Genomic DNA, 547,238 nt, shown 5'->3' on the forward strand with positions numbered 1-547,238 from the left:
GAGTGAGTATAGGACTAAGTGCATTTAGGAGTAATTCATATTTTGAAAAAAGGAAGACAAAAGATAATAGAGCAGATGTAAAGGGGGAGAGGAATATATGAAGAGAAGGGAAATCAGGTGATAAGAAAAAATGGAGAATATAGCAAGCAAGACAAAGAAACATCAGTCTATGAGCACATGTCTTGCCCAAAAATCTTGAGAAAGCAGCTTCTCTGAGATAACATCTCGATCAATTTCACTTGCAAGATGGTGAGTCTTTCAGGAAGTTCCATCATAGTCAGCTGGAGGAGAAGGTAGTGGAAAAGAAATTAAGAAATTGAAGGAATGTGCTTTAATCTGAATTTTATATTTGTCTCCATCTCACATTAAACAGTTAGTCTTTTGGATCTCCTTTGATTTCAATTATATTGCCCTGTAACTCTCTCATAAGAGCCTATTCTTTTCCTTCATGGCACTTAGTATAACATGAAATATGTTTGTCTTTCAACTTCTTTAGTATATCTCCCCTATATCTAAGCCTGCAGTCTTTATGACTAGAATCATTTTGTTTAACAGTATCTGTCTAAAACATGTATGTACTTAACAAATGTTGAGTTTAAAAAGTGGAACGTGAACAGGCAGACTTGAATTATTAATTCATGGAAGGAGGAAACCATCACATGTATTTCTTTACAATTCTCTTCAATGTTTAGAGCACAGCTGTATTCTTGAAAGTAAGTTGCATTGGGGCAGAGGCTCTGTTCTCTGCTTGAACCTAGCGCCTAATGTAACTAGATGTGGATCTCATTCCAGGTGCTGAGTGAAGGTTGTTACAAGGAGATTGGACTTACAAGATAAAGTGTGCTCTACTCCCAGCTTTTACCTTATACATATACAGGGTCTTCACAGTGGTATACATTCTATAAAGACTGATGAATTAAATTCATGGAAGGCCTAAATGAACAATGTCTTCTGTAGATTTCAGATATGCTGTCTTAGGGAGGTGGGTTTACTTGATCTACAATCAGTTCCTCTGGTAGACACTGTGAGCTGTGGGGTCTGCCTGCTCCTCCTTGCTAACAGAGCTCTGCTTTTTACAGAGTAGGAACAGGCCAGACAAAAGTGAAAAATCAAAGCTGGCATAGACCCTTGGATCCCAACCTGCTGCATATTAGAGGAGTTGGGGAAAGGTTTAAAAATCTTGATATCTGCACCCTACTCTAGCCAAATAAATATGAATCTCTGAAGATGGGGCCCAGGTTTTTACAAACTCCCAAATCATAATGGGCAGCATGCTTGCCCTGGTCTCAGCTGGCCATGATAGTCCAGCTCTCCTTTGCCTGTGTTTGATTGAGGAGTACATATTTGTGTAAACCCAGCTCTAGTCAGTGAGATCTAGGAGGAAGTCTGCTAAGAGATCCCCAAAGAGATTGTCCATCCTGAAAAAAACAGAAAGTTCATAAGACATACAGGGTCTTTAGCCTCTATATCTTCTTTCTTCTTGGTATGTTGTGATAGGAGATAATGAGAGCCATGGCTGCTGTGATCATGACGTAGGAGGATTATCTGAGTCATAAAAGAAAAAGATTAAACATGGAATGATATATGTGTATTAAAACATGCAAACGTCAAAAAATAATATGTATATAAACAGTAGGTGCAATTGTATGAAAATTTAGGTTATTGAATGTAATTTCTTTAATGATTATCCATATGTTACTATTAATCTTTAGAGGTTTCTATTTTCATTACACAATCATGATCATTATAGTTTTGCAGATGATTTAAAAATATGTGCAGAAAGGTCTGAGAATGGCTTGGCAGAAATTTTATATTGTTTTGTTAGAGTATAATATATCCTGCATTTGCTATAGTTTAAAAGAACCCTTTATCTTGGGTTGTTTTTCTGGACCAACAGCTCTTATCTTACCTCCCAGTCTTTGCCAAGCTGTAACTAAGCCAACATCGATCCTCTACAACTACTTTGAGGTCAGGTTGACCAGTCAATACTGTAGCACTTAGGGAAAGAGAACTTTCTAAAAGGATTTCTAAGTAGTGGAATAATACAAAATTTAATCCAAAACACCACCTGCTTTCCTAAGACAGTTTGTAGGCCCTAAATTTAATTTGGAAAAAAAAAATCTTAAAGTGGTATGTATTAAAATTCACTCATTATAATTTTACTTAGCTTTTTAAAAGCCAAGTTTATTTAACTACAGCTATAAATGAAATGAACTACATATAACTTGTGTTCATAAAAATTCATTTCCATATTTGTTTATTCAGGAGGAGTAATCTGCTGTAAGATTGTTCAAACCATAAAATTTATCACAGGGAATAGTTCTCTAGAAGAGAGCAGAGGAACAGCCAAGAGAGTGCAATAGATGAATACTTTAACTTTTACTGATGGAGGCTGAAATTATGTCCTCTTCCTAGGGCATCATCATCCTAAGAATTGTGATTTCTCTGCTTATTCTCTGGGTCCCTTGCCTTAATAATTTCCTGCCTCTTAGCCTTGTCTTTGTACCATAGATTGTCTTTTCTGCCTGATAAATTATAATATTGCATCAGGGGATATAAAATAATCACAATAATCTAGACATAGATTGTGTCTCTTCCTATATCACAGTAGGATAATTTGGATCCTGTAAGGTTATCCATCAGAGTCCCCATGCTCTACAAAGATTAGGCAGATGATTGGACTAGCTGGGCCAATCAGACTGTCCATCTCTGCCAGGAGTGTGAATCTGGGCAGGTGACACTGCTTGAATGAAAGTACTTAAGAGTTAAATCATGTCCATTTCACACCAAAAGAGAACACCCATAAAAGTCTTCTATAAAGATCTCCAAAGTTGCCCTTGTTTTTGATCTTCCCAAGATCAAGTGGTTCTCTTCTGATTCTGTGAATCACCCAATATTCTTCCCATATTGCAGTCAGAGAGTAGTAGGGAGCCCTTAAGTTAGTTGAAGTTAGTTTCTATAGCTTGCCACCAAAGATCCCCAATTAGTGCAGACAATAAACTGTGGAAAATTCTGAAAGAGATGGGAATACCAGACCACCTGACCTGCCTCTTGAGAAACCTGTATGCAGATCAGGAAGCAACAGTTAGAACTGGACATGGAACAACAGACTGGTTCCAAATAGGAAAAGGAGTACGTCAAGGCTGTATATTGTTACCCTGCTTATTTAACTTATATGCAGAGTACATCATGAGAAACACTGGGCTGGAAGAAGCACAAGCTGGAATCAAGATTGCTGGGAGAAATACCAATAACCTCAGCTTTGCAGATGACACCACCCTTATGGCAGAAAGTGAAGAGGAACTAAAAAGCCTCTTGATGATAGTGAAAGAGAAGAGTGAAAAGTTGGCTTGAAACTCAACATTCAGAAAACTACGATCATGGCATCTGGTCCCATCACTTCGTGGGAAATAAATGGGGCAACAGTGGAAACAGTGTCAGATTTTATTTTGGGGGGCTCCAAAATCACTGCAGATGGTGATTGCAGCCATGAAATTAAAAGACGCTTACTGCTTGGAAGGAAAGTTATGACCAACCTAGATAGCATATTCAAAAGCAGAGACATTACTTCACCAACAAAGGTCTGTCTAGTCAAGGCTATGGTTTTTCCAGGGGTCATGTGTGGATGTGAAAGTTGGACTGTGAAGAAAGCTGAGTGCCGAAGAATTGATGCTTTTGAACTGTGGTGTTGGAGAAGACTCTTGAGAGTCCCTTGGACTGCAAGGAGATCCAACCAGTCCATCCTAAAGGAGATCAGTCCTGGGTGTTCATTGGAAGGACTGATGCTGAAGCTAAAACTCCAATACTTTGACCACCTGATGTGAAGAGTTGACTCATTGGAAAAGACCCTGATGCTGGGCAGGATTGGGGGCAGGAGGAGAAGGAGACAACAGAGGATGAGATGGTTGGATGGCATCACCAACTTGATGGACATGAATTTGGGTAAACTCCGGGAGTTGGTGATGGACAGGGAGGCCTGGCATGCTGTGATTCATGGGGTCACAAAGAGTTGGACATGACTGAGCAACTGAACTGAACTGAACTGAAAATATGTTTATATGCAGAGTCAAATAAACTGTATAAGACAATAAATTATATTTGCCAAATAAATGATACAGTGTTGTAATAGCTCAGAGGAGTTAGATGTATCTGCGGTCTGATAAAGGAATTGAGACATGCATGAGGAGTTACTGCCACCCACCCATTGGGCAGCACCCATGAAGATCAGTTAATAGTGTAACACTGAGCTAAGAGTTCAGACTCTGAAGTTAGAACAGGGCTCAAACCCTGCCTCTCTCAGGCTATCTGATCTTGTTCAGTTAGGTTAGCTTTTGTGCTTCAGGTCCTAATTTGTAAAAAGGAAAGAGTAGTGCTTCTCTCATAGGTTCATCATAAGGACTAAATCAGATGATGTAAAATGTTTAGCACGGTGCTAATAAGCATTCAATTTTAAGAAGTGAGTCAACAATGCATTTCTTAGCAATGGTCGAGCAATCAGACTCAGATCTCCAGGGTGAGTGGATGAAATGGAGCAACATGATTGGGCCACAAGGTGACAACACCTGACATGGATCCGTTCCTCACCAGGACCCAGTCACCCACCAGGCATGCACACACACATTTTCTCAGGATAGAGGAAGTCTATCAAGGCCTTTGTGAAGCCATTACCCACAAAGTCCTTAGTAACTTGCTAATGTTGTTTCATTAGCCTTTCAAAATCCTGTGAGGCAAAGCAGAGATGTCTTCTAGACTCAACCACGGAGAAGGCAATGGCACCCCACTCCAGTACTCTTGCCTGGAAAATTCCATGGATGGAGGAGCCTGGTGGGCTATAGTCCATGAGGTCGCTAAGAGTCGGACACGACTGAGCGGCTTCACTTTCACTTTTCACTTTCATGCATTGGAGAAGGAAATGGCAACCCACTCCAGTGTTCTTGCCTGGAGAATCCCAGGGACGGCGGAGCCTGGTGGGCTGTCGGCTGTGGGGAGTTGGACACGACTGAAGTGACTTAGCAGCAGCAGCAGCAGCAGCCTCAACCAGCCTTCTAAGAAATGTTAATAAGGTTAATATCTTAGACATTATCAACAAATTCTGCTAAATGACCTGGGAAAGAATCTCATTCACTGATCCTGGAAACTAGATATGAACTGGGTCCTGTTTCTTACTCATAAGACCAGTAGTCTGTTCACCAGATTGGTATGTCTCTTCCTTCATTTTAATCACACTGCCAAAGTTATGTCTTTTTTAATTTAGAATTCTATTACTACTTTTTAGAACATTGACAAATCCAAATGATCAATCATCACAGTTCATTTTACTTGAGCATATTAGATAACAGAGTATGCATTGGCTATGCTTTATAACACATCAAAAATAAAATAAGCCATGAAAGCTCTGGGCATTACTGCTACGAGATCAGATAGTCACATAAAAACACAAAAGCCTTAATGAATTGCCTTGTCATCATCCAAACTTCTCATTCTGTTGGGGGAAGCACACTGATTGAAACTGCCCACCCTGGCCAGGCACCATAGTAACTGGTTTGCATGAGTTGTTTTATGACAGGAGATCCTCGTAAGGAATATGGAACTGATAAGCCACCACCAATCGGAAGAGTTGGGGAAAGGTCGAAAGGAGACACCGTATGTCCGTCCACTTCCCAGAATCCCTCTCACTAGCACTCATCTTGGCTGAGCAATGCCTGTGCCACCAGAAAAGACTCTGAATTAGAATGATTGGCCAAAGACCACCCGGAAACTAATCCCATCACCATAAAATCCGAGACTTCGAGCCACGCGGCAGAGCAGTTCTCCTGGGTTCCCTTACCCTACTGCTCTCCACCGGGGTGTCAGCACATGTGTCTCCTTGGACAATTCATTTCTGAGTGTTAGACAAGAGCCCAGTTTCGGGCCCTGGAAGGGGCCCCCCTTCCTGCAACAATTCTATTACTCAGTATAAGGTTCCTGAAGCATCATGGGAAGCATTTAAAAGAAAACTGTACGCAAAGCATCATAATTAAATCGCTGTTGTATTTGAATCACATGTAATCCTATGAAGAAAGTCCAAAAAGTAACTAAAGTAGCATTTTAACAAATTTACATAACAATACATTTTAAAGATATTTCATTTACTTATATGGTAATTCTTTATTCAATCATTTATTCATTCATCAAACACTAATGACCTGTGAGGCTACAAAGACAAGATCAAAAACTCAGTGTAATGGTAGAGATGGGCAAGTAAAAATATCCAACCAAAATGCTTACAGTCATTGTTTTTAGAGAAAAGTGTAAAATAGCAGAACAGAATAAAAGAAATTTAAAAATTTTATTGGGACTTTTGTAATCTCCTATATATTTTGAATTCCTCTACAAGCATATACTAGTTGATAATTTTGAAATATGGTAAAATGAAATGTTAATAAGGTTAATATCTTAGATATTATTAACATAATTTTTCTCTCTCGCTTTTCCTAGCACATATTCTTCTATGTGTTGGCCAAAGACATCAACCAGTCTCAGGATACTAAAAGATCTATTACAGAATGAGAATATTGATTGCTTACCAGGCACCAGGCACTGCTCTAAGCAATTTACATGTAATGCAAAGAGAAAGACATAATTAACACTCAGTTTCTGACCTTAAGGGGAGTCCCAGGTGGGACTAGTGACAAAGAACCCACTAGCCAATGCAGGAGACATAAGAGACGCATGTTCGATCCCTGGGTTGGGAAGATCCCCTGGAGAAGGAAATGGCAACCCACTCCAATATTCTTGCCTGGAGAATCCCACAGACAAAAGAGCACAGGGTCGCAAAGAGTCGGACACAACTGAAGCGACTTCGCATGCATGACAACCTTCAAAATAAGATTGTGCAGCTAAACAATAGTTTAAAAGCCAGGCTATTACATTGAGAGGGGATTTTCTAAATTCTTTTATCTGCCTTCATCCTCCATTCATTTGATACTAAGCCTAGATGACATGGCTCAGTCATTTCTCTGCTGGAGTGGAAGTGAGGTGTGTTACAAAAGAAGAGAGAGGGAAGCCATTACTCTTCAGCCCCAGGACTGTGGGAGAAAAGAGCAACAGAGGGACAGTGCTGCCAGACACAGCCTGGGCACGTGGTATGAAATTGGGGAAGGTATCTAAGGTGGAAGGAAGTTCTTATCTCCACTCCTCATTTGAGACTCTGAGAAGAGGCCTCATTTCAGGCTGCTTCATATCAACCCTAGAGGGTCCAGCATGACCAGACAGAGGGAGGTCATAAGGTTTAACTTTAGAATTGGCTAGTCTCTCCTAACTGGGTCCTGTGACTGAGACTCTGAGAATCTGGTGGGGATCCCCAGTGCCAGTGAGGTAGGTGAAGGCCTGCAGGATGGGCTGGGATGAGGCGGGAGTCACAGCCGGAAGTCAAAGGAACAGGTTGTTTTGAGAGAAGCCCTGAGGAGGCAGAGAGAGTCAGAGAGGGCCAACTAGGAACAGAAAGAGACCCAGACATCACACCAGACACAGGCATCAGCTGCAATGCCAAAGACACCAAGAACAACCAGGCAGACCTAGCAGAGGTTCCCATGGACCACAGTCTTCCTCAGCTACAAGGTCAGGCAGCCTTCCACCCCCACATGCACACCCCTGTTCACATCTTAGAGCCCAGAGGGTGAGAAATCTGGTGGACTGTGCTCTTATCTTCCTAGACATTCTAACATCCCTCATGAATGTATTTCAATTACTCAGTTAGATTTAGTTAATTGTTTTTACTCCTTACCAGCAGGTAGGGACAGGGGAAGAAGGCTGGACTAGTTAACAAGGGACCACACTCGCTCCAAACTTCTGAGATGTGATGTAAGTTAAATGCACAGTCCTGCTAAGTCTAAAAATCAATTAAGATTCAGCTCCCTGTGGGAGCTCTGTGCACAGAAATAATTACTGTATCAGATCAGACCCACAGAATACCCCCCAGGATTTGGTCCTCCCAGTGAAATCAACCCACATGTGCTGAGGGGCTGAGAGAGAGAGCATAGTTGATTTTGAAATGACTGGGCATGTCATCAACTGGAAACTTAACGGGTATTCCTTAAAATATCACTGGTTTGGCCTCCACTGATTTCTAAAACTCTCCTTGAGCATTTTTTTCCCTTGAACATTTTTATACATCAAAAGAAATCTGAGCACTGATGCTTTCTGAGAACTGATGCTTTCAAACTGTGGTGCTAAAGAAGACTCTTGAGAGTCCCTTGGACGGCAAGGAGATTCAGTCAATCTTAAAGGAAATCAACCCTGAATATTCATTGGAAAGACTGATGCTGAAGCTGAAACTCCAATACTTTAGCCACCTAATGCAAAGAACCAACTCATTGGAAAAGACCTTGATGCTGGGAAAGAATGAGGACAGGAGGAAAAGGAGAAGGGGGCAAAGAGGATGAGAGGGTTGGATGGCATCATTAAGTCAATGGACGTGAAAGTGAAAGTTGCTCAGTCGTGTCTGACTCTTTGCAACCCTGTGGACTATATAGTCCATGGGATGCTCCAGATCAGAATACTGGAGTGGGTAGCCATTCCCCTCTCTAGGGGATCTTCCCAACCCAGGGCTCAAACCCAGATCTCCAGCATTGCAGGTCGATTCTTTTCCATCTGAGCCACCAGGGAAGCCCAAGGTTACTGGAGCAGGTAGCCTATCCCTTTCCAGAGGATCTTCCCGACCCAAGAATTGAACTGTGGTCTCCTGCATTGCAAGTGGATTCTTTATCATCTGAGTTACCAGGAAAGCCATGAGTTTGAGTAAACTCCAAGAGAGAGTGAAGGACAGGAAAACCTGGCATGCTGCAGTCCATGGGGCCGCAAAGAGTTGGATGGGACTTAGCGACTGAACAACAACAGTAACGCTTCTTTGAGACCATAAATCTCTGTAGAGGATATTCCTGAAAGTTCTATTCTCTATCACCCAATTTCGGTGAGTTAGGAAGAGTGAGGTAAGGCAGATTTTCTGTGTATCAGACACTTCCTCTTCACATGATTTTTCCTGACTTTGAGGGAAAAAAAAGCCAAAAGAAGTCACCATGCTTATTTATATCAGAGGTTTAGATAAGAAGTATATAGTTTGCTCAGAAGGGCTCAAAATATAAGTTTTATTTCCTCACATCCAGTTCTTCTTCTTGCCCCTGGATAATAACTGGGCCAGAACCCATGATATTTTTTGGTGTCTGTGAAGTGGAATAAGTCCTTGGTCAGTCATTGAAATGCCTATGGCAGTTCCCTGTCATAAGCAGAACTTGAAACATGGCTCAGTAGTCAATGTTCTCACCCTTTGCCAGCTTGGGCTCAACTTGGGCAGAGAAAGAAGGGGAAGGGACCCTTGCTTTCTCTTTCCGCAGGCCTACTTCAATTCCTCCTCTATTCAAACTGCTAAAGTGGGGAGAGGAGCAGAGAGGCTGGAAAGTTCTTATTTGACCAGCATTTCTGGGCACCAGCTTCTGCTCTCAGGTGTTTAAACCTGACTCTTTCTTTGTTGTTTCGAATGCTTTGGAGACACTCCTCCCTTCCCTGAGTGTCTGTCACCTGCAGCTCACCTGCCAGGAGTCAATGCATCTCATTGGTCTCTTACTCCTTCCTCTGGCCCCAGACAGGCAGCAGCCCCAGCTTCCCTCAGCACAAGACTCCTAGTCTTCCTGCACACCTTCCTAGACGGGACCTTTTTCTGTTAGGGTTTAGTTTTAGGCCAGGGAAACCCCTCTATATCCCATTTCAATGGAAATGGACTTAAAACCAGGTTGTTAGAGACTTACAAAATTGTATGCAAAGGTTGGAAGAACAGGCTCTAGGAAAAGCTTCTAGAAATAGCTCCCACTCCCAAGATCACATCTCCTTTGTGGTCAGGCAGTCCTAAAGGAAATCAATCCTGAATATTCACTGGAAGGACTGATGCTAAAGCTAAATCTCCAATACTTTGGCCACCTGATGCAAACATTTGACTCATTGGAAAAGGCCCTGATGCTGGGAAAGATTGAAGACAGGAGGAGAAGGGGATGACATGGTTGGATGGCATCACTGACGCAATGGACATAAGTTAGAGCAAACTCCAGGAGATGCTGAAGGACAGGGAAGCCCAGTGTGCTGCAGTTCATGGGGTCGCACAGAGTTGAACATTACTGAGCAACTGAACAACAGTGCTGCCAGCAGTGCCTGAAGCTGCCTCCTCCACCACCCACGCAGCCAAGTGGATGCCTCCATCCCACGCTCTCCCTCCTCCATCTGGTTCCTAAGGCAAGTGTCACATAGCTGCAGGTGACGGTGGGACCCCTACTGAAGGCAGTCCTGGAAACACGACCCTCAGCTTTCTAGCCTCTCAGACATGTCAGGAGCCTGGAGTGGATGCCAAGCGACCCAATCCACAGGATCTGGTACAGGAACCAAGATCTCACATCTTGTGTGGAAAAGGTACCACGATGTCTGAGAGGGCACCCTTTACTGAGGATTCTCTCCTCTGTTCTGCTGCTGCTGCTAAGTCGCTTCAGTCATGTCCGACTCTGTGCGACCCCACAGATGGCAGCCCACCAGGCTCCTCCATCCCTGGGATTCTCCAGGCAAGAATACTGGAGTGGGTTGCCATTTCCTTCTCCTTTGTTCAGGGGGGCACAAATTTATGTCTCCACTCTCTTGATTTGAGATGAAGAGAGAAGTTCTCCAAAAATTCATGGATCACTTCTAACACTTGTTAATAGAACCCTAGCTTGGTGTGAGACCACGTCATAACCGATTCATGTTTCTTTGCCAGCGACTGCTCTAGGGTTGGGCCTGGAACCTGGTTCTGGCCCATAAAGGAAACTCCACCAGTTGCTGCTGGGAGACATTTCTCTTTGATGAGAAAGAGGCCTATGAGGAAAAAACCTTGTCATGAAATCCCTGTTGCCTGCCCTCACTTCTTGTTTTGGGTGCTGATACATGCAGACCTGTTTCTTAGACTTGTGGCAGCTGTCTTGTGACCAAGAGGCAAAAGGTTCGAGGATGAAATTCACCTACTGAGAAGAAAGAATGGAAGCATGACAGCTGTCAGGTCCTTGATGGCTCCATTGAATTGCAAACCAAAGCAGGGCTGGCTACTGTATTAAGCTATACTCGCTACTGTATAAAATACTGGAGGTATTTTGTCAAGTGGGCTTCCCTGATGGCTCAGTTGGTAAAGCATCTGCCTGCATTGCGGGAGACCTGGGTTTGATCCCTGGGTTGGGAAGATCCCCTGGAGAAGGAAATGGCAACCCACTCCAGTACTCTTGCCTGGAAAATTCCATGGACAGAGGAGCCTTGTAGGCTACAGTTCATGGGGTCGCAAAGAGTCAGACACAAATGAGCAACTTCACTTCACTTCTTCATTTTGTCAAGTGTCAAGCATTTTGTGTCATTATGTCAAGCATTTTAACCACAAAATGCTTTTATTACCTAACCACTTCTTAGTCAGGCATTCTGATACTTATTAGTCAAATGCATGTTGACTAGTGAAAAGTGAAAGTGTTAGTCACTCAGTCGTGTTTGACTCTTTGTGACCCCACAAACTAATAGCCCACCAGTCTCCCCTGTCCATGGAATTTCCCAGCCAAGAATCCTAGAGTGGGTTGCCATTCCATTCTCCAGAAGATCTTCCTAACCCAGGGGTCAAACCCTGGTCCCCTGCACTGAAGGCAGATTCATTACTGTCTGAGCCACTGGGGAAGCCCATATTGATTGGTACTCAGGCTGAATCCCTGCAAGCCATGAGAGGTGAGAGAGCGACAAAGAGACAGGGAAAGACAGGCAGATTTGGAGTCCAAGTCAGCAAGTATTTTCACATTTCTGCACAGTTAGGACTTTCCAAGCAAGTCTTACCAGAACCTAGCTTAACAAGCATTGGAAGTTAAATTATGACTATGACAGAATAGTTAGTGAGACGACTCTGGAAAGATTTACCTCTCTGGAGGTATATGTTTACATTTCAAATGGGGGCAAAATCTGGAATCAGGACCTGTAAACCAGAGGAAGACAAATCACTTGTCTTCCTTCCCCCAGAGACATCTATTTATATTCCAGAAGGTAAGAGCACCGGAACTTTCCCTTATCTTCCCAAGGGAAATTAGTGTTAATTAGGCATAAGAGCTTTCCCTCCCTTTCTCTCCCTTTCCTCTCATCCCTGAGATTCTTATTGGGGTATGGGGTTACTCTCCTGCAGTACAGAGTCGGGTACGTACAGGGGAGCATCTGACTCCATTCATCTTAACCTGGGCAAAGATAGTTATTGATGTAATAAAAACTTATCTCTGCTCCAGAAACCCCATATTTGCATTCAGGATAATGTACATAAATATAGATATTAAAAACCGATCAGCTGTAGAAAGAGGCTCATGCATGGTTCTTCACTGGAGAATGTGACTCAGTGATACTGGCACATTGGAACAGGTTGAAAGCCCTAATCTGATTCAATCATTTCTGGGTAAGAAAACCGAGAAACTAGAGTATTTCTGATCTTAAGGAGATAGCTGGAGAAGTGATGGGCTTGGAAACCATATCATATGAGCAAAGGTGGAAGAATCTGAGTACTCTGGTAGGTCATCCTACAGATACGGGGAAAGATACACTTTCTTTTGATTTCTCACATGCAAGAAGAGGCATATTTTAGCATCGTATAAAGAAGACTTTTTCTAACAGAGATTTCAGCAACACAATGAGCTGCTTTGAAAAGTCGTGAGTCCTCTTGTCTTTGGAAATAGTCAGGTGGCAGCTGCGATGGCCATCTGTTGGAGGATTTGCAGAAGAAATTTGCATTTGATTTAGAAAGTTGGTCTGTTTGAGATTTTAGGACCCTGACAATTCTATATCTCCACCAAGTTTAATTGATCACCATCTGAATATTCTCTTTCTAGCCATTATCCTGTAGAGTTCTCTTCCTTGATAGTCTGCCAAATTCAGAGTTGTTTTAACTTTTGGAATTGAAGTCAAGACTTTATCACTTACATTGTGATTTCTAGTAAATTTTTTAATCTTGTTTGTAAAAGGTGGATATCAATACTTCCTATTTTATTGGGTTATTATGGTGATAAAATGAAATAATACCTGTAAAGCATGCATAGCACTTAGAACAGAACCTAGCAAGCACTCAATACCCAATGGCTATTATTAGTTTATTAGCCTCTTCACTTGTCTTACTCCATCCTTCATTTGGCTACCTACTCATCCTTCACATGTCTATTGTTTAATTTATATCTCTTACTTTCAGTGAGTTTCTCTTGTCACATGATTAAAGAACCACTTGAGCAATTGAATTTTCATACCTTTCCCATTTAAAAATTGTTTTCCTGATATAATCTATCATGTTAGTCATTTTACTATCAATTTATAGGAGTTTTTTATATATTAGATCTATGGAAATAGTTGGAACATTTTCCCCAGTTTATCCTTTGTCTTGTGGCCATAGAACAAGTGAAGGTTCTTTTGAAAGTTAGAGCATGTGGAATATTTTCAAAATATATAATGTTTATCAATCTTTTTATTCATGCAGAACCCCCACTATTATCTTTACTCTTACTGACTCCAAAAGGGAATTTTTTTAATATATATTTTTTTTACTGAAATATAGTTGACTTACAATGTTTCGGGTGCACAGCAAGATGATTCAGTTACACAAATACACATTTATTTTTAAATTATTTTCCATCATAGGTTATTATAAGATATCGACTATAGTTCCCTATGCTAAACAGTAAACCTTTGTTGCTTGATGCATATCTACAAAAGGGGATTAAAAGAAGTAGCTCCTTGCATTAACATTATGAAATGAGCATTCTGATGTCTTACAAAATAAAGTATTCCATCATCAAAATGCTTTGGCATCGTGCTTTTAAAAGGGGCTCACCCTTTTTGACAGTAATTTTCCCAGTGTCTCTGCTGCTGAAGAATAGCTTTTCTTAACATTTTGTAGCTAAGTCACTACAGAGGCTCACTGCAAGTCTCCAGACAGACTGGAACTATTGTAACAATTATCCAGTTCAGTTCAGTCACTCAGTCGTGTCCGACTCTTGATGATCCCATGGACTGCAGAACCTAAGGCCTCCCTGTCCATCACCAACTCCCGGAGTTTACTCAAACTCATATCCATCGAGTTGGTGATGCCATCCAACCATCTCATCCTCTGTCGCCCACTTCTCCTCCTGGCTTCAGTCTTTCCCAGCATCAGGGTCTTTTCTAATGAGTCAGTTCTTTGCATCAGGTGGCCAAAGTATTGGAGCTTCAGCATCAGTCCTTCCAATGAATATTCAGGACTGATTTCTTTTAGGATGGACTGGTTTAATCTCCTTGCAGTCCAAGGGACTCTCAAGAGTCTTCTCCAACACCACAGTTCAAAAACATCAATTCTTTGGCATTCAGCTTTCTTTATGGTCCAACACTCATATCCATACACATCTACTGGAAAAACCATAGCTTTGACTATATGGACCTTTGTCAGCAAAGTAATATCTTTGCTTTTTAATATGCTGTCTAGATTGGTCAAAGCTTTTCTCCCAAGGAGCAAGCATCTCTTAGTTTTATGGCTGCAGTCCCCATGTTCAGTGATTTTGGAGCCCAGAAAAATAAAGTCTCTCACTGTTTCCATTGTTTCCCCATCTATGTGCCATGAAGTGATGGCACCAGATGCCATGATCTTCATTTTTTGAATGTTGAGTTTTAAGCAGCTTTTTCACTCTCCTCTATCACCTTCATCAAGAGGATCTTTAGTTCCTCTTCACTTTTTGCATAAGGGTGGTATCATCTCCATATCTGAGGTTATTGACATTTCTTGTTAAGTACCATTATCCTTAACTGCCAGGAAATAATCAGATTGCCAGCCAAACCTATACCTGTGGCAACAGGGAAATTAAGTCCCTGCTGCTTAAACAAAAGGACCTGAATTAGTTGGCAGTAATGCTGATATTTTTTAGGCCCATCTTCAGGCCAGTCACTGAAAGAAGGCAGCTGTGCTATATGCTGGACTTGTATGGAGGCCAGGTTCACCCAGTTCCATTCAGTTCTGTTCAATGATCTCTCATTAAGTGCCAGACACTCTGCCTGAGTTATGGACACAAAGAAGAACCCGTTAGTCTTCTGTATACTGTCAGGAGCTCACAGTCTAAAAGGGGAAACAGAATAGTCTGTGACAACATTAGAGTCAGCAACATCCAGTTATATAGAATATGTTTCAGAAATATAGAGCAGAAACCTGAAAGAGAAGCCTCAGTTTACTTCTAGATTTCTCCTTAATGTTACCTGCATACAGCCAACTCTTTCCTGGTGAGTTATCTTTACTCACAACATTTTAAACACCAAATGAGACTTTGTTTTTGTTTTTTTTTTCTCCTCCTAACATCCAAATACATGGTATCTTTTCCAAAACCACATCTCCAACTCTCTGAACACCAACTGGTCCAAAACTCAATGTCAATTGTGACATTTACTACTTGGAGTTAGTACAGACCCCACAGGTTAAGGGCTCAGTCCCACAGGACAGTCCTACTTCAGATGCCTGTCACAAGTTCTGGGGCCCGCATACCTCTCACTGACCAGCTATAAATTGGGGGTTCCCATAACCCCCTCTTGGAGAAGGCAATGGCACCCCACTCCAGTACTCTTGCCTGGAAAATCCCATGGATGGAGGAGCCTGGTGGGCTTCAGTCCATGGGGTCGCTAAGAGTCAGACACGACTGAGCGACTTCACTTTCACTTTTCACTTTGATGCATTGGAGAAGGAAATGGCAACCCGCTCCAGTGTTCTTGCTTGGAGAATCCCAGGGATGGGGGAGCCTGGTGGGCTGCCATCTATGGGGTCGCACAGAGTCGGACACAACTGAAGCGACTTAGCAGCAGCAGCAGCAGCATAACCCCCTCTCAGGTTAGATAGTTTATTAGAACAGAACTCAGGAAGACACGTTCCTTACTATACCAATTTATTAGCAAGGATACACTTCAGGAACAGCCAAAATGGGAAAGATGCACAGGGCAAGGAAGCGGGGAAAGGGCAGGGAGAGCCCAAGCCGTCTCCAGGAACTCTGCCCTTCCTGTTCCTGATGTGTTCACCAACCTAGAGGCTTTCTGATTCCCAAAGTGTTGGGTTGTTACAGATTTCCAGTAGACAGGACTGATTGCTTAAATCATTGGCTCTTGGTGGTTAACTCACTCTCCAGCCCCTCTCTCACTTTCAGAGACTAGGAGTGGGGCTGAAAATTCCAAGCTTCTAATCGAGGCTTGGCCTTTCTGGTGGCCAGTCCCATCCTGCAGCGATGGAGAGTCCTGCTGGAGTCATCTCATGAGAACAAAGTTGCTCCTGTTACCCTGTCACTCAAGAAGTTCTAAGAACTTTAGATGCCTTGTTCCAGGACTGAGGGAAAAAACCGAACATCTTTCTCATTGTGCCATGCGGGGACATTTTTTGCACTGCATTGAGCCTCTTACCTCCCAGACCACACTTACCATCCACCTCTTACCCCTTTCCTGCCCCAACACATTTATTTTTCTTTTTCTAAAAAATTGATTAATATTATTATTATTATTTGGCTGTGGTAGGTCTTTGCTGCATGAGAACTTTCTCTAGTTGAGGCGAGTCAGGGCTGCTCTTCATTGCAGTTTCTCATTGCAGTGGCTTCTCTCGTTGCAGCTCACGGGATCAGTAGTTGTGGCGCACAGGCCTTGTTTGTTGCCCCACGACACCTGGGATCTTCCCAGACCAGGGACTCTAAACTGTGTTCCTTGCATTGCAAGGCAGGTTCTTAACCACTAGACCACCAAGGACGCCCCCCATCACATTTCAAGGTGGCCTCCTGACTCTATACCCAGGGGTCTGCACGACAGCACATTCTTCAGTTTCTGAAACTCAAAACCTTAACATTTGCCTGGATTCCTTCCACTACTTCTCTTCGAGAGGCTGACCCCTCACTGAGCCCTGCCCACTCTTTCTTTGTAGTATTTCTCACTTTTCCCTCAGGCCTTAATCTTATCGTTAAAATAATCTCTTGTCCTAGATAATATTGTTCTCTACACCACTCACCCTTTGGTTCTTCTACTACTCAGATTCACTTTCCCCAGACTAATTTCATCTTGTAATTTTCAGTTTAAAACATGTTGAATAATTCTCCACTGTATATTGGATAAAATTCAAGCTCTGAAATCCGTCCACAATAGTGAAATGGACAGGAAATTCCATATGGATAGAGAGGAAGGGAAGCCTAAGCAAAGTACTGGCAGTCTCTGCTTTTCCACTCAGAATGGATGGAACTGGGCCACTGGTGGCACTGAGACAGGAGGAGGTGTTTAAAATATGTGTAATAGTGAAAAGATGCTTATAATGGACACCTGAATATGTATGTCCTCCAGGCTCTGTAGGACATCCTCATGGTTGATCCCTAGGGGAGCAGAGGATGGCCTCACGCAGGTGGGAAGAGATGGGCTCCACCTTCAGGTAAAGAGCACTGAGCCCCAGTCCTCAGTGACCTGGTCACAGGCGGCTCACCACACAGCTCGCCCCTTATTCTCTATAGCATCCCACCACTCTCCTGGTTTCACGTGAAAATCACCCTTGGTCTGGGCTTCGAGTGTTTGCTTTGTTTTAACATTAAGATAGAGAGTATTTGGGGGTACACTGGAGCAAGAATGGATATTCTGTGCTAAATTCACCAGATTCTCTAGTTTTGAAGTGTCCAGGGATTTTGGTTTTAAGCACTGGCAAGCACTCTCTTTGGGAATTTCAGTGTGGCCAAATGACTATCCAGCATTACAGCACCTCTCTGCCAGCCTCCCACTCAGAAAGGTGGCAGGGTGAGAGCTTTCGCTTTGCTTTGTTTTAATGGAAATAACAATATTTTGTTAGCTTCAGGTGTACACCAAAGTTATCTGTTTTTATATATATGTGAATCCACATTTTCCTAATTCTTTTGCATTATAGTTTATTACAAGATATTGAATATAGTTCCCTGTGCTACACAATACACCCTGCTGTTTATTTTATATATAGTAGTTAGCATCTACCAATCCTATGCTCCCAATTTATCCCCCCTCCCCTACCTTTCCTCTTTGGTAACCATAAGTTTCCTTTCTATGTCTGTGAGTCTGTTTCTGTTTTGTAAATAAATTCATTTTTACTATTTTTTAGATTCTACATGTAAGTGATATTAGGTAGTGTTTGTCTCTGACTTACTTCACTTAGTATGATAATCTCTAGGTCCATCCATGTTGCTGAAAATGGCATTATTTCATTCTTTTTTATGGCTGAGTCAGGATAAGAGTTTAAATACCCCAGGACATGTGTTTCGACTTGGTAACGTTTTCCATGGGGCATTCATACAGAGTAGTTTGGCGGGGCTGCACCACAGACTGAATCGAGACCTGAAAGACTCCTAAATCTAAGCTGTGTCAAAAGACATCCATCTCCAGAACCAGCCCAGAGGAAGGAATTTAAACTCCAGAGTTTGGGGAAGTGACGTGAATGATTATTTGAAAAACCAAGAATGTGTCAATCACCCTCAGAGTCTTCAGTAAGAAGTGTCTGTGAGAGACTGCTTCAAGGAACTCCAATACTAGATGGAGAAGCCGGAACTAGAACCAGAAATGCCCCCAGGGTAGAAGTATTCTGAAGAACCAGGACCCAACAGCTTCAAGATCTGATTTTATCTTTTATTAAAAAGTGAGAGGTAAAGGAGGGGGGCGTATAATCACACTCCCTTCAAAATCCAGATAGAAATTACCCTCTTAAGAAACAATGCTTCTTTAAAAAATTTTTTAAATTTATTTGGCTGCGCCAGGTCTTCATTGCAGCATGTGGCATGTGAACTCTTAGTTTCAGCATGAAGCCGCATGTGGAATCTAGTTCTCTGACCAGGAATTGAACCCTGGCCCCCTGCATTGGGAGTGCAAAGTCTTAGCCAGTGGTCCACCAGGGAATTCCCTTAAATTTTGTGTTTTTCAATTTTTTTGGTCTCACTGTGCAGGATATGGGATCTTTAGTTCCCTGACCAGGAATCCAATCCGTACCCTCTGCGTTGGAAGGACAGAGTCTTAACCACTGGATCATCAATGCTTCTTTTTTATATTTCATTTATTATCAAAGTATAGTTGAACCACAATGTATTAATTACTGCTGTACAGCAAAGTAACTCAGTTACACACATACACATATATTCTTTTTCATAGTCTTTTCCATTATGGCTTATGACAGGATATTGAATATGGTTCCCTGTGCTATACAGTAGGACTCTACTGTCCATTCATTCTATATTTAGCAGCTCTCATCTTCTAATCCCAAACTCCTACTTCTACCCTCTCCCATCCACTTCCTCCTTGGAAACAACCAGTCTATTCTCTGTGTCCTTGACTCTGCTTCTGTTTCACAGACAGATTTATTTGAATCATATTTTAGATTTCTTATATAAGTGACATCCTAGGGTATTTGTCTTTCTCTTTCTGACTTACTTCAAAACAATGCTTCTTTAAAACAAACGCTAGCCTCTCCCAGTGGGTAAGTGATTAGGTTTCACTGATTAATAAGTAGCTATGCATATATATGCAGTCCAGAAATGTGCCAGGAAGGAGAAGTTCCAAACCAGATAGAGAAAGGCAGTGGACCTTTTCTCTAAAAGGGAATGCAAACAGCCAAGACTCTTGATACCCCATGAAGCATCAGAGATGGAGAGAATGGAAAAAGATTTTCTTTCTGGGGTTCGCTGCCAACACAATGAGCCCCTGACACCAGCTGCTTTGATTCAAAGCAGACGTTCATTCTGTACTAGCTGAACTATGAACTTTGAGGGGAAGCCCCCAGAGCTAGCAGCCTGCTTTCTAATGGAAATGTTTGAACTGGGACAGTAAATTCTGAGAGTCCCCAAAACCTGGTACCCCAAACAGCAAAAATAGAAAGACTATCTATTCATTTGAAAGTGCTTAAAGATGAGTTCCTGACTTGTAGAAGTTACTCTTCTTTCTTCTTTTTTTTTTTTAATAAGCTGCTTCAGCAGCAGTGTTTCTTATTCAAGTATTTTCTAAAGCAAGCAAGGCTATAGATAAGGCTACTATGGTAGAAGAGGCAGAGCGTCAATCCAAAGAGAAGTGTACATCTTTGGGATGTCTGAAATCTCTAAAAACTTTGTTGGTCATGGGAACCAGAAATACAGGAGACATACACTAAGAATGTGTTGAAATGACAGGCCTCATCTAAGTTTCTCTTGAGAGTGAAGAACATACTTTCCACAGGAAGCCCAAGGCAAGGAAGACCCACAAAGTTAACCTGCATACTGGATTTAAAGAAGCAATCAAGCACAGTCATTTCTAATTCCCAGATGTTCCCTACTTTTTTGAGAAGTGGTTTCCCAGATGGGAGCACTGGCTCAAGATCATTTAAGCTAGTGTGGTTGGAAGGACCAAGTACCCAGCATTGATTCTGGTGGGGATCTGAATTCCAGATACTCTCATCTATTTCACCCAGAATCTGAACTGTGAACTCTTCTTCAGCCCAGTAACCTAATATCTAATTCACATTTTCTCCCTTTGCTTGACAATCCTGACTCCAGTTAAATCAGCTTTAGTGGTTCAGGTGTGGTGGTGCTGGTGCTCAGTCACTCAGTCGTGTCCCAGTCTTTGTAAACCCATTGACTGTAGCCCACCAGGCTCCTCTGTCCGTGGGATTTCCCAGGCAAGAATACTGGAGTGGGTTGCCATGCTCTTCTCCAGGGGATCTCCCGGACTCAGGGATTAAGCCCACGCCTCCAGTGTTTCCTGCATTGACAGGTGGATTCTTCACCACTGAACCACCAGGAAAGCCTGCTTCTTGTGCCTTCATGTTGTCTTTTCTCTGCATGTCTATTTCTCTTCACATAGTGTGTTCTTTTTATCAGTACACCAGGCATACTGGATTAGGGGTCCATCCTATACCAGTGTGACTTCATCTTAATCAGTGACACCTGCAATGACTCTATTTCCAAATAAGATCACACTCTAAGGGGCTAGGACTTCAACATATGAATTTCAGGGAGGACATAATTCAACCCTTAACACTACATAGAGTTCTATCACAAAGCACTCATTTAAATTCATTGAAATGCTCTCAGCCAAGAACTATAAAAATAAGAAGAAAGGAAAAACACAATTTGAATAATCTGGGCAGTTTTGCCCACTATTTTACAATACTTTATGCTATCCAGGGGAGACTGAGATGGAAGATGAGATTCTGCTGTTCACTCAGTCAGATGCAATTTCCTTTGACCTCTTGGGAACTCAGCATGAAGTCACTCAGAGTATGATCTAGTGTTTAAGAATACGTATTTGATAATATGTGATATTTTCCCTAGAGGCTGGCTTTATTATTTCACTTTTGATGAGAGGCTATTTCATATTTTGCTGGGCTGCTCTAATTCGCTCTACAGGGATGGTAGGAAAACGCTTTTACACTTCATTGAATTCTTTCACTTTTACCTAGACTGCCTCCTCCATCCCTCTCTCACCTCAGTCATAACTAAACAAATAAGCCAAGGTGGAAAGCTTTCAGCTTTTCAGTGAAACAAAGAGGGAGTGAAGGAGGAAAAACAAGAAGGAAACAAACATGAAAAACCTTTATGCAAGTGTAAGGCTCTGTAGGGTATAGGATACGGTCTTTTGTCTTCCTGCTCACCCAGACTAAATAAAAAAGTCAAAAACTAGGGCGATATGGTGGTGTGAATGGTAGCCCCCCAAGAGATATGTCCACATCCTAATCCCCAGAACAAGTAAATGTTACCTTATTTGGAAAAAGGATCATAGTAGATGTGATTAAGTTAAAGACCTTGAGGTGAAGAGATTACCTGGATTATCTGGGTGGGTCCTAAATCCAATGATAAGTGTCTTTATAAATACCACCCTTATGGCAAAGAAGAACTAAAGAGCCTCTTGATGAAAGTGACAGGTGAAAAAACTGATTTAAAATTCAACATTCAAAAAATGAAGATCATGGCATCTGGTCCCATCATTTCATGGCAAATAGATGGGGAAACAATGGAAACAGTGACAGACTTTATTTTTCTGGGTTCTAACACCATTGCAGATGGTTATTGTAGCCATGAAATTAAAAGACACTTGCCCCTTGGAAGAAAAGCTATGATCAACCTAGACAGCATATTAAAAAGCAGAGACATTACTTTCCCAACAAAGGTCCATCTAGTCAAAGCTATGGTTTTTCCAGTATTCATGATGGATGTGAGAGTTGGACAGTAGAGAATTGATGCTTTTGAACTGTGGTGTTGGAGAAGACTCTTGAGAGTCTCTTGGACTGCAAGGAGATCCAACCAGTCAATCCTAAAAGAAATTAGTCCTGAATATTCATTGGAAGGACTGATGCTGAAGCTGAAACTCCAAAGCTGAAACTTTGGTCACCTGATGCGAAGAACTGATCCATTGGAAAAGACCCTGATGCTGGGAAAGACTGACAGCAGGAGGAGAAGGGGATGGCAGAGGATGAGATTGATGGATGGCATCACTGACTTGATGGACTTGAGTTTGAGCAAGCTCATGGGAATTGGTGATGGACAGGGAAGCCTGGCCTGCTGCAGTCCATGGGGTCGCAAAGAGTTAGACACGACTGAGCGACTAAACTAACAGAGGATTTCTCTGATGGTCCAGTGGTTAAAACTGAGCCTTCCAATGCAGAGAGTGCAGGTTCAAGCCCTGGTTGCGGAACTAAGATCCCACATGCCTCAGGGCCAAAGAACCAAAGCAGAAAACAGAAATAATATTGTAACAAATTCAATAAAGACTTTAAAAATGGTACCCATCAGAAACATTAACAAATCTTAAAAAAAAAACACATGTGGGAGATTCGAAGATACAGAGGAGAAGAAAAGGTGTAGGCAGAAATGGGAGTGATGTTGTCACAAACTAAGGAAGCTAGAGAATGCCAACAGCCACCATGAGCTGGACAAGGGAGGGAAGGACACCCCTCCAGAACTTCTAGAGGGAGCTCAGCCCTGACAACACGTTGATTTCAGACATCTGGTCTCCAGACCCCTGAGAGGATACATTTCTGTTGTGGTAAGCCACCTAGTTTGTGATCATGTATAAGGGCAGCCATAGGCTTCCCGGGTGGTGCTGATGGTAAAGTACCCGCCTGCCAATGCAGGAGACACAGGAGATGTGGGTTTGATCCCTGGGTAGGGAAGATCCCCTGGAGGAGAGCATGGCAACTCATCCAGTATTCTTGTCTGGAGAATCCCACGGGCAAAGGAGCCTGGCGGGCTACAATCCATAGAGTTGCAAAAAGTCAGACATGACTGAAGTGACTTAGCATGCTCGCAGGCACACAATGGCAGCTGAGGAAGCTAATACAGGGAGTAAAAGTATGGAAGGGACAAAATGGACTTACACCAAGCAAGCGAGAGCCATACACACCAAGCATGTGTATCACCGTGTCTAGAAGCTTTCTCAGCCGTCTTTCTTCTTACTATTTGGAGAGCTCACACATTGATAGCAGTCAGTAAATAACTTGCTGATGTCCAGTATGAATAATGCCTGTTTGTTTTACCCACAGAGTTTGCTTAGCCTGCAACTGATCCATCCTGCTGGTGGACCTGTAATGAAGTAACAAAGGTCAGGAGGCAAAGCATCTACTCCTGGAGAAGGTGAAACCACACAAAACCAGCTCCAGACTGTCTATGGAGCAAGACAGTAGGAAGCATTCTACCAAAAACAGCTGTGCTGCTGTTAGCTCCAGCAGGGCTACCTGGTGCCACCAGTCCCTGGGCCTTTGAGGTTTCTGCGGAATAGTTAGGTGGCTTCTTCACTTTCCCCACTGCTGGTTGGAATTCAAAATTTTCAAGGCTGAGAAATCAGTTTCCTGTTGACAACTGCTTGCCAGCCCCGAAATTTTATCAATCTCATCTCCACTGCTATTCTCTTTGTTCTAAAGCCTTTTAAAATGTATCTTTAAAATTCCTTTATCATCATTCTAGAAGGATGAAGGCGGGAGGGATGGAGAGAAGGAAGCACTGAGGGAGGGAGGAAGGGAGAGAGGCTAAAGTTAACATATACGTTTAATCCACCATCTTTAACTAGAATGATGCAAATTTTTCATCTGAAGATTTGTACCTTGATTCAGTTCTGGAAAATTCTTAGCTATTATCTCTTCAAATCTTGCTTCTCTGCTGAGTCGTTTTTTCTCTTCCTACAGTAACAAGTCACCATAAACATAGCACCTTAAGACAACACAAATTTATTATCTCATAGTTCTGTAGGTCAGAAGTCCAAGTGGGCTCTGCTGTCAAAATCAAGGTGTCAGCAATCTGAGTTTTTATCTGGAGGTCAGAAAATAGAGGAAGAAATCTGCTCCCTCGTCCATTCCAGTTGTTGGCAGGCACTCAGTTCCCTGTTCCTGGGGCTGAGGTTCACGAGTCCCTATGGGCTGTTAGCCTCCTTCAGCTCCCCTAGGATCCCTGTTGGGGGCCAGAGTGAGGTACTCCGCCCATGGCAAAGGTCATGAGGAAGGAGGCTCGACATACGCAAAGGCGGGATCGAGCCTCAGAGTCCCCCTGGAAATCCTCGAGCGTCTACCCCCATAACCAGAGCCTGCCGACTTTACTACTTTGTGCTCTTACCTACACCTCTGACTTTACGGGGGGCTGTCCCCACCACCTCTTTCGGAGAAGGAGTTAACCTAGAGCTCCAGTCAATAAAAACTCTTGGGTGTGACAAGAGTGTTTTAACCTACAAACTCCTCTGAAGGTTCTCTAGCCTGCCTGACAGGCTCGTCCGGCCACATGTGATTGCTCACAGCCTCCCAATCGTGAGAGGCACGAGATGCTTTAAACCTTCTAAAAACAGGTTCCTTAGAAAAGTTAGAAAACTATTAGTATAAGTATAATGGGCTGATTAGAAATTGTATTGGTGAAGGGTTTTTCATTTGTTGAGCCAATGTTTGTTGCTAAGTCTCCACATCCCCTGCCCTTACACACATTAATGAATATATAGAAGAAATAAGTATTAACCTTTGATATTAATCACGTTAGACCTTAAGCTAAGTAAATTCTTTCCTTAACTAAAACCCACTACACCCTCACCCTGTAGGAATGTAACTTTACTTGGGTGGCGTCTGTTTTGAGAATAATCAGCCCTGGAGAAATAAGTGTCCTGATTGACTGACCGCTGTCACAAGGAGAGGTCGTAAATTGTCAGCAGGCCCCCCTGGCCAGAAGATGATGTAACACCCTAAGACCTCTGTATGCATTTGTGTGAAGCACCTGACTTTAATAAAGTCAGGACTGCTGTCCCCACGTGACTTTGTATAACATCTTAGTGTATAAAACAGACTCTGAAATAAAGAATTGGGATCAGTTTCTCAAATACTGGTCTCCCATGTCGCTCTCTCTCTCACTCTGGCTGAGTCTCCATCTGAGCGCGGAACCCACCATGCTTACTAATTATGCCTGGGCTTCTAAGATCCGACCGGGAGGCCTCAGTGTCTCCTCTCCTTCGGGAGAACGGAAGGACGCCTGCGGCCTACGTAAGTGGTGCAAACTTCTTGTCTTGAAGTTTATTGGTCTCCCGCGTAAACCAAGCTACTCAGCCTCTTTCTCCACTGAATTTTCCTACTGAGCTATCCTTATTCTATTACTCTTTATATCTTTAATTAATATCTAATTGAAGCTATTGTATCCTGATCCTCGCCTATGCCGTCTCTCCTTCGAATACCCTGGATCAGCCGGGGCTGGTCCCCGGCAGATCCCTGCACTCATCACATGCACCCACCATCTTCAGACCCCCAACATCTGTCAAGTCCTGCTCACACTTGTTTGCTTTTAAGGGTTTGTGTAAATACATTGGGCCCACCTGAAAAACTCAGGACAATCTGCCTATTTTTAGGCCTTTAACAACCTTAATTACATCTGTAAAGTCCCTCTTGCCAAGTAGTATAAGATATTCATAGGTTCCAGAAATTTGGGTGTGGGTATCTTTGGTGGGGAGGTCTGCCTGCCATAGCTGCTATTCCCTCTAGTGCCTCTTTTGAGTCTCTCGAGCTAGTGTTTGTATTTCTTAATTGTGTTCTAAATATATGTCTGCAAAGAAATGGGTTCTAGGTAAATTCTCTGGTTCTTTTAACTATAATCTACATTTCATTCCACTTAATAATGTAAAGTTTTTGATGACTGTAATTTTAATTTCCAGATTTTCTGACTGGTTCCCTCTCATATGCATCTGTTCTTGTTTCATTTAACAACTCTTATTCTTTCTAATGGCAGTTACTTCTTCCATCCATCTAGACCATTGATTCTCAACCAGGAGTGGTTTTGCCTCCCAAGGGACAGTCAGCACTATCTGAAGAGATTTTTGGTTGTCACAACTTGGTGGATGGTACTGTCATCTAGAGGATAGAAGCCAGGAATGCTGCTCGACATTCTACAACACACAGGACAGGCCCTCTGAAGCAAAGAATTATTCAGCCCAAAGTGTCCAAAATGCCAACGTTGGAAAAACTTTGATCCAGATCACCTTACATATATGCATTTTAAAAGCTTCATCAGCCTCTTTCATCTAGAGAGAATTCATGGGTTTTAAAAATTTTATTTATTTATTTATTGTTGGCTGTGCTGGGTCTTTGTTGCTGTGCAGACTTTTCTCTAGTTGTGGCGAGTGAGGGCTACTCTCTAGTTGCTGTTGGGGCTTCTCACCAAGGTCCTTCTCCTGCTGGGGAGCACGGGCTTGAGGACACACGGGCTCGAGGACACATGGGCTCGAGGACATACGGGCTTCAACAGCGGGGGCACATGGGCTCAGTAGCTGCATCTCCCAGGCTCTAGAGGACAGGCTCAGCAGTTGTTGCGCATGGGCTTAGTTGCTCTGAGCTATGTGGAATCTTCCTGGATCAGGGATTAAACCATGTCTCCTGCACTGACAGGCAGATTCTTTACCACTGAGCTACTAGGGAAACCCAAGAATTCATGTTTTGATGTTTTATTTTGTTGGCTTTGTTAGCATCAGATTTCTTGATTGTTTTTGGTTTGCAAGCTCATTTTCAGTGAAAGGTTCTTTTTCTCTGGGGCTTCCCTGGTAGCTCAGCTGGTACCTGAAATGCAGGAGACCCCCTTCGGATTAGTGGGTGAGGAAGTTCCCCCAGAGAAGGGATAGGCTACCTACTCCAGTATTCATGGGCTTCCCTGGTGGCTCAGACGGTAAAGAGTCTGCCTGCAATTTGGGAGACCTGGGTCCAATCTGGCTCTACCTCCTGATTATTAATTTTGAGGGTAGGCCTACCAGGATTGACCCCAGTTCAGGACTCCTGTCCCCTGGTGATTTGGGGAGAGCCCAGAACAAGCTCAATTTCTACTTCCTTCTGCTTCCCTAGCCCTGATGCTCCTCTGAAGCCAAGGACCTGGGTGGTGAGCAGCAACAACTTTGGGTGTGCACCAGGGACCCTGACCCCAGGCCTTGCAACAGTGAACTTGCTCTGGTTTTCCACGTTACCTGGAGCAAAACTGGCCTATAACTTCAGTATCCCACTTACCTTTTAAACTTTCTTTGACTTTGGTTCTTACATTTTCTAACTGCTATGCATTTGGGACAAAGAGTTATCTGGGCTGGATGGCCACTGCATAGTCATTTTGCTGTGATTTTAAAAAGATATTTGTTGTTCAGGAAAAAAAAGTATTTAAATGTACGTCTTCGAGACCACAAAAACCATCTACAGAGCCTAACTCACTTCCTCTTAGAAATTCCACAAAACAACTTTTTTAAAAGCACACTGGAAGGCAGACAAGACACAACAGAAACGGTTAAAACAATACATGAATGGGTACAAAGTATTCACAACCCACAAAGCAGTTAGGTAATCGGCAAAAACAATACATTTTCAGAACGAAAGTCCTACTTGCTAGAGCAGTAATCAGAAAAGAGGAAATGAGCTCGTCTCTGATCATCTACAAGGTTTCACACGAGAAACAGAATTCTACACTTTGACCATGTGTTTTCTGTTTATGAACAAGCTCTGTAAAACGAGTTGATTTGAATTTAATTCCATTCACAAATGTTTATTGCGGTTAGTGCTAGAGAAACGTGGCTGAGTAAAATAATGTCTGACTCCAGGAATTCACAACTGGGGACGGCAGGGAGAGACATACAAACAAATAATTAAGTTTTTTGAAGGGATGAGTTATAACTCACGGGATCAAAACATCATGATGTTATATCATCATAGCGGGTTGAGTATAGTATGAGGGTCTACACATCTGGGCATGGGTGTGGGAGCAACAGTTAATTGTGTTGGGTGGTTGACAGGGAAAGTTGCAATTGTGCCTGTCGTTGGAGTTTAGGTGAAGGCATCCCCCTAACGGGTGAAGGCTAATCCGCGGCAGGGACCAGGACTGGGCAGGATTTTATCCCCGCGCGGAGAAGGTCTAGCAAGGCACGCGATCGACTTGCTGCTGCTGCTGCTGCTAAGTCGCTTCAGTCGTGTCCGACTCTGTGCGACCCCATAGACGGCAGCCCACCAGGCTCCCCCGTCCCTGGGATTCTCCAGGCAAGAACACTGGAGTGGGTTGCCATTTCCTTCTCCAATGCATGAAAGTGAAAAGTGAAAGGGAAGTCGCTCAGTCGTGTCCGACTCTTAGCGACCCCATGGACTGCAGCCTACCAGGCTCCTCCGTCCATGGAATTTTCCAGCCAAGAGTACTGGAGTGGGGTGCCCTTGCCTTCTCCGCGCGATCGACTTGGAGGAGTCCTATCGCCGGCACACGCTGAGGTTAGGGGTTCGCCGGCCGCCAGGGGGCGCCGCGGCCTCGCGCCGTGCGGGCCGTTGCGTTTCCGGGCACCGGGGCCCAGCGCCGCCATCCCGGTCGGGCGCGTCCCCGCTGCGCGCGGCGAAACGTCGGCCGCTCCCGTTACCGAGGCAACCGCGGCACCTCCTCCGCGCCGGCCCTGATCGTCTCTCCGCGCCATTTTCAAACTGTCCTAGCGCCAGAGCCGGTGTCTGGGCGGAAGGAGCCAGCGAGGGAGGCGAGGCGCGAGGGGAGATGCGACCGCAGGCGGAGGGAGCGGCGGCCCGGGCTGCGGGTGAGCGCGGCGCTGGGCGGGCTGGGCAGGGCGGCGCCTCCGCCTCCCGGGCGGTCCCCGCGGGCCGGGCCCGGGCGCTGGCGGGAGGGAGGCCGCGCGGCCTCGGGAGGAAGTGGGCCCCGGGCGGGGCGCGGAGGCCGTGTCGCCCCGCTGCGGACACCTCTTTCCCTTCTACAGCCGACAGCGGAACTGCGGCCCGGAGGTCGGCCTGGGGTTTCCCGGGCTCCTGGTTCCTCCGACCCCGCTCGCCGCGGGGTCTGTGCGGTTCCAGCAGATCCTCCTCCTACAGACTGATGGGTTGATTTAAAAGTTAAAATACCCTTTCATATAAGAATCATACAGGCCCTTTGTAAAACAAAAGTGCCCCAAAGCCTAGGACGAGTCATTTATTAACCTTTGTCCAGCATGTTAGTAAACATCCCCTCTTCCACTCTCTACTATTTTTAGTTCAGTCAGGGAGGACTTGCGAGATAACCTAGTTAATGTTGGTTTGGGGTGTTTTGTTTTTCTAGCCCTTGTGCTTATGTATTATATACATAGGAGATTATATATACACACACGCGCGCACAGGATACTTTTGTAAAAATAAGATGCACTGGCTTTCAGACGTATCTCCCCAGAGTTAAGCAAGTGGGTATGCGTGGAGGACCTCCAAACCTTACCTTTTATGTTGTTCTGCTGGGAAACTTTCAGTATGGCCGCGGTGTTTGGATGATGTAGACGGGCGTGTTGTGTTGGTGGTGAAGGACAGCAGCCCATGCATGGGTGGGGAAAGCCTAATATATGTTTTTTTGTCCTTCCTGGGAGGATTTTTAATCTTTTTCATCTGTCGTATGTGTTGATGATTTTTTTTTTTTTTTTAATATTTACTCATATTGTCTCTCAGAAGGATGTGAGGATGTATTCTTTCTGGGTAACCAAAGTTGGTACCAGACAAAAAAAGAGACAAGTTTGAATTGTGAGGCCCTGCTAGTTCTTGGTCTGACAGGTGCACTTCTGACTTCTTCAGGACTTTTTCTAGAACACCCTGCATCAGTCAGGTCCCTCTTGTGGAAGGAACCTAGAAAGAACCTAGTATAGAATGGGGACGTCATTCAGAGAAAAGGCTAACAAGAATGTGGAGAAGGAGAGATTTGTAGGAAGGAGTTATCAAGGAGCAGTACTAACTTAGGAGTCATCTGGTAAGTTGAGGCGGCATAATACAGAAACCTGAGCGGTGGGTCAGGACTCAGGAGACCTGACTGCCCACCTACTTGGTGGCCTTGTGATTTGGAATAAGTTACTCTCTCTAGGCAGCCTTTCCTCATCTTTGAATGTGGAGGGTGTCCTTGACCCTTTTCCCCTCATAGTAGTTGTGAGGATCAAATTTTGCATATATTCATATCCATTCATGTTTTATATAAATTGTGAAGAGCAATACAGATGTAAAACAAAGTTCTTGTTTGACTTAGAAATATGAGTACTAGGACCACATTTACCTGACAAAGGTTAGAAAAGAGAGCATGTTTTTTTTAAAGAAGTGGTCTTTGGATAACTCCATTTTAGGGCAGATTGATAGATGATATATTCACAGATATTTAAAAAGACAAAGATAAAAAGATACCCAGAGATACTTACATGTTGGGGTCTTGCTTTTTTAATATAAGTAAAATTTACATATGCTATTTGAAAAGCTTTGATAAATGTATACATTGGTGTGGTGTCTGTCCCCATCACCACAGTATTTTCATTACCCAAGAAGCTCCCTCATGCCCTTCCATTCAGGCTCCAACTACCCCCATCGCCCTAGGTGACAGCTGTTCTCATTTCTATGTACATAGTTTAATATTGCCTGTTCTTGAACTTCATATAATCATGGCTTCTGTTGCTCAGATAATGTTTTTAAATTCATCCATGCTGTTGACATGTACCAGTTCTGTTTTATTCTTGAGTGATATTACATTGTTTAAGTATAGTGTACTTATCCTTCTTCTGTATAGTTTTTTTTCCAGTTTGGAGCTATTATGAATAAAGATGCTTTAAATATTCTTGTAGAGTCTCTTTGTAGATGCTTATTTTCATTTTCTTGAGTAAATACCTTGGAGTAGAATCACACAGTCATAGGCTAGAAGTGTGTTTAACTTTATAAGAAACTGCCACCCTTTTTAATTTATTTTTAATTGGAGGATAATTGCTTTACAATGTTGTGTTGGCTTTTGCTGTACAACAACGTGGATCAGTTATGAGTACTTATATATCCTGTCCCTCTTGAGCCTCCCTCCCACAGACTTTTTCCACAATGATTTCACACTCCTGTAGCAACGTGAAAATTCCTGTTACTCCAAGTCCTTGAAGACATTGTACCTTTAATTTTAGCCTTTCTAGTATGGACAAAATTATATTTCATTGTGGTTTAGTTTGTATTTCTCTGATGTCTAGTGGTGTTCAGCACCTTTTCATATGATTATTCTCATTCAGATATCTTTTGCAAATCTTAGCCTTGCATTTCTTATTGGGTTGTCTTTATTAATTGTAAGGGTTCTTTCTGTATTTTATATACAAATCCTTTGTTAGATATTATGAATATGTTTCTCCTAATTTTTTAAGTTTTTGTTTTGTCAAATAAAAGGATGTATTTTGATGAGCAGACATTTTTAATTTGAAGAAATCCAATTTATCAAGTTTCTCTTTTATATTTAAAAGAAAAATTTTAAAGAGGCTTCTCTAAGTATTCTCTGCCTATCTCAGGCTTGGAAAAATATTCTTCTTTCTTTTTTCTAGCGGTTTTATTGTTTTAACTTCTGCATATTAAGTTTATGGGGGGATATTTATTTTAATGCAGCAACATGGATATCATTAGCATTGGATTTAAATCAATCTAAATATTCTAGAGGGCTGTCTGCCTGAAAAGAAACAAATAATTGCTTCATATTAAAATAATCTTTTTTTAAAACATTAAATAATAATAGTAACTGATAATAGAATAATGTTCACTCTTTTTTTATAGGATTTTAATTTTTGGAAGTGAATAAACCTAGTTTGGAACACAAGATGACTACAGCTGCAGAAAGAAAGTATCTTAATATTAGGAAAAGATTGGATCAGTTGGGATACCGCCAGACTCTGACAGTGGACTGTATACCTTTGGTAGAAAAACTTTTCAGGTAAAGATGAAAAGACTGTTGCAAACCTGTGTGACCCTGAATCCTGTTTATCTAGTTTCTGATTGAGCTTCATGCTTTAGTACAGAAATGGGTAGACTTTTTAAAACTCCTTAAAGCATCTGAAGCTTCTCTCTTCTCCATGTTGCAGAACTCTAAGGTCACCATTCACACTATACTATTTAAAGTAAATGTTTCTGAGAGTTTTGTCTGTGAGTAAAAGTACAATTTTTAATGTGATTTTCTGATCTAGTTAGGAGTTCTGTAGCTGCTTTATTCACTGGTTTTTATTTTATTGAAATGCAGTTGACATGATATTATGTTAGTCACTGGTCTTTAATTGCTACGCATTTATAATATTTCTCTAAGGTGGTTGATCATGACTTTAGCTGTTAACATGTTAATTTAACTGAAAGATTCTTTGTTATTTTTATTCTTTTCCACATAAATCCTATTACTGTGATTTGAGACTAACTAGAGCAGAGAAATGGTCTAGGAAGTTTTTGCAGTAGGACTGTATGTGATAATGATGAAAAGAAGCAAATGGATGAAAGATACTTTGTGGTCTCTAGTATGGCCTCCAGAATCCTTCATGATCTAGTTCTCGGTCAGCAATTCAAAAGTATAGGGTGGAAGTATGTTTAACTTTCCAAGAAACTGACATGCATTTTCCCCAGTGGTTTTACACTCCCTTCACCTTCCCTGTATGAACCACCTGAAGCTCCTGAACACATGTTCGCTCTCACCCTTGGTCTCTCCATGTGCTGTTCTATCTGCCTGTAAAGTCTCTTTCTCGTCTCCTTCCTGCTTTGTCTTTATGCTCAGTTAGCTGTGTGGCCTGCAGCTGTCTGTCACATATGCTGCACGTTACCTTAGCTGTTATTATTGTTGGAAATTTGTTTTACCTTCCCATTAGAATGCAGAGTCCAAGAAACTAGAGACTGACTGTTTCACTGCCATACCTAGGAGAGGCTGAACACATGGTCCGCACTAAAATATTTATTGAGTTTATCACATAGTACTGTAACTTTTGACAAATTGTTAGTAGGATATAAGCTCCTTGTCAGTGGGTTCTTTACCATGTTCCCTGCCCAGTAAATGTTGATGTAGTGAATATTCTGTTCATCTATGTTCTTAGAGGTAGGGAACTGATCCGTGTTTGTTGCGTCCCTGACACTTAGTGTGTAGCAGGCATTCAGTAAATGTTAAATGACCAAATAAGGTTCACAGATTCCACAGGATCAGGTGACTAATTAAACATGGGGGATGAGTGAGACCAGGTTGAAAGGTGATTCTGCCTATGTATGTATGCTTTATTTCTTAATTATGCCAGGAAAGTTTTGAGACCTTCCTAGTACCTTAAAAGACCTCTAGTGTTTGTTTTTGTATGTCTGATTTTCGATTTGATCTCAGTATTAACATTTAAGTCTTTTTAGAAATCTGTTTTTAGTTATTAAAAGTTAATAGAATGTTTCCTTGTATTTGCATTTTCCATTCAATATTAGTGATCTAGTTCATACAACAGAAAGTCTTCGGAAATCAAAATTATCTGCTGTGAAAGCTGAAAAAGAGAGTGCCAATTTTGATTTTGTATTGGAACCTTATAAACTTGAAAATGCAAGATTGAGTAAGGAAAATAATGAATTATACCTGGAATTAATGAAACTGAGAGAACAATCAGGTCAACATATTAAAGGTAAATTTTTGTGACTTTTGAAATTTTTGCCCTTTTTATTTTATATGTGGGAAATCCTAGTCCACCTTTGAAACTATTGATTAGAAAATGTGATAGTCTTCCTACTGACAGTTCCTGAAATATAGGGTATGTTGAAGAGCTCCCAAAAGAAAAATAAATCTGCATTCCACAACTATATTCATCTTCACTGAATGTGGATTAAATTTTTAGAATTAAAATTGCTGTAATGGTGGTGGTGTGCACTCAGTTGTGTTCAACTCTTTGTGAACCTGTGAACTGTAGCCCATCAGTTTCTCTGTCCATGGAATTTTCCAGGCAAGAATACTGGAGTGGGTTACCTTTTACTTCACCAGGGGATCTTCCCAACCCAGGGATTGAACCCGCATCTCTTGTGTCTCCTGCATTGGCAGGCAGACTCTTAACCAACTGTGGCCCCTGGGAAGCCCAAAAGTTGCTGTAGAAAATATTAAATACTGGTACTGAAGAAAAATGTTCTTATAACAACTTCTGTGTTTCTGAGAAAAAGCCGTATATCTATTGTTCTGATTCTTTTATACCCTGTTTTTGATCTAGAAGATAGAATGATTTCAGAGGGACTAGGCAAAGGGTAAATTATATGGCTAACTTATTATAAAATCTTCTTGTATTTAGTAGAAAGCCCTGGCTAATATTTGGCATGAATTGATAATCCCTTAGCTTCCTATCCAATTTACTGGATCAAAAGCTCATATTAGGCTCACCACAGAAGAAAAATATAATTCCTTTTTGTGCTTAGTGACTTATTTGCAATTTTGTTAATGGTGGTAGAAAAGTTATAATGTTCTAACAAAGCATATAAGAATCAGGTGGAGCCTTTCAAATTATTGTGACTTTTTTTTTGTTTTATGGAATGGAAGGACTTATTGATGTATAAAATACTCTTTAAATCTTTTTCATTTTAAGAGTTGAAAACCACATTGAAAAAGTGTGCACGTGAAACAGCTGATCTGAAATTTCTAAATAATCAATATGTTCATAAACTCAAACTTATGGAGAAAGAAAGCAAAGCTAAGAATGAGAAAATTCAACAGCTTCAAGAAAAGAATTTGCAAGCTGTAGTTCAAACTCCAGGTGAATCTGTTTCCTCTCAAAACAAATTATATACATCTAATCTTTTATTAATTAATTTATTTTTTTACATCTAATCTTTTAAAGATGTTAAAACTGTCGACTGAAATGGGACTTTTGGTATTCATGCTTTAGACTTTAGTATTTGAAAAGATGTATTTGGATAGTCACAAAACCTTTAAAATTTATTTCTGAAGACCCAGCTTATATTTCTATGCATGTGCTGAGAAACTTACGTTAACAGTAACTTCTTAGGTATAAGTCATCTAACCTCAGTGCCTAGGGTTTTATTTCCTCTATTATTAGTTTGAATTCTTTTTTCTATTATTATTATCACCATTATTAATTATAAAAATACTTCATACTCTAAAGACTTTGAAAATGATATACCTTGTTATTTCTTAGTTTATTTTACTCTTCTTAGCCTTATGCTCAGTAGCTCTCAAGGAAGAAAACAGAAATGATGGGCCATATGCAGAGTTAGTGGTTGTCCAGGCTCAAAGCTGATGGCAGAATCTCCAGATCATGGAGGTGTCTAAACCATGAGACTTAATGTTATGGAAGCAAACGAGGTGAAGGCAGGTCCTGAATTATGAGACTTGGTAGAGACTGAGGGATTAAAGAACGTGGTGAGGACCAGTAGTAATTTGGTCAGAATGAAGATTGCCATCAGAAGAGAGTTGAAGACCGGGAAGCTGGCTCAGTTCTATCTGGTGACACAGTCCAGGCTTAATCATGTTACTGTGTGCCTGTAGCTGAGTGAAGAGGAGAATCTGAGAATTGAAGAATTGCAAGCTGGGAGGCCAGGATCAGGGAGGAATCTGTGGGACTTGAAATGGCAGAAAATAAGCTGGGAGAGGGAGGAGTGTGAGCCAAAGGCAGAAAAGCTGGGGAAATGTGGGAGAGGATCTCAGAAGTAACTAGAAGATTAAGAAAACAAAAAAAGGAGGATAATTAGATTTTCTGAGAAAAGAGTGGGCCTAAATCAAGAGTGATTTAGGAGGTATAATCTCTAAAATTTAGTGATGGATAAATTTGGTAAACTTGGGATGTAGAGGAATTTCCAAATTTCTGTTTGAAGTGATTGAGTGGATGAATGAGGATATTAATACTATTTCTTTCTTTCTTTTTTTGGCTGCACCATGGGGCATGTGGGATGTTAGTTCCTTAACCAGGGATCAAACCTGTGCCCCTAGTCTTAACCATGAGACCACTAGCAAGGATGCCCTGGTACTATTTCTTAAGATAGGGAATATGGAAAACAGAACAGAAGTCCACCGTTTACAAAGGGTTTGTTGAGTATGTTATATCCATGGGACATTAACATTGAAACTCCTAGTATGCAGTGGAATATGTAGATCTGTCCTCAGAAATATGGTCCTAGATGGAGATTCACATTTGGAAATCATTGGAATATCCTGAGAACAGAAGCTTTGAATGTGGTAGGAGTTACTAGTGAGATTATATATAGATTGGAAAGAGAGGAGAACCAAAGACAGACCTTAGGAAATTGTCTTTTAAGGCACAGATGGAAGAAGAGGGTCTTTGAAAGAAACTGAGAAGGAGCAACCAAGGAGGAAAACCAGGAAATAAGGGAAGAAAGTGGTTTACCTTGTTCAGCTGTGTAACTACAAGCAGGCCATTTAAATACTTTTGACCTGGTTTCTTCATCCTCAAAACAAGAGGTTGCTGCTGCTGCTGCTAAGTCACATCAGTCGTGTTCAACTCTGTGCGACCCCATAGATGGCAGCCCACCAGGCTCCCCTGTCCCTGGGATTCTCCAGGCAAGAACACTGGAGTGGGTTGCCATTTCCTTCTCCAATACACGAAAGTGAAAAGTGAAAGTGAAGTCTCTCAGTCGTGTCCAACTCTCCGCGACCCCATGGACTGCAGCCCACCAGGCTCCTCCGTCCATGGGATTTTCCAGGCAGGAGTGCTAGAGTGGGGTGCCATTGCCTTCTCCGAAACAAGAGGTTAGGAGTATAAAAAAACTTGTTAGGATTCTAAGGCACACAGAGTTGTGGGTTGTGTTTGTTCTTTGTGAGGGTCAGTTAGTTTTTCAAGTACATGTCTAATCTTGGCCAGGTACTGGAAAAGGTAAATTATCCTTGTGGTTTGGGCCAAGATGGGATATATCTAGCCATCAAAAGAAATTATACCTACTAGTTTTAAGGATAATTAAGAAAATTCCCCATTAATTCAGGATACATATTCTTCTCTATACTAATTTTGATTCTTAAAGTTTCAATTATCTGCTCCTTTGGCCTTGCTTAATAAACATGTTTATTTTAGTTAACATTGACTTCAGCTTCTCATTTGACAGTTTTCTGCCGGTGATGACGTCTTGAGCTCTGTCATGTACAACAAGGCACACTCAGCTTTTAATCTTGCCAGAGTTTGGTCCCCATCTCATGAAGGAACAGATTAAATCTGGGCATATATACCAAGCATGCAGAAAATAAAGCTTGCTTTCTAACCATGTCTTGTTGAGTTTTTCAGAAATGAGTTGTTTAGTTAAAGATCAGGTGGGTATTTATATATAAGGGAAAAAACATTTGACCTGGCTCTTATGTAATAAGAGCTAGAGACATACTTTATAACAAAAAGGCTAGCCTTCTAAACTATTTAATTCTAAGACAGTGTTTTGTTGTCAGTTTTTTGAAATACACTTTTTTTTTTTTTTAGGTGGCAAGAAAAGAAATATTGCTTTTAGGCGCCAGCGCATGCAGATTGATGAACCAGTCCCTCCCTCTGAAATCAGTTCATATCCGGTTCCTCAGCCAGATGACCCTTACATCGCAGACCTCCTGCACGTGGCTGATAACAGGTGCATTAAAGAATTCTCTGTTGGCTTTAGTTACATGATCACTTGGTTAGCCCTAAGTTTCTTGGTAGTAGGGTTTTGTCTTCTTAACTAGCCTATCTCTGGTATGTAGCATAGAACTTTGCACAAGCATTCAGTAAACGCTTTCTGAATATATTCTGAATATAAAAGGTTTTCACTTGTTTTGAAATTTGATTTCAAGTAAATCATATATCTGGGGTTTCTGTCTATATTTGCTTTAAAACTATTTAGTGCCACCTACAGCCTATTTCAGTAGAGTTGCTTTGACATTCAGCTTTATCACCCAAGTAAATCTTCTACAGACTCTCTATTACTTCAGATTTTTCTCTAATGCTCGTAGCATGAGTAGACTTGTAACTGGCTTTGATATTCTTGCTTCATGATTCTCTGGCTCTGTATGTTGGTGTTTCCTTAACTTGGAGTCAGATGTAAATTCTATTTTAATTATTAACTTCAATAAACTCTTTGGAAAAGGCTATGTAAGTGTTCTTGGGATGTAAAGATGCAACTTTTGAGACGTTTACGACCCGGTAAGAAGATGAGACAAGGGGAGATACACAGAATGCCGTTAAGAACATCTTAAACAGTGCAGAGGAGTAGAAGAGCAACTAGTGACAGCCTCTCTGGTCACGGCTGCAGAAACAGTGTAAAGTACAGAATACACCAGTGCAAATGGTTAGTGCAGCTAGCTTTTTACTTTGTAGATTATGTAGACAATATGAGAGAGTTTTCTACTTTATTATTAATCTCTATAGCAATTAAAAAAAAAAGACATTGGTTGGGGGACTAATTAGGGTCTTTAGCTCAGTTATTCTCACACAATATTTTGTACCTGTATTTATATACTTACTTGACTTTACCCATGAAATATTTTGTGTTTTGTTTTTCTGGTACTTATAAACTAGGACTTAGACAATGTGTTAGTATTATTTACTGAGTTTTAGAGGGCTCTGTATGTATTCGATTCAATGGACATGAACTTGGGAAAATTCTGGGAAATGGTGAGAAACTGAGGCCTGGGATGCTGCAGTCCATGGGGTCGCAAAGAGTTGGACACGACTTAGTGACTGAACAACAACGTGTATCATTTTCTGTCTTTTTCTTTCCCTTAATATTCTTCTTTTCTATCAAGCCATCATAGGTAGCATTAGTCTCTTGATTATCTTATTTGTTGAATTTGCACATGCACATTTAACTTTATTTAGAGTCATTCACGCATATGTGAGTGTGGTTGCACACGTACTGCTCTCCTACTCCTGGATTAGTGGGTAGTATTGGTTCTAGTAATGCTAATAGCAGGTACAAGCAGTGTTCAGCTGTACTCTATCTACCCTATGGAAAAGCTCTCTTAAAATTAAACCTGGCTTCAGGCTTTATTTTTCCAGTATGAAAGTGATTGTGACTTGTTTTGTTAATGCTTGGCAAAGTTTGATGTAGTACGGTACATTTAGGATTCATATAATTCAGATGATTTAGACAAATCTTGATTCCCTTGGAATTAACAAGTTCCAGGAAAGAGTAGTTTTTTTTGCTGTAGTTACCTGGAAAATTGATATTTCTCAGTATTTTTCTTCTCTCTTAAGATTGTAAGATAGTTTGTTAGAAAATACAGGGTCATGTGGGTTCAAAAAACATTTAGTCCCTTATTTCACTTAATAGTATTGTGAGTTTTGGACTCAATGCTTAGTTCCCTGAACCTAAGAATTGGCAACAGTACCCAGAGGAATTTGTCCTAAGAATCAAGATGCAGTAGGAGACATAATGTATCTGAGTTTCAGATTATTTACCACTCAGTTTTGTATCTGTTCTTATAAAATTAAATCTCTAAGATGATGTACTCTGTGCTGTGGCTTGGGACCCCTTTGGCACAGCACCTCCTACCTCACTGAGAAACAAAAGTTGAGGGTTTTTAAAAGAAGGTATCTAATTTCACTTTTGTAACTTTGTATTTCTTATCAAAAATATATTGACATTACTTATAAATATGTTTCAGAATTCAAGAACTTCAACAAGAAGTCTGCCAGTTACAAGAGAAGTTAGCAATGATGGAAAGTGAACTGAGAGATTATAACAAGCAGGTAGGATTTTTTATTTGCCTAGTTGGGATTGAGGTGAGTGTGCTGTGACTGTGAATAGAATTGGGTTATGTTTAATATTTCTGAAACCTGAGTTTTTAATACAGCTTTTCTTTTTAGTAAATTCGTTAATAGAATTAATAGATGGAATGGCTTAGATGGCTTCAGAGCCTTCAGTCCATTCCCTGCATTATGCATTGAGGTGAATAGTAGTTGTTTTTTTTTTTTTTTAAGGTGAATCATCTATCTCCCCAAATATTATAAACATATTAACTGTTTCCATCTCAAGAGGTATTTTATTGAAGTGTGCTATGCTTTATAATAGTATTTTTAAAAACTTCTTTTACCCTTTCTGTAGATTTTATCATTTTGAATATGTCTTTGAAAGTTACTCTTCCGAGTTGCCATGCTTATTGAATATTTTCTCTATAAGCACTAGTACCCCATACGACAGTTTTCTAAAGAAGCAAGGGAATGAATAAATTCAGGGTTACATGAAAACTTTGAACAAGCTTTGTTCTTTTATACTTTTGGTGTCTTGGCTAAATTCTGATTTGGGTAATTACAGGCTTGCTTTCTTAATATGCTTACTGAAGTTTAAATCAGGTAACACGTTTTCCATATTCTGCACATAACTATGTTTTTTTGGAGTGAAGAAATCTGCACATACCAATATAGATGTAACCTATGTATTGGTATAAGTGTTAAGTTTATGAAGTACTTTGAAGATCACTTGGATAAAATGGAGTTAAAAGGAATTATAGTAATGTCATCCAAAAAACTTATTTTATGGAGAGATGTTGAACATATCAAATATGCATATGAGATGAATATTAATTGATATTTTTCAATTTATAGTCAGTCATTCTTTCATCACATTTTTTTCTAAGTACTTTTTGAACACAGACTGACCAGTATTGTCTCCGTGAGGTGGCTGAGGTGTTTGAAGAAAATAGCCTGACCATTCTGATTGAAATCACCAATTTAATGTGGTTATCAATATTGATTGAGTCTACTCTATTCTCTATCAGTTTTTTTTTTTTTTGGTGGGAGTTTGTTCTGTTCTTCTCAGCATATATTCCAGATTTTACTGTTCTCTTCAAGCTCTTTCCATGGCCTGTAACACCCTCCTCAGGATATCATTTTCTTTTTCAGTTTCCTATCTCTGCCTTTAAAATGAGCAGTATTCACAGGTTCTCCTTAAGATTTAATGGGTAAGATGGTATTCTTCCTGTTTAAGGTTTCATGCACTTGGCCCCATTCCCTCTCTTCTCCTTAGGATATTGCTTTAATCAGTTATTCCTTAACAAACTTATATGGCCATTTTAATGGCTATGAATTTTTTCAGTCTTCGTAACAGAACTGTGAGGAGATGCTTTTATCATCATCACTAATACCCCTTAAAAAATATTTTAATTACCTTTCCCCTCTTGCTAACTAAGGCCTTCTTCTCCCTCATGCATACTTCTCTAAAGGGTGTCTTACTCGTCTTTCTCTACTTCTTCACGTTCTGTTCACTTCTTAACCTTCTGTTGGCTTCTGTCCCCAACTATATAAGTTGATCTAGTTACTGTTGACATTAGTTGCTGCATCCAGAAAGATACTTTTAAGTCTTCATTTTCGTGACTCACTCTGCAGTATTTGACATTATTGATCATTCCTCTTTGAAAATCTTCTGTGGCTTCATTTTCTTTTGGTTTTCCTTTTCTTGCGTTTTTTTTTTTTTTTTTTTAAGCCTCTTATAATATCGTCTTTGCTCTTTTGTCTGCCTGCTCCCTAAAATATCACCGATCCCTAAGATTCTTTTACTTCTCCTCTCCATGTTTTCTCAGATAGTCTCATCTACTCTCTTAGTTTATTAGCTGAACGTTGATGACTCCCCAGTCTCTCAGGCTGACACTTTCTGCTGAGTTCCATTCTGATATGCCCAGCTTGACACTGGCATTTCCACTTGGATGAATGCTGTCTGTACACATATGCCTAGTGCTAAACTTTCCAGCTTCTGTCTCACATTTGTTTCTCCTCCTGTATTCTCAACTTTGATTGGAAGCTTCAGCATCCACCCAAGCCAGCATTCTGTAGTCTTTATATATCTCATTCTCTGCCTGTCACATACCACTCACCATGTTCTGCCAGTTCTTAAACTTACATACTCTGTTCTGTCCTGTCCCACTGTTTCTTAGGCTCTAATCATCTCTCATACGTTCCTACAGTAGGTCTCCTTGCTTCTGGTCCTGTTCTTATCACATTCACCCTTTACTCTTGAGTAATATTTCTCCCTAGTGAAGTATACAGTGCTTATCATATGCTATGCTATGCTATGCTAAGTCACTTCAGTCGTGTCTGACTCTGTGTGACCCCATAGACGGCAGCCACCAGGCTCCCCGTCCCTGGGATTCTCCAGGCAAGAACACTGGAGTGGGTTGCCATTTCCTTCTCCAATGCATGAAAGTGAAAAGTGAAAGCTCAGTCGTGTCCGACTCTTAGTGACCCCATGGATTGCAGCCTACCAGGCTCCTCCATCCATGGGATTTTCCAGGCAAAAGTACTGGAGTGGGGTGCCAGTTCCTGCCTAATTCTTTGGACTCATCTCCAACTATTAATTTCCCTTGCATGTTATAATTCAGTCATACCAAGTCATTTCTGCTCCCTTAAACATACCGTGTTGCCTAGTGCTTCTTTGTCACTGCCGGGAATATCCCTCCTATCTTCTCTGCCTAGCATATGTTATAACTTTTTTGGACTTATTTATTGCCTTGACTACTTTGGTACTGTGTACCTATTTCTATTATTGTATCATTGAACAACATATTAAAGCAATTATTGGTTTATTTTCTTGCTTTTCCTGTAAAGCTGTGTGTTTCTGAAAGTAAGGGATCATGTTTTATTCATCTTTGTATATTTAGAACTATGCTCAATAATTGCTTGTTAAATTGAATACTTGGTTTTTGTTTTCATTTTTTTTTTTTGAAAAGAAAACCAAAGTTTGAAAGTGTGTGTGTGTTTTTCTAGATTCTTGGGTGGGAATTCATGGTTGGTAGTGATGTTTTTGATTGTATATCTGTTTTTTTCTACATAATAGTAAAGCAAATTCATTCTGGCCTCATATCCTTTTTAATACTGAATTTCAGTAGCAAATCATTTCCTTTTTGTTTTATATTCATTTGTTTATCTCCCAGTTATTTCAACAGGCACTGAAGTAGTTCAGACTCAGTTCCAGGACTTAGTTTCTTTTTGTATAAACATTGCCTAATCTTAGAGGAGAGGAAAAAAAAAACCATAAAATTGGAAAGAATCTCTTCAGTAAAAATACTTATGAAACCTGTGTTGACAATTCTTAGGTTGAGATTTTCTGTGTATATTTTTGCTCTGTATAAATGGATCTCATAATACCATTTATGTGTCAGTAACATATATGAGTGTTAATCTTTTGTATACATTGTGGGGCATAAGAAAAATGGAAGTATATTCAAATAAACGTTTGTCCAGTATTAATCATTTCAGTTCAAAACCATATCTTTAAAAATGATAGCACAACTTTATGTTTTCAGATTGAACTTAGAGAACGAGAGATAGAACGACTGTCGATTGCATTGGATGGGGGTCGCTCCTCTGATATCCTTTCTCTGGAGACTAGAAATAAAGCCAACGAAAAGCTTATTGCTCATTTAAATATTCAGGTAACGACTTTATATATTTCACTGAGCATATAAAGTTGTAAGTGTTTTTAATGGTCTTGGGTTTGTAAAGGTGAAAGAGTTGTTTACTTGGGTATTTATAGCAGAAAAGATTTCATAGAGTCAAAGTATCCAAAATTGGGTACAGCTGTTGAAAAATCCTGTTTTTATATTTAATGAGGTGCAGGAATTGATATACCACAGTGATACGTGTTTAAAAGAAAAGAATAAACTGAAGGTAAGAAGTAATCCTCAGTTTGCTTTAAAAATTGTGTATATACATTCAGAGAGAGAAAACACTAGAAGAAACTATGCCAAAATACACTAATAAAGGTTTATCTTTGTGTGGTGACATAGTCTTCTGTGTGATTTTCTCCATTTTCAGAATTTGTATTTCTTTTATAGTGTAAAAAATATTATTTTAAAAATAAATATAAAAATTAAACATAACAGTTTTTATTGAACTATGTAGTAGTTTGCCTTGCCATGCATTTGACCTAAGAGTGAAAGAGCAAGAGACTTCTGTGAAACGTGACAAATGACCTTTAGAAATTTTTTTTTAACTGAAGTATAGTTGAGTTACAGTGAATGTTAGTTTCTGATATACAGCAAAGTGATTCAGTTATCCATATTATATATGTATTATTTTTCATATTCTTTTCCATTATGTTTTTTTGTTTGTTTTTAACTGCACTGGGTCTTCTGTGCTGCACGTGGGCTTTGGTTTTGACGGTCGGGGCTACTTTCTAGTTGCAGCGCACAGGCTTCTTGTTGAGGTGGCTTCTCTTCTTGCCAAGCTTAAGCTCTAGGGCACACAGTCTTTTAGCAGTTGCAGCTGGTGGGCTCAGTAGTTGCCTTTTTCAGGGTTAGTTCCCCCGTGGCATGTGGGATCCTAGTTTCTGGATGAGGGGTTGAACTAGTGTCCCCTGCTTTGGCAAGTGGATTCTTAACTACTGGACCACTAGGAAAGTCCTTCCATTGTGTTATATTACATGTTGTTGAATATAGTTCCCTGTGCTATATGGTAGGACCTTGTTTATTTTATATACAATAGTCTGTATCTGCTAATCCCAAACTCCTAATTTATCCCTCCCCAATCCCCTCTCCCCTTTGGTACCCATAAGTTTGTTTTCTGTGTCTTCGAGTCTGTTTCTGTTTTGTAAATAAGTTCATTTGTATTTTTTTTATTCCACATATAAGTGACATCATGGTGTTTGTCTTCTTTCTGACTTCATTTAGTATGATAATCTCTAGGTCCACTCATGTGTCTGTAAATGGCATTATTCCATTCTTTTTTATGGCTGAATAATATTCTATTGTGTACACACACACACACACACACACACACACACACACACTGCATCATCTTTATCCATTCATCTGTCAAGGACGTTAGGTTGTTTCCATATGATCTTTAGACATTTAGATATCACTGCTGCCTCAACTGTAGCCAGAGTAGATTAAGTCCCAAATATTAGCATAGCTCTTGAGCAGTGCTGTTCAGTAGAAATAGGATATGAGCCACATGTGTCATTTAAAATTTCCTAGTAGTCTAATTAAAAAAAGTAAAAACAAAACAAGTGAAATTAATTTTAATAATGTATCTACTTAAATATATCCAAAATGTTATTTCAACATGTAGTTGGTATTGTCAAATATCATTGGCATATTGTACTATTTTTTTGTACTAAGTCTTTGGACTCCTCTTTGTATTTATAGCACACCTCTGGACTAGCCACATTTTAAGTGCTTAGTAGCCATATGCAGATCTAGTGGCTTCTGTGTGGTACAGCACTCCAGACTAATATTATCATAGTGGTAATCTTGTCATATATTTAGAACTCTATGTTGGGAAAAGGTTCATACAAATTTCTTACTTATCCTTTCCTTCCATGCTTGAAAACTGAAGACATATATATATTTTTACTAAACCACACATCAGCAGTTTTACAAATAAAAACAATATAAATTTGAAAATGTAAAATAGCTGGAGTTTTAACTTTCAGTATTTTAAAAAACACAGTATTTTGAAATATTTTGAAAGTTCAGTATTTGATAATTTTCCAATTTATTAACTTATGAATTACAAATTCAATTTAGGTTGACTTTCTTCAGCAAGCTAATAAAGATCTGGAAAAGCATATACAAGAGCTTATGGAAACCAAGGAAACAGTAACATCTGAAGTTGTTAATTTAAGTAACAAAAATGAAAAACTCTGCCAGGAATTAACTGAAATAGACCAGTTAGCACAGCAGTTGGAAAGACACAAAGAAGAAGTGCTCAAGACTGCTGACAAAGAACTTGAGGAAGCAAAGGTACATCTAGGCTATGGGGGTGCTCGTCAATTCTCCTAGAGAGGAGTGAGCTTGAGTTCTTTTGGTATCCTATCCAGGTCTTTTGGTTTGTTTTGTAATTCAAGTTTTTTTTTAAGTGTTATTTACATGCTCTAAATGTTTGCACTTTCTCCAGTTGTTCGTGTGTCTTTCTGGAGCAAATCTATTTTTATGGCAATTTTCCAGATTCCTCCCTCTTTTCATTCAAGATTTTCATCTGTCCTTTCTCTACATTATAAGCAGGCTTCTGAAGTTTGTCCTCTAGGTCATTATGTGCTCAGGAGCCCTTTAAAGGTATTTTTTGAAACTATATATGTCCTTGCACATTTTTAAGTTGGTAGCTAACATTTTTCATCTTTAAATAGATGCAAAGGATGTAATTTCTAATCAGTTGTTAAGATTGATCTCTTAAAATAAAATTGTCATATTGTTCTTATAAATATAACCAGCAGAATCCAAATGACCCTTCTTGAAATCCCCACAAAATTGTATCTTATTGTAACATATTTTATGCTTGAATATCTTTTTATGATAACTATCAAATGTCTCTGCAATTAAAAATACATGAATTGAAATTTTTTTAATTTAAAAATATCCTGTGACTATAAGGTTCAGAATGTTAGCATTTTCCTGTAAAACGTGTTATTATAATTATTAGTAGTCAGTGGATCAAAGTGACAGATGTAGCACAAATGTTGGTAAATACTTATCAAATAAAAAAGTAAAATTGTACTGAAAGTACATCTTTTAGTAAGATATAATGGGAGAAAATAGCATCTTAATTAAAGGCTTTGATGAGCCCCAACATTTCAGGTGTTGTCTGGTACTTCAGAAGTTTTTTATATGTAGAGGTATAGTATGAAATTAGAAGCTTGCCTTTCTTTTGAAAAGTGGGTAAAAGGCAATTGTGGAAGGGTAGGTGGGAAAGAAGAATTCACATGATACCTAGACCACAGGTTTTCAGGTATATAATTTTTAAGAAGGATATTTTCAAATTAATCCAGATATTGATTTCATAAAACTGTATGTATATGATAGTTTTGCATAATACTTGGATAATCTTTATATTATCCCAAGCATGAGTATAACCTATTAATAGTTTTAAGGTCACTACTTTATATCAACTAAATAAAATGAATTAATCTTATACAGTGTCATCTCCATTAATTAGTAGAATAGAAAGAAACTACCTCAACATAATAAAGGCCATAGTGAAAAGCCCACAGCTAACATCATACCCAGTGGTGAAAGACTGAAACCTTTTCCTCCAAGATTAGAAACAAGACTAGGATGTCCATTCTCCCTACTTCTGTTCAACATAGTACTGAAAGTCTTGGCCAGAGGAATTAGGCAAGAAAAAAGAAGTAAAAGCCATTCAAATTGGAAATAAAGAAGTAAAGTTTTGTTTCCAGATGAAATGATATGTGTAGAAAACCCTAAAGATGCCAATAAAAAAAAAAAAACAAAAAACAGAACTAATAAATTCAGCAAACTTGCAGGATACAAAATCATTGCATAAGAATCTGGGTGCATTTCTATATTAAAATCCAAAAAGAAAATTAAGAAAATAATCCTGTTTACAATAGCGTCAAAAAGAATAAAGATCTCAGGGATAAACTTAACCAAGGAGGCAAAAGACTTGTATACTGAAAACTATAAAACACTGCTGAAAGAATTTAGAGACAGAAATAAATGGAAAGATATCCTGTGTTCATGGATTGGAAGACTATTGTTTGAATGTCCCTACTACCCAAAACAATCTGCAGATTCAGTGTGATCCCTCTCTAAATCCCAGTGATTTTTTTTTTTTTTTTTTACAAAAATAGGAAAAAAATCCTAAAATTCATATGGATCTCAAGGGGCCCAGAATAGCCAAAACAACCTTGAAAATGAAGGAAACATAATTAGTGCAATTTTTTAAAATTGTTTATTTTACCAGGTCTTAGTTGTGGCATGTGGGATCAAGTTCCCTGAGCAGGGATCAAACCTGGGCCCCCTGTGTTGGGAGCATGGAATCTTAGCCATTGGGCCACCAGGGAAGTCTCAGTTAGTGCAGTTGTAATTTTGCTTTTGTGACTTTAGTTTCTTTGCAGTATTTCTGTGTCTCATTGCTTTCCTTTTCCACTTTCTTTTGCATATTCTCTCATGTGTGCACAACATACTGAACACTGTCACACGTCACGTTGAAAGTAGTCGAGAATGACAACTTGGCTCAGTAAAAGATTCCTGTTAGGTCATAATATTTTAATCTTGGCATTCAGCACTCTTAGTTGCCATTTAGAGGATCCAGGTTGATCGTCTCCTGGATGAGGGCATGGCAACCCTCTCCAGTATTCTTGCCTGGAGAATTCCATGGACAGAGGAGCGTGGTGGGCTACCGTCCATGGGGTAGCCAAGAGTTGGACACGACTGAGCGACTAAGCACAAGCACAGGGTGTTAGTAGTGGGTGGTGAAAGAGCAAATAGGATGGGAAAGTCAGGAAATGACAGGGCTGGAAGAGGAGTCCTAAAAACCAGGGCTCAAGGAAAGTCCTACAATTATACAGACAGAAGAAGATTTTCAAGGGCCTCTCTTGTTGCACATGTTACAAATAGGTCCCTATAAGCATTCAGGATACCAGAAATTGAAGAGAAACCTAAACTTTGCCTCCTCTTCATTGAAACTGAGGCATAGAGCTGGCTAAAACTTTTGTTCCCCCTGATGACAGAGAACATGAATTACTCAAAAATGACTTGGCTTCATTTTCACTGTCACTTAGTGTTAAGTATCCTTGACTTTTAGGTATGTACCTAATAAGCTTTTTATTCCTAGAAAGAGATTAAAAAAAAGCTTTCTGAAATGCGGAATCTTGAAGAAACAATGGGAAAACTTCAACTGGTGAGTAGGTTTTGTATTGAATTGCCAGAATTTTCATTAAGAAAAATTTTATGTTTTATTTTACTTTTTTGTTTACTAATTATAATTTACCTATCATAATGTTTACTGTTTCAAGTGTACAGTCCAGTGGTTTTGGTATAGATACAAAGTAGTGCAGCCATCACTACTAATTCCAGAACATTTTAATCACTCCAAAAAGAAACCTCATACCCATTAGCAGTCACTCCTCATTTTCCTCTGCTCAACCTCTGACACACACTAATCTGCTTTCTGTCTCTCTAATCTATAATTTGCCTATTCTAGATATTCTATGTAAATGAAATTATACAATATATAACCTTTTATGTGTGACTTCCACTTAACCCATTGTTTTCAAGGTTCATGCGTATCATAGCATGTATCATTACTTCTTTTTTATGGCTAGTAATATCCCATTGTATTATATATTTGGTTACATTTATATTTTATAATTCTTTTTTTATATTTCTAGAAATTAAAAAAAATTTATTGTAATAGAGTTGATTTACAATGTTGTGTTAGTTTTAGACATACAGCAAAGTGAGTCAGTTATACATGTATTTACTCTTTTTTATAGATTCTTTTATATATATATATATAGGCCATTACAGAGTATTCAGTGGAGTTCCTTGTGCTATACAGTAGGTCCTTATTAATTTTCTATTTTATATATAGTAGTATGTATATGTCACTCCCAGTCTCCCAGTTTATCCCTCTCCCTGCTTACCCCCAGCTAACCATTAGTTTGTTTGCTACATCTATAATTGTGTATCTGTTTTGTAGATAAATTCATTTGTACTCATTTTTTAGATTTCATATATAAGCCATACCATATGATATTTGTCTTTCTCTGACTTATTTCAGTCAGTATGTATATTTGTATACTTCTTTAATCTCATATATAATAGGTAGCAAGTTACACTCAAATTTGGAAAGCCTGTTAGGAATTTTATATTATTTAAATGACTTCATGACTCATCAGTTTACTATTAAAACTAAAAACTGATAATTACTTGATAAAATTGTTGACCTTTATTAAAAAGGACTCAGTTTTCTTTTAATTATTTTTTTTGGCAGTACAAACCATCTTACTAGTCATTTTGTTCATTCTCGTGGTCTTCAAATGAGACAACTAGTAATCATCCCAGCATAAACCTGGATTTAGCCTAACCTAGATGTAATCTTATAGTCTAGAACCGGCAGAAAGAATGTCTTGCGTACAGGTAGAAATTCCTAGGTGGTCACCTGATAGATTATTGAGAATTTTTTAATAGCCTGTTAAATTGGATGAGTCTCCATTAATATTGGAAACAAAGACTAGTACTAACTTCCAAGTTTTCTCATTAATTATACTCTTTTTACAGTCTAGTGGTAATATTCTGGTGGCAGTCATGAGGCAAATTAAGCGAAGCCTTTTGTGATACACTGGCTCATAACTGAGCCATAACACCAGTTAGGTGTTCAGTAACTGGTTTTTGTATGTTCACTATGAACAGCGTATCACAATGACTTTCTATTTCATCCAACTGCTTTATCAGGTAGTCAGTTCAGCTGAACACTGCTAAACATTAGCTAAACCTACTAGATGTTGCCCACTCTTGAGTTTCATAGATACGTAAAATTGTCCCATAAAGTCAGAAAATGTAAAATAGATGTTTTGATGATGTTTTCACTATAGTGTAAGCTCCATGAGGACAGGGATTTTTGCTGTTTGTTCACTGCTGTTTGTAATGCACACTCTTTGCAGTTGTATGTGATTTATAATACTGTCTCAGAACTGTGACCAAGTTTCAATATTGTTGCCTGACAGCAAGATGTAGTTACTTTCTGACCTTTCTTATTTTTTCCATTGGTGTTACATTTTATGTATTTTTAAGATAAATGTTAACAGTAGTATTAGCTGCTGCTACTAAGTCGATTCAGTCGTGTCCGACTCTGTGTGACCTCATGGACTGCAGCCTACCAGGCCCCTCCGTCCATGGGATTTTCCAGGCAAGAGTACTGGAGTGGGGTGCCATTGCCTTCTCTGATATTATTAGCTAACATTTATTAAGTACTTGCCATGTGCTAGACACTGTACGGAGTGTTTCACATTCGTAGAATCATCCATAGATGAATCTATAGATGAATCATTCATAGATGAATCCTCGGTGTCCAGGTGCTGGTCTTATCCCCATTGTGCAGGTGAGACTGAGAATAACCCTGTGCTTATATATACCTGTGGTAGTCTTAGAGCACTGTCTTTACTTTTGCTTTTCTTTAAACATAAAAACGCTTTAAAATTTTTTATTGAACAAGTCATATTCACTTTTTTGAAAGACAATATGCTAAACAAATTAAAAGAAAATAAAATCCAATAATTCTACTACTTTAGAAGGGAGCACTATTGAGTTTGGGTTTTGTGATGCTTTTAGCCTCAATTGAGAATTAACTTTAATTGAAATGGTATATATTTGACTGACTAAAAGTGTATGTATGTGAATTACTCTTAAATAAATGTGTTTTCATGTTTTGTAAAGTTGCTAGAAATCTTAATTTTAGTATTAAAATTTTCAGGAATTAAGCTTATGTCATAAAGAAAAGGAGAGGCTGAGTGATGAACTCCTTATAAAATCAGACCTGGAAACTGTTGTTCATCAGCTTGAACAAGAAAAGCAAAGACTTAACAAAAAAATTGAAAGTTTTGCAGTTACAGGTAAAATATAAAATGTTAATAACTTAAAAAGTGTGATTTCCTCTTAATGTTTTATTTTTAGCAGTAGATGTTTCTTTTTCATTCATTCATTCAATAAATATTTGTTGAGTGTTTGCTGTGTATCAGAAACCAGACTAGGCATTGAGATATAGTAGAAAATCTGTCTCCCTCAAGAACCTTACAGGAACCTTTTATATTCTGACTAGTTGGTACAGGGAACCCCGGTTGAATATTTTCCAATGTAAATTTATCTTTCTTTGAGTCACATGATAATAGAATTAAGACTATGAGGAAGACCATTATGAAATAGTGGGAAATTGAAGTACAGAATCATTTTAAGTAAATGCAGTTTTATCACCTTCAGGTACACACACACAAAAACACACACTTGAAATAGGCTAACTTTCTGCCAAGTACCTTATCCTAAATGAATTGGTTTAAGAAACATGTAAGAATCCATTCATTCATTCATTTGACAAATGTTTATGAGCCTGTAGTGCTGGGATGTATAAGGTAAACAAGATACACAGGCCCACTGCTCTTGTGGAGGCTATAATCTAGTCAGAGAGACAAACTGGTAGCACATAAGTGAAGAAATCAATTTCAGATGGTAAGGGTATTAAATAAACTGGGAGGGTATGCTAGAGATCAGCTGATCAAAAGGCTTAGTGATGGACACCAAGCCATATGACAATCTGGGGCAATTTTCCAGGCAGAGGGGATGGCAAGTGTAGAATCCTGGTACCATCAAACTCCATGTGTCTGAGAAAGTGAAGGAAAGCCAGTGTGCTATTTTAAGAAAATGCTGTATCCTGGGCTCTTCAGCATCTATGGGGATAATCTATCTGACCCCTTCTCTGCTTAACCAGCTGTATGACTTGAGCATGTTACTTAACGTTGCTTCAGTTTCCCTATCTGTGTGGTTAAGATGGCACCTAACCCAAAAGGTTGTTATGAGGATTAAATGAGTTCATATATTATTAAAGTGCTTAGGCCTACATTTGAAAGTTTGCAATTTTACTTCTTTCATGCTATCTCTATCCTGCCGTTTCAGCATAATCTTTCACATACCTGAAACTCCCTTGTTTCTTTGTGTTTTGAATGCATCCTCCTACCCAAAATCCAGCCATGGATCAACTAAAACATTTACACGTGAGCAGCTAAGCACTGCTTGCATGTGCCCCAGTTGAGTTCAGTTCAGTCACTCAGTTGTCTGACTCTTTGTGACCCCATGGACTGCAGCACACCAGGCCTCCCTGTCCATCGCCAACTCCCGGAGTTTACTCAAACTCATGTCTATTGAGTCAGTGATGCCATCCAACCATCTCATCCTCTGTCGTCCCCTTCTTCTCCTGCCTTCAATCTTTCCCAGCATCAGGGTCTTTTTCCAATTAGTCAGCTCTTCGCATCAGGTGGCCAAAGTAGGAGTTTCAGCTTCAGCATCAGTCCTTCCAATGAATATTCAGGACTGATTTCCTTTAGGATGGACTAGTTGGATCTCCTTGCAGTCCAAGGGACTGTCAAGAGTCTTCTCCAACACCACAGTTCAAAAGCATCAATTCTTCGGCACTCAGCTTTCTTTTTAGTCCAACTCTCATACCCATACATGACCACTGGAAAAACCATAGCTTTGACTAGACAGACCTTTGTTGGCAAAGTAATGTCTCTGCTTTTGAATATGCTATCTAGGTTGGTCATAACTTTTCTTCCAAGGAGCAAGCATGTGCCCCAGACAGTAGCAATAGCACTGGAAGTTACATGGTCCTGAACCACAGCGCCCCCTTCAGTGAGGTATGGAGATCTCACTCTATATTCCTTACAGCTTGATCTCCTACTCTGCAGGGAACATACTCAAGTATTTTTCATTCTCAGTAAACCCATTCTGAGTAGATGATCTTACCTCCAGTTTTGCTAAAAGAACAAGCCGTCAGGGAGGCATTCCATGTTTCGTGTCCCCAGATCTTTAACCTGTCCACCCTTATCTTCCCTGTTAGAGTGGAGCCATTTGGCTTTTATGATAGGCCACTGCCTCCATCTGTTCTCTAGGTCCCATTCTCTCTCATTTTAAAATGCTACATATTATCTCTTTTTGATAACCTTAGCCTTTGTACTGTTTTTTCCCCATTGGTATTCAAACATGCTTTTCCCTTTTCCCATTCTAAAGCAAAAACTGTGACCCATTCCTATCCAGCTACTCTTTCCTCCTCATTATAGCTTTTACATCTTAAAAAGTCATTCATACCTGCTTTTCTGCTTGATCACTGTCTATGCTTTAGCACCTCTGCTGCTGCTAAGTTGCTTCAGTTGTGTCTTGACTCTGTGCGACCCCATAGACAGCAGCCCACCAGGCTTCTCTGTCCATGGAATTCTCCAGGCAAGAATACTGGAGTGGGTTGCCGTTTCCTTCTCCATTTACCACCTCAGTCCACTCCAGTTTGCTTCTCTCCTTCTACTTCACCAATAAAACTGCTCTCGTTAAGGTCACCAGTCACCTCCATTATACTAAATGCAGTGAACACTTTTCATTCATCAGTTTATTTGACTTACCATTTAAGGCATTTGCCCATTCCTTCAGCTCTCTTGCTTTCTTAACCTCTCTGGTCACTCTTTAGAATGAATTCTGCTATTCATCCTCTGGATTGCATTGCATGCTGTTCTTTTGTGGCTCTTGCCCTGCTACAATTAGAATAATTATTTGACCTTGGACATGTTTTTCATACTTGTATTCTTAGCTCATGCTGGACATACAGTAAATGCTCAATAATTATCTGTCAAATGAATGAAAGAAGATGGTAAGTGAATTGGAATATGTCTTGAAAATCACTTCATGCTTTTGAATTGTAAAGAACATCAGTTAAATTAGATTGAGCTATACAAAATTGCCAATATTAGGCAATTTTTGGCTTCCCAGGTGGTCCTAGAGGTGAAGTACCTGCCTGCCAGTGCAGGAGACATGAAAGATGGGGGTTCCATCCCTGGGTTGGTCAGATCCCCTGGAGGAGGGCATGGCTACCCACTCCAATATTCTTGCCTGGAGAATCCTGTGGACAGAGGGGCCTGGTGGGTTACAGTCCATGGGGTCGCCAAGAGTCAGACACGACTGAAGCGACTTAGCATGCATGCACGTTCACAGGCTACTTGTGACTCCTGAAAAGGTAATTTCTGTGGTAAAAGTTAATAATTGTGCTTATTTGAGGAAAGACTAGTTGTTTTGTGTAACTATGTTAAATTTAAGCTTAATGTTAAAGTCACTCATATTATAACCAGTTTTAACAGGTAAATTTTCTTTTAGTGCATTTTCAGGTCACCAGAGAGTAAGTACCATGTGATAATTTATTGTTCACTGGGTAATATACTAAATAGTACCCAGACTTGTATATGACAAAAGCAGGACTTGACTTATTGGATTTTATTTAAACTTTTAATATAATTTTGGGGTTTTTTTTTCCTCTTTCAGCACTTACCTCTTTGATATTTGGCAGTTGTAGGTGATATGCAAAACAGCTAATGATTTTTAATAGCTTTCATTGTAAAAATTATTGATATAATTTATTTGGCTGATTATACATTTTATATGCAACATTGTTTTAAGATTTTATTACTTTAATTTGCAGAAAGAGAACTTACTGTGGAAATTGAGAGGATGAGACTAGAACATGGAATAAAACGACGAGACAAGTCACCTTCTCGTTTAGATACATTTCTGAAAGGTATAGAAGATGAACGAGATTTTTATAAGAAAGAACTAGAAAAACTCCAACATATAATACAGCGAAGATCTTGCTCTAGAAGTCATTCTACATGTGAAAAAACGCCAGTATTTAAAACACTAGAAAAGGTAATACCTCTTTGTGAGTGTTTGATAAGGCAAGAAAGATCTTTATGAGCAAACTTTTGATTTATTATTGTAATAATGTAATGTTATTCATACTTATTTTAAGAAGTCTTTTTTTTTATTCTTTTTTTTTTAAATTTTATTTTATTTTTAAACTTTACATAATTGTATTAGTTTTGCCAAATATCAAAATGAATCTGCCACAGGTATACACGTGCTCCCCATCCTGAACCCTCCTCCCTCCTCCCTCCCCACACCATCCCTCTGGGTCGTCCCAGTGCACTAGCCCCAAGCATCCAGTATCGTGCATAGAACCTGGACTGGCATCTCGTTTCATACATGATATTTTACATGTTTCAATGCCATTCTCCCAAATCTTCCCACCCTCTCCCTCTCCCACAGAGTCCATAAGACTGTTCTATACATCAGTGTCTCTTTTGCTGTCTCGTACACAGGGTTATTGTTACCATCTTTCTAAATTCCATATATATGCGTTAGTATACTGTATTGGTGTTTTTCCTTCTGGCTTACTTCACTCTGTGTAATAGGCTCCAGTTTCATCCACCTCATTAGAACTGATTCAAATGTATTCTTTTTAATGGCTGAGTAATACTCCATTGTGTATATGTACCACAGCTTTCTTATCCATTCATCTGCTGATGGACATCTAGGTTGCTTCCATGTCCTGGCTATTATAAACAGTGCTGCGATGAACATTGGGGTACACGTGTCTCTTTCCCTTCTGGTTTCCTCAGTGTGTATGCCCAGCAGTGGGATTGCTGGATCATAAGGCAGTTCTATTTCCAGTTTTTTAAGGAATCTCCACACTGTTCTCCATAGTGGCTATACTAGTCTTTCTTAATTTTCATTTTTGTAGTCTTCTGTGACTTTCTGTGACTTTAGGAACACTGCATTAATTAGGAAAACTGCTTAAGAAAAAAGTATAACATACTGATTCCTGGAAATTAAGGAAGATTAAATAGCTAATTATATATATGGGAAGAGTGCAGGGGCATCTGAGCTTCCAGAAACTGGATCCAGGAACTCATGCTACTGGACACCTCCTCTCTTTCTAATCTTTACTTTTGGTATCAGCTACATTTTCTTTCTTTGAGTAGAGTGGCTTTGTCTACATGGCAGGCTACGTGGCTTCATGCCATTCCCAGCCTTGGACCAGTCAGAAAGGCAGGCCACATTGTCCAGACCAGGCATCTTCCATGATAACTGTGCAACAGGAAAGGGTAAAAGATAGCAGTGAGCACTGGACAGATCATCCCCTTTGTCCACTAAAACCACGTTTGCAACTTGATGGTCTAAAGATGTATAAGGTTAATGATAATGCATAAGAGAGTAAAAACGTGTCCTCATTTTAGGTCTTACTTATTTTCAACATTTTATGACTATCATTTGTGTTTAGATTTTTCTTTCTTTTAAACATTGGAGTTAGAGGATTCCTGGAGGCTTCTATGACCCTAACATTATCTACATACTGGATAAAATTAGAGAAGTTGGAAGTGCAGTCATTAAAACTCAGGACATTTGATTTTAGAGTTGGCTGCATTTCCCAATGCTGTCATCTTTTTCCTGAAGATCTTCTGCCTACAGCCAAATGGTTTTGAGACATTTTCTGATTAGACTGCTTTTTAACCTCCTTGGCTCGTGACTGAATTTGATTTAGAGTGTTAGTTTAAACACTGTGCTTTGTTATCTGTTAAGAGCACAATGAATTGGTGGGAACATACAGTGTAAGTTAATTTATGTGTACTGAGTTGGTTTTTAAGCTCCATATATACTTAGGAATCAAGAAAAATAAATCAGTTGATCACCTTCATTGTGTGGGACAGTCTTCTTCAAAAATGTTGATTAGTTTAATCAACTTATTAAGTAGAACTGAGTGGATAAGTGTCTCAGTACTTTTAAATATTGGATTTGTTTGCTTGGTGTGAATTCATGGTTGAAAGATAACTTGAGATACGGGTAAGGTACTGGTAAAATTAGGAGAGGCCTTCCCTCTTCATCTTATTTAGTTTCTTGAAATGTTCTAATGATACCTGACATAATTCATTTTGTAAAGTTTAGAAAGTTGGGACCTTGGTAGCATTTTAGAGTCCCAGTAGTAAATTTCAGGCATGGTAGGGAATAATGGGTGATGTATATGAGTGAAGTAGGTGGAGTGTAAGACAGTTGTGAGTGCTGTGAACTAAGGAGTAAATTCCAGCCTAAAACTGGGTGTTTTAAACATGTTTGGAAACAGTTGTTGGCAGACAACATAGACCTCTCTCAAGCTAGATTTAGTACAGGCTGAGTTTTCAACCCCTGCTTTTTATAGCAAATTGTTGGGCAGAGTTTCCTGGGATTGCTGCAACTCAGAAAAAATACTGACATTTTTCATATCAGTGATTTTTATCAACAAGATACCCATTGGTTCTTTGTTGTCTGTGTAGGGACAGCACTGGTCTCTTTGACCTTGTACTCACCAGACTTCCAGATGTGAGTTTTGGGTATAGTGTAATGGGAAATGCTTTGGAGTTGGAAACCTTATGGAAGCTTCAACTCCACACACTGGCTTTATGACCTTAGACAAGTTACCTAACTCATGGAGCCCTGGCTTCCTCATTTGCAAAGTGAGAAATGTGTCTATAACCTCTTATGAAGATTACATTACATAATTGTATAAGGGTCCAACATAACACCTAGTTCCTAGTAAATGTTTTATTTCTTTATTATTTGCTGGTTCAAAGCACATCTGCTGCTGCTAAGTCGCTTCAGTTGTGTCTGACTCTGCGACCCCATAGATAAAAGCCCACCAGGCTCCTCTGTCCCTGGGATTCTCCAGGCAAGAACACTGGAGTGGGTTGCCATTTCCTTCTCCAAAGCACATCAGGTGTAGGTAGAAAGTTAGATTTAATTCAGTAGATGTATACTGAGAGCATGCTACGAATGTGGCATCCAGGATACAAGATACAGAAGACCTATTTCCTGTCCTCAGTCTAGCATTGTGGGTATGTGTGCATGAGTTTGTGTGCTTGTGCGTGTGTGTTTAGGAAAAATGGAGTGATAAAAGGGAATTATTAACACAAATACATACATAAAGACATATTTAGAGACATGGGGAATTCATTCATTTTACTGAATTACATGCTAAGCACTGAAGATGTGGTGAGAAGGACCTACTGTGTCTCTGAGGGCATTTGCATTTTAGTGGTGGTGGTGGTTGTTCAGTCCTTAAGTCACGTCTGACTCTTTGTGACCCCATGGACTGCAGCACACCAGGCTTCCCTGTCCTTCACCATCTTCTTGAGCTTTCTCAAACTCATGTCCGTTGAGTCAGTGATGCCATCCAACCATCTCGTCTTCTGTCATCAGCTTCTCCTCCTGCCTTCTGTCTTTCCCGGCATCAGGGTCTTTTCCAATGAGTTTGCTCTTCACACCCGGTGGCCAAAGTATTGGAGCTTCAGCTTCAGCATCAGTCCTTCTAGTGAATATTCAGGGTTGATTTCCGTTAGAATTGAGTGGTTGGATCTCCTAGCTGTCCAAGGGATTCTCAAGAGTCTTCTCCAGCATCGCAATTCGAAAGCATCAATTCCTGGGCTCTCAGCCCTCTTTATGGTCCAACTCTCACATCTGCATATGACTACTGGAAAACTAGCCTTGCCTATACAGACCTTTGTCAGCAAAGTGATATCTCTCTTTTTTAATACTCTGTCTAGGTTTTTCATAGCTTTTCTTCCAAGGAGCAAGCATCTTTTGATTTCATGGCTGCAGTCACCATCCACAGTGATTTTGGAGCCCAAGAAAATAAAATCTGTCACTCTTTTCACTTTCTCTGCATCTATTTGCCATGAGGTGATGGGACCAGATGCCATGATCTTAGTTTACTGAATGTTGAGTTTTAAGCCAGCTTTTTCACTTTCTTCTTTCACCATCATAAAGAGGCTCTTTAGTTCCTCTTCACTCTCTGCCATTAGGATGGTAACATCTGCATATCTGAAGTTGTTGATATTTCTCCTGGAAGTCTTGATTCTAGTTTGTGAGCCATCCATCCTGGCATTTTGCATGATGTACCCTGCATATAAGTTAAATAAGGAGGGTGACAGTATACAAACTTGATGTAATTCCTTTCCCAATTTTGAACCAATCCATTGTTCCATGTCCGGTTCTAACTATTGCTTCTTTACCTGCATACAGGTTTCTCAGGAGACAGGTAAGGTGCTCTGGTACTCCCACCTCTTTAAGAATTTTCCACAGTTTGCTGTGATCCATATGATCCATACATACAATCAAAGGCTTTAGCGTAGTCGGTGAAGCAGAGTTTTTTTTTTTTTTTAGTTCTCTTGCTTTTCCTATGACCCAGTGGATGTTGGCAATTTGATGTCTGGTTTTAGTGATAAAGACACATTAAATATCCGGTTGTGTAAATAACTTTATAATTTCATTTATAGTAAGTGTTAATGAAGAAAGAATACGGGAAATATTCAGAATGCTATGAGAGTATATAGAGGGAGATCTAAATTAGATTGGAGAATCTGGAAGGACTCCTTACGGAGAGTGGCGTTTAAGCTGAGACCGAGACAATGATGAAAACAGACTGTCAAATCCTTATTCATTGAGCTGTCCTTTTCTAAAATCTAGGCATACCACCTCCTTTCTGTAAAAATATTTTTATTTAAATATGGTTAAGTTATAGGTTTTCTTTTATCATTATTTAAGTGTTAATTAAGTCCTCACCCTAATTGCTTTTATCCTGTACAGATACATTTTACCCTTTAAGATGTACAGATAGCTATTCTCATTCATTTTTCCTTGACTTTTCTTGCTTAACCAAGAGGATAACTTATTTCCAAGTGGCAGGTGAAGGATCTTCATGGATATTTACCATTTACCAAGTGTCCTTTGGACATGGCATGTGCATAGTAGATATTGACCTAGATCAGGATGCTTTCCAATGTAGCAGAATACCAGATTGTCACTATCTGGGGCTTCTGCATATAGTACTTGAACATTAATATACCACAGACACCAGGTATACATTTACCATATTTATTTTCTACAGGAGGAAGTTAATGTTTTTTTTTTTAAGTTATAATGAAATAATAGGCATAATCTTGTTTTAGGAATGTTGGAAGTACTTGCTTATTCAGTGAATATCCTAATGTACACCGTCTGGTAGAAATATTTATATTTATCTGATTGCATAAAAAAAAGACCTCACCTAGGTTTGGTGCTGGGACAGTTGGGGGCTGGTATGCCTGGGAAATTGATCTTGGATTTAGTCTTGGGAAACGCTGAGGAATGTGCTAGGCTGTTAGAGTTACTTGTACTGGGTGAGCAGGTAAGCAGGTATACACATACCCTCTTGATTCCTCCCTTGGAGAGGGTTATAAACTAGTGATTCCCAATTCCAAATGAATCAGAATCACCTGGAGGGCTTGATAAACCAGTTACTGGGCCCTGCCCCCAAAGTTTCTGATTGAGTAGGTCTGGGATATACCTCAAAATTTGCATGCCTTGCACATCCCCAGATACTGTGTGCTTCTGGTCTGGGGATTATACTTTAGTTACAACACCAGTATAAACAACTGGGGGAGAATGACAATTGAAGCATCTGATGGGATCTATTTAAGTAGCATCAGTGGCAGCTGGGTCTCTTGCTGGGAACTTGAAAGCCTGGAAATTTGCCCCAGTATTGCCAGCATTCTCTCTCCTGCTCTCCTTATAGATTAATAATTGTATTCTTTAATTACATTAAAGGAAGTTGTGTTCTTTTTGTCTGTTCACATCTTTCAGTCAGTCTCATCATCAGCATCCTTGTGGCAACCATGTGGTGATAATTACAACAAATGATAACTTCTGTCTTGAATTATATTTCAGGGTGATTACGACTCGGATATCCATCTCATCACAAGAGAAAGAGACGAACTTCAGCGTATGCTAGAAAGATTTGAAAAGCACATGGTGGATATACAGTCCAATGTTAAATTATTGACAGCAGAAAGAGATAAACTAAGTGTCTTATATAATGAAGTAAGATATTGATTATGTAACACCAGTTAACTGTAATAGAACCAGTATATATCCTTTATATTACTGTAGTGTATGGATCTTAGGGCTATTCCTTCATAGTTAGTAGTTTCTACTATCATCCTGTTCCCAAAGCAGAGATTTCTATTGTTTTTTCATATTTTTTTTTCCTCTTTTCTAGCCTGTCTATAGGTCACTTTGGGATAATTCCCTGTTTCTCAAACTGCTGAATGGGTCTCAGCCTGACTCTGAGTCAGGTGTGTCCTTGGGATTCACTCATGTTGAATTATGTGTATCTTACAGTGGGTAGCACTAACTAATTGGATACATTGGATATTAAGGTCTTAGCTTCGAGGGATAGGGAGGGGAAATTCACTGTAAGTTGGACCAGTTACAAGCCGCAGTTGTCAGAAGGCAAGGTGAGTCTGAACAAAGCATGGTGTTTATCACCAAAATTTGTTCTCCTACCAATCTCCCATGAAATCCTATTGCTATTTTGAGAGGAAGAGAAAGATATATGAGTTAAAAGGCCAAGTTGAAGAAGCTTTTTTTACTTTTGGAGTTTTTTTGGGATTCTGCAGTACAAATTGATCTACTTTCTGGGCTTTTCCTGCAGTTGGCTTAGATTTCAGCTTTCTTGGGTCTGCTTACTTAATTAGTAGTTGTCCATCTGCTATTTGGCTTTCAAAATTTTGTGGTTGGCACTTCTCTCCATCTTCTTGTCTTTTTGTTTTAATTATTACTATTATTACTCAAATCCTTTTACTCTCATTTTGGTGGCATTTGGGAAGAGAGCAAAAGTAGCATATGTTTAGTTTTCCTTTTTTTAACTGGGAGTATATACAGTGTTTTTTCATTTATATCTTTTACTACTTTAAGGCTCAGGAAGAATTATCTGCACTAAAACAAGACTCTACCCAAACTACAGTTTCACATAATACTATTAGTCTTATAGAAAAGGAAAAAGAACTTGCATTATCTGACTTAAGAAGGATTATGGCAGAAAAGGAAGCTTTAAAAGACAAGTTAAAAGTAAGTAATTAGATTGACTTATTTTTAAAAGGTAATTTATTGAGAAAAAAGGAGGTCCTTTTTTATGTTTTCCTGTGATATAACTATTTTGAATCTAGATCAGGAGTTGGCAAACCATGGCCCATCAGCCAAATCCAGAACACTGTTTTTATATGGCCAACGTGCTAAGAATGGTTTTTACGTTTTAAAATCATTGAAAAAAATTGAAAGAAGAACATTTCATGACACATGAAAAATTGTGAAATTCAGATTTCATTGTTGATAATACTTACTAGTGGGAATACTCATTCATGTACATGCTGCAGTGGCAGAGTTGAGGAATTGCAGTAAAAACTGTTTGGTCCACAAAGCCTAAAACATTTATTAACTGTTTATTTATAGAAAAGAACCAACTCTGATCTCAATAGGAATTCCCTCATATGGAGGGAGATTATCTTTTTTTTTTTTCCTTAAAAAAAGCTTCATTGAGATATTCACATATCATAGAATTTACCCATTTAAAGTGTATAATTCATTAGTTTTTAGTATATCCACAGACTTGTTCAGCCATCCCCACAATCACTTTTAGAGCATGTTCATTACCTCAAAAAGAAACTCTTGTACTGGTTAGCAGTCACTCTTAACATCTCCCAGCCTCCTCAGGCTTAGACAACCACTACATTCTCTCTCTAGATTTACCTCCTCTGGACATTTCATATAAATTGAACCATTCAGTATGTCTTTTTTTTTGTTTTTGTCTGGCTTCTCTAACTTAGCATAATGTTTTCAAGGTCCATCTGTTAGGTCATATGTAACAGTACTTTATTACTTTATATTATGGGGTAATATTCCATTGTATGGATAGACAGCATTTTCTTTATCATTGGGGTGGTTTCTGCTCTTCAGCTATTACGAATAATGGTGCTGTGAACATTTGTATACAACTTTTTGTGTGGGTATGTTTTCTTTTGTCTTAGATGTATACCTAGTCATACGATAACTTTAATCATTTGAGCAACTGCCAGGCTGTTTTTCCAAAGTGTTTGTGTCATTTTTAGTCCCACTGGCAGGGGTTAGAGTTCTAATTTCTCTGCATCCTTACCAATATTTGTTACTATCTATCTTTTTTGTTATCATCATACTGGTGAGTGTGAAGCAGTATCCTTTTTAATTTTGATTTGCATTTCCCCGATGACTAAAGTGCTTATTTTTATATGTTTATTTGGCCACTTGTATATCTTCTTTATAGAAATCTCTGTTCAGATCCATTGCTCATTTTTTTTGAATTGGATTATCTTACTGAGTTGTAAGAATACTTATATATTCTCAATACAATCCCCTTGTCAGATATATAATTTGCAGATATTTTCCCTCCCTCATTCTGTGGATTGTCTTCTCATTTTTTTAGTATTGTTATTTGAAGCACAGATATTTTAAAATTTTGATGAAGTCCAGTTTAATTTTTTTCTTTTGTTTGTGCTTTTGGTGTCATATCTAGGGGGCAATATTTTATTTCATAATCTCTCCAAAATGTTAACATACATAAAGCACTTAACAGTGCTCAGTACATTAAAAGAACTCAGTGTTAACTATTATTGTTACTATTAAAGCCTCCATAGTTTACTTCCAATAAATATTATTGAATTAATGTTTAGAAATTAGTACCTAAAGTTAAGAATAAGAACTTTTAAGTTTTATAAAGATGGTCTTTATGTCATAGATTTTCAGTTCAAGTTTTGCCCCAACAGAGTACTTTTAATTTGAATCTTCTGAAAAATTACCTTCTAGAAAGTGCTTTTTTATAAAAATAAGTGTCACAGTTACCAAATGGAAAACTTCTGTGCAATATGGCAACTTTTAGTGCAAGCTACTGATTTATCCTTCATATCTATTGAAATGACTAAGGAATGTAAAAGTAGGATTAAAAAGTACAGTAGTACCAAAAACTCAGAAAAAGTGACATTCATATTACCAGACTCTTTCTGGATTACAGGAGGCAGGATTTATGAGTTTACAACAGATTTTTTACATAAAAACTCAACTAATCCTCTCAGTCATTAAGTCTCCTCTACTAGTTTCCTGTTATTTCACTGCCCACCCAGTTTTTGAACCCAGGCATCATCACTGAGTCCTCTCTCCCTGAAAACTCCTATCTCTCATTTAAGCACAAAGTCCTACTGATGCTACTTCTAATAATATGTAACATGTGTTACGCCCTTTCCATGTGGGAAACTGTTCTAAGTGTGTTTTACAAGGGCTTTGTCAGTAAGTCTTCACAGTTGCCTTTTCAGTTGGCAGTGTTTACAGATGCAGTATCTGAGTTACAGTGAGTTTAAATAATTTGCTGAACCAACAGACACATGAAAAGATGCTCACCATCGCTAATCATCAGAGAAATGGAACTCAAAACCACAATGAGGTATCACCTTATACCTGTCAGAGTAGCTATTGTCAAAAAGACCACAAAGAGCAAATGTTGACAAGGATGTAGAGAAAAGGGATTGTTTGTACACTGTTGGTATTATAAATTCATGTGGCTACTGTGGAAAACAGTTTGAAGATTCCTCAAAAACCTAAAAATAGATCTATAATAATATATGATCCAACAATTCTACTCCTGGGTATATGCCTGAAGAAAGGAAAAAACAGTAATTTGAAAGATATATGTTTATAGCAGTGTTATTTATAGTTCCCAAGATATGAAAGCAACTGAAGTGTCCATCAATGAATGAGTAAGGAAGCTGTAGTATGTATTTTCAATGGAGTACCAGTTGGCCATAAAAAAGAACTAAATTTTGCTATTTGCAACAATGTGGGTAGACTTGGAAGGCATTATGCTTAGTGAGATAAGTCAGAGGAAAACAAATACTTTATGTTATCACTTGCATGTGGAATCTAAAAAATGAAACAAGCTAGTGAATGAAAAAAACAAATACTGTATGTTACCACTTATATGTGGAATCTAAAAAAATGAAACAAGCTAATGAATGAAGAAAACAAATACTGTATGTTATCACTTAAATGTGGAATCTAAAAAATGAAACAGGCTAGTCTGAAAGACTCAGACTCACAGATACAGAGAACAAACTAGTGGTTACGGGTGGGGAGAGGGGTTGGGGGAGGGGCAAGATGGAGTAGGGAATTAGATTTCCCTGGTTGTTCAGTGGTTAAGACTGCACTTTCAGAACAGTGGATGTGGATTTGATCCCTGGTCTGGGAACTAAGATTCTATATGCTGTGATGTGGCCAAATAAAAATTAAAAAAAAAAAAATGTTTAAAAGAGGTACTAATAAATTTGTATAAAATAAACAAGCTACAAGAATATATTATACAGCACAGCATATATAGCTGGTATTTTATAATCATAAATGGAGTAAATTTTTAAAAACTGTGAACTATTATGTTGTATACCTAAGACCTATGTAATATTGTGAATTAACTATACCTTAATAAAAAAATAGTAATAATGATTTGCCCAAGATTACCCAGCTAATGAAGTCACAAAGACTCTGGCTCCTGAGCTCACAGTGGTTTCTCTTGCATCACTTTGCTTGTTTCTATTCCCCTATTACCATCCTATTCTGGCCATTATTCTCTCAACTGCACTAGTGTATCAGTGGCCTCTCAAATCTCTATTTTACAGTGAAGTCAGAGTCATTGTTCAAAGATGTAAATCTGCTTACTTCACTTCCTGTTTTAAAATCCATTAACTGTTCTCAGGGACTTCTGTGATTGGTCCTTGCTACATCATGGTCAAGCTCAGCCCTCCCCACCCGCTACTCCCCACCCCTCATTTTCTCAACTCCAGGCTTAATGGACTTTCTCGTGCCCCTGTCTTTAACATAGGCTATTGAAAACTCCTTTATCCCTTTCAGTCTCCTCACCTGGTTGATTTCTATTCACCCTTTAGAGCCAGGTTAGTCATTTCCTTACACAGGAAGTGAACTCTGGATCCCTGATTCTCTTCCAGTACGTTGCCTTCAAGTTCCTTTTCCTAGCAAAATATTCATGAATTTTATTTTAATATCTTGTTTAAAGGTTTATCTTTACTAGACTATAATGTTTATGACACCAGAGACTTTATCTGTTTTACTGTATTCCTCACACCTTACTTGGTGCTTGGTATATAATATGTACTCAGTACTGGCTGAATGATTTAGTAAATGAAAAAAGGCCTCCAGTAGAGTGACTTTTTCAATGAAATATATAATCCAAACATCAGATGTCTTAACTTATTTTTAATAAATAGTAGTGAAAGTGTCAGTTGTGTCCACCTGTTTGTGACCCCATGGACTGGAGCCCGCCAGGCTCCTCTGTCCATGTAATTCTCCTGGCAGAGATATTGGAATGGATTGTCATTTCCTTCCTCAGGGGTCTTCCTGATCCAGGGATCTGGTTCTCTTGCATTGTAGGCAGATAGATTCTTTACCATTTGAGCCACGAGGGAAGCCCATTTTTAATGAATAACATGGATGGAAGTAAGAATTGGCGCGAAAAATTCTCGTAGAGCACAGCATATCATTTGTCCTGGACTTAGCATCAACAAGAGTCAGACAAGTTAATATAACCAAAAATAACAACACTTGTGTTTATATTATTGACCAGCTCCCTGTTGAAACTTTGAACTCTTGCATCACCCTGTAGTATTCTGTTTTCTGTATCTTCCTGATCCCATCTGTTGTTCCTTTGTAGTCTGTTCCTCTTACGTCTCCTCTCACGAGGGCATACTTCTGGGCTTACTTAATTTGCTGGGTTTTTCCCTTTATCGTTGTGCTAATGGATTGATCTGTATAAATCTTTATAAATGAACCCATATCAGTCTGTGTCTTCTGTCACAGTCACACATGGAGGTGGAGTGTAAAAGATGAAGAACTCTTGTTTTTGTTTTCAACCAAAAGCATCATTTTTGTAAAATTTCTAGTGATTTTCTTTCTAAAGCATTTCTGTGTTATAAAAAGACAAAATAGTACTGTAGAATTGCATTGCTTATGAACATCTTCTATAAAATTCTCTTACAGCATCTCCAGGAAATGAGTGTTTTTGGAAAATCAGAATTAGAGAAAACTATTGAGCATTTGACATGTGTTAATCACCAGGTAATTTATCAAACTGGATTTGGGGTATATTTTTTTGTATGAATGACTATTTCAATTATATTTTAATGTACTGTATGTTTTTAAAATTACAAAATAATATTTTAGAGAAGCTGTTTATTGGTGACTGACTAGGAGTATGTACTCTGAAGATTGAGTACCTGGGTTCATATCAATACATCTCTGTCATCTGTTTACTGTAGGCAAATTTCTTAAACTTTTTATCTGTTAATTTCTTTGTAAGATAGAAATGGTACTCAAACTTATTTCTTAGAGTTTTTGTGAAAATTAAATGAATTAATACACATCAAGAACCTAGAATATTCGCTGCCATATCATAAGCATTCATTAAGTGTTAGCTATGATAGTTGTTTGCTCTTTTTTTTTTTTAACAAAAAATCATGTAATATAGGCTTAGAGTAAAAGTGAAATTCCTTTTCATTCCTTATTGCTCTCACTAGAGATAGGGTTTTTAACAAATTGGTAAGTGTTTTGATAAATTTTTTTTTTCTCATTGTGTTTTCTTTTGGCTAGTTTCCTTTTCCATGTCTTCACTGTTTTTATTTATCTACTAATTTTATCATCTGTTTCAATCAACCTTGGGCCAGTTGATTTTTTTTCCTCTTCCACTTGGGTTGTATTTTCCTGCTTTTTTGCATTCCCAGTAATTTTAGATTGGATGTCAGACATTGTCTATTTTATTTTTTTGGTTGCTGGAGAGCTTATATTCCTAGAAACACTCTTGAAATTTGTCCTATGATACGGTTCAGTCAGATGGAAGTAGCTTAATCCTTTTTGGTTTTGCTTTTAAGCTTAATTAGGTGGGACTAGAGGAGCATTTAGTTTTGGACTAATTTTGTTTTACTGCTGAGACCAAATTTTTTTGGGTACACTCGCTACCTGTTGCCCCGTGAATTACAAGGTTTTCAAATGACTGATGGGAAAGAAACTATTCCTGACTTGGCATGAGCCCTCAGTACAGTTCCCTCTAGTTCTTTGATGGCTCTTTCCCTGGCCTTGGGTAGTTTTTTGTGGGCTGAGCTTCTGCTCAGCTGAAGATTCAGGGGGAACACTTTGTAGATCTCTGGAGCTCTAACCCTGTGCTCTTACTCCTCTAGTATCTGCCCTACAAATTCTAACTGCTCTGGCCTCCCTTGACTCTCAGTCCTGTAGTCTGAATTTAGGGGAACCACCAAGTCCAGCTGGGTTCCTTTTCCTGTGCCACAGCCTAGAAATTCTTCCAGCAACAAGCTGGAACAGTGATAGGACCCGTCTCATTTATTTCGTGTCTCTTCAGTTCAGTTCAGTTCAGTCTCTCAGTCATGTCCGACTCTTTGCAACCCTATGAATTGCAGCATGCCAGGCCTCCCTGTCCATTACCAACTCCTGGAGTTCACCCAAACTCATGTGCATCGAGTCGGTGATGCCATCCAGCCATCTCATCCTCTGTCATCCCCTTCTCCTGCCCCCAGTCCCTCCCAGCATCAGGGTCTTTTCCAGTGAGTCAACTCTTTGCATGACGTAGCCAAAGTATTGGAGTTTCAGCCTTAGCATCAGTCCTTCCAATGAACACCCAGGGCTGATCTCCTTTAGGATGGACTGGTTGGATCTCCTTGCAGTCCAAGGGACTCTCAAGAGTCTTCTCCAACACCACAGTTCAAAAGCATCAATTCTTCGCCACTCAGCTTTCTTAACAGCTCAACTCTAACATCCATACATGACCACTGGAAAAACCATAGCCTTGACTAGACTGACCTTTGTTCGCAAAGTAATATCTCTGCTTTTGAACCGTTGGTTATAACTTTCCTTACAAGGAGTAAGCGTCTTTTAATTTCGTGGCTGCAGTCACCATCTGCAGTGATTTGGGGGCCCAAAAAAATAAAGTCTGACACTGTTTCCCCATCTATTTCTCATGAAGTGATGGGACCAGATGCCGTGATCTTAGTTTTCTGAATGTTGAGCTTTAAGCCAACTTCTTCTCTCTCCTCTTTCACTTTCATCAAGAGGCTTTTTAGTTCCTCTTCACTTTCTGCCATAAGGGTGGTGTCATCTGCATATCTGAGGTTATTGATAATTTCTCCTGGCAATCTTGATTCTAGCTTGTGCTTCCTCCAGCCCAGTGTTTCTCATGATGTACTCTGCATATAAGTGAAATAAGCAGGGTGACAATATACAGCTTTGACGTACTCCTTTTCCTATTTGGAACCAGTCTGTTGTTCCATGTCCAGTTCTAACTGTTGCTTCCTGACCTGATATAGGTTTCTCAAGAGGCAGGTCAGGTGGTCTGGTATTGCCATCTCTTTCAGAATTTTCCACAGTTTATTGTGATCCACATAGTCAAAGGCTTTGGCATAGTCAATAAAGCAGAAATAGATCTTTTTCTGGAACTCTCTTGCTTTTTCAATGATCCAGCGGATGTTGGCAATTTGATCTCTGGTTCCTCTGCCTTTTCTAAAACCAGCTTGAACATCTGGAAGTTCACGGTTCACGTATTCATGTCTCTTAAGGGTCACTATACATCATTGCCTGATGCACAGTGTCTTTAAAACCATTGTTCCATGTATTTTGCCTAAATTTTTAGTAATTAAGGGTGTCTTATCACTCTAGCCTGCCCAGAATCGAAAGCATGACTTAATAAACTGGAAAATATATCTGAAGTACTAGAAGTCATTGAAAAGAGAGTAGGAGGTAGAAAATATAAAATAAGTTTAAACACTTAGAGAGTAAAGTGTCCAACATTTATTTAGTCAGAATTCTAGGAGATTATAATAGAATATGGGAGAGGCTGTATTTCATGATATAATAACTGATACTTTTCTAGGTATTATGGGAAACACAGAAATCCTCTGATTCAGAATGCACAGTGAATTACAGTAGCATGACAAAGCAATATAGATGAAAAGAAAATCCATACCATTTTTATAGCAAGAAATAATACAAGATGCCTATGTATAATTTTGAAGGATCTTAATAGAAAACATTTTATAACCTTATTAAGACATTAAGAAAGATCTAAATAAATGGAGTGAGGTATCAGTGCCAGGGTCCAGCCCCAGCAGGATCCAGGGGTACCCTCAGGATGACAACCTAGGCGAAAGGATAGCAAAGCAGAGATCAGGGCTTGATCTTCCTTGATAAACACAGAAAGCCAATAAAGCTCCTGGCGCAGAACTTGCTCTGTTCACGGAGGCCGCAGGCGCCCTCTTGGTGGGGTGAGGACGCAGGACGCCCCCTCCCTGGTGAAGATGCAGGGCGCCTTCCTGATCGGGTCTTAGAAGCCCAGGCAAAAAAGTGAACTCAGAGAGCCCTGTGCCCCAAGGAGTCATCCTGAAAGAAGAACAGAGAGAGAAAAGGAGGGAAAAGGAAAAAAAGAATGACACGGGGAGACAAGCTTCGGTGAGCGAGGCCCATAACTTTATTTTCAAAAGGAACTTTTATACCTTGACTTGTACATAGAGGGAAATGAAAGATGCAAAGTCATACAGAGTCAGCCCAAACATTACATCTGTTTTGTCTTTATCAAAACCAGGATTTTTTCTGCATACCTTTCCCATAAACAATGTTGTGTACGATATCTTCTGGCCTTGGAGGCCTGTGGACATTTTATGACCCTTTTTTGATAAAGGCTGCTCAACCAGAAAACTTATTTTCCCTTGAAGGGTTTTTTTTCTTTATTTCTCCCAGCCTCAGAAAATACTAAATAAAGTTACATTCTCACGGAGCAAAGGTGCAGTGGGTCACAGCAAAGAAAGAACCAATTAGCTCAAAGGTCTGATGTGGTTAATTCCAAGGCTGCTGCTTGTTTTTCTTACATTCCAACTATGTTAACTAATGCACTCCCAGGTGCACAGTGGATAAGGGATATGGGCACTTGGCAGCAAGCATTGGCCCAGTAATGAAGCCCTTTACCAGTACTATCTATTCTAATAATTTTTCATCCCTTAAAGGACTCTATGCTCATTAGGACTTTAGAATGTTTTGGCTGCCCTTGCCTTTCAAGGTTAGGGAGCTGTGAACAATCACATGTGTTAATTGCAAGAGTATGGATAAACCTGTCAGGCAAGCTAGAATGCCAACAGAGGGGTTTGAATTGAAACACTCCTATCATGCCCAGGAGACTTATTAACTAAAGCCCTAAGTTGATTTTTTCCAGAGAAAGGTGGTCGGGGATAGCCCCCTGTTAATGACAGAAGAGTTGGTGAAAGGCACAAAATAGTAAGACAGACAGATTCTGGTTTTGGGGTAGATGCTCGAGCAGATTCAGGGGGTCCCTTGAGTTCTGATCAGCCTTGCTCATCAGATTTCTTCCACATGACCTTGACATGGGTGGGATCTCCCGTGGTGGCTCCTGGCATATCAGGTTTATTAAAAAGGTGACAGTTCATTAAAAAGTAACAGATATCATGTTTGTAAAAAAAAAAAAAAAATGTAAATCCTCCCCAAATTCATCTGTAGAGTTGATGTAGTTTCATCTGAAATCCCAAGAACATGATGTTGTGTGCGTGTGTGAAAATTGACAATAGATTTAAAAATTTACATGGAAGCAGAGAGTAAGGAATCACAAAGAAATTTTAAAGAAGAATACACTGTGGAACTTGTCCTACTAGATATGAAGGGATTAAGGGACTAATTCTCAGGGATTAAAAGTGGAGAAGGAAATGGCAACCCACTCCAGTACTCTTGCCTGGAAAATCCCATGGACGGAGGAGCCTGGTAGGCTGCAGCCCATGGGGTCATGAAGAGTTGGACACGACTGAGCGACTTCCCTTTCACTTTTCACTTTCATGCATTGGAGAAGGAAATGGCAACCCACCCCAGTGTTCTTGCCTGGAGAATCCCAGGGACGGGTGTGCCTGGTGGGCTGCCGTCTATGGGGTCACACAGAGTCGGACACGACTGAAGTGACTTAGTAGCAGCAGCAAGTGTGATAAGATCAGTAGAAAGCAAACCCACAAATTATGGAAATTTGATATATAGAGGACTCAGATCAACAGGATAGAGAATTATTCAGTAATACTGTTTCTGGGATGGGCTTCCTTGGTGGCTCAGCTGGTAAAGAATCCACCTGCAATGTGGGAGACCTGGGTTCGATCCCTGGGTTCAGAAGATCCCTTGGAGAAGGGAATGGCTACCCAGTCCAGTATTCTGGCCTGGAAGATTCCTTAGACTTGCAAAGAGTCGGACACACCTGAGCCACTTTCACTTCACTTGTTTCTGGGACAATTGACTTTATATATATGTATGTAAAAAAAGAATTGGATCCTACCTAAAATATATGCCAGACCCAAAAATCAGTTCAGGGTAACTTGCATCCTTGTGTTCAAGAAATCACTCTAAATTTTAAAGGAAAATACAAGAGAAAATCTATTTTACCTTAGCAGAATAATAATAGCATTTATATAGCATTTACTGTGTGTCAGGTAATTTTCTCAACATTTTATATATATTCATGTACATATAATTTTAATTCTCACAACAACTATAAGCAGTAAGTGCTAATATTATCCTTATTTCACAGATAAGGAAAGTGAGGCAGAGGGGAAGCTTGCCCAAGATCATACAGCTAGCAGGTATCTATTCCAGAGTGTTTGCTCCTAAACAAGACACAAACAAGTTTATTCCTTTAAAGAAAACAGATGAATAGGACCACACTGATAGGAATATCTTTATCAGTTCAGTTCAGTTCAGTCGCTCGGTCGTGTCCGACTTTTTGCAACCCCATGAATCATAGCACTCCAGGCCTCCCTGACCATCACCAACTCCTGGAGTTGACCCAAACTCATGTCCATCAAGTCGGTGATGCCATCCAGCCATCTCATCCTCTGTTGTCCCCTTCTCCTCCTGCCCCCAATCCCTCCCAGCATCAGAGTCTTTTCCAACAAGTCTTCGCGTGAGGTGGCCAAAGTATTGGAGTTTCAGCTTTACATCAGTCCTTCTAATGAACACCCAGGACTGATCTCTTTTAGGATGGACTGGTTGGATCTCCTTGCAGTCCAGCGGGCTCTCAAGAGTCTTCTCCAACACCACAGTTCAAAAGCCATCAATTCTTCAGCACTCAGCAATATCTTTATCAAATAGCTATAAATTGAAAAGACAGCCACTAATTGAGAGAACAACTTGCTGTACATTTAATCTTAAAAAACGCAACAGAAGTTGTAAATAACTTCACGGTAGAAGAAATTATAAATGGTTAATATAAAAAGATGTTCTACCTCAAAAATAGAGGAAATGCCAGTTAAAACCAAAATAAAATCATTTCACATCTTTCAGGTCATCATAAATTAACAAGTTATAGCTAGTTTTATTAGTATGTGAAGCTTCTGGGAGTACCAGCTGGTACCTTTTTGAAGAATAATTTGGCATTGTTCTAGGTTGGCCAATAGATTACTCTTATTAGTCAACAAATCCATTGAACCCTGAATCAAAGTCAATAAACTATGGCCCCTAGACTAAATCTGGCCTCCAGTCTGTTTTTGCAAAATTTTTATTGAAACACAGCCATGCTCATTTGTTAATACATTGTCTACAGCTGTTTTTGTGTTATAGTAGAGTAGTGGCAATGGGCCATAAGGCTCACAAAACCTAAAATGTTTGCTCACTGACAGAAAATAGAAAACAATCTAGATGTCAGTTGTGAGGAAAATAGATAAAGAGTGGTAAGTCATACAATGGAGTGTTACAGAGCAGCAAAAATGAAAAACAGTAGGCACAACCATCAGCACGCATGCATCTTACAAATACGTTGAAGAGAGCGTGCAGGAGCTTCCTTGGTGGCTCAGTGGTAAAGAATCCACCTGCCATTGCAGGAGATACAGGTTTGATTTCTGATCTGGGAAGGTCACACACGCTGCAGAGCAGCTAAACCTGTGTGCCACAAGTATTTGAGCCTGTGCTGTAGAGCCCGGGAACCACAACTACTGAGCCCATGTGCTGCAGCTACTAAACCCTGTTATGCCCTAGAGCCCACGCTCTGCAGCAAGAGAAGCCACTACAGAGAGAAGCCCGAGCACCTCAACTAGAGAGTAGCCCCTACTCTCCACAACTAGAGGAAAGCCCACACAGCAACAAAGACCCAGTACAGCCCAAAATAAATTATTTTTCAGAAGAAGAAAGAAAACATGCAGTATGATTCTTTTCATGTAGAGTTCCAAAACATGCTCACATAAACTGTATGTTGTTTGGAGATTGATACAGATGTGGTGTGCTAAGACAAACAAGAAATGAGAAAAACGAGACCCAAGATAGTTGTTACTGTGGGCAGGGGTTAAGGGATGTGATTGGAGACTGCTCACAGTAGTTTCAAAGGTTTGCGTAGTGTTTTTTAAGCCAGTGATTCATGTTTTTAATCTTTATACTGTATGTACTTTTGTTTGTAGTATAAGAATTCTGGAATTTTTAGTGCAGTTTTTTTTTTCCTTCTCACTTCCCTATCCCACACATTACCATCCACAGCTGTTTAACTTCTTTTCCTGGTGTTTACCTCCCTGTTTCTAAATAACTGCTTGTGCTGTTTATGGATTTAAGATTATTGAGTGAGTCTCCAGGATGTTATTGATTGCTTAGCACTCCCCCTTTTTTCCCCATTTATGTTAACATAGTTTAATTAGATGTTTTACTGTCTTTAATAGTTATTGTTTATATTGTTAAGACTTCTCATGGTTGATGACTCAGCCAAGTGGGACAATATTACTCTTGCCTTTTTTCTTGTAGACCACTTTCCTAGAGTTATTCATTGCTTTTGTTTCATTTTGTGTTGTGTTACTTCTCTGTTTTTCATTTGCTATTTTTTATCAAGGACTTTATTTCTGCCACATGCCTTTCAATATTTTTTTTTTAAACCTATCAGTTCTGGTCCTTTCCCCCCTAAAGACCTTCCTTCTTGAGCTTTCTATCTTCTTGCTTCATTATGGACTATGTCTCTCCATAGCTGTCCTCATAAGACTTTCCCTGTCTGCCCCTTCTTTGTTGAACCTCATGTTTTTTTCTTTCTTGGTTTGTTCCTTCTTCTGGCATAGTACCTTCTCCAGCAGTTTCCTGAAAAAGAACACATGGGAGGAAATTTTGTTGCTAGTCTATTTGTTTGAAAATGTCTTTATTCAGCTTTCAAATTTATGATTTGGCTTCGGCATATGGCATTCTCAATTGGAAAATTATTTTCACTAAAAATTTCGAATACTGTCTTTCAGTTTTCTTTGAGATGTCTGATGCTGTTCTGTTACCGAGTCTTTTGTACATGACATGTCTTTATTTCTGAAAAGTTTTAGGGTTTTCTCTCTTTATCTCCTGTTTTCATTTCTTTGGTAATTTACTATACTATTCTATTCTCTCTCTCTGAAACTATTATTAGTTGGTTTTAGACTTCCTAAAAAGATCTGATATTCTTATCCCTTCTTATTTTCTCTTTGACTTTTTTCTCACTTTCTGGGAGATTGACTCAACTTTATCTTTTAGCCCTTCTATTGATTTTTAATGTACATTTGATTTTCTAGAAAGAGATAACTGATAGAGGAATAAAGAAGATGTGGTACATATATACAATGGAATATTACTCAGCCATTAAAAAGAATGAACTAATGCCATTTGCAACATCATTGGACGGACCTAGAGAGTGTCATACTAAGTAACGGGAATGCGCATATGAACATCCCAGTTATAGATTTGCAGCCAGTCTCCTTGTTCAGTTTTCCTTGTGGCCCTCCCCCACCACTTCATGGCTTCATGTGTTCAGCTTCAGTGTAAGTCAGCTGACCTCTCATTGGTATTCCTGACCGTGGTCATTGTAGGTCAGTGATTATCAACTGGGGTCAGTTCTGCCTCCTAAGAAATATTTGGCAGTACCTGGAGAATTTTGTCTGTCACAATTAAGGGGGAAAAGTGCTTCTTGAATCTAGTTAGCAGAGGGCAGAGAGAACTGCTAAACAACCTACAATACACAGGACAGCCCCCACAACAGAGAATTATTTAGTGTCAACATCATTAGTTCCTAAGTTCAGAAACTGCTTTAGATTGTATTTTTTTTCCACTCTGAACCACTATTCTGTTTTTTGTCTTTCACAATTTTTTTTTTTCCTTCAGACTTTAAACTTTTTCCTTTGTATTCGGGTGTACCTGATTAACAGTGTTGTAGTCGTTTCAGGTGAGCAGGGAAAGGACTCAGTCATATATACACACGTATCCATTCTCTCCCAAATCCCCCTCCCGCCCAGGCTGGCACATAACATTGAGGAGAGTTCCATGTCTATACAGTAGGTCCTTGTTGGTTATCCATTTTGAATATAGCAATATGAACACGACCTTCCCAAACTCCGTAACTATCCCTTCACCCTGGCAACCATAAGTTTGTTTTCTAAGTCTGCGAGCCTCTTTCTGTTTTGTAAGTAAATTCATTTGTATCATTTCTTTTTAGATTCCACATATAAGGGATGTCATACAATATTTCTCCTTCTCTGTCTGACTTACTTAGTATGACACTCTCTAGGTCCATCCATGTTGTTGCAAATGGCATTAGTTCATTCTTTTTAATGGCTGAGTAATATTCCATTGTATATATGTCCCACATCTTTATTCCTCTGTCAGTGGGAATGTAGGTTGCTTCCCTGTCTTGGCTACTGTAAACAGTGCTGCAGTGAATATTCCTACAAGTTACTGCAGTCACCGGTTCCCCCTTGTTTTCTTTCTTATTTTCTTTGTCCTTAAGAGTATCTTATTTAACCTTGTTTACTGTCATTTTAGCACTGTTTCTAGAGGAAGAGGAGATAAAAATGTGTGCGGTCAGTCTGCCATCTTAACTGGCAGACTTAAATTTATCACTAGTATTTCTTGGTTTTGAGTTTTATAGATAGAATTTGTTTTTGTATATAAAATGAAATAGAAATCTAGGATTTGTTTTTATATAGAAAATGAAATAGAAATCTAGCTTATTTTTTGTCTCCAATCAGTGGCTGTCCCAACTCTAGTTTTTAAAGAGTTTATTCTTTTCCCACTTTCTTAAAATGCTACCTTTTTAAAATTTACATCAGGGATATGTTTACCTTGTCCACATGTGAAATTCATACTGTTTTAATTATAGTAGCTTTTAAATTTATTTTGATATCTCATAAAACAAGTCTAGCTGCATTCTTTTTCCCCCCAGTTTTTACTGTTTTTTTTCTTAACTTTCTTTTCCCTTAAATAAATTTAAGAATGAAATCTAAGTCACTTATCTAGTTTAAAAAGATTTTGTTAGGATTCTTACTGAAATTTCATGGAATTTACAATTATTTTAGGAAACTTTAATCCATTTCCAATACTGTGTTCCCCTTCTGAAAGATGGTGTGTCTACATCGTCAGGTTGTGTTTTGTGCTCTTGAGGAAAATGTTCACTTTCTTTATATAAGTCTTGTCCATTTTGTGTTGAGTTATAGTATTTTCTGTCCTGACTTTTCTTCAATTCAGTCTTATCTACTTTTTTTAGAAATTTTTTTATGCTGGTGTTTTCCCTTCCTGTTTCATTGCTGTTATGGACATATTCTTTTCTTCTTTTCTTGCCTTTCCTTTTATCTTTGATTTCAGTGATATTGAAGAGGAGAGATAAATTTGTTTATCTGCTCTTACATCTAGAACCTAAAGTATAAATACATTAAAACATGACTTTTAATGTATTTTTAAATAAATCCAATTTATTTCCTTAGTTTTCATCCAGAAATATTATTAAAGAGTGCTTAAGGAAAAGAAACTGAGACATATCCCTATTAATTTTTAAAATTATAGCTTGAAAACGAAAAATGTGAATTAAAGTCTAAAATATTTATAATGAAAGAAACAATGGAGTCTTTAGAGAAAAAAGCAAAATTCCAAGCTCAAAAACTTAGCCATGTGGCTGGTGACTCATCTCATCAGAAAACAGAGATGAACTCCCTTAGGTAAGTTTACTGAAGTTTTATTTCACTTCTGAGAATTAGCTTGTGACTATTTATGGTTTGTAACAGAGGTGTTTTGGGCTAAGTCTTTGAAAAGCAGTAATTCTCAAAGCTGCCCTTATGACAGAATGACCAGGGGAGCCTTTGTAAAGTATGGATTGAGGGACTGATCTCGGGAGGTTTTTATTTACTGTATGAATCTGGGTAGGTTTTGAGTACCTGTACTTTTAAAGACTCATAGATTGATATGGTTGAAGGCAAATTTTTGTATCTGCCTCCTTCAAACATCTCCCTAACAGATACAGACATACTTTGTCTTATTGTGCTTCAATTTATTGCTCTTTACCGATGTTGTGTTTTTTACAAATCGAAGGTTTTTGGCAGTCCTGTGTCAAGCCAGTTTATTGGTGACATATTTCCAACAGCATTTGGTCACTTTGTGTTTCTGTGTCACATTTTGGTAATTCTTTCAATATTTCAAACTCATTATATTTGTTATGATGATCTGTCTTCAGTGAGCTTTGACTATTACAGCAATTCACTGAAGGCCCAGACCATGGTTAGTATTTTTTAGAAATAAAGTTTTTTTTAATTAAGGTATGTGCATTGTTTTTTCAGATGTAATGCACACTTAACAGACTACAGTATAATCTAAACACAGCTTCTTAAAAAATTTACTTATTTTTTAATGGCTTTGAATTTTAATTTTATTTCCTACTGAAGTATAGTTGATTTACAATGTTGTGTTAGTTCCTGGTATACAGCAAAGTGATTCAGTGTACAGTAAAGTGATTTAGTATATATATATATTTATATATACACATATATATTTCATATTCCTTTCTTTTATGGTTTATTATAAGATATTGAATATAGTTTTCTGTGCTATAGGACCTTGTTGTTTATCTATTTTTTACATACTAATTTGTAGGGCCTTGTTGTTTATCTATTTTAAATATACTAGTTTTTATCTGCTAATCCCAAACTCCTAATTTATCCCTCCCCCTTTTCCTTTGGTAGCTATAGTTTTGTTTTCTATGTTTGTGAGTCTTAAACATAACTTTTATATGCCCTGAGAAACCAAAAATCCACATGACTCACTTTATTGCCATATTCTCTTTACTGGGGTAGTCTGGAGCCAAATCTACAATATCTCCAAGATATGCCTGTATTTCATATTATTGTGTTGGCCAAAAAGTTCCTTGGGGTTTTTCTGTGGTATCTTACGAAAACCCTAACCGTTTTGGTCAACCCAGTATTTGTACTCCATAGTGTGGAATTGCTAAAATTTTTGCTACCTGTGTCATTGTCATTGTTATTCTCATTCTTCTTTCAAAGAAATCTAAAATCAGAATATTTATACAGAGTCTAAAAGGTGATGTGTCTTAAAAAATGGTAAGGAGGTCAGTATGGCCCAGTTAGACTGTATCTACAGGTTGGACTCAGGTTATAAAGAACATAGTATGATAACTAAGAGTGAATGGATTTTACCATATAAACATGGAGAATAAACAGAAAATTTTAACCAAGGGAGTGACATGAATAACATGCCTGTTAGGAAGTGAACTATGGCAAAAATAGGGAAGGTGGATTTGGAGACTTAAGAGACTGATGGAGAACAGTGGAGACAATGTACCAGGAGTCAAACAGTGGCAATGAGCTTGGAGAACAGTGGCCAGATTTAGGAAACACTTGTTACACAAAATCAGAACAAACAATGTAGTAAGACCAAGAACTTGCTGTGTTTGTTTAATTAAGGAATACTATTTAGGAAGAACTAAGGTGGAAACTTCTTTCTCCCCCTCTTGTTTCCTTGCAAGGCATTATGTACATTCTAAGATGGAAAGCAGCCTAAATGGAATGGCCTGTCTTATTCTGGTACATGTCTGTATTCAGAAGTTATTGTTGTTCAGTTGTGTCCAACTCTTTGCAGCCCCATGAACTGCATCACAGCAGTCTTCCCCGTCCTTCACTATCTCCCAGAGTTTACTCAAACTCAATGTCCATTGATTGGGTGATGCTATCCAACCATCTCATTCTCTGTTGCCCTCTTCTCCTCCTGCCCTCAATCTTTCCCAGCATCAGGGTCTTTTCCAGTGAGTCAGCTCTTTGCATCAGGTGGCCAAAATATTGGCACTTCAGCTTCAACATCAGTCATTCTAATGAATATTCAGGGTTGTTTTCCTTTAGAATTGACAGGTTGGATCTCCTTGCTGTCCAAAGGACTCTCAAGAGTCTTCTCCAACCGTTCAAAAGCATCAATTCCTGGGTGCTCAGCCCTCTTTATGGTCCCGCTCTCACATCTGTACATGACTACTGGGAAAACCATAGCTTTGACTCTACAGGCCTTTGTCAGCAAAGTGAAGTCTCTGCTTTTTAATACACTGTCTAGGTTTTTCATAGCTTTTCTTCCAGGGATCAAGTGTCTTTTAATTTCATGGCTGCAGTCACCATCTGCAGTGATTTTTGGAGCCCAAGAAAAGAAAGTCTCTCACTGTTTTCATTGTTGCCTCATCTATTTGCCATGAAGTGATGGGACTGAATGCCATGATCTTCTTTTTTTTTTTTATTTTATTTTATTTTTAAACTTTACAATATTGTATTGGTTTTGCCAAATATCGAAATGAATCCGCCACAGATATATGTGTGTTCCCCATCCTGAACCCTCCTCCCTCCTCCCTCCCCATACCATCCCTCTGGGTCGTCCCAATGCACCAGCCCCAAGCATCCAGTATCGTGCATCGAACCTGGACTGGAGACTCGTTCCATATATGATATTATACGTATTTCAATGCCATTCTCCCAAATCATCCCACCCTCTCCCTCTCCCACAGAGTCCAAAAGACTGTTCTATACATCAGTGTCTCTTCTGCTGTCTCGTATACAGGGTTATTGTTCCTATCTTTCTAAATTCCATATATATGCGTTAGTATACTGTATTGGTGTTTTTCTTTCTGGCTTACTTCACTCTGTATAATAGGCTCCAGTTTCATCCACCTCATTAGAACTGATTCAAATGTATTCTTTTTAATGGCTGAGTAATACTCCATTGTGTATATGTACCACAGCTTTCTTATCCATTCATCTGCTGATGGACATCTAGGTTGCTTCCATGTCCTGGCTATTATAAACAGTGCTGCGATGAACATTGGGGTACACGTGTCTCTTTACATTCTGGTTTCCTCAGTGTGTATGCCCAGCAGTGGGATTGCTGGACATGATCTTCTTTTTTGAATGTCGAGTTTTAAGCCAACTTTTTCACTCTGCTCTTTCACCTTTGTCAAGAGTCTCTTTAGTTCCTCTTCACTTTCTTCCATTAGGATGGTATCATCTGCATAGCTGAGGTTGTTGATATTTCTCCTGGCAATCTTGATTCCAGCTTGTGAGTCATCTAGCCCAGCATTTCACATGATGTACTCTTTCTTTAAGTTAAATAAGTAGGGTGACAATATACAGCCTTGACGTACTCCTTTCCCAATTTTGAACCAGCCTCTTGTTCCATGTCCGGTTGTAACTGTTGGCTTCTTGACCTGCCTACAGATTTCTCAGAAGACAGGTAAGATGGTCTGGTATTCGGAATATTCAGAATAGGAAGCAAAATTAAAAGCTCACTGGTCAGGATGGTCAGAATCTTGAAGTATGAGGCCATTCTATAAAAACAGGACTTTGCCTTGACTACTGGAAATAAGTTTTAAGAGAAAGAGAGTTGATGATAGAAAACTGAGAAAAGCTTTAAAACTACAAGGAAGCCTCTAGAAAAATTACATACAATTAATTTTATTTTTACACTATATTATTTTTTAGGAAGGTGGAATATTTTGAAGAGAAGACTAATAAATATAATATAATGCCATTGATTATACTGAAAGAGCTTTAAAATAAGAAATTAAAGAAGCTTTTAAAATAAGCAAACTGTTTTTTAAGATCTTTCATTTTTTAAAAGTTATTTCCACCAGAAATAAAGAATCCCATTTGTTATTGTCCACTGACTCTTTAGGCTAGTAAATGAGCAACTACAGCGGTCACTTGAGGATTATCAGCACCGACTTAACATGAAAAGAAGTGAACTTGAATCAGCCCAAGCACAAGTTAAAATACTGGAGGAAAAAATAGGTAAGTGTTCTTAAATTTTGTTTTTGCTGATCCTAATTTACTTTGTCTAAGAAACCTTTCTTTTCATTTATAGGTAAACTACACCTCAGGATGACTTCACAGAATGAAGAGGCTCATGTAATGAAAAAGACCATTGGTGTTATTGATAAAGAAAAAGACATCCTTCAGGAGACTGTGGATGAGAAGACAGAAAAGATTGCAAACTTGCATGAAAACCTAGCTAGTAAAGTATGGGACTATTAAGTAATATTATCTGCTATCTGAACAGAAAATCTTATTCTGTTTCATATATGCAGTTTTTTTTAATTGAAGGATAATTGCTTTACAAGATATACAGTTTTTATTTCATAAGAACCATGTGTGAGTTCCCAAGACCCAGAGCCATCTCTTCTGATATGTTTAAATTTCATTTTATCCCAATAATTTGAATTTTTAAAAGTTCTATTTCTAGAATACAATTTTATCATATATGATTACAGCAAACTCAAGGAACAATTCAGATTCTTAGAGTGGGTAGAAATATGCCAATATGTGAAATATATTTGGTACATGGAAATATCTTTACTTAGAGCCTTCTTTTATAACATGTTATGTGATTGAATTTAAACTATATAAATGTGATAAATTTTAGAATTCAACTGGAGATACTTCTATATGAATGGTTTAGAATCTGATATATTTTTATAATTTCTGTAGGAAAAAACTATTACTCAGATGAAGATAACAGTCTCAGAGTATGAATCTTCTCTGAAGTAAGTAACTGATGGAATGGCATCCAGCTTTTTAAGAAATTTTCAGTGAATGCAGCATTATCTGTTTGGATAGCAGTCTGGCAATAGGAAAATTTCTTTTTTCACTTTTCCTATTTTTGTCAGTGGAAGTTATCGTTTTCTCAATCTCCTGCATAGACATTGTTATCCTCTAACTTTCTCCCTTCCTCTGTCATCGGCATCTAAACAATTATGTCTTATTAATTTTTCCTTTACACACCTACTTACTCCTTATTTCTACGGCAGTTATCCTGTGCAGGCCCTAATCATCAAAACTTAGATTACCTCAGCAGCTAGTACTGAATTTATTCCACATCTAAACCTTTTTAAGTATGGTTGCAAGATTTTACATTTTGTGTCTGGTCTCTCTACTTCAAGAAAAAAAGCACTAATTGTATTTCTTTTATATACCCTTACATATTATAATAGGCCTCCCTGGTGGCTCAGCAGTAAAGAATCTGCCTGCAATGCAGGAGACACAGGTTCAATCCATGGGTTGGGAAAGTGCCTTAGAGAAATAAATGGCATCCCACTCCAATATTCTTGCCTGGAGAATCCCATGGACAGAGAAGCCTGGCAGGCTATAGTCCATAAGGTCACAAAAAGTCAGACATGACTCAGCAACATATTATATAATAGTAGGGACTTAAAACATTTAAATAAATATTTACCAATTGAATCATTTATGTTCTAACACTTGAAAATCTTCTGTTTTTACTTTAATTTTATAATAATAAATGTATTTTAAGACTTTATTTTCACATAATGATTGGTAGAGATCTAAAATGTCTTCACCTAATTAATCAGTGTCTTAATTCAGTAGTTGTCATTTCTTTTTCTGTTTTATTGAAGTATAGTTGATTTACAGTGTTGTGTTAATTTCTGCTCTACAGGAAAGTAATTCAGTTATATGTATATATTCTTTATCATATTCTTTTCCATTATGGTTTACTATAGGATAATGAATGTAGTTCCCTGTGTTACACAGTAGGATCTTGTTGTTTATCCATTCTCTATACATTCATTTGCAACTGTTAATCCCAAACTCCCAGTCCTTCCCTTCCCTACCTCCTCCCACTTAGCAACTACAAGTCTGTTCTCCATGTCTGTGAGTCTGTTCTTTCATAAATATGTTCATTTGTGTCATACTTTAGATTCCACATGGAGGTGATATCAATTTGTCCTTTTCTTTCTGAATTATTTCACTTCGCATCTCATAATCTCCAGGTCCATCCATGTTGCTGCAAATGGCGTTATTTCATTTTTTAAATTGCTGAGTAATATTCTAGTGTGTGTATATATATATATGTATATACCACATGTTTTTTATCTGTTCGTCTGTCTGTGGACAGTTAGGTTGCTTCCATGTCTTGGCTGCTGTAAATAGTACTGCTTTGAACATAGAGATGCATGTATCTTTTCAAATTATACTTTTGTCTGGGTATATGCCCAGGAGTAAGATTGCTGGATCATATGATAACTCTTTAGCTTTCTTGAGGAACCGCCATACTATTCAGTAGTGGTTGTACCAGTTTACATTCCCAACAGCAGTGTAAGAGAATTCCCTTTTCTCCACACATTCTCCACTTCTATTATTTGTAGACTTTTTAATGATGGCCAATTCTGACTGGTATGAGGTGGTACTTCATTTTAGTTTTGATTTGCATTGCTCTAATAATTACTGATGTTGAGCCTCTTTTCGTGTGCCTATTGGTCAGCTGTACTTCTTTGGAGAAATGTCTATTTAGGTTTTCTGCCCATTTTTCGATTGGATTGCTTGATTGTTTTTGTTGTTATTGAGTTGTATGAGCTGTTTGTAGATTTTGGAAATTATGCGCTTATCAGTTGTATCATTTGCAAATATTTTATCCCAATCCATAGGTTGCATAGTTGTAATTTCTTGCATTCTTAGTATATTTAATTCAGAGTAAAATAGTTTCCTTTTAAATAAACTAAATTTTCCAAAAAGCTTTCTTTATTATTGCTACCCCACTCACGTAACAGCCACCTAAAGGAAACATTGATTAATCGGGACCGTGAGATAAGCAGCCTCCGGCGCCAGCTTGATGCGGCTCACAAAGAACTTGATGAAGTAGGAAGATCTAAAGAAATGTCTTTTAAGGAAAACAGAAGATTACAGGATGATCTGGCTACAATGGCAAGAGAAAACCAGGTATGAGCACAGTACATAAACTTTGATAGTTTCATAATATGCAGTTTTACAATATATTCAATGTTTGCTAAATTTTAAAGCTCTAAATATTATGTCCTCTAAATTTTAATTATATAAATATGAGCAACAAAAGAAAGAACTCTTTAAGGAGAATATTGTTTATAAAGGTATTTTAAAATGTGGCTTAGAATACTTCTGTATATTATAGCAGTAATAAACCATCAGACACCATTGTAGGCTTTGTTGCAAGGAATCCTGAAGCTGGGAGCGTGGTGTTCTCTGTGGCAGAAATCTTTGTCAGTCTACTGCATGAGGACCCCAGTATCACTCCCAAGGCAAAGTTGCTGTGTTTTAAAGACCCATGGTAGATTTTAATTATTTGTACTTACTTCCAGTGGCTTAGAGATTACCTACCTACAAGCTAATTAATGAATATTTTAGAATGGCAAATACTGAAAGGTATTGGCTTTGTTTGTACTAGGTTTTTAAAGGATCATACCAAGAAAACCAGTGATTTTCTTATTTTAAATATTTTACATTTTTTGAATTACTCATTATAGAGCACATTGCTGATATATAAATTTTTAAAAATATTAATTCCTGAGCCCTTAGTTTAAGTACCAGATATGTGGTCAGTTATATTGTGGGAGATATATGGTAATAATTGGTTAAAAAGTCAAGATCAGTCAAAAAAACATGTGAAAATAATACTTAGGAACAGTTTTCCTTTTTTCCTACTCTCTCTTAGTCCCCAAATTCAGAAAGAGCTGTTTGAACATAAGTAGAACTCATTAGGTGCTACATTCATTTTATATTGTCTTCAATTTTCTGATTTATAGCAAATTTCATTGGAATTAGAAGCAGCAGTGCAAGAAAAAGAAGAAATGAAGAGTAGAGTTCATAATTACATAACTGAAGTGTCACGATGGGAGAGCTTAATGGCTGCTAAGGTGAAAAAAGCATTGGTTAGGTTGAATTTAAGACTGATTTTGTTTTAACTTTTTCATGTTTCTTTATTCTGCCTCCTCTATTAGATATTAACATATGAAAGTGGAGATCTTGCCTGTTGTCCTTGTATATTTTCTTACATGTCTTATTTAGTATAGTATCTGCACAGATGGCTTATGCTTCCTAAATTAAAGCAAAATCCCAATGTGTTGTATGTTTATGACATAGGTTTTCAGTGAGTGACCATTACTAATTTAGAAACAATTTAACTGTGATTAAACCAGGAAAAAGAAAATCAAGATTTGTTAGATAGATTTCAGATGCTTCATAACCGCGCTGAAGACTGGGAAGTCAAAGCCCATCAAGCTGAGGGAGAAAGCAGCTCAGTTCGACTGGAACTTCTTTCTATAGACACAGAGAGGAGACACCTTCGAGAGAGAGTGGAGCTGCTAGAAAAAGAAATTCAGGAGGTAATATATATATATATATAATATTTTTCTTGTACAGACATAATTTAGTAAAACAGAAAACATTCAAAGGCACTTTATCAAAATGATGTTTAAACATTGGTAGAATCAAATTGAATGGTAATATTTCGTCATTAATTCTGATAATTTGCTTGAGAGTTCCATTACTTTTCTATTGTAGTAAAATACACATAACATCAAATTTACCATTTTAAGTGTACCACCGTCCTTCTTCAGAACATTTTCATCTTCTCCACCTAAACTCTGTACCCATTGAATACTCACTCCCCCCAGCCACTGACAACCACTGTTCTACTTTCCTTTGAATTTGGCTATTTCATTTAGCCCTAAGGTTCACTTAAATTTTAAGGTTCACCCATGTTGTGGCATGTGTCAGAATTTCATTTCTTTTTAAGGCTGAATAATATCCCATTTTTTGTATATACCACATTTTGTTTATCCATTTATTTGTCAATGAACATTTGGTTTATTTCCATCTTTGGCTATTGAGAATAATGCTGCTATGAACACAGGCATACAATATCTATTCAGGTCTTTGGTTCCTGTTCTTTAAGATATACCTAGACATTGAATTACTAGATCATAGTATGATTTTGTGTTTAATTTTTTTGTGCAACTGCCATACAGTTTTTCACAGGGTCTGCACCATTTTACATTTCTACCTGCAGTGTTAGGGTTCTAGTTTCTCCACGTCTTTACCAATGCTTGTTTTTTCTGTTTGTGTGTGTGTGGTTTGTTTGTTTTTAATAATAGCCTTCCCAATGGGAGTGAAGTAGTATTTCATTTTGGTTTTGACTTGTATTTTCTTGATGATTAGTGATGTTGAGCATATTTTTTGTGCTAATTGGCCATTTGTATATTTTTTTTAAGAAATGTCTATTTAAATCCTTTGCCTATTTTTTTAAATCAAGCTGTTTTTGTTGTTGAGTTTTAGGAGTTGTTTTTATATTCTAAATATTTGTCCTGTATTAGATATGTGACTTGTGAATATTTTCTCCCATCTAGTGTCTTACCTTGTCACTCAGTCTTATCCTTAATGCAGAGAAGTTTTAAATTTTGATGAAGTCCAATTTATTTGTTTCTTTTTGCCTGTATTTTTGGTGTCATATCTAAGAAATCATTGCTAAATCCAACATCACAAAGCTTTTTCCTTTTTTTTTCCTATGAGTTTTCTAGTTTCAGCTCTTATGTTGAGGTCTTTGGTCCATTTTGAGTTAATTTTTATATATGAAATAAGATAAGGCTCCAATTTCATTCTTTTGCATGTGGATTTAAACAAACTTTTCCCATAGAGTCTAATAAAAATCTCTTAATAAAATTTTGAGTTGAGTTAAAATATAGAAATCCTTAGTAAGTTAGATTGATGTAGAACTGTTGGTTATTGGTTCTCCTTTCATTTTGTTGGTGGAGTATTTTAGCTGATCTTCATTTTTCAGAAGAAAGCATTGATTACTCATAGTGTGTAGAATTATGCACCGCCTCCCACAAACACCAAATATATTTAGTTCCTAGCTCTGAGAACCTGTGAACGTGACTGTGCAGATATAATCAAGTTAAAATGAGGTCCTGCTGGGTAGGGTGGACCCTAATCTGGTAACTGGTGTCCTTATAAAATAACAGCGATTCAGATACAGAGCCCCAGTGGAGAATGCCACATGAAGACAGAGGCAGAGATTGAAATGAAGTGTCTACCAACGCAAGGAACCCCACAGATTGCCAGCAGTCACCGAAGCTGGAGAGAGGCATGGAACAGAGTCTCCCACAGAACCTCTAGAAGGAACCAATCCTGCTGACAACCTAGATTTCAGACATGAGGCCCCAGAACTGGGAGGGAATGCGTTTCTCTGTTTTAAGCTAGCTAGTTTGTGGTAATTTGTTATGGCAGCATTAGGAAACAAATACAGACGTTGGTACCAGGAAGTGGGATGCTGCTGTAACAAACCTAAAAAGGGTCTTTGGAATTGGGTAACGGATACATTCTGGAAGGGTTCTGAGAGCCTGATAGAAAAGCCTTGATTACCTTGAAGAGACTGTTGGTAGAAAGGTAGACATTAAAAGTGAGGCCTCAGAAAGAACAGGAAAGCTATAGAGATAACTTCTATTATTTACAAAATACGTAAATCATTATGAATGGAAGTTGTCCAGAAATAAGAATGTTTCTTCCACTGCGGTCTCAGATGCACTGGAGGAACATGTTTTTGGATGCTGGAGGAAAGGTGATTCTTAGAAAATGGCAGAGGACTTGGCTGAAGTATGGTCTGCTCTTAGGAAAGTAGAACTTAAAAGTGATGAACTTGGATATTTGGTTGAGGAAATTTCCAAGTGAAGTGTGAAAGATGCAGCCTGATTTTTCCTGCTGTTTGTAGTAAGATGTGAAGGAAAGAGACAAATTGAGGAAGGAATTGCTAAGCAAGAGAGGAACCGGGACTCAAGGATTTGGAAAAGTTCTAGCCTGTACAGTTAGGGTGTTCTGGAGGCAGGAAAGAGACTGTGGCTAGACAACCTCTTGGTGAAGCAATTAGGTGAGTAACCCATAGATCCAGGCAGTCACCTCAGCAGAAACACTGCCAGCTTGGGCTGAAAGGGACAGAAATAGGATGATTGAAAGGAAGGCTGAACTCCTTGGATCTTACAAGCAGAAAACAGGTCAGTAGAGTTCCAGAGAATAGCAAGGAGAAAGAAGAAAGCCTTCCTCAGTAATCAGTGCAAAGAAATGGACGAAAACAATAGAATGGGAAAGACTAGAGATCTCTTCAAGAAAATTAGAGATACCAAGGGAACATTTCATGCAAAGATGGGCTCAATAAAGAACAAATGGTATGGACCTAACAGAAGCAGAAGATATTAAGAAGAGGTGGCAAGAACACACAGAAGAACTATACAAAAAAGATCTTCACAACCCAGATAATGACATCGTGTGATCACTCACCTAGAGCCAGACATCCCGGAATGTGAAAGTCAAGTGGGCCTTAGGAAGCATCACTACGAACAAAGCTAGTAGAGGTGATGGAATTCCAGTTGAGCTCTTTCAAATCTTGAAAGATGATGCTGTGAAAGTGCTGCACGCAATATGTCAGCAAATATGGAAAACTCGGCAGTGGCCACAGGACTGGAGAAGGTCAGTTTTCATTCCAATACCAAAGAAAGGCAATGCCAAAGAATGCTCAAACTACTGCACAATTGCACTCATCTCATATGCTCCAAGCCAAGCTTCAGCAGTATGTGAACCATGAACTTCCAGATGTTCAACCTGGTTTTAGAAAAGGCAGAGGAACCAGAGATCAAATTGCCAACATCCAGTGGATCATGGAAAAAGCAAGAGAGTTCCAGAAAAATATCTATTTCTGTTTTTTTGACTATGCCAAAGCCTTTGACTGTGTGGATCACAATAAACTATGGAAAATTCTGAAAGAGATGGGAATACCAGACCACCTGACCTGAGAAATCTGTATGCTGGTCAAGAAGCAACAGTTAGAACTGGACATGGAACAGCAGACTGGTTCCAAGTAGGAAAAGGAGTACGTCAAGGCTGTATATTGTCACCGTGCTTATTTAACTGATACGCAGAGTACATCATGAGAAATGCTGGGCTGGATGAAGCACAAGCTCGAATCAAGATTGCTGGGAGGAATACCAGTAACCTCAGATACACAGATGATACCACCCTTATGGCAGAAGTGTAGAAGAACTAAGAGCCTCTTGATGAAAGTGAAAGAGGAAAGTGAAAAAGTTGGCTTAAAACTCAACATTCAGAAAACTTAAGATCATGGCATCTGGTCCCATCACTTCATGGCAAGTAGATGTGGAAACAGTGGCAGGCTATTTTTGGGGGCCCCAAAATCACTGCAGTTGGTGACTGCAGCCATGAAATTAAAAGGTGCTTACTCCTTGGAAGGAAAGTTATGACCAACCTAGACAGCATATTAAAAAGCAGAGACATTCCTTTGCCAACAAAGGTCCATCTAGTCAAGGGTATGGTTTTTCCAGTAGTCATGTATGGATGTGAGAGTTGGACTCTAAAGAAACCTGAGTGCCGAAGAATTGATGCTTTTGAACTGTGGTGTTGGAGAAGACTCTTGAGAGTCCCTTGGACTGCAGGGAGGTCCAACCAGTCCATCCTAAAGGAGATCATTCCTTGGGTTTTAAGACTGATGTTGAAGCTGAAGCTCCAGTACTTTGGCCACCTGATGCAAAGATCTGACTCATTTGAAAAGACCCTGATGCTGGGAAAGATTGAAAGCAGGAGGAGAAGGGGTTGACAGAGGATGAGATGGTTGGATGGCATCATCGACTCAATGGACGTCAGTTTTGGGTAAACTCTGGGAGTTGGTGATGGACATGGAGGCCTGGCATGCTGCAGTCCATGGGGTCGCAAAGAGTCAGACACGACTGAGCAACTGAACTGAACTAAGAGTTAAAAACCTCTGATCTTCAGGAAAAGGGAAGAATAACTCTGAGAGTGACTGGGAGACCAGCAGGGCTGCTCAAAAGCTGGTGGTGCTGTTGCATTACCACAGGCCCAGACGGCATAGGCCCAGGGGACTGGACTCTTCCCTCCTTGACTCCGTAAGGCAGCACCACTGCCACTGTGGCCAAGAGGTGTGGCTGCCCTCGCAGGCCCAAAGGAGAGAGCATCAAGGTAGAGATCATTAATTTTAGACCCTTGAAATCTAATGAAATTTGCCCTGCTTGAGTGTCACCTTACTCTACACCTACTTACTCCTTCAATTCCTTCCTTTTTCTCCCTTTCATAATAAGACTATTTTATTTCTTCTCCACCATTGTATTTTAGAGGGAGGTAGTTTGTTTTCTAGCATCACAGATCATGGAGGGAGAGGAATTTTGCCCCAGGATGGACCATTCCCAGAATCCTACCGTTCTGATTTAGGTCAGATTTTGGACTTAAGAGTTGATGCTAGAAATATTGGGATAGAATGAATGTATTTTGCACATGGGAAGGACTTGTGAATTTGGGGGAGCCAGAGAGTTGCTAGAATTATGTCCCCCCACCCCACCAAATATATTAAAATCTAACCACCAGTACCTGTGAAATTTGACCTTTTTGGAAATAGCACCTTTGCAGATGTAGTCAATTTGAGATGAGGCCATACTGGACTAGGTCAGGCCATAACCCAATGACTGGTATCCTTATGAGACAAGAGAAGTCTGGACACAGAATACACGAGGGAGAGTGCCAATTGAAGATGAAGGCAGAGATCGGAGTGCTGTGTCTGCAGGCAAGGAACACTGAGGATTGGCAGCAGTCATAGGAGTTTGGAGAGAGGCTTGGAACAGATTGTTCCTCAGAACCTCCAGAGGAAGCCAATTCTGCCGACATCTGAATCAGACTTGTACCCTCCAAAATTGTGTGGCAATAAATTTCTGTTGTTTTAAGCCCTCCAGTAATTTTGTAGCAGTCCTAGGTCTCTAATACACTATTTCTATGTTTTTCTGTTATGAGTATGTAACTAAAGGAATGTTTCTCAACCTCCTAATTCTCAGAAGTTGTTCTTTAGCTCTTCTGTTCTTTGTCATTGTTCATGTCTTATGTGGTACATGAAATTGCCTTATGTATATTTGGGGAAATTTTGACTACTTCATTAATATTTGGAAAATCCAAATATTTTTCTGCAACTGTTGAAATGTATTAAAACTTCACATCACTGCATTAGATTTTTAATGTTGGTGATTTCAGTAAATACTGTGTAATAATTTAATTTTCAAATGTGGAATTCTTCCTAAACTCTAGAAGTAGAGCTTTATATTTATTTGTATTTATTACTCATTTTAATAATTTCTAATTTATTTATTACTCCATTTTAAATATGGATCATTCTAGGAAAAAGGGTCTTATAAGTATTTCAAATTTTGCTCATTATTTCAGTTATTAAACTCATAAAATTGTATACTATTATTAGCTTAAATTTAATTATGACTTTCGGTATGTAATTTTAAAGCAAACTCCAGTTTTGAAATTCAAAATTTAACTCAAGGCAGTTGAGGAGTGGTAAGTATATATGTTTTTGATGTGTTCAGTTCAGTCACTCAGTCGTATCCGACTCTTTGTGACCCCATAGACTGCAGCACGTCAGGCCTCCCTGTCTATCACCAACTCCCAGCCTACTCAAACTCATGTCCATTGAGTTGGTGATGCATTCCAACCATTTCATTCTCTGTCATCCCCTTCTCCTCCCTCCTTCAATCTTTCCCAGCATCAGGGGCTTTTCAAATGAGTCAGTTTTTCACATCAGGTGGCCAAAATATTGGAGTTTCAGCTTCAGCATCAGTCCTTGCAATGAATATTCAGGATTGATCTCCTTTAGGATGGACTGGTTGGATCTCCTTGCAGTCCAGGGGACTCAAGTGTCTTCTCCAACACCACAGTTCAAAAGCATCAATTTTTCGGCACTCAGCCTTCTTTATAGCCCAAGTCTTACATCTATACATGAATCCTGGAAAAACCATAGCTTTGACTAGATGGACCTTTGTTGGCAAAGTAATGTCTCTGCTTTTTAACATGCTGTCTAGATGGTCATAACTTTTCTTCCAAGAGGCAAGCATCTTTTAATTTCATGGCTGCAGTCACCATCTGCAGTGAATTTGGAGCCCAAAAAAATGAAGTCTGTCACAGCTTCCGTTGTTTCCCCATCTATTTGCCATGAAATGATGGGACCAGATGCCATGATTTTAGTTTTCTGAATGTTGAGTTTTAAGCCAACTTTTTCACTCTCCTCTTTCACTTTCATCATTGTTTTAACAAAGGGAGTTTATAAAGGAAAAATTTAACTTAAACAATCCCTATGTTCACAATCCTAAAACAATAATTTTCATCTTTGCATCTTCTATATATATATGAGATAGTTACCATGATTAATAATTATGCATGACTTATTTTTTAAGCTTTATATAGGCCATCTTTAAATAGCAGAGAACTTCTTGAGTGTATCTTAAAATTGTAAAATTTTTTAAATTGCAAAAATTGGCTCTTATAGTTTTATAAAATGACATTGTAGCTATACAGATTCAAACCTTTAAAAGTATTGGGTTACTTTAATTTCATACTGATTTCTTTTTCTATTTTCAGCACATGAATGCACATCATGCTTATGAATCTCAGATCTCATCAATGGCAAAAGCTATCTCTAGATTAGAAGAAGAGCTGAGACACCAAGAAGATGAGAAAGCAGCAGTGTTAAATGATTTATCATCTCTTAGAGAACTTTGCATTAAGCTTGATTCAGGCAAAGATATTATGACCCAACAATTGAATTCCAAAAATCTTGAATTTGAGAGGGTGAGAACTTAAAAAGATTGTCTTGTAGCACACTATTTTATTTAGCCCTACTCTGATTGTTTTACTTTACCATTCACTACCCAATATATTTCTTCCCCTGTAGAGCAGTGACTTCTGACTACAGGATTTTGACAACTAGATTTGACTATTAGATTCATTGCCAAGATTTCTTTGGCAAATATGATAATGAAGTTAGGTGCTATTTTGAAGCAGATGGGTACTTAGAACATGAGTCTTCTAATTATAGAATAGGAACATATCCCAATGTATTTTCTGTTTAAGACTTATGTGAAGAATTGAGCAGCTTATTCCTCCCTAAGTGGAATATTTTTCCTGATAAAAATTTTACTCTAATTTGAAAGTCGAGTAAGCTGAAACTTTGCATTCCTAAACTGAAGCGTTAAACAACCCAATGTGTATTCTTAAACATGAGTGTTTCCAGTTTTCAGTCATTTAGTAGTAACTTTATTTTCAGAGACAGAGAAGCTTCAAAACTGGTTTGGCTATGTAATGAGAATATATATATTTAATAAACCAGAAGGGCCTCCTGGCTGATAAAATGGTCACATTTTAGAGTTTTATGTTAATTACCCTTTCTTGACAAAATAATGCAAAAGAAAATTATTTGAGGGTTGGAATAGGTCTTATGGTCAAAATAAATCCTAACTAAAAATAACAAAGATTATTGTGAAAATAAGATGTTTTTATTATACTTAAAAAAGGATTTTAGAATCTTCAGTCAGTGCTCAGAATAAAGCAACTGATGTGTGTATAGCTCTCCAGAAAGTATTTCAGAGTAAGTCTAAAATTGTACTGAGGTAATCTTACTTTGTTTTTGTAGGTTACAATGGAATTAGAAAATATAAAATCAGAGTCAGAGCTGTTAAAAAAACAACTGTTGAGTGAGAGACATACAATTAAAAACCTTGAATCATTGTTGGCTACAAATAGAGATAAAGAATTTCATTCCCACTTAACTTCCCATGAGAAGGATACAGAAATTCAGATACTTAAAGAGAAGTTGACCCTTTCAGAAAGCAAACTGTAAGTGTCATAATTCAACTTATGTGAAGGAAATAGTCTGTCACAAATAATTTTTCAATATGAGTAGTTTTTTGTAGACTTGTAACATAAAAAAAATGATAGAAAAATACTGGAGGAACAAAAAAAAATTTTTTTTTCAATTTTTGGGGAGAAGAGGATGGGAGTTGGAACAGTGGTAACAAACCAAAATATTTTGCTTATGTAGCAGCTCCTATTGGAAATCCAAAAGAGACATCATGTTTGGAGTTGTAATTTGTGTGTGTTCACTACAGAAATGGTACCCATGAAAGTGAATGAGTGACCTTTCGAAAAACGTCTACAGTTGAGGAACAGAAGAAAATCAGAGAAAGGGAGAACATTTCAGGATGGGGAGAGTTGGCAGTGTTTCATGCTATGGATTAGGAAAAAAACTTTGAAAAGCATGAAATTTGACCCTCATAAATATATGGATTACTTTTTAGGAGATTGATGATGGTGCCTTTTTAGGATGGAGAAGTTCGGACATATTTTTGGAAGAGGGAGTGAAACCCAGGATAGATAGTATAAGTAGAAAAATTAATTAAATTTATTTATTTATTTATTTATTTTTGGCTGTGCTGAGCCTTCAGTACTTTTGTGCAGGCTTTCTCTGAATTGTGGCCAGCAGAGGCTACACCTCATTGCAGTGCCTGGGCTTATTGCAGTGGTTTCTCTTGCAGAGCACAGGCTCTAGTTGCGCGGCCTTCCTTAGTTGTAGCATGTGGGCTCTAGAGCGTTGGCTCAGTAGTCATGGCATACAGGCTTAGTTGCTCTGTGGCATTTGGGATCTTCCTGGGCCAGGGATTGAACCCATGTCTCCTGCGTTGGCAGGCAGATTCGTAGCCACTGTACCACCAAAGAAGTCCCAATAATTAACTTTTAAAAGGAGTGAGAAATATTACTTTTCCTGAGGTAGGAGTCAAGAAAGAGCCAATAAAAATACTTTACATTTCAGTGTTACAATTCATGTCTCCTCAAATTTGCACCTCCAGCATTGCTGGAGTGCCTAGCACATACTAAAAGCTCAATAAATGTTTGTTAAATAAATGAGATGAATGAAAAAGAAAACTTTGTGATGGGAATCCAGACGATTATGAAGTTATTGTTGAAAAGTCTTTTTTTATCCTTATATGTCACCTCCATTTGTTGTTATTAATAACAAAAACAAAATTCCGTAGTACTTGACTCTTTAAAACAGAGTATTTGTTACTTCCTTACTTACTTGATTTTTTTAAATTTGTTTTTAAGAAATAGTCAAAGCCGGGAAAACACCATGCTCCGGGCTAAAATGGCACAATTACAAACAGATCTTGATGTTCTGAAAAGGCAGATTTCAACTGAAAGATATGAACGGTAAGCAAATATTTTTAACATTGGACAGTGTTTTTATTTATTCCCTATATTCTACTCCAAAAAGGCTTTTATATGGCTTATAAATAGCAAACTTTTCTTGGCATTAATATGGAAGATAAATTCCTTTGGTAATTTTTTCTAAAATGGCAATACATGTTGCATAAGATAATATCCCCATAATAAAATAGCAGAGTAGCAAGTATTGTATAAATAAACATTTGCTATAGCGTTCCTCAGGGCAAAATCAGGACATTATTTCAAAGGATATAGTTAAGGAATCAACAAAGTAGTAAGGATTCTACAAGAGCCAAAACTTTATGATCCAACAGGAAATTCTAAATACAAATTATCATGTAAGTGATGATCATAAGGGCAATTAAAAAATATATACCATATGCTATGTATGTATCCTATTAACTATCTAGTATTGTACCTATCTTATTTTTAGAAACTAATGTCACACAAATAGTAAATAGCAGAGCCAAGACTAAAATCTACTATAAACCCTGTGTTCTTAATCTTTACAATATATTCCTTACAGGCTAGTAATTTTCACACTCACTTATATTTCAGTTCATTAGCTTTATTATGTTGAAAAATTTAATTTCCAAGTGTTACAAATAGAAATGAGACCTGGTTTAACAGTTAAAATCCAAATCTAATTTGCAAATCAATTTGTCAAGTTAACTTTTCTTCCATTATTCTTTCCTACCATATTAATACCATAGACATCAACATATCTAAGATTTAATTCTCAAATAGTGGTCAGATTGCTTATTTAGATCAACTTTTTGGGTTCTCTAATCTTACTCTTATCCGTTTACATCAAAAACTTTTAAGTCATATGCAATTTAGATTATAGATGAAATTTGCTAGGAAATGAATATTTATGATTTCAAAGAGAGATGAAGCCTGAGATTGCATCTTTGTCATGAAAGCAATGTTAATTTCTTGTACTTTAGAAGATCAGTTTCTGAACATGCTAAACTGAATGTGTATGATGATTTTCATTTATTAATGACAGTTTCATGGGGTCGCAAAGAGTCAGACATGACTGAGCGACTGAACTGAACTAAACTGAATGACAGTTGAAATTCTCTTCAAGGGTCCTAAACCAAGCTCTTTATTTCTTTGGGTTAGAGACCCCCTTAATTCCTCTCCTTTTTCTTGTCCATGGTCCCCAAGGAAACCGCTACCCATGTAGCCATGTCTTTTCTTCTCTTTACCATCCAGCTAGACCATGCATTCTTAAAGAGGCAATATCATTACCACAGGGAACAATATGGGTTCTTGGGGGAAGAGGGAATGGCAAAAAAACCTTAGGTGTTACAGTGATTTGTGGCCCTCTGAAGGGCTACAGTACGTTAACAGTGTATCTGTGTATTAAAATTTGACAGAGGGTAGGAGAAGGAAATGGCAACCCACTCCAGTATTCTTGCCTAGAGAATCCTGTGGATGGAGGAGCCTGGTGGGCTGCTGTCCATAGGGTCACACAGAGTCGGACACGACTGAAGCGACTTAGCAGCAGCAGCAGCAGAACATCTAAGGGGACATCTAAAAATAAATTTTAGGGGATTATAAGGAAAAAAAGTTTATGAAGCACCTATCTAGGTAGAAATCCTAGATATTGAAAAGTTCAAGTCAGAAAGTCTAGTCCAGGCACTGAACAGCCCACAGTAGAGGTGGCAGCATAGTCACTATGCTTCATGGGACAGACCCAGACATGCGGAAGGAAAGCATAAAAGAAAACAGATGATTTTACTTCTAACATTTGGGCATTTTGACACAGGAAGAAGGAAGAGGGGTAGATTTATGTGCAAGAAGTGGGAGAACTAGTTGCAGAGAGGGGAGGCATCAGCTTTGAAAAATCTATATTCAGAGGAGCTTTGAACAATCTCTTAAAGTACATATTCCTTTAATTGAAATCTTTTATCCACAACTTAAAAATTATATAAAGACATGATTTAAATTTAGTAGAAATACTAATTAAATAGAAATTATGTAACCAATAACAATAACAGCCTTTTATTTGTATACCACTTTTTGGTATAATCTCTTATTTTGTCTTTACTGACAGAGAACGAGCAATTCAAGAGATGCGTCGGCATGGTCTTCGCACGCCACCCCTTAGTTCTACTATGAGGTCTCCTTTACATTCTCCTGAACATATAAACTGATTATCAGAAAGGTATCTATATAGCACCAAGTACAAGCAAAACTACTAAGAATCTCTGGTTATAAAAATTGCAAGAGTTGTTTTCTGTGTCGGTGGGGAAGAGATTGCCTAGAAAGGTAGTCGAGAACTTTTGGAAGTAATGGAATGTGCTGTATTGTGGTGGTGGTGGTGGTTACATGGTTGTATACCATTGTAAAATCTCATTGAACTGAACATTTATAATCCATGCATCGTATTGTATGTAAATTATACTTTAAAAATTAAAGGACAATATGAAATCTCACAGGGTAATATTTAATAAAGCCCCAGACTCAAGGTACAGATAACAGATAGTGAAAGTATAGACAAATACAGAAAATATTATTTAATATTGAAAGCTAGGACAGATTTTTTAAAGTAAATTATAGTATACATACAGAAACACATACAGAAAAGTGCTGTATCATAGTATATATAGCTGAGTGAATTTTTACAGATTGAACACACATATGCAACCTGCACTCAGATCAAGAAACAAAATACAACCTCTCTTTTGGGCTTCCTTCTGGTCATAATTGGCTCAGACAGTAAACAATCCGTGCCTGCAATGCAGGAGACCAGGGTTCAATCCCTGGGTTGGGAAGATCCCCTGGAGAAGGGAATGGCTGCCCACTCCAGTATTCAGGCCTGGAGAATTTCATGGACTATGCATGGGGTCACAAAGAGTCGGACGTCTGAGCAACTTGGACTTCACTTCTGGTTGTAATCCCTGCTCTGAAAGTAACTGTTTTGGTTATTCAAAGTATAAATGCCTTTTCTCTGTTCCTGGACATTTTATAAATGAAATATATTTTTGACTTTTTTTCTTCAACAATACCTTTGTGAGATTCATTTATACTGCTGTGTTCTTGTAGATGGTTCAGTCTTGTTGTATCATATTCCATTGTGCAAACTTACACAGTCCATTTACTCCTTCTGTTTTTGATGAGCATTTGATCATTTCCAGTTTGGGCTATTATAGACAGAAACATGATGAGCATTCTAGTACCTTATAGATACCATACATTTCTTTGGGGTATATTCTTAGGCATGAAATTGTTAGGTCACACTGGACACACATGTTCAAGCTTATTTTGGCAAGTCAGTTTTCCAAAGTGATTGTAAAGAGCTGAAGTATATTTGAGGAAGAGTCAAAGTGATGTGCTCATACATTGGACATGGGAATGAATGGGTCAGACCCAGAGTTTGAAAGGTAGGTGAAAGGTTGGTAGTCAAGTCTTATCTTGAAGAAATAGTAAAGTCAATCCTCCGTCCTTTTAAAAATTATATTTTTTGGCCTCTTTCAGTAGAAATATATAGAAAATAATTATTTCCTTAGTGACTCAGGATCCTGATAAGAACATTAGTTATGTTCTATTCTTTAATATACTGATGTCCCAGGTTTATTAGTATTTGTAAGGCCTTCATTTAAATGATTTCAGATTGCTGTGCTTTTGCTTTATTTATTTGATTAAAACATGTGTTTTCTTCTTTCATTTTGAGGACCACTTCCCAGTGCTGGCTGCAATCACTGTGTCCTTACAACTTCTAAGCTGCTGCATTAATTTGAATGTGATTAGATGGAGCGTCAGCTTTTCATTATAAAGCCTCTTGGCAGTTGTGTCACAAACATTTTTTTGTGCTTGAATCACAGCTGCATTTTAGTTCAAGGGTTGGTAAACTAGGGCCTAGGGGCCAAATCCACCCCACTGCCTATTCTTGTAAATTAAGCTTTATTGGACCATAGCCACACCCAGTTGTTTGCATATTGTCTAAGATTGCTATTCTGCAGTGGCAGAATTGAGTAGTTGTGACAGAGACCCTGGGGCCCAGAGATCTGAAATATTTCTTACTAACTGGCCTTTCACATCATGTAGCCTCTGGAAAACTTACCTGTACATTCATGAGATTATAAGAGTGAACAAAGCAAGTAATTCCCTAGTTTTAAGAAAAGAGGCTCGACTCCAGGGATCTCCACACTATACTTAGAACCACTGATCTAGGACATAGTGGATACCAGCAATCTCTAAATCTGGGATGAATTAGGAAACTTTTTTTTAACTTATGATAAAATATAAATAACATGAAGTTTGCCTTCTTAACTGTTTTATAAAGTGTGCAACTCAGTGGCATTAAATTCACAATGTTGTACAGTCATCAGCACTACTTAAAAAAAATTTTTATCACCCCAAATAGAAACTCTTTATTGATTAAGCAGTAACTCTCCAGTCCCATCTTTACTTCCCCTGCCCCGATAACTTCTAATCTACTTTCTATCTCTAAAAATTAGCCTGTTCCAGATTTTCATCTAAGTGAATTTATACAGTATTTATCTTTTGCATCGGTCTTATTTCATTTAGGGTAATGTCTTCAAGGTTCATCTGTGTTGTAGCATGTATCAGAACTTCATTCCTTTCATCCCTAAATAATACTTATTTGTGTTTATTCTACATTTTGTTTTTCTATTCATCAGTTGATGGACACGTAGGTTGTTTTTACCTCTTAGCTATTCTGAATAATGCTACTGTGAGCATTTGTGTACAAGAGTCTGTTTTAGTGTGTTTTCATATCTTTGGGAGTACCTAGATTTGCTGGGTCATAGCCCATAGCAATTTGCTGGGGTCATAGTACCCCACCCCAGTACTCTTGCCTGGAAAATCCCATGGACCGAGGAGCCTGGTAGGCTGCAGTCCGTGGGGTCGCTAGGAGTCAGACACGACTGGGCGACTTCACTTTCACTTTTCACTTTCATGCATTGGAGAAGGAAATGGCAACCCACTCCAGTGTTCTTGCCTGGACAATCCCAGGGACGGGGGAGCCTGGTGGGCTGCCGTCTATGGGCTGGCACAGAGTCGGACATGACTGAAGCAACTTAGCAGCAAGGTAGTTTTATGTTTAACTTTTTGAATACCTGCCAAACTTTTTCCATTTTCTGTTCTAGTAGATGTAGTTCAGAAAACATCTGCAACCATTAACAAATTCCCAAAGTATCCTAGTGATGTTGCTAATTACTAACACATTTCCATTCATGTTTTCTAATGTTCTCACCAAAGCTAATTTTAAGGGGTTTCCCCATAAATACACATAAATGAATAGAAATACTCATATTAAGCCATATTTATAATTTCTTTAATAAATTATATAATCCAGTTTTACCTTTACTGTTTTGATTATTATGTCTTAAAAAAATGCTCACTGAGAAAACATAAAATATAAAAGTATAAAGAAGAAAACCAAAACCACTTTTTTTTATATTTTTTTTATTGAAGTAAATGTACATAAGATCAAACTTATCATTTTGACCATTTTAAAGTATACATTTCTCTGGCAGTTAGTACATTGACACTCTTGTGCAAAAATCAACTTCACCATCAATCTCCATAACTTTTTTTTTATCTTTCCCAAGTGAAACTGTACTCATTAAATGACTCCCCAGTCTTCCCTTCCCCCAGCTTCTGGCAACCACTGTTACAATTGCTGTCTCTGAATTTGACTAGTTTGTACCTTATGTCAGTAGAATCATGCTGTATTTTTCTTTTTGTGACTGACTTATTTCACTTACTATATAATGTTTTCAAATTTAATCCAAGTTGGGAGTATGTTTTAGAATTCCCTTCCTTTTTGAGGCTGAATAGTATTCCATTCTGCTTATGTAACACACTTCGTTTATCTGCTCATCACTTGGGTTGCTTCCGCCTTCTGGCTGTTGTGAAAATACTGCTGTGAACCCAGATGTACATGTAATACTATACATGTAATACTATAACTCAGAGAAAATAAGCAATTAGCATTTTGGTATATACTTCTTTCTTATGTTTGATTTGTAATAAATATGCACACATGCATAGACATATGTATATAATTCTTATAGAAATTATCTTCAAAATAAGTTTTTATCAGTTATTTTGTTTTGTTCTGGGGGGAAATTCTAAGATACTTGTAAAAATATTTGATTCTCCCTAAAACATGCTATTTTAAGACTCAGACAACATAATTTACAATACTTGTTTGTAGTTTTAAACCTAGACATCATATTAGCTCTTATTTTGGGTGAGTTTTCTCAATTAACATTCTCTGTTACCCTGTTCTTTTCACTGCGTATCATTCTTTTAGTACTCATACTTTGACATGCTTTTGTAATTTAAGAAGAATATCTTTTAAAATAGAGAACAATACTTCTTAACTATTAAATGTAGCTTGATTGTGGGCAAGTTTTTATTAGAGACTGTAATTTCAGTTAAAACATTACTGAATTTCAGTTTTTCATGAATGTACTAATTTTATCATTTTTTTCTTTAACCCATCTTTCCTCTCCCCCTTTTTTCAGAATGTTGGCTTTCCGTGAGTTGGAAAGGACAAACAGTAATGAAATATTTGAATTACTTGTTCCTGAAAATCATGAACATTGACACAGATTCTACCTCTGTCAACTTTTATTTAAATCAGTGAATATTTTTGTAAAAAATTTGGTTTAAAAGAGCTGTACTTTGTGTAAATTTTTATACGTATGACAGAATATATATTCATAGTGCTAACTGATGTTATATCTGTATTTTTATTATTCCTGACTTAAATTACTCCTCAAAGTGTGTTTATACTGTGAATTAATTTATTGTTCACATTATGTTTTAATAATCTTTTTCTTAGGGAGCCATAATATGTGTATGTAAATATTCTTACAGTGCTTGTTTTTAAAGTGTATTTGGTTTCCATGTCTGTATTTATAACCCATATTTTTAATGCATTCACAAAGGATGATCAACTTTGATGCTAGGCTGTCATGTTTAACTTTTTTCTTCTAAATGTGAAATTAATTATTTTCCAATTTGGTGTCTGTCATTGAGGGAATTATATTCAGGTCTTATAAAAGCAGAGGTCTTGATAAAATAATGGTTATCATATATAATTTGTTATTACCAACTAGAACTATGATGGCAAAGATACATTCATATATTACATACAATATTATACTATTTTGGCTATCACATGAACTCTTCATATAATACAAATGCTGTCAAACTTAAACTAAATGCTATATTTAGAATTTTATATAATAATAGAACAGAAACTTGGGATATTTTTCAGTAAATAAAATTCCTCACTGTACTAATGTAAAACTTTGAGTGCAAAAGGATATGGGGTAAATACAGTAAAACATTTTGTTACGATTCCAGTATACATTCAATAATACTCAGTTTTCTGCTTCTAAATCTGTGTGTTGTAACTTATCAGTCTTCCAGAATAGTATGTAAACACTGACCTATTGTGGCATATTAAATAGAAAGCAGCTTTTTACCATCAATTTCAAAGTTGTAACGTTAAGAATTTATATATATATACAGATATTAATATAAGAACATAAGTAAAAAAGAGATTGTCATACAAAAATGAATCGTGTTTGAACCATACACATTTGAAGAAAATCCTGTTCTTAATAGATTTCATTATGATTAAAAAAGAACTTAAAAACTAACATAAAATGGAAGACCGATTATTTATGATACATTTTATTTCTTCCTCTGGTTTAATAAAGTGAAGTTTGTAAATGTTTGTGTGTGCCCAGGGGTGAGCAGTGCTCTTTTTCTGAAATTAGTATTCTTTATATGTTTGCATTATGCCCTTTGCAGTCATTCAGTATGTACTGGAGAGTGATGGGGCTCTTCCACCATCCGTGCCATTTTATGTATTCAGTCTCCTGTGTGTGAATTCATGTATTACACCAAACGACAGTAGAAATGGGACTACTTACAGTGTCATAAGAAAAATCTTTTAATAAATATATGTAAATAATATTTAAATATTAGTCCCCCGTTTCCCCCAAAACAACAGCAAGACATATTTTGTTGAATATTTTAATGTTTTCTATAATTAAAAATGTATAGCTTGCCATAATTGTTATTTTCATAACCATGATATTACAGTATTTTAAGTAGTTTTATCTTAAAAAACTGAATGTATTTTATAGATTTTTAAATTTGTTTTAAAAAGTTTAAATTATGGAGCTTGACATAGATTTTCAAATAAACTTTCCAGTCAATTTATTTTCTCTTTCTTAAAAATAATTTTTTATAATGATAGCAATATTCCTAATTCTAAAGTTAAGTACAATTTACTTATTCAAATCAATTTTTTTTTTTTTTTTCAAATCAAATTTTATCATGTTGGGATTTGGAGAAATTTCTGAACTCAGATTGCAGGCCCTTTTTTTTTTTAGCTGACTTAACATTTATTTCCACTTAGTTCAAAATATAAGAAATGAAGTCAAAGTTTCTGTTTGAAATCCATCTACACAATGGTTGAACAGGCTTTGTGTTTATGTGTACAGTTTTCTCTCTTATAAATACTGTTTGTTGACTACATTAATTATCATTGAATATGCCACCTGCTACCTCACCTTATTACAGCCTATCAGACATCTGATCTCATACCCCTCTCTTTTTTCATCTTAGAAAATTTTAGTTCCTAGCTTATGATCTTAACTCCATTACTTCTACCCTCAGTCTTTATGTCAATATCTTCTTGCAACAGTGGTTATTAACCAGGCTTGCATATTGGAGTTACCTGAAATTTTCTAATAAAAAACTAATTTCTGAATCCTGCCATCAGCCCAAGTAAATCAGAATCTCTGTGAGGTGTTGAGCTCTTTTTTTAAGCTTTAGTTTCTCTAGATGACTCTCATGTGTGGCCAGGATTTAAAAATGCTAATTGAGAAACTGACCCACCATATTGACTTCATGACTCATTAATGGGACTCAACCTATAGTTTGAAAATACAGCTCTAGATCTTGTCATTACCTCCAAAACTCTTGTTAACTATTAGCATCCGACTTCCTCCTCTTTCTAGGTAACTCTGTTTATTATGTCTATCCTGACAGTTCTTTGGCTCTTAACAGGATCTTGTAACAGTTGATTCTGTCACCTATCCCCCATCTACAAGTCCATCGCTCACTTTCCTCTTTATATAGCATAGACATTATTTTCCTTGCATATACTCTCAATTCCCTTGTCCCTGTGAACTGAAAACTCAAATCTTGTGTATATGAAATTACTTCAACTACTCTGCACCTGTGCCTAAGTTGCTGATAATGCCTGGAGAAAAAAACAATGATGCTGACTCTTTTCACTTGAAATATGGCCCTGAAAATCAAGGCCCACAACACCCTGTAAGAATAGTTAAAACATTTTCCTGATCAGTTAACACTTTTTTTCCCCAACAAGTATTTCACACCTTCTCCTCTTTACTCAGACCTTCTATCCTCCTTCCATCTCGCGCTCAGCTTGTTTCTTTTTTCACTGTGTGCATACACCTTCCTTCTCTCGTGTTCTATCCATGAACCATCAATCCTCTAGCTGTTCTGTCTAGTTGTGACCAGTGTTCATTCCTTCTACTACTCGGAAGACTCCTGCAGTTAAGCCCACATTCCTAGTCATTTTTGCTGTATTGGCTTGTTCCCACTTGTATACATACCTCTCATTTTTAATCTCTCATTTTAAATCCCTTGCAAACCCTACCATTCCATTTTTTGTACTCTGCAGCAAAAATTCCTTGAAAAGAGTCTTCTGAAATAATTTCACCCCACTTTTCCTTCTTGAACTATTCTAATCACTTTATTCCCATTGCTCCAGTCAAACCGTTCTTGTCAAGGCACCAACAATCCCTATGTGTTGTTTATTTCTCTATGACCTTTTTCATACCTAATATTTCCATTAGTGCTTTTTTGTTACGTTTTGATATCTGATACTACTACTATTTTTCTTTGAGGAAGGATTGGGCATAAATAAAGCTTTAAAATAGTGCACTTGAAGATAAGATTGAGGATTCTTCCAGAAGGTATCAGAAAAAGAGATCAACAATGTAAAAAGACCATTATGGAGGTATGTACAGGAGTGCCAACATACAGGTAATAATGAGCCTTAGAAATGAAAAATAGTAGAAAGAAATGTAGAAAATAGTTATTTTACATTATTTTGAACCCCTAAGAAATAATGGAGATAAATGTCCCCAAATTAGGAAAACAGTTTGAGGTCTTCAAAGAGCTCAGAGAAAGCCAAGTAGAAAAGGAAAAACCCACATTTAGATACAATACTGAAGACAAAAGAATTTTGAAAGTGTCAGAGAAAAACACAAGTCACCTAAAAAGGATTAAGATCAGATTTACATCTGTTATGGACCAAACATATTCCCCAGAATTCCTATGTAGAAACCCTATTCCTTAATGTGATGATAGTAGGAGAGGGGGGTCTTTGGGAGGTAATTAGGTCATGAGGATAGGGCCTTCATGAATGGGATTAGTGCCCTTGTAAAAGGAATTCCTAAAAGCTCTCTTGCCTCTATGCCACATGAGGATACAATATGTCAGTCAGTAGTCTATAACCAGAAAAGAGCTCTCACCAGAACCTAACCATGGCGGCAACCTTATCTTGGACTTCTGCCTCCAGAACTGTGAGAAATTTCTATTGTTTGTCAATGATAAATTATTGGTAAATTATTTTAGCAATTCAAACAGACAGAGGTAACATCAAACTTCTCAATAACTACCCTGGAAACAAGCAACATAGTATTTTTAGAATATATAAAGAAATGAATTGTGAACCTATTATTTTACAGCTAACTGCTACCATTCAAATCTGAAGGTGTAATAAAGATGTTCTTAGTCATATAAAGTCTCAGAAGGTTTGTCAAGTGAAGATCAAACTGGAGGAAGTAATGAATTGCAGAAGTACGTACAGAATATGCTGCAAGAGATGTGAGAATTAAAGATAATAACTTGGTAAAGTCTTATTTTACTAATGAAGAGGGACAAAAAAAGAAAAATAAAAATTAAGGCTAAAAATTTTAGAATGTGTATATCACCAATGTTCTGGATAGAGAAAGAGAAGAAAGGAACACAAGAAGAGGCAAAATACTTGTTAGGAGAAAATGTAAATCTTGATATTTCAGAAATCAGCGAGAAAGGATAACACAAATACATGTCTTAAGATGAACTATCCACAAAAACAGAAATATAGACCAATGGAACAAGATAGAAAGCCCAGAAATAAACCGGTGCACCTATGGGTACCTTATTTTTTACAAAGAAGAACATACAATGGGGCAAAGACAGCCTCTTCAACAAATGGTGCTGGGAAAATGGGACAGCTACATGGAAAAAAATTAGAACGCTTCCTAACACCATACACAAAGATAAAATGGATTAAAGACCTAAATGTAAGACCAGAAACTATAAAACTCATAGAGGAAAACATAGGCAGAACACTCAATGACATAAATCAAAGCAAGATTCTGTATGACCCACCTCCTAGAGTAACAGAAGTGAAAACAAAAGAAGTGGGACCTGATTAAACTTAAAAGCTTTTTCACAGCAAAGGGAACTATATGTAAGGTGAAAAGACAATCCTCAGAATGGGAGAAAATAATAGCAAATGAAACAACTGACAGAGGATTAATTTCCAAAATATACAAGCAGCTCATGCAACTCAATGCCAGAAAAACAAACAACCCAATCAAAAAGAGGGAAAAAGACTTAAACAGACATTTCTCCAAAGAAGACATACAGATGGCTAACAAACACATGAAAAGATGCTCAACATTGCTCATTAGAGAAATGCAAATCAAAACTACAATGAGATATCACCTCACACTGGTCAGAATGGCCATCATCAAAAAGCCTACAAACAATAAATGCTGGAGAGGGTGTGTAGAAAACGGAATGCTCTTGCACTGTTGGGTGGGAATGTAAATTGATACAGCCACTATGGAAGACGGTATGGCGAGACCTTAAAAAACCAGGAATAAAACCACCATGCTACTGCTAAGTCACTTCAGTCATGTCCGACTCTGTGCGAGCCCATAGACGGCAGCCCACCAGGCTCCCCTGTCCCTGGGATTCTCCAGGCAAGAACACTGGAGTGGGTTGCCATTTCCTTCTCCAATGCATGAAAATGAAAAGTGAAAGTGAAGTCGCTCAGTCGTGTCCAACTCTTAGCAACCCCATGGACTGCAGCCTACCAGGCACCTCCGTCCATGGGATTTTCCAGGCAAAAGTACTGGAGTGGGGTGCCATTGCCTTCTCCAAAACCACCATATGACCCAGCAATCCCATTCCTAGGCATATACCCTGAGGAAATAAAAAATGAAAAAAACACATGTATCCCATTGTTCATTGCAGCAGTGTTTACAATAGCTAGAACATGGAAGCAACCTACATGTCCATCAACAGATGAATGGATAAAGAAATTGTGGTACATATACACAATGGGATATTACTTAGCCATAGAAAGGAACACATTTGAGTCAGTTCTGATGAGGTGGATGAACCTAGAACCTATTATACAGTGAAGTGAGTCAGAAAGAGAAAGGTAAATATCATATTCTAATGCATCTATTCAAAATCCAGAAACAGGGTACTGAAGAAATTATTTTCCAGGCAGCAATGGAGAAACAGACATAGAGAATAGACTTATGGACATGGGGAGAGGGGAGGAGAGGGTGAGATGCATGGAAAGAGTAACATGGAAACTTACATTACCATATGTAAAGTAGATGGCCAACCAGAATTTGCTGTATGGCTCAGGAAACTCAAACAGGGGCTCTGTATCAACCTAGAGGAGTGGAATGGAGAGAGAGAGGGAGGTTCAAAAGGGAAGGAATATATATACACTTATGGCTGACTCAAGTTGAGGTTTGACAGAAAACAACAAAATTCTGTAAAGCAATTATCCTTCAATAATAAATTTTAAAAAGCAACTATCAAAATGGTTAACAATACATTTATATAGAACTTTATTTTTACCACTTTCTTAGAGTTTTACATATATTAAATCATTTAATTCCCACAACCACCATATACTATTTTTATTCTCATTTTATTCTTTTATTCTCATTATAATTTAAGTATCCATGGGCAAATCTTGCCTGTGCTAAAATAATTTAGACTGATAATCATTTAATAAACCACTAAAAAATGTGGGACACAGCTAAAGTATGAGTAATTAGAGGAAAATCTGTTATTTTAGTTATGTTAATAAGAAGCACAAGCTGGAATCAAGATTGCTGGGAGAAATATCAATAACCTCAGATATGCAGATGACACCACCCTTCTGGTAGAAAGTGAAGAGGAACTAAAAAGCCTCTTGATGATGGTGAAAGAGGAGAGTGAAAAAGTTGGCTTAAAATTCAACATTCAGAAAACGAGGATCATGGCATCTGGTCCCATCACTTCATGGGAAATAGATGGGAAAATGGTAGAAACAGTGTCAGACTTTATTTTTGGGGGCTCCAAAATCACTGCAGATGGTGACTGCAGCCATGAAATTAAAAGACGCTTACTCCTTGGAAGGAAAGTTATGACCAACCTAGACAGCATATTGAAAAGCAGAGACATTACATTGCCAACAAGTGTCCGTCTAGTCAAGGCTATGGTTTTTCCTGTGGTCATGTATGGATATGAGAGTTGGACTGTGAAGAAAGCTGAGCACCGAAGAATTGATGCTTTTAAACTGTGGTGTTGGAGAAGACTCTTGAGAGTCCCTTGGACTGCAAGGAGATCCAACCAGTCCATTCTGAAGGAGAACAGCCCTGGGATTTCTTTGGAAGGAATGATGCTAAAGCTGAAACTCCAGTACTTTGGCCACCTCACGCGAAGAGTTGACTCATTGGAAAAGACTCTGATGCTGGGAGGGATTGGGGGCAGGAGGAGAAGGGGACGACAGAGGATGAGATGGCTGGATGGCATCACTGACTTGATGGACGTGAGTCTGAGTGAACTCCAGGAGTTGGTGATGGACAGGGAGGCCTGGTGTGCTGCGATTCATGGGGTTGCAAAGAGTTGGACACGACTGAGCTACTGAACTGAACTGAACTGAACTGAATCAGGAAATAAAACTGTTCACAAATAAGCATTTAACTCAAGAAAATTTAAAATGCTGAAATTTGGTACAAGAATATAGAACTCAATGAGAACAACATGTATTAAAGATATTGATGGACAATCAAATACTATGTAAAGATCGGGATTTTATTTTACCTTAGTTGCAAGTGAATGTGTGTGTGTGTGTGTGTGTGTGTGTGTGTGAGAGAGAGTCGCTCAGTCATGTCTGACTCTTTGTGGCCCGATGGACTGTAGCCCGCCAGACTCCTCTGTTCATGGAGTTTCCAGGCAAGAATACTGGAGTGGGTAGCCATTCCCTTCTCTAGGGGATCTTCCCAACCCAGGGAACAAACCCAGGTTTCCTGCATTGCAGGCAGATTCTTTACCATCTGAGCCATCAGGGAAGCCTCAGTTGCAAGCTAATAAGTTAACCTATTAGTGTTTCCTAGACACAGAAATTGCCAAAGAATGCTCAAACTACCACACAATTGCACTCATCTCACACGCTAGCAAAGTAATGCTCAAAATTCTTCAAGCTAGGGTTCAACAATATGTGAACCGCGAACTTCCAGATGTTCAAGCTGGTTTTAAAAAAGGCAGAAGAGCCAGAGATCAAATTGCCAACATCCACTGGATCATCGAAAAAGCAAGAGAGTCCAGAAGAACATCTATTTCTGCTTTATTGACTATACCAAAGCCTTTGACTGTGTGGATCACAATAAACTGTGGAAAATTCTGAAAGAGATGGGAATACCAGACCACCTGACCTGTCTTTGAGAAATCTGTATGCTGGTCAAGAAGCCACAGTTAGAACTGGACATGGAACAATAGACTGGTTCCAAATAGGAAAAGGAGTACGTCAAGGCTGTATATTGTCACCCTGCTTATTTAACTTATGTGCAGAGTACATCATGAGAAATGCTGGGCTAGATGAAGCACAAGCTGGAATCAAGATTGCTGGGAGAAATATCAATAACCTCAGATATGCACATGACACCACCCTTATAGCAGAAAGTGAAGAGGAACTAAAGAGCCTCTTGATGAAACTGAAAGTGGAGAGTGAAAAGTTGGCTTAAAACTCAACATTCAGAAAACAAAGATCATGGCATCCGGTCCCATCACTTCATGGGAAATAGATGGGGAAACAGTGGAAACAGTGACAGACTTTATTTTGGGATGCTCCAACATCACTGCAGATGGTGATTGCAGGCATGAAATTAAAAGACGCTTACTCCTTGAAAGAAAAGTTATGACCAACCTAGACAGCATATTCAAAAGCAGAGATATTACTTTGCCAACAAAGGCCCGTCTAGTCAAGGCTATGGTGTTTCCAATAGTCATGCATGGATATGAGAGTTGGGTTATAAAGAAAGCTGAGTGCCAAAGAATTGATCCTTTTGAACTGTGGTGTTGGAGAAGACTCTTGAGAGTCCCTTGGACTGCAAGGAGATCCAACCAGTCCATCCTAAAGGAAATCAATCCTGGGTGTTCATTGGAAGGACTGATGTTGAAGCTGAAACTTCAATACTTTGGCCACCTGATGTGAAGAGCTGACTCATTTGAAAAGATCCTGATGCTGAGAAAGATTGAAGGTGAGAGGAGAAGGAGACAACAGAGGATTAAATGGCTGTATGGCATCACTGACTCAATGGACACGAGTTTGAGTAGACTCTGGGAGTTGGTAATGGACAGGGAGGCCTGGCATGCTGCAGTCCATGGGGTCGCAAAGAGTTGGACAGGACTGAGCTACTGAACTGAACTGAGACACAAACAAAATAGGAGACTCCTGGATCAGAAACAAAGGCCCTTATTACTCATGGCAGCAAGGAGCATAAGCATCATGTTTTCACAGTTTCTCCTTACCTCCCCAAGTCTCACGATGTAAACATGGAGGGGCTCAGATGAATGCTAAGCATGCAGTTTGGGAACACTGAACTTAACCTATGTCTTTTATAGGAGTGGGATACCAAGGAACACTTAGGAATGCGCTGAACTTAGTTAACCAGTCTCTTTAATAGCAAGCAATTGGTAAGCCTGTTCTTTGTTCCAGAAAGATACATTACTTCATCCTCCAGGGTTGTGTAAACACAGTGCTGAGAAATGGCCTGGGTGAAGATCAATCAAGGCCACCCTCAATAAGAATGCAAAGGGACACACAGGGGTCCATGGCAAATTTCCTGTCCCAAGTTATTGTATCCCTTGACCGTATATATTCTCGGCCAAACTTGAGTATGTCACTCCATTGACCACCTGCTTAAACTGCCCAACAGACCCTGGGACCAAACCTGCTCAATGTGCCTCAGTTCAGTTCAGTCGCTCAGTCGTGTCCGACTCTTTGCGACCCCATGAACTGCAGCACACCAGGCCTCCCTGTCCATCACCATCTCCCAGAGTTCACTCAAACTCATGTCCATCGAGTCGGTGATGCCATCCAGCCATCTCATCCTCTGTCGTCCCCTTCTCCTCCTGCCCCCAATCCCTCCCAGCCACAGAGTCAGCTCTTCGCATGAGGTGGCCAAAGTACTGGAGTTTCAGCTTCGGCATCATTCCTTCCAAAGAAATCCCAGGGCTGATTTCCTTTAGGATGGACTGGTTGGATCTCCTTGCAGTCCAAGGGACTCTCAAGAGTCTTCTCCAATACCACAGCTCAAAAGCATCAATTCTTCAGTGCTTAGCTTTCTTCACAGTCCAACTCTCACATCCATACATGACCACAGGAAAAACCATAGCCTTGACTAGATGGACCTTTGCTGGCAAAGTAATGTCTCTGCTTTTCAATATGCTGTCTAGGTTGGTCATAACTTTTCTTCCAAGGAGCAAGCGTCTTTTAATTTCATGGCTGCAGTCACCATCTGCAGTGACTTTGGAGCTCCCCCAAAATAAAGTTAGCATTAATTAAGGTTAATATCAATAAGATTTCATAAGCAGAAGACAGAAGCTAACCAGCAGTACTGACCTCAATCATACCTCCCAGGATCCCACACACAACTAACTGTTAACTATTATTGGGAGCAGAGGGTGTTATTTAAGACACGGAGGATGTAGTCGGAAGTCATTCTGTTATCCCTTATGAATCATGCAATCTTGACTGGCTAATCTCTAGTGTCATTGCCAATGGGGCAATAGAGGAGCAAAAACCAACCCTCATCCACAATGGAGAGTCCATGGCTATCTCTCCCCTACATACAAAGAGCCCAAAGATCACAAGTCACTCCCATTTGGGGATTGTTATTAACCTTGATTTGGATCACATGTGTTTGGTTGAGAACCATGGGCTCTGTCACTGGGTTGTGGTAGACTTGAGAGTTGTACATGGCGTAACCCAAGGCCCTCAGCTGTCAGGAGAAGCATGAATTTGTATCAATCTCATTTTTAAAAGATTGTGCTCGTCTGGTGTTCATACATGTACAAGGCAGAGTCCATGCCTGGGAGCTGCCATCAATGCATCGATGCCATTAGGCATAGCAAAATAAATGGTTCAGGAATGGGTGAATTTTTCTGTTTTCATAGCACGTGGAAAGGGATGACAGGCACAGCAACAGGTCACATTGCCAGCCACTGCAGTTTCTTGATGCAGACAGACCATATGATTTTTGTTGCCAGGCTGCAATGTAGGCTCTTTGTAGGGGACAAAGAGAGCATTCATTGCTATTGGTTTGGGCCTCACTCAAAAAATGCTGATTTGTGGGTTAGTTGATATAAAGGACCAAATAGAATGCCCAAGTGAAGCACATACTGTCTCTAGTTGCCCCAAAGTCCAAGAAGCAAAATCTCCTTTTTGGCTGCAGGGAGTGGGGAAGTGGAGCAGACACATAGCACTTTTTCCTGGGGTGCCAGAAAAATAGAAGGTTGTGAATCTGCACATTTAAGTCCAAGAAACTTCACTTAGAAAGCAAGCCTCTGAATTTATCAGCCACCTACTGGTGTGTATGATAGTCAGGGACCTTAAAACAAAGCCTTCTGACTTGCCAACCAACAGGGCATCACCTGTTGGGTGAAAACTTTGAAATCAGAGGGTAAAGGCACCCATGCTAAATCCTGGCTCACCCATGTGTGACAAATGATAGGGAACTCATATCATAAGCATGTCTTTATTGTCTGCACTTTTGTGATTGGGATAATCTCCAAGGACCCTTACAAGTGAAAGTGTTAGTCACTCAATCATGTCCAACTCTTTGTGACCCCGTGGGCTATAGACCACCAGGCTCCTCTGTCCATGGAATTCTCCAGGCCAGAATACTGGAGTGGGTAGCCATTCCCTTCTCCAGGAGATCTTCCCAACCCAGGGATCGAACCCAAGTCTCCCACACTGCAGGCAGATTCTTTACTGTCTGAGCCACCAGGGAAGCCCTTGACACTTATAGGTTGGCAGTATAAGCATATAGCATCTCAATTCCTACTATTCATTCAGATGTACAAGCAACAGCAGCACACTGAATTAGTTCCACCCATAAGGTCAAATTAGCTTTTCTTCCCCATTGAGATACTGGCCCAAATCCCATCAGTTAAATCTGAGCATCACTGGACCAGATAGGATGGTGACTTGGGTGCCTATATTCAAAGAAGCTAGAGAAATGTGAGTCCCTTCACTCCCTGAAGCTCCTGGGTATATTTGTGCAGAGTGTGTATGGGCCTTCAGTCCTTCTTGGGGACTGTGAGACTGAGACCCAATAATTTGGTTTCTTAGAGTATCAGGACTTTCCTGAGGTCAGGAAAAAGGGCAGGGTGGGGGCAGGGTGGGATCAGAGGGCGCAGAGGGAGAGAGCAGCTCCTCCCTGTGGATGAGGAATGTCACGTGCCACATGACAGTAAGCAAAGGATGCTGTGGCCATCAAGCCATCTGCCACTGTAGTCGCCCTGGACTGTGCACCCTGAGGGGATTCAGGATGGACAAAACCAGGATGGTGGCCCTAGAGAGCTAAGGTGTATATCAAAGGAATAATTTCAGTGAGCCCAGTCTCCTGCATCTCCCCATACACAGAAAAGCACTAAATCCATTCACTTATGTCAGGTTTTCTTCAATTAATAGGAATCTTTTGATGTTCCAACTACCTGCTTTTTGTTACAAAAACTTATATATTGTGGCACTTCTCTTACCTCTGTGGACCAATCCCTATGAGTTAAGAGGCTGTCTTCTGGGTGTAAGTCCTCAGTTTTGTCCATCAAATAAAACATAATTCCCAACTTTTAGTTTGTACTTTTTTTTTCAGTTGACATCCCCAGTAGGTGAAGCTTTGCACTGACTTCTGACTTGAAGTGGCTGAACCAAAGCTCTGTGTTCTCACCACTAACAGCATTAACTCCAGCAGCTACAATGTACTGCCCTTTGAGTGGACCACAGGGCTTGCCCACCCGTTGTCACAAAGACATCTGTTTCTTGTCCCAACTGAGGATGAGAATACCGTCCCACACCTTGTTTCAATCCCACCAATCATTGTGCAGCTTCTAAGTATTAATAGGTAGGGCAATCCAGGACTCCCACTTCCTCCCCTTCACCCAGCACTTGGGGCTTCCCTTGTGGCTCAGCTGGTAAAGAATTCACCTGCAATATGGGAGACCTGGGTTCGATCCCTGGGTTGGGAAGATCCCCTGGAGAAGGGAAAGGCTACCCAGTCCAGTATTGTGGCCTAGAGAAATACAGGAACTGTATAGTCCATGGGGTCGTAAGGAGTCGGACACGGCTGAGCAACTTTCACTCACTCACTCACCCGACACTTGGGTGAGGGCATTCCCTTTGATCAGTCCCTGTGCCATCTTGCCTGTCCCCTAACTTCACCCTTTCCCTTCAGAGAGCCAAGTCTGTCAGCTATCCTTCTTAAAATTTTTTCTCTTTTGGCTGCACTGCCAGCATGTGGGATCTTTGTTCCCCAACAAACCCGCATCCCCTGCATTGGATAGCAGATTCTTCCAATGGGTCACCAGGGAAATTCCAGCTCCCATCCATTTGTTGCCCAAACTGGAGAAGTGTGAGCGGTCTGAGACTCTGTCCTGCTCACAGCCTGGTACGTGGCCTACCACAAGTTGTCTGAGTGTCAGCAGAGGGCACGAGACTCCTGGGTCAGGGACAAAGGTCTTTATTACTGCACAGCAGGCAGCGTGAGTTCTATACCAAACCCTCATGTTCCCAAAAGCCCCAGGAAGCATGCAGGCAGACCTAGATGGATATTGCACATGAAATGGACAATATATCCCAGCTGAGAAATGGGCATTTAGGAAACCTCTTCCAATAAGGGGTTTCAAGCAAGCCTGTAAACCTTTGTCCTGGAAGAAGATGTTATCTTCCTTATGTAGCTGTTTAGTTGCTCAGTCTTTTGCAACCCCGTGGACTATTTCCACCAGGCTCCTCTGTCTGTAGGATTCCCAGACAAGAATACTGGAGTGGACTGCCATTCCCTTCTCTAGGGGATCTTCCTGACCTGAGGATCAAACATATGTCTCCAGCATGGGCAGACAGATTCTTTACCACTGAGTCACCAGGGAAGCCCTATCTTCCTCATATTGGATGGAAAACGAAGCTGCCCTCTCTGGGGTGACACTGTTTCTACCATTCAGCCTATACAAGCGTCCTTGAAAAGACTGTTCAGAATAAAAACTGTCTGTGCCTCAGTGAAAAAAGACACGCAGAAATGACAGCTCTATATGGAATTGTCTCCAACACTTGTAATCCTATTTTTTTTTATTCTGGTAAGATATACAGGAAATGTACCATAGTAACAATTTTTAAGTGTATAGTTCAGAGACATTAAGTACAGCCACAATGTTGTAGACCTATCCCCACTATCCATTTCCAGAACTGTAACATTACTTTTAATGCACTGCTGGTCTTAATTTTCCAGTATTAAATTTGGGTTATAGTCATCTTTTGTGTGAAAGCAGCAATGTCTGGCTCTGATGTCATAGTTATTCTAGTGTCCTAGAAGGGGTAGTGAAATTGCCTTTTTCCCATGTCCTGGAAACTTTTGGATTACATGGCAATTGTTGGCTCCCTGAAAATTTGTTAGAACTGACTCATGAAATCACCTGGGTAGGTGTCTTTTTTAGAAGAAAACATTCAGTTCAGTTCAGTTGCTCAGTTGTGTCTGACTCTTTGTGACCCCATGGACTGCAGTACACCAGGCCTCCCTGTCTATCACCAACTCCTGGAGTTTACTCAAACTCATGTCCGTTGAGTCAGTAATGTCATCCAACCATCTTATCCTCTGTCGTCACCTGCTCCTCCTACCTTCAATCTTTCCCAGCATCAGGATCTTTTCAAATGAGTCAATTCTTTGCATCAGGTGGCCAAAGTATCGGAGTTTCAGCTTCAGCATCAGTCCTTCCAATGAACACCCAGGACTGATTTCCTTTAGGATGGACTGGTTGGATCTCCTTGCTGTCAAAGGGACTCACAGGAGTCTTCTCCAACACCACAGTTCAAAAGCATCAAGCATCAATTCTTCAGCAATCAGCTTTCTTTAGAGTCCAACTCTCACATCCATACATGACTACTGGAAAAACCATAGCTTTGATTAGATGGACCTTTGTTGGCAAAGTAATGTCTCTGCTTTTTAATATGCTGTCTAGGTTGGTCATAACTTTCCTTCCAAGGAGTAAGCATCTTTTAATTTCATGGCTGCAGTCACCATCTGCAGTGATTTTGAAGCCCCCAAAATAAAGGCTGTCACTGTTTCCATTGTTTCCCCATCTATTTGCCATGAAGTGTTGGGACCAGATGCCATGATCTTAGTTTTCTGAATGTTGAGCTTTAAGCCATTTTTTTCACTCTCCTCTTTCACTTTCATCAAGCGGCTCTTTAGTTCCTCTTCACTTTCTGCCATAAAGGTGGTGTCATCTGCATATCTGAGGTTATTGATATTTCTCCTGGCAATCTTGATTCCAGACTGTGCTTCATCCAGCCCAGAAAACATTGGACAACCTTTTTAATTTCTCCTACAAATACTCATCTATTAAAAAAAAAATTCAGCTATTCTGATCTTCTCCCCCTTCTCAAATCAGTTTTGGAAATTCAGATTTTTTTCTGGAAAATCTATTTCATCTATGTTTTTAAAAATCCATACTGTAATTATTTCTCTTTTTTTGTGAAATGCCTACTTTTTGTGTATCTCTTCACTGATTGACCTTTTCCTAAGAATCAATTTTTTTTTTTTTGCTGATCAAATCTACTGTTTGATTTGTTTTTCATTGATTAACTCTTGCTTTCACACCTTCCATCTTTCTGCTTTCTTTGCTTTTATTTGTTTTTCAGCCTGGAGTTATATACTTAGTGTACTTTTAATCTTTCTTAAATTTCTTCCAAGAACCCTGGGCTATACCTCCTAAGGTATTTTGTCATTTCCTTTTGTTATTGCTTTCTAAATAGATTCCAAATTCAGTTAAGGATTATTCATTAACTGTGATTATTATATAATTCACCATCCAAATTGGGATACTTTTAGAGTGAAATATACATATTATGTCCAGGCAGTAAGTGTAAGCTAGGACTATTTTGGGTGAACCAGAAAGTATGATCACTCTATTTTTAAAGTGAATTATTTAAAAGGAAGTTTAAAATTTTTCACATTGGATTTTGTTACAGATTTCTAATTTATTGAATTTTAATCACAGAATGTGGCCTACATGGATTTTGTTTTTTGAAATTTGTTGAGATTTTGTGAGGCAGTGCTAAAACTTGGTACATTTTTGTGACTGTGCCAAATGGTTTTGCACAGAAAGCATATTTTCTGTTTGTTGGATATACCTTTCTTGATATATTTTATATCAAGCTTGCTAGGTGGCACTAGTGGTAAAGAAGCCACCTGCCAATGCAGGAGACAGAAGAGACATGGGTTCGATCCCTGGGTGGGGAAGGTCCTGTGGAGAAGGGCATGGCAACCCATTCCAGTACTCTTGCCTGGAGAATACCATGGACAGGGGAGCCTGGCAGGCTACAGTCCATAGGGTCGCACAGAGTTGGACACGACTGAAGTGACTTACACACACATCTTCATCTATGTGATATGACAATTGCTAAGAAAGGTTTAAAGCTCTCCCACTATCACTATAGATTATTAACTTTTCCTTTTCTTTTTCAGTTTTTAGATTAAATAATTCAAAATTTCTATTGTTAGATACATAAATTTTCAAGAGTGTTATTTTCTGTTGTTTGCAATGGCACCCCACTCCAGTACTCTTGCCTGGAAAATCCCATGGACGGAGGAGCCTGGTAGGCTGCAGTCCATCAGGTCGCTAAGAGTCGGACACAACTGTGCGACTTCACTTTCACTTTTCACTTTCACGCATTGGAGAAGGAAATGGCAACCCACTCCAGTGTTCTTGCCTGGAGAATCCCAGGGACGGGGAGCCTGGTGGGCTTCCCTCTATGGGGTCGCACAGAGTCGGACACGACTGAAGGGAGTTAGCAGCAGCAGCAGCAGCAGCTTGTTCCTTATAACATTTGATACTTGTCACCTTATAATCTCTTTTGTCAGATATTAATGTTGTTAGTTACTCTTGCTTCTCTTTTTGAACAGCTTTATTGAGATATAATTTATATATCCCCATAAAGTACACCTATTTAAATTGTATGATTTGATGATTTTTAGTATACTCACAGCATTGTACAGTCATTACCACCATTAATTTTAGAAACATCACATCTATTAAGTGACTATCCATTCTCCCCTCTCATTCCCCATTAACCATGATCTACTACTGTCTCTATAGATTTGCCTGTCTGGATGGACATTTGATATAAATGGAATCATAGTATGTGATCTTTTACACCTAGCTTCTTTCATTTAGCATGATTTCAAGGTTTATCTGTGTAGTACCATGTATTCGTACTTCATTCATTTTTATTGCCAAATATTCCTTTGTATATAGGCTAAAAAAGATGCCCTTTTCATTATAGGTGACTGGAATGCAAAAGTAGGAAGTCAAGAAACATCTGAAGTAACAGGCAAATTTGGCCTTGGAATACAGAATGAAGCAGGGCAAAGGCTAATAGAGTTTTGCCAAGAGAACGCACTGGTCATAGCAAACACCCTCTTCCAACAACACAAGAGAAGACTCTACACATGGACATCACCAGATGGTCAACACTGAAATCAGATTATATTCTTTGCAGCCAAAGATGGAGAAGCTCTATACAGTCAACAAAAACAAGACCAGGAGCTGACTGTGGCTCAGATCATGAACTCCTTATTGCCAAATTCAGACTGAAATTGAAGAAAGTAGGGAAAACCACTAGACCATTCGGGTATGACCTAAATCAAATCCCTTATGATTATACAGTGGAAGTGAGAAATAGATTTAAGGGATTCGATCTGATAGAGTGCCTGATGAACTATGGAATGAGGTTCGTGACATTGTACAGGAGACAGGGATCAAGACCATCCCCATGGAAAAGAAATGCAAAAAAGCAAGATGGCTGTCTGGGGAGGCCTTACAAATAGCTGTGAAAAGAAGAGAAGTGAAAAGCAAAGGAGAAAAGGAAAGATATAAGCATCTGAATGCAGAGTTCCAAAGAATAGCAAGAAGAGATTAGAAAGCCTTCCTCAGAGATCAATGCAAAGAAATAGAGGAAAACAACAGAATGGGAAAGACTAGAGATCCCTTCAGGAAAATTAGAGATACCAAAGGAACATTTCATGCAAAGATGGGCTCGATAAAGGACAGAAATGGTATGGACCTAACAGAAGCAGAAGATACTAAGAACAGGTGGCAGGAATACACAGAAGAACTATACAAAAAAGATTTTCACAACCTAGTTAATCACAATGGTGTGGTCACTCACCTAGAGCCAGACATCCTGGAATGTGAAGTCAAGTGGGCCTTAGAAAGCATCACTATGAACAAAGCTAGTGGAGGTGATGGAATTCCAGTTGAGCTGGAATTTCAAATCCTGAAAGATGATGCTGTGAAAGTGCTGCACTCAATATGCCAGCAAATTTGGAAAACTCAGCAGTGGCCACAGGACTGGAAAGGTCAGTTTTCATTCCAATCCCAAAGAAAGGCAATGCCAAAGAATGCTCAAACTACCGCACAATTGCACTCATCTCACACGCTAGTAAAGTAATGCTCAAAATTCTCCAAGCCAGGCTTCAGCAATACGTGAACCATGAACTTCCAGTTGTTTAAGCTGGTTTTAGAAAAGGCAGAGAAACCAGAGATCAAATTACCAACATCTGCTGGATCATTGAAAAAGCAAGAGAGTTCCAGAAAAACATCTATTTCTGCTTTATTGACTATGCCAAAGCCTTTGACTGTGTGGATCACAATAAACTGTGGAAAATTCTGAAAGAGATGGGAATACCAGACCACCTGACCTGCCTCTTGAGAAATTTGTATGCAGGTCAGGAAGCAACAGTTAGAACTGGCCATGGAACAACAGACTGGTTCCAAATAGGAAAAGGAGTTTGTCAAGGCTGTATATTGTCACCCTGCTTATTTAACTTATGTGCAGAGTACATCATGAGAAACGCTGGACTGGAAGAAACACAAACTGGAATCAAGATTGCTGGGAGAAATATCAATAACCTCAGATATGCAGATGACACCACCCTTATGGCAGAAAGTGAAGAGGAACTCAAAAGCCTCTTGATGAAAGTGAAAGAGGAGAGTGAAAAAGTTGGCTTAAGGCTGAACATTCAGAAAACGAAGATCATGGCATCTGGTCCCATCACTTCATGGGAAATAGATGGGAAAACAGTGGAAACAGTGTCAGACTTTATTTTTGTGGGCTCCCAAATCAGTGCAGATGGTGACTGCAGCCATGAAATTAAAAGATGCTTACTCCTTGGAAGAAAAGCTATGACCAACCTAGACAGCATATTCAAAAGCAGAGACATTACTTTGCCAAAAGTCAGTCTAGTCAAGGCTATGGTTTTTCCTGTGGTCATATATGGATGTGAGAGTTGGACTGTGAAGAAAGCTGAGCGCCGAAGAATTGATGCTTTTGAACTGTAGTGTTGGAGAAGACTCTTGAGAGTCCCTTGGACTGCAAGGAGATCCAACCAGTCCATTCTAAAGGAGATCAGCCCTGGGTGTTCTATGGAAGGAATGATGCCAAAGCTAAAACTTCAGTACTTTGGCTACCTCATGTGAAGAGTTGACTCATTGGAAAAGACTCTGATGCTGGGGAGGGATTGGGGGCAGGAGGAGAAGGGGACGACAGAGGATGAGATGGCTGGATGGCATCACCAACTCGATGAACATGAGTTTGAGTGAACTCCGGGAGTTGCTGATGGACAGGGAGGCCTGGCGTGCTGCAATTAATGGGGTTGCAGAGAGGTGGACACGACTGAGGGACTGAACTGAACTGAACTGATAGGCTAATAAAAAATATTAGCCTTTGTAAAAAGGCTAATAACACCTTTTGTTTAATCCATTCAGTAGTTGACAGACATTTCGATCATTTCCACTTTTGGCCATTGTAAGTAATACTACTATAAACATTCATGTTTTGTGTGGCTATATACTTTCATTTCCTTCGGTGTGTACCTGGAAGTGGAATTTCTGGGTCACAGGCAACCTCTACATTTAACATATTTCAGACCTGCCAACTATTTCCTAAGTGGCTAAACCATTTTATGTTACACCAGTGATGTCTGATGGTTCCAGTGTTTCTACGTCCTCACCAACAATTGTTATTATCTCTCTTTTTTATTATTGCTATCCTGGTGGTATAAAGTGGTATTTTATTGTGGTTTTGATTTGCATTTCCCTGATGCTTAACAGCATTGAGCATCTTTTCATGTGCTTATTGAGTGTTTGCTTATATTTTTGTCAGAGAATTGTCTGAGGTCCCTTACCCATTTAAAAATTGAGATATTTATCTTTTAAACTATTGAATTGTACAAGTTCTTTATATATTCTGCATACATATATAATTTGCAAATACATGGATCCCCTGATTTTCAAGTTTGATTTATGCCACTTCATTGTATCAGTACTTGCTTTTGGCGACTGAAAGAAATCCAAAGAGGATATTCACCTTTACAAAAAAAAAGGCAAAGGTAAAAATAACATTCAGTGTTTTTTTATAGCTAGCTCTTATGGAAAAGATGTGCATTCCAAGTAGTGTGAGTGGCATTGCCAAGTTCCTTCCCCAGCAACTACACGCTGTATCTTGGCATCAAGCTGCATTAATTTGAACTGTGTCTGTGATTATCTGTGCTTTATCTTTTTCATTGAAGTATAGTTGATTTACAATGTGTTAATTACTGCTATACAGAAAAGTGCTAAGTTATACATGTTAATATATATACATTCTTTTTTAATATACTCTCCCATTATGGCTTATCATAGGATATTGAATAAAGTTTTCTGTGCCACACAGTAGGACTTTGTTGTTTAACTCCTTTATCTTGATTTATTTTGTGTGTCCGTTAGCAAGATGTGTCTAGGTATATGCCGCTTTGCTTTACACCACTGTGGTGTATGAAAGCTTTCATAGGAATGCTCTGCTTTCAGACGCAGAGGAAATCTTTTTATTTTGCTACCTTAAGGGCCATATTTTCACTCTCTTGATACTATTTGCTTCAAAAAAATTTTAAAAAGCTTTACATTTTGATGCAGTCTAGTTTTATTTTTCCTTTTGGCCTGTGCTATTGGTGTTTTATCTAAGAAAACATTCTCTAACCCAGGGAGGTGAAGATTACTCCCTATGCTTTGTTTGAGCAGCTTTATACTTTTGGCTTTTACTTTTAGATCTATATTTTGAATTAATTTTTGTATATGGTGAGAGACAGTGGTCTAGCTTCATTGTTTAGCTGGAACATTGTTTTGCTAGAAGTATTAATATTCAGTTGTCTTTATGTGCTTTCTTTTTATTAGTATTTGCCTATTATACTTTGTCATTAGTTTTTGAGATCATTATAACTTTGTAATTTACTTTATTGAGATATACTTAGTTCCCCAACCAGGGATCAAACCCCTGAACCCCACACTGGCAGTGCAGTCTTAACTGCTGGACCAGCAGTGAAGTCTCTGAAATATACTTGATTTACAATGTTGTGTTGATTTTTATTCTATAGCAAAGTGATTCAGTCATACATATATATATATATATGTATGTATATACATACATACATATATATATATATACATTCTTTTTCACATTCTTTTAAAAATATTTATTTACTTGGCTGCTCTGGATCTTAGTTGTGGTATCCAAGATCTTTAGGTGTGGCATGTGAACTCTTAGTTGGGGCATGTGAGACTGAGTTCCCTGATCAGGGATTGAACCGGGGCTCCCTGCATTGGAATTGAAGAGCCTTAGCCATTGGCACTAGGGAAGTCCTCTTTTTCATATTCTTTTCCATTAAGGTTTATCACAGGAATAACTTTATAATTGATGGAAGATATGTAACATGCACCAATTATCCTCAGTTTTACAGACTTGTGGAAAAGTCTGAAGTTAAGTGAATTACTCACAAACCCACGCACAGAACAGAAAGTCAGTACTATAACAAAGAGTCGGACACGACTGAGCGACATTTACTACTTTACTAGCTACTGAACAACTATTGATAGGATAGGCGTTTTCTAAGTCTCACCCCATCCCAAGAGTCACTGCCTGCCCTTTGAGTCATTTAAATACGTCCCCCTCATTCACCTTGAACTCTGAATATTCACAACAGCCCTTGACCTGGAGTGATCAGGAGGGAATTACTAACCTTATGCTTGACTAATGGAAACTTTCAGAACAATGGGCTGTTGGGAAGATGACAAGGTTCTGAAGAAGTTGCCAGGGACAATCAAGACACTGTCTACACCACAATATTTCTACTAGTTTAGCTTTTTCCTATCTTTATTTGTTACCTGTATAAATTTTATTTGCACAATTATTCTCCCATTCATTTCATTGGTCTCCTCTTAGTGAAAGGTTTGACTATTGTACTTATTTCTTGAGCATTAAGAAAATTCCATGTAAATACACAGGAATAGGGAGGTTAAAACAGAAATGAGGGAATATGAAATATTGAGGCTCTGGAAGTCCACGGTCTACCTCAAGGTTTTCAACCTTGGCACTACTGACATTTCACCAGAGAACTCTTGGTTGTGGAAGGTTGTTCTGTGCATTGTAGGATGTTTGGAAGCATCTCTGGCATCTAACCACTAGATGCCAGTAGTAGCACCTGTGAGCCAGTTGTGACAACCGAAAGTGTCTCCAGAAACTGCCTGATGTTTCCCAGAGGAAAAATCACCCACAACTAAGAACTATGGTGGTGTGGTATTGGAGAAAACTCTTGAGAGTCCCTTGGACTGCAAGGAGATCCAAACAGTCCATCCTAAAGGAAATCAGTCCTGAATATACATTGGAAGGACTGATGCTGAAGCTGAAACTCCAATACTTTGGCTACCTCATGCAAAGAACTGACTACTTGGAAAACACCCTGATGCTGGGAAAGATGGAAGGTAGGAGGTGAAGAGGACAACAGAGGATGAGATGATCGAATGGCATCACTGACTCGATGGACGTGAGTGTGAGCAAGCTCCAGGAGTTGGTGATGGACAGGGAAGCCTGGCGTGCTGCAGTCCACGGGGTTGCAAAGAGTCGGACACGGCTGAGCACCTTAACTGAACTGAGAACTATGGGTTTAACTATATAATTTCATTCTCATATTCTTTAATCGTTAAATAAATGGTTAAGTATTTTTAAAATTCTTAGTGTTCTGCATTTTTAGTTTGTATTGCATTATGGTCTCTGAAAATCTACGTGTTACATGTCAAAAGTGGAACAGCAGACTGATAACCCTGTTTGATGTACCACTCTGTTACTATAGCCCTGAATGTAGTAATTAGGAAGCAGTGTGTTTGAAAAGTGAGGGGAAAAAACAGCACCCATCAAAAGTTGTGCCTGATAGCTTCTGATTTCTGAGGCCCATGAAACATAAAATCCATTAGAGCTAGGAATGCTCTAATATTAGTATAAATTCTCTAGAACTCTTTCAATAATTTATGAATGTATAATCTGGTGTTCCTTGCTCTGCAAAATAAAAGACATTAGACCTACACCTGATTTATGTAAATTTGAATTTTTATAGCATGTGTATTCATGTCCTTGGCAAGATTATAATATGTCAAGAAAAAGACCTCAGTTATATGTTCTACACAGACTTGGTTTTTGGCTTCTGAGAGCTTCTACTGCTACTAGATCAAATCAAGGAGAACCTGCTCAAGGCTTCCCAAAACTCTTCCTTATGCTTATTTGGAATAAAGCAGACATCATTTGGGAGAAGGAAGTGGCAACCCACTACAGGATTCTTGCCTGGAGATTCAACATAGGACGCTGGTGGGCTGCCGTCTATGGGGTCACACAGAGTCGGACATGGCTGAAGCAACTTAGCAGCAGACATCATTTGCTGCTGCTACTAAGTCGCTTCAGTCGTGTCCGACTCTTAGCGACCCCATGGACTGCAGCCTACCAGGCTCCTCCGTCCATGGGATTTTCCAGGCAAGAGTACTGGAGTAGGGTGCCATTGCCTTCTCCGAGACATCATTTAGTATATGCAAATGCTGAACAATGATATCTATATTTACAAAAATACACAACCATATTCTGGTGGTTAATTAAAATGTTCCTCTAGAAAAACCCATTTGGATCAGGCAGTATGTACTAGATTTTTCCACTGTCAAAGCTGCTTCTTTAAGTCAGGCACCCATATTAAAATTAGTAGTCCTGTTTTTGGCACTGGGACATCTGACTCAAGATTGAGCACCTGTTCCCATTACCTCTCATCTTCTGCATCTTTTGTCACAGAGGATTTATTTTTTGCTTTGTTTTCAATTTCTTTATTAATAGTGATACAAAATTGTTTTTAGCATCTCTGCATGCATTGTGAAGGAAAGGATCACCAGAAACGGATTTCCAAGTTCCATCGAAATAGTCATAGCAAAACATACGGGAAAAAAAGTCTTAGTGTTTCCAGTTAAGCCACAAAAGGAAAACATAGTTTTCTTAAAATATCAAAGTCAATGTTTAATTTCATTCTGGCTGGGAACAATAACGCCCAATGTCAGTGTCACTCTGTTCAGATGTACAGCCACTCAGCAAAGCAATTTCGAGCCTTTCTACTTTTGTGTGGTATCTTTCAACTTGTTTGACTTTCAGGAGTCCCCCCCATGCCATTTCTCACGGTCGGGGCTTTGCAGGGGAAAACTCCCTCGGGAGTCCAGGTCGCTCCCCTAGTCTCTAGCTCATCCCGGTACCGGGGGCCGGATTTGCACCCCGTGGAGGGTGCTAACTGATGGTCCCGAGTTCCTATCCCACGTAAGTCTCCCTGTGAGCCCACCACAGTAACCTCAGACCCCACAGGTCAGCCGGGCCATCCCCGGCAGTGGTGGAGAGGACACTGACCAATCCCACGCCCTTGCCTGTGATCAGCTCCGATTTCTGGGCACCACCACTCCCAGGGGAAGGGAGCCGTCCCGCGGCTTCTTTTCTGGAGGGCTCGAAAGGAAAGCCGGCTCTCCAGTTCCCGTGGCAGGCCCCGGCCGTCCAGGGGCGAAGCCGGGCGGGGCCGCGGCGGGCGCGGGTCCGAGCGCCCGAGGCGCGGGCGGAGCATGTGACCACGCCGCGCGGGGCCGGGCTCGCAGTGCCGCGCGGCGGCGGCGGCGGGGAGAGCAATGGAGGCCGTGGCCGCCTGAGAGGCGGGTGCGCTGCCGGTGCTGCTGCGGAGGCTGCTGGTGCCGCGGGAGCGCCGCGGGCATTGCACTGGCGCCCGCCGCCCGCGCGGGATCGCCATCGCCATCTAGCCACTTTCCCAGCCCGGGCTCCCGGCCGGGACGTCAGGTGAGCGCCCTCCCGGCCCGCGGCCGGAGCCAGACAATGGGTGCAGCGGACTGGCTTCTCCCTTTCCCTGGTTACCCCCGGGCCAGGCCCCCGCGGCGGCCCGGGATTCTCGACCTTGCCCCTGCCCTGGGTTAGTGGGCTCGGCTGGGCGGGTCGTGGACTCCGGGGCGGTGGCCCCGCGCGTGCGGCGCGGACCCTCCCCGAGGCACCCGGCGCGTGGTGTGCGCGGCTCTGGATCCCACGCGAGGAACCTGCGGACGGGCTGCGCCCTCGGTAACTTGCCGAAAGCGTGGGACCTTTAAATTCCCTCTGTCCTTCCCGCGCCGCGGCATCCGATCCTGGGGTCTCCGGCTCGGGTCCCGGCTGTGGCGGGGGTCAAAGCGAGACCTCGCCGTCTGGGATCTCGGGCGCTGACCCGGGCTCAGCCCTGCCTCCCACCGCCCCCCGCGCCCCCCCCCCCCCCAACTGCATTGCTTTGTTTAACCTCTGCCGAGCCATTTCGCACAAACTCATGTTGCCCCAATTCTGATGAGCCACCAGTTTGATGGCTGAGGCTAGACAAAGGTTTTCCCTGTTTACAAGGGCTGGAGCCGGGAGACTGCACGCTGCCAGTGATGTAAAAATGTGTTTTCCTTATCTTCTCCCCCGGGTTCTTGAGATGGTTTTCCTGGTTCTATAACCGTTCTTTCTTGCAGAGCTCTGTAGTGGCGAGATTGGACCTCCTAACCCTACCGAGATGGTGGGTGGGGAATGGCTTTTATTCCTGCTTATCAGTAAACAGAAGGGCAGAGGGTTACATTTGAGGTGTTCTCAGAATAGAGGCATCGTAATCGTTTTCTGAATTCTACATTTTAAGAGACAATACAAAAAAAAAATGTTTAAAACGCACATGGATTCAGTGGATGGGCGGGGTGGCAGGGGGCAGAAAACCTAATAACTATGAACATGTGTTGTAAAATTTTAATATGGTTTTAAGAATAATGGCCCGGAAACTGATCTGGTGTAGGTGAGGGAGTGCGTGTGTGAGGGGGGGTGGTGTTGATGGAGAGGGAGTGGTTAGAATACAAAGGATAAGGCAATTTCAGTAAAAGGTTCTTAGTCAATATCCTGTAGCAAATTTTCAGTTCATCAAGTTGTCATTAAATCATCATTCTTCTGTAAAAATCACCTGTAGTAGTTGTTGAATTATATGTAAAATGGCTAACAATTATTTGGCATTGTAAAGTGACTCAGGAATCTGAAAACAATAATTTTGAGTAATTTTAAAAAATCAACAAAGGAAAGATGCGTCCACCACTCCCTCCTTTATTCTCTGAGAAAACTGAATCCTGGTTGAATATATTCAACAAAAAATTAAACCTGTAAGAAAAAAATTTTCAAAGGCAGGTTTTTTTAAGAAACATTTTTGAAAAATGCATCTTACGTAAGTGATGTGGATGGTTTCATTACTTCAACTCAGATATGTGAAGGGAAGAAAATCAAGGCCACTAGATTGCCCTTTTCCAGTATTAAAACAGTTTCTTCCAAACCCCTATATTTACAGTCACCTCTGAAATGGAGAAACTTTCACTCTAAAGACTTAGCAGTCACTTAGCACTGAATTTGGAGTTGGGAAGATAATACTGACTTGACATACTTAGGCAGTTGGCGTGAGAAACAAAAGCTTCCACTGAGGGAGGGGATAAAAGTATACTTATGGCAGATTCACATTGTTGTACAGCAGAAAACAACACAACTTGTAAAGCAATTATCCTCCAATTAAAAATAAAATTTTAAAAAGTAAAAAAGCTTCCACATAGTTCTTTGCAAGCTATAAAGCACCGTAATAAATGTAAGTTATTATTATCGCTCGGTGAGGAAGTTGTATTTTACAATTTTTCCTTACACAGTTTCAGGAAAATTAATTGAAATTAATATGAAATTCTCCAGGGTAGGGGACTTCCCTGGTGGTCCAGTGGTTAAAACTTGGTGCTTCCACAGCAGGGGCACAAGTGGAGTCCCTGGCCAGGGAACTCGAGATTCTGCAAGCAGTGTGACATGGCCAAAAAAAAAAAAATTCTCTATGGTAAGGGACGGTCTGGTACATACTAGGTGTTCAATAAATAGTCGAAGAAATTAATTAATTTAGAAAGAATTAATGAAAAATAAAATGCAAATGGATAAAATATGCATACAGATTGAACTGGTTTACTTCTTTTAGTTTAATGAACATTTACTGAAGGCCTGTTGTGTGCCAAGAACTGTATGGACTGTTTACACGTACAGTTTGTAAAAGCCTGGTGACTTTCCTGTTTTGATCATGTGTGATGTATGTTTCTGTGAAGACCGGGGCCCCTTGGGTCATGTTAATGATCATCTCATATAACTGAATAGCACAGTAGAACATTTCACTTGTTATAGGTACAAATACTTCCTCACAATGGCCTGTGGGGAGGCAGGACAGATACTATCATTCCTGTTTTGTAGGTGAGGAAATCCAGACACAGCGAGATTAAATGACTTGCCAGCTCCTCACCACTGAAGCAATAGTGCCAGGGACAGAAGGGGACCTCGTGCCTGGTGCTTTCATCTCTGAATCATATTGTCTTCTCCCCAATATGTTGCACCTCCACAAAATCTCTCTCGAATTAGACCTCATGAAAAAGTCTACCTTTTGAATAACTTTTACATAAGGAATAGTTATATCTTACCACCCGCTAAGTGAAATGGCTGAATGGGAAAGTTCTGGAGACAGGTGACTGAATTTGAACTCTGGGTTTACCACTTGTTGGCTCTGCATCTTTGGCAAGTGACTTAATATGTCTAAGTCTCAGTTTTCTCGTCTGTAAAATGGTGTCACAGTAGCTACTGGCCTTATAGGATTTGGGGCAGGAGCAAATTAAATAATGGGCTTAGCATAAAGCTTAGCACAATGTCTAGTAGAAACTAAGCATTCAGTGTCAGCTGATTATTTTTATTCTCATTATTGTAATGAAGCAGTGGCTTTTTTTGCACAATAAAATGTTTTACTTTGCCATCTGGTATACAGATACATTACAAATGTGTTTAGGTAAAAAAGTCATTAATCAGAGCTTAGACTTCCTATGTGTGCAATGCATTTTTATATTTTTCATTCTGTTTTATTTAGAAATGCTGGTTGAGATACACTAAATGATTTCACATCCCATTAATGCACCAGGACCTGCAGTTTGAAAAGCACTGATGTTAAGGATAATCAGGTTAATGAGTGCATTAAAGACAAATCTTTTTTTGAACCTTTATATTTTTCCTTCTAATTATTTACAACATCTTCTGAAATTTGAATGTTAAATTACACTGAAAACAGATTCTTAAACATTTCTTAGTAATTATAACTGTATATTGAGTATTTATTATTGTCTAGATACTGTGCTAAGCAGTCTATTTTTGTACGTTATCTAATTTAGTGCTTGTAACGGCCTTGTAAGAAGGTCTTCTGTTTCCATTTGATAATTGAAATTAAGACTCAAAGAGGTTTTATGAACTTGCCCAAGGTCATAAAGTTAGAGAGAGATGAAGCAATAATTCAGAATTCTTTTTGACCCCAAAGCTCTCTGCTCTTCCAGCCCCAACCCTCTGTTTTCAGTTCTCCCAGTGATTTCTGAAAATGTATTATTCCTTCTCTTAGGTAAATTTGAATGGCAGTATTGAGAACTTACCTGTTTGGTACATCTTTTGCAGTTTCCTTTGAAATGACTCATTTGAAGAAAGTTTTCAAGTTAGTAAGTTAGAAAGCATACTGCATAGACCAGTATTTCATTTTGACTTTGGCTGGTCTTTGATGTAAACATTTTGAAATAGCTTCTCAGGTTTTTATGATAGAGTCAATTAATTGGTCAGTTTTATTGAGCACCCAAAGGTTTAATATATCTTTGGAAGAGACATGTAATAGCCGTGTAACTATAAAAAGACTTCATTACAAATGAATGTCGGCTTTTGTTAAGGCACAAAATGAAGACTTAAGAGCTACAAAGAGTACTTTATAGTATATTGATTTGTTTCAAACTCACCAGGCAGTTGAAGTACTTATTTTGTAAAGTGCTTGTAAGAAACCACCACTAACCGGACTATTAATTTTTTTTGTTTTTGTATTTCAGTTCCTTGCAAATGTTTCTTAAAATTTTAGTAATATTTTAATTTTTTTGGTGGTCCTGGGACTTTTCTCCTCTTTTAAAAATATTGTGAGAAAGAATTAAGGAAATATATTTTATAAATAGTACTTAGAAACATGTGACAATGGAAAGGCAGATCTCACTATTTCTTTCCCATTTATGTCTGACAGATTCAGACTCTTTTGTTGTCTGGTTGGATGCATAGGATTGTATCTTATAAATAAGATAATTACAAGGTGCTTAAAGATACATAAATATACTCCTGCTTTTCCAATGTGGCTTCCACGTGCATGGAGCTTTAAACTTTCACTGGTATGTTTAACTAGTTTACTTGTTGAATTAAGGTTGGTGTTTTCAAAACTGACAGGTTTTTAAAATCAGAGTTTGTGTAGATCATGATGATATTTTGGACAAAGAACAGCAATTTCCTGGTTTTGTGAAACCACATATTTTCCTCAACCATCATTTTCTGTTAAGATTAAAGTGGGTATATTGTTTCACTTATCGTTGGACATTAGATTTTATCCCTAGACGAACCCTCAAAAATTCCTTTTGCTTCTAATGAAATTGTGTATAATTGTCATAAGCTTATATTTTATGCTTATTTTATTAATTTATTCCTTTTGTGTAACTCTTGACTCTTAGTGGATTGGCATAGTTTTTGTGAGCATCAAGAAACATTCTAGCTATTGAATGGTCACTAATTTTTTCTGTTCAGGCAGGCAAATTGGGTTCTCATTACATTTTGTACTACTTTTATTCTTGATGTGAGCATTCTTAGAGATAAAAAGAGGAACATCAATTTAGATGTGTACTTGCACTAGTGCCTTTGAGGCAGATACATATGCAAATTCGTATCTACGTATATGTATGATTTCCAGTTACATGAGAAGTGCATGCTTACAAACTCTTAATCCATAAATTTAAAAATAACCTTAAGTAACTTTGTGGAAATGAAAAAATTGAGTAAAAACCTTTAAGAGATGTTGAATGCCTTGTGTGTGTGTATGTCTGCTCCGTTGCGTCCGACTCTTCGAGACCCCATGGAATGTAGTCTGCCAGGCTTCTCTTTCCATGGGATTTTCCAGGGAAGAATACTGTAGTGGGTTGCCATTTCTTTCTCCAGGGGATCGTCCTGATTCAGGGATTGAACCTGCATCTCCTGCGTCTCCTGCATTGGCAGGTGGATTCTTTACCACTGAACCACCTGGGAAGCGCATTGAATGCTTTGGTCACATGTTATCAGAAATATTTAAGAAAGCAAATAGAACAACCATATATAACAGCTTTATATTGAGTTTGCATGTGGAAAGGTGATTCTGTATAAAATGTCAAAAATGAAATGCAGAAATAATTTCAATCTGATTTTAAAATCTTCACCAGCTCTTCCAGATGTTTGTAGAGTTTTTGAAACAGTATGCTTTGAAGTTTGCGTGGAAATTTTAATAAAGTTACTTCTGAAGCTGGTACTATTTTAAAAATATGTCTTTGAGGAAAAGATACAGAAGCCACATCCCTGAAACACTTTGGGAAATATTTAAATTGGAAGTAAGCACTCAGCTCACTAGGGACAGGTTGTTAGAATTTAGAGCAGATACCAGCTGCTAAGAAGTATTCTCAGTAATAAGAAAGGAGGGAACACTTGGAAAAAAAAAAGAAAAAGCTTTTTACTAGGGAGGGTAGGAATACCCGACCCAGAGGTCCGCTGGCCTCGCTCCACTCCCTTGGAGAGGGGTTGGCTGGCACTAACGGGGGAGACAGGGAGCATGTAGGGTCGAGGGGGGCAACAGAGAAACTCAGTTATTGTTTAAATCTGAGATAAGCCGGATTCAATAAATAATCTGTGAACATTCTTATATGTAATTGTTAGCCCACAGTTTCCCGACCTGGGGAGAAGTAAAAAGGAAAGCCCATGGCCCCAAGACCACTGTTGTTGGAAGAGGAAGCATGAGGACCCCGTTGTCAAGGTCATTTGTGGTCTCAGGCCAGGGCCACAGCTGATACTCTTAGGGAAGCTTGTGATGAATTCAGCCGAGCCGGTCAGACACTGCTGATGAATTCCAGCTGCCCTCAATGACTGCATTTTGTCTTTTCTTCATTTTGAAAAGTTCTTAATAAATGTAGAGTGACTTTTTCTCTACCACAGTATCATTGTGACAGATGCCGTGGGCTTGCCTGGCACTCTTTAAGATGCAGCTGCCCGGGCATGTTTGTGATGGGTTAACTGTTTTCTAGAGTTAATGAGGTCAGGGTCACAGGTTCAATTCCTGGGAAGGCCAGTTAGCTTTGCTTTGTTCTCTGATCTCATACTGTGCTCTTAACCCGGACTAGCCATCTGGCGAAGGCAGATCGTTGATCACAAAGGGACTAATAAGCAGGACAGTGTGGGAGGAGCAGCACGATCTTCCTCAGTGGATATTGAGTAATTGGAGAAACAACTACAAAAGCATGCATACTTGTGTGTTTCCTAGCATTGTCTTAATATGTGGAAGATAACGAGGTGCTCACATCATTTTCTTTCTCATTTCTGTTGAACTCCCATTTTTAACAGTTGTGTTTTCTAGTTCTGAGGTTTTGGAAGTCTCATTCAGTCAGCAGGGGTACATTGTCTTGAATGTTCCTAGCTTCCTTGTAAGCTTGTAGGACAGTGACTCAGTGAGAAAAGGTTAAGGCTGACAGTAGAACAGACCACCTACTCAGTTGTTTGCAGATCCAACCCCATTTGAGTTTAAAAAAAAAAAAGTTAAAAAAGCAAAACACCCTTTTGAATACTTTATAGTTTTTCTAAGCATACTTTATCTATAAATCTCTTATGCCCTTTATTAAAATTACATCTAGTGTCAAGTGAAATATCTGAGGTCATCTAGACGAGTGCTGTCTCGTACAGTCACTGGTCCCATGGGCTATTAAAGCATTTGAAATGTGGCCTGTCCAAAGTGGGAGGAGCCCTAAGTATAAAACACACACCGGATTTCAAACACTTGGTATGAAAAAAAAGTGCAATATGTCATTGATATTTTAAAAATACTTTAACATGTTTAAATAATGTTTTAACTGTATCAGATTAGCATTATTAAAGTTAATTTTACCTTTTTTTTTACTTTTTTGAAAATGTGTTTACTAGAAAATTTTGTGTTTTGTGTTTACTATAAAAGCTACAGATGTGGCTTGCATTGTATTTCTGTTGGGTGGTGGTGTTCTAGACCAGCCCTTCATTTTACAAATGAGAAGCCCAAGTTCAGAGGTTAAGTAACTGAGCTGAGTTCTTTCCATTGCCTGTAACCTCTCCCTGCTAATAGGTTAGGTGTTCAGGAAGATGGGAACTCTTTGAACCATTAGAAGACCATTTAGTGCCTGACATTTATCAAATGTTGCAAGGTCTATGCCCGAGTCATTGCATATTTAGGTATTATGCCAGGTGTGTGTGTGGGGGTGGGGGTGGGGGACAGGGGCTTTGTTTTGTTTATAATGCTGATATTTAGGCTTTATTTTACCTTCCTATATAGGTCAGAGGCCATATAGCTTTATTTAGTTCTGAGAAAAACACATTAGACATTACCAGTTGCAACTCGGGGATAAATAAGATATAGTGCAGTCAAATGGGTAACTTTATTGTGAAGATTTCAGATAGTTTTGAATGACCCTTGAGGACAAAGCAGCAAGCTTTTAGGGCTGTATTCCTTTTGTGTTCCAAAGGAAGAACTTACAGGCTGTTAATTTCCCTCTCTTAATTATGGATATGCCTGATACTCCAATCGAAAAAGAAATAGCCAGGAATGGGTGGTGTTAAGGCTGTGGCCTCCCATTGGGGCTTTCTGTCAGTTTTATGACATAATAGTCTTTAATCGGCAAAGATAGAAAGGAAGAAAACTGGGGGAAAATTGGAAGATTGAGATTGACATATACACACTATTATATATAAAATATATCACTAATAAGGACCTGCTTAACACAGGGAACTCTATTCAGTACTCTGTAATGGCCTATCGGGGGAAAGAATCTTAATAAAGAGTGGGTATCTGTGTTTGTATAACAGATTCACTTTGCTGTACACCTGAAACTCATGCAACATTGTAAACCTTCAATATACCCCAATACAAATTAGAAGAAAAAACCCCCTCAGGACCCAATTTGTTATTTCTAATTGAGATTTTAATTTTCCTAATCAACATAGGCAGCTCAGATTAACATCTTAAAGTTTACATTATGCAGCTTCAGATCTATTCTCCCCCACCCCAACCCAGCCTGCTCAGAGTTGTAAGTCACTATCAGTTTGTTATCAGTGACAACTTGTGAACAATAACTTTGTCAGGCCACCTCTGACACTTCGATTATTCTGATCATCCATACTAGGTAGTAATGTGCATGAGCTTACCCTTTTAATAGGGGCATTCTGGAGTTTGAGAGAAGATACGCAATTACTTCCAAAAGGGTGGTTTATAAAAGTAATTCCAGATTATCATTTTCCTGTGCTTTTTGTCTGTTACAAACAACCCAGGTAGATGATAAGTACTAGAATCAAAACAGGAGAGCGATCTTTGGTTACCTTGGAGTAGGCCAAAAATAAATAACAGTGTCCTGCAGTATGAAGTTTAATGAAAAGTCCCATAACCACCAACATTGTGTGCAGCCCGAGTCACTGTATAAACTCAGTTTATCTCACGTCAGCAGATGTGTGTTGAGTGTTGCGCTCCATGGGCTGGGCACTGTGGACTAGGCACCGTGGACATAACATGAAAAGCACAAAGATTGAGGGAATACAGGTCACTTGAATGAGAACTTTTGTTGTAGTTTCTAGCTTGAGAAAAGAATGTAGCATTTTAACATTGCTGCAGAATGAATGAACACACGATGATGTTCTACAAGTCACTAGTTGATTTCATGTGTCATGTTTGATGTCATGTCCCACTTCTAGCAGTAACTGATTTTTTCTAAAATTTGGGTCGTTGGGACCCGTGTTTGGTATGCAGGAGGCTTGTTGTCACGTTGACAGTCGTACTGAACAGGAAGGGTAGCGCATGTCCCCTGTGTTCCTCTTCCTTTCCCTGACCCAGCTGTTCATACCAGGCACTGTGGAGATGCTAGTGAAGATAAATGTGAAGAATTCAGTCTATCAGAGAAGAAAGACAAGACTGTAAAATGTGCTGTGAGAGAATGTCCCAGTGCTGTGGGGACTCAGATGAAGGGGTGACTGTTCTTGTGAAGGAGGACAGAACGAAGAAAGATAAGGAGGTAGCTTACAGAGGAAGTGATATTGGTCCTGAGTCTTGAAGGAGGTGTAGAATTTTGACAGATGGAGAGGGGGTGGAAAGGTATTCTAGAGGTAGGGAACAGAATGAGCAAAGATACAGCAAGCATGAAGCCATGACAGGGAGGTGGCAGGAGCATTCAGGCATGGAAGGGAATGGCAGGAGACCAGACCAGACATGTGGATCAGGCAACATTTGGAGGGATTTGAAAGGCCAAAGAGTACTGACATTTTTTAAGCAACAGGGAGCTATCAAAAGCAGGGAGTGGCATAATTGGATCCTTTGGAAGAATGACTGGGAGTTACTTAAGCTTGGTTCTAAAGCCAACTTTCCCTCTAGCCTAGTGACCACAGGCGAGTCACTTTACTCCTCTGAGCCTCAAATAATCTCGTGTAATACTTTGGCCACCTGATGCAAAGAGCCAACTCTTTGGAAAAGACCCTGATGCTGGGAAACATTAAAGGCAGGAGGAGAAGGGGGCGACAGAGGATGAGATGGTTGGATAGCATCACCACCTCAATGCACGTGAGTTTGAACAAACTCTGGGAGATGGTGAAGGATAGGGAAGCCTGGCGTGCTGCAGTCCATGGGGTCTCAAAGAGTCAGACACAACTTAGCAGCTGAACAACAACAACAAATAAAAGTGTAGAGCAAGAGTTATTCAGTCAAACAGTAAACAAAGACAATGCTTCCAAGGGTTTGGTCTGTGCCAGGTCCTGTTGTTGGTGCTGGAATATGAGAACAAGCATACAGCCAGGGCCCCTGACCTACAGAGACATTCTGGTGGGAGAGAGGGACAAGAAACAGTACGCAAATATGTATACAACACAGTGTCAGGTTGCAATAAGTGCTAAAAGGAAGTCATGCTGGGTGAGTGGAGTGAGAAGTTTCTAGACAGAGAAACCTAGAGAACTTTGAATGAAGTGGAAGAAGCCTTGGACCAATATGACATTTCTTCCAGATCTCAAATTAAGTGAAAAGTTATAGCTCTTTAACATTGATTAAAGTCAGTTTCCAAATAGATGTTGTTCTTCCAGTTTCATTTAGGTCCACCAGTATGGATGGGCAGACTCTTTAGCATTGCATCTTTGAAAAAGCTTGACTAAGCACAGCATAATCTCATTTTAGGAAACAGTTTTCTTCATATTCTGGAAAAAAGCCTGTTGTGTGGGTGGGTAATCCCAAATGTTATCCCTCAGCCCTTTATCCATCTCCAAGTTTGTGGCAAGGGAAGATGCTTGGCATTTAAGCCACTAGATTTAGGATGGCTGTTCAATATATCGAATGACTCTTCTATTTTAATATAAATTAAAATTAAGTGAGAGCCCTGGGAAAGCTCTGTTTTAATTAGAGTTGGAATGCATCTTAGGAGACCATTTCTGCCAGTTATAATCATAACAGTGGCGTTATGATTTTTTTTTTAAAGAATCCTTACTTAATAAGCTGGGTCTTTCCTGAGGTCTTCAAGTTTGTTTTATAGATGATTTTTATTGAATCAAGTGAAAGGCAGAAGAATGCAAACATTCTTCTTGGACCCTAAACCTTTTTCTTGGAGATGTGAAACAACTGAGCAATAGTCTGCAGACGAGGGTGCTTACGACTGGCTTGTTCTTGAACATGAACCAGGAGGTTGGGAAATCTGGATTTACCATTTATTGAGGACCATTCACATAGAGTGTTTTTTTTTTTTTTTTTAATTTTACTCGAGTATAGTTGCTTTACAATATTGTGTTTCTACTGTACAGCAAAGTGAATCAGCTATACATATATACATATCCCCTCTTTTTTTGGATTTCCCTCCTATTTAGGTCACCACAAAGTATTGAGTAGAGTTCCCTGTGCTATAATGTAGGTATTCATTAATTATCTATATTACACATGTCATCAATAGTGTATCTATGTCAATCCCAATCTCTCAGTTCATCCCATCCCCCTCCCTTTCCCCTGTGATCCCATAGAGTTTTGAACTGATTTCCCACAAATTGTGTCTACAGAGTTGGGAAGCTGGAGTGATAAACTGTACCTTCAGAGATGGTGTAAGATGTGATCCCTGGCCTTCCGCTGGCATGGAATCCAGGGTGCTGCTTGTCTCCTTGCTTCGTGGTTCACAGCCAGTGAGACTGGCCCCACCTGAATTATTTAACTCATCTTATCCTTAAGATAACTGTAAAGAGTTGTTCTAGAACTAAACGACTTACAAATTTGGGGCTTGCACATTTTTGTCTTTTCCTCATTTTCTTTTACTGAAGATAGAAATATCTCCTGGTCTTTGGTTCTGCCTGCTGATTGTTTATAATCCCTGCTCTGGATTACCTCATTCTGCCAGTCCCTTACAATATGATTTATCTTTTTAAAATTAAATTCTCATTATACTTCCCTATGAATCTTTCTTCCTTAGAATGTTTAGTTTGGTATAGCTGAAGAAAGAGGAAGGAAGGAAAGGAGGGAAAGAAGAAAGGAAATTCTATTTGGACACTGTACTAATAGGTCATGTATATATTTGATTTGCTCATTATATTACATTAATTTTCAATATTCTATTTTTTCCCTCAAATGTTAAAAATATTTTTATTATGATAAAATATTTACAACAGAATTTACCATTTTTAGATGTACAGTTTATTAGCATTAAGTACATTCAGAATGTTGGCAACCATTACCATTATCTACATCCAGAACTTTTCCACATTCCAAACAGAAACTCTGTTTCTGTTAAACAATAACTCCTCGTCCCCCCTGTCTCCTGGTAACCTCTATTCTACTTTCTGTCTCTGAACTCTCTGTGAATTCTGGGGACCTCACGGAAGTGGAATCATACAATGTCTGTCCTTTCATGGCTGACTGACTTCACTTAGAATAATGCTTTCAAGATTCATTATGTAGTAGCATATATCAGATCTTCATTCCTTTTTATGGCTAAAGAAGATTCCACTATATGTGTGTGTGTGTGTGTGTATAAAATGTATGTAAAATTTATTCATTTGTTGATGGACGTTTGGGTTGTTTCCACCTTTTGGTTATTGTGAATAATGCTTCTATGAACATGTTACGTAAGTATCTGCTTGAGTCCCTGCTTTCTTTTCTTTTGGACATGTGGGTAGGAGTGGAATTGCTGGATTGTATGGTAATTCATTGTTTAAGTTTTTGAGGACCTGCCAAATTGTTTTTCATGGGGACTATAACATTTTATTTTTTAATTTTTGGAATATTGTTCATCTACAATGTTGTATTCCTGGTGGCTCAGATGGTAAACAATCTGCCTGCAGTACAGGAGACCCGGATTTGATCCCTGGGTTGGGAAGGTCTACTGAAGAAGGAAATGGCAACCCACTCCAGTATTCTTGCCTGGGAAATCCCATGGAGAGAGGAGCCTGGAGGGCTACAGTCCATAGGGACACAAAGAGTCAGACATGACTGAAGCGACTAACACTTACTTACTTACTAACTATACCATTTTATTTTATTTTTATTAATTTTTATTGGAGTGTAGTTGGTCTAAAGTGTTGTATTTGTTTCTGCTGTATAGAAAAGTGAATTAGTTATACATATATCTGCTCTTTAGATTCTGTTCCCATATAGGTCATTACAGAGTATTGATTAGAGTTCCCAGTGCTATACAGTAGGTTCTTATTGGTCATCTATTTTATATATAGTAGTGTGTGTATGGCAGCCTGAATCGCTCAGTGTATCCTCCCCCCATTTCCTCTTGGTAATAACCCTGTTTGTTTTCTCCATCTGTGACTCTATTTCTGTTCTGTAAATATGTTCATTTGTACTAATTTTTTAGATTCCACATATAAACGATACCACATAATATTTATCTTTCTCTAACTATACCATTTTAAGTTCCCACCAGCAATGTACAAGGGTTTCAGTTTCTCCACAGCTTCGCTGGTGATTGCTTGTTATAACAATTAATATTCCATTGTATATGTATGTCACATTTTGTTTATTCATTCATTTGTCAATGAAAACTTGGGTTCCTTCCGTGTTTTCGCTATTGTAAATAATGCTGCTGTGAGCGTGGGTGTATAAATACCTCTTTGAGAACATACTTTGAATTCTTTTGGATATATACTCAGAAATGAACTGCTGGATCACGTGGTAATTCTATTTTTAACTTTTTTGGGGAACAATTTTATTGTTTTCTACTGTGGCTATGCCATTTTATATCCCAACCTATAGTGAACAAGGGTTCCAATTTCTCTACATCCTCACCAACACTTGTTGTCTTTTATTTTTTCATAATAGCCATTCTGACAGGTGTAAAGTGATACCTCACTGTGGATTTGATTTGCCATTTCCCTAATGATTAGTTATGTTGAACACTTTATCAAGTGCTTATTGGCCATTCCTGTGTCTTCTTTGGAAAAATATTTTTTCAAGTCCTTTGCTCAACTTTGATGCTTTCTCCTTGGAAGAAAAGCTATGACCAACCTAAACAGCATATTAAAAAGCAGAGACATTACTTTGCCAACAAAGGTCTGTCGAGTCAAAGCTATGGTTTTTCCAGTGGTCATGTATGGATGTGAGAGTTGGACTCTAAGGAAAGCTGAGCCCTGAAGAATGGATGCTTTTGAACTGTGGTGTTGGAGAAGACTCTTGAGTGTCCTTTGGACAGCAAGGAGATCCAACCAGTCCATCCTAAAGGAAATCAATCCTGAATATTCATTGGAAGGACTGATGCTAAAGTTGAAACTCCAGTACTTGGCCATCTGATGCAAAGAACTGACTCATTTGAAAAGACCCCGATGCTGGGAAAGATTGAAGATGAGAGGAGAAGGGGATGACAGAGGATGGGATGGTTGGATGGCATCACCGACTCAATGGACATGAGTTTGAGTGGACTCTGGGAGTTGGTGATGGACAGGGAGGCCTGGCGTGCTGTAGTCCATGGGGTTGCAAAGAGTTGGACACGCCTGAGCGACTGAACTGAACTGAACTTGCCCACTTTTGAATCAGATTGTTTGCTTTTTCATTGTTGAGTTTGGGGAGTTCTCTGTATATTCTGACTATCAGTCCCTTATCAGATACATGATTTGCAAATTTCTTCCATTCCATGGTTGCCTGTTACTGAGTGGATAATGTCTTTTGATGCACAAAATTTAAAACATTTTCATGAAGTCTAATTTGTCTATTTTTTCTTTTCTTACCTATGTCATTGGTGTCACATCCAAGAAATCACTGCCAAATCTAATATTGTGAAGCTGTTGTCCTATGTTTTCTTCTAAGAGTTTTATTGTTTTATGTCTTAACATTTTGTTCCTTGATTAATTTTGAGTTAATTTTTGTAGATGGTGTTAGGTAAGGGTCCAACTTCATTTTTCTACATATGGGTATCAAGTTTTCCCAACAGTCTTCTGTTCTTCTCTCATTGAATGTTCTTAGTGGCCTTGTCAAAAATCACTTGCCCCTATATACAAGAGTTTATTTCTGGGCTCTCTATTGTATTCCATTGGTCTGTTGGTCTGTTTTTATGCCAATACTACACTTTTTGGACTATTATAACTTGGTAGTAAATTTTGAAATCAAGAATTGTGAATCTCCCAGTTTTGTTGCTCTTTTTCAAGATCTTTTTGGCTATTTGGAGCTCCTAGAGACATGAATTTTGGTATGAATTTTCTATGTCTGCCAAAAAATGCTGTTGGAATTTTGATAGAAGTTGCATTGAGTCTGTAGATGACTTTGAGTAGTATTGACATCTTAACAATATCAAATCTTCTTATCCATGAACATGGGATGTGTTTCTATTTATTTATATCTTTAATTTCTTTCAGAAGTGTTTATAGTTTTCATGGTACAAGTCTACACCTCCTTAGTTAATTGTATCTTATTCTTTTTGATACTATTGTAAATGGAGTTGTTTTTGTAATCTCCTCTTCATATTGTTCATTATATGTGTATAGAAATACAACTGATTTTTGTGTTCTGACTTTGTATCCTGTGACTTTGCTGAATTCCCTTATTAGTTCTAGTAGCTTTTAGGGTGGGATTTTAAAGGGTCTTCTACATCTAAGATCATATCCTTTGCAAAAAGAGATAATTAAAAGAATATTTTTATTTATTTATTTGGCTATACCAGGTCTTAGTTGTAGCACACAGGATCTTTTAGTTGCAGTGTGTGAACTCTTCTTGTGGCTTGTGGGATCTGGTTTCGTAACTAGGGATTGAACCTGGGCCCCATGCATTGGGAGCTTGGAGTCTTAACCACTGGACTACCAGGGAAGTCCCCCGAAGAGATAATTTTACATCTTTTTTTCCAATTTGGATGCCTTTTTTTTTTTTCTTTTTCTTGCCTCATACTCTGGCTAGAAATTCCAGTAGAATGAGAGGTGAATAGAAGTGAATCCAGTTGAATAGAAATGCTAAAAGCAGACATCCTTGCCTTGTTGCTGATATTAGGGGGAAAATTTTCAGTCTTCGCCTTTGAGTGTGATGTTTGCTGTGGGTTTTTAATATATAACTTTTATTATGTTTAGATGGTTTTCTTCTCTTCTACTTTTATTTATTTATTTATTTTTTATCATGAAAGGGTGTTGGATTTAGTCAAGTATTTTTTTCTCCTTCGACTGAGATGATCTCATAGTGTTTTCCTTTCTTCTTCTTCTTCTTTTTTTGATATGGCATGTTAAATTGATTAAGCTTCATATGTTGAATCATCCTTGAATTCTAGAAATAGATCCCACTTGGTCATAGTGTACAGTCCTTTTAAAATGCTACTGAATTCTGTCTGCTGGTATTTTGTTGAGGAGTTTTGCATCAATGTTCCTAAGAGTTACTGGTCTATAGTTTTCTTTTCTTGTAGAGTCTTTTTCTGGCTTTGGTATGGGTTATATTGACCTCACAGAATGAATTGAGAGAATTCAATTCAATTCATTCAATTCTGTGAGAAGTGATCCCTCCTTTTAAGTTTTTTGGAAAAGTTTGAGAAGGATTGGCATTAGTTCTTCTTTATATATTTGATAGAATTCACCAGCGAAGCTTTCAGGTACAGGACTTTTTCTTTGTTGGGAAATTCTTGATTACTATTTACTGATTTGTTTCAGAACAAACTTTTTGGCTTACCCAATAGAAAGCAAACAAAAAGTATAGTTACAAACCACTGTTACAATAATACTAGATTTTATAATTGCCTGTATGGTTACCTTTATTGAGATCTCTATTTCTCCGCATGGCTCTAAGTTACTGTCTAGCGTCCTTTTGTTTCACCTTGTGGGACTCTTTTAAGCATTTCTTGCAGGTTGGGTCTAGTGGTCATGAACTCCCTCAACTTTTATTTATTTAGGAATGTCTTAATTTCTCCCTCACTTTTTAAGGACAGTTTTGGTGGATCTTGGATTCCTGGTTGAAGTGTTTTTATTTTAGCATATTGAATATACCAGTCCACTGCTTCTGGCCTCCAAAGGTTCCCATGAGAAGTCTGCTGGAAATTTTATTGAGGATCCCATGTATGTGATCCTTTGCTTCTCTTTTGATACTTCAGTGTTTCTCTGTTTGTCTTTTGAAAGTTTGATTATAATACGTCTCTGAGTTCATCTTGTTGTTGTTCAGTCACTGGGTTGGGTCCAACTCTTTGCAGCCCTGTGGACTGCAGTATGTCAGGCCTCCCTGTCCCTCACGATTTCCAGGAGTTTGTCCAAGTTGATGTTCATTGAATCAGTGATGGTCTCCAGCCATCTTATCCTCTGCCACCCTCTTCTCCCTTTGCCTTCAGTCTTTCCCAGCATTAGGGTCTTTTCCAATGAGTTGGCTGTTCAGGTGGCCAAAGTATTAGAGCTTCAGCATCAGTTCTTCCAATAAGTATTCAGGGTTGATTTCCTTTAGGATTGACTGGTATGATCTCCTTGCAGTCCAAGGGACTCTCAAGAGTCTTCTCTAGCACCACAATTTGAAAGCATCAATTCTTGAGCACTCAGCTTTCTTTATGGTTCAACTCTCATGTCCATAAGTGACTACTGGAAAGACTATAGCTTTGAGTATCAAAACAATGTCTTTGCTTTTTAATACACTGTCTAGGTTTATCATAGTTCAACTTCAAATTCATTGAACTTTTTGGATTTTTATATTGATGTCTTTTATCATACTCATATTCTTCATCAGATTTGGGTAGTTTCAGCCATTATTTCTTCAAATATTCTTTCTGTCCCTTTATCTTCTCACTCTAGGATTTCCATGATGCATATTTATTGATATTTCCATTTTGTTGATGCATCATTTTCTTGATTTTCTCCACATCTTCCTTTAGTTCCTTGAGCATCTTTAAGTTAGTTTTAAAGTCTTTGTCTAGTATATCTGCTATTAGGTCTTTTTCAGGGACAGTTACTATGCTAGTGATTTATTTTTTCCTCTGAATAGACCTTGCTTTCCTGTTTCTTTGTAAGCCATGTTTTTTGTTGAATGTTGGACATTTGAATCTAACTCTGGAAATCAGATTTTCCCCCTTCTCCAGGATTTTCTATTTTGTGTTATCTTGTTGTTGTTGTGATAAATGTTGTAGGCTGTCCCTGTGCTGAAAATTAGCCTGAAGTGTAAACTCAGTATCTTCTGAGGTCTTTCCAGAACCTTTCCCAGAGTATATATGGCCACTTTCTTATTTTGCCCATATATGCAGTTGTTTTTGAATGTTGTAGTCTTCAATCTCTGGCTCCCCAGAGGAGAAAAAGTGAAAAATGGCAGGGGAGTGAGGGAAAGGGCACTGGCCTTATGAACTCCCATAATTTCACTTCAGCCTCAGGGAGAGGGGCTTACAGCAATGGGAAGAGATACAGCAATGGGAAGAGATACAGCACTGACTGCCGGCCCCTTTGTTTGCGCTTCTGTGATCAGGAGCAGCCGTCAGCCTACAGCACAGCTCGAGAGTGTTTGGAGGACAGAGTCTTTTTTGCTCACCCTGGCGCTCTCAGGTTGTGTACAAGCTGCTCCAGAAACCATGCACAGCTGTCTGCCATGTGGCTGGGGGGAATGATAACTGCCATAGTGCTCAGAGCTGAAATTGACTTAAATTAACCATAATTTACAGTTTAGGTCTTCCCCTGGAAATTGCAAGCCTTCAGTGGACTCCAGAATTCCAGATATTTATGCCTCACAGATTGTGGCAGTGCAGTTGTTTTCTAGATGGGGAGACCAATTCTCTGCCATCTTCCCCAGAACCCCTCTTACTTTTGCCCATTAAAATTTATTTATTTAGGCCATGCCATGTGGCTTGCGAGATCTTAATTCCTCAACCAGAGATCAAACCTGTGCCCTTTACAGTGGAAGTGCTGAATCTTAACTGCTGGACTGCCAGGGAAGTCCCTCATTTGCCCATTTTTGAATTGAGATGTTTGCTTTAATTTATTGTTGAGTTTAGGAATTCTTTATATATTCTGGATATCAATCATTTATCAGATGCAACATTTTGTAACTATTTTCTCTTATTCTAGGGTTGACTTTTCACTTTCTTGATGGTGTTTACATGTTTTCTTAATTGTAAAAGTTAATACATGAATGTGAAAGAGGATTAAAAAGCAAGCAGCAGATACAAACTCAGCTATTCAAGTAGATGGTAATATTGATGCTGTTTGATGAAGGCTTCCAGGAGAAAACAAGATGAAGTCTCTGCCTCATCATCTGTGTTCAGGTTCCCTGAGAGTTTGGGAACCAGTTTCCAGTTCTTCTGGAAAGCCAGTGACCAAAGTCATGAGTGAATACTGAGGAATGTAGGCTTCTTACAGCCAGGGCATTTGACATAGAGTGGAGTTGGCTAGTGGTCATTTATATATATTTTTCCTCCATGTTTCTTCCCAGGCCTTTGCTGGTCACCCCATGTTCTGGTTTTCTTACATATTTTCATCCACTTTGATTCAGCAGTAATATTCTGACCATGGTGTTCACCTACTTTTCCCTGTAATATCTCCTTCTGTGCTGTTAGGTTGGTACAGAAGTCATTGCAGATTTGAACTGTGAGTTTTAAATCATTATAACTAGGCTCAAACACATCTTTATTAATCAAAATAGGAACCATTACAGTCAAAACATTTTTGCCAATGAGAAATAAATTTGTTTATTTCTGTAGCATAAAAATTCTGCTTTAGGATCCAACGAATTCTTGGAAAGCACTGTCTGCCTCCTGCTAGTTAAAGTGTTTTCCCTGCGAAAAGTTGTCGAGATGCTTGAAGAAGTGGTAGTCGGTTGGCAAGAGGTCAGGGGAATATGGTGGATGAGGCGGAACTTTGTAGCTCAATTCGTTCAACTTTTGAAGTGTGGGTTGTGCAGTGTGAAGTTGGGCATTGTCGCGGAGAATCGGGCCCTTTCTGTTGACCAGTGCCAGCTGCACGTGCCGCAGTTGGCAGTGCGTCTCATCGATTTGCTGAGCGTACTTCTCATGTGTAATGGTTTTCCTGAGATTCAGAAAGCTGTAGTGGACCGGACCACAGCAGACCACCAAACAGTGACCATGACCTTTTTTTGGTGCAAGCTTGGCTTTGGGAAGTGCTGTGGAACTTCTTGGTCCAACCCCTGAGCAAAGTCATTAGCCAAAAAACATAAAGTGAGAAGTGTGCATTAAAATGATGTATAACATAATCACATTTATTTAGAATGTATTCCAATATCAAATGGCAAATTTCAGCAATGCAAAAACTGTAATTACTTTTGTACCGAATCTAGTAATTGTACATTCGTCCTAGTGTCTCATGTTGGAGAGAGAAAATCTCCCCACCAGTTCATTGAGTAACCAGAAATAATTCTGGTTATTTCTTTTGGAGATAGGTTTATCCATTACATTTCCACCTTCAAGATTTTTTAAATTATAAATCTGTTTGCAACTGCTGTCTCCAATTTTCTCCAGCAGTCAGCCTTTTGCACTGGAACTATCATTGTTTACCACCTGACGCTTACAGTGGTAATGCTTATGGTTTTCATTGTTAAAATGAAGAAAATTGCCTTTATTACTCTCCCCAATCTCATACTTAGGACAAGGAGAAGAAAACACAATTGTGTCCTTATTGATTCTCTCGGCCTGGCAAAGACTTTGGGGTGTTATGTGAGGCTTAGTAGGTAAAAAAAACTCGCAGTACATATTTTCAGGACATTGTCCTTACAATGTGATAGATGGAGAAACAGTATGTGGAGATGGCGTAAGTTTTCAGTATGTGATCCTGTCTTTAAGTCTTGTAAGTAAAATCAAAATAAAAGAAATAGTTTGGTTATTAAGAAGTTTAGAATTAGTGATGTTTCCTTACATGTCTCTGTGGAGACGCACAGGTGCTAACCTTTAGTAGTTCCATCTTTAATTGATAAGAGGGGTGCACAGAAGAGCCCACTTTTATTCATGAAATCAACTCCAAGTATAGAATTAGCATTGACATATAGGTTAATATCAAAGCAGGAATAGATATATCTGAATATCAAATAATCGTGTCGTCTTTCCACTCCCAAGGTGCTGCGTCAGTTCTCAAGAATCTCATATCCCCAGTATTGCACAGATAGTTTCATCAGTATAGAATTCGGGGGTGACACTTTTGTCTTTCTGTAAGATTACAAGAGGTGTTCTTAGATGCAGGTGAACCTTCATTTTTTAAAAAAGTTTTATGAAACATCATAAAACTGCTTTGCCAGAATAATTTGAATGTTATTGAACTTTTTATGTGTATAAATGTGTTTGTACCTTTATATGTATGACTTTGTTTTTATGCAGTCTTATTTATAAATAGTTCCTCCAAGTAGAGTATTTGTTTTTGATTGGTTACAGAGCCAGTATCATTAAAAAGGTAATAAGGAAACAGCTATTTCCTTAGAGGATATTTGGGAGTTTTACTGCATCGAGTAATGTTTCAATGTAAAAGAAATGAGCCATTTCAGTCCCTAGCCTCAGGTTATAGAGTCTTGAAGTATTTTTTGGCCTCCTTCCTTAGGTTGCAGTAATGTGTTAGCATCTGTCCCAGAGCTAAGAATAATTTAATAAAAATTCCAAACCACCCACCAACTTGCAACAAGAGAAGTAAATAAGGACTTGCTCATTCTGAGTAGATTGAAACTTTCGGACACTGGCCTTAGTGGATCTTAATTTGTGTACTTCTACATATCTTTGTGCTATTTAAAGGGTAGAGACACCTGGGATTCAGGATTGAGCATTGAGCTTATCCTCTCGTAGGGTTCTGCGCACTTGTTGCTCCCGAACCTCGTGGATGAAACCTCTTCTCTGACCATAATCTTCTCACCTTTCAGTCCCATTATTTCCCCTGAGTGATGATCTTTCTTTATTGCCTTCATTCTGAGTTTTTCCTCTTTTTATCCCTGTTCCGATTGTCCAGTGCATTGGTCTCCTAGTTTTACCCGCGCTTATGCCCAGCCTGGCCTCCGTGGGCAAGCATGTTATTACACACCTGTACTCCCCTCCTGGGACCTGAAAAGACCCCCAGCCCCAGCTGTTGCACTCCTGGAGCATGTCTCTCTGTTCTTCTTCAGCACTCTTCTCTGTTCTGTAACACATTCATATTGTCAGCCCTTGACTGACCATCATTATTTGTCAGAGACATTACTTTGCCAACAAAGATTCGTCTAGTCAAAGCTTTGGTTTTTCCAGTAGTCATGTGTGGATATGACAGTCGGACTCTAAAGAAAGCTGAGTGCTGAAGAATTGATGCTTTTGAACTGTGGTGTTGGAGAAGACTCTTGAGAGTCCCTTGGACTGCAAGGAGATCCAGCCAGTCCATCCTAAAGGAAATCAGTCCTGAATATTCATTGGAAGGACTGATGCTGAAGCTGAAACTCCAATAATTTTTGGCCATCTGATGCAAAGAACTGACTCATTTGAAAAGCCCCTTATGCTGGGAAAGATTGAAAGTGAAAGGAGAAGGGGACGACAGAGGATGAGATGGTTGGATGGCATCACCAACTCGATGGACATGAGTTTGAGTCAACTCTGGGAGTTCATGATGGACAGGGAAGCCTAGCGTGTTGCCAGGTTTCAAAGAGTTGGACATGACTGAGCAACTGAACTGAACTGAACTGAACTGAAAAGGTTTCCAATAAAATAATAATTAAAAACTTCAGTCACTTATTTTATTGCTCTTGACTACTTTACACATTTTTAAAGCAGTTACTGCCAACCTTTTCTGTACATATCAAAGTGAAAGTGAAAGTCCTTCAGTTGTTTCCCACTCTGCGACCCCATGGATTGTAGCCTGCCAGACTCCTCTGTCCATGAAATTCTCCAAGCCAGAGTACTGGAGTGGGTTGCCATTCCCTTCTCTAGGGGATCTTCCCAACCCAGGAAATGAACCCAGGTCTCCAGCCTTGCAGGTGGATTCTTTACCATCTAAGCCACCAGGGAAGCCCAGTGCCTTCAATTTTGGACGACTTAACTGCGTGCTTTTCTCAGGAAATTCAGCGTGAACTTAACTTTTCTTCTCTTTTTCTAAACATTGCAAAACCCGTCAATATCTCACTAAGTTTTCCTGTAGATCTGCTATTTTTAAAAAATATTCATTTGGCTGTGTTGGGTCTTTCTTAGTTGCGTAATTCAGGGTCTTTGTTGAGGGGCACGGATTCTCTAGTTGTGGCGTGTGGGCTCCAGAGAGTGCGGGCTTCAGTAGCTGTGGCACACAGGCTCTCTAGTTGTCTGGATCCCAGGGGCTCAGTAGTTATGGTTCGCAGGTTTAGTTGCCCTATGGCATGTGGGGTCTTCCCAGACCAGGGATCAAACCCAAGTCCCCTGCATTGCAAGGTGAATTCTTAACAGCTAGATCATCAGGGAAGTACCTAGATCTCAGTTATTTTAACAGACTTTTTGGTGTGTTTTTGTTTGTTTTTTAACAAACATGTTTTGAATGCCTGCTCTGTTGGCATTTGGTGAAAACTACACTAGAGGTAAAGAACCCGCCTGCCAGTGCAGGAAACGTTAAAGAGATGTGGGTTCAGTCCCTACATGGCAGCCCACTCCAGTATTCTTGCCTGGAAAATCCCATGGACAAAAGAGCCTGGCGAGCTACAGTCCATGGGTTCGCCGAGAATTGGACACGACTGAAGTGACTGCAGATGGTGACTGCAGCCATGAAATTAAAAGATGGTTACTCCTTGGAAGAAAAATTATGACCAACCTAGATAGCATATTGAAAAGCAGAGACATTACTTTGCCAACAAAGGTTCATCTAGTCAAGGCTATAGTTTTTCCAGTGGTCATGTATGCATGTGAGAGTTGGACTGTGAAGAAAGCTGGGCACTGAAGAATTGGTGCTTTTGAAGTGTGGTGTTGGAGAAGACTCTTGAGAGTCCCTTGGACTGCAAGGAGATCCAACCAGTCCATTCTGAAGGAGATCAGCCCTGGGATTTCTTTGGAAGGAACGATGCTAAAGCTGAAACTCCAGTACTTTGGCCACCTCATGTGAAGAGTTGACTCATTGGAAAAGACTCTGATGCTGGGAGGGATTGGGAGCAGGAGGAGAAGGGGACGACAGAGGATGAGATGGCTGGATGGCATCACTGACTCGATGGACGTGAGTCTGAGTGAACTCCGGGAGTTGGTGATGGACAGGGAGGCCTGGCGTGCTGCGATTCATGGGGTCACAAAGAGGCGGACACAACTGAGCGACTGAACTGAATTGAACTGAAGTGACTGAGCATTCACAGTATAATAACTGTGTTATTATAATAATTACTAACATTAGAGAGGTCAGTTATTAATAATAACTAACGTTAGACAGGTCAGTACACATCACAAGGTGCCTGCATGCATGTCATCTCCCTTAATCATTACCCAGGCTCGTCTTCCTTAGTGTTCTAGAAGAAAAACTTGCCTTTTTCCAAAGGCAAGCTTTGTGTTTGTTCTCTTGACCTTATTACCTCCATCTTCTCAGAAGCTTTGGTTTCACATTATCTCCTTTTCCTCACTGATTCTTTCCCTACCTAATACAATATCCTTAGGTCCAATTTACAATGTAAAACAGTTTTTTAAAACCAAATTCTCAAGACTTACCTCCTCTTTGAGATGCCATTCTATCTTTATTTCTTTACTCACAGGTTTTCCATAAGTACAGCCTCAAGTCTCCACTTTCACTTTTAAATTTTCCACAAATTCCTTATCTCATGCATTCTGGCTTCTTACTCTCATCTTGAATGGAAACTCCATTCTACACATTCACCAAAAGTTTAAATTACAGCCCCCAAATTGCAGTGCCCTTTTTTTTTGCCATCTGTGTCTGGTCACAGATGTCAGAAGTGATTCTTCACCTTTGAAGACAACTGAAGTCATCCAGGGCTGGCATCGAGGCTGGGGGCGACCCGCTGTGGTTGTTGGGCCATGGGTGGAGGACGTGAGGTAGATGCCGTGGGCTCCCCAGAGCTCCAGGTGACTGCCTCTGGAACCTCTTGACACGAGCCTTTATGGTCACACTGGTGACTGGGATCTGTTACTTTCTATGATGGTTCAAGATGGACAGCCTTCAGTTTGGAGATGATGCTTAAGTCATGAGCATGGATGAAATGGAGCAGGACCCTGTGGTCTTTGCCCCCCGCCTTGTCCTCTGCCTGCCTTGTCTGTGGAAAACTTTAGTCAAAGAACAAGTTTAATGAGAGAAGTGAGAAATGTGGAAACACAGGAAAACAGTCAAAGGAGACTAAATGATAGTAATGCATAGTTAAGGACCTTTAGTTCTTTCTCAAGGACTATAGGTAATATTCTGAGGCATATGCTGTGAGCTATCCTAGAGCCATATCCTGTGAAACCCCAGGTGGAAAAATTTAACTACATGGTGACCAGACTGTACCCATGACATAAGCTGCCACGGTTCTGAGAGTTGGTCTCTAAGAAATGGGAACAAATGGACCCTGGAAGTGAAGATGAACTGTATGTAAAACCAACAGGATGACGCTGGTCACACCATCGATGATCACTTTGAAGATGACTGTCAGAGCTGATTCTGCTGTTTCTGCATGTAGCTCCCTCTATCTGTCTGTAAAACCTCTTGCCCTACTGGTTGCCCAGGGCAGGGCTGGGGGAGGGAGGGTGGGCCTTTGGACAGACGTCCACCACCCTCCCCAAACCCAGGGGCTGACATCTGAAATAAACTTTCCGTTCCACCAGTCTGGCCTGTTTGTTGGCTTTTGAGTGGGGAGCATCTGGACACCACCACCATTTGGTAACATGGGAGAAATCCCCAGGAAGGATCTGTCAGGAGAAGAGAATAGTCCATCGACCAAGTCCCAGGGCTCTCCTATATGCAGAGCTTGGCTGTGAGGGAGATTTAGGATGATCAACTAGTAAGCTCTTTCTGATCGTGGTCAGGGAAGGAAGCCCTGTATCTTTCTCTGTTTCTAAGTATCAAGGGGAAAAATGATGCATTGACTTAGAGACCCCCTACGTTTAACATGCTCATTAGCTTTTGATCTGTTCTGCTGCTGCTGCTAAGTTGCTTCAGTCGTGTCCGACTCTGTGTGACCCCATAGACGGCAGCCCACCAGGCTCCCGCATCCCTGGGATTCTCCAGGCAAGAACACTGGAGTGGGTTGCCATTTCCTTCTCCAATGCATGAAAGTGAAAAGTGAAAGTTAAGTCGCTCAGTCGTGTCCGACTATTAGCGACCCCACGGACTGCAGCCCACCAGGCACCTCCGTCCATGGGATTTTCCAGGCAAGAGTACTGGAGTGGGGTGCCATTGCCTTCTCCGTTTGTTCTGTTCTAACCTCAGATATCTTCCACCAGGGAACACTTTATGTCAGAGGAGGAATATTGGATGGGGGACTCTTTATCCTGATAATGAATGAGCCTGTGTAGAAAACGGCCAGAATACAACTGGAGCAACACAGAGGCTGTGTCTTCTGTTTTCTCCTCTCCTACTCCAAAGAGAGAATATACCAGAATATAAAGAGAGAATATACCTCCTAATATCAAAGGAGGAATTAGAGTCAATTAGAGAGGCAGACTCTTTCAAAGAGTCACAGCAGGTTGAGACTAGAAGGGGCTTAATTAATGTGATGGTGTGTGTACAAGTGCAGCGCACAGCTCTACATATAATGGGTGAGCGACTTATGCTAATTATTATTAGTTAATAGCTGCTTTCTAATCCTAAACTGTCACTTTATAGATAAGGAAATGGAGACTCAGATGTTCAGGAACTAACAGTGATTCCCTTAAGCTACACAAAAAGAGAAATCAGTGAAAAGTCACTAGCTTGGCACCTAGGGCTCTCTGCTTTCTGGCTGCAGCTCCATTTCCATCCCAGGTCCTCCCCCACTACTTTCGCTCTCCTCTTGGGCCCTCCGCTCAGTCTCCAGTCGCCCGCTCTGTGCCGCCACCGGTCCCTGTCAGTTCCATGCTTTCTACACGTGCGCTCTGCCTGCAGCCCCTTCCACTTCCTCTCTCCCTGTCCAGGTTCTGGCCCATTTTCACGGTCTAACAACACCTGTGAATTCCTTCCTGACCTGCCTAGTCACATTACTCTCTTCCTCTTTGAAATTCTCTAGCATGATTCCCAGGACAGTATCTGGGTGCTGCAGTTACGGTGGTGGTGGTGATGGGGGGTAGAGTGCTGTTAGCTTCCAGTCCCCCCATCCCTCATCTGCATATGTTTATTGCCTCTGTTGCAGAGCAGAACCTGCTGGGTAAATACGGAGGAGAGCAGCCTAGGGGCTGTGCGGATGTGGGTGTGGGTGTGTGTGTGTGCGTGCGTGTGTGTGTGCGTGAGCACACATGCATGTGTGCATGCATGCAAGGCACGCCCATGGGCAGGTGTCCCTTTGGGCTCCTAGGGAGAGGAGAACTGTCTTTTTTGCTTGGCAGTTTCCCTGATGAGTCCCTGTTCACAGAAGTTGTATGCTCTGTCTGACGTGGGCTGTGTGACATTGTGCCAGTCTTTATTACCTTGTAAAAAGACCTCGTAAGGTTTTAAAGTTGGATCCCTCTCATGTTAGTGTCTGGATTAAAATAGCTAGCTAAATAACCCTATTTGTACTGACAGTTTCTAAGAATCATGTAACTTCTTTGGTAAGAAGAACTTTCTATTCCCCCAAAGTTTTTGCACTAGGATAAACTTAGGATAACCCAGGAAAAGTGAAAACTGATTCTTTGTAAGAAAGATACTGATGACAGTGCTGTGTGCCCACTGTGACTGGTATCTTTTCAGATAGACAGTTTCTTACTTCAAGGTCTGAGAAATACTAGAGTTTCCCTGGTAACAGTAATGAAGGGTCAGTCCTCTTGTATTTACCTTTGCTCTTCTGTCTAAAATTGTATTTACCTTGTCAATAGAAGATCTAGGTTGTTTTTCTCTACCTTAATATGTTGTGATGGTAACAATTACTATTCGTGGAGGTTGTATTTACATATTTCTTTAATTCATATAAAAGTTTCAAAATTGGAATATCTGGGTCCAGATAAAGTATGAACTCTGGCTCAAGTCCATAGTGTGTTGTTGTTTAGTTGCTAAGTCCTGTCCGACTCTTTGCAACCCCGTGGACTGTAGCCCACCAGGCTCCTCTGTCCATGGGATTTCCCAGGCAAGGATACTGGAGTGGACTGTCATTTCCTTCTCCAGGAGATCTTCCCAGCCCAGGGATTGAACCCGCATCTCCTGCATTGGCAGGTGGATTCTTTACCACTGAGCCACCTGGAAAGCTCAAGAGACATAAGTTATGCTTCTGTTTATACTTTCATTTTCATAAATATATATAAGTTTATATATAAATATATATATGTTTTTCTATTGGGTAAATAATTTATATTATACTTTGTATATAATGAACATTTGTGTGCAGGTTTTTGAGTGGATATATGTTTTAAATCTCTTGGATGTATTCCTAGGAGTAGAATTGCCGGATCATGTGGTAATTCACCTGTAATACTTTGATGAATGGCCAGGCTTTTCCAAGGTGGCTGCACCAGTTTACATCCCCACCAGCAGTGTGTGAAGGTTCTAGTTTCTCTGTGTCCTTGCAACATTTATATTATTATGAGTGTTTTGGATTATAGCTGTCCCAGGGCTATGAAGTAGTATCTCAGTATGATTTTGATTTGCATTTCCCTGATGCCTAACGAGTAGAGCTTCTTTTTGTATGTTTATGGACCATTTGTATATATTCTTTGGAACAATGTCTGTTGAGATTCTTTGCCAAGTTTATGTTGGGTTGGTTTTCTAAAAATTATTTTGTAAGAGTTCTTTATATATTCTAGATATATGATTTGCAAATATTTTCTTGTTCTGTGGGTGGTCTTCTCTCTTTTTTTCTTCTCACTTTCTTGATAGTGTCCTTTGAACCACGAAAGTTTTGCATTGTGACATAGTTCCGTTTATTTTTTATTTTCTATTTGTGCTTTTTATGTTAAATATAAGAAACTACTGCCTAATAAGTGGTCATGAAGATTTGTTCCTGTAGTTCCTTCTAAGAGCTTTGTGGTTTCAGCCCTTATATTTTAAGCCTTGGATCCAGTTTAGTCACTTTTTGTGTAAGGTGGGACTCTAACTTCATTCTTTGGCACGTGGATGTGGGACTGTCCTTTCTTTCTCCCATCGGGTTGTCTTCACACCCTTGTTGAAAGTTCACTGACCATAAATGTGAGGGTTTACCTCTGGGCTGTCGATTCTATTCCCTTGTTCAGTATGTCTTGATTAATATAGCTTTACTTTTCTCCTTTTAATACTCACATAGTAAAAAGGGGCATTTAAGTTGTATACAGTGGCATCGTCTCTTACTGGATAAGGTAATAAAGCCAATGGAAGAGGCATAGAACAAACACAGGAGCAGTTGCGTTAGGAAGGTGCAGCATTGGAGGTCAAGTGCTATTTTTCATTGGTTCATCACAGCCATATTTTTACTTGATTTTTAGTTGAGCACCAGCTAGAGTCAGCTTCCATTTAGGGGCCTTGCTATTTGCAAAATACTGACCTTTAAGCATTAGAAGTTCAGTGCAAATTCACATTTCCTTGCCCCATCCCTCATAGTACAGACGCTCATTGACTGGGGAGCTGGCAGAATTTTTTACACTGTTCGTTTCTAGTGTTCCTCCCTTCTCTACCACTTTTCCTTTGTCTTCTTCCTCTTTCTACCTGGCTCTCCTCTTCCCTCCTTTTTTCCCGTCTCTTTCTCTCTTTCTTTCAGTACCCCCATCGCCTCCCAGGACTCCTTGCTAAATTTCTATATCTTCATGTGGCTGCGAGATGACTTACAGCCCTGAATTTAAATGTATAAAAAATGAACCAACCTCTGTCTCTTATAGTTTTTGTGTGTTTTTAATTTTTTGGCCACACTGCACGGCACGTGAAATCATAGTTTCCTGACCAGGGATTGCCCCCTGCAGTGGAAGCACAGAGTCTTAACCATTGGATTGCCAGGGAAGTCTCCTGTAACAGTTTTGATTACAGCAAGGTGAAATTAACCTTGTGGCAAGCACTCAGAGGACAGGCTGTCCTAGATACTTCTGAGGGTCTCAGCTGCGGGTGGCCTGGTAGTGAAGCTGATGTTTTAATCCTCTGATGCTGTTAAAGAAATAAACCCTCAGACTTGTATTCACACAATGCACTGGAAGGGGGTTGCCCTTCTTCAGTACTAGCCCCATGTCCCCTGGCCTACTTGTTGAGGACTTCCTTCACAGTTAATGTCCTTATTCATTTGTCTTGATTTCACTCAGATGAGGATCTTTTGAGGGGGTGGGGGCAGGGCAGGAGACCTTTCTCAACACAGCTGTTACAAACAACTAGTAAGAAGTTGCCATACTTGAACAGGTTTCTAGAGTTTAGATTTGTTCTGTTGACGTTTATTGTGCCACATCAGATTACTAAGATCTTTGGGAAGATCACTGGCTAGTGGGAGATGAGTGAACAGATAGATAATAAGGATAGTTTGCTTGGTTTCCTGATCAGAGAGATTGTGACATAATCGTAAAAAATGTATGAAACTCAGAATTAAGTATTAACAAAAAAGTAAAAATCGTTCAAGTAGCCATTGAAGTCACAAGTTATTTTAGTTCAGAATTATTTACCATCTCATGGAAATGGCAACCCACTCCAGTGTTCTTGCCTGGAGAATCCCAGGGATGGGAAAGCCTGGTGGGCTGCCGTCTATGGGGTCGCACAGAGTCGGACACGACTGAAGCGACTTAGCAGCAGCAGCAGCTCTTTAGCTGGACATTGATCTGGTTGTTTTTAAGAGGGAGTATGAATTCTGAATAGGGAGGATACTGCCTTCAAGGGCACAAAAATTGGTTCTTGGAGAGGCTAAATCTTGGAAATCACAATGGTATGTGGCCCTCCAAAGGGCCAGAGTATAGAAACAGGTATTTACATTTCGTGAGTGAGGGGAGTGACTAGGGAAGAAAATGTCTTAAAAGGTTCCTTGGAGGGTGCATCTCCTTCAAACTGGTGTGTTGAAGTTCTAATCCCTTGTACCTCAGAATGTGACTAGTTTGGAGATAGGGCTTTGTAGTGGTAATTAAGGTAAAATGAATTCATTAGGATGGGCTCTAATCCAACATGACTGGTGTCCTTATAAGAAGAAGAGATTAGTACAAAGTCGAGCGTAGAGGAAGGACTGTGTGAAGACAGAGGGAAATGATGGCCATCTCCAAGCCAGGGAGGGAAGCCTCAGAAGCAAACCCTGCTGACACCTTGATCTGGGACTTCTAGTTTACAGAACTGTGAGAAAATAAATTTCTGTTGTTTAAGTCATTCAGTCTACGCTTTGTTTTGGCAGCCCTAGCAGGCTAATAAAGGGAGGGAGGTGATAATGATAAAAGGTTTGAGACATAGCAGTGTAGAACAACCTATTCTATGTTCTTTTAAATTTAGATCTATTTTTTCCAATTCTCTATGTTACTAAAAAATTGCAACATTGCAATTTTATAATCTTATTAATAAGTACCATTCACAAAGGAATTTATCCTTCCACATCAATATCTAATTTGAACCTTGAAATTGCTCTGTGCAGGGCTTAGGTATTCAAATTCCTATTTTATAGATGCCTCTGGGCATTTATACATGTCTTTCTTGCTTCCTGAAAAGACACTTCCCTGCCCCCTGCGTACCTCCCCGCCTCTTTCCTCTGTTAAATTCTTTCAGGACTTAGCTTCCCTCAGGAGACTTTTCTCTGACCTGCTAACATGCTTCTTAGCACTGTTTCCCCACCATGGTGCCAATCACATGAACTGTGTTGCCTGTTTGTCATCTGTTTCCTTTACCAGACTGGCAGCCCTATGAATGGGAACTCTGTCTCTCATCACTGAATTTCTAGCATCTAGCAATGTTCTTGCCTGGAGAATCCCAGGGACCGGGGAGCCTGGTGGGCTGCTGTCTATGGGGTCACACAGAGTTGGACATGACTGAAGCGACTTAGCAGGAGCAGCAGCAGCAGCAGAGTGCCAGGATATTTTATTTATGGATGTATCAGATCATATCGCTAATAATTTGGACTTAGTTTTCTAGCGTCTAAATTCAGCTCTTTTTCAACGATATCATGCTACTTCTCTAAGGATGCATCTGAATTATGTGTCACAATGGGTGTGGTTTTGTCTCTAAGTACAAAAGAATACAAGTGGGGTCTGCTCTGCATGTGCTGTAGGCCCCTTTCACATCCTGCCAGTGTGGCATGTGTGTGTGTGTCTGTGTATGTGTATAAGGGACTCAACCTTGGCTTGTTCCCAGAGCATTTCATGCTACCTATTACTTGGACTGCAAGGAGATCCAACCAGTCCATTCTGAAGGAGATCAGCCCTGGGATTTCTTTGGAAGGAATGATGCTAAAGCTGAAACTCCAGTACTTTGGCCACCTCATGGGAAGAGTTGACTCATTGGAAAAGAGTCTGATGCTGGGAGGGATTGGGGGCAGGAGGAGAAGGGGACGACAGAGGATGAGATGGCTGGATGGCATCACTGACTCGATGGACGTGAGTCTGGGTGAACTCCGGGAGTTGGTGATGGACAGGGAGGCCTGGCGTGCTGCGATTCATGGGGTCACAAAGAGGCGGACACAACTGAGCTACTGATCTGATCTGATCTGATCTGATGTGATCACATCAAAAAAGGCTCATTTGTCCTTTTATAGTTTCCTGGTAACTCCTTGGGGAAGACCCTGATACTGGGAAAGATTGAGGGCAGGAGAAGGGAGCAACATAGGATGAGATGGTTGGATGGCATCACTGACTCAAAGGACATGAGTTTGAGCAAGCTTCGGGAAATAGTAAAAGACCCGGTAGTCTATGGGGTGGCAAAGAGTCAGACAGGACTGAGTGACTGAACAATAAAGTAGCTTTTTATTGGAGATTGTGATACAATCAGTTTCCTTCTTCCTTCCAGCTGTTGCTAGAGATGGGTATTAGACGATGTTTATGATACAACATGAAGCTGACAGAGGTGAATCCAGCTTGTATGTACAACATGATCGCAATTGTTTCATTCCTTCTTTTCACGTACAGCCTGCAAGTGGCAGGCTAGGTCCTGGGATATGAAGGTGACTAAGGGAAGCCTGTCCTCTAGTCATGAAAACAGATGGATTCTACAGGGTTAGATGAATTCAGCAGGGACAGTGCTTCAGCAGATATGAGGAGGATGCTGTGAGGTCTGACGAGCCCAGCAGATCCTTTGCCTGAAGATATTTTTGGAGGATATTGTGCGTGAGCTGGGTTTGAAGGGGGAAGAGTGGAAATTTGCTGGATGAAAAGTGGGTAAGAAATACACAAAGGCATCAACCAATGGAAAGGTCTGGTCCAAAAATGAATGTGTATGTTGCAAAAAACTGAAAAGGAATAGTTGGTGTTTCATGGTTGTGGAATTATCGGTAGGTTTCTTTTCTCCTTTTTTAGAATTCCCTTAATATTTTTGCTCTATTCTTTTCATAACTCAAAATGAAAGAAAAGCCTGTGATGATTGTATCAGACCATTAGAGTGAATTATTTTGTCATTGTCTGTATTTGTACTTAATTTAACATCCAGATTAAAAACCTAGTATTGCCCATTTGACTAAATTGTTATTGTTTTGTTGTTGTTGTTACTAGTTTTTTTAGGAGAAAACACAGACAAGGATGCCATTTGGTTCCTTTTTTTGATAAACAGACCCCAAGTTTCTTTTTCCTTTGAGTGTTCCTTGTCTAACTCTCATCTGGGCCTCGAGGATTGACTTGGAGGTTATTTGCTGAAGTACATGGGGAAAAGGTGTCTTTTAGCTTGGTTGGCAGAGAGAGTTGACCCTGGATGCAATTAATGGAATGCATTCGACCAAGAAGGTGAGACAGCAGGGTGGCTGAGAGGGACCTGGGAGAGACTGGGTAATTTTAGTTACAGGGGAAGAATCCACAGATGGAACCCTCAGAGGCACAGCAGGTCCGGGGAATGGAGCAAAAAACACTAGGCAGGTGAAGTCGGGCTGTACAGGAAACGAAGTCTGCAGACACTTGGCTGGTGGTAGAAGGCTCCTTTTACGTGGAGTCCAGCGTGTCTTGCCAGGGCAGGGGAAGCCGTTTAAAGGCACCATGCCGGCCCAGTCACCAGGCGCTGGAGGTTTTCCCAAAACAACTTCAGAGCGAGGCTGAATAGACTTTTCAGTGCACAGTGTATACTGAAGGTTACCGTCGACTCTGACGGTCTATACGCAGAGATGTCTCCTTTCTGATTTCATTTGTGGAAGGAAGACTTACAAAAAAGATTTTTGATTACTTCATATTTGAACTATCACACTGTCTCCCCCACCCCACCCCTTTCAGAGGAAGTAGGAATAGACATGGCTTATTAGGTAGGTGCTTAAGACTTTTTTTTTTGGGTCTAATAATTGTTGATTGTGTCTGGGTCCAAACCAAACTTATTTCTCATGTTCCCCTAATAACTTTTTCTTTTAATTCTCTTTCTCCTCTTTAAAAAATGAAAAAGCTTTAACTTTGTGCAGTAACAGATTTGTCTTTTCCCCTGTGACATAAGGCAAGACAGAAGTTGGTTTACCATTTTAACAGTTTAATAATTTGAATGATTAGAACCTGAGCCCTGGAAGAGTGAGATGAATGGGGATATACGAGACAGGATAAGGAAAACTGCCACTCAGAAGCACTGTTTTCTCATGGCTCTTGTGTTATTAGCTGAGTATTGAATATTTTAAATTACCTTTTGAAACGATGTTGAAAGATATGGTGGTAAAAAAAACTGGAAAAAATTATTTCATAGTAGTAGCATTTGCTGGATATATGATCATGGGTTCTGGCCCATAAAATACTATATATATATCTTCAGAGGTGGCTTAAACAATTCAAAGTTTGATTTCCACAAATCATCTTACATTATTTGTAAGCAACCACGTGTGCTGGATCAGATATTAAATTGCACCAGATTTTCCCTGGTCTTCAGGGCCTGTCATGGCATGCATCCAGAGATCAGATGTCACCTCTGCCTAAGAAGCCTTATATACATTTTCAGTTTTTTACAGTAATATTATAACATGCATGCATGGTACTGCATGGGTGATTACAGAAGTCTTGTTTGTCAGATAATCCCTGCTTATAAACTAAAGTGTGGCTCCCAGTTTTATGGAACCTCCTTTGAGCTGGAGTATGGCACGTGCTGTGGTAGATGGTGGTAGCTTGCCAACTCATTAGTCAGGTCAGTTTTCTAGAAGATATAGTTACAAAATAAAGGCCCCTCTCTCATAACAGATAGTTTCAGTGGCAAAGTCAAGGTGACAAGACTTAAAATATTTATTACCTTTAAAGGCATCTACCCTTTTATGAGCAGCAACCAGGACACCAGACCTTTATTAACAAAGATAAATGATATGTTTAGAGCAGCAACACCTTCTCTCTAAAAACAAAATTCCAAAAATGTCTCATTTCTAAAGCTGTATTAGATCTGTACACTTGTTTTCTCTTGCCCCAGTTATCTTGTTATCATAGATCAAATTGAACACCTGCATGATGTCTTCTGTTTAAGTTCTTTCATATCAACACCACTTAATACTTAGTACTATTTTGCTGAAGACCCATCTGGATGGTGTATGGACAATGTATCACATACAGTTTTATTTTTAATGATCTGAGCACCTGTACAGCAGGACTGCCAGAAATCCAAAGATCTCCTTGTGGTAGAATGCTCAGGCAAAAGGGCTAATTAATTTTCTGACCAAAGTATTTTTTGTTTCCTGCCTCTATTCATTCAACTAGAGGAGGTACATATTTAATATTTAAGTTAATTAATATTTGTGGTTGATAATGGTGACATCATGAAAAGTTAAATAATGTGTTAGTTGAAGACATCAGTTAAGAGATGCAGCAAAACACGAAGAGTCAAATGAATGCTGTGAAGTCATAAAGGAAATATATCATTTTAGGCTAGAGTGGTAAGAGAGGACTTTGGGAGGACTGTGTGAATTTTTGTTCATTCATTCAATAAGTGATACTGGGAAAACTGGACAACTACATGTAAAAGAATGAAATTAGAACATTCTCTAACACCATATACAAAAATAAACTCAAAATGGATTAAAGACCTAAATGTAAGATTGGATACTATATACTATAGAACTCCTAGAGGAAAACAAGAGCAGAATACTCTGACACAAATGCAGCAAAGTTTTTTTGGAGCCATCTCCCAAAGTAAAGGGAATAAAAGCAAAAATAAACAAATGGGACCTAATTGAACTTAAAAGCTTTTGTACAGCAAAGGAAACCATAAACAAGATGAGAAGACAGCCTACTGAAGGGGAGAAAATATTTGTAAATGATATCACAGATAAGGAGTTAATATCCAATGTATATAAATGACTCATACAACTCAACATCAAAAACCAAATGGGCTGAAGACGTGAATAGGCATTTTTTCCCAGAGAGGAAATGCAGATGGCCGACAGGCACATCAAAGGATACACATCATTGCTAATCATCCGGGAGATGAACACCAAAACCACAGTGAGATAGCACCTCCCAACCTGTCAGAATGGCCATCTTCAAAAAGAACGCAAGTAACAAATTTTGAAGAGAATGTGAAGAAAAGGGTACTCTTCCACATTGTTAGTGGGAATGCAAATTGATGCAGCCGCTGTAGAGAACAGAAGGGAGGTTTCACACAAAAAATAAATTGCCGTATGATCCAGCAGTTCCACCCTGGGCATATATCTGAAAGTGACAAGAAACAAAAGCACTAATTTGAAAAGATACATGCACTGGTGTTCATGAGTGAGTGAGTGAGTGAAAGTCACTCAGTCATGTCTGACTCTCTGCGACCCCATGGACTATACAGACCAGAATACTGGAGTGGGTAGCCTTTCCCTTCTCCAGGGGATCTTCCCAACCCAGGGATTGAACCTGAATCTCCCACGTTGCAGGCAGATTCTTTACCAACTGAGCTTCATAGCAGCACTGTTTATAATAATTAAGATAGAGAAGCAACCTAAGTGTACATAACAGATGCATGAATAAAGAAGATGTGACTTACACACGCCTACTCACAAACAGGATGAAATACTACTCAGCCACAGAAAAGAACAAAATGTTGCCATTTGTAGCAACACGCATGGACTTGGGCATTATGCCGAGTGAAACAAGTCAGAGGAAAGCAAATACTGTGTGGTAGCACTTATGTGTGGATTCTAAAAAGTATAACAAACTAGCGAATATAGCAGAAAAGAAGTGAACTGACAGATACAGAGAACAAACTAGTGGTTTTGGGTTGAGGTTGCAATATAGAGGTTGGGGGTGGGAAACACAAACTGTTGGGTGTAAGATAAGATTCAAGGATGTATTGTACAACATGGGGATATTGCCAATATTTTGTAATAACTAAATGGAAAGTAACCTTTAAAAATTGTATACAAATACAGAAAAGTTAAAAAAAAAAGAAGGCTTATTGAGATCTTACTAAGTTCCTGGAACCTCTGTAGGTATTAGGAATACAGTAGTGGACAAGAGTGACCAGTTCTCTGTTCTTAAAGTGCTTAAATTCTGGTGGAAGAACAAGGCAAAAAATCTATTTAACAAGAAATACTTGATAATGGTTCTGCAGAACTTTAATGTAAGGTGGTATGATAGAACGTCTTGGGAGATTGTTTTAGATTGTTGGTCTGTAGGCTGCTTGAAGTCATGGTTTTAGCTGAGACCTGAATGACAAGAAGGAAGCAGCCATGTGACATCTGAGCCCTCTAGTCAGAGGGGCAGCCAGGGCCCAGGCCCTCGGGCAGCAAGGAGCTTGATTTGTTTGAGGAACAAGATGATGAGATAAGAAGAGTTGGTAGGGATCCTAGATCGAATGGGCCTGTGGGGTTTTTGATAGTTTTGGATTGAATGCTAATTGCAGTGGTAAACAGGAGGAGGCTTTTAAGCAAAGGAGGGCCATGAACTTGTTTCTGTTGAATTTCATTGTGGACACTGTGAAGAATGAATTTGAGGAAGGCAGGAGCAAAAGCAGAGATACTAAGTAGGAGGCGACTGTAGAAGTCCAAGTGAGGGACTGTGGTGTCTTCTACCAGAGGGTGGTGAGCGCATGGAGTGAGGTGGATAGATTTGGGGTGTGTTTTAGGTATAGAGGCTGCAGGATCTGCTGATGGATTTAAAATGGGATGTGAAGCACTACTATATAGAAAATGAATACACAGCAAGGACCTTCTGTATAGTACATGAAACTATACTCAATATTTGATAATAACCTATATGGGAAAAGAATCTGAAAAAGAATATATATATATATTATATATATAATATATATATTAACCAAATCACTTTGCTATATACCTGAAACTAATACCACATTGTAAATCAACTATATATCAACCTAAAAAATGAAATTAGATGTGAGGAAAATAGTAATCAAAGATGCCTTATAGGTTTTGTGGATTAAGCAACTGGATAAATGATGATGAACTTTGAAGAAAGGATGGAATTTGGAGGAAAAGAGTCAAGAGTTTCAAACATAGAGATAAGAATAGGTAGAGCTTATGGGGTAGGCTTTTATGATTTGATAAAAAAAAACAGAAGTTTTTCTCAGTGCTTCCTAGAACAGAGACATCATATTCTATTCAGTATATTTGGGAAAAAATTATAAATGTGTTGTTTTTTCTGTGTGATGGCCTGTCGGCAGAAGTGGAACAGGAAGTTTGGGGGAAAAGAAGAGTAGAAAATGGTAACAAGAGGAATAAACAAGTCAGAGAAAGACACAGGGATGGAAAGATACAGAAAAAAATTACAGATAAAAGACAGATGCTCAAAATTAGAGACACAAAGGACACGCAATCCCACACAGATTCTGCATTCTCCTGCTTTCTACACTTAAAGCCAAAGATGGATGCTGGAGGCAGTTATAAGGAGGTCAGAACATTTTTTCTTTCTTGTAATTAACTGTGGAAGTGGTACTGAGTTACCAACCAAAGGCAAATGAGACCAAATCTTTTTCAGAAGTGGAAGAGATTCCTTTCTTCCATTCGTTGTTATTAGAAAGGATCTTATACCCTGAAGTGTTTCCAGGATGAAAATGTTTTTTACAGTTTGTTATGAATATAACCTGAAAAATAAATCAGTAGCAATGCACAATTATTCGTTTTGTAAAGAAAAGAGGCTTTCCAAAGGAGTTCTTTCTCCTTAGTAGAAAAAGTGAGAAATTAGCCATCAATTAACAGGCTAAGCTGAGCTGGGGGAATATACACATAAACAAATATACAGTAAACTCACGCATGCCATAGCATACTCTAAACACACCTGCATTTAATTTAGTAAATAGGCTCCATTTAGAATAGAAAAACAATTTGAGATTTTTCTGTTTCATTATTGTAAGGAGGATCTATAGCCAGCCTAGATTCATTATTAATTTTCTTAAAAATTGGTTAAAAATGAGTTTACTAGAATCCATAAGGACCTATGAATGAATCTAGTCAACAGAGAGATAAGAGGAAGAGGGTTTTAGATAGATATATAAATAGAAGACCAAGAAACTTGCTATGTGCACTGTAAAAATACATGTTATGGGGACCTTGGGTTTGCTTCATCTGCAAAGACCAGTGAAATGATCACAAATAATAAAAATACTTCAGAATTTAAAAGCCATGGAACTACATTGGACTGAAAAGTTAGAAACTACACTGGGCTGAGGATTTTTCTTTGTATCCCGCCTACTCCTTCCTTCTTCCTTCCCTTTGTCTTTCCTTCTTTTTTTTTCAAATTTTTAATGTCTTCTTAAGGGGGCATGGAAGGAGCACTCAGTTAAGATATTATATAATATTTGGATTCTGTTATTTATGATTATGACCTAGTATCTTTGTGAAAAAAACTGGACTAGATTTCTAGAATCTACTTTTACACTCGAAAACAATACTCAATATGAAATTTGCATTTATCCTCTTGTTCTGGCTTATTGCCTTTTGGGATATTTATGATGATGTTCATAATATTGTTACCATCAGGCTCAGCTCTGCGCGGCTTCAGGACAGAAGGAGGCCACAGGCACTGAGAAATGTCTGATGAGATGACTGGGGATGTGTTTTTATTTAGAAAGACAGATAAATTATCACCATCCTTTCTCAGTGAATGATATTAAATATCTGCCCCCAAGAGGATTTGTTTATGAATGGCCATTCAGGACAGAGAGGTAGACCAGAAAATAGTCTGGTTAGTATAGAAAGATTTATGCAGGGGTTGTTACCATGTGAATTTTTCTTGGACGTTTCAAGATGAGTTTTGATCATTACACATAACTTCATCAAAGGTTAGGTAAATGGATTACATAGGAAACCATTTTATATGTTAAAAGAGAGACATGTTGACCTGAATTAACACTTAAGCCATGCGTAAATCTCTTGGGGCACAGCCTTCACTGAAGGTGATGTGATTGTCACAAAGCTTCACAGTTTGGGTTTATGGGCAAGTGTGGGTGGGTCTGAATGGAAAGCTGGTGCTTGGCCAAGAGCAAATCCTACTTCCTGGCATAGCTTCTCTACAGACGTTCTTATCCAGGTGACAGAGATTAGATTTCAGGAGGAAAAGGTGAGTGTAGAAGGGGAAAGTCTGAGGGATGTGTGTTGCCCCTCACTAAATAGTTCCCGCCACTTTCACATCCCTCAACCAGGAGTTTTTAAAAAATAGTAGTGGAATCTTTATTTTAACATTTATTTATGTGGTTCTCTTGGAAACCTTAATGTCGCCCCTTTTTATTTTCAAGTGGGAATTACTCAAGTCTGTGTTTGGCTGACAGTCGTATCAGCTCTAGTGTGTGGTGGTTGGGAGAGTGCCTGGAACTTGGAGCCAGGGTTTCTTGTGGAAATTCTCCTGCTGAACAGCTGTGTGACTCCAGGAATGTCTGCTCTGCTGGGCACTGGAGTCTACAACTGTACCTGGGGGACAACCTTTTCCTGGAATGGAGCAGAAAGTAAATATTTTAGGTTTCCCAGGCCACATGTGGCCTCTGTTAAATATTCTACTTTGGTTTTATTTGTTTGTTAGAACCCTTAAAAAATATAAAAAACATTCTTAGCTCCTGGGCCACACATAAGTAAGCTGTGGGCTAAACTTGGCCCTTTGCTTTAGTCTGCCCACCACCATGTAAATAGAACAGAAAAGGAGTGGGGAGAAATAAAAGGAGTTTGAACTGGCAGTTTTTAGATAAAAGACTGAGGGAGGTACACCGGCTAAAGCATAGATTCTGGAGGCAAGGGTTTTTCTTTTATTTTAAATATTATGTATTAATTTCATGATTGAGTTTCCCTTTTGTTTGTACTTTTCTCAGTTTTAAATGTGATTTCACTCCTAAGTCCTAATCTTCATCTTTCCAAGCATATTACTGTTTACCCTTGGTAGCTCTCCGCACATTTCTTATTTGCTCAGAGAAGCAAACTAGTTAGAGGAATGGCTTTCTTTGCAGATGCAGATGTGACCTTTCACTTACAAAAAGGAAGCAGCCATTTTTTTTGCCCCTGGAAGCCTAAGAAAAGAAGTATTAAATAGGCCTGACCCCAGCAGCTCTGAACTTTGGGAGGGGGCGGCTGGCAGGGAGCAATGGATGGGGGAGGGGTGGGGGGGGCGGGAGGTGCTGGTGGTGGGGAGGGGTGGGATAGGGTGGATAGTGGTGAGTGTTAAGAAATACCCCAATCCTTCTTTTTTTGATGGAGTTGCATCCTGTTGCTCACATGTAACTGACAGTCCAGAATTCTATGTATAAAGACCCCTTAGCCCATACTGGGATGTACTGGCGTTTCTGTTTCCTGAAGGCCAAGACTCAGAAGAGGGCGCTATGGATCACACACTCCAGTACCCCTATGAGCCCCAGTCCAGCACCCCTCTCGTTTCTTTGTCTTCTCAGACTACCTGATTTCCATGGTGTTCAGGAACTGTCTGGCCGTAGCACTCTCCTGTCACAGCCCAGTGGGTTCCAACTTTCTCCACTGTTGTTATTAGTGGCACGGTGGGTGAATTGGCCTCCCCCCCTTCATGCCATGGGGCCTGATTATCTTTGGGGTTTTGATTCCAGAAGACGTCCCTTCTGTCCTCAGGCAGGCACATTTGAAGAAGCAGCCTACTGTACTCTGCTCCTTGACCTTCTGTTCTCTCCTCCACCTCAGGAATTTGCTAATAGCTCCCCCTACCCCACGGAAATGCACTGTCCCATTTTTTTCTTTTGGAAGAATGACTAGCAATTTGGGCATTGATCCTTTTCATGGACTTCAGCTCATATTTGATCCCTCTCATCATTATTATTGAAGTAATTTGTTAGCATCTGTGTCTTACTTATGGACTGTTCACTCTTCCAAGAGAAAAGAATCCTGTTTATTCCTCATTGAATCTAAGGGCTTCCTTCTCAACAGTTATGATAACCCTGTGCAGTTGACATTGTTATACGCATTCTATGGATGAGGAAGCTAAAGCTCAAAAGAAGCTAAATAACTATCTTGCTCAATGTCACATTGCCAGTGTAGCAGGAGAGTTGGGATTTTGTTAGCATTTATACATGCTGGTTATACATCCTGAATGAAAGAATAGTTTGCAGTTGTAAATTTAAGAAATACTCACTTTACCAAAATTTAGCCGTGCTTTTTGAGGAAGTAGAAAGAATAGTGGCGTGGGGGAAGGGGGAATAGGATGAAGGCAGATAAACGTGTAATTGCCGGTTATAAGATAATACATACTAGGGATATGCTCTACAGCATGATAAATGCATACTAACTAACACATTCTGTATGTTATATATGAAAGTTGAGAGAGTAAATCCTGAGTTCTCAAAGAAAAACTTACTTAAAAACATTTTTTTTGTGTTGTATCTGTATGAGATGATGAATGTTCACTAAACTTACTGAGGTAAACATTTCATGATATCCGTAAGTCAAATCTTTATACTGTGCACCTTAAACTTAGACAGTGCTGTATGCCAATTATATCTCAATAAAACTGGAAGGAAAAAAAAAAGAACAATAGATTTAATATCAAAGGCCTCAGCCGAAGTATTGTTTCAGCGATTTTTAGCCAAACTGATTTATGCCAAGTTACTTCTTCCCTCCGAGCCTTTGCTCAAACCATATATGGCATGTGGAAGTGCTCCATGAGGGTTATGCAAATAGGACTCGTTACTTAGTTTTTCATTGGAGTTTACCTGTGTGGATAAATCTCAGAGACCAAATTCTGGAGAGTTATTTTTATTGTTTTGGAGTAATATACCTCAGCCTCTTTACATATTTAGAGATATTTTCCTTTAGTTTTGAGTAGTACATAAATTAATACTTAGTATCACCGGTAAAGTACAACATTTAGAATGCCCTACCAAGGTCTGGGAGTACAAGTGTGCATGTCTTGAAGCGTTCATACCTTCATGCTGAAGTAGGATTTTGTGTGCCAGCTAAATTGGGTCACTTTCTAAGTGAAAGGAGCTTGTATTGCTCCAGACACAGGGCTGCTTATCCTTCGTTTTGTGAAGCTGTAAACACGATGCTTCCCTCTCCCTCACTGTTCTCTTGCTGCTTTTGTTACCTGAGGGTTCACTTTGCGGATTTTTTTCCCTGAGCCCTATCACTTTTCTTGATAGAATATCTACTGTTAAGTTGCCGCCTATGGGCACTCCTTCCTGTAGGGAGCCTACCTAGTGTGTGTGCAGGAGTCATTCAGACAAGAGTGGTTTTGGTGAGGGTCTTAAAGGCTTTTATGGTCTCCAATACTGGATTCCCAATCGAATTGCTCCAGGTGTCTGTTTATAAAGGAGGAGGATTTATTTCATGGGCTGATAGAGTTACAGTCTATCATTAATTTGTATGAAAAGTTCTTAATGAGGAGTTTATTATTTGCTATGTGTCTTCACCTTAAAATTTCATTTTAAAGTAGTTTAATTTATTTAGCAGAAATATATTGGAGGATGTCTATGTGCCAGAAACTACTCTTGGTGAAGAGATAGAGACCAAGAAAGACTCACATATTCCACCTTCCTTGAGCTTATAGCATAACCTGAAAGGTAAATGTTAAATCAATAGTTATACTTAGGTATGATGAATATATGAATGGGGAAATGCAGGATTTAGAGAAGCTGTAATGGACTGCAGTGGGTTTGATGCCTGGCACTCCTTTTCTAGAAATCACTCTTTATACCCAACCATCCACATGGTTAGTAAAGTTGAGCCAATGCTGTTGTCCCTGTTGATTGTTTCAAAGATGAGCACCTTTCAAATTGGGCCAATACCTTTTCTTACCCAGGAACTTTGGAAATGGATCGGAGGCAAGAAGACCAAGGAACTTCTGGATGTCTAAGCAGGAATATGAAAGCATGGGAGCTTTTAGGGTCACCATAAGACCTGAATGAGGGGAGGAAGCCCTAGGAAGAGAATGGGAGGAAATGAATCTGATATTCAGAGGTGTGGGTACCAGAGATGGGGAGAATTATCTTGCAGTGTTTAGGTTTCTGGTTAGAGTTCTCCATGAGAATCTTTATAATAAATGCCCCTTCTTTGCTTAAGGTAGTTTGGGTTGAATTTCTGTTTGATGACACCAGAGTGGTCTTTTCTAATACAGACATGTATAGCACAAGGACCTTATCCAAACCAAGGGATTGGGAAAGCCACTTACAACGTACTTTTTACACAGTGTTGTAGTTGTTGGTTGGACTCCCAGGATAACATACCCATGATGATGTAACCCATAGTGTAGTTGAAACTGATTTCTGTTTCTCCTTAGAATGGATTCATTCATTCGTATTGAAGGCCCGATGTGTCCCATGGAACTTACTAGGACCTGGAGAAGTAAAGTGCACTAGGCGTTGGAGGAGCTTTTGCTTTTCACTAAACCACTTGCTGGCATTGTCACGGGCACTGTTATTTTCTCCTAGGTTTGGGTTACATTATGGGTTAAGTAGACTTTGGTGGGCTAGTCTGGGAAACTGACTTCCATATGACATTGTTTCTCTGGTAAATGCATTACCTGGTTGGTAGAAGGAGAATTTGTACCTTTTGGCTATAGCAATTGATGAGTGCACCAAATATTTTTTGAATATTTTCTATGTGTCGGGCACTGCTCCCAGCTCTGAAAACAGTGATGAACGATGTGAAAAAGGCTCTGCCGTCACGGAGCTTAAATTTTAGTGTAGGGAGATGGGCAATAAACAGTGAACAAATAAATGAACAGACAGTGTAGTTAGTAATCTCTGCCATGAAAGAAAAATAAAGATGATATGGTGAAGGAGAGTGACTGGGGAAGGGTGGAGTGTGACTTTGGGGTCAGGAAAGGAATCACTAAAGAGGAAAGTTTCCAGGTGAGAGGCACCTGACCCAGGGAAAGAAGGGAACATGGTATCTCCAGGGACATGGCCCTCTGTACCACCAGCTGTGAGGCAGAGAGCACTTGTCAGTCCTGGGCCCTGAGGAAAAGTCCCTTTGCTTATGGGAATCAGTGTGGTGCAGACCCGGGCTGTCCCAGCACCATGACTGCTAGCCACAGGTGACTCTTGAGCACTAAATGTGGCTAGTCTGAACCAAAATGTTCTATAAGTGTAAGGTGCACTGGATTCCAAAGACTTAGTATGAAAAAAAAAGCAAACATTTCCATTATTTTTTATATTGATTACACAATGAATTGATATTATTTTAACATACTGGGTTTATAAAATATGTGATTAAAATAAATTTTTACTTTTTTAATGAAACTACTAGAAGATTGGAATTCCCTCGTGGCTCTATCAGTAAAGAATCTGCCTGCAATGCAGGAGACCTGGGTTCAGTTTCTGGGTCAGGAAGATCCCCTGGAGAAGGAAATGGCAACCCACTCCAGTGTTCTTGCCTGGGCAATCCTGTGGACAGAGGAACCTGGCAGGCTGCAGTCCGTGGAGTTGCTAGAGTCAGACACAACTTAGCCACTAAACCACCACTAGAAGATTAAAAATTGCATCTGTATACAAATGAACTTGTTTACAAAATAGACCCACAGGCATAGAAAACAAACTTGTGGTTACCAAAGGGGAAAAGGGTTGGGGAGGGATAAATTAGGATTAACATATATATATACTACTATAGCGGAGAAGGCAATGGCAACCCACTCCAGTACTCTTGCCTGGAAAATCCCATGGACGGAGGAGCCTGGTAGGCTGCAGTCCATGAGGTCGCTAAGAGTCGGATATGACTGGGTGACTTCACTTTCACTTTTCACTTTCATGCATTGGAGAAGGAAATGGCAACCCACTCCAGTGTTCTTGCCTGGAGAATCCCAGGGACGGGGGAGCCTGGTGGGCTGCCATCTATGGGCTCGCACAGAGTCGGACATGACTGAAGTGACTTAGCAGCAGCAGCAGCAGCAGCATACTACTATAGAGAAAACAGATAACCAACAAGGACCTACTGTGTAGCACAGAGAACTATACTCAATATTTTTTAATAACCTATAAGGGAAAAGAATCTGGAAAAGAATATATGTTTATATGTATGTGTGTATGTGAAAGTGTTAGTTGCTCAGTTGTGTCCAACTCTTTGTGACCTCATGAACTGTAGCCTGCCAGGCTCCTCTGTCCTTGAAATTCTCCAGACAAGCATGCTGGAGTGGGTTGCCATTCCCTCCTCCAGGGGATCTTCCTGACCCAGGGATCAAACCCAGGTCTCCTGCATTGCAGGCAAATTCTTTACCATCTGAGCCACCTGAATTGCTGTGCTCTATGCCTGAAACTAATATGACACTGTAAATCATCTATACTTCAATAAAAAAATAAAAATACATATATAATTTTAAAATACATTAAAAAAAGAAAGTAGACCCAAATATAAACAACGCGTCTGTTGCTCGTGTTGTTTCTGGTGCGCAGCACTGGTGTTGATGAATTAGCCAGTGTTTTGGATTCAGACTGATGGGGTTTGAGTACGTAAGGATTTTGTTACAGTTTCTGTATTTGTTTGTTTTACTATGGACAGTTTATTTGATTTTCTTTGTCCTTTTTCATCTTTCAGATGTGGCTAATAATACTACTTTGTAGTGTTAAATCCCAGGGACGGGGGAGCCTGGTGGGCTGCCGTCTATGGGGTCACACAGAGTCGGACACGACTGAAGTGACTTAGCAATAGCAGTAGTGTTAAATCAGCTTTGGTAGAGTGTCTACTGTGTATCAGGCACTGGGAAATAGCTCTAGCCTCTAATTTTATATAAATGTTCATTCCTTCCCTCACTTTCTGATGTGACATAAGTTAGTCATACCTGCCTGTGGGTATTTGAGAATATGTTTGGAGCTCAGCGAGTGACTGTGTTGAGAAAGTGCTATGCAGGTTCATGACACTACTTTAATTTACATTTTTGTCTTATTATTTTCACATGAGGTTTCTGAGGTCTTTATCATGTGATGAAAATAATTATTCCATTTTACAAATGAAAGAGATTTTATATCCACAGTGGCCCTGTAGAGTACCTTAGGCATAAAGAGGCTGGCCTCGTGTGTCCTGCAACCAGGCTGCCTTCCCTTCGGTTAAATGCAGTTTCTTTCTCTATAAGGAAGCTGAGTCCTTCCACTGGAAGCCCTGAATAGGAATTCTGGTGCCAAGTTTCATGCCAAAGTGATGCCTTATCTTTTGAGTGTTTTTGATACTCTTGTTCTACCAAAGTGACCATATCAGAATCCTGAAGACCTTGTTTATGCTTCAAGAGGTTAGGTAACCAGAGGCCCTCTGGCCCAACGCCATGTTAGATAGTGATTGGTTGGAAGAAAATGCTGATGCCCTTTTTTTTTTCCTGGCCAAAACACTAAGGTCTTTCCTTCCCAGGTGGTCTCTATTTCCCTGTCAGTAACTTATGAACTGTGGCTGGCAGTTGCTGCTGCTGCTGCTAAGTCACTTCAGTCATGTCCGACTCTTAGCGACCCCATGGACTGCAGCCTACCAGGCTCCTCTGTCCATGGGATTTTCCAGGCAAGAGTACTGGAGTGGGGTGCCATCGCCTTCTCTGGTGTCTGGCAGTTACTAGGCCTCAAATTGGGACACTAGCTGTCATAATAATTTGATTTGAATAAAGATACCTTGAAACTATATCGTTTGGAAGACTGAATTTGACTCCTTATAAGGTGAAATTAATTGCATAGTTTGAAAAGCTTTGCTTAAATTTTAGTTGAATTCAAGTAGTAGTTACTGAGTCCAGATTGGAAAAATAGCTTGCGGTTTTACCAAATATCTGAGGGATTTTGAAATTGTATTTGAAAGAAAACTGTTTGAAATGCATTGAAAGCTGGGTTGGTTTACATATACCTTTTCTTCCAATAACTGCTTGTTTCTTTTGAATTTCTGAGTCTCAAGGAGCTTTCTCTTTCTTCCCTAACAAGTCATAATAATGTTTAAGACTTGACTCCATGGCTATTGCAGTCTTTTAGTTGGAAATGTAAACATAGGAAAATATAGAAAGAATTTATATAGTGACTTTATATGTATTCATTTATGTGTATTCCACAACTCTATTTATCTATATTTAGTTCACAGAATTATCTACCAGAAACCTTAAAAATTGCATTTCTTATAATAAAAGAAAAGAAATATAATTTATTTTGTGTTTGAATGTATACATCCACTGGAAAAACAAGAAGAGTTATGATTTATCTACATCTTTACCACTACTTACTGTTGGCAGATAACTCAGTTTTTTACTCATTTCAGGAGTATAAAATGGTATTTCATGGAGACTTTCCTTGCAGTCCAATGGTTAAGACTTTGCTTTCCAATGCAGGAGGTATGAGTTCAATCCCTAGTCAGAGAGCTAAGATCCATATGCCTTATGAACAAAACAGAACAGAAGCAATATTGTGACAAATTCAGTACAGACTTTAAAAAAAATGATCCCCATCAAAAAAATTATTTAAAAAACAGCGTTTCATGGCTGTTTCAGTTTGCATTTCCTGATCAGCAGTTTGGCTTGGCTGAGCATCTTAGAATTATTGACCTGTTGAGCCTCCTTTCTGTGAATTAGCTCATCATTAGTGTAGTCCATATTTCAGTTGTTGTCTTTTTTTTTTTCTTTACAGCTTTAAGGAAGTCTGTGTATTTTGGATCTTCTTTCCATCTGTCTCTTAGCTTTATGTATGTTGTCTTTAGTCAGGAAAAAGTAAAGCAACTTGCCAATTCTCTCCTTGATGATCCATACTGTTCCCTTTTAAAGAAATGATGTAAAATTATATTTGATTTCTGAATGACATTAAAATATATAGATAATGAAAAATATTGATAACTTAGACTACATCAAAATTAAAAATGTAATATAATATATAGTTTAAATCAGATAATACATTCATTCATTCCTTCACTCACTCAGTAAATACCCTATAATATGCTAGGAACTCTTCCACACTCTGAGGGTATAACTGTGTACAAGAATCTCTGTACTTCTGCACTTACATTTTAGTGAAAGAAACAGATAATAAACTAAAAATCAAGAACATGTACTTTATCAGTACTGTCAGTACTGCAATAGTGAAATGACCTCCATAGAGAAAAATCAGGGAAAGAGAATAGGGAGTGCTGTAATCATTAAGCAGAATTGTTAGGGAGGTCTCACTCAGAAGGTGACTTTTGAGCTAAAACCTGAAGAAATTGAGGTGGTAGTGTGCAGTTAATAATGAGAAAGAATGAACCAAGCTGAGGACGGGGCGTGTGGCGAGGCTCTGAGGTGGGAGTGTGCCTGCCATGTTCAAGGAACAAGACCATGTGACTGGAATGGAATAAGTTAGGGGAAGAGTACTGGGAGAGGAAGTAGCCCATACCCTCATGCCTGCTGCCTTGCGGGTCACTGCAGAGGCTTTTGCTTTTACCTTAGAGGGGTAGAAAGTCATTGGTGGGTTCTGACAGAGAGGGCTAGAACCTGACTTCCCAGGTCACTCTGACGTCTGTGCAGTGAGGGAACAGGGAGACCAGGTGAGAGACTCTGGTTCATCTTGGGGGTATGATGGTGATAGCAATGCAGCAATGAGAAATGGGCATGTTTTAAATATGTTTTTATATATTTCATACTTTTCAAAGGTAGACGGAACAGGATTGATGATGTATTGGATGTGGGAGGTGAAAGAGAAGAGTCAAGGGTAATACCAGAGTTTTCCATGTGAGCCATTGGAAGGGCAGAGTTGCTGTTTATTGAGATGAGGAAGGTTGTAGAAGGAGCACTTTTGGAGGGGAAGACCAAAGGCTCAGTTTTTGACAAAGTGAGAGGAAGACATGAGACTTGCATTCAGGGGAGAGACCTGGGTGGAAATACACATCTGGGAAGCACCAGTGTATAGCTGGTATTTAAGCTACGAGGCTGGATGAGGTAACCCAGAAAATGAGTATAAATTACAAAAGAAGAGGTTCAAGGACTGAGCTCTCAAGCACTTTCATATTTAAAGGCTTGGGATATGAGGAGGTCTCAATGGAGACCAAGAAAGTCTCCAGTGGGATAGTGATGATGGAGTTCTGAAGTCTAGAGGAGACACTGTTTTAAAAAAGGAGGAAATGACCCTCTGTCTCCAATGCTGCTGAGAGGTCAAGGGTGATGAGGACTGCAAATTGACCATTGGGTTTAGTGATTTGGAGGTATGAAGGCTGTTGGTGACACTGACAAGAGCAGCTTAGCGGAATGGTGATTGCGACATTGTTTGGAATAGGTTTAAGAGAAAAAGGGAGTTGAACTGAAGACAGCAAATAGAGGCAACTTTTTGAGTTTACTCTCATGTGGAACAGAGAAATGGAACCAAAGCTATAAAGGAAAACAAGAGTCAAGAAAGCTATTTAAGGTGGAAAATACAGTATGTTTGTTTATGTGCTCCTGGGGAGAATTGCCTCCCAGTGCGTGGATGAGAGCAGATGAGTTCTAGTGCACAGAGTGGAGGGCTTGGTCTTAGGGAAATGGACACGTCGTCCATAATGATAGGAAGGAAGAGGGAATACCATACACGGGCCCAGCTACAGGCAGGTAAGTTGGTGCAGTGGGGAGAGCTTGTGGAAGTTCTCTGATGTCTCTGTTCCGTCAGCTGAGAGTGATGGTGTGGGGAGACCCTACTGGAGTTGGAGCAGAGGGGGAAGGTATGGAATGGTTGCTCCAGACAGTGGAAGAGTGGATGGTATGGTCCTATGTTTGGATTGCCTGACTCCACCAGGAACTCTGCTGCTTGAGGTTCATGACCGTGAATTGAAAGTTTGACCAGTCATTCTAGTTGACTGCATTTCTCTAGCCATGTTCAAAAGCCCTGGGACAGTTATGGAAGAGGTGAGGATTGGGTTTCCCTGGGTTTGGTGTTTCCACAGATGCATAGGATGAAATGAGAAAAGGGGCTATCGAGGTGTCTTGTATGCAAGGATGGTTATGCTAGACCACAGATCAAAACTGACTAAGAGGAATCTGAGGACGAGAAAAGAGTGAATGATGGTGAAAAAGGTATGGGATCAATGGCTTGTGAATACAGAGAGGTCAGAAATTGTTGGAGATGTTTGGAGGTAAAAAATGAAGTGACAGAGAATTGGATGGAGGGGTTGCTGTTATTAATTTTATAGAAGTGGAGTTTTCATTTTTGGTCTGATTTGTAGTTGGCAGTTTAAAGAATTATCTGTTTGACCTAATCTCCCCTCATTTGTTAACATTCTATAAACCAATACTTAAATTTCTCCTCAAGAACCCTAACATGAAAAAAAATCCAAAAGAGAATTCTAAAATGAAAACATTTATATGTATGTTTAGTTTTTAAAAAGAAGTTTTTTAAACCGTAAGGGCCTTGCTGGTTTTTGCTGCTGCTTTAAAATATTTTCAAAATGGCCTTTGGCAAATCCAATGAATTTAGACTTTCTGGTTTGAAGTTCTGGTGCTTAAGCTAGCTTTGCACATTTACTTGACAAATGTTTTACTGCAGCATATGTAGAGTGCATAGTACAGTTTCTTTGAAATTGAAGTAAAATTATCTGGCATCTAAAGCCTAATGTGAAAAACAGTAAGGACTCAAGGGTTTTCTCTGGTGGAGCGGTGTGATAGATTTTGCTATGGACAGGTTGTAAAATCTGCCTGATTTTTCGTATTTTCATATATGAAACTTTGAAAATTTTTTGAAGGTTTTCATTTTCACATATGATGATGTAAGTTCAGTGATGTTAACTCTTTATGTATGCATATGCTTATACTGCTTTGGTAACAATGTAAATAAATATTATTATGGTCTTGTAGAGTTGTACAAAATGTGATCAGCTTTAAAAACAATATTAATTACTGAGGCTTATTCTGACCCACTTTAAGAGTAATTTGAGTTGTCACAGGTTTGGAGCACTGTTGCTTCATTTTTAATATCTGGTATAATTAACACTTCTTCCACTTAACAGCAGCGAGAACTTAAGGTGTCAACAAGATAATTCCCAGGGGTCAACAACTTGTTTCCCAGGCGACCTCCACATTTAAACTTGATGCTGCCACCATTAGCTATTCTTTACCAAAGTAAACAGCGTGAACTCTCTGCTGAAATTTCCGCCCTGTTAATTACATTAGAAACAGCATTTGTATAGATCTGGTGACCATTCATTGAGGAACAGGTAGCTGTTCAGTTTCACGTGAACATACATATAGGTAGCTGTGGGCCTCTGTCTGAATCATCAATGTCTGTTTTGAGAACTTGGACCTTCATCTTTCACGAGTACTATAGGTACCATTATTGTCACATGGAAGACTTTGGGTCTGTTGGACTTCTGTCGTCTACTGGTGACTACCTTATTCAAGTATCATTTTTAGGACCAGATCTGACATTAATTTGATGTTCTCTGTTTCCTCTGGCTCCTTATTTTTCCAGATGAAGTTGGATCTTTTACATACCTGCTCTTGGAGGACATGTTTTAATGATGTACTCACCTGTCTTTGATGGAAGCTATGACTTGGCCAAAGCCACAGTTTCCCCAAATGAAAAATAGACATGTCTGTGGCTTAAGGAATAGTGTCCTTCAGCTGCCCACACTGGCCATTTAAGGTTTTGGCATATCAACTGTTGTGAAATGGCCAGTTTCCATGACTCCCAGTGTCCTTTGATGGTCTCACCCTAATGAGACCTGGCTGTCTTTCCTGTGACTACAGGCTCAAGAAAGGAGGCTCTGTGTGGGTTAGCAGACATTGAGACTTCTGCACGCCAAGCCAGCAGAGTTCAATTTGTCACTCACTGGGCTAAATTAAGTGAGCAGGGCACTGGCAGTGGGACAAACTGGCCAACTGCTCATCATATAAAGCCGTATGTGTTGCTGTGGCCTAACTATGAAGTGGTCATGTCTCTCCATTCGAAGAGCCTGTTGAAATAATACACTGGAGAAATCATATGTGTATGTCATTTCTGGCACCAGATGTTAGTTCTTGGAAACCAGTTGGGTGGTGTTTTTCCAACCAAATTATTTCTAGAAAATGAATGAGTTTTTCTTAAAAGACATAGTTTTTTTTCTTCTTCTTCTTCTTTTTGGCTGCACCATATAGTATGTGGGATCTTAGTTCCCTGACCAGGGATCGAACCCTTGCCCCCTGCTTTGGAAGTGTAGAGTCTTAACCTCTGGACTGCCAGGGAAGTCCCCAAAGATATAGTTTTTCAATTTTAATGTTAGAACTAATCTTGCCTGCATGTCACAAATAGCTAAATCTCATCACTGATTTACTCAATTATGAACCAGAGGAGTCCTATGTAAAAATTGTCTCCAGGTTATTTATGAAAATGTGTGACATTTTAGTGACAAGAAATAAACAGTTATAGTTATACTAGTTAATAATAGCTAGAAATTTTAACTCCAGTACTTTTGCCTGGAAAATCCCATGGATGGAGGAGCCTGGTAGGCTGCAGTCCATGGGGTCGCTAGAGTGGGACACGACTGAGCGACTTCACTTTCACTTTTCACTTTCATGCATTGGAGAAGGAAATGGCAGCCCACTTCAGTGTTCTTGCCTGGAGAATCCTGGGGACGGGGGAGCCTGGTGGGCTGCCGTCTCTGGGGTCGCACAGAGTCGGACACGACTGAAGTGACTTAGCAGCAGCAGCAGCAGCAGCAAATTTAAATTAGTGGCAAGTAATTTTTGCTACTTCTTTCCACAAACCTGTCATTAGGAAGATTTACATCTTTCTTGTTGTTATGGGCTGAGTTATGTCCCTCACTGAAATTCATATGTTGAAGTCCTGACCCTTAGTATCTCAGAATGTGACTGTTTGGAGGTAAAGTCTTTACAGAGATAATTAAGCTGAAATGAGGGTGGGCTCTAATCCAGTATGATTCAGTTCAGTTCAGTCACTCAGTCATGTCTGACTTTTGCGACCCCATGGACTGCAGCATGCCAGCCTTCCCTGTCCTTTACTAACTCCCAGAGCTTGCTCAAACTCATGTCCATTGAGTTGGTGATGCCATCCAACCATCTCATCCTCTGTCGTCCCCTTCTCCTCCTGCCTTCAATCTTTCCCAGCATCAGGGTCTTTTCAGATGAGTCAGTTATTCACATCAGGTGGCCAAAGTATTGGAGCTTCAGCTTCAGCATCAGTCATTGCAATGAATATTCAGGACTGATTTCCTTTAGGATTGACTGATTTGATCTCTGCAGTCCAAGGGACTCTCAAGAGTCTTCTCCAAAACCACAGTTCAAAAGCATCAATTCTTCGGCACTCAGCTTTCTTTGTGGTCCAACTCTCACATCCATACGTGACTCCTGGAAAAACCATAGCTTTTACTAGATGGACCTTTGTCGGCAAAGTAATGATTGGTATCCTTCTAGGAGGAGCAAAGTTGGACACAGATACACACAGAAACAATGAAGACACAGAGAAAAGGCAGCCGTCTACAAGCCAAAGGGAGAGAGCTTCAGAAGCAATCAGCCCTGTTTTGATCTTGGACTTCTAGCCTCCAAAACTGTGAGAAGATAAATTTCCATTGTCAAGCCACCCAGTCTGCAGTACTCTGTTTCAGCAGCTCTATCTGACTCATACACATATCAGGTGTGAGCAAGGGAATAAAAATGTATGATTTTATAAATAAAAAAGTACATGCAAGTTTTAAAACCTTAATTTAGAGTACAGATGATCTGAGTGGGGAAAATCAGGACTTTGTCCCTCTCTTGCCAGTTGCCAGAGCCCCGTTAAGATGGGGGAGAAGAGGGGGAGTATGGTAGAAAGCCATGAGGTTTTAGATCTAGAAAGGAAGGACCTTAGGCACCATCGGTTGCAGCCTCCTTTATTCCAAATGAGGCAGCTACCACCTGGAGTGCTTCGAGGATGTCCTCAGGGGAGCATGGTTAGCTATGGGCATCTCCATGCCCAAGTCTCTCACTTCCTGGTTCAAAGCTGGGCCCAACTCCTTTTCTTCTCAAGGCTGTGTCTGTGTATATGTAATCAGGTTCTGCTGTTTTGACACATTTGATTTAGAAAAGAAGTTTTTCTTCCTCCCTTTTTTTCCCCTTATGTTGTTGTTAAACATATTTTCTATACACAAAAAGGCATAAAGATAACATAATACTGAGTCATGTACATACGAACGAATTCCATTCGGAGAGCGTGTTTATAAGTCCAAATTGTTTGTAACTCCAACAAAGTTAACGTAGGTACCCAACTAACACAATTGACTATATAGTACTGCACTGTAGTAGGTTTATAATACTTTTCACACAAATAATATATTAAAAACAACACAAAAGATAAAACATTTTGAATCTTACAGTACAGTACCTTGGACAGTACAATAGTACAGTACAGCGGCTGGCATACAGGGGCATATTTGCATCTTTGAAAGTTCGTAACTTGAAGGTTTATAGGTAGGCCCACCAGGCTCCTCTGTCCATGGAATTCCCCAGACAAGAATACTGGAATGGGTAGCCACTCCCTTCTCCAGGGGATCTTCCTGATCCAGGGGTTGAACCCTCATCTCCTGCATTGCAGGCAAATTCTTTACCAGTGAGCCACTGGGGAAGCCTGTACGTAGGGAATTTACTGTAATTATCTTATGTATCCACCACCCACTTGAATCTGTTAAAATAATACAAAAGTACTTAGAGCTCTTTCCGTGATCATATTTCCCTCCCTTTTCCAAAGGTGACTTGTTTTTCTGTGTAATTTTGTACTTTTATCAAAAATGAATATATTACTATATAATTTTAAACAGTATTTAGTATCATTATATATATATTAAGCATTATTAAAGATCTCATGTCAACTGTATCCTTTTCAATTTGTTTTTATTCCACTCAGTTTTGTTGATGAGATTTATCCTTGTTAGTGTAAATTGAATGTGTTGCTCCACCTCATTCATGTCCACTGCTATAGAGTTTTCCTGTTCGTGAATATACTGCATCTCCCTAGCTGAGATTTAGGCTCTTTCTACTTTTTTAGAGAATGATACTGCTATAACCACTCTTATATATATTTCCTTGTGCATGACTTTCCATGTGTGAAAGTTTATTTAGGGCTGGTATCTGTGGGTGGAATCGCTAAGTCATGGGTTGTGTACATTTTCAGTCTTTTCTAGATACTGCCGAATTTGTTCCACCAAGTGGTTGTACCAATTTACACTCCTATTTAATAGTATAAGTTCCTGTTGTTCCACATCCTTGCCAGCAATGATTTTGTGCCAGTCGAACACAGTTTAATTTCTCTAATTGTGTATGCTTATTAGCATCCTTTTCACGTTTATTGGCCACTTGAGTTTTTTAAAGTGTAATCTTTTTTTTTGTTTTTTTCCTTTTTCTAATCAGAGTCCCAGAACCAGAATGGACTGGATAATCCAGTGTCCACCTCCTCATTAAAAAAGGCAGCAACAAAGGGACATCCTAGAGAAATGTAGTGTCTAGTTCATTGTCCCCAAACAGACAAAACTCCTAGTCGACTGTTCTTTCTATCATACCAAGCAGTCACATCATGTATTTGGATGGATGACCTTTTTTGGTGTTGTTGTGAACAGAGTCCAGAGCTGAAGTTTAATTGGTGAGTGTGTGAGGATTATATGTGGGATTTTGTTGGATCTGAATTTTCTGCAAACCCGAGTCATCACCTCCTGTTGAAAACCCTCTTGGTTTCTCATTGCTTGCTGGAAGGTCAGAGCCACTTAGCTCAGTCTGTTGGGCCGGGCCCCTCCTGCCTTTTCCAGCTCTCCTGGATCCTTCATTGTCTTTCCTCCAGCCACGGGTCTTGCTTTCGGCTTCACACTTGCCCAGCGAGCCCCTTCCTCAGCAGGGCTCTCGGTTCTCTCTGCCTGCAGCCCTCAGCTCCAGCCGTCGCTTCCTCAGGCAAGCCTTCCGGAACATTCCTACTAGAAAACATTTCTCCTTTATGCTCTCAAGGCTTGTACCTCTCATAGCACTCACCACAGTTGCAGATTTACATTTATGTGGTTGACTTTATGAAGGTCCCTTTCCCTGTCTGTTCTTTAGTGTCACGAGTCAGGCCGTGCATATGTTTCTGCTCACTCACCACCATTCTATCCCTTGCTTTTAGCAGGGAGCCTGACTGATGGTTGGAACTCAGTAACTATTTGTGGAATAGGTGGGTGATTAAAAGGTCAGAGTCTTAAAGAAGTTCATCTTACCTAACTCCCCGGAGGCAAAGCTGTATCTAATTGGACTTCTCCATCTGCTTGTCAGCCTAGCCCTGCATTGCATTCTTGAGGAAGAGAGCAATACCGGATGGACTGTATTAAAGATACACATTCATGGCTTAAAGAATATGGCAATGGAATAAGCCAAAGAGTAGAAAAAGATTAAAAAAAAAAAAAAAGAGTTAGCCATTGGGAGGAGGAGCTCTAGATCACTAAGTACCTCGGGCAGCCCCTAGCATGCGGCACTTGAGCCATGCTTGAGGGTTTCCAGTACAGCTGGCTGGCTGGCTAAACTCAAACCCAAGAGGATCTGGACCACAGTAGGATGGGCCACTTGTAGTCTAGAAGCAGGTGTTAACTAACTTAGAGCGGGAGACCTTTGAGTAGATCTTAACTGGGCCTTTCCTTCCCAGATTCTGGTTTGAAGAACTCAAAATGAGGGTACATTGTAAGAAGAAGATGCAGTTTTGTGTTCCTCTCCCCCTAAATGATTACTTTTGCGTGCACAAGACAAATATGGGTTCTGTATATAACTAATCATTTCATTACATTAACCCTTGAAGAACAACAAAACTGCTGGCAAAGTCTAAGTTGTGAGATTCCATGTTCAAGTAGAAACCTTGCTTTTAGATTTTTTATTCTTTTATTTTTTTATTCTTTTATTCTGGAATGAGGTTCGTGACATTGTACAGGAGACGGGGATCAAGACCATTCCCATGGAAAAGAAATGCAAAAAAGCAAAAATGGGTGTCTGGGGAGGCCTTACAAATAGCTGTGAAAAGAAGAGAAGTGAAAAGCAAAGAAGAAAAGGAAAGATACAAGCATCTGAATGCAGAGTTCCAAAGAATAGCAAGAAGAGATAAAAAAGCCTTCTTCAGCGATCAATGCGAAGAAATAGAGGAAAACAACAGAATGGGAAAGACTAGAGATCTCTTCAAGAAAATCAGAGATACCAAAGGAACATTTCATGCAAAGATGGGCTCGATAAAGGACAGAAATGGTATGGACCTGACAGAAGCAGAAGATATTAAGAAGAGATGGCAAGAATACACAGAAGAACTGTACAAAAAAGATCTTCACAACCCGGATAATCACGATGGTGTGATCACTGACTTAGAGCCAGACATCCTGGAATGTGAAGTCAAGTGGGCCAAAGCTAGTGGAGGTGATGGAATTCCAGTGGAGCTATTCCAAATCCTGAAAGATGATGCTGTGAAAGTGCTGCACTCAATATGCCAGCAAATTTGGAAAACTCAGCAGTGGCCACAGGACTGGAAAAGGTCAGTTTTCATTCCAATCCCAAAGAAAGGCAATGCCAAAGAAGGCTCAAACTACCGCACAGTTGCACTCATCTCACATGCTAGTAAAGTAATGCTCAAAATTCTCCAAGCCAGGCTTCAGCAATATGTGAACCGTGAACTTCCTGATGTTCAAGCTGGTTTTAGAAAAGGCAGAGGAACCAGAGATCAAATTGCCAACATCTGTTGGATCATCAAAAAAGCAAGAGAGTTCCAGAAAAGCATCTATTTCTGCTTTATTGACTATGCCAAAGCCTTTGACTGTGTGGATCACAATCAACTGTGGAAAATTCTGAAAGAGATGGGAATACCAGACCACCTGACCTGCCTCTTGAGAAATTGGTATGCAGGTCAGGAAGCAACAGTTAGAACTGGCCATGGAACAACAGACTGGTTCCAAATAGGAAAAGGAGTTCGTCAAGGCTGTATATTGTCACCTTGTTTATTTAACTTATGTGCAGAGTACATCATGAGAAACGCTGGACTGGAAGAAGCACAAGCTGGAGTCAAGATTGCTGGGAGAAATATCAGTAACCTCAGATATGCAGATGACACCACCCTTATGGCAGAAAGTGAAGAGGAACTAAAAAGCCTCTTGATGAAAGTGAAAGAGGAGAGTGAAAAAGTTGGCTTAAAGCTCAACATTCAGAAAACGAAGATCATGGCATCTGGTCCCACCACTTCATGGGAAATAGATGGGGAAACAGTGGAAACAGTGGCTGACTTTATTTTTCTGGGCTCCAAAATCACTGCAGATGGTGACTGCAGCCATGAAATTAAAAGACGCTTACTCCTTGGAAGGAAAGTTATGACCAACCTAGATAGCATATTCAAAAGCAGAGACATTACCTTGCCAACAAAGGTTCGTCTAGTCAAGGCTATGGTTTTTCCTGTGGTCATGTATGGATGTGAGAGTTGGACTTTGAAGAAGGCTGAGCGCCGAAGAATTGATGCTTTTGAACTGTAGTGTTGGAGAAGACTCTTGAGAGTCCCTTGGACTGCAAGGAGATCCAACCAGTCCATTCTGAAGGAGATCAGCCCTGGGATTTCTTTGGAAGGAATGATGCTAAAGCTGAAACTCCAGGACTTTGGCCACCTCATGCGAAGAGTTGACTCATTGGAAAAGACTCTGATGCTGGGAGGGATTGGGGGCAAGAGGAGAAGGGGACAACAGAGGATGAGATGGCTGGATGGCATCACTGACTCGATGGATGTGAATCTGAGTGAACTCCGGGAGTTGGTGATAGGCAGGGAGGCCTGGTGTGCTGCGATTCATGGGGTCGCAAAGAGTCAGACACGACTGAGCGACTTATCTGATCTGATTCTTTTATTTCTTTTTAAACTCAGCATTGCCTAAGCTAAAAGAAAAGAAGAGACATCTCTACCATTTTGTAGGCTTGTCCATAATTCTTACAACAATCAATGGCTATAATTCTTCTATGTTATCCTTAATTCACTATCAGAAGAAAGAAGAAATTCTCTTTGGATTATTCACTTAGCAATTGCAAGTCTTCACTTTGCTCGCAGCCTTAGTAACTTAGGGTTCTCAGTGGAATGCACTCCTTGAGTTCTGTTTTCACTAAAAGCAGAGAGCAACAATGATGTTGCAAGAATGCTGAGTAGGAACATTGAAACTAACTAAATAAAACTACCTGTTCCCAAGTTATGTCTTTTGCTATAAAATAGAAGATATTTGCCTGAAGTATGATTGATCTTTCAAAGGACTCTTTAAGATAGTTATTATGAGCATCTAGTTATTTTGACTTTTTATAAAGTAAAAGTAACTGAAACAGTGAGCCTGAGTTGTTTCATGTGCTAGAAGCAAAATACACAATTAAATCTGTTCTCATTTCTAATAAAATAATAGGACCTACTAAACTGTCATTAAAGGACCTACCTCATATGGTTGTGTGAGTGTTACGTGGGTAATAGAAGTGAGTTTATAGGTTTAGAGCTTGTCTCCAACATAAGAAACTTTATGTGAAGTGTTGGTTATTAATTATTTATTATTATAACTATCATCTGATACCTTTCATACAGCACACCTAGGCTGTGAAGAGACAGCATCCTTTCTGACCATTAATTCGTTTGTCTTCTATCAAAGTTTATTGAGTCTGAATATTAGCTAGAATCCCATTCTAAACGTGGAGTATCTGTGATGTCTGTTGGATGTATATTACATCTGATCCTATTCTCTTCTTTCCACTCCTGACACTCTGCAAATCCATCCCCAGAAAATCTAATTCTCTCTTCCTGAGCTTTGGGCAAGTGCTTCCAAGTAATCCTTCTTGTGACATCTGACTTCCTTCAGAATCTTTTTTCCATCCCCAAGCTCTTGTCCTCATTAAAACCCTGGAAGGTTGCTGGATGTATGTGGAAGTTATGTTAGACCTTGGTCTCTCTCGAATGATTTGCAGGCTGGGATGAAATGGCACTTCGAATGTTTTTCTCGGTAGCATCCTTTCTGATCTCCCAGTTGGGAGCCTGGATGCAGTGACTGACTGTTCCTGCAGGTCTGGCTTCTTGTCTTTTTAAAGCTCTATCTCATCTCATTTGTCCCCAGGCCAAACCTTTAGAAATTACACATCTTCAAGCCAAACGCTTTCTGTCCTTTAGATTCCTGCAAGAGTTAGTAAAGGCCCATGGGATCCTCAGAATTATAAATCATAAACAGCCAAAAGCACAGTGAGAGGAGACATGAAGTTCATGCCCCAAGAGTGAATCCTGCTGTACAGAATTATAAGACAAAACTCTGGAGACTTCTGGTATTTAAAAGCACTTATTCTCATCGAGGGAGATCTGTACTTTCTCAACCTTTCTGACACTGTCAACCTGAATAGTATATTTGGAAACTTCCTAGACTGGCAGGATTGATTTATTTATTCCAATTGGCAAACCTTTTCAGTGTTAGCTGTGTGGGAATTTTCTCATCAGCCATAAGAGAGCTGTTTTATAGTCAGAGCAGGTCACATAGTTTCCTAAAGCAAATAGCAGGCTGGCTTATCGGTACAGTAAGAGAAATCATTATTCTTTTTTCCTCCTCCTTGGTTACTCTATAATAGCTTGGTCTTTAATAATCAGATCTCATTTGGGCTGTGCAAGAACCTGAGAATATTTAATGGACACCATTGAGCTGTGGTGGTTGTCCTTGTGGGAAAGCACAAATACTATATTTGCTGGAAAAGCACAAGTCATATTTAAGGCCAAGCTCTGTTTTCTCACTCAGGCTATGCAACTTAAGATAATAGTACCTTGGGTGGCGCCAGAGACAGTTGGTGAAATTTGCCAACCATGTTGTGAACTTCGAATGGAGGCAAAAGACATAATATTTAAAGAGCATTGGGCATCCCTGGTGGCTCAGTGGTAAAGAATCCGCCTGCCAGCACAGGAGACGTGGGTTCAGTCCCTGATCCAGGAAGATCCCACATACCTTGGACAACTAAGCCTGTGTACCACAACTTCTGAGCCTGTGTAGAGCCTGGGAGCTGCAGCTACTGAGCCTGTGCCCCCTAGAGTCCATGCTCCAGAAAAAGACAAGCCACTACAATGAGAAGCCAGAACACCATAGCTAGAGAGTAGCCCCTGCTCTGGAGAAGGCAATGGCAACCCACTCCAGTACTCTTGCCTGGAAAATCCCATGGATGGAGGAGCCTGGTAGGCTGCAGTCCATGGGGTCGCTAAAGGTCGGACACGACTGAGCGACTTCGCTTTCACTTTTCACTTTCATGCATTGGTGAAGGAAATGGCAACCCACTCCAGTGTTCTTGCCTGGAGAATCCCAGGGACGGGGAGCCTGGTGGGCCGCCGTCTATGGGGTCTCACAGAGTTGGACACGACTGAAGTGACTTAGCAGCAGCAGCAGCAGCAGCCCCTACTCTCCATAACTAGAGAAAAACCTGCATACTCAGCAACGAAGACCCAGAACAGAAAAAAAAAAAAAAGATTAACACCATCAAAACTGCAGGGTATCAGTATCCTTAGTACAGTGCACTTTGAAGGACACAACATCACTTCTTCCTATTTTTGCCAAAAATGCATACCCTCGATCCAATCATGAGAAAATATTAAACTCAGATTGAGAGGTTATGCAAAATGCTATTGACTAATACTCATCCCAAGTGTCAAGATCATGAAAGACAGGGAGAGACTGAGGCCCTGTCACAGATGAGGGGAGTCAGGAGTCAAGTAGCTATAATGTGGGATCCTGGATTGGGTCCTGGAACAGAGAAGATTCATTAGGGGAAAGACTGAAACTTGAATGAGGTCAGTGGTTTAGTTGATGCCAATGTTAATTTTCTGGTTTTGCTAATTGTACTGTGTTGGTATACATTGTGGACATTAGGAAAGCTGAGTGAAAGGTATGTATGAACTCTAAAATTTTTCAACTCATATAAATTTAAAATTAAGTATTTCAAAATTAAATATGAAAAAGACAAAATTAAATATGAAAAAGACAATTAAAATACCGTAGGTAAATTTTTAAATATAATTAAAAGGTTTGAAAGATAAAATCAAAGAAAGCTCCCAGAAAGTAGAGAAAAAAGACAGATAGAAAATAAAAGAAAGAATATCAGTACTGGAGGCCCAGCATCCCAATCACAGGAAATCCACAAAGAGGGAGAAATGGAAGGGAGAGTGTCGTCAAAGAAATATTTCAGAACAGTTTCCCAGACAGTACTGGAGGCCATGGGTTTTCATACTGGAAGGCCTGTTGAGCACTCAGCACTATAGATGCTGGTCAGCCCACCCTGAAACTTCTAGAGTGACATTGCAAAATACTGGAGATAAAGAGAAAATCTTAAACAGGTGAATCAAAGGAAAGTAACACCCCAAATGTAAGTTATTTTAAAAGTTTAAAATATTCAGTTTGTCCTAAGAAGTGAATTTTTTATGGTTCTGAACGGCAGCCTTAACACAAGAGTGATAAAAAGCAGCTGGAGAATTTATAGTTAGAGGAGACACTGACGGTATGTACGTGACAATTTGCCAATTGTCCTGCTTTCCTAAACCTTCTTCAGAACGTTTTGTTTTCTTTCAGAAAAAAAGACACTCATGAGCTCGCAGAACTTGCATCTAAACCATATTGCTTGAAATTTGTGTTTGACGCAATCCTTATTCTCTCTACTGGAGAAGGAAGTGGTATTCTTACCTGAAAAATCCCATTGTCAGAGGAGCTTGGCAGGCTGCCGTCCATGGGGTTGGCAAAGAATTGGACATGACTGAGTGACTGAGCACAACACCTGCTTTCTCTCACACCCGTTTCTTCTGACTGGCTAGGGATTAGGCATAGTGTTTATTTGTATTGAGTTACTGGTTTTTTAGGTTAGTTTCAGTCTCAGTAATTAGACTTAATTACTAATTTTGAAAATGTGTGAGTAAAGGTTTGGGTCTAAGACCAAAAAAAAAAAAAAAAATCCCAGGTAGACTTAGCAGGTCTATCTGTCTACCGGTTCCGAGTCTGATTGCAATGTTGAAACCATGGTATTGAGGTCACTGAGATCTTAATGTGGACTTTGCTCTAATAGCTTGATTTAATTCAGTAAGTCACTGCAGTAATAAAAATCCTCGTTTGTAGTACGTGTTAAGTTTTTATCTTTATCTTTTTTATTTGACAACATTTATGGTCTCACTGTTCTGGTCAGTCTGCTGCCTGTTGTTCTGGTGAGTGACGATGAATAAAAATATCAGTTATCTTTGGTTGTTGACCCTTTCAAAGCGCTAAAATAGAACATTGGACAGCCACAATGGCACCAGTTTAAATGACAAATGCAAAATAAGTGTGATGTGAGATGACAGGCAGTAAGTCTTTTTCCTAGTTTATGAAAAGCTATTTGGAGATTTAATTGAAAAAAAAAATGAAGTTCTTTTTCATGGGACATTTTTAGGGATCACAGAAGGGTTTCACTGGAGACCACAGGAAGATATTTTTCTCCATTATTACATCATAAATAATCCTTTTCAATGCATTTGTAGAGGAGAAGAGAAGTTGCTAAGACACTTGAGCAAAATTTGCTAGTTTTTATGTCTGTGATACTTTGAAAGGCACATGAACCCTTTCTGTCTCATCTTGGTGCCCTCCCAGGGCCCTGGTGGCACCTTCACAGCATTTATCTCGTAATATTGTACAGACCTGTTATTTTTTTGCTTCTTGCACCAGATTGTAAGCTTCTTAGAGTTCTGTTCTTTGTGGTATGTTCAGTGACTGGTACTGTGCCTAGGGATGAAATTAATACACAATCTAAATTTTTACAAAACAGAATTCTTTTCTATGAACTGATCACTGTCAGCATTTTCCATAATGGAGATCTCCAAAGCCTTACTTGTATAAATAAAATGTTGGAGGCCCTCCATAAAAAGTTTCAGAAAAGATACCCTTCTCTTTAAAAAAAAACTTACCTCCCATGGAAGGTCATTGAGGCCAGAAATGTTTCTTGCGTATAGGATCATTTTGGAATATGTTGAACTATAAATAACCAAAATCCTAACAGTGGCTTAAGCAAGTAAGGATGTTCTTCATCTCACATGATAAAATGTTTGCAGTGGACACCGCGTGGCTGATCTGATGGTTTGGTGATATCACAGTGGACTTGGGTTCCTTTTCTTCCACTCCTTGTAGTCTTGTTCTTGTGCCTATGAGTAGGCACCCATCACACCTCCATGTGTTATCTTCACATTTTAGACAAGAAAAAGGGGAAGAAGGACTGAGGGGCATGGCAGGAGAATCTGGCCCCTTGTAAAAATGTTCGTAAAGGCACTCAGTGACCGTGTGTACACTTCCTTTACCAGAAATGGGTCATGGCTGTGCATAGCTGCAGGGGAGCCTGGGAAGATAAGTATTTAGCTTTTCAGCATCTGTAGGAAGGCAAGAAATAAATTGTGAATGGCTTTTGGGTATTCATTCACTAAAATGGATCTTCCTTTAAATATTTTTTCTTTTTCAATAACTCTTCTAGAGCACTGATTTTCAAACTGTAGGGTGAGATTCATTAGAGTTTCATAAATAGCAACATAGTTGCTACCATTATTAAAAAGAATGAAATAAACTAAAATAGAAAAGAATAGAGAATATCAGAATATATCTTGACTTGATTAGGGCAAGTATTTGTGAAACACTTGTTTCATTTATATACAAGAATAGCAGGAGAGATAAGAAAGCCTTCCTCAGTGATCAATGCAAAGAAATAGAGGAAAACAATAGAATGGGAAAGACTAGAGATCTCTTTAAGAAAATTAGAGATACCAAGGGAACATTTCATGCAAAGATGGGCTCAATAAAAGACAGAAATGGTATGGACCTAACAGAAGCAGAAGATATTAAGAAGAGGTGGCAAGAATACACAGAAGAATTGTACAAAAAAGATCTTCATGACCCAGATAATCACGATGGTGTGATCACTGACCTAGAGCCAGACATCCTGGAATGTGATGTCAGGTGAGCCTTAGGAAGCATCACTATGAACAAAGCTAGTGGAGGTGATGGTATTCCAGTTGAGCTATTTCAAATCCCTAAAAGATGATGCTGTGAAAGTGCTGCACTCAATATGTCAGCAAATTTGGAAAATTCAGCAGTGGCCACAGGACTGTAAAAAGTCAGTTTTCATTCCAGTCCCAAAGAAGGGCAATGCCAAAGAATGCTCAAACTACCGCACAATTGCACTCATCTCACACACTAGTAAGTGAAAGTGAAGTCTCTCAGTCGTGTCCAACTCTATGCGACTCCATGGACTGTAGCCTACCAGGTTCCTCCATCCATGGGATTTTCCAGGGAAGAATACTGGAGTGGGTTGTAAAGTAATACTCAAAATTCTCCAAGCCAGGCTTCAGCAATACATGAACCATGAACTTCCAGATGTTCAAGCTAGTTTTAGAAAAGGCAGAGGAACCAGAGATCAAATTGCCAACATCTGCTGGACCATTGAAAAAGCAAGAGAGTTCCAGAAAAACATCTATTTCTGCTTTATTGACTATGCCAAAGCCTTTGACTGTGTGGATCTCAATAGATTGTGGAGAATTCTGAAAAAGATTGGAATACCAGACCACCTGACCTGCCTCTTGAGAAACCTGCATGCAGGTCAGGAAGCAACAGTTAAAACTGGACGTGGAACAACAGACTGGTTCCAAATAGGAAAAGGAGTATGTCAAGGCTGTATATTGTCATCCTGCTTATTTAACTTATATGCAGAGTACATCATGAGAAATGCTGGGCTGGAAGAAGCACAAGCTGGAATCAAGATTGCTGGGAGAAATATCAATAACCTCAGATATGCAGATGACACCACCCTTACGGCAGAAAGTGAAGAAGAACTAAAGAGCCTCTTGATGAAAGTGAAAGAGGAGAGTGAAAAAGTTGGCTTAAAGTTCAACATTCAGAAAACTAAGATCATGGCATCTGGTCCCATCACTTCATGGCAAATAGATGGGAAAACAGGGGAAACAGTGACTGACTTTATTTTTTTGGGCTCCAAGATCACTGAAGATGGTGATTGCAGCCATGAAATTAAAAGATGCTTACTCCTTGGAAGGAAAGTTATGACCAACCTAGACAGCATATTAAAAAGCAGAGACACTTCTTTGTCAACAAAGGTTGGTCTAGTCAAGGCTTTTCCAGTGGTTTTTCCAGTAGTCATGTATGGATGTGAGAGTTGGACTATAAAGAAAGCTGAGCACTGAAGAATTGATGCTTTTAAACTGTGGAGTTGGAGAAGACTCTTGAGAGTCCCTTGGACTGCAAGGAGATCCAACCAGTCCATCCTAAAGGAGATCAGTCCTGGGTGTTCAGGACAGATGGTGAAGCTGAAACTCCAATACTTTGGCCACCTGATGTGAAGAGCTGATTCATTTAAAAAGACCCTGATGCTGGGAAAGATTGAGGGCAGGAGGAGAAGGGGACAATATAGGATGAGATGTTTGGTTGGCATCACCGACTCGATGGACGTTAGTTTGGGTAAACTCTGGGAGTTGGTGATGGACAGGGAAGCCTGGCGTGCTGCGATTCATGGGGTCGCAAAGAGTCGGACACGACTGAGTGACTGAACTGAACTGAACTGAACTGGATCACAATGTAAAATATTTCTGTATGTTCTATTAATAGTTAAAAAACATCGAGAGCCATTTTTCTGGAGAATCATTGATTTTACAAGTGTTTATTATTACAGGCAATATGATAAACTTAAAGGAGATAAAACATGCATTTGTAATCCAGGAAGAAAGCTGTATGTGCTATTAAAAGTTACTGATAAAAAATGCTGTGGAAGGTCAGTGGAGTTCGATTTACAGTTATTCTAATGGGAAAGGGTGGAATGAGCAGAGGTCCTGAAAGGTCTTTGAAGGGAGAGTGGCATTTGAATTGAGGCTTGATGGATCAGAGGATTCTACTCTTTGCCTGCCTTGTAATGCACTGGGCATTGTTCACATCTGTGTCAGAGGTGATAGGGCCCATTTCATAACCAAATGTTTTAGAGTTACAAGAATTTTAAGAATACCTCTATTTCATTGTTTAACCCTGGACCTATTCGTTTTGCCTTTTAAAAAAAATGACTGCATTTCTAAATCCCAGAATAATTAGGGCAGCTTTTGGACAAATCATCTTAACTCTAGGTCTTAGTTAATAATTGCTGTTCTCTTCTTATTGGAAAAAATAGGGTCATATATGTGCTCCTGTATTTTTTCAGTGAGATAATGGTAAAGCTAGAAATATAAGATTAAATTAAAATATAATTAAATTGACTATAAGATTAAATTAAAAATAAATTCTAGAAATACAAGATTGATGTTGCCAATAAAATAAAGCTAAAGTTTGTTTACAAATCGAAGCACTCCTAAACTTGGCATTTTAGTGTTGGAGGATCCTTCAGAGGTAGATGGCCCAACCTCATCTAACTAATACTGAGGAAATAAAGATTCAAAGAAGTTAAAGTAATGAGCCATAAACCAGGAATCCAAGCCAGGTCATTGACTTCCTAGCCTGTTGCTGTATGTTACTATCACCAGTTAGTAATTTTAAGAGGGATGAGGAAGTGAGAACTCAGGAGCATACTCTTTCAGGACCTTCCATACTTGCTAGAAACAAAATGATTTCACACTTTGTAAATTACGTGACACTAATGTAGACAGAACCACCAAAGTTTATTGTTTTCATCCCTACTGCTCTGTTCTCTGGTCAGCATTCTCTGTGTCACCGACCGAGTTCTGCAGTCATTAGAATTCCGAGGTTACTGCTGGGGATACAGTGACCCATTTTCAGAATCAAAAACATCAGCTAATCTGCCTCCTTGCCAGCCAGTGTTAGGTGTTGGCTGCTCCTTGTTTTCTGCCGCCTGCACTCCTGAATAATTGCTTTAACCAACAAGCTTAGTCATCTTCTCTGGTGCAGAAGGTGATAAGGTGTACCCCTTTCTGTCTTATCAGAGATTTTAGTAAATTTTCTTTATCCTGTGGTATATAGATCTCGTCCAGTTGCATGAATGATGTGACTTCTGCTCTTTGACTCAGGAAGACTGGCACTGATGTTCTGGTTTCATAATAGTATATGCAAAAAGGGACTTTTGTAAGAAAAAAATAAACAGAAGCAATTTTATCTAGAGCCTAGACGTGACAGGATAGATCCTGTAGACAACCAGTGTGAGCGTCACTGTCTTCATATCTATGGGGCAGACATTCTTGTCATCATTTTACAAGGTCATAGTAAGTAGTGGAGCTGTAATTCAATCCGAGGTCCTTCGAATTCCACTCTGTACTGCCCAGTGGTGATATAGGACATAGGCAGGGATCTTTGCTTTATAGTGGATTTCTTAAAAGGCCGGGATACTCACAGGTTCTGCTGCAGCAATTTTAGTCTTCATCACCAAGTTTGTCAAAGCTCTGCCCTGTCTTTTTTGCTTCCTTATTGTAAGGAAATGTAAGCAATAAAAAACGTGTGCCATAACACTGTTCTTTTAGGCTTTTTTCAAGTGACTGGGTTTTTTATTTTTAAAATTGTTTTTTCATAAAAACAGCAACAACTAAAACAAAGCCTGTCTTCTGTATCATTTGTTTCTATTCAACTGACAGATTTTCACCATAAATGACAGTGGACATTTGAAATGCCATTATTAAAAAGACCCATCAACCATAGGCTTATCATCAGCTGGACCAGAAGGGACTGCAGAGATCATCTGGCCCTGCCTCCTTACTTGTACAATCCAAATTATCCTTTTTGCTGTCCTGCATGCTCCTGATTTCTTTTGTTTGTTTGTTCATTCATGTATTCATTCATTCAGAACACTACCGCATGCTAAATATTGATTTGGGTCCTAAGATACAGTAATGAAAACAACACGTTTTGACTTCAAGGTGCCTATAAATCTATGGGGAAGAAACATACTCACATATGACTAACCATGGTACAGTTTGTTAAGTAGAGTAATGGAGCCATAAACTGTGGAAGTTTTAAAGATACCTTGTTTATTTCTGCCCTAACATTTTCATCCTTTATTGTAGTGGATGATTAGGAAGCTTAGGGTTTTGTTTTATTTTTGTTCATGGATTCTTGAGATGTTTAAAGTTGGAAAGGATCAGAGACAGCAGGTTGTTATTAATACTAACAGGGAAAGATATAAAAAATGCAGTTTCTTTAAATGCACTAACTTCTCAAATAAGTTCTTTAAATAATTGTATGCATATAATTATAGTCTTTCTATATATATTTTAATGAAATATAGTTGGTTTGCAATGTTGTGCTAATTTCTGGTATACAGCAAAGTGATTCAGATACATATATATATATATATCTGTATATATATATATATTCATTCTTTTTCTTATTCTTTTCTGTTATGGTTTCTTACAGAATACTGAATATAATTCCCTGTGGTCACTCAGTCTATATTTTTATTATATAGTGAATTATGCTTTACTCAAATCAACAAAATACTCTTTATATGAGTGATTCATTGAGAAATTAAAATAGATGTTAAAAACATAGAACAGTACAGCCAGTATTTATTAAGATTCTGTCATATGGCCAGAGTTGTAAGTTCTGTGTAGGATTCATCACGGCCACCATTATTGTAGCTAACATGTATTGAGTACTTTCTCCGTGCCAGACCCTGAGCGAAACACTTTACATGCATCATCTCGTGTGATTCTCACAAAAGCCATAATGGTGGTTATAGTGATACCTCTATTATACAGATAAGGAGACTGAGGCCCAGGGAGATTATGCAACTTGCCCATGATCTCCGAGCTCCTAGTGGCAGAGTTAGGCCTGTCTGTCTGAGAATTTATGCTCTTTTTTTTTTCAATCTGATTTTGCTTATTTTTTAAAATTGAAGGATAATTGGTTTATAGAATTTTGTTGCTTTCTGCTCTTAACTACTACTCTGGATAAACGAAGTAAAAGATAGGGACCTGTAGTTTAGGAAAGTTTATGGTTTTTCATGACTAAGTAAAATTGTAAGGAATAATGTGAAACCATATATAATCAAGTTCCATGATTAGTCTTTTCTCCTCAGCTTACACATACTCCCTGTAGCCAGTCTTATCCAGCCTGGTGCTTGTAATTCCCATCTCTCAACTGATGACTTCTGAACCTGTATCAGCAAGCCCCACTTCTCATATGACTTCAGACCTGCTTTTACAACTTCTGCTGGACATTTGCATATTGTTGTCTCATGGGCATCTCAAACTCATTATGTCTGAAAATAAACTTGTGAGTTGCTCATCCATATCTGCTCATTCTGTTCCAGAATTTGTTACTGGCATTGCTGTCTGTGCCCTTCTCCAAAGCACAGGCATCCAGACAATGCCCTGTTTTTGTTATCCTATAGCTGACTCCACTTTAATCTGCCATTTTCATTGTGCGCATTTGTCTAAAACATTCTGATTTCAGAATGTTGTGATGAATTAATTAAGGAGACATCATTTATTAAATGGGTTTCATGAAGATGAAACTATTCAGCATTTTCACACTGCTTGAATGTGAAGAAAAAGTCCATGCAAAATTAGTTTTCGCAGTTATATATCTATATGTCAGAATTCTGTCTTGATATCAAGATTTCAAAGTAGTTGAGCTTTAGAACTTACGATGAGCTAATTCTTTTTGCCCCTGTAGCACTTTGTATGTATCTCTACTATCTCACCGGTCAGATTTTCATAATCAATTGTTTATATTTACCATTCTGTTGAATAGCAGAGACTCTGGTTCTGTATGTTTTTGAAACGCAACCACCACCAGCAAGCACAGTGCCAGACACAGAGCAAATATTTAAATAATATTTGCTGTTTGAAGGACTGATTCACAATAATTTTAAGACCAAAAAATTAACCACAAGTAGGGTAGGAAAGCATAATTTAATCATCTAAGAAGTTATCAAATTGTTCTATATTAATAAGCAGTCAATCAAATAACTTTAGAAAATCTTAGCCTTCTTCACATTAATTCACATAGTACAATGGGTTAAATCTCATAATATACAATGTCACTGCTTAAAAATCTTGAGTAGCTGCTCATCACCTACTAATCCAGTGTCCTTTCAACTCTGATTATAAAGCTTCAGCCTCTCATTTCTTCCCAAGGATCTTAAAATCTGGTGTGAAAATAAGGTAGATAGTATGCCACAGTAACCAGAATGGTTATAAATATTCATGTGTGAGTCATGATTCAGTAGCATTAATGCCAGCAATTAGTAACTTGGGTCTTATTTCATATTTCTTTTGTGAAAGACAGTTATTTATCTGATTTGAGTTGTCCTGTCCTTTTAAAAAACATTTATAGGGCTTCCCTGGTGGCTTGGTGGTAAAGAACCTGCCTGCCAAAGCAGGAGATATGAGTTCAATCCCTGATCTGGGAGGACATGCTGTGGAGCGACTAAGCCCGTGCACCACAACTGTTGAACCTGTGTGCTACAACTGCTGAGCCCACATTCCGTAGCTGCTGAAGCCCAAGTGCCCTAAAGTCTGTGCTCCACAAGGAGAAGCCCGTGTACAACAACTACAGAATAACCTCTGCTCGCCGCAGATAGAGAAAAGTCTGTGCAGCAGTGAAGACCCAATGCAGCCAAAAATAACTAGATAAATAATTTTTTAAAAAACCAAAAAACATTTATATGTGAGAATGCCACAAAATAACAGAGATTTGTCTGTTTTTGCATTGACAGCTAGAACATGACCAGTCAACACTACTAGTTCTGATATTTAACCTCAAGGTCTTGGGTTTTTTAATACTTCTGAATCATTAATCATAGAAAAGAGGAGTATCAAAGACAGTAGTATGCTGACTTTATTTACCCTAGGACACATCAATTTTTAATTTAATCTATATGGCATAATTATTTTTGTTAACCAGTTAATATCAGAGATAGTCATTATATTCTATATAATAATCATTGTAATATCAGTAAATAATCATTTCATTAAACACATGTATACCTATGGCCGATTCATATTGATATATGGCAAAAACCATAACAGTATTGTAAAATAATTATCCTCCTGATTAAAATAAATAAATAAATTTAGAAAGGATTACTGTATTCTTTAGTTTTATAAAACCGTTTTTAAACAATAATAAATTCCAATTATAAAGGTATTATTTATATTCATTAAAATATTTTCTATATAGAATAAACTTTGTATGCTTAGTCACTCAGTCGTGTCTGACTCTGCAACCTCACGGACTGTAGCCTGCCGGGCTCCTCTGTCCATGGAATTTTCCAGGCAAGACTACTGGAGTGTGTTTCCATTTCCTACTCCAGGGTATCTTACTGACCTAGGGATTGAACATCCATCTCCTACATTGGCAGGTGGATTCTTTACCACTGTGCCACCTGGGAAGCCCAACCTTGATGCATACCAAACAGAGATATTGCATCTTTCGAGTCTCACTGTTTTAAATGCAAACTAAAAATGTCAAATGGTCACAAATGACAGATATGAAGAAACTAAAAATCTCTTTCTTCATATGACAGTCACTGGACTATTGTTTTTTTGAATCTACCATTTCAGTGCAGAAATATGTGACATGACAGGGGTTATTACATAAACCGTGAAGCCAGACTGAACAATTCTGAACCATTGCAAATTATTCCAAAAATGAAACTTTGTAGCTGAATAGGCTTCCTCGGGTATATAAATGGGCATTCGCCTCCCACAGAGAATAAATGTTTAAGTTATAAAATTAGAAATGTGCTAATTTGAAGCCTACAGATGTATTATTAAAACTTGACAGTGACTGCAGTAGTAATTTAGAATTTAGACTAACGAAAGATTTTGGCAGAGGACTTCCCTGGTGGTCTGGTGCTTAAGAATCCACCTCCCAACGCAGGAAACACAGGTTCCATCCCTGGTCCGGGAGGATCTCATATGCTATGGGACAAGTAAGCCCATGTGCCACAACTACTGAGCTCCCTTGCTGTAGAGCCCATGCTCTGCAACAAGAGAAGCCACCACGAGGAGAAGCCGAAGCACCCCAGCTAGAGAGTAGTCCCTGCCCGCTGCAACTGGAGAAAGCCTGAGCGCAGCAGTGAAGACCTAGCACAGCCAAAATAAATACATAAAAATTTTAAAGTATATCCTTTAAAAAAAATATATTGGTGGGGAGGACTGTTTTGTCACGAACACTGTTTTAAATCTGCAGCGCATGATGATAATAAAACTCACACTGAGTTTAGTCAGTTTATCCATGTTTTTAAATTCTCTACAGACATCATATACCCTTACTGTCTATACTGGAGCAGACCACTCCTAGTGCCCTGAGCTTTGGATACCAGTTAATCAGAGTCTTAAATTGTTTTGATTTCTCTTGTGTGTTTCCATTTATCATAACCTACACTGATGGCTCAGATGGCAAAGAATTTGCCTGCAATACAGGGGACCTGGGTTCAGTCCCTGGGCTGGGAAGATCCCCTGGAGAAGGGAATGGCTACCCACTCCAGTATTCCTACCCGGAGAATCCCATGGACAGAGGAGCCTGGTGGGCTACAATCTGGGTTTGCAAAGAGTCAGACATGACTGAGTGACTAACACTTTCACTTTCGCATTGATGAACATTACTTACATATTCTCTTCAGGTGGAGCCCGACCTCTGTCCTAAATTGACTTGTATCCCACTGCCTGCAGTATCTCCCACCATCTGCCCTCCCCATCTTCATCCCTCATTCCCAGTAACATCAGCAGTTTCACCAAACGCTCGCTGTCAGGCAAGAAGCAGGAGGTCGTCCCTTTTTATTAAGCTTTAGCTTTATTATATTTCAGAGTCTCAACAGTAGGAACTGTTATTGGTGAATCAACTCGACTTGCATTTTCCAGCCCTGCTTATGCTGTTCTGACCTCGTATCCGCACAGGAATATCAATGATGTATTGCCTGAGGACAAAATGTGTTTCCAAATAAATTGGTTCACAGAAGGGCAGCTGGAGTGACTTCTTGATATTCTGCATCTTGCTTTTTTGTTTTTGTTGTTAATTAATATGAAGGAACATAATGCTCCCTCAAACTGTTATAAGCATAGATATATCACCACCAAATGCCAAATCCACTAAATATTAGGAAATCTGGAATGGTATGAAAGTTCTTAATAGCTATCAAAGTAAGACAGTGTTTTATATGAGATTTTCAATGCCAGTAGAGTTAGAAGTAATAGATTTGCTTTTTCAATGTGATTTTTAAAAAATAACTATGTATTTATTTATTTATGGATTTTTGGCTGCATTGGGTCTTCGTTGCTGCACGTGGGCTTTCTCTAGTTGTGGTGAGTGGGGCTACTCTCTAGTTGAGGTGGTTTTGTTATTTCAGAGCACGGGCTGTAGGCTGTAGGGCTTAGTTGCCCCATGGCGTGTGAGATCCTCTTGGACCAGGAATGGAACCTGTGTCCCCTACATTGGTAGGCAGATTCATAACCACTGGACCACAGGCAAGTCCTAGATTTACTTTTAATATGATCAACTGATGAATGTTAATAATAGTTAATATTTGTTGAGTTCTTCCTATGTGTGAGGCACTGTTCTAAGTACTTCATGTGGGTTTTGCTGAAGTAGGTGCTCTTATTGTTGTTGTTGTTCAGTCACTAAGTCATGTCTGACTCTTTGCAACCCCATGGACTAACTATAGCACACCAGGCTTCCCTGTCCTTCACCATCTCCCGGAGCTTGCTCAAATTCATGTCCATTGAGTCTGAAATGTCATCCAGCCATCCTCTGTTGCCCCTTTTTCCTCCTGCCCTCAATCTTTTTCAGCATCAGGGTCTTTCCAGGGAGTCTGCTCTTCACATCAGGTGGCCAAAGTATTGGAGCTTTAGCTTTGGCATCAGTCCTTTCAGTCAATATTCAGGGTTGATTTCCTTTAGGATTGACTGGTTTCATCTACTTGTAGTCCAAGGGACTCTCAAGAGTCCTCCAGCACCACAGTTCGGTGCTCAACCTTCTTTATAGTCCAACTGTTATGTCACAACTATAGCTTTGACTGTACAGATGGTTGTCAGCAAAGTGATGTCTCTACTTTTTAATGTGCTGTCTAGATTTGTCATTGCTTTCCTTTCAAGGAGTGCTGCTGCTGCTGCTAAGTCGCTTCAGTCGTGTCCGACTCTGTGCGACCTCATAGACAGAAGCCCACCAGGCTCCCCCGTCCTTGGGATTCTCCAGGCAAGAACACTGGAGTGGGTTGCCATTTCCTTCTCCAGTGCATGAAAGTGAAAAGTGAAAGGGAAGTCACTCAGTCGTGTCCGACTCTTAGCGACCCCATGGACTACAGCCTACCAGGCTCCTCCATCCATGGGATTTTCCAGGCAAGAGTACTGGAGTGGGGTGCCATTGCCTTCTCTGTTTCAAGGAGTAAACATCTTTTAATTTCATGGTTGCAGTCACCATCTGCTGTGATTTTGGAGCCCAAGAAAATAAAATTTCTCACTGCTTCCATTTTTTCTCCTTGTATTTGCCATGAAGTGATAGGACCATATAGCATGATCTTAGTTTTTTGAATATTGAGTTTTAAGCCAGCTTTTCCACTCTCCTCTTTTACCCTTATCAAGAGGCTCTTTAGTTCCTCTATACTTTCTGCCATTAGAGTGGTATCATTTGCATATCTGAGGTTGTTGATATTTCTCCCTGCAATCTTGATTCTAGCTTGTGAGTCATCCAGCCCGGCATTTCACATGATGTGCTCCGCATATAAGTTAAATAAACAAGGTGACAATATACAACCTTGACGTACTCCTTTCCCAATTTGGAACCAGTCTGTTGTTCCATGTCTGGTTCTAACCGTTGCTTCTTGACCTCATACATGTTTCTCAGGAATTAGGTAAGGTGGTCTGGTATTCCCATCTTTTTAAGAATATTCCACAGTTTGTTGTTATCCACATAGTTAAAGGCTTTGGCGTAGTCAATGAGACAGAAGTAGATGTAGGTGCTCTTATTATTTCCATTGTATAAACGAGAAAACTGAGGCATGGTGAAAGTGAAAGTTGCTCAGTTGTGTCCGACTCTTTGTGACTCCATGGAGTGTAGCCCACCAGGCTCCTCTGTTCATGGAATTCTCCAAGAAGAGTACTGGAGTGGGTTATCATTTCCTTCTCAAGGGGATCTTCCCCACCCAGGGATTGAACCCAGGTCTCCTGCATTGCAGGCAGATTCTTTACCATCTGAGACACCAGGGAGGCTTTTACTATTCCCATTTTATAAACTGAGGCATGGAGAGATTTAAGCAATTTTCTCCATGTTACACAGTTAGTAGGTAGAAGGCCTGGAATTCTAGTCTGGGCCATTTGACTTCAGATACCCCACTATTAACCACTACATCCTCAGTGGTACTTAAAAGAAACCATTGGGTATCACTTAGTTCTAGAAATGCCAGGACTTAACAAACATTCAGTAAATGGTTACTGAAAATCAAACTTCCCTAATGGCTCTGTTGGTAAAGAATCCACCTGCAATGCAGGAGACCCGGGTTCAATCCCTGGGGGGGGAAGATCCCATGGAGAAGGGAATGGCAACCCATTCCAATATTCTTGCCTGGAAAAATCCCATGGACAGAAGAACCTGGTGGGCTATAGTCCATGGCATTGCAAAGCATTGGACACGACTGAGCAACTAAACCACCGTACCATTAATCCAGAATCTGAACACGTCCGAACTAAAGACATTTTGTTCATTGTTGTTGTTGTTCAGTGGCTCAGTTGTGTCTGACTCTTTGCAACCCTATGGACTCTAGCAATCTAGGCTTCTCTGTCCTTCATCTATAACTAGTAGGGCTTCCTTACTTAAAAAAAAATTCATAATGATGGAAATCTCCAAACATATGCAAAAGTAGAGGGGATAATGGTACAGTGAACCCTTGCAAACCCATCTCCCAGATTTGACAATTATCAACACGTGACCACTCTTGTTTCCTCTATATCTTCCCCCTACCACCCTCACTGGGATATTTCAAAGCAAATTTCAGGCAAATTTCTCAGTATGTATTGAAACAGTATACAAGCCCCTGTGTCCCCATCTTTTGAAGTAAATTTCTGACTGCTGCTGCTAAGTCACTTCAGTCATGTCCGACTCTGTGCGACCCCATAGACGGCAGCCCACCAGGCTCCCCCATCCCTGGGATTCTCCAGGCAAGAACACTGGAGTGGGTTGCCATTTCCTTCTCCAGTGCATGAAAGTGAAAAGTGAAAGTGAAGTCACTCAGTTGTGTCCGACCCTCAGCGACCCCATGGACTGCAGCCTACCAGGCTCCTCAGTCCCTGGGATTTTCCAGGCAAGAGTACTGGAGTGGGGTGCCATTGCCTTCTCCGAAATTTCTGACTAAGACTTAACAATTGGAAAATGTAAAGGTGTAGAAACACAGAATAGCTGTTGGGCTGGGGAACTGGTAACAATTTAGACTGTAGTTCCCACGTTGCAGAATCACCAAACCCCCAGTTCCCTGAAAGATATAGATAAAGCCCTGACATACATTCCTGAGTTGTGAGTTGTTTTTATGGGAAGCAGGCCCCCTCCAGATGAAAACTGTGACCACAAGAATATAGACCCTAGACTGCTTGAAACCAGAAGGCTGATGAAGCTTAAAACTCTACCTTGATGCCAACCAATCCGAGAGTTGTCCATGAACTGATCAAGCCCTGCTCCTTGAACACTATGAAACACCTCACTACCCCCTCCAGGGTGAGTCACACAGTCTTAAGGGCTTTAGCCCATTGTGGCCCCCTTTGCCTGGCAAAGCAATAAAAGCTACTCTTTTCTACTTTCCAAAACTCTTTTCTCCATGTTTCTATTCAGCCCTGATGTAAGAGGCCAAGTTTTAGCAACAGTATTATCCAAAAAGGACTCTGTTAAAAATCACATTAAAATTAATTAACTTGATATTCAATAGCTGCTGCTGCTGCTGCTAAGTCACTTCAGTTGTGTCTGACTCTGTGTGACCCCATAGACAGCAGCCCATGAGGCTCCCCCGTCCCTGGGATTCTCCAGGCAAGAACACTGGAGTGGGTTGCCATTTCCTTCTCCAATGCAGGAAGGTGAAAAGTGAGAGTGAAGTCGCTCAGTTGTGTCCGATTCTTAGCGATCCCATGGACTACAGCCTACCAGGCTTCTCCATCCATGGGATTTTCCAGGCAAGAGTACTGAAGTGGGTTGCCATTGCCTTCTCCAATCCAATAGCTAGCAGTGTTCAAATTTTCCTATTTCATAAATGTATTTTATTTTGTGATCTATTTGTGTCTTCATTGCTACACTTGGGCTTTCTCTAGTTGCAGTCAGCGGGACTGCTTTTTGTTGTGCACAGGCTTCTCATTGTAGTAACTTCCCTTGTTTCGGAGCATGGGATCTAGGCACACCACTTTCAGCAGTTGAGTGTGGGCTCAGTAGTTGTGGCTCACAGGCTCTTCTGCGACCAGGGATTGAACCCGTATCTGCTCACTGGAAGGCAGATTCCCACCCACTGTACCACCAAGCACGTCCCATGAATGGTTTTTATAGTTGGTTTGAGTCAGGATCCAAATAAGAGTCTTGTGTTGCATTTGGTTGATATATTTCTTGAGTCTCTTAATCCATCAACATTCCCCCTCTTCCTTTTGTTTTCCCTCTTACCACTTGTCGATGAAACATGGTCATTTGTTCTGTAGAATTTTCTATGTTGTCTTGCTCTACCTTGGGGTGAGAAAGAGTTACTTTTCATTTCTGTAAAGTGTAGGAGAGGGGAGGAGAACAGTTGCGGACTGTGTTATCCCTAAGTAGAACCAATGGCTACTGGAAGGCAGTACGGGACAGCAGCCGCCTTGACAATCCCAGTGTGTTCTTGGCGACCGCTTTCTGAGCAGTGATCCTTTTATCTTTTATATTCATGCTGATAATAAAGAGGCACAGAAAGATACAGGAGTGCCTTCCAAATCTTCAAATAATTATTAAATGATACTGATTATGTGTCAATTGATATGTTCTAATTCTTTGAAAACTGATAATTTCACAGATGTTCGATAAAATTAACTTAATTAACTGGGATACAGTTTAATTAGAATATGCATGCTGTATTTATTCTTAAAATCTAGAATCAGGAAATGGAAACCTTCATGTTAAGGAGTATGTTTGGTCATACTTTGAGAACATGTGAATGTCTAATTACCCATTGATTTTTACCTTCATTGATGGTCCTTGCCTAAATCAGTTATTACATGAGAGTTGCAAAATGGTGATTTTTCTAATTTTATTGTTTTTTCTCTACATTTGTTAGTGGGCATTCTTCTGTAAAGAAAAACTTTCCTTATTTTTCTCTTTGATACACTCTGATTACACGTCCTCTTTTTATTTCATCATTTTGTGCTCATGAAATTAAAATTTTTAATGTTTATAATCTTTTACTGTTATTTTTGGATGTTCATATTGCTCAAATTTGGCCAGCGAGATCCCCTTTACATCAACTTTCATCAGCTTTTATTAATAACATGATCCATTAGTCTCTCAGCCCTTCCTTGCCCAACAAGCCATCTCCGGACAGCTTCATACTTTCCCAGACTAGAACTCAGTCATTTCTTCAAGGGGTCCTCCCTCTGTAGTGAAGGAATGGTATTTAAAAACCAAGATCTGGGACTTGTCCTCATTGCTTCTTTCCATGTCCATTTTGACGCAGCCCTAAGTCTTCTGCTGAGGATGGAGAGGAGATGCCTGGCTCTTCAAACCCATTGAGACAACCCCTTCATCTTGCTCAGATCCCTTAGTATCATCAACAGACAGTGAGCACTGTTTCTAGTTTTTCCATTTTCTAAGGATGAAAATGTGTAGTCTGTTTCCGGAATGACTTGCTTCTCTTCCAGTTTTACCTGCTCTGTTATAGAAGAATCATGGAATTGCAGACTTCAGTTTACAATATTTTACTTAGAAACTGTCTTAATCAGTGATTCTTTGCCAATTTCAGGTGTCAGACTGTTTTGAAAATCTGATGAAAGTGGATACTAGCCCTGGAAAAATGCTCAAACACAAACATTTTTATATACAATTTTATCGGGTTCTTGACCTCGTAAAGCCGAGTTATCTCTATGAAACACCCCTCATATAAGATCCTAGGCTGTGCTCCACCTCTGCCATATTATGTATGTACAGGGAAGCTTGGGATGTGGGCAGGTTTAGGTGACTTCCTAAAGGCTACACAGAAGCAGAAACAAACTAGAGTCTAAGGGTTTTTGGTTTTTATTCTCATGAAGAACAACTGGTTTTCCCCCACTTATATCACAAAAAGGTCTGCAATGTAGTGAGAACAAGAACTTCAGATAAAAAGAATGACCTTGTAGAGTGAAGACACACTAGGAGTGGATTTTTACTTTTAGAACACAAGTCCATAAAAACTGGGCACCTGAATTTTCCAATTTCCAAAGAATAGAATTCTTTTTTTTTTTTTTACTGAAATTATGTTTTCTGTAATTCCTTTTTCTTACTTTCTTCACCCTAATATTTAATGTGAAAGTGGTTGATGTATTTGGAGGCAGAAGCCGGCACAGTATTTTGGGAAATGAAAGGATGATGGAACGTTGCTCCTGTGAACAGGTGCTTTCTCTCTTGCATAGCACCTACTACCATAGGGTCTCGTAAGATAGGTGTCTGGGTGTGACTGGCTGGTTTTATGAAGTACTCTCATTGCTTATTGGGTGTCTTCTGTTAGTATGTCTCAGTTGTCTCTGAGCCATGTGCAGTTTTTTAGGATTAATGTAGTTTTTAAGGATTTCTGCAGAAACCTTGTTATTCAACACACTGTTGTGACCTTCAATCTGGAAAGCCTTAGTGCATCTCAGCCTCGCTCCAGAGAGCCAAAGCCGGCTCCAAGGCAGCACAGATTGTAGCTGTCTGTAGGCTTTGTTTGCACAAAGGGACACTTCTATTACAGGCTCCTTGGTATTGCAGTGGTGGAAGAGGGAAGTGTTACTGCTTTCTCTCTGGTGTTTTCTTGTAGTGGAAGAGTGACTGAATACAGGCAGGCAGGAGAATTTGAGCAAAATGAGATAGTTCTCATGATGTCCCATCTTATCAATATCTCCTGGGTGTGTGTGTGTGTGTGTGTGTGTGTGTGTGTGTGTGTGTGTAGGCAGGTGTGGTGTAGTGCTGGAAAAATCAGGCTTCTTAAAATGTAGACAAATCAAGGAATGATTTTAACTCAAACAGGCTAGACTGAGAGTCTGTAAAATAATAATGACTTTAATTTACTGCTTTTCATAGAGTATAAAATAGTCTGCAAAGCATGACCTGCAGACCCCTGAGAACACTGATCACAGAGCTTTTATCACGATACAGCAGACTTCCTGTTTCTCTCTCCTTGTGTGTAAAAGGAATCCTTAGTCACTGCTGGTTCTGGAATTCTTCAGTGGCATAGAATTGGTGCCTGGTATTGTAATTAATTTGTTTACTGGGCAGATCTTTCATCCTGTCCCTGTAAATGCTTCTTGACAAGGTTGACTGGATTGTTTTCTGCTATTGCGAGATGCAAACAAACTGGAAAGGCAATGACGAAGGTGTTTCAACTTTTATTTGTATGAAATAGATGGATAAAAGCAATAGTTTAAATAAGATATAAGTAAAAATATTTCTTAAGTTCCTGAACCTTCCATGTAAAATGTTCTCTTTTATGTTAAAAAAAAAATCAAAGACCATATTCTGTGATAATTGGACAAGTGCTAAAGATACTTTAAAATAATAAACTTGGCTATATTGACTAATGTTATTTGAGTCAAGAGTATTTCAGAGATAAAATTTTTTGAACTAGCATTTATTTTTCAGTAGAAGATATACCAAGCATAGTTATTTTAGGAATCTGTTAAAAAAATCTAGCAGTACTGTTGAATTATTTTACTTAACTTGTAAAACTTTTTCCTTACGATGTTCATCGCAAGTACCTGATTGATTTTGAGAGAACAGATAAGCATTAAAACCTTTTATGAACTGGCTTTTTGTTGTATGGATTTATTACATATTTAGGTGGGGGAAGAGGTGGAGAGAAAGTGGGGAATTTGGAGTATATGTAGGTTTACTGTTACTTTATAGATTTTTTAAAAAAATTATTTTTGATTAGAGGATAATTACTTTACAATATTGTGATTTTTTTTCATACATCAACATGAATCAGCCATAGGTAGACATATGTCCGCTCTCTCTTGAACCCCCTTCCCACCTCCCTCCTCATCCCACCCCTCTAGTTTGTGGCAGAGTACCGGCTTTGTGTTGCTGATGTTTTAGGATTGTAGGAGTGATTCTCCATCACTGTTTACTTCCTCCCTGCTCTGCTGCACTGTGGGGCTGCTGCCACCAGGTGGATGCTGGTGCCTAGGCATGGCTACACGGTCCAAACTGGAAGGCAGTGATTCAGCAATTTAACAAGTGTTTATTGAACACTATGTGTCAAGCACTGTGCTAGGTGTTGGGGATACAAGGATGAATGAGACAGAATCTCTGCCTGTAAGAGTTAGACAAAACCAGTAAAGTGATAGAATTACATGTACTGTCCTCCAGAAGGACAAAGAGAAAACAAATCACTAACCTTGATGTTTATGGAAGATGCTCTGAAGGGATCTGCCATGGAGCTGCAATTTGAGGGTGACTGTGAGTTTAAAGTGGGGATGGTCCTGTAGACAAGTGATTCCAAGAGGACATACGTAAGTTGTGTTTTTTCAGGAAAATTATGATCATAAACTCATTTAAAACCCTAAATCTCCAATGACTAAAAATAATAATATAATGTTGTTGTTCAGTCACCTGAACTCTTCACGACCCCATGGACTGCAGCACACCAGGCTTCCCTGTCTCTCACCATTTCCCAGAGTTTGCCGAAGTTCGTGTCCACTGAATCGGTGATGCCATCCAACCATCTCATCCTCTGTCGCCCTTTTCTTCTGCCTTCAGTTTTTCCCAGCATCAGGGCCTTTTCCAATGAGCTGTTGCATCAGGTAACCCAAATATTGGAGCTTCATCCCTAGTCAGTCCCTCTAATGAATATTCAGGGTTGATTTTCTTTACAGTTGACTGATTTGATCTCCTTGCAGTCCAAGGGACTCTCAAGGGTCTTCTCCAGCACAATTCAAAAGCATCAATTCTTCGGTACTCAGCCTACTTTATGGTCCAACTCTCACATCCATACATGACTACTGGAAAGACCATAGCCTTGACTATATGGACCTTTGTCCTCAAAGTGATGTCTTTGCGTTTTGTAACACACTGTCCAGGTTTGTCATAGCTTTCCTGCCAAGAAGCAGTCATCTTCTGATTTCATGTCTGCAGTCACCATCCACAGGGATTTTAGAGCCCAAGAAGACGAAATGTGTCACTAATTCCATTTTTACCACTTCCATTTGCTATGAAGTGGCCATTGTATAATACATGTAAGAAAATTATTTAGAACAAAATTTAAAAGAATATGGATGTCTTTATATTTAATTATCATTTGGTTAATCTCCCATCGTTAACAACCAGTCCTTATTCTGATCTGTGGATCCAGACAACCCAATCAAAAAATGGACAGAAGACACTTCTCCAAAGTAGACATACAGCTGGCAAATAAGCACATGTAAAGATACTCATCGTCACTAATTATTAGAGAAATGCAAATGAAATTTAATGAGGTACCGCCTCACACCAGTCAGAATAGCTATCATTTAAAACTCTACAGATAACAAATACTGAAGAGGGTGTGGAGAAAAGGGAACCCCCCTTTTTTACTGTCGGTGGGAATGTAAATTGGTAAAGCCATTATGGAGAACAGTATGGAGGTTCCTTTAAAAACTAAAAATAGAACTATCATATGATCCCAGCAGTCCCACTTCTGGGCATATATCCAGAAGATACCTGCACCCCAATGTTTATAGAAGCACTATTTATAATAACCAAGACATGGAAGCAGCCTAAATGTCCACTGACAGATGAATGGGTAAAGAAGGTTTGGTATACACATACACACAAGCATACACGCACAATGGAATGCTACTCAGCCGTAAAAAGAAAGAATGCCATTTGCAGCAATGTGGATGGACCTACAGGTTATCATACTAAGTGAAGTAAGTCAGAAACAGACAAATACCATATGATGTTACGTATATGTGGAAACTAAAATATGACACAGATAAAACTAAGAAACAGACTGCTAAACATAGAGAACAGACTTGTCTTTGCCAAGGGGCAATGGGGTAAGAGAGGGGTGGACTGGGAGTTTGGGATTAACAGACGCACACTAACTCTTACGTATAGAATGGATAAACAACAAGGACCCTACTGTAGTGTACAGGGAACTATATTCAATATCCTATAATAAGCCATCATGGAAAAGAAAAAAGCATCAGTCAATCCTCCCTTTCCTAGCTCTGTATATCTATTTTATTTATATATTTGTCTGTCTGTCTGTCTTATCATCCATCAGAATTAAGGACTTCAAGGTAGCTTGGAGTTAAAAAAATACTTTGTATTCTATTTAATTTTCTCATCCACTAGTTGGTTAGTATATAATATTCAACAGTTGCACAGTGCTTGTCTTTTTATCTGCCTGAGACAAAGTTGACTTTCAACCAGTTTGACTTGCGTTCCACCCTCTTGAAGCTGGCTTAGTCAGGTCACCATCTCCTTGTTACTAAATCTCATAGACACTTCTCAGTGCACATGTTTCTTGAAAAGATTATGTCACTTCTCTGCTTAGAACCATTTGTGACCTCACTGCCTTTAGGATGAAGTCCAAACTCTTTAATATGGCCACATCTGACCCTACTCATGCTTCCAGAGCTTCATCTCTTACCATGCTTCTCCACTCACTGTTATGATCCCAAACAACTGACCTTCTTTCAGTGTTTTGAATGTACTCGGTCTCCCTCATCTCCAGGAATTGCTCTTTGCTGTGTCCTCTTTCAACACCTCTGCTGCCCACTCCTATTCATCCCTTCAGTCTGAGTTCAGACTTATGCTTTCCTTTTAAAGAAACTAAGCCCCAGTCAGGTCGGAATAATCCATCCTGTTTCTCCAATCTCAAGTCCAGCCCCTCTAGTCTCAACAATCATTATTCTGGACTATACTAAAAACTCCCTAATCGGTGTTTCTACTTCTGCTCTTCCTGTCTGCGTAATCTATTCTCTACATATTCATAAGAATCGTCTTTTAAAAAGATAACTGGGATTGTGTCACTTTTATTTAAAACTCTCCAGAGGCTTAGCATGTAATTCAACTCAGGTGATCAGGGTACCTTAACACTTTATAGACGCAAACTTCACTCTCACCCATGGCTGCATGCTCAGTTATCAAATAGGCATCCAGGTGATCCAGTACGTACTTACCTAATTTTAAAGAACGTTATTAGAGTAAAAATACAAAGCTAAAAATGTCTTGCAGAAAATGTCCAGACTTTGGTAGCATCTTCCCTCTTTGAAAAAACGCACTAGCTCAAAGCCTTCCGCTGGCGCCTCTGCCCACCTCACCAGTCTGGATGATGAGCCTCTTTTCTGTACCTCTTTCCATAGGACTCATTGTCCAATGATGTCTTTAAGTTCTAGAGTTCTTCTTACTCTAATTCCATCTCTGACCTCTAGTGCTGTGCTTATTAGCTCAGTAAATACTTTTTCAGTTGGCTAGTTGAAATCTGACACTTTCCCGTACTTGGCTCTGGTTCTCTCCATTGGAAGACCTGGCATCTCTACTGTTACCATGTACAGTGTTCTGCCATTAGCATGCTTTCTGTCAATTTATAATATTATTGTAAATAATTCTGTCATAAGAGTAGTAACATGTTCATTTGGAACATTTTTAAGGTTTCAAAAAAGGTGAAATTTAAGGTTTCAAATGAAAATGAACTATATTCTTGCTAATGACATGTATGTGCCTGGCATATGTTATGTACTAGTACTAGAGTTGAACTGAATGAGCTAAGTGGATAACTGCCTTTATTACCTTTTAATATTGTTCTATTGTTCTCATCTTATAACTATACTGTTTATACTATTTAGAATTATTTTTACAAACATAATAAGTATTGGCCAATGTTTCATAAATATAACTTTTCATGGCTGCCTGATATTATCTTCATGGACTAATTATCATATTATGCATAATTGATTTGGAAAATTTTATTGTCTACCATGTGCCATGAGTGTCTAATGGTGAATAAGACATAACCTTTTACCTAGAGGTACTTCCGGACTAGCACATAGGGAGGAAGAAAGTGAAGAGACAATTACATCCCCATATTTTAGATGTTAGGTTATTTCCAAAATTTCAATATGAGTCTTGACGTATGTTGTCAAAATGCATTCTAGATATTAAGGCAACGACCTTCCCACCAGTGAAAAAGACCTAGAATTCAGAGGGCAGAATAGCGTTGGAATTTTCCACATCTAGCTGTGTCTGAGCCTGTTAGTTCATCTTAGCTGCAAGGATTAATGAGATCATCCTAAGTTCCTGTCACAGTTTAGACTTGTGCCGTTCAGTATGGTAACCACTAGTCACATGTGGCTCGGAACACGTGAAGCGGGAGCTGTGCTGTCAATGTAAAATCCGCACTGGATTTGAAAGATATACTGCAAAGAAGGAATGGTAGACTATTAATAGTTTTTATGCTGGTTACATGTTAAAACAGTGGTATTTTGAATATACATTTTAGTCTCATCTGTTTTATTTCAGTGTGGCTACTAGGTGATTTCAGAGTACATAGGTGACTCACATCGTGTTTCTCCTGGGCAGCGCTGTTAACAGATCCTCAGTAAATGTTGGTTGAATATCAGTGTCACATACTTAGCTCCTCCTTCTGGACCTCTACCTCCTGTGTGTGTTTCTTTCTTTCCCCCTCTGTCTCTCCCTCCCTGTCTGTCTCTTTCTCCCGCTTTCCGCCTCTACTTTCAGGAAAGAGATTAGCCATTTGTCAGTTTCTGAGCCTCATTTCCTCCTATGTAAAACGGAGATGGTAATGCTTGTCTGACTGCCCCATAGGTTTTCTTTGTTGTAGCAATAAAGCGGTGCATAAAAAGTGCTTTGTGAGTCATAAAGCAGTGTGCAAATGAAATGCATCATCATGCCTTTGTGTCTGAACTTTAGTATGAATTTAAACCCCACCATGAATTTAAACTCGTAAATTAAATCTGGTAATAGAATGAAAGATTTTATCTCCTGCTTGGGCTTCCGTGTGGTATAACCTAGTAGATGGGTCCAACTTACTGGTCCGGCCTGATAGACTGGTCCAAGTTACTTACCCTCCCCAAGCCTTAGTTTCCTCATCTTCAAATAGGTGCGCTAGTATTTTGCAAAGTTATTTAATGAGTTGACCTAATGTGTTACAGAACACTTGTGTGACATGTTGCAGATGATTAATAAATTGTCGCTCCCTTCCCTCATGCCTGGACTTCCCTGGTGGCTCAGAGGGTAAAGCGTCTGCCTGCAATGCGGAAGGCCCAGGTTTGATCCCTGGGTCAGGAAGATTCCCTGGAGAAAGAACTGGCAACCCACTCCAGTTCTCTTGCCTGGAAAATCCCATGGACAGAGAAGCTGGGTAGACTACAGTCCATAGGGTCGCAAAGAGTCTGACACGACTTAGCGACTTCACTTTTCCCTTTCCCTCATGCCTGTTTCTAGTGAGAGCCAGAGGTTGTCTGGGGATCAAGAGTCATCTAAAAATGGTCCTGAAATCATACTTAGGCACGAGTGGTGGCTTATTTGCCCTTAGTTTACTCTCCACCCCAAACATAGTGACAGACATGAAACTGGATATAATAAAGATTTCAGTGCAGTCCTTTGAGTTCGCATTGTACTTGTGTAGAGTGGAGTTTTCTGCAGAGTCTGCTTCTGTGAGCAGGAGATTATGAATTTAATAAATTCAGGAAGACACTCTAAAACTTTTTCAAGCTTACTTTACTCCTTACTTTATTGAATAATACAGACTTTTAAAATATTAAGTGCTTTTTCATATTACAAATGGGGAAGGCAATGGCAACTCACCCCAGTACTCTTGCCTGGAAAATCCCACATACAGAGGAGGCTGGTAGGCTGCAGTCCATGGAGTCGCTAAGAGTCAGGCACAACTGAGTGACTTCACTTTCACTTTTCACTTTCCTGCATTGGAGAAGGAAATGGCAACCCATTCCAGTATTCTTGCCTGGAGAATCCCAGGGACAGAGGAGCCTAGTGGCTGCCGTCTATGGGGTCGCACAGAGTTGGACATGACTGAAGTGACATAGCAGCAGCAGCATATTACAAAAACAATATATTCTCATTATAACAGTTTAAAATTCGGAAATTTATAGACAGTGAAAACACACTTATAAATTCCATCTCCCAAAACCAACTCCATGGTAGCTCAGTTGGTAAAAACTCTGCTTGCAGTGCAGGAGACCTGGGTTCGATCCCTGGGTCTGGAAGATCCCCTGGAAAAGGAAATGGCAACCCATTCCAGTATTCTTGCCTGGAAGATCCTATGGACAGAGGAGCCTGGCAGGCTACTGTCCATGGGGTTGCAAGAGTTGTGCATATGAGCACAACTAACTAAACCACCACCAAAAGTTAATATTGTAGTTTATATTTTCTAAAATTTTCTATGGACATGTACCTTCATTAACATATGTTAAAGTAGTATATATAATAAACATTTCTTTTACAAAATTTTGTATATATATATGTGTGTGTATATATATATATAGATAGATAGTTACTTTGCCTTTCTGATTTAGCTCATTTTGGACATTTTTCCATGTAAGTACATGGAAAACTTCTTTAACATAGTAATCTTAGATGATACAGTGAATAAACTGGCTATGAATTTAATTATATTTTAAAATATATTTTAAAAATTAAATACAAGAGCAATTGTATACATCAGAAACATGGCAATATCTTTGTTTGAAACAGTCTATGCAATGTTTGGAAATGGTGTTCAGAGCATGAACTTGGTGCTCATATGAATTTACTGGAATCCTTGGAATGATTCCGTATCTTCCACAAATTAGAAACCACTTCATCGGAACAAGCTTAGCTGTAGATAATCTACATGAACTAGTCACCCAAGGGTACCTGGTTTACCGGTAGTTGACATCTCCCAGAAAAGCTTCAGAAAAACAGTAATCATCTGATGGTCATAATAAATGCTCTGTTAGGTATGTATAAATTGTGGGGTACCCTTTTCCTGGCCTTAGTGATTGCAGCAATTTCATGGGCTTTTCTAAAACTGGGACCCACTCAGAAGCTGCTCAGGAATCTTACTCAGGTTTGATTTTTGTAACCCAAATCTGTCAATGACTGTTCTGAGCAAGATCAGCTTCAACATGGACTTTTGAAAGTATTCTCCTTGCAGGTGGTGTGTAACTTTGGAGATTTACCTCCTTTTCTGCATTCACCTCTATCCATTTAAATCCCACTTTTATTTTAAGACTCATCAACGAAACACCCCTCTTACCTTCTCCTCTGTTCTGATTGGTTGTAGCATGGATGCTCACACTTCCTTATAGTCTGCTTCATATATAATGTTGTGAAGTTATATAATGGCTTCTGCATAAGTCAACTATCCTATGGGCTTCTAGAGGACAGACATTTTCTTCCCAGAGAACCCAACACAAGACTAAATGGTCAGTAGTCACTTAATAAGTATATGCTGCTGCTGCTAAGTCGCTTCAGCTGTGCCCGACTCTGTGCGACCCCATAGATAGTGGCCCAACAGGCTCCCCCGTCCCTGGGATTCTTCAGGCAAGAACACTGGAGTGGGTTGCCATTTCCTTCTCCAATGCAGGAAAGTGAAAAGTGAAATTGAAGTCGCTCAATTATGTCCGACTCCTAGTGACCCCATGGACTGCAGCCTACCAGGCTCCTCCGTCCATGGGATTTTCCAGGCAAGAGTACTGGAGTGGGTTGCCATTGCCTTCTCCAACTAAGTACATACTTTAAGTTATTAGGCACTTTCTTGAGTTTTATTTTCTCTCTTTCCTTTTTTAATCAATTAGCTAATACATCTAAATTTGAGCAGCTTAACATCTAAATAAATTCTTAGCGTCTAAAATACATGCTATAGTGTTACTGAGCTATTGGAGAAAAATCAAGGGACCTCTATATGTCCAAGAGGCATCAATATCCATTGGTTGTGGCTAGTAGAGAGCTCTAGTACTGAACAGTTTTGCAGTAGCAACACAGCAGAAAGCTATTGGAGGTCTGATTGCCCTTGTAGCTTGCACTCTTTTTCTGAGTCACTATTTCAGAACTCTGTTAGATTGGCTGGATTCTGTTTCTGACATTTTCTTATACCTGCAATGTGAAAAATATTTATTTCATTAAATACTGGTCATTTATAGATGAGAGCAATCAGTGATGAGGCAAGGATTTTACCTTTGTTTTGAGTACTTGTAATAGGTTAATGATTTATAGGTATGAAAACTCCAAAGCACAATGTGTGGTGTGGGCAAAGGGATAATTTTCATCATTCTCATATTATCTTCAAAGGAAGTGCATGTTTGTTGTTGCTGATATTTTTGATTTTATTTGTTCTGAAATTTTAAAAGATGACACTTTGATTTTAGATTCATCAGTCTCATCTCACCGCCCCCATAAAATAATCAACCATTCAGTCAACAAATATTAGGCATGATTGTAAACATGTGAGAGAAAATTAATTTAATTTAACAAATATTTACAGAGCAGTGCCAGTGGAAGAGATACAGCAGTTAACAATAATTGACTGTCTGCCTCTTTGAATTTACAGTCTGTCTGAAAACAAACAGTAAACAGGTAATTACAAAGGTGGTCCAGATTAAATGTATATAAACTTAAACTGAATTGATTGATACAAAGATAAATATGATTTAGCCCCCTTTCTGAAGGAGCTTATACCTTAAGTGTTGAAAGAGATATATACAACTTACTGGAATGCCAGGCAAAATAAATCTTGTAGTCGGAGCATAAAAATAGTACTTTGGGGCAAAGATTAGGAAATGATTAATTGGGACCTCAGGAATTGCAAAAAAACTCGGTGAATAAGAAGTCAGCCTAGAAGGGTAGACATTTTGACAGTCAAATGAAGGGAGGAAAGGCATTTTAGATGGTGGTGCTGCTAATTAGTCATACCTCTTATCCACTCCTGTTGGTGACGGGGATTAACATATCTCATCAGCTGAACTGCTCATCAAACTGGATTGAGGAGTATGCCTGGGAGCCATGGGACCTACCACATTTCTCCCTCCTCCCCAAGTTCATGTGTCTACTTGATTCAGAGGCACAGCAGCTGGGAACCTTCGTGCTGCCTTCCGGAGGAGGATGTGCTCTGCTGATGTACAAGAGACTCTGAGAAAGGGACCAGCCAGAAGCTGTCATGCCTGAGCATCGCCCTTCTCCCCAGTCAGATGGTTTATGTCTCTTGAGGGGAGGAAATATGAGAAATGGTAAAATGAAAACTTCCGCCTCATTACTTTCCAGGAAAGCAGAACTAAGGGCCGAAGTTCCAATAGTATAGGCAAAGCTGGAAACTGGAGGAGAAGAATAGAAGAAATCCCTCTATACTAGGTAAGAAAATGGACAACCGCCCATGATAAATTGCGTGACACAAACAAAGAATTCTTTAGAAGGGATGTCAGCGGGTCCCAGAATGGTCCGGGAAGGCTGACTGCATGAAGACGGTAGCACTTGAACTCTGTCTGTGATTTAGATAGAAAGAACAGATTCACACGGTTTTTTTTAGTAATTTATTATGCCAATGCTAAGTCACTTCAGTCGTGTCTGACTCTGTGTGACCCCATAGACGGCAGCCCTCCAGGCTCCCCCTATCCCTGGGATTCTCCAGGCAAGAACACTGGAGTGGGTTGCCATTTCCTTCTCCAGTACATGAAAGTGAAAAGTGAAAGTGAAATCGCTCAGTCGTGTCCGACTCTTAGCGACCCCATGGACTGCAGCCTACCAGGCTCCTCCGTCCATGGGATTTCCAGGCAGGAGTACTGGAGTGGGGTGCCATTGCCTTCTCCAGTAATTTATTATTTATTTAACATGAAATGAGTTTTTGTTACCACCTTCTACCTTTCTTTTGAGAGGCAAGTGGGATGAAGGAGAGGGGCTTTCTTCTTCATTGGAAACCGGACTTCTGTTTTGAGATGTGATGAAGTAGTCATTGTTCATTCTGACCATGACTTCCATAGTTTGCAGATTTTTATTAACTTTCCACTCAGAATACCTTAGTTTTATCCAAGCATTAATTTTACACTCTCAGTTCTCCTTCATCATTTTGATTGCTATTTTCTAGACCTTTTCCTTAAAGCCATTCTTTAAAAAAAAAAAAAAATTTATAGACTCGTCACACAGGTTTTTTTGTTCCTTTTTTTTTGTTGTCTCCTGACCCCTTCACTTTCTAGTAAAGAAAAACAGGGTCTTATTTAAATACTGTTTTGTGGATGGATGCCAATGCCATTTAAAAAGGTATTGAGTGGGTTGGGATTGAGGAAATGTGAAATTGCTTGTTGAAGGAACAGTGAACAGTTGATTGCTCAGGGTGTCTGTGTTTTAACAGTTTCATTGAGGTGAGATTGGCATAAGATAAATGGCACATATTTAAAGTGTGCAATTTCATATTTAAAATGTGCAATTTGATGAGATTTGACATACGAATTCATCTGAACTGTATTCTCCTCTCAGGGAACTTAGGAGGAAACTGTCACCACAATCAGGAATATTTCATCCTGCAAAGAATATTCATGCTCCCCTGAAACTCATCCTTCCTTCCATCTCTGTTGCAGACAACTTACATGCTTTCTGTCACAATGAATTAATTTGAATTTTATGTAAATCAAATTATACAATATATACCCCCCCTTTTTTGGTCTTTTTTTCTCTCAACATAATAATTTAGATTCATCCATGTTGTGTATATTAATAGTTTGTTTCTTTTTATTGCTGAGTAGTGTTCTCTTGTCACGTGTGTTCTAAGTCACTTCACTTGTGTCCGACTCTCTGCGACCCTATGGACTGTAACTTGCCAGGCTCCTCTGTCCATGGGATTCTTCAGCCAAGAATACTGGAGTGGATTGCCATGCTCTTCTCCAGGGGATCTTCCTGACCCAGGGATCAAATCTTAATCTCTTACTTCTGCTGCACCACTACTGCTACCTAGGAAGCCCAGTATTCTCTAGCACGGGTGTACAATTTTGTTTTTCCACTGATGGAAATTTAAAATAAAGCTGCCATGAACATTCACATGCCAGTCTTTGTTTGGAGGTATGCTTTCATTTCTCGTGGATAAAAATGTGTAGGAATGAAGTGGCTGGATTGTATTGTACACATATGTTTAAGCTTGTAAGCTGATAAACTGTTTTCTGAAGTGGCTGTACCATTTTGCATTCTCACTAGCAGTATTTGAGCAGTCCAGTTGCTCCACATCCTCAGCAATGGTTGCTATTGTCAGTCTTTCTAATTTTAGCTGTTCTAGTGTATATAGTATCTATTTGCGGTTCTAATTTGCATTTGACTGATGACTTTGAGCATTGAACGGTGAATGATGTTTCATGTGCTTATTTGCCATCTGTATATCCTCTTTGGTAAAGTATCTGTTCACATCGTTGGCCTGTTTTCTTACTGGTGACTTTCCTGTTGTTGAGTTATAAGAGTGTATTCTGGATATAAGTATTTCACTGGATAGATATTTTACATTTTCTACCACTTTATGGCTTGCCTTTTCATCTTCTTAAATGTCTTTTCAAGAGCAGCAGTTTTCCGTTTTGATGAAGTCCCCTGTATTGTTTGTTTTACAGCTCTTGCTTGTGTCCTGTTGAGAAATATTTGCCTAATCCAAAATATTTTCTTCTAGAGGTTTTAGTTTTAGATTCTACATTTAGATCTGTCATCCGTTTCATGTTAATTTTAGTTTATGATGTGAGATAAGGATTGAGCAAGGTTTTTTGTTCCTTATGCATATACTCCCTGAGTTGCCCTCATACTTCTGTTGAAATCAGTTGGCATATATGTATGTGTTTATTGATGATTCTCTATTCTGTTACATTCTTTGTTAGTCTGTTTTTACACCAATATCACTCTGTTGTGACTAGTGTAGCTTTATAATAAGTCTTGAAAACACACTTCCAACTTTGTTCTTTTTCAAAAATATTTTTTTGCTCTTCTGAGTCCCTTATTTCTATAGACATTTTAGAATCTCTTTTCTACCAAAAAAATTGTTTGCAAGGATTTGAGGTTGATTGGGGTTATGTTAAATCACTAAATCAATTTAGGCAAAAATTGACATTTTACCAGTATTGAGTCTTCCAGTCCATGAGCATGAATAAATAGTGTATTTTGTTAGGTCATCTTTAATTTCTCTCAGTAGTGTTTTAGAGCTTTCAGGGTATATCTTGTGTATCTCTGTCACATTGTCCCCATTTTAATATTCTTTTAATACTGTTAATGGTATTGATTTTCAAATTGTTAGGTTGCTAATATCTAGAAAAATAATTTTTCGGTATTTTTAACAATTTAATGAATTTATTCATTTTTGGCTGTGCTGGGTCATCGTTGCTACTTGGGCTTTTCTCTAGTTGCTGTGAGCAGAGGCTACTTTTTGTTGCAGTACGTGGGCTTCTCATTACAATGGCTTCTCTTTTTGTGGAGTACAGACTCTAGGGGACAGGGAGCTCAGTAATTGTGCTTCTGGGCTCTGGAGCACAGCCTCAATAGTTGTGACACATGGGCTTAGTTGCTCTGTGGCATGTGGGATCTTCTCAGACCAAGGATCGAACCCATGTCTCCCACATTGGCAGGCAGATTCTTTACCATTGGGCCCCCAAGGAAGCCTTAATTTTTTCTGTATTGATTTTGCATCATGTAATATTACTATGCATACTTATTAGTGCTATAGTTTTTAATACATTTCTTATGATTTTCTACGGGTATAATGTCCTCTACAAATAAAGACAATCTTACTGTTCTTTTTCAAACTGTATGCCATTTCTCTTTCTTGCTTTATTGAACTGGCTGTTATTTTCTTGATAGCGTTCTATAGAACTGGTGAGAGCAGACATCCTGGCTTTGTTCATGATCTTGGGAGAAAATTCAGTCTTTCACCATTAGGTATGTTGTTAGCTGTAGATATTTCATAAATGTTCTTTATTCTTCTGTTTCTAGTATGCTGAAAGCTTTTATCATGGGTGAATGTAGATTTTGTTAACTCCTTTGTCTATATTTATTGAAATTGTCATGTATTTTTCTATTTTAGGCTGATGATATGGTAAAATAAATTGATTTTTGATTGTTGAAGCAGCTTTGGATTCCTGAAGTGAAATCCACTTGGTCTTTGTATTTACCTGTTTATATATTGTTAGATTTTATTTGACACGTATTTTTGTGCATACATTCATGAAGGGGATAGGTAGGTAGGGTGTTTTGCTTGTTTTTGTTTCTTGCTTTTAGTGTCTTTGGTTTTGGGGTCAGTGTAATGTTGGCTTCATGGAATGAATTGGGAAGTGTCTTTCATCTTTTATTTTCTGAAAATGTTTTGTAGATTAGTATTATGTCTTCTTTAAATGATAGGTGGAATTAATAAGTGTTAAGTTGCTAAAAGAGTAGATCCTAAAAGTTCTCATCATAAGAAAAAAAAGTTTTTTTTTTTAAATTTTCTTTCCTTTTCTATGTTTTTTTTTTTTTTTTTTTGCGTTTAAGTAAGATGGTAGTTGGAGAAGGAAATGGCAACCCACTACAGTGTTCTTGCCTGGAGAATCCCATGGACAGAGAAGCCTGGTAGGCTGCAGTCCATGGGGTTGCACAGAGTTGGATATGACTGAAGCGACTCAGCAGCAGCAGCAGCAGCAGCAGCAGCAAGATGGTAGTTGTTGGTTAAAATTATTGTAATAAATCATCTAATAATATAGGTCAAATCATTATATTCTATACCTTGAATTTATGCAATGCTATATGTCAATTATATATATTGCAATAAAACTGAAAGAAAAAGAATAACAGCTGAGTCTACAAATATTTTTGTGGAAATGACTTTAAAAATTCAGTTTCTTTAACAGCTATTGAGATTTTCAAATTATCTGTTTATTTCCAAAAAAGTTATTGTAGCTTATATATTTATGGAATTCATCCATTTTATTGAATTTTTCCTTGCCATCTATTCCTTGCCATCTGTTTTTTAAGCTATGTAGTGATGTCTCTTTTCTCATTCCTGATCTTGATAATTTATGTCTTCTCTCTGGTTTTTATCTCATCAATCTGGGTAGAGATTTACCAATTTCATTGCTTTATGTTCCCACAGTGTAGTAGAGTTCTTTTTTTCTCCACACTTCTCCAGCATTTATAATACGTAGACCTTTTGATGATAGCCATTCTGATCATTGTGAGGTGATACCTCACTGTGGTTTAGAATTAGTGATGCTGAGCATCTTTTCATGAGCCTGTTGGCCATCTGTATGTATTCTTTGGAGAAATATATATTTAGGTCTTGTGTACATTTTTGATTGGGTTGTTCGGTTTTCTGATACTGAGTTGTATGAGATTTTTATATAGTTTGGATGTTAACCCCTTTTTGGTCACATCTTTTGCAAATATTTTCTCCCATTCCATAGGTTGTTTTTTCATTTCATTGATGACTTCTTTTGCTCAACAAAAGCTTTTGATTGTGATTAGGTTCCATTTGTCTGTTTTGCATTTATTTCTTTTGCCTTGGGAGACTAGTCTAAGAACATATTGCTATGATTTATGTCAGAGAATGTTTTGTCTATGTTCTCTTCTAGGAGTTTTATGGTGTCATGCCTTATATTTAAATCTTTAAACTATTTCGAGTTTGTTTTTTTAAATGTTATGAGAGAGTGTCCTAATTTCATTGCTTTACATGTAGCCATCCCATTTTCCCAACACCACTTACTAAAGAGACTATCTTTTTTCCACTGTATATTCTTGCCTCCTTTGTCATACATTAATTGATCACAGGTGTGTGGGTTTATTTTTGCACTTTATATTCTGCTCCACTGATATATTATATATATATATATATTACATATATATATATTTGTGCCAATACTATGCTGTTTTGATTACTGTAATTAAAGCTACCATAAAACTATCAGCTTGTTTTTCATTTGTCTCATTTGTTCTTTGCCCTCATTTCTTCTTTTCCTGCCTTCTTTTAGCCTTAAGTTTTTTTGTTTTTTGGCAGGATTGAGTATTTTTATGATTCTAATTATCTTTACTTATTGGCTTATCTGTTATATTTTTGTGGTTGCTCTAGGATTTATTGTGTACCCAAGTAATAATATATCACCTCACATATACTATAAGAATCTTAAAACAGTATGCTTCTGTTTCTCCCTACGTACCCTTGTATATTGTTATCATACATTTTACTTCTACATTATTTGCTGTTCTAAGCCCTGTAATTTATTGTTATTTTTACATTAAGCATTTAATTATCTTTTAAAAATGCTTTAAATTTGAGAAAAACGAACATTTGTGTTTACTCCCATATTTCCTGTTTTGGGTACTTTTTATGTTTCTGTGTACATCCAGATTTTCACCTGGTATCACTTTTCTTCTACCTAAACTTTCCTGTAGTGCTGTTCTGCTGGTGATGCATTTTATTTCACCTTTATTTTTGAAAGATATAGAATCGTACATTCAGTTCAGTTCAGTGGCTCAGTCGTGTCCGACTCTTTGCAACCCCATGGACTGCAGCATGCCAGTCTTCCCTGTCCATCACCCACAGCGTGCTCAAACTCATGTCCATCGAGTTGGTGATGCCATCCAACCTTCTCATCCTCTGTTGTACCCTTCTCCTCTTGCCTTCAATCTTTCCCAGCATCAGGGTCTTTTCCAATGAGTCAGTTCTTTGCATCAAGTGGCCAAAGTATTGGCCAAAGTAATTCTACATTAGCAGGGTGGTTTTTCTCCTTCAGACTTTACAAATATAATATTACTCTTATCTAGCCTCTATTGAAATCCATTATCATTCATTATTCTTTTGTGTGTGTGTGCACTCCTGCTCTCAGTCATGTCTCACTCTTTGTGATCCTGTGGACTGTAGCTTGCCTGCCCACCAGGCTCCTCCGTCCGTGGAATTTTCCAGGCAAGAATGCTGGAGTGGGTTGCCACCTCCTGTGTTGGGGGATCTTCCAGACCCAAGGATTGAATCTGCGTCTCTTCCATCTCCTACATTGGCAGGCAAATTCTTTACCACTAGCACCACCATATAGATTCAAGGGATTAGATCTGATAGAGTGCCTGAAAAACTATGGAGGTTCAGGACATTGTACAGGAGACAGGGATCAAGACCATCCCCAAGAAAAAGAAATGCAAAAAAGCAAAATGGCTGTCTGAGGAGGCCTTACAAATAGCTGTGAAAAGAAGAGAAGTGAAAAGCAAAGGAGAAAAGGAAAGATATATTCATTTGAATGCAGACTTCCAAAGAATAGCACGAGAGATAAGAAAGGCTTCCTCAGTAATCAGTGCAAAGAAATAGAAGAAAACAATAGAATGGGAAAGACTAGAAATCTCTTTAAGAAAATTAGAGATACCAAGGGAACACTGCATGCAAAGATAGGCACAATAAAGGACAGAAATTGTAGGGACCTAATAGAAGCGAAAGATATTAAGAACAGGTGGCAAGATTACACGGAAGAACTATACAAAAAAGATCTTCGTGACCCAGATAATCATAATGGTATGATCACTCACCTAGAGCAAGACATCCTGGAATGCAAAGTCAAGTGAGCCTTAGGAAGCATCACTACGAACGAAGCTAGTGCAGGTGATGGAATTCCAGTTGAGCTATTTCAAATTGTGAAAGATGATGCTATTTCAGTCCTAAAAGACTGAATGTGAAAGTGTTGCATTCAATATGCCAGCAAAGTTGGAAAGCTCAGTAGTGGCCACTGGACTGGAAAAGGTCCGTTTTCATTCCAATCCCAAAGAAAGGCAATGCCAAAGAATGCTCAAACTACTGCACAATTGCACTCATCTCACATGCTAGCAAAATAATGCTCAAAATTCTCCAAGCCAGACTCCAACAGTATGTGAACCATGAACTTCCAGATGTTCAGGATTTAGAAAAGGCAAAGGAACCAGAGATCAAATTGCCAACATTCGTTGGATCATAGAAAAAGCAAGAGAATTCCAGAAAAACATCAGTTTATGCTTTATTGACTATGCCAAAGCCTCTGACTGTGTGGATCACAATAAACTGTGGAAAATTCTTAAACAGATGGGAATACCAGACTATCTTACCTACCTCCTGATATCTGTATGCAGGTCAGGAAGCAACAGTTAGAGCTGGACATGGAACAACAGACTGGTTCCAAATTGGCGGAGGAGTACATCAAGGCTGTATATTGTCACCCTGCTTATTTAATTTATATGCAGAGAACATCATGAGAAACACTGGGCTGGAAGAATCACAAGCTGGAATCAAGATTTCCGGGAGAAATCTCAATAACCTCAGATATGCAGATGACACCACCCTTATGGCAAAAATTGAAGAAGAACTAAAGAGCCTTTTGATAAAAGTGAAAGAGAAGTGTGAAAATGTTGGCTTAAAGCTCATCATTCAGAAAACTAAGATCATGGCATCTGGTCCCATCACTTCATGGCAAATAGATGGGGAAACAGTGGAAACAGTGGCTGACTTTACTTTCTTGGGCTCCAAAATCACGGCAGGTGGTGACTGCAGCCATGAAATTAAAAAACACTTACTCCTTGGAAGGAAAGTTATGACCAACCTAGACAGCATATTCAAAAACAGAGACATTACTTTGCCAACAAGGTTTGTCTAGTCAAGGCTATGGTTTTTTCGGTAGTCATATATGGATGTGAGAGTTGGACTCTAAAGAAAGCTGATTGCTGAAGAATTGATGCTTTTGAACTGTGGTGTTGGAGAAGACTCTTGAGAGTCCCTTGGACTGCAAAGAGATCCAAACAGTTCATCCTAAAGGAAATCAGTCCTGGATATTCATTGGAAGGACAGATGTTGAAGCTGAAACTACAGTACTTTGGCCACCTGATGTGAAGAACTGACTCATTTGAAAAGCCCTTGATGCTGGGAAAGATTGAAGGTGAGAGGAGAAGGGGACGACAGAGGATGAGATGGTTGGATGGCATCACCAACTCAATGGACATGAGTTTGAGTAAACTCTGGGAGTTGGTGATGGACAGGGAGGCCTGGCATGCTGCAGTCCATGGGGTTGCAAAGAGTTGGACATGACTGAGCGACTGAACTGACTGACTGACTGACTTCCATCTGGGAAGGCCATTCTTTGGTGTATACTATATCCTTTTTTTTCTTTTTAATGTTTTCCTCTTAACCAGTGGTTTTCAATAATTTGGTTTTGTTTTATCTTGGTATGGTTTTCTTCATATTTTTTCTACTCGAGGATTTGTTTAGCTTACTGAATCTGAATTTATAGTTTTTAGAAAATGGAAAAAATTGTAACCATTATTCTTCAAATAAATTTTCTCTCTTTACTTTTATTCTCTCCGTCTGAAACTCCAGTTACACTTATGTTAGGGCACTTCTGTTTGCCACAGCTTGTTGTTGGTCTGTTTGTTTCCTTTATTTCAGTAATTTTGTTCTCTGTATTTCATTCTGGAGAATTTTTATTGCTGTGCCTTCGCATTTTCTAATCTTTTCTTCTACACTATCTTGCCTATTTTGATCCCATTCAGTGTATTTTTCATCTCTAGAAATTTGATTTGGTCTTCTTTATATATTTTCTTTTTATCATTCTCATACATGACTGTATCTTCTTGAACATATTGAATATATGTTCAAGACTCAGATATATTCAGGCTCAGATAAATAAATCCTCAGGCTGCTAACATGATAACATCCTTGACTACTCAGTTTCTTGTCCATGTCATTTCTGGGTCTGTTTCTCTTGACGATTTTTTTGTCTTATTGTCGGTCATATTTTTTGCTTCATCCTAGGTCTGGAAATTTTTATTGGATGCTGGACATTGTGATTTTTATGTTGTTGGGTGTTGGCCTTTTTAATTCCTTAGAATAGTTTTGTGCTTTGTACTACTAAACTTAGGATGCAGCTAACTGGGGAACAATTTGATCTTCTGAGAAGTAGCTGATCTGTTCACATCTTCGTATTGGCCTTTGTTAAGGGAGCTCATAACAGCCTTTATTCTAGGGCTCAGTTGTCCCCACTACTCAGGCAGTACCCTTCTGAGGACTGTACTGCTGCCCATCTTCAGAAGGTTTTCCATTCTGGCTGGTGGGAACAGGAACTGTTCATGGTTCTGTGTGAACCCCGCTTACTGTGCCCTCTAATCCGCGGTTTTGGTAGTTTGTTCACATGCATGTGCCAGACAGTAGTACTCAGCTACAGACTCGGGGTAATCTGCATCTCTAGACTTCTCTCTCTGTAGCCCTCTCCTGGTTAATACCCTGTCTCTGAATTCTAGGTGACTTGGTTTTCCTAACTCTCAACTCTTTTTCCTCAACTCAGAGAGATCACTGGGCTGCTCCTGGTCACTTTCCTCCTGTACTATGGGCTGTAAGTTCTCTCCAATCAGTAAATTAGGGCAATTGGAGGCCTTACCTCTCTTATTTCTCTTCTTCTGGGGATTTCTGTCCTGTGCTGATTGTTATCTAGTGTCTGAAAAACATTGCCTCATGTATTTTGTCCAATTCTTAGCTGTTTTAAGCTGAGAAAAAAAATCTAGTCCCTTATACCTCGCCATGGCCACAATTGAGATAACACTTTAAACAGTGAGAAAAATGGAATGTGGATTTAAAGAGTTGTTTCAGATATATGTATACATATACATGACTTTCTCTGAGATTATGATTATGGCAGAAAGTGAAGAGGAACTAACAAGCTTGTTGATGAAAGTGAAAGAGGAGAGTGAAAAAGTTGGCTTAAAGCTCAACATTCAGAAAACGGAGATCATGGCATTTGGTCCCATCACTTCATGGCAAATAGATAGGGAAACAGTGGAAACAGTGTCAGACTTTATTTTTGGGGGGCTCCAAAATCACTGCAGATGGTGATTGCAGCCATGAAATTAAAAGACACTTACTCCTTGGAAGGAAAGTTATGACCAACCTAGACAGCATATTAAAAAGCAGAGACATTACTTTGCCAGCAAAGGTCTGTCTAGTCAAGGCTATGGTTTTTCCCGTAGTCCTGTATGGATGTGAGAGTTGGACTGTGAAGAAAGCTGAGCCCCGAAGAATTGATGCTTTCGAACTGTAGTGTTGGAGAAGACTCTTGAGAGTCCCTTGGACTGCAAGGAGATCCAACCAGTCCATTCTAAAGGAGATCAGCCCTGGGTGTTCTTTAGAAGGAATGATGCTAAAGCTGAAACTCCAGTACTTTGGCCACCTCATGCGAAAAGTTGACTCATTGGAAAAGACCCTGATGCTGGGAGGGATTGGGAGCAGGAGGAGAAGGGGATGACAGAGGATGAGATGGCTGAATGGCATCACTGACTCGATGGACATGGGTTTGGGTGAACTCCGGGAGTTGGTGATGGACAGGGAAGCCTGGCATGCTGTGATTCATGGGGTCTCAAAGAGTCAGACACAACTGAGCGACTGAACTGAACTGATGATCTAAAGGTTTAAATCATTGATTTTGGAGATAGATTGATGAAAGAGTGATATTAAATCGCTAACACTTCAGTCTCTGATTCTGAATTCAGACTTTATCTGTTAACTATCCTGTACCATGTGGTTGCACTTCAACTCCCTGTGTGTAAAGTACAGTTTATCATCCGTTATCAGAGGAGTCTGAAACATGAGATTTGAAAAGGTTTGACCCTATCTAAGACTAGAAGACTTAAGACTATCTAAGACTGCGATTCATGGGTCGCAAGGAGTCGGACACGACTGAGCGACTGAACGGAACTGAAGACTAGAAGAAAGTCCTCTTCTAATTTCAAGCCCTTTGACCTAGAAAACTGAAAATAATTTGTCTCTCTTTCAATCAACAGAGGAAATACATTTGATAACTTTTGATTCTCATCCTTTCCTGAAGATAGCAGATTTCAAAAAGCCCTGATTATCAGTGTTCCAGTAATAAGCGTAATTTTAGTGGACTTCAAAATTAGGGCAGTATATATAATAATTCTTCTCTGTAAGGTCTACTGATGACTTGAAGAAAATTGCTAATTAAATTGTCAATGGCATCTATTTATCAGTGGGTCCAAATTAAGCCAGAAAGTCATTTTGAAGTTTGTTTTCACTATGGATTCTTCCATATAGTCAATTACAAATATCTTTAAGTGATAAAATCTCTATTCCTTTTGATACTTGATTTATGAAATAGGCAAGCACATAAATAAATGACATTGAAAGTAAAAGTCTCAGCAGTCCTATACCTTGGGGAAAACAACTCCTGATTCTTTAAGATTTTTTTCCTTCATGTTTCAAAAAAATTTTTATTTATTTTAAATTGGAGGATAATTGCTTTACAATATTTTGTTGATCTTTCCACACTAATTTAAAAGTCCATATGTAACCTTATTGAATTCCAGTGATTTTTAGATCTATTTATATACTTTCCAGCTTGGTCCTGATTATTTTTGCTATTCCTGTTTTGGTATCACATTATTTAAATTTCAGCATTGTATTTCATTTTACCATCTAATAAGCAGGCCCTTTTTCACTGAATTTCTTTTTCACAAATTTTTTTTACATATTATCAATCATTTATTTTATTAAAAGAATTTTAGATTATAGTATCCAATTCCAGGCATAAAAATTTCATTGACTTGGTTGGACTTAAGTTAATAAATGAGGAATTAGTTTGGAGAACTTTTCTTCATTTAAATTTTGTACTTTTTTTGTTAAGTTTATTCTCAGGAATTTTATTTTTTTATTGTTGCTTTCATAAATGGTACCTTTTTCCTCCTTCATTATACTTTCTAATTAGCTAGTGTGGGAAAATTGTTATCTTGTAACTGGAAAATGTATTAAAATTTCCAATTAGTTCTCAGTAGTACTAAGGTAGATAGTCATAAGCTAAAATAATGATAATTGTCTCTACTCCAGTATTTTAATTGTGTCTTTCTTTTTTGTCTTACTGCCTTTCAGCTACAGTGTTTAAAACAATAATATCAGTTTTCACAGACCTCCAGTCTTAGTCATTTTTGTCTCCATTGGTTTATCATTAAGATAGAATTTCTATTCTCTTATAATAAATGCTTTATATCAAATTAAATATCTATTTAAAATTACCGAATGGTCATCATAATGAATTTTGATATCTACCAAATGTTCTGTATTATCTATCCAAAGAATTATGTCATTTTTCCTAATGTTGAATCATCCTTGTAGTCTTAGAGTAAATGCATCTTGACCATGATATAATATTCTTTTGGTAGACTGCTGGATTTGACTTGATAGTGCTTTATTTCAGATTTTCATCTGTATTCATAGATGAACTGGACCTACAGTTTTATTATGAATGTTATTTTTCTCATCTTTGGTGTTCAATTTCATTCATTCTCTCAATAAATTTGTATTGAATTTCTATTATGTGTCTGGAATGCTGTTAGGTGCTGGGGATTAGGTGTTGAACAAGATGATAATATCTCTGCTGTCTTGGAGCTTGTAGTCTGTTAAGAAATAGGGTTAAGAAAGCAAGGTATTAAAGCACAGTGTTATAAATGCTATAGTAAGGATAAGGGGAAAATAGGAGGAGCTTCTAGCCCATATTTGGGAAAATGGGAAGACACTTTCTAGAGAAAGTAGCATTTACACTGACATTTAAGTAAGAATGTCCATTCTAAAGAGTAGTGGAGTGGAGAGGAGAGTATCCTTGAGCGATGGAGGGGCCTGTGGGAAGACCTGAAGGTGAGGAAGAACATGGTGCTTCTGAAAAAAAGGGAAAATGTTCAGTAGGATTTGAGCAAAAGTGGAGGAAGAGGAGAGCTGAGACATAAAGCTAGAATGCTTCCTGGAGATCAGAACTGACAGAACCTCATAGAATATATTCAGAACTTAAGATTCTTGTCCCAAGATTAAAGAGTTTTTAAAGGATTTTAAGTGGAGAAGTGGTATGATCAGTTCAGTTCAGTCACTCAGTCGTGTCCAACTCTTTGTGACCCCATGAACCGCAGCACACCAGGCCTCCCTGTCCATCACCAACTCCCAGAGTCCACCCAAACCCATGTCCATTGAGTCGGTGATGTCATCCAACCATCTCATCCTCTGTTGTCCCCTTCTCCTCCTGCCCCTAATCCCTCCCAGCATCAGAGTCTTTTGCAATGAGTCAACTCTTCGCATGAGGTGGCCAAAGTACTGGAGTTTCAGCTTTAGCATCATTCCTTCTAAAGAACACCCAGGGCTGATCTCCTTCAGAATGGACTGGTTGGATCTCCTTGCAGTCCAAGGGACTCTCAAGAGTCTTCTCCAACACCACAGTTCAAAAGCATCAATTCTTCGGTGCTCAGCTTTCTTTATAGTCCAACTCTCACATCCATATGTGACCACTGGAAAAACCAATAGCCTTGACTAGATGGACCTTTGTTGACAAAGTAATGTCTCTGCTTTTGAATATGCTATCTAGGTTGGTCATAACTTTCCTTCCAAGAAGTAAGCGTCTTTTAATCAGATTTATTGATTGGTGAAAATCTCAGCTGTTAGATAGAGAGGATATCAGTTGGAAAGCTGCTGTGGTGCTCCTGGGAAGGGATGATGGTAATGAAAACTAGGGTTTTAACTGTATGCTAGAGAATTAGGAAGCTCCTCTGTTCCAAGAAGAGTTAGTGATTTTGACTGTACTTGTGGTGTTTAATGTGTATTTCTTTCATGGTTGTTAAATTATTTGTTATTCTGCCTCTTCTTTTAAATAAACTTTGGTAATGTATATTTTTCTTAAAAATTGTCCATTTTGTGTATATTTGCATCATTTTAAGTATAAAGCTTACATGCAGTTCTCTTATTTTTAATCTCTTCCATTTCTATGTTTCACCCTCATCAAGAGGCTATTTAGTTCCTCTTCACTTTCTGCCATTACAGTGATATCATCTGCATATCTGAAGTTGTTGATATTTCTTTCAGCAGTCTTGATTCTAGCTTGTGATTCAGCTAACCTGATATTTCCCATGATGTAATCTGCATGAAAGTTAAATAAGCAGAGTGACAATATACAGCCTTGTCATACTCCTTTCCCAATGTTGAACCAGTCAGTTGTTCCATGTAAGGTTCTAATTGTTGCTTCTTGACCCTCATATAGGATTCTCAGGAGACTGGTAAGTGGTCTATATTCTCATCTCTTTAAGAATTTTCCACAGTTTGTTGTGATCCACACAGTCAAAGGCTTTAGCGTAGTCAATGAAGCAGAAGTAGGTGTTTTTCTGGAATTCCCTTGCTTTCTCTGTGACCCAATGAATGATGGCAATTTGATCTCTGCTTCCTCTGCCTTTGCTAAACCCAGCTTGTACATCTGGAATTTCTCAGTTCGCGTACTGCTGAGGCCTAACTTAAAGGATTTTGAGCATAACTGTACTAGCAAGCGAAATGAGCACAGTTGTATGGTAGTCTGAACATTCTTTGGTGTTGCCCTTTGGGATTATAATGAAACTGACCTTTTCCAGTCCTGTGGCCACTGCTAAGTTTTCCAAATTTGCTGACCTATTGAGTGTAGCACTTTCACAGCATCATCTTTTAAGATTTGAAATAGCTCAACTGGAATTCCATCACCTCCACTAGCTTTGTTTATAGTAATGCTTCTTAAGGTCTACTTGACTTCACACTCCAGGATGTCTGGATCTAAGTGAGTGACCACGGCATCGTCATTATCCGGGTCATTGAAATCTTTCTTGTATAGTGTGTATTGTTGCCACCTCTTCTTAATAGCTTCTGCTTCTGTTAGGTTCTTACTGTTTCTGTCCTTTACTATGCCCAACCTTGCATGAAATGTCCCCTTGATCGCTCTAGTTTTCTTGAAGAGATCTCTAGTTTTTCCCATTCTCTTGTTTTCCTGTACTTCTTTACATTGTTCATGGAATAAGGCCTTCTTATCCCTCCTTGCTATTCTCTGGAACTCTGCATTCAGTTGTATCTATCTTTCCTTTTCTCCTTTGCTTTTCACTTCTCTTATTTCCTCAACTATTTGTAAAGCCTCCTCAGACAACCACTGTGCCTTCTTGCATTTCTTTTTCTTTGGGATGATTTTGGTTGCCACCTCCTATACAATGTTATGAACCTCTGTCCATAGTTCTTCAGACGCTCTGTTTATCAGATCGAATCCCTTGACTCTGTTTGTCACTTCCACTGTATAATCATAAGGGATTTGATTTAGGTCAAACATGAATGGCCCAGTGGTTTTTCCCTAGTTTCTTCATTTTAAGCCTGAATTTTACAATAAGGAGTTGATGAGCTGAGCCACAGTCAGCTCCAGGTCTAGTTTTTGCTGACGATATAGAACTTCTCCATCTTCGGCTGAAAAGAATATGATCAGTCTGATTTCGGTGTTGACCATTTGGTGATGTCCGTGTGTAGAGTTGTCTGTTGTGTTGGAAAAAGGGTGTTTGCTGTGACAAGTGTGTTCTCTTGACAAAACTGTGCTAACCCTAGGCAACTAATCCACCTTCTGTCTCTATTATAGATTTGCCTATTCTGGACATTTTATATCAATGAGATCATGTAATATGAGGGCTTTTGTCACTGAGTCCTTTTAGCATATTTTCAAAGTTCATCTGTGTTGTAATATGTGTCAATAATTCATTCCTTTTTTATTCTCAAATAATATTCCACTGTGGACATTTCACATTTTATTTATCCGTTCACCAGTTGATAAGCACTTGTTTGTTTCCTTTGGGCTATTATAAGGATAGTGCTATGAACATTCATGTGCAAGTTGTTGTGTATCTATATGCCTTCATTTTGAGCATATGCTGGGAGTGGAGTTGCTGGATAATATGGTAACCCTGTGTTTAAGCTTTTGAAAAACTAACCGACTGTTTTCCGAAGTGGTTACACCGTTTTACACTCCCATTGGCAATGTTTACAGGTTGTAATTTCTCCACCAACTCTTGTTTCCTGACTTTTTGATTAACTACTATGTACTTAATTGCCTCCTTTCCCTGCCATTTGTGTATTGGCCCCTAAGCCCCCACAGTGACTGCGTTAAGGATACAGCTTTTAAAGGGGTAATTAAGGTTAAATGAGGTCTTAAGGGTGTGATCCTAATCCAACAGCATTCATGTCCTTATAAGAAGAGAAAGAGATACCAGGATACCACGAACAAACGCAGAGAAAAGGCTATGTAAGGACACAGGGAGTTGGCCGTTTGCAATCCAGAGGAGACCTCAGGAGAACCTAAACCTGCTGAGGCCTTGATCTTGGACTTTAGCTTTCACAGCTATGAGAAAATAGATTTCTGTTGTTTAAACTCTGCAGTCTGTGGTATGTGAAGGCAGCCCTAGCAAACTAATACAACGTTCTAATTGGTGTAAAGTGTTATCTCATTGTACTTTTGGTTTCCATTTCCCTAATGGCTAATGATACTGAGCATCTTTTATATTTGTTTTTATCCATTGCATTTTTAATGTCTTCTATTTATTATGATTTTATGTTTTCCTTTAATTTTCTTTATCTTTTGCTGAGTTAACTTTAATAAGTTAAAATTTTTATTTCAATTGTAATAACATTTATCCTTGGATTTTTATAAATGAATTTAAACACATATTTTCTATCCATAAGAATGAAGTATGAGACCCATAGCAATCTTTTTCTTCTCTTCTCCAATTCTATGACTGCCAGCTCTCCTTCCCAGTCCCCTGCCACCACAAATGTATTTTCTGTCATCTTAAAACTGATTAGAGTCACATAGAGATAAAGTATATTGCTGGACTGCACTGCAGATTCAGTACAAAGTTCTTGCCTTTCAAAAAGAAAGATACAGTTCTTAAACTTCTTGAATTCTATAGCTTGAGATTGGTAACTCTTTTAAATAGAAAAAAAAAAGATTCCTTTCTGAGCTTCGCCTTTTAAAGTTTCTTTTAAATGTTCTGTATTTATTTGTAAATTTTACACTTGGAAATGTAACTAACCCCTGAAAAGTATGTGGGATAATGTTTCAGCAAAACAAAATGTGGAGATTTTTAGGGAGAAAGACATTACATAAATCCAGAACCAGTAAAGAAAATCAAAAAGTGTGATTTCTTTTCAAAATATAGTGAAATTGGCTCAGTAGAACTTTGTCCAGTAAAAACTGGTTTTCAGAGTGAGTTTGAATTTTTATGGTTACACATCATTCCTTCAAATGGGCTATGTATGGAATCCTGTCTCAAGCCTATTGGTCTCTTTGAGAGTGCATTAATGTACTTACATGCATTCTTGCTGTCAAAATCATGTAAACCTCTTGCCTTTTGCTTTAGTATAAATGCTTTTCTAGTTTAAATAAGGTTTTAAAGACTTCTGCCTTTTATTTTAAAGCTCAGGCTCTCAGCATTGATGGAAGGACTAAACAATATCTCAGCACACAACTATTACAGCTCAGCTAGTCAACAGTCCTTAATCAAGCCTCAGTTTTAAAGCACTGTTCTAAATACTGTGGAAACTTACAGAGAAATTCCTCATGAACCCAAATTCTAAGAACATATATCAAAAAATAGAGAAAAATCAAAGCAGTGCTTGAAAGCACAACTTAGTGGTTAAATTTGCAAGCTCCAAGTCAGCCTTATGTCCGTGTTTGTTAGTGCTGATGTTGGATAACTCACTAAGCTTCAGTTTCAACATATGTAGAATAATGAGGATATAACAGTACCTGCCTTATAGACTGGGCAAGTTTAAATAGGATAAAACATGTAAATGTGCTCAATATAGTAGCTGACACATAGTAAGCATTCACTAAATGTAAGCAATTGTTTTTAACGATTTTTAAATTATTAAATATTACATATATCCAGAAAGGGAGCAAATCATACATATATACATTTAACAAATCATAATAGAATGAGCTCCAAAGGAATCACCACGCCAGTGGTGAGAAATGGAACATTGCCAACATATAGAAACTGACTCTGCATCTTCCCCATCACAGCTTATTCCCTCCCTGCCTCTACTCTTTTGACATGTGTTACAATCATTTTCTTATGTTTTACTGCCTAAGCAATATAGGTTAGTTTTGTCTACTTTGGACTATTAATAATGGCTGTGTTTTGCTCTTTCTTTTAACACTGTCCGTGAGAATCATCCTTGTTGATGAGTGTTGCTCTAATTCATTTCTTTTCATTGCTGTATGGTATTGTACTATATAAGTATATAAATAACTTATTGATCCATTTTATTATGATGGATATTTAAGTTATTTTCAGTTTTCGTGTTTTAAAAACAGTGCCATCATTAACATTGTGGTGTTCATATTCAAGAAATTATCTAGCAATGCAGTTGCTGAGTCATATAGGATATGTATATTCAGTTTTCTGAAATCAAACAGTTTTCTCAAATTGTTCTTCCAGTTTTCACTGTCATTAGCTCTGAATGAGGGTTCCTGTTATTTCATATTCTCACAAATATCTAGTATTGGTCAGACTTTTAATGTGTACCCTCTGTTGATAAATTATTAGAACTCATTTAAAAAATAATCTCAAACTTAAAGGAAACTTGCAGGTACAGTACAAATAACCATTTTTTCTTGAAGCATTTGAGAATAATTTGCCAACATGATACTCTAATGTCCCAGAATATTTTGGTTTATGTCTTCTACAAAGAAGGATATTCTTTTATGCATCCATAATATAGCCAATAAAACCAGGAAACTTACTCAATTACATTATGACCATACACTCTACAAACCCCATAACCAGTTTCACTAATTGTCAGATGCATGTCCTTTAGACTTCCCTGGTGGTTCAGACAGTAAAGAATCTTCCTGGAATGTGGGAGACCTGGGTCTGATCCTGGATGGAGAAGATCCCCTGGAGAAGGAAATGGCAACCCACTCCAGTATTCTTGCCTGGAATATCTCATGGACAGAGGAGCCTGGTGGGCTACAATGCATGGGGTCCCAAAGAGGCAACATGACTGAGCAACTAATGCTGTCCTTTATGGTGAAAGGACCCATATTAGAACACATATTGTATATAGTTGGTATATTCCTCTGGTCTCTAGTCTGGGAACCATTCCTCAGTCTCTCCTTGACTCTTATGGCCTTGATACTTGTGCAAATAACAGGCAAATCTCTTTTGTTGACTCTCTCTCAGTTTATGATTCTCCATTATTTTCTCATGATTAGATTAATTAGGTGTCTTTCCAGGAGCATCACAGTAGATGGTCTGCTGTGTTCTTCTCATTGCATCCTATCCAGTGACAGATTATTTTGATTTGTCTTATTACTGCTGCCGCTGCTGAACACTTGATTAAGGTGGTGACTGCTGAAGTTCTACATCATACAATTAATCTTTTCGTCTTGTAATAAATAAGAAATTTTTGGCAAGTGAGAATCACTGCAAGCTGGCTTCTATCTTTTTCACAGGTCACTCTCTTTTACTACTTCTTTACTTTCTGGCATAGTCTCCCCAGCCTAGGCCACCCTTCCATGGGAATGCCCTCCTTGCCTGTAGGTAACCCCTCCCAGATTTATTGCTTGCTCAGATCTCCATTCTTGAGTTTCATCCCTATCTGTCCAGTTGTCTATCTGGCATTTCTAGTTGGGTATCTAACGGGCATCTTAAATTTTATTTTAAGTTTAGAACACAATTCTCGACTTCCATAAGACATAAACCAAATGGCTTCCTCCCCTAGGCATCTCCATCTCATTCAGTTGCGTTGCCATCTTCTTCCTTCCTCAGGCTGAGAAACATAGATCTCGACCTTTGGGCTTTGCTGTTTTCCCCATCATACGCAGCTTCAGGCTGTCAGCAAATTTTGTACATTTACCTCCTACATATGCGTCTTGTCCTCCCTCTTCTTTCCAGTCCCTCTGGGCTCACTCTGTCCTTCCTCTTGGATGTTTACAGCAGCCTCTCTATTGGTTTCTCCGCTCTCACTCTTGCTTCACTCAAGTCCTTTCCCACACACCTTTTATCAGTGCAAATCAGACCAGGTCACTTCTTTGCTTAAAACCCTGCAATGTCTTCTCATTCTTTCAGAACAAAAGCCAGACTCGTGAGGCTCTGCAGGCTCTGGCTTCTGCTTTGTTTTTCAGCTCTATCTCATGTTCCTCTTTTTCCTGCTGAAATGTGGACAACAAGGGAAACACCCCCTTCTTTCAGTTTCTTAAACCTCAAAAGCTCTTTTCTACCTTAAGGCCTCACCTGAACACATGTCTTTGTGCCCTTCACACAGCTACACTTTTCTTAGCCTTCAGGTCTCACCTTAATTGTCCCCTCCTGAGATGGGTCTTCCTGGGTTATCACAAAGTTCATCTCGCCCCCGCACGTCACTACACTATTAAAACACCCTCTTTTCTTTGTAGCACGTTATATGATCTGAAGGTATTTTCTTCTTTTTTTCTGAAGAGGTTTCTTTTTGTTTTTTTTTTAATATGGACCATTTTAAAAGTCTTTATTGAATTTGTTAGAGTATTGTTTCTGTTTTATGTTTTGGTTTTTTTGACCATGAAGTGTGTAGGATCTTAGCTCCCTGCCTAGGGATCAAATCCACACCCCTTGTATTGGGAGGTGAAGTCCTAGCCATTGGACCTCCAAGGAGGTCTCCATTGCTTCTTTACTTGCTTGTTGTCTTCTTTACCCCATTAGATTGCAGGCTTAGGAGAATAGTAGCTTGTGCCCAAGCGCAGCATTGTGTTAGATGAAAGTAACAGTGGTTCAGTACTCAAGGCCACCAGAAATGAATGCAGTGCGATTGCCTAAAAGAGGAAATGCATCCTTTTTGAGGTATGGAGAAGAAGATTAAGTGCTACTGTTAATATAAGAGAATAAAATGATTTTTAGAAGCTTAATTTTTCCAAAACTACAAATGGCCAAGAAGGGAAAATCAGTGAGAATCTATGAATAGACCATGATGAAATCTGCATCAGGGAGTTCTCTTACCTTTAAAACCAAAAACCCACGTTGGTCTCCAAGGCCACAGAGCTTATTTGAGAGGCCTTTGAAAGCCAGTCTACCAACTGCCATTGTGTGACTCATAGCTCCCAAGAAAGATGTCCTGTGGTATATGTAAAATAGTAAACCAAACTCAGCAGAGATGCTTATCAGTATCCATAAAGTTTGGTCAGGGGACATAGTTACTAGGTAAAGGGACAACAAGCCATGGGAGAGAACAGGAACCCAGTTACGCACTTTCCTGAGATTTTTGTAACAATTAGACCCATTCAGATCTGTTGTAAAGAGTTTTTACATATTGATTTTTTTAGAATTTTTACATATTTTAGAATTTTTACATATTGATTTTTTAAAGTTTTTCAAAGCTAATTTTTTTTTTTTAGTTAAAATAGAAATTTAATCCAATGATAATGATGACTGTTTTAGTCGGCAATTCTTTGGTAACAAATAGCCACAAATTTCAGTGGTCTTCAAGAACAGAGGGTTATTTCTTGCACACATTATGTGTCTTTGGCAGATGGGCATTGAATCTACTCCTGGTACCCGTGTCTTTTCATCCTGTGGTCCAGGCCGAAGGAGCAGCCTCTCTCTGGGATGTGATGTGCTTCTGGCAGAAGGAGAAGAGCCAGTGGAAATGTGCATTGCCTATTAAAAGTTCTGATCAGGCATTACCTGTGTTGTATCTACTAACAGGCTTGTGGCCAAGGCAAGCCACATGGACAAGACCTTCGTCAGTGGGTTGGGGATAAAAATCCTCTTAAAGGATCCTATGAACCACATGGAACCAATGGAGATAACAGGGCACATCCTGTGAATACCTGAGGAACCAGGGAACTGAGTATTTGGAAACAGTAGTGCAATATACCATGTTGGCAAACATTTACTGAAGCTATTTGCCAGTTACTTATCCATATTAACTCGTTAGTCCCTATAATTATCCTATCAGATAGCTTTTATTAATTACTCCTGTTTTACAGATATGGAAATTGAGGCCCAGGTCCACATAGCTGGCAGGTATGAGCCAGGCTTCAAACCTGGGCATCTAGTTTTTAAGGCATCCTCATTCTAGGAAATTTGAGAATGAGCACAAGTTGTATTGAAACATTTGGTGTGTTCTTTTTGAGAACAGTGCTGCATAATAATTAATGTTACCTTATACTGGTAGTTATTCTCCTAAGTAGAGTATATTTCCAAGGAACTATAAGGTTTCCCCCATGGCTTAGTGGGTAAAGAATCTGCCTGCAATGCAGGAGACACAGGAGACGTGGGTTCAATCCCTGAGTCGGGAAGATCCCCTGGAGAAGGAAATGGCAACCCACTTCAATATTCTTGCCTGGAAAATTCCATGGACAGAGGAGCCTGGTGGGCTACAGAGTCGGCTAAAGAGTCAGACATGACTGAGCGACTAAACACATAAACAAAATTTAAAAGGATGTTAACTGTGATAACTAGATGGACCAGTCCATTGATCTCTAAGGACCTGAGAATTCTCTCCATTCCAAGTTGCCTTTCATATCAGCATTCTGATTTGTGAACCTGTAGAAATAAATATATTTGGCTTATATATTTATTGAGTTCTTACTATTTGCCTAGCAAACCAAAGTATGACATTAAAATCCTACTGGTTTGCTTAAAGGCACAGCTCAACATCTCTTCCCTTGGGAAGCTTTCCTTGGCATTTCAAGCTAAGTTTGCCACTCCTGCCTCTGATGTGCATTAGAAAGAGCCCAGGAGACCTGGTGTTGCCATTTAGCAACCGTGTGACCTGGGGGCAGGCTCTGTCTTCTCTGAGTAAAGAGGATCAGGATATACATCTCACAGAACGGTCATGAAGCTTCAGTAATGTTTCATTTGAAAGTACTTTGTGACCATTAAAGTTTTCTGCAAAGATGTAAGGATATGATTAATCTTTATAAAATTCTTCCTGACTTCTTCCCTGACCTTTCTGTCCTACTCTGTTCTGTTGGTTCACCCAACAGATATTTCCTGGACCCTGCTGTTAGGGACAGTCACTGCAGTGCTTAGGGACATGGACTCTGGGACCGACTGGTGGTTTAGTCACTAAGTTGTGTCCAACTCTTGCGATCCCATGGACTGTAGCCTGTCATGTTCCTCCTCCAGGCGAAAATACTGGAGTGGGTTGCCATTTCCTTCTCCAGGGGATCTTCCTAACCCAGGAATCAAACCCGGGTCTCCTGCGTTGCAAGCAGATGCTTTACCAACTGAGCTATGAGGGGACCCGACTACTTGAGTTTAAATCCCTGCTCTACTGTGCATTCACTGTATCATCTTCATATTTAACCTTGAGTTCAGTTCAGTTCAGTTTAGTCACTCAGTTGTGTCCGACCCTTTGTGACCCCATGAATCGCAGCACGCCAGGCCTCCCTGTCCATCACCAACTCCCGGAGTTGACTCAAACTCACGTCTATCGAGTCGGTGATGCCATCCAGCCATCTCATCCTCTGTTGTCCCCTTCTCCTCCTGCCCTCAATCCTTCCCAGCATCAGAGTCTTTTCCAATGAGTCAGCTTTTCACATGAGGTGGCCAAAGTATTGGAGTTTCAGCTTTAGCATTATTCCTTCCAAAGAACACCCAGGACTGATCTCCTTTAGCATTTAACCTTACCCTGCCTTAATTTTCTAATCTGTAAAATGGAAGTAGTAATAATATCTTTATCTCTTGGCTTATTGTGGGGAACTTTGCCTGATGTGTATCGTTATCTGCTGGAATATATACTCTCCATGGGACTTTGCTGGCAGTCCAGTGGTTAAAACTCTACTTTCCAATGTAGGGGCTCAGGTTTGATCCCTAGTTGGGGAACTAGGATTTCACATGACACAGAGTGTGGCCAAATATTTTTTTTTAATGTATGCTCTTTTAAAGCAAATGAACCTTGAATATTCATTGGAAGGACTGATGCTGAATCTGAAGTTCCAGTACTTTCACTACCTTAGGTGAAGAGCTGACTCACTGGAAAAGACCCTGATGCTGGGGGTAATTGAGGAGTAGGGGGCGACAGAGGATGAGGTGGTTGGATGGCATCACTGACTCAATGGACATGAGTTTGAGCAAACTCAGGGAGATAATGATGGACAGAGAAGCCCGGTGTGTGTGTAGTTCATGGGGTCCCAAAGAGTCAGACACGACTTAGCTATTGAACAACAACAATGCTCTCCATGTGGGTTTCCCTTGTGGCTCAGACGGTAAAAAAAATCTGCCTGCAGTGCAGGAGATCTGGGTTCAGTCCCTGGGTCAGGAAGATCCCCTGGAGAAGGGAATGACTACCCACTCCATTTTTCTTGCCTGGAGGATTCCATGGACAAAGAAGCCCTGTGGGCTGTAGTCCATGAGGTCACAAAGAGTCAGACATGACTGAGCGACTGAGCACACACACACACACACACACACACACACACACTCTCCATAAGGGCAGTGATGTCATAGCCATGATTGAGTGCCAAGAATAGTGCCTAGAAACAATAAGTTCTTAATAAATATTTGTTGAATGAATGAGTGAACAGTATAAGCCTTGTGGAGAAAAAAATAAAAGAATGTGAAATCATATGTAGTAAGTGCTTTTTAAAAATCGTTGCTCTTATTTTAATCTTTGAATATTTGGAGATTGAATTTTGGCTGATTAGTAAATACACTTATTGGCATATAATGATTAGTCATCACTATTATTGAATCAAAACATCCTATTTAAAAAATTAATTCTATGAGATTCCTGTAGGAAAATAGTATGTTAATGTTTTTAAAATAAACTATCAACACTGTATCCTTTAACCTTAAGTTAAGCTACAAGTTCTCTGATTCTTTCATTACACTTTTACTAGATGTCTATTTGCATTGCCTTGAAATTATGTGGGTTTTGTTTTTAATGCTTTCAGTGTAGCATGGTAAATACTGTTCTACGTATCATCCTTTCCAAGTTGCCTTGAAGAGTTATAAGCAAAACTTGTGGAGAATAAGTTCTCTGACCAAAAAAAAAAATATTTTTGGAAATCAGAATTTACCAAACCATGAGTTCTTCAAGAATTGAGAATGTGTCTTACTGTACCTTTGAATCCACACAATTAGCTTGATTTTCAGCGTCTTGGAGAAGCTTAAGAAATGAATGGACAAATGAATGGATGGACAAGTGTCTATTCTCTGAAGGATTGATATGAAGAAATATCATCCATCCACTTTTTTTGAACTCCTGAGTCTTGTCATTCATTCTGCTAGCGAATGACACTGCCGAGCAAAATCACCTTAGTCACTTAAAGAATTCCCTTCACAGAATTGAGTTTTAATGTTTTGGGCTGTGTTTATTTTTAATCAAAGGATGATACAAGGAAGTAAATAAATTAGTTACTCCATTTATTACAGAAGTTTTGAGGGCAGTGTCTGTTGTCTCAATTCACTCTCCACCCACCCACCCCCAACAAACCTCCCCAAAGAGGATTCCATTTGAGAATTTACCTTTAAGATTTCATGCTAGGAAAATTTTGCTTTCCTGAAGTGTTGTCTGCCTCCTTCTTTCTGCTTGTGAAAATGATGTGACTAATTGTGCCTCTTGTTTCAGTTTGACTCCCTGGAGCCCCAGAGTCAAACTTGGAGTATAATTATAGCACTTATATTTGTGTCTTTCATTTCAGAGATCTGGAATTTTTGCTCTCACTTATGTTCTCCCTGTTTGGATTTTAAAATGTCTATTAATATTTTACTGTTACTTGGTTACACATGTACTTGCTGAAAGCCACCCCAAATCCCTATGGAATGAGGTAAATTATAAATAAATACACACACATGCATTCTTACCATCCCAAAGCAATTATGTATACAAAGGCCTCTAAATTGGATTGCTGACACCTAGTACCAAGAATCTCGTTTCCACAGATCAAGTAGAACTCCCATATGTTCTTTCTCTGTGTTGTCTCCGTGGTTCCTACAGTATAAATAAGTTCTTCGAAAGGTATGGATCAGGCATAGCTTTCTGAGAAGGTGGCCTACTTTTGGGTTCTTTGAGTTTGCTAAAGTAGTGCTTTTGCCTGAAAGTCTCTTGGCCCATCCTATAAATAAATGAAATTTTTTTGTAACTTCCTCAAAGGAAAGACCAAAGATCATCCAGTAAGTTCTTGCCTTCTTGGGTAAAAGTAGACCATGTTTGTGCTCTGTCTGTTATTCTCAAAAAAAGGACATTTTGAGGAGTTATAATCATTTCATGGATGGAGGTTGCTGACATTGTACAGGATAAAGGGATCAAGACCATCCCCAAGAAAAAGCAATGCAAGAGGGCAAAATGGCTGTCTGAGGAGGCCTTACAAATAGCTGTGAAAAGAAGAGAAGTAAAAGCAAAGGAGAAAAGGAAAGATATACCCATTTGAATGCAGAGTTCCAAAGAATAGCAAGGAGAGATAAGAAAGACTCCTTAGTGATCAATGCAAAGAAGTAGAGGAAAACAGTAGAATGGGAAAGACTAGAGATCTCTTCAAGAAAATTAGAGATACCAAGGGAACATTTCATGCAAAGACGGGCTCAATAAAGGACAGAAATGGTATGGACCTAAAAGAAACAGAAGATATTAAGAAGAGGTGGCAAGAATACACAGAAGAACTGTACAAAAAAGATCTTCACGACCCAGATAATCATGATGGTGTGATCACTGACACTCACCTAGAGCCAGACATCCTGGAATGTGAGTCAAATGGGCCTTAGGAAGCATCACTACAAACAAAGCTAGTGGAGGTGATGGAATTCCAGGTGAGCTATTTCAAATCCTGAAGATGATGCTGTGAAAGTGCTGCACTCAATATGTCAGCAAATTTGGAAAACTCAGCAGTGGCCACAGGACTGGAAAAGGTCAGTTTTCATTCCAATCCCAAAGAAAGGCAATGCCGAAGAATGCTCAAACTACCGCACAATTGCACTCATCTCACACGCTAGTAAACAATGCTCAAAATTCTCCACGTCGGGCTTCAGCAGTACGTGAACCGTGAACTTCCAGATGTTCAAGCTCGTTTTAGAAAAGGTAGAGGAACCAGAGATCAAATTGCCAACATCCGCTGGATCATGGAAAAAGCAAGAGAGTTCCAGAAAACCATCTATTTCTGCTTTATTGACTATGCCAAAGCCTTTGACTGTGTGGATCACAATAAACTATGGAAATTCTGAAAGAGATGGGAATCCCAGACCACCTGACCTGTCTCTTGAGAAACCTGTATGCAGGTCAGGAAGCAACAGTTAGAGCTGGATATGGAACAACAGACTGGTTCCAAATTGGCGAAGGAGTACGTCAAGGCTTATATTGTCACCCTGCTTATTTAACTTCTATGCAGAGTACATCATGAAAACACTGGGCTGAATGAAGCACAAGCTGGAATCAAGATTGCAGGGAAAAATATCAATAACCTCAGATATGCAGATGACACCACCCTTATGGCAGAAAGTGAAGAAGAACTAAAGAGCCTCTTGATGAAAGTGAAAGAGGAGAGTGAAAAAGTTGGCTTAAAGCTCAACATTCAGAAAATGAAGATCATGGCATTTGGTCCCATCACTTCATGGGAAATAGATGGGGAAACAGGGGAAACAGTGGCTGACTTTATTTTTTGGGGCTCCAAAATCACTGCAGATGGTGATTGCAGCCATGAAATTAAAAGACGCTTACTCCTTGGAAGTAAAGTTATGACCAACCTAGACAGCATATTCAAAAGCAGAGACATTACTTTGTCAACAAAGGTCCGTCTAGTCAAGGCTATGGTTTTTCCCGTAGTCCTGTATGGATGTGAGAGTTGGGCTGTAAAGAAAGCTGAGCGCCAAAGAATTGATGCTTTTGAACTGTGGTGTTGGAGAAGACTCTTGAGAGTCCCTTGGACTGCAAGGAGATCCAACCAGTCCATCCTCAAGGAAATTAGCCCTGGGTGTTCATTGGAAGGACTGATGTTGAAGCTGAAACTCCAGTACTTTGGCCACCTGATGTGAAGAACTGACTCATTTGAAGAGACCCTGATGCTGGGAGGGATTGGGGGCAGGAGGAGGAGGGGACGACAGAGGATGAGATGGCTGGATGGCATCACTGATTCAATGGACATGGGTTTGGGTGGACTCCAGGAGTTGGTGATGGACAGGGAGGCCTGGCGTGCTGCGATTCATTGGGTGGCAAAGAGTCGGACACCACTGAGTGACTGAACTGAACTGAATCATTTTAGCTCAATTGGAAATTATATTATTAGTGGTTTGTAGAAAAGGATAAAGCTCTTCAGAAGACCTACAACTTGTCTATATGATATTTAACAGCAAATAATGACAGGTGACAGCAAAGTGCTACATCCACCAGGGTGATTTCTCTGAGCTGGCACCACCATCAATCAGCTTTTTAAGGGTTCTGGCTGAATTCTAAATTCACATATTGATGAAAAGTAGAGAACTATTTCAGGACAGATTTTATTTTATTTTTAAAAACTTTTTATTTTGGAGTATAGCTGATTGGGATGGATTTTAGAGCACAACTTCTTTTTCAGTAATGTCATTTGAATTCTAAAGAAATATAAGCTTGTACCCTGTTCCTCTGAACTTTTAAACGCTCTTTTCTCTTCTTTCTTCTTTCCCCAGCAGGTAAAAGTCTGACTCTTCACATTCAGCCCAAGGTCACTTTCTCTGTAGACCACTGCTCAACTCCAGTATGCAGAAATAGTTGCATGTTGTATGTTATGTCTATAATACTTCTTGTGTTGTGGTTGCTCACCACCCTGAGGAAGAATTACTCTTTAAGTCCTGTTATGGAATTATCATGAAAAAATAAGGAAACTCATCATTAATACTCACAGAGGAGAAAAAAGATTCTAGCATTTATTCTCCTATCACTCGTACATTTTCTCCTAGTTCTTGGAAGAGCATTTCTTGTAAAGCTATACAGAATCCTCCTAAATGTAGTCATGCTGTCCACATGCTGTCATCACCTAAGTGTTAACTAACTCCAACCTCCTGGGTGAACTGCTACATAGTACCTGTGCTTTTATCTTGACTTAAAAAAATAGTAGACTATTAAAACTAATTTTTATTGGAATTTGCCTTTGCATAAAAATTACAGAAAATCTGGCAAAACAGCCATACAAGAAAACTCACAGCTAAGTCACGCTCGTGTTTTGATATTTTTAACCATCCCATATTTTGAATTGGGGAAAGTTTCATACTGTTTTGCTACCTGCTTTTTAAACCAGGTTACTTATATAAAGTTTGTATTAATATGAGCAAGCTCTACAGAAAATATGTCCCCTTTCTATAGAAGACAAGTGCTGCATGATAGATCATTAAGGACGTCAAATAGAAACTGTGCACTGAATCCAGGTCTGAATTCTGCTTTTGCTCTTTGTCAGCTGGGTGACTTTGGGCAAGCTACTTAAACCTTGAGAGCCTTCTTTTTTTTTTTTTTTTTTGAGTAAAATGAGGACAGTTAATGCCTACCTTTTCCAGGCACCATAAAAATGAAATGATTTGATGTGCGTACACGCACCTGTTACATAACCTTTTTAGTCTGTTCCCCTCTACCTACCTGTGGAGCTTTACTGTCACTGACCTTTGCCCCCTGTGCTTCTGCCATTTGATCTTCCTGCAGTTCATCAACTAGACCAGCCTATCTTGTGCAGATGTCCTCATGACTCATTACATCTTGCTGTGTTCACTAGTGCAGAGGGAAGATGTAGAGGACGATAAAGGACTGGAGACAATGGCTTTACCTGGAGGTTCTGGATAGAGGAAGATAACTACAGACACAGTCCTTATCCTAAATAAGATCTGTAGTCTAAAAAAAATTAATGTGTATCAAGAAAATAACTAGCTGAGAAGTGTTCCTTATTCCTGATATTTGTAATAACTAGTGTTCAGTCTTTGGATTTGCAAGGGTAACAGCATGAGATGTTTGTTTTTATAGGAAGATCACTTAATGAAAGTGATTCTAAGAGGAAGGACTAAAATAGCACTTTTCATTTGCATACATTTACATGTTTAAGCAATGTGTAAGCCTTTCTGTTTTCCTCTGGCATTTGTGAATTAAAAAAAAGAAAGAGAGCCACACAGATTGATGTGATTTGGGGTCCAAGACTGACTTTATCACATATGCCCACCAGATTCTTCCCACTTCCGGCAACTGAAATCTCTTCCTTTTTGAACTATTGATACTTTGTGTTTTGATACACTTCTGCTTATGCATTCTTTTGGCTAATATTAACCACACCCTAACTGGGGCAGGTGAAACTACAGATAACCTACTTTATTGAAAAGCACAGTTAGGGATCAGAGTTGTGTAGGTTTTATTTTTTTATTTTTATGATGGAATTGCCAAATTGAATGCATCATATAAATAATAAATATTGTTATAAATTTATAAACTCCACTTCCTGCAACAAACATCTCTGCTGCACGTAACTTTTCCCATGCTTTGGATTATTTCCTAAAGTCATAAAACTGAAAACCTGATTGAGAGAAATGAATATGGTTCAAAATGCAAACTGCCTTCCAAACTGTGTTAATTTACATTTCCATTAACAATGCATTCATCTTAGCTGTCTCTATGTGAACTCTTTGCTTCTTAATTTAATAAGCAAAATATATATTTTTCTTTTTTGGCCACGTGTCATGTGGGATCTTAATTTCCTGACCAGGGATCAAACGTGCATTGGAAGCACAGAGTCTCAATCACTGGACTGCCAGGGAAGTCTCCTAAGAAAAATGTTAAATCTCATTTAATTGCTTTATTTCTTTGATTGTAAGGTTATCATTTTTCTCTATATATGTTAATTAGCCTTTCATTTTTTGGTAAATTGTCTGTTAGTGATATTTGACCTTTTATCTCATGAGGTAACACTGTTTCTATATACGTGGGAAAGTTTTGATGTTTATCGATATTTCATAAGGCATCTAACACTGACATTCTGGAACCCTCTAAGGACAACATTTCTGCTGACTGTCCACCACTCAGAGAGGCAGTGTTCCTACTAAGGGCATGGACTTAAGGAGTGAGTCTGCCTGGGTTTCACCCCAGATTCTGCCACTTCTGGCTGCTCATCTTTGGACAAGTTACTTGGCTTGCAGGGCTTCAGGTTCCTAAATTTTAAATGAACATGCTAATAATTGCCTCTGCACTCCATAGTTGTATGAATTCAAGGTCAGCCCCTGTGGCACCTGGCACACAGCAAGCACTTAATACATGTGTGCTGTTTGGGGAAAAAAAAAAGGTTGTGCTGTTTGCCATCCTTCAGAACCTAAGCTCCAGGACAGCAGGGCCTTCGGTCTTGTTTGCTGTTATGTCACGTGCTTGGGAGATACCCTCATGGGTGCTCCTTCAGTAACTAGTCCTAGAAACATCACCGAGAGCAGTGATATGACTGCCCAAGTGTCTGCAGTTGGCACTTCTCTTTTTCCTGGGCAGTTTGAGATGAACATAAGGGTCGGCCGAACACAGCAGGAAGTGATATGATTGACTTCAGCTTCCTTAACACAGAGGATCAAGAACCTCTCAGGAGTCTGTGAAGAAGGCCAGAAACTGCCATCTGGGTCAGGACCTTCCAGATGCCCAGGCTGTTTCTCCTTCCTCCCATTTGCTTTCAGAGACTGGCCTGGCCCTGAGCTGCCCCCTGAACAGTCTTTGAGAGGAAACAAATGAAGCGCCTCTGACCAAAATCACAGTATTAGATCACAGTATTAGCTCCCATTCAGAATTTAACTTGAAGAACAATTTATTGGAAACTTTTAGACCTGGTCCCCTTTTATCTTTGCCCGAGGAACTCTCCGTAGCAGTTTTGTACAGGTTTATTGAGGTCTAGTTTACATACAGTGAACTTCAACCTTTTTCAGGGGCACTTTGAACAGTGTGACCATATCAGAATCCGTAGAGAACACTCCCATTACTCCAAAAAGGCCCCTCTTGTCCCTTTTCATTAGTCCCCCCGTCTTGTTCCAAACCTGGCAACCACTGATCTGAAATATGTCTGTATTGTCTTGCCCTTTCCCGTGCATTGTAAGGGGTATCATATTGGGTTGGCCAAAAACTCTGTTCGGGGTTTTCTGTACCATCTTATAGAAAAACTGGAATGAGATTTTGCTCATCTCAATACAACACTCAGCTTTTGAGTTCAGTTCCTTTCACTCAGCGTAATGCTCTTGAGATTCATCCATATTGTTGAATGTATCAGTATTTCCTCCCTTTTTATTTCTGAGCATATATGCTTTTGTGAGCAATTTAGAAATGATCTTCTTTACCCCCAAGAGTAAATGGCTGACTCTTTTTGCCTGTTTTAACAGAAGCTCCTTGAGTGTCAGAATGCCTGTGAAGTACACGCAAAGGACTTTTATGACTCAGAAAATCTGAGTAACAGGAGGATATTGTGGATGTGTAACTTGCTGAGTACATATTGAAGTGTTTCTGAATTACACTGATTTTTTTGTTTCTGTTCTTTTCCATTGTGTTAAGAAATAAAAGTTTAAAAACTATTTGGTCCCAGTAGAAAATTATATATATTATAAACTTTAAAAGTGCATCCTAAGAATAAAATGTTGCAATTAAACTAGACAAAATTGCTAGTTTGCTTACATAAGGGGACTCCTTCCTATGTGAGCAAAGGATAGATTGGTTTATTACTCATCTCCTTTTAGACTGCTAAAAAGCACGAATCAATTTAACATAAGAAAAAGTCATTCAGTTGAGCAAATCGGAAAATGTAAACTGTCTCATCAGTCTTTACAACATCTGTGTTGTACGAGGGAATATTATCAATATTTCTATTTTAAAATGGAGTCATTGATGGAAGCGAAAGTGAAAGCTAGCCACACAGTTGTGTCCAACTCTTTGCTAGCCCATGGACTGTAGCTCGACAGGCTCCTCTGTCCTTGGCATCCTCCAGGCAAGAGTACTGGAGTGGGTTGCCATTTCCGTCTCCAGGGGATCTTCTGACCCCAGTATTGGACCCGGGTCTCCTGCATCACAGGCAGATTCTTTACCAACTGAACTACTAGGGAAGCCCATTGACGGAGGTTAAATGTTTTACTCAAAGTTACTTGATCGTCTTCTCATCTTGGAGCTTTTGGAGGACAGAGATTCATTTTATTTATTTTGCAGCCTCGTGTGTGGCTGCATTTACCTCACACGGAGAAGGTGTACAATATATCAGACTGGCTGCGTGAGGGAGCGCCATAAGCTATCTGTCCTAGAGCACCTTTAAATTATTGGAACACAGACATGCCCACTCATTAAAGTGTCTGCTGTGGATGCCTTGTCTCGAAAACAGCAAAGTTGAGTACTTACATTGGGGACCATCTGGCCCCAGAGCCTAAAACATGTACTTTTCCTTTACAGAAAAAGTTTGGCAGTTCCTGCCTTGGAGTCATACTGTTCAGGCTCACATCTCAATCCTCCCACTCATGGTGTGATGCTGAGTATGCCACTTGATTCTTCTAAGCTGGAGTTTCTTCCTCTGCAAAATATAGAAAATAGGAGTAGCTAGCTTGGAGGCAACTTTTCATCATAGGGGACTGGAATGCAAAAGTAGGAAGTCAAGAGATATCTGGAGTTTGGCCTTGGAGTACAAAATACTGCAGAGCAAAGGCTAATAGAATTTTGCCAAGAGAACGCACTGGTCATAGCAAACAGCCTCTTCCAACAACACAAGAGAGGACTCTACCCATGGACATCACCAGGTGGTCAATACTGAAATCAGATTGATTATATTCTTTGCAGCTGAAGATGGAGAAGCTCTATACAGTCAGCAAAAACAAGACCTGAAGCTGACTGTGGCTCAAATCAAGAGCTCCTTATTGCAAAATTCACACTTAAATTGAAGGAAGTAGAGAAAACCACTAGACCATTCAGGTATGACCTAAATCAAATCCCTTATGATTATACAGTGGAAGTGACAAATAGATTCAAGGGATTAGGTCAGATAAAGTGCCTGAAGAACTATGGATGGAGGTTCATGACATTGTACAAGAGGCAGTGATCAAAACCATCCCCAAGAAAAAGAAATGCAAAAAGGCAAAATGGTTGTCTGAGGAGGCCTTACAAATAGCTGAGAAAAGAAGAGAAGCTAAAGGGAAAGGAGAAAAGGAAAGATACGTCTATCTGAATGCAGAGTTCCAAAGAATAGCAAGGAGATTAAAAAAAACCTTCCTAAGTGATCAGTGCAAAGAAAAGAGGAAAAAAATAGAATGGGAAAGACTAGAGATCTCTTCAAGAAAATTAGAGATACCAAGGGAACATTTCATGCAAAGATGGGCTCAATAAAGGACAGAAATGGTAGGGACCTAACAGAAGGAGGAGATATTAAGAAGAGGTGGCAAGAATACACAGAAGAACTATACAAAAAAGATCTTAATGACCCAAATAACCATGATGGTGTGGTCATTCACCTAGAGCAAGACACCCTGGAATGTGGAAGTCAAGTGGGCCCGAGGAAGCATCACTATGAACAAACCTAGTGGAAGTGGTGGAATTCCAGTTGAGCTATTTCAAATCCTAAAAAATGATGCTGTGAATGTGCTGCACTCAATATGCCAGCAAATTTGGAAAACTCAGCAGTGGCCACAGGACTGGAAAAGGCCAGTTTTCATTCCAATTCCAAAGAAAGGCAATGGCAAAAAATGTTCAAACTACAGCACAATTGCACTCATCTCACACGCTAGCAAAGTAATGCTCAATATTGTCCAAGCCAGGCTTCAATAGTACATGAACCATGTTCTTCCAGATATTCAAGCTGCATTTAGAAAAGGCAGAGGAACCAGAGGTCAAATTGTCAACATCTGTTGGATCATTAAAAAGCAAGAGAATTCTGGAAAACCATCTATTTCTGCTTTATTGACTATGCCAAAGCCTTTGACTGTGTGGATCACAACAAGCTGTGGAAAATTCTGAAAGAGATGGGAATACCAGACCACGTTACCTGCCTCCTGAGAAGCAACAGTTAGAACTGGACATGGAACAATGGACTGGTTCAACATTGAGAAAGGAGTACGTCAAGGCTGTATATTGTCATACTGCTTATTTAACTTCCATGCATAGTACATCATGCGAAATGCTGGATTTGATAAAGCACAGGCTGGAATCAAGATTGCAGGGAGAAATATAAATAACCTCAGATATGCAGATGACACCACCCTTACGGCAGAAAGTGAAGAGGAACTAAAAAGCCTTTTGATGAAAGGGAAAAAGGAGAATGAAAAAGTTGGCTTAAAACTCAACATTCAAAAAACAAAGATTATGGCATCCAGTTGGATCACTTCATGGCAAATAGATGGGGAAACAATGGAAAAAGTGACAGATTTCATTTTCTTGGGCTCCAAAATCACTGCACATGGTAACTGCAGCCATGAAATTAAAAGATGCTCCTTGGAAGAAAAGCTATGACAAATCTAGACAGCATATTAAAAAGCAGAGATATTAGTTTGCTGACAAAGGTCCATCTAGTCAAAGCATGTATGGATGTGAGAGTTGGACTATAAGGAAAGCTGAGTGCTGAAGAATTGATGTTTTTAAACTGTGGTGTTGGAGGAGACTCATGAGAGTCCCTTGGACTGCAGGGAGAACAAACCAGGCAATCCTAATGGAAATCAGTCCTGAACATTCATTGGAAGGACTGATGCTGAAGCTGAAACTCCAATACTTTGGTCACCTGCTGTGAAGAACTGATTCCTTAGAAAAGACCTGATGCTGGGAAAGATTGAAGGCAAGAGGAGAAGGAGACGATAGAGGAGGAGATGCTTGGATGACATCACTGACTCAATGGACATGAGTTTGAGTAAGCTCCAGGTGTTGGTGATGGACAAGGAAGCCTGGCATGCTACAGTCCATGGAGTCACAAAGAGTCAGACATTACTGAGTGACTGAAGTGAACTGGACTGACCTTGGAGGCATTAAAACTGCCATCTGGGTCAGGACATTCCAACTGCCTCAGGATTTTCTCTTGCCTCCCTGGACTGTCAAATTAAATAGAAACTTTGCCTGATTACTTTCCGATTGTAAACTTTCTAGCAGATTTTAATCTCCTTGACAGGTAGTTAAAACTTTTTTAAAGGCAGAGCAAAGGTCTTCAAATTTTCAAGCTTGAACTATAAATCTTGCAGTGCTAAGGCCCCCATACTCTAAAAGTCTTAACAAGTGTGGGATAGGACCTTGAAATCTGCCTATTTGCCAGGCACTGAGGTGATTCTGGTATGAACAATCCATCCAGACTTTAAAAACACTATCTTAAAAGAACTAAACCAACATAGCTTAGTGGGATTGTGGATAATTTTTAAATGTCTTGGTTTATGTTTTGTGGTGTAATTTCAAATTTATTTTATTATTAATACCTTTATACATTATTTTGGGAGAAGGCAATGGCACCCCACTCGAGTACTCTTGCCTGGAGAATCCCATGGACGGAGGAGCCTGGTAGGCTGCAGTCCATGGGGTCACTAAGGGTCGGACACGACTGAACGACTTCACTTTCACTTTTCACTTTCATGCATTGGAGAAGGAAATGGCGACCCACTCCAGTGTTCTTGCCTGGAGAATCCCAGGGACGGGGAAGCCTGGTAGGCTGCCGTCTATGGGGTCACACAGAGTCGGACACGACTGAAGTGACTTAGCATGCACAAGCAGTGCTACATAGTCTCAGAAGGATCGTTGACCATCTCTCTCAGAACTCTACCTTTAAACTGGTCAACCACTTGTAAAAGAATGAAACTAGAGCACTTTCTAACACCATACACAAAAATAAACTCAAAATGGATTAAAGATGTAAACATAAGACCAGAAACTATAAAACTCCTAGAGGAGAACATAGGCAAAACACTCTCTGACATACATCACAGCAGGATCCTCTATGACCCACCTCCCAGAATATTGGAAATAAAAGCAAAAATAAACAAATGGGACCTAATTAAACTTAAAAGCTTCTGCACAACAAAGGAAACTATAAACAAGGTGAAAAGACAGCCTTCAGAATGGGAGAAAATAATAGCAAATGAAGCAACAGACAAACAACTAATCTCGAAAATATACAAGCAACTCCTACAGCTCAATTCCAGAAAAATAAATGACCCAATCAAAAAATGGGCCAAAGAACTAAATAGACATTTCTCCAAAGAAGACATACAGATGGCTAACAAACACATGAAAAGATGCTCAACATCACTCATTATCAGAGAAATGCAAATCAAAACCACTATGAGGTACCATTTCACGCCAGTCAGAATGGCTGTGATCCAAAAGTCTACAAGCAATAAATGCTGGAGAGGGTGTGGAGAAAAGGGAACCCGCTTACACTGTTGGCGGGAATGCAAACTAGTACAGCCACTATGGAGAATAGTGTGGAGATTCCTTAAAAAACTGGAAATAGAACTGCCTTATGATCCAGCAATCCCACTGCTGGGCATACACACTGAGGAAACCAGAAGGGAAAGAGACGTGTGTACCCCAGTGTTCATCGCAGCACTGTTTATAATAGCCAGGACATGGAAGCAACCTAGATGCCCATCAGCAGATGAATGGATAAGAAAGCTATGGTACATATACACAATGGAGTATTACTCAGCCATTAAAAAGAATACATTTGAATCAGTTCTAATGAGGTGGATGAAACTGGAGCCTATTATACAGAGTGAAGTAAGCCAGAAAGAAAAACACCAATACAGTATACTAACGCATATATATGGAATTTAGAAAGATGGTAACAATAACCCTGTATATGAGACAGCAAAAGAGACACTGATGTATAGAACAGTCTTTTGGACTCTGTGGGAGAGGGAGAGGGTGGGATGATTTGGGAGAATGGCATTGAAATACGTATAATATCATATATGGAACGAGTCACCAGTCCAGGTTCGATGCACGATACTGGATGCTTGGGGCTGGTGCACTGGGACGACCCAGAGGGAGGGTATGGGGAGGGAGGAGGGGGAGGGTTCAGGATGGGGAACACATGTATACCTGTGGCAGATTCATTTTGATATATGGCAAAACCAATACAATATTGTAAAGTTAAATAAAATAAAATTAAAAAAAATAAAAAGAAAATGCAGTCATTTTAAGCCAAAAAAAAAAAAAACTCTACCTTTGATACCTGGTGAACAGGTGAACCAGTTCTTGATCCCATATTATGTCTGTCCTCTCATGCCTGAACCCTAAAATTTCCTGTAAGAATATAGGAAATAAATAGCCATTTATTCTCCAACCAAATATCAGAAGATGCAGTTTATTCCCTAAAATGTGCTTTTGAACAGTTACCTTTTAGAAGCTGCAAATAAAGAAACAGATTAGTTTACTCATCTGTATTTCAAACAACCAGCAGAGGTATTTATCTGGTGAGGTACTTTCCTGCAAAGAATTAAATAAATTCAGGGTGTGATGCTTAGATTCTGTTTATACTTTCACCAAGTAGCAGAACAGAACACCTTCTTTTTCCCTGTTCTTTCTCCTCCACCTTCTAATAGAATAAGCTCCTGACACCAGCTTTATAAACAGAAGACTTCATCAGTTGGCTTGACACTGCCTATCACATGCGTTCTGCTTTGAGTGAACTAATGCTTTGTGGTAGACTCCAGTTAGCCTTGACGATGGTGGGCTCCCTGTTGGGGGATATGTGTGTGCTCTAGCTCTGTTGGAAATGGTCATCATGAGTCACAGTGGTAGAGGGAATGTAAAGTGGAAGTCCAGGGAAAACGAAGGGTTTTTCTCTGATGCTTGTTGAAACTAGGGGAGGCTTAGAGTTGAGACTCACCCTGGATGTTTGTGGGATGCAGGAACATTGATTTGTCCAGAGCAGGCAATTTGTGATGGGGGATGGTAGATGTTAGGTAATAGAAACTGGAGTGGATAGGTTAAGTGGGGCCAGGTTTTGGGGTGAGGGGTCTTGAATGCCAGACTCAGCTAGAAATTTATTCTGAAATAAATAATGGGGAGTCATTGCATGTTTGGGAGTAACAATGCAAGCAGATTTTCCTGAATTAATCTGACAGTAATGTTTAGAGCAGAGCAGAGAGAGACTGACTGAATAATGGGATAATGAGCAAGTCAGGCTTGAGTAGATGACAGCCTGGATTAATGGAGAACAGATTAAAGAGGCATCAGGGAAGGAAACCAATAAGATTTAAAAAGAAAACTAATCAGGCATGGAGAATGACAGAAATGAAAAAGTAAAATTACAGGTGTTAGAAAAACTGTGTAATATTTTCTTCGCTTTGAAGATTTATCAGTGGAGGGGGAAATGTATGTAGAGGATTAAAAGCAATCGGGAAGACAGTTTTCAAGGAGCCTAAAGAAACAGACAAATTCAAATAGTGGTGTCCAGTTGGCAGCATCGTATACTAGCAGCTGTGGACTGGAGGGTGGTGAGCGTTGAGACGCGTGTGAATTGAGCAGAGACTTGTTTGGGACTCAGGGGTCACTGTGCGGTTTGAGTAGAACGGTGAGAACAGGAGTGGTTTGGGGGGTGGTTAAAACAATGCTGAGATAAATAAAGGATACAGTCCACTTGCCTCTGAAGTTAACAGTGAAAGGAAGACTATTAATTAAAGTTAATAGTAACAGCAACCTTACAGGTCACTAAAACTTGTAGTTTAGCCACCTGTTTTCTGTGCAGAGGAATTCTAGAAAATTATAAGATGTGGGAGGTGGAAAAGGGTGGATTCCAACCCTTGAGCCTGACTTTTATACATGGAGCATCTGTGACAATGTTTTCATGTGCTGATGGCTTTAGATTGTCCTTATTTATAGCTTTTGTACCTGTGAATTCCCAGTTCTGTTGGGTAAGGCGAGAGATGAAGGAGCAGAATTTCTGTTCTCCTCCTGCTACTGCATGGAGATGGCGGAGAAAGGGAAGGAGGTCACTGATACCCTTTGTTTGAACTTCACAATATAATTTCACATCTAGTGAAGACTGGATTGTGGCTCTCCTGGCCTGAAGTTCAGATTATTCCTACTGCCCCCTGCTGTCAGGGTGGGGGCCTTACAGGAGGAAAAGGAGGAAGTATCACTACTCAGGACCTGCTGTCTGCTGAGAGCCATTTGGTGTCTCGGGTTTTCTTCCGGTTGCTGTTGATAACGGGCTGAGAAGACACTGCTGCAGGTGACTGTGCTGCATCTGCCAGCAAAGCTGAAGCCACTCAAAAAACCTAATTCTACCCGGCCAGAACCAGCAGCACAGTTACCAGTCTGGGCAGAAATCTTCCAAGATATTCATTCAGCTGCTGTTTCTGTTACAATCTGCTCTCAAGTGGCAGGTCATAGGCATCCTGACTTGAAGAAGTAAATGAATCCTGGAGTTGTGGTCTGACACCCTGCCTTACTGACTGCTGGATGAGAGCTTGAAATGCAGGAAAGTGATTCTTACCACTTGGTTTTTGGGGGGCAGACCCCACAGCCAGTTAGGGGCTGTGAAACAGTCTATGCATGGCCTGGAAGAAGGAAAATTTCCACTTTCCAGTTTGTTCAAAGGAGTTTACCTGGAGATACATACTCTGGCTCCAGTGAAGGATCACAGGCAGTCCCTGGAGTATGGTATCAAACATACTTGGACCTCATTATTGCTGATTTTGTTCTTGTGTCTGAAAACACCCAGGTGTAGGAATTTGCAAACTGGTCACATTTCATGGGTTCTCTAAGCTTCCCCCTGAGAATGTGAGAAAGGAAGTGAATAGAGGTGGGTTGAGGGTTGAAACCTAAGTTTTCAACTTGGGATGAAAGAGGAGTTGTAGGGACTTACTTGGCGGTCCAGTGGTGAAGACTTCTCACTTCCACTGCACCTGGTATAGGTTTGATTCCTGGTCAGGAAAGATCTTGCATGCCGTGGCCAAAAAACCCCCCAAAAGATGTAAATTTCTATCTCCACAGTAAGTGAGCTTCCATGAAACTAGTTCCAGTCAGTTAAAACCTTGCTTGGGGATCATGAAATTTATTTGGAGCTTCACCAAACCCCTTTTGTCTAAATGGGAAGAAATTTAAGAGAAGAAAACCAGATATCAGACTTGGAACCATACCTGCAGTCAGTCCTCATTATTCTTGGATTCTCTATTTGACAGTTTGCCTACAAGTTAAAATTTATTTATAACCCTAAATCAGTACTTGTGACACTTTAGTCGTCCTTTGCAGACATACACAGAGTGGCAAAAAAATTTGAGTTGTCCAACATACACATTCCCAGCCAAGGTCAGACAAGGCAGTGTTCGGCCTTACTGTTCCTGCTCTCATTGTGTAAACAAGTGTCCTTTTCACAGTCTATTTATTGCTGTGTTTTCTCATATTTGTGGGGTTTTTGATGGTGGTGGAGGTGATTTTGCTACTTAACCCAGCATGATGCCAATGTGCTATATTCAGTATTACTGAAATGCAGGAAGACTGTAATGTGCTTTATGGAGAAATGTGTGTGTTCAGTTCAGTTCAGTCTCTCAGTCGTGTCTGACTCTTTGCCACCCCATGAATCACAACACGCCAGGCCTCCCTGTCCATCACCAACTCCTGGAGTTCACTCAAACTCACATCCATTGAGTCGGTGATGCTATCCAGCCATCTCATCCTCTGTCGTCCCCTTCTCCTCCTGCCCCCAATCCCTCCCAGCATCTTTTCCAATGAGTCAGCTCTTCGCATGAGGTGGCCAAAGTCCTGGAGTTTCAGCTTTAGCATCATTCCCTCCAAAGAACGCCCAGGGCTGTTCTCCTTCAGAATGGACTGGTTGGATCTCCTTGCAGTCCAAGGGACTCTCAAGAGTCTTCTCCAACACCACAATTCAAAAGCATCAATTCTTCGGCACTCAGCTTTCTTCACAGTCCAACTCTCATATCCATACATGACCACTGGAAAAACCATAGCCTTAGGTAAACTTAATTCAGTCATGAGTTGTAGGCTATTGGCCTGAGTTTAATGTTAATGAATCAATGTATACTAAATAAGGTATCTTTAAACAGAAACCCACCTAAAATGATGCACTGTATTGATTGCTGAACATGTTACGAACAGGGCTCTCAGGAACCTAACCCTATATTTCTGCTAGGAGCAGTGGTTTGCTGCTGCTGCTAAGTCACATCAGTCCTGTCCAACTCTGTGCGACCCCATAGACGGCAGCCCACCAGGCTCCCCCGTCCCTGGGATTCTCCAGGCAAGAACACTGGAGTGGGTTGCCATTTCCTTCTCCAATGCATGGAAGTGAAAAGTGAAAGTGAAGTTGTTCAGTTGTGTCCGACTCCTAGCGACCCCATGGACTGCAGCCCACCAGGCTCCTCCATCCATGGGATTTTCCAGGCAAGAGTACTGGAGTGGGGTGCTATTGCCTTCTCCAAGGAGGAGTGGTTTAGTGTTCATTAATTCAGTGTCCATGTTAAGTTTATAGAAAACACCTACTATGATAAGCAGCTATACATAAAGTGAGTGCCTCCTTTAGAATAAGCAACATTTCACTCATAAGGTTGGGTTAATGTTGTATAGTAAATGCCATCTCAAGTGACTCATGAAAATGATAAAAACATCATAAATCTGGAGTGAGTCTTCAAAGGACTGAGGAGCAGGGGTTGCCTTTGCTGGTCAATGCTTGGATCCTTGGGTGCTGGAAGGAGGGGGGATTCTTTAAGAGAGAGGATGAGCTCATTTCAGCATCTGGTGGGTTATGAGAGGCCTTCTAGACAGTACTGCTCAGTGATTATTTAAACCTAGCTCTCAGTTATCACTAACAGATAAAGAGTTAAGAGAAAGCAGATATTTTTAAGGACTGCCTTTGTTGCTGCTATTGTCTACTTTCACTGTTTTCCTGGGGAAATTGATATTAATAATTCTTCTTGATCCCTGTTGCCCAGAAAATGGCTTTGCAGCTTGACTGGTGTGTGTGTGTTTGTATGTATGTTTGCTTTTAGAGTGTGACTGAGAAAGATGTTGTGTTTGTTTTTTAGTCTTGTTGTAGCAAACTTGAACCAAAATTTAAAGAAAGGGATAAGTATTTTAATTTATTAGAATTTATTTTCTTTTTATTTGAATTTATTTTAGAACATTAAATACTGTGAACCGTTTACTTACAGCCTCTTGATGTCCTGATAATTTTGAAAGCAAAGATTCTGGATACTTTTTTTCTATCCTTTTATGATAATCGTATTGGGCAGACTAACTTCCAGGATACTTTGGGAAAGCATATACAGTAACAAAGACCCTAGTCTTTAGATGCCTTACCTCTTCCTTAAATCCAGGAAAGCATTACCTTCTTGATTGCGAGAGTGGAGATTGAGAGAAGGATATGCACCATGTGATACGGGTGGTGGAGGTGGTAGGGGTCATGGTAGGTGGTGATGGGAAGAATGATGGTGGTGGATGTGAGTGTTTTGTGTAGCCCACACATGGATGTATGTGCTAGGTGCCCTTTGTGGTATTTGCCCAAATACTGGTACCTTCAATTCCTTATTCTTTGTGAATTACAAATCACTGGCCTCCATTCTCCAGGAATGACTCCCTGGCACCCATTTTTACACACTGTAACTCTGTCTTTCAGATTATAGCAAATTATACTGGATCCCAGTTGGACCCAATCAGAGTCCACTGGAATTAAGAGGTTTTAACCTTAATCTGGGCTGTACTATTAAACAGAAGAGATCTAAAGTATGTGGCATGACTGGTCTTCTGCCTGCTGAATAGACACAATACCAGGAAAAAAATGACCCTGTAGAGAGAAAAACAGATAGTAGAAACAAAGAGAGAAGCAGATATGAGAAATGATCGGTAGGTTCAAGTTTTCTGCAGCCAGTCTGTATATTTATTCCAAAAATTCTGTGTAAATTTGTGAGTATAATTATAATAGATTTTAATTACAATAATTACAGTTTTTTTGCTCAAGCTTGCCTAAGTCAGTTTCTGTTACATGCAACTAAATGAATCCTGACAAATACAATATGATACTATATTATCTTAAAGTTCCTCCCAGTACTTTTATTCTTAAAAGTTGTAGATGAAGATCTCCTCCAAGATTATTAATATTAGATTGCTATCAGTGTTTTATCCTGTTAAGAGTTTAGACACAGTAAGAAAAGTGGAAGAGAAGTATTATTTCAAGCATTACCTTTCTGGGGAAGCATTTCCAATTCACCCTGAGTTAGGTGCCCTCATTGTGAGTTTCCATGGCACAGTGTTGCCGGATAAAATGCAGGAGACCTCAATATTGCATGGGACATACCTATACTAAAAATTATTTATTGTTTATCTGAAGTTCAAATTTAACTGGGCATCCTGCATTTTACCTGGCAGCCCTAGATCCATGCAGAGGGGTCCAGAATCAGGAGGTGTGCATGAGAAATTACCAGAAATTAGGTGTTGCAGCAGCAGCAGGTGTTGCTGGAACATAAACTTTGTAGAGTTGGAATCATTTTGGTGGTAGTGAGAGCCAAAGGTGTAAAGGAGGACAGAGGCCAAGTCATTCTTGCTCAGTCACTAAGTTGTGTCCAGTGCTTTACAACCCCATGGACTACAGCATGCCAGGCTCCTCTGTCCTCCATTAACTCCTGGAGTTTGCTCAAATTCATGTCCATTGAGTCAGTGATGCTGTCTAACCATCTCATCCTCTGCTGCTTCTTCTTTTGCCTTCAGTCTTTCCCAGCATCAAGGTCTTTTCCAGTGAGGTGACTCTTGGCATCAGGTGGCCAAAGTTTGGGAGCTTCAGCTTCACCATCAGTCCATCCAGTGAATATTCAGGGTTGATTTCCTTCAGGATTGACTGGTTTGATCTCCTTGCAGTCCATGGGACTCTCAAGAGTCTTCTCCAACACCACAGTTTGAAAGCATCAGCTCTTTGGTGCTTAACCTAGTTTATGGTCCACATCCATACCTGACTACTGGAAAAACCATAGCTTTGACTGTATGGACCTTGTTGGCAAAGTAATGTTTCTGCTTTTTAATACACTGTCTAGGTTTGTCATAGCTTTCCTTTGAAGGAGAAAATGTCTTCTAACTTTATGACTGCAGTTACCATCCACAGTGATTTTTGGAGCCCAGGAAAATAAACCTATCACTGTTTCCACTTTTCCCCATCTATTTGCTCTGAAGTGCTGGGACCAGATGCCGTGATCTTAGTTTTTTGAATGTTGATGTTTCAAGCCAGCTTTTTCACTCTTCCTCTTTCACTCTTATCAAGAGGCTCTTTAGTTCCTCTTTGCTTTCTACCATGAGGGTGGGATCATCTGCATATCTGAGGTTATTGGTATTTTTCCCAGCAATCTTGATTTCAGCTTGTACTCTATGCAGCCTGGCATTTCACATGATGTATTCTACATATAAATTAAATAAACAAGATGACAATGTACAGCCTTGACCTACTCTTTTCCCAGTTTTGAACCAGTCCGTTGTTCTGTGTCTGATTCGAGCTATTGCTTCTTGACCTGCATACAGGTTTCTCAAAGGCAGGTAAGGTGGTCGGGTATTCCCATCATTTGAAGAATTTTCCACAGTTTGTTGTGATCCATACAATCATAGGCTTTCGTGTAGTCAGTAAAGCAGAAGTAGATGTTTTATTGATTAACATTTCAGAAAAATTCCCTTTGCTTTGTGAGAGCACAGTAATTGAATATATATCATTTTTTGCTTTGTTTTGATGTAACCCTGTGTGATACATTTAATGATGTGGTTGTAAGTTCATTTTATTTTGGTAATTGAGTTTTAATAGCCAAAAAAGGTAATTCATAAAGAGGAATTGATCCAAATAGAAGAATGACATCATTGGCTGCACTTAGTAAATCAAAATATATATTTTTTCCATTGCATTCACCAACAATGCCAAAGTTTTTGTTTCAGTTCAGCTAGTAATTGTTATTTTTCCCACTCAATCATCCTTACAAAGCATATTACATTTTTATATTTCTAAGAAGGAGTTCAAAATTCATTAAAATTCATTCGGAAGATTTAGAAAATGCTGTTTCCAAGTTTTTAAAGTGTGCAGATATGAAGATTTCTATAAACTCCTTATTCTTTCCGCATCAGGTATTCACATATTCAAGTGTTATTGCTAGGCATTGTTACAGATCTTGGAGCTAGAACACTGAACACAAAACAGACAGAATTCCTCCCCTCATTCAGTGAGAAAGGGAGATGGACAATAACAGATAAGCACGTGTAATTAAAATTTGTTAGATGATGATAAACGTTAAAGAAAAAAGCAAAGCAATGAAAGGGAATGTGAAGTGTTGGGAATAGTTACTGTTTTAGATGGGGACCAGGGAAGGCCACATGGGAAAGTGATATTTCAGTAAAAATCTGAAGGAGGTAAGGGAGGATATCTGGGGAAATATTCCCCAGGCAAAGGGAGCAGCCAGTGCAAAACCCAAGACCACGTGTGCCTGGCCTCTTTGAGGCATAGGTCCATCGGGGCTGGAGGTGGGTGTGATGGTCCAATCATGTAGGGACTTTGTAGACCATTGTAGGGAATTTGGCTTTTACTCAGAGACATGTGAGAAACCGTCAGACGGTTTTGAGCAGAAGAGTGAGGGTGACTCGCTGCTGGGGGCAGTGGTGTAGTGAAGGAATTGGGGAAGTATACACAGGCAGGTCAACACGACGCTGCTGCTGTAATCTAGGAGTGAGACGATAGTAGTCAGGACTAGCCTGGGAGCATCAGAGCTGATAAGAGTGGTTGTGGTCCTGATGTTTTTTTTTTTTTTTGGATTGATGTATTTTAAAAGTGTTACCAGTTAGCTGTCAGAAGAGAAAAATTAGGTTTGGAACAATTGTGGGAAGTGTGAGAAAGAGGATTCAATGATGACTCCTAAAGGTGATGACTTCCATCATTTTCGTCAACAACAAAAATCACCTGATGGAAAACTCTCCAAACACCCATTTTCAAAATATTCTTTTCAGAGTCAGTTTCCTTGAAAAGTAATTATTTACCACTCATTATTAAAGCCTCAACTGTATCAGAAAATTAAATGACAACTAGCTTATAACCTGGATCACTGTTTAGAAAAATTTTTGGAAAGATAAAAAGAATAAGCATATTCTCTTTTTGTTTCTTCACCAAAAGCATATCTTTTGAAGCCAACAGTTGACAGTTGCTTTCACTGGAGCAGTCAGGATATTTTAGATCACATGTTTACTTGTAAAAGAACAAGTATAAGTCAAATTGATATTTGACAAGTCTTGGTGTGATGGTGTGAAATAAGCAAGAAACCACTGTGTAGTATAAAAGATTTTCATGCTCAGTTCCATGTTATGACGAGATTGCACAATGATTCTACTAAATTAACAATGCCAGTGACATTCTGTAGCACTTGGTGTTTTTCTGGAGTCAACTTCTTTTCTGTAATAGCTTGCCTCTGAATGATGCAATGAATGCCTTTCACAGCTGGTGTTATCTTTTCCTGGACTCGTTTCTTTACTCCATCAATTTGTACAGGCTCTTCATAAAACAGTTGTTTTTTTTAAAATTCAAGAAGTCATTTATTATTAGAATGTATATTTCTTCTGCCTTTCTTTCTTTAGTGGCTCACTAAAAAATAGTTCTTTATAGATTTCATCATTGAGACAGTGTTTTCTGTATTTTCATCAATAGTATGATCCATTTTGCATATCAAGTAATTTAAAAATATTTCCTCAAATTTTCACCAACATTTTAACTATTGACTAAGAAATGAATTAGGTTTATTGCCAATTTTTCATCTGTGCATTAATTATCAGAAAGTTATTAATACTGTTGGTTGATTTTTGTGTATCATTTATGAAATCATTTTATACAGAGGGAGGGAGAACAAATATTTCACAGATGATGTGTGACTTATCTTTTGTTTGAACATAATTATTACTAATATTGAGTATCATAGTGCCTTAGTATCAGGGGAAAATAGATTTGTATTCACGTTTTGTAGACTTAATTGTAAAATGTCTTGCTAATCACACTGGCTTTATATTGTTGTTCATTGCCTTTTTAAGGCACTTAGAATGAAGTTCATTCTTAATGATCATGGATGTAAAGCAGTGTTTGAAATGCTCGTATTGACGGTTTCACATCTTGGAAGCTGAGGTTTCTTCAGGCCACCGTTGTTTTAACTTCACAGAGTTGCTGACAGAGAGCTCATCTTAGAAATTCTGGAACCTCCTTGTGTTTATTTCTGTTTTTCTCTATTTGTTTCTCTGTAAGGAATGAACACAGAAGTCTTACAGGCAAAATAGACCCTGTGTCTTTGGGACCAACAATAGGAAATAAGACTTAATCAGTGTGAAATCAGTGTGGTAGGGAGAAGATTTTTAGGTCATAGGGAGGGGGTGAAAGGCTTTGACTCTGCTTTTTGAGGACCAGCTGAAGGTTTAGTGTTACTAATCTTTTTCAAAGAACCGACTTTTTGCCTTTGTTGATTTTTCTCTACTCTTAATTGTTTTCTGTCTAGTTCATTAATTTTTTTTCTTATTGTTTATTTCCTCTTTCTTTCCTTGGATTTATTTCTTTGTTCTTTTTCTAATTCTTTGATATGGATATATAAATGATTGATTTCTAACCTTCTTTTAAAATATAGCTTAGCTTCACTTCACTAGTTTTTATTTGTCATCATTTTTTATTGCTTTAGTTAAATTTTTTCTAATTACTCTTGTGATTTCTTCTTTGACCTGTGCTATTTAATGTGTACTGCTTCATTTCCAAACATTTGAGAATTCTCTCGTTAGCATTTTTGTGTTGATTTCTAGCTTAATTGAAAACATGCTATTGTTGTTCAGAAGCTCAGTCACGTCCAACTCTTTGCAACCCCATGGACTGCAACACACCAGGCTTCCCTGTCCTTCACCATCTCATGCAGCTTGCTAAAACTCAAGTCTGTTGAGTCGGTGATGCCATCCAACCATCTCTTCCTCTGTCGTCCCCTTCTCCTCCTTCCTTCAGTCTTTCCCAGCATCAGGGTCTTTTCTAAAGAGTCAGCTCTTTGCATCAAGTGTTCAAAGTATTGGAGCTTCAGCTTCAGCATCGGTCCTTCCAATGAATATTCAGGATTTATTTCCTTTAGGATGGACTAAAGAAAACATGAAACATTGAAAACACGCTATAATATATGTCAGGCTTCCCAGGTAGTTCAAATGGTAAAGAATCTGCCTGCATCCCCTGGAGAAGGGCATGGCAAACCACGCCAGTATTCTTGCCTGGAGAATTCCATGGACAAAGGAGCCTGGTGGGCTCCACTCCACAGTGTCACAATGAGTCGGACACGTGTCACAAGTGTGTCACAAGTGAGTGACTACTACTTTCACTTTAATATATGTCAGTTAATCTTCAACGAATGTATTATGACAGTTTAATGAGAAAAAGAAAGTCTTTTCAACAAATGCTGTGGGAATAAGTTGGGGGAAAATGAACCACATACTCCTTCCTTAGACCACAAACAAAAATTATTTTGAGATAGGTCATAGGCATAAACATAAAGCTAAAACTGTAAAACTTCTTGGAAAAAAAGTAGGTGAATATCTTTTAAACCTTGAAGCGGGGAAAGATTTCTTAAAGGATGCCAAAAGCACTAATGTAAAGAAAAAATGATAAATTAGGATTTATCAGCATTAAAAACTTGTGCTCATCAAAAGACTATTAGAAATTGAAGAGGCAAACCACAGGCTCAGAGAAAATATAAACAATACATGTGTCTGACAAAAGACTGGCATCGATATAAATTGAACTCCTATAAGTAATTTTAAAAAACCACTCAGTACCATTTTGTTTCAGCTCTTAAAATAGGTGAATAAAAAGATGCAATTTCAGGCTTAAAAAAAAAAATCACAATTTGAAAATAATGGACTAAAGACTTGAACAGACACTGTGCAGAAAGATATGCAAAAAACTATAATTAGCCACCAAAGAAATGCATATCACGACCTCACACTGGAATGGCACAAACTAAAAGTCTGCTGACACCAAATGTTGATGAGTCTGTGTAAACTGGAACTCTCATGTGTTACTGATGGGAGTATAAAATGATACAGCTATTTGGGGAAAATGCTTGGCAGTTTCTTATAAGGTTACATTCACCAGTTCTATAACCTAGCATGTCCACTCCTAGGTATTTACCCAACAGGAATGAAAATATTTATTCGTAAAGAGACAGGTAAGAATATAATAGCTTTAGTCATAGTAGCCTCAAAATGGAAACAGCCAAATACCCATTTATGAGGGAATATATTAAAAAGTTATGATATTTTCACACAGTGGACTTATTGCTTAGCAATAAAGAAGGGTGAACTATTGATACACTCAACAGTGTAGATGAATCTCAAGACATTCTGCTGAGTAAATAAAGCCAGTACATACTATATGTTTTTCTGGAACTCTCTTGCTTTTTCAATGATCCAGTGGATGTTGGCAATTTGATCTCTGGTTCCTCTGCCTTTTCTAAAACCAGCTTGAACATCTGGAAGTTCACGGTTCATGTATTGCTGAGGCCTGGCTTGGAGAATTTTGAGCATTACTTTACTAGCGTGTGAGATGAGTGCAATTGTGCAGTAGTTTGAGCCTTCTTTGGCATTGCCTTTCTTTGGGATTGGAATGAAAACTGACCTTTTCCAGTCCTGTGGCCACTGCTGAGTTTGCCAAATTTGCTGGCATATGAGTGCAGCACTTTCACAGCATCATCTTCAGGATTTGGAATAGCTCAACTGGAATTCCATCATCTTCAGTAGCTTTATTCGTAGTAATGCTTCCTAAGGCCCACTTGACTTCACATTCCAGGATGTCTGGCTCTAGGTGAGTGATCACACCGTTGTGATTATCTGGGTTGTGAAGATCTTTTTTGTACAGTTCTTCTATGTATTCTTGTCACCTCTTCTTAATATCTTCTGCTTCTGTTAGGTCCATACCATTTCTGTCTTTTATCGAGCCCATCTTTGCATGAAATGTTCCCTTGGTATCTCTAATTTTCTTGAAGAGATCTCTATAGTCTTTCCCATTCTATTGTTTTCCTCTATTTCTTTGCATTGATTGCTGAAGAAGGCTTTCTTATCTTTCCTTGCTATTCTTTGGAACTCTGCATTCAAATGGGTATATCTTTCCTTTTCTCCTTTGCTTTTCACTTCTCTTTTCACAGCTATTTGTAAGGCCTCCTCAGACAGCCATTTTGCCTTTTTTGCATTTCTTTTTCTTGGGGATGGTCTTGATCCCTGTCTCCTGTACAACGTCATGAACCTCCGTCCATAGTTCGTCAGGCACTCTATCTATCAGATCCAGTCCCTTAAATCTATTTCTCACTTCCACTGTATAATCATAAGGGATTTGATTTAGGTCATACTTGAATGGTCTAGTGGTTTTCCCCACTTTCTTCCATTTAAGTCTGAATTTGACAATAAGGAGTTCATGATCTGAGCCACAGTCAGTTCCTGGTCTTGTTTTTGCTGACTGTAGAGAGCTCCATCTTTGGCTGCAAGGAATATAATCAATCTGATTTCGGTGTCATCCATCTGGTGATGTCTATGTGTAGAGTCTTCTCTTGTGTTGTTGTAAGAGGGTGTGTTTGCTATGACCAGTGTGTTCTCTTGGCAAAACTCTATTAGCCTTTGCCCTGCTTCATTCTGTACTCCAAGGCCAAATTTGCCTGTTACTCCAGGTGTTTCTTGACTTTCTACTTTTGTATTCCAGTCCCCTATAATGAAAAGGACATCTTTTTTGCTTTATTGACTATGCCAAAGCCTTTGACTGTGTGGATCACAATAAACTGTGGAAAATTCTGAAAGAGATGGGAATACCAGACCACCTGACCTGCCTATTGAGAAACCTGTATGCAGGTCAGGAAGCAACTAGAACTGGACATGGAACAATAGATTGGTTCCAAATAGGTAAAGGAGTATGTCAAGGCTTATCTTGTCACCCTGCTTATTTAACTTATATGCAGAGTACATCATGAGAAATTCTGGGTTGGAAGAAGCACAAGCTGGAGTCAAGGTTGCCAGGAAAAATATCAATAACCTCAGATATGCAGATGACACCACCCTTATGGCATAAAGTGAAGAAGAACTAAAGAGCCTCTTGATGAACGTGAAAGGGGAGAGTGAAAAAGTTGGCTTAAAGCTCAACGTTCAGAAAATTAAGATCATGGCATCTGGTCCCATCACTTCATGGGAAATAGATGGGGAAACAGTGGAAACAGTGGCTGACTTTATTTTTGGGGCTCCAAAATCACTGCAGATGGTGATTGCAGCCATGAAATTAAAAGACGCTTGCTCCTTGGAAGGAAAGTTATGTCCAACTTAGAATATTAAAAAGCAGAGACATTACTTCTTCAACAAAGGTCCATCTAGTCAAAGCTATGGTTTTTCCAGTAGTCATGTATGGATGTGAGAGTTGGACTATAAAGAAAGGTGAGTGCTGAAGGATTGATGCTTTTGAACTGTGGTGTTGGAGAAGACTCTTGAGAGTCCCTTGGACTGCAAGGAGATCCAACCAGTCCATCCTAAAGGAGGTCAGCCCTGGGTATTCATTGGAAGGACTGATGTTGAAGCTGAAACTCCAATACTTTGGCCACCTGATGCAAAGAGCTAACTCATTGGAAAAGACCCTGATGCTGGGAAAGATTGAGGGCAGGAGGAGAAGGGGAGAACAGAGGATGAGATGGTTGGATGGCATCACTGACTCAATGGACATGAGTTTGAGTGAACTCTGGGGGTTGGTGATGGACAGGGAGGCCTGGCATGCTGTAATTCGTGTGGTCTCAAAGAGTCGGACACGACTGAGTGACTGAACTAACTAACTAACTGACATACCATATGAGCCCATTTTTGTTTTTTAAAGCTCTAAAACAGGCAAAAGTAATCTCTGGTAATAGCAATGAGAACAGTGCTTGCCTTTGGGATGTGGAGATTGATTAAAAGTCACCTGAGGGAACTTTCTGGAATGATGGAAAGCCTCTGTATTTTTATTTTGTTATTGCACAATTTGATTTCTTTGTCAAAATGTATCAAACTATACACTTAAAACCAGTGTTTTACTGAATGTAAATTTTACTTTAACTTAAAAATGATATTATTTTTGTAGTTTCCTGTGAATCTATTTTACTTCAAAATAATAGGTTCAGAAAAGTACTCTATCGTTTCCATTTGTTGAAATTTCTTGAAACTTTTGTGATCCACATGTGGTTAATTTCCATAAACGTTAATGTGTGTTCTTTAAGCACTATGTAATCACAGTTGTTGAGTGCAGTTTTCACTGTCTCTTTTTTTCTTGAAAGAGAAATTGTTGCCTAGTAATTGTTGAATGAATGTAGGACTTTATGTATAAGCTTCCGTGATACATAATGGCTCAGTGGGTAAAGAATCCACTTGCAATGCAGAAGACACAGGAGACTCTGGTTTGATCCCTGGGTGGGGAAGATCCCCTCGAGGAGGAAATGGCAATCCACTCCAGTATTCTTGCCTGGAAAATTCCATGGACAGAGGAGCCTGGCAGGCTGCAGTCCTTAGGGTTGCCAAGAGTCAGACATGACTGGGTGACTAAGTATCCACATGTATAAAAAGTCATAGATGCTATGGATGATGGTATCTTTCTCCAAAGGCTTACATTTGCTTCTGATAGGCAGTTGGAGTAACACAGACCTCTTTAATCTAATGAGGGACTGAACTGATTGAAGGCTTCAGTTGTATTTTTAAGGCCTTCATTCTAGGATGTAGCCCTTCGCAGCTGCTGCTGCTGCTGCTGTCTCTTCAGTCGTGTCCGACTCTGTGCGACCCCATAGACAGCAGCCTACCAGGCTCCTCCGTCCGTGGGATACTCCAGGCAAGAGCACTGGAATGGGGTGCCATTGCCCTCTCCGAAGCTGTAGCCCTTTAAAGCATCCTAACTGAAAGCGTGGGATATTGACCTGGACTTTTCCTTTATCAGTGGGCCCTGAACTCTACTTTTCATTCCTCCAACATCATTGAACTATCAAATGCGCTGTTTAACTCCCCAGCCTCTTAGCTGCTGTTTTCTGCTTGGTTTACATTGTCTATCAATAAGCAAATGCATAGAGAGAAAGAATGTGGAACTTGCTTCTCTGGACTTCCCTTTACTTTGGGGTCTCCTCAACTTTGTCAGCCTATTAAAAGGTCTCCTCACTTCATGTTGTCTATAAGCAGCTGCTTGGCTTCTCAGCAGTTTTGTCTTGCGCCTCTTAAAGATCAGTAGATTTCAAGGGCTTCCCTGGTCGCTCAGTGGTAAAGAATCCTCCAGCCAATGCAGAAGACACAGGTTTGATCCCTGATCCAGGAATACCCCACATGCTCCAGGGCGGCTAAGCTCATGTGCCACAACTATTGAGCCTGTGCTCTAGAGCCAGGAGCCTCAACTGTTGAGCCCATGTGCCTCAGCTACTGAAGCCCACATGCTCTAGAGCCTGTGCTCTGCAGCAAGAGTAGCCCTTGCTCACTGCAACTAGAGAATTAGCCAGCAACGAAGACCCAGCACTAAATAATAAGTAAAATAAATGAATAAGTAAAAAAAAAAACCAGTAGATTTCTTCAGAGGAAAAGTAGTACCTCATTTTTATTTCCCTTCTCCCTAAGTTCTTGCCCTCCCATGTCCTGTCTGCCTTGGTAGTACTCCAGTACCTTCCAATAGCCTTTAAAAATAATTCTGTCTAGCTTTTCTAGCTGTTTCAATGAAAGTTGGTCTGATTCAAGCTTTCCCTCTTAGCCATAACTGGGAATCCTTCTCTAAGCCCACACTGTGAACTCCTCCCAGTGGCCATTGTCATCCTGAGAATTGAAGCAATTTCTTTCTGTGTCATTGCCCCAGAATGTTGTCTTCTTTTCCTGGGGTTTGTGAAGGGCATATATAAACCTGGAGTTGTTCCTGAACATTTCCCACCTCCTTTCCAGTCAACATCTCCAGTCATTAAGTCATTTCCCTTCCAGTGTATTTAAAGGGATTGTGTGTGCCCTACTCACAGGGAGCCCATTAACCTAGTTAACGCTGCAGTTGGTACTTGAATAAAAAGGTGCCCTCATTATTTCTAGGGAAGGAAATAGTCTAATGATTACTGCCTTCACGAGACTGAATTTGTGTCTTCTAGCTCCTTGAATTTTAGCTGAATTACCATGAAAAATAAACATGAGAATTCTGTGTATAAGAAGGATGGGAGCCTCAGTATTCATGAACATGATCCTTTCAGCCTCTTCGAAAGTGGAAACAGTTTATAATAAGTGCTTTTAAGGCCTTAGAATAAATTTAGGCTAAAGAATGCAAATTTAATATCACTAAACCTAATTGGAAATCTCAAGAAAAAAAAACAAGCAATAAAAAAACCTCTTTTGTAATGACTTTTGCCAGGGAATGGAAAAGAGATTCATTTTAAAGATGTCTTCAGAGAGAACTGAAGATATAAAGCTCATGATTTTCTTTTTTCAACAGGTCACAAGAGCAGTGATTCCCAGGCTTTCTCAACAATGTACCCTATTTCTGGGCACACTTACCACTGAGGATAAATTCTTCTTTTTACAAGAAGAAAATTTTGGAGAAGAGCTATCTACAAGGAAAGGACGTATAGCTATTCAGAGAGGTAAGTGATTTGTTTAGAGGATGGGGAAAGAAGTAGCTCACAAAGAAAATACTAAAGAATATTTCATTTATTGTGAGTGGGACTTGACATGGATGGTATGCATTTCACTAAATATCAAGTAAAAAGATCCTTGTCATTGATGGTCTTCTAATTCTAGATTTAATTATCAGTTCTTTTACTCACCATCTGTGTAAATTTGGACAAGTCATTTAAATTCTCAGAGCTCCAGTTCTTTTATCTGTAAGAAAAAATTTCATATGAAAATGCTTTGCCAATGGGAGAGTATAATATAAAACTAAAACTGTTATTGTTTATTGTTAATTACTATTATCTGCTGCTGTTATAAAATTCTATGGAATAAGTTAGCGGCCCTGTGACTCATGGTACATTTGGTCTGTTGAGCTTGGTACTGTAAACTGAGGGCTTTGTCCTGAGTGCCTGGAATGGAAGGCATTTCACACCTGCCCCCCAGTAAAAACAGCATCTGCTGGTATCTGTCACCTACTTTTAGAAACTTGGAGGAAAGGGTGGAAGTTAAAGACAAGATCAAAGATGAGAAAATAACTACCTGTATTATTTGTTACAACAAGCATTATATTCAGTGTTGTTTAACGCATACACCAAGCCTTGGAAAGTGGGTGTTATACCTCCCATGACATTTTTTCTCAAGATCCAGGATTCCTTAGGGAATCGCTTAAAAGCAGATAAAAACCATTTTGTTTTATAATGATTGGGGAGATATTGGATGGAAGGAACTTGAAGTTCTTAATTTTTTCTAATGTTTTTGATGACATGTACAGTTTCTATAATGACAAAGTGCCTAATTAAAAATAAATAATGGATTAACAAAATCTTTGTTGAGCATGTCTTATGAATTAGGTACTATTCTAGGTGCTAATTCCCATCATGAATGAAACAGGTGAAGATCCCTGCCCTCATGGAGCCTATTCTAGCATGGAGAGAAACAAATAATAAATAATGTACACAATAGAGAAATAAATTAAAAGTAATCAGGATATTAGAAGCCAGTAAGAATATGGAAAAAAGAAAAAGCAGAGCCAGGTAAGGGGAAGTGGAAATATGCTGGGTGGGTAGGAAAATAGATTTTGGGGTTAAGTGAGGTGGAGGAAAGACAGGAATTCTGGGATTAGCCCTGGTGTGTTCCAAGTGGAGAAGGAGCTAATACGAAGCTCCTGACAAGGGAACATGGTGATGTCCCAGACATTGCCAGGAGGCCTGTGAGCTAGAGTAGAGTGGGTGGGAGAGAGAGTAGCAATGTCAGCTCTAGAGGAAATAATGTCATTTCCTCGGTTTAGGTACATAAGAAAAGTTACCTTGTCTTCTTCTTGTCTCTCTGGTTTATTCTAAGTCTTTCCTCTGCAATTAAAATACACACACGCACAATAAGTAAACTGTACCTCCACCACTGTATCAGTTTCCGAGTGTTGCTATAACAAAAGACCACAAACGGGTGGCTTAAAACAACAGAAATTTATTGTCTTTTGGTTCTGCGAAAGTTCCAAATGAAGGTAGGGTCATGCTCCCTCCCATGGGATGGGAGGGTGTCATGGTGGTGGCAGTCACTGGCTGGCGTTCCTTGGCCTGAACTGCATCACTCCAGTCTCTGCCTCTGTAGGCATGTGACATACTCCCTAAATGTTTGCGTCTTCCCTTGGTGGTCCTTTCTTTTTAAGGAATCCAGACATTAAGAGTCTAACCCATGAGTCTACAGTCTCTGGGATCCAATGCCTGATGATCTGAGGCAGAGCTGATACAATGATACTACTAGAAATAAAGTACACAATAAATGAAATGTGCTTGAGTCAATCCTGAAACCATCCCCCCCACCCACCATGGTTCATGGAAAAGTTGTCTTCTATGAAACCAGTCCCTGGTGCCAGAAAGACTGGGTACCGCTCTAGTATGACGCCATCTTAACTATGACATCAGCAATCACCCTATTACCAAATAAGTCCACATTCTGAGGTACTGGGGGTTAGGAATTCAATACATGCTTTGGGGGGACACATTCAACCATAACAGCACCTTAAATAATATGTAATACTCATTATTATTCCCATCTTGCAAATAGAGAAACAGGCTCAGAAAGCTTAAATGACTTGGCCAAGGTCAGAGCCAGTAAGCAGAAGAGCCTGGTCAGTGCTATTTTTATTATGGACATATCAGTGGTTTTATCAGTGCGATTTTACCATGCTGTGACAGTGACGTAAGGATGGAGATGACAGAGCACTGCGCAGGTCGAGGGCAGCAATTACACACATACGCACATTGTGGTCCTCATCCCTACTGCTTAACCCTAAGATAGCTCACAATTAATACTCTACCTCAGCATTCCTGTCAACGGGAAAATAGGTGCCCCTCCATAGCCCACTCCCCATTTTGCATTTCATTCCATAGCATGATAAACATAGGAAACAGATGCTTTTTCCCTCCTTCAGGATTTTTTCCCAGGAAAATATTGTTACAATTTCTGTGGCACGTAGAACATTTTGTGACAGGACCGCATGTTTTTTTCTCACAAAACAAAGGAAAAAAAAAAAATACAACTCTCTGAGTCAGTTGGCATATTGCAATAAAATTAGGGGATTTTGAAAGCATTTAATATATTTTGCTTTCTCATTATATTTAAGCATTTCTTCTTGACATAAAGCTTATCTAGCCATTGGTAAGCCTGAAATCAACTCTAGAACCTTGTTTATGCTCAGTCTTAAGACTAAGGGAAACACCAAGAAAAAGAAGGATACGGCAAAACTGAACTGAACGCTTTTCCATGATGAGTCACAGTGAGCAGTGACATTGCTATGGAACCAAACTTGGGTCCACTCACCCTTATGCAGGAAAGCAAATCTCACACCAGGTTCTCATGAGGGGAAATACAGCATTTATTGTAGGGCACCAAGCAAGGAGAACAGGCAGCTCGTGGTCGAAAGACCTGAACTCCCTGGCAGCTTTTCAGAAGGGATTTTAAAAGCAGCGTGAAGGCAGGGACCCCAGGGTATGTGATCAGCACACAATTCTCGGATTGGTTGGCATCAAGGTGGAGTTTCATTGGTCGGCATCAAGCTTTATTAGCCTTTTGGTTTCAACTGGTCTGGGGTCTATGTTCTTGTGGTCAGTTTTCATCTGGAGCTTCCTGTAAAAACAACCTAGGAACCTGTATCAGGCCTTTATCTGTATCTTTCAGGGAACCTTCAGTTTGATGAGTCTGCAATGTGTCAGATTTATATTCTAAATTATTAGCAATTTCCTGGCCCAACAGCTCTTCTTTGTTTCTATATCTTCACATTTCCTTATCATTAACTCTTGAGTTAGCCTTTAGAGACTCAAGGGAGGCCTGGGAAACTAAAGCAAAAGCCTTTTACTTCAAAGTACAGGTACACAGGGGCTTTTTTAGGGTTTCCACTTTTTTTTGATACTCCTCAATCTTGAGGGGAACAGGTTCGGGAAAAGAAAGGAAGCAAAGTTTTGGATAAAGGGGTTAATCATAAACTCAGCAAAGAAACTCAGTTTCGGGGGGACTTGGTTTCAACATCCCCTGGCCAGGCTGAACACATGAAGTCTTCAGAGGCAGGGGTCCCAGAGGAATGTCTAAATTGTGGTCTAGGAAATCCAATGTTCAAGGCTAAGCAATAAGTCTAGGAGATGAGACCAAACTGTGGTTGAAAAAAAGAAGTCATAAGGTCAAAAGATCAGAGCTGTATCAACAAGTCTAGTGGGAGACTAACTGAGTGGTTTAGAAAATTGATCGGGTGAGCGTTAGGGAGGCCTGATATTCTATGGGCCTAACTGCACGGGGTGGGGCCCCAAGAAGGAAGTTGTTGGGTAAGACTGGGCAGTCCCATACCTGCTTTTCCCAAATATGATCAGTAGCTGGGTTTTTTTTGTTGTTACATAGTCTACAAGTTTCTTTTCAAATTCCCTGCTTTTTACCTCAACTCAGTATTTTTATTCCCCCTACATTCTGGGACTTTTCTTTCCATTTAACAGCCGACTGCTTTGGATCTGTGTGTGGAAGCATATGTTCTTCTTAGTATCAGAAAGAAGTGGGGGAAAACTGCCTTTCTTCCAAAAATGCTTCTGCTGTTGCTGCTGTTAAGTTGCTTCAGTCGTGTCCGACTCTGTGCAACCCCATAGGTGGGCCTCCTACCAGGCTCCTCTCTGTCCCTGGGGTTCTCCAGGCAAGAACACTGGAGTGGGTTGCCATTTCCTTCTCCAAAGATGCTTCTACTCTTTGTTAAAATTGATTATCTGTGATCCTGAAAGTGTGTGGAAAGAGCAGTGTCTTCATATTTTAATACTAAACGAAAATGACCCCTGGCCTTTGATGTCACCACCACAGAAGGCCACTCCCCAGAGCACTGCTTGGTCACACAGTTCTGGCAGGGGGCAGAGGGCTCATGAACACAGGGGCACCCGGTCCACTTGTGATTCTCCAGCCACACAGGGAACTGCGGGTGAACAGTTGCTGCTCTTCCTGCAGCTGCTGCTGCTGCTGCTGGTGATGATGATGAAGGACCGAGCAAGTCAGGGGTCAATAATTAAAATTACTTCCCTGAAACAGACATTATGGCAAAACACTGGAGTTTCTATAAGAAAGACTAAAGGGTGACAAACACTAGAAATGACTCTTTGCAACCCCCTGGACTGTAGACCGCCAGGCTCCTCTATCCACGAGATTCTCCAGGCAAGAATACTGGAGTTGGTAGCCATTCCCTTCTCTAGGGGGTCTTCCCAATGCAAGGATTGAACCCAGGTCTCCTGCATTGCAGGCAGATTCTTTATCATCTGAGCCACCAGGCTCTAGGGGTTTTCCTGTGCTAGCTATGTCATATAAAGGGAATCATGCAATATTCTTTCTGTGTCTGGTGAAGCATTTGTTTTCTGTTACAAGTCATTTATTTCTTTCAGTCTGCTCCTAGCATTGCCCTTGGATAGCTGAAATGCTCTGGGAAAATTAAAATCTCTAATTAGGACCTAAGAAGACCTCTTCGGAAATATCTACTTCACCTTGGTTGCTGGTGAGCTTATGAGACAAGTAACAGTTGAGAATGAAGTTACTGACTTTGCAAGGGTATGAAGAATTGGACTTTACCTTATTCACATCTATCTTGAGGTTCGGTCCCTTCCAGCAGCATCTCCAGTTTATGTCTTGTGTAGTGGTCTGGACACCAATTTATCCCATTATCCAAATGAACCTGTAATTGATATTTTGGCATCAGGATACTAGAGATTATATTGCTGGCCTGAACAACAAAGCATAGTTTCCCCCCAGGGAGTAAAATGATACTAGCTGTTGAAGATGAAAATTTGAGAAATACTTTACACTCTCCTCTCTTAGGGAGGCTGCTCATCCTCCCTCCTCTCTTCCCTCCCTGATGAAATAGAGGCTGCCCAAGAGGGCTTTGGGATGCAGACAGAAGAGGCTTGAAATAAGATGCCTCTCTCCATCTGCCGGACGTAATCCAAGATGAGCTGCACAGATGAAGCTGGCAGAGAAATGGGGAACCGGATGGCAGACAAGGTTCTAAGGGGACGAAAATCCTAGTTAAATCCTTTTGTGGGAGCAAAAGAGCCGGCTGGTCTAATAATGCGGAATCCAAGAAATAAATTGATGTGGTGCTAGTGGTTTATCGAATGAAATTTCTTTTCTGTAGACCCCCTGGGGGTGTTACTAATGTGTTCTGTGGGATGACAGTTAAATATGGGACAAATGATGACTTGTCTGCACCAAGTGGTGATTATCATTTACTGTTTTATGTGCTAGGTGAGATTGAATCATTGCCTGCCTGCTCTGAAATATCTCTTCCGGGAGCCTGAAAATTCCACTTTAGAGTAGCTGAATGGATTTGATAGGGTCCAGCAATGACAGGGATGGGGTGGAGCATTTTTGTTGATTCCCGCTCCCTTCTCTCCCTCCCTCCCTCCTTCTCTCCTCTCTCCCCATCTCCCTCCCTTCATTAACCTGTAAGGAACTTGTTATAAACCAGACCTTGTGCTGAGGGCTTTTGTTGTTGTTCTTCAGTCCAACTCTTTGTGACCGTATGGACTGCAGCACGCCAGGCTTCCCTGTTATTCACCATCTCCTGGAGCTTTCTCAAACTCATGTCCATTGAGTTGATGATGCCATCCAACCATCTCATCCTCTGTCACCCTCTTCTCCTGCCCTCAGTCTTTCCCAGCATCAGGGTCTTTTCCAGTGAGTGGGCTCTTCGCATCAAGTGGCCAAAGTTTTGGAGCTTCAGCTTCAGCATCTGTCCTTCTAATGAATATTCAGGGTTGATTTCCTTTTGGATTGACTGGTTTGATCTCCTTGCTGTCCAGGGAACTCTCAAGAGCCTTTTCCAGCACCACAATTCGAAAGCATCAATTCTTTGGTGCTGTGCCTTCTTTATGGTCCAACTCTCATATCTGCACATGACTACTGGAAAAGCCATAGCTTTGACTATACAAACCTTTGTTGGCAAAGTGATGTCTCTGCTTTTTAATATGCTGTCTAGGTTTGCCATAGCTTTCTTCCAAGGAACAAACATATTTTAAGGGCTGCTGCTGCTGCTACTGCTGCTATGTCGCTTCAGTCATGTCCGACTATGTGCGATCCCACAGACGGCAGGCCACCAGGCTCCCCCGTCTCTGGAATTCTCCAAGGAAGAACACTGGAGTGGGTTGCCATTTCCTTCTCCAATGCATCAAAGTGAAAAGTGAAAGTGAAGTCGCTCAGTCGTGCCGGACTCTTAGCGACCCCATGGACCGCAGCCTACCAGGCTCCTCCATCCATGGGATTTTCCAGGCAAGAGTACTGGAGTGGGGTGCCATTGCCTTCTCCAGTAAGGATGTGAAATGAGACCCTGCCACCCAGGAGTTCCTGGTCACTCCCTTTTTGTTTTCTCTCTTTTGCTTCCTGTTCTTCTACTGTTAAAGAGAACTGTAAGCAGCTGTGTATTTGTCCATCTCTCATAGTAGGAAGTAGCTGCCAAAGGCCAGAGTCCTTCCTGCCTTTGAGCCTTTGAATCTATTGATAGCATTGCCCTAGCAGAAATTTATTGAATTGAATTCAGATATGTAAATACGTAACTGGATAAAATACAGTTAGTGATATTTGAGTGAATTTTGCACAGTGCTTGGAAGCACATGGGGCAGAGTCCACAGCTGCCAAAGGCAGCCAGCGGGCCTCCTGGAGGCGTCATGGGAGCTGTCTTGAAAGATGAGAAGGTGTTTGCCAGACAAACAAGCGGGGTGCCCAGTCTCCTGAGGTCTCACCTGCGTGAATGTTTCTTCGGAGGTGATCCTCTAATCCTGCCCTTTTCTTTCTTTAATGAAATTTCAAACGAAGTAAGTGATTCTGCTTGATTTGCCAGTAGCTTTGGATCAAGACTGGGATTAAGTATGGGCTTCCCTGGTGTCTCAGTGGGAAAGAATCCACCTGCCAAGAGACACGAGTTCAGTCCCTAGGTTGGGAGATCGCCTGGAGAAGGAAATGACAAATCACTCCAGTATTCTTGTCTGGAGAATTCCATGGACAGAGGAGCCTCTTGGGCTATAGTCCATGTGGTCACAAAGCGTCGGACGCGGCTGAGTGACTAAACAACAACTGAAACAGTACCGGTGGCTTTCCAGAAGGTGACAAAGCTGGTTTCTTCTAGGGCCTAAAGCCCCTCTCCCACCAAAAAAAAGAAAAGTCTGTTGATTTCCTCACCCCTAAAATGCAACCTGCTTTCATCTTCCTTTTCCTTATTGAAATATTAAATATTCAAAATTTCATTTCCTAAACGAGTTTGATTTGGAGCCAGGATTTCACTCCAATGATCCTTTCACCCTTGCAGCAAACACACCCAGAGAATGCCTGTACTGCTCTGGGGTGGACACTTACAGAGACCCAACATGGAGAGACTTTCTGCTCGTAAAGAGCCTAATGCTGTGCTTAATCACTCAGTCGTGTCCAACTCTTTGCAACCCCATGGACTATAGCCTGCCAGGCTCCTCTGTCCATGGGATTCTCCAAACAAGAATACTGGAGTGGGTTGTCATGCCCTCCTCCAGGGGTTCTTCCCAACCTAGGGATCGAACCCAGGTGTCCCACATTGCAGGTGGATTCTTCGCTATCTGAGCCACCAGGGAAGCCCAGAATCCACACCAAACAAGAAGCGAACATCAGCACAGAAGTGCTCCTCTTCTGCCCTTTACTAGTAAAGCGGAGTCTTCCTTGCACACAGAGTTGACATTGATACTTTTTGACATAACTGACTCTAATCCTGAAGTTTTAAAAATTAATTTATTTTTTTGCTACACTGCGTGGCTTGTAGGATATTATTTCCCTGACCAGGGATCGAACCCAGGCCCTCAGCAGTGAGAGGGCAGTGTTAAACACTGGACCACCAGAGACATCCCTGAACTGAAATTTAGAAGTTTCAAGGCCCAGGGAACAGTGAAGAGAACCATATTCACCACCAGAAGATTTACCAGAAGAGCATCTTTAGTCCAAACTTCACTGGCATATATTTTAAGAAACCTCGGAAAGTCCTTTCTATGCAGAAAAATACCCCCCAAAAGGAGCGTTTACCCAAAAGGAGCATTTATTATTTGGTTATATATATTCATGTATTTTAAGAGCCTGTATCATTTTATTTTCATTTATCTATGATAAATTTCAGTGTGTTGTAGAACTTAAGAATTTTCCTAGAACTGGAACCCCAATGTATAATTCTGATGATTTCACAGATGAGAATGTCACTTACTGGAACCCCAATTTATAATTCTGATGGTTACACAGATGAGGATGTCACTTAGCAAAGCCCGTCTTGTCTTCCCCATGTAGTTCCTTTTTAAAAATATTTATCTTTGGTTGCACTGGGTCTTTGTTGCTGTGTGTGCGCTTTCTCTAGTCGCTGTGTAAGTTCACTGCAGTGGCTTCTCGAATATTGCCGAGCATAGACTCTAGAGCAAAGGCTCAGTAGTTACAGCACACGTGGGCTTAGTTGTCCTGCGGCATATGGAATCTTCCTGGACCGAACCTGTGTTCCCTACATTGGAAGGCAGATTCCTTACCACTGGACCACCAGGAAAGTCCCTTATGTAATTCTTGCGTTGGGCTGCATTGCAGGCAGATGCTTTACCGTCTGAGCCACCAGGGAAGCTTTATTATAGGTAAGGTTGCTCACCCAAACTTCCCTCTTCTCTCTTGCTTTTCCAGTCATCAGCCTAGCTGTGCTTCAGTTCACTTCAGTTCAGTTCAGCCACTCAGTCATGTCTGACTCTTTGCGACCCCATGAATCGCAGCATGCCAGGCTTCCCTGTCCATCACCAACTCCTGGAGTTTACCCAAACTCATGTGCATCGAATCAGTGATGCCATCCAGCCATCTCATCCTCTGTCATCCCCTTCTCCTCTTGCCCTCAATCCCTCCCAGCTTCGGGGTCTTTTCAGTGAGTCAGCTCTTCGCATCAGGTGGCCAAAGTATTGGAGTTTCAGCTTCAGCATCAGTCCTTCCAATGAACACCCAGGACTGATCTCCTTTAGGATGGACTGGTTGGATCTCCTTCCAGTCCAAGAGACTCTCAAGAGTCCTCCAACACCACAGTTCAAAAGCATCAATTCTTCGGCGATCAGCTTTCTTCAAAGTCCAACTCTCACATCCATACGTGACCACTGGAAAACCCATAGCCTTGACTAGACGGACCTTTGTCGGCAAAGTAATGTTTCTGCTTTTTAATACACAGTCTAGGTTGGTCATAATTTTCCTTCCAAGGAGTAAGTGTCTTTTAATTTCATGGGTGCAATCACTATCTGCAAAGGACTTCAAATCCAAATGCTAAGTCTTTCATAATTCATTCTCTGACGCCTCCCACTCTTCCCAGAAGTGTTTTTTTTTCTTCCTCCAAACATCCACAGCACTATGGTCCCTTCATCCACCCATACACACTCAAAACCTAACATTTTCTACCTGGTTTATAATTTTTTGGTAAATATACCTCCTACTAAATAATACTTCCCATGGAGCCAGTGATATTTTCTTTATGTCTTTATATATATCTCATCTCCTCTTCCCTCATCATTCCCTCTTCTCTCATCCCAATAGCTGTCGCAAAATAAAACAGATACTTGGTAATAATTCACTAAATGGAGTCAGTGGATGGAATTTCCATCTCAGTAAATGTATCCAAGAATGTCTACATCTTTTCCAGATACCGTAATCCGTAGCATAAATCTTTATACCAGTGTTTCCCAAAGTATGTTTCATGAGCAACTATTCTGAAGAATGTTTAAAAAAGAATTCTTAAAATGTCTATGGTTGAAAATGCTTGGGAAATTCTAAACAAAGTTTTAAACAGAATTCTTACTGTAGGACTTCTCATGTTGTAAGCATTGAGGAGTTTTAGTTTCAGAGTCTAAAATGAGGCAGTAAGGCTGTGTTCCTTCTGTAAGCTTGAGGGGAGAATCCCTTTCCTTGCCTTTTCTAGCTTTTAGAGATGTCTGCCTTCCTTGACTCATGGCCCCTTCTCCCATCTTCAAAGCTGGCAATGTAGTATAAGGATGGAAAATTTTGTTGTTTTTCCCTTCTAGGTTCTTTGGCTAATCTAATAATTAAATTGCCATATGAAAGTCTGTCGTTGTTTAGTCACTCAGTCACATTCGACTATTTACGACCCCATAAATTGTAGCCCACCAAGCTCCTCTGTCCATCGGATTTCTCAGGCAAGAACACTGGTGTGGGTTGCCATTTCCTTCTCCAGGGAATCTTCCCAACCCAGGAATTGAACCTGCATCTCTTCTGTCTCCTGCATTGGCAGGTGGGTTCTTTACCATTAGCACCACCCGGGAAGCTATGATAGATTAACAGGAGAAAAGCAAATTTAATTTTGTATATATGGAGGTCCTGTAAAAATATGAAACTCAAATCACCAAAGTAGGAAGTTTTTATACCTCTTAGACAAAGGAACAATAAATTTGTGCAGCATAGACAAAGAGGTGTGGGCTTGGGGTAGTAAATTAGTGAAGAAATAACAAGTTTTCTTTGCACAGCCTTCTTGGTCCTGAATTCCCCATGTCTGGTGAGAAGGATGCCTTCTATCCCCCAGGGAGGATACCTTTCGCATGGGAGACTTATTTCCCATTTTTAAGGGTGACACGTGAAGGTCAAAGTGCCCTTTTTGGACTGGCTCTTTCCCAAGCAACTTTAACTCAAAATGATCAGGGTGCCCACATGGCATATTTTAGGGTGGCATATTCTGCTTGCCTTCAGTCTTATGTTCCGGTCTCTCCCCTTCTCTGACCTCCGCTTCTGTCATCACACCTCTTCCTATGACCCCTTTAAAGGTACTTGTGTTTGCATTGGGCCCACCTGGAAAATCCGTCCCATGGGATACTCTTCCCATCAAAATGCCCTTAATTTAATCACCTCTGCAAAGTTCCAGTGCACAGAAGATAGCACATTCACAGGTTCTGGAGATTAAAAGGTCACCATCTCTGGGATTCCTGTGTCTGCAGCAGTTAGGGGAATAAACCTTTCATTCCTCGACGGCGAACTGGATGGAATACCCACCACCACCTATACCATTATTTCTAATGGAAAGTGAATTCTGAGTTGTGGTGCTAAACAAGTTCACATCTGCAGTTCACAATCCTGGATAAACTGTGAACTCTTTGTATAGTAACCTCAGCAGTTATGACAGTAAAAATCACTGACAGCCATCATACACCCAAATCTGCCTAAACTCTTCTCTCACAGTCCCAGGTATATAGCCCTTGTTTTCACAGTACATCAGACAAATTTTATGATAGAACTGTCCACTAGGCTTATTTTTCCCTTGAGAGTTTTTTATGACCTTTTAAACTGTTTACAAATGTGAACCTGTTATACATCATTTTGCAATGAGTTTATTCTCTGTACAGGAAGCTATACTCTTCTGGCAGTCTTGTTTTTAGCCATGTCTTACCCACTGCCCCATAGACTTTAGTAACATCTATCCAGTGTTACAGTCACTAAGTAGGGGGGTGATGCAAATGGTAAACTAGAAACATGGCACTTGAGAAGCTTGATAAGGTTTGAAGACTTGTGGAAAGAGGTTGACTATGAGGAAGAATAGAAATATACAATGGAATATTACTCAGCCATAAAAAGGAATGAAATTGTGCCATTTGTAAATGGACCTCAAGACTGTAATACAAAGTGAAGTAAATCAGAAAGAGAAAAGCAAATACATATCAACGTATATATGTAGAACCTAGAAAACTGGTACAGATGAACCTGTTTGCAAAGTAGACAGAGACACAGATGTAGAGAAGAAACATGGACACCAACAGGGGGAAATGGAGGTGAGATGAATTGGGAGATTAACATATATACATGTTGATGCTATATATAAAATAGATAGCTAGTGAGAACCTACCATATAGCACAGGGAACTCTACTCAGTGCTTTATGGTTTCTATGGTGACCTAAATGGAAAGGATATCCAAAAAAGAGGGAATAGAGGTAAACATTTAGCTGATTCACTTTGCTGCACTGCAGAAACTAATACAGCATTGTAAGGCAACTATACCCCAGGCAGATGTTTTTAAAAATCAAACTAGAGATAAAAAAAAAAAAAAAGCTGGCCAAGGGATAGAATTATGAATTGAAGTCTAAAGTGTGTCATGTTTTAAAAGACTTTGTGGGGAGTAAACCCATAAACATTGTCCTGGGCAAAGGAAACCAAGTTACCTAAGGAAGCTACTTGATTTCACATAACTAGAATGAGAATACTTTTCCCTAGGGTCAAAAAATTGGACTTTTCTTACAAAATACAGCCATGAAAGATCTTTGAAATGCCATACAGAATTACATTATCAGGCATTAAGAGGGAGCAGTGTAAAACTGATTGATATCAGCCTCCCTTCAGCCCACACAGACAACATTGTCTCATAAGACACCAAGTTCCTCCAAGGCAAGGACATTGTCTCATTAATCTTTGAGTCCCCAGCCCTCACATGTAATTTGGCATGTTGTCATAGTGTGTAATTTGGCATATTGTCATAATGTTTGTTGATCACCAAGTAAAATGGATGCAAAGTTAGTCCCTTCCTATATGATGATTCATTTTGAGGAAATTATGTTTGAAAAAGCTGACAAGGAGGGGTGTATGAGAAAAGAGAGAGAGTGTGGTATGTTGAGATTCTCAAAGAAGATGTCTAGAGATGTTCTTCATTCCCAAAGTGTTCATTTTACCACAGTTATACTAAAGTATTCCATCAAAAAAACCCCACATATGCACTATCAATAGAGAACAACAAAAGTAGATTGAGATTCTGATGTTGCTATTACGTTATGAGAATCATTCTTCAACTAAATTGCATATGTTACTTGTGGTATACCCACTGTTGCATACATAATCTTAAGGAATCACTTGCAAATAATCAAATTTGGCAATTTCTAGATCAAAGAATTCTCACAGGCTACTATGTTTTACTTAGAAGATTAGGAAGACAAGTTTTGTCATTTTTGTATTCCAGTTGGAGCATTCTCTATCCTGCCTCAGCTGAGATTATGAATTTTCTGAGGACAGAATATGATTTATGCCTCTTTTCTCTCCCCAATTTATGTAGCTCAATTTTGTGGGCTTCATGGGCATTCAGTAAATAAGTAGTAGAGGACTTGAATTAAATGGAAAAATATACCATTGTGAGCACTGTAAAAGTCAGTGTGGGTAGGCATAACAGATTAGAAACACATTTGCATGTATCAACTATATTGATACATTTTCCCAACCCTGTCCTAACATTTCACATAGGTTGGGTAGATTATGCTTTGCAGTATACTAATAGAACCTGTGAAAGAAAACATGTATCTGATTCCAGGTCCATCTAACAGAGGACTTTTGTAAGTCAGCCCTAGGAATGCATTCAAAAGCAATATTGTGTCCTTTATAACAATATGACAGTGGTACCAAAGAAAAAAGTAGTGAAGCTTCAGAATATCCAGTTGTTCAGTGATGATGGAATTTAAGGTTACCTTTAACAGAGTTGTGAAGCTAAGGAAGCAGCTAAGAGGTGCATAAAAGGAATCAAAGTTGAATAAAGAACTGTAAATATTATACCTTATATTTTAAAGATAATAAAAATGAAAAGTAAAACCATGGGGGATAGAAGTAGTCCTCTGAAAGTGGCTTGACCTCCTCCTGTGGTTTGACCAGCTTGGATACATCTGGACTAGTCTAAGTAGAGAGATGACATTTGAGACTGATTGTCTTATCAATAAATTCAGTAACCGTAGAGAGGGATGGAAGTAATAACTTTAGAGATTTGTGTTGTAATGTTGAGGAAAGGTGTAAGAAAAACATTCAGTTTCATCATTCTACCTGAGATTTTTTGTGAGCAACGTGGGTCATGAAAAGGGTATTTTGAATTTAAGAAAACACTTCATACTGGGATGTAAACGTAGGGAGGATATTTAACTTGTTTAACACAGCCACTGTGATATGGGAGTTTCAAGGCATAGAAGTGGATGTAATCACAACATGGCTTTAATATGCAGGGAAAATATGTACAAATGCTTCATGACAAAATGTTCTAAGAAACAATTGATAAAAACTATAGAAATTGCAAAGATCCGAAGTTAGAATTTTGTGGAAGCACAGAGAAATGAATGCTTTAAAAATGTGATTGGAATTTGAAAAAGTTTAATAAAGGTAAAAAGATATAAATGACATTATGATACTAAGACAATTTAGGTGGTAACTTGGGCTTCCCAAGTGGCTCAGTGGGTAAAGAATCCGCCCACAATTCAGGAGATGCAGAAGATACGGGTTCGATCCCTGGGTTGGGAAGATCCCCTGGAGGAGGGCATGGCAGCCCACTCCACTGTTTTTGTCTGGAGAATCCCATGGAGAGATGAGCCTGGTGGGCTACAGTCCATGGGGTTTTAAAGAGTCGGACACGACTGAAGCGACTGAGCACATACACAGGTGATTACTTACCCAAGTAGAGAGATAGTTGCCAAAGGAACCTGTGGGCATAAGCTAGAAAAACTCATGGAACTTAATTTTTCTAAAGAAATGGAACTTAAAATGGCAATGTGTTATAGCTGGGAAAGTAGGAGAATAAAAATTGACCTTATATAAATGCAAACATTTCAAAAAATGATTTTTGCCTTAGTTTGTCAAGCCAGGAAGATTTTTTCTCTAATAATCTCTACAGGGTAAACACTTATGAATTATTTGGGAAATAATACAGGAATAAAAGAAGACTTTGATGGTGATGATGTTTTTTAAACCTATTTTCTTATCCTAAAAAAATTATGAGAAATTAGACTTATAATAACAGAATACAAATCTTGGGTATTCATGAGCTTTTGAAATAGAAGAGATGAGATGTGAGAAAGTTGTATATTTGGCAAGATATATTTTTCTTATGCACAGTTTGGAAATTATGTCGTTTTACTCAGAATAAACATTGACTTTATTACTACTAAAAGAGAAAGCATCCCTGAGCTAATTCTGCCTTTCCTTTTCAGGTATGAGGAATACAGTAAATTTCTCCCTAGGGGCAGGGGTCAGCAATTTGATAGAGACTGTAATTCACTGAATGTGCAGTTTTGTGGACTGTGAAATGCAATAATAATTTCAGGGTTTTATTACAGGTATTACTTTGTCTCCTCCATCTCTTCCATTTTATTACATATCATATGCATCAACATGATGAAAGGTAATGTGTTTTCTTTCACTGAAGTGGAAGACATAGAACAGAGTTGGTAATATAAGTGCAGCCCACTGTTTTTTTCCAGTGTCATAAGCTTTGTGCTCATAGTCTGTATGCTATACTTTTTATTTCAGTAACATTTAACAAAATCTTGGCCATGGAGGAACTTAAACTTACACAGAATGTCCATACTGAGTCTCTGAGTGCTGATGTTTCAGGTATGGTACGAAGTGGCTACTCTGAGTTGCAAATTAAAGAGACAGAAGCCATCTCTTCCCTATTGTTTTTAGTGGATTTAACTACAAATCCGTACAATAACCTCAACTGTGTGGGACACAGTGAAACACCCGGATGTAAGTGAGCAAAGCAAAGGCAGCAGAACAGGAGCCATTCATCCTCTAAACTCCTGGGGGACCTTCCTAGTCTTTCCCTCAGCACCTAATGACTCTCTGCATATAATCTTATCATGCTAGATGATCTAGTTTCCTATCTCACAGGCACAAGAAGCCATAAATTAGAAAGGAGAAGGAATCATGAGAATTAAGATTCACCAGCCTAATAAGAGGGCTTCCCAGATGGTGCTAGTGGCAAAGAACCCATCTGCCAGTGCAGGAGACATAAGAGACGTGGGTTCGATCCCTTGTCAGGAAGATCCCCTGGAGGAGGGCATGGCAAGCCACTCCAGTATTCTTGCCTGAGAAATCCAATGGACAGAGGAGCCTGGTGGCCTACAGCCCATGGGGTTGCAACGATTCGGACACAACTGAGTGACTAACACACACACAACCTAATAAGAAGAGACAGTTAAAAAGAGACAGTGAAAGAAGGAGGCAGAAAACTTATTTTGAAATAGGCACAAAAATGTTTTAAGGCAGAAGGGCCACTGATAGAGACAGACCATCCTGTTTACTTCAGTTTCTCTTCAAGTTATTGCATCTGAGGTTAATGGTAATAGCCCTGAGACATCAAGACATTAATTTATATTCTACACAATGTATTATTTATTGAAGAAAAATTTTCTGTTCAAAATGCTTTAATTTTTTAAAATTTTGATACTGATAGGGATAACATTTACTTAACCTCTTCCTTCAGTCTGCTTTGCTCAGCTTTAGTCTCTAAGTCACGTCTGACTCTTTGGGACCCCATGGACTGTAGGCTGCCAGGCTCCTCTGTCCATGGGATTTTCCAGGCAATAAAACTGGAATGGGTTGCCACTTCCTAGTCCAGGGGATCCTCCTGACCCAGGGATTGAACCTGTGCCTCTTGCATCTCCTGCATTGGCAGGCAGATTCTTTACCACTAGTAGCACTTAGGAAGCATTATAATATAGTGCATTGAGTGAACCCTAAAATACATCTGTTTTTGAACATTTTGATTTTCAACTTCCATTTCCTCTCTTTTTTTCCCCTCTAAATTCCTTCAAATGAATTACATGGAAGCTACCAACAATTGGATTTACCCTACCTTCCTTGGCAGAGATAAAAATGATATGTGTATACTAGTCCATTCTTGCAGGTTCATGTCCTGGGTGTTCACTGTTTTCATTTTATTTTATCCAGAGCAGTTTTCTCTCCCTTTAAAAAAAATAGTTAGGTTGAAAATAGTGTATTTAGATGTAAGCATATTTAGATGTTTATATATTTTTCTCTTTGAGAAAATAGAAATCTAAACCAGAGCAAGCAAGAACTTTGGAAAACATTCTGCATGATGCCTGCACTAAACGTCCCTTCCTTTTCCTCCTCAAAACACACCCTTGGGCCAACATGGCTTTACAGTGTGTTTGTCCTGAGAGTACCTTTCTGTGACTCAGACTATGAAGCTTTTACTGCATCTCTAGGGAAATACAAAGTCTATGAGATCTCCCTATTTCCTTATTGTATAGGGTAAATTTTTTTTAGGACATATATTTTATTTTTCTTGATCAGGTAACTCAGTTGACAACATTATTTCTTATATTTCATCACTTGAAATCACAATTTCACTTTGCTGTGTGATTCATCTACACAGTTCTACAGTTATTTGTTGTTATCTGGAATATAAAAGGGGCTTCCTTGTGTGGCTCAGATGGTAAAAAATCCACCTATAATTCAGGAGACTCACTCAGGTTCGATCCCTGAGTTGGAAAGATTCCAAAAGCATTGGTTTCTCAAGTTTCTGTTATCTTAACCCCAAATAAACCAGGTTCTATTTTTGGATTAGGAAAAAAAAAGCATATATACTACCATATACATAATGGCAGTATACCTCCTATCTGTTGTAAGCTATTATTTCTTTGACATATGAGAAATTGTGCAGCCCATTGGCCATGAACCTCGATAGAAAGATGAAAGAAGGCAATTTCTCCTTAGGGAATTTATACTATTTTTGGTCTTTGACTCTAGCCTTTAATTGGGAAAGAAACAAACCTGTAATGATCTCATTCCTACACTTCTGTAATACAGCAAGATATTTCTGTCTGTTCGTGGACAATGTATGGGTAGTATTTAATACAGGAATGGTAGTGGGGTAGTTGCTAAGTCGTGTCCAACTCTTGTGACCCCATTGACTGTAGTCCACTAGGCTCCTCTGTCCATGGGATTCTCCAGGCAAGACTACTGGAGTGGGTTGCCATTTCCTTCTCCAGGGGATCTTCCTGACCCAGGGATTGAACCTGGGTCTCCTGTGTTGCAAGCAGATTCATGGCCATGAGGGAAGCCCAATACAGGAATAGGAAGGAGAAAAAAAAAAAAAGTATTTGTTGAACTGCTTAGTACCTGTGAAAAAGCAGATATGTGAAACCGTCATAAAAAGAGCTCTTATTCTGTTCTTACTGGAGTTGTTTTGATTACCTACTGTGTGCCAGGCACTGTGCTCTACGTTACTTCACAAGTATCATTTTTTTGTTGTTGGAGCCATGACTTTATTGTCCACAGGATGGAAAGAGACCATTTGTCTGTTTCCTATGCTGACTTAAAAAAAAAAAAAAGACAGCATAGAAGACTGTTGTCTTTAAAGTTGAAGGGGAAAATAAATGGCATAGGGAAAATAATGTACTTTAAAATGAGGCCAAAGAGTTACCTTAGGGTGCTAATTTTCATGCTGCTGATTGGCAATTCAAATGTAGAAAAACCTGAGCAGCCATAGATCACTTTCAGTTCAGTTCAGTCACTCAGTTGTGTCTGACTCTTTGCAACCCCATGGACTGACTACAGCATGCCAGGCTTCCCTGTTCATCTCTCCTGGAGCTTACTCAAAACTCATATCCATCAAGTCGGTGATGCCATCCAACCATCTCATCCTCTGTCTTCCCCTTCTCCTCCCACCTTCAGTCTTTCCTAGCATCAGGGTCTTTTCTAAAGAGTCAGCTTTTTGCATCAGGTGGCCAAGTATTGGAGTTTCAGCTTCAGCATCAGTCCTTTCAATGAATATTCAGGACTGATTTCCTTTGGAATTGACTGGTTGGATCTCCTTGCAGTCCAAGGGACTCTCAAGAGTCTTCTCCAACACCACAGTCCAAAAGCATCAATTCTTCGGCACTCAGCTTTCTTTATAGTCCAACTCTCACATCCATACATGACTACTGGAAAAACCATAGCTTTGACTAGATGGACCTTTGTTGAAGAAGTAATGTCTCTACTTTTTTAATATGCTGTCTAGGTTAGTCATAACTTTTCTTCCAAGGAGTAAGCGTCTTTTAATTTCATGGCTGCAGTCACCATCTGCAGTGATTTAGGAGCCCCCCAAAATAAAGTCTCTCACTGTTTCCATTGTTTCCCCATGTTTGCCATGAAGTGATGGGACCAGATGCCATGATCTTCGTTTTCTGAATGTTGAGCTTTAAGCCAATTTTTTCACTCTCCTCTTTCACTTTCATCAAGAGGCTCTTTAGTTCTTCTTCACTCTCTGCCATTAGTGGTGTCATCTGCATATCTGAGGTTATTGATATTTCTCCCAGCAATCTTGATTCCGGCTTGTGCTGCATCCAGCCCGGCATTTCGCATGATGTACTCTGCATATACCAGCCTTGACGTACTCCTTTCCTGATTTGGATTGGGAATAGATCACTTAGGTTTAGTCAAAAGTTTCCTACATTTTTCACTCATCAAGCGGATTCCCTCGATCTTTATCAGCTTCCAGGTTTTTGTCTGTATTTTGGTGGGCTCCTTCTTGGCTCTTCCAAAACAGAATGGCACTTTGGGGAGGTCAGCCCCCACAACGAGAGGCATAGCAGACAAGACAGATTCTAAAGGAAGTTATCTCCAGACGTAGATGCTTCCCCTAAGATACACTGTCTTGGGAAGATGATCTGAAAAAACAGCCTTGGAATAAGGTACTTCCCACAGAAATGTTGTCAAGGTGGCAAACTGAAAGTAGAAGAAATGCTGAACTTCTGTGGCAAACACCGTTTAAATCTTTTTTCATACTTTTGGTGGTATGTTCTTTTTGAAAATGAGGGACAGGCTTGGTTAGAGAGAACCTAACATTTCTTTCTGCCCTTAGTTTGAAGTCTAACCAATACTGGTGGAACTTATCCCTTGTTCCCTAAGAACTTCTCAAGTTTCCTTCCAGGAAGAAGTATTCTCTCCCCTGAACTTCCAAGAACAGATTTCATGTCACTGAAAGCTAATTGAAGTTTCTAACTTTTAGACTCCCAAGATGGGGGTAGTGACTCTTTCCAGAGACCTGTCAACCATAACACGGAAATATCCTTTTGTTCCCGTGCTTGATCTGGGAATAAAAATGGATTTTATTTTTATTATTTCCTTTCAAAAAGTAGAAACTTTACAACATGCAGAAGTCTATTTTAATCAAGTTCATTAGAATCAAACCGTTTCCCTTGTATCTTGATGATTACTCCAGCTTCTTGATTAACATCCCGGCTGCAATATTTGTTGCAGGTTCTCCTTTCTTTCTGGCTTAGCATTCGCTGCTGGTGGTGGTTTAGTCTCTCAGTCGTGTCTGACTCTTGCGACCCCATGGACTGTAGCCTGCCAGGCTCCTCTGTCTATGGGATTCTCCAGCAAGAATACTGGAGTGGATTGCCATTTCCTTCTCCAGGGGATCTTCCTGACCCAGGAATCAAAGCTGGGTCTCCTGAATTGCAGCCAGTTTCCTTATTGACTGAGCTATGCATTCATTTAGGACGTTCTAAAAGAATATAGCCATCCCCCAGAGTGCTCTCATTTATTACATTATGCTAGTGATAAATGGAATTAATTTATTTTCTTCTGCTTTTTAATTAACCTAAAACTTATGTTTTTTTCCTATGAAATATTGCTACACAGTGAAATTTTCATTAATCATCAGCTGGTACCCCAGAATGTCAGCCAGAATAGAAAGAGAAGGAATGGCTCTCTCTCTCTCTCTCTCTCTCTGTTTTTGAGGGTAGGGGTGAAATAGAATAGTTTTATTGCTTTGCCAGGCAAAGGGGGCCACAAGGGCAAATGCCTTTAAGACTCTGAGCCTTTCTTCCAGTATTAACACTGTTAACTTCTAATACGCATAATGGGAGCGTGGGTCACTCTATGTAGAATCTGTATGTTGCCTTAGGATAAAAGTCACCCAGACGTTTTTGAATATGCTGATAATCTTTTCACTGATTCTGTAAGAAGCCACTCCACTTGCTCATCAGATATTATTATAAAGAACAAGGGGTTACAAAGAGGCCTATCACACTGTAGCTTTTATGTATCCTACCGTCTTCTAGAATTTTCAATGTAAAATTAATGAGAACACAGAGTATTCAAGGTTTTTTGTTTTAAATATATTTTATAGAGCAGTTTTAGAGTCACAGCAAAATCAATGTGATATTTTAACTTTAAAATTCTACTTATACAAAAATAACTTCATTGAGATATTATACACACATAAAATTTACCTTTTTAACTTACACAATTCTGTGTTTTTCAGTATGTTCATGGAGTTATGTAACCATCACCACTCTAAGTTCAGAATTAAGATTTACTTTTAAATGATGAAAGTAAAATGCCATTTAAAAATTTTAAAGAAAAGGAGAAAAATATCCTTCAAACTCCCCATTCTAACCAAATTCTTGTCATTCTTCGTGCATTTTATTTTAGATTTTTTAAGCATTGAGATATTTTTATGACTAATGATGAGAGTGTCCTATGTCATAATTTAAAAATTTGAGAGTAGATGGCTTTGTCTCTTTAAGCTCCTCCCAGTGTGATGAAGTGTGCTGTGATTCTTACTGTGGTGTGTGGACATGAAATTATTCAAGTGAAGAAATAACTTCATGGCTGTGTATCCTGTGGTGTGATGCTGTTTCTCTTGGTATTTCAGCATTTCCAGTGCACTGTTAAGCTTTAGACTTTTGATCACTAATAGTGAATGGGTGTCTTTTATTCTTACGGTATGAAAACATTAGAAGCTGGAATGTCCTTAGATGATGGTGTCTCCTTAAACTCAGGGCAGATTTGGTATTGAGCATTGTAAAGGAGTGATTTCAGCAAGCATCAAAGAGAGGACTGGACAGTAAGTATGTAAGAGTGAACAATAGGAAAAAGACAGTAAAACATTCATAGTGGATTTAAACACGTTTACAGAAGTTACAGAAGTGGCACAAAATATATGAAAACGTGTTCTGAGGTTATGAATGAAAATCTTTTTTCTGGAATCAGATTAAGAACGATTGAAAAAAAATGGATAACTATAAATGGAAAGGAAGTACTTGTACTATGAGAGTATAATCGTTTAACCTTTTAAGAGGCTAATTTGATAGCATTTATTAAGATTTAGAATAACTCATCTTTAATTGGAGAATAGCACTCTTAAGAATTTTGCAGAAGTAATATCACTGTATATAAAAATACATGTATATAGATGTTCATTGAAGCCATAATTCAATAACAAGAAATTGGAAAGAACCTGTTACTTGGCAATAGGAAAATTGGCTAAATAAATTATGGTTCAGATAGCCAATAAAAAGGACAAGGTACATATATATGTATTGCCCAGTGCAGATGTGTACGTGAAAAAGTAGAAATATGATAATCCCTCTTTTATTTTTTAAAAAGTGCGATTGTAGGTACGTCTGTTTATGTGTAGGAAAACAGGGGTGGGGGAATATTTTACTTTTTGTTTTATATGCTTTTTTTTCAATTGACTGGATTGCGAGTGATTTTTACTTTCTTGCCCATGTTTATTTTCTTCCCCTTTACCACCCCATGTTTCTCGAATCCAGAATTTGGAAAATTAAGTGACATTCTTATAAGGCTCTTGCAAAGAATGCAATAATTTGAACCAAGCTGTCAAAATATTGCCGAGTAGAACTCCTTAAGGAACCAGCTTTAATGAATAGCTAACTGGTTTCTAATTAGGATATTAGCAGTTTATATGGAAAAAGATGTTTCTAAAGTGGGTGGAAATATTTTTCACTTAGGTTAAATCTTTTGAAGTAATTTTTATTTTTCTAATCATAAAAGTAAAATGTCATTAGAAGACACTTTGAAAAAAATTTTTAAAAGATAATAAAAATTACCTGTAATTCTTTCACCTAGAGATAATAATAGGCTAAGTCTTAAAACCTCATCTGTGCCATAAATTTGAAAGTTCAAGAAGATTTTATTTTCACAGTGAGAGTATGCTTCACCTTAATCACCTTGTCTAATTACTGAATTAGAGGGGGAATTCATACAATCTTATTGAAGTTTCCTGAAATGTTTCCTATAGAAAATTAGCTTTGGTAATGTTCCACGTTATAGACAGAGTTAAAAGAGAAGGGTAGAAATGCTGGAAGGTGAAAAAGAAGGGAGCTCGAGGGATAGACAAGTGTGACAAGCAAATCCTATATTTTCACGTAATTAAAGGAGGGAGTAGAAGTGTCTGTGATCAAACCAGCCAGAAGAGAAATTTCCCTTTGTTTCTCCCCTCCTGCTGATGGTGCTGGCAGACAACCAATGTCACTGAGGAGCTAGTGAGAAGGGAAAGGCCCATCAGTGAGGAGGACTTGTATTATTTGGCACGTGTGCGTGTGGTCAGTTGTGTCCAACTCCTGCAACGCCGTGGACTGTCGCCTTCCAGGCTCCTCTGTCCGTGGGATTATCCTGGCAAGAATAGTGCAGTGGGTTGCCATTTCCTCCTCCAGGGAATCTTCCCAATCCAGGGATCAAACCTGTGTCTCCTGCATCTCCTGCATTGGCAGGCAGATACTTTACCACTGCGCCACCTGGGAAGCCCGGTGTTACTTGGTACCTGGAGGGTAATCGTCTGAGGGACTCGAATCCTCAGGATATACTCATACTTGTTGGGGGAGAGACTGGATAACAGAGTTAACCACCCCAAGCCTCTCACCCCTGGTACTACTCCTTAAGTCTTCTGTTTGCCACGACAGACCCCGATTCCTCCCTGATAATTAGTCCATATGTCACAGGCAGGTCTGGTCAGTGGCTTCATGCAGTCCCTTCGTCCCCTCACTCCCAAGGCCAGAATCATATATTGTGCTGTGCTACCAGAGGCTAGAGCCTTGAGTTCTTTCTAACTCCTCAGCATTTTACTAGGCCACCCTCACCTTAAGGATGGCCCATAAATTTTGTTGTCCAGTGCAAAACAAAAACGTGGGCCTCTTGTTCAAAAATTAAGAATTTTAAGTCAAAGCATTAGAACAAGTGGGGGCCTTTTGGAACTGCAGGGTGCAGCCCCACGAGGCTGGCTCTGCTCACCTTGGCCTCATCTCCTGAACAGAGGGCACATAGATAGTACCCCCATTCTGGCTCCTTTCCTTTTCTGAGTTCATTTTAGTACTTACTATCCACATGGGGCTATGGGTCTGCTGACCTTTGGGACAAACCTGTTCTTTGAGAAGGACAGGTATTGTGGGGGAAGAAAAACATTCTTTTTCCTACTGCCCTCTTTTGATTCTCCATCTGGGACTCTGTAGATTGTACTGACAAGGACGTATTAACAAGGGGAAAAGAAACAAACGTTTATTAACGTCTGCAAAACACTTACACATGGGCATACCCGGAGATGGGTAGCTCCAAAGAATGGTTAGAGCTTGGGCTTATATAGCATCTTAGCAAGGGAACAGTGCATTTTTAGAGAAGTGATGAGACAAAGGACTTTGAGTTTCTAGGGGCAGTAAATTGATAGAAAGCATATATATGGGTAACTAATGGATAATGAGTAAGAACTAGTTAGTAAGAGTTGTTATGTAGAATCTTCTGGAGCCATCTCTGGGTGAACACAGGTCTAAAGTCTCTGGAAGTTACCCTTGTTCTTCGTGGTAGAGAGTTAGAGGGAGGACACCTTTGTAAATTTATGTTCTGCTTTAGGCAAATGGAGGGGCTTCCCTGGTGGCCTAGATGGTAAAGAATTTGCCTGCCATGTTTGAGTCCCAGATTCGATCCCCGGGTTGGGAAGATCCCCTGGAGGAGGGCATGGCAACCCACTCCAGTATTCTTGCCTAGAGAGGCCCACGGACAGAGGAGCCTGGGGTTTCGAAGAGTCGGACCTGATTGAGTGACTAACACTTTCACTTTCAGCAAATAGAAGGAAGACAGAGAGCTTTCCTTCTATCTGCTTCTTCTCAGTTGCCTTCAGCTCAATATAATCCTCATGGTGAAGTGGCATACATTGGGGTGGCATTTTCTGCTGCCGTGTAGTGTCCTTCCTGGGCAGATGGAACCCCATCTGACACCTTGAGTATATTTCAAAAAAGACTGCCCTTCCTGCAGACACGACTCTGTGCTGGGGCCCCTAGCTCAGCATTTTGTGAGCGGAGTGCAAGCTGGATTTCATTCACCTCCAGTGTGCTTGACTGGACATCCTCATGCAGGGAACAGCCTGCATAATCCTATCCAGCCATTTGCCCAGGGCTAAATGCCCTTTCTCCTTAATTGTTCCTTTGTGCTTGCGTGCTCAGTTGCTCAGTTGTGTTCCACTCTGTGCGATCCCATGGACTGCAGCCCTCTAGGCTCCTCTGTCTGTGGGATTTCCCAGACAAGAATACTGGAGTGAATTGCCATTTCCTCCTCCAAGAAATCTTCCTGACTCAAGGGTCAAACTCATGTCTCCTGTGTCTCCTGCATTGGCAGGAGCATTCTTTACCACTAGCACCACCTGGGAAGCCCCACATAAAGATCCAAATCCTTTGACTTGAGGACTTAGGCGTCTTGGATTTGTACTCTAGGATATAACTCTTTGCCCTTTTTGCTAGTTGGTTTTGCTCACTTATTTTCAAAATTCCTTTTCTTACGAATAAAAGTCATATGTTATTGGGATCCACCTACTAAGAGTAGGCAAACAGATCCATTAGACTCTTTCTGTTCTAAGTTGGAGGGGTTTTCAGCCTCACTCTTAAGATGATATCTGTTTAAACAAAGAAAAGAAATGAATAAAGTATAAAAAGAGAAAGATGAATTGTTATAGTCTCTATAGTATTTTATGATTTATGGCTAGATTTGCTTGAGAGTAAGCCAGGGAAGGGTGAGGACTGAGGTGAGAGGAGAGAAGAACAAATGAAGTCATGTTCTTGAGAGGGTTGGGTTTTTTTTTTTTTATTTATTTATTATTTATTTAGCTGTACCAGGTCTTAGTTGCGGCATGTATAAGCTTTAGTTGTGCAGAAATTGTAGTTTGGCATGTGAACTCTTAGTTGCAACATGTAGGTTGCTTGTAGAGCAGCAGCAGAAGGGCTGTGCTGAGTTACTTCCAGACCATCCAGCCTGGTATTCAGATTGTAGTCATACCTAAGAATGGGACAGGCGAAAATCATCTAAAACACACTAAGCACCCATGAACTTTTCTAAGCATTTTTATAACCTGTGTAAACATTATGACCTCCGGACACTATGTATGTGTATGTGTGTGAGCGTGTGTGTGTGAGCATGCATGTGTGAATGTGTTGGAGAGAGGACTGGAAACTAAAACTCCGGTACTTATTAAATACAGTGAAAAAAAAAAAATACTGTATTTGCTTGCTTGGATCCTCAAATCTATTTCTGATTTGTTTGCCATTTCTGATGGCAGAAATTCAGGCTCTATGATTTTGGAACAGATTTTGATACTCCTGTGGCTTGGTATTGTACTTATGAACTTAGAGATATTGTATATGAACAGATTTATAAACAAAGATTTGCCAACAAAGGTCCATCTACTCAAAGCTTTGGTTTTTCCAGTAGTCATGTGTGGATGTGAGAGTTGGACTGTAAAGAAAGCTGAGTGCTGAAGAATTGATGCTTTTGAACTATGGTGTTGGAGAAGACTCTTGAGAGTCCCTTGGACTGCAAGGAGATCCAACCAGTCCATCCTAAAGGAAATCAGTCCTGAATATTCATTGGAAGGACTGAGGGTGAAGCTGAAACTCTAATACTTTGGCCACCTGATGCAAAGAACTGACTCATTGGAAAAGACCTTGATGCTGGGAAAGATTGAAGGCAGGAGGAGAAGGGGATGACAGAGGATGAGATGGTTGGATGGCATCACCGACTCTATGGATGTGAGTTTGAGTAAGCTCTGGGAGTGAGTGATGGACAGGGAAGCCCAGCATGCTGCAGTCCATGGGGTCGCAAACAGTCAGACATGACTGAGCGACTGAACTGACTGATAAACAAAAATGTATGATATGTGTGCATAGGTTCTTGCTCATCTTTTCTCTAGGCAAACTCAGAATTTATAGGAATATGCTGTTCCTGCCATTAAAAGTTTGTAAGGCAGACTAGAAGAATATTTTCTTTGATTTTTATTTGAAAGTAGAACTTCTTTTTACTCTTCCATATTGTTTTGTTTCTGATAAAGGATTTGGATCACTAGGTTAGTGTAAATTGATATGTGCTTACTTTGTCAGTTAGGATGTGAACTTGACCATGAAGACCAAGACACCAAATAATAGAAATATGATGGGCACATATTTCTTTCTCTTGTAACAGCTCAGGGGTAGATGGCCCAGGACAGTATGGTGGCCCTGCTCCATAAGGACATCTGGGACCTAAATTCCTTCTCCCTTGTTACTTGGCCATCCTTAGTGTGTGTTCCTCACCAAGATGGTCCAGGATTGTTTCCCACCGTGTGCACTTTCTTGGCACCAGAGTGGAGGAAGGGGAGGAAAACGGCCTGTGCCTTCCTTTTAGCACGCACCCTGGGAGTTTCCTACATCCCATGAGTCATACCTTAGCCATAAACTTCATAGTGGATGGCTAGACACTCACAGAAAATGGTGGAGTTTAACCTTGTTGAAGAAAGGGAGAGTAGAAACGGGGGACAGCTACAGCGGTCAGTCTCCATCCCACTCATCTCTGAGATCATTCTGCCCATCACATATTAAAACCGGAGCTCTAAATGTTATATGACCTAATTGGCTCATTAAGAAGTTAGACACAAAATCTGACATGAATTGCAAATGGTTTCCATATCAGCAGTCAATTTTGATCATATGCCAGTGGCTGCCTGTGGCATGTTAAGAAGAACTGTGGTTCTGTATTTGTGCTGAACAGGAAAATAATTACATGATCAATAAGTGAGAAGTTATTCTCCTATCCTGGGCCCAAGATAGGATAATATGGTCATATGTTTGCTATCATCACCTTAATTCAGAGAAGAACTCTTGTAAAGTCATAGATTTTTTTTTGTTGGTAGCGCTGTTAGAGATGTTTTGTCTTTTCGTCAGTGAATCATTTCACTGCCACCAAGCAAGCATTTAACGGAGGATGGGGCTGGGGTTTTATATGTAATGAAAATACCACTGACTAGTGGAAAAGCAGGGTCTATTGAATGACCAATTGAAATAAAATTTTAGAACCAGAAGAAAACCCAAAGGTACTAAGAAAGCCCACCATTGTGTGATTATATTCAGAAAAGAGTGAGAAACAGATTGCTAAGCATCAGTTAACTTTCTCCTTGCTCTGAACTTGTTTATGTGACTGAGTTTGTAGTTTTCAGATTCTGTGTGTATACTGCCTTGTTTTGCTTTATCTATCTGTCTTCTCTCAACTAACCATGCGGTCTTGAGAAACAAGTCTACATGCAAGGTCTTACAGAGAGAGCGAGAGATATTTGTTCATTGCAGGATTGAAACCATGCGTGGTGTTCTAGTTTGCAGTGCTTCTGTGTATTCAAGGAGTTTGCTCACTGCGTGAGCATTACTACCTCTGTTTGTCTTCCGGATGCTGAGGTTGACGGTGACTAAGTGAATTGTACCATTCGTCCGGTAGTTCTAAATGCGTTATTGATTAGTAGCAGAATTGACTAGCATAAATGGCAGCTGAGGGTTTTCTTCCTCTCTTCTACCTTGTGCTGTAGTGGCAGGAGAAGTGAAAGGCAATTTTCAAGGCTCTCCAAGCTGCATGATAAATAATTGTTGGATAAATTAATATCCTCCTCTAGATGAGCGCAAAGCAAGGGGTCAGGTCCGGCTGCCCTGATTGTGATTTCCCTGTGCAGCCCACTGGTGGGAGTCGCCTACCGTTTGGTTCAGGTCCCAGCTCCTCCCTTACTTGTCTGTAACTGGGGGTGAGTCATGGCAACCTTGTTGTAAAAGAGAGATGCCTTTGCCACCAGATGTCTTAAAGTGCCTCTGACTCCTGGAACGAAGCCCCTCTGGAAGCAGGAAGCATTGTTGTCGCAGTAAATGGGCTCTTTGCATGATAACTGCCTCGTCTTCCCCTCTCCCCTCACCCAGATTTCCTGCTGAGGTAAGGAATGTGGAATGGGTTTGTGTGTTTCTCTTCAGCTTTCAGTTCCTTTTGTGTATGTCTGGCCTTGTAAATGTAGTGAATAAATACTATAATTATAACCCTTTTTGACAGCTCTGTAATTTAATTGTAATTCACTCTGAGCATCTTTTAAAGACAATGATGTGTATTGAAGATGCAGCTGTTCCGATCTCATCTGCTAAACTGACAGGAATCGTTGGAATCATTGTCCCAGCAATTGTGGAAACTTCCAATCTATTCAAGGCCAAATATAGGAATATACTGTGTGTGTGACTGTGTGTGTGTGTGTGAGTGAGACCACTTTCTGTACTCTAGTTTGGCAAAAGTAGCTGTGTGATATTTACAGAGAAGTGTCATTTAAAATTTGCCTTTACATAAATATGTGAATTACATATTATAAAGTGGAAAAACCCTTGGATTTATTTTGTGCAATAAGCTGAGCAGTACACCTCTGTTAACATTCCTCTGCCAACCTGAAGTTGATTCCCGCCAGCATTGGCAGGTGGTCATTGGAAACCTTGTTGTTGTTAATCGCTCACTCACGTCCAACTGTTTGTGACCCCATGAACTGCAGCACACCAGGCTTCCCTGTCCTTCACTGTTTCCCACAGTTTGCTCAGACTCTCATCCATTGAGTCGATGATGCCATTCAACCATCTCAGCCTCTGTTGTCCCCTTCTCCTCCTGCCCTCAATCATTCCCAGCTCAAGGTCTTTTCCAATGAGTTGGCTCTTCACATCAGGTGGCCAAAGTATTGGAGCTTCAGATGCAGCGTCAGTCCTTCCAATGAATGTTCAGGGTTGATTTCCTTTAGGATTGACTGGTTTGATCTCCTTGCAGTCCAAGGGACTCTCAAGAATCTTCTCCAGCACCACAGTTTGAAAGCATCAATTTGTCGGCACTCGGCCTTGGTCATAAAATGTTGTATTATTTCCTAGGGCTGCCATAACAAATTATCATAGACTGCCTGGCTTAAATAGCAGAAATTGATTGTTCTGTTCTCTGTGTCCTGGAGGCTGGAAGTCCAGAATCAGTGTGTTGGCAGAGTGCTGTCAGAAAGGATACGTTTATTCCTCTCTCGAAGCTTCTGGTACTTTAGGTGTTCCTTGGCTTGTACATGATGTTCTCTCTGCGTCTTCACACCATCTTTCCTCTATGTGCATCTCTGTCCAAACCTTCCCTGTTTATAAGGACACCAGTCATAGAATGAGGGCCCACCCCACAGACCTCACTTTAACTTGATTACTTCTGTAAACACCTTCTCTCTAAATAAGGTCACATTCTAAGGCACTAGGGGTTAGGATTCAACATATCTTTTCTGAAGGGGACAACATTCAGCTCATAAGAGGTGTCTACTTGAATATTCAAAAATTTTCTTCTGACAATAGCTACAAATAATTTGTGCCCTGAAGACTTTTGGATGATTGCAGGAAGCCTCTCAAAATATTACTTATTTTATATTGATATTGTTCCTTTTATTTATTTTGGGCTATGTGTGTGTGCTCAGTCACTGCAGTCTTGTCTGACTCTTTGTGACCCTATGGACTATAGCCCTACAGGCTCCTCTGTCCATGGAATTTTCCTGGCATGGATACTGGAGTGGGTTGCCATGCCTTCCTCCAGGGGATCATCCCAATCCAGGGATCGAACTCGCATCTGCTGTGTCTCCAGCATTGCAGGCGGATTCTTAACCACTGAACCACTGGGGAGGCCCCTTGGGCTATACTACAGGGCATTTAAAGCTACCATCTTCCATTGGAAAAGACACTGATGCTGGGAAAGGCAGGAGGAGAAGGGTACGACAGAGGATGAGATGGTTGGATGGCATCACCGACTCTATGGAGATGTGTTTGAGCAAGCTCTGGGAGATGGTGAAGATCAGGGAAACCTGGCATGCTGCAGTTCATGGGGTCGCAAAGAGCTGGACAGGACTAAGCGACTGAACAACAGCAACCGTTTGGCCAAGTAGTTGCAGTGGAGCCTGACTGCCTTTTGACTTTCATTGCCCTGAATATAATTTATGAATATAAGATGTTGTGAAAGAATTGATAATATCAGATTGTCTCAGCACCTTCTAATTGGTAGGGGAATTGAAGATGAGTTCCTCCAATTAAAACCAAATAACATGGGTCTTTTCCCAACCCTAGTTCTCCTCTTGCCCACCACTTCTACTTCCTGTTACAGAGGTATTTGAATATAATTCAGGAAGATGTTTCTAGTATCAGGAGACTCCTTCATTTGAAGATTCTGGTGGGCTTGATCACAGTTTGTTATGAAACAGAAATTTGAATATAATATCTAAGATTAAGGAAATGAAATGGAACAGATGAAGATAGCTTGATGTGATAGAAATAATGGTCAGCTGGGTATTAGGAGATCAGATTATGGTCAAGATTCTGCAGTTAGCTAATGTGACCTTGGAGGAGCAAATTCACCTGTTTACTGTCTCTACACTGTGGGCATTGGGTCATTAAGTGACCTTTCAGCTCAAGTCCTGTGATTTCAGGATCACTGCTGCATAAGTAAATGCAGGTAGATAGTAATGATTTCGGTCAGTGCCCAAACGTGGTGCTTGGCAAGATCTTAAAAGGTGTTGTTAGAGATTCCACATAATTTGTGAAACAGATAAATGATTATCAGGTGCACTGAGGCTTACACTGCAAGGAGGTAAAATAAGGAAATGAATTGGGGAAATTCGGTTGTAAGAAATATGAGAAAGGAGATCAAAGGATTCTATCTGAGTGAAAGCTTTCAGAAGCCCTCCCTTGGCTGTGGTTGGCAGGCACCTGTCAGAAGGGCCTCCTCAACTCTAGCAGCCACACCTGTGTCTTTATTACCACTCAGGTGTATTTCTGAAGCCAAATATTTACTTTCTCTGAATCTCAAATATCCTGAACATGCTAGAGAAAGTTCTCAGATTGCAGGCTTTCTTTGGTTTCTAGGAGATTAGCTCAGGAGTCTCGTTAGGACAACTTGTGATTTCCAGCCTCTGCTCTTGTGACCAATTTTTGGCCCTCATCCAAACGAGCTCTTTGGACTTCACTCTGCTCCCTAAGAAATGAGGCAGTGGGTTTTAGTTTTTGTGCCTAAGGGAAACTTGCCTTTCTTTGAAGGAGTGCATAGTCTGCCGGAGCCTGTTGGAAGAGGGACCCAAGCCTCGCTTCAGTTCTCGGTGTGCTGTATGAATAATACAGGATGTTGATTTCAGAACCATCTGCAATGAGGATAGGCTGATAAATTCATTTTGGTGGCCTAGTCATTTTTTTTGCAAACGTGGCTTTTGATTTTTTAAAAAAATTTTCTTCTTTGAGCTTACGACCCTTGAAGGAGTTGGATTGCCTGTAAGGCATGATTATTCATTTATTAAATACCGACTAGAAGAAACAATAATTATGGCATGCTGTGACACATGCTGTATTAGAGGTTTGAACAAAGGACTCTGTGAGCCTAGTGAGAGGGGGAAATTAGTGGAAAGGGAACTCCTGCTTGGAGAAAGGGAGGGCAGGCTTCTTAAAGGATGTAGCATTTTAGCTGGGTCTCAAAGGGTGAATAGAAAGTAAATAATATCCAGAAGGAAAGGCAGATGGGTAACCATAACCAAGAAAAATGTGCTTGATGTGTTCAGAATCTAGCTGGTAATCCAGTGTGCTTGGGTTGAGGGTCTGTAGTGAGGAAGGATGGGGCAGACCTCTGGAAAGGGAGTAGGTTAAAGCTAGATTATGAGAGATGTCAATGTTATGCCATGCTGGGAGCTGAGCTTGCTCCTGTAGGGTAAGAGAGATACTGAAAGTTTTTAAACATGATCAGATCTGCATTTTAGAAGATCATTCTGACAGCCACATGTGGTATGGACTGGAACGCCCAAAATCAGTTAAGGTAATGAATTTGGAAACTATTGCAATACCCCATTGAGAAAAGCAAGGCACAGTCCCTTGGTTCAGGTGTTTATTTTTTTCTTGTCTGCTGTCAACCGCTACAAGGGCTTCTACTCAGGAGTTAAGAGCTGAGGCTTTTTCTTTTTTTTAAGTTCATTGGGTTTTTAATTTCTTTTAATTTTAAAACAGGTAATGAATTTACATACGTCGAAAACACCAAAGTTTAAAAACTATAAAGTGAATTCTTCTTCCCATCCCATTTCTCATTTTCTCCCGCCCCAAGGTATCACTGTTTTTAGTTTTATGTGACTCTAGAGATTTTTTAATGTATATACAAGAAGATTCTATTCTATACTCTTTTATACCTTGTAATGAATATGGTTGCCAGGCACATGATTCTTGCTGTTTTCACTGGAGTTTTGCCCCATGGGTATCCTGGAGAGTCTCCCACAGTCTGGTTTTGCTGATTGCATCCCTGCAGTGGAGTTTATATGTCCCTCTGTCCTCTGTGTTTTTTTATAAATTAGTAGTTTGATCAAAGTGCTATCAGATTTAGATTAGATTTTTTTTTTTCCAAGACTGTTTCATAGGTGGTGTGTTCTTCTAACAGAGGCAGACAATACCAGGTTGTCTCTTTTTTTGTTGCTTTTACTGTTTCATTTTTTAATATTTTCATCTTTGCCCCACTTGGAGTTTTTTTTTTTAGTGAATAGTGTGAGTATGGTTCCAGCTTTATCCTTTTCCAGTTGGCTATCCAGTAATTCCAACAACATTTATAGAATAAGCTGTCTTTCTCCTCTGATTTAAGATGCCACGTGTATTATATATTGAATTCCCAAATGTATTTGGGTCTATTTTATGAGTTTCTATTCTGTTCTATTGATCTATGTATTCATGCAATCTTTTCGTTTTTTAAAGTTTTTTTTTTCCCCTATGTGGACCATGTTAAAAGACTTTATTTAATTTGTCAGAATACTGCTTCTGTTTTATGTTTCAGTTTTTTGGCCATGAAGCATGTGGGATCTTAGCTCCCCAACCAAAGGGCAAACCTATACCCTTTGCATTGGAAGGTGAAGTCTTAACTACTGGGCCTCCAAAGAAGTCTCCATGCAGTTGTTTCATACTGTCTTAATTATTCTTCTTGTTGTTCAGTCGCTAAGTTGTATCTTCATGGACTGTAGCATGCCAAACTCCTCTGTCCTCCACTGTCTCCTAGAGTTTGCTCAAATTCATATTCACTGAGTCACTGATGCTATCTAACCATCTCATCCTCTGTCACCCCCTTCTCCTTTTGCCTTCAATCTTTCCCAGCATCAGGGTCTTTTCCAGTGAGTCAGCTCTTGGCATCAGGTGGCCAAAGTATTGGAGTTTCAGCTTCAGCATCAGTCCTTCCAATGAATATTCAGGGTTGATTTCCTTCAGGATTGACTGGTTTGATCTCCTTGCAGTTGGAGAGACTCTCAAGAATCTTCTCCAGCACCACAGTATGAAAGCATTAATTCTTTGGTGCTCAGCCTTCTCTACAGGCCAGCTCTCACATCTATACATGACCTACTGGAAAAACCATAACTTTGACTGTATGGACCCCTGTCGGGGTCCCAGTGATGTTTCTGCTTTACAATACACTGTCTAGGTTTGTCATAGCTTTCCTTCCAAGGAGCAAGCGTCTTTTAATTTCATGGCTGCCGTCACCATCCGCAGTGATTTGGGAGCCCAAAAAAATAAAATCTGTCATTGCTTCTACTTTTTCCTCTTCTATTTGCCATGAAGTGATGGGACCGGATGCCATGATCTTATAGTTTCTTGAGTGTTGAGTTTCAAGCCAGCTTTTTCACTCCCCTGTTTTACCCTCATCAAGAGGCTCTTTAGTGTTAGTGTTAGTTCCTCTGCACTTTCTGCTGTTAGAGTGGTGTCGTCTTCGTATTTGAGGTTGTTGATATTTCTCTGGCAGTCTTGATTCCTGCCTGTGAGTAATCCCAGCCTGGCATTTCGCATGCTGTACTCTGCATACTTAATTCTTGAAGGTCTATAAAGCATCTTATTGTCTGGTAGAGCTAGTTTCCCCTTGTCAGTCTTCTTTCTCAGAGCATTGCTCGTTATTCTTTCTTACTGGGATTGCCTTTGACTTGTAGGTTAAGTTTAGGAGAATGATGTCTTCATGATGTCAGGTTTTCTTGCCCATGAGCATGGTATGCCTTTCTGTTTGATCACTTGTCTGGCCCTTGGAAATGTCTTGACATTTTCCTTTTTCAATCCCTTCACATCCTTATTAAATTCATTTTGTTGTTTTGACTGTCATTATAATTGAGGACTTTTCATCCATTCTATCTGCTCTGTGTTCTCATTGATCCTTACTCCATCAGACTTAGAAATTCTCTTCTGTTTTAGTAGTTTTCGGTTGCTTTTCTTGGGTTTTTCATCATATCGTCTGCAAATAATGTGATTTACCTTATTCTACTCCACTCTTTTATTTATCCAACTCCTTTCTATTGTGTTGGCTAAACCTTTCACTTATTTAGCTGCTAGTGCTACTTTACTGCAAATTTGCTTTGGATTAAATCCCACTTTTCCAGCACTACCTGGCAGCACGTGACAGAGCTGCCTCCTTTGCCTGGAGCTGCTTGCCAGGTATGATCAACTGGTATCAGATCTAGGGAGAGTTGGGTGTCAGAGGATACAAGCACTAGGCTGAGTCTCTCCGTCTAAACAGTAGGCTCTTCACACCCTTATCTTTTTTTTTTAAGGGAAATAGGTAAATAGCTCTTCATTTGTGATCTTCTCTCAACAGTGTAATTTTTTGAATAGACCTCTTGATTGAATCTTCCCCTTCTATGCTAGATTGTCTTTTCTTTTGCCTCTATTTCTCTCTGCCTGTGTGTGCGTGCTAAGTTGCTTCTGTTTGTGTCTGACTCTTTGCAACCCTATCAGCTGTAGCCCGCCAGGCTCCTCTGTCCATGGGGATTCTCCAGATAAGAATACTGGAGTGGGTTGCCATGCCCTTCTCCAGGGGATCTTCCTGACCCAGGGATCGAATCCATGTCTCTTACGTCTCCTGCATTGCAGGCAGATTTTTTACCACTAGCGCAATATGGGAAGCCCCTTCCCTCTGCTTCCCTGGACCCTTTTCCTTACCTCTCTTTTGTTTCTCTCTTCTATTTTTCTCTTTCCCCAGTTCTCCATTATTCTCTGTATTATATTTCATTTTGAGTCTTGGGGTAGTTAAATTCTTCTTATAAAAAAAAATCTTATAGCTAGACTTAACATGCTTTATTGGGTACCAATATTTAGGACATTTATCTTTGTCATTGTGAAGCTGAGGCAGGATGACAGGTTAGAGCAGCAGGAGCCTCGTGTTGGAGACTCCCTAATGTCTCTTGGATCTTTAGGAAGTGATTCAAGATTGTTTTAAAATGATTCTTTGAGATATTACTGTGTAGTACAGAGGAACCTCAATTTTTTAAGATAAAATCTATTCTTGGAAATGCATCTTAAAGCTCTTGTTGTGGGTTAAAATCCTGACCATGAGAAGCAAGTGTTCTGACTGCTCATGAAGTTTCTCAGTATCCAGTTAGCCATGGACATACAAGGAGCGTCAGGTCAGCCTTGCTGCTGGGTCTACTTTCACCGTGTGCTTAGTTTCAGTGTTGGGTCCCTACCTTGGAGCCCTCCTGGCACTCTGGTTCCCCTAAGACTGACATGCTGCCGTATCCTCTAACCCCAGTCACTGCAGTGACGGTGTCCTCCTACAACATTAGGCACTTTATTGAAACAAAACCAAGATAATCAACTTCTGTTGTTGAGTGCCCATCCTGTGCCAGACCCTGGTACATGTCCATGAATCAAAGCATATGGTACCTCCCTTGGTTGCCAAAGTGCTGTGCTATGTGTGGATTACCAGTGGAGGAACAGCTCAAACACAATTTTAAGAATCCACAGTAAGACATCATTGAACCTGTACCCTGATGCTTCTTTGTTAATACAAATGCCACCTCCTGGTCATTATTATAAACTTCAGTTCTAAAAGAATGGTATGCTATTTTCTAAATAAAAAGAAGCTTGCCCTTTCATAAACTCAGCTAGGGAAAGGCACGTGCCAGAATTCAGGAGCTCCTTTTCCCTCCATTGCTTCCTTGGATATCTCCGCTGTGCGCTTTCTGTCCAGCTGTGTTATTCCCTCTCTCCAGTCCTCAGGTCCTTTATTGATGGAGAAACAAGTGACAGGATAAAACTTGGAGCCAATGTAGTAATAAAAATTAATATAGCAATGAAAAGATTTCTTGGACAACAAAGAAAGGCATGCCCTCATGTTTGCCCCTGCGCTTCGGGGCTTCCTGCTTATTATTTCTTGGTGTCTTTTATCTTCCTTTTAAAGCTGAAAATAGTCCACTTCCCCTCCCATCTGTTCACCACATTAATTGCTCTGGGCTGGTAGGAGTTTCTTCAATATAGGTCTTCTTCCTGCTGTTGATTTTAAGTCTATTACATAACCCCAGCTGATTTATTGTTTAACTTCTTAATCTTCCTCTTATTGGTATTGGGACATGTCCTTGGTGCCACTGAGCAGTTAGGTTTGGAGACTGAAATGGTCCCTAGTTTCTTTATAAAAAGCATGTGTAAACTTTTTGTATATATTTCACTTTGGGTGGTGATCTGGCCTTTTCCAGTTGAATAGCAAGTGTATATCAATTGTTTGATTAGAAAAGATATTCTGAGTACTGCCGTCTGTCTATGCTGGCCTGGATGGGAGACATGGAGATGTAAGATATTGCTTCTATAATTAGAGAGTGTAGAGTCTACTTGAAATGCAATCTTAAGTTGCTCAGTTGTGTCCGATTCTTTGTGGCCTCGTGGACTATGGTGGTGGTGGTGATTTAGTCGCAAAGTCGTGTCTGACTCTTTCGACCCTGTGGACTGTAGCCTGCCAGGCTCCTCTGCCCATGGGATTCTCCAGGCAAGAATACTGGAGTGGGTTGCCATTTCCTTCTCCAGGGGATCTTCCTGACCCAGGGATTGAACCCGGGTCTCCTGCATTGCAGGCAGATTCTTTACCAACTGAGCTATGAGGGAAGCCCATGGACTGACTATACAGTCCATGGAATTCTCCAGGCCAGAATACTGGAGTGGGTAGCCTTTCCCTTCTCCAGGGGATCTTCCCAACCCAAGGGTCAAAATCAGGTCTTCATGTTGCAGGCGAATTCTTTACCAACTGAGCCACCTGGGAAGCCCAAGAATACTGGAGTGGGTAGCCTATCCCTTCTCCAGTGGATCTTCCCGACCTAGAAATTGAACTAGGGTTTCTTACATTGGAGGTAGATTCTTTATCAGCTGAGCTACCAGGGAAGTCCATGATGGGTTGCAAAAGATTAGACTCCCAAGTCAAATTATCTGCAGCTATCTTGTTTTATCGCCTTGTGTTGGTTATTTTTTTCTTTAGAAAATGAATGGATTGAATTGAAGATGCTTAGGACTATCTACCTTAGAGAGCCAAGCAAGTGGGCCCTGGTTCCCAAGGCTTCTACCAAATGCTCCAAGTCCCTCACTTTTATGTATTAGCTTTCCATATAAAATTTAAAAAAAAAAAAAGGCTTGCAGAGCTAAAAGTATTTGAAAACACCTCTTCTAATTGTGATTTTGTTTGTGTGAGTCCAAGACTTTGCAACAAAATATAAGGACATTTAAGAAGCATATGCTAAGTGTGTGACATAGAATTCTCTATTAGTCATTCAGCTTTCACTAGGTTCCTTGCAGATTGGAGAATATTGTAGCTTCTGAACACCATACTGTCTTCAGTTAGGTATGCTGTGGACTCAGATCAAAACTTATGTGAAATTTTATATGGCTGGTAGTCCTAGAAAATATAAAAAAGTAGAAAAAAATTGTTAATAGATCTTCCACTTAATAAAGACAATTATTCTTATGTTGCTGACTTATTTTACTTCCAAGTTGTTTTCCTGTATACCATGATATTTTAACATAGTTCTGAATGTATAATATATATATATATATACACACAAGCACATGGTTTTATATTCTGTGTGTGCACACACAGTTTTATATTCTGGCTTTTTATTTAATCTTATAGCAGAAATATTTTCCTGAGGGCTATGAGGCAAAAGCCAGAAAAAAATATGTAGCACAATGCCTGGCTAACAGGATGTGCTCAACAAATAGCAACTAATCAAATTACTTGTTAATTCCAAGCAAATCTGAAAGTTCTATTTCTGCCTATTCTGTGATATTAAAAGCTCCTGTTGCCTATTTCTAAAACTGAATGTACACACACTGGAGTATCCACCAACTCCAGTCCTAAGTGAATACTGAATAGAAATGCATACATATATTAACTAGAAGATATGTTTTAAAATGTCTAGGAGCAATGCTAATAATAGCCCTAACCTAAAAATTACCCAACAGTCTGTCAACATATGTTGAGATAAATCTGTGGATTCACACAGGGAATACAAAACAGCAGTGATAATGTGCAATCCACAACTAGACACAAAGCCAGACACAGAAGAATTCGTGCTACATGATTTCATTTAAAAGTTCAGGAAAAACCAATCTATTCTGTTAGAATCCCGTTTAGGGAGCATGGAGAAGACTTCTGGATGCTGGCACTGTTTGATTTCTTCTTCTGGGGGCTGAGTACATGATTGTATCAGTTTGCAAAGGCTTATCATGCTGTATGCTTAAGATATGAGTGCTTTCTGTGTGTTTATTATACTTAAATATAATTTAATTTTGAAAGAACCTGTTGTTTGCTAAATTACAGATGATCCAATATAATAATAAAGCACTATTAAGTACTTTAAGGATTTCATAATATATTCATTAAAAGGTAGAATGGAATCTCTTTTGCATCCATTTATCAAGGTACCCCTTGGACATATTCTGATGTCATTCTATAGTTCCCTGTTATATAGCACATACCAGACTATATTTTAATTGTCTGTTTTTCTCTTCTCCACAGTAGACCTTAACTTTTCTGGGGTCAGGAACATTGTCTAGTTTGATCACTCTTATATCATCAGCACGCAGTAGGACTTAAGAACTTGCTGAGTGGATAGAATGAATAGGCCACACGAGGAAGCTCTGTGAATAGGGGCACTGTCCTGGGTTCCTGGTGGTCATTCTGGTGTCTTTATTTATGATGTTCTGCAAAGTTTATGTCCTTATCCTGAGTTTGCACACATTTTGTACAGGAGAAAACTGTAGTTAAAGGAATGTGCTCTAAATCCCTTAAAAATAGTGCTGCAGAAGCATAGTTGGAATCATATCAGACCAACACTCTATTCTGTCTTTTGATAATCTTTTATGTTTTGACTCAGATCACCCACTAATTACATATAACTAAGTTATATAACCTTCCTTTACATTGGTAATATATAATTAAAATGGTCCCTATATCAGTTAGGGGCTTCCCTGGTGGCTCAGTGGTAAAGAATCCTCTTGCAATGATGGAGACACAGGAGACGTGGATTTGATCCTTGGGTTGGGAAAAACCCCTGGAGGAGGAAACGGCAGTCCACTCCAGTATTCTTGCCTGGAAAACCCCATGAACAGAGAAGCCTGGCAGGCTATGGTCCATGGGGTCACTAAGAGTCAGACATAAGTAAAGTGACTGAGCACTATATCAGTTAATTTTAAATCTACATAAAAAATATATATGAAAGAAAAGTATGTTCTATATACACATGGGAAAAACAATTAGTGAAAATAATATTGCATGCTGGGATTATAAGGCAAACAGCAGCAACTAATAAGAGGCCCTGTCAAGCCTCTACATAAGCTACACAAAGACAACATCAACATATATACCCACATGGTATGGTAAGGTGATAAAATGCCAAATTATTTAATACAAATAAAAATGTATATTAGAGTGTTAATTGTGTGCTATACAAATTTGGTGTAAAAAGAGCTAGAAGAAGGAGTGAAAATGGCCAATAAGCAAATAAACAATAAAAAAGTCAAATTCATTGATTATTGTTGTTGTTCAGTTACTAAGTGGTGTCCGACTCTTTGTGACCCCATGGACTGCAGCATGCCAGGCTTCCCTGTCCATCACCGACTCCCAGAACTTGCTCAACTCATGTCTGTTGAGTCAGTGATGCCATCCAACCATCTCATCCTCTGTTGTCCCCTTCTCCTTTTGCCCTCAAACTTTACCAGCATCAGGCTCTTTTCTAATGAGTTGGCTCTTCACATCAGGTGGTCAAAGTATTAGACTTTCAGCACTAGTCTTTCCAATGAATATTCAGGGTTGATTTCCTTTAGGATTTACTGGTTTGATCTTGCTGTTCAGTCTTGAAGAGTCTTCTTGAAGAGTCTTCAGTTCTCTGGCGCTCAGCCTTCTTTATGGTCCAAGTCTCATATTCATACATGACTACTGGAAAAACTATAGCTTTGACTAGACAGACCTTTGTCAGCAAAGTGATGTCTCTGCTTTTTAATACACTGTATAGACTTGTCATAGCTTTTCTTTCAAGTAGCGTCTTTTAATTTCATGGCTGCTAGTCAGCATCAGCAGTGATTTTGGAGCCCAAGAAAATAAAGTCCGTCACGCTTTCCATTGTTCCCCCATCTATTTGCCATGAAGTGATGGGACTGGATGCTATGATCTTAGTTTTTTGAATGTTGAGTTTTAAGCCAGCTTTTTCACTCTCGTCTTTCAACTTCATCAAGAGGCTCTTTAGTTCCTCTTCACTTTCTGCCATAAGGGTGGTGTCATCTGCATATCTGAGGTAATTGACATTTCTCCTGGCAATCTTGATTTCAGCTTGAGCTTCATCCAACCCAGCATTTCGCATGATGTACTCTGCATGTAAGTTAAATAAGCAAGGTGACAATATACAACCTTGGTGTACTCTTTTCCTAGCTTTGAACCAGTCTGTTGTTCCGTGTCCAGTTCTCGCTGTTGCTTCTTGTCCTGCATACAGGACAATAGAAAAATAACTGCATATTGAAAAGAAGACTGAACATTTTCATCAACAGATCAGTAGTAGTTATGTATGGATAAATTATGGTGCAAAAAAATAAATATAAACCCACTTAACAGTTGGCATCTTTTTGGAGTAAAATTTGCCAATGTATAAAAGTTGTTAAAATCTGGCTGTTCTTTGACCCAGCAATTTAGTTTTTCAGACTTTACATTCAGGCAGCTATACAGTTAATCCTCCAGTGATTAATTCACTAAAGAACATTTATTGAATATACACTTTGCATCATAAAAGAGCACTACAGGTGAGTAATGCTGTTTTGGCATTTTGATACGTTTGATAATTTTTGATAATGTTTATGGCAGTTTTGGTAAGTTTATAAATATGGACAAAAATGAAAACAACCCATCTCCAACAGCAGAGACATAACCCCTTCCTCCATTCCCATTCCTGTTCCCCTACGCCCACCCTAGGTAACCACTAATCTACTTTCTGTCATATTGTGTTAGTTTACATTTTTCAGAGTTTTATATAATGGAATCATACAGTATGTTTGTTCTCTGTCTGACTTTTAAACTCAGCATAATTAATTTGAATAACTCAGATTCACCTGTGTATAACATGTATAAACGGTTCGTTCCTTTTCATTGCCTAGTAGTACTGCATTGTATGTCTGGGTCACCATTTGTCTATCCATTCATCTACTGATGGACATTTAAGTTGTTTCCCATTTGGGGCTTCGATGAATGAGTATTCTAGTATAATAGAATACTCTTCTGTATATTTTCATTCTCTTTGGTATGTTTTCATTTCTCTTGGGGAAATTCCCAGGAGTGAAGTGGCTGATCATATGATAGATGTATGGTTAACTTTTAAAGAAACTACTGCTGCTGCTGCTAAGTTGCTTCAGTCATGTCCGACTCTGTGTGACCCCATAGACAGAAGCCCACCAGGCTCCCCTGTCCCTGGAATTCTCCAGGCAAGAACACTGGAGTGGGTTGCCATTTCCTTCTCCAATGCATGAAAGTGAAAAGTGAAAGTGAAATCGCTCAATCGTGTCCGACTCTTCGTGACCCCATGGACTGCAGCCTACCAGGCTCCTCCGTCCATGGGATTTTCCAGGCAAGAGTACTGGAGTGGGGTGCCATTGCCTTCTCCGTTACAGAAACTGCCGAAGTATTTTTCTGAAGTTGCATTCTCACTAGCAGTATGTGAATTACATTTCCTCCACATCCTTGTCAGTAATCCATGCGTTCAGTCCTTTTGATTTTAGCAAATGTTAATAGTGGGTAGTGGCTTAAAATGGGTTTTCCCCCATGACTCAGTGATAAAGAACCCATCTACCAGTTCAGGAGATGCGGGTTCGATCCCTGAGTCAGGAAGATCCCCTGGTTCATGGCAACCCACTCCAGTATTCTTGCCTAGGAAATCCCATGAACAGAGGAGCCTGGCAGACTGCAGTCCATGGGGCTGCAAAAGAGTCTGACACAACTCAAAGTCTAAACAAGAATAATAATATTTTACTACAATAGAAGGGAGTAGTTGTATAGTCAGTGTTTATTGAATGACTAAATGGTTAAAAAGTCAGCAGGATTTGATTGGGTAAACAAAAGGGCCAAGGTGACTCCAGGATTTCAAGTATTGGTGGTACCACTGACAGAAGTTGGGAAATGGTAGGTTGATTTGGTTTTACTTGACTTCATTGTATATGACATGACAAGTGGAAAAGTTTTGGTAGACAATTAGAACTTAGGAGGATGATTACGACTGAAAATATAGACTCAGAAATAACCATAGTAGTACAGTGAAAGCCAAGGGAGCTCTCCAATTTCCCCCAAGCATTAATAGGGAATTAAGCACATGCTGCCCTCTGCCCCACCTTCCTATCTTATTCAGAGGATAACATCCTATTTTGTTTTAGATCATGTTTTCAACAATTCATTGACATTTGTAGACTTATAATAAAACTGAATTTTAAGGTGTCTTCATACTGTGGATTTTAAAAGAATTAAAATGCCTCACACTATTTTCACTATAAAACACAAGATTATGTCCTTGAAGAAATACAATGGGAGTAGGGGAAGAATTATAAAATCTCATGAACTCATATCTGGCCAGATGCCATAAAGCAATAAATCTTAGGGTATTTGTCAAGTCAAGGCTTTCATCAAAAGCAGATAAGACATCTAAAGCTGGAGCAACCTGGATTTGCATAAACCACTGAAAGATTCTGTTTAGGAAAAATTGTAGAACTTAGAAACTTGCATTTTATGAAATGCCTATGGAAAGATTATTTTGAAGGTTATTTTTATTTCCTTGGAGGAACAAGAAATATATTAGCATGCTTTGTAGTGCTATAAGCACATTAAATACCAGCTCACATCCCATCAGTAAAGCTTAGTTCATTGAGGAATGGAATTGCTCTTTTTTGAACAAAAGTATCAGACAAACCACTTGTCTGGAGCCCAGGATCACAGAAGTATAGGCTCCCTGAATGGTGGCAGCAAAGTATTAACTGAAGGTCAGACTTCAGTGCCCCGTGCAGAAAGGACAGTCCTGTCTAGATGAGTCTTTTCAGTGGCTCTGGCACTTGCTAATGCTAATCATTAACAGTGTCTTTAGCTCTTAAAACAAAGGTCTAAGTAACTATAAAGGAAAAGATTGAGAGATTTGACCATATAAAATCTGACCATGTTATAACATCTGTGCTACAAAACATGCCATGAAAACAGTTTAAAAACAGACAGAAAAAATATTTGCAACATACGACAAGAAGTTTATAACCTAGATATGTAAAAAATGGGACTGTTTTCTACCCATGAGAGAGAGAGAAGGAGAGGGAGGGAGGGAGGGAGGGTTAGTTGCTGGTGAGGGTGCATGTAAATATCCTTTAATATCTTTGTATGAATAAAAAATTTTTAAAAGAGCCAGGCATGAGCTACTGATGAATATGATTAATCTAGTTTTTTACACCCAAGGTCCATTTATTTGCACATAAGGTCCTATAAAAAACTAGTAAGAAAAATGGACCTTAGGCACAAAGAATTTGGTTAATTATAATTTTTGATTCATGACTCACTATCTTGTCACCAACTGCAGCTTCATATCATCACCTTTTTGTTGCTGCTTAGTAACTGATCATATGAATATAGAGAAATATATTTAATCATTTGCGTATTGCCGAACATTTTAGATTGTTTCAAAATATTTCATTTTATGAATAATGCTAGAGTCATTTTTGCATAGTTTCTAAGTATTTTCTTAACATAAATTCTTAGAATTGAAATTGCTAGGTTAAAAGATATCTATATGTATACACCTATACATAGATAGATAGACTGATATGTAAATACATATGTATAAATTATATAGCTATCTTTAAATGCAGTAATATATATTATAATGTATTAGCATATATATAATAGTGTTCTAGTTATCTAGTACTATATAACTACTCCAGAACTCTATCTATATATTATATATGTATGAATACATATATCTTTTAACCTAGTAATATATATGATGTTTTAATTATTTAGTGCTATATAACAAACTACCCAAAACTTAGTACTTCAAACGTCATTAATTTTTCTCATGAATCTGCAGTCTGGACAGGGTTCAGTTAGGGTGGCTTATTTCTGTTTCATTTGACATTAGCCGGGAGGCTGGACTCTTCTGAAGGCTTTTACTCAGCTCTGTGGTGCTGGGTGGGGAAGAGTTTCATACCTGGTGTGGGAACAGCTGGGACTGCCCAGCATTTTTCTCTATCTGTGTGTTATCTCTTTAGCCTGTCACGTCAGGGTAGCTAGGCTCCTCACATGGCAGCTTGGGCTCCAAAGGCTTGTGTGCCACTAGAGCACTGGTAGAAGCAATGTGGTCTTTTCTGACTTGGCCTTGGAATCCGTGCGGCATCACTTCCACTATAGAGGCCCATGCAGGTTGGGGAGGACACGTAGACTCCCACCTCTCAACGGAGCAGCATCAGGACCACATTGTGGGAAGAGCATAATGGGATAAGGGGCTATGTTGTTGTGGCCATCTTTGGAAAATATAATCTGCCACCCTGATGCTGGTAAAGATTGAAGGCAGGAGGAGAAGGGGATGACAGAGGACGAGATGGTTGGATGGCATCACCAACTCGATGGACATGAGTTTGCTCAACCTCTGGGAGATGGTGAACGACAGGAAAGCCTGGCATGCTGCAGTCCATGGGGTTGCAAAGAGTTGGACATGACTGAGCAACTGGAAAACATGTTTTTAAGACATTTTGTACATAGTACCCGATAGCCACTTCACATATTGTACAGTGATAAAAATTATTTTTTTGAAAAAGGAAATGCTACACAAGAGTCTTATTATTTTTCCCTTTGGCCAATCTGATCAGCAAAGATGGTACTTCATTTTTTTAAATTAACTTTTTTGGTTATTCTTGGCCATTTTTATTTATCTTGTGAGCTGCCTGTTCTCATGTTTTCCAGAAGTAATAAGATAGTCATGATATCTTCTTTATAAGTCTGATTTTTAATTAGAATTTCAGAGGGCAGTTTCTTCAAATCCACTCCTTTTACTGATAGGGAAACTGAGTCACAAAGAGCCCCAAGTTCAGAGTTCCATGAACTCGTGCAAAGCTTATGTCAGGTAATCCAGCACTTCAAACTGATACTAAACACTGGTTGAATGTGGCTGTGATTGAAAATAATTCATCATATGGAACCGTGGTGGGTTGAAAATAATGTCTTGGTAGAAATTTTGTGAAAAGGAACCCTTCTCTATGAAGATTCTTCCTATAGATAATATATATAATATAGCTCTTAAGATGGAGAAGGCAATGGCACCCCCACTCCAGTACTCTTGCCTGGAAAATCCCATGGATGGAGGAGCCTGGTAGGCTGCAGACCATGGGGTTGCTAAGAGTCAGACATGACTGAGTGACTTCACTTTCACTTTTCACTTTCATGCATTGGAGAAGGAAATGGCAACCCACTCCAGTGTTCTTGCCTGGAGAATCCCTGGTGGGCTGCCGTCTGTGGGGTCACACAGAGTCGGACACGACTGAAGTGACTTAGCAGCAGTAGCAGCAGCAGCTCTTAAGAAAGATTTCAGTACTACTCCAGAGGACATCCCCAACAAAAGAGTGGGTGCTTAACAAACACCTTTTTGCTTTCAACTTACTTAACAGGGCTTCCCTGGTGGCTCAGTCTGTAAAGAATCCACCTGCATTGCAGGAGACCTGGGTTCGATCCCTAGCTTGGGAAGATCCCCTGGAGGAGGTCATGGCAACCCACTCCAGTATTCTTGTCTGGAGAATCCCCATGGACAAAGGAGCCTGGCGGGATACAGTCCATGGGGTCATAAAGAGCTGGACACGACTGAGTGACTAAGCACACGCACTTAACAATGAGTCAAGCAGTACGTTGGGTCCTGGCTACACAGTGGTTCGTAAAACAGATTCTCTGCCCTCAGGAGCTTTTCCTCTGCAGGTAACAGTGGACATGAAACAAATAATCGTGAAACAAATATAAAATTGTAAGTTGCCATGAATGTTGTGAAGGAAAAGTGCAGGGTGCGTGAAACACCAAGCAGGGGGTCTGTTGAAGTGCTATTGAGGCAGTGGACAGTTCAGCTGAAACTGAAAGAGGAGTAGGAGATGCTGAGGCAAGAGTTAGGGAAGAGTGTTCACTGAGGAGGCAAAGACCCAATGAAAGGAGGGGGCTGAAAGGATTTATCAGTGTGTCCCGAGGGGAGTGAGCAAAAATGCATCTAGAGAGGCCAGCAAGGCCATAGCTGGTGAGCCAGCAGTACAGATTCTGGCCCTTATCTGACCTACTTTGTTAAAAGATCCCCTGGCTACTATGGAAGTATGAAAGGGCTGGAGTCGGTGAGCATGTAAATGGATTGCAGTCATTCAAGCAAAAATGAGAGTGACTTAGAGAAGGGTGCTGATGGTGGATAGGCAAAATGTGACAAGTATTTTAGGTAGGGGTAACTGGAATTCTGCTTCACACTTCAGTGCTGCCTTTGATTCATTCTGTGTCCTGGGATCCTGGAGGGCTCAGCCTTTATTGACCATGGCCTCTTCTGAATCCATCTCTAACATGTCAGAGTGACTTCGCTGTGGCCCCGTGGTGCCAGAGCTGTCCAGAGGGAACCGTGGGTTTCTGATTTGATGCTCCAGCAGGCAAGGGAAGAAAAGACACCTTTTGACATGCCTTCTGACTCCGCTTTTGGCTTCCCCTCACCTCCTGAAGCAGAGGAGAAATGGCACGATGAAGGCCTTGGGTTTCTCAGAAGAAGAGAACTGAATGGGGTTGGAGCAGCTGGAGCAGCTTAGAGGAAGCAGGGAACAGCATCCAGATCCTCTGTTTTTCAGATTTTTTGTTCTCCACTGTTTCATCAAAACTTTCTGTTTTCTCTCTGGCAATCTTCTGAGAAAGAAATTCTTAATAAGAAAAGTTGCCTTCTGTGAGGGAAAAAAAAGAAAAAGTAGCATCTTTGGACTTAAATTCTTATTAAATTGATTCAGATCCATAAACAGGGACCGAGAACCTGCAGTGTCCCAGGCAGGCACTGTGGTGAACTGACGTCATCTTATTTATCTCTTCACTGTGGCCTTGGGAGAAGGATGGCGCTGTGCTCAATTTACAGATATGGAAATGGACCTTTATGTAAAACATCAACATCAAAGAACCGTCAAAAATCTCCCATTTCTCCAAATTTAGCTGAAACGAGTAATGGCCTACATGCCATCTAGATGCATTTAAGCAAAACTAAACCTGCAGCAAATTCAGGTCATCTTTGCACCTGGAAAAAAAAAGTGCCTAAATCTAGAAATAGGATGGTTATTGTCAGCTTAAATCGACTGTTGTGAAAACAAAATCAGCCACCATCAGAGTCGATTAGTCCTCAGCTTTGTCATGAACCCCAGCCACATTCCCTGCACTAGTCTCCTCTGTGTTTGAAGACTGACCATAATAAAGTTTTGTCTTATAATTACCACTGAACTTACAGACTTCTGGAAGATGAACACATGGATATCTGCCCTGCTGATATTAATGCATGAAATCAGATGAAAGTATTAAATCTATATAGAACTTTTAAAAAGCAATTAATTTCCAGATGTTTTAATTTCATTCCTGATTTTTAAAATTGCTCATTGTTCTAACATGACCCAGGTGTATACTAGGCTCCAAGATTACAGAGCTTATGGCATAATATTCATTTATTAAAAGTATACCCTTGGGGGGAGGGAAGCTCAAGAGAGGAGGAATACATATATAATTATGACTGACTCACGTTGATGTATGGCAGAGACCACCACAACATTGTAAAGCAATTATTGTCCAATTTAAAAAAAGTATACCCTTGTTCATACTAAAAGATATATGGTATTATCCCCAACCTCAAGAAGTGGGGAAGATTGACAAGGATGCAGATGATAAATATCCTGGGAGAGATATGCCAAAGATCTCCCAAAGCACAGGGTGGCTGGGGAGGGAGCACCTAATAATACAGACTGAAGTGGGGGAGTAACCCCTGAGAAAGAGTCCCTGGAGGAGTAAATAAACTGCACAAAAATCAGCACAGTCTTATTGAGTATGTGTGCTTTACATTTTGCTCAGTTTGCCTCTCTCCTGGCTTGCTTGGTCCTGGGAGACCAACCACAACTTTAAGCAGGGGGTCAGTGGTTAGGCTTAGTCACAGAGGTGCTCTTGCATTTAGCTAGGTGCATGCCTGATCGTTGGTCTTCCCTGGTAGCTCAGACAGTAAAGAGTCTGCCTGCAATGTGGGAGACCCAGGTTCGATCCCTGGGTTGGGAAGATCCCTTGGAGAAGTAAATGGCCACACACTCTAGTATTCTTGCCTGGGAAATCCCAAGGACAGAGTAACCTGGCAGGCTGCAGTCCATGGAGTCGCAAAGAGTCGGAGAGGACTGAAGCGACTAATACTATGCCTGACCGTTTAAAGGAAGATTCATAGGTTGTGTCTGCTGTTCCTCCAGCCCCTTCCTGTCTATCTCAGAAACTTAACTTATTCTGATGTAGCCCTTCCCCCACCATGAGTCCCATTAGTACAGCTGTAAGTCCGCCTGCACATCCCCCATGAGTTGGGAGACATCCCACATGACGGATGGGCCCATGTCATGGCAGCTGCAGTGGATGAAGGCAGTAGAGAAGCTCAAACCTTGCAGTCAGCTGTTCAGCCTAGGAGTCAAAATCCACACTAGGGCAGTTGCTGTTTTCTTCTGTGTATCTGGTTGACATATGGAAAAGGGAAGACTATAACCCAAGTCTGCTTGGGTTTTATTTCTGCTCATGAAATTTTCCTGTCCTCTACGGCTCTTCTCTCTAGTATGGCTGCACATTATAGGGCTTCTGTGTTTTCTGAGTCCATAAATCCCCCCCACTTTAACCTGCCCATTGCAGCCAAAGGGCCTTGACTAAGACAGATATACTCAAAGCCTACATTTATGCATTGTTTTATCTGATCAGCAATCCAGTGGCTTAATTCTCCAAGATAAGTTTCTCTTCCTGAAATGTCATTGAATTGAGTCTTACAGATGTTTTCTATACTTGGGTCAGATAATACTGAGTCATTGAAGGAATGAGTGAATGGAAGTAACCAAAGTGAATGATCCCTCCTGATTCCTTTGCTCTTCATTTCATTGAGGGACTTTTATTACAGTTAGAAGCCAGGATTTCTTTTATTCCTTCAATAAGTGAATATATAACCAGCAAGTGCTATATTCCAGGCATGGTTTATAGGCTCTCGGAATGTGAAGATTAAATAAGATATGGACCTTGTCCTCCAGAAGCTCACAGTTTAGTGGAGGAAAATGACAAATAAACCAGGGATTACAATATAGTAAATGCTATTTAGGGAAGCACTGAGTGATACAGAAACACAGGGGCAGCACTTGATCAGCCTTTGGAAGAGCTCTGGGAGGCAGTCAAGATAGGCTTCTTATAGGAGCTGACACCTGAAATGAGTCTCGAAGAATGAGCACGAGTTAGCCAGAGAAAGAAATTGAAGAGGGTGTACCGTGTACATAATGTAACATAAGCGAAAATAGGAAAGTAAAAGACATGCCAAATTATAAAGTTTTTATATAAAATTTTGTTCCTCAAAATTATCTTTCAGGATAAAGAGAGTTGCCTTATATTAAGGTCTTTAAAACCTTTTATGTCATAGGGCACTCTGTCAATTAGTTTATTTTGAGCCACAAAGAACTGTTTAGGAAAGACACAATAGCCCAGAATTACCTATGTCACTGCTGGTTTGTATGCTTATAGAGGTCATTTGACCAAGGAAGCAAAGGAATTCAATATAGATTTAATAAGTATTTGGGGGCAGGGATGGGGAATGACTTTTCAACAGCAAGTCTTGGATATCATTGCAAATAAGCCTTTTAAAGATCACTTCAAAATGAAATACAATTAGTGGTTACTTTGTGGAGATCATGAGTGTACACCCACAGGATGAATGGAAAAATAAAACTCTTCTTATTTTAAGCAAATGGATATTTGTGGCTTGGGATAAAATTTCCAGTGATAATATCATGTACAGATGAAAAAACTATTTCCAGTTTCAAGATGGAGAAGGAAAGCCATTTTCACATCTTTCCCCTTTTTCAGTTCCCCAAAATAGTAAAGTGAACAAGAAACAGAAATTCAGACTTCACCTTTGATGACACTAGGAGAGATATATGTAACCTTGAACTAGAATTTTTAAAGACTGCAAAGTGACAGAGGGATGGTAAGAATGGTAAGGAAAGTCAAACAAGTTCCTGCAATACAGGCATTCGAAGGACACCTGAAAAAATAAAGGCACTGGGGGCCACAGGGAGTGGTGGGTAGAAGGCTGAGAAGTAGGGGATTTAGAAGAAAGTCTGTCCAGGGAGCCCTTGCACCCCAGATCCCCATCCCCATTCCCCTCGGACAGGAAACCAGGCCTCTACTCCTTCCCCTCCTCACATAAAACAAGAAGTTTATCCTCTGGAAGAAGTAAACCAAAAGACTGCCAGACTCAGGTATAAGGCACAGAGGAGGTGGGCATGAGGAACACTTGAGAGTGAATGTCAGCAGCCTGGGTATTGCAAGGGAGGGGGTTGGATGATCCACCTCTAGTGAGATCCTGTCATTTGGGATTTCATAATTTGGATAAGGCTCTAATGCCCCCGCCCCTATCTCTTTTCCCTTCTATGCTTTTTACTAATAGAATACCTGCAAGTTTTGGCAAGGAACATGGCTAGGCTGCAACTACATTTCCCAGGCTCCCTTGCGGTGAGGTGTGACTGCTGATTAAACTTTTCTGAGCCCTGTGAGGAGCCTCTACTTCTTTCTCCCCTTTCCCTCATTCCCTTCTAGGGTGGGATGTGGTTGTGGTGCTGATAAGGGAAGGACAAGACCCTGGGAGACAGTGGAGCAGCGGAATAGAACAGAAAGAGCAGCAGCAGCAGCCGGGAACAACCATCAACTATGAAATGTTAAAAGAGACAGAAGTAAACTCTTAACTTGTGTGAGCCTCTGTATTTGGGGACCTCTTTGTTGTAGCAACTTAGCCTATAACCTAATACACTATGTAGTTAAAAAAAAAATTAACCTGACTTTTTGCTCAGATACTTCATTGTGAAGTCTACCAGTTCATATGCTAGCTTCAAAATAGCTTTTTCATGCTTCATTATTAAATATGAGTAGATAGCTAAGAATCACTCAACCTTTGATTAAAGTATCCAGCATGAAAGACAGAGACCAGAGTGAGCAAACAGGAAAAGAGAACTCAAAGACATCAGAGCAATGCAGGGAGCAGAAGAAAACTTCAAAGAAAACAGTTAAATCCTCAAAGATATAAGAGAAAGACACAGCCTATGTGAAAAAAAAGAGTAGAAACCTATTCATTCAGAGAAAAGAAAGAACTCTTGGAAATTAATCATTTATGAAGTAGATCGTTCAGTAAAAGGTTTGGAAGATGAAGCTGCAGAAATTTCCAGAAAGATAAAAAACGATGAGCAGGGTGAGAAAAAAAAAAAAAGAAAACCAGAGAATATTCCAGTAAGACCAACATATTACTAATATGAGTTTCAGAAACAGTGGGAAGAGAAATAGTGAGAATTCTTAAAGAAAAATTATCAAAAACAATTTACTATTGATTTATAAAATGTCAGAGTTGAATAATAGGGTATTTCCAGATTAATATATTACTTAATTTAATATAGGCACAATTAAACTAATGTATTTGAAGAACATGTTTGACTATATTTCAACTGTATCCCTAAAATGTTATGTAAGGTGATCGGAAAGTCAGGGGATAGGAAGATAGTCTTACAGGAAAAATGCAAGAGTGCCTGTGATTCAGGACTACCTTATGTTTGATATGTTCTGGAAATTTTAGAAGGTCCTGGAGGCAGACACACAGTGTGAGAGAGAGAGTAGCCCTGCTGCTGCTGCTGCTGCTGCTGCTGCTGCTGCTAAGTCGCTTCAGTCGTGTCCGACTCTGACGGCAGCCCACCAGGCTCCCCCGTCCCTGGGATTCTCCAGGCAAGAACACTGGAGTGGGTTGCCATTTCCTTCTCCAATGCATGAAACTGAAAAGTGAAAGTGAAGTCGCTCAGTCGTGTCCGACTCCTAGTGACCCCATGGACTGTAGCCTACCAGGCTCCTCCGTCCATGGGATTTTCCAGGCAAGAGTACTGGAGTGGGGTGCCATTGCCTTCTCCGGAGAGTAGCCCTGGCTGCCATCAAAATTCACATAATGATGGTTCACCCAAACTAGGAAGATGGTGCATGTGCTGACAGTGATGTTCTAGGCCTGATAATGATTCCCAGATCGTGGTATCAGTGCCTGAGGAGTTTATGATACCATTCCCTTAAGTGATCATAAGATGTTACATGTTTAGGAAAGAATACGATGGGGTTAGTTTTAGACCTGCTGAGTTTGAGGTATCTATGGGATACCCAAGGAGAGATCCAGTCCACAGATCTGAAAAACAGAAGCTTAAGTAAGCTTTAGGCATGTATTTATTTATGTGTCTCTCTCTTATTTATTTATTTAACCTTAGAACTGAAACTCAGGTAGCATACATTGGTTGTATTAGTTGCCAAGATTATGAAATACCCTGTACTCACTGGTAAATGGTCACCTCTTTCACAGCCCCCAGTGCCACTTCTCCCCACACTCTAGCTGTCCTAACTCTTCCTGTCGATCCATTCAATCCTTTACAGCAGCTAAAGGGCCCAGAAGTGGGTTGTCCCAGCCCTGTGGCTGTCCTGTCTGCTCTAATTGTTAAAGTTTTTATTTAACTTCTGCTTATAGCTTGTGAAGGCTGAACCCATTTCCCACATATGCATGTGTTTAGTCTGTGTCATGACCTTCCACGAATCTGCTCTGCAAATCTGGTAGCTCTCCTCTCTACATCTCCTCTGCCTCTGACTACCTGAATTACTATTCACTGCTGCCGGACTCCCTACACTTTCTCACCTCATCTCTGTGCTCATTATTCATAAAAACTTCTCCCTGATTTCTGAACATTCCACATTTTTATTCAGCCTTTAAGATCAGTTCATTGTCCCCTTCTACCAGAAAGCCTTCCTTATCTAGAAATGATCATTCTCGCCTTGAAATGACCATCTCCTTCCCATGTAGCATACCATTTCCTATCTTATGCTGGTGATACTTTAATCCTTGGTGTAGAGAATTTTTCATAGTGCATAGACCATAGTAATTGTTGGGTGGATTAGGATATGAATCTAAATTTAAGAACTCTACCAATTATCACTGGTATACAGTGGCTAGCAGTTTCATCATTTCTTTTGAATATTCATATAGTATAATTTCAGCTTCTCCCCAGATCTCCTTGGGCCTGATTTCTATAATATTATATTTCATTACATGCCAAAAAAACAAAATAAGACAAAACAGCAACAACCACAAACAGATGCAGAAATGTTTGCTGATTTTCGGAACTATATCAAGTTGTGCTGTGGTCATCCCACTTTCATGTGAAAGGGTGATGGTGTTTTTCCATTTTCTGCACTGGCTTTAATTAATCTTTCAGAAATGCTAGAGCGGTGCTTTTCTTCTAAGGAGCGTTTGCTCTGTTTGCTCTGCTGCAGCAAATCAGGCTTCTATTGTGACACTGGCAGCGGCAGATGAGTCATTGCTTTGGCTGGGACGAAGTGTTTCCTGAAGTCAGATACAAGAGCGGAATAACTAATGGTACCTCGCTACCTGTAATCTCTCTCACTCACTCCTGTTGCCCTGTGTGGAAGTGAAGTAAAAATCAAACTTCCAATGTTTGGTTGACGTAGCAAGTAATTTGTACTTAAGGTCATTGGTATATTAGCATACATGTAATTTCTTTTTTTCCCTCTCTTCTTTTAAATAAGATTCAGGCAAAAGATAGACTCTGATGTGTTTCTCACATGACGCCTCAGTCTGTTTTGCTCAGAGGCCATGTCTGGTATTTGCTCTAGGTAGATGTGATGGAGAGGAGGATTGGCAGAGACCTGCGGGTAGATACGGCTGTGATGTCCAGCCCCCGCGCCTGGCCGCATCTCGTGTCTGCAGAGCTCAGAAAATCTTTATTTTGCCAGACAGAGGGGAAATGAAACTTAGATATCCACTTTCCTGTCTTCTAACACTAGGAAATGCTGAATGGAACCAAAATATCTAATCTCTTCCCTCTCAACTCCCTTACTTTATGTGATTTATTTTACTTTTGGCCACACTGCCCAGCATGTGAGATCTGTGTTCCCTGACCAAGGGTCAAACCTGCACCCCTGCATTGGGAGCGCAGAGTATTACTGCTGAACCACCAGGGAAGTCAACTCCCTTATTTTAATGAAAAGATTATATATATATATACACATACCCCTTTCTTGGGGGCCATGTATGGGAGTGAATCTAAGTGAAGTTAGTTGTTGTAGAAATAACTAAAGCGGATACAGTAGCATGGAGGACAGTTCTGCTGTTTCACACAGGGTTTCTTGGAGTAACTGTCAGGGACAGAATCCTGAGTTGAATACTCCTTCGGCAGTTTTCTCCTTACTGGAATTAGAACCGTGTCAGAAGCCACCCCAAAGGTACCTGGACCTAACCTGAGTTGAGCTGTGGAAGGTCTTATCCTAACACACCATGCATCCCCCTCATATTGCAGTGTCTCTGACTGGAATAACTTGCTGGCTGGGAGAGTCTCATTTGTTTGATTGGGAAACTGCTGGCTTTAGTTAGTCCAGAAGGTGAGTGTGTGGAATGTGAAGAAAAGGCCCTGGACTTGCCCTCCAAAATTGGGAAATGGGGAAAAAAAATAGGCAACCAGTGTCAACCCTTACTGGCATCAGAGCATGACTTCCATGGCAGCAGTTTTCTACAGTGGTATATCCCCTAAGCACTTTGTGATTTTTATAAGGGACCTGAGTTCTCTTGAAAAAGTTGGCTTAAAGCTCAACATTCAGAAAATGAAGATTATGGCATCTGGTCCCATCACTTCATGGGAAATAGATGGGGAAACAGTGGAAACAGTGTCAGACTTTATTTTTGGGGGATCCAAAATCACTGCAGATGGTGACTGCAGCCATGAAATTAAAAGACGCTTACTCCTTGGAAGGAAAGTTATGACCAACCTAGACAGCATATTGAAAAGCAGAGACACTACTTTGCCAACAAAGGTCCGTCTAGTCAAGGCTATGGTTTTTCCTGTGGTCATGTATGGATGTGAGAGTTGGACTGTGAAGAAAGCTGAGCACTAAAGAATTGATGCTTTTGAACTGTGGTGTTGGAGAAGACTCTTGAAGAGTCCCTTGGACTGCAAGGAGATCCAACCAGTCCATTCTAAAGGAGATCAGCCCTGGGTGTTCTTTGGAAGGAATGATGCTAAAGCTGAAACTCCAGTACTTTGGCCACCTCATGCGAAGAGTTGACTCATTAGAAAAGACTCTGATGCTGGGAGGGATTGGGGACAGGAGGAGAAGGGGATGACAGAGGATGAGATGGCTGGATGGCATCACCGACTCGATGGACGTGAGTTTGAGTGAACTCTGGGAGTTGGTGATGGACAGGGAGGCCTGGCATGCTGCGATTCATGGGGTCGCAAAGAGTCGGACACGACTGAGCGACTGAACTGAACTGAACTGAGTTCTCAAAAGAGTTCAAGTGCATTTCTGGTTAGCCCTCTGCAAATCATCCTGCTTGCCTTCATTTTAATAAACTTTGTTGCATGTGAGAGAAGAGGGTGCATTATCGCTAGGTCAGGTAGTTACTCATAATCCAGGCTTTGTGCTCTGTGACCATCGTCTGCCATGAGGCTTGTGGGAAAGGCTGAAAACCACTGTGACTTGAGACCATTTTTCTAACTGGTCCTCTCTTTCCGTCTCAGTAGCTGAGTCGAGACCCAGGTGGAGTCAGTATCTTCTGACACTCCCAAGTCTCCCTTGCTGGATCCATACTGTATGATGAAGCACTGTCCTTGTGGCCTTTGCTCAGCTGGCTTTATTTCTGTGTTGGCGAGTGAGCAATAATGTATCGGCCACTTTTCCAGCTGTGTGATCTGGTAGGTATTGAGTGGGAGATGATGGTAACTTGGACGTTGAAATAAAAGTGCATTTTGGTTTTCCAGAGTTATATATGGAGAAGGCAATGGCACCCCATTCCAGTACTCTTGCCTGGAACATCCCGTGGATGGAGTAGCCTGGTGGGCTGCAGTCCATGGGGTCGCTAAGAGTCGGACATGACTGAGCGACTTCACTTTCACACTTTCACTTTTCACTCTCATGCATTGGAGAAGGAAATGGCAACCCACTCCATTGTTCTTGCCTGGAGAATCCCAGGGATGGGGGAGCCTGGTGGGCTGCCGTCTATGGGGTCTCACAGAGTCAGACACGACTGAAGCGACTTAGCAGCAGCAGCAGCAGCAGCAGCAGAGTTACTGCTGAGTTAATGGATCTCAGCTTCTCTCCTCTCTCTCAGGAGTTGGGAGACTTCCAGTTCCTAAATGGGAGAGGAACTCACCAGAGAGTTCTGTTGTGAAATTCGGGAGGGGATTTTGCATCAGATGTCTCACACTTACAGCATCCCACAGTATTTTCTCATGATAAAATGGGGGAGTGGATTCTGTGAGGCTGAGGATAATTCTGTAGGTACCCCCCCAAATAACTAAGTAAATGAATAAAACATCCCAGTAGCCCCAGATGTGGAATTAATCTTCCAAGTGACAGCAGGGCTGTGGGATCACATTAGAGAATACTTAGCTGGTGGTCCTCATGCAGCCTCTTCTTACATACAGACCAGGAGCGTGATTGTTTCTCACTCCAAAGTCAGAAGCATCACAGAGGGCAGCCCAGTGCAATTTGTTTTCAGAGAGCTTCTTTCACTCAGGTTATTCGAAAAATATTTATTGAAATAATTCATCCTGAGAGCTGATGCTTTACTAGGCAAAATGTACATTTAAGGGACCTGGTGTTGTTCATACATGAAAGACTCTGTTTTAAACTTTGGATAATTCATCTGCTCTGTTTTCAGGGAGCTAGAAGTGCAGCTCAGCCAGGAAATATTTATTAAGTGCCTCATTCTTCCACCACCATTAGGTGCAGGGAAGCAGAGGGCCCTGCTCTCATGGAGCGTGCAGTCTGTTTGGAGAGGGAACAACAGCATGGATTTTTAGAATTAAAATGTAGTCAAGGCTCAGTGCATTATTTAGAGACACTAAATTTTGCCAAAAGCACCAGGTCCCTACCTTGACAGTTGTCTTTCAGAGTCTGCTAAAGCCTCCATTTCCACAAAGTCCTCTTGGATTGTGTTGGAGGGAGGAGGAGGAGGATTCCTCTTGGAACGTGTCTATTTGCCTTTTACCCCAAAGCCTGGCAGCATCCTGGAGTTAGTGTAATTATTAGGATGTAGGTTGGTTTCTCAGAAAAGGAAATGGCAACCCACTCCAGTGTTCTTGCCTGGAGAATCCTGTGGACAGAGGAGCCTGGTGGGCTGCCATAGTCGGACACGACTGAAGCGATTTAGCAGCAGTAGCAGCAGCAGGTTGGTTTCTAGCCCTCCTTGAAAAAAAGAGAATGCCTCATGTCATGGTTATTTGAACTCTAATTTTAAATTGTGCATGTGTCTATTATTGCCTGTATAGCTGATATATTACAAACATTACTTGTTTATATGTTTGTCTAGAACTGTAGGCAACTGGAAAGAGGGTTAGCATTACTTTCTCGCTATCTGGAACACTGCCACATGGCAGTGAGATTAAATATGTTCTGGGATTGGGGTGAGATAGGATCAAGAAGCCTTATGTACATCTTCTGAATAAGTCTGAATTACTCTGAAAAATACCTAAAATTAAATTTTTTTTCTCATTAAATATATCCTTACATTCCCTTTTCCTCTTTATTTTCTTCTTTCTCCCATTTTGCACCCTATTTCCCACTCTTCTCCTTTCTCTTCCTCATCTCTTTTCTTTTTTTAGTAGCAACTAAGAAATGGTACTTAAAGGTCATAACATATCCATTCATCAGTTCAATGAATTTCTTAATACTATCACTATAATTCCTAATTTTTTTTGAATACTTACTATATGCTCACATTCTGCTAAATGATTTATATGCAGTATTTAACTCTTATAAATCAGTAAGCTTTGTATTATTGTTATTCATGGTTTATAGACAAGAGAACAGAAACTTAGGAGACTGGGAAACTTGCCCAGAGTCTTATTTCTAGTAAGTAAGTGAATTGAGACTCAAACTCAGGATCTTATTTCAGAGCTCATCTGCCTCCTGTAGAGGGAGTGTTCAGTCAAGAAGCATCACCAAGACACACATTTGAAACGCAGCAAAAATGGTTGAGATCATGGTATTTGGAATTAGACAGACTTGGTTTGACTCTCAGCACTGCCACTTATTAGCCATGTAACACTGGAAAAATCATTTCACCTCTCTGAGCCTCAGTTTCCTCACCTATAAATGTGAAAAATAATAACTTATTGAGTGGTTGTGAGATATTACATGTAAAACTTCAAGCCTGGCACATAGCCAAAGTTTAACAAAGTTTACAAGAGTTGACTCATTGGAAAAGACTTTGATGCTGGGAGGGATTGGGGGCAGGAGGAGAAGGGGACGACAGAGGATGAGATGGCTGGATGGCATCACTGACTCAATGGACGTGAGTCTGAGTGAACTCCAGGAGTTGGTGATGGACAGGGAGGCCTGGCGTGCTATGATTCATGAGGTCTCAAAGAGTCGGACACGACTGAGCGACTGAACTGAACTGAACTGAACAAGTTTTATTCTTTATGGTAAAAAAAAAAAAAAAATACCATTTACTCCTCTGCTAGCAACTTCATTTTCTTACAATCATATTTTGAAATAGTCTTTTAAGGGTCCTCTGTAACCACTGGGAATTTAGCATTAAGAGTATCTAAAGATTCCTTGAATCCATTGATAACTGCACCTGTGTGATTCTAGGGGCTAGTGACAAGTTCTGAAATTTCCCACATGACTTGTGAAGGAGTCTAATACAGTACTTCTGTTCAGCAGTTCCAGAATGATCTCCTTCATTCTTTTGCCTAATATCCTAGTGCTTCATCAATACTTTGGATATCAGTCTAGGAGAGGAATCCTGGGAAGAGTGATGGAGAGGAGCAGGATATTCCTCAGTGGTCCGTCTTCTGATCAGAGTGCCTCCCTGACTAGATGGCTGGACATCAGGCTCAGAGGCAAGAGACCTGATTTCTTCACTCACTTGGCATCTGACCTTATTCAGCTAACTTCCCAAGTAGTGACTTAATTGTCACTCCCAGCTCCTTGAAATTGTTCTGAGAAAGGAATTTGAAAAATAAAGTGATGTGATTCAGCAAAAATGAATCTTGTGCTAGCTGATTGGATTTCCTGCATGAAATTTTATATTGAGAGTAAAGAAGGTACAAAAGGTGAAACGTAATACCTTTTTAAAAGTTGTTTCCCAAATTAGGAGTTTTTAAGTTATGCTCCAAAACCAAGCTCAGCAGCCACAAAGGTGCAAGTTTAATGAAACTTTCTTTCTTTTTTAATTCAGCAGTGGAAGATTTTATAGAATGACCAAAGCCAAAGTAGAGTGTAGTATGAACATCAGCTTTGGCTTTGGCAGTGTCAGGGAGCTTATTTAATTGCTTTAGCAGCTGTTAGCTTGTTTTTGAATGTATTACTTTCTCTCATTTAGCCAGCATGCCTACCACATATGCAATGGCTTGTGTTGATAAACAGTTGTTGACTCTTGCATTGAAATGCATGCCTGGTTTACTGGAAAGTGTGTTAATTTTTTTATTAGCATTTCTCAAGTATTTTTGACTTGATCTGGAGCAAGAAATACATCTTATATCAGAACATATGTGTGCACAAAGTTGTGTATACCCACAGACATAAACACACATATATAAGCTAGAGATAAGAGTTTTCTGAAATCATACTCATCCTGTTTTGTATTTTATTCCACTCTCTTCTCTTTTCTACTTAGTTTTAAAGGACTCTGAATTCTACTAAACTGAATGTGGGGTCTACTACTAAGTGGGGTATCACTCACTATGTACAGGACACTGGCCTTAGGATTCCCTTCATCCCAACTTCCCTAGCATCACCAGCCCCTGAGGGAAGACGTTGTATCTTCTTTTCAGCTGACCCATGGTACACACATACCGCCATCACCACTGTCAGTAAAACCTTTGGACCATCAAGTAGGGTAGTGTTAGTCGCTCAGTCATATCTGACCCTTTGCAACCCCATGGACAGTAGCCCACCAGGTTCCTCTGTCCATGGCATTTTCCAGGCAAGAATACTTGAGTGGGTTGCCATTCCCTTCTCCAGGGTATCTTCCCAACCCAAGGATCAAACTTGGGTCTCCTGCATTGTAGGCAGATTCATTACCGTCTGAGCCACCAGGGAAGCCCAGTAGAGAGAGCCCCATGAACCGTTACCAGGATGCTTTCTTCTAACAAGTCCTCTACCTTTTTCTCATAGGAGACCAGAATCTTGAAAACGTCTTGAATTTTGAAAAAAAACTTATCCTCCTCCTAAATTTTGAGTTCCTATTAGCTGGTGTCAGGAACTCAAAAATTCCTGTGATATGCCAGTGCCAGCTCAGTGCTGCAGGACTGCAGTCAATATGGTTGATCAGTCAGTGTCCCAGATCTGCACTCATCACCATGGAAAAGGGACTCTTGCAGAGGTAGCAAGGACCTGTGCTAGACAGAATAACACTGCTTCTCCACAGATGGGCTGAGTTGGTAGACAGGACATAAAGTTGTAGTATTATTAAGTACAGTAAGAATCCAGATAGGGCATGCATTCTTTAATATACAGCTAAGAAAAGCAGACAGGCAAATGCAAGTCTAGCAGAATCTGAATATTGTTGTTCAGTTGCTCAGTTGTGTCCGAATTTTTGTGACCCCATGGACTGCAGCACGCCAGGTTTCCCTGTCCTTCACCATCTCCTGGAGTTTGCTCGAATTCATGTCCATTGAGTTGGTGATGCCATCCAACCTTCTCATTCTCTGTCGCCTCCTTCTGCTCTCAGTCTTTCCCAGCATCAGGGTCTTTTCCAATATACTGGGGTAAAATTGGTCAGCAACTAAAGCTGTCTCCATTTGTATCATTGGCCCATAAATCTGAGATTGTCTGGGACCCATCTGACTTTGTCCTTCAGAACTTAACAGGAACCCTGAGTGCCTAATATAATCCCTGAAATCTCAGAAGTGTGTCTGAAGGCTTTTTCCCTCCAGAAAAAGTTTTTCCCAGAGTTGAGGCTCACATTAGTCACTTTTCTTAGAAAACCTCACTGAGTCAGACCTAGGACGGCAGTGGGGTGATGGGGTTGGGGATTCAGGTTCTAGGATTGTGACACTGTTTCTTCTCCATCAGCATTGGCATTCCTAGGAATGGGAACCTGGATTTTGACACAAAGAAATGGAATGACTTGGCTCTCTTTTTGCCAACTTGCAGACTACGTTATTGCTTCTTCCAAAGCCTGAAGGTCCTTAATTTTGCAAAATAAGTATGATGGTAACAAAACCAGTGTAATTAGGAGACAAACCAGGAATGGAGAAAATATAATGAATATAATTAACAGATAACTTACGAAAAGAGAGGTTTTATGAGCCAGAATATATTCTAACTTCACCAACATTTTTTTAAAAAAAAGATTTATTTATTTGTTTTCAGCTGTGCTAGGTCTTCATTGCTACATGTGGGCTTTCTCTAGTTACGTGTGGGGGCTGCTCTTGGTTGTGGTGCATGGGCTTCTCATTGTGGTAGCTTTTGTTGCAGAGTGCAGGCTCTAGAGCGTGGGCTCAGCAGTCATGGCACATGGGCTTAGTTGCTCTGCAGCATGTAATGTCTTTCCAGACCAGGGATCAAACTGGTGTCCCTTGCATTGAAAGGCAGAGTCTTAACCACTGGACCACCAGGGAAGCCCCTGAAGTTCACTGACATTTTAAAGAAATGATTCTTAGAGTTTTAAAACAGGGAGGGACCCTCATATAGAGCTTAGGTGCTTCATTTTGCAGATGTGGAAACTGAGGTCCCAAGAAACTAGAAAATGGCAGCAGTGACCAAATAAACCCAGATCTTCAAGATTGGAGGGGTTGTTTCCCTGCATTTACATAACCTCTTGAGATGAAGAGCATCTCTCCTTATTATTGAGAAATAGTACACACACACAAAAATCACAGGTTTAGCCACTGTTAGACTTGGTGAAGGCAATGGCAACCCACTCCAGTACTCTTGCCTGGAATATCCTATGGACAGAGGAGCCTGGTGGGCTGCAGTCCATGGGGTCGCTAGGAGTCGGACACGACTGAGTGACTTCACTTTCACTTTTCACTTTCATGCATTGGAGAAGGAAATGGCAACCCACTCCAGTGTTCTTGCCTGGAGATTCCCAGGGACAGGGGAGCCTGGTGGGCTGCCGTCTCTGGGGTCGCACAGAGTCAGACACGAATGAAGCGACTTAGCAGCAGCAGCAGACTTGGTGGTGCTAAAACAAACAAACCAAAAAGCAGCAGTATTTGCCCAGAGGGCTGTGTTTAGGAAATAAAATCTGAGCCATAATGTTTTTGGTTCAGGAGTGACCTTTGTGTTCGCAGTAGAGCTCCTGTGACTCTCCTGGAAGGCTGTGGACAGTGAGTTATGTGGGAAACATTTGGATTTCTAAGGTGTTTGTAACCCCTGAACCTAGATTACCTTACAAAATGATGCCCAACCATAAAAGGACAAAGGACACCTTTGAGGTTTCTCTCCAACTTCCGCATCACGTGAACCCAGGGATTATTAGTCAAAGAGATAATACATCCCAGACACTGGAGGCAATTTAAATCACCTTCCCTTGGACTCTCAGGATTGGGCTGTCGCTTATTCTACCAGTATCTGGTGCACGAACTAATGGAAAGTTTCTATAAAACACAGTGGTTGTGTCTTTTTTGTCTCCCCAGAATAGGACATTGCTAGGGTGAATCTATTACCTGTCTGAGCTATTGTCCAAGGTTTAGTCTAGGTATGAGAAACCTGCTGGGAGGGCAGTGATTCTCAAAGGACCGCCTCATCCCCACAAAATGCTCTCCAGGGAGAACAGAGTAGAATCAAAAGAAATAAATGTGGTATTGGTGCAAAGGAAGGGATTCAGATCAAAGAAGAATAGCCTGACAGGACTGCCTGACACAATCTGGAGTACTGACACAGACTATATAATTCCATTTGAAAATCTTTTAAAACAGTATTTTTTTCTGTTTCCAGAAATGATATCACAGTAGTTCTACCCATAGATGCTTCCCTTGTGGCTCAGCTGGTAAAGAATCTGCCTGCAATGTGAGAGACATGGGTTCAATCCCTGGGTTGGAAAGATCCCCTGGAGAAGGGAAAGTCTATCCACTCCAGTATTCTGGCCTGGAGAATTCCATGGACTGTATAGTCCATGGGGTCACAAAGAGTCAGACATGACTGAGCAACTTTCACTTTCACTACCCATAGGTAGGCACAGAGGACCTGTTTCCATCATGCAAAGAACAGCACTTTATTCTTACCAGAACAGACATTCTGGAAAAAGATCTGCCTTCTTTGCCTGTGGTGCTTCTGTCAAAACTATCATTCATGCACTTAGAGATTGTCTTATCTTCTATTATGGTAGTTTGGGGCTTCTCTGGTGGTTCAGATGGTAAAGAATCCTCCTGCAATGTGGAAGACCTGAGTTCAGTCCTTGGGTTGGGAAGATCCCCTGGAGGAGGGCATGGCAACCCACTGTAGTATTCTTGCCTGAAGGATCCCCATGGACAGAAGAGCCTGGCGAGCTACAACCCACAACATCATTTTTAATCAAGGAACTTGAGAGGCCCTGGCTTGTGGAATTCATTGGTCTTGTCTGTGCTCCCCATCATCCTGTAGCAGCTGGCTTGATATCATACTGCAGTGGCTTTGAAGACTCAATTATATAGTGCTAGTGACATAGCCGGAGAAGGCGATGGCACCCCACTCCAGTACTCTTGCCTGGAAAATCCCATGGATGGAGGAGCCTGGTAGGCTGCAGTCCATGGGGTCGAGAAGAGTCGGACACGACTGAGCGACTTCACTTTCACTTTTCACTTTCATTCAAAGAAACACAACCAGCTGAGGTCCTTGCTGAGGGCAAAAGCAATGGGTAGTGGAAGAAGATAGCTATGATCAAACCAGTATTGTAAACCAATCATCAGTCAATTAAAAATAAATATTAAAAAAAAAGAAGATAGCTCTGAAGACCACATGACTGTTGCAGAAACAACCCATACTAGTTATGGGTACTTCTTCCTTATTTTGTTATGAATATGTTTCTCTGTATAGTAACAAAATATGTTTTCCTATCTCATTTCCTATCTCATTTCCTTGGAGAAGGAAATGGCAACCCACTCCAGTGTTCTTGCCTAGAGAATCCCAGGGATGGGGGAGCCTGGTAGGCTGCCGTCTATGGGGTCGCACAGAGTTGGACATGACTGAAGCGACTTAGCAGCAGTGACATAGTGTTACCTTGGGGGGCTGGGACAGTGTCTTCTAGGTTATGATATATGTTCTGTGTCAGTGTCCAATATGTAGTAATGTCTCTCTCATAGCCAGGCTTCATTGGTCCAGGAATCAATGGGTGGAAATGGAAATGGCTTCATTGTCTGTGATCCACTAGGAAAATTTATCTTCCTGTTCCCTTGACCTCAAGTTCTGTTTGTCTAGAGTTCTTAGTTACAGTAGGAGGATTACTTCCATCAGTAGACACAGCAGTGATTCCAGGAGACTACATAGTGAGTTGTTGAGATTCACATGGTCCCTGTGGGTTCCTCCTGCTTCTCATTCAATGGGCAAGGAAGAGAGTTACTGTATGGGATGCAGTGATTGACTCTGATTATCAAGGGAAGATTGCTGCTACTGTATAATGGAAGCAAGGAAGAGTATGTCTGGACTCCTGGAAATCCCTTAGGGCATATTAGTATTCCCACATCCCGTGGGGTAATCAAAAACTACAACAGCCCAGTTTGGCACAGCTAATGGACCAGGTTCTAAAGGTGTGAATCAACTCACCAGGCAAAGAAACACAACCAGCTGAGGTCCTTGCTGAGGGCAAAAGCAATGGGTAGTGGAAGAAGATAGCTATGATCAAACCAGTATTGTAAACCAATCATCAGTCAATTAAAAATAAATATTAAAAAAAAGAAGATAGCTCTGAAGACCACATGACTGTTGCAGAAACAACCCATACTAGTTATGGGTACTTCTTCCTTATTTTGTTATGAATATGTTTCTCTGTATAGTAACAAAATATGTTTTCCTATCTCATCATCAAACATAAGATGTTTTAATAATAACTTTGTATCTCAGTGGGGCTTCCCTGTTGGCTAAGACAGTAAAGAGTCTGCCTGCAATGCAGGAGACCCAGGTTCGATCCCTGGGTCAGGAAGATCCCCTGGAGAAGGGAATGGCAACCCACCCCAGTGTTCTTGCCTGGAGAATTCCATAGACAGAGGAGCTTAGCGGGCTGCAGTCCATGGGGTTGTGAAGAGTTAGACACAACTGAGCAACTAACACTTTCACTTTTTACTTTATATCTCAGTATATAAGTTATAGGAGAAGTGTGAGCATTGCCCAAGGACTTTGAACTTCTTCTGCGGAATGGGTGTTTTCAGATGTACGTAGGATAGCTGTATCATGTCAGTGAAAGTATGACTTTGTTATTGGCTTTATTTGGAAATGAAGTGTGGTGTGAGTGTGCATGAGAGCCAAGTTGAGAGGGTGGAGTGTGATGATCATTTTGTTGCTGTGTCAACTTGGCTAGGGTATACTCCCCAGTTATTTAATGAAACATAAATGTTTAATTAAACTGTTGCTGTGAAGATATTTTGTATGTAATTAAAGTCTGTAATCAGTTGACTTTAAGCAAGGGAGATTATTCAGGATAATCTGGGTGGGCCTGATTCTATACATTGAAAGACCTTAAAAAGAGCTGAGGCTTCTCTGAGAAAAGAAATTCCACCTGTGAAGCAGCAGCAGACTCGAGCCTGCTCTTCCTAAGGAGTTGCCCTGTGGGTTCAAACTTGCTTAGCCAGCCTGCACCTGGCATAAGCCAATTTTTTGCAATAAATCTCTTAATGGATCTTACATGCACACACACACGTACACATACACACACTTATGCACGCCTGTGTAAAAACACCTCCTGCTGGTTCTGTTTCTCTGATTAAACCCTGACTGATACAGCCTGAGATGTCCCTAAAACTTTCTTTACTCACTAGTGCTGCCTGCTGGGCCCCAGGCAGATCCTACAGGTGTTGGGTGTTTAGATAGCATGTGTTGAATTGAAATGAATTTAAGGTGTTCAGCCCTTGGGTAGAGGTATCCTTTGAGGTAGTTTGCTACTGCACTAAATTGCAGAGCAAGGTAGCAGGCAGCTCCCCCACCAGTATTTCCCTCTCAGAGTTGGGTGTTGATTCACAGCACCCTCTGAAACTCAAGTGACAGAAATTGGCAGTGAAAAGAACCACCACCCACACGTCTTCTAGTATGTGGGAGAAATGTGGCCAAACACTGAGACTTCACATTAAAAATTATGTCTGCCTCTGTAACTGTTTCTCAGTATTATTTAGTTTCTCTTGTGAATTATTGTGAAATCTGTACAAGGAGGCTCTGAGAGTCCAATGGGAAAAACTGGGAAAATTAAAAATTGGTTTTGAGAAACAAAGGACCCAAGAAGCAGCCAAGAAATTACATTTTCTTTGGTTGGTCCTTGCATAGATCTAGTAAGTACAGTACAAACCTGTTTCAGTATGTTTTCCTTAGTATGTGCAGTGAGTTCTACTATCACATGACGTATGTGTTGCTAAAAATCAGTAAGGTATGCTGAATCACAAAGGGAGAACCAGGGACTCATTGGAAAATGGGAGAGCAGCACAACACAAAAAAATTATCTGTGCCGTATTTAAGAGGGTAGGCACTAATTAAAAAAAGGTATCACAGTTTTACACATGTTAAATGGTCATGAAATAAACCAGTACTGTAATGTGTATGGTATTCTACCTTGAAAAAGACCTAGAGTTTTCTTGTGGATTGGAGTATTGGAGGGCTGCCCCTTGTGAGTTGCTGTGAGGCTGTGGAAGGAAGACAGCGGCAACACCACATGTGCACGGGTTTATCTCAAAGCACAGGTGGCCATCTGGGGGAACTGGTAGACGTTTGAGGTGTATGTGGGTGGAGGTTTTGTGTGTTCCTACACACCTCATTTCAGCAGAGTGCAGTTTTCCAAGCGCTCACCTGCCACTGGTCATGGATGAGATAGCATGTATCAGTCACATTGGAGCAAATTTGCATTTTCAAAACAAGTGTGATTGTGAGACTGACTGTACTGCCTAAAGAGATCACCACCTCCTATCTGTACTTTCAAACTCCCAAAGGTTCTTTGTCAGTTTGGTGCAAAATTCATTTATTAACACTAAGATGAATATAAATGTTTTCCAGAAACACTGGATTTGATTGTAAAGTGCTGTCACATACACCCGTGGGGTTTTAACATGCCTCTATATAGGAAATGGCAACCCACTCCAGTATTCTTGCCTGGAGAATCCCATGGACAGAGGAGCCTGGTGGGCTACAGTCCACGGGGTCGCAAAGAGTCGGACACGACTGAGCGACTTCACTTTCTTTCACTTACACAGTCTGAAAACTTCTGATTTCCAAAGCACATCTGACTCTAATGGAACAGTTGATCTGTATATCGAGTGTCTGTTTTGTGTCAGGCATTGTGTTAGGACACGGTACACAGCAATTGCCTGAATCCTGTAATTTTACTAACTTAAGAGGAATCCTGCAGTGCTTCTCTTAATTCTGGAACATCAGAATACTTAAAAAGATCACTAGAGCTACACTCTAGTAAACTCCTGTTTACTGAGCAGTGTGCTCTGGAATTTAGGGGAGAAATTTAGAGTGTATGAATATAGGACCTAAAGAAACTACAAGACATTTGAAAGAGATAATGAAGACATTGTTTCCCAGAGTATTCAGAGGAGCGCTAGTCATGATGGATGTTCAGAAAGTCAAGTTTGGGCAGCACTGCATATTCGCTGCTCTTCTGGAGCACAATACTTGGTATCAGCATATTAAAAACCCTGAAAGGTCCCATAGTGAAGAAACAAGTTTAACTTTGTTTTGCATGGATTCTCAAGTGGACTGGTCTTTGAATAAGAACCTGGTACTGACCCACAGAGCACAGTCTGAGAAACTCCAGACTAAGACACGATGTTCTAAATGAACTAAGAGAGGAAATTCTGTTTCTCATTTGGAAGGGTGTTATATAAATCCAATGCAGAGAAATTGTATGCTTTTATTATTTTCGGTTTAGAAATGAAAATGTAAGAGTTGCATCCTCATGACAAGTGGAAAAATGAATCAGATTTGCTTGACTTGCCCAGTGGTTTTTAATTTTTAGAGTCTTCTGTATAAACTAGTAATTATACTGATGTAGCCATCAAATGGTATGTAATTATATCCATGAAATAATAGTGAGCACTTTTTTAAATGAAAAAAAAAATCCCCTTAAGTAATTATTAGATGATGAAAGTAAATTAATTCAATTCAGTACTTAAAGAATGAAAATTATTGTGATCCCTGAAGCAGTGTATATGCAGATATAGGTTCTTTCATGTGAAAAATTATGGCAGAAAAATGCTGAAATATTAAGAAAATGTGATACCCGCTGCTTTTTCTCCTATAAACTCAGTCTTACCATTTTAAGATGGTAAATATCCACAGAGGCTGGTAAGCAGATGTTTCATAGCTAGCAAGACATGGGATCAGGATTCAGGCCAGCTACACGCACTCTCATCTCTAGGGCCCACACACTTAACCCCTAACTAGAGCCGCAGTCAGTAAGAAAAAACAAATTTAGGTAGAAATAATACTTATTTCTTCTCCTTTCTCTCCTTTCCCCACTGCCCTAACCACCCAACAAGAGTAAATTTCTGTGGTAAAGTTGTAAAATGCCATCCTAAATATTCTAATGCTAGAGAATATTTTGCTATGTCCTACTCCTTCTGTATGACTGTTGTATTTTGGGAGTATTTATATTAGCATTGCAGAAGTTGTCTGTTTTGCTACATTATGAAAACTGCTTTGATTTTTTAGGCCCATCTGTACAAAAATATTCACAATAGCAATTGGCGTTATTTGTCAAGAAAATAGCTGCTAGTGATGACCACTCACTTAATCTAATTAATTCTGTGGTGGAGACAGACTGTTGATACAGCTGCGAAATCATATATTGATCATAAAATAGTTTGATGAAGGATATGTACAGACAGATGTTCAGGTTTTCATGATGGTTGTTGTGGTATAGAATTGCAAATGCTTCATAAAATGTAGGTACTTGCCTTTTTGATATGGAAGATCTTAGACTTAAACATTGAGAATAAAACTGGGGAGTCAAGTAAATAAGAGTATAACTCCTTACCTGATTTATAAAATTTTATTCCCTATTAAGATTGCTTTTTCATACTCTTCACACCTAGACAGCATATTAAAAAGCAGAGACATTACTTTGCTGACAAAGTCCATATAGTCAAAACTGTGGTTTTTCTAGTAGTTTCATGTATGGATGTGAGGGTTGGACTTTTAATAAAAAAGGCTGAGTGCCGAAGAATTGATGCTTTTGAACTGTGGTATTGGAGAAGACTCTTGAGAGTCCCTCAGCCTGCAAGGAGATCAAATCAGTCAATCCTAAAGGAAATCAGTCCTGAATATTCATTGCAAGGACTGATGGTGAAGCTGAAGCTCCAATACTTTGGCCACCTGATGCAAAGAGCCAACTCATTAGAAAAGACCCTGATGCTGGGAAAGATTGAAGGCGGGAGGAGAAAGGGATGACAGAGGATGAGATGGTTGGATGGCATCACCAACTCAATGGACATAAGTTTGAGCAAGTTCTGGGAGATGGTGAAGGACAGGGAAGCCTGGCATGCTTCAGTCCATGGGGTTGCAAAGAGTTGAATACCACTGAATGACTGAACAACAACAGCATTGAGGTTGTTTGGTCATAGTCTGCTGTCTGAATACTGGGTGGGCCTAACTGCTAATTGCAATTACTAAGTTTTTTTCTAAAGTTAATCTTGGAAAATTAGTTAAATGACACAGTCAATAATAAAATAATCATAAAAGTAAACTTTTGAATTTTATTTAAAATGTAAAGATATTTCCAACAGGAACATTAATTGTGGAAATGGGGACGGGGGAAATTTTGTTTAATAATTGAGATGTCACTTAAAGACTTTGAAGCAGACTTCTAATGAAAGCTTCTGTGTTATGATTCCTCCTCTGAAGAGAGATTGGTGTTCCTAGGATTTAGAATCTTTTTTTTTTCTTTGTGGTAAGAGGAATGATTATTGGTTGCAGAGTTCAGATAGGTTTTACTGTTCCTTTACTTTTTCCGGTAGTAAGGCATTGATGAAATAGTCTTCACTGAGTAATTCTTGAGAAGGGTGCTATCTGACATCTGGACTTTGACACGTCTTGCACGATGATGTGTGTGGACTCAAGCCAAGTGATTACCCATATAATATGCAGCACAAAGTGCTAGGCTGGTTGGTTTACAAACAGTCCTTAAATGGCCAGCTCTGCAGAACAAGTCACCTGAAGGGGCCCTTTCTGTGCTTGCATGAAGCCCACCAAGTTCTCTGAGCTAAGGCTTCCATAGCCTGGTGTCCTCTCCCAGACTGTTCACTTTCTGTCTTCCTCATCAATATGATCAATGCAGCCAATATTTTATATGGTGGCTGCCACCATTCAAGACACTGAGGCATTACAAAGGCCCTCATCAGCCTTCTTGCCTGACCATGTAGACCAAGTTACCCATCAATTAAATAGCCATTCAAGAAACTGTCATTTAATTTGCCTTTAATTATAGATAACTCCCTTCGTTCCAGCTCAATTGAACCCCATCAAATCCACCTTAACTTTAGAGCAAGGGATGACTTTTTTCCTATCAGTAAATTCTAACAATCTAAAATTCTCTACGTAGCTTAAAAGCTTTATTTGTGGACCCAGGCTGAGGGTAATGATGTCATCATAACTGATATTTTTAGAACTTTACTATGGTCTTTTAGAATATTTCCAATTAGAAAACTTGGGGTTAGGTATTTCTACAGTGGGAAGAGAAGCAATTGATATAAAAGGAGAATTTTACCTCCTAAATAAATGAAATGTAGCGTAAGTTGCTGTTTGACCATTTACTGATGCCGTCGACCTAGAAATTAGATGTGATGTCAGTTACGTATTTTGAACCTTGGACAGTCATGGAGAAAGTACTGCACTCGTTTATTTCATCAGGCAGTGCCAAAGACCAGTTATACGGTCATGTAATAATACTTGTGGCACCTTACAGAATGTTATTAGTTTAAATTTTTAAGTTGACTCATTTTATAGAGAGTCAATTCTTTTTAAAAAAATGTGTATTTTCGGCTTCCTTGGGTCTTAATTGTGGCACACGGGATCTTTTGTTGCGTCTCAGGTTTCTCTCCAGTTGCAGGATGTGGTCTTGGTTGCCCAGCGGCATGTGGGATCTTAGTTCCCTAACAAGGGATCCCCCCTGGAATCCCCTGCATTGCAAGGTGGATTCTTAACCGCTGGACCACCAAGCAAAACACGTGAAGTCAGTTCTTCCAACACTTACCTAATGTTCTGTGAAGGTCTTCAAAATCTACTGATTATAATTTTTAAAATTAGCCATTGGAGACTTTACTGATGAAAACCAAAAGTAGGTTTTGTGAAAATCTCTGAACTATATGCCTGAATAAATAATCACTGAAAACATTTTGAAATTAAACACTCCAATTTTTTTTTGTTTTTAACCATTCTTAAATAATGTGATCTCAGTTATATTGCACATTTCCTTGTCTTTTAAATAATTTAACTCTTTTTGAGGACTACATGACTAACACAGTGCCTTATTTGCTATGTTATCAATCTCCTTTCCTTTTAAGGGGGATATAATATGTTATTTCAGGGATCGATGAAGTTTGAAGGTGTGTTTGCATCTATACTAAGGATCCCAGACTGTTATCTTTTTGTAATTGGTAATTATTCTTTATGCTTCCTCACTTTCTCTCACCACTGCTTAGGGCAAAGTAGTTTAAACCACTTCTTCCTCACATCAGATTTTCTGTGAACTCTTAGTAAGGCCATAACTGCAGATCACGAGAGGAAATGAGATGATTAGCCTTGTTTTGATACCCAGATCTCTGGACAGCAGAGGTCTGGGGACTTGACACCCAGATGGGGGCTCAGTCCTGTGTGTATTGTGCAGGTACTTTTCCATACATATGATGAACGTTCATCTCTCCTTTCCCCTCAAAGCTCCTGACTCCAGCTTCCAAGATATGTTTCCCATGACACAGACAAGTAATTTCATCTCTCTGGGCTCAGGTTTCTCATCCAGAAAACACAGATGTTTGCAGTATCTACTTCCCAGGTAGTTTTGAGGATAACTGAGGTACTATCTGTAAAGTTCTTACAGAAGTCATATGTGTGTCAGATATGTGCATGCTTAGTCATTCAGTCGTGTCTGACTCTTTGTTACACCTCTGTTCATGGAATTCTCCAGGCAAGAATACTGGAGTGGTTACCGCTTCTCTAGGGGATCTTCCTGACCCAGAGATCAAACCTGCATCTCCTGTGCCTCCTGCATTGCAGGCCGATTCTTTACCTGCTGAGCCAGCAGTCATACATAGATAGTAAGGATTAAATAATTAAAAAAAAAAAAAAAGATTGGCCTCTGGATAAATGACTAAGCTTTTGAAAGGAAAGATCTGAAAGGAAGCTTCTCCTAGTAGAGGCTGATTTACACTTTCTCTTCTGGGGTGTAGGAGTGGGGTAATTTAGAGGAATTCGTATATGAAGGAGCAGAACTGAAAGGTATTACCTAAAATATCTGTATAAAGTGCTGGCAGTAAGCCTGGGTCCTGACTGGATCTAAGAATATATGGAAAGATGTTCATAACAGCTCCTCTGGGGCTCTTCATAGTATGTCTTAAAAGGAGACAAGAGGAATAAACTGCAAATATATGGGGATGGAGGGAATTGGGGGCAAAGCTTATGCCAAGAGTTAGCAGTTATCTTCTATTACCTAATAAAGGCTGAAAGAGAGTGATTCTCAGGGAAGATGATGTATGTATATATATAAAGTTATATGTGTATCTATCTTATGTATCTATATCTATATATAAAACCTTTTAACCGCCTAACTTAGGTGTTTTTCTCAGCATCTCCCACGGAGAGGGGCCCTGGCCATCTGCTTTGTTAAAGAAAGCAGGCACTGGCATCATGTAGCACACACAGGGGATGCCCTGCCGGCCAGCATGAAGCTTGGAAGCCCTCGGTGGTGCCCGTGGGGCAGAAGACCCTGCCCAGGGGCGCGTCGCCCCGGCAGCTGTGTGGCCCCGCTGCCCGAGGACCGTGCTGGCGCCGGGCCAGGTGGCTGTTGGCTCTGACGACCGCCCTTTGCCCCGGCTCGCAGCCCCGGTCATAATTCGCTCTAGGCTCAGAGGTGCAGCCTTGTCCAGCTGCAGTGTGTTTATCTTGTAATCCACAGACAAGAAGAAAGGAGGCAAATTCCAGCCTTTTAAGAAGTTGTTCGGCAAAAGGAAAAAGAAAGGCACGTCGGTATCCCAGGAGGCGTCTGCGGGGCGCAAGTGTCGCTCTCCCCCAAGTGTCAGCAATGGAACCTTCTCTTCCGACGAGGAGACCCTGGAGGGCAGTCTGAGGTAATCACTCACACTTTTTACCCCCAGACCTTCTGCGGAGTTCCGGGGTGGGGAGTGGAGTCCCAGGGGAGGCAGGGCCACCTTGGCACCTCCGGGAAGGTGGAGGATGGGGGTGCACGGGGTGCTTGCTCTACGCAGACACCTCGGGGAGCTGGCACATGGGTCTCACTTGCCGGGAGACCACCGGAGTCTAAGCCTTCCTCTTGCTGCCCTCGCCCTGGGAGGAACGTGGCAGCTCACTGCCTCAGCTCAGCAAGCTTCCTTGGGCTGAAGGAAACTGTGTCCCCTGTCCCACTGCCTGGCAAGGGGAAAGGTTTCACACCCATGTTGAGTACACAGACTGCTGGGGCACAGGATGTCACCCTCATACCCCTGGCCATCTCTTGCAACTTCCAGAACCTGCCTCCAATGAGCTTTCAGTTTCTGCTCCTTGTTCTCTCTCCTCCTGTCTCCCCTGTTCTCTGCTCTCCTCCATCCCTTCTCCCTCTCCTCCTCCTTCTCTCTCTCTCCCTGTCTCTGCTCTCTCCTTCTCTCTCCCTGTCTCTGCTCTCTCCTCCTTCTCTCTCCCTGTCTCTGCTCCCTCCTCCTTCTCTCTGTCTCCCTGTCTCTTTTCTCTCCTTCTGTCTCTGTCCCTATCTCTACTCTCTCCCTCTCTCTCCCCTGTCTCTGCTCTCTCCTCCTCCTCTCTCCCTTTCTCCTCCTCTTAGAGCACACTACATCTGGCTGTGACAGTGTCAAGAACTTAGACAAGCAGGGTCAGGCAGTACTTTCTCACCTGAGTGCTGGGAATTGAAGTCAGAGATGGTTAAGCTGTGCTCCTGACAGCTCTGCAGTCAGCTCTCTGAGAAGCCCTTTCCCACTACCAGTTCTGGTTTGTTTGCCCTTGACAGCATTCCCCCAGCATCGGGAGCCTGGCTCCAGCAAAGAGCTTGTCGCTTTCTCTGGACGTTATTGATGGGCTTGTCTGTCTCTCTCACTCACCTGTCAGTTCTGTGAAGTCAGGGACCGGGTTTTATTCAGCCTCATCTTAGGCTCTTAGAAAGTGTTTCCTGTGAATGCTTGACAATGCATTAAGTACGTGTTGATGGCATAGATGATGTAATCTGTGATATTATTGTGTTTCAAGGACAAAGACAAAAACATCCTCAGTGGTCTGTCTGTGAGTATAGTGTTGTCAACTGCAGTTGAGCCCAGATTACAGAATCCTCAAGCAAGCCATCCACATTAAGCTTTACAGTGCCCACGACAACATTTGTTAGTTCCAAGTAATGCTGACTCCTTTTCTCCACAGGCCTGTTATTTGTTTTCCATTGTCTTTAGTAAGGAAACTACTGACCAAAGGAAACGATCTCACTGAAAGAGAACACAGCTAGCACCAAACTAAACCCAATTGCTGGAATGTCAGTACTGATGTAGAGTTGAGTATTGTTCAGCATGAATCAGTTTTGATTTTACTTCAGTTTCTTCCTTTGCAAAGTAAGACTGTGAAACTTTTTGCTTCACACATCAGAATGAGGTACAGATACTAAAATATGACCGAGTAGCGATTTAATGCAAAATCTGAGCTCAAGTCTGGAAAGTTCTCCTTTAGAAGGACTGTCCTATGGAAGCACAACTTATCCTTTTTATAGCTCTGTCAAGTCTCTGATTTCTTGTTGAACTATATTAGACTCAGAAGACCCTAGACTCTGGTTCTCATCCCACTTAATTGGTATTCCAATTACCCTTAGGTTTTTTCCTTAAGGTTTAAAGTTTTACAAAGCCTTGGGGAAATCTACATTGGATCTAACAGCTACATTTCCATTAAATATATGTAATGTTACCTGTTCTTATTAATAAACCTATATTTATGAAACATATGCTGTATTTTAATTGTTTAACACATTTGTATAATACAGGAAGCTAGAAGGATAAACTTTGGATAGTGAGTTTTAAAATGGCTCGTTAAATATTTTTAAAATTAAAAAAATGGGAAAATAGAAGTTCCTTAAAATATATGTATTCCTGTTTTCTTCTCAGAAATTTTCTTTTTTAAATTATTCAGTTATTTACATATTTATTGCTGCTTTGGGTCTTCAATGCTGCGGGCAGGCTTTCTCTAGTTGTGGCCAGCAGGGGCTGCTCTTCATTGCGGTGCACAGGTTTCTCGTTGCGGTGACTTCTCTTGTTGCAAAGCACAAGCTCTAAGTGCTCGGGCTTCAGTAGGTGTGGCGCACGGGCTTGGTTGCTCCGAGTCATGTAGAATCTTCCCAGACCAGAGATTGAACTCACCCCTGTGTAGGGAGGCATATTCTTATCCATTGTACTACCAGGGAAGTCCCAGAAGTTTCCAACTGAAAAATAATTCCACCCATGAAGTAAATATTACATGCATCATTTACAGTTTAGCTGAACTTCTGATTATCTGCCTTATTTACAGAAGGAGAAGATGAGAAATGCTGCTTCTAACAATCCTTATTTTCAGTTCGCTGCTCAATTAACAGATACCCTTCTTTACGTTGTGTAGGATTCAAAAAGTATATATATACGATATACGTAGTGTATTTTATTTGTTAATCTCCAAAATGGGCAGCTGGTACTAAAATACAAAACTCAAAATTCTGTGAACGTGATCTCAGGTGGAGGCTCCAAGGAGGCAGACTTCAGCCCAGTGTGAAGGAGAATTTCATAATTACTAGAGCTGTTTAAAAATGGAGAGGCTGGATGTATGCCAGGGGGATTGGGACTGATGAAGGGCAATTTCTGCACCGGGTAGGAATTTAAAGGAGCTGAACTTTAACATGCTGTCGAACTCCAAGAATCTGTAATTCTAGAAATGTCTCCATGGCCAAAAATAGCTCATTATTGATCTGCTCCTTCTGCCTGAAATTTCTCATTTCCTTTGGGTCTTAAAGCATTCTGTTCTTTCTCTAGGTTAGAAGCCTTTATTTCTCCTAGGCTGCTACTTTTAAATTATACATGCCAGTGGGAAAAGCAAAACAGTAAAACATGATCAGTTTTTAACAATTTAATATGACTTCCATTATTAACTAAAAACAGCTAATACTGTGTTTCCCAAAGTGTGCTAAATAGATTTTAAATTTCAAAAGGGGGAGAAGGTCATTTTGACAAAAAGGTCTGGGAAATCCTGGACCGAAACGAATTAAATAGAATTCTTCACATAGGACTTTTCAGAGCTTTTACTGTGCCATTGTGCCCTGGGAATTTCCAAGAAGAGAGCTGTCGTTTGCAGCATTTCCAAGATTCCTTTAACCACAATTTTTCCCCCTCAGAGAATATCCATTGGTGTATATTAAAGTTACCACGTGTTAAACTTAATACAAATGTGTTTTACATAGGTGAATTCATGTAATATTTACCATGACTCTCTGAGATTGACATTATTACTCCCATTTGAGAATGACTTGCTGGTAAGTCGCTGAGGCACTATTCAAACAGTAATGAGTGCCCTCGGAACCATCCATTACTCTGCCTCTGTCCTGCTGCAGCTGTGCTAGGGAGCTAGTCACGTGGCCCTGGGTTGTCCTGCTGGCCCTGGGTCACTAAGCTCGGGTATCCTTTGGCCCTCAGCTGCTGACGGAGGTTCTGCTACTTATGAGGACAGCACTTGTCCTGCTTCCAGTTTCTACTTAACACCTGGCATTGACTGTATCTCACACAGCTACAGCACTTTACAGTAAGTGCCAGCTCTAAGCACGTTAAGAACTGAAGGGGCTCCCTGGAGGGTGAGCTCACCCTGGGGTTGGAGCAGGACAGGAAGGGGCTCAGGAATGAGGAGGCCTTGAGCTGTCTCCCAACAAGCGATAGGACTTGAAGTGGCTGAGAGACAAGGCACGGATGTGTCCAGTCAGAAATGGCATAAGCAGAGGCTTCCACTTGAGAACGAATGTGGCAAATAGGAGGAAACTTTCCAGCTCATTCTGTGAGGCCACCGTTAACCTTAATACCAAAACCAGGCAAAGACATCACAGAAAAAGAAAATTACAGACCAATATCTCTAAGGAATCAAGACATAAAAATCTGAAACAAAACACTAGCAAACTGATTCCAACAACATATAGAAAGGATTATACGCCATGACCTAATGGAATTTAAGCCAGAAATACAAAGTTAGTTTTATATCCAAAAATCAATCAATATAATACGCTATATTAACAAAATAAAGGACACAAACCACAACATCTCAGCTGATGGAGATAAAAGCGTTTGACAAAATCCAACACCCTTACATGATAAAAAACACTCAGAATTGGGAGTGGAAAGGAATTTCTTCAACTTGATAAAGGACAGTGGTGAAAATCCACAGCTAATATTATGCTTAATGGTAAAAAAAAATGTGTTTCCCTTGAGATCAGGAAAAAGACAAGAATCGCTTTTTAACACTGTACTTATTGTAGGTTATAACTAGGACAGTTAGGCGAGAAATAGAAGCTTTAATTTTGGAAAGGAAGAAATAAAGCTATCTATCTGCAGATGCCATGATCTTATATATAGAAAATCCCAAGGAATCCACAAGAAAACCATTCAACTAATAAAGTTGAGCAAGATTGCAGAATACAAGATTCAGCTTTTCTAAATGTCCATTGACAGAGGAATAGGTACAGAAGATGTGGTACATATATACAGTGGAATATTATGCAGCCATTAAAAAGAATGAAATAATGCACTTTGCAGCAACTCTGTGTTTGGACCTAGAGAGGATCATACTGAGTGAAGTAAGTTAGATAGAGAAGGAAAAATATCATATGACATCCCTTCTATGTGGGATCTAAAAAATGATACAGATGAACTTACTTACAAAACAGAAAGAGATTCACAGACTTAGAAAACAAATTTATGGTTGTGGGGGTGGGGTTGGAGGGGGCTTGGGGGAAGGGATAGTTGGGTAGTTTGGGAAGGGCATGTACATACTGCTATATTTAAAATGGATAACCAACAAAGACCTAGGTATAGCACGTGGAACTCTGCTCAGTGTTGTGTGCCAGCCTGGATGGGAGGGAGTATAGAGGGAGAATGGATACGTGTATGGCTGAGTCCCTTCACTGTTCCCCTGCAACTGCCATGACATTGGCAATTGGCTAAACCCCAATACAAAAGAAGACATTTAAAGTTTGGGGGGAAAAGGAAAAAAGATTAGGGTTTTGTATTTCAGTGTGCCCACTACTCCTAAGAAAAAATCCAGGCTTCCCAAAGCCCTCCTGTTAGTCCCTCTGACTGGCCCTCCAACCAGCCACCAGGGCTCATCTTCCCTGCATTGGACCCCAGGACTGGGGTACCCAGTATGTGGCTTGAACCCCTCACTGCCTAGGCAGGATCTCTGCCCATATAGTCTCCGTTTCTTTCTGAGTCCTCTTTCTGGGGCACAGGTTCTGACCTGATCACTTCACGCCCATTAGGAAGACTGTAATAAAAAAGACAGACAATAGTAAGTTTTGATAGAAAGTTAAGTCGCTCCGTCATGTCCGACTCTTTGCAATCCCATGGACTATAGTCTACCAGGCTTCTCTGTCCATGGGATTTTCCAGACAAGAGTACTGGAGTGGGTTGCCATTTCCTTCTCCAGGGGATCTTCCTGACCCAGGGATCAAACCCAGGTCTCCTGCATTGCAGGCAGATGCTTTACCCTCTGAGCCACCAAGGAAGCCCTGACAGCTCAGTTGGTAAAGAATCCGCCTGCAATGCAGGAGACCTGGGTTTGATCTCTAGGTTGGGAAGATCCCCTGGAGAAGGGAAAGGCTACCCACTCCAGTATTCTGGCCTGGAGAATTCCATGGACTGTACAACTCCATAAAACCAAATCCACTGTCTAAAAGTTTTGATAAGGATGTGAGAAATTGGAACCCTCCTACTTGCTGATAATGTAAAATGATGCCACCACTTTGGAAAACACTTGGACAGCTCCTCCAAATTGTTAAACATAGACTTACCATATGACTCCAACTCAGCTGATTTTGCACATATAATTCTTTTGTCTGGAAAGCCCCACCCCCCACCTCTACCTCCTTCCTCATCTAATTCCTCTTCATCCTGTAGTTTTCTGCACAAATGCACCTTCCTCCAGGGAGCAAGCTTTCTCTGGCCCCCTGAGCCAAGATCAGCACCCCCTGCCCTTGTTCTCACAACTTCCTTTACTTTTCCTTAAAAGTAGGCCTGCACACCTTACCTTTCATCCTATTTCCAGCCTCTAGCACTGTGCCTAGCACATAACAGGCATTCAATAATTATTCATTGAAATTATTGAATGCCTGTTATTGAATGAATGAATACATGAATCCTCCCCTTTTTACCATACTGACTCTTCCCACTCACTGTACCAGTCAATATTCTTCTAATTCATCCTTCGGTTTCCCACCGTGGTGAAGAGGATCTCTGTCCCTTTGACCTGCTGGAAAAGGAAAATTATACGGTTGGTGTAGTGAGACAGCATGTCACCAATGAAATTACAGTGAAGCTCAGGCTCTCTGATTACTGTGTGTGCTTCAGTTCCTTGGCCTTACTGCTTTTCAAAAGATGAAGTCAGAAAAGACTATTTTACTTGATCATTTATCCTCTATCCATGAGAACCTGGGATGTGCTATAATTGAACAGAGAGTAGAAAAGAGGTGCAAAAAGCATTAAATGCATGAAAATTAGGACTAAGCAGGAGAACTAATAGACTGGGCTGAATAAGTCTCGGAGAAAGAAGGCTGATGATCAGTTTCAGTAATTATTAGAGATACAAAATGTGGAAGGGCAGTAGATTGGAAGCCAGGATCCTCTTGTGAATCCAGGTGTTTTCAGAGCTGTGTGACCTTAACCAAGCCAGCCTCTTGATCTGTTAAATGGATATGCTGTCTTCCGGGATAATTATGAGGACAAAAAATGCATGTGGGGGCTTCTCTTGTGGCTCAGTGGTAAAGAATGTGCCTGCCAATGCAGGAGACATGGGTTTGATCCCTGGTCTGGGAAGATCACACTTGCCGCTGAGCAACTAGGCCTGTGAGCTGCAGCTGCTGAGCCCATGCACAGCAATTGCTGAAGCCCATGTGCCTAGACCCTGAGCTCCACAACAGGAGAAGCCACTGCAGTGAGAAGCCTGAGCACCACAACAAAAAGGAGCCCTTGCTCACTGCAACTAGAGAAAAGCCCAAGCAGCAGTAAAGACTCAGCACAGCCAAAAATAAATAAACCAAATAAAAGTATTTTAAAAATTCATGGGACCTGACACTATTTGCTATAAAAAAGTACTTTCCAAATGCAGGGTAATATTACTACTGAGATGAAGAGGATGTTGATAACTAGTTTTCTATTTCCAAAGCATAGACCAAGACTCAACTGATTCTCACGGTGGCTAGAGAGGTTTGTGAAAAGACCTTACTCCAGGTGGGGCACCTGAAGAGTGGAACAGGTAGCATGGAAGGCTGAGGAGTCCCTACAGAATGTTAGAGGCAGGCTAGATGATTGATCGTCCTACATGATGTAGACCGGGAACTGAGCCTAGAGGCTGGAGTAGATGATCCTTTGACTTATAGCCCTCAGTGTCTGTGTTTTAAGACTCCAAACTTTCTTCCTCTTCCTTGAATTTTTTATGACATATCCTATTTCTCCTGTAATTTAGGTGATTTGGTACCCTTTAGCCCATTGAGAACTGTGTATTTTCATAGAATGTCAGAGTCCAGGATGAGTCTCCAAGATGTCACACAAAATGTAATCTGACTTCAGTCTCTTCCAGCAACTCTAGTTTGTTTGATGATGATAGTTAATTGCTCTTCAGCATTTCATTTAAATGAGACTCACGGCTCTGTTTAGGAAGAAAAGTGCTGATCAATTACAATTGCCCCTGTTGTCATGGAAACAAGCTGCAATTGGACTATAATTATATTTCCTTATTCCTGAAGTGAATCCCTAATCATTGCCATGGTAATTACCCAATATCTATGGTCCCAAATTACATGATGCTTGTCCAAAAAAGACAAAGGAGAAGGAGTAGGAGGGCTGGCCTGAGACATGTGTTAACTGTGCAGCTGCAGAGAGCCTTCTCCTTTTTTAGGTGGGGAGAATTTCCCTCTGTAGGCTCTTACTCCAAGGTTAGGTGATGTCAGTGGGTCTTAGATGTGCCCAGAGTTTAGAGTAGTGGCTAGAAGACTGTATCAGGCATTATGAGTTAACAGAAAACACATCTACTGGTATCTTTCTGCAATGGTAATGAAGTATATTATCTGATTCCTGATAGTCTAGATGACTTTCCGTGTTTCAAGGACCATTGATGCAGCAACCTAGCAACATAATCAAGATCCAGTTTGATTCCTTTTCTTCTCTGGCATTTTCAGGGAGTATGGCTATCCCCAGGCTTATTTCCTCATGGCTCCAACGTGGCTGCCTCTGTTCCAGCTGTCACATGCAGATGACACAAACCAGGAACAAAAAAGGAGATCATCCCCGTCTTGTGTCACATTTTATTCACGAGGAGACTTTTCCTCCAAACACCTCCACCAGCAAACTTTCTCTCCCTTTTCATTGTTCCAGCCAGACCCCACTGGAAGCAGTAGTTCCAGACAACACAACTTAAAATGGAGATGGCTCTGCTTGACTCCTCCCTGTGCTCCTTAACACTCACTGCCCAGTAGGTGAGGGATGCAATAGTATGTCTAAGGGATAACTTCATTTTATTTTCCTTCTCACCTTCTCTCTCTACTGTCCCTTTCTAGGGCTTAAGCTCCAGGCCACAGGCCCATCACACACCCTCTATCTGATCTCTGCCACTTCTGCAGATAGGCATGGGCATAGGGCACTGGAGCTAGGTGTGGACATCCAGGAGCATGGGGTGTGGCATCCTTTGCTTTCAGGCCACAGCAAGTGCCACGGAGAAGAAAGGCAGCCTCTTGGAGGACAAGTGGAATCCGAACACCAGAGAGCTAGCTGTTCAAATGACTGGTCTGTATGGATGGGCTGAATGAGAGACAAGAATCAAAAGGGGATCCCAAAGCATAGTGTGGTGGCTGGTTTGGGTCATTCATCTATTAGCTTCTGGTTCTCCTTCTCCACAGCACCCCAATTTCCTTTCAGGGAATCAGTGTTGCTGTGTGCCTGTCTGACAGAACTTGGTGCCTGCTTCCTAGGACAGAAGCCAAAAGGCCCGGATCTTCTACTTGCCCTCCTGCTGAAGCCTGGCCTGAACATGTGATCCGGCCCAGCCAATCAACCTTTGTCTCCTAGGGCTTTGACTGGGCAGGTGGATCCAGGAAGTAAAGACACAACCAGGAGAGCAGGCTGTAACTGGGCTCTTTGAGCGCTATGTGACAGCTGCTGTGGTTCCTGATGCCTTGACCTCTAGAGCTCTCTTCATTGCTATCTTTCTCCAGGCTTTAACTCTAACTTTGGTTGTCCTTTGAGCCCTCACTGTTCATCTTGTAGCTTTTCTTTTCCTAATTAATTTATTTATTATCATTATTATTTTAATTTCTGGCTGCACTAGGTCTTCGTTGCTGCGGGCAGAGGCTATTCTCTTGTGGAGCATGGGCTCTAGAACTCTAAACTTTGGACAATGAGTTTAAAAATGGCTCTTTAAATATTTTTAAAATTGAAAAAATAGGAAAATAGAATTTGCTTAAAATATATATTCCCGTTTTCATCTCAGAAATTTCTTTTTTAAATTATTTATGTATCTGTGGCTGCACCTTCCTTGCTGCACACAGGCTTTCTCTAGATCTGGCAGGTGGGGGCTACTCTTCACCATGGTGCATGGGCTTCTCACTGCAGTGACTTCTCTCGTTGCAGAGCACAGGTTCTAGGCACTAAGGCTTTGGTAGTTGTGGCACTTGGGCTTAGTTGCCCCATGGCATATAGAATCTTCCCCATCCAGGGATCAAACCCGTGTCCCCTGCATTGGCGGGTGGGATCCTAACCACTGGACCACGAGGGAAATCCTAGCAGCTTTTCTCTTGGTTGAGTGAGACAAAGTTGGTTTCTCTTACTTGCAGCTAAGAACTATAACTGACACAGAAGGAAACCTGGAAAACTTGGTGAGAGAGAGATGGGAAACAAAGCCAGAAGCAGTTTGCTGGTTTGAGTTGAGAAGGAGGCCTGGAAGGAACCTTTGAAAATGCTGATCATCCTCACTTGCCCACTTTTTGCCTTCTCAGGATTTTCACTCCCTCAGTGACCTCTCCATTGAAAACCCATCTGACAAACTCCAGTACCCGGTTAATCCTTTACTCACCCACTAAAAAAACTTACAGCCTTTATTTTGTAAAGCACTGTGGGAGAAACTGGGCTTCCCTATCATGGACTTCCTTGGTATGGTCTTCCCTGGTGGCTCAGATGCTAAAGAGTCTGCCTGCAGTGCAGGAGACCCAGGTTCGATCCCTGGGTCAGGAAGATCCCCTGGAGAAGGGAATGGCTACCCACTCCAGTATTCTGGCCTGGAGAATTCCATGGACAGAGGAGCCTGGCAGAGCTATAGTCCATGGGGTCGCAAAGAGTCGGACACGACTGAGTGGCTAACACTTTCACACTTTCATGGGAGAAACAAAGATAACAGTTATGATCCCTGCCCTCATGCAACTCCAAGTGCTGTAGTGAAAATATAATGATACATCTTACAGTGCAAAAGCACTTTTGTTTTCCTTCTCATTTAAGGCATGATTTTAGTGACCATAACATAAACATGTATGTAACGAGACGTGCATGCATAGGGCTTTCTGAGGGAGAAAAGATCCCCTTCTTCCGGCAAAACAGGCAAGGCTGTGTGGGATTGATAAGGTGTCAGTTGGACCTTGAAGGATAAGTAGGACCTGTCCTGAGAGATTGGCACTGGGCAATTGGGCACTGGGCACTCCTCAGTCATGGGGAGAAAGAGCCCATGCAGTGATGGAGCCAAGAGAGGGTATTTGGGGGACTGAATGGTTGGGTTTGCATTTCTGGATGTTTGAAGTGGGGTAACACTTGATAATAACAGGTAATATTTATGTAAACACATTACTCTAAGGTTTTTGCCTATGGTAGCTCATTTAATCCTAAATAAGCGCCATGTGCTGTGCTTAGTCTCTCAGTTGTGTCTGACTCTTTGTGAACTCATGGACTGTAGCCCACCAGGCTCCTCTGTCCATGGGATTCTCCAGGCCAGAATACTGGAGTGGGTAGCCTTTCCCTTCTCCAAGGGGTCTTCCCAACCCAGGGATTGAACCTAGGTCTCCCGCATCGCAGGCGGATTCTTTACCATCTAAACCACCAGGGAAGCCCTAAGCTTCATGAAGTAGGTCGTATTATCATCCTCATTTACAGATAAGGAAACCGATGACCCTGGAGGTTTAGTGACATGCCCAAGGCCACACAGCTGTAAGTGGGAGAACCGGGTTTCATGGGGAGGCACACTGGCTTCAGTCTGAGTACTAAATCCCTGCATTGCAGGGCCTCTGCTTCAGAAAACCAGCGTGCTTAAGGGTCCCTAAATGCCGTCGTGAAGAGCCTTAAGTGCCAGGCAGCCACTGCAGCTTCATCTGGTAGAATTTGGCAAAAAGGAACTGTTAGAGGTTTCTGAGCTGGCAAATTAACTGCTTAAAGATGAATGTCAGGTTTGAGAGGAAGTGGAATTGGAGGAGACTTCAGTTGGAGATCATTTACAGATGTCAGTTGTATTACAGGAAATAAGCAGAGGATCTGCAAAAGGCAGTTGAAGGGCTAGTGAACATTATTGTCACTGTCCCTCCTGGTTTCAGTTCTTTTTAAAAAAGAAATGTATTTGGCTGCGATGCATCTTAGTTGCAGCACATAGGATATCTTTGATGTTCCTTGCAGCATTTGGGTTCTTGTAATTGCATCATGTAGGATCTAATTCCCCGACCAGAGCCAAATCCAGACCCCCTGTGTTGGGAGCACTGAGTCCTAGCCACTGGACCACCAGGGAATCCTTCAGTTCTGTCTTGATAAAGCCTCTCTCTTTACCTTCCGGTCCTCAGCTTCTTTGTCCAAAAGGACAAGTCATGCCTTGGTGATCACAGAGTCAGCAGAGACTGCTGGCTGGCGAGGACTGCTGCTGCCCTGGGTCGCAGCTCTCTCTCCTGGTGCTGGTTTCCATTAGGGACTCGCTAGAGATGGGGCAAGGAGCTCTGCAGGACTCCAGGCACAGCCGTGATCCAATGCAGGTTTAAATGGTTCCCGGAGCTCAGGATCTGCAGTCTTAACTCATTGATTTTGATATTGTTTTTGAAGGATTTCTACCTGTGAAAGGGCAGATAATGTTACTCATTAAGGCCTTTGGTACAATACCTTTCCCCTAACCTGGATCTGACTTCACTTACAAAATATTGTAGCACAGAACCTAAGGGATGATAGTAACAAAGAAATAGGAAAGATTGGAATTTTGTGGGAAACGCCTGATAAATTTGCTTTTGTTTGTGTCAAATTTGTAGACAATGGGCTAGCCAAGTAGTAGGGTCCACTGTAGTATTAGTCCAAGTAGTAAGCTTCCCTGGTGGCTCAGTGGTAAAGAATCTGCCTGCCAGTGCAGGAAACGCCAGTTCAATCCCTGGGTCAAGAAGATCCCCTGGAGAAGGAAATGACAACCCACTCCAGTATTCTTGCCTGGGAAGTCCCATGGACAGAGGAGCCTGGCGGGCTACAGTCCATAGGGTTGCAAGAGTCTGACACAACTTGGCGACTAAACTGCAGCAACGGGGTCCGCTAGTGTAGCTGGAGACAGGTGGGTACAAGAGAGTGTGGTATTGGAGTGAGTTATTAAAAGTGATTATTGGGGCTTCCCTGGTATTTCAGTGTATAAAATTTGGCTTGCAATGCAGGGGACATGGGTTTGATGCCCAGTCGGAGAGCTAAGATCCCACATGCCACAGAGCAACTAAGCCTGCACGCCGCAACTACCGAAGTCCTCCTGCACTGCAACTGGAGAGTCCGTATGCTGGAAAGAACCTGCATGATTCAACTAACCTGACAAAGCCAAATAAATAAATAGTTTTTTAAAAAACTGATTGTTAAGGCCCAAAGAGTAGTCTCAGGCCACTCTACTGTCTCTGCCTTTGGAAGGATAACCAAAGGAGTCAGTAAGACGTTGAGGAGAAAGATGAACAGTGGTCTCCATGAGCTGATTAGAAGCTTCTGATAGATGTTTGGAATCCCAGTCTCTCTGCAAATAACAATATTATCAATGACAACAACAAAAAAACCAGAACAGAAATCTAGAGATGAGAGTTGTGAGTCCTTTCTTTCTATAAGGCTCCAGGAATTTCTCTGCTCTTTGGACCTCTAAGTCCAAAGGGACCATTTTTGTGGCATCTGTAAGTCACGGCTCAGTGATTCTTCTCTAAGCTTATGAAAACAGTTCCTCAGGGCCCAGTGTTGTTCTAAATTTCCCAAGTGGGCCTCTCTTCCTGTCCTCTAGAGTTTGCTTTTCCCCCATGTGCTTTACATTTGACTTCAGATCTTGCTTAAATTAAGATGACTGTTAAATGACTGTATTGATAATCTTTCATTTCAGTTAGAAGTTAAAAATCTGGGGAGTTTTAGAGGTCTTTGTACATCTCATAGTTGATCAAGAGAATGCTAGGTATTCTAAGCATCACAAGATAAGTTTGACACAGCAGGTCCCATTTCTTCCATTTGAACAGATACTCTGAGGATAAGTTGCAGCACGGAGGCGCAGAGACCCCTTGCCTCTTGGCTCACTCTTAATAAACAGAAGGGGGAGAATTGGCCTACTTTGCAATCAATTGTGAAAGATCTGTAAATGTCAAGAATAAAGAAGTCCAGATGAACTTGGCTAAGGTGCAATTTGTGGTAAATTGCCCCTCCACCTCCTAATCACGTAATTCATAGTTCCCAGCTGGTTAAGGACAAAGATCCCACCGAGCTCTTTGTTCATTAGAACATAGTTTCAAGCTGAGATCTCCGCACGTGGGCTATTCAGTTTCCACTCCAGCCCTGTCTCAAAATCTGGAACTTTGGACAACATTCTTACCCACTCTTTGTGTCAGCTTCCTCTTCAGAGAAAAGAAAATAATCTGCATTGTAGAGTTGTTTGGAGACAAAATTGGTAACCATGATTACCAAAGATCTAAAGTTACACAAATTGCCAAGGATGTAATGTTAAACTCGTGTTATGTAAAGTGAATTATCTAGAAGAGAGTGTTCATTAGTGTTACTAATAAATCAGTGACCATTCTCCTCTGCCGTTTCTTCTCAGAGCTTTAAAAAAGGCACAAAAACAGATATAAGAGAAAGGTACAAATGTTTTTCATCACTTGGAAAAGTAGGTATTGTCTTCCTGCCTGTGTTCTGGGAGGCTGGATACCAGCACTGGAGGACTCAGGGCATTGCCAGGTGACTCTTTCCTTTTATGTCACAGCTGCTTCTGTGTTTATCCTCAAGTTAAATTTTGGAATTATCATGCGAAAAGGCAAAATAAACTAATTTGTATAACAGAAAAAGTAAAGTAATTCTCATAACAGCAATGGCCATATCAAAAAACAGATTCTGACATGTGTAGAAACTTAGTAAATATCAAAAAAAAAAATAGTTCTTTCACTTTTGGCTGTGATGAAGTAGCTTATAACAAATCAGTCTTCTCACCAAGAACAACTGAAAATACAAATAAAATATTCTAACAGGGATGTCTGTTTGAAGGTGTCAGATTGCTGCTGGGGCCCAGACTTGAGCAATGAGATCCTGGAGAGAAGGGAGATCCACTGAATTGAGCCATATTTTCTGCATATTGCTTCTTTCCAGTGGGCATTATTGACTTTTGAGTACAGGCCAAGAGACCAGAAATGTTCAGGGTGGCCACCAAGAGGAAGAGAAGGCAGAAGAGCTGTAGGCAAACGCATGGGGCTGGGAACACAAAAATTAGAGTTTGAGACTGGACTTGAGGGACTAAATTCCAGGATTTGAGGGACTAAATTCCCCAAGAGGAAAGAAGCCCAGAATGAAATCTAAATCTAAGTAACAGTTTTCCTTTTGAGGCATTTGTTGGTAAAGCTGCACAAGAATGAAGGCTGAAAAACAGCAGAATTTTTGGCAATCTTTGGTGCTGGAAAGACAAAAATTGTAGTTTGAGATTGTTGCCAAAACTCAGCCTCTGTTCACTGGTGCCACATAGAAACATGGAGACAGAGTTTTGGGTGATATAGAAAAGAGCTTTTATTGCTTTGCCAGGCAGAGGGGGCCACAGTGGGCAAATGCTCTTAAGACTGTGTGACCCACCCTGGAGGGGGTAGTGAGGAGTTTTATAGTGTTCCAGGAACAGGGCATGAACAGTTCATGGACAGTTCTCCGATTGGTTGGCATCAAGGTGGAGTTTCAAGCTTCATCAACCTTCTGGTTTCAACCAGTCTAGGATCTGTGTTCTTATGGTCAGCAGTTTTCATCTGGAGGGGGTCTGCTGCTGCTACTGCTGCTAAGTTGCTTCAGTCGTGTCCTACTCTGTGCGACCCCATAGACGGCAGCCCATCATGCTCCGCTGTCCCTGGGATTCTCCAGGCAAGAACACTGGAATGGGTTGCCATTCCCTTCTCCAATGCATGAAAGTGAAAAGTGAAAGTGCAGTCGCTCAGTCGTGTCCGACTCTAGCGACCCCATGGACTGTAGCCTACCAGGCTTCTCCGTCCATGGGGTTTTCCAGGCAAGAGTACTGGAGTGGGATGCCATTGCCTTCTGCTTCCTATAAAAAACAACTTAGGAATGTGTGTCAGACCTTTATCTGTATCTTTCAAGGAACCGTAAGTTCGATGATTCTGCTATGTGGCAGAATTTTAGTCTAAATTGTTATCAGTTTCCTAGTCCAACAGCTGTTCTTTGTTTCTATGTCTTCACATATCCCAGTCATTAACTATTTTTAAATATAATTTTACTCAATTTTTTCTTTCTTTTTAAAATAATTTTTATTATTTATTTTTATTTTTGGCTGCAATGGGTCTTTGTTGATTTGCGGAGCCTTTCTTTAATTGCAGTGAGCGGGGGCTGCTCTTCGTTGAAGTGCGTGGGCTTCTCATTGCCATGGCTTCTCTCGCTGCAGTGCACAGGCTCTAGGCATGGGCTTCAGTAGTCGCAGCACATGGGCTCAGTGGTTGCAACTTGCGGGTCCTAAAGTTTGGGCTCAGTAGGTGTGATCCAAGGGCTTAGTTGCTCTGTGATGTGCGGAATCTTCCTGGACCAGGGATCAAAACTGTCTCCTGCATTGGCAGGTGGATTCTTGTCCACTGTGCCACCAGGAAAGTCCCCAGTCATTAACTCTTGAATCAGCATTTTACTTCAAAAGACAAGGACACAGGGGTTTGTACACAATTTCAAGACTCACCAACCTAACAAGGAGAAGGACTTTTAGGAAATAATCCATGGGTTGTTTTTTTTTTTTTAATTAATTTATTTTAATTGAAGGATAACTACTTTACAATATTGTGGTGGTCTTTGCTGTACATCAACATGAATCAGCCATGTGTGTACATGTGTCCCCCCATCCTGAACCCCCTCTCATCTCCCTCCCCACCCCATCCCTCTGGGTTGTTCCAGAGCACCGGCTTTGAGTGCCCTGCTTCATACATTGAACTTGCACTGGTCATCTATTTACATATAATAACCCAGGTTTTTATCTGAGACTCCAGGAGGCCTATACGCTAGAAGCAAGGACAAAGCGGAGCCTGAGCCTTACAAAGGTTGCTAATCACTGGATCACCCTGATTGGATTGATGTGATCTACTCCTTTACTGCTTGCTAGAGGAACCAGCAAATCTCTCTGGAAGGAGAAAACCCAGCCTTTACAATTTTTCATGCATATGTGTTGAATTCAATAAAAAATTACCAGGCATTTAAGAAACAGACTATGAGGAAAACAAGAAAATAGAAATAGACCCAAGCCAAATAAATAAAAATAAATATTTTTTCTTAAAAAGGGACTTTTTTGGTGGTCCAGTGGTTAGGACACTGCTTCTACCTCAGAGGGCCCAGGTTTGATTCCTGGTCTGGGAACTAAGATCTTGCATGCTGTACAGCCAAAAAAAAAAAAAAAAGACCCAAAGGGGCTAAAATATTGCTTTTTCAGACAGAGCTTTTCAAATTGTGATTAATATATTCAATAAAATAGTTGACAAGATGAATAATTTCACGAGACAACTGGAATCTATTAAAAAGAATCAAATGGAAATTCTAGGTCTGAAAACTGCTACTGATAGTAAGAACTCAGTAGATAGTTTTAACAGCAGACTGAACACCGCTAAAGAGAACATTAATGAGCTGAAAAATAAAAATTTTTCAGTAGAAAAATCCAGACTGAATCATATTGATTAAAAAGAATGATGAATACAGAAAAGACCATGAAAGACATGACTTATATTGTAAAGGGCTAACATTGCAGAATCAGAGGAGGAATAGGGAAAAATGGGGCAGAAGCAGTATTTGAAGGAACAATGGCTGAGAATTTTCCCAAACTGATGAAAGACGCCAAGCCATGGGTTTAAGGAGTATTATGTACCTGAGCTAGATAAATCAGAAGAAATTCACACCTAGCCACAATAGATAATAACTGAGAAAACCAAAGACAAAGGAAAATCTTAAAATCAGTTGTAAGAGACAGATTGCCTGTCTTTTCAAAGAAAGTGAAAGTGAAGTCGCTCAGTCGTGTCCGACTCTTTGCGACCCCACAGACTGTAGCCTACCAGGCTCCTCTGTCCATGGGATTTTCCAGGCAATAGTTGTAGAGTGGATCGCCATTTCCTTCTCCAGGGGATCTTCCCAACCCAGCACTCGAACCCAGGTCTCCCACATTGTAGACAGACGCTTTACCGTCTGAGCCACCAGGGAAGTCTTTTCAAAGAAACAGTAATATAACAGACATTCTATAGCTAAATCACTTCAGTCATATCTGACTCCTTGCTACCCAGTGGACCATAGGATACCAGCTTCTCTGTCCATGGGGATTCTCCAGGCAAGAACACTGGAGTGGGTTTCCATGCCCTCCTCCAAGGGGTCTTCCCAATCCAGGGATCAAACTCACGTCTCTTATGTCTCCTGCATTGGCAGGTGGGTTCTTTACCACTGGCACCATCTGAGAAGCCTAGCTAACCTCATAATTTATGGAAAAATATTGAACGCTTTTTTGGTCAGTTTGGGAACATGATAAAGTCTACCATCACCACTTCTGTTTAAGTTCCTGTGAAGATTCTAGCTAATTGCAGTATGGAAGGAAGGAAGGGAGAGGGAGATTGAAAAATGAACAAATAGGGTAATTCCCTGATGGTCCGGTGGTGGACTCTGTGCTTCCATAGTAAGGGGCCCAGGTTTAATCCCCAGTCAGAGAACAAGGCTCCCACAAACCATGGTGCGGCTAAAAAAGAAAGAAAACGAACAAATAAAGCTGTCTTTTGTCACAGATAAAATGATTGTATACATAGAAAATCCAAAAGAATAAACAATCACATGATTAATAAATAAATTTAGTTAAGCCTAATTCTGATGTCAATAATCAATAACCAAGTGATACTTACAATACTCTGCCAATAAACAATTAGAAAAATAAACATTTTAACCTGTACCATTTATAGTAGATTCAGAAACATCAAATATATAGGACTAAATCTATGAAAATATGTAAAAGACCTCTATACAGAAAACTACAAAACTTTATTGAGAGAAAGTAAAGAGGATCTAGATAAATGAAGGGATATCCAGTGTTCATGTATGAAAAGAATGACTGCTGTAAAGATATGAGTTATCCTCAGAGTTTATTTACAGATCCAGTGCCATCAGAGGAGCAATCCTAGGAGTGTTAAGTGTGTGTGTGTGTGTGTGTGTGTGTGTGTCTGTGTGTATGTCTGTGTATATGTAAGTTTATGTAGAAATGCAGAGATAAGTATAGCCACCTGGGGAAAAGCTGGAGAACATAAACTGCTAGATACCAAGACTCATGAAACAGCTGTAAGACATCCCTGGTGGTACAGTGGGTGAGAATCCACCTGCCAGTGCAGGAGACACTGGTTCAACCCCTGGTCCGGGAAGATCCCAAATGCCGTAGAGCACCTAAGCCCTTTTGTGCCACAGCTACTGAAACCCACGTGCCCTGGAGCCCTTGGGAGAAGCCACCGAAGTGAGAAGCCTGCACACTGCAGTGAAGAGTAGTGTCCGCTCGCCACAACTAGAGAAAGCCCACACACAGCAACGAAGACCCAGAGCAACCAAAAATAAAGAAAGAATTTGGGGGGGTGAGAAAAAAGCTATAGTAACTAAGACAGCATGGACTGTTGCTATAAAAACAGACAAATAGACCAGTAGAACACAGGCCAGAAACAGGTTCACACATATACAGTCATTTAATTTATGGCAAGTCACTCACTGTCTTCAGCCACAGTTTCCTCATCTATAATGGGCTTAATAATAGTTCCTACCACATAAGCTTTAAATAGTGTATATCACAAGGATTGAGATGTTGTATTAAAGAAGTTATCACATATGGAGGGGACATAGCAAGTGCCCAATAAAATTTAGCCAGTATTAATATTACTACTTTGACTATACTAGTATAATTATTACTACTCCTCCTATTACTGTTCATTTTCTCTATTTTGCAATAAGATCATCTAGAAGTGGGGAATGTGGGGACATTAAATCCTGGCTAGCAGCAAGGAACATTTGGGACAAACACAGAAGAGCAGGAAACTGTTGGTTCTTAGTTTTCCTGGAAAAAAAGAATTGGAGCTGAGAGTTAAACTTCATGATTCAAGGACTTCCCTGGTTGCCCAGTGGTTAAGACTTGCCTTCCAATGTGTAGGGAGTGTGTGTTCATCCCTGGTCAGGAGCTAAGATCCTACTTGCCTCAAGGCCAAAAAACCAAAACATTAAACAGAAGCAATATTGTAACAAATTCAATAAAGACTTTAAAAATGGTCCACATTAAAAAAAAAAAAATGTCATGATTCAGCCAGAAGATTGACTTGGAAACTGAAAGAGAACTTGGCCTTCCAGTGTCGGCCTGTTATGTGCGTATAACTGTGAGACATTAGTAAACATTTATTAAGCATCTAAAGAGGACTTGTGCATATATGTGTTTGTAAGAATATCTGAGAGCCTCTGTGTATACATAAGCCATTTGTAAAAACACTGTGTAGAAAATGAAGTTAGTTACCTCTTCTTTCATCTGAATCCTAGCCAGGGAATCTGAGAAAAAAATTTAGACAGGATATTAAAAGGTTTGATTCCATAACTTTGAATGAAATTTTAATTCCTAGCATCTTTGGGTGAATTTGGAAGTTCATTTTGTAGCATAGGTCACAAAGTTTCTGAGGAACGAGGACATAATGACACATTTAATTTCCTCTTGTATTCATATGCTAAAACAATGCCTCATATTTCATAAAGGGGGTTGCTACTCCACAGTGTCGTGCTATGTAGCCGAAGGCTTACCAATTATTCCAGCTATTTAGTATCTCCAGCCTTCCCATATTCCAGCCCACATGACATTGGCATCCTGTATTCCTCTCCCACTGCTCCACCCAAGAGAAGGAATACTAGAGACCTTCTACCACTTTAAAACACTTCAGCTGCCTGGCCTGGGATTGTGTTCAGCTGTTCTGAATCCTGTTTCTCATGCTGCTGCTGCTGCTAAAGTCGCTTCAGTCGTGTCCGACTCTGTGCGACTCCATAGACGTCAGCTGTTCTGAATCCTGTTTCTCATGCTGCTGCTGCTAAGTCGCTTCAGTCGTGTCCGACTCTGTGCGACCCCATAGACGGCAGCCCACCAGGCTCCCCCGTCCCTGGGATTCTCCAGGCAAGAACACTGGAGTGGGTTGCCATTTCCTTCTCCAATGCATGAAAGAGAAAAGTGAAGGTGAAGTCGCTCAGTCGTGTCCGACTCCTAGCGACCCCATGGACTGCAGCCTACCAGGCTCCTCTGTCCATGGATTTTCCAGGCAAGAGTACTGGAGTGGGGTGCCATTGCCTTCTCCAGTTTCTCATGCTACAGCTTCTATTTAGGTGACTTTGCCTACTTGTGTACTAAGTCGCTTCAATCATGTCCAAATCTTTGTGACCCCATGAACTGTAGCCCACCAGGCTCCTCTGTCCATGGGATTCTCCAGGCAAAAACACCAGAGTGGGTTGCCATTTCCTACTCCAGGGGATCTTCCTGATCCAGGGATCGAACCTGCATCTCGTGTGTCTCCTGCATTGCCAGCCAGATTCTTTACCACTAGCACTACCATATAAGGCTATTTACCCCCTGAGTTTTATTTGCAACAGTAAGTTGGTGATGAGATCACTAAAGTAAAGCTTTCAGCACAGTGTTTTCATCAAAGTCGCAATTGGTGGTTATTATTGTTTTTATTATCACACAGCCAGGAGGCTTATGTCCAAGTCTTTTGTCTCTAAACTTCATGTTTTGTTATCATACTGCTGGTAATTTGGCCAATTTGATGATATAATTTGGTACTCAGTCTTCCCAAGAAACCTGGTCGGGACCCTGCCTGCAGCTTTTCTGTAATTCAGCTCAGAGGTACCAGCCAGAGACCCCTTTCCCCCAGTACTGGCTCTTCTTTCCTGCCCTTGATCACTGATAAAACCTCCTGATGGGACCCCTTTCTGTGGGGGAGGGGAGAGGAAGAAGTAGGGCTCTGAGCTCTGGGATAGCTGCCTGTGTGCCTGGCATTATGGAAGTGTGCCTGTCTTACCTTACAGAAAGTGTGTGATTCTGTCCTTGTGTATTCCTTCCCAGAAATAGCTTAATTTCCCAGATCAAGTGAGGAACAGTTGGCATCTGCTGCCCCCTGTTCCTGCAGTTCACCCAACCTATATCTCACAGTCAGGTTAGAAGTCTAGAATTCCTCTGAAGTCCAGCCTTTCAACTGAAGCGTTCTTATTGTTAGGAACCTACCACTGATAAGCTGCCCAATGCAGAATGCCCATTTAGAGTCTCCTTAGCACATGTGCCCCCACCCCTCTGAATTCCTGAGGAGTCTCGACAGAGAGACTCTTTATTCCGATAGTGCCCATCAGCAGTTCCAGTCCTCATCAAGTCTTTGTTTTAGATGTACGTATTTTTCTTCCCAATGTGATTAAAATCTGAGAGAGAGAAATTCTTGCCTCATACTTTGAGATCTTCATGTTGCTTGAAAAGGACTGCTGGACATACTTGACAGCTCATCAGGAAAAGGGCTCCTGCAGCTAAAATTTCTGCAGTGCTTTCTGTCCTGGGTCCTCCACAAACAGGTAGCAAGTACACAGAGTTCTCCCAGTGAGCGGCTCTAAAACATGCTGTGTAGGAGACATGCTCTCTTATTCCCGAGGGACACTTCCGTCTGCCCAGCTACTTGGCTGACCCCTCGCAGAAGAGGACAGCGGGCTGGAAGTGCTTTCTGAGTGAGACTGGGGATGTGGGTGGAGTCCCCTGAATCAGGAGGAACAGGAGATGATGGAATTGCCAAAAGAAGTCTTATCATCCTAATAAAATGAAGCACATGATTTGCATTCCAGGTCCTTCAACTATTCTATGGGAACCCGGGCATTTTCTCATGACAGTATTTTTATCCCTGATGGGGGAGCAGAAAGTGAGCAGACAGTTCAAGCAATGTCACAGGACAACATCCTGGGCAAAGTCAAAACTCTTCAGGTAAGACAGCTTGAAAGTCAGAGGCATAGGAAGGGGGAGGGGGGCGGCCATGGAGGGAAGTGGGAAGGGTCCCTGGCTTGGCCTTGAGTCATGGATTGGGAAGTCCAGGGGTAACTCCCGGTGAGAATGTTTGCTTTCTCAAACCTGGCTTAGTTCTCTGGAAGCTTCTGTGCAACCATGAGAGATACACTGTCATGTTGTACCCACCTTCAGAACACCCCCTCTCCTTTTCTCTCAAGGTGTTTCCTCATTTTTAACTGGACTTAATGAAGACAGGTACCCTAGAGAAGCTGCAGAACTTGGGTGGGAGGAGAGCACTCCTTACCACTGAGTGTTGGCCGTAATCCCTGAGCGTAGGGTTGACTGTCGGCTGAAGGCATGCACAGCAGACGCACCCTCTCTGAGTCTCTGTACTTGGACAGTGAATGGCTGTCACGGGTTCTGTTGTGTTTCTGACCCTGGCTTCCCTGAACCGCCCTGTCCTAGAGGGACACTGTGAAGCTCTTCCGCTTCCCTCCTGTTTGCGCTGCAGAGGTGGGCAGTTTTCCTCCATAAAACTGACTCAGGTGGTAACTCCTTTAATAATGAAGATAAAATAATTCTTCACTGAATGAGATTGAAATAATGGGAAATCCAGGAAAAGCAAGGGGAGCGAAGACCCCTGCAATCCGACAACGTAGGTTTGCCCGAGTGCTCAGTAGAACTCACTCACCCGGCAGAAGTGCCTAAGCAAGCACTTCTCTGAGCTTGGGTTGCTTGGAGGCGATCCAGACTGTGTACAGGGGACTCTGGTGTGCTGGTTTCAATCTGTTTGTAAGTCTGCAACAGTGAATGAACAAATGAATGAATGAACCAAGCAAAAAAATAACAAAGGAGACAGCTGGCTTGAGTAGCTATTGACATGATGAAGCATGGTACTCAGAGTTTTCTACTTGCTTGAAATATTCTTGTTTCTACTGAATATTAAGCTATGTATTTTGTGACCTGTGTTTGGTTACATATTCCACATGTACTCAGCTAAATATAGCATATGGCAGCTGGGAAACAGCCAACACCCTGGAACCACACCCAGACTTGCCTAGATCTTTATACCTACCACCTCACTGCCCAAGGCCATAGTCCTGCCCTCAGAACTAACCTAGGCACTTCCTTCAAATTCCAGCACATCTTGACTAGCTCCCGTTCTTGGTTCTTGCTGGCCATACTGCTACACATTTTATAGACTCAGAAAGGAAAGTTGGCCTTAGTCACTTCTCTTCAGATGGAGAAGAGGAAAGGGCAGTGATGGCCAAAGAAAACCTTGACCTTGCCCCCCTCCTCCTTACCTTTCCTTCTTGAAGTTTCTGGCTCCTGCATATTATTCCTAAGAAGTAATGAACCCTCATAATCGTCCCTTTCTAAGGGGAGTGACCTGCAGGTCTCAGCCTACAAACCAACTGTATTTCACAAGGGCTTTCAAGGAGTTCTTTAAAAATTAGGTAGTAGTCTGTTGTCTTAAACGGCAGTACCTGTGTAATCCACACCTCATGCCAGCACCACTCCATGAAGTGGATTTGGAGTTGTAAAAAATAGATAATTCTGCAACATTGAAAACGTAGGGAAAAAAAAAAAAACATAGAAACTCAGTAGAAATATGTGAATGCCTGTTGTTTGTGTTAATGGTGTCAGGCATAAGTTTAAGGAATCTGATTTCATAATTAATAAAATGTAAAACAACTAACTTCTCTGAAGCGACAGTTCTGTTAATGCAGGAGGAGAAATGTGAGGGAAACAGAATAGCTGTCTAATTGAACGCTGTCCTCTGGATGACATGTACTCACATGAGGTCTGCCTAATTTTGCTTCTGCTGCATGGATATGCATAAGCTTCCTTACAGCTCTAATGCTATGTTTTGAAACAATATAATAAAAGAGACTTTTGCTTTTCAAGGAGGGAAATGGGGACCCTTATCATAGCAAATGTGATTTTTGGAGTGCCATAAGATATCACTGTATCACCCCCAAAAGACTGTGCTTTATTTTTCAGTCGACTAAGCAGTATGTTCCTGGTAAGTCATAGAAATAGTAGTTAACTTATTAACTTGCATGAATGCTTTGCATTTTTCCATAAAAACGTTATGCTGGTATTGATGCTTAGTAAGCAGCATAAAAGACTACTCCCTCGTAGACTCCAGCATGGAATGAGGGTGTTTATTTATGTCAGACGCATGTATGTTTTTTATGTCTGGAATTGTCTTTGTGTATGTGTGTATGTTTACTTTAAAAAGAGAGTAGTGGATAACACCTATTTGACAGTAAATGTCCTAGCAAGCTAATTTGCCACCATTATTAAGACATTCTTTTGAAATGAGATTTCTACTGGAATGCCATTAAAAAAAAACCAAAAAAGACCCAAAAACGTGTTTGTTTTTTTTTCTGGCTCAAGAAACTTCCCAGCCCATGGAAACCAGAGCTGTGCCTGTAATGACTGCATTTGGAAAGGTTGCCCCCTAGTGTCCACATATAGTCATCTCAGCCAGAACTGTCCTAGGTTGTACCAGTAATGGTTCGTATCCGTCTGCTGAGTACAGAATGACTGAATAGAGCATAAATAAGCCTACTCTTTCCTGAACAATGTGAATCTACCACCTGCCAAAATTTCTGTAGCAAGCAATTGAACCTTTAAAAGAAAAATTACCTTTTTTTCCCTGAGTATAAAGATAATGCATGTGCATAGAACAAATTTTAATATACAGGATAGTTATAAGGGACAGAAATGACAGTGGTGTCCTTTTTGAGGACCCTGTACATAACAGTCAGTTGTTCTATGGCCAGAAAGTGAAATAAAAAATGCCTCACAGGCCTCTGCCATCACCTGGCTTTGTGACCTCAGGACAAATCATTAAAGCTCTCTGACCCTCATATTCCTCACCTGAAAAACAAGAGGATGCATGTGATGGATGATCTGAAGAGCCCCTCCAGTTCTTAAAATCTGCCATTTATAGAAAGTCACTGTTCATCTGCTAGAGCACGGAGTGGCTTTGCACTGCAATGCATTGGACTCCAATGACCTTGATGTTCCCAGAGCACATATCAGGGAGGTGCCTATTTATTTCAGAGCAAATCAGGCTGTGAAGTATGTATGCACCTACTGATGGTAGGAATCAGGAATATCACAGTCCAAGCCCACAGGTGATTTTTAGAATAATGCCAGAGCTTTGTCAGAAAATGCTTAGTCTATTAGTCCACGCACTGTTTAGCTCAGGAGGAAGAACCTTTGTCTTCAGTAGCTGCTGTCTCCTGCTGGGCTGGATTTCACTTTAAAATGCCAAAGTGTCTTACCTTTGAGGATTTGAGCACCTCGTGCAGCTGTCGACGCAAAGGATAAATACCTGCTCTTCACCACTTCTGCACAGAGCAGATGTCTTTAAATCTGTGTGTGTTTGATTTTGCTTATTCTCTTAAATTCATTTTGACTATGGGAGTATCTGGAGTTCGCTCGAGAAGACAGCAATTTTATTTTCTGTCTGCCTTGTTCTTATAGTATGAAAGATGGCTATGAAAAATCTGGGGAAATCTAAATTGGCAGTGTGAGAGCTACAGAATATGATGTGCTTGGAATTTCTACACCATAGGAAAAGAGCCTCATAAATATAGATGTGCATTCCTATAATATCATTCTCCAGCATTCCATTTTACAGCCAAATGGCCAAATTTGAATGAATAAAATATCACCCCTTTAGCTCACATTCCAGTCTAACAGTAACTCCATTCATTGCCATAAGTAACACGGACTCAGTTTAGGCACAGAGGTTCCACTCTCCCCTCTGGTTATTATCTCAGTGCATATAAAGAATCCATGGATATGTAAAAATATACATATCTATTAAAATACATCTGTCTATAGATGGAAGGAGTGGTAATAGTTTTTTTCCCTGGAAGCTTAAGGGCAAGCTCATCTTAACGGTCTGGTTTTGAGTGACTGCTTGTGTCACAGTTCTTCCCATGACAATGCCTGAGTAGTGGGCAGAATAAAAGTCACCAAAAAGCCATATTTATCCCTGTATTCAATTCGTTTGACATCTGAGATGGCAGATAGGTTTTGGCAGTCATCTTTTAGTTGTCAAAAAGTCAGACAAAGTGTCCAGCAGCCCCGTCCCCTCTGAGTCAGCCGAAGGAAACATTTGGAGCAGGAACCACAGATCAGGTACAAGAGCCTTGGCCTTGAGAGCCTGAGGCTCAGTCACCATGGCCTTGGCCCTGCAGCCCTGCCCTGGCCTGTGACCACTGCAGGGTGTGTCTGCGAGGACAGTCCTTTGTCTGGACAGAGCGGCTGCCTTCCTGTCCCTGGATGGTGGCTGTCACTTTTTGCATGACCTGGGTCCTCCCCTCCTCCTCCCCTCACCCTTCTCCCAAGCTCCCTAACCAGCAGCCTGAATTTGTTTTCTCTGGAGGAATTTTAAATCAGCTACTTTATGGAGATGCTCATTGTCATTCTCAAAGGCAACAGCATTGTGTTTCTTTTGCCAGGATGAACATATCCACGACATAAATCAACCCTCAGATACACACACATTCTCATTCCCTCCCCGTCTCTCCCTCTCCCTCCTTTCCAATCTCCCCCATCCTGCCCCCTTCAGCTGTTGTACCTGCCATCAGGGCTGCAGATTCTCCTCCCTGGGCCTCCTGTCTGCCCCCTGCACCCTCCTCTCAATTTTCCACTTTAACTCTCAACTTCGTTTCTTAACGTCATGCTCTCCATTTCCCCAGTTTTGTCCCACGTACCTTATTTCACCTGTTCTTATCACATCTAATATTTTCCCCCCCATTTTCTCTTTCATTTTCCTTTGGTAGCCACAATAACCATCCCATCTTCGGCGTTTATTTCAATATAAGTAATGTGAACTTGACATCAGTGTTCTAAAAAGGGCTCTAACAAAAACAAACAAAAAAATCAGCACATTCATTCTTTTTGTGATGGTGGCCAAAATCCTAACGAAAGAGCATTAATGTATTAAGCTTAGTCTCCTGGGGAACTCATTAAAGAATTATTCTTTCCATTCTGAGTAGAAGAAATACCCTCATTTTAGATATTCAAGAACATTGGTAGGTGGCAGACCCTGACACAGGAGGTCTCATTCTAGGGTGATTGGATAAAAATTTTTAGCTCTTTACCAGCACACTTAGAGAAGAGATAACTGGTCAACCAAAGGCTGGGCTGGGAGTCCCAGAGGGAACCCCTGCCCAGACTGTGACTAGGATGCAGGAGCTCTTCCTGCCACTCCTGCCCAGGCCCCCATGCATCTCCCACAGGGCAGCAAGAGTGCCACAGGGCCTGTGGCTTTGTTACACCATGTCCTCTTGTCTAACACCATCGGCTGTTCTAACTGTGCCTGCTTATTGATCTGCTTAGAGTAGACACTAACTGCTGCTTCCTGCTAAACTCATTTTAGAAGACACCCTATTGCAGCCTTCTCCTCCCTGAAACCCCTTTAGGCTGTAAAAGCTATACTTCACTGGCTGAACTTGGGCTTTGGATGTGCTCCCTCCCCGTGGTGTCAGGGGGCGCCGGGTTCAGGCTGAGATACAGCAGATCAAATCTGAGTCCTTGTCTCTCTGTGCTCCTGACTTGGCATGCTGGGGTGCCCGGGGTGCGGGGAGGGGACCTGGGGCTCATCTCTTTCATGTCTCTGCAATTTCACCGTCCGCCATGTAAAGCCGAGGGGGAGTTGGGTGAAGGTGGATTTGATACTCTTGAGTTCAGAGAGAGAAGGGGCATTTTCCTCAAGGGAGGCCACCTTCAGTAAGGTGGTAAAAACGCCGGATCCTCTCTTTCTGTCCCAGTAAGAAGAGGGAAGTTCAGTGTAAATTTATGAGAACCAGTGGAGCACAATGAAAACAGCACTGAATATGTTTTAGAAGACGTGGATTCAGGTCCCTTTGGTACCACTCATTCATTCCATAAGCTTGGGCCAGTCACTGGATCTTGACTTTTTTTGTAAAACGAGGAGTTCCGATAATGTGATTGCTAAGGCTTTTTGCAGCTTTGTGGGATTAAATATTAGCCACATTAAAGATAAAGATCAGATGATGTATTCTGGTTTTTTGTTTTTTGTTTTTTTTCTTTTGAATCATAAAAGACCTAGGTCTAGAGCAGTAGTTCTCAGCCAGAGGCGATCTTCCCCGCCAGGGGACATTGGACAACACCCGGAGGCATTTTTTTGGTTGTCCAGACAGAAGTGAACAGGGGTTGCTGCTATCGTCTGGTGTCCAGAGGGCAGGAGTGATGCTAAGCATCCCATGATGTGCAGGAGAACTCCCCACAACAAAGAATTATCTGGCCTCAAATGTCAATCGTGCCGAGCTTGAGAATCCCCGATGTAGATAAAGGCAGTAATTTCTACAATATATTCGATTCATTACAGTCTTCTTTCAGATGACCACAGCTTACCTCTTTTTCTTCCTCAATGTCATTCATTTTCTGTACATATTAAATATTTTATATCTAATTTATCAAGCCCATTAAATATTTTGCCTCATATTAAAAACTATTTTGTTTATATATTTTAAAATAATTCCCTTTTTAATCCAGCTTTTAATTCTAAATACTCTTTTTCTTCCTAATTTCTGTCCTTTACCCTCCTGCCACTGTCCATTCAGCTCCCTCCCACCAGTGATCAGTCTCTTTCTGGCCCTTACTCCAGCAGCCTCCTCTGATCCACTGTGTTCCTTCTGGCCTGTGGTCACAGTGGGCAGCTGCAGCAAGGCAAAGAGGACATCCTAGTGGCAGAACAAGATTGCTTTCATCTTTTCCGTGTGTTTAGCATCAATCATGGAAAGACTTCTTGGCCTGGGGCCTTCTTCCCCTTGGCCGTGGTACCCACTGTAACCCAAACAGGATGTTCAAGTTAGGGGCTGGTGAGGAAGGTAGATGAAATAAATATTCAAGGGGAATGTGTCCAAAAGGGGCTGGAGGGTTCCTTTGTGCAGCCACAACAGTCTTGATTTCCCGCAAGGGTTCTTGCAGCTCATGAAACTATTTTCTATATAATTTTTGTACCTTTCAAGTACTTTTGTGCCTTTGAAAGACTTTTGATTTTTTGACAAAAATCAAACAATTTCTGTCATACCCAACTTTTTTGATCAGAAATATGATTTCTCTACCCCCCTTGGAAATGTTGGCATCTCCATGAAAGAGGTGGCTGGATGAAAAGGCTCATGGCTCAAAGGTGGGAAAGAAAAGGAAATACTGGGAAGGAGACTCAGTAATTACAGGACTGCGTCAGGGGTTTCTGGCTTGGTGTCTAGTCTAGAAACCAGTCACGTAGAGAATATGCCTCAGTGCCCGCTAGCTATGCTGGGGAACCTGACTGTGGTTATTGTGAACCGCTTCACTGCTTCAGAACGTCCTTCTTTTGTTTCTCTCCAGCGACAGTTGGGCAAGAACATCAAGTTTGGGCAGCCACCACCCAACGCCATTCCCATGAAGAAGGCAGACAGTGGCGAGGCTCGCTTCGAAGAGGACCCATTCCTCACCAGTCCTGTGGAAGTTGTGACTCAGCAAGACCTCATCCTCTCAGACACCGAGAACAAAGTAAAGCTCCTCCAGGGGATGACTTGATTGCTCACGAGGCCGGGAGGAGGCTGGGTAGTGGGCACGGGCGTCATTAAGCCCAGGGTCTGCAGGGTGGGGAATAAGATGGAAGAAGCTTTCCTGAGGAGTAGCCCAGCACCTCCGGCGCAAGTGCCTTGAGCTGCAGGGGAGCCAGTTGGGAAGAGGGGGAGGTGAGGGAGATGTGGCCTTTGCACCCCCTCTTCCCAGCGTCTTCTGCTTAACTCTTTGGAGACTCGGGCTGCCCTCACCCCTGAGCTGCACTGTCCCCTCTCTGCCATCACTGTGCATCCTGAGTGTTTCTTACACGTCTGTGGTCTGCATCTGTGGCCATATAACTGTTTGCTCTCCATTTCCAAACTGTTGAGCTCCTTGAGGACAGACTGGATCTTACACATCTGTCTCCCCAGGATATCATCACTGCTTACTTAGGAGCACTGAATAATTACTTGGGGAACTGGACTGACTTGAAATGAGAAAAGAATGAAGTAGGTGCTGCACAAGAATAGAATATTCAAACGGACCAGCTTAAGTGTACTAAGTGTGCAAAGTCACGTTGATCCAGCACTATCCTATCTAAATTTTGTCTTTTGATTTTTTTAGTTTAGTTATGGTTGTGCTAGGTCTGTGTTGCCGTGCGTGGGCTTTCTCTAGTAGTGGCGAGCGTGGGCTGCTCTGCGTTGCAGCGCGAGGGCCTCTCGCTGTGGTGGCTTCGCCTGTTGTGGAGCATGGGCTGTAGGCACACGGTCTCCAGTAGCTGCAGCACGCAGGCTCAGTAGTTGTGGATCGTGGGCTCTAAGGCTCCGACTCAGTTGCGGTGTACAGGCTTAGCCCACAGCATATGGGATCTTCCCAGAGCAGGGATCAAACGCATGTCCCCTGTATTGGTGGGCAGATTCCTATGCACTGTACCCCCAGAGAAGTCCATTCTTTTGACACTTTGAGAGAAGCACTCTGAGCAGATCCTGAAATAAGAGTCCCTTGAGCAGCAGCAGGAGTGCCTTCGGGCCTCTTATGGGAAAAGGAGGGAAGGCCTCTTATGGGAAAAGGAGGGAAGGCCTCTTATGGGAAAAACAGTCCTACCTACCTACTGGTAGATAGATAGCGGTTCTTAGCTGAGGCTCTGAGTCTTCCCATGCTTACAAGAAAGCATTCTTTGTGCTATGCCTACCACGGTGCCTGAAATGATGTTGAGTGTTACTAAAGTGCCCCTGGAAAAAGTCATACTAATTATCAGCTAATGCATCGTAAGAATAGTAAGAAAGATAAGTGCTCTCCAAGTTGTAGAGCAAAAGAAGGAAGGAGATAAAAGATGACAGTCTTCTTCGCTGTCTGTCTCTGCCTGGGCCTGGCCCTGATGCCCCCTGGCACCCACACCTGTGGGTGATAGGTAAAGCAGGCACAGGGCCCTCTCTCTTGGCTGGTCCAACAGTCCTCATCTCCAGTCTCTTGAGTGCTGGGAAGGAACATCAGCCATCAGCCTTGATTCAGGGATTCCTCTGGACCAGAGCAACTGTCTTCCCTGTCACTGGATCTGATAAGCACAGGGCACAGTGGGCTGGGGGACAAGGTGGGTCGTTCGTTCAGCAGGTGCCCCCTCAGCTGAGGGATCGCAGTATAAACACAGGACCGCCGTAGTGCAGTTTACATTCTAGTGAGAGGAGTGTCTCACAACAAACAACTCAGCAAATAGATATCATAATTTCGGATTAATAAAAATGCTGCCTAGAAAATGAAACCGGGTGATACAAAAGTGAGCAATGTGGTTGGAGAGGGGTTTGCTTCTTTAGATAAGGAAGTCAGATGGCCCTGAGAAGGTGTGGAGGGTGTTCTTGGCACAAGGAAGAACAAGTACAGACACCCAGAGACGGAACTGTTTGTCCTGAAGGAGGCACAGAAAGCAGGCTAGTGCGGATGAGGGTGAGGGGTGGCTGTGGATCACAGTGTAGACACTGGGTCCTTCAGACCACAGGAGAAGGGGTGAATTGTTTGGAAAGTGATAGGAAACTGCTGAGAAATTTTTGAATTTATTTTTTATTATTTTTATCTTAGTATCTTATTTTACCTTTTGACTGTGCCATGAGGCATGTAGGATCTTAGTTCCCTGACCAGGGATTGAACTCACGCGCCCCCGCATCCAAAGTGTGGAGTCTTAACCACTGGACCGCCAGGGAAGTTCCCCTCTGAGTAATTTTCAGCAGGGCAGTGATACAATCTGATTTTATGTTTTCTAAAGATGCTTCTAACTGTTGTGCAGAAAATGGACTGAGGTAGGGCGAGATGATGTTCTGGATCCGGAAGGGGCAGTGAGAACCTTTTGTAAACATAGGTGACGGGAGGCAGCAGGTAGAGCTGGCACACGTGACGTGATCTGCGTGATATACCAAGGACCTGCAAGGCGACTGGGATGTGAACCGTTAGCCTTTTTCTTCCTCTTCTTCTCTCTTTTCCTCTCTCCCTCCCTCCCTTCCGCCAACGTTTTCTCGCCTCCTCTGGTCACCTACCTCCTCAGCACAGGCCTGTGTGTGCCACTGGAAGGGCCCCCTTGCTTTCTCATGGAGAAGAGGTCTGGCAGGTGAAGGGGGTGGAAGGCAGCCAGCCAGGCTGAAAGCTGTGAGGTCAGAGTTCTGCCTGGCTGGCGACAGGGCAGTCCCTGATTCTCTCAGCAGTGGGGAAACACATCAGGGACTGAGTTTGGAGCCTACCCAGATGGGAAATGAATTGAACTCTAGGGAGAGGGGAGTGAATACTGAGCCTCCGGAGCCCTGGTGGAATCCGGACACGAGCAGAGTCTCCACCGTGAACCTGCCAGCACTCTCTGCTCAGAGGAGGGGGTGGCCCTCCACACAGACGCTGGCTGCGTTTGCCCAGGACTTCCTGTGCTCCCGTTTGACTTGAGCACTCTCTCTGCCGTTCCAGTCCAGTGAGACGCCAAGTTCTCCAAGTCCTCTGAATCTGCCGGGAGCCAGAAGTGAGATGGAAGAGAAGGTAATGTGATTTGAACTTGTGTGTGTAGCTTCCTTAGTTTAACTTCTGTTTTTCTTTTTGTTGGGCGAGCTGCTGCCTCATTTTTCCATTCATAAATGCTGCCTTCATCTATTACTGTAAATCCCTTCAAAGTTCAACCAGTGGTAGATGTTAGCATCTATTTCCATGGCAATGCAATGGCTAGAACTGAACCCTGCTCTGAAAAACTGCCACGCTCTCGCCAAGTCTGTTTGGAGTCTCAGGTGTTGGTAGTTTTCCTAACAGCCTCATGTATTAATACTTCAAGACACTGGTAAGCCATTGAAAAAGACATTCAAGAATACCTGAAGTTGAAGAGCCTGTAAGGAAAGAGTATCCTTCTATTGTTGTTTAGTCGCTAAGTCATGTCCAGCTGTTTTGTGAGCTCACGGGCTGTAGTCCGCCAGGCTCCTCTGTCCATGAGATTTCCTAGGGAAGAATGCTGGAGGGGGTTGCCATTTCCTCCTCTAGGGGATTCCCAGCCAGGGGATGGAATCCACGTCTTAAATGTTTACGATTGGTCTCAGGTTGTGGTTTTTAAGTGACCATACATACCTGTGTTACAGAGCTGCAAGCGGTTCTGCAGTTCATCCTTTGAAGAACTGCCCTTCACGTTCTCACCTGGGGGCCTCCTCCTCTTTGCTTTCAGTGCACCAGTGCCCTGTGACTCTGGCGTGATTGTGGCAAAGCATTTTTGCCGATAACACATCTTATGCCCTAGGTGGAGAACTTATTGTTCCTTCTTTCAATAAACATTTCTTCACTTATGTGTATTTCTGGTTTTTAACTTTTTGGCATTCCACTGAAACCTGTTCCAAAGGGGCTAAAGTAAGAGCTGAGGTGTGTACAAGTCTGTGGCAATGGAAGGTGCTTAGAGTTACAGTGTTGTTAGCATAGCGATGAGCTTGTCCAGGGCTTAGCACACTACTGTTTATTTTAGGCCTTGTGGCCATAAGGTTGCAACTACCAGACTCTCCTTTGTTCTGCTCTTCTTTGTAGTACAAAAGCAGCCACGGGCAATGGTGTTGCTGTGTACCAGCAAGACTTTACCCAGACAGGACCCCTGACTGTGTCTTACTGACCCCCGATCTAATCTAACCCACATATCATTCACAGTAGGAAAGTTAGTCCCTGAGAGATTAAATGGCCTTTACCAGTTAATACGGATATCACTGGCAAAACAAATGCTCAGTGTCTTTTGGTTTTAAAAGCAGTGCTCACTTCACTGTGCCCATGAACCCCCTGCGCTTGACAGCATCTCCTGGCCAGGCTGGGCCAGGAGCAGACTCTAACAAGGGCCGCCATGCTAGATTCCCTGCAGGCTCTTCTCTCATCTGGACTGACTGCATATTTTCAATCTCCACTGTAGGTTGCTCCAGTTAAACCATCCCGGCCCAAGAGGCACCTTTCTTCTGCTGGCACCATCGAAAGTGTCAACCTGGATGCCATCCCCCTGGCCATTGCTCGACTGGATAATAGTGCCGCCAAGCACAAACTGTCCATTAAGCCAAAAAACCAGAGGGTGTCAAGGAAGCACAGGCGACTTGTCGGGGTATGTATGGCCTGGCAGACATCCTGATGCTGCCTAGCAGGGTGGTGCTGTGAGGGGCCTAGGGAAGGGACTTGGTCTCTCCCTGTCGGGGATATGGCTCTGTTGCTGGCACAAGGGTGAATGGGCCCATTTCCTTTCCACCACCCTTTCTGACCTGTTGTCCCCCATCAGTGGCTGGTGGACCGCAGAGAGAAAGGCTTCCTTCTGAGGGGCTCCAGACATTTTGCTTTGCAGCAGACAGATGGCTCACTTTCCTATGCCATAGCCTGAGTCAAAGGTTCTTCAGTTTGATTAGACTTCTGAGTCGTAAGTTTCAGGGGACACTGATGACGTGCTAATCTTATTTTTCCTCACCTTTCTAATGCTGGGCTACTGGTTTTCCTATGATTATGCATGTGTATTAAGAAAAAAGAATTTGAGGATGACATATAGAGAGGAAACCCAACGGTTGAAGTTCTTCCCTGCCTGAGGTGACCTGTGTCTTTGGCTTGAACGTGGTCCCTCTTTCACGATTAGGAGGGCCACCCACATTGGTGAATGGGATTGTAAATAAAGGTGGCCTGTGCACAGGGAAAGCTAATTCTGTTTCCCTTACCCACGTTAGGATCGACAGAACGAGCATGGTGGCCTCCTGCATCAGCTGTCCCTGGACCAGAACGGACACCCTGGAGAAGACAAGCCAATCTGGCATGAAAGAGAGCCAGAGCCGCTGGACTCTGAGGAAGAGAAGCGACGCCAGGAAGAATACTGGCGAGAACTTGAGGCCAAGTGCAAACGGCAAAAGGCCGAAGCTGCGGAGAGGCGACGCCTGGAAGAGCAGAGGCTCCAGGCTCTGGAGCGGAGGCTTTGGGAGGAGAATAGAAGGCAAGAATTCTTGGAAGAAGAGGAGGAGGAGGAAGAGGAAAGAGAAATACAGCTAGAGGCAAAGAAGAGGCAACGTGAAGAAGAAACGCAGAGCCTGGAAGAGCCGGGCTCCCAGGGCCCAGAGCAGAGGGAGGAAGAGGAGGGAGGACTCCCGGAGGCCAAGGAGCCCGTGTGCCCAGAGGAAGAGGTGCAGCACCTGGGAAGATGCTTGGTGCAGGAGGAGATGGAGGCTCGGAGCCAGCAGGAGGCCGAGAAGCTGTGGCAGGAGGAGGAAAGAGAGTTGGAGGAACTCCGAAGACTGGAGGAGCTGGAGGAGCAGAGGCGGTGGGCAGCTGAGAGGCAGCGGCTGGAAGAGGAGGAGAGGCAGCGGCTGGAAGAGGAGGAGAGGCAGCGGGAGCTGGAGGAGGAAAAACAGATGGAGGAGCTCAGGAGGCAGGAGGAGCTCAGGAGGCAGGAGGAGCTCAGGAGGCTGGAGGAGCTCAGGAGGCAGGAGGAGCTCAGGAGGCAGGAGGAACTGGAGGCCCAGAGATGGCGGGAGGAGGAGGAGGTGAGGAAGAGGGAAGAACTGAAGAAGCGAGAAGACTTGGAGGCCAAGAGGAGGCAGGAAGTGGAGAAGAAGCTTCAGGAAGCACCGAGAGTGGAAGAGGAGAATCAGCCGCAGCTGGACCACAAAAGTGGCTTGAGGAGCCCATTTCAGAGTGACTTCGCGGAGAAAGCAGAAGAGCAAGATCACCTGAAACTTGAAAAGCTGAGAGAAAACTCTGAGAAACCGAGTATTTGGGTAAAGCAGAGCCAAGAGGCCACTGAGACATCGGGGGAGCAGCCCAGAAAGCAGGAGGATGTTCCTGGGGATCGTGGTTGTGGACGGCAGGAAATGAGGGAAGAAACCAACATGCAGCCTCCCCAGAAGCAAGAGGCCCAGGTGGAAGAAATGCTGGTGCCAGGAGAGAAGAAGGAAGCTGCTACTCCAGAAACAGAGAGAAGGCTGGAGGAACTCAGATGGCAGGAGGTGGATGAGAGGCAGACCATGCCCAGACCCTACACTTTCCAGGTGTCATCGGGAGGGAAACAAATTCTCTTCCCCAAAGTCAATCTGAGCCCAGTGAAGCCCATGAAAGATGAGGGGCTCACCTCAGCTCCCCAAGAGCCCAAGGCCCCCAAAGCCAGCCCAGCCTCCCACGCCCTGCCTTCAACCCTGAGCATCCCCCACACGGCCATTCTGGTCACCGGAGCCCAGCTCTGCGGCCCGGCCGTCAACCTGAGCCAGATCAAGGACACTGCGTGCAAATCTCTCCTGGGCTTGTCGGAAGAAAAGAAGCTGGTGGATGTCCCGGCCCTGGAAAACCCACCCCGAGCCCTGGGGGAACCCCGGGCAGGCAGTGCGAAGACCAGGCCCCCACCAGAGTCTCCAAGCAGCGCAGCTGCGCTCGCTGAATGGGCCTCCATTCGATCCCGTATCCTGAAGAGCTCAGAGAGTGACCAGCGTGGCGAGAGAGAGCAGTCTCGGGCCGGGGATGAGCACACGCCCAGGGGCCGGTGTGATTCCCGCGGAAACCTCCGGAGGACCCCGCCCGTAAATGCCAAATTCTCCATTAAACCTGCCTGGCAGAAGTTCTCCGATGGGGGCGGGGAAGGGGAGAGCATCAGGAAAAGATCCGGGCCGGGACCCAGTGAAGAGGCCGTGCCCCAGCCCCCTGCTATTGATACTAAAGAGGCCCTGAAAGATGCAGAGAAACCCAGGGCTCACCAGGAGCCAACAGACACCACAGAGGGGTGCAAATTTGCCAAAGACCTTCCATCTTTCCTCGTTCCAGGCCTGCCTTACCCACCACAGAAAGCAGTGGCCCAGGTGGAGCCTGTGACCACTTCAGACAGCCAGACCACAGATGGAGCAGGAAAGTCAGAGCCCACGATGCCAGGTGGAGAGGATAAAGCTTCCCTTTTTGGAATAAAATTGAGAAGGACCAACTACTCCCTGCGCTTCCACTGCGACCAACAAACAGAACAGAAGAAGAAGAAAAGGCACAGCAGCACAGGGGACAGTATCGATGGGGCACCGTCAGCCCCAGGGAGCACACATGGAGAGCCAGAGACGGAGGCTGCAGCCCTCAAGCCTGGCCCCTTGCTCCCCCCAGAGAGGAAGCCAGCCCCGGCCCCCTGGAAGGACTCCTCTGAAAGCCCTCCCAGCCTCTCTCCTCCTGTGGCCCAGCCCGGGCCCCCACTGGCAGGTAGCCAGCCCCCGGCTCCGGAGCAGGACAAGGCGGCAAACAGGTTGCCCCTGTCCCAGAAGCCAGCCCTGGCGCCCAAGCCTGCGGGCCAGACCCCACCACCCTCCCCGCTCTCCAAGGTGAGCAGGCCCTACTTGGTGGAGTTGCTGACTCGCCGGGTGGGGAAGCCCGAGATGGAGCCCAGCGAGCCGTGCAAGGAGGGCCGGGACAGCGGCTGGCCGCCCTCACCCCCGCCACCTGAGGAGAGAAAGGAGCAGAAGCGGGATAAGGAGGAAGAGGTGGAAACCGAGAGGAAACCCGCTTCCCCGGTGCCATCCACTGGGCAAGAGAAGCCTGTCCCAACGCCGGAGGCGGGGAGGAAAGGTGCGTAGCTGTAGATCGCAAAGCTCTGCCTCTGTCCAGCCTCCTGAGTCACAGCTAAAGGCAGAACTGCCCAGGGCTGGAGGTAGCCCCTGGAGCTGTTGTTGGAGCACTTCCCTTAATTAGAGGCTGGTGCCCCGTTCCCCAAGGGCCATGACTCCTGAGTCAGAGTGAGGCTCTGTACTTGTCTTTACAGTTTTGGAAACGTGGACTGACGTGCGTGTCTGCAGCTCACACCCATTAGTGACCCTTACTTACACAAGTAGTAAGTTAGAGATGCTGCACAGACTGATATACTTTAGGTTGACAGTGAAATTGTTAGTCGCTTAGTCGTGTCCAATTCTGTGGGACCCCATGGACTGTAGCCCACCAGGCTCCTCTGTCTATGGGATTCTCCAGGCAAGAATACCGGAGTTGATAGCCATGCACTTCTCCAGGGGATCTTCCCAACCCAGGGATCCAACCTGGGTCTCTGCATTACTGGCAAATTCTTTACTGTCTGAGCCACTAGGAAGCAAGTGTCATTAATCTTTATGAGGGGCCTGTACAGTGATGATAAAGACTGGTTTCTTACCCCAGTGTGTGCGCTCTGTTTCTGGGCAGTAGCGACAGAAACTAAGGTGGGACCTTAGGGGACTTTTAACTAGCCCCGCAAGGAGCCGCAGTGTGCATAATCAACTTTGTCTGTTTATGCACAAGGCCCTGCATATGCGTATGTGGGGCCCTGGCCCCACCAGCTTGCTACTGTGAAGCTCTCTGGTAAGGAAATTTTAGGGCAACCCTTACTCCTGGCTGCCCCTCGTGTTTCTTCATACTGGATGTTTGGGGCAGTGTGGTGATCACTTGGTTTGACTTTGGGGCCCCAAAAACCTTCCTCTGATACTTTTTGGTTTTGCAGAGTAAGTGGTCAGGTTTGAGTCATAGCCCAAAATTTGCTCCTCAGGTTTTTCTAGGGAAAGTTTAGGTAATTGTTTAGATTTGGGGTGGGTTTTGCAGAGATAAGAACTCCCTCAGGGACATGGGTTTGGTTACTTGCCTTATGGAAGACCCTGTCGTCCTTTTTAACCAAGCTGTCCTTGGCTCCCTGGACTGGCACATTGATCAGCATCACCAGGTCATATCTCCCTATTGGTTTCTGTTTGTCCTCCCGAAGAGGAGCCTATTTTCAGGTTTTTGTTGTTGTCTTACCTCCGCACTGGGCTCTAGGGGTTAGCTGCAGTCCCCACAAGCCTGTTAAGAGCTGTGCCTTAGATTCCCTGTGGTCTTGTGGACATAAGCCCCGTTGGCTTTCAGAACTAGGTGTTTTGGGGGCCGGTCACTGAAGTAGAAGTCTTAAAAGTTGAGGTCCAGAGGTGGGGGTCCAAATCCTTTGCTTCTCAGAGAGAGAGTGTGCATTCCACTGAGTTCCCTCCTGGTTGTGGATCACTGTGCCCGGGGATGGGGTTTATGGTGAGATTGTGCCTCAGCCTCTTCTACCCATTTCCATGGATGGTTTTTGTTTCTGTTCCCCTGATGTGCTGGAGTCAGTCAGCTAGTTTCTGGATCTCTTTACAAAGGAATTGTTCTGTATGTGACTGTAAACTTGGTTGTCTGTGGGAAGAGTGGAGCTTAGGATCTTCCTACGTCACCATCTTGAAGCAGAACCGCTGTTTTCAGTTTTGACTTTAGCTTTTGTGTTGTTCCCTTTTGTGGTACCATCAGAGCTCCTCTCACAGCTGACCTGCTCTCTGATTCTCTTATCTTCTCCCAGAGAAACAACGCCCTGTTTTCTGCTGCTGTGTCTTAGAGAGATTCTTCTAATTTTTACCAAAACCTGTTGCTGCCCCTGTTTTCTTTCTCAGTATTGAGATTCTGGGCTGACAGTCTCTGCTAACTGGATTTTTCTTTATTTGGTAGAAAAGAAGTGTGAGAGCAAGGACCACATGGTGGTCTCTACCTGAGACTGTTGGGGTTTTACACTACAACTCCAGGCCTAGGCTGACCAAATTCTTTGGCTGAATGCCTATCAGGATAAAAGTGTTAAGCCTGGACCTCCAATTTATTTGTTAATTGTATGTATGTAGTGCCATCATTAGCTAAAACCCATGGAGCACTGCATGTACTGAGGCTGAGATTCACTGAAACAACAATGGATGTAAATCCACATTGCAAATCACGGTGCAGATTTTTATTTTATTGGGCCAACTTCTTGTCAGATCTGATTGCTTCGCGGAGTATCAGGCAAAGAACGTGACAGCTTTGCTGTGTTCTTATGCTTGCATTATCAGTAGTATGTTTAATCTGTGTTTGTTTGCTGGAATTTCATTATACCATCTGTCCATTTCATAAGAGATCATTTGCTTCAAAGAAGATAGGATATGTCATAAACTCACTGAACTGCAGATCCTCAGTACAAGTGAGCAAAGCAAGTGAGGACACGCGTACAAGGTCTCTCCCTGCATCACATCACAGGGCTTCCAGCTTCCCTTGAGTCTGTCTGTATTTTCTATTTTTTAAAAAATTGAAGTGTAGTTGGTATACAATATTGTGCCAGTTTAAGCTGTATAGCCTAGTGATTCATTTTTTGTGTATTTTGTTTGCAGATTATATTCCATTATAGGTTATTACAGGATATTGGGTACAATTCCCTGTGCTGTACAGTAGACCCTTGTTGCTTCCATATTTTCTGTACAGAAGTTTGTATCTGTTAGTCCTTTACTTCTAATTTATCCCTCCCACCTCTTTCTCGCCTTTGGTAACCATAAATTTGTTTTCTTTGCCTATGAATCTGTTTCTTTTTTGTATAGTCATTTGTATTATTTTTTTAGATTATGCATATCATATAGTGTTTGTCTTTCTCTGCCTTTTTTCACTAAGCATAATATTCTGTAGGTCCATCCATGTTACTGCAAAAGGCCACATTTCATTTTGTTCTTATGACTGAGTAATATTCCACTGTGGCTCCTCTTCCATAGGATAAACAGAAACCAATAGGGAGATATGGTCTTTACACTGCTGATCAACATGCCAGTCCAGGAAACCAAGAAGATGTGGTGTGTGTATATATATGTACATGTGTATACATATGCGTGCTAAGTCGCTTCAGTTGTGTCTGACTCTTTGCAACCCTATGGACTGTAGCCCACCAGGCTTCTCTGTCCAAGGGGTTTTCCAGTCAAGGATACTGGAGTGGGTTGCCATGCCCTCCTCCAGGGGATCTTCCCAACACAGGGATAGAACCAGCATCTCTCACATCTCCTGATTGGCAGGTGGGCTCTTTACCACTAGTGCTACCTGGGAAGCCTGTGTATACACGTGTGTGTGTGTGTATTGTGTGAGCCCGTATATAAACATACAATATAGACACACTCCACATCTTCCTAAGTCAGTTATCTGTTGACAGGCACTTTGGTTGCTCCCACATCTGGACTATTATAAATAATGCCTCTATGAACACTGAGGTGCCTGTATCTTTTTAAATTAGTTTTCATTTTTTCCACATATATACCCAGGAGTGGAATTGCTGGATCATGTGGTAGTTCTATTTTTAGTTTTTTAAAGAACCTCCATAGTGGTTCTTTATAAAGTTCTCCACAATGATTACACCAATTTACATTTCCACCAACAGTGTAGGAGGGTTCCTCTTTTTCCATATCATCTCCGATATTATCTATAGACTTTTTGATGACAACCATTCTGACCTGTGTGAGGTGGTACCTCACTGTGGTTTTGATTTGCATTTCACTAATAATCAGCAATGTTGAACATCTTTTCATGTGCTTGTTAGCGATTTGTGTATCTTCTTTGGGAAAATATCTATGTAGGTCCATTTTTTAAAAAAATTTATTTGTGGCCACGCTGGTCTTTGTTGCTGCATGTGGGTTTTCTCTGGTTGTGGTGAGCAGGGTCTACTTTTCATTGCTGTTGGCAGGCTTCTCATTGCAGTGGCTTCTTTTGTTGCAGAATATAGGCTGTAGGTATGTGGGCTTCAGTAGTCTCGGCTCGGGGGCTCTCGAGCTTGGACTCAGTACTTGTGGTGCATGGACTTAGTTGCTCCACAGCATGTAGGATTTTCCCGGACCAGGGATCAAACCCATGTCCTTTGCATTGGCAGGTGGATTCTCAACCACTGGACCATCAAGAAAGTTCTTAGGTCCATTTTTTAATTGGGTTGTCCTTTTTTGTTTTCCTATTTTTTTGGGCCATGCTGCATATCATGCAGGATCTTAGTTCCCTGACCAGGGATCAAACCCGTGCCCCCTGTAATGAAAGCATTAGTCCTTTGACATTTAACATAAAGTAATTATTGATAAGTATGTACTTATTACCATTTTAATCTGTTTTCCAGTAATTTTTATAGTTCTTTGTTCTTTTTATTTTTCCTTTTGTGGTTTGATGCTTTTCTTTTGTAACGTGGTTCAGTTTTTATTTTTGGTTTTTGTGAATCTATTATATGTTTTTGATTTGTGGTTATGATGGAGTTCATGTATGTTGACCCATGACTATATCTGCTTGCTTTAAACTGATAGTCATTCAAGTTCAAATACATTTTAAAAGATCTAGTTTTATACTCTCCTCCCTCATGTTTTGTGATTTTGCTGTCCTATTTTACATCTTCATGCTTATCCTTTTAGTACTTATTATAGTTATAACTGCTTTTACACTTGTTTGTTTTTTGATCTAAGTACTGGATTATTTGGGGGGCTTCCCTGATGCCTCAGTGGTAAAGAATCCACTTGCAATGAAGGAAATACGAGAGACTCGGGTTTGATCTCTGGGTCGGAAGATCCCTGGGGGAGGAAATGGCAACCTGCTCCAGTATTCTTGCCTGGGAAATCCCATGGACAGAGGAGCCTGGTGGGCTCCAAAGGATCACAAAGAGTCGGACACAACTGAGCACACACACTGGATTATTTGGGTGATCTTCAGTTCTTACTGAAGGTTTGCCTTTCCTGTCATGATTTTCCCTGTCCTAGAAATTCTTCTTTTCTATTTAGAGAAGAAACTTCAATATTTCTGTAAGAGTAAATTTATTATTGCTGAATTCTTTTTAGTTTTTGCTTGTTTGAGAAATTCTTTCTCCTTCTATTCTAATGATCATTTTATTGGGTAGAGTATTCTCAGTTCCAGGTTTTGACCTTTCAAGACTTTAAATATATCACTCCACTCCCTTGGGACCTCCAAAGTTTCTGCAGAGAAATCAGCTGATAACCTTACTGGAATCCCCTTGTAAATGACTGTTTTTCTCTTGTTGCCTTTAGAATTCTCTCTTTAAGTTTTGCCATTTTAATTCTGATATGTCTGGTTGTGGTTTTGTTTAGATTCATTTTGTTTGGGACCCTCCAAGCTTCTTGTACCTGGATTCCTGTTTCCTTCTTTAGCTTTGGGAAGTTTTCAGCCACCGTTTTTTCAAATACATTTTCAATCTTCTTTCTCTTTTTTCCTTCTTAGAACCCCTATTATAAACAGGCTTGCAAGTTTTATATATACCATAGATCTTGTATGTTGCTTTCATTTTCTTTTTAATTTGTTTTTCTGTCTTGTGTTCTGATTGGGTGGTTTTCATTATTCTTGTCTTCCAGGTTACTTATTCTTTGTCTTTTAGCTGGCTATTCATTGCTCTTAGATTGCTTTTTTTTTTTTTTAATCTTGGCAATTATCTATTTTTGATTGGTTCATCTTTACAGTTTCTAGTTCCTTGTTACTGTGACCTGAATTTCTATTAGTAATCTTTCTTAATTCAGTTAGCATTTTTACTATCACTGTTTTGAACTGGGGTTGGGTAGACTGGTGAGCTCTGTTTCATTATTTCAGGGAATTTCTCTTGCTTTTTAAATTGGGAGTAGTTCCTCTGCCTTTTCATTTTACTTTACGAATTTAGGAGAAACATTATCTGTTGTGGTCTTGGAGTATTTTTACATGGGTGCATCCCTGTATGGATTATGTGTGCCCAGTGTCTTTGGTATGAAGGCTGGGTTGATACGGATGCCAGCCACATTTTCCCTCAAGTTGTGCTGGCCATTATCACCTTGAGGAGGGAGTGTGTACTGGGGGATCTAGGGCCTATGTGGGATGTGAGATGGGACTTCCCCTCTGCTCTGTGGCTGCTGCCACACTTTCAGCAGGGAGGTCTGCTCCCCAGTCGTTAGAGTAGCCTTGTGGGTCAGGCTTGATCAGTCTCTGTTCTCCTTAAGCGCATGCCTTGCTCCAAAGGAGGGGATTGCTGAAACAAGTGAAGCCCGTGCATTCACAGAGGGCCTACACACCTATGTAGGTGCTGTGCTCATACTCAGCCCAGGGTTCTGTCCCTTCCTCATCGTGTTCATCCCAGATCTAGTGTATGGCTATGGAGTGGAGAGACTGTGGCTGCAGGAATTGAGATGGCCATGCTGCCATGAGAAATCTGGCTGCCTCTGTGGCACTTTTCTCCCAGGGTATTCTGCTCCAGAACCAGCACTGAACTGCAGTGAGGAGCAGGTGGGGCTTTCTTGCCAGGCTGGGAGACAAAACTGTAGCAGGCTTCTGGGGGCCACCCAACCACATGCTGACAATGGGCACCACCCCATCCAGATCACATCTCAGGGCCCCCAGTCTGTCTCTGAGTAGCTAGACTAAGTCTTTTCTCAGGGGACAGTTGGCCCAGGTCACACACCAAACTGTGGTGTGGAGTAAGGCTGAGGAGTTCACCCAGCTCAGACTGGAGAGTGCAGCAGGCTGGCAGCCACCGGTGCAGAGCTCTCTCCACTTTGTTGACAAGCCAGTGCATGCACCATCCTCATGAGTAGGTCTCTGCTTCTCCAGCCCTCTGTCCCAGAGGTTCTTCCAGCAGCCAAGGGGACTTGTCTCCTCCACAAAAGATACTAGGACTGGGATGCCCAGTCTGTGGCTCAATCTGTAAGCTCCCCAGACTGAGGGTCCCTGAACAGGGATCAAACCCATGCCCTCTGCAGTGGAAGTGCAGAGCTCTAACCACTGGATCACCAGAGGATTTCTAAGAACACTTACTTTTGTAGAGCAGTTACTATATGCCAAACACTGTTCTAAACGTTTTCACACCCAGGACCCCTTTTAATCTTCACATCAGCGTGATGAGGCCTGTGCCATTCTTGACTCTAGTTTACGGATTAGAAAATGAAAGCTTGGAGAAGTTAAGTAGCTTTTCTGGGGTCACATAAAGTCAAACTCAGGTCTGCTCAATTCCAGAGCCCAATTACTCAACCTCTGATCCTCTCCACCTGGGAAGCTTGTTGCCCTGACTTGCACAGGCAAGACAGTCCACCATGGTAAGAGCACAGACCGGAAGTCACAAGTCCTCGGCTCAGCCTTCAGCTGTGCACTAAATGACCACGGTCACTGCCCTTGATGGCTGTGGACTCAAGTACTCACATCTATCAAATGAGGGCAATGGGCCAAAGCCACCGTTTCTCACCATCTTCCTCTGAGTCCTGGTGCCCTTAGCAGCCCCACTAAGCACTGCAGTGCCCCCTTTTCCTCTTTCATACATTCGGTCCACTTGTTTCGTCAGGGGACAGTGTGGGTTGGGGCGGGGGGAGGAGGAAGTTCCATTGAAAAAATAAATTTTAAAAAGCAATAAAAAAAAGAACAATCAAAGAACTACCTGGGTCCTCTGTAGGCCAGATGTTTTTTACAGTGGAGACGATTTTTTCTTCCATTTTGAGGAAAGAGAAATGCTCCTGTTTTTTTCCATTGAAGATGCTACTTTCCCACCCAGGGTAGTCACTCAGACGTTGGCACACTGTGTCAGAAAGGGATGGTTGACTATTTCTTGGGCTGATTAATATGTCACAGTTTTAGGGGATGAGGGACTGAGATGAGTGAGCAGTTAGTTTCAGGGCAAACCTGCTTTTTGTCTTGACTGATTCTGTTGTGGGGTGGTGGGGTGTGGGTCCCACATAGCCAAGCTGGTGTCAGTTCAACTCAGTTCTGATTCTCTACTGGAGACACCATTAGAGTCCACAGGTTATGGGCTCAGTCCTACCAGAATGCCCCCAAACTAGATGCCAATTGCAAATCCACGTTGTTCAGTTAGTTTGCTAGAGGATCTCACATAACTCAGGGAAACATTTTACTTACGAGGTTATCAGTTTAACGTTTATATGTGTGCTGTGCTTAGTCATTTCTGATTCTGTGACCCTTTGGATGGTAGCCCACCAGGCTCCTCTGTCCATGGGATTTTTCAAGCAAGAATACTGGAGTGGGTTGCCATTTCCTTCTCCAGATGTTCCTGACCCAGGGATTGAACCTGCATCTCGTGTATTTCCTGCATTGGTAGGCAGATTCTTCACTTGCTGAGCCATCAGGGAAGCCTGTGTGTATACACACACACACACACACGCACACGCACACGCACACATGCATAAAAGTTTATATATATATATATATATATAAAGAATATAACTCAGATTGAAGAGATGAAGAGGGCAAGGTATGGGAAATGGGCGTAGAGCTTCCATGCTTTCTGAGCTAGTCACTCTCCAGCATCTCTATGTGTTCTTGGCTCAGAAGCTCTCCAGACTAGTCCTTTTGAGTATTTATGGATGCTTCGTTACAAAGTTGTGATCAATTAAGTCATCAGCCATTGATGACTGAACTCAGCCTCCAGCCCCTTGCCCCTCCCCAGAGCTTGATGGGACTCAAAGTTCTAACCCTCTGATCACATGGATATTGCCAACCAGACTCCATCTTTACATGCTTCCCAGGAATCACCTCATTTAGCAGAACAAAAGAGACCTTTATGCTCTCATCAGTTAGGACATTGCAAGGGTTTTAGGAATTCAGTGCCAGAAACAGGGACAAAGATCAAATATGTATTTCTTATAGTATATCACAATATCAGTCTGTCTTTTTTCCCCCATAGAAAAGCCGATGCTTCAGAGCAGACACTCCTTAGATGGCTCCAAACTTGTGGAGAAGGTTGAGACCGCGCAGCCACTGTGGATAACGCTGGCGCTGCAGAAACAGAAGGGGTTTCGGGAGCAGCAGGCAACTCGGGAAGAGAGGAAGCAGGCCAGGGAGGCCAAACAGGCAGAGAAGCTCGCCAGAGAACAAGTAAGTAGCCTGGTCTTCGGCTTTAACTCTGAGCTTGGCTCACTCTCTCTTTTATTTTTTGAGCACCACAAGGCTCGTGGGGTCTTAGTTCCCTGACCAGGGATTGAACTGAGGCCCTGGCAGTGAAAGTGCCAAGTCCTAACTACTGGACAGCCAGGGAACTTCCAAGCTTGGCTTTCTTTTAGTTCAGGATTTAAAACAACAGTAATGAGAAAAGGCTGGCCAGGAATGGTGGAAAATACTTAGATGGTAGAGCAGTAAATCAGTTGACCACTGTTAAGCCAAAGAGGTATTTTCAGTTAGAAATTTGATTTGGTTTCCTTATGCTCTTAGGTTAACCTGATTTGGCAGAATCCTCGCACACAACAGTTATATGAAAAGTAACGAAAATAACTTTCTTTTAAGCAGTGGGTCGAGAGGAAATTAGGAGTCTTGCTCTGTGGCTCTGATTGTATAGTTTGATGGGACTCTTCCGGGAAAGCCTGTAGCATCCCTTCTTTGGGACATTTGACTGAGCTGCTCCTTGGCTGGGGGCCAGGGTTGAGCACACACTGCTCCCTGTGCAGTCTGGCTCCTCCTCTGGGAGCAGAAGATGGGGGCCAGCTGATGGAAACCTCTAAGCAGCTTTGCCTTGCATGGTCAGTCCTTCTCTGTCTTTAGGATGAATACATGCTTTCCCTGATTTTCTGTCCATGCAGGTCAGTGTCACCCCACAGCCTGGAAGCAGCAGCGTCAGCAGAGCTAGTTCCCTGCACAAGCCCACCACTCAGCCAGAAGAGAAGAAGCCAGAGACACCAGTGTCCAGGCTTGAGCGCAGAGAACAACTCAAAAAGGCCAACACTCTTCCTACATCAGTGACAGGTAGAGAGAACAGGTCCATTTCTACTTAAGTGTACTTAAAGGTTTTTTCCCTTAAAGCATGTTTTATTTCCTCCAGTGTAAAAACTAGCACAGCATTTTAGGCATTTCAGAGCACAAGCTGTCTTGCCACCCCATTCATAAACTCTGACATGGATAAATATCATCAGAAACATACCCACTATCAGTGGGGTGATGATACACATTTAACAGTCAGGTCTTCAGGGATTAGAGATACCTGTGATTTGTAGTATTTGTCCTTTTCTGTGGTGTAAATACTCCCAACCATGGCTAATTTCAAATTACCAATGTGATATCAAGTGGCTTGTTAAATTCCTGAGCCTTTAACAAGGTGATATGAGCCTGCTCCACCTCCATTGCCTGTGGTCCAACAAGATGAGGTTTTTTGACTTCCTGTAGCAAGAAGACTGCATACCATAAGAGCCGTCTAAACAAAAGACGAGACAAGATTATATTAGGATGTGAGGAAAGGGTGAATTTTAGGTAGAATGTAAATGGAGCCAGTGTTTTTTGATAGTCTCAAAGCCAAGTAGTTGACATCAAGCCTGAGCTGAAAAGCAGATTCAGGAGCCTGTTTCCTTTGACGCCACATACTTAAGACCAGTGTGAAAAAGCTGTATGAGAAATCCCCTACCTGGAGCTCTGCCCTGGCTAGAAATGGAAACTGCTTCTCTGAATCATGGTGATCCAAGTGGCTCAGATGCTCCAGGCAAAAGTGGGCTGGCCCCTTCTCACTGATGTGATTTCAGATAGCTAACTTCTGACTCAGGTGTGACATTAGAGAGCACAGTTGTTCTGCTCTAAGTCCCTGATGTTAATGAACAACAGCAGTGTTCATACAAATTCATGACATGTAAGAGACATGGGCAAGTTAAAAAAAAAAATCTTTATCCTGTTAAAAGATAAAATGATCCAATAATGTTTATGGCTGTTTCCTTATTGCAAGTCACTTGGAGGATGGAGAGTTTGAAAGAGCTTCCTCTCGCGGGCTCTTAGGGTCCCTGTTTTCCCCAGTAGGCAGCCCTATCTGTTCCTCAGAGGACACCCACCCTCTAGACCCAAGATTTTTTTATGCCTTAAGAAATACCTGCTAGCTGATGTCTGGAAATGTAAAGAGGTCTCATGAGGAAAGCTATATTTACTATTTGGTGTGGAGGAAAAAAACTTTACATTTGAAAACTACTTTGGAACATTTTCTCAAGAACTTCCAAGGGACTTACTTCATTTGATCTTATACCCAGGAATTAAGGATTCTAAACATCATATTGATAAGGGTCAAGAGAGAATTCTTTCAGAATTCTCCAAAGTCAACAACGAGATCAACCTTTGTCTGCCTGATTTCTTAGAGACACCAAAGGGTAAATGCAATTCAGAGTTGGCTCCACCTTAATAAAGCAAGCCTTCTTCTGAAGTTTTGTCTTTTTAATCAGTATTTCCAGAGTTCTGCATACCTGTAAGGCCATTGCCATAGGCACTACATATGACCCAAAAATAAGATGGGAGCCCTCACCATACAAAGCCTCTGAGGTCTGATAAATAGTGATAGGAGACAAAAGAATTTGTTAGACAAGTCTGAGTCATAACAGCAGGAAGGATCCACAGGTCTTGGAGGGAGGAGGGACCCAGGGCATGCTTGGTGGAGGAAGTAGCTTTTAAACTTACCAGCTAACAAGTTCAAACTTCAAACTACTGGTTTAATCTTTTTCTTCATCAAGTTGACTGGTTGCATGACTTAGAATCACAGAATTTACCTATTATTACTATTATTGTGCAGGCATAGCTTCTGAGCACAGAAAAAACTGGGTTTCTAGAAATTCTATGAAATTAAGATTGACTGCACTGTGATCACTGTAATTCTGTATGCAGCCGTTAGGATCACATAGGTTTCTTTCCCAAATTTCTTCTTGCCAGAGATGCTCAGTGCTTCAGTGGGTTTTGCTTTCTTAATCTCATACTTGTGATAAATAAAAAAAATGTGGCTCTGACTTATATTCCTTTCTCCTTTTCCTTCAAAATCCAGTGGAGATCTCTGATTCAGCTCCCCCAGCGCCACTGGTGAAAGAAGTCACAAAGAGGTTCTCCAACCCAGATGCTGCCCCCGTGTCAACAGAGCCAGCCTGGCTGGCTTTGGCCAAAAGGAAAGCCAAGGCCTGGAGCGACTGTCCGCAGATTATTAAGTAAAGAGTGACTCTTATCCATTCTTATTGCAGTCATTGGCTCTTCTCTTGCCCTTTTTATTTATTTATTTTTTATATGAGGTAAAGAAAACCAAACTAGGGAAAAGAAGCATGTTTTATAGGCTCTAAAATAATGTTTAGAAACTGAACTGGTGGTGTTCCTTGTAAAGAGTGTATTTGCACAACCCTAGGTCCTGGTGCCTTGAGCTCCTCCTAGTTTTGAAGAGAAAATTCCGTCCGAGGGACCACAGGAAGTAAAATCTCTCGACTAAGACCTCACAAGAGCCTGCCATGGCCCTTCCACACACACACCCCCACACACCATTCAGAACATGTCCTTTTGCCAACCTTTGTAGTATTAATGGTTTTCTTGATTCTTTACTCCAATTTCTTTCCTCTGAACCATTTATTTACCATGTGCTTGGGGATTTCTACCCTTTTCTAAAGTCTTAGTGAAAGGACAAGAATGCCTATTCTCCTGAATGCAGCCACTGGGAACGGCAAGTTAAAAGTCTGGTTTCCAACTCTGTGCCCGTCTCTGCTTCTCATGATTTTGCCCCGACCGGGAACTGTAACACAGCGAGACCATTCACTCTTGTAGTGTGCTATTGAGCTACAGGCCCTTTTATACCAGAACTCTCCTTAGGGACATGTTAAACCATTTGGCCCAGCTGTCTCCTAGGGAACATTTTAATTTAAATGTTTAAATAATAAATGATTAAAAAAAAAAAAAACTACAAATTCTGTGTCTCTGAGAATCCCCATTTAGTGTAGTTATTCTTAACAAGTTCAGGCTTTATCCCAGACCTACTCAGAGATCCTGTAAGGATGAGGCCAGATTGTGTATATTCTGGTAAAACTCTTCATCACAAAGGGTGAGAAGCGTAGGATACACTGCTTCTAGTGCTACCTACTTTTTAAAACTCTGAAGGGGAGGCTCACTTCACCCAAAGCAGCAAAAGTGAGACAAGAAGACTAATAAAACAGCCTCCAAACCAGCCATTTATTATGGAGTGCAAGAGCCTACTGACATTACATGTCTCTGAAAATCTTTGAAGTCACTAGGGAAAGTTAACAGTTAAGACAAGATTTGAAGCCTTTTGTACTAAGGACTTCCTGTGGGGAATTTCTTTCTTTACCATAGCCAACTAATTCATATTTAGAGTCAAATGTTCAATAGCATTAAAACATCTCAAGAGTTTTAAGTGGCCTTGTTATTATATACATGAGATTTTTTAAAAGGTGTGGGGGGGCTTGGCAATTTAAAAGCCACATATATTCACTTTTATTTCCCTAAATTTGCTTTACATGAAACACAGAGCAAACCCACACGTTGCTACATTTATGTAGCATGACTTAACTTACATTTCATGATGTTGACATAGTCCCTTTTTCTTCAATTCTGACTTCAAAATCTAAATACAAATCCTTTGCTTAGTGCAGCAGGGGAAGGAATTACACCCATTTTTTCTCTCCTACAAAAACACATTTTATTAGTATTTTATTAGTATCATTTTCCTTATTTATGCAATGACAATGTGCTGTTATTCTATTATGTACCTTAAAGAAAGGATGAGTGCAAAAATATTTACCATATACAAGGCATCTTCTTTCTGGAAACAATGGCTCAGCCTCATGGTAGTACCTGGCAGCCTCATGGTAGTACCTGGAATGTGTGGTGAAATGGATAGTTGTACTTTTGCAAGTTGGAGTTAACATATATAGTGGACCTTCAACAGAATCAATGGGACGTTAATTTTTTTAATGGCTATGAGATGCAATTAATATTCCACTGCACGTTTTCCACACTGTTCATTTCTAAATCAAATATGTAGGCATTTGTTACTTTTGATGATTTCCTCACAAATATAACACTTTTTTAGTAAGAATCTTTCCACTTAGAGCCCTAGAATTATAGTGCTACTTTAATTCTTCTGCATTGACTTTTTCTTTCATGCTGTCAGCTTTGAATAACAATCACAGTAATGGCAGAGAACAGGCGAAGAGATCAGGTCATTAACAAAGAATGGTAGATAAGTCAAGTCTGTACTGGCTTACCACTGAGCCCATGCAAAGGAGGAGAAATACCTCAGTTAAAAATTTTCCATCAAAATCTTTAAGAGTATACTGAAGAAAAGACAGTCATAGCACTTCCAGCAACTTCTAAAGGCTACATGTTTAATACTTCATGTAAAAATTACTCCAAATTTGCACTAAATACCAATGAAGTGTTATTTTTCTTTAGTTGTGTTGCAGTCTTTTCTGATCAACAAACTATGGGGGAAATTCTGTAAAGCATATAAGAATTCAAGACTTTTAAAAGAAATGAATGATTGCTAGTTAAATACACAAGCTTTTTTTTTTTTTTAACAAATATACACTTCTGGCAAGGTTATAGATGATTAACCTCTGTTCATAAGACTTAAATATACAAAACTAGAGGTTTTTTGTTTACTTTTTTTTCAAGTGCAATTGTTTCTTATACATGTTACTATTAAATTATCATTTTAGCCAGTTATTAGCAAATTGTAGTATGTATTGTCTCTTCTTGTGACATTTAGTTTTAATTGCTTATTTTAAAGCAGAAACATTAGAATTACAAGTGTCTTGCAATATTTTTATCAACAATAAAATGTAGTAGACTTAACAATGAAAATACCTTAGTGTGATTTTAATATTATTTTGAGATTTTGGTTGTATAAAGTTTTAATGTAAAATGTCCATTATTGAAGGAAAAAGACCTTTCAATAAAAAATACCCACAAGATCTTTGGCACTGATGGAATTTCCTTTTCAAGTTGAAGTTTTTACCGATTTCAGTGACCATCTACAGAGACTTCATATTTACTTTTAAGAAAGATAAATTTCAAGGCATTTTATAGGGTACCTTATTATTTTTTAATTAGATATTTTGGGAGAAAAATAATGAGTAGGAGACAAATAAAATGTTTATCTGAATCCTAAATTTGAATTGGTCTGTGTCTCAGACACCAAAAATGTACTTATCTTCATTCCATACGTTCTGCATTGACTTCACAGAGGTTGAAACACACACTGATATGTGTGTTTGGCAAAATGCTAACAGGCTTGCACTTGTGAGAAAAACACCAAGTTGAACTACTTCCCAACAGCCCAAGCCTCTGAGGAGATGGCCGCTTTTGCAGGGGAGGTGGTTGCTAGTCACAGTGTATGTTCTAGGAATGAGTTTTTGCCCTTCATGACATAAAGGTGTTATACCTGTGTGACCACATGGTAATGTTTGATGTTGAAATGAATAGACCTTTATCTTAACCTCACAGGATTCTTTGGAGGGTTAAATTAGACCAGGTGTATAAAGTGCCACTCACCACACTTACACAGAGAAGGCAATGACAACCTACTCCAGTACTCTTGCCTGGCAAATCCCATGGATGGAGGAGCCTGGTAGGCTGCAATCCATGGGGTCACTAAGAGTCAGACACGACTGAGCGACTTCACTTTCACTTTTCACTTTCATGCATTGGAGAAGGAAATAGCAACCCACTCCAGTGTTCTTACCTGGAGAATCCCAAGGACGGCGGAGCCTGGTGGGCTGCCATCTATGGGGTCGCACAGAGCCGGACACGACTGAAGTGACTTAGCAGCAGCAGCAGCAGCAGTGTCTCAGACAAAATGATCTTACAACCTCTTTACTCAAAGTATGGGCCATGGAACAGCAGCATGGGCACAAGCTGAGAGCATGTGAGAAACACAGCTTAGGGCCCCAGACCAGACCTACTGACTCACAGGGCCAGATGAGGGCAAATGGAGTAATGTGAGCAAGGCACTTGCCTTGGGTGCTAAAAAAGTAATCGAGAGAAGTGCTATTTTAATGCAATATTTTTTTTAAAGACTAATGGAAATTCTATGATGAACGAGTATCAAAATTTTAAATAAATATGGGGTCAGTATTACTTATTTTCCCTTTTGCCTTAGGTCCCAGTGTGGCTCAACCAAGCCCTTTCCTCTCAACTGGACTAGGCATTTAGCAACAGCTCCAGGTGGTGAATACATTAAAGGTGAAGCAGCATGGATCTAAAACCTGGCAGAAGTTATGTTGTTCTTTTGGGCTGACCATGCCCTCAATGCCCTTTCTAAGTTTGGGGACGTCTCCATCTTGTGGGTCTTAGTAGAGGGCAGCACTCCCCTCCTACTATAGTTGAAATGCCTGTTAGGTGCTTTCCTGTACTCTGGTGGGCATGACAACATGTGTCATCTCAAATTGGAAGGGACTGTGGATTGGGAGCAACTGACCAAAAGATGGGGGAACTGTGAGGAAGTCTGGTAGTGATAGGGAACAGTGTCTGGTGTTAGTGGGGTCAGCCATAAAGTAAGCATTTAGTTTCAAGGACAGCAGCTGTCTTCTGCCCAAAATGATATGATGATTTTAGGCATTCCTTATTCCTGGCTGTATAGCTCCAGCCCTCTATAATTCTGCAAGAGACTTAATATTCTTTTAAAAATTCACTCTGGAGGAGACTGACCATGATGGCAGTCAGTCATCTTGAAAGACCCTGAGCTTATCTCCTTTCACAGGCACACCAAAATCACAACTATTTCCAGAACATTTGATGATAACAACCGGAACCTACCAAAAGATCTTACACAACTTAAGCATAATGAGCCACAACAAAATGGATAAATGGTAATATTCAAGATATGGTCAAGTCCTATATCTTTGGAAAGAAGACCCACAAATGGGAGAATAATTATATCAGAAAGGTTCTCCCAAAGGACTACAAGGTCTGAGCCTCAAAATTGGGCTCCCCAGACCAGGGGTCCTGCACCAGGAAGATAAGCCCCCAGAGTATTTAGCTTTGAAAGTCAGTGAGGTTTACTTTCAGGACTCCCAGAGAGCCAGGGGAAATAGAGAATTCATTTTAAAGGGCACATATAAAATCTCACATGCTCTGGGACTCAGGGCATAAGAGATAATTTGACAGAAGCCTAGGTCAGACCTTCCTGCTGATTGTGGAGTCTTTCAGAGGCAGGAGGCAGCTGCAGCTCACCCTGGGGACGCAGACACTGGCACCAGCCATCCTTGGGAGTTTCTTCTACCACATACGCACTGGTATTGGCAAGGGCCTTTGTGGAATCTTCCCTTTAGTTTTTAGCCCCAAGATGTAGCCCTGCCTGGCTCTACTGTTCAGGGAGCCAGCTCCAACCTCTGGACCGGCCTCACCCAGGGCAGCAGCAGATCCAAGATAGCCACAATCCTGTAGCCTGAAGTTCCACCAGCAGCCCAGGCCATGTCCTGGGATGACATGGGCCTGGGTCCTTGCCCTGCCCACTAGACTAAAAGCCTGAGACCCTGTACCCAACTAGCAGCACAGCAGTGATCCAGTGTAGCCTGAGGAGACTTCACACCAGCAGCCCAGGCACTAGCCTGTCCTGGGGTGAGCTATGGGCCCTGGGTAGCCTCTGCACCTGCAACTAACCTGACTCAACCCAAGTGTAACCCAAAGCTTTGGGATATCTGAGATCCTGTACCCAACTGCATGATGAACGAACTGCATGATGAACGAACAAGATAAAACCCCACAAGAAGAAATTAGTGAAGTGGAGAAAGGCAAATACCTAAGAAAGAGTTCAGGGTAATGATCATAAAGATGATTAGAGAATCTGGGGGAAAAAATGGGTACACAGAGTGAAAGTTAAAAGGTTTTTAGCAAAGAGTTGGAAAATATAATGGAGAAGGAAATGGCAACCTTCTCCAATATTCTTGCCTGGAGAATTCCACGGACAGAGGAGCCTGGCAGGCTACAGTCCTGGGGCCGTAGAGTCAGACATGACCGAGCGACTATCACTCACACTAAAGATGAAGAATAACTGCAATTAAAAATACACTAAAAAGAATCAACATAGACTAAATGGTACAGATAAATGGATCAGTGACCTGGAAGATACAGTAGTGGAAATCACTGTTGCTGAAGAGGAAAAAAGAAAAAGAAATGAGGACTGTATAAGAGACCTCTGGGGCAACATCAAATGCATTGATGTTCACATTACAGGGGAGAAGAGAGAGAGAAAGGGGCTGAGAACATATTTGAGCCATAATAGTTGAAAACTTCCCTAACGTGGGAAAGGAAACAGACATCCAAGTCCAGGAAGTGCAGAGTCCCATATAGGATTAACCCAAAGAAGAACACACTAAAATACTGTAATTAAATGTTAAAAATTAGAGAATATTAAAACCAGCAAAGGAAAAACAACAAATAACATAGAAAGGAACTCATAAAGGGCTATCAGTTGACTTTTCATCAGAAACTATGTAGGCCAGAAGGGCAACATATTTAAAGTGATGAAAGGAAAGCCTACAACCAATACCCTACCCGGCAAGGCTCTCATTCAGATTTTACGGAAAGATTAAAATCTTTTCAGACAAGCAAGAGCTAAAAGAGTTCAGCACTACCAAACCAGCTTTACAAGAAATATTAAAGGATTTTTCTCTTAGTAAAAAAGGCCACAACTAGAAAAATGAAAATTACAAAATGAAAAAGCTCATTGGTAAAAGCAAACATTCAGTAAAGGTAGGAAATCACCCATGCACAAAGCTAGTAGGGAGGTTAAAAAAACAAGAATATGGACGTATGGACTAAGAGTTGGACCATAAAGAAGGCTGAGTGCTGAGGAATTGATGCTTTCATACTGTGGTGCTGGAGAAGACTCTTGAGAGCCCCTTGGACAGCAAGGAGATCAAACTAGTCAATCCTAAAGGAAATCAACCCTGAATATTCATTGGGAGGACTAGTGCTGAAGCTGAAGCTTTAATACTTTGGCCACCTAATGCGAAGATCTGACTCACTGGAAAAGACCCTGATGCTGGGACAGACTGAGGGCAAGAGGAGATGGGGGCTTAAGAGGATGAGATGGTTGGATGGCATCAGTGACTCAATGGACATGAGTGTGAACAAGCACTGGGAGATGGTGAAGAACAGGGAAGCCTGGTATCCTGCAGTTCATGGGGTGGCAGAGAGTTGTACACAACTTAGAAACTGAACAACAAAAAAAGATATCAAAAACAGTAATTATGAGGGGAGGAAAGTAAAAATACAGGATTCTTAAAATGCATTTGAAATTAAGAGGTCAAGAACTTAAAACAATCTTGTATAAATACAGATTGCTATATAAATACCTCATGGGAATTACAAGCCAAACATCTATAATAGATACACAGAAGAAAAGGAATCCAAACATTAAAGATAGTCATCAAATAACAAAAGACAGAACAACAACTACAAAAACTACCCCAAAACAATTAACAAAATGGCAATAAGAACATGCATAGCAATAAACACTTCAAATGTAAATGGATTAAATGCTCCAAAAGACATCAGGTGGCTGAAGGCAAAAAAAAAAAAAAAAAAGGAATCCTGCCTATAGGAGACTCAGATTTAAAGACATACATAAGTGTCTTTAAATATAAACATAAAGTGAAGGGATGCAAAAGGTATTGAATGCAAATAGAGATAATAAGAAAGCCAGAGTAGCAATACTTATACCTGATAAAATAGATGTTAAAATAGAGATTGTTGGAGGAGACAAAGGACACTACATGAAGGAGGCTAAACAATACGCTACTAAAAAAAAAAAAAAAAAAAACAAGGGATTACCGAAGAAGTCAAAGAAGAAATTAAAAAAGAATACCCAGAGACAAATGAAAATGAAAAACAATGATCCAAAATCTATGGGACACACCAAAAGCAGCTCTAAGAGGGAAGTTTATGGTGATACAAGACCTCAGGAAATGAGAAAAATCTCAAACCACCTAATGTTACAGCTAAACTAGAAAAAGCAAACAAAACCCAAAGTTAGTATAAGGAAACGTATCAAAAAGACTAGAGCATAAATAAACTTTAAAAACAATAAAATTATCAATGAAACTAAAAAATACTTCTTTGAAAAGATGTTAAAAATTGATATACCTTTAGTTTGAACTCATCAAGAAAAGAGAGCACAAACCAACAAAATCAGAAATGAAAAAGGAGAAGTTACAAACATCACCACAGAAATATGAAACATCAGAAGAGATTCCTACGGAAAACTATATGCTAATAAAATGGACAACTCAGAAGAAAGGGACAAATTCCTAGAAATGTACAATCTGCCAAGACTGAACCAGGAAGAAACAGAAAATATGAATAGATAAGTTACCAGTAATGAAACTAAACCAGCAATTTAATAACTCCCAATAGAAGTCCAGGATTAGATGGCTTCACAAGTAAATTCAACAAAATATTTAGAGATGAATTAACACCTATCTTTCTCAAACTATTCCCAAAAAATTGCAGAAGAAGGAATGCATCTGAACTCATTCTAGGAAGGTAGCATCACTGCGATACTAAAACCAAAGATACTACAGAAAAAAAGAAAAAGAAAATTATAGGCCAATATCGCTAATAAAGATAGATGCAGAAATTCCTCAACAAAATACTAGTAAACTGAATCCAACAATACATTAAATGGGTCATAAAACATGACTAAGAGGGATTACCCCAAAGATGCAAGGACTTTTTGGTATCTGCAAATCGATCAGTATAACACTACATTAACAAACTGAAGAATAATAACTGTATGATCACAAGAGATGCAGAAAAGCTTCTGACAATATTCAATATCCATTTATGATATAAACTCCCCAGAAGGTGTGTATAAAGGGAACATACCTCAACATAATAAAGGCCATATATGATAAACACACAGCTTGGAGAAGGCAATGGCAACCCACTCCAGTACTCTTGCCTGGAAAATCCCGTGGACAGAGGAGCCTGGTAGGCTGCAGTCCATGGGGTCGCTAGGAGTCAGATACGACTGAGTGACTTCACTTTCACTTTTATGCATTGGAGAAGGAAATGGCAACCTGCTCCAGTGTTCTTGCCTGGAGAATCCCAGGGACAGCGGAGCCTGGTGGGCTGCCGTCTATGGGGGTCGCACAGAGTCGGACATGACTGAAGTGACTTAGCAGCAGCAGCAACATCATACTCAAAGGCGAAAAGCTGAAAGTGTTTCCTCTAAGATCAAGAACAAGACAAGGATGCCCACTCAAGGTACTTTTAATCAACACAGTATTGGATGTCCTAGTCACAGCAATTGGACAAGAGAAGTAAGATGGTTGGATGGTATCACCACTTCAATGGACATGAATTTGAGCAAACTCTGGGAGACAGTGAAGGACAGGGAAGCCTGGCATGCTGCAGTCCATGAGGTCACAGAGTTCGACACAACTGAGCAACTGAACAACAACAAACTGGAAAGGAAGAAGTAAAACTGTCACTGTTTGCAGATGACATACTACACACAAAATATCCTAGACACCATCAGAATACTACTAGAGCTCATCAATGAATTTAGTAAAGTTGTAGGATACAAATTAACATACATAAATTGGTTCCATCTCTATATACTAAAAATGAGTAATCAGAAAGAGGAATTAAGTATATAATCCCATTTACCACTGCATTAAAATGATTAAAATACCTAGGTATAAACCTCCTTAGTGGTAAAATACCTGTATTGGGAAAACCATAAGGCACTGATGAAAGAAACTAAAGACAACACAAAAGATGGGAAAATATACCACATTCAGAGACTGGAAGAATTAATACCAAGGAAACCTACAGATTCAATGCAGTCTCTATCAAAATACCAAGGGCATTTTTCACAGATAGTTTTAAAATTTGTATGGAAATACAAAAGACCCTAAGCAGTTAAAATATCCCGAGAAAGAAGAACAGATCTAGACAAATCAAGCTCCCTGACTTCAAACTATACTACAAAGCTACAATAACAAAACAGCATGGCACTGGCAAAAAACATCAACAGAACAGAACAGAATAGAGAGCCCAGAAATAAACCCACACATTTACAGTCAATTAATCTATGACAAAGGAGGCAAGAATATTAAATGGAGGGGAAAAATCTCTTCAATAATTGGTGTTGCAAAAACAAGACAGCTACATGTGAAAGAATGAAATTAGAACCTATATACACAAATTAATTCAAGATGGATTAAAGACATAAATATAAGACTGGAAACCATAAAACTCTTAGAGAAAAACATAGGCAGAACAGTCTGACACATATTGTAGCAATATTGTTTTGAATCTGTCTCCTAAAACAAAGGAAATAAAAAGCAAAAATAAACAAATGGGAACTAATTAAGCTTTAAAACTTATGTACAGCAAAGGAAACCATCAACAAAATGAAAAGACAACCTACTGAATAGGACAAAATATTTGCAAATGATATGACCAACTTGTGGTCATATCCAACATATATAAATAACTCATACAACCCAACATCAAAAGAAAAAAACCTGATTAAAAACTGGGCAGAAGACCTGAACAGATATTTTTCCCAGAAAGGAAATGCAGATGATCAACAGGCTCATGAAAAGATCCTCAGCATCACTAATCACCAGGGAAGTACCAACTCCAATGAGATATCATGACAGACAGGTCAGATGGTTATCATCAAAAAGAACACAAACAACAAATGATGGTGAGGAAGTGGAGAAAAGGGGAATCCCCTGTTGAGGAGAAACCTAAATTGGTGTAGCCACTGTGGAAAACAGTATGCAAGTATCTCAAAAAAGCTAAAAATAGAACTACCATATGACTCAACAATTCCACCACTCTTCGATATATATTATCTGAAAAACAAAAACAACAAAAACAATAGTTCAAAAAAATATATGCATCCCACTGTTCATAGCAGTATTATTTATAATTGCCAAGATATGGAAGCAATTTAAGTGTCCATCAACAGATGAACAGATTAAGAGGATATGGTGTATGTATACAACGGAATACTGCTGCTGCTGCTGCTGCTGCTAAGTCGCTTCAGTCCTATTCAACCCTGTGTGACCCCATAGACGGCAGCCCACCAGGCTCTCCCATCCCTGGGATTCTCCAAGCAAGAACACTGGAGTGGGTTGCCATTTCCTTCTCCAATGCATGAAAGTGAAAAGTGAAAGTGAAGTCGCTCAGTTGTGCCTGACTCTTATCGATCCCATGGACTGTAGCCCACCAGGCTCCTACATCCATGGGATTTTCCAGGCAAGAGTACTGGAGTGGGGTGCCATTGCCTTCTCCGACAATGGAATACTACTCAGCCATAAAAAGAACAAAATTCTGCCATTTGCAAAACATGGATAGATTTGGAGGGTCATTATGCTAAATGAAATGAGTCAGAGAAAGATAAATATTTTGTATGATATCACTTTTACATGGAATCTAAAAAAATAGAACAAGCTAGTAAGTCTAACATAAAAGAATCAGACTCACAAATATAGAGAACAAACTAGTGGTTACCAGCGGGGAGAGGGAAGGGAGGAAGGGCAAAAGAGTGGTAAGGGATTAAGAGGTACAAACTATTGTGTATAGAATAAATAAGCTACAAGGATATATTGTCTAACACAGGGAATACAGCCAATGTTTTAAAGGCACATAACATTTAAAAACTGTGAATTTCTATATAATACTTATATAATATTGTACATCAATTATACTTCAATAAAAAATACATAATATTGTATATCAATTATACTTCAATAAAAATACTTTCTATTTAAAATAGCCCAAATTTACCTTCTATTGCTTGCCACCAAGAACTCTGGCATGTTTGATATTTGAGATTCTACTGGTGAATGAATGAACAAATCAAATGATACTACAGTTGTCTGCAGAATTAGGGGAAAGGTCAGCAACACAGTGTATCGCTGGAGTTGGCTGGAATGCTGGGGGCCATATCATTGACTGTCACTGTTCACTGGCTTCCTTGGTTCTTCTCAGTGTAGTCTTAGCTCATGGCTCCCTCGTTACATGTCTTCTCCAGTAGACAGCCAGACTGATGTGGCTGCTCAGGGCTCCCATGGCTATAAAAGCAGAAGCTACCACAACTTCTTAAAATTTAGGCTCAGAAAGTGGCATAATATCACCATCACTGCATTCTCTAGGTTACAGCAAATCACAGGCCTAGCCCAGGCATAAGAGAAGGGGGAAGCACAGAGGGCATGGCTTCCAGAGAAGGTACAGTTTACTGGGGGCAACTTCAGTTCAGTTCAGTTCAGTTACTCAGTCGTGTCCGACTCTTTGCGACCCCATGAATCACAGCACGCCAGGCCTCCCTGTCCATCACCAACTCCCGGAGTTCACTCAAACTCACATCCATCAAGTCGGTGATGCCATCCAGCCATCTCATCCTCTGTCGTCCCCTTCTCCTCCTGCCCCCAATCCCTCCCAGCATCAGAGTCTTTTCCAATGAGTCAACTTTTCGCGTGAGGTGGCCAAAGTACTGGAGTTTCAGCTTTAGCATCATTCCTTCCAAACAACACCCAGGGCTGATCTCCTTTAGGATGGACTGGTTGGATCTCCTTGCAGTCCAAGGGACTCACAAGAGTCTTCTCCAACACCACAGTTCAAAAGCATCAATTCTTCGGCACTCAGCTTTCTTCACAGTCCAACTCTCACATCCATACATGACCACAGGAAAAACCATAGCCTTGACTAGACGAACCTTTGTTGGCAAAGTAATGTCTCTGCTTTTGAATATGCTATCTAGGTTGGTCATAACTTTCCTTCCAAGGAGTAAGCGTCTTTTAATTTCATGGCTGCAGTCACCATCTGCAGTGATTCTGGAGCCCCCAAAATAAAGTCTGACACTGTTTCCTCTATTTCCCCATCTATTTCCCATGAGCAGTAAAATCTAATAAACTGAAAAATATAGGTGTAAAAAATATTAGTCAATGTTCATGTATCAAAAATTGAGAAAAGAAGGTATATCAACTTGAAACAATACAGAGTATATATATATATATTATTCTACATTGGTACTTTGTTCATTTAAAAATGTTAAATTAAGGAAACTAATTTGATAAATAGATCCTATCTTTGACAACATTTCGTTATGATTCTCAGTAAAAATGAGTGAATGGTGTTGATGTTAATTACATCACAGACTAAGTTTTTAACCCACCAAGTATATTTTGATCTTTTTTCCCAGAGGTCTTTTATAAAAAAAACCAAAGTAGGACATCTATAGAAATTAGAAGAACATCGATATTCCTTTAATTAATAATTATAACAGGCATTAGGATGTGTTTCATTCTATAATTCCTTGTAAAAGCATCTGTTGCTCCTATAAGGAAGTAAAGTATGGTTGTTTTCCAATAAAGTGTAATAGACAAGTTTCTTAAACAAAATATAATCTTTAATATGACTATCCACAAGCTCAGTAATATAAAATATTTTCAAATATCTCATGTATATTCTAAGGACTGCACTTCATTACCTTTGTCACCCAATACATCCAGACAATAAACATAATTATTTCTACATCCAATAATAAGCATTGATTCCCAGACCACAGGAGAAGAGAAAACTTCTCCAGGAAGTTCATACACACTTTGCAACTGTCCACTCTTAGATTCCAAGATCCACAGTTTCCCATCAGTAGATGCCGCTGCCAGTAACATTTCACTGTTATGGTTGTGGTTACGGAAAACAAAAGGCGTTGAATACACTCTTGAAGTAGTTTCAAATTTCCACTGGAGGTGACCTTTCATACTACAACAGTAGATAAAGCAGTCATGAGAACCAAAAAATATTTCTTGCTCTGATGCTGAGGTACATGGGGATGAAAAGATTGGTTCATTGGTAGAGAATTGCCAAACCTGAAGGGTGATAAAGGCAAAAACAATTCATTCATCTCATTTCAACAATTCTGTAGATTAAAGCTTTATGAAATTCTTAATAAAATGTGAGAGATGTAGGCTACTGAATGGTAAATATACATAGAGAAAATAATAGCTTTCTCTGAAAAGTAGCACCCTCAGATTAGACCTCTGTCCCAGTGGTAAAATCAAACATAAGAAACACCAGTGCCCTTATTACATAAATCACCACTATGCAGAATATAAATTCATTTCAAACCTCATCCAAAAGTTATTATTAATATGTTCAGAGACAATGATTTCTAAGATAAAACTGCACTGAGTTTCCAGTGTATCTTATTAAAAACTGTATCTTACTCTAGTCTCCTGATGTAGGAAAAAGGAGGTAAGTAAGCTGAAAAGAAAAGTTTATGTGCAATAAGTTGAACTAAAGCTTTAAACAAAGAGCTATGAGTTGTGTGTCTACACTGTAGATATACACTATTTGCTTACTTCAAAGCTACTATAGATTACCCTGTCAGCCAATATTTTAAAACTCACAGGAAGAAGAGGCATAAGTCTAAGGTAATGTTCACAAATCCATAGTAGCAGCAAAATAAAAAAGTGGGTATATTCATGATACATGGTATATAATCTCAATTTTCTTCCTGACTTGGACAAAATTACTTTAATCTTTCTCTGGCTTATTCAGAGAAGAAAAAAAAAAGGAGTAAGAACCTTTGCCTCTTCTAACTATTTAGAAATCCAAAGGTGAGAATATATACAAATTATTATTTTTTTAATTTTATTTTATTTTTAAACTTTACAATATTGTATTAGTTTTGCCAAATATTGAAATGAATCCGCCCCAGGTATTCATGTGTTCCCCATCCTGAACCCTCCTCCCTCCTCCCTCCCCATACCATCCCTCTGGGTCATCCCAGTGCACCAGCCCCAAGCATCCAGTATCGTGCATCGAACCTGGACTGGTGACTCATTTCATACATAATATTATACATGTTTCAATGCCATTCTCCCAAATCTTCCCACCCTCTCCCTCTCCCACAGAGTCCATAAGACTGTTCTATACATCAGTGTCTCTTTTGCTGTCTCGTACACAGGGTTATTGTTACCATCTTTCTAAATTCCATATATATGCGTTACTATACTGTATTGGTGTTTTTCTTTCTGGCTTACTTCACTCTGTATAATAGGCTCCAGTTTCATCCACCTCATTAGAACTGATTCAAATGTATTCTTTTTAATGGCTGAGTAATACTCCATTGTGTATATGTTCCACAGCTTTCTTATCCATTCATCTGCTGATGGACATCTAGGTTGCTTCCATGTCCTGGCTATTATAAACAGTGCTGCGATGAACACTGGGGTACACGTGTCTCTTTCAATTCTGGTTTCCTCAGAGTGTATGCCCAGCAGTGGGATTGCTGGATCATAAGGCAGTTCTTACAAATTACTTTCTAAATAAAAAATATAAAGTGAACTTAATAAAAGATTTCATCACAGGACTTCGCTGGTGGTATAGTGGATGAGACTCTGCCTGTCAATGCAGGCGACATGGACTTGGATCCCTGACCTGGGAATATTCCACGTGTTGCAGGCAACTCAAGTCCATGCGCCACAACTGCTGAGGCTGTTCTCTAAAGCCCTCAAATCACAACTATTGAGCCCCTGAGCTGCAACTACTGAAGCCTGAGCATCCTAGAGTCTGCTCCTGAAGAAGAGAAGCCACTAACAATGAGAAGCTCACGCACTGCAACAAACAACAGTCCTGCTCACCACAACTAGGGAAAGCCTGCACACAGAAAGGAAGATCCAACACAACCAAAAGCTTAAAAAAAAAAAGACTTAAAAAAAAAAAGATTTCATCACAAAATAACTGTCACACAGAACAAAAGAAACTGCTACTGTATAAGGGGCGAAAGCAGAATAAAATGCACCCAGACGCAACCATAGCCATCAATGGGCTAACCTATGCCGGAGCTAGCACACTCAAGTCCATAGAATAATCCTCAAATCAAAAACACAGACGTTGTGCCATAGTCACTTGTGGGTGAAGAAGTAGAGATTATTATCCTAACGAAAGATCAGGGGCCTACCCTGCTCCCCTGATCACTATACCCTGATCACGAAGTTGAAGACGGAACCTCCATACAAAGTAAATTGGGTTCTGTAAAAGATTTTGGTTTTCATAGAAAAAGCAGGGGTTTATTTCAATTTTCACAACCTGAATAGAGGTTATAATTAAGTTGGCTAAAAAATGGTAACATTTTTTACATTGGACAAAGAGGATGGCAAAATTAAAACAATGGATAGAATCTTTTAAATCTATTAGAGCATCATTCAAAAATTTGAAAATCCACAGGCTAACAATTAAAACACAACTAGCTTTCAACACGATGGGTCAAAAAATGTTGTGTAAAACTTTACTTTAGTCGTCACCGACTATTATGCTTTTGACAAAGATAAGTAAAACAGAACTAGACATTTTTTACCTGTTCTCCAAAGTGAGTAAAGCAGAGTAAATTTCCATCTACACAGCCAATAAAAACATACTGTAGGCAACACCGTGGAGAAGAAAAGAGTGGCTTTCCACAGGAATGTTTCCAAAGTCTGTCTCCAGTGGCCTGGCATGGGCAAAACGTAATTCATAGCATTTAAATCATTCTACTCATCAATTACTTTTATAAAACAAATTCATAAACCTCCCAGAGGTAACATCAGAAAATGCTACAGTAGCATGCTGACTATAAGTGAAGCTTATATATTATAGCTTGATTATAAATGAAGCTACTGTACATATACAAAAATTAATGAGTGCTATTTATGAGAACTGAGATAAAAACCTGCAATAAAACCAGGAAAGAAATAACTAGCACATAAACTCTATCCTTAGAATGGACACAAAGTTCTTGATAGAACTGAGAACATTCTGCCAATTTAAAAAACTGATAAAGGACATAACACAGAACTTAGATTTTTCTCATCACTCTAGACTTCACGTCAATCATTTTAGTGAATTCTGATCCAGTACTGTGTGGACTGTATCTAGTTGAGATCTACTTCAAATTTTCAGAATTCTAAGCAAAGTAAAAAATATTAAAGAAAAATAGGTAATAAAATCAGTAAATATTATTTTATGCCTACAGGATTTATAGCCAGTAAAAGTCCTCCCAGTGTAGCAAAATACAAGTGAGATGGAATCAGGCTCAAACAAGGAGAAGAAAAAACAGTTCCTCCACATTTCAACTTCCAAACACACTTCTTCTTCTGTAAACAAGAAAGTAAAATTTTAAAAGAGCAAAAAAGAAAGCAAATTAATTGGTTTCTGAGGGTGATTCACAAAATCAATATATCCTGTCCCTTTTAAAGTTACGTGTGTCTACCTCGTTAATATAATTTTATATTTTTAGTATAAAAGTAATACATATTTACTGCGGAGGATCAAGTTAGTATAAAAAGAAGGCAAAAGGCAATACCCAGAGATTACTAACATTTTAGCATTTTTGCCTTGTGATCTTTTTGGCACACACACATACATACAGTTTAATATACCTGAGATCATTCTGAATATCATACACTTTGTATATAATTTAGCTCACTTATTCTGTAAAACTTGTTAAATATTATTGGATCATATCCCATATGAACATAAAATACTCTCTCTCTACCCTATTTGTAACTAATTTCTTGGTAGTACAAATAACTTGAAAATAAGATATTCTGATGCTTACATTTATCCACGTTTCTGATTATTTTGCCACGATAGATTCCTAGAATTTTACTGAGTCAAAGGATATGAAATTGTTACCTATTCAAATTGTCAAACTGTCTTCCTCAAAAGCTTACTTCCCACAACTCTCATCAGCATTTAATGTTACCCTCTAAGCTAATAACATTTGCTTCTCTACCTTTAAAGTTTTAAATTTTCATTCCTTTGATTCTTAAACATTATATAAATTTATATACATTTACTAGCCATTTCTTCTTAAGGGTCCTGTCCATTTATATCCTTTGTTGAATATTTTTCTATCTGGACCTTTATATTTTTCTTATAGATTTATATTTACTCTTAATTTAATTTATACTTATGAGCTTTAACTATGTCATATTTGTTTCAAAAATTTTTCCCAACTTTTAAATTTTATAATTCTTAAATTTTAAAATTTTATGTAATTGGGTTCTTATATAAAATATTGATATTTTTGTGATTCTTTCTATTGTCAATAGTAAATTCTAAGTTCTTTATATTTCAAAACTCTGAGCAGCAAATTTGTGAAAATTTGGTAAGGAAGTTAAAAATATCTTAAGAGATTAAGGCTGTTAATTAATCCCTTAATCTTCCCAGATCACAAACTTGGAAAATAGTTAATACCTGCTCCCCTAGTCAACACCACTTGATAATTTCATGCTCTTCCATTTATGCTTATGGTGTAAAGCTGACAAACTGAATTCTTACATATATATCCAAAGCGTATGCATGCTGGTCATGAGATCCAATGTAAAGAAGTCCTGTGGTTGGATCCATGGTTGCTGAGCTTTTGACAGCATCCTCAGTACTAAACATCCAGTATTTTTCTCCACTATTACTTTTCAGAACATAAACTAACCCATTATAACAGCCTGTTGGCAAACAAAATATTAAAGATGAGATTTAGATATGTCACTGGAAAATAATTATTTGGCTTAAATCATGACAACATATATTTGATGCTCTTCATGTGTATTTAGGCTCTATGTTTGGCTCAGATTTACATTTCAGCAAAACAGAAATGAACAGTAACCACTTATGTAAAAAAACCTTTTCAGTAAGTACACCTTACATTTTCAAGGTACTGAGAAGTGCTTTACTACCAAGAAAACAATGAACATGAGCAAGCCGCAGCAGAAAGAGGCTGTGCCAGACCTGGATTCAGATCTTGTCATGGCCATCCTTTGGGCAAATCATCTAGCATTGCTGGGCCTCAGATTCTTCTTCTGCTGAATGTGGATACAACTACATTCAGGGTTATTGTGATAATTAGGATAAATGCCCAGTACATAAAAAGTGTTCAATAAATGCTAATATTGGGACTTCCCTGGCAGTCTAGCCAAAAAAAAAGAAGAAATGCTGGGCTTCTCTGGTGGTCTAGTGGCTAAGAATCTGCTTGCCAATGCAGTGGACACAGGTTCCATACCGGGTTGGGGAGGATCTCAATACCACAGAGTAGCTAAGCCCATGCGACACAACTACTGAGCCTGTGCTCTAGAGCCTGGGAACTGCAACTATAGAAGACCATGTGCCCAAGAACCAGTGCTCCACAAGCGAAGCCACTGCAATGAGAAGCCTGCACACCACAATTAAGAGTAGGCCCCGCTCACTGCAACTAGAGAAAGCTTGTGTGCAGCAATGAAGACTCAGTGCAGCCAAATAAATAAATAAATCTTAAAAAGAAATGCTAATATTAACAATATGAATATTCACTGGAAGGACTGATGCTCAAGCTGAAGCTCCAATACTCTAGCCGCTTAATGTGAAGACCCAACTCACTGGAAAAGACCCTGATGCTGGGAAAGATTCAAGGCAAAAGGAGAAAAGGATAGCAGAGGATGAAATGGTTAGATGGCATCACCAACTCCATGGATGTGAATCCGAGCAAACTCCAAGCGATAAGTGAAGGACAGGGAAGCCTGGCGTGCTACAGTCCATGGGGGTCACAAAGAATCGACCACCACTCAGGAACTTAACAACAAATGTTTACTGACCTTTTATCTTATGGAGGGTACTACTGTTAGAATTTTATTCCTATTAACTCATGTAATCCTCACAGTGAAGTATGACTATATGCACATTTTATAGAGGACAAAATTAAAGCACAGAGAGTTAAGTTATAGGACAGTTATGGGCAAAACTACTCAGGTAGTAAGTGGCAGAGCAAGGATTTGAATTCGAGAAGTCAAGCTCCAGAGCCTGTTGTCTTGACAACTATAGTAGACTGATTTTTCCAAACTGCTGCTTGGATGAGAAGACAGAGCAGGAGTCTCTGACTTGCTGTGGCCAAAAAAACCCTCCTATTGGAAGTGGGAGTGGTCAAAATCTACAAAGTATAGATCACTCAAGTTTCTGGAGTGCATGTAAGTCAGGGGAAGTGAAATCTAGGCATTGGCCCAACACTCCGGGTGGTTCCACCTATGATTATAACCACTGCTGCCCACTTGAGGCTCAATTTCCAGAGTATCTGCTGTACTTTCTTCTGGCAGTTACTGCTCAGAAGGGAAAGGACAGCCTACTTAGTGAAGATGAAGAGAAATGTCCTATATAGTGGAGTACGCCAGGAATGGCACCCCACTCCAGTACTCCTGCCTGGAAAATCCCATGGACGGAGGAGCCTGGAAGGCTGCAGTCCATGGGGTCACTGAGGGTCGGACACGAATGAGCGACTTCACTTTCACTTTCACACCAGGAATAGCTGGTTAATGAGAACATTCTTTCGGTTTGGCTCCAGAAGAAAATGTTTTGTGACCTTAGGTTAGGCAAAGATCTCCTGGATATGACATCAAAAACAGGATCCATAAAAGAAATTATAAAGTAGACTTCATTGAAATTAAGAACTTCTCATCAAAAGACACTGTTAAGGGCCTTCCTTCACGGTCCAGTGGTTAAGACTTCGGGCTTCCATTGTAGGGGGCATGGGTTTGATCCCTGGTCAGAGAACTAAGATCCTGCAAGCAGGAACAAAAAGCAGATCAGTGGCTGGTGGTAGGGATAGAAGGAGGAATAACTATAAAGTGAAACAAAAATTTTTTGGAGCAACGGACTCTTAATTGTGGTAGTGGTTACATGATAGTATGTATCTGTCAAAATACAGAACTGTATACCACTGTGTATAAACCATACATTAATAAAAAAATAAAGTACTAAGTGATAGTTACCAACACTGACTTGGATATTTGAAAACTGCTGAGAGTGAATCTTTAAAGTTCTCATCCCAGGAAAAGAAAACGGTAACTGTGTCCGGTGATGTAGGCTAACTAGACTTATTGTGGTAATCATTTTGCAATATACATACACATCAAATCATTATATTGTATACCTTAAACTAATAAAACGTCATATGTCAATTACATCTCAATAAACCTGGAAATTAAAAAAAAAAAGGACTAAGTGACCACCATGTGCCACAGGCTTTGGGTAGACACTTGGAATGCAAACAATAACCTCAATGAGCTGACTTTCACGGACTAGGGATTACTCATATTCATATATATAACTGAAAGTTTCCTGTAGCAAAATTCTCAAAATATAGGTTTTCAATAGGAAAGGATCAAACTTAGATTCAAGTAGATCCTAGCCAGGAAAACTTTAGTAGGGAGATATATTCCTAAGTATTTAGACTGAAAAGCTTTGGTAAACAGATTCCATGAGCACTAAAGTAAAACTTAATGTAGTTTGGGGGAGGGGTAAAAAGAAAGTGATAGTCAAAGAGACATTATATTTGAACCCTGGTATCTTTGTAAAGTAAAAGTCACCTGCACCTTAGGGAAACAGAGTAGCAGGTAATAGCTAATACTCAATGAGCACTTAGTCTGTCCCTGAAAAAGAAAGTAAAAGTGTTAGTCGCTCAGTCTTTTTGCAATCACATGGACTGTAGCCCGCCAGGCTCCTCTGTCCATGGATTTCTCCAGGCAATACTGCAGTGGGTCAGCATTCCCTTCTCCAGGAGTTCTTTCCAACCCAGGGATTGAACCCAGGTCCCTTGCATTACAGGCAGATTCTTTACTGTCTGAGCCACCAGGTATGTACTAAAGGATTCACAAGCAATTATCACATTTAATCCTCTCAGAAGCTCTATGATCATTGTGGTAGTTTTAAAATATACCCACATATTCTTTGATACTCTTCCTTTCAAGACGTGGAGCCAATTCCCCTCCCTTTGAGTGTGGGCCAGACTTAAATGATGTGCTTCTAATAACAGAATAAAGCATGAATTATGATTTACAACTTTAGACACTAAAAGTACTGCATTTTTCCTCACTCACTCTCTTGGATCACTCAGAGAGAAGCCCATGGGGCAAGAAACTGAAGCTTCCTGTCAAAACTCAGCAAAGAACTGGTCTTGTGTTAGCCGCACTGTAAGCCATCTTGGAAGCAGATTTCGCCAGCTCAAGTCAAGCTTTCACATGGTTGCAGCCACAGGAGAAACCCTGAGCCAGAACTTTCCACTAAGCTCCTCCTAAATTCCTGATCCACACAAACTGTGAAATAATAAATGTTTATTGCTCTAAACCATCAAGTTTGGGAATAATTTGTGATGCAGCACCATGTTTTATTTATTATGCCCATATACTCATGAGAAAACTGAAGTTCTAGGGAGTTCCACAACTTGTTGAAGGTCACAGAGCGGGTAATAGCCTTAGAGCTAGGTTCAGACCCAGAAACTCTGACCCAAGACCCACACTGTGAATCAGCATGTAATTATTATTCTTTGACAGAAACCAAACCCACTAAACACAGGTTTTTTAAATTTAACTTGGCTCTACTGATATTTTCATATGGTAATTCCATTTAACTCTATAAACCTCAAATTCAGAAACTTACCCACTACAATAAAGTTTCCACACTTAGATACACATGCTGAGGATTCAATGCGATCTCCTAAAATCTGTTCCCATTTCACCTTTCCAGAGTAAAGATCAACTGCTATCATTCTATGAGAATGAGAGCCAATGTACACAGTTGCAGATGACTTATCAATAGCTGGTATTACAACCAGAGGTGAAGCATCCACACATTTGCCTGTGTCTGACCTCCACCTCACACGAAACTCCATTTTCTCAGCCCTAATCACAGGTGTTTCCTCTTCAGAAACTTCCACAACACAGGATGGATCTTCTGACTTCCCAATAAGAGGTGGAGTATTTAGGCTTTCTCTATTTTGAATGTCAGTCTGTGAATTTAAATCAGAAGAATAGGTTGAAGGGCAATGTCCCAACTTAGTTAAATACTTATCAGTATTCAAAGACAAAATCTGATTCCCTCTGCTCAGTGCAATAAAAGCATTGATCTCCTTGTCACAATTTAAAGGCATGACAGTTTCCTGACATAAAGATTTTCCACTGGTTTCCTCTTGAGTAACGTTGAATTTTCTTTTCATGGCATGATTCTTGCTAAGTGTCAGATCTTTATCTGAAAACACTGTTTGAAGGATGTGATTGTAAATCCGTAAAATAGAACTGCTGAGAATAATTTCCAGAAGCCCAGGTACTGATGTGCCAACAAGGTTTTCAATCTCATTGAGAAGCCGTATGGATTTCAAGGAATCTCCACCACTATTTAAGAAGAGTGACTCATCAGGAATCTTCAAAGCATCTTCTGAGAGACTCAGAACAGACTACAGATTGGAGAAGGGAGAAATACATTGATGTTCAAGGCCTAAAATCAGCATTTACACTAATATAAGTGACAGTACTTACATTAATGAGATGAACACAAAACACACAAAATAAATTTTAACATGATTTTCTATATAGTAAAGGAGACCCTCATCATCCTACCAACAGTATGACAAGCCTACCCTAGGACTGCAAATTATACTTCCCTTTAGAGCAGTTTTCCTACCCATACAATAAGAAATGAAATTATAAAAACATCTGATTTACTAATTATAAAACCCACAGGATAATAACATCTGATATTTCTATAATATAGGGATAGTTATTTTCATTAACTTCACATATATATATATATCAGAACTATTTTCCACGAATCTAAAAATGAAGTGGATAATACTTTTATTTAGATACACTCTATTTTTCAGATAAGACTATACAAACACATCCTTCTTTAAGAAAACTCTGTATTTTAAGAAAAATTACACTGACCTATAAATCAAAGGTAAATATATATATTTCAAAAAAAGTTTTTGATTGTTTTATATATATGTGTGTGTGTCTATATATTTATGTGTGTGTGTATATATATTTATATATATATATATATAAATAATATAAATTCCCTTAAGCAGAAACATACACATCATTGAAACTTCTGGAATAACGATGTTAAAGCCTTTAAACCACAGGCTGTGGTACAGCAAGATTGGGCTATTTTTTCTACTCTGACAAGTATAACTATACTCAACTACCTTGCTTAGGAAAAACTTACAGCAAGAGAACTTTTGTCTACTTGTGCCTTTTATGACTACTACCTCACTTCTAATAAATCTCTAATTGGGGAGCTTAATCTAATCTTGCATTACAAAACCTAACTTTTATTTTAATACAGATTGAATAAACAAAGCTATGCTACTTAATATCTGGACAGCAGTTAACATTCTTAGAAAATTTTATCAGACTTATTAGGATGCTACATTCCCCAAAGATATACAATGACTTCTTTATAACAACAAATTTGTATCTTAAAAGTTGTACCTTCCACAAATGGTGTAATTTTTCCCAAAGTTCCTCTTTTCCACTGAGCTTACACTCAGACTTCAAGTCTCTGTAGTTTAAATATATCTTATTTAACTCAGAAACATCAATTTTGCCTTAATATAAAAGAAAAAAACAACTTTTAAATTTCAACTTGAACCCTTCATATCTTCATTAGTCACAATAGACACATTTTTCATTGTTAAGGTTAGAAATCCTATAGAATAGTTTGTCATACATAGATAATCAATAATAAAGAAAGCAGCCCATGCTATCCAGAATGTAGTAAGTATCAGATAAGAAGAAAGGAGGGGCTAATGTTCATCTCATTTAAAGAGTTAAAGAAATAGCACTATTTACTAAGCAATCACCACATTTTGAAATAAATATTAAAGATGAAATTGGGAAAGTAATAGAATTTGGTGATTAAGAGTACATGTTTTGAAGTCAAACAGTTCTCAATAGAATTTCAACTCTAGCAATGTGATTTTGAGAAAATTACTTAACCTCTTAAGCCTTATTTTTCACAGCAGTAAATGGGAATAATACCAATTACTCACAGGATTTTCTGAGATAAAATGAATTACTTTTACAAAGTATTTAACAAAGGGTCTACCACAATATATATTAGTATTACTTATAATGATAAGGATTTAAGTGGTCTTTAAACTAGTTATGAACACAATTACAATCATTTGGCACTGAAATAAAGCAGCTTCAAATTATTTTACCATGAGATGTAAATGGCAGAGAATTAATTAACACAAGCTCATCTGGGATGGCATGACTTGGAAGATGTTTCTGCAGTTCTTCAAAGATGTGATCCTTTACTAAATCATTTTTAGTCACCATGAACAAAATCAATTTTTCCTGGTTATACCATGTAACTGCACAAGACTCCACTTGTTGAAGACCTTCAGCAATCTATGAGAGAGATTATCCAAATCTGCCAATGAGGACATTTAAAAATAAACTTCCTAAATGCTCTAAAATCAACAAATCAAATTCTGGAATTCCCTAGAGATTTAAAAAATAATATTTCCTACCATCACTATTACCAGCACATAGGGTTCTTAATGTTTTCCAAAAACGATAGCTCCCAGAGCAAAATAAATTTACTTTCACAGTTATAAAAATCCATTTTGTCACTTATTTAAAAAAAAAAGACCACTCTCTTCAACCTGAGAGTAAAGTACACAATGAATTATCCATGTCTTCTATTGTAATTCATCATTAATACAAAAGTCTTAAGTCTAAATAATACTGATAGAGAACCCTGGCAAAGCAAATTAGTTATGGCTGCCTCTAATACCTATGTATGTTAATAGATATTTAATATTTGAACAGTTTACCTGTTGTACAAGTTCTATGTTAAGACGTTTGCCATGACGTTTGATCTGACTGTCCTTTCGTCCCAAGAAAAATATCTCTCCATCTTTTATAGTCACAAAGTCTCCTGTGGCTCTCATTGTGCCAAGTGGTACCGTCACTTCGCCATCGAGAAAACATACTCTATTTCTGCCACCTTCACAAGATATAAACACCAATGTAATAAAAATATTTAGGGAAAATTAAAACCATGAAATCAGAACATTTTCAAAAGCTCCGTTACTAAGTTTAAAAGTTTTAATATATATATAAAATTGGGGACTCACTTTTAAATGTTATCTGATAAAATTATATACAGTAACAACCTAGTAAAATAAGCACAGTGATAAAATTTATTTCTAAAAATATATATGTGATTAAGAACATTTTAAAAATAATTTTAAAAATTTAAATATTCTAATTAAATAAAATTCAGGCTATAAACAGAAATACAAACAACCAAGTTACAGTTCCCAAATTGCTTTTCTATCTTCCCTTAGAGTATTAGACACAGTTATCTAAAATAATCATGTGACTTATTAAATGTTTCATTGACTGTGATGATGAGACTAAAAATTACCATCACTGAAAAAGAGTACTAGACTTAAGAAAAACTGAGGAAAGAATAAAAACACAGACTTTTTTCCTTGGAAAAAAAAAATCATTCCCAATCAACAAATGTAGAACAACCTAAAAATACTTGGCCATTGCCTTCTTGAATTGTGAAACCGTTAGTATCTCTGACTTCAACTACTGTTCCAAGCAGTGGGAATCCCAGTTGTACAGGCAATTCACATCTATGAAAACACAACAACCCAAACCAAGTTTTAAAATTTTCTCTTGAATAAAATATTCACCAATATATTTAAATCACATTGTTCCAAATGAAGAAAAAAAAGTTTCTGTTATAATTCAAAGACTCCCTGTGGAAAAGGTTAGGTGGAAAAGTTATCTGTTTAGTTACAAAAAGCTTTAGCAGAATCTGTAGTATCAGTTTTCTGAATTCCCAGCATAGAATTCTAGATAAAATAGTGTTTCTAAAATAATGACTCCAGTGCCTATCAAAAACACTATTTGTGTTAAGACACTGGAAAAATACCCTCTCTCTACTCTTCGTAGTAACAGAAACCCGTACTTCAAAGTAGAGTTAAGAATCTTCTCTGGAATCCTGTAGAAAGTCGCCCAACTTGATACCTCTGTGATGCCATAAATATTAAATATTTGTGTTTTATTGCCCACTCCTCTCCAGCTTTTGAGAACAGTTAATGATGGAAATGCTTCACCACCAAGGGCCAATATGCGAAGAGAGGTACTGGCGGATAAAACAGTTGACTTGATGAGCTGAGATCCAAATCTTCTAAGCAATGTTGGCGTTGCCTGTAAATACATCAAAAATAAACTACTTTTTTCCCCTTCACTTCTTAAAAAAAAAAAATTGTAGTAATTAGTTCAAAGTTTAACATTGGGAGCTCACATGGAAATCAAGGCTGTGTTTACTAAATGGCAAATTGCATTTGGAAACCTACTGAAGCAGCATTACCTTTTTAATGTTGATATAAATTTGCTTTAGTAAAAAACTTAAGCACAGTATTGTTTCATTATGCAATTTATAGACAAAAAGGTTTAAAGATAAAAACAACAAAATCTATAAAATCAATTTACATTTCCTCTTTCATTATTTCTATGTAGAAAAAGTGTATTAAGTGTTTTTAAAATGTGCTTAAGCAGCACAATGAGTAAAGACTTTAAAAAAGAACTTTATTAAGATAATACTGACATATAAATTATACATGTTTAAAGTGTACAAATTTTGAGATATATTGTTGGTGAAACCATCACCACAATCCAGATAATGAAAATATCCTTCAGCCCTAAAATTACCTATGTACCATTATAATTCTACCCTCCAGCTGGACCCCTCCTCCAGCCAACTGCTGATCTATTTTTTGTCACTTATAGTCAGTTGACATTTTTTAGAGTTTTATAAAATGGAATCATACAACAAGTATTATTATAACCTGGCTTCTTTCATTCTGTAGTGAGTGAAAATGCCTTGTGATTCATGATATACGTATCAATAGTTCATTCTTTTTTGTCTCAGTCTATTCAGGGTGCTATGACAAAATACTATAGACTGGGTAGGATATAAAAAACAGAAATGACCCACTGACTTGTCTTATACATGCAGATCTGGACTATGTAAACTACTAATATGTCACTTCAATGTATAACTTTTCAAAAATGTATGTAACGGTGCTTTGACTTCTAACAGGCAGAACAGTCCTCAGATCTTTCTGAAAAACTGTCTCCTGGGCTATAATTCTCAAGCTAGCTCAAATAAAATTCTCTATTTCTTAGATTGACTAATTTTTCATCAACACATTTTATATTTCCTGAGACTTGTTTCATGGCCTAGCATACACTCTATCCTAGGAAATGTTTAATTTACTTGAAAAGAATGTGTACTCTGAATTTGGTGGATAGTGCTCTGCACATGGAATTTGGCTGAGAAGGTTCAAGTCTTCTTTATTGTATGTGCACTGATTTCTGTCTAGTTTTTCATTTAATTACTGAAAGTAGGGTATTAAAATTTCATACCATTGAGTCAATTTGTTTTTCCTTTTAGTTCTGTCCATTTTTGCTTCATGTATTTGGAACCTCTAATTTTAGGCAAATATCATCTTGTTTATATAACAATGTACTTCTTGATATACTGACCGTTTTTATTGTTATGAAATGTTTTGTTGTGGATTTCTTGTTTGCTTATTTGTTTGTAACTTGCCAGGCTAAATGTGAATTCTGTCTCCCTTGTGATACGTGGCCACTAATGTTGCTGCTAAGTTGACTTTTAAAATACATATTCAGGAATTCCCTAGAGGTCCTGTGGTTAGGACTCGGTGCTTTCACTGCTGTGGCCCAGATTCAATCCCTGGGGGGGATACTAAGATTCCACAAACTGTGCAGTACAGCCAAAAAATAAATAATAAAATACACATTCTTATTTTCAAGTCTTACTTCCTTAGGGTCACCTTGTGTCTATATAGCTCAGAAGTCAACCAATGTTTGGACAGATTGTCTATACAGATGAATCTGGGAACGGACTGATGTTGGTACTCAGCCACCAAGTTGTGTCCGACTCTTTGTGAACTGCAGAAAGCCAGGCTTCCCTGTCCCTCACCATCCTCCTGGAGTTTTCCCAAGTTCAAGTCCATTGAGTCGGTGATGCCATCCAACCATCTCATCCTTCAACCATTGCCCGCTTCTCCTCTTGCCCTCAATCTTTCCCAGCATCAGGGTCTTTTCCAATGAGTCGGCTCTTCACATCAGGTGGCCAAAGTATTGGAGCTTCCAGCTTCAGCATCGGTCCTTTCAATGAGTATTCAGAGTTGATTTCCATCAGGATTGACTGGTTGGATCTCCTTGCTATCCAAAAGACCCTCAAGAGTCTTCTCCAGTATCACAGTTCAAAAGCATCAATTCTTTGGCGCTGTGCCTTCTTTATTCAAAATTAAGTCATTTTCAAGTCTAATCCAGCTTGTATTTTCCATGGGCCTTTTTGTATCTCTTATGCATGCGTGAAGCCTCAGTGTCAGCCAGCAATGTGCTTGCCCTCCTCACCACTGAAACTTCAGGCCACAGACTCCCAGTTTAAAAACGCAGCAGTTTTTAAAAACATAACCACTTTTCAGATAGTTGTATGTCTATAGTTGATTTCCAAGTGTGGAAATAGCTATTTTTGTCAATTTTCTCCAGCTTTATAGTTGCTTTTTGGGGGAGAAGATTTGCCAGTCTCCTCATTTGGCCATAGTCACAGGTTCCATGTAAGTATTTTTAAATGGCTTCTTTCAATAAAAGCTAAAAGAACAACCTGAATTTTAATTCAGGGAGGTTATTTAAGGTTACAGCATGTCAAAATATTTAAGTAGTAGGTTGACCCTACATCCCAGCATGTACTTATTGTTAAGTCAAGTTCTTAACTGTCCCACCAAGAGTCTTATCATAAGGAAAATCTCCTGTCAAAATGATGGCTGAGGGCTTCCCTGGTGGCTCAGTGCTAAAGAATCTGCCTGCCAATGCAGGAGACCTGGGTTTGATCCATGACCTGGGAATACCCTACATGCTGCAAGGCAACCAAGCCCATGTGCCACAACTCTTGGGCCTGTGCTCTGCAGCCTGGGAGCCGCAACTACTGAGCCCATGTGCTACAACTACGGAAGCCCACACACCCTACAGCCCATGCTCCGCAACAAAAGAAGCCACTGCAATGAGAAGCCCACGCACTGCAACTAGAGTAGCCTCCACTTGCTACAACTAGAGAAAAGTCTGGCAACAATGAAGACTCAGAACAGCCAAAAATAAATAAAATCATAAAAAAAAAATGATGGCCAATGGTTCTGTTCTCCATTTTCAATAAGGTGAATCTGAAATATTCTGGCCTAATTTCTAGTGTTAAGTATAATGTCAACTTTGAACTCTATAAATGAACGCACAACTATCAATATTTAGCAAGGTAAAGCACAGTAACACTTTTCAGATACTCATATAAATGAAAATTATGAATTTAGTGGCACAATACAACTCAATATCCTTTGCAACCAATCGTCATAGGCATAAGAAAACAGGACTTAGCAAATGACAAGGGAAAAAAGCAATTAGAAAATGTTACAGTTTCTTCTAAATTGTCTAAGTAGAAATTCATGTAAAAATGAAAAACACTTATATTGATAATTTGGTAGCTAGAAAGCTAAGATTCTGCTCTAACTAAAACGTTTCACTTTTAAAAGGCATCAAATTTAAATAATGTAACATTTTTACCCAGAGTATGCAAAAAATGCCCAAATATACTTTAGGTTTGTGAGAAACCAAATATTGAGCCTTTCTTCACAAGAGAAAACTCCTTACTCCTGAAATAAAGAGGCTCTTAATTTCCTCAAACACTTAGTCCATTTCACTTTAGGGCCTTTCTCCCCAACAATTCAAGATATTCTATTTTTTCAAATTTTTAAAACTTTAATAGCATATATTCTCTTTGAAAGCTTTTAAGACCCTTGCTTAGTATCCACTTAGATTTGGACAAGGTTATTAGTAAATAAAATCTGTACAAGGAGCCCTTACAAACTCAAATGTGATCTGCTAATAATATTTCATGTAAGTATATACTGTGAGTTATATCAAATCACAATGAAGTTATATGTGAAACTGCTGTATTTTGGGAACAGAGTTAGTAAGTATGTATCCATTTCTCAGAAGGATCTATGATCCCAAAAAGGTTAAAAACCAATGCTAAAGTAAATTTATCTGAGATTGTGCTAAAACATTAAGCAAGGGCATCAGATTTAAAGAGGTGGGCTGCCGACTATGGGGTCGCACAGAGTCGGACACGACTGAAGCTACTTAGCAGCAGCAGCAGCAGCAACACACTGACGACATACAAGGGAAATTTCCTTTCTCTAAGTAACTGCCACTCAAATCTATTAAGGAATTTATTATACGTTTTATGCTCCTTGAATTTTATAGGAAAATAAAAGCTATATTAAAATCTTGCCCAGGTTCAGAGAATAATTCACCAACAGATGAGAAAATTTATATCACTGATACCCAGCAAGCCACATTGCTATAATGATTTCATTTATGTATCTATATCTATAGTTATATACGTGCATGATTTTTTTTAATAGGATGAAAAACACATTGCCCAAAAAGGAAAGTCAGCATCAAATTTTGTCTCTGGGGAATAAATTTAATGTCCTCTCAAGTCTCATTTTTAGAATTTTTTATTTATCATGATCTGCATATAATTCTATTAATTAACCACTTACAATGAAATATCTTAAGGCTAGTGTACCAGTCACATACTTTCATATATATTTTTAAAATCTTTTAAAATGAAAAATTTTAAAAATATTTGTTTTTTTAGGTTAATATACTGAGGTAAAAATCAGAAAATCTAAATTTCTAAGTCAATTATAATTTAACTTACTTAAACCAATTTTTAGTGGGATACAAAATAAATTCAAAACTTTAAGAAAGGAGAGGCATATCTCAACAGGTCTGAGTAAAGTCGAGTTCCTTTAGTTATTATAATATGTACAAATTGCATAGTAAGAGAATTTTCTACTAAATAAACAGAACTGATTTTTTTTCATTCTCAAACAAAAAGTGACATCATCAGGTGACAGCCCTTGATAATCTAACTAGATTACCATGAATCCACTGTAAAGAGCTATAGAAATACAAAATATATTCTAACACACTTACAATATTTAACAATGATAGACAAAACATTTTATTTGCTCATAAAATGTACCTGTAAAATAGTCACTCTGTGATGGGAAAACAGAACAGCAGCTAATTTTGATGGGACCATTTTGACAGAAGTTGGCACAATAAGCAAAGAGGCACCACTTGACAAAGCAACAAATATTTCCACCACAGAAGGATCAAAGGTCAGAGGTGAAGCCAGAAACAAAACATCCTCATGAGTGATTTCAAAAAGCACCCTAAGGCAAGAGAGAATGTAATTATGAGAAATGCCTAACATTTAGTAAACATATATCCTAAAAAAGTATTTATGATCATTAAGTTTCCAGATATTAGCCTGATTTATTTTTCTCTCTTAAACAAAATGGTGCTATTAATTCTAGAACTCTTCTTCATATATATAAGGGTTAAAAGCCATTTTAAGCAATATCTACTCTTTACTATGACATATTTTATGCACTTAGGCACTACTTGGAGGGATTTTGTAGATATAATTAAGGTTCCTAATCATCTGACTTTAATCAAGAGAGAGGTTATCCTGGATTGGCGGGCTTTTCTCAGTTGGAAGGCCTTTAAGAGAGTGTTTAGGGGACTCCCCCAGAAGTCCAGTAGTTAAGACTTTGTGTTCCCAATGCAGAGGGCATGAGTTCAATCCCTGATCAGGGAACTAAGATCCTGCATGCCACATGGCACGGCCAAAAAAAAGAGAGAGCGTGTTTAGGCTTTCTCTGAAAAGAGACTCCATAGAGCAGCTGGGTCAGCAATTATTCTCCCTTTCCCCTGGATTCTCTTTCCTGACTTGCCTGTAGACAAGCACATGCCCACTGGGTTCAGTCTATTCACAATCACCCTTTCTAATTGTCTACCCAATGGACTTCAGTCTTGATACCCAGCCTCTACAAGTATAAGTAAACTCCTTTTAAGAGATCCCTGATAAATCCTCCTGGTTCTGCTTTTCTGGTAGAATCTTGACTTTACTCTATACTACATCTTCAGTGATGATCAATAGAGACCTGACTCCCTTTTCTCATTATTTGGCATTTTTTCTCAGTATCTCAACAAAGAGCAGAACAAAATATATGTGGTAAGGATATTACTGAGCATGGATGGTCAGTGATGAGATGAAGACACTGCTTGAATTTAAAGACAAAAAACTGGCAATTCTCTGGCACTCCAGGTTAGGACTTGGTGCTTTCACTGCTGTGGTTGCGTTCAATCCTTGGATGGGGAACTAAGATCCTATAAGTCACTTGGCACAGCCAAGAAAAAAAAATTAGCAACAAAAAACTCACTCTATCTAGAATTAGGAATTACCTTAACTTCAAAATATCTTAAAATATGGTATTTGTGGGGACCCACTTGGAACCCCAGAGTTGGTATAAAAACTATTTCAAGCTGAAGACATTTTGGCTTCAACAGATGCAGAAAGAAGCCTTCTTGGAACTTTCCTTATCTGACTGACAGCAGAAACCTCTGGGGAATGAGACTGCTATAAATTCCATCTTCAGGGTTACTTTTACTCCCAGAAAGCGCACCAAGAATAAACCTACCATAAACCCCCTGTACCCTCTACAGGGGACTTTTATGGCCCCGAAGATGATGAAAACTATTCTCATGTGCACAGGTCAACATTACCACAGTTTATCTCCTTTTGTCTTTCCTAAAGAAACCTATTTGTATTCCCCATAGAAGCCTTTTCTCCCCCTCCCTTTCCCCTACTCTTATGTAGATAAGCTCCAATTTTAACCATTTCTAAAGAAGGTGTATATCCACCCAGTACTTTAAATATCATCTCTTCCTATCTCATAGTATCTAACTCCTTTACCATATTTCTTCTACTTGATTATCCAAACCAATCCTCTCCACCAATTCTTTATGTCCAGCCTACAGCTCTCCCATCTAAAAGCAAAGGAAAAAAAAGTACACCTTCCCATAATTCTTTCATTTCTATTAAAACTAGTTTCTAGAAAATAACACCTTATTTTTGCTGTTTCCATATCTTTATCCCTCATTTTCTTATCTCTAGCCTGTACAGTCTTCAGCTCTGGGCATTAGAAGCAAAAATTCATTAAAGACCAGAACTGTCAATTACAGCAGACACCTCTGCAGCATTTAACCATTCCTTCCTTTTAGATCTGTGCACAGAATATGGCAGCCGCTAGATACCTGTGCCTACTGAGCACTAATAATGTAGCTGCTCCATACGGAGATGTGTAAAGTGTAAAATACACTCTAGAACTTGAAAATAACTAGTGTACAAAAAAGAATGTAAAATACCTCACTAATAATTTTTATACTGATTACATATTAAAATGATAATATTTGGGGTATATTGAATAATATTGTTAAAATTAATTTCACTTTTTACTTTTTAAATGGGGTTGCTAAAAACTTTTTAATTACATAAAACTCACAATGACATAAAATTACATATGTGTCTCATGAGGTTTCTAGTTCTACTTCTGTTTCCTCCTTCGATTTCCTAAGACTACTTCTGTCTGGTTCCCTTCCCCTTCTATTTTCTTCTTTCTTCAAAAGTTGAGAATCTCAACTTTACAGAGATTACTTATCTCCCAGCCCTAACAGTAAAACCAACTCCACAATGCTACAGGAGTAAACTTAATGAAATGCAAACTTTTTAATGGTTCCTTATTACCTTTTGGATTAAGTTCAAACTTCTCCAACAGAGGATATCAGGCTCCTGCCCCTCAGGTCATAAATCTCCTGCTCTTCAGCTCAGACCCAATGCACTCTAGCAAGCCAAACTCCTTTCTCCCATACCTCTGCCAGTACCTCTGCTAGGAATGTTTCCTCTCTTCTTATTAATAATTAAGAAGCAAAATTTCCAAACATATCATTTGCTATTTGGCTCCAGGTCTGGATCAAACAGGTAAAGCCCTACTCTGCAGAGAACTGAAGTTTAGATATAGCTGAAACAAGAAACCCAGGTTATTTAGGACTGTCAATAGGAACAAGAGTTATAAAAAACAGATGGTTCAAAACTCATTTTTTCCTTTAAATTTCAAGTTCTGAAGAAGGATTCTAAGAACAGAACTTACCAAAAATGCTGGATGTTTGGCACTATACATGCATGAGGGACTCTGACAATCTTAGGTATCCCTGTAGTGCCTGACGTATGGAGAACATAGGCCAAGCAGTGCTTTTGCCTCATATCCATGTGCTCTTCTGACTTTTCTTCACTGCTGCTCTCAGAATGCATACTCTTTGGCATCTTTCCTTTTTCATATTTCTCTTTTCTATCATTTAGCACCAGGCTCACCTCGACATTTTTCCAGTGAAGTCTGAAGAGTACTAGGTCATTATGTTCTACTTTAAGCATATCATAGTTCAATAATGCTTCATAGGAAGACTTGAATTTCTGTATTAAATGGGGGACAAAGTTTATTATTATATAGTTTAATATTATATAGAATATTAAGTTTAATATTCTACAGAATACTGAGTATTCATTTACTGATTTAGCATGGCCTTTTTTTTTTAAGTATAACTGACCTTTGAACATGGGTTTGAACTGCACTGGTCCACTTATATGTGGGTTTTTCCCAGTAAATACGTATTACTCCATCTGAGTTAAATGAATCTAGGGATGTGGAATTACAACTGTAAAGTTATAGGTAGATTTTCCACTGCACGGGATTCGGCACCCCTAATCCCCAGTTTGTTCAAGGGTTAATTGCACTTGCACTTTATCCAGGAATAAAAAGAAAAATAGAAATCTCCAAGAGTAAAGTGCTATCCTTATTTTAAAACTCACCTTTAACATAGAGACACAAAAGCACACATCTGCAGTGCAATGTGATGTGGTAATGAAATATGCTTCAAATGTGAATGAAAACAGAGAAAGCTGAACTTAACTTGCCTGGAAGGTCAGAGATTGATTCTTCATATGTAATGTCTGTGTTATAAACAGCTATTCTCCAAATAAAGAAAAGGGGTATTTAGACAATCAATAAACAGTGCCTGACCTGACAATGTTGGTGTTAGAACAGTAAGCATTCCAATAAGCTGCAAAATCGGGGGAGAGGAGATGAGTAGTGCTGTTGACCAGAGATGAGTTGCTAAGCCTTAATAACTATATCCTCAAAACCAAGGAGTTCAGATCATAATCTGTGATAGCATCCAACTGAGAGTGGCAATAGCATAGACTAGACTTTGCTTGTCAAGAAGAGAATGATATGCAATTCTCTAAGTGAGTGCATTTAATGAACTTCCATAACAATTCAGATATGCTTACTCCTTGGAAGGAAAGTTATGACCAAACTAGACATTATACTGAAAAGCAGAGACATTACTTTGCCAACAAAGGTCCGTCTAGTCAAGGTTATGGTTTTTCTAGTAGTCATGTACGGATGTGAGTTGGACCGTAAAGAAAGGTGAGCGCCGAACAATTGATACTTTTGAACTATGGTGTTGGAGAAGACTCTTGAGAGTCCCTTGGACTGCAAGGAGATCCAACCAGTCCATCCTAAAGGAGATCAGTCCTGGATGTTCATTGGAAGGACTGATGCTAAAGCTGAAACTCCAATACTTTGGCCATAGTATTGATGCGAAGAGCTGACTCATTTGAAAAGACCCTGATGCTGGGAAAGATTGAGGGCAGGAGGAGAAGGGGACGACAGAGGATGAGATGGTTGGATGGCATCACTGACTCAATGGATATGAGTTTGGGTGAACTCCGGGAATTGGTAATGGACGGGGAGGCCTGGCATGCTGCAGTTCATGGGGTCGTAAAGAGTCGGACACGACTGAGCGATTGAACTGAATATCTGCCTGAAGAGTCTGTTGCAGCAGAAATGAATGGAAAGGGCCTATGAACAAAGAACCAATAGAGTTTGGTGACTTTCTGGAAAGGGAGTGAGCCTAAGATTGCTGAATTTCTGGCTCAGTTGTCTGGTAGATGGAAACAGATTAAAACAGAAGCTTCCTTTAAGGGTATCTTTTTAGGTTGATAAATAGCAGATTAATGAAGTATAACAAGTTTTCACAATAAAGAAATTAATATAAATGAGAGGAAAAGGTCACAACTCAGGAGCCAGCAGTGTTTTCCGTCTGTACTTATTTTGTGTTTGTTAGGTAGAGTGTAGTATGTTCTATAATGTAAAAAAAAAAAAAAAAAAAATTTAAGGCCCACATATTCTTAAGACCAAGCTCAAACACTGTTCTCCATTAAAACTGTCCTATCTCTACTAGGTTATGTATACTTCGCTTAGGGTGATATCATATTATGTAGACCTTGCAAGTACTAATCTTTTCTCTGCAACTATAAAAGCAACTGCCAGGCAGGAATCCTGTCTTAGGTTACTTTCAGATACTAATAATATCCTCCCAAACACCCTGTTCTAGTGCAGGCTTTCTCAATCTCAACATTACTGACATTTTGGACCAGATAAACCTTTGTTGGGGTTGTACACTGTCAGACTTTGAGCAGAATCCCTGACCTCTACCCATCAGAAGCCAGTACCATCCCCTTTCCATCATGATGATAAAAAATATCTCGACCTGCCAGAATGTTTCCTGGCATGTAAAATCAAGGCCAGCTGAGAACCACCACTCTAGGAGATTCTGGGCATACAATAGATGCTCAATAAATACCTCTGATTGCTCTTGTGTTAACTGACGGAAGAACACTTACACCACCATGAAAATTATGGAAAAGGAAGCAAGGTACTTTTTATGGGGTTTGTTATGTATCCAACTCCTTCCTATATGCAGTTATAAAGACTAGCTTGATATTGACAATTAATTCTTCCACCGAACCACCCCATCTACAAACCTTTCATCAAGGCTGTTTAAAAAACTGAACCTCACGCTCTCATTTTAGTTTTGCTTGTGTGTGTGTGCGTGCTCAGTTGCTTCTGTCATGTCCGATTCTTTGAGACCCTATGGACTGTAGCTCCTCTGTCCATGGAATTCTCCAGGCAAGAATACAGGAGAGGGTAGCCATTTCCTTCTTCAGAGGAATCTTCCGGACCCAGGGATTGAACCTGGGTCTCCTGCACTGCAGGTACATTCTTTGCCGCTGAGCTACCAGGGAAACCCTTAGTTTTGCTTATCAACAAATAACCAATTTGAGGAAAACTGTGGTCAGATAACCATACACGTATATTCAGAAAATATTTATTTACCAAATTAATACTCACTGTCTCTTTCTGGAGGCCCTACTCTAATACCTATTATTCTATAGGAAGCCCCCCATATACCTGAAGCTCTTGAATTGTCTTACTGATGTACATTATGGATACAAATGCATATATACACAAATAGGTGAAAGGCATTTAAGTTACTCTCAAACATAAAATGATTCATATAGGAAATGGTAGTAATAGGCTAAAATGAATATATTTTCTATAATTTTTTCCATGGTAAGGCAATATTTTATAAACAAAAAATGAAGAAATAATAATGAAACATGGGCTGCCCCTTGCTTAACATATAATACCAATTTTGCACCTAAGGCAGTGTTTCTTGACTAGAAGTGACTCTGGCTGGCAGTCACTTAAAAATTTTAAAAATAATATATTTAGTTTCCCAGAAAGATCTGACCTAAGTGCCAATCTCTTTCTCAAAATCTAAGCTCGGATACAGTTCTTTAATGTTGCTGACCACTGTAAGTTGGCATAAAGATACAAAGATAAAAGTATCAAGTATTGGGACTTCCCTGGCAGTACAGTGGTAAGACTCCAGGCTTCCAGTGCAAGAGGTATGGGTTTAATTTCTGGTCAGGGAACTAAGATCCCACAGGCCACATGGCCAAAAAAAAAAAATCAAGTATTATAAAAGTTTCCTTTGGAAACTTTGGAAAGAGAAAGTAAATTCAAGGCAATTCACAATTCATTATTATGAGGGCAGAAGATATGTTCATGTCATTGAGGTTCTCAATGGAGCATGGATGGTGGAGGATACCTCCAGGAGACATTTGGCAAAGTCCGAAGAAAATTTTGATTGTTACAACTGAGGGGTGCTACTGACACCTGTTAGGTGAGGCCATGGGGTTACTAAACATCTTATAATGTAAAGGACACTCCTCATAACAAACAATTATCCAACCCAAAATGTCAACAGTGCTGAGACTGAGAAACTTCGCTGAATTAGTGAATTTAGAAATCAAGATGGGGATGGGACTCCCTTCAACTGAAAAGTAAATAAAACACATTAAAAAAAAAAAAAACTTAAATAGCCACACTTACACTTATATGCACTTTTTCAACAAGGATATACTTCAGGTTACATTTTTTCATAAAATGAACTGATAATGCTGGTGGTGAATCTGGATCAACAGGTACATAAGCAGCAGGGACTTGGAGAATTCTAAAGAAACAAAGGACAGAGTCAGCACAGGATATCTGTTGAAAATAATCTTACTTTAAGATATCAAATTTTCAGTTCTAAAAAATCTTACCCTAAAATCCAAGAGGGTAAGTTTATTGTAGGATGGCAGTAGAGACCAATTTCCCGAATTCCTTGAAACTCACAGTGTAACAGCAGAAAATTCGATAATGCTGAAGCAGCATGAATCACAGTCTTGTAGGTATAGTAAACTGGAGGCTGGTTGTTACATTCATCAAAACACACAGCTATTTTATCTGAATAAAGGGAGGCAGCCTGATGCACCAATTCCTGAAGAGTCATTTCACTGACGCTTATTTGAACATCACTGGTAGCAGAGAACTCTATATCAAGAAATGTTAGGGGAACAAGGAGTTTCATGGAGTTTGTTGCGGGGGGTGGGGGGGATGTTTGGAGAAGAAATTCTATACAATCACTCCTCATAAAAATGACTATATCAAAGACACAATTAAAGAATCACTGAACTATGAACTGTCTATGGTAACTTTGCTGAAAACAACAGGGTTGAAATTTTGATACAGTCAACCTAATTCCCTGTCAGAACTGGAAGCAAATATGAGAGGGCAATGGTATATACACAGATGAGGATCAAACAAGTAGAAATGCAGAATTCTCTCAAAACAGACCACACAATAGGAAAGAAATAATAAGTAAATTATTATCCAGTAAAACTAAATTCAAAGTACCATATGCTTAGTTTTTTCATTTTTCTTGTTACAGGTTGATTAAAATAATTAAAATCCTGTACGGAAACTTTGAAAAAGCTAATTCAAGTGAAGTCTGCTTTTAGGAACTGAACGAAGGTGAAAATAAAATCAATCTCTGATAGAAAAAAGAGAAAAAAACCCTTACATTTATCTAAGTTTAGTCCTCTCTATATAAACTGTGATTATTATTAATATATAATACTTTTTTCAAAGGTCACAGCAAGTCACTTTTATAGCTGTTAAGAACTAAGCTCTTCATACTCTAGTTTGAAATATACATATTTATAACATATATATTACACACACACACATACATATATTGTAGGATCTTAGTTTCCCAACCAAGGATCCAACCCAGGGCCCCAGAAGTGAAAGCACAGAACCCCAACTACTGGGCAGCCAGGGAATAGCCTCTAATTTGATTTTTAAATTGCCAATAAATTCATTTAAACTTAGACTCTATAATATTACAACTCAATAAAGTATTATATCAATACAATGTTCTTTGAGCTTCTCAATGCAGGTCACATAAAAAGAAAATGTGAAGCTGTATTTCATCAAAAAAAAGTTAGGCATGATTGAACAATAACAAAAACCTCACAACTGTCTTATTTGAACTTATTTTCCTACTGATTCATCCACATCATTTAATTAATATCAATTAGAGAAAATAAAACATTCCTAAAGACAGCAAGGGACTTCCTTTGTGGCTCAGCTAGTAAAGAATCTGCCCGCAATGCGGAAGACCTGGGTTCGATCCCTGGGTTGAGAAGATCTCCTGGAGAAGGGAAGAGCTACCCACTCCACTATTCTGGCCTAGAGAATTCCAGAGTCAGACAGGACGGAACAACTTTTATTTCACTTCAAAGAGAGCAAAATGAGTAACTGCTGAAACCCATAAGGTTTGGAAATACTCTGATTTCTAAACACAAACTTTTAAATATAAAATATTTGCAGTATTTTTAATAAGCTTTTCTACAAATACTTGCTCTTTCTGTGATGCACAAGATAAAATGAATTTTTTAAAAAGCCATTTTTTATGACAAATTACAACATTCACTATACATATCTATACAATTAATATGTTTTTTAAACTTTCAATTGCCAGTTTTCTCTTTAAGAGAATTAAGGCCAAATCTATTCTTGTTGTCTAAGGTTTTCGTTTTCATTAACTGAATCATAAATACATTTGTTTCAATAGAGGATACTAAATGGATGTCCAAACATTTCTGGGACCACAGAAGAAGGGGGGAAAAAAATTGGAAAATCTGGTAAACAGATTATATATGTAACGGGATCATTAAGTTTTAAGATACTTGCAACTTTATGTCAATAGAGGCTGCTATTGAGTCATGAGAGGTCTTAGGGACTCTTGTAGGTTACTGGTTATTTTAAATACTGATAAATAACCTAAAAACTTTATTTTCCCATATCCACCAGCTTCTTAACGTTCATGAAGCGACTACGATTAATAATAATGCATTTTTTACCTTTCAACACGTTTTTCCAATTGCTTCTCGAAATCATGCTATTTAGAAAAGCTACCTTACATTTGAAATAAGGTGCAGAGTCTAATGCAGGGTGAGTGGAGAGAGCACAATGGTCAAGTTTAATCTTTGCACCACCACTCCATTCGGCCAGACACCACTAATTCAAATCCGAGGCCAACGCTAGCCCGGAAGCTAAGCAAACCTGTGTGCAGCCAGCCCCAGATGACGCCGTACTTCTCCTCCCTCACACATGTCCCTACTGGATACCGCCTCCTGTCGAGACCCACTCAGAAGGCCCAGAGGTGAGAGGGTAGCGGGGAGGTCTGAGCCCATCCGGACCTTCTCCCGCCAGCCCAACCCAAGGCGTCACACACAGCGAATAAATCAGTAACTCCCAAGGTTTAAATCTGGCCTAGCCTTCCGAGATGTAAATGGCGCGGGTTCACCCGTAATCTTCCGCGTCGCCTTGCTGACGTCACACGAGCGACCCGGCGCAGATAGCGTCACTCTGTCCCGCCCCGCCCCTTCTCCGAGCTTCGGAGGCCTCTGCCAAAAAGAGATGGCATTTTGCTGCTTGTTCTCATTTCAAATCTCCACTCCAGTCACGTTGGATTTTGGACATAGTTTGCGAGGACTTTGGAGTTGACACCCTTGGAGTCGTACCCTTTCATACTTGCCAAGAAACTCTGAGCGAGAAACTTTAATTCGAAGCAACTGGCTCCTTGTTCACGATGTGGCTGGCTAGAAAGAGATCGCTTGGAGTTGGTGCTAAGAGCGATGAAATCATTGTGAAATACACGAGTGACTGGACTTCATCCATTAAACTTTTTAAAAAAATAATAACTTGTCCTACCTTGCGGGGGACTATGCAGCAATGAAGCCTGCAAACGGATTCCTTGTCATAAGGCTGACATTTTAATTGGAAGAGGTGCATTTAAATGAAAACTAAGAACATTTCAGCTTTCAATAAGAGTTATATAGAAAACAGGTCTGAGTCAAGAAAGTTACTTAAGCTACTTATGCTCCTGAATAGCAGTCTTTTTTTAGAGGAGTTGGAGGCATGTAAGTTAATTATTAAAAATGTCAGGAACAATAATGGTGATTTAAAAAAAAAGATACTGTGCTGGTAGCAGAGAGGAAATAGAAACCGAGTTCCCCTAAAACCAGCTTCCCTCACTGACATAACTGACATAACCTCCCTCCATAACTGTATTCCCTATCTTGTCTCCTCTGACATCAATCTTGGGCTGCTGCTGCTGCTAAGTCGCTTCAGTCGTGTCCGACTCTGTGCGACCCCAGAGACAGCAGCCCACCAGGCTCCCCCGTCCCTGGGATTCTCCAGGCAAGAATACTGGAGTGGGTTGCCATTTCCTTCTCCAATGCGTGAAAGTGAAAAGTGAAAGTGAAGTCGCTCAGTCGTGTCCGACTCTCAGCGACCCCATGGACTGCAGCCTACCAGGCTCCTCCATCCATGGCATTCTCCAGGCAAGAGTACTGGAGTGGGGCACCATTGCCCTCTCCAATCTTGGGCTAACTGAATACTAATCAACCAGAGTCAGATGACTGTGTGTGTGAAATTGCTCAGTGGTGTCCGACTCTTTGCGATCCCGTGGACTGTAGCCTACCAGGCTCCTCCATCCATGGAATTTTCCAGGCAAGAGTACTGTAGTGGCTTGCCATTTCCTTCTCCAGGGGAATCTTCCTGACCCAGGGATCGAACCCAGGTCTCCCCCATTGCAGGCAGACGTCTTACCATCTGATCCACTAAGGAATGCTATTTTTGATAACATCATTAATGTACTAAAATTGCTGTTGCAGATATATATACATATACATATATACATACACATATATAATGTAGGTACGTATATCATTAGTAACATACAAATTCAGGTTGTTTTTCTAGGACAAGATGAGCTCACAGACCTGTATCACCGGGCCAGGGAATTGTAAACTGCAGACAACCTGACTCACAAAACCAGATTAAGAAACGGTGGGGCTTCCCTGGTGGCTAGTGGTTGAGAATCTGTCTTGCAATGGAGGGGAGGTGGGTTCTATCCCTGGTCAGGGAAGTAAGACCCCACATGCCATGTAGCAACTGTGTGCCACAACTATAGTCTGTGCACAGTGAAAGATCCCACCTGGCGCAACTAAGACCCGATGCAGCCAAATAAATAAGTAAATAAATATATTTTAAAAGTTAGAAGATGGTGATTAATCCCAATTTCTTTGTTCTTGCCCTTTAAAACATCCCTAACTTAAAGACCAAGAAGGGGTGCATCTGACACCTGTCTCCCATGCCCTTGCTTGGCATCCTGCAAATAAATCCTTAACTTTGCTGCAAACATCTGCTGTCAAAGAGTTTGGCTTTCTGAAGCACTTTCCCAGTTACAAAATGATCAGGGTTTTTGTTTTGTTTTGTCTAGGGAAAGGACTGAGGAAGCAGCCTTATATCAACAAATGATGATATAAAGGAATGAGAACACAATGCTCTTGTGTCCTTAGGCATTGGTGGCAAGAAACTGTATCAGTAATCGAAGTAAGAGATACCTCCACTTGCCCATGAGTATGTACCACCCATCTTTGATTTGGTGTGTGTGTGTTGAGGGGGTGGGGAACAGTGTCAGATGTGTATCTTTGCTTCTATATTTGGGACTGACACCATTATCCACCCAGTGAGTGGGGGAGAGAAAGCCTAGATACCCACCCCCACCCAACTTCTTTTTACCCTGCTGTATGCAGTCAGATCTTCTGTCCTCCTGTCCCCAGTCTCTAGACCACTGCCCAGCTGGCCATATAACCCATTCCAGATTCTTGAATCTCCATTCCAAGAGGTTCTGAATTCGTCATCTACTGAGGGAGGGGCCTACAATCTGTATTCCTCCTCTGCCCGCCATCTGCATTTTTAAAATGCTAACTTCTGCTCTCTTACTTCAGGTGCTCTTGCTCAGCTTTTCCCTTAAGCCCTTCCAGTCTTGCGTGGCTACAGTAGGATAATTTAATTATCCTACTGCTACCTGCCAGGGTAATTTAATTCTGATATTAATGATAGCTTGTTTGAGTTTTTCTTCTCCTTTCAGTCTCTATTTCTTCTGTTGCTTTTGGACTCTTATGTTAGAGGCTTCCACAGGTGTCTGGTAATAATTGATTATTTAAAAGTGGGACATTTAAAAGCTGATTGAAAGTTCAGAGTCCGTGGGATATGTATTTTGAAAACCAAATGAGAGAAAAGGGCTGTAGAGGTTGGGAGGTCTCAGAATTCGGTATAAAAATTTCCAAGTGCCTGATGTCGTCTAACACAAGGACTCTCTTTTTACTCTCTCCCAAATAAAAGGGCTTTCAGAATTAGGCTTTTAGGTTGATGAGTGGTATCATAAGGGTATAATTCATTCCCAAGGGAATTGCCAATCCTTTTAGTTACCCTCTTTATCCTTACTTGCAGAAGCCAGTTTCTCAGTTTTTTAGGGCCCTGATGTCTCAGTGGTAGGGGAAAAAAAAAAAAAAATCCACCTGCCAATGCAGGGAGGGTTCAATTCCTGGGTCAGAAAGATCTCCTGGAGAAGGAAAGGACAACCCACTGCAGTATTCTTGCCTGGGAAATCCCATGGACAGAGGAACCTGGCAGGCTACAGTCCATGGGGTCCCAAAAGAGTTGGACACAACCTAGCGACTAAAACAAAATGATGTAAATAGTATTGTTTACTGGCTTTGCTCCCTGCTGGTTTAGTCTTTCAGTTCAGTTCAGTCGCTCAGTCGCATCCAACTCTTTGCAACCCCATGGACTGCAGCACGCCAGGCCTCCCTGTCCATCACCAACTCCCGGAGTTTACCCAAACTCATGTCCATTAAGTCGGTGATGCCAACCAACCATCTCATCCTCTGTCGTCCCCTTCTCCTCCTGCCCTCAAACTTTCCCAGCATCAGAGTCTTTTCAAATGAGTCAACTCTTTGCATGAGGTGGCCAAAGTATTGGAGTTTCAGCTTTAGCATCAGTCCTTCCAATGAACACCCAGGACTGATCTCCTTTAGGATGGACTGGTTGGATCTCCTTGCAGTCCAAGGGCCTCTCAAGAGTCTTCTCCGACGCCACAGTTCAAAAGCATCAATTCTTTGGCGCTCAACTTTCTTTAGAGTCCAACTCTAACATCGATACATGACTACTGGAAAAACCATACCCTTGACTAGACAGACATTTGTTGGCAAAGTAATGTCTTTGCTTTTTAATATGCTTTCCTTCCAAGGAGGTCATAACTTTCCTTCCAAGGAGTCAGCGTCTTTTAATTCATGGCTGCCGTCACCATCTGCAGTGATTTTGGAGCCTCCCAAAATAAAGTCAGCCACTGTTTCCCCATCTATTTGCCATGAAGTGATGGGACCAGACGCCATGATCTTAGTTTTCTGAATGTTGAGCTTTAAGCCAACTTTCTTCTTTCACTTTCATCAAGAGGCTCTTTAGTTCTTCTTCACTTTCTGCCATAAGGGTGGTGTCATCTGCATATCTGAGCTTTTCCAAATCATCTGAGCCCTTTGCTTTTGGTTTCAGAATTTTATCACTTTCTATCCTTGAGTTTGTGACCCTAAAAAATCCTTTTACTGTCATTTTCAGAGGGTCTAAGAGGAAGCAAATGTAGAAGCAATGTTTAAGATACCATTTTTACCTGGTAATCTAGACTGATCATTCTAAAACATACATCAGAGCAGCCACAGCATTCTTAAGAAGCTTCAGTGGTCTCTTATTGCCTACATGGCATTCAGACTCTAGTAAGGCAAGTGAGATAGTTCATTATCTTTCTAGCCTAACCTCTCACAATTGACGACTGCTTCCTCACCCCATGCTCCACAGTCCCCACACCTGGTACTGTCAGATCCAGCTATAATAAGACCCTAGTAAGTCTTCTGGGAGAAGGCAATGGCAACCCACTCCAGTACTCTTGCCTGGCAAATCCCACGGACAGAGGAGCCTGGTAAGCTGCAGTGCATAGGATCGCTAGGAGTCAGACACGACTGAGCGACTTCACTTTCACTTTTCACTTTCATGCACTGGAGAAGGAAATGGCAACCCACTCCAGTGTTTTTGCCTGGAGAATCCCAGGGACGGGGGAGCCTGGTGGGCTGCCGTCTCTGGGGTCACACAGAGACGGACACGACTGAAGTGACTTAGCAGCAGCAGCAGCAGCAGTAAGTCTTCTGAGCCTGCCAAACTCTTATCAAGTTTCCACACCTGTGCTTCGGCTGGGTCACAGGCTAAAAACCCTTTCTCTCTCCACATTGGCTCGATGAACAGTTACTCCTCTTATGGAAACACAGCTTCAACATCACCTTTCTTCAAACTTTGTATGAGAATTTAGCTATCCTCCTCCAACCCCCATCCCATGAACTTAGCATACTGCTGGCAGCGATTGGCCATGATCCCTGAGTGTCCCTGCAAATTCTTACTAAGTATGCAAAGAACACAAGGTACTGACTGCTTAGAGTGATCAATCTTCAGAGCTGAGGTAATGTCTTCCCCAAGTAGCAGGCTTGCTTCCACTTATTGTAAAAAGAATGAACCCCCCAAACTTAGTACTCCTTTCCTGTACCACCACCCAGTTTATGTGCAAACTCCATTTATGTCCACCTCGGTCACCCAGGGGGACTGTGGAGGCTTGGAGAGCCATCAAACAGGATGCTCTGGCCACAAGTAATGAAATTCTCTAGTCTTCGACCCAGGAACCTCATGTGCGCTGCCATGAAACAGTAACAGGTTACCTTATTAGCTTTTAAATAGGGCCCAAGCCTAGACCCTTCCCAAACTGTGACTTAACACTTGTCGTAGATTTTATAGCAGCTGCATTGTTTCCAAGTCTGACCTAATTTAATCCCTCTTGACAGCAGAGGCTCATGTGTTTTGCACCTGTTTCCTGAGTATCTTTTTATTCTTCTCCATCTACTACATGGTTCCCATTCCTGATAATCAAATACATACCCCAGTATTTTGCAGATCCTTTGCACATTTATTGGTACATTCTCATTTCACTGCTTCTCTTCACCTACTTCCCAACTCATCTCTCAGTTGACAATGTCATTGTTTCTTCTGAAAATAAAAATTATTTCAAAAATAATTTTCAAAGTCCTTGATCCTACCCTGAGACAAGGTTAGGTCAGTTATGTGCTCCTGTAGCATCATAGCCCATAACACGGTTGGGACTGTCTTGTGTGATTTATTCTAAGGGAGCTCATCTGCCCAGTTGAAGTCAGAGGAAAGAGTGACGGGTGGTTGAGTTCATTCAGGCTTGGCACATTTGCCCCACGACTGAAAAAACTGGAAGGATGAGGGAAGTCAGGCTGTTTGCAAGAGTGAGCCCACTAGAGTTCTCTAGAGAAACAGAACCAATGGAATAAATGGAGCTTAAGAAACTGGCTCAAAGCATTGCAGGGGCTGGCAAGTTTGAAACCTAGGGCAGACCCCCAGGCCAGAAATTCAGGTTAAGAGTTGATATTGCAGCCCTGAAACAGCTTGGAAACTGGCAGGGTTTCTAGGCTGCAGGCCCAAGAATTCTAATTCAGGAAACTGCAATCTGTTCTTAAGGCCTCAACTGACTGGATGAGGCCTACCCACACTATGGAGGGCAATCTGCTTTACTCAGTTTACTGATTTAAATGTTTATTACATCTAAAAAATACCTAGACAGGTGTTTCAACAAACAACTTGGCACCAAGAGTCTAGCCAAACTGAAACATAAAATTAACCACCACATCTAACGTATCCATCACTGAAGCCAAACAAGCAACTTCCAATGATTGAGGAAGGGTGCAAGCACCAACCTGGGTCTCCTTTGTGTCATCATTTTCTGTTTGACATAGTGCAGTGAGAAATTCCAAAACAGTTAAAAAGAATCGATTCCTGCCATCCAACAACTGAGCTACAGATCAGATCAGATCAGTTGCTCAGTTGTGTCCAACTCTTTGCGACCCCATGAATCGCAGCACGCCAGGCCTCCCTGTCCATCACCAACTCCCAGAGTTCACTCAGACACACGTCCATCGAGTCAGTGATGCCATCCAGCCATCTCATCCTCTGGCGTCCCCTTCTCCTCCTGCCCCCAATCCCTCCCAGCATCAGAGTCTTTTCCAATGAGTCAACTCTTTGCATGAGGTGGCCAAAGTACTGGAGTTTCAGCTTCAGCATCATTCCTTCCAAAGAAATCCCAGGGCTGATCTCCTTCAGAATGGACTGGTTGGATTTCCTTGCAGTCCAAGGGACTCTCAAGAGTCTTCTCCAACACCACAGTTCAAAAGCATCAATTCTTCGGCACTCAGCCTTCTTCACAGTCCAACTTTCACATCCATACATGACTACTGGAAAAACGATAGGCTTGACGAGATGGACCTTTATTGGCAAAGTAATGTCTCTGCTTTTGAATATGCTATCTAGGTTAGTCCTAACTTTTCTTCCAAGGAGTAAGCATCTTTTAATTTCATGGCTGCAGTCACCATCATAAGAAGACAATTTCTGCACACAAAAACAAGCTTACATTAAGGTTGCCGTTTACTCTTAAGTGTCTGTGCAGTTCTACTGTTGAGGGGTCTGGATTTTCTCTTTGATCAACAAGAGGGCCGTTTTCCTTAGAGATGTTGACTATACTTACTTGAAACCCAAAGAAGGCATGAGAAACTCACCTGATGCTCTAGGGCAAGATTCTGAGAGGCAATGATACTAATATGATTAAGTGGATTAAGTCTGTCAAAGCACACTTTGCTAGATTCCAGGGAAGTAGAGATAATACCTAAAATTGGTACAGTAAGTAGTATGAGCTAATTATTTAAAACATACAGAGATTAATGGCAGAAAAAAATATTTAAAATGTGGATGCACTATAGAAGACTGGAGATGGCCTCTGCTTTCTTTACTTTAACTATATGCATCTATTTTTATTGTTTTTGTTTTTTAGAGGTAGGACCCTGGTGTCTTTATTTTTGTGATTTTTTTTTTTTTTGGTCCATGGTGTAAGGCATGCGGGATCATATTTCCTGACCAGGGATTAAACCTGTGCCTGCTGCAGTGGGAGCTCGGAGTCTTAACCACTGAAGACTGATAAGTCCCCTGGTATCTTTATTTTTAAACAGACTGTTTTTAAAGCAGTTTTAGGTTCACAGCAAAACTGAGCAGAAGGTACAGAGTTCCCATATGCCCCCTGTGCTGTGCTGTGCTTAGACATATCCAACTATTTGAAACTCCGTGGGCTGTAGCCCACCAGGCTCCTCTGTCTATAGGGATTCTCTATGCAAGAATACTGGAGTGGATTGCCATGCCCTCTTCCAGGGATCTTCCCAGGGATCGAACCCAAGGGTCTCCTGCATTGCAGGTAGATTCTTTACCAGCTGAGCTACCAGGGAAGCCCCCCATATGCCCCCTACCCCCACATATAATAACCTCCACTGTTATCAATTTTCCCCCCACACCAAGTGGTCCATTTGTTACAGCTGATGAACCTACACTGACACATTATTATCACCCAAATTTTCTAGTCTACATTAGGGATCATTCTTGGTGTCATATGCTCTATTCTAGCAGTTCAGTTCAGTTGCTCAGTTGTGTCCGACTCTTTGCGACCCCGTGGACTGAAGCACACCAGGCTTCCCTGTCTATCACCAACTCCCAGAATTTACCCAAACTCATGTCCATTGAGTCGGTAATGCCATCCAACCATCTCATCCTCTGTTGTCCCCTTCTCCTGCCTTCAATCTTTCCCAGCATCAGTGTCTTCTCCAATGAGTCAGTTCTTCACATCAGGTGGCCCAAGTATTGGAGTTTCAGCTTCAGCATCAGTCCTTCCACTGAATATTCAGGACTGATTTCCTTTAGGATTGACTGGTTGGATCTCTTTGCAGTCCAAGGGACTCTCAAGACTCTTCTCCAACACCACAGTTCAAAAGCATCAATTCTTTGGTGCTCAGCTTTCTTTATAGTCCAACTTTCACATCCATACATGTCTACTGGAAAAACCATAGCTTTGACTAGATGGACTGTTGTTGGCAAAGTAAAGTAATATACGATATTATTATAGATATATATTATAACCCGATATATTCTATAGGTTTGGACAAATATATAATCACATTTATTCACCATGATAGTAATACAGAAAATAGTTTGACTAACCTAAAAATTTCCCCTGTGCTTCACCTATTCATCCCTCTCTCCCCACCAACTCCTGGCAACCACTGATCTTTTTATGTCTCCAGTTTTGCCTTTTCTAGAATGTCATATAGTTGGACGCATACAGTATGTACTCTTTTCAGACAGGCATCTTTCACTTAGTCATAGCCATGTAAGTTCACTCCATGTCTTTTCATGGCTTGACAGCTCATTTCTTTTTAGGACCAAATAATATTCTATTGTCTGGATGTACCACAGTTTATTCATTTATCTACTTTATTTTTATTTTAAAGAATACTCCATTCCAACAACACACAGTTTGAAAATCTAAGCCTCCTCTTCTGTGATACCTTCCCTATTCTGGCTAGTGTTCCCCAGAACTTGGCCACTATCTTAGTGCTTACTTAGCACTGCATTTCTAACTATTTTATTCATCCCTTCTACTCCATCAGCAGTTTGCCTGGTTCATAAGAGATGTCCTATTATTGAAATGCATGAATCAGCGAAGTAAGATATAACTAGGTGATGGCAAGAATGGATCCTGAGTATGACTGTCACTATGCTGTTCACCATGATATACTACCTAAAAATCTTTATTTAGAAAAAGTACACACACATTTAAATGTACTCATTACATGTATTTGTCACCAATGCATCACAAGGAATTCACAAAAAGTAGGCTTAGTTTAGTCTACAATATAGATTCTGTGAAAACATATTTCTCATTTTCTCTGCAGCTTACCATACCTATATAAATTTAAAGCAGCTAAACAACATTTGAGATTACACTGATATAAAACTGTAATTCACAGTTCAGAAACTTGTGAAATAAAAGGTCATGGTGGAGAAAGAGTCAGAAATCTGTAAAATTACTAAAGTGTCACAGTACCATTTTCTTTTCTAAAAACATCTCAATAAAACCAAAAACTATGGAAAACACAAAAGTCAAACCAGAGATTTTGGTTTAGTACTTTCCCTGAGTCTCTTGTTTTATTTAAAAAAATCAAATGTAAAAAATGTAAGTAAGGCTAGTTCAAAAGCGACCCAAAGGTCTCGCCTCCTCCATGGTGCCACTAAAAATACCTTTAAGACCAGAGGCTACATACACAAATGGGCCCAGGGTGTTATTCAAATGCCAGTTTGCTTGTGTCCCCAGCGCAGGGTTATGTGGCCACTGCTGCCTGCCACATATGGGCTTAAAGAGCTGCCAACGGTTTCTCTTGCCTGCCATGACACAACATATGAAACTAAATACGGAATGAAGAGAAAAAGACTATGGTTATTAATAAATATTATAATTCTAGGTGGATTTGGACACTATGTACACCACATCAAGGTCAGTTCAGTTCAGTCAGTTCAGTCGCTCAGTCGTGTCCCACATCAAGGTAATGCACCTAAAAAACACTTTGTTTTAAAAAGCTTACATAAGCAAGGGCTTTGGGCAAGTCGCCTCAGATGTTAACAAACAGTTAAAAAAAACAAAACCTTAAAAAAGTCTAATTCATTAGATCTCAGTAAAGTAGAATAAGTGGTAAATTAATGAGTCGATGCTTGGAATTAGATGAGTACACTGACTGGAAAAGGCTGTTGTCTCCTTGTTCCTTAAAATTGGCCCCTACAGTGTTTCTACTTGATCATCTCATTGCATACACATGTTTGAAACTGATCAAGCACTTCATTAAAGGACATATAATCCAATGAAGGATAAAACATTTGTTAGAATCTAAAAAAATGTATCTTTTACTTCAAATGTACTAGGTTACTTTCTGTGCTTCTACCATAAGGGCACTAAGTAGTATGGATCATATTAACACTTTCTAGTCAAATGTAAGAAAATTTTTTGCACAGACATCTTTTTACAATCAGGGCATTTCAGAGCTAGGTGGCAAACTGTGTCCCCCTTTTGAAATCTTGACTGCAGACCAACAGCCAACATTTCAAAAGCTAATTCACTGTCTTAACATTGGGAGGTGGAATGATGGCTCTAACCACCAAAATAACTGCTAGTTATTGAATTTAATAATATAAACACCTCATCGCACAGGTGAGGAAAGTGAGGCACAAAACGTTTTTTTTTTTTTCTTTTTTAAGAGAACTGTAGATGATAGATAACTTTGGGGTATAATGGATTCAAGTTTAATTGAATCTGATGTATTGAATCATATGATATATAATGAACAATGAACTCACATGTCCTGTTTGCATCACAACACCCTAGTCTAACCTCTTGCAAACTCTTTAAAGCATGGACCTGGCAAATGACACTTAACCACTTGTCTTCTCTAACCAAGCTAACTAATGCTTGAGAGAAAAAAACCAAACAAAACACATATTGTTGTATGAAATGCAATTAGCAATGTTCAATTATGAAAATATTCCATAAATGAATTTCAATAACTCTTAAACATTCCACAAAATTTCCTAAGAACCTGTGAGAGTACAATACCTGGCAATCCTCTCTAAAACAGAAATTCACCTATCTGCTGCATTACTGCTGATGATCTGAAATGTACATGACCTCTAAAAAATAACAGTACTGAATAAAACTGAAAGGATCACCCAAGTTCCTACATAATACCGAAGTATTTATCCAGGATTACTGAATAAATCATAGCAATTTGGTATCCTTTTCAGAAAAAAAAAATCTCAAAACTTACAGCACAAGCATTTATTGTACCAACTGAGTAACAGTAAATGAAGGTATAACCACTACAGCTTCTTCACCAACTTTTGTGTCCTGAAATATCATGTCTGCCTCTGGCAGCTACCATTCCAATTCCACAGGGTATTTTCCAGTCAGACAAGCTGTACAATGATTATTCTTTTCAAAACATTGCAGACCATTCTCATTTTCTTGAATCATAGTATCTTCCTTTGTACAATGACCATTGTTTTCAAAGCACTGCAGACCATTCCCATTTTCTTGAACCGCAATGTCTTGGTTTTTCACTCTCTGTTTTTTCAATGTTCCTTCTTGTACAGATGAAACCAGCCCTTCTACTGACAGATACACAACACTGTTTGCTCCTAAAGGGGGAAAGAGGGGGAAAAGGTCATGACACTTCCTTTGGAAAGGAAGAACTGCCTAACAGAGAATAGTTACAAACAGAAAAACATAAGCCAGAATAAAAATTTCTCCTTTAGCCTCTCTTTTTTATTTTTTTAAAATTTCAATTATTTACTTATTTATTGGCTGCATGGCTTCTGGGATCTTAGCTCCTCGACCAAGGATTGAACCTGGGCCCTCAGCAGTAAGAGCTCATAGTCCTAGCCACTAGACTGCTAGGGAATTCCCTCCTTTAGCCTCTCTTAAAAAAAAAAAGGAGGGTAGTGGTGGTGGCTGGAGCATCAATAAAACACAGGATCTTTATTATTTTTTTAAATTTTAAATTTGAATTTAAGGGATAATATAATTTAAAATAGCACTGGAGAATCTGTGTCTAAAATGGATTCAAAAGGCTTCAGGAGTCAGTTTTCTTAAATAATAGATTTTGAAGTCAGGAAGATCTGGGTTCACATTTAAGCTCAAGGTCATTTACTTTTCCCAGGTCTATATTTTTTATCTATCAGATACGGGAAATACTAACTATAGCATTTTCATAATATTATTACAATAATGTAGATATGGTCCTGGCAAAGAATGAGTGTTCACAATGTATCAGTTGGGTAATGTTCAAAATACTTAACTGCTAAGGTAGAGACACAACCAGGCATGACCAGTCAAGAGAAACACCAGCCCTAAAGCAAAGAATGTGGTGGACATACCATACATGGATGAACATGTAGATGATATTTATAGTTTATACCTCACCTGAATTTGAAAGGTAAATGTCTTCCCAGGATGACCTCCATCTGCAAGTCTTCTGACCTCATTGTTAATGATGAGTCTACACAAGCTTTTCACTTTTGATTTGTACCCACATCCAAATTGTTTTATTAGAAATCTGTGGTGAAAGTACTTATTTTTCTTCTGATCTGAGCTTCGGGAGATGTGAACTGATATGTGGCTCTCTGCTGTGAAAGCCCTTCTTCCTTCTCCTGCAAGCTCACCTGGCCTAGCTCTCCTATCACAGCACTCACTATGGTGTCCATATACACCAGGCACTCCCACTGTTCGTCTGCTCAACATATATAACGTCTTCTTTCAACAAATATTGAACACTATTTTTCATGAAAAATGTAAAGATTGATAAGCTTGGATTTTCTGTTAAAAAATGAATAAAGATCAACGTTTATAGAAATTTTGATACCTACCTAGATAGTCTGAAATATGCTCAAATTCTGGTTTATTGGCAATAAGCTCTTCTTTTGTTGGTATGTTTATTCCCATGAAGCATGGATATCTAATTGGTGGTGAAGCTACGCGAATATGTACCTTGGAAAGAAATCATTTCATGCACTTATTAGTTCGACGTTCACTGGAAGAACAATTATGCAAAATTCTGTCACTGGCAAATGCAACATAAAATTGTTTTATAGAATGTTTTAAAAACATATGGGCAGCAAAGCACACTACAAAATTTCTTTCAAAATAATAGGTAGAAAAAAATCATGTGATATACATACAGACCTCCAAATGTTAAGTCAGAATTACTTTTAGAATTAACTTAAAGAACGACCAAGAATCCTACTTGAGCAGCCCTGTTCTAGACCCTAAAGTGACCTGGACACGAATTCTGAAATGTTAGCCACTTTTAAAGGGCTCTTTATACAGAGCTTCCCATTGTTTCTTTCTGTCACCAACTGACAAGGACATTTCTTTCTTCTGATCTCTCATTTTTCATTTATTACATTCCTAGGACCACCTTCATTTTTCTAACACTTGAAAGGAACTTTTGCCTACCTCTTATTTTACCATTTTATTAGTAAAAAGAAAATAGCACCTACCAGGATATTAAAAAAAAAAAAAAAAAAAACCTTACTATTACAAAGAGCTATGTTTGTCTACTTTTTTAAATCTATCATTATTTTCTAACTTTTGTCAGGAAAATTTACAAAGCTATAATCAGTGTCCACATTTACTTTTTACCTTTCTTATAACAGCAAAGATTTCCCCATGTTTAGCAATCTTTACAGTTTTTAATGGTTGCATTGTATTTCATCATATTGATGTATCAATTTACCAAATCATTTCCTGCTGGTAGATATATAAGCTATTTCCAGTTCTTGTATTTATTTGTGTCTTATTCTTTTTTTACTATAGTATGGGTGCTGAACTAACTTTACACTTTTTTGTCTTCATTACATCATTTTCACAGAATTCCAAACAGAGTATCATAATCATAACTAGTCATTAAAAAAGGCTAGAAATCTTAAGCATAATTATCTTAGACTGTCATATTGCTTTGTATATCATTTTCTCCACAATGGATTTTATTTCTAAATCTAATCAACTATTAGTAAATGACACATCTCATTTAGTAATATGAATTACTGAAGTATTTAGTTAGAATAAGCTTTGCGATTTGATAATATAACCCAGTGGGTCAAATTATTACAGTAGGACTGCTTCTACATCTTCATAAAAAAAGTAATCAATATCCTACAAATTTAAAAGTATTCTATTTTGTGATTTGTTAGTTTTAAATTAGGTTTATAAAAATTTTAACATAAAATTTTGCCGATTTTATCATATTGTAAATTATTGGTGCTTTAGCACAGGTGTTTTAATATTACTTACCTCTTTTGCACCAGATTCTTTGAGTAACTTGATTATGGGTGAGATGGTATTGCCTCTCACAATTGAATCGTCTACAAGAACAATTCTTTTTCCTTTAAAGTTGTCTGACAGTACTCCAAATTTTTTCGCAACACCAAGTTGTCTTAACCTCATGTTTGGCTGAATGAATGTTCTTCCTACATACCGGTTTTTACACAGCACCTCCACGTATGGAAGCCCACACTAACAGAAGGAATAAAAGGACAATGAGCAGCACAGACATGGAGAACGCAAGGGCCCTGTTTTCTCTAGGTCATGCTTCCATTAGAACATGTATGTAAAAATTTTAAATGCAGTTATAATTTTGAGCTCTCCATCATCAGATTACAATTTTCCTTCACTATCTAAACTGTAGGGAAGCCAAGGCAAGAAGAAAAATTATCAAAAGTTTTCTACTTAGCGGGAAAACAATTCATTTTACTAGAATTTGTAATGTTTCTTTCTTACGTATTGTTATTTCTCTATCTTGGAAGGAAATGCTAAGAATGTGAACACATGACAAAGAATAAATCACTATGAGAAAAAGGAACATATTGTATGCATATTATTTCTTTAAAAAGTTCATAAACTGAACTTCCCAACACAATGAATGTTGGGTATTATACCCCAGAATCACTATAATTATATAATCTACTTGGTTATGAAAAATGCAGTTAAGCATAGTACTAAGAACATTATACAAAATTAAAAAAAATAGCTTTATTACTACCCACACTCAGCAGGAAAGAATACACCAGTGGCTTATGAGGGTACTTTATAATAAGTAAATATTACCACTAAACTCAATAGATAGTATGATGTTATCTTTCCAAAATGAGGAGATCATTCTCCTCCTCTTTGGGTGAATTTTTTGTGGATCCACTAAAAAACAGTGCCACTAAATGAAAAGGCTGGAAAATAAGTAACTCTTTAAAGAAACAATGTTTTTTTCCTTACTCATAAATTGATGAGTTTCTCTTTATATACATGAATTGCTAATCCCAGTGCTAAATAAGCAATTCACTGTGTGTTAATGAAGAGAAAAATACCTTTGTTGCGTAACCAAGAGCAGCAGGTGTAGCGGATTCTGGGACAGTGCTAACCAAATCTGCATCCACGGGGGCTTCAATGGCCAGCTGCTGACCACAGCGATATCTTACTGTGTAAACCATCTGGTCTAGAATATTTGGAAAAGGAAATAGATTTTTACTTAGTATAATATAGCCCAGCATATCATTATTGGAAGAGACTAGCTTGTTAGAACTCTATAGAATTGAGTACCAAAAGAAAAGCACGACAAAAAAAACACTAAAGTGGAAACTCATAAATCAGAGGGAATTCACTCTTAAAAAAAAAAAATTAACCTTGGGATTCCCCTAGTGGTCCAGTGGTTAAGAATTCAACTTGCAATTCAGGGGACGAGGATTCAATCGCTGGTCAGGGAACTAAGATGCTGCAGAGCAGCTAAGCCTGTGTGCTCTGGAAACTTCATGCCACAACTAGAGAGCCAGGCTGCTGCAACGACTGAAGCCACTAGACAGCCAGCGTGCTGCTGAAGCTGGTGCGCTGCCCCAAGAGTCCATGCACCACAACAAAGATCCCACATGACATGATGAAGCTCTGAGGGGCCACAACTAGGCCCCGAAGCAGCCAAATAAATGTAAGTTAATTGATTAAAAAAGTTAACCTTAATACATAGCTAAAAATCATAATCTTTACTCCAAAAAGGAAAAAAATCTGACAGAGGAACTGTGATCTTTTCACAACATATAACTGTGCCTTCAAAGCCTTTGGGCCCAAGCACTTTTTTGTTTCAATGAGATAACAGATTTATATCAATAGTTAGAGATATTTTACTTACTTTCAAATATACTATCTGGTCTTGCAAAATAAACATATTCAAAGATGCAGAAAGCCATTGCGTTTCCTTCAGACCTTGGTATAATATCAAGAGTTTGGATTTTATGTCTGGATATCTCCACAATTTCTCCAGGCAAGACTTCACGGTAATATCTTGGGAAACAATGTTAAAGGAGACTTGAAGTAAACCAGTCCTTAAGGCTAATTATCTATTATAAAGAACACAGAGTCCCTTTCCTTATAATGGAAAAAGGGTTCAGTTTAATATAAAGTCTATTGGCTTAAAAAAGACAGTATTCCTTCAACAGTAATTTCTATAAATCTGCTACCCTACACTTGAATTTAGAATTTTAAAAAATAAAAGTCCTGCATTTTATTGATTTGTAACAGAATGAAGGTTAAAGAGAACATTTTTATCCTGGCTTAAATTTTTTTGCTCTTAACTATTCCTTGTTGAGGAGATTCTTCCTTTCTAAAATAGGTCTCACGGTATTTTGAAAACAAGATCCCAGTTCCAGGATGAGAAGGTACTACTGGCACGTTAGGGTTTCCCTAGTGGTTCTGTGTAAAGAATCTGCCTGCCAATGCAGGAGACATGGATTTGATCTCTGGGTTAGGAAGATGCCCTGGAGAAGGAAATGGCAATCCCCTCCAGTATTCTTGCCTGGGAAATCCCAAGGACATAGAAGCCTGGTGGGCTACAGTCTATGGGTTTACAGAAGTCAGACATGACTTAGCAACTAAACCAGGACATTAATGTTAGTGCAACTGCTGAGCACAATGTACAAAAGAAACTGCATTTAAAAGCATGTGTTTTGGCAGACATTAGAAGCAAAACTTTCATGTAAAAATTTTTTTAATTGACATGGAAAAGTTGTTACGCTGAATGCTACAAAATTTACCTTGCACCGATAGATAAAAAGCTACAAGATTCTGAAGACACCACCCATCCTTCCGTTTCTGATGTTTTTTTTCCTGTAAATCACAAGACAATCAATTCAGTTATTGAATTCAAGAAATTTAAAAGAGGCTACCTATTTTAGGAGAACAGTTAAACACCAATTTTATAAACAAAAGAACTCATACACTATCCATGACTATGACTTTAAGAACTCTTCATTTGACTAGTACCAAAGATAAGATTACAAGCTTCCTATAAACAAAATGATTTCATGGCTTGAATAAGACATCTGACAAGTCAAAAAGAAAATCACTGAAATCATACTGCACAAATGAAAAAGCTGGGCAAAGGATATGAATAGGCCGTTCAGGCAGGACAAAACAGGAATGCCCATTAAATGTATTAAAAGTGGCTCATCCTCAGAAATACTCAAGGAAATGTACTTTAAAAACTAAGTGCCAAGACTTCCCTGGCAGTCCAGTGGTTTAAAAGTTGGTGCTTCCAATACAAGGAGTACGAGTTCGGTTACTGATCAGGGAACTAAGATCCCACGTCCTACCTGGAGTGACTAAAAAAGAGGAAAAAACTAAGTGCCACTTTTTTCTTTTTTACCTAGCTTTTTTATTCAATAAGTTCCTAATACCTAAAGATTTCAGGGTGTGCCAACAGTAGGACAATGACTTGGAAAAGCATTATGAAATTATTGTATTTCTTTTGACGTTCATTACCTTTATCATTTATATCAGAAATAGGAATAAGACGACCAATGCATAAAGGACGATTTCCATAGGGATCTCGGACTGCATAAATCACATCTTTGTGCATTATAAGCAGAGAATATGCTGTGGGTGCTTCCTTCATTAAATTTTTAATCCTGCAATCAGTTAAATAATTCAATGAATAATTTTCATTATAAACGCATGCAAGACAAAGGTCTCATTATCACAGCTGCAAGCTCAGTCTACTTTTATAATTACCTAGCTACCCAGTCTGGGGTGTCATCTTGTTCCTGAGGAGGGGTATAAGCCAGTAGCTGGGTGATCATTTCACTATCAGAACTTGTTGACAGACCAATACCATGACGCAGAAGCTATTTAGAAAGAAGAAAAGTCATAATCAATAGAGGGGAAACTTCAACTCACCCTTCACCCAAGAGCCTGCCATCACAGAAAGAGATCAGATATTGTGTGGATGCTGTTATGAAATCCTGCATTCTACCAATGGTAGGTATATATATCTAATAATATACTAATAATATACTGTATATCTACTGCTGGAGCCAATGGGAAGTCTCTGAAGCTTTTCAAATAGGGGGATAAAAAAGTGCTTTAGGAGGTATACAGGAAAGCCTTTGAAAACGAAGTTTGGAGGAATGTAGACCTGCAGTAGGTAGGTGGGGAGGCAGATGGGGACGGCATGAGGGTTTGGGATTGTGGTTCTAACTTTTTCAGTCCACTCCTGACAAACAGGACACATTCCCGTAAGAGTGGCACACTGCGGTAGGGACTTTCAGCCCAGGTTTGCTGGCGGTGGTGATGGTGGCTACCTACCCTCACTGATCAGCCCCGATGCAGTGAAACGTGCTGAGATGAAGCTGAGTACCTGCCTAAGGGGCTAGGTCTAGAAATAATGAACAAGGTGTTGTTTATAATTGAACTTTTGGTGGTGATCTCTAAAGAGTGAGTTTTAAAATAATTTTTACTTCATATTCATATTTTTGATTTAATAAAAAATTTGTTTTCATTTGGTAGCAAAAAACTTTATGATTACAATGACAATGCCAGAGCCTAAGAAGAGGGTAGGACAAAGTTCTGGGAATAAATCAGTTTTCCAAATCACTCTTCCAAAACAATGCATCAGAATCACCTCAGGAGCATATTACACTGCAGATTAAGCCACCTCATTCCCACCCCAGACTCTGGGGGGAATATCTTAGAATTTGTAATGAGAACAAGTACTCTGGGTAATTCTGTTACAGTTGTCCTTTGCAATTAGGTAACAGGTGGCAACAACAAGATAATACACTTTACCAAGATCCTCCATACTTCTTTTCAATAATTTATCACAATCATGAAAAAAGCATTAAAAAAAAACACCCTTACCTTTTTCCTTAAGCGCGCAGCATTAACTAATTCGCCATTATGTGCCACAGCTATTTTTCCATGAAGTGTTTCAACAACAAAGGGCTGGCAATTTTCTAATTCACAGTTTCCTGTTGTGGCATACCTTGTGTGTCCAATTCCAAGATTTGAAGTATATAATTTCTTCAAATTGTCTTCAGTAAATACGTGATTTACAAGACCCATTCCCTTGCAAAGTCAAAATAAAAGCTCATCTTAGGGAAAAAAACACTAGTAGCACTGTTATTGGAGAAGGCAACGGCACCCCACTCCAGTACTCTTGCCTGGAGAATCCCATGGACGGAGGAGCCTGGTAGGCTGCAGTCCATGGCGTCGCTAAGAGTCGGACACGACTGAGCGACTTTACTTTCACTTTTCACTTTCATGTATTGGAGAAGGAAATGGCGACCCACTCCAGTGTCCTTGCCTGCAGAATCCCAGGGACGGGGGAGCCTGGTGGGCTGCCGTCTGTGGGGTCGCACAGAGTTGAACATGACTGAAGTGACGCAGCAGCGGCAGCAGCAGCACTATTATAAGCTTCTGCTCAGACAATTCCAAATTAGAAAATGAAGTTCACTTAATTTCCCTGTGCTTCAGAATTCTAATCTTTAAAAAAAAAAAAAAAACTAACCTAATTGTAAGAACTGTAAAGCATTAAAATATATATCTGTGGTGGAATTCATATAACAAAATTAATCATGCTTGTTTTATAAGATTGTTGTTTAGTCACTAAGTCGTGTCTGACTCTTTTGCCATCTCATGGACTGTAGCCCTCCAGGCTCCTCTGTCCATGGAATTCTCCAGGCAAGAATACTGGAATGGGTAGCCAACCCCTTCTCCAGTGGATCTTCCTGACCCAGGGATTGAACCCGAGTCTCCTGCACTGCAGGCAGATTCTTTACCTACTGAGTCACCTGTTTCATATGATGCTGCTAAGTCACTTCAGTTGTGTCCGACTCTGTGCGACCCCAGAGACGGCAGCCCACCAGGCTCCCCTGTCCCTGGGATTCTCCAGGCAAGAACACTGGAGTGGGTTGCCATTTCCTTCTCCAATGCATGAAAGTGAAAAGTGAAAGTGAAGTCACTCAGTCACGTCCAACTCTTAGCAACCCCATGGACGGTAGCCCACCAGGCTCCTCTGTCCATGGGATTTTCTAGGCAAGAGAACTGGAGTGGGGTGCCATTGCCTTCTCCGTTTCATATGATACTTCTTGATAAAACATTGAAGAACAGATGTACTAAGTGGTAACATCTGTCAACTATAATCAACTAAATTATAATTTTAAATTCAAAGTATGTTAAAGTATTCAAATAAATGATAACTTGTCTGAGTCAATCTAGCAAATTATCACTGGGAGAGAAATGCACCGTAGAAGAACAAATAAAAACGTTGACCCTTGAACAATACAGCTTGGACTGCACAGGTCCACTTATTCATGGATTTTTTTTTTCCAATAAATATATCAGAAAAAAATTTTTGGAGATTAGCAATGATATAAAAATACAGTGAGCCATGTAGCCTAGAGTAAAAAATTTAAGAAACTGAGTATGTCATGGATGCATAAAATATTTGTAGATACTAATCTATTTTATCATTTACTACCATAAAAATATACAGAAACCTATTATAAAATGTTAACATTTATCAAAACTTATGCACACAAAAAACACAAACCATAACTGGTGCTATTTGCTTTTTCAAGAAATGTAAACAAGCATAAGGGTGCAGTATTAAGTAACTGCATAAAATGAACTGTAGTCCATACTGCACTACTGAAATTATTTTGGAGCCACCTCCTGTTAATATTGTGGGGAGTTCAAGTGTTGCAAGTATCCACTTGAATGCAAGTATGCCATCTGATGTTAATCACCTCTGGGTGAGCCACTCATCTCTACATTAAGTTGCTTACTGTAGTGAAAAGTCTCCTCTCCCAGTTATTGAGTATTTTTCTTCGTGTTCAGTGCAATACTGTAAACCTTGAATGACACCACAGGACTCATACAAAGTGACACTGGTGACACTGGAAGTGCTCTCAAGAAGTAAAGCCGTGACTTTACAAGAAAAAGTTGCATTGCTTGAGGTCTCCTGTAGATTGTGGCCTACAGCTGTGGTGGCCCTGCCATTTCAAGATAAATGAATCCAGCATAAAGACCATTGTAAAAAAAAAAGAAAGGGAAACATATGAAGCCATTGTTGCAGCTATACCAGCTGGCACAAACACTATGTACTTTTTGTAAAACACTCTTTTATCTCATATTGAAAATGTAGCTCTTAGGTGGGTTCAGGATCACTGTAAGAAAGGCATACCTATTTAATAAGATTTGAGAAAAAGTGTAGTTATTTAAATGATGACAAGGCAAAAGGAAGGTGAAGGATCTAAAGCTGGAGAATTAAATGTCAGTGAAGGATGGGTGGAGATTTTTAGGGAGAAGTTTGGCTTAAAAAACATCAAGATTTAAGGCCAGAAAGGATGGACTAACTCTCTGGTTTTATGCAAATGCAGTAGTGTTTATAATTAGGACTGCCCTTATCTACAAGTTTCGAGCCCCTGAACCTTGAAGGGAAAGGATAAACAGCAGCTGCTAGTCTTCTAACTCATGATTGAACCATAAAGCTTGCACAACATGAACTCTTTTTCTGGATTGGTACCATTCACTGATGCTTTATTCCTGAAGTCAGGAAGTACCCTGCCAGTAAAGCACTGCTTTTTAAAGTTCTGTTGATATTGGGCAATGCCCTTGGCTACTCAGAACCCCATAAGTTCAACAGTGTTGAAGCCAAGTGGCTGAAGTGATCTGCTTGCTCCCAAACATGACATCTCTCATTCAGCTCGATGTCAGGGGATCATAAGGACTTTCAAGGCTCATTACACATGGTACTCTATGGAAAGGACTGTCAGTGCCATGGAAGACAACCCCAACAGAAAGAATGGCATGAAAGTCTGAAAGAATTACACCACTGAAGATGCCACTGTCGTTATTAAAAAAGCTGTAAAAGCCATCAAGCCTGAGACAATAAATCCATGCCAGAGAAAACTGTGTCCAGAGGTTGTGCATGACTTCACAGGATTTACAATAGAACTAATCAAGGAAATCACAAAAGAGATTGTGGATATGGCAAAAAATTAAAAATAACTGATGGAGATGAGTGCTTTTGAACCAGTGCCAGGTGACGAGGAAGAAAACATGAAGAAAGCAGTGCCAGAAAACAAACTGACATCAGACAGTCCAGCAGAAGGGTTCTGATTGTTTAAGACTGCTTTTGACTTATTTTACGATATAGACCTTTCTAAGGGCACTAAACTAAAGCAAAGGGTAGAAGGATGGTATTGTACAGAAACATGTTTAGAGAAGTAAAAAACCAAGTAAGTGAGACAGAAACTATGATGTATCCATCAAGCTACACCCGGTGTGCCTTCCTCTCCTGCCTCCCCTCCCACCTCCACTATCTCCTTCCACATCCGAGACAGCAAAACCAACCTCTCCTCAGCCTACTCATCATGAACGAGGACTACTAGGATGAAGAACTTTATGATGATCCACTTCAATTTAATGAACAGTGATTAATCATCATATTGTACAGTTAATAAAGTTATCTTACTGTGGACTGAGCGACTTCACTTTCACTTTTCACGTTCATGCATTGGAGAAGGAAATGGCAATCCACTCCAGTGTTCTTGCCTGGAGAATCCCAGGGACGGGGGAGCCTGGTGGGCTGCCGTCTATGGGGTCGCACAGAGTCGGACACGACTGAAGCGACTTAGCAGCAGCAGCATTGTGGATGTGTGAGAGGCTTTGTGTGAAAATCTAATAACTATATGGTGAAAACCATATGGACATTTTTGTGTCAGTACCATCACCATCACCTAAGCAGTCCATGTGTAGAACATTATGTGCAAGACTGGTGTTAAAGTGGATAGCCCATCCTTACACTGGCATAAAGTAATGATATTTTATAACAATTCACTTATTAGTAGTATAGGCTAGGCAACCAAAAAGCAATCATATTGCTATTTCTTTGTTATCAATGCATGAATTGTTATACCCTAAACAGGAATTTTTTCACATTATCTTTTCATTTTCGAGGTCTATGTTAGCAATACGTATACCGTCCACAGTGTTCTGTACCAACTTAAGACTATACTAACATAGATACCGACAACTTACATTATAAACAGTCAACATAAGCTTATTGTATCAACAAAGACAGTACTGTACTATAATTTCTATTCCTTATGATTTTAATAATATTTTCTTTTCTCTAGCTTACTTTATTGTAGAACACTATATATAATACATATGACATACAAAATATGTTCCTATACTGTTAAAGGATCAACTATGCTTCTACATACAAATTATTTTTATTCAAAGTCCCCCCCCTATATATTAGCTGTCTTCTGACTATTGTTACTTTTATCATCAACACTTTTCAATGTTTAAATATACCTTGTGTGTTTTGAATGTGGGTACGGAATTGCCATCACTGGTCACGATACCAGCACTCTCCTGACCCCTGTGAAGATAAAAAGGTGTCAAACTGTTAAATTTACCCCATTGATCAATTTCTTAATGGATCTTACGGAACATGCTTTTCTCAATAACATCCACGAACTCAGTCTGACACATTAAATGCCACTAGCATCAGTGCCACTTCCACTCAGGATGATGACAATGATTAGAAGAGCAGATGAGACTGAGCTATGACTAATAAGCCAGGCACTGTCTTAAGCATGTATACGAATGATCCAATTTATTAGGCTTTCAAAACAATCCAACGAAGTAGTAACTATGATTACTATTCACATTTTACAGATAAGGACAACACTAAAGAAACAGAATTAACTCATCCGGTATCACACAGAGAATGGTGGCATGGCCAAGATTAGGACACAGACAACCTGACTTCAGACCCTGTGCTTGTAACCTCTTTAATAGGTGACCTCTAAATAAGGTTGAGTATGTAGATAAAAATTAAAAGCCCCAAATAAAATAGCAGGTAAAATGTTTGTGGGTACTGGAATCATTACATTTTTTTGTTTTGTTTTGCTTTTTTGCACTTCCCAAATTTCTTCTGACAAATAACTATCTCTTTTTTCATCAGAAAACAAATGCTGCTTCAAAAAGCCCTAAGCTGATCAGGCACTCTGTATCTCATTTCCTGACTTAATGCTATTAGGTGAGAATACAGAGAAAGCCAGAAGCTAGGTTTCTAGCTCAGTAGGGTAACACACTGGTAAGACTTTAAAGGATCTGAACCACAGTGGAGTATAAACTCAAAAGATAAACTAAACCCTCCACTACTTAACAATTTTTAGTAGTTCTGAACAAGTGCTATAAATACTAGATGTTTGTTAACAAATTTTTGTTCCAAAGAATATGTATCAGGGTAGAAATAAAAGTAAATCTCTACCATATATACATTAACAATTACTAACATGATTTATTTGGTACAAAGGATCTTTTCTAAAATTATAATAGGCATTTTAATGACAAGAGAAACTACAAAATTAAATGCATTTGCAAAGTAAAAATCTAGAAAATTAAAAGTGAAGTAATTTTGCTAAATTACCAATGCATTACATACTATGAACTATAATGCTGAAAACAGACATGCATAATACTATACATCCTATACAACTGAATAATTTGTGACTTAAGATTAATTTATTTGGTGAAATCATGTGGTCTTTGGTTAACCAATGTCAGAAGAACTAAGTGATTCATATCAGAGGGAAAAAAAATAACCTTAGTCACAAACCTTTGTGGCAGAAAGAACCTCTGCCAACCATTTCCAAAACAAACAAGCAAAAAATCAACAATCATATACTAAATTAGAAATAAACAAACACAAAAAAGGTTTTCTTTCCTTTTTGTCTCAAGGGTAATTTGTTCTTTAAAGCTGAAATGAGTAACCTTAGGGATCCTTTAGGTCCAGGCTTCTTTAATCAGGAAGCCTGCTTATTTGGCAGTTTCTCAAGTTACTCCCCTAGGGCAGCTTGAACCAGTTAAACTAGATCCTTTCAGCTCTTCACAGCTTATTGACAACCAGCCGTCTGGTCTCCTAGGAAACAAAACCTTGGCTAGAAATAGTGAATCATTTCCAGGTCACTTTCAACATGGAGAGTGGAGCAGGAAAGCACTGGACTGAGGAAGAGGTTAAAGCTTTGCTAAGTGTCTGGGCAGAAAAAAATATACGAAAACAACTTTATGGAACACTGAGAAATAAAGGAATATTTATTTACATTGCTAAAAGGCTGCGAGCACTAGGAGTATACAGAGATTGGAAACAGTGCCGGGCAAAGTACAAAAATCTCAAATATGAATACAGAACAGTTAAATATGCCCTCAACTCTGGAGACAGCTCTAAAACTATGAAGTTCTTCCATGATTTGGATGCCATCCTGCAGTATGAACCTGCCACACCATTAACAGAGGAAGATGCAAATGACAGGTGCCTGGCAACGATGAGCCCAAGTGCAGTCCCAGAGACCACCGAAGGTAAAAAGAAAAAGTACCATTCTTTTGCTTTTACCTAACAAACCGTAAGAGAACCAGACTTCTGAGTTCATATGATAAATTTAGCCTGAAATATCAAGGGTGAGAAAAACAACTGACCTGTATGTATATGCTATTTTGCACAAGGTAAAAAATTAATTTTAAAAAATAATTGAAATAATGCCACCATTCAAAAAATCTGTAAAATAAAAAAAAAACAAACACATTAAAATGGTACCAACTGTTAATGCCAACTGCTCCTTACTCATGTCTGATATGGTTTTTGGAAAATGGCTTGGGTTCTGAAAGTATTTTTAATCTTAATTTTATGAGTACTGAAAAAAATATATTAGGTATTGCTCAACTGTTGTTTTCCCAGGTCCAAAATAAGACAGAACTTTCTGCTCTATATTAATGTTCCCACTTGCCTAAATTGATAAACAAAAGCACTAAAATACTAGTAACTGATAAAAATGTCATTACTAGTTTAGAAGAACGTCTCCATTTTAACAGAAAGTAAAACAAATAGATTTGATAGGTTAAATTATTTATGTTTAAATGATTTAAATACTGACATACCTTGAGGATATTGTGCGTTGGGTTCTAGATCTCTGCAATAAAGCAAATATCCCAACAAAGCCAAGTCATACAGACTTTTTGGACAGGAAAGCCTGGCGTGCTGCCATGGGGTTGCAAAGAGTCGGATATGACTGACAGGCTGAACTGAACTGAGTGTATATAAAATTTATATTACACTATACTGTAGTCTAAAAAATTGTACATACCTTAATTAAAAAATACTTCATTGCTACAAAACACTAACTATCATTTGAGTTAACAGTGAGTTGTAGTAGTTTTCATTAAAAAAAAAAATTTATTTTGGCTGCACCAGGTCTTACTTGCTGCACTCATTATCTTTGATAGTTGCAGCATGTGAACTCTTAGTTTCGGCAGATGGGATCTAGTTCTCTGACCTGGGGTGGAACCAGTCCCCCAGCCACTGAACCACCAGAAGTCCCAGAGTTGCTATTTTTAGGGCAGAGTTGTTTAGTTCAAAATCTGTGCTGTTGTGTGTGCTGAGTTGTTCAGCTGTGTCAAAATCTGTGGTATCTACTGTCATTTCCCCCTTATATATGGTATAATCTACTACCTCTTCCCTGCTGCACAGCTTGTAGGGTCTTAGTTCCCGAACCAGGGACTGAACCTAGGCCCCAGCAGTGAAAGAGCCAAGGCCTAACCACTGGGACACCAGGGAATTTCCTACAACCAATTATTTTTTATGCAATTTAAAATGATCCCAGTAGGATAGACTACCAGAAGTTCAATTTCTGGTCAACGTGTAGGGTATGATTACTTTGAAACCTATTACTAAAGTAACTTCTTTCCAAAAGAACTGTACTTTAACAATGAAACTGTACCTTTTGTAGAAGGGGGGGTGGGGGGAGACTTTGCTGATTTAATAAATAATGGAGTATGCTCATCTGGGGCTTCCCTGGTGGCTCTGTGGTAAAGAATCTGCCTGCAATGCAGGAGACCAGGGTTTGATCCCTAATTGGGAAGATCCCTTGGAGAAGAAAATGGCAACCCACTCCAGTATTCTTGCCTGGAGAATTCCATGGACAGAGGAGCTTGGTGGGCTACAGTCCATGGGGTCACAAAGAGTTGGACACGACTGAGCGACTAACACTTATTTACTTACTACGCTAATCTAATAAATGCATAGCCACATATAACAGTGTATGCACTCAATAACTGTTTACTTTGCATTTGTTTAATTAAAAGTGCTGTGGAACATTTTATATATATTTATTCAATTTTATGAACTGACTGTTCATGTCAGTTAAGGTCTTAGAAAAATTTGCATGACCTCCTTTCACCTTACAATTTTGGCTGATTTTTATTTCACCCACAAAAATCAAAAGTTTTAACACAGTCAAATAGCTTCTTTTCTAAGGCTTTAAGTGAAGTGAAGTGAAAATCGCTCAGTCATGTCTGACTCTTTGCGACCCCATGGACCATACAGTCCATGAAATTCTCCAGGCAAGAATATTGGAGTGGGTAGCCTTTCCCTTCTCCAGGGAATCTTGCCAACCCAGGGATCAAACCCAGAGCTCCCACATTGCAGGCGGATTGTTTACCAGCTGAGCCACAAGGGAAGCCCTTCTAAGACTTAGAGAGCCCTTCTTTCTCCAATTCTGATTCATTTATGACATCTGGTTTTTCCAAGGTGGAACCAGCAGAATTTTTATTGGTGTATGGTAAAAAGAAGGCAAGGAAATGAATGTGTGTTTTCTACTGTTGGGATCAACCTGTTTCATGCAAGTGGTCCTCTTTCAAGGACAGAGGATCTGGTCCCTTTTGTTAGGTAGCAGGTAGCCTGACTAAGCCTTGGGAAAGGACTCTAAGAGGCTTCATCTTCTAAAAACTATAATCATCCTCAATCTCAGAATACCTTTGGCCTACTGCTTCTGTATCACATTCCTTCAATGACCAATTTCCACTCTTTCCCTTTTCTTACTGTATACAAATGCATTAAGAATAATGATTTAAGGGTTTCGATTTAAAATCTCCACCGTGTGGGTCCCCTGCACACAATTTTGGGATTCTTGCTAGGAACGATCAACCTGAGGAAAAAAAATTTCCTGAAGAAGGTGGAGAGAGGTATTTCTTTTTTGCCCCCACCTGTATGTTCAGCTCTAAGACCTTTTCAACAAACAGAAGCAGGCCCTAAAGCAGATAAAAGAATAGTAAGCCCTACCTTTCTTTGCTGTTCTCATCAAGCTCAGTCAATAAATTACCTGAGGATGTCAGTATCTTTTCTTCTTCTCTCTAAAGAGAGTTCTTATGTAATTTAAGATTTTTATTTTCCATATTCCCAACTAAATCAAAAACATTCCCTAACTGCAACTTAGCCTCAAATAATTGTGAAACTCAACTTTAAAATGACGATTTTTAAAATCATGTGCATGTGCTTTGTGCTAAGTCGCTTCAGTCATGTCTGACTCTGTGTGACTCCATGGACTGTAGCCCACCAGGCTCCCCTGTCAAATGGGATTCTCAAGGCAAGAATACTGGAGTGGGTTGCCATGCCCTCCTCCAGGGGATCTTCCCAACCCAGGGATTGAACCCATGTTTCTTATTGTCTCCTGTACTGGCAGGTGGGTTCTTTACCACTAGTGCCACCTGGGAAGCCCTTTTAAATTTATGTAACTCTGCCACTTTAATTGAATTACGGGCTTCCTTTGTAGCTCAGTCGGTAAAGAATCTGCCTGCAATGTAGGAGACCTGGGTTTGATTCCTGGGTCGGGAAAATTCCCTCAAGAAGGATATGGCAACCCACTCTAGTATTCTTTCCTGGAGAATCCCATGGACAGAGGAGCCTGGTAGGTTCCCAGTTCATGGGGTTGCAAAAGTAGGACACAACTTAGCGACTAAACCATCATGCCACTTGAAATCATTGAGACTTCCCTTATTTTTCACTTTTCTCTTTTAATGTAAGAATCCCCAATATAATCTTTAAGATGATAAACAGTATTCCTTTTCTTATTCTTTAATGGAATACCTTGTAATTATAGTGGTAAATAGTGATTTTAAATGAATGTTTATGATATTAAAATCATACCTAACATTTGATCTCATTCATGTAAAATATAATGCTAATTCTGTTAGTAAAACAGCATTAGAAAAACATGGGAGAAGGCAATGGCACCCCACTCCAGTATTCTGGAAAATCCCACGGACGGAGGAGCCTGGTGGGCTGCAGTCCATGGGGTCGCCAAGAGTTGGACACGACTGAAGCGACTTAGCAGCAGCAGCAGAAAAACATATAGAAATGATATAATCAAGAAGGGACATCTTCATCTTTTAAGCTTGGCAGGGTTCTTTTACTTTATCACATTGCAGGATTTCTCTTTCACATTACAGTATCACTTAAAGGGCCTACTATGTTGAGGCACCTAAAATACAAAAATGAAAAAATATCTCACTTTAAAGACATAGTTTAACTTGAAAACTAACTGTGACCATCCTCAGAAAGTTCAATGCTTGGGGATGCTCAAAATGTCAGAACAGAGTGGAGGAAGTTAGATTTTTCTTTATATATATAGATATTTAAACCATATTATACCACTATTTTAAAAAACATCTATCATAAATCTATGCTCCTTCATGAATATGATCACATTCAACTAAAACTATTAGTGTTATCAGTTGTTAATCCAATTTTAATTTTCCTTGGCACTTATTTCTAAAAGTAATTCTCTCTTTTCAGGCAAAATGTCAGTTACATCAGAAGACAAGGAAGACATCTCAGGAAATCCTTTACTTTTGGTTTCTCAAGTCAGACCAATGGAACTAGGTAGGTCTGGTACAGGCTGCTCAAAAATATAATGAAACTGATCTATATCAAATTGGAAAGTAAGACTGACATCAAATCTGAGAAAATGGGTAATTTTTTCCTGGTAGAAATACTTTGGAAATATTAGCTTCAAATCCCCAGTCTTTATGCTTTAAATATAGTAAGGAATCTGATGGCCAAAATTACACATAGTAAGTGTGGTACTTAATATTTGATGAGCATATGACTTCAGCTATCCTGGAGGCTAAGAAAAGTAGAACTTTACATATGAAAGTAAATAATATAAAATCCATAATGAAGTCAAGGATGATTTTATTCACCCAAAAAGTCAACATAAGTCCCATTCTTGCTTATAAATTCTTACTGCAAGTTAATGCAAGTGAGGAAAAGTGCTCACTTGATTTAAGATGAAAAACATCTTAAATTTAAAACATCTTTAAAAATTTTTTAAATAAGAACATCTTAAAATTAAATTAACATTTAAGATGAAAACCATCTTAAAACAAAGACATTAAACACAGCACAAAATAAAACACCTCCGTACCCAGGTAAATACTATGGTATTCTTTTTTTAATGACTAATGTTATAGATGCTGAGGTCCAAACCACCTTTTTATTAAACATGAAATCTGAGTAAAATAATATGGTTGTGAAATAACTAATATAATGTCAAGAAATGTCTTTATCATAAAATGAGTTGCAAAACTGTGCAGAGATCTAACACAAAGTTATTAAAGGATTTATAACTAAGTGGAGACATTCTGCCTAATGCATTATGAAATTTCTGGCACATTTCATTAAAAGGATATAATACTTCTCTTAAAATGGCATTTGGTCTTTAACCAATGGGACATCTTTTATATTCACAAAGAGTTAAGAAGCACCGATTATTAATGTGCTTCTTCTAAGTCCTTCATTCATGAATAGTCTTGGCTCTCAATCCTGAACTGCACACTAGAATCACAATCTGGGAATAAAGGATGGGGGCAGTAGTGTATAAAGGCTTCCCCAGGAGATTCTGACATGGAGCAAATAGAAATCATTAGATACAGAAAAGGCATGGGGAGGAAATAAATTGCTCACACTTATGGAAAAATTGTCTTCAACAAGCTGTTTTATACATAATTATATTGCTTTAAAGAAGTAAATATTACAAAATTATATATTCAACTTTTGCTATACACTGACATTAATCCCATATACTAAAGGAGCAGAATGGAAGAGAAAGAAATGCTAAAGAAGAAAGATGATCAAGATGTAACTAATTAAAAATACAACTTTATTAAACTCAGTCACCATCACAATAAGGAACAGATTCACGTTCTGTACTTTGATTTCCCAACTAGTTTAAGACAAAAGCTACATTATAATTTGCATTCCATTTCCCATAGAGAAAATTACTGTCTTTAATAATGTTGCGTCCAATTATTTATCTTGTCTGATATATGTAAGCCATATATCCCTTTTCCTCCCCACCCAATACAGGTGACTCTACAGCAATAATGGAACCCCCTAGTAATTCAACTGTCATTCCAACTGTAGCAAATGAAGGAGGAAAACACTGGACTGTGCCAGAAGTCAGGGCTCTAATAGGCATCTGGTCTGATCAAGGAATACAACAACAACTAGAGGGAACAATGAGAAATAAAAGGATATTTGAACAAATTGCTGCCAAGCTTCAGAAACTTGGAATAGAGAGAGATTGGAAGCAGTGCAGAACAAAGTACAAAAACTTAAAACATGAATACAAGATTGTAAGAATGGCTAGAGACCTAGGCATGGCTAAAAGCATGAAGTTTTTTACTGAGTTGGATGCTATCCTGGGACACAAGAAAACAGAAAACTCACAACAGGAATGCCAAGATGAAGAGCAAGCCACAGGATGTGCCCATGTAAAGATGGAAGAGGATCAGACAGGTAGGAAAGCAAAGAAAAGTAATCTTAACATCATGCTACCATATAGAAAAAGGTCAATAACCTGAATATAGTCTAAGGTAAATGGCAACCCACTCCAGTGTTCTTGCCTGGAAAATCCCATGGACGGAGGAGCCTGGTGGGCTGCCGTCTATGGGGTTGCACAGAGTCGGACACGACTGAAGTGACTTAGCAGCAGCAGTCTAAGGTAAATAGGTTTTACTAAATGAGATTCAACAAGCTAACTGCTCAATTTATCATGAAACAGATTTCATGCAAATTTGATCAGAACACAGAATGGTACAGAGTTATACAAAACAAGGAAAGAAAATTGAATTTCTAGAAGTTTAAAAAGACCAGTTTTACAGAAGCTAAAATAAAATTCTTGATGGCAGAAATTTAAAAAAATTTTTCATATCAGTTGTGGTAAAATTGTGAGTTAACAGAAAAAGTGCATTGAAAAACTCAGAAAAATACAAAACCTGTGACCTGTGAGAATGTGAGTTCTCTGAGGACACATCATAAAATTCTTCAAAATGAGTTTAACCTAAAGAATTGAGATGCAATTTACACAAAGACATGACTGCATGAAATAAACTGCATGCGTTCTAGCCAGGAGTCAGGAAGTACAAGTTCTACCTCAGTCTCTGTGGAACTCTGAACTCAGGAGTGCCTCCTTCAGATTTGCTATGTAAAATGGTGGAATGGATGAAATGTTATTAAAGACTTCAAGTGGCCACAATGTTTCTAGATCTTAATATCAGCCTTAAATGACATAGTCTTAATTCTTTATTTTTATTCCTAATTAGAGGATAATTACTTTACAATATGATGATAGTTTCTGCCATACATCAACATGAATGAAGTCCTAATTCCTAAAAGTATGAGTGGGAAAAAGAGGGAAATGACAAAAAGTTAGGATTGGGAAATGGTGGTGAGAAGTCCTAAAATGTTTCATTACAAAACAAGGAAAGAAACTGGTCTGCTAGAAAACTATACATCTCCTCCATTGAAATTAAAATGTAAAATAACTAGTGATCAAGTAGCCCAAAAGCAATGGCATGATTGTGTTCACACAGTAACTACTGGAGATGCAGGTGAACATAATCTTGTCAGTTTTATGTCAAGACCTAGTTCAGTTCAGTCAGTCAGTCAGTTCAGTCGCTCAGTTGTGTCCGACTCTGCGACCCCATGAATCGCAGCACGCCAGGCCTCCCTGTCCATCCAACTCCCGGAGTTCACTCAGACTCACGTCCATCAAGTCAGTGATGCCATCCAGCCATCTCATCCTCTGTTGTCCCCTTCTCCTCCTGCCCCCAATCCCTCCCAGCATCAGAGTCTTTTCCAATGAGTCAACTCTTCACATGAGGTGGCCAAAGTACTGGAGTTTCAGCTTTAGCATCATTCCTTCCAAAGAAATCCCAGGGCTGATCTCCTTCAGAATGGACTGGCTGGATCTCCTTGCAGTCCAAGGGACTCACAAGAGTCTTCTCCAACACCACAGTTCAAAAGCATCAATTCTTCGGCACTCAGCTTTCTTCACAGTCCAACTCTCACATCCATACATGACCACAGGAAAAACCATAGCCTTGACTAGACGAACCTTTGTTGGCAAAGTAATGTCTCTGCTTTTGAATATGCTATCTAGGTTGGACATAACTTTTCTTCCAAGGAGTAAGCGTCTTTTAATTTCATGGCTGCAATCACCATCTGCAGTGATTTTGGAGCCCAAAAAAGAAAGTCTGACACTGTTTCCACTGTTTCCCCATCTATCTGCCATGAAGTGATGGGACCAGATGCCATGATCTTCGTTTTCTGAATGTTGAGCTTTAAGCCAACTTTTTCACTCTCCTTTTTCACTTTCATCAAGAGGCTTTTGAGTTCCTCTTCACTTTCTGCCATAAGGGTGGTGTCATCTGCATATCTGAGGTTATTGAGATTTCTCCCGGCAATCTTGATTCCAGCTTGTGCTTCTTCCAGCCCAGCGTTTCTCATGATGTACTCTGCATAGAAGTTAAATAAGCAGGGTGACAATATACAGCCTTGACGTACTCTTTTTCCTATTTGGAACCAGTCTGTTGTTCCATGTCCAGTTCTAAAGGTTGCTTCCCTACCTGCATATAGGTTTCTCAAGAGGCAGGTCAGGTGGTCTGGTATTCCCATCTCTTTCAGAATTCTCCACAGTCTACTGAGATCCACACAGTCAAAGGCTTTGGCATAGTCAATAAAGCAGAAATAGATGTTTTTCTGGAACTCTCTTGCTTTTTCAATGGTCCAGCAGATGTTGGCAATTTGATCTCTGGTTCCTCTGCCTTTTCTAAAACCAGCTTGAACATCTGGAAGTTCACGGTTCACGTATTGTTGAAGCCTGGCTTGGAGAATTTTGAGCATTACTTTACTAGCGTGTGAGATGAGTGCAATTGTGCAGTAGTTTGAGCACTCTTTGGCATTGCCTTTCTTTGGGATTGGAATGAAAATTGACCTTTTCCAGTCCTGTGGCCACTGCTGAGTTTTCCAAATTTGCTGGCATACTGAGTGCAGCACTTTCATAGCATCATCTTTCAGGATTTGAAATACCTCCACTGGAATTCCATCACCTCCACTAGCTTTGTTCATAGTGATGCTTTCTAAGGTCCGCTTGATTTCACATTCCAGGATGTCTGGCTCTAGGTGAGTGATCACACCATTGTGATTATCTTGGTCATGAAGATCTTTTTTGTATAGTTCTTCTGTGTATTCCTGCCACTTCCTTCTTAATATCTTCTGCTTCTGTTAGGTCCATACCATTTCTGTCCTTTATTGAGCCCATCTTCGCATGAAATGTTCCCTTGGTATCTCTAATTTTCTTGAAGAGATCTCTAGTCTTTCCCATTCTGTTGTTTTCCTCTATTTCTTTGCATTGATCGCTGAGGAAGGCTTTATCTCTTCTTGCTATTCTTTGGAACTCTTCATTCAGAGTTCCAAACTCTGCTTATATCTTTCCTTTTCTCCTTTGCTTTTCACTTCTCTTCTTTTCACAGCTATTTGTAAGGCCTCCTCAGACAGCCATTTTGCTTTTTTGCATTTCTTTTCCATGGGGATGGTCTTGATCCCTGTCTCCTATACAATGTCACAAACCTCCAACCATAGTTCATCAGGCACTCTATCAGATCTAGTCCCTTAAATCTATTTCTCACTTCCATTGTATAATCATAAGGGATTTAATTTAGGTCATACCTGAATGGACTTCCCTGATGGCTCAGATGGTAAAGTGTCTGTCACAATGCAAGAGACCTGGGTTTGATCCCTGGGTTGGGAAGATTCCCTGGAGAAGGAAATGGCAACCCACTCCAGTACTCTTTCCTTGAAAATCCCATGGACAGAGGAGCTTGGTGCAGGCTACTGTCCATGGGGTCGCAAAGAGTCGGGCACGACTGAGCGACTTCACTTTCACTGAATGGTCTAGTGGTTTTCCCTACTTTCTTCAATTTCAGTCTGAATTTGGCAATAAGGAATTCATGATCTGAGCCACAGTCAGCTGCTGGTCTTGTTTTTGTTGACTGTATAGAGACTTATAACACCACATGTTTAGTGACCTAAGACTAAAATATGTTTAAGGATGGGAATCTAATTACAGAAAAATAAACAACCACAGTTTTTAGTATCAAGTTCACTCTAAAAGGGAAAATACTATATTAGAGCTTAAAACATAGTTCTAAAAGTAAATAAAAAAACACACCACCATATATCCCACTGTATTTATACAGTTATTGCTGGAGATGCAGCTGAAGATGCCTTGGTCAGTAATATGTCAGGAGACTTAACAGAGACAGATATGAGACAAAGCCCTTGCACAGGTAAAACAATATTCTTGTTTTTATGTGTGTGTGTATGTAATGAAATACATGTTATTATAAGATGCTGCTGCTGCAGGTTGTGTCCCTCCCAAACTCATATGTTGAAACCCTAATCCCCACTGTTACTACATTTGGAGATGGCCTTTGGGAGAAAATTAGGTTTAGATGAGGTCATAAGGGTGAGGCCTGCAGTATTATGATGGTTGAATATACTTATATACATTGGGCTTCCCAGGTGGCTAAGTGGTAAAGAAGCCGCCTGCCAGTGCAGCAGAGGCAAAAGATGTCGGTTTGATCCCTAGGTCAAGATGATCCCCTGGAGGAGGGCAGAGAAACCGACTCCAGTATTCGTGCCTGGAAAAATCTCAGTCAGAGGAGCCTGGCGGGCTATAGTCCATAGTGTTGCAAAGAGTTGGACATGACTGAACGCACACACACCCATTATATACATTATATAATAGCCACAACATCTAACGTGTTATTATAAGAACATATACAAGTATGTTATAACATTATACAGTATTGTTGGATAATATTCACATTTCCAAAATGCAGAAATGGAAGGTGGAAATTATTAATGACAGTGAAGGTCCCTGTGGCTGCTGTTCATAGCAGCATCGGCATCATCTAGGAACTCATTCAAAATGCAAATTCTTGGGCCCCCTCCGGAACCAGAAATTTGGAGTGAGTTCCAGCAGTTCCGTATGTATTTAAGGTGATTCTGATACATGTTGAAGTTTGAGAACCACTGCCCTGTGGTATAGGGCACTTAGGGGATGCAGAGTGTGCTTCCTCTCTGATAGTTTGCCTTTTAGACAAAATTGAGGCAAGGAGGGTGACCCAGCTTCTAAGCAGAAGCCTAGCCGTCATAGACCTTGTGCTAGTCTTTCAGTCCAAAGCTTCATGCAGCACTGAAAAGTTTAAAAACCAATTCTGATCCCAAAACCAGGTGCCCCACGGTCTTGGCAAACTTCACGTTAAAAGCTCAATGGAAGAAAAGGAAAGCGGCTAGAACACTCAGTGACAGGTGAAAATGGAGAGAAATTAAGGCGACTAACCAAACAGGAATGTGCAGCTGACTAGTGGGACAACAAGGTAAAGAAAACTCTGTGCTCCTAAGGATTCTAAAGGAGTAACTGCAATGACCCTTTGTCACTGGAAGTTAAAATCAGATTACCACATACAGTGTTTAATAAGAAAGAAAGGTTTCCATGAAAAAAGTTTAAAAACTTTAGAATATCTTTCTCATTTTTAAATCTTAAAATTTTTTTAAAGATTTTTCCAAAAAAATTCAGAAGATTAAAGCTCATTAGTCCTCTGGAGAGCTCATTTAAATACAACACCTCAGTATAACTTCTTTTATGTAGAAGGAAAATATTAAGCCAGATGTAAACTGACAGGTTTTAAAAATGGTACATTTACATGTTAATATGGAATATATCTAGAAAATATGAAACAGGATGTTTACAGTCATTTTAGAAACAACAGTACTTTAAACTTTCAAATGAATATAAAAGTAAAGGTATAAACCCACATAGATCCCAGCAGCTAAATATGTAAGAAAACACTTTATATATACTTCATGATGCACAAGTTGCTAGTCCACTACTTGGAAGACTGTTATGTTAAGCTTAAAGACATGGATATCTATCTTTAGAAAAAATCAGGTCAATAGGTAGAGGTCAGCTCATTTTATTTTTATGTGCTTAGTTGCTCAGTCATGTCTGACTCTGCAAACCCATGGACTGTAGTCTGCCAGGCTCCTCTGTCCATGAGGATTCTCTAGGCAAGAATACTAGAGTGGGTTGCCATGCCCTCCTCCAGGGGATCTTCCCAACCCAGGAATCGAACCCAGGTCTCTCTCATTGCAGATGGATTATTTACCATCTGAGCCACCAGGGAAGCCTATTTCGTTTTTACATTTTACTAATAAATATTGTTATCAGAGTTGTCATTGCTCCAATATTGTTAACATTCACTCTTCGTCATAAAACTGATCTCCCCAAAAGTAACACTTTACTATCTTAAAAGTATACTAAGCTGCTTCTTCTTCTTCTTCTTTTTTTTTTTTTGTATTTCAAGTAAAAATTCAGCTAGAGCTGTGGACCTCCACATTCCAGATAACTAACTAGTTTCCAACTTAGAACCCCTGGAGATTTTGGTTTAGTATTATGTTGTAGAGTGGATTCAAGCTCCTGTATTTTTAGAGAAGATCATCAAGCATAGCCAAGGTGTCATGTTTTTAGAAAATAAGACCAGCAGAGGGCTGAAAAGAGTAACACATAAGATTCAATTTGATTCCAGTCGGGAGAAAATTAGCTACTTCGAGTAAATTATCACTTAAAAAATGTATGACCAATGAAATAAGCAGCAGCTAATCACTGGGAATTACCATAGAACACTCAGGCTCTATTACAGTAAGTAAAAGGAAATGATATCTTGGTATCTCTAATTTTCTTGAAGAGATCTCTAGTCTTTCTCATTCCATTGTTTTCCTCCGTTTCTTTGCAAAGTGAAGGCTTTCTTATCTCTCCTTGCTATTCTTTGGAACTGTCCATTCAGATGGGCATATCTTTCCCTTTCTTCTCTGCCTTTCTTTTCTCTTCTTTTCTCAGCTATTTGTAAGGTCTCCTCAGACTACCATTTTGCCTTCTTGAAAATTTCTTTTTATTTAGGAAGGTTTGATCCCAGCCTCCTGTACAATGTTAGAAACCTCCGTCCATTGTTCTTGAGGCACTCTGGCTATGAGATCTAATCCCTTGAATCTATTTGTCACTTCCACTGTATAATCATAAGGGATATGACTTATGTCATAGCCAAATGGCCTAGTATGTTTCCCTACTTTCCTCAATTTAAGCCTGAATTTTACAATAAGCAGCACATAATCTGAGCCACAGTCAACTCCTGTTCTTGTTTTTGCTGACTATATAGAGCTGCTCCATCTTTGGCTGCAAAAATAATCAATCTGATTTCAGTGTCGACCATCCAGTAATGTCCATGTGTAGAGTCATCTCTTGTGTTGTTGGAAGAATGTGTTTGCTACAATCAGTGAGTTCTCTTGGCAAAACTCTGTTAGCCTTTGCCCTGCTTCAATCTGTACTCCAAGGCCAAACTTGCCTGTTACTCCAGGTATTTCTTGACTTCCTACTTTTGCATTCCAATCCTCTATGATGAAAAGGACATTTTTTTTGGTGTTAGTTCTAGAAAGCCTTGTAAGTCTTCATAGAACCATTCTACTTCAGCTTCTTCAGCTTTAGTGGCTGGGGCATAGACTTGGACTTCTGTGATGCTGAATGCCTTGCACTGGAAATGAACTGAGATTATTCTGTCATTTTTGTGATTGTACCCAAGTACTGTATTTTGAACTCTTTCACTATGAGGACTAATCCATTTCTTCTAAGGGATTCTTGCCCACAGTAGTAGATATAATGGTTATCTGAATTAGATTTGCCCATTTGTTCACTGATTTTTCAATTCCTAATTGACTCCTAAAATCTATTCCTAAAATGATTTAAACGAGGTAGAATACTTCAATACCTTGGTAATCAGGCCAAAGTCACTGCTTTCTAGTATAAGACAGTCACAGGCAGATCAACTCTGGCTCCAAGCGGTGGTTTGTTGTTGTTCAGTCACTAAGTCATGTCTGACTCTTTGCAACCCCAGAGATGGGCACATATATTCTATTAGAGGCCACTCTTATCATCAGTCCAAAAATCCTATGTGAAAGGCTACATGGCTCTTTTTAGAATAATCAAAAGGAAAAGAGTTTTATTTTCCTTTTGGCTGTAGTAAAATGTATTTCCAAAATTAAAATATTCACTATCCTGGCAATTTAACAAAAATTAGCAACATGATGGCCAGCAGAGGGCATTCAAATATCTATTGTTAGTATCTCAGGTGTGCCAAGCATCTTGTTTTCTCCAATTCATTTATTTCTTTTAATAGACTGAAGATTCATCTGTAGTTTTCTTTAAAATGGAATATTTAATTACTTCTGTATATTTTGCATACATTTGAATAATCTTAGGAGTAAAACTGTGCTCACTTTGCAACCCCATGGACTGTGGCCTGCCAAGCTACTCTGTCTATGGGGTTTTCCAGGGAGAAATACTAGAGTGGGTTGCCATTTCCTCCTCCAGGGGATCTTCCTGACCCAGGGATTGAACCTGTGTCTCCTGCATGGCAGGAGATTCTTTACCACTGAGTCACCCAGGATGCCCAGCAGTAAAATTATTATATAAATTTATGTACTTTAGTCATATTAAACAACATTGAGAACTTTTAAAAAAGTAAAAAGCTCAGACATAGGTAAGCTGATAAATTTAAACAGTCTACTTGTTAATTTAAAAAGCATACTTTCTATAATTCTTACTGTTTATACTTTAATAATCTTTTAAAAAGCTGTGACAAAATAAAGCTTATGGCTGGTCTTTGCCCCTAGCTCCTGGCACAGAGTTTGAAAAATCTTTGGAATTTCTAATGGTAGAAGTGTCTTTTTGTTTTTTGTCTTAATGATAGAACTTAGTACATACTGCAAGTGCACACACACACATTCATAGATGAGTACAAACAAGATTCCTAAATCATACTGGGGGATTGTAACAATGTATCTTTGAATTAACAGAATATTATGGTTTATAAAATGTTGTTGTTTAGTCACTAAGTCATGTCCAACTCTTTGCAACCCCATGGACTGTAACAAGACTCCTCTGTCCATGGGATTTTCCAGGCAAGAATACTGGAGTTCGTTGCCATTTCCTTCTCCAGGGATCGAACCTGTCTCCTGCATTGGCAGATGGATTCTTTACCACTGAGCCATCACGGAAGGCAAAGTGTAGAAGGGATAGTTATTATTTCTTACAATTCCATGTGAATCTATAATTATCTCAATAAAATTTCAATTAAAAGACAAACAGTAGATTAGGGAGCCCCCGGTCGATGAAACACAAGCTGGAATCAGGATTGCTGGGAGAAATATCAATCTCAGCTATGCAGATGATACCACCCTTATGGCAGAAAGCAAAGAAGAACTAAAGAGTCTCTTGATGAAAGTGAAAGAGCAGAGTGAAAAAGTTGACTTAAAACTCAACATTCAGAAAAAGAAGATCATGGCATCCAGTCCCATCACTTCATGGCAAATAGATGGGGAAACAATGGCAACAGTGACAGACTTTATTTTTCTGGGCTCCAAAATCACTGCAGATGGTGACTGCAGCCATGAAATTAAAACACACTTGCTCCTTGGAAGAAAAGCCATGACAAACCTAGACAGCATATTAAAAAGCAGAGGTATTACTTTGCCAACAAAGGTCCGTCTAGTCAAAGCTATGGTTTTTCCAGTAGTCATGTATGGATATGAGAGTTGGACTATAAAGAAAAGCTTAGCGCCAAAGAATTAACGCTTTTGAACTGTGGTGTTGAAGACTCTTGAGAGTCCCTTGGACTGCAAGGAGATCCAACCAGTCCATCCTAAAGGAAATCAGTCCTGAATATTCATTGGAAGGACTAATGCTGAAGCTGAAACTCCAATACTTTGGCCACCTGATAGGAAGAACGGACTCATTTGAAAAGACCCTGATGCTGGGAAAGACTGAAGGCAGGAAAAGTGGACGACAGAGGATGAGATGGTTGGATGGCATCACCAACTCAATGGACAAGAGTTTGAGCAAGCTCTGGGAGTTGGTGATGGACAGGGAAGCCTGGCGTGCTGCAGTCCGTGGGGTTGCAAAGAGTCGGACATAACTGAGCTACTAAACTGAACTGAACTGATATGGCTCTAGAGCACAACCCGTCATTTGAAGTCTTGATATTGCTAGAAGCTAAACTTCATTCTAGTCTCCTGGTCCAAACATGTCCTTCATAAGAAGATGAGGTCCTACCCTGATGTACATCTTCACACACCCACTGCGGCAATATGTTTACAGCCCTCTATCTATACTTTTGCCTCAAGGTTTATTAATACAAACCATTGTCTAATTGTAGAATAATCATTGCAAGTAACTATATAGACACCTATACTTACTAACATAGAATTCTTTTTTAAAAATGTTCAGTGTATAGGGAAGTACAGCTGAGACAAAAGAACACTACCATAACATTGCTATACTTCAACATAGCAATCCAACATACACATAGGAGGAGGAGCTTTCCCCAAATTACCAACAGCGCGGTTGTAAACATCCTGAACATATACTGGTCCACCAGGACAAATTCCTGTTACATTCACCATTTTAAGTTCCTTAAAATGTTAATCACTGTCTGCTTAATACCTCAATATGAAGACTGCTAAAACCACTTTAGAGTCTTTTATTCCTTTACATGTAGTGCAATAAGGATTATTCTTAGTTACAATGAGGACTGAATGAAAAAAAGAGCTGTAAGAGCTCTTTGGCAAGCATTAAAATGTAACAGTGAAAGCTGTTAAGCAAATTAGGTCACAAAGCACTTTTATACTTTCAAACCAAGCTTCCTGCCTTGTGACTTTTAAGGCAGACTACTTTTCAACATTGTGTTGGTGGTGAATCCTCTAAGGCCATCTTCAAATCTGGTTCAAGATGGCAAATGTCCTTGGCTTTGAGGTTACACTTTTGATGCTGGGATCCAGGCTTATTACGTTTTCAGTGTAGTCTTCACCTGCTGAAGTGCATTAGGGTTCTGTGAACAACACTGAAACTACTACTGTCTTTGTTTTCTGACAGAGGAAGACACTGCAAGTAATGCCTCAGATGAGGTGGGCGGCCCCACAGCACCACACGGTATCCCTGGGTCAGGTAAGGGATCTAAATTGTTGAATTTTAAATGTTCTTTTGATTTTTAAAGTCTAATATATACCAGTTGAAGTAGTTATAGGGAAGATGTCTACTATAGATAATCCCAAAGGCCTCATTATATTGTATACCTGAGTTGGTAGAGTTTATGTAGGGGAGTAAAGAAATGTCTATTCCTACTTCTTACTAAAAAAAAAAAAAAATCTGTAAATACCAAGACACTCTGTATTCATAAATATGCAATCAAGGATACCTGTTGATGAAAAGCAGCTAAATTATTCTCACTAATATTGGGGGTTAATCTGTCTTATTTTAAAAACTTTGAATGTATGAAAAAAATTTTGATCCTCATATTGAAATTCTCAATGCTTTATGTCAGTCCAGTTTGCTTTAAATGAATGATACTGAAATACAGGATGTATCTAATAACTGTGAATCATATTGATTCATAGGAAATCATATTCCTTTAGAAGATGCTAAAAGTCATTTACAGATTATAATAGTGAGTGACACAGGCTGGAAAACACTGGTGTGACAAGGAGGTCAGAGCACTTATAAACATATGGTCTCATGAAAAAATTAAGCAAATGCTTGAAGGGGGCCACAAGAAATAAAGAAATATTTGAGGAAATTGCCAGAAGGTGAATGCAGTTTGGAATAGACAAGAGACTGGAAACAACGTCATACCAAATACATAAATTTTAAATTATGAATACAGAGTTTTACAAAAGAAAAATGTCAACCCTCAAAGAAAAATGAGATTTTATGAAGTTGATGGCCTCCTAAGACAACCATCTCTCAGAACTGCCAAATGGAAACAAGGTTACTATGTAATCTTGGACTTTTTAAGGTGAAAATTCTATAAACTTTCCTCTTTGCATTTAACTTAGCAAAAAATTCAATAATAAATTCCTAATACTATTTTATGTTCAAATGGCTCCCTAAATTATTATAAACCATATACCTATTAAGTCAAGAATTTCAATTTCTTTTCAAGTCTTTCCTAAAGATTTAGGAAAGTTTAGTACCAAAATCTGTAGAAGGCAATGGCAACCCACTCCAGTGTTCTTGCCTTGAGAATCCCAGGGACGGGGGAGCCTGGTGGGCTGCCATCGCTGGGGTCGCACAGAGTTGGACACAACTGAAGCGACTTAGCAGCAGCAGCAGCAACACCAAAATATTCCTAATTCTTAAACTCTTTCATCTGTCCAATCACTTAAATATTCTAACTGTAGAATACTTGAATGCTTGAAAACTAATGCAGTTTTAGACAATGTCATATAATGACTCTTTTCCTATGTTCTCTTGTTTAAGAATTATTTGAAAATCATACCAAAAACCCAAGAACTTTGAGCATCAAGAGAAAAGCACTTGAAGATGGTAAGAGTCTGAAATATGCCAACTTTTCCCACACTGATTAAAACTTCTGTAGCTTTTTCCTGATAGATGTTTATTCTTGTCCTTGACAAATCAAGACTATTGTTTATGAGCTGTGTGACAGCAAAAAATGCTGAAAAATCATTTCTTTCAGAGCTTATTAATAGTGAAAGTAACAAACAGAAACTTTCCCACCTCAAATTTCTGCACAATTATCTATCGTTAGCCTTTAAATTACACTTTTCTGTGACTGCCATTAGAATACTAGGATGTAAAAGGAAAACCCACACAAAGTAGTAAGTTCTGAATTTTGCTTTTCTCCAAAGGTAACTAACATGGCCATAACTTTTTAGTAATTCTACAAAAACTGAGAAGCCAGCTAATTATGAAGCTGTCATTCCAAACTGACCCATTATAAGTAACAGAAAAGGTTACTTATAATGTGGGTGCATGCTAAATGTCTTCAGTCATGTCTGACTCTGTGTGACCCTTTGACTGAAGCCCACCAGGCTCCTCTGTCCATGGGATTCTCCAGGCAAGAATACTGGAGTGGATTGCCATGCTCTCCTCCAGAGGATCTTCCTAACCCAGGGATCAAACCTGCATCTTTTACATCTCCTACATTGGCAGGCCTTCTTACCACTAGCACCACCTGGGAAGCCCAACCTAATATAGCATAAAGAAAAACAAAGACTATAAGAAAAGGCACTGGTCTGAGAAACAGAAAACCTAATTTTTCTAGTTTCTCTTTACCCTTAAAATTCAACATGGAGCAAATGACTGCATCTCTCTAGATTGCTAAAATAATCCAACTTTAGCATTTTATAGATTTATAATTGATCTAATTGTTTTGAGTTCACATAAATAGTTGAAGACCTCAGTTTTTACAAAGTGAAGACACCTGTGCACCTACCACTCAAATCAAGATATAAAACACTACCAGCACCCTAAAGACTCCCCCCCCCACTTCATTAATTATCCTGTTAGCCCCCATGCGTCCATGCTAAGTCGCTTCAGTTGTGTCTGACTCTATGTGACCCTATCGACTGCAGCCTGCCAGGCTCCTCTGTCCATGGAATTCTCCAGGCAAGAATATTGGAGTGGGTTTCCATGCCCTCCTCCAGGGGATCTTTCCAACTCAGGCATCGAACCCGCATCTCTTGCATCTCCTGCATTGACAGGTGGGTTCTTTACCACTAGCAGCACCTGGGAAGCCTGTTAGCCCTCGTAAAATTTATCAATGTTCATTACCATAGGCTAGTTTTATTAATAGAATCATACAATTGTCTTTTCCTTTAGTATGTATTTTGTAATGTCAAGCTTCTTTCACACAGCATTGTTTGAGAGTCATCCATGATTTTACTTGCAGCAGGAGTTTGTTCTTTTTTACTGCAATAAAATATTCCATAATAGGAACATACATCCCTCTACTTTCTCTATCCAATGTTCCCAGATTGGGGCTACTAAGAATAATGCTGCTATACAAATTCCTGTGCATGTCTCCCAATAAACATATGTATGCATCTCTGTTGAGTACACACCCAGGAGTGGGATGCAGGGTCACAGGGTATGCATATATCCAGGTAGTGTTCTAAGCACGTTATATATTAATACATTTAATCCCTACTACAACTCTCTGAGGTGAGTGATACCATGATTCCCATTTACAGAGGAGGAAATGGAGGCATGAACAAGTCTGCTCTGTTGCTCTACTGCCTCTCTGTGGGGGCAGGGACCATCAGCCTCGTATAGCACAGTATTCCTAGTGTCAACCACAGGGCCCTGCATACACACAGGACGAGCTCAACAAATATTTTTCGAATAAAATATTAGAGAATAGCAGGACTCCACTGTTCCCCAACCCTGCCCAACAACACTTATATCTCACGAAAGCTGAAAATTTTATTCTCCATTTTTTGACATAAATTACAAATCAGATGAGTTGCCTCATGTTTTCCTTCTCTCAATGCCCTTTAATGGATGTGTGACTGAAAAGGGAAACTGCTAAGGATTAACCACACGAAAGTATCATTCCCAATGCACTGACTTTGTGCACCGGATCTTTAAAATATACAAGCCTAGCCTAACAGGTGAGAAACAGAGTCAGAAATTAGGAGACTTTCCCAAGATCAAACTATTACTAGGAAACCTGGTAGACTTCAAGTCTTATGTTAAAGAGGCTGTTCCCAACACTTACCAGAACGACAAATCAGTAGTACCTTAAGATCCTTTGGGGGATAAGTCACTTTTCCAACTAAGGGAATGTAAAACACTAGAGGAATGTAACATGTTTGGCTATTATTTCTAAGAGATAAAAATCAAAAAAGTTAACCCCAGCCTTAATATGGCAATTCAAAGCAAGTTCTCTGATAATCTACTCCTGGGTTTCCCAACAAACTAAATGAAGACAACTGGGAACAAATTCCATAGGTTTGTCTGAGTGCATCCCTCCCCTCTACCTCCCAAGTGCCTTTCTAGTGATACGTTATATACTTTTTGCAGAACCAGCATCTGTATCTCTTAAGAAAACTGCTTCTGAGACCGCTGCAAATCAGCTTCCTCAAAGAACAACAGAACCAAAAGATTCTTCAGAATATTTTTGCAGTCAGGAGACTCCCTATGTGACCCAACTTCATCAGGTAAATGTCATAAATTTTTAGAAAAGGTATGAAAATGTTTACCAGTTGTAGGGTTCAGTTCCTAACACAGGAAAATGATAATTCACTTGAAGGGCATTTTTGTCCCCTAACTAACTAAGGAAAGGCTAACTAGCTGATACATGTGATAAACGTCTGAAATTTTAGTAATTCCTTTTACGGAATCTTCAAATATGTCCATGTCATTCTAGTCTCCATTAACTGGGACTGTGGTTTAAAGATAAAGATCTCTAATCTACAATGGGGTGTATGGTTTGTCCCAACTCTGCAAACCTCAGAACTCATTGATGTTTAAGCCCAAAAAAGTAATTGATTATATTTATCTGGCATGAACAAGCACACACACACAGCTTTATAGCTGAAGAGGACAACCAATTAGCTTAACACTGAAAATTCCCCCTGACAGAAAGCAGAGCTATGGTATAAATCTGCAAGCAGCCAGGCTACTAAAAAAGAAGGATTTCTGGATGAACCCATCTGGATTAAGCATCCAGTGCATGACTGTCTAGTAATTGATATTCCATTTGTTTTTATATATAAAATACATAACACCACAACATTCAGGGGTTCTGTCATCCCTGACACTAAATATCTATGCCTAAGAGAGAACCAAAAACAATGCAAAAGTGATAGACATTTTAGTTTCTAGAGCCTTCTGCAACAGATCACCACCTGCCAATGTACACTGTATATAACTAATTCTATATTAAATTATAATAACCCATCTAGGCTTCAAATTTTGACATTCCTTGATTTACTGTCAAATGAAAACATTTTTTGAAAATTTATTTTATTGAAGTACAGTTGACTTACAATGTTAATTTCTGCTGTACAGCAAAGTGATTCAGCTATATTTATAACAAACATTCTTTTTCATATTCTTTTCCATTATGGTATCACAAGATATGTAATATAGTGTCCTGTGCTATACAGGAGGACCATGTTGTTGTTATCCATTCCATTAAAAACATTCTTTCTTACTCTTTCACCCCCACAGCAGCAGATTTTATCTTCTAGACATAAAGAAGTTTCATATTCTTAGAATCAGTTTCCCTAATGTGTGAGGACTTTTGCTAATTTAAAATTGTGAATTGGATAGGATTATGGGCAAGAACCAGCACTCTCAAAGAATCTTAATGATTCTATGCCTGCTGCTGCTGCTGCTAAGTCACTTCAGTCGTGTCCAACTCTGTGGGACCCCATAGACAGCAGCCCACCAGGCTCCCCCGTCCGTGGGATTCTCCAGGCAAGAACACTGGAGTGGGTTGCCATTTCCTTCTCCATGCATGAAAGTAAAAAGTGAAAGCAAAGTCGCTCAGTCGTGTCCGACTCTTAGAGACCCCATGGACTGCAGACTACCAAGCTCCTCCGTCCATGGGATTTTCCAGGCAAGTATACTAGAGTGGGGTGCCATTGCCTTCTCCGGATCCTATGCCTACACAAGGAAAATTTAAATGGTTTTCCACTAATACCTTTCTTCTCCAGAAGCTATTGAGTTTTTTGCCACTGTTACTGAAAGTATCACAAGGTCAATCTTCAACACCACAGTTTAGCAAATACTTGCTCTGTCAAATAAGCAGCCTGATAGAATCCATTAGGTTTCCTCTATCATCATGTAGTAATCACATTTTTATTGCCCTTCAGTTCAGTTCAGTTCAGTTCAGTTCATTCGCCCAGTCGTGTCCAACTCTGCGACCCCATGAACCGCAGTACGCCAGGCCTCCCTGTCCATCACCAACTCCCGGAGTCCACCCAAACCCATGTTCATTGTGTCGGTGATGCCATCCAACCATCTTATCCTCTGTCGTCCCCTTCTCCTCCTGCCCTCAATCTTTCCCAGCATCAGGGTCTTTTCAAATGAGTCAGCTCTCCCCATCAGGTGGCCAAATGATCTCCACATCATTATCGCCCTTAGCTTGTATCAATATTATCTAATTTCATTAATTCTTTCACTTAAAAGCAACTGTAGAAAAGTGCATATAACTAGGAATAAAGTTATTCATAAAAAAAATTACCCTCCTTTTCTTTACACACACATTTAAATAGGAGATCTTGGGGATGAACTTTCTGAGTTAACTAAAAAAGTAAATAGTTAAAAAAAACCTCAAGGTCAGTCTCATATCTTCCTCACAGACCACCAGGCAACTCTAAAGATCCCTTGTGTTTGTACACCTCTTCCCATGACAGGATATCCAAAATAACTTCTCTGAAGAATGTTATAAACTCATGGTGTTATGGAGTACCATATGAATAGCTTTTAGTTTTTCCTTGGATTATATATATAATCCTCTCAATAACATAAATGTATTTTAAAATAAGATCTCTATTATGGTCAACCCACAGTTATCCAAAATTAATTCAAATTAAAAATATTCTTTTTGATTCATCCTAGAATTCTAAATTACTCTCAGCTTTTAGTAAACAAGGAATATACAAGATGTGAAACTCAAACCCAACTATTCTGGATCCTGAAAAAAGCAAAAAGCCTACTTCTACTTTAAGTTTGGTGGAGGTAAAGCTAATCATTTGGAATGCATTTATACATATTTCTCCCATATTGCTGATAAGTGTTATCACCAAGTTCCTTAACTGTTCTAGAAGTTGTTGCTGAGGTATCCTCTTATGGAAACTGTAATACTTTCAGTGATGTCAGGCTTAGGTTTATATTTCTTACCCTGAAGAAAACTGTTTATATTAAAACTTAGTTCAGTTAGTAGGAAATGGAAAGATCACAGAAGCAAAGTTATTTTTTAACTCAAAAGATCTATCAGTTTTTCAAAGTCAGTGTGTATTTTGTCATACAGGTTCTCTCCCTCTTTTAAAGAAGGGAATTATTTTGGCATTTCCCTTACTACTAATCTTTTCATTCATTATCTAAAATGTTTACCAAAGAATTTTTTGCACATTCACTACTCCTCCGTGATTGGATTATTATCTGTTGGAATTCATGAGATCTAGAACCGGTAGTTCCTTTTGAACATCAACCGATTCAGCCTCCCCGGGTTTGAATCCTTACATTCCCATAGCTATGATTTCGTTCAAATACACCATCTGCCCAATAGCTCTGCTCTTGCAAACAAAAGCTTGTGGTGGTTGCAGGCTCCCCGCGAAACCTCAAAGTGTATTGTAGGTCTAGGACTAGCAAACATCCCACACAGTTCTACCACAAGAACAGCTTCAGACTCTGGGAGATCAAAACGCGCAAGCAAAGAAGGAAGAACCCCGACTGGGCTAGTCCAGCCGACTAGAGCCTTACAATCTGGTCAGATCCAGGAGGGGTGCACTACACCGGGAGCGCGGAGAGCCCCTAAAGACCGTTAAGGGTGGCGGGGGACAGGCTGAAGTCCAGGGAGACAAGAGAGCCCCGGCGCACGCCTTGGCAATCTGGTGAATGCCACAGGAAGGTACCAGTCCAGGTAAGAGAGAGGTCCGGCCCCTGGTTCTCAGGTGCCCGCGAGATCGCCAACTCCGGCCGCGGGAAGCGGATAGGGCAGACGGAGAACACGAGCCGCCATCCCCACCCCTCACCCAGTCGCTCACCGGTGCTGCAGCCCCACGAGTCCCAGAGTGACCACATGTGGCACGTCTAGCTGCGTGGGCCACTCTCCTGAGGCGATGCACCCGAACACGCCACATTCCTCTCGGATCCCTAACTCCTCCAGCTCCATGTCGCCGCCGGAAGCACGTGGTGGGACCCGCCGCCGCTGCAGGGGTCTAAGCACCAACCAGTAGACTGTTCGGCCTGCAAGCCTCCGAAGCTCCGGCCGGGTACAGCAGCTTCCTTCGCAGCGGCTCGACCCTCGCTACTGCGGCGGCGCGTGCTTTCCCCTGAGAGGGATTTGTCTCCACCCCCTCCACTCTGCCCCGCCCCTCCGGGCCGGCCAATCAGCGAGGACGGAGGGCGAGGCCCCGCGGTTGAGGGGAGGAGTGACGGCCCTGTGGGGGTGGAGCTAGCCCTCTCCCTGAGCCCTGTGGGAGGATAATTTTTCCGCATGTGCATCTCTCCGTTATTTTCTAGCACCCAAGACGGAGGTAATGGAACTAACGGGGTTAATGTCATTTCTCTCCTAGAGGATATACACTTTGTATGTCCCTCCTCATATGCTTTTCCCCGAGCCGTCACTACTTGGTATGCTCCAACTTCTGAGCCGCTCTCTCTGGCGAGGAGGGGCCCGGTCAGCGAGCGGCAGTAAAGTGGGGAGGGGCTGCCAGTGCGCGCCATTTTTCTTTCCAAGAACTGCGCCCGCGCTGGGCGGGGCGGGGGCGCCCGCGTCGCTGCGCCTGCGCGGCGGGAAGCCTTGCTCCGGGGTCCACGTTCTGGGTAGGTTAGGGACCCGCGACATTCCGTGGCCGCGGAGATGTTCGAAGAGACCCGGAGGGGGCGCTAGGGGTCACGCGGCCATGCCAGGGGCGTGCCTGTGGGCGGTGCCTCGCTCCCCGGCCCCGTGAGCCTCTCTGATCGCGCTTTTTTTCCAGAGTCCTGCGTCTCTTCGCAGCGCGGCCGAAGGCCTCAGACCTCTCCGGACAATGGCGGCAGTCGAAGGTGAGTTAATTGGGCTCCGCAGGAGTTGGGACTCCACAGTCTTCCCGCCTCTCTCACGCTGGCCTGTGCGCTGTTCTTGGCTCCCCACGGCATCCTTCCCCGGACTATGCCCCGTCTCCCTGCATCCTCCTCTCTAGGCCACTGGGCGCGCGGGCACGTGGCCCTGACGCTGCGGAGCCGTGCGTTGGAAACAAAGCGCTCCGGGGCCTCCGAACTTTTTGTAACATCCAGAACTTCTCATGGAATGAGGAAAAGGCGCAAAGGGTCATTGGAACGAGTGATGGCCAGAAATTAGAGAGATACCTGCAAATCGCGTTTGCAATCAATAGGTATTGCAAAACAAACGCAGGAACATCTAATGTTGATTCCCGAAACCAAAGTCTTGCTTTTCCCTTTAGGTTAATAATAGCCTGTTTCAGAAAATTAATAATTGAACCTTCTGAAAATTTTTATATTTCCTGTCGAGATTTTGTTTTTAGCCATTTTATGCCAGTGAGAGTTTCAAAGTGAAGTGAAAGTAAAGCCGCTCAGTCGTGTCCGACTCTTTTCAAAACCACCAGGCAAAAAGTTTCTTGCTTCACTTTGCATTTATCATGTTACATATTTATAATCGTTTTGTCCATGCGTGATGAGGATCCTCAGGAAAGATAGTTTGTGCTATTTTTACTTCTAAATTATATCCAAAGTAGTACCATTTCAACTCATAATCAATATAAAAACTGTGATTTTTGCGAGTTTTTAAAAAAATATTGAAATCCACTGTGTATTTTACACTTACATCATCTCAATTTGGAGTAGCCACATTTCAAATGTTTCATAGGCACCTGTGGCTAGTGGCTGTTCTTTATTGGACAGCACCATCCTAGATGTGTAGTTTTCCATACTCTTAAATTTCAATTCCATGAATTATTCTCAGTCCTCATCAGCCTCTTCTGAATTCATCTATGAATTTATAGCAAGCATTTTGGCACTGGTAGCAATTGTCTTCTATAATGTTATGTTATTTCTATTAATGGATAGAAAAGCAAATTAGGTAATAAATCATGATTCAGGGGATTCCCTAATTGCCCAGTGGTTAGAACTCCATGCTTCCATTGCAGGGGGCAGTTTGGCAAACTAAGATTCCACAAGCCACAGTGGGATGGCCATAAATAAATAAATGCCGATTCAACTAAATTGAGAGGGAATAGCATTGGGTACAGACTTCTAACCTAGGCACCATCCTTAACTGTCCATATTTCCCATATTGAATCAATTGTTATTAAAACTTTTACCTTGTAAATAGCTTGAGTCTTATCCCACTTTTTTTTTCTTTAGCCCAGGTTATTTGTCACCTGGCTTGCTGCTACAGCATCCTAACTGGTCTGTCACTCGGTGGTTTTCTTCCACCAGCCCTGCCTCATCTCATTCTCCACACAGCAGCCTAATGGTCTTTGTAACAGACATCTGCCGTTTTACTGATGTGGTTAAGCTTAATGAGGTCTAAACTCAACCAGCGTGGTTTGTGAGACCTGAAGGATGAATAGTGGGATGGAAGGGGAGGAAACAGTGTTCGGGGCCTATGGAAGAGCATGTCAGAAGCCTGAGAGGAGGATTTAGAGATTACAGGAAGTTAGGGTTCTCAGTTCAGTTCAGCCACTCAGTTGTGTCCAACTCTTTGCGACCCCATGGACTGCAGCATGCCAGGCCTCCCTGTCCATCACCAATACCCGGAGTTTACTCAAACTCATGTCCATTGAGTCAGTGATGCCATCCAACCATCTCATCTTCTGTTGTCCCCTTCTCCTTGCGCCTTCAATCTTTCCCAGCATCAGGGTCTTTTCCGGTGAGTCAGCTCTTCGCATCAGGTGGCTAAAGTATTGGAGTTTCAGCATCAGTCCTTCCAATGAATATTCAGGACTGATTTCCCTTAGGATGGACTGGTTGGATCTCCTTGCAGTCCAGGAGACTCTCAAGAGTCTACTCCAAAACCACAGTTCAAAAGCATCAATTCTTCCGTGCTCAGCTTTCTTTATAGTCCAACTCTCACATCCATACATGACTACTGGAAAAAACCATAGCTTTGACTAGACTGACCTTTGTTGGCAAAGTAATGTCTCTTTTTTTTAATATGCTGTCTAGGTTGGTCATAACTTTCCTTCCAAGGAGCTGCTGCTGCTAAGTCACTTCAGTCGTGTCTGACTCTTTGTGACCCCATAGACGGCAGCCCACCAGCCTCCCTTGTCCCTGGGATTCTCCAGGCAAAAACACCGGAGTGGGTTGCCATTTCCTTCTCCAGTGGGTGAAAGTGAAGTCACTCAGTCGTGTCCGACTCTTAGCGACCCCATGGACTGCAGCCTACCAGGCTCCTCTGTCCATGGGGTTTTCCAGGCAAGAGTACTGGAGTGGGGTGCCATTGCCTTCTCCTTCCAAGGAGCAAGTGTCTTTTAATTTCAAGGCTGCACTCACCATCTGCAGTGATTTTGGAGCCCCCCAAAATAAAGTCTGTCACTGTTTCTATTGCTTCCCCATCTATTTGCCATGAAGTGATGGGACCAGATGCTATGATCTTAGTTTATTGAATGTTGAGTTTTAAGCCAACTTTTTCACTCTCCCCTTTCACTTTCATCAAGAGGCTCTTTACTTCTTCTTCACTTTCTGCCATAAGGGTGGTGTCATCTGTATATCTGAGGTTATTGATATTTCTCCTGACAGTCTTGATTCCAGCTTGTGCTTCATCCATCCCAGCGTTTCTCATGATGTACTCTGCATAGAAGTTAAATAAGCAGGGTGACAATATACAGCCTTGACATACTCCTTTCCTGATTTGGAACCAGTCTGTTGTTCCATGTCCAGTTCTAACTGTTGCTTCCTGACCTGCATACAGATTTCTCAGGAGCTAGGTCAAGTGGTCTGGTATTCCCATCTCTTTTAGAATTTTTCACAGTTTGTTGTGATCCACGCAAAGGCTTTGGCATAGTCAATAAAGCAGGATTTATGTTTTTCTGGAATTCTCTTTCTTTTTCAATGATCCAGCAGATGTTGACAGTTTTGATCTCTGGTTCCTCAGCCTTTTCTAAATCCAGCTTGAACATCTGGAATTTTAACAGTTCATGTACTGTTGAAGCCTGGCTTGGAGAATTTTGAGCATTACTTTACTAGCGTGTAAGATGAGTAATTGTGTGGTAACTTGAGCATTCTTTGGCATTGCCTTTCTTTGAGATTGTAATGAAAACTGACCTTGCCCAGTCCTGTGGTCACTGCTGAGTTTTCCAAATTTGCTGGCATATTGAGTGCAGTTAGGGTTCGAGGAAGGGAATAAAGAAATCTGAATTTGGAGCGCTAAGCTAGTGCTACATCTTGGAAGGACCTTTTAAACCTTGTCAGTGAATCAAGACATCACAATAAGAGGATGGGGATTCATCCTCTGAATTATGTACCCTGCAGATGCAGCCATTGAACTGAGCTGGTAACTGTTTCATTTAATGTTTATCTTCACTCCCTGTTGATGTGACCTCTGCCCCTTCTTCAGGTTTATCTCCTGCCTTTCCTTTGGACTTCTCAGCTGCTGCCCCCAGCCCCTTCTCTGCCCAGCAGGAGTATACACACACACAGTGTTGCAAACTTGCTGAAGTTCTGCCATGCACTGTCTCACCCCCTGGTCTTCTTTCACTGCCACTCCCTACCTCTTGACCGTTCCTTGGATCTCAGCCTAACCCTCACTTTGTTCTAGATGACAGAGGTTAGGTTAAGTGGTCCTGCTGTGAACCTGTGGTCCACAGTCTCTGTATTTCTCACATTATACTTATTATGATGGTTAATTTCAGCTTCTCTCAGACTCTGGCCTCTTGAGAGCAGGAACGTGGTTTACTGGTACATCCTTAGTACCTGGCACATGGACACTGAAAAATGCAGATGCTGAGAATGAGTCAATGTTTTGGAAGAATGAGGGGTGGTGATTTCTCCTCTTGGAAATTTTAAGTCCTTAAACTTCCATTATCCCTGATCTTCATCAAAATCATTCTTTCTAATGACAAAGTCTACTTTTCTTTAAGTCTGATGACCTGCATCAATTGGATGCTCTTGTCCTTACTTCTCACAGTTTTCTATAACTGTTAGTGAGGAGAGGGCTTCAAGGGTGGGGGGTAGGGAAGCAGGATTAGAAAAATAGAAGTGCTTCCAGGTCGGTTGACTGCAGTGGATGGAGGTGGCTCCTCTTGCACATCGACTTGAAATCAAGAAGACCATCTGGCTGAACTTGCCCATTTTGCTTGCCATGGAAAACAGTAGTCGGGAAAAATACAGCATTTTTTCTCCTGCAAGCTATTTTAGTTAATTGTATTATGAGTATATAAATGAAATTACTAGTGTTGTCACATTAATCTTAATGTGTCTTAACTAATTCTACTTCAGTTCTACTGTGAGACAAATTGACAGTGGAAAGAGCACAACATAACATTAGATATCAGAAGACTTAAGGTTTTTTCTGGCTCTGCCATTTCTTAACTATGCGGCATCTACCTTTTTGGTACTTAGTTTCCTAATCTGTATCATAATTTGCATAATTGTAATTCTTGACAAAATTGTATGGATGAAATGTGATGGTGCGTTGAAAATACCTTGTAGGGTACAAGGATCTATGCTGATGAGTTAATTTTTTATTAAAATTATTTAATTGCTCTGTATGCATACTGATTCATCATTCTAGATAATTTAATCTTCTCGATTATCTTTTACACGAAATTTCCTGAAATCTAATGTTTGCATTTTATTTCCACAGTACTGAAGATTGGTAAAAAACTCTATGAGGGTAAAACAAAAGAAGTCTATGAATTGTTGGATAGTCCAGGAAAAGTCCTCCTGCAATCCAAGGACCAAATAACAGCAGGAAATGCAGCCAGAAAGAATCACCTTGAAGGAAAAGCTGCAATCTCAAATAAAATTACCAGCTGTATTTTTCAGTTGTTACAGGAAGCAGGTGAGTGGCTCTCCCAGTAGCTTCCCTGTTTGTGGTCTCTCTCACGTATACTTGTCCTTTTTATTGGGAAATGACATTTTTTGCGTTAGTAAGATGTTGATTACCAGTAGATTTTTTTTTCTGGTTGTTTTAGGAAGCAGGTAAGTGACTCACCTCTCACAGACACCTCTCTGATCTCTTTAAGGAGGTTATTTGGATTAACAACGTGTTTGGGGATGCCTCACATGCTACACTTATTTAAATTAAACCAGAAATTTAAATACCACTATAACACTTTACTTGGTTTGGAGATGGGGAAACAGTGTTAGACTTTATTTTGGGGGCTCCAAAATCACTGCAGATGGTGACTGCAGCCATGAAAGTAAAAGACGCTTACTCCTTGGAAGGAAAGTTAGGACCAACCTAGATAGCATATTCAAAAGCAGAGACATTACTTTGCCAACAAAGGTTCGTCTAGTCAAGGCTATGGTTTTTCCTGTGGTCATGTATGGATGTGAGAATTGGACTGTGAAAAAGGCTGAGCGCCGAAGAATTGATGCTTTTGAACTGTGGTGTTGGAAAAGACTCTTGAGAGTCCCTTGGACTGCAAGGAGATCCAACCAGTCCATTCTGAAGGAGATGAGCCCTGGGATTTCTTTGGAAGGAATGATGCTAAAGCTGAAACTCCAGTACTTTGGCCGCCTCATGCGAAGAGTTGATTCTTTGGAAAAGACTCTGATGCTGGGAGGGATTGGGGGCAGGAGGAGAAGGGGGCGACAGAGGATGAGATGGCTGGATGGCATCACTGACTCAATGGACGTGAGTCTGAGTGAACTCCGGGAGTTGGTGATGGACAGGGAGGCCTGGCCTGCTGCGATTCATGGGGTCACAAAGAGTCGGACACGACTGAGAGACTGATCTGATCTGATCATTTAGTTGAGAGGAATTTCATCAGTTTGCTACAGGTTTTGTCTGGAATGTATATCTTCTCTGTAACTTTCCTCTCCTAGGACATAGGAAAGGCTTACCTATGAAGGAACTTAAGGAACTTAACCTGTGAAAGAAGCATATTCTGGCGTTTTGGCAGCTCTGATTGATGAATTTAATCCCTAAAATTCTGTGCACATAAATTTGCTCTGCCCCTTGGAGGTAATACAGAATTTCAAATCAAATCCCTCTTCCATTTGAAAGCCCTGAAAAGTAATTGAAGACTACAACCACACCTTTTCATCCTGCCATTCCTCACGTGAGGGATTTGGACTAGATCAAGATCTCCAGGGTTACCTCCTACTCTAAAACTGAGTAAAGACTATTTCCAATAGTGAAATCTATTTGAAAGATGAAATCCAGATCAAAACATTCTGTGGAGGGCAATTGGAGTGAAAGAAACAAGGTAATTCAAGTTAAATTCTTTCCATCAGCATGGAATAGGTTCTTGAGTACTTTTGCCTTTTCCAAAGTACCCTGTTTCCCATTTTTAATTACTTTGACAAAAAAAATATGTTTAATTGCCAACATAAATTGTCATCCATATCATAAATCGCTGTATACATTGAAGGTAAAAATATTACATAATTTTAAAGCACTTCCCTCAGTTCTTAAATAATGCAACCCAGGATTTTTACTTCATGATTTCCTTGAGTGGTGGTTTTCCAGTAACTGAGTAGATTTCTAGAGAAAGCATCAAACTAGTGTTAGGTTCCTCTTGCAATAAAGATAAATGATCCTTTAACCTTTTTTTAACCTCACAAATTACCTCCTCCCCATACATGTTAAAATTTTTTATAGTTGCTTAACAGTATAAGTTGTTAACAATATAACTAGCTTCTGTGTCCCTATAGTAGTATGTAGCTATGGGATTAAAGCAGTGGACGATATGTACAGGCCCGAGTTCTTTTATTTGTTGATTTAATAAGACACCATTCAGTGTACTTGGTGGGGCTTCAGGAGGGTGAATTAGGGTGATGCAGTTTGACTCTGAAAGGCCTGCATCCAGCTGGGAAAGTTGGTCACACAAATGAAGTACTCCAGCAATTATCTATTTAGCACGCTGAACATAACCTAAAAGTTACTTGGTTCACAGAAAGTGTGGAAAGGTGCTTTCCAGGTTTTATATACTGTGAAATTAAGGCAAATTTAAAAGTTTTTAAAATTCATAACATTGTTAGTTTTAGGGTAAAGATTAAGAGTTCTTTTAAGCCTTAGTTCTGCTTTATTGACTATGCCAAAGCCTTTGACTGTGTGGATCACAATAAACTATGGAAAATTCTTCAAGAGATGGGAATACCAGACCACCTGACCTGCCTCTTGAGAAACCTATATGCAGGTCAGGAAGCAACAGTTAGAACTGGACATGGAACAACAGACTGGTTCCAAATAGGAAAAGGAGTACGTCAAGGCTGTATATTGTCACCCTGCTTATTTAACTTCTATGCAGAGTACATTATGAGAAACGCTGGGCTGGAAGAAGCACAAGCTGGAATCAAGATTGCCGGGAGAAATATCAATAACCTCAGGTATGCAGATGACACCACCCTTATGGCAGAAAGTGAAGAGGAACTAAAAAGCCTCTTGATGAAAGTGAAAGAGGAGAATGAAAAAGTTGGATTAAAGCTCAACATTCAGAAAACGAAGATCATGGCATCTGGTCCCATCACTTCATGGGAAGTAGATGGGGAAACAGTGGAAACAGTGTCAGACTTTATTTTGGGGGGCTCCAAAATCACTGCAGATGGTGATTGCAGCCATGAAATTAAAAGACGTTTACTCCTTGGAAGGAAAGTTAGGACCAACCTAGATAGCATATTCAAAAGCAGAGACATTAACGTTGCCAACAAAGATCTGTCTAGTCAAGGCTATGGTTTTTCCAGAGGTCATGTATGGATGTGAGAGTTGGACTATAAAGAAAGCTGAGCGCCGAAGAATTGATGCTTTTGAACTGTGGTGTTGGAGAAGACTCTTGTGAGTCCCTTGGACTGCAAGGAGATCCAACCAGTCCATTCTAAAGGAGATCAGCCCTGGGATTTCTTTGGAAGGAATGATGGTAATGCTGAAACTCCAGTACTTTGGCCACCTCATGCGAAGAGTTGACTCATTGGAAAAGACTCTGATGCTGGGAGGGATTGGGGGCAGGAGGAGAAGGGGGCGACAGAGGATGAGATGGCTGGATGGCATCACTGACTCGATGGACGTGAGTTTGAGTGAACTCTGAAAGTTGGTGATGGACAGGGAGGCCTGGCGTGCTGCAATTCATGGAGTCGCAAAGAGTCAGACATGACTGAGAAACTGAACTGAACTGAACTGATGCAATTTTTACTTGCTAATAGTTAAATGATATGTCTAGTTGACCGTCAGAGGTCTGTTTAAAACTGCTTTCTTTATAACCATGGATATGTTCCAAATTAAGGTATTTCTGGAAATTTGAATGAGAAAAGCACCAAAATGAGAATCAGTAAATCAGGATTCTACTTTTCTCTTTGTCACTCATGAACAAACTGTAAAAGAATGCACAAATAATAGGTATAGATATAGGAAATAACACTGTACATGCTATATAATGAAATAACACTTACACGGGAATTTAGAAGTCCCTGGATTTAGTCTCTGTACTTAAAAATCAAAATTTAACCTTTTATGTTTCAGTTCCTTCTTGCACAGAAACCCACTGTGGTTACATTTAGACGTGATAGTAGTGATAACGACTAACAGTCTCACAGTTGTTAAACCACAGTTGGAGAGCTTGGAACCTTAATACAGGTATCAGGGATGGTGCCGGGATAGCTGGGCTGATTAGCTGTCATGCTTGGATGTTGTAATTCATAATGTGAAGTGATGAAGGCAATGGCACCCCACTCCAGTACTCTTGCCTGGAAAATCCCATGGATGGAAGAGCCTGGTAGGTTGCAGTCCATGGGGTCGCTAGGAGTCGGGCACGACTGAGCGACTTCACTTTCACTTTTCACTTTCATGCCTTGGAGAAGGAAATGGCAACCCAGTCCAGTATTCTTGCCTGGAGAATCCAGGGGACAGAGGAGCCTAGTGGGCTGCCGTTGGGGTCGCACAGAGTCGGACACGACTGAAGCGACTTAGCAGCAGCAGCAGTAGTCTTGATAGGAGTTTTGAATTTTGTAAACAACTGAGACTAATGGGGGAAGTTCTTTGGTGTATGTGTTAGAAGCAGTCATTATACCATCTAAACTGAATCCCTTTTTCTTAGAAGCGGGTTTTTTTGTATGACTACCATAAGTTGATACTGTAGTTTTGATTCCCTTAGATACAGGGGAGGACTTTCCTCTGAGTAACGGTAACTATTGTTTATATTTTAAGCAATAGATTTGGATACTAGTCTGTAAAGTTTGATAGACAATGAGCAAATATGACTACTGGGTAAAAAGAGCTCTTAGACCTAGTTATGTAGTTACCACCTCAAGTCAAGGATTGATTTAAATTCCTGACTGCCCATGAGCCCAATCATTTGTTAAAGATTAAAGTGGCCTAAGTATTTTACATACACTTTTAACATTCTTTCCCAGAGTTCCTGTGTACACAGTATACAGCAGTTTATTCTTTTCCCTATTTTAATTGAATCTTCCTGGTCAAACCCAGAGGGAATACAAAGAAAACCGTACAGGTTTCAGAACTGGATAGTGCATTTTAGGTCCAGGCTCCATTACTTGCTAGCAGCATGACCTCACTTATTAAATTATTTCTGTGAGCCTCTACTTCTTTCACTGTAAAATGTGAATGATAGCAGCTAGTTTAAAATTTTTATATATGGTTAAATGAGATAACATGTAAAAAACACTTAGCATGCTGCAAGGTTTCCATAAATGTAGGTTCCCTTCACCTGTGAATGCTTAACATACATGCGTAAGATCAAAGATCTTCAGTCCTTTGGTGATAAAAATTTGATCTTATTAGAGGTTTAAATTGGGATTGGAGGTACTAATATTGTAGCCTAAAGATGAGCATAATTATGTTAAACCCATGCCGGTTTCCCGGAGATATTTTAATTCGCATTAGTGTGATGATATAATAACACCTCTAGGAGAGTATAGCGTAAAGCAGCCTACAGAGTTCAGACAGTGTGGGTTCGAAACCCTGCCTTGCCTTGCCTAGTAGTAGCCTACATAACTACTGTGTCTCAGTGTTACCTGTTTCTTGGGAAGATCATCACACCTTATCAGGTATTAGGAGGATTAAGCAAAAAGAAACCGAATTTATAGTGCCTGACCTAAGGTAGGTCGTGCAAATTGTGGTAAAATATACACACATAAAATTTACCGTGTTAACTGTTTTTAAGTGTACAGCTCACTGACTTTTAAGTATGTTGACAGTGTTGTGCAACCCATTGCCACTATCAATTTCCAGAACTTTTTCATCATTCCAGACTGAAACTCTGATCCATTAAACAATAATCTCCCCAGGTAACCTCTGTCCTACTTTCTGTCTATGAATTTGCCTACTTTAGGTATCTCCTGTAAGTAGAATTACAGTTTTAACCTTTACTTAACTTAGCATAATGTTTTCAGGAATCATCCATGTTGTAGCATGTATCAGAAAGTCCTTCTTCTTGTAACTGAGTAGTAATTCATTGTGTGTAAACTACATTTCGTCTGTCCACTCCACTTATCTCTTGTTGGATACTCTGGTCCTTTCCTCCCTTCTGGTTCCTGTTAATAGCCAAAACATTGTGAGCATACTGAACACTGGTGTTCACATACCTGTTTTGAGTCCCTGCTTTCAGTCCTTTTGTGTACATATGGAATTGCTGCAACATAGAGCGTATCATATATTGTAACTGTTATTAGAGAAGTTATTTTCTAAGGCCACCACATAAAGTAGCCCCAGTCCCAAACATCACAAGGCAGCCTTTTATCTTAGTTTCCTAGTAACAGTTTGAGAAACAGAGAAGAGAGGAGGGACAAATATTTTCTTTGATTGGCCACTGCGTTCCTGCCAGATTCGTCACTGCGTTCCTGCTGGTAATCTGTTGAATGCCTTTTTCAAGGATTATTTGCTTTAAATATTAAGAGAAAAATGCTGTCCAAAATTTAGGGCTGTATCTGATTGTGATAAATTAGTATTTTACAAGGCCCATATAATACTGGACCAATGAATGTGACAGTCCTGCCACCAGATCTGATTTAGAGATAATTTAGTGCCATTTAGGTACTTACATGCCTTGTGCAGTTAGGTGCACAGTGGTAGAGAAGACACTCAAATATTTTTTGAAAGAATGAATGAAGAGACACTGGAGCTCAGATTTTTAGAATCAGTATATAATTTGCCTTGCAATGTAAAATGAAATATTCCTGAATATTTTGATAGGCAGTAGAAAGCCATAATAAAATTTTTTTTCCTACTTCTGCCTGTTTTTAAAAAAATATGTTTATTTTTGATAGTGCCATTTAAGGGTAATGTGTTTGGCTATGCAGGGTTTTTTTTTTTTTAATTGGAGGATAATTGCTTTACAATATTGTGTTGGTTTCTGCCATGTATCAACATGACTCAGCCATTGGTATTGGTATGCCCCTCTCTCTTGAACCTCCCTCCCACATCCCTACACAGAGTTTTTGTTTTGTTTTTTATAAAGGGTAGAGTTTTATTATGCCTCAGATCTAACTTTTTAAATATAATTTTAATGCTTTTTTTTCTTTTTGTCATCAATATGTAGGTATCAAAACTGCTTTCACCAAAAAATGTGGGGAGACAGCTTTCATTGCACCTAAGTGTGAAATGATTCCAATTGAATGGGTTTGTAGAAGAATAGCAACTGGTTCTTTTCTCAAAAGAAATCCTGGTGTTAAGGAAGGATATAAGTTCTACCCACCTAAAGTGGAGATGTTTTTTAAGGTAATTATTTTATACCTCCCTGTCTTACTGTAACTGAGCAACAAGTTTATCACAGAGCCAAAAGATTTAAATACTCTTTAAGCTTTGTTTTTTCTATTTAAGTTTTTGATACTAAAATTATCATTCCAGAAATATTTGTGGTGAATGTACACTTCAGTTAGTAATGATAATTCAAAAATTTAGGAGAAAATGTCTTTGAAAATCTATTTACCTTACATTGGAACAAGACGATGAATAAAAAGAACACATTGAAATTAGCAGTTATTAGGAAGAAGAGAAAAGGAACAATTCAGTAAATTTTAAAATCTACTGTTGAAGACTAATATGAGGGATCTTTTTATAGTCTAATACAGAAAATTATTGTTAATGTGTCTTATAAGCAGAATCATACATCAAAAGATGTAGGAGTCAACAGTTATGAATTTGTATTGGTTTTCTTTACTGAAACTGCTTTTATTTTTTCATGCTTTTAAGCATATTTCTTCTATTTCAGAAGCAGTGTCATTGTGCATCAGTGAATGCACAGTTTAAAGCATTTGTCTTATGATTATAATTATACAAATCAAGAATCCATAAAAGAAAAACTTCATGTACAGTTGGGACACTACTTAAAATGAAAGTATTTTTTTTTTTTTCCAATCTCTTTATATTGTATGAAGTCTCTTGAATTATCGAGTAACGTTCTTGAAGACTTATAGTCTTGTATAAATTCTTACCAAAAGTAAGGTCAAGGGATTATGAAAGTTGCTTTCTGGAAGGATTTTGTTCGAGTAGAATGTGTTTTGGTCTTCTTACCATCTCTGTTGACTGATTAAGAAAAAATAAAAATCATAAACTTCTATTTAAATTATTTATATAGATAAAACAAATTCTTTAAAAGTACTTTATGACTTAGAATAAGTTACTCCAAAATATTGAATTTTAAAGTAGCTATTGAAAATAGAAAAGTTTAAAATGAATGTTGTGAGTTAAAGAGTATTTTAAACAAAAATTAAATCTTTAATGAAAATGAATGTTTCTGAGAAATTCATCATGCTCAGTTTATCTGAAAATTTCAAATATTTTGTATTTATATTTAAGTTACTTGTACTCCTATACTTTTTTCTCAGGATGATGCCAATAATGATCCACAGTGGTCTGAGGAACAGCTAATTGCTGCAAATTTTTGCTTTGCTGGACTTGTTATAGGACAAACTGAAGTGGATATCATGAGTCATGCTACGCAGGCTATTTTTGAAATACTGGAGAAATCCTGGTTGCCCCAGAACTGTACACTAGTTGATATGAAGGTACAACTAAAATGGAGATTTGAAAGTAAAGATTATAACTGAGAAATGTCTTTAGTAGTGTAGTTTTGAAAAACTCTTTGTTGATATGCTGTTTCTAGATTGAATTTGGTGTTGATGTAATCACCAGAGAAATTGTTCTTGCTGATGTTATTGATAATGATTCCTGGAGACTCTGGCCATCAGGAGACCGAAGCCAGCAAAAAGACAAACAGGTAGGTTATACTTCAAGCTTGCTTTAATCCTTTGCAAGATCAGGCTGGGATAAAAGAGAAAGGGAAGATGGGAGGAAAAGGAAGGCAGTTATTGTTTCTGATGACATGAGCCCAAGTTGTTGATTGCTATTTATTTTTAAAGATAAATATCTTCTATGTATCATATATCCTGGAGAAAAGGATAGAAATAATACTTTACATTTATGAAGCAGATTTCTCATTTATTATCTCACACAGAGCAGATATTACCCTTTTTTGATTAATTAAAAACTAAGGCTCTAAGGTGATAGATATCTTCACAATTAACAAAAGTAAGTGACAGGGCTTGTCTGATAAGTGGCCTGACCTGAGGTGACCTCTAAAAATGGTTTGCTATTCACTTGACCCAGAGAACTCTACAAAATCTTGCAAATCAGGGGGTTCAAATCTTCATGTTAAGAACACTCATGAAAATGCCCAGGGTATGCATATCTGAAAAGCCACCAGTCTGAAAGATGTCCCTTTATGGAAGCTATCTGTGTCATCCATCGTTACAGTGGTGGAGTTGGTAGGTGTGCCGAGGCCAAACAGTGGGGCTGGATGCAGGGTCAGTGGCCCAAAAAGAGTGCTGAATTTTTAGTGCACGTGCTCAAAAATGCGAGGGTAATGCTGAACTTAAGAGCTTAGATGTGGGTTCTCTGGTCACTGAGCACATGCAAGTGAGCACAGCGGTCAGATCATCCCGTGTATGAGCGCTCCCTGCCACACTGAGATGATCCTTCCTGAAAAAGAACAGATTGTTCCTAAACCAGAAGAGGATCTTGCACCGAAGAAACAAAGACTTAAGACCTGGGAATAATTGCTGCCCGCCTCCCCAAAAAAATGCGAGTAAAAGTTCTTAAAAACGAGCAAGTGGCAGATGTGGAACTCTATCCCAGGTCTTAAAGATCTTACCAAGCTCTAATTCTGTTTTTTCCTATGAAAAAACAAAATTAGGGCAAGATCTTCTCTATACTTAATATGTAAGAACTGTCAGGGCAGCTAATTATAATTGCTCGTGTAGGAAACAGTTATCTTTGAAACTGCAAGAATTCATCACTATCTGAACTTTCTCTAGACTAATTCAAGAAATGAGTTTGTAGGCTCAGATATATTTTTCAGATACATCTTTTGCTATGCAAACTTCATAATCTGTACCCTGAACTCAGAAACCAAGTCATTTCAGATAGGAAGAATATTACTAGTAGAATACTTTACCCAATCTCCTTTTCAGTCAGTAAATTCTGACTCTCCGAACTGACTTGGGTGTGGGAATTGGGTGTGAGGTCACGAGTCTCTATAATGGTGGCTCAGATCAACCCTCTCTGCTTGCCGGATGTAGTTGCTGGGTGTTTGGGGTTGGGGGTCTCATGCATGTCTGGTATTTATATTCTAAGCTTTCTTATTTTCTAGTCGTATCGTGATCTCAAGGAAGTAACTCCTGAAGGGCTACAGATGGTGAAGAAAAATTTTGAGTGGGTTGCAGAAAGAGTAGAGGTAAGCCTTTCATTGTCTTATGTATTTTTCTCCAAGAAAATTTTGCTTCAGAAAGAAGCAAAAATGAGAAGGTGCAGTGCTTTTCTTTTTTCCAGTGACTTTTAAAGAAAGGAGCACTTAAAAAAATGTCCCAGCTGAACTATCCTCACTGGGACACTGGAACCCGCTGCAGTGAAACTGGCCAGTCTGCTTCCTCCAAATACTATTGGGAAACCTGGAATCCTTTCCTCCTTGCCCCCTGCAGGGGAACCTTATATTTCCTACTCACCTTTCTGTTGCTACTCGGAGTCCCTAGCAAGAGTATAGAATTGGAACTCCATGTGACATTAAAATGTCACTTTAAAGTTTATGTTTTTATTATTGCTATAATTCCATGGAAAATGAATGGGGTTTATGGTTATCCAAGGATGATAACTACTTTTTAGAACATCATTTCCATGGGAACGTGCGTTTTGAATTCCACACAACTAGTTTACAAAGATTTATAACATGACTTCTATCTTGGCTGATTATGCCTTAAAACATGTTAAACAGAATGTACTAAAAATCTTCGATGAACTATTTTACAGCTTCCTGAATATTAATTTTTTATTATAATAGTAAACAATTTATCTGATTAAAAATCAGATGTTTTTAATCAGGTGTTAATTAGGAAGGCCACTTTCTTTTATATAGAGAGGTTATTTTGAAAAATAAATCCTCTCATTTTGTTCTGCTTGTCTTAAATTTGGTTTCTTAAGGAAATACTGTGTCAGGTTGTAATTTTACTGTAAACTGTTCTTACAGTACTCATTCCCATATTGATCCATTTTTATCTTTGCCTTCTTTTGCATATTCATGTTTTTCTTTTCCAGTTGCTTCTGAAACCAGAAAGTCAGTGCAGGGTTATAGTATTGATGGGCTCAACCTCCGATCTTAATCACTGTGAAAAAATTAAGAAGGCTTGTGGAAATTTTGGCATTCCATGCGAACTTAGGGTCACCTCTGCCCATAAAGGACCAGATGAAACTCTGAGGATTAAAGCTGAGTATGAAGGTAAATGTTGAATAAATAGAGCACTTCAGGAAGTTCTCCTGATTCTGCCCCAAAATTTTATGTTTAGACTAATAATGCTGAAAAATAATTTTCCACATTTCCAAGGGAAAAAATTTTAAACTTTCAAGGTGTTTGCCTCCAGAATTTTTAAGGTACTCTAGGAGCTTATAGAAGAATGAATCGGAGAGAAAAAATTGAAAATGCAAGCATGGGAGGAAAATGAAGACTAGAATTAGTCCTTACCTAATCCCCTCAAGCACTGTTTCTAGTACCCTGTAACAGAAAATAGACCCCACATCAATTACAGAAGAAAGGGCTGAGGTTGAAGCCGCAGGTCCTCTCAGATATCTAATGGTCGGCCTTTCCTGGGAGACAGTCAAACATGAAAGAACGATTTCAGAATTTAGTATATAAAAGAAATGTCTTGATGGGATTGCATCTAAAATAAGGAGCCCTATAGACTGGAATGATTCTCAACTGGAGAAAATATTGGTTGTATATTCCTTCTAAAGGTAGTTGCTATATAGGAGTATAGTTATTGAATTTTTAAGAGCTTTTTTGGGGGGTGGATGGAGGTCAGACCTCTACGATAAGCTAATAAAAACCAGATCTCTTCCTCTCCAGAAAAATGCAAACATAAAGTTTTGGGTTCCAAGTAGATTGCTGTAGGGAACAGAAATAACTTATGAATTTATGAAAGAATAAGATGTTTATGAGATGTGATAAAAAATTTATTGAAGGGTCTTAAATATTTGGGTACTCTATTATTGAATTCAATTCTTCAAGAAGTGTCACTCAGCCTCTAGTCTCTATTAACTGTGCATCTCCCATACCCTGCTGGTTGAAGGACAGCAAGATAGATGCTGGTTCAGGTGGTGTCATTCTTTGCTTCAGTGAGCCAAAGCACCAATAGTAGAAGGGACCTTTGAACGTTTTCTGTCTCATACCCGTGTTTTAAGACCTCCTTAATGCTACAGATCTCAAAGATCATCAAAACTATTCTTGCTGCTTCATTACTTGACATCCAGTAAGTGGCAGGATGAACCTTGTATTTTGAATATGTTTAATAATAGTGTCTTAATATAGTGCTTTATCTAGAGACTACTGTTAAAGGAACTCAGGCAGTTACTACACAGGGACCCCTTTTTTAAAAATTATCTTGAAATCTCTTTTGAGTGCTTAGTGTAATTATAACTTGTCATTTACCTAGGAGATGGAATTCCTACTGTATTTGTGGCAGTGGCAGGCAGAAGCAATGGTTTAGGACCGGTGTTGTCTGGTAACACTGCATATCCAGTTATCAGCTGTCCTCCTCTCACTCCAGACTGGGGAGCTCAGGATGTGTGGTCTTCTCTTCGATTACCCAGTGGTAAGATAACTGAATCTTCTAAAAGCTTTTATTCACAAGCTTCAAATACACACAATGGTAGAGAGAATAACATAATGAAATTTTATATACCTGTTACCCAGCTTCAGAAATTCACATCTTGTTGCATTTGTAGCCCTCTCCTGCTGCATTATATAAAGCAGATCTGAGAGATGATGGCATTTTATACTTAATACTTATTTTCTAAGTGATAAAGACTAATTTTAAAATCATAACCATGATACCACATTCATATCTGTCCTCTGATATGTCCCCATAGGGACTGACTTTTCTTAATTTGGCTGATATTAGTTATATAGTAAGTAGTGGATCGGTATAAATTGAGTTATTAATACAAATTAAATATCCTTGTGATTTATATTTTATTCTTATTGGGGATCATGAGAATCAAAGAGCCTGATGAATTCCAAGGGTATTTAGGGAAATTGGAGCTTTTGGATCTATAACCTATCTAGTCCTTGACTCTAATGACATAATAGTCCCACCTGAAGAAACTGAAGAACTTACTTGGTTACCAAGGAGAGAAGGGGGTTATGGGATGAATTGGGAGGTTAGGATTGACATATACACACTACTATGTATAAAATAGATAACTAGTGAGAACCTACTATATAGCACAGGAAACTCTGCTCAGTGATCTGTGGTGACCTAAATGGGAGGGAAATCTAAACAAGTAGATACATGTGTATGTATGACTGATTGACTCTGCTGTACAGCAGAAACTTACAGTACGTTGCAAAGCAACTATACTCAAAAAAAAAAAAAGGCCACCATGGCTTTAGCTGAAGAAACCAAAACTCTGCCTGAGCAATGTGTGGCCCCCTAAGAAGTTACTTACTCTACTGTCTTATAGATCTGTTGAATTAGTATTGAATGTATAATCTAATATTTCTTATTTTCTGGATTTGACTTTTATCACTTAAGAATGATTCAAGTGCAAAGACAAAAGGAATAGCTAGAAAATGACCAAAATAACATACCTCAAGTTTGTCTAAGAACGGATGATTCTACCCAATTAACCTCATGCCTTATTTTATTTTGTTTCTGTTGGCCTTTTACCAGGGAGTTAAAGGGATAGTATATATGGGAAGAACTTTGCAAAAGGTAAATTTCTTTGCAAGTAGATTCAATGAGAAGAATGATAGTTGTATATAAAATACCTGTTCCTGGCTGATGAATATTTATCACTTTTTCACTCCAGATAGTAAAGATGGAAACTCTATCCACAGATCCTACTTTAGAAAAGGATAATATAGTAGCTTTATTGTCTGTGGCTGTTGTGGCTTCTGAGAATATAGAATAGTTTGCTAGGTGGTATTTTCATTTTATTAATTTACAGCTCAATTTTCCATCTTTTCTGAACCAATAGGTCTTGGCTGTTCAACCATCCTTTCTCCAGAAGGATCAGCTCAGTTTGCTGCTCAGATATTTGGATTAAATAACCATTTGATCTGGGCCCGACTGCGAGCAAGTGTATTAAACACATGGATTTCCTTGAAGCAGGCTGACAAGAAAATTAGAGAGGCCAGTTTATAAGAAAGAACATCACTGCATTTTTTTAAGGAGGAAAACTATAATATTCTGGTATAGCTGCCGCCCAAAAAAAATCAAGATGAAAAGATTTTAAATCATTGAGAGAAAAATAAAATTTGTAAGTGAATAAATGCTTTTCTCAATTCATGGATTAGTAAAATGTGTACATATTTATTAATGTCTCTTTGTAAGGAGTGAAATTACTATACATTCAAAATTAATCTCTTACCCACATATGATCATTATTAGCTAGACAGTATAATTAATTATATTTACTAAATGCTAATAATGTCCTATTACAGAGCTCTAAAATTATTACTTGACTTTCTACATCTCAGCCCATAAGTTTTAGAAATGTAAAATGGTTGTATTTTAGGGTGGTTAAGCACAATATAGGCCTTTTTCACAGTATGATCTTAACAAAATTCTAAGGGCATGGTTTTTTATTTGCAGTCACTATGTCAGAAAATGATGTTGTATTTAGCTATAGATAGAGATGAAGTTTGGGTTTGACATTGCCTTTTTTTGACAAAAGCCAAGATTGTTGCTAGGGCTAAGAAAGACAAGATGAAGGGGCACTGAGGACGCCATATAGAGAACTTCTGAGAACTTAACTGTTAAGGCAGTTTCCAGTGGGAAAAAAAGTAATTACCTTTGCCATTGCAAATGAAAGATTTAGTAAATCTTACTTGGCTCTGTAGGTCATAAAATTCTTTTCATTCTAATATATATTATAGTCAGACTAACAATTCCCAGCTTACCATCATTTTCAGAAATTGGAATCTCCCAGTTAATGACCATAACTAGTTCTTTCTTGTTAATAGTATTAAGCCTGGGCAGTATACCCAGCAAAATGTACCTCTAAAGGAGCAGTTATTACTGAGAAATATTACAGTTCATCATGAGTCTATAAACCATATTTGGAAGTCAGTATTACATTATGCAGCCTAGGAATTTTACAGATCGTTTAAAGTTTTATCCAAGTGTCCACACAGCCCTTAAGCTTGCATGTAAAAATTTATAAATGTTCACTTTGAAAAGAGGGCAGTTTTTACCAATTAATCTGTGTCCCTCCCTCCCTTCCCACCCACACCACCCCCCAACCCCCAATGCTGAGTCTCCGCTACAGATGAAATCCTGAAAACTTTTGCCACTGGCCTATACTGTCTGTGCTTTTTCACCTTCCTGTCAACTGTTAACAAGCTAGCATCTTATCACTTTAACTTGTTCTCTTTAGGGTATAATTGACCTGATTATTCCTTTTCTTGGGCTAGACACCAAATACTCTTTCACTTAATTATTGGTATTTCCTGTTCACTCCATTGTTTACAAATAGTGCTAGAATAATCATCTTTATAGTGAATGTCTATGGACTTGTATTTTCAGCTATTTCCCTCTGAATGCTCCAAACTTAACCCATCTTCCAAGCCTATAGCTGGCTATACTCACTGTCCCAAATCAGAAGCTTGATTTTATCCTTGATAGTTTTCTCTGGGAGAAGGAAATGGCAACCCACTCCAGTGTTTTTGCCTGGAGAATCCCAGGGACGGGGGAGCCTGATGGGCTGCCGTCTGTGGGGTCGCACAGAGTCAGACATGGCTGAAGCGACTTAGCAGCAGCAGCAGTTTTCTCTGACCTTTTGATTTTTAACTCATCACCAAGTCTTGAATTTACCATTTATCCATCCTCAAAAAATATAAAAATCTCAAGCAAGGGTCAAATTCTGTTACTAGCCTGGTCTAGATCTTCATTCTCAACCTGACCTTTTCAAAGACTGTCCAAGGACTTAGAACATAAACTCTTAAATAAGTTTCTTTTGCAACATAGACTCCTTTGAAAATAAGAACGCTGCTGATCCTCTGTCTAGAAAATTGCACAGAATTTCTCAGTATGTTCCATTGGTTCCTGGGTTCCCTTGAAATCTGTCCATAGTCTTGTAGGTTAAGAATCACTGATGTAACCTATCAAGGGAACTTGCTTTTCTCATAGTTTTCAGACTTAGAATGTCGTGTCATTAAAATCGTGTTACTAGGGCTTCATCTTCACTGTCTCCATTAAACCTTCCCTAATAAACCTTCCTCTAGCAACAATGACTACAAGTACTTTCTCTGTTGGAGTGTAAGTTCCCAAAGAGGAGAAAATATAGTTTTACAGTTTGTTTATCTTATGCGCTGATGTGCTATGCCTAGCTGTCTGCTAGAAATGGGGGAAATTGTAAAAATCATGTCCTGCTTAGTTTTCTATCTTGTTAGATCACGTTAGATCACAAGAACAATTAAAAAGATTTGATCTTAACATCTTTGAACTTGGGTTTCTTAAGGTCTCTAAATACAGTTGTTATAGTTGTTGGCTGCTATTTCAGCTCTTCTGTCCCCACCTAGCAAAAGCTCTGTTTTTGTGCAGTACATAAAAATGTCAAACATTGAGACTGGTGGGTAGGACTGACCTTTATTAATGGTCATAATAATTTTCACTATTAGTTTCCTAATAGAGTACATATATCCTCAGTAGTATAGTTCATCAGTGCTAGAGTAAATACTTGTTTAAAAGTATTTTAACTGTGTTCTAAAAAGTAACTTACACAAACCTACCTGGTTTGCCACCTTTGGATGTTTATACTTTGTGGGCTTGTAGTTAAAAAGAGGAAGAAAAATTGTGTCCAAATAACTCACTAGTTTATATCATAAAGCCACACTTAAAATTGCTTTGCTTTAATGCCTTCTGAAATGTAAACAGTGCAGCCAAATAAAAGACAAAGATAAGCTCTTGTGTGAAGATTTATTCATTTATCCACGCGTGAAATACATGTTTTGCCTGATTTTATTCTAGGTCCTAGGAAAGTAACAACAGAGACAAGGCCTTCACGCTCACAAATTTTACATTTTATTTGGGATAACCATAAAAGATAAAGCGGATAGGTTCGAGGAAGTATAAGTGCACATGAAGAATGACCAAGGTGAGAGGACAGTGATTGGGTATGAGGAATGTTTTTGAGGCAAGCAGGGCAGGATGTAAAGAGCAAGCCATGCAAAGATACGGGGAAATAGTTTCCCAGACTAAGGGAACAGAAAGTAAAATAGCTTTGCCTTTTTGAGGACCTGCAAACATGCTAATACTGGCTTTCCTCAGAAAGCCAATGAAAACTTACTTTCAGTGGAGCTTTTCTCACAACTTCAAACATTTGGGGAAGAGTTGTTAACCTAGCATGGTGATACAGTAAAGACAGCAGTGGCCATGAGCTGGACATAGTTTCAGTTCACAAGGAACTCAGATCAGGGGAGAAATAAGCAAAAAGTCATTCAGTTAAAAAGTTGAGTACCAACTATATGCCAGGATGTGGGCTAGATACTAGGGATGCTACAGTAAACAAGGCAAATAACAGTCCATCTGGAGAGAGGCCTTAAACAGTGAGCAGTGCTCAGAGAACTCCATTAGAGCCTGTAATGAGGAAACTTGCATAGTCTGCGAAAACAAAAGAGGTAACTTTTAACCTAGGACCAGATAAGATAAAAAACAGAAATAATGAGGGATGAAAAAGAATGAGTTAGATTGCTGGCAAAGACGGGGCAGGGCAGCGGCAGGAATTGGTAGAATCCGGACAAGAAATGAGTCCAGACCAGGCGTTCAATAAAATGTTCAGTCATTCTCATCAAGAGTACCTAACAAGGACTTCCCTGGTGATCCAGTGACAAAGACTCGGTCCTCCCAATGCAGGGGGCTGGGTTTGATCCTGGTCAGGGAAGTAGATCGCAAAAACAGCGGACCCCTACCCCGCCCCAACTAAGACCTGCCACAGGTCTTACATGAATAAACAAAATTTTGTTTATATGAATAAATGTTTAAAAAATAAATATTAAAATATTCAATAGTATCCTGTCCTGACATTCAAACACGTCTTAAAAAACCTTGACCCCCTACCCGATGTCTACTTGAGTGCTTACCATGCCAGAAGGCATGAAGTATCGTTTATCTCTGGAACAATTACATATATATATATGTATATATATATATATATATATATTTTTTTTTTTTTTATGGAACGCTTCACGAATTTGCGTGTCATCCTTGCGCAGGGGCCATGCTAATCTGAAACAACGATATATTATCCCTGTTTTTACAGCCGGGAAAACTGGGACTCTAATAATACGGTCACAAGCCAAACATCTAGCGAGTCACAAAGTCAGGAACTGAACCTGGGTATTCTCACCTCAAAACACCTTTTTCTTACTGCTAACTGCTCTCGAAATGCAAAACAAAGGATAGACAAAGGGTCTTCACCAAACTGTTTTGCACTTGATTCTTTTCTTCCGTGTGTCTCCTCATAGTCGTTTCTCTGCGTGAACCTGACCCAGAACTAACCCGTTTTCCTACTCACCTTTCAAGATCCCCTTCAAATACCAATACCTCTATGAAGTATGCCCAGGCAGCAAGAAGCCGTCTCTCCCTCTCCCCTTCTCTCCTACTCTTTCAAATGGCTCCCTACAGTTTGTAGTTGGTATTTTATCATGCCATAGACCTTTCATCTTCCACAGACTTCGGCCTCGCTCCGCCTTTAGTGACCTGGACACTTCGCCCCCAGCGGTCGCCCCGGAAACGCACGCTACTTTTAGCTGAATCTGTTCGGTGAATCCCTTTCAACCTCCTCCTGGGGTTCGACGCCTCATTCCCCCAGACCCGCTTCATATAAGGTGTACCAACTCTATCTCCGCAAATTTCTAGCTACAAGAACTAAGATCGTTGTCTTCAACGCTGACTCCAGGATGGGGACGCTTCGGACTCCGAAACGCTTAGCAACCACCGGCTTCCGTCTTTGCTTGCCACCTCCGAGATCCTCTTCCGGGGCAGAGGTCGGCTCTCCTCTCCTCCAAGATGGCGAGCGGCGGCAGTGGGGGGGTTTCGGTGCCTGCGCTTTGGAGTGAAGTGAACCGTTATGGCCAGAACGGTGACTTCACGCGCGCTCTCAAAACCGTCAACAAGAGTAAGTGTCCGGGTAGCGCCGGGCGGGTGGGAGGATGCAGCCCCCTTGCGACGCGCGCGACCGTCTCCGAGCAGATGCGGGGAGGGGAGACCCCAGCCGCCCGCCAGGGCCGGAACGTCCAGCCGGCGGGGATCGCCGTCCATTTGTTCAACCCAACCAGCTCTGGGTCCTGGATGGCTTAGAGCCACGTGTACTTCCCTCTTTAGCTCCCCCCCTCGAGAAGCGAGGGAGGGATTTAAAGAGACCGTAGCTCCCAATGTCTTCTGTAAACAGTTTTTACTTTACTCCGTTGATTTCACGCCTTATTTCGCAAATACTCCACGTTGCCTCCTTTTCGCTTTCCTTGTAGTGGAGTGATCAAGACAATATTGCTAAGGGAGCTTTTTCTTTTGGGCCGCAGCGCGGGGGAGGAACCTGCCTGGGACACGTAATTTGGAAGCTAGTGCTGACGAAGTGGAAGCTGTACAGACTCAGGGTAGAGGAAAGGGCTGGATCTGGATGTTAGGCCTGTCATTCCCACAGATAGCATCCCTCCAGCGTCCTAGACAAGAAAATGTGTGCGTGAAAGCACTAACATTTGAAATAATGTTGCAAAAAGGAAAGGTGTATTCTGTTTTTTGTCCAGTAACTGCTCGTTTTTCGAGTAAACTGTCTTCGTCGATGTGATGTTCAATTCATTGTATTCTTTTATCATTTACTACCTAACTGTAATATAGCCATGCTTTTTAATGCTCTCTGTCGTGCTAAATTCTTTACTGAAGATATTGCCTGTATTTGTTCGGTTTGGAAATGTAATTACCTGGACAGGGTTTGACTGTTCAAAGCAGTAATAACACACAAGGTATTTCTGTAACATACAAGTATGGATTTTCAATAATCTATTGCTGAGTTAACGTGAAAAGAAGTGATTATGCCCACAGTGCACTTTTTGTGATTTCACACATTGAGGGAAATAGCTACTAATGAGTATTATTTGATTCTTAAACTTGTTTTGAATTAACTTTGGCCTTTGGCTAGACCTGCAACCAGTATTAATCAGCACTGTAGTATTTTGCAGGCATTCTTTAATCAGCAAGGGCTGTCAGTTTGTTCTCCAGTATATATTTTCTTAATTGATAGAAATACTCTGATTCTTAGACTGAGAGTTGAATTCCTATAGTTGCCCAAAAGCAGGAGGAGTGATCCTAGTCGTTTTGACACTGAACAGCTCTTTAGCATTGACACTTGGCCATCTGACTTCTTCCTTGTATTTCTGGTTTAGTTATATTAGCCGAAAAGGGAAATTTTGAATGGTGTTTGGAAATATTGCCAGCAAAATAAGTTGTATATTTTACAGTATACAAACAATTTATTTATACAGAGTATTCTCATGTAATTTTCTTAATAACCTTGTAAAATAGGTAATGCTTTCATACTCATTTTGCAACCAGAAACTTGACATTTGGCAGTCAAATGACTTGCCCAAGACTTCAAGGCAGTTAGTGACAAACTTATAATCAAACCTGTCATTTGCTGCTAAGTTCTGTGTGAATTTTTTCTTTCCCTATGAAGTAATGAAATATGTAGGATATAGCATGTGTCCCAAGATGAAAAAGCAATAGAAAATAGCTTCATTCTTTATTTCACTGTACTTTTTTTTACATGCATCTTGAGAAGCTATCTCACTGGAAAGGCTAACTAGGTCTCCTTATCGTCACTTCTTAACTTAAAGATCAGCCATTTAAAAAATATTTTGACCAATCATTTCTGCTGCAGTAAAATTGGTGTTGTAGCTTCCTTAGGTGGAAATGTGCAAAGCAAATGGATTTAAAACTTGCTTCCCTAAAATTGCTCTCTAGTACTGCAGATCAACAAAGATGACGTTACTGCCCTGCACTGTAAAGTGGTGTGCCTTATCCAGAACGGAAGTTTCAAGGAAGCCTTGAATGTCATCAACACTCACACCAAAGTGTTTGCCAAGTAAGTGATTTAATTAGTTGTTTGTGTACGTTTACCACAGCTATAACCATTTCCATGTTTTCCCCCCATTATTCAGTGATTTTTTTACCTTTTTCCTTCCTTTCCTCTTTCTTCCTCTTGCTTCCCAGTGTTGTTTCCGAAACTGGAAGGAGCAATAGTAACTAACCTCTGTTCTGTCATGCCTTAAGGAGCCTTTTCTTTACACCTATCTTCCCTTTGAAGGGAAGGGAAGAAGAAGGGAAACTCTGGAGGGGCATGGGCCATAAATAAGAGTCACAAGAGTTCTTGAAGGATGTAGGGAGAGCAATTCAGCAGAAGTTTAATTTGAAAAAAGGGTTGGGGGACAGAGGAGGGCAGAACACACAGGGTAGGGATGTGTAAGGCAAGGTCTCTAGGATGGTTTGGCAGTCTTAGCCTGACCTCTGTGCCTGTCTCCTTTGAGAACTGTTTAGGTGAGTATGATATTAGGCCAAGATCTTTCAGAGTTCTTCAGCAGTCTTTAGAATATATAGTAGTTTTTAATTTATTACTGTTTATTATTATTTTGGGGTTGCGCCAGATCTTTGTTGCTGTGCAAGCGTTCTCTGGTTGCAGCCAGCAGTGACTACTCTGTTGCAGTGTGTGGGCTTTTCCTCGTGGTGGCTTCTCTTTTTGCAGAGCATAGGTTGTAGGCACACAGACTTCAGTAGTTGCAGCGTGCAGGCTCCAGGATGTGCGGGCTTCCGTAGTTGCAGCGAGTGTGGGGTCTTAGTTACAGGACTTGGGATCGATGAAACCTGTGTCCTCCTGCATTGGCAGGTGGATTCGTATGCACTGTACCACCAGGGAAATCCAGCAGTGTTTTATTGTTATTTCATTTTTCATTTCAGGAAATGTGAACTTAAATTTTGAATTGTTACTGTAATTTCATTTTTCTTTAGTTATGCCTAAGCCCCAAATGAAATGTGTATTGAAATGAAGGTTGTATCATATTTATTCTTTAATGTTTATAAGGTATACAACAGTGTATTGTATACTTCCTTTTGTATAAGAAAAGGATATAAGAATTTCTATGTGTATTTTTTTGTATTTGCAAAGACAAACACTTGATGCAGAAGCAATAAATAAAAATAGTCACTTGTAGGAGGTAAGGGGAACACAGTAGATTTGAATAACAGTGGAAGTAAAACCTTTCATTGTATACCTTTTTGGTTTTTTACTGGGGCCAACTGCATGTATTACAGATTAAACAAATTTTTTTAGATTTTACTAAAAATAAAAGTGTTATCAAAGGAAGCCCCAATAAAAGGTATACTGTTTTCCTCTAATAAACATGTTTATACTAAAATTCAGTGTTTTGATTTTGGGTGATTTTGTGCGGGGGGGACGTTTTCATATAGTTTTTTGTTAAGTCTAGTGAGTAAAGGATATTGCCATCTGCTTGATATTGGTTTTTTCCGCATAGATTATGGTTGAAACTTCCAAAAGAGTTTCACGTGTGACATTCATGTAGATGAATTCTTAAGTCGATGTGATAAGGAGTGTTTTTTGTAGTTGTGTGTTTACCAGTTTGGTTACAAGTGCTGTGCTTTTAACAAGTTAAAACAGCATGTTATGGCTTATTATTTGATTAATAGATTTAAGAAACTTGTATAACACATTTAAAACAATTTTGAGATTGTCTTTATATCTAAAACAGTTTTTAGCTAATTCAGAATTTCATTCTTATGTATTTGTTTCAAAAGGCCAGTAATTCTAGTAAGTATCCATGAAAATAAGAGAGCCTAGGGTAATGAATGTAGTATTTTCTATCACTTTTGAGCTATCTGATTTTAGACAAGTCACTAGTGTTTGTCATCTTATTAATGATTAAATAACTTAATATTATCAAGTGTGCTTAGAGCAGTATCTGGCTTATAGTGGGTGCCCTGCAGTGTTAGCTAATAATCACATATTGGTTTTTCCTTTTTCAGTAACTCTCTTTCCTTTGAGAAGGCATACTGTGAGTATAGGCTGAACAGAATTGAGAATGCCTTGAAGACAATAGAAAGTGCCAACCAGCAGACAGACAAACTAAAGGAGCTTTATGGACAAGTGGTAATTATTGCTTTAAAATCCCTGTTTGACGGTCATCCTAAGTGAGATTCTGCCTAGACCAGGGAGTGGGGATGAGGAACCCCAGCCCATCCTGATGCTCCATTAAACTTGCCACCAAACCAATTCAGCATATTCCCTCTTCTTGATCTTCATATGAGCAACTGCATGTATAGTGTTCTATGAACAAATGACTTCCTCCAGGTAGTTGGGAAATTAAGAACTATCCTATGAAATTTGAACTTTGTAGTTGGAAAGATGGCGGCCAGTAAGTTTATATACTATAGTTTTGAAGTAGTCTTTATAGTTTTTAACTGGTATTTTATTCTAAGTGTAAAATGAAGAAAATCATGATGAATAAGAATTTGGATGAATTCAGACAGTTCATGAAATCTCTGGAAATACCTTATTTTCAAAGAGTTTTGAGACATACAAATAAGCCTATAGGGTTATTTATGATAAGAAAACAGAAATGTTATACTAGAACTAGCAAAACTCTCTTAAATTTTTTTAAAATGTCAGTTTTGGGCAAATATATTGAATTATATATTGTCCCTAAAAGGTAGTGTTAGTTTAACAAAGAAAAATTTGGCCATGTTTATGGGTTATAGGCCCATAAAACACTTTTCATGTAAGCTGGGTTAGTTTAGGGTGAATGCCTGCATTTTGGTATTGATAAAGGGTACCTGTCTTTGCATACATGGTAGACGAATTGACCCAGAGTGGCAGTTCTCACTGCCCTTTGAGAACAACTTGAATGGAATAAGCAAGAATTATGTTGTATACACTTGATACTACCCAATACAATAGTTGGTTTCTGGGAAAGGGAAATGAACATCAAGTATAATGAACCCCTGGAAATAGTAAGCCCTTGTGTTGACATCTAATTTTGTTCCTGTTTACTAGGGCTTAGTAATCTTCTGGGAAATTTTTTTTTAATTGTTGAGTCAGACTTAGGTAGCAAGGTTGATTTCTGCGGAATGATTTTCTTTTACAACCCACTTAGACACTTACCTAACCTCAAGATGGGAGTTGATACAATGGCTTTTCTCACTGAATCATGCCTACAAATATGCAGTATAGTAGAGATTCATTGCAAGTAACTTTTGCGAAGTATTAGCATGCAGAACTAATTGAAAAATTGTAAAGGAAAAACAGTTAATTTCCCACATTATGTTGAGTTAGGTTTCTTATATAACAGTTCCAAAAAGGATTTATACAGGATTAAGGATATAACACAATACTTGTCTTCTCTGATTTTTGATCTGCTATTTATCTCTTCAGTTATACCGGTTAGAACGCTATGATGAATGCCTGGCTGTATATAGAGATCTTGTCCGAAACTCCCAAGATGATTATGATGAGGAGAGAAAAACAAATCTTTCAGCAGTTGTTGCAGCTCAAAGCAACTGGGAAAAAGTGGTTCCAGTGAGTATCTCTGTATATGCATACAGCCATGAAACATTGTTCCTGTCTGGTGTTTGACTGGTGTTTTGCTCTCTGGCAGGAGAACTTGGGTCTCCAAGAAGGCACGCATGAGCTGTGCTACAATACTGCGTGTGCTCTCATAGGACAAGGCCAGCTGAGCCAGGCGATGAGAATTCTGCAAAAAGCTGAAGGTTGGACACTTGTTAAAATTATATGTAAACATGCATATAACTTTGCAAAGTATTTCCAAAACCTACATTTGGTTTCTGGGATGTTTTTAAGTGGAAATTATTGATGCAGTGGAAATTTCTCAGAATCCATCTAGCCCTTCACTTGGTATCCTGACTGTGTCTCTCTCTTGGTTTCTTACCCTTAAACCAGTCTATTTGTCCATATTCAAGTTTGTTTTGTCCATACTCAAAACTTAAATTTGAGTAGTAGGTTTTGGAACAAGTTGCTTTGAATTTTAAATGCAAGTTAACAGAGTTAATAAACTCTGTTATATGTTAATATGTTAATAAACTCTGGTAAATGTTATAATTATTATTGGTATTAGGTACACAAGTACAGTAACAGTATGATGTGCCTGTGTGTGTGCCTGAGTATACACTACATTTGTGCATTGATAACACTATTCAAGCACATTTTCACTCCACTTAGTATGTTTCCCTATACAGTACCTATATACCTGAAAGCTGTTACTAGAAAAAGAAAATAATTTATTAGAGAACTTAATGACTGGTCTCAACTCCTGAAATATTTCAACTTGCTTCTGCATACGTATTCCTTGGAAGCTATGAAAGTGATGTTGTAGAACTGCAGTGAATGATAGGAAGGAAAAAAAGATGAAATAGGGTCTGGTTTATTAATACTGCTGCTGCTGCTGCTAAGTCACTTCAGTCGTGTCTGACTCTGTGCGACCCCACAGAAGGCAGCCCACCAGGCTTTCCCGTCCCTGGGATTCTCCAGGCAAGAACACTGGAGTGGGATGCCATTTCCTTCTCCAGTGCATGAAAGTGAAAAGTGAAAGTGAAGTCACGCTGGTTTATTAATACTGATGGTTAAAATAAGGGCCAAGGTTAGAGCACCATGAGGTGAAAACTGTGTGTAAAAATTACGATTTCTGGATCATACCTAGCATTGAAGTGGTATGGAGGACACCCTCATACGTAGTTTGAGGTTTGAATATAAAAGTAGTAGAGGCTTTGCAGTGGGCAGTTTGAGGCAGTGTAGCAAATTTTGAAATTTGCATACCCTTTGATCTAAGAATTTCATTTCTAGAAATTTAAGGAAAAACTGGATACATTCATATGTATGTATGAATGTTCATAAGAACAAAAATTAAGAAACATGCGTTTCAGTCCTATTAGAGGACTAGCTAGTTTCATTATAACCATAGAATAGATTACCGTGTGGTCATTAACAATATTCATGTTAAAAATAATAATGTAGATATATCTGTGTTATAAAGATGTCCATAGTATGTTAATGGGGGAAGGGAGGTTTCAAAATAGTAGAATATCCCACTTTCATTTAAAAATGCAACTGTGCATTTACATTAAAAAAAATAACTGAAATGCTAAAGAGTAGTTACTTCTGGGTGGCAGAAGTATTGTCTTTACACTTTTCTATAACTGATTTTTTGCAGTCAACCTTTGTTACATTTATAGATTTTTAATTCCCTTAAAAAAATTTTAACAGGGATTACAAGTGAAAGAAAATGCCAAAGAGCAAGAATAATCAAGGATTGATATTTATGTAATATGTCTGATGTTAATGATAAATCTCAAATTTGCTTGTTATCAAAATTATCTTAAATCTTCTGCCTAAGAATTTTGTTTTTGCTAGTTGGAACATGAAAGAAATGAGAGTTACCCAGCAGTGTTAATTTTAAAAACATTTTTTCCTATAGATCTCTGCCGCCGTTCATTTTCAGAAGACTCTGTAAGTATGCCACTGTGGTTAAGCCCAGATATTATACTGTAGCTAATATAAATTTGTAGTAGACTTCTTTGTAGTATTTATTGACTTTTTGAAATGATGCTGATTCATTAAATAGGAATCACAGAAACCCTCTGGGATCTTACTTGATGGAATAAGATCAACAAAAACCCTTATTTGATGGAATCTCTTAGAGTGATAAATTATAATACAAAAATTTTATATGCCTTATGCATTTCATTTTAAATTCATATAAATGTAAATTCATTCTCCTGTTTTAGATGTAGGGCTCAAGTCTTTGAGTAAGGATCTATTCATGGGAATTCCATGCATATTTCTTACAGAATTCTACCCTCAGATCTCCAGGGGTTTTTTAAAGTGTAATAGTATTTTAAAGATAGTCGTGAATTACTTTCACTACCGAATCGTTTTTTCACTGATCTCTTACTGTTTTCTTGCTCATACCTAATTAGATAGTAATTTTCTTTAGAACTTACCTTTGTCAAATATTTCTGAACATTTAGCATAGTTAATCATTGAAGCCAGTCTCTTTTTCTCATTCATAGTTCGTGTCTTACTATAATACTTAAGTTTTATAATTTTCTTATCAAACACAATGGCATAATGGGATTGGAAACAAACTGACACTCCTGGTGAACATATTCTTACCAGGTGAGAGTAGGAATGCCAAATATGGCAAAAAAGAGCAGCCTCTTAGCTTTGAGGATTCACTGTGTGTGGGCATCAGTCAGCTTCTCCAAAGGAATGGAAAATATAGATTCGTCTGGTATATCAGTTAAGAGACTTGCTACTTTAATTACAGAATTAGTTTCAGCTCTTGAAGTTCTTTACAAGTGATAATTCCTAGTTAAAATTTTGTAATCGTTGGATTAGAATTATATTAGAATTAAGAGTAAAGCATTCTGAAAATGTGTTTCTATGAGAAAATTGTTTTCAGAATTCAGGGGTATTGTTGTAAAACCTTAAACATGCATGCTAGTTTTTACTGTTTTTTAATTCTTAGGTTTTAAAGAAGAAATGATCAATGAATAGTATTCCTGAACTTGTTACCATGTTCTTCCAGAATCTTTCTTCTTGCCATTCTCATTTAAGCTTCCCTGTTTTGATGGCAATTCCTAAATTTAAAAAAACTGACTCTATAGGAAAACTCCTGAAAATTATACATTTTCTTTCTCTTTATATAGTCTTTTGAATATGTGGATCAATTTGGAGAACTTATGGGGAAAATAATTTTCTTTTTTTGCTTAGGATGGGACTGAAGAAGACCCCCAGGCAGAACTGGCCATCATTCATGGGCAGATGGCCTATATTCTGCAGCTTCAGGGTCGTACAGAGGAGGCTTTGCAACTTTACAACCAGATAATAAAATTAAAGTGAGTTATAAAAATGAAGTGTCTTTTATAGGGGATAAGGTTTCTTTTTAAAGGTCTCTTCCTTTTTAACTGTTACTTTTTGTTCACAGACCAACAGATGTGGCATTGCTAGCTGTGATTGCAAATAACATCATTACAATTAACAAGGTATGGACTATCCATGGTTTCCCTACACTTATATCTTAACACTAGAAGCATATTACCTCTGCCTTGTTCTAGGATAGATTTTTCCATGACAAAGTCCAGTTGCAGCAAAATCACAATGAGTGAGTGAGTGAAAGTCGCTCAGTCATGTCCTGCTCTTTGCGACCTCATGGACTGTGCAGTCCATGGAATTTTCCAGGCCAGAATACTGGAGTGGGTAGCCTTTCCCTTCTCCAGGGGATCTTCCCAATGCAGGGATAGAACCCAGGTCTCCTGCATTGCAGGTGGATTCTTTACCAGTTGAGCCACAAGGGAAGCCCAGGAATACTGGAGTGGGTAGCCTATCCCTTCTCCAGTGGATCTTCCCGACCCAGGAATTGAACCGGGATCTCCTGCATTGCAGGTGGATTCTTTACCAACTGAGCTATCTGGGAAGCCCAAAAATCACAGTGGAGAGTGTTATTTAACTCTCATAATGATTCTGCAAGGTGTGTTCAAATAATAGAACTATTTTGTAGCTTTATACACTGGACTTTAAAATCTTACCTTTTTCCCATTATTTATTAGAATTATCATATTCTATATGGTTATATTATTATGTTAATATAACTATAATAATATTTCCCATTATCATTATATGGAGAATATTTGTTAGAGAAGTAAATTGTTTAGACTTTGATTTCTTCATCTAGTAAGTCTGAATGCAAGTTTTCTGTTTATAGTTTTTGTCTTTCCAGTGGTTTCTGTTTTGAGGGAGAAGAGCCATGGGCAGGTTTTCTCTGTCTCCATCGCCCTCAATCCAAGCCCTGAGTAAAATATTACAAGCATGTATATAAACAGTCCTAATGAGTACTGTGTGAGTCAGAATAAACACCTTTTGGAACATTGTTTTAATGAGAAGATATTTCAAGTTCAGATTTGAAATTCAAGTCAATAGAAAATTAGAAAAGTAACAGTTGGTTTCTTTTGGTAGGCTGTGTGATTTTCCAAGCACCAGCTTATTTCATCCTCACAGTTACCTTTTTAGGTGACAGTACTTGTCTCCAATTTATAGAAGTATAATCTGAGGCTAAAAGGAGTTAAATGATTTGTATAAGATCACAGCCAATAAGAGGTAGAACTTGGATTCAGATTCTAGTCTCTGACTCCAAAGTGCTCTCCTTCTAGCCATGTATGGTATCTCTCACCTCATTTGGCAGAGATTCAGAGGGTTTACATATGTGGGATAGTGGCACTGAAAGGTAATAATTACAGGGTGTTGCAGGCCATTGTCATGGTGTAAGTTTCCAGAAATTGATGCTGGCATTTGATTCTTAGTAGCAAGATCTACCTGCTTATGTTCATGAACAATTTAAAATGCTAGTGAGGACAAATTGTTTTTAACTGATTTATAAATAGTGGGGAAGAGTGTATGTGAAATACTAAATACCTCAATCTATTAGATTAGTGTAAAAGTAATTACAGTTTCAGACTCTGAATTTTAAATCCTTGTAACTAGGCTCAAACACATCTTGATTAATAGGAACCATTACAGTCAACACATTTTTGCCATCAAGAAATAAGTTTGTTTATTCCTATAGCATAAAAATTCATGCTTTGGGATTTGTTTAATTCTTGGAAAACATTTTCTTCATCTTGCTTGCTGGTTGTGGAAGTGTTTTCCTGCAAAAAGTGGTCGAGATTCTTGAAGAAGTGGTAGTCAGCTGGTAAGAGGTCAGATGAATATGATGGATGAGGCAAAACTTTGTAGCCCAGTTCGTTCAACTTTTGAAGCATTGTTTATACAATGTGTGGTCAGGCATTAACACAGAGAATTGAGCCCTTCCTGTTGACCAATGCTGGCTGCAGGCGTTGCAGATTTCTGTGCATCTCATCAGTTTGCTGAGCATACTTCTCAGATGTAATGGTTTCACTTGGATTCAGAGAGCTGTGGTGGATCAGACCGGAAGCAAATCACCAAACAGTGACTATAACCCTTTTTTGGGTGTAAGTTTGACTTTGGGAAGTGCTTGGTGCTTCTTGGTCCAGCCACTGAGCTGGTCATTGCTGGTTGTTGTATAAAATCCACTTTTCGTTATATGTCACAGTCCAATCGAGAAATAGTTCGTTGTTGTGTAGAATAATAAAATAATACTTCAAAGCAACGATTTTTTTGACTTTCAGTCAGCTCATGAGGCCCCCACTTATTGAGCTTTTCCACCTTTCCAATTTGCTTCAAATGCCAAATAACCATAGAATGGTTGGCATTGAGTTCTTGGGCAACGTCTCGTGCAGTTGTAAGTGCATCAGCTTCAATGATCCTCTCAGTTGGTCGTTGTCAACTTCCAATGGCCGGCCACTGTGCTCCTCATCTTCAAGGCTCTTGTCTCCTTTGCAAAACTTCTTGAACCACCACTGCAGTGGATGTTTATTAGTGGTTCCTGGGCCAAATTCGTTGTTGCTGTAGTGAGTTGTCTCTGCTGCTTTATGACTCAATTTGAACTTGAATAAGAAAGTTACTCAAATTTGCTTTTTATCTACCATCATTTCCATAGTCTAAAGTACATATGAAATAAACAGCAAGTAATAATTCATAGCAAAAACTATAAAGCAAGAAATGTGCATTAAAATGATATATAACATAACTGCATTTATTTAAGAGTGTATTCAGTATCAGATAGCAAAGTTCAATAATACAAAACCAAAATTACTTTTGCACCAACCTAATAAATATATTTATATACTGAATTTTTCTTCAGTCAACATTTCTGAATTTTTCTTCAGTATATTGCTGAATCCATTCGGTTCAGTTCAATTGCTCAGTCGTGTCCGACTCTTTGTGACCCCATGAACTGCAGCACGCCAGGCCTCCCTGTCCATCACCAACTCCCGGAGTCCACCCAAACCCATGTCCATCGAGTCGGTGATGCCATCCAGCCATCTCATCCTCTGTTGTCCCCTTCTCCTCCTGCCCCCAATCCCTCCCAGTATCAGGATCTTTTCAAATGAGTCAGCTCTTCGCATGAGATGGCCAAAGTATTGGAGTTTCAGCTTCAAAATCAGTCCTTCCAATGAACACCCAGGGCTGATCTCTTTTAGGATGGACTGGTTGGATCTCCTTGCAGTCCAAGGGACTCTCAAGAGTCTTCTCCAACACCACAGTTCAAAAGCATCAATTCTTCGGCACTGAGCTTTCTTTATAGTCCAACTCTCACATCCATACATGACCACTGGAAAAACCATAGCTTTGACTAGATGGACCTTTGTTGACAGAGTAATGTCTCTGCTTTTTAATATGCTGAATCCATTAGGTAATGCAAAATAAATATGAAACATGGTCTTAATCATTATGTAGCATTAAAAATCTCATTCTAGTTTTGAAAAAAATTGTGCACATTTAAATTTCTAGTCAGATACTTTGTAACTGTGGTGTTTGGTGAGAAAAAAGATCTCTGAGTTGGCTAATTTGAGCAGAGCCCTGAAGGAGGGATATGATTTGAAGGTTAAGCATTTCCCATGCCTAAGCATATGCAAATAACTTCTGAGGGGACAGTGAGAGCAAAAGATACATACACGCTTGCTAGTTTCAAAAAAGTTTAGATTTATTGATGATCAAGTTGTGGGAGTCCTCAGAAAATATAAAATTTTATTAAGTGCCATGATGGCAAAGTTTAAGAGAAATCTGGCAGTGGCATGCATGGTGAATTTAAGTATTAAAATAGTGAGATAAGAGTACCAACTAAAAATATAGTTTTCTTAAGGATTTATATTGTTCTTACTGTATGTTTAAAATAATTTCACATTGGATTGAAGCTTCACACTCAATAAGTAAAATTTATTTTAGATTTCTTCTTTGCCTCCTTTTAGTCTTTAGTAGAAAACCTGGTTTTAAAAGCACAGTGGTAACACATATTTGCAAATAAATATTTAACAAAGCTAGATTGCTATGCTAGTAGACACTCAGATGTCTGGTTGTCCTTCTCAGGGTGCAGCATGACTTAGTCCCTCCCATTCTTACTCCATTCCATTTGTTTATTTATGACAGTATGTCAAAGAGGAGTAAGTTACATTACTCATTGGTCATCTAAATTCTTAAGATTGTAGAATTTACAAATTTAGGTATCTTTGATTTTTAGTCCTGATTTTCACTGTAAGATTTGTGTAGTCCCTCTGTACTTTTAATCAAAAAGCTAAAAACAGGCCATTAATAGTGGAAAGATAAAACCAAGAACCCAAGCCAAATGTGTATGCATCATAGTAGCATAGGCACCCCAACCAGGTATATTATCTTCCAAGCTCTCTTGTTGTGTTAACGTAAAATAAGGCCTTGGAGTGTTGAAAGAGTTGAAGTCTAAGATTGTTGCTAATGATGAGTGATCTTTTCTTTGTCAGGACCAAAATGTCTTTGACTCCAAGAAGAAAGTGAAATTAACCAATGCAGAAGGAGTGGAGTTTAAGCTTTCTAAGAAACAACTGCAAGCTATAGAATTTAACAAAGCTTTACTTGCTATGTACACAAATCAGGTAGGTAACAGAGCTCTGGTCCCCCTGACTAAACCTTTTGGAGTATGGTACATGATCCATAATGGGTGGATCAGTCCAGTCTGTATTTTCATTTTTTGTCTTTAATTCATGCATACTTCAGAATGTCATGTATCATAGATTTTAACTGTTAAATAAGTAATTTGCCCAATTCTTTGTAAAGGTGTGCAGTTGGTGGCTTCTAAGAAGAAAACACTGTTCACAGCTGTAAATGAGATAATTTTCTCATTACCTTATTTCTAATTTCTCTAAATTAAGGAAAAAATCAAAGGTGCTGGTCATGAGTATAGATTTAAGAGCCATCTTTCATTATAGTTTGTGCATAATCACCTCAAGCTATAAATGAGGTCAATTCTAAATCTCATGTGTGTAAATTCTAATTAAGTTATGATTTCATACTCTTCTGGAGCAGGAGTTTTCAGTGGGCTGAGAGGCAGTAACGTTTTCATTATTTAGAACTGAGTCATATTCTTCTTAAATACTTTAGCAAGAAATACCTGTACATTTTGTTGCTTTGAAGCAAAGGGTGACACTTGATATGTGTGTGTGTTTAAACAAAATTCTGGAATTTAAGCATCCAAATGAATATTTAGGACTTATTTTTCCTAAATGCTTTCAGAACCTGTAGTTTATATTCAGTAAATGGAAATCTTTTTTTTTTTTATAAGAAAAAATTGAGGCTACTATAAAGTACTCTCTCGACCTAAGCGGTTCTTCATCTACGATTTTGTTTCAACTGATTTCCTTCCACCTCCCCTATGCTTCTTTTCCCTTTGGTCATTCACTTAATGTTTGATTTAATTGACCAGCTTATGGTGGGTGGGGTGTGAAATACTGTTTTTTAGGCAGAACAGTGTCGCAAAATATCTGCCAGTTTACAGTCGCAAAGTCCTGAGCGTCTCCTTCCTGTGTTGATCCAAGCTGCCCAGCTCTGCCGTGAAAAGCAGCATACAAAAGCAATAGAGCTGCTTCAGGTAAAAGAATTTTGAGTTTTTCATGAGATGTCAGATGGCTGCAGCCTTGTTTCATTTTCATTATGTTATAATAATGTAAGCCTTATAAATTTCATGGGAAAATGAGTAAGTATTGATAATATACCACTAGATACATGCCAGAGTGTCACTTCAATTAATTCTTCGGCTGCAGCTTTCTTTATGTAAGTTTGCATTAGTAAATGTTTGCCATAAACTCTGAAGAATACTTTTTATTTGCAGATCAATTTAACAGTAGTTAATGATTTGTTAATGGAGAAGGAAATGGCAACCCACTCCAGTATTCTTGCCTGGAGAATCCCATGGACAAAGCCTGGTGGGCTACAGTCCATGGGGTCGCAGAGTCGGACACAACTGAGCGACTAACACATACACACACACAATGGTCTGTTTTAGATTTAAAATACCAATAATGTATTCTCTTAATTAAAGTCCCAATCCAAAACATCAATTACAGAAATACTGACTTGATTTTTAATTAACCAGAATGAAGCGCTAAATCACATTGAATTTCCTGAGAGTAGAGACTACACTGGAAAATTGGACAGTGTAAAATTAGGACCATCTTCAGGGGAAATGTTGCTGAACAGGGATAAGGAGTTAAGAGTCATAATTTTTTAATTTTTTTTTAGTATCTTAAAAAAAAAATCTGCATAGTAATCTTAATTATTATTTTTCTGCTGGTGACTTCTTGGAAACTTGATGATATTTCACTTACTTAATAATTTTGAAGCCAAGTGGGTATCGAATAAAATTTTTTCAAATTTAAACATTTGTTCTGAAACAAGAAATTTAATATTCGAAAGCTAGATTTAAAATTTAATAAGGCTGAAATAAGCGGTTAGAATATGTACACTTAGTTGTGTAAATTAAATGTGATTTCCCCCTCCCCCCAACTATTTAGGACTATTCAGATCAGCATCCAGAAAACGCTGCTGAAATTAAGCTGACCATGGCACAGCTGAAAATTTCCCAAGGTAGTCATGATTATTTCATCATGATCAAAATAATCATGTTAAGGGAAATATATGGTTGGAATGATTCTGAAGTATTTGTAGACTATGTGATTTTTTAAAATTTTAGCATCATAGTGAAGCATAATGTTCCAAATATGAAGCTAGATTGTACGAGCTCCAACAGATGTAGTAGTGAGTTTAGTAGGCCTTTTCTTGGGTTACTTCCTAAATTGTTAGAATGTTTCTCAAACTATGCCTTGAAAGTCTGTAGAAGCACAGAATTCATCTGTTCTATACTTAAATTTCCTGGATATGTATGTCTTGTGTCGAAATGCTTATGTCTATCACGTGGTAGTGTTTGCATGAAATAAGTGTGACTTTACATCCTAGTTTTCAAAATTTCTTATTTAGTCCTTTATTCTTCTTTTAAACTTTATAACCCATATCTTTGGTAGAAAAGAGGCAAAGAAGTTTAATGAGAACTTAACATTTTTGAATCTTAAAAGAAAACTAGTAGTTCTTTTGTTTATGATTTTGAACCAATGTTGAGTGAGTGTCTAGAGCTGTGTTGTCTCTATTTGGTAGCCACTATCCATGTTTAAGTTTAAATTAAAATTAGACAAAGTTTAAAATTCAATTCCTCAGTTGTGTTGACCACATTTCATAAGTTTTGTACCCACATGTGGCTGGTTGGACTGCACAGATGGAGGCTGTTTCCATCATCACAGAAAGTTCTGGCAGACTGCTGTCAGACAGCTCTGGTGTCGGCCATAAATCAGGAGGTGTATTCTCAAGGCGGGGATGATTGGTTTGCTGGGAGCAGAGCATTGAAAAATTTTTTAGGTATTATGATGGCTAGAATGAAAATTTCATGGGTAGAAGGGAGGGGAGTTGGCAATTAGGGGGAAAAAATGTCTAAAAAGGCTTCTTAGTAGGGTAAGAATAATGAAAAGCAGGTTGAGACCAGCTTCCCTTTTCTCAAATTTCTTATCTTAATGTTTTGTTTCTTTTTCCTTTTCCCACCTCTCTTTTTTCTTTGTCTTGCTTTCCCCTTTAATCTTTTCTCACCCAGTTTTCAGTTTATTTTTGTAAAGATAATTTATCATACTAATTACTGAGAGTGAATGTGTCATGGTTTTTGTTTTGTGGAAAGTTTAACTTACTGAGATTTGCAATGAATAGAAAACTAGCGTTGCAACATTGTAAGACTACTGTCCATTGTGCTCATTCCTACAGTAACAGTTTCAAGGCCTTTAAGGAAGGACTCCTACCTTTAAGTTACCCTCTGAAAAGAGAGAAATAGAATTCAACAGGCTGAGAGTTGGGAGACACTTCAGATAGCAGTTCTGTCATTAACTTTGTGGGCATGAGCAAAGTATGTTGTTTCTTTAGGATTTAATTTCCTTTGTTGGCAAACTGAGTAAATATTGATAGAATACATTATTTCCAAGGCTCCAAAGCTTGAGTATTTAGAGATGTTCTAAAATATGACTTTTAAATTTTCTTTCTTTTTCCATGAGATGCTTTCTTCAGTGTGATGCCGATTTTGTTTTTGTTCTCTTAAGGTAATATTTCCAAAGCATGTTTGATATTGAGAAGCATAGACGAATTAAAGCATAAACCAGGCATGGTGAGTTTATAACTAAAATATTTTAAGACTGAAAAAGTAATTGTTTTACCTTTAGTTTCTGCCTTTTTTATATATATTCATAATATAGAAGTACTTAAAATAATAGCTTTCTGGTATAAATTTAATTTCATTTTATGCTCTGCTTTGCATTGATTTATTATTAAATCAAATGTGTCAGGAACTATTTAGGCCTTGTATTACCACTGAAAGCCAGCCTTAAATAATCTAAGACCATATATAGGGAATTTCTTAGCCTATTATTTTATCATGTCTTCTTTTATTTAGTTCTCTGATGATTCAAGCATCACAGGTTTAGATCACTAGTATAGCTGTGAACACATCTGTTTCACAGTAAAGACTAATTCTATAGTGGTGGTATGTGCATTTATTGTACAGGGACTGTGTTATTCTCCAGCACAGCTTGTTTACAGATGGCACTCAGTAAATGTATAACAGTATTATAGTGTTTTCTCTTGAAGATTCTTACTTTAAGACTGGACTGTGATTATGTTAGAATCAAATATAATATGTGGCTGAAAATAATCTAATATCTGCAGGATATTTTGTTTCTGTTATCTTTTTTTCTAATTAGTCTGGCCAGAGGTTTATTGATTTTTCCCAGTGATCCAGCTTTTTGTTTCTGCTTCCTTTTTGTCCTCGTCTCCTATTGCTGCTTCCCCTTTCACTCCACTCCAGCTTCACAAGCCTCCTTGCTGTCCCTCCAGCACACTAGGCAAGCTTTCACTGGTTTTATATGGCTTATCATGGGAGTTTAACCATGCTAGTGTGTTTATTTCCATGATCATGTCTTGAATGTCTTGGCAATGTCTTATACTATATAAACTAATTTTCTAAGTGCTTGTTATCAACTTCTGTATTTACCTTGTTGTGGACTGGTAACAAACCATTTGTCAACTAGCCTTAGAGGAGGTATTTTTTTTTATAGGTAACCACCTTTGTATTTGGAAAGCCCCATTGTTGTTCTTGATGTTTCTAGTTATGTGCTAGCAATTTTTACGATGGATTGGGTACTCGCAGACTTTCTTTAATGTTACTCGTTTTCAAAAAGTGTATTCTGAGAGAGACAGAGGAATTCTGTTCACTCATTTATACCTTTGGCTGGTAGGTGTCTGCATTAGTGACGATGTACAGCCATGAGGAAGATATTGACAGTGCCATTGAAGTCTTTACACAAGCCATCCAGTGGTATCAAAACCATCAGGTAAATAAATGGAGTAAAATGTTACGAGGGTACATTTTTGCGTAAGAATAAAAAGCTGTAGTAATGATTTCCTACTTAAGGCAAATTGAAACATTTCAACTCACTGTTTAAAAAGTGGAATGCTATTAGGCTATCATTCAGTTTTTAAGAATACCAGGTCCAAATAAAGTTATTAGAAGTAAGAAATGGCTGCAAAATAAATTCTTTTTTAAAAAGCACAGTTATATTTTCTGAAACTCCTTTCTGAGTGTATGTATGTGTGTTTGTGTCTGTAATCTCAAGAAATAAGAATAGTAATTGTACATGACTGCATATAAGAGAGCTCATCTTTAGTGGCTCTCTAGAGTAGAGCCACTAAAGTAGAGCCCATGGATGGTAGTATTGATAGAACAGCAGTATATGGAATGATTGTGTATCTAATAGGAACATCTTTGTTTTTTCCAGTATGGGTCTCTGGATAGGCAGTATCTAACTTATACACACAGGTGTACATACACATAGGTGATATGAATACTGTTAACACTGTTAGGAGTGAAGAGAGATCAGTGTTCTAGGAAGTATTATGTTAAATTAATGTTTGAGAACTATAGTGAAAAACTTGTAAGATTTGATTATGCAGTAATACTTCTAGTTGTAGACAAGACAGTTTAGATGGAGATAGATTGTATCCCAAATTCTTAAATTGGTCTTCACTTGTACTAATTATCTGTCCCACTGTGTGTATGTGTGTTATTTTGTGCACTCAATAAAACTTAAGATGAGAAATCTAATGGGTAGGTCCATTTTAAAGATCTAGTGAATAAAACTTCATTGACTTGCTAGATATGTAGCTTAAACTTTTTTTTTCTTTCTTTATTGAACCTATAGCCCAAATCTACTGCTCATTTGTCCTTGATAAGGGAAGCTGCAAACTTCAAACTCAAATATGGGCGGAAGAAGGAGGCAATTAGTGACCTAGAACAGCTATGGAAGTAAGCTTTGAAGGGTGGAAGTGTAGAAATCCAAGTTTTATTGCTCTTATTTGACATGTGGGAGTTACTTTGCTTGTTTATATTACTTTCTCCAGTTTTATAGACTGTTTAGTGACTTTTTCTTATTTCTTCTTTTAGACAAAATCCGAAAGATATTCACACCCTGGCGCAGCTTATTTCTGCTTACTCACTTGTAGATCCTGAGAAGGCAAAAGCGTATCCTTTTGATTGTCCCAGACCTCTCTCAAGTAGAGCACTAGATCTCTTCCTTTACCTGTTTTGACCAGGGTCTTTTTGTTATAAATTTCAACAAACAAAACCCCTCCTCTAACTAGTAAAAACAAAACTGAGAATTTAGTGATCACTGTGCCCTAAAAATACAGTAATATTCAAATGGGATACAGTTTGATTCATAAGCAAAAATGCAGTCAGCAAGATGCAGCTTATATCACTCCAGGTTTAAGTAAAGTAGGAAAAAAATAAGAAAAAGCATATTTTATTGGGTGGTTGCATATGATTCTGAGGTATCATTCTGATTAATGCTCTTAGGTCACTTGCCCATCTCAGTTACTGATGTAAGAGGATTTAGTGCCCTGATTGGCTAAGTTTGGACCATGTGTGTTACTCCAGTATGGGTGTGATCCCAAAAGCAACGTGGGATGGTGGATGCTAACCAGCCCCAAGCCTAAACCTTCGCAGTGAGCAGATCTGTTTTATAAGCATGATAACTGTTTTGGAATAGAGTTTTTATTAAGCCTCTACTTTGAAGTACATTGCCAAGTTACGGAATAAATGATTATGACTCCTTTCCCAAGTTCTCCTTTCACAATATAGTATCTATAATTGACCTTATGATCTGTTGACTTGTTATTCTATAGAAGACTTAATATTTTTTTGATGAAGGGAACCCAAAAAAAAAGACTGTTTTCCTACTGGCCATAGATACATGGGCAAAATATAAATGTGTGTATATATATATATTGTCTTCCTGAACAAATTCTTGTTCTGTCGTAGTCTTAGTAAACACTTGCCCTCATCGGATAGTATGTCTCTAAAAGTAGATGTTGAGGCTCTTGAAAATTCTCCTGGTGCTACATACGTTCGGAAGAAGGGTGGAAAAGTTACTGGAGACAATCAACCAAAGGAGCAAGGGTAATGTGTTTTATTATAATATTCACTAATGCCAACTTTAAGTTATATAAGGGATGAAAAAATGCATTCTTATAAAAATTCCATGTGAATAAAGTTAAAGTCCCTTTTGTTTCTTTTCTCCTTTGCTGTGCCCAGCTTTTTGTCCTTGTTACCCATCTCCCTTCCCCACCTAGCATTTTACCTCTAGTACTAATTTAGTGTGTTTCCATCCAGATCTTTTTTTGTGTGTTTACACATGAAACTGATCTTGGAATACTTTTCTTAGATTGGATTCTTTTCTGTTTTTTTATAGAAATGGGATTATATTGTATTTAACTATTTTTGAACTTTCTTTAATAAATCTGAGAGATTTTTCCATATTCTCAATGTAGACATATTTTATTCTTTTTGTGCATAGTACTGGGGCTTCCTGGTGGCTCAGATGGTAAAGAATTTGCCTGCAGTGCAGGAGAACCAGGTTCAGTCCTTGGGTTGGGATGATCCCCTGAAGAAGGGGATGGCTACACACTCCAGTATTCTTGCCTGGAGAATTCCATGGACAGAGGAGCCTGGCGGGTCACAAAGAGTCAGACATGACTGAGCGACTAACACATGCATAATGGTCCATAGGCTAGATGTGCCCAACTTAACATTTATCTACCTGTGGATTATTGATGTACATTTAGTACATCATTTAGAATTCGAAACCAAAGTTCAGATGAGGTTTATTTTGCTGATTTGGAGGAAGCATTAGCCAGCTTCAGTAACTTATAAGAAGTCAAATTCTGATTCTTTACTTGTTCCCATACATTGTCATCTCAAAAATAGCAGAGGCCTACTAAATAAAATGTTCCCTTAAGATTCTGTTTTTGACAGGATAAATAGAGAGTGGAAGAGATACACCACTTTCCCGATTTTGTGACTTTCATAAATTTTCAGTCTTTTCTCTTTTGAATGACTTAAAATATAATTTTTCGTAACTTAAAAAAATATGTATCAGCAACAGTATATGATTGACCTCACTATGAGCCCTGTATTTGTTCCTTTTTAACTTAAAAGTTAAATAAGGAATTGGCGTCTCAGTGATAACATTGTTTCAAATTTCATTGAATCATTGTCCCAATTTCAAGCCTTATCAAAAACTCCAAAATAATAAATTCAAACCAGATCTTGGGGGATTTTCATATAATGCCTATTTAAATATTTTCAGGGTTTTTTTTTGTTTTTTCTTTTTCAAAACAGGCTGGGTAATTAGTAAGAACGTACAGTTCTTTTCTAATCCTTTAATCTTCTTTGTCTTTTCCCTTAGACAGTTACTAAGATGTTCATTGACTCAGTTTCAGCACAGTATTTACATTAGGCATTATTAATACTTTTTTATTTATGTTGACTTTTTGATACAAAGGATTAATTTCTTTTGAAGTTATATTGTGTTGCTGACAGAAAATAAATCATTGTCCTTGCCCTGAAAAGAACTTCAATCTAGAAGAAAGAAATAAGCAGCAGTTGAAAACAAAGGTTGCATGTGCTATCATTGTGCAGGCATAGAGCAGTACACCAGAGGAAATAGTCAGTCCTTCCTGGGAACAATGGGAGTTTAAGAAAGGCTTCATGGAGGAGGTGACTGTGTTGACTCTAGAGGAAGATGAAGATGAGATAGGCAGAATGTGAGCAACAGCAAAGAAGTAAGAAATGCAGAGACTCTTTGGGAAATCGCAGATATGGTTGTGGAATTTGTAGAGAGACAAATCCCTGTCTGCCCTTTTCCCACCCAAGGCCACAGCTGATGTTAACTTACCTTGCATATCCTCCCAGAAATATTCTTGGCCTGTATGATACTTGTGCATATTCTTCTGGCAAAGATTTTAGATTACCTATTTACTAGTTTTGCCAAATATAAAGTGATTTACCACAGAACTGTAGATTTTTGTGCTTGTACAAATTTCTTTCTACATAGATTTAATATGTGCTAGTGTAAATTGTATCTCTTCTGTGAAAACAGTTGTCACCCATTTTCTAGAGCACCTTCCAAAAACTACAGTATTTGAAGCTTGATTAAATTTAACCTGAATAAATATCCAAACTGTTTCATTAGCTTTGGTGTAGTGACACCAGAACTTCTTCATGATAAAGTACCTCGCTCAGTCTTTTGCACATGCTTAATGCTCTGTAATTATTTTATCACAGTGATAATGATTTTTCGTCTCTTTGTAGACAGGGAGATTTGAAAAAAAAGAAGAAAAAAAAGAAGGGTAAGGCTTTTTTTTTTTTATCTTTAGATTTCTTTCTATAAAACGTTTAAGCTTAGCCTTACATAGAAATCTTCAGATATAAATTTGTCCTCTCGTATCTTTGAAACTGAGTTTTGACTTGACTGTGGCTAACATTTATTTTAAATTTCTAACTTTAAAGAGTCCAGTTCTGAAGTTTGCCTGAATTCAAATTGTTTTTCTAGTAACATTGCTCTTTTGCTGTGACTGTGAACAGGTTCTTAACGTACCTTCCTGAGTTTTTCATTAGTAAGATGAAATACCTCATAGGATTAAATAAGATACTGCATATAAAAAGCTCTTAGAACAGTGCCTGACACACAGTAAGCTCTTACACAGTAGAATGCCTTTGGCTACAAGTACTGTAGAACTCCATCAAACTGGTGTAAGGAAATTGACTGTTTATGAAACCGACAGTGTAGAGGAAGGTTAGCATTGAGGTTGGTTTCTCCTCTACTGTACATAAAACTGAATCCCATTAGAGTAATCAGATGTTTATTGGAATCAGGGCCACATTCTTGTTATCCAGAAGGACAAAGGGAGCCTCCCTGAATTTAGCAAGTCTTTCCCGTTAACCTGACTGGGGCAACATAGGTCCGTGTCTGGCCTTAATACTGCCAATTAAATTGCTTTATAAGGACTGTACCAGTATGTACCAGTATACACCTTCTGCCAGTATTGTTTGTTTCCCACAGTCTCACCAACACTGGATATTCTTCTTCTTAGAATATTTTATCCTTTAAAAATTTTTTTTTTTTTTTTTTTGGCTGTACTGCACAGCCTATGGGATCTCAGTCAGTTCCCTGAACATGACCCAGGCCGTGGCTGTGAAAGCCCAGAGTCCTAACCATACCAGGGAACTCCTGTGTCCTTTTTATTTTTAATCAGTGAGGTCAAGCATCTTTTCACATGGTTAATGACTTTTATTTCTCCAGGCTTACTCTAATTACAGCTATGCCCATTTTCTATATATGATTTACCTATTGATTATCAAAAACTAATTCTATATTAAGAATATTAATTCAGTTACATGGTATTCAAATGTTTCTTTTGAAAAGTATCTTTTACTAAATGAGAATTAAAATTTTTTTATACAGACACACCTATGAAATATTATTAGGGCTTCTGAATTTTGTGTTACGCTTAGAAATAAGGCCTCTTCTGCTACTAGATTATATAAATAAAACTTTTCTCAGATAAATCTATTTCAGTTTTAATGTTTAGTCCCAAATTTGGGCACAGTGTTTAAACAAACTGTCTCGAAAGCATTATGCACAGATCTGTCATTTCTTTATCAATTAATTGTTACACAGGAAAACTGCCTAAGAATTATGACCCAAAAGTGACCCCAGATCCAGAAAGATGGTTACCAATGCGTGAACGTTCCTACTACCGAGGAAGAAAGAAGGGTAAAAAGAAGGATCAGATTGGGAAAGGGACCCAGGGAGCAACTGCAGGAGCTTCCTCTGAACTGTAAGTCACTGTTCCTCAGTTGAGCATAGGTTGCTTCTTTCTGAGATTGACTCAAGGTCATTAGTAAGAAATTTATAAAATACGTTTTCAGTATGAGAGTTATAGTCCAATAGCCTTTAATAAATGTTTTGTAATATGGTTATGTAAAGGAAAGAAAATGGGTTGTTTCTGGTTTGGTTGTAAATACTAGAATTGTAGGATTGTATTGCAAATATTGGGATTATAGTACCTTCAAAAAGAAATACACTAATTCAAGTAACTAAATATCTAGATAAATAATTTGACTAGAAAGCAGAATTTAAAATGTTACTAAATGAGTTTATTTCTACATGGTAGGATTATAGACCATTAAAAGTTTTTTTTTTTTTTTCCCCTAATCTTTCTAAAATTTGACATGTACCATCTATTACATTTTAAAATTAAAAAGCACTAAAAATTGTATTCAAGAAAAAAATGGAAAGGGAATTGAGGAACACACCTTAAAAGAAAACGTGTGTGGGGTCTTCCCCCATGGTCCAGTGGTTAAGGCTCCATACTCCACTGCAGGGAGCACGGGCTCGGTCCCTGAGCAGGGAGGCGAGATCTCGCATGCCGTGTGGCACAGCCAAAAGAAAAAGAAAATACGTATGGGAGATTGTGGGGGGTGGTTTCCTTTGTTGAATGTATGAATGACCAACACTTCCCTGATCTGATGATTTCAGGGATGCCAGTAAAACTGTGAGCAGCCCACCCACCTCGCCAAGACCTGGCAGTGCAGCCACAGCATCTACATCTACAAGTAATATCATACCCCCACGACACCAGAAACCCGCTGGGGCTCCAGCAACAAAAAAGAAACAGCAACAGAAAAAGAAGAAAGGTGGAAAAGGTGGCTGGTGATTAGAACATTTGTGTTTCAGGCCATTTTTAAACTAGCCTCAGTGACACAAGGAACATAAATAAAGGTAACACAGCAAGAAGCACAGAGCTGCTCCCTCTCCCCTCCCTACATCTTCATGAAATTATTTTGTTGTGCATCAAACAGAAAAGCATCTTCCTTCAAACTCTGCCTAGTCAGACTTGGCCTACTTGTACCACCTTGCTTCACACAGGTGAGGAGGACGCAGAACAGTTGGGCGTTTACCCAGCTTGATATCCATTGCATCCTTTCTCTTTGTGTGCTGATCTGGTGGTATTTTCAGTTTCAGAAACAAGGCATGTTATCCAACGTTTCCTAGGATATAAACAAAAACTACTTCTGTTTCAACTAGAGTCCAAAGATACTTGTTCCTTCAAGTCCCATTTTATGTCTTAGGAAGCCTTAGGAGACTGAAAGTGGAGTCTTCTGAGCATTCCAAATATCTGCTTAGAAATAGCATGTAATAAAAGGGACCTTATTAATACACTGGTGTTTTCACTTCACTACATGAGTGGCCACAAGAAAACTAAATTAAATGTCTTGATTATTCATGAAATTCTGTCATGTGATACTGGAATATGGGCTACTAAATATATGTGGTAATGAAAAGTATGTGTATGTATATACATATATACACACAGATATAAAGTAGGACTTCTTTGTGCCCCCATGTCATTTTCAAATTATAACATTATGCTAATTTAGCACTATCGAAGATAGCAAGAGAATATGTTGCAAGAAGTTGACACTTAGACGCAGTGTTCTGAGGTCAGATGGATTTGGACCCTCTTGGTCAGAAAGATTTAAATGGCCCTTATCGAGCATGAACATTGACTTCCGACAGAGAGAGGCAATCAATGCCAGAGTTGAGGAGTCGGCAGTATTAAAGCTTAAAAGAACTGTTTGGCCCAATTAATAGATCTCAAATGACTCCTCTTTCTAGTTGCGGGGCATGACCATTCATTACCCTTCTCAAAGTAATGGAAGTCAGTCCATGATATCAGTGTCACTTTGTTCTTGCCTTGCTTACAGGTCACTTTCTTGAACAGGTGTGAGGCAGACACACTGGCATGCCTACCCAAGTTAGTGTTCATTTTATGCTGCCCAGGATAGCATTCGGTTTAGACTTACACGTATTTCTTGTGATCGTATTGCTCTGTCCTTGTTAATGAAATGCTGCTGTGTTTAAACATACCTGCTAAAACTTCACAGGGTTTTTTGAAAGTTTTTCCTCCTTTACCAGAGTAAGAAATGTGGTGCTGCCTTTCTGTTTAACATAATCTTTGGTGGCATCTAAACAAGAGACCCTCTTCTATGAATGATTTATTATGGCATTATACTTTTTGAGCTCTCAGAATAGTCTTTTGGTAAGAGTGACAGATATTTATTCCTTCTGAATATAAAGCCCACTACAAAAATAACTGTTAGTAAATTTATGATTTTAGGATTCTGTTAAATTTCTATAGTGAAGGATAATCAATTCTTAGGTTACAGAATTTTGGTGAAATTTATCTATCAATGAAAATTTTGACCCAAGGCACAAGAGAAATTTCCAGTTCTCTATTTAGTCATTGTAATTGCTAGTTGTTTTTATCATCAATCAGTACTAAGCAACTGAAACCTCAGTTCAAATAAATTGTCATTGTCAAATGAAGTGTAAACACCTATGTTAACTTCCTAGTAATTATTTCTTCTTTTGGACAGGTTTTTAACTCATGACATATATACTTTGTGTATGTGTGTGTGTGTGTGTGTGTGTGTACATTTATAAAAAACCAATATGGATACATCCATTCACTGTGGCACATTTTAAAATAAAAGAACCTAGCAGTGAGTATTGATTGGATTAAGATGTTTGGGGGTATTGGCATTTTGCAGAGGCATCCTGCTAGTACATATAAGAATTTTTTAAACTGAGCATCTAAAATTACCTCTTGCCCCTTCCTGCAAAACCAGAAAGTTAAACTAAGGTATTGAGAGAACAGAGTTTTCACTGAAAATTCATCATGTGGATACTTGTACATAACCAAATTGAAGAGTAAACATTTTTTAAGTTTTGGCTTTTGAGGAAAAAAAAGCTGATACCTTTATTGCCTTTGAAGAAGGGGATCACTTAAGGAGCTCTGTTGGGCAGGCTTCACGCTGCGCAAATGGCGCTGGCTTAGCGGATGGCACTTCCAAGAATACTTCGGAAACTACTAACCTTAAAAACAAGCTTTCTGAAACCTGTTCATTGGTTTCTTTTAAACCTGTTCAAAACTTGGATCTGATGAAGGAAAGTCGGCTTACCACATTAAGATAGTGTTTAGATTGTGGACCGTACTAAAGAATGCTGCTGCTGCTAAGTTGCATCAGTCCTTTCAGACTGTGCGACCCCATAGACGGCAGCCCAACAGGCTCCTCTGTCCCTGGGACTCTCTAGGCAAGAATAATGGAATGGATTGCTATTTCCTTCTCCAATGCATGAAAGTGAATTCGCACAGTCATGTCCGACTCAGCGACCCCAGGGACTGTAGCCTACCAGGCTTCTCTGTCCATGGGAGTCTCCAGGCAGGAATACTGGAGTGGGTTGCCATTACCTTCTCCACTAAAGAGTGCAGTTGAACGAAATAATAAAAAGGACCATCCGTACACTTCTCACACCACCTTTGCAGACCCCCATGGGTATCTAATTTACTATGTATTCGATCATTGGGAACAACAGTTTTGTTTCAGTTCAGTCCCTCAGTCGTGTTGGACTCTCTGTGACCCCATGAATTGCAGCACGCCAGGCGTCCCTGTCCATCACCAACTCCCGGAGTTCACCCAAACCCACGTACATCGAGTCGGTGATGCCATCCAGCCATCTCATCTTCTGTCGTCCCCTTTTCCTCCTGCCCCCAATCCCTCCCAGCATCAGAGACTTCCAGTGAGTCAACTCTGCACATGAGGCGGCTAAGGTACTGGTTTTAATGCCTGGTTTTACCAGTAGCTGTGATCCTGGCAGACTTATCTCCAGAGCGATTTTTTAAAGCGAAATGTAACATTTAAAATAAGGGAACCGGTCACATTCCT

The 547,238-nt window shown here is 39.8% G+C and overlaps 6 protein-coding genes and 1 pseudogene across 29 annotated transcripts; 4 read left to right on the plus strand and 3 right to left on the minus strand.

Annotated features, from left to right (window-relative positions):
• The first annotated feature begins 28,955 nt into the window (after positions 1-28,955).
• On the plus strand, positions 28,956-104,816 carry CEP135 (centrosomal protein 135). 6 transcript variants are annotated; one of them, XM_061420210.1, is made up of 26 exons: positions 28,956-29,043; positions 32,030-32,186; positions 33,689-33,879; positions 34,822-34,989; positions 37,672-37,813; positions 39,825-39,909; positions 43,458-43,586; positions 45,684-45,899; positions 48,730-48,795; positions 51,370-51,508; positions 55,123-55,346; positions 61,215-61,367; positions 62,244-62,396; positions 67,395-67,472; positions 78,219-78,370; positions 82,365-82,480; positions 82,554-82,708; positions 83,177-83,232; positions 85,255-85,423; positions 86,263-86,373; positions 86,656-86,841; positions 93,944-94,153; positions 94,995-95,197; positions 96,464-96,568; positions 98,646-98,756; positions 103,090-104,816. In XM_061420210.1, the coding sequence occupies exons 2-25, from the start codon at positions 32,074-32,076 to the stop codon at positions 98,743-98,745; spliced, it is 3,420 nt and encodes a 1,139-aa protein (XP_061276194.1). In that variant the 5' UTR covers positions 28,956-29,043; positions 32,030-32,073; the 3' UTR covers positions 98,746-98,756; positions 103,090-104,816. The 6 variants fall into 6 exon arrangements, with proteins under 6 accessions (XP_061276194.1, XP_061276197.1, XP_061276196.1 ...); XM_061420211.1 differs by lacking the exon at positions 28,956-29,043 and adding an exon at positions 29,308-30,224; XM_061420213.1 differs by lacking the exon at positions 62,244-62,396.
• Positions 104,817-128,327: 23,511 nt separating this feature from the next.
• CRACD (capping protein inhibiting regulator of actin dynamics) lies at positions 128,328-405,250 on the plus strand. Of its 7 annotated transcripts, none has more exons than XM_061420229.1 (11): positions 128,328-128,408; positions 276,639-276,786; positions 352,033-352,204; positions 374,645-374,780; positions 382,188-382,352; positions 385,290-385,358; positions 386,746-386,928; positions 387,533-390,383; positions 399,238-399,428; positions 400,127-400,289; positions 402,328-405,250. In XM_061420229.1, exons 4-11 carry the CDS (start codon positions 374,661-374,663, stop codon positions 402,486-402,488), a joined length of 3,903 nt encoding a protein of 1,300 aa, XP_061276213.1. In that variant the 5' UTR covers positions 128,328-128,408; positions 276,639-276,786; positions 352,033-352,204; positions 374,645-374,660; the 3' UTR covers positions 402,489-405,250. The 7 variants fall into 7 exon arrangements, with proteins under 7 accessions (XP_061276213.1, XP_061276218.1, XP_061276214.1 ...); XM_061420234.1 differs by lacking the exon at positions 128,328-128,408 and adding an exon at positions 128,600-128,681; XM_061420233.1 differs by lacking the exons at positions 128,328-128,408; positions 276,639-276,786 and adding exons at positions 331,952-333,173; positions 334,310-334,483.
• Positions 405,251-415,541: 10,291 nt separating this feature from the next.
• Positions 415,542-445,222, minus strand: AASDH (aminoadipate-semialdehyde dehydrogenase). Of its 6 annotated transcripts, XM_061420237.1 has the most exons (15): positions 443,775-445,217; positions 441,630-441,900; positions 441,418-441,538; positions 437,269-437,588; positions 434,256-434,448; positions 429,084-429,325; positions 428,639-428,745; positions 427,933-428,105; positions 427,312-427,504; positions 426,581-426,696; positions 424,749-425,541; positions 420,630-420,793; positions 419,318-419,440; positions 418,666-418,797; positions 415,542-416,173 (listed from the first exon to the last, which is right to left on the minus strand). In XM_061420237.1, the coding sequence occupies exons 1-15, from the start codon at positions 443,809-443,811 to the stop codon at positions 415,760-415,762; spliced, it is 3,399 nt and encodes a 1,132-aa protein (XP_061276221.1). In that variant the 5' UTR covers positions 443,812-445,217; the 3' UTR covers positions 415,542-415,759. The 6 variants fall into 6 exon arrangements, with proteins under 6 accessions (XP_061276221.1, XP_061276222.1, XP_061276223.1 ...); XM_061420238.1 differs by lacking the exon at positions 419,318-419,440 and having other exon boundaries at positions 443,775-445,222; XM_061420239.1 differs by lacking the exon at positions 441,630-441,900 and having other exon boundaries at positions 443,775-445,215.
• An 8,308-nt stretch (positions 445,223-453,530) lies between these two features.
• Positions 453,531-494,749, minus strand: PPAT (phosphoribosyl pyrophosphate amidotransferase). Of its 3 annotated transcripts, none has more exons than XM_061420251.1 (11): positions 494,439-494,749; positions 467,942-468,008; positions 463,475-463,681; positions 462,350-462,462; positions 462,101-462,246; positions 461,374-461,446; positions 460,473-460,624; positions 459,661-459,788; positions 458,594-458,815; positions 457,168-457,288; positions 453,531-455,940 (listed from the first exon to the last, which is right to left on the minus strand). In XM_061420251.1, exons 1-11 carry the CDS (start codon positions 494,564-494,566, stop codon positions 455,678-455,680), a joined length of 1,620 nt encoding a protein of 539 aa, XP_061276235.1. In that variant the 5' UTR covers positions 494,567-494,749; the 3' UTR covers positions 453,531-455,677. The 3 variants fall into 3 exon arrangements, with proteins under 3 accessions (XP_061276235.1, XP_061276236.1, XP_061276237.1); XM_061420252.1 differs by lacking the exon at positions 494,439-494,749 and adding an exon at positions 470,570-473,637; XM_061420253.1 differs by lacking the exon at positions 463,475-463,681 and having other exon boundaries at positions 494,439-494,706.
• PAICS (phosphoribosylaminoimidazole carboxylase and phosphoribosylaminoimidazolesuccinocarboxamide synthase) lies at positions 469,597-516,965 on the plus strand. 5 transcript variants are annotated; one of them, XM_061420243.1, is made up of 16 exons: positions 469,597-469,993; positions 474,261-474,347; positions 475,833-476,264; positions 480,008-480,097; positions 486,796-486,867; positions 488,179-488,244; positions 490,744-490,880; positions 495,375-495,441; positions 500,201-500,398; positions 507,054-507,232; positions 508,342-508,521; positions 508,620-508,733; positions 510,165-510,248; positions 511,103-511,283; positions 512,494-512,652; positions 514,040-516,965. In XM_061420243.1, exons 1-16 carry the CDS (start codon positions 469,612-469,614, stop codon positions 514,204-514,206), a joined length of 2,595 nt encoding a protein of 864 aa, XP_061276227.1. In that variant the 5' UTR covers positions 469,597-469,611; the 3' UTR covers positions 514,207-516,965. The 5 variants fall into 5 exon arrangements, with proteins under 5 accessions (XP_061276227.1, XP_061276228.1, XP_061276230.1 ...); XM_061420244.1 differs by lacking the exon at positions 480,008-480,097; XM_061420246.1 differs by lacking the exons at positions 480,008-480,097; positions 488,179-488,244.
• A 1,266-nt stretch (positions 516,966-518,231) lies between these two features.
• Positions 518,232-518,292, minus strand: LOC133250134 (U6 spliceosomal RNA; annotated as a pseudogene).
• A 22-nt stretch (positions 518,293-518,314) lies between these two features.
• SRP72 (signal recognition particle 72) lies at positions 518,315-545,857 on the plus strand. Of its 2 annotated transcripts, none has more exons than XM_061420249.1 (19): positions 518,315-519,181; positions 521,020-521,140; positions 523,093-523,216; positions 524,498-524,641; positions 524,721-524,832; positions 526,554-526,585; positions 527,852-527,976; positions 528,066-528,123; positions 532,492-532,623; positions 533,487-533,615; positions 534,538-534,610; positions 536,155-536,219; positions 537,346-537,441; positions 538,309-538,412; positions 538,551-538,628; positions 539,427-539,564; positions 541,758-541,795; positions 543,127-543,286; positions 543,988-545,857. In XM_061420249.1, the coding sequence occupies exons 1-19, from the start codon at positions 519,073-519,075 to the stop codon at positions 544,163-544,165; spliced, it is 2,016 nt and encodes a 671-aa protein (XP_061276233.1). In that variant the 5' UTR covers positions 518,315-519,072; the 3' UTR covers positions 544,166-545,857. The 2 variants fall into 2 exon arrangements, with proteins under 2 accessions (XP_061276233.1, XP_061276234.1); XM_061420250.1 differs by lacking the exon at positions 518,315-519,181 and adding an exon at positions 519,249-519,738.
• Positions 545,858-547,238: the final 1,381 nt, after the last annotated feature.

Source organism: Bos javanicus, chromosome 6 (genome assembly GCF_032452875.1).
Source record: "Bos javanicus breed banteng chromosome 6, ARS-OSU_banteng_1.0, whole genome shotgun sequence".
In the NCBI taxonomy this organism is placed as follows: Eukaryota; Metazoa; Chordata; class Mammalia; order Artiodactyla; family Bovidae; genus Bos; species Bos javanicus.

Excerpts from the sequence above, each read along its gene's own strand:
- AASDH (XM_061420237.1), bottom strand. The coding sequence starts at position 443,811 with ATGATTTCGAGAAGCAATTGGAAAAACGTGTTGAAAG. Across the intron at positions 428,106-428,638 it reads CAATGGCCAAGTATTTTTAG|GTGGCAGAAATAGAGTATGT; the intron begins GTTGTTCTACAT and ends TATCTTGTGAAG. Across the intron at positions 427,505-427,932 it reads ACATAGAACTTGTACAACAG|ATTGCTGAAGGTCTTCAACA; the intron begins GTAAACTGTTCA and ends TCTCTCTCATAG.
- CEP135 (XM_061420210.1), top strand. The coding sequence starts at position 32,074 with ATGACTACAGCTGCAGAAAGAAAGTATCTTAATATTAGGAAAAGATTG. Across the intron at positions 61,368-62,243 it reads TAAGTGTCTTATATAATGAA|GCTCAGGAAGAATTATCTGC; the intron begins GTAAGATATTGA and ends TACTACTTTAAG. Across the intron at positions 67,473-78,218 it reads TGACATGTGTTAATCACCAG|CTTGAAAACGAAAAATGTGA; the intron begins GTAATTTATCAA and ends TTAAAATTATAG.
- PAICS (XM_061420243.1), top strand. The coding sequence starts at position 469,612 with ATGGAGAGTGGAGCAGGAAAGCACTGGACTGAGGAAGAGGTTAAAGCT. Across the intron at positions 474,348-475,832 it reads AGTCAGACCAATGGAACTAG|GTGACTCTACAGCAATAATG; the intron begins GTAGGTCTGGTA and ends CACCCAATACAG. Across the intron at positions 500,399-507,053 it reads TCAGTTGTTACAGGAAGCAG|GTATCAAAACTGCTTTCACC; the intron begins GTGAGTGGCTCT and ends ATCAATATGTAG.
- SRP72 (XM_061420249.1), top strand. The coding sequence starts at position 519,073 with ATGGCGAGCGGCGGCAGTGGGGGGGTTTCGGTGCCTGCGCTTTGGAGT. Across the intron at positions 519,182-521,019 it reads TCTCAAAACCGTCAACAAGA|TACTGCAGATCAACAAAGAT; the intron begins GTAAGTGTCCGG and ends ATTGCTCTCTAG. Across the intron at positions 537,442-538,308 it reads AGTGGTATCAAAACCATCAG|CCCAAATCTACTGCTCATTT; the intron begins GTAAATAAATGG and ends TTGAACCTATAG.
- PPAT (XM_061420251.1), bottom strand. The coding sequence starts at position 494,566 with ATGGAGCTGGAGGAGTTAGGGATCCGAGAGGAATGTGGCGTGTTCGGG. Across the intron at positions 468,009-494,438 it reads CTCGTGGGGCTGCAGCACCG|GGGTCAGGAGAGTGCTGGTA; the intron begins GTGAGCGACTGG and ends TTATCTTCACAG. Across the intron at positions 460,625-461,373 it reads TTTTTATCTATCGGTGCAAG|ATATTACCGTGAAGTCTTGC; the intron begins GTAAATTTTGTA and ends TTGTTTCCCAAG.
- CRACD (XM_061420229.1), top strand. The coding sequence starts at position 374,661 with ATGGGAACCCGGGCATTTTCTCATGACAGTATTTTTATCCCTGATGGG. Across the intron at positions 385,359-386,745 it reads GAAGTGAGATGGAAGAGAAG|GTTGCTCCAGTTAAACCATC; the intron begins GTAATGTGATTT and ends TCTCCACTGTAG. Across the intron at positions 400,290-402,327 it reads TCTTCCTACATCAGTGACAG|TGGAGATCTCTGATTCAGCT; the intron begins GTAGAGAGAACA and ends TTCAAAATCCAG.